This window comes from Papio anubis, chromosome 4 (assembly GCF_008728515.1).
Source record: "Papio anubis isolate 15944 chromosome 4, Panubis1.0, whole genome shotgun sequence".
Classification (NCBI taxonomy): Eukaryota; Metazoa; Chordata; class Mammalia; order Primates; family Cercopithecidae; genus Papio; species Papio anubis.
In genome coordinates this window covers 164,868,703-165,402,216 of record NC_044979.1, presented here as the reverse complement: position 1 = coordinate 165,402,216, position 533,514 = coordinate 164,868,703, and the positions used below count along the sequence as shown (strand labels likewise).

The 533,514-nt window shown below is 37.9% G+C and overlaps 1 protein-coding gene and 2 long non-coding RNA genes across 14 annotated transcripts; 1 reads left to right on the top strand and 2 right to left on the bottom strand.

Annotated features, from left to right (window-relative positions):
- The first annotated feature begins 124,085 nt into the window (after window positions 1-124,085).
- Window positions 124,086-528,688, top strand: GRIK1 (glutamate ionotropic receptor kainate type subunit 1). Of its 7 annotated transcripts, XM_009202386.4 has the most exons (18): window positions 124,087-124,698; window positions 372,146-372,313; window positions 376,214-376,471; window positions 393,442-393,623; window positions 412,027-412,080; window positions 415,525-415,698; window positions 423,793-423,936; window positions 466,833-466,940; window positions 469,179-469,223; window positions 474,466-474,579; window positions 476,645-476,848; window positions 478,069-478,292; window positions 484,071-484,189; window positions 488,218-488,435; window positions 503,275-503,500; window positions 509,328-509,578; window positions 527,738-527,824; window positions 528,237-528,688. In XM_009202386.4, exons 1-18 carry the CDS (start codon window positions 124,581-124,583, stop codon window positions 528,390-528,392), a joined length of 2,850 nt encoding a protein of 949 aa, XP_009200650.2. In that variant the 5' UTR covers window positions 124,087-124,580; the 3' UTR covers window positions 528,393-528,688. The 7 variants fall into 7 exon arrangements, with proteins under 7 accessions (XP_009200652.2, XP_009200650.2, XP_009200651.2 ...); XM_009202388.4 differs by lacking the exon at window positions 527,738-527,824 and having other exon boundaries at window positions 124,086-124,698; XM_009202387.4 differs by lacking the exon at window positions 469,179-469,223.
- On the bottom strand, window positions 264,882-333,057 carry LOC108584910. 6 transcript variants are annotated; one of them, XR_002520681.2, is made up of 6 exons: window positions 328,790-330,581; window positions 319,656-319,699; window positions 318,761-318,941; window positions 317,974-318,282; window positions 303,496-303,707; window positions 264,882-265,693 (listed from the first exon to the last, which is right to left on the bottom strand). It is a non-coding gene; the product is annotated as an uncharacterized LOC108584910 (long non-coding RNA). The 6 variants fall into 6 exon arrangements; XR_002520679.2 differs by lacking the exon at window positions 264,882-265,693 and adding an exon at window positions 331,861-333,057 and having other exon boundaries at window positions 303,279-303,707; window positions 328,790-329,775; XR_004183051.1 differs by lacking the exon at window positions 264,882-265,693 and having other exon boundaries at window positions 303,279-303,707; window positions 328,790-329,493; window positions 329,609-330,581.
- Window positions 364,918-512,097, bottom strand: LOC110742688. Its single transcript, XR_002520682.2, has 4 exons — window positions 511,991-512,097; window positions 504,958-505,039; window positions 420,475-420,605; window positions 364,918-365,392 (listed from the first exon to the last, which is right to left on the bottom strand). It is a non-coding gene; the product is annotated as an uncharacterized LOC110742688 (long non-coding RNA).
- Window positions 528,689-533,514: the final 4,826 nt, after the last annotated feature.

Sequence of the window (533,514 nt, the reverse complement as noted above, 5' to 3'; positions counted from 1 at the left end):
AATCAGCAAGGTTAGTGTTAGGCAGAAATGCTGCCAGTTGAAAACACTGCTGCATACATGTTCATGTATATGTGGCATAAAATAGTATTTCACTTGATATCACACATCTATGAGCAGAATGGTAACTTTTCTCTGAAAATTTGTAGCAGTTAAGATTTTTCTGGTGATAGTTTAATTAAAGTTGGAAATCACTATTGAAATAAAGTTGTTCTAAAGTAACTTTTGACATTTTCTATAAAACTAGTAATAACATGGGTTCCTGACTTAGAAACTTGAAGTAGGTATAGTACACCATTTAGGCTTTCTTAAATTATATTAACGTAATAAACTGACATTTGTTTAAAGTTATGTAGAAAATGTAAAAATTCAGTATCATCACCTGGCCAATTCTTATGGGGGAAAAAACAGAATTTCTGAATAGGCAAGTTTCTTCAAGATTGGAATATAATTTGAGAACCAGATTTCTGAAATCATCTGTCCCACCACTCATTTGACATCAGCTCTGGGACTTCACTAGAACCATAGTAAGTACCCCCTAAAACACTAATGTTCTTATCGGCTACCTTCTCCACTTCTCTTCTCTCCACTCGTATTGAGCAAATACTCATTTTCTGTTACTCCTACATTCATATTCCAAATGAGAGGCTTTGTTTGGTTTTAGCACTCGCCATCCCACATAAGGTACCCTACAAAGGTTTCACCTTTGGCCACTTCATAGATCATTGGCTAATATTGAGTCAGTTGTCCATCCCCGGTTCAATTGGTTATAACCTGAGGGGTAAAGCCATGTGGGACAGAGTATGATGTTCTAGGACAAGAGGCTGGCTGGGCTGCTTTTCTCAGCATGACAATATCCGAACATCAGCTTCCCAGAGTACAGTTGGGTTATTCATAATTATTGTCACATTTTTCATTTTATACAGTTAGGAAAGCCTTGGTTACTTGAAACCATGATTAATAACAGCTAAAACTTAAATTATAAGGAAATACTCTGGCCATGAATTTCAAAATATGTGTTTCCCAGAGTTTTGATCTAAATGGTAAGCTTTTACAGAAGTATATGAGTGCTGGAAGTCAGGGATCCATTAACATTTACAGATGCTTTATTAATTTTGTAACATTTAAAAAAGCAAGAAGAAAATCTACCACTTATGTAACAAAGATATTTTTATTTAACTGTGTATTACTAGGCACTGTGTAAAGATATTTTTATTTAACTGTGTATTACTAGGCCTACAAAAAGAGCTCAATAAATATTTATATTAATAGTAAACAAATGAATGGCTAAATGAACAATTATGGCTTTTCCACATTTATTATATTATTTAATCATCACAACCATCATTCATTTATTGTTAAATATCCATTGAATACCCATTATGTGCCAGGCAGTTTGCAATAGACATTATTGTTGCTGACTTGTTGTTGTGATGTTATTATTAGGGTTTTTATCCCGATTTGCAAAGGAAACTAGGAATTAGAGAAATTGCAAAGCATGCAAATGGAAAAGCTGGAATTTTATTTCTCAAACATTGAATCAAGTCCCAGAATTTAAAACTGACTCTCCAGTGTGGAACAGACCAGTGCCTCTTTCAGCTCCAGGGTACTATATGTGCTCATGCTTGTCTTTGTAAGATAGTACCCTTCCCTCACGGACTTAGCCATCTTGCTTGGTTCATTACTATTCATCATTTCAGGAAAGTCTTCTCTGCTTCTCAAATTAAGTCCCACGTTGTACACTTTCATTGCATTCTAAAACTCTTCTTCAAAGCACTTGTCATATATGCCGTAACTAACTCATTTTTGCTTTTTATTTATTTTTTTCAAATGATCCTAGTATAATGTAGGCCCTATGAAGGCAAAGTCTATATATGTCTTACTCCTAACACAGTGCCTGGAAAATTCTAGGTGCCCAATAAGTAGATGTGAGTTGGGCAAATGAATGTGTTAGAAAGAACAGAAATTGAGAGGTCAAATGGATGAGTTCAAATGTGATCCTGAGCAAATCGCCCAGTCCATCTGGGTCTCATTTCCTTTGCCTGTATATTGGGGGGAAAAAAAGAAGTCTACCTGATTAGGAGAAAAAGATGGAGTTTAATTCTTGATACATAGTTGATAGTCGGTGAATATTTTATTTTCTGTAATATGAAGTGTAACTTTATCTTGTTTTTACTACTGAGATACAAGACAACAGGACCATTTATTTTAACAAAGCTATGAAAATCATAAGCATGAAGCCTGGCAAAGAATAAATAACCCTTGAAGAACAGAAAACCTAAATGTATAGCTTTAAATATCTAGTTATTCTTTTTTTCACAGATACAATATAATCTTTCACTTAACCTTGTACTGAGCTTTTAAAATGATACAAATAGTCAAAACACAAAAGTCAGAGAATAAGATTTAATAAAGAAGGCATCCTCCAGTCCCCACCCAAGTGTACCTCTTCTAATTAAAACCCAAATGAAAATTGTTTACTAACTCTTAATTTTCTAGAAACCAGCAATTGCTTCAAGCAATTGTGTGTGTGTGGCACCCATGATTTGTGTTGGGTGGCGGGGTTAGGGGGTGGAGGGGTGTCTTAGGAAATACATACATGATATGACAGCAGTGCTTTTCAAACTTCTTATTTTATTTTATTTTATTTTTTGAGACAGAGTTTCATTCTTGTTCCCTAGGCTGGAGTGCAGTGGTGCAATCTCAGCTCACCACAACCTCCACCTCCCGGCTTCAAGCAATTCTCCTGCCTCAGTCTCCTGAGTAGCTGGGATTACAGGCATGTGCCACCACACCCAGCTAATTTTGTAATTTTAGTCGAGTCACGGTTTCTTCATGTTGGTCAGGCTGGTCTTGAACTCCCGATTGCAGGCGGTCCACTTGACTTGGCCTCCCAAAGTGCTGGGATTACAGGCATGAGCCACTGCGCCCAGCCTTCAAACTTACATATGAAAGTCATCTGGGTTTCTTGATAAAATGCAGACTCTGGTTCAGTAGGTCTTGATTTGGCCTAAGATTTTGCATTTCTAATAAGTTCCTCTGTGGTGTCATTGCTGTTGCTTCACAAGCCACACTTAGAATATTGAGTTATTAATAAATGAGCCATCTGACGAAAATTTGGGGAAAACTAAGATTCCACCCCCTTTCATTAGAGTGTGGATGGAAACTAGCTAGATGAACAAATGAACAAATGAAACTACTAGATGAGAAAGAGTTAGGTACCAAAATTTATTTTGACCCTTACGCTTTGACAAGCAATTTTGAGAATGTGATATCCAAAATCATTACAAAAGAAGTCAAAAGTATATTTAGCTTTTTAAATTATTTACCTTGTTCTTGAGGTTGAATATAAGAGCAATTCAAATTTAAAAGTATTCTAAATTCAATGCAGTTTGTTTCAACACACACTTGTTTGTGGATACTATGCGCAGAGGATTATGCTGAGCATTTGGGGGTTTGACTATATAAATTATACATGGTCCTTGACCTCTTATACTTCACCAAGAGAGAAGTTCTCATAAATAACTCAGTCTCAAGGAAGACTGTGATAAATACTAAATCAGAGAGATAAACAAAGTAGCATATTATTATGGGAAAGAGAGATTCGTGCGCCCTTGGGATGGCTGGGATGAAGTTTCTCGGCAGAGGCAGAATTTGAATTGATCTTTGCAGGACAGGTAGATATGCAAAAAAGGCCTTCTGGCTTAGAAGTGAGAGAACACAGGGTTTATTCAACAACAGTAGGTGAAAAATAGCCCTCCCATGAAGACTGTGTGGCAGAGAAACCGTACTCACGGGCAAGGCTGGAATAAAGGAGGAGACACGTGGCGTTTGCTTTCATTACCACGTAGAAACAGCCAAACATCTTCCTGTAGTGAAATATATTTGTTCATTGACATGACTGAAAGATAAACTGTGCCAATACTGTGAAGAAGAGCTGAGAGACTAGGTTAATGATTGGCGGGGTTAATAAAGAACCACATTGGCATGAAGAAGGGAGGAAGATGTCAAAGTATAAAGGAAGGAAGATAAAAAGAAAGTTTGTATAATATGACAGGAATTACTTTTATACTCCTTTTGAAGAAGTGACCTCATTTTGAAAATAGAACAAAAAAACAGGAATTAAATATAAGAAGTGAGTTTTCAAGTAGCAGCGCTGTCAACTCATTCTAGATCTTCATTTGCCCTGCGTGGAGTATTGAAGCTACTATCTCCCGAAAAGGAGGGGTGAAACTTGCAACCAAGCACATTAGAATCTTCAGAGGCCAGGATGTAATTCAAGTGGGTTTTCCTTCTTCACTCCAGACCAATTTATGCTACAGCCTAAATGGATAGTTAAACTCAAAATTAATTTCAGGCAAAACTTGCTTGAACAACACTGAGGTTTGTTTTCTTTCCGTATGCAGGAGCGAAACAGCCACATCACACTTTTAGTGGGATTGTGTTTTGTTCCTTTGAAAGAGGATGAAAGGCTTTTAACATGTTCTAGCCATGGAGAACAATTATTCCTGGGTTATTAATGTCATTTAGGGTTTTTCTCTGATCAAAATAAAAACAAAAAGAATTTTTTTGGGGGGTGGAGGAGATGTTTCGTTTTAACATTGAGGGCATTAAAAGAATGTTACCATGTAAAACAGATGATTTTAAGGACAAAACAGAAGCAAACAGGACAATTCTGGTGGACCAGAAGACAGAGTAGTCTCTCCTGAGCCTCTCTGATCCTTCAGTTCCCCCGTCCTGGCTATTTCAAAATTATTTTACTATTTTATTCTTAAAGCATCAGACTTTTTTTATTCAGTGACCTTTACTGTGGCCTATATCAAAGAGTTTCTGTCAGAAATTACACTGTCCTTCTAGGGTAATTCTGGAGAATTGATTAGGTAGACCATGAAGAGCTCCTTACACATGGTAAATTCTGTATAAATTTTAGCTTTCTTCTCTTGCTTTCAGAACATTAAGAGGTGAGTTTAGAGCTTAACACTTTGTAAGTACCTTGATTAACGCTGCGGTTAATCTCCATAGAAAGGATTAGGCTAATATAAAGAATTATATGTGGCTGTGCTCATCAGACGTCTTGTGTAGATAACACCCTCACGCTTTGATCACCTAATTGTATCTTAATACAGGCTAATTTGTTAGATTTTTGTAGGAAAATCCGTATCTGTAAATGAAAATTAGCTTTCAGCTAGCTTACTAGTGAAGTACAAAAGATTATTAAGCTGGAACAATTCATTCATTTTACAGATGAAAAAAATTAAAAGTATAATTATACATTATATGTTACATAATATATAATGTATATATATTCATAAGTTCTCACAAGATCTGATGATTTTATAAGGGGCTTCTGCCTCCCCCATCCTTCACTCTGCACTTCTCCTTGCTGCCACCATGTGAAGAAGGATGTGTTTGCTTCCCCTTCCACCATGATTGTAAGTTTCCTGAGGCCTCCCCAGCCATGCTGAACTGTGAGTCAACTAAACCTTTTACCTTTATAAATTACCCAGTCTCGGGTATGTTTTTATTAGCAGTGTGAGAACAGGCTAATACAGTGTCCTCCAAGGAGTCTCTAGTCACCTGGGTATTGTTAGATGGAGCCATCTGCTCAAACAAGCTCCATTGTAAAGATCAAAATATATTGCATTTCTTGTAACACAAAGGATACAGGCTAAGCGGGATGGACACCCCACTCTCCACGATGTGATTATTCCACATTGCATCTCAGGTACCACGTAAGTATGTACTTAATTTTTGTAAGTACCCACAAAAATTAAAAATAAAAAAGTTCAAAATTTTGTAGCTATCATCATTTATTTCTTTTCTTACATGATATTTAAAGTTTATATAAACCCTGAGATTTTTCCTCTGGTAGTTAATAGACTAGCTTTTCTTCCTTAAAATTGTGGCTGCAGCCAAATGGAAAATAAGAATATATACCTCTGTACCAGATGGGATGGTTTTGATTATAAGCAATAAGAAAACCAAAAAGGAAATTTACTAAATCCCAAAGCAAAAAAATATAAGTTATAATGGCTCTGAGGTTAGTTATTTCAGTGGCTTCATACACCATCAAGGATCAAGGTTCTTGCTACATTTTAAGCTTTTTGAAATTGCTTCTCTCAAGAAACAATAGAGCCCCAGCTGTTATGCACAGCAAATCACAGACACTGGGCCTGGGAAAAGACTTAACTAAAAATAAATACAAGCATGCCATTCTCCTCATGGCGACTTCATCACAGCCTAGTTTATCTATGTAGAGGGTGGCTGCCACAGTTCAAGGTACAGATAATGGAAAAAATCCAAAAGAAGAGGAGGTCTACCTCAGTCAATGTCTTTCTATGAGCAAAGCCATCTTTCCCAGAAAATTCATAGTCTATGTCCTTTATATCCCAGTGGCCTGAGTTGAATTTTATACTATTTACTGACTGGCCTATGAATGGAATATTCACAATTACCTTAGACCAGACATTCACAGTGTGGGGTCTGCAGATACCTGGGTGTCCTCAAAACCATTCAGGGTCTTGGCAAAATGAAAACTATTATTCTAATAATCCCATGGTGTTATTTGCCCTTTTTGCTTTGTTGAGATTTTCGCAGATAGTGCAAAGGCAATGGTGAATAAAATGCTTTGAATTTTACCAATGAAATGGCACCAAATTGCACAAGCAGTAACTGTGTTCTTCACGACCACATATTTAGTTTTTTAATTAAATTAGGCAAATAATTTAAAAGCTTGCTTTACTAGAAGAGACCTGATAAAGCAGTAAAAAATATTAATTTATTAAACTTTGTCCCTTGATTCTTTTCATTATTTTATATGAAAAAAACACAAAACATATATAAAACACTTCTGTTGCAGACTCAGGTATGGTGATTATGTTTAGAAAAGCCCTTGTTCTATTCTTTGAGTTATAAGCTGAATGATCTACTATTTTCATAGACCATTATTTTTCCTAGAATGAAAAACTGATGGACAAATTATGTGATTCAGACTTAAGTATTTGGCACACATTTTCTCAAGAATGAACGAATTGAGCCCATGACTTTGAGGAAAACAACTGACACTATTTTTGACAATGATAAAATATGAGCTTTCAAGCAAAAATTTGAATTTGGGAAAGATTTTCTTTTTCCACCATGAGCTGGACAGCCTCCCAATCCTAACAGACTTTTTTGATGAGATTGATGATGACATTAATGAGTATGATTTCTTTTCACATTGTAAATGAAATATGTCAACATTTGGAAGATCTACATAACTCATTGAGCCAGTATTTTCCAAATGATGAATGCCTATTGTTACAAACTTATGCACAGGCAAAATGTCCAATATAGTGCAAGAAATTTTAATTATCAAGATGTTTTTGATTTTCACAACACTATTGTTAGAAAATGGTCACTTGTTAAATTTTAGTGTTCTGTCAGATAAGAATACTGTAATTATATTAAAAAGCTATTGAATTATTTCTCTCTTTCCAATAACATAACTGTATAGAGGCCACTTGTTAAGGGCTTTTTTTTTTTTCTTTTTCTTTCTTCTTTTTTCTTTTTTTTTGAGACAGTCTTGCTCTGTTGCCCAGGCTGGAGTACAATGGCACCATCTCTGCTCACTGCAGCCTTCACTTCCCAGGTTCAAACGATTCTTCTGCCTCAGCCTCCTGAGTAGCTGGGATGACAGGTGTGCCCCACCACACCTGGCTAATTTTTGTATTTTTTAGTAGAGACGGGGTTTCTCCATGTTGGTCATGCTGGTCTTGAACTCCTGACCTCATGATCCACCCACCTTGGCCTCCCAAAGTGCTAGGATTACAGACATGAGCCACCGCACCCAGCCAGGGTTTCTTTTCACATTCTTCTACCCAAACTACATAATACAGCAGATTGAATGCAAGGTAGATACAAGAATCTAGCTATCCTCTATTAAAGCTGACACTAAAGAGATTTGCACAAATAGAAAACAACGCCACATTTTTAGTAGGCAAAACACATGAATAGATGCTTTTCAAAAGAAGACATGCATGTGACCAATGAACATGTGAAGAAAACAGCTCAGCATCACTGATCATTAGAGAAATGCAAATCAAAACCACAATGAGACACCCCCTCACACCAGTCAGAATGGCCATTATTAAAAAGTCAAAAAATAACAGATGCTAGTGAGGTTGTAAAGAAAAAGTAACGCTTCTACACTGTTGGTGGGAGTGTAAATTAGTTCACCCATTGTGGAAGTCAGTGTGGTGATTCATCAAAGACCTAATGACAGAAATACTGTTCAACCCACCATTGCTGCATATACACCCAAGGGAATATAAATCATTCTGTTAAAAAGACACATGCACATGTCTGTTCATTGCAACACTATTTACATTAGTAAAGATGTGGAATTAAATGTTCATCAATAATAGACTGACTAAAGAAAATGTGGTACATGTACAACATGGAATACTATGTAGCCATAAATAAGAATGAGGTCACATCCTTTGCAGAGACATGGATGGAGCTAGAGGCCATTATCCTCAGCAAACTAACACATGAACCAAAAAACCAAATACCACATGTTCTCACTTATAAGTGGGAGCTTAATAATGAGAACACATGGACACATAGAGGATACAACACCCACTGGGGTCTATCCAAGGGTGGAGGGTAGGGGGAGGGGGAGGATCTGGAAAAATAACTGATGAGTACTAGGCTTAATACCTGGGTTATGAAATAATCTGTATAACACACTGCCATGACACAAGTTTGCCGAAGTAACAAACCTGAGCAAGTGCTACTGAACTTAAAATGAAAATTAAAAGGAAGAGAAAACAATGCCACTTTTTAAACTAATTGTATTTGTTTTGGAAAATATGTCAGTTTTTATAAAATGTTGTTTATGTTAATGTAATAATAATAGCCTTATTTTGGTTACCAAATATTTAATGAATATTTTCAACATTTCTGTTTTCATTTCAAGTATGTTAAATATTAGATATAATCTAAAAGCTGTTTGGGGAGTACTCAGTTTTTGTGACTGGCAAGGAGTCTTAGGACAAAGAGTTTGAGAATCTATGGTTTAGTCCAATCAAGACTCACTTGTCTGTTCTAGAGACAAAGCAACCTCTCCTGAGGCCCATGACCACCTGGAGGAGGAAGGACCTGAAGGCCAGGCACTGTTAGAAAGGGGAAAGATGGCAGAAAAGTTGCTGGGAAGGTAATCTGCAGTGTTTTCTGAAATCCTCTAGAGTATCACAGCATTTCTTCTGTGATGTCTTGAATTGTTAATGAAATCAGTGGTTTTCAAACTGTGCTTTTTGGAGGTTTTTCAAATGAAGGATGTTGGCAGGTGGAAATCAGACAGAGTTTCACCCCCTACTGCTCCAATCAGAACCACTGTAAATGTATCTCTTTTACTTATTAGGCTTTCTCTTAAGACTTTATTTGAGAAATAGTTCTAAGGAAGAAAAATGTTTGAACACCACTGATTAAATATTTCTATTGTGAAAAATCTAAACTTTGGATATCTAAATTCACAAACTAGGTTAAACTTCTTAAAACTTAGATTACAATATTATTTGTTATTCACCATCATATGTAAAACTTCAGAGCATGGTGCTTTATACTTAATTGCAAGGCTGGTGAATTTTAAATAACTTTTAAAGTTACCATTTTCCCCTGTTTTTGCAGGTCATACCCCATACATTGATGAACTCTATAGTGGAGATCTTTGTGTCTTGGATATGGGGAAGGATATTGTCTGGTCATATTAGAGGGTCATTATTTTTATAATGAAGTGGTTGTACGTCATAATGGTTTAGGGAAGTATTTCTGGGATCTCTAATAACAATATTGATTTTGAGAAAACATTTAATATTAAAAGATATTTTCAAAGGCAGTAGGTAATTGATCTCCACAACTAGTCCATTGAAGTGGACAACTATCTGTATTTCTATTCCCCAGTGAGACTCTTGAGACTTTATAAGGCCACTAGGAAGGGGTCAATGTAAAATTCGCTTAAATTCTTTTCAGGCTGTTCTTGAGGAAGATGACTGTTACACTAGTCTACAGGGCAGGCATGCATTAAGGCAAAAATGCCTGTGCTAAACAAATTAGATAGAAACATTGCATTAGCCCTGACAAGGACCAATAATACATCAGGGTTGAATAATTCACTTCCGTGCTAAATTATTTTCTTGGCAACTTGGTAGGACTCAGAGCTTTTCCAAACCATGATTCTGAGTTTGCCCCCATCCTTTGCCATCTCCCCACTTTTTTTTTTAAACCACAGCAGATAGCCGGATAAGAGGATATTGAACTCTTTTGCCACCAAATCACATGCTCACTATTATTATTTTCTAAATACTCATTTCTAAAAGGAAAGTGACTTTCAGGTTAGGAAATCATGATATAGATGCTGGGAAGAGAATATCAGTTATTTTTTAAAAATTATAAATGTCCCTTGGGGTAGGGACAATCTTTTTGTACTCCACAGCGCCTAGGATCTTCACATAGTTTACACTCATCATGTCTAATATTCAAATACTACTTACTGCAAGCCAGGCACTATTCTCAGCACTTTACAAGATATTAACTCATTCGCTTCTTACAACAGCCAAATTCAGCCTATTGCTTCATTTGCATTTTATGAACGCAGAAGCTGAGGCTAAGTCACTTTTCTAGGTCACACAGTTAGGAAGGGGCAGAGCAGGGACTCAAAGCCAAGCATTTTGGCTCCAAAGTCCACTAAGTTATACTACTTTGAGTTACGTTTAGAATGAAAGCCGTATGGGATAGTAAAAGGAAAATATGATTTTGCTTTTGGTTGGTTGTTGCTCTACCCAGCTCTCATTGAATGAATAAAACTTCTTTTTGTCTTCTCACCTCAAATCAAAGAACTGTAAGAGCTATTCACTAGATGAACACCTGGCCCATGGGATCCATTTCTGCGTCCCAAGACAACCTTGATTCTTACTTAGACAACCTTGATTCTTAGATTTGCAAAAGATTATTAATCAACATGCACGATAATGTTAAAAGAGCACTGGATACCAAGACTTTTTTACCTGGTTTATATAGAGCATTGCTCTCAGAGTATACGCTTCAAAATGCTTTCAGACTCACATGTTGATATGAGAATGGTCTAGTTTTAAATGCCCTGCTTTATGACTGTGACCACTCTATGCTATACTGATCTTTTCCATGCTTCAACAATGCAGAGATACATAACTTTTGTAGTGGGGGGATGAAGATATCCAGCCACCACATGATCCCAGTGAAACATCTCTAATATTATCACTACCACCACAGATAAGTTGAGACAGCTCTGAAGATATTTATCTTTAATCATTTTAGGTCCAGATGTATGCCAGCATGTGAACAATTTCTAAAGATTATACCACGAAGTGCCAAAAATAGTGCACAAGGACAATCTCCAAAGTTTCAAAAAATTGATTAAGATTTTCTACAATTATGGCTTACCCATATCTTGCAGCTTGCAAGGATCTCAGGTCACAAGTTTGAGACTGATGGTAGAGAGGCCTGTGTTTTTGTCCTAATTCTCCCACTCCTTGGCATTATGATCTTATGCTATTGACTTAATATTCCTTCCCTTTAGTTTCTTAACTGTGAAAAGATAACACTGCTTACCTCTCAGGGGCGATATGAGTATTTAATGAGAGCATGAACTTAGAGTATCTAAAATATATTGCATTCTATTCACATTATTCAATTTCTAAGAAAAAAAAAAACTACCCTTCTGATAGTATAATCTTTTCTCCCTCGAGACCATGCGCTATGATGGTAAATTTCAAAGGCATGGAGGATATCAGACATGAATTTATATTAATACTAATCCTCCTCTATTCCCATCCTGCATTTTCAAGGGTTAATTAACATCATTATAATTATAGACAGGTTAGCTATTATCTCATTTGCCAGGTGTGAAATGGAGAAAATATCACTTTATTTAGTCCTCAGACCTAGTTTGCTGTCAGAGTCTTCTAGGAAATGTTTTATTTGAAAAAATAGAGCTTTATCAAGATTTGCTAATAGGAGCATGTGGCATAGGCCCCAGGCATCTGTATTTTCATGTGTCCCCAGATGATTATGACATAGCCACGCCTTCCACCGTCCTCTTGTTCCCAGACCAAACTGAGGGTCGGGCTGCTTATTCTCATGACCCAATAATGAGATGCAGATGAACTGGGGAAGAAGAGAGTTTTTATTTTGGTAACCAGGTACAGAGAGAAGGCCTGGAAAATATCGCCAGACCAACTCAAAACTACAATGCTTTCCAGAGCTTATATACCTTCTAAGCTATATGTCTATGTGTAAATGTGCATTCATCTAAAGACATAAGTGAGTAACTTCTTTCCATCTGTAACTAAGATCTGAGTCCTGACAACCTTCCTCTGGAGCCTCAATAAATGTACTTAATCTAAGTGGGTCCAGGTGCTGGGGTGATTACCTTTATCTTCTCTCCTGTTAAATCATGGAGGCTTGGGGAGTTCCTCCAGACCCCCGATAAACTTGTTTGTGGAGGCTTGGGGAGTGTCTTCAGACTCTCGGTAAAATTTGTTTAACCCTAAATGGGTCTTGTTAAAAATTCCTTTGTTATCTTGTCATGTTTCAAGACCCATGAAAGACCTAGGCAAAACTCTTGGTGGGCTTTTGTTACATTCCACCCTTTGTATAAGCGCTCTGGCTCTTTCAGCTTTTAATATTTAACTTAACCACTCAGTCAGTGCTGAATCAGTTGTCATGGAGCCCCATGTTAGTGAGACCTGGTCTGCCACAGTCGGACTTTCTTTGGAAATTCTTTACCTTAGATTTTTGCTACCAAGGGTTGTCCATAAAGTAATAGCATCAGCAGCACCTGGGAACTTAATAGAAATGCATAATCTCGCTGGGCACGGTGGCTCATGCCTGTAATCCCAGCACTTTGCGGGGACGAGGCGGGCAGACCATGAGGTCAGGAGTTTCAGACTAGCCTGGCCAACATGGTGAAATCCCTTCTCTACTAAAAATACAAAAACTAGCCAGGCCTGGTGGCACATGCCTGTAGTCCCAGCTACCAGGGATGCTGAGGCAGGAGAATCACTTGAACCCAGGAGGCGGAGGTTTCAGTGAGCCGAGATCATGCCACTGCACTCCAGCCTGGGCAACAGAGCAAGACTCCGTCTGGTAAAAAAAAAAAAAGATGATCTCAGGCCACCCCATCTTGACCAACTCAATCACAACCTGCGTTATAACAAGATCTTCAGGTATTTGTGTACATGTTGAAGTCTGAGAGTAGTACTTTCGATATTGTTCTCTGACTTTTCCCTCCACAACCCTCACCCTATGCAATTTATCTTGGATCTAAGCAGCCAGTCACCTCAGAGAGGTTGCCAAATCCTGACAAAGAATCTTGATCCTATAGGCTTTTATTTTAAATACCTATTTATTTATTTTTAGGCTTTACAGTATAGGGTCTTCCTTTTGTTACCAGAAGGGGGCGCTGATCCAGACTCCAAGACAGGGTTCTTGCATCTCGCACAATGGAGAATTTGGGGCACATCCACAGAGTGAAGTGAAGTAAGAAAGTAAAGAAATAAAAGAATAGCTACTCCATAGGCAGAGCAGCCCCAAGGGCGCTGGTTGGCTGTTTTTATAGTTTTTTCTTGATTATATGCTAAACAAGGGGTGGATCATTTCTGAGTATTCTGGGAAAGGGGTGGGCAATTCCCGGAAGTCAAGGTTCCTCCCCTTTTAGACCATATAGGGTAACTTTCCAACGTTGCCACGGCATTTGCAAACTGTCATGGCACTAGGGAGGGTGTCTTTTAGCATGCTAATGTATTTTAATTAGCATATAATGAGCAGTGAGGATGACTGGAGGTCACTTTCATCGCCATCTTAGTTTCGGTGGGTTTTGGCCAGCTTCTTTACTGCATCCTGTTTTATCATCAAGGTCTTTATGACCTGAATCTTGTGCCAATCTCCTATTTTATTTTGTGACTTAGAATCCTAACCTCCTGGGAAGGCAGCCCAGTAGGTCTTAGCCTTATTTTACCCAGTTGCTATTAAAGATGGAGTCACTCTGGTTTCAATGCCTCTGACACTTCAGGTATAGGATCTTACTGTTATGGACTTGCCTGTATGGATTTTTCACTCCTCCACTGTTGAGCCTTTTAATACTTGCTATTCCGGAGGAGGAATTTATTGATGTTCCTCTTGGAGTTAATATTCCAGTGTGTCATAGCAAACATGGGTGAGAAAGATGCATTTTGATAGCTTAGTGAGTTGAATATGGCAGCAAAAACATATGTATTTCAAAACAGTTAAACTGTCACTTTAAGAAACTCTAAATAGTGTGTCAAAGAGGAAAGCACTTTACAAAAGTAGTTTAATATTAGATGCATATATCTGTAATTTAATTTGCAGCAAGTGGAGAATGAAATGCTGTGGCAAGAGTGTTTTCCTACACTTTATAATTATTGCTAGGACATTATTATTGATTATATTTGAGTCCTCAGTGAGTGAAGGATTTTCCTGCATCTATGGTCTAATTTCTGTACTTTCCCAAGACACTCTGGAGTTCTCATGTAAATGCACATTAGAGATCTAAACCAACTATAATAAACAACAAAGTTCTTTCAGCTCTGACATATGCCTCTATCTTGATTCAGCTGAAAGTTTATGTACACTTCAATATCCAAGCTAGTGCAGGTATCCAATCTAAAGATATTCATTCTTTCAAACACATTCTTTCAAACTGTTTCTTTTCAGTGGTGAATTTTGTGTTATTGAAGAATAGGGTGGCTACTTAACCATGTAATAAGCAAATACATGGTATGCATTCTTAATAAAAAGTTACGGCTAGAGCACCGGAAACCAAATGCCTATGTGTGTTTTGTAAGAGGGGCTGCCTTTGGTACCTCTGGTAATCCCAGACCCAGCTAAGTACAGATCTAAATTGAAATCACTTCACATGTTTCGTTTCGCACACCACTTTCCTGTAACCTCCTAAACTGTCCTTATTAAATTTGCCCTTGAAAAGAAAGGCTGCCTGTAAACACAAGCAACTGAGAAATTAAATGGAGGGCCAGGGTTCAGTTCATTATGCATGGCTAAATTGATTTTCTTCATCTGGAAATTGAGTATGCATATGTTTTCATTTAAAATGATGGGAGGCACTTTAGATCTCTAAGATTAGCAAGCACCTTAGCATAGCTTCTTTTATTTGAAAAGTAGAAAGAAGAAAAAGATCGTCTTGTGTTTGACAAGTGTCAGGTTCTGAATTTAAATGAGAGGTAGTTGGATATGATGGTTGACTTCTTATAAAAGAACTGCCATACTAGAAAGGTTGTCATTTTAGATTTTGATGAGTTATCTAAAGCTGATGACCTTTCACATTAAAATTAACCTTGTTCCCCAGTAGTTTATTCCCACGGCCCTTAGCAACACCCTCCTACCCCCATTAATTTTGTTCTTAAAGCACAACACTGACATCAAATGGTAAATAAACTTAACCTCAAAGATTCATTTCCTCTCTCTTAAGTTATACTGGACCTTGCGGGCAATGAAATAATATTAAAGCTCCACTTACTCTTGAGTGGCCTTCATAAATTTTTTTGAGGGAAGGATATAAGGCATTAAAAAGAAACAAAAAGTAATAGTGGAATAATACTGTTTTCACTAAATTCTAATTACTTCAGAAACACACGTACACATACATACCCATACACACAGACACATATGTCTTTGAGGCTATTTTGCTCTTTTGTTAGTTAAATTCAGAAATGGTGAATGTATTTTAAAAATGCCTCCAAAGATGTAGAGACTTGAAAATACGCTCCTAGGTCTAGATAGTTGTCAAACATGGCATCTAGGTCTAGATATTTGTCAAACAAACCGCGTGTCACACTATAAAGTAAGCTGTACGCTGGATGGAATAAATGCCACATGTGTTTCAAACAGCTGGAGATAAAATATCTGCAGACTTCATAATTGGTTTTTGTGTTTTGGCTTGATGCAGAGAATTGCCAACCTGCAATAGCAGGATGATCAGCTACCAAGGAGACCGGTTTGATTCTCCCTACCCCTCCAGATGCTGCTAGGAAAACTCAAATGGGAAGTATGGATGACTGAACAATAACAGATGTGGAACAGGCCTTTCGGACGTGCAGTAAAAAAAAAATATGTGGTAAAACAAATGTCTACTCTTCCATCACTTTTTTCCTACATATTCAAAAAAGTATAAGTCAATATTATTCACAAAGCAGTTAAATATTTCTTATTTTTTCCCTGTTTAGAAATGTATATTAAGACATAAAGTCTTTAATAGTTTTATTAAAACTATTGATATCATTGCCCCAAAGTGATGTTACATTTTTAAAAAAGACTTAACGAAAACAAAATGTCCAAAGGCAATCTATCAAATGATAGTGATTTCTAACTCACTCAGCCATAGATAATTTTCACCTTTCACTCATTGTCTCTATTTAGGAAAATGATCTTCTTTATTAAAATATTAGCTGGTTGCTCAAGAAGCACCAATGATAGTGATTAAAATAATTGTTTTAGAAAGCTACCATCCAATGGTTGTGGACCAAGATAAAGGCATAAAATGAAAGGAAAAGATGCCCAAAATTACATCTAATAAGCAATATTTTAACATTACATTTGCTTTGCAGGATAATCTTGCAAGATGATGATATGGCTCTTTGCCCCTAGTGGTTAGAGAGTTATCAAATAGTCATAGATCCTAGTATTATCAGAATCCATTCAAAATTAAGGGATGGTGGCTTTCATCAAAAGTCTTTGGATATAATATAAAAGCTATGAAGGCAATTCTGTGCCAGAGTTTCCTTCTACTCTGCAATATTTCCTCAAAAAAAAAAAAAGGCATTCTTCTTCTATAATCAATCCTAGTTATCTTCAAATTAGAATATTGCCTGATTTGACATTTATAATGTTTGTTCTCTTACCAGGCAGGCCAGGAAAATTCCCATAAAGTCAGAAAAGTACAGAGAGTTTCCAAGATGACTGGAGAGTACGTCTCATCCTTTCAATACTCACCTCCCTACTCCATTTCTTACCCCTTCACATCAGGCTACATTTATAGAAAAATAAAACTATTTTTATCATCTCTAGATGGGTTAAGGTTTGCTCATCTACTTTCTAGTAGTAGTTGTATGCCATAATATTTTAAATAATAAAATCAATGTGTCCATTTTTTTCTGCTATCTTAATTCCAGCAAATCAAATCTTTTCTTAATATGTTCTCTACCTGTTATTCTGACAAAACTCAGGTATTGTTTTTATAATCTCTGTACAGTCATCTCAAGCATTTATCTATTTGAATTTATTTTTTCAGCTTTATTTTTTTCTAGTTTAATGATGATGATGATTTTTAATAAAGATTTCATTGTGTTGCCCAGTCTGGTCTCAAGCTCCTGGTATCAAGTGATCTTCATGCTTTGGCCTCTCAAAATGCTGGATTAGGTATGAGCCACCACTCTGGGCCTAAGCTTTATTTTTTTAAAAGATTTTACTTGTTTCATTTAGTTTGGAAATTATAGAATAGGCATATGAGATATTCCAGATATTCACCTTCTTTTCAGGAGTCATCTGCTAGCTCTCCAAATCTTCCCTGAGAAAGCAGGTAGAATTGTCATGGATAAAACACTGGTCTATCTCAGTCTCTTCCTTTTTACCTTCTGATTTCTGCAACACATAAATCTTCAATGTTTCTAAGAAATTAACTACATTTATATGTATATATGTATCTTCTTGGTTTTAGTGCAGGACTCTGGGATAAATCTGTCCTCAAAGTCCACTATGGAAAACAAACAATATGAAAAAGTGGGAAAGTAGAGTATCACAACAACAAAAAGCCATTTGAGTGCCCTCTTGTGGAATAAAGCAGCACTGCAGCTATTGAAATGACTTAGTATTCTTAGGTTAATTCTTAGGTTAAATTATTATTGGGAAAATAAACAAAGAATGTTGAGACAAAAGAGAGAGGGAAAACAAGAAGGATGGGGGATGTTTACTTCAAGCAACTATTGAAAAATAACAAGAAGGTTTGTAACTTCTATAATGGTCAACTTAAGGAAAAGGTGCAAAAAAACATAGTGGTTTATAATAAACACTATAAACTACATTATTTGTACTTTACTTCAAGATTATGATGTCACATAAGCCTTTGGCTGTTTGTTCAAAAATTAGTTTACTCTTGATTAACTTGGGTCAATAATAGATAAGCCTGGAGAGTATTTTCCTTTGTAAATTAGCGGTGATGGCCATTTCTATGGAAATGGAAAAATAATGAAGCTCTCCCTGCAGTGTGAATTGTAAAGCATATATATATATATATGAAATGTGGCTTATATAACAAAATGTAACTTCTAATAGAGAAGTCAAAATAAATGTGAATTTAAGACAATGGGAGTTTGTCTTTTTCCCAGGAAGACCATGCCATTATTGGGTATTACTGGGAAAGGTAAGGATAGCTGGTATGAGCTTAATGATTAATGAAAAGATAAGAAACTAAAGCTTATGGCTGTCACAGTGGAAATATATATAGATTCCAAGAACCACTGAACCCTAATTAATGAAGCAGCTATGCTTATTCGACTAAGTGAGCTGAATATGGCCAAAGAAAAGCGATAAATACAAGGAACTAAAGGTGAAATACAGAGTAAGTAATTAAATTAATACATTGTTTTTAAAAATAATTTAAAACAAACAGAAAAGTTGCATGAGGAGTATAGAGAAAGCATTTCCAGAATGGTAGAGTAAGGAACTCCAAAAATCCACTGCATGAAAGCGATAAGAACACTATAAAACTTTATCATAATCAAGTATTTGGGAGCTGTGGAAATTATCCAAATGTTTGCAACACTATGGGAAGCTTTATTCAAGAAAAACAGCTTAATGTTATAAATAACAGTGAGCTCTGTGAGGTTTGCACTTGCTCTAGTCCCTTCTTCCTAATTCCATGAAAGCCCTGAAAACCAGAATCTTCACAATCATGGTAGCTATTAAAAATAGCAGTAACAGGATGAATGGGAGTTAGAATGAGCTTGAAGCTCCCAAAAGCCCCATCTCCAGAAAATCAACACGATTTTCATGCTTCTTGCAAAGGTCCCATTCACAGAGTTGGTCTATACTTGACCTGAGCTTGTTCAGTGAGAAAAGTTTTATCTGAGGGAATTTGTTTTAAAAAAAAATCCATCAGCAGTTGCTTAACATTGCAGCTGCCTAATGCAGTGATGCCAGCTGGGCAAAGAGCCTGGACAAAGATTCTGTGTATTTCCGGAAATCTCAAAGCCCATGCACATGTGCAGGGTAATGAATGTGCCCAGGAAAGAGCTGATAAAACACTCATCTCCCACCTCTGACTGATCTTGAGGCTCTGAACAAGTAGAAAGTAAAAATCAAGATAAAATTGAAGACCGATAAAGACGAAAATGTGTTCCAAGGCACTGTCAGCATACGGGTGCCTCAGCAATGGGTAGTAAACATATTGGTTCAAGGCATTTGGAAAAATTCTATCTAATAATAATCTGACTTCTATGCTGAGCAGAGCCCTCAGGGGCTGCACATGACAACGAATACAGACTTCATAGAATTAGTCCTGGAAAATGACTAAACAAACAGCAACAATGGAAAACCTTGGGTAGGGAGGAGAATTTGATTTCTATTGTTACCAGTTTATAATATTAAAAATGTTCAGCTTTTAACATAATAAAAACTTGTATGTGACTTGCAAAAAACCCCAGGAAACTATAGTCCATAAATGAATTTTTAAAAAACAGTTAATAGAAACTGCCTTGAAGAAGTCCACCTTTTGAAACTGATAAATAAAATACTTAAATCAGATAGTACATGTTCCAAAAACTGAAAAAAAAGTCTAAAGAGTTAAAGGAATGTATGAGCATAATGTCTCACAAAAAAAAATGAATATAAATAAAAAGGCAAAATATAAAAAAGAACTGAATAGAAATTCTTGAGTTGAAAAGTACAATCAAGGAAATGGAAAATTCATTGAAGAGTCTCAACAACATATTTGAGCCAGCAAAGAATCAACAAAAGTGAAGATATGTCGATTGAAATTGTTTAGTGAGAGGTACAGAAAAAAAAAAGAATGAAGAAAAATGAGAAGACCTTTTGAGAGCTGTGAAATCCCATCAATTGTACCAAAATATACATAATAGAAATAGAAATCTCAGAAGGGAAAGAGAAAGCAAACAAGGGACACAAAGAATATTTGAGGAAATAATGACCAAAAACATACCAACTTTGATGAAAAATATTAATCTGTCCATTAAATGAATTCAAATTTGATGAATTCAGATCCATACCTAGACACATCATAGTCAAACTGATGAAAGACAAAGAGACAATCTTGAAAGAAACAAGGCAAAACTGACTCATCACATACAAGGAATCCTCAATAAAATTCCTTGACTTCTTCCACTGACTTCTTCCCACAAACAATGGTGGCCAAAAGACAGTGGGATGACATACTGAAAGGGCAGACCCCAAAATCCTGTCAATCACAGCCAGCAAAGCTATCTTTCAAGAATGAATGGAAAATAAGACATTACCAGAAAAACAAAAACTGAGAATTTACTGCAAGCAGTCCTACCCAATAAGAAGTAAGAAAAGGAGTCCTTTAGTCTGAAATAAAAGGAGATTAGATAGTAAATCTAAACTACATAAAGAAATAGCACTGATGAAAGCAGCTATGTAAGTACATATAAAACAGTATAAATATATGTTTGTCATTTCTCAGGAAATCATTATAAAATAACTAAAAATATAATTTTTTGAAAAACAATTTTAAAAGCATACCAGAAGATATCTTCTTAATATGAAGAAGGAACTAAGGAAGGAATGGAAGAACACAAAATGACTTAGGACGTGGAAATCAACTAACAATATGGCAGATGTAAATCCTATCTTATCAGCATTAACGTTAAATATTATGAGTTAAATGCTCGCATCATAAAGTGAACATTAGCAGAAAGTACTGAAAGAGTGTTACCCACCTATAGATAGCTTGGGAGCCTGGGGGCTGTGCTATCACTGCTTGTTATGCTATCTCTTCTCCTTGCCCACTCCACCGATTTACGTATTACTGTGGGTCATTGATGGTGGAGCTGAGGACTGACTGAGTCTTCCCTGCCACCTCCTGTAACCACTTCTCCTGTAATTAAGTTCTAGTGGAAGTATCAAAAAAGTTGACATAAGAATGAAGTTGAATCCCTACCTCATACCTTGTACAAAAATTAATTCAAAAATATTGTAGAGCGAAGTATAAGAGCCAACAACTATAGTACTCCTTAGAAGAAGAAATAGTCATAAATTTCTGTGACTTTGAGTTAGGTGATGGTCTCTTAAAGATGACACCAAATGCACAAAGGAGGAAAGTTGATATATGAGAATTTATCAAAACTAGCATTGTGCTTTCAAGGATACTATCATGAAAGAAAAAATATACCCCACAGAATGGGGAGAAAATATTTGAAAAAGATACATTTGATACAGGACTTGTATGTGGAATGTATGAAGAACTCTCACAATTCAACAACTAACAAAAACAATTTAGCAATAAGCCATTTACATCATTAGTTATCCCTAAATATGTATTGAAAGGTATAAGTTAACATCAATAACTCCAATTCTAAATCAACTACGAAGGGTTCATTCTAACTTTCCTCATTTCTGTATTTTCAATCTATTCCCAACAGTGAAAAACTGGCTCCTATTTACCTTCTAATACCAATTTACTATAAGAATTGTCTTTATATGTAACCAATCTACCATTGATCTGTCATATCCCTCCCAACAGGTGTCCTCTGGTCCTTACTTACAATCTCGACAACTTGCTGGGGACCAGTATTGGCTCCCTAAGTGGGAGGGATATGCCACCCTTAATTCAGCATTCGATACTCTGTGCCCAAGCTCCTAACTACAGCTGCCTCCACCTAGCTTTGACCTGCCCCCCACACTTCACTACCTGCTGCAACCCGTTTCTCAATTGCCCCCGCCTTACCACAATCAGGGTCAAACCACCCTGATTTACTTTAGCTGTTCCTCCCTCTGTGGACCAAGCTACCCTGTCCTCTCTTCCTGTAGATGCTCTCTTCTTTCCACTTCTGATTGGCCACCTTCATTACCACCCCCTGCACCCCAACTTTCCACAGATGCCCTTCTTGTCGTCCTCATGCCCTGCATCCCCAACAGACTGCTGCACCTTCCTTCCTTCCTCCCATGCCGACCATTGTGTTCATTCCCATGCCATGGCTTTTCCACTGAATATTGAAGAAGAATTGAAGGAAGAAAGAGAAGCCTGAAAGAAGAAAAAAAGGGAAAAGAGGAAGAAAAGGAAAATGGGAGAGGGAGGGATGGATAAAGAGAGTATGGAGGAGGAAGGGAAAGGGGGGAGCAGATCATTTGAAATCAATAAACATTTATAGCAAAGTCCTCACCTGCCTTCCTCTTCTCCTTTTCCTTCCATCGTTTCATTCACAAGAACCCATCCTGTGATGCATGTATTAATTTCTTTAGCGTGGTTGCCTGGAGGTCTAATTAGCAAATTCAAGGAAGTAAATGTTATTCTTACTTGCTATCAGATTTTATCCTTTAAAAAAGGACTAATGGCCGGGCACGGTGGCTCAAGCCTGTAATCCCTGCACTTTGGGAGGCCGAGACGGGCGGATCACGAGGTCAGGAGACCGAGACCATCCTGGCTAACACGGTGAAACCCTGTCTCTACTAAGAAAAATACAAAAAACTAGCCGGCGCGGTGGCGGCGCTTGTAGTCCCAGCTACTCGGGAGGCTGAGGCAGGAGAATGACGGGAACCCGGGAGGCGGAGCTTGCAGTGAGCTGAGATCCGGCCACTGCACTCCAGCCTGGGCGACAGAGCGAGACTCCGCCTCAAAAAAAAAAAAAAAAAGGAAGAAAAAAATAAAAAAGGGCTTCAATGAAGGAACCTTACTACAGCCTTGTGAACAGTAAGGGTGATATTCTGCAGGGAAGGGGCATTTTTGAATCTTTCAAATGCACCACGTGAGTCACTGCCGTGTGCTTTCACATGAGAAGGGTGTGAGTGGGAGGCTCCATGCTACCCAACCCAGCAGGAACAGGCTGTTTCTGCCTATGGGGCTCTGTTTCTGTCTACGGGACTCTGACTTCTTTAAACTGGGCTTTCATCTAAAAATGAGGACTAACTTCTTTTTATAAGTTAAGAAAGTATCTCTGAGCATGTTGAGGAGAAAGTACATAGATAACAAAAATTAAGACTATCTGAAGTATTTGGGAAATTGAAAATTTGTTAAAAATGCATTACACTTGCCAAAAGAGAAAAATATTAACTATTTTGTAAAATAATTTTTCCCTTTCTTGTCTGTTTTCTGTAAGTTCTGTTGAAGATGGCCTAGGTTGCTTTTCCCCCATCTCCCTCTCTTTATTTTTATTGTATCACAGACTCTTATTCTCCCTCTCTGTTAAAGTTCTTCAGTCTTCCAAGGATCAGAGGGTGACCGAACTACAAGTGTTGTAACACCTAACAAGTGGAGAAAAAGAGCTCAGCTAGCATCATCTTGTTTCCAAATCATATTTGGGAATGAGCAAAAGCAGGTGATTCTGCTTCCTATAAAGGGAAAAAGAGGCTGGGCGCGTGTGGCTCACGCCTGTAATCTCAGCACTTTGGGAGACAGAGGCGGGTGGATCACGAGGTCAGGAGATCAAGACCATCCTGGCTAACATGGTGAAACCCCGTCTCTACTAAAAATACAAAAAATTAGCCAGGCATGGTGGCGGCGCCTGTAGTCCCAGCTACTCCGGAGGCTGAGGCAGGAGAATGGAGTGAACACGGGAGGCGGAGCTTTCAGTGAGTTGAGATCAGGGCACTGGACTCCATCCTGGGCGACAGAGCAAGACTCTGTCTCAAAAAAAAAGAAAAAGAAAAAAAAAAAAGGAAAAAAGGAAAAAGAAAGAAAATCCATCAATTTCACCAATCAGTTCAGTAACTGGTGTTTTTTGTCCTGCTTCCCTATCGTTGTATCCCTCATCTCTGTGTGCTTGTGTCTTTGATCTTGTGAATGGTTAACGGGAGATAATTGGCGTCTTTCGGTCCATGGGAGAGGACTGCCAGAAGTCATTTCTATTAGCCTTTTGACCACAGGAGGAGAGTTAATTAATGAAGCATTGGGTGAGTAACACATGGGAAGGTTATTTTTGTGAAACACTTGAAAAAGATTTAGATCTTGCAGACCTCAAATCAAAGTAAGCAGCAAGACATTCAAATGCTGAATTGAATGAGGAAGTTGTTTATTAAAATACATTTCAGCCTGTGATTTGCTAAATCACCCATTCTGCTGCACTCCATGGACAAACAAGCTCCACTTGTCAATTATTCTACATTCACCAGAAGTCTGGGAAAGTCACCAAAAGCTTTCCTGGACATAATAAATTTTGAATTTTGCTTATTTTAAAGTGTTGTTTTTCCGACTGAAATAAATTGTTTTGATATCTCTCATATTTTCTAGGTCAAACCAATCTGACCAATATAACCTGTGGCCTTGGTCTTAGGATTAAATTTAAAAGGACAGGATAAAGATGCCAGTGGGAAATTTGAGGAGCTGCCCGAATAAAGACGAATGAAGAGATCTGAGTGGCTACTGATAAGAAAGGAGAAGTGGCCCACCTCATATTGCTTTAGAGCAGGCGCCAGCAACACTTGGCCGCATACTGATGATCTGGTTTTACCAAACCAACCTGCAATCTGCTTTGAGAAACAGCCATTAGAAAGACACTTCATTCAACTTCTCTAATAATCATAGATATGAATCCTCTAGTGGCTGAGAGGCAGCAACTAGTTTCCACTAAATACAGTTCAAAACTCTAAGATCTATATGGTGGGAGAATTGCAGATGGCATTTCCTGTATTCATCACACATTTCTGTGTTTTTAAAATGTTTTTATTCTATTATTTACATAAAATATATGACAGGCAGGAAAGTTACAATCATTTATAGATAGCAGAAACATTCTGTAAACGTTTTAACATGTATTATATATACATATATAGTGTGTATATACATTATAAATATATATATTAATCCTCTAGCAAAAAAAAAAAAAAAAAGAAACATTGAGGCAAGCTCAGCGCTGCTGGGAGCTCTGAAGGGAATCCAGATGGAGAAATGCTGAATTAAACGCGGCAATCACGAATACTGGATAAAAAGAGGAATAAAAGACATTCTGCAATGTTATGGGCAGAGCTAGAATTTGATGAATGTGTTCTGAACTGTTGAATGAGCAAGTGTAAGAACAGCGATGGTTGGGGTTATGGGTTATAAGGTGTTTTCTAATTTCGTTATTCGCTTGCGTTGAAGAATATTCAATGTGTATAGCATGACAAAGGGCAACACAAGGGTTTAAATCAAAGGTATGCAAACTATGGCCCCTAAGCCTGTTTTTAAAAGCAGTTGCATTAAAACACACGCTTATGTGTTCACATATTGTCTATGATTACATTTGTGTTACAACGGCAGAGCTCAGTAGTGGTCCTAGAGAAAGCATGACCCATTAAACCTAAAACACTTATTATCTGGCCCTTTACAGAAAAAAACTCTCGGATTTAAGTGGAGGTGATTGAGGCATCCCCAAACTCAGTATTATTAAAAACTCGACTTTAGAGACTTTTTTCCCCTAACAGATTTTTTTGTGTGTGTTTGCTCAGTTAGAGAGTTCTTACATTACTAAGAAGAGGTGGACATTATCTTTTTCTTACATTTCAAAAAGGGAAGTTGAAGGAGAGGGCAGGGGAAGGGAGAGAAAGGAAGTGGAGGGAAGGGAAAGAGGAAGAAAGGAAGGAGAGTAGAGGAGAGTAGAGGAGAGAGGAGGAGGGAAGGAGGGAAGATTCTGTCACTCAGAAAAATAAAGCAACTTGTTCAAAATCCTGCTACTAGTTTGTTGCAGAGTCCAGAGGCAAACAGAAATGTATGATCCCCCAAATCCCTTCCTCTCTCAGATCTACCAACCTGGTGGTGTATAGGACAGGGCTTCCCAGCCCTGGGGTGCAGCAAATGAGAAACACTGTCCTAAAGAGGAAGAAGATCTTAGTACTTAGATTCAAGCTTAGTCCCAGAGCGAAGGCCGCAGCCAGTGACAGCTAATAAGCAGTGTACAGTAAGATGGGCCCTGGCAGTGCCATGGCTGGGAGATGGGCAAAAGAGGCAAGGAGCCGAAGTTAGTGGTGGGATCAATCCTTCCATCCTGCTCAGCCCTAAAGACATGAAAGGTTGGGGACTCAAGACACTACTGCACAGCAGGAAGTGATGTGGCCAGGCCTTACTGGAGAGGCGAAAGAAGCCACACATCAGGGGTATTCTCTCTTGACAACTGAGATTCAGATGAGGCAGTTGATCAGTGATTAGTTTCCTATTGCTGGCAAAACAAATCACCACAAACTCAGTGGCTTAAAACAACACAAATTGGTTAACTTATAGGAGTATGGTATGGATAGCTATATAAGTATATATCAGTTTCAAGGTGTTCCATCTGGAGGCTGTCAGGGAAATCCCCTTTCTTTGCCTTTTCCAGTGAAAGTCTAGCTTTAAGTCAGTATGTTCAACACCAAAGCAGCTCAATTTCTGACCTGCTCCAAAAACAGTTTCCTTGTTGCCTAAGTGAGAATTCTTTGATTACTTGCCTAAGAAATTTATGTCTAACATTTAAGTCTAACCTGCTATACAAATGTTGAACATTTTGGCAATATGGAGATCAAAATAGAAAGAAGGTGAATAAATATTGATAGCAGCAGGAGGCAGACAAATCCCTAGGTAGGTAGGATCAGGTCCCTGGTGAAACTCTACCTTCAAACCAAAGACAGTTTATAGCCTGAAAGTCAAGCTACAAGTCCCAAGTAAAGCCCTGGACCAGATTGAGAACCTCTTTTCCTGTTTGGCCTGCTCTCCTCTGATTGATCCCTACCTTTCACCTATTTTGTAATACCCCTCCAACAATTGTTTTTTTACAATGTCATGCCCATCTTTGAGTGGTGCCTTTGTTTTAGCCTTTTCCGCATACTCACAAACCAATCATCATGCGCTCCCCCATTCTGAGCATTGAAAGCCCTGGATACAGCCACACTGTGGGAAAGACCACCTGACTTTGGGTGGGGCCCACCCAGCCGACCCGGCCCACCCTTGCATCCCCTCCCCACTGACAACTGTTCTATCGCTCAATAAAATTCTTCTCCCACCTCCTTACTTTTTGATTGTCATCACAACTTCATTCTTCTTGGAGGCAGGACAAGAACTTGGGAACTGCCAAACTCAGATACTAGCTGCAAACTGAGCATGGACCCTGCAGTGAGTGTAGGATGCGGGCCAGTGTGCAAGCCAGGCATAGCCCAGGAGGCTGAGTGGACAGGGTGCCTCCTGCGGCAGGCCTGTTGTCCAGCGACGCTTAGCGACATTGCCAGCCATGGAGGTCCTCAGCTGGCAAAGTGGCCGAGAAAAATCCTGCATCAATTTGAATGTAGAAATACACTGACATTATTTAAAACTCTTTCAAATACAGGTGATAAAATCCTACTCAAATCAGCATAAGCAAAGGACTCAATTATTGGCCCACAATAATAATTTGGGAAAGTATGTCAAAGAGAAAGGAAGCTATAGGAAGGTAGGTTTCAGGAATTCCATAAGATTCTTATACATCTGTGCTTGACTTTTCTCCTAATTATTTATTTCTTCTCTTGCAATAGATCCTCTCCACAAAATAAGTTATATTACTGCTAGCAGCCCCATCTTGGAATCCCCAAAGAAATTTCAGTCCCAGTGAAGACTTGGAATTGGCTCTTCTCAGGTCACATAATCGCTGATTGGCACAAATGTTGTTGCCAGGAGGATGACATACATTGTGAAGATGGTGAGGTCAGGATCACCTCCTCCGCTGACCTGCAGTGAATGATCAGGGCTAGAACCAGAGAACTTGGAATGAGTTAGCATGCCAGCCAGAAAAAAATAACCAACTACTGCCACAAGATGATACTATATCAGTTACTCTATGGTTTAAAGGTGGTGAGGAGGGTAGCTATGTGTGTACAAGTACATAATATGTATCTCTTTTTCTATCTTTATATCTATATTCATCTGTATATATATACAGTATATATCCACGAAAATGTCATAATCCATGAATATATATACAGTGTATACACACACACACACGCACATACACACATACATATATATAAAGAGAGAGAGACTTACCAAATGAAAATTGTGGAGTTTTATTTTTCCCCCACCTTTGCAACTAAGATATTTTAAGCTTCATTGATCATACTTCACTACATAGTTTTAGAGGCAGAAAAGAAGTACTAAGACAAGAACAAGCTAAACATCTTTCCAGGAAGTGGAGTAAATAAGGAAGAGAGAAGTGCTATTAGAAATTACCTGACATTCTGGCCGCGTGTGGTGGCTCACGACAACAGTGCCAGCATTTTGGGAGGCCGAGGTGGGTGGATCGCCTGAGGTCAGGAGTTTGAGACAAGCCTGGCCAACATAGTGAAACCTCGTCTCTACTAAAAATACAAAACATTAGCCAGGGGTGTTGGTGGGCACCTGTAATCGCAGCTACTTGGGAGACTGAGGCAGGAGAATCGCTTGAACTTGGGAGGTAGAGGTTGCAGTGAGCCAAGATCGTGCCACTGCACTCCAGCCTGGGTGACAGAATGAGACTCTGTCTCCAGAAAAAAAAAAAAAAAATGAAATGACCTTACAGTTTACTGTTTAGGACATAGCATTGCAAGTCTATATCTAATGCTTTTCTGTATTTCACAAATTCAGGTAAATGATACTACGAAAAGAAAAAAAAAACTAAAAGGAAGCAATTGGCTGTCAAATGGAGAGGCTGATAGATGGGAGGAGCTCTGCCTGGAAGCAGGGTCAAGGTGAGCCATGCTAAAGTTCAGGCCCATGCTGAAGAAAATAAAAGTATAGTTGCTAACCCCTCAGTGGGAAGCATATTTGGTTGAGAAATCTGGATCAAAGAAAGAATGAAGGTGTGAAAAATATCTCATCAAAAGAGGCAGCAGGAATGAATTAGAACAGACCCAGAGCCTAATACAAAGAACTGTTACTTACCAGGAAGCTCATGCTGGTATGCTTCCGCCTCAGTTGCTCTTTAAGGAAAAAGAAATCCCTTTTATTGGTTGCTTCAGAGCAAAGATTCTTCAGCAGAGAGACGGTTGCAGGTCTGCAAGGTGTCTGCCACAGGCTTCAGCACACACAAGCTGAAATCCATGAAAATCGAAGAGCCCTTGGAATTAGTATGGACAATGAATATGTCATAATTCAGTTTGTGACATATATTCTGTAACTGACACTCAGCCAGGGCGTCTTAAACTTTAATGTGCATACTAACCACCTGGGGATCTTGTTGAAATGCAGAATCTGATTCAGCCGGTCTGGGGTGAGGCCTGAGAATGTGCATTTGTAACAAGCTTCCAGGAGATGCCCTTGTTGCTGGTTCCCCCATCACACTTGAATAGTGAAGACTCTAAATGGTTTCAGAAGTTCAGTGGAGTTTGTAATAAATTTTAGTGCCATCTCCCAAAGTTCCAAACAGTCGTGCATCATAATTAAATGCCCATCATGGGCATATCCCTGCCATCCAGTGTCACGTGAATGACACTAAAATTTATTTTGAAGTGGCATCTGATTATGATGGAAGGGGTTTTTGGAAATTGGAAAGATGGTCCTCAACTGAGTGAAGAAAGGCAACTCACATTGACATTCACGTCAACAGAAGAAAGTTCTTAGATTAACTTCCTGGACAGGAAATTACAAAGGCTAAAGTGGCTAATGCCCAATACAATGGGAGGCAAAAAGAATGGGGAGTGTGCCTACTGCAGTGGTGCTCAGCCTTTCTGGATTTAGCAATCATCTCTGTAGCTTTAAAGATGCTAATGCTCTGGCCACACCCCAGACAAACTTATTTAATTGTTCTGGAGTTAGCCTGAGTATTAGAATTTCTAAAACACAAGAAGTTGATTCCCAGGTTCAGCCAAGGGTGAGAATCACTGCTGGAAAACAGAAGTCCCCATGAACACACTGGCTTCGAGCTGTATTAGCAAATTTTCCCTTAGAGAAGATCTTCTCATGGACTCTACTAAGGTTTGAATATGTTCACCAAATTTTATGTGTTGGAGACTTATTCTCCAAATTCATACGTTGATTGGAGGTGGGGTCTTTGGGAGGTAGTTAGGATGAGATAAGGTCATCAATGTGGGGCCTCCATGATGGGACTGGTAGTTTTATGAGAAGAGGGAAACAGACTTGAGCTGACAAACGTGCTCTTGCCCTCCTGCCATGTGATGCCCTCCAGCATGTTACAATGCAGCAAGAAGGTCCTCACCGGGTGCCAGCACCATGCTCTGCTCTTGAACTTTCTAGCCTCCAGAACTGTGAGATATAAATTTCTTTTCTTTATAATTTGCCCAGTCAGTTGTGTTATGTTATAGCAACAGAAAATGTCTAAGACAGACTGCATTAAAATAAACAAAACCAAAGAATAAACGTGATAAAATACCTGTTTACCCCCTACATTAGAGTTGCTACCAGGTTAGTGGTTTTGGAACACTTCTTTTTGTTGATAATGTTGTTATTTGGCTATATGATTGGGTGTTTAAGATAACAAAGTTGATTCTAACAAAGTGAGGACAAATTGTAATACACTGAGTATTCCAATCACTGTAAGAATGGCAGAAAAGGCTTGAGGCAATAAGCCTGACGTTTTCCAACCTCCCTTCTCTTCTTCTTCACTGACCATCATTTGCAATGACTTCATTCTGATTCATAGTGATATGAATTGGAAAGAATATTTTGGAGTTTCATGTGTGGAAATTATTCAAAGGGAAGACAGGTTCTGGTTTTAGTAAGACTATGTAGCATATGTTCGTTGGTGAAAACTGCCTAATAAAATAGCAGAAAAGGGCTGACACTCTTAAATATATCTTGGAATCTGAGATTGTCCCGGATAATAGTACCCACTAGAATATAAACTTCATAAGGACAGAGATTTTTGTTTTTATTCACGGCAACACCCCCAGCACCTGGCAGCATGCCTAAAAACTAACTTATATTTATTAAATGTAGAATAAATGAATAATAAGTAGGAAACATCTGTCAAGACAACAGCCCATATTACAGAGAAAACATAGGGACAGATAGGTTCTGACAACCAGAACTGATAATCTAGAGACTTCACTGCAGCACAGCAGCTACTGGGCACATGTGGCTATTGAATACATGAAACGTGGCTAATCTGAATCGAGATATGCTGTAAATGTAAAACGTATACTGTATTTTGAAGACTTTGTAGAAAAGTAGAATGTAAAACATCTCAAAAAACATCTCATAAAAATAAAACTATTTTATTGACACCCAAAAAGAGTATTTTGGGTATGCTGGGTTAAATATAGTATTAAAATTAATTCCACCTGCTTGTTATTACTTTTTAAAATACAGCTACTGAAAAATCTAACATTCCATAATGTGTCTCACCTTCAGGATTCACATACTATTTTTATTGTACAGTACTGATCTAGATTTCTCTTACGTATTTCAGGCTTCTCTAATAGAGGGCATAAATCTCAACAGAAGTCACAAATTACTTTTACCTCATAATTTTGAAATCTTGAAATAAAAGATAAGTTATTTTCTCTACACATTTATCTACCTGTGTATTTTCTTCATGCATACTTACCTACTGTATTCTTTATTTTTTATTTTTTATTTTTTTATTTTTATTTTTTTTTTTGAGACGAGTCTCGCTCTGTCGCCCAGGCTGGAGTGCAGTGGCCGGATCTCAGTTCACTGCAAGCCCCGCCTCCTGGGTTCACCCCATTCTCCTGCCTCAGCCTCCTGAGTAGCTGGGACTACAGGCGCCCACCACCACGCCCGGCTAGTTTTTTTGTATTTCTTTTTTAGTAGAGATGGCGTTTCACCATGTTAGCCAGGATGGTCTTGATCTCCTGACCTCGTGATCCGCCCGTCTCGGCCTCCCAAAGTGCTGGGATTACAGACTTGAGCCACTGCGCCCAGCTTACCTACTCTATTCTTATCTCCTCCACTGTTCTGCAGGTCTCTGGGGAGTAAAGGCTATTCATTTATTACTACTCTCCTAGTACCTTGAACACTGCCTTAGCTTTTGGTAGGCACTCAAACGTTTCTTAAATGGGTAAATGAATAAATATTCATTTTTATTGTTCATCTATCAAGAAAATTTTCTATGACTCATCAAACTATCACCAAATCGTTCTTGGAGTGCCAAGAACCCAAGAAGTGAGTGGTCTTGCTTTTCCTCCCACCCTCCCCTCTCCCCATCCCTTTCTTCCCCACCTTCCCCCAACATGCCCCCTCTCCACCCTAAACACATATTCTTTTTTAGTAAATAGAGGGAGAGGAATAAGAAGCTGCTTTAAAAATTGCAGATGTCTGCCTTTGTCTTTTCTTCCTTAGTAGCCTCAGGGTAAAATGTTTGGCTACAAAAGAAACAATAAGAAACCTTAATTCTTGTTTTGAAATGCAAGCTCATCGTAATTAAAACCTGGAAACTGTTACAAAATGTCACTGGTAATACAAGAAGGCACACCAATTTGATTATCAGCATTTCTCCAAACTAGACCAATTAGTCCTTTCTCTAATTAATGGTATTTTAAGCCTTACAGTCAAACACTGATCATCAGTTCGGAACAAAAAGAAACGTAATAGGCATGTATCAAGAACACATGAGACTCAAAATGAAATGTTTTGATGTGGGTAAAATTCAGCTACTACTATGGGATACTCCTGTGTCAGTTCTGTTACCATTTTGACAAATAGCAGAAATTCTTATACATGTTGAAGGCAGAACACAGTGGCATGTAGTCTTTCAGATACAGGAAAAGATCATTTGTGTTTTGCATCCCTGAAGTGACAGCCTGGCTACGGTCAGAATTAAAGCTTCATTTACAACCAAAACATAAAATATTCCCGATTGGGTGACTTGACTTTTCTTGAGGAAGACAGCGTTTTGCGTGACTCTTAAGCATTTAAAATGTTAGGCACAAACCACAGAGCAAACCTTTGCAGATGGAATCAAAATAGTTAATAAATCACTGAGAAAAGACAAGGTCTGCAGTGTGAGATTTCTCAACTGACTTTGCTTCAGAAAAAAAAAAAAAAAGGCAAATCAACTGTGGAAGTTTGCTCAGATCGCAGTTAGAATTTCCAATTTCAGCTTCAAAGATATGGATGGACTCCAGAAGATAAGCTTCCAAGCTTCAAAAATAAAATTATGAATTGAGGAAAATGCTGTAATCATACTCATGCAGAACCATTGCCTGAACTGTTTAAACAAACAAACAATCGGGAGGTGACTGTAATTTATTTTAACACGTCCATGCCTACTTCTAGCCCCAGGCACACGGATACTTCCTTCTCCTATTCCTGACCTCCATATTAATTGCTTGACTGTGTCATATGTCTTCAAGGTCCTGTTCTCTGCTATTTGGCAGCTCGTTTAGATTAATCTGTATTAAAATCTTATCTCACAAGCAACCCTGAAATATTTTAATTGATGCCTTTGAGATAACATGACTTAGCTGCACAGGTACAGAGGGTTAGATCTGTAGGTTTGACAATCCACAGCGTAAATATAACATATCTCTTTGGAGTATGAACCTTGTCGGAATGATGCACTCTTTCGGCAAAAGTGGCGGCTTTGACCCAGGTGGTGGTTTAGGTACTTGGTGTGCATCCTTAAAAGACCAATGAATACCTTTGCCCTTTGGAGTTCAGGTGCAGTTGGGAGTAGGGAGAGAAGAAAATAAATACTAAACAGGCATCTGTTTGGAAATGCTTTTAATGTAAAAGTTATTCAGTACAATGTACAATTTAGATTGAAAAAATAAAGCTGAAGATTTTTTTTAAAAGAGTCTTGCTTATTTGAAGTGGATTTACTTCAAATAGAAGTATGGGGTGTGTGCAGAGGGCCTTATTACATAATCCCTGTCTTTTGCTTTCTAAAGTGTTTTTTGAGCATTTTTGAAGAACTAAATCTTAATGAAAAGAAATGACATCCCTGGTAGAAATTTCCAGCTGGGTCAGTGAGGCTGTGTCACCCTCTACAACTGTAGCCAGCAGCTTTGATTCACTGCCTGCTTTATGTAATAGTCCCCCTGCCTCTGCAAGGTGGTATTAGAATAATGCCTTAGCCTAAAGGGGTCAAGCATTCAAGATAAATGGCTAAAGGAAAATATACATAAATAAAGCAAGTAAACAGGCATAATCCGTTACATTTTTTATCAGAAAAAATAGGGGCATTTATTCTTTTCTCAGAATCCTGTAACTTTCTTGCTGTGGCTTCAACCCAGCACCCTGCCCTTCCTTACATTGAATGTAAAGTGTAGAATCTGTTCATTTAAAACATGCTCTTCCTAAGTGCCAAAGGCACAAGGACCTACCCTCTTACTTGCGGTGAGATGAAAAGCAAGTTGAGAGAGCAGCAGAGGTGGCATCTTGAAAGAAATCCAGCTTGGGTTTAATCCTTAGACACCCCTGTGACTAGAGCTTGTTGGATATTTTTTACAATTGTTGTCACTGCAACACTTTCTGTCTGTCTAATTAGAACTGGTCCACATTGATCCTTGAAATATCACCTAATGTTATGACTCAAATGAAAGCTGAAATCTAAAAGATGCAAGAATTTCGAGCCGAGGTGGATGTGCCATGAAACCAGTGAAGCTTATGTTACAGGGCCCTTCCCTTCCACTAACTCTAGTCAGGACCTGGGAGAAGCCCAAACAATGTGCTCTCAGGATCGCAAGTCTTTGTATATTTTGCAAAAGTGAGATATGTTAACTGCAATTCCTTAAGTTTGTCAATTTTATTCAATTCCAACTCTGTTGTATTATACTTCCCCTTGTGGTTGGTGACTTTGGAATAGTTATCAACATTTTCATAGTTATACACAATGAAATTAATGTAGAAATACATTTAGGTTAGTGGGATATATTTTTGTGATAGGCAATAAAGAGACAGACAAGATTAAAGGAGTCTCCGGGGAACCTCTGACCGGTCTGTGCACTGCGGGGAGGACGTGCTGGGGTGGAGCCAAGGAAGTTCGCCGCATTTGCTGCAGGGAGGAGCCTGGCCCCTCCTCTTCCTTGGTGGAACCTGGGATTCAATCTGTGAGGCCGGAAGCATGCATAGCAGGACCGTTACTCTGCTGAGAATTTGTGTTTCCCTTTTTGACCAAAAAATTCCATTTTTCTCACCCTTCAAAGTGTTTGCAAGCCTAATATTTCATGGCCGTGTGACAAGGACCTGGCTCTTAGCTGAACTACAGAGAAAGTCCTACAACAATAACATACATGTACAGTTATGTGGTTGCTAATTTACCCAGAAGATAAGTCGCTTCTGGGAACATTCCTGCCATCCACTGTGCTGATTCTCTTAGCATTCCTTCATGAACATCAGAACCAGAAGGTGTATTGTGATATTAATACGTCCTCTGACACACACCAGTGGTAGTATGTCAGCAGTAGAGGAAAAATAAGATTTTGAAATATGCATAGCCTGAAAGTAGGTTGTGGGCATTTCTTCCGCATTAGAAATATAAAATTGTTAAGTGTAAGATTTGTTTCTTGTTGGTGTCTAGTCATAATAGAAGTTCTCTCCCATCAGAAATAACAAACATGGCGGCATACACAATTACAAATGCACCATACTTTGTTTTTCTTTTTTGAGCAGAAAAGCAACACTAAAATTTGTCAGAATCCCATGTTTGTAAGTTATAAACCTACGGTATACTAAAAAATTCAAATATAGCTGTATGTAGAATCACATGTTTTATGCATCCTAAGAGTTTTGAATTATGTTTCAGAACCTCTGATACTTCTTGTCCTGGAAAAATCTGGTAGTTCCTGGTAAAATCTGTCACTAAGACAATAAAATTGGCCAAAGAAACAAGTGTTCGCATGACAAAGCTAGTGCTTATGTAAATAATCAGTGTAAGTTGTGTAAAAATGAGTACACAACTATGTAACCTAACACAATGCAGTGGCAATTTAAAATCATTTAAATTTCTTTTGTGTATGCTTTAATTTCAGATTATTTTATATTTTTTCAGAACTATTATTATCTCAAAATTCACATATGGCAGGAATAAAATACCCTAATGGAAGCTAAAAACATAACTCGAAAGAAAAAAGACTGGGGGAAACTTGTACATATTAAAGACCCTTCCTACATAAGTACTGAGATTAAAAACTCTGATCAAGATCATGTTAAACAGTAATAGAAGTACAGTAATCTAGAAAAGATAGACAATAAAAATGACAAGAAGAAATAAGGATAATTAGAAGAATCAGGGCACTATCAAACAGGAAAACACATGCAGAAGATAAAATTCTTATGAAATAAATCAGTTTGTATGGACATCAGACATTAGAGCATATATGAGATGAACAGTGCCTTCATTTTGATGAATTCATTGACTTAAATAAGAACATGCCTGTTACAATGAGGAATAATTTTTCATTCACCACTGTTTAAAGAAAGTCAGATGGATTTCAATAATATTTACAGTGAATCAAACAGAATTTATAATGGCCAGAAGAGATGTTTCTCAAACAAAGAATTAAGAAAATTAAAAACAGCTAAACTCATTTATGATAGCCTAATCTAACTGGAGGTTGCATATATTTTATTATTATTATTATTATTTTAAGTCAGAGTCTAGCTTTGTGGCCCAGGCTGGAGTGCAATGGTTGTGATTCTCAGCTCACCCCCGGGGTTCGAGAGATTCTCCTGCCTCAGCCTCCCGAGTAGCTGGAATTATAGGGATGCACCATCATGCCTGGCTAATTTTTGTATTTTTAGTAGAGATGCGGTTTCACCATGTTGGCCAGGCTGGTTATTTTATTTTTAAATAACTCTTAGCAAGACCAACATTACTTAATAGTGCATATTTTTCTGGAAGAATATGTTGAAAGCTCTCGAGACTACTTCACAAAGACTAAACAGGTTGTTTATTTGAATGTCATGTAAACAAATAAAAATGCACCACGACAATGTCTTCAGCACATAATAAAAAATAATGTTTCTTTCAATTGCTTTAAAAAATACTTACAATTACTATATCTTTAAGCAAAAGAAGTTTGTCCTTCAAACTACTTTGTCACAAAGTTATAATCTTAGAATAATAAAACTCCATGGTTAACTTCAAACTGATTGCTAAATTGATTTGGTTTTGTACAAGAACTTGGGAAAATGTCAAAATGGATAAAATGTAACTGATTTGCCCACCAAAGTTGATCAAAATAACTGGAAATATCTGTAAAATGAAATAGCAAATAAATAATCCAGACATCAAATATCACTTCATTGCTGTAGATTCCGCAATAGATGCATGTTATGACTGATAGATTGTAACTGATAAATGACAGAATATTGATACGTATTTGGTGTTCTATTATAGCAGAAAACCAAGCAAGTGACTTTTACTTTTTTCACCATTGTAAGACCATGTATCTGTGATGTTATTCAACAAAATGAAATTATTCTAGAGAGATATCACCAGCCACTGAACAACATTTTAAAGTTTGCAGGACATGATTTGTGAAGAGACCTCCCTCACATGTCTTTGAAGAAAGACCTGCCTGAAGTTTTTGACTACTTTATGTTTTGCAACATGTATACATTTTTTCTCAAGAGATCTAACTTGTAAAATATCCTTGCCAGCTCTTTGAAGTCTTTTTTCTTTTCTTTGTTTTTTTTTTTTTTTTTTTTGGAGGTGGAGTCTTGCTCTGTCACCTAGACTGGGGTGTAGTGGTATGATCTCAGCTCACTGCAACCTCTGCCTCCCAGGTTCCAGCGATTCTCCTGTCTCAGCCTCCCGAGTAGCTGGGATTACAGGCACCCACCATCACACCCAGCTAACATTTGCATTTTTAGTAGTGACAGAATTTCACCATGTTAGCCAGGCTGGTCTTGAACTCCTGACCTCAGGCAATCTGCCAGCCTCGACCTCCCAAAGTGCTGGGATTACAGGCTGAGTCACTGTGCCCGGCCTCTTTGGAGTCTTTTTATATGTGGTTGGTTGGTTGATCTTTCGTTTTGTTCTGTTTCTGAGTCTAAAATGATCTACCCTTTATGGAGTTATTGTAACACTTAAAGGACTCTATGTTCCGGATATTTGAAAGAAAAGCTTGAACAAACCAAGATGCAAAAGATTATTCAAAAGTTGATAAAGTTAAAATACATTATTTGCATTTGGAAAGTTATATTGGAATATTTCAATTAAAAAGTTTGAAATTACAGATCCTTGAATTGGATGCATATGAAAAGTACTTTCTTTTGTCTTTTAACATTTCTTTATTAAAGCACTGGGGAAAACTCGTATAACAGGAATCTAATATGAAATGAAAGCACTAAGATGATTAATGTAAATTATGTTGATATAAAGAAAAACCTGAGCAAAAAAATGCTCAGATCATATCAAAGAAGTAATTCATCAGAATAATCAGAAGTTTTAAATGGAAGTAATGAATAATTCTTGAATTGTTTGATAAGCCAGGTAATGATGGTTGTGGATTTGGCATGAAATGTCGACACATCAATGTCACTATAAAATTCTTAATATGCCACTGCAATGAGAACGTTGATGATGAAGTATTTCATGTATATCATTGATTCAAAACACTAGTCAGTGCAGAAGAGTACCTGAAATCATATGTCTCGTATGAGAAGAAAATTGACCTGAGCTTTTTGCAAATTTGATCAAAATTCAAAAAATTTAAATAATGTTTCCCATAACAAGTTGTTAAAGTGAAATAAAATTTTCCAATAAAAGCTGGGCACGGTGGCTCACACTTGTAATCCTAGCATTTGGGGAGGCCTAGGAGGGAAGATAGCTTGAGGCCAGGAGTTTGAGACCAGCCTGGCCAACATAGAGACCCCATCTCTACCAAAAAAAAATGAAAATAAAAATAAAACAAATTTCAATCCGTTGTTCTAGGTAAAACAAAATCGTCTTTCTATTCATTCCATAGAAAATGATACGGCATTTACATCAGGTATAACTCAAGTATACATATGTAACAAACCTACACGTTATGCACATGTACCCTAGAACTTAAAGTATAATAATAATAAAAAATAAAGAAAGAAAGAAAGAAAGAAAGAAAATGATATGGCAACATCATTGTCATATGCAAAGAGAACCAAAAAATATAGTAGCCAGATTACGTAGAGAGAAAGTATTAAACACGTGAGTTGGGAAATTAATTAATAAAACATATTCTGCTTATTGGGGGAGGAAATTTGCTATATTTTTGGTAGTTAGAAGCTTTTTATATTTGTAATTTGTCATAATTTACTTTATTATTCTAAGAAAGCACTTAATTCTATTCATAATTTTGTATTATTTTTCTTAAAGAGGGCTTCTCATACTATAAATTTTTAAGTTCTACAAAAACTTGGATCCTATCTCAATTTTGAGAACTTTGGGAGCCTTAGTCTATATTTAGGCATTTCAGATTATTATCCATTTTAGTTCCAGACTACAGGGAAACAGTTTTCAGGATTTTTCTCAAGGGTGTTTTACATGGTGTCTTAGTTCATTCAAGGTACTATAACAAAAAAACCCACAGACTGGAGGACTTATAAAAACAAGACACTTATTTCTTATCCTTGTGGAGGCTGGAAAGTGCAAGATCCAGGTGTGGACAGATTTGGTGTCTGGTGAGGGTCCCTTCTCTGGATAGACAGATGTCTTCTCGTTACAATCTCACACGGCAGACGAGGCAAGGGACCTTTCTGGGATCTCTTTTACAAGCACACTAATTCCATTCAAGAGGACTCTGTCCTCTGGGACTAATCCCCTCCCAAAGATCCCACCTCTTAATATCATCACTTTGGGGGTAAGGATTTTAACATATGAATTTCAAGAGAACTGAAACATTCAGGCCATAGCACATGGGAAAATGTGGAAGTCACTAATTGACAGATCAATCACTTCTTCAAGGTATGACCATGATCCTTGCCGACCACCTTCCCATAGTGGGTCAAGAGAGGCCATGGTTTTCTTTAATAGGAAGTTTGTGATGTTTCCACTTGGATAGAAGCACTATTTTTAATCTGTATGGTCTGCTGAACCTCCGCCTCAATTATGAAATGCCTGCCTTTATTCTTTCCTTCTTTTATTGTGCATCAGCCACAGGGTTCCTGAGTTCTTTAGCCCTAGGGCAAATGGCTATTATCAGTATGGGTTGCAAAAATAACATGAAGATAAGGTCAGAAAGCAGTGAGAAGACTTTGAAACCCAAATCCTCATTCATTCACTCATGAATTCATTTACCCAACCAATAATGTATGTTAAGAACCTATAATATTCTAGCTCTCATCTAGGACAGATGTGAGACAACCAAAAATAGTATCAAGTTTTTAATCCTTGATAATAAACAGTAACTCTAGCAGCCTGTGGTTTAAAACTGGCCTAGCGTGACTGACTGGTGAAAGTAAAACCAAGAAGTCTTTTTTTTTTTTTTTTTTTTTCCTTGTTTCCCCTCTTTTCATTTACCTGCCTACTTCAGTCCTTTAGAGACCACTATGGCCAATGACCCAGAATGACAATGTGCTGGATTGTACTAAAGTCAACTTGGATAATCTTGAAGAACACTTTCCAATTTCTGCTTCTCTCTTCTCTGCTGTTTTCTAGATATTGATCTTGACTGCTGTCTCAGTTGAATAATGGCAATTCTGAGATCACCATAAAATTTTTGGCTGCAGACCCAGAGGCAACAGTCATACAGAGGCAACAGCTTACCATCGACCCCTCCAGGAGCTCCCTTTCTGCAGTTACACGGTGGGTGCCCTACACTCTTGAAATGCATTTCAGCATCTCTCCAACTCATCCCCAGTTCAGCATTTCAGGAGGAATGGCTAGTGGCTTTTATGTGATTCTCCAACTTCCCTTTCTGGACTTTCACTTAACTCCTCTGTTCACAACTGTGGAAAGTCTAACTCATATAACAGATCCATATCTCATAATACTCATATGGCTCTGCTTCCCTTATTGAATTCTAACTGACACAGTGACTCATACCAGAAGTGGTTTCAGGAAAATAGAACCTTAAAGACGGGAATCTGGTATTGATTCTCTCATCTGACTAGATATAAATTACCTTATTGCCATGGTGAATAAGACACTGGCAGTCCGTGGCATGCAGTGGCAAACAATACCAAAATTATCACCTGTAGGCATCTAAGGTCAGGAGCAAGTGCTCTTGGAGGGCAAGATGCTGGGTGACCAACTGGCTGCGGATACAAAATATTTTAGAAAAACTGAAGGGTATAAAGACTGTGGGTTTGGTTGGCAGCTTTTAAATATGTTAGAGACCTAACGAAAAGAAGCTGATTAGCTCAGGACTTTCACTGTCTATATCAAGGTCCATTTGAACCATGAAGTGTCTAAGGCTACCCTGAAAGAAATCCCTGTTTTCTGGTGCTACAAAGTCAAGAATTCTCAAAACTAACCTCACGGAATCTCATCTATTAAACTTGGAAAGAGGAGAAACCATTAAAAATACTGGAATAGAGTCATATAGGCAGTTTCTTATGAGTTTAGAGACCTTAACTCTCAATCTGATCAAGTCTCCCTTTCCAGTGAAAGCAATTTTTCTTCCCTTTCTGATGAGATTATCCTCTCCTTGTCTGAGAAATCTGTAATGGCTTGCACAGGAAACTTCCTTAATACCCACCCTCATCACCTTTTAAATGTAACAGTTTTATTAAGTTATAATTCATGTACTATACAATTTACCCATTTAAAGTGTATTTCAGTGGCTTTTAGTGTATTCACAGGATTCTGCAATCATCACTATAATCAATTTTAAAATATTTTCATAACCCCATCCCTCAGCTATGGCTCCTCTGATCCCTCCCTCCCTCCCATCCTGCCTCCAGCCCCAGCATTAGGCAACTGCTACTACTCTATTTTCGGTCTTTATAGGTTTTCCAATTATAGACATTTTATATAAATTCAATAATGAGTATGTGATTCTTTTTGACTGACTTCTTTCACTCAGGGTAATGTCTGCACGACTGTTTCATGTTGCAGCATGTATCAGTCCTTCATTTCTTTTGCTGCTGAATAATATTCCATTTTGTGTATATATATACCTCATTTTGTGTATCCATTTTTGCAATAGCCATTACAATTTTTAATAGCCATTTTGTAATAGCCATTACAATTGTTTCAACTTATTGGCTGTCATGAATAATGTTGTTATAAATATTTGTGTGTATGGACCTATATTTCCATTTCTCTTGGAAATCTAAGAGATTTATAACAATGCTATAAATATTTGCATACAAGTTTTGTATGGATCTATATTTCTATTTCTCTTGAAAATATATATGCCTAGAAATGGAATCTGATGCTAATCAAATTCCACTTCTAAATATATATATATTTTATATATATACACACACACACACATATGCCCTATACATAATACCTTATATGTATATGTGTGTGTATATATATCCTATATAAAGAAAGAATATATATACCTAGAATACATCATATATATATTTGGAATTGCTGAGTCATATATTATCCAAAGGCTTCAGGAGATGAGAATACTGGAGTGGGCTTATTGTGAGAATTCCTCACCCATACACTAATCTTGTCCTGGAGGATATTTCAGAGGACACTATCTTCATCACAACCTTAGGAAATACACTGGGAAGGGAGCACCAGCCTCCTTGAAAAGCTGCATGGTAACTATTCTTTATAAGCCAGGAATGAGAGGATAAATTGCTTCCATCAAACTAAGCTTTCTAAATTCAATGGAGATAACAGATCTTGGAATAGCAGAGGCCAGGTGTTCATACTTAATTGCCAAAGCCAAGGTGGACATGGTTAATGGGTTGAGAAACAAAGCAAAGCCAGTAATCAGAATATAAATTAAAGAAAATATATGAAAGTGAGCTGATTAATGGAGTTTTGGCTTGGTTATATTTCTCAGAATGCCAAATGGGTCCCCAAACTCAACCCATAGTTATATCCCAGTTCTGGAATCAGAGTGATATGACTTATAAAAATATTAATCTTATGTCCCCAAGAAGAGATTGTAGGCAAATTATTTAACGTTTTACTTAATCTGAACACATTAAAAACTATAGTTCTGGCCTGGTCTGGTGGCTCATGCCTGTAATTCCAGCACTTTGGGAGGCCCAGGAGTTGGAGCCCAGCCTGGCCAACACAGTGAAACCCTGTCTCTACTAAAACTGAAGAAAATTAGCTGGGGATGGTGGCACATGCTTGTAATCCCACACACTCAGAAGGCTGAGGCATGAGAATCGCTTGAACCCAGGAGGCAGAGGTTGCAGTGAGCCAAGATAGCGCCACTGCACTCCAGCCTGGGTGACAAAGACTCTGTCTCAAAAACAAAGCAAAAACCATAGCTCTGAGGAAAAGAGGACTGATCTAAATCACCACAATAGAGTGGTGATTTATTCCAAGTCTTGAGTCAGTTTACGGTCCCAGAGTCCCTTAAACGAAGAGGAAACTGGGTTGTCCTAACGAAGGACCCTACTGTATCAACAAAATGCTATGCTACAAATCTTCCCTCTCGTGTTCCCCAACGTTACCTGCACACATTCATCAGGGTGACTGCGTATGGTGGGTGGGGAGGGGGACAAAATAACTAGACCAAATAACTAACTCTAAGTGAGAACCACTCACTTAGAGACCTAAAATCTCATAGTCATCTACCAATCAAAAAGAGAATGTATGGAAGTGAGCTGATTAATGGAGGTTTGACTTAGTTATATTTCTCAGTATGCCAAATGGGTCCCCAACTCAACCGATAGTTATATTCTAGTTCTGGAATGCATACTTCAGATTGATATACTCAGCAACTGGTAGAATGGCCACACTGATTTCTTGACCTGTAGAGTGAGAGCTATTAAGATTAGAAAGCCCAAGTGATGGTGGGTTCCTGTAATCACAGCTACTCAGGAGGCTGAGGCAGCAGAATCGTTTGAACCCAGGAGGCAGAGGTTGCAGTGAGCTGAGATCGCGCCATTGCATTCCAGCCTGGGCAACAGGGAGATACTCCATCAAAAAAAAAAAAAAACAAAAAACAAAACAAACAAACAAAAAAACCAAGTGGAAGCCTCTGGAACTGACTCTACATAAAGCATAGTAAATTGAAAACAATCCTGAATTACTGGGGAAATTTTCAAGATTCAGGCCACTATCAAGAACTTGAAAGATTTAGAGGTGATGATTCCTATGCCATCCCTATTCAACTGCCTGTTTGGCTTAGGCTGAAGACTGATGGAATTTATTCTTTTAGAATATGATATGTTATTCTAAATGCAATCAGGTGGTGATTTCAATGCAATTTTTCTTGCAGATCTGGTTTTGCTGATGGAGCGAGTGAACATTTCGTCTAGCACCTGATGGGGACTTATTGATTTAATGAATGATTTTTCTGTTTGTAAGAGACCAATGGAACAGTTTGCTTCCTTCTAGCAGGATCAGCAATACACCGTCACCATCCTACCTCAGCTATATTCGCTCCAGCCTTCTGTTATAGCCTGCTGTACAGGGATTGCCTTTCTCTTTCACTGGCCCTCACACTGGCCATGTGAATAGAACTGATGAACAAGGAGCGGTCATTTCACTGGACAGCTTGGCATACCTATTTGCCTAGATCTCTGCTTAGTCTGGCAGTGGCAAGATGTACTAATTTTCTAAGACTCTTATATCAGAATACGTGTTTTAGTTACTAGGTTAAATCAAAAGTTTCTGATCACAGCTCAGTGAAAGTACATTCTTCTCTAGTGTTTTATTTTACCAATATATTTTACACTGGAGATGCCAGAAGTTTTACTTTGATCACAGATTTACCCAAAATTTCCTCTTCAGCCTCAGTTTTAATCTCAACGTTTGGAAGGTTCAAGAACTTGATCCATATTTTAATGACATTTCTGGTCTGTCTGAACTGATCTTTCCTGTGATTAATAATATATCACGGTGTGCCTGATCACCAAATCTTTATCAGAAAAAAAGAATCATTTTCTTTAGAGATATTAGTAATATCTATTTCCATTCAAATTTAATAAACATTTTAGTTATAACCTACAGTTTGAAAACTCCTGTTATTTGTTTTTTTTACATTGAGTCTCCCAGTCTTAAAGTATAATGATCATTTATTATTGTAAGAGAGAATTAATAATTATGGTGAATACTGATGTTTGAATAAACTACATTGAATAAAGTACATTCTAATAGTTAAATATGGGAAAAAATGATAGTTATTACATAAATTAAAAATGAATTAGTAAATAACCTTAAAAATATTCATAATTTTTTATTTAAAAAATTTAAAGAAAACATTATTTTTGAACTAACAAGTATATAAAATTTAAATAATAATATAAGATAGATAAAGACTAAGCATCAGCATATTCTCATTTTATAAACTTGCTATATTAGTATTCTAAAGGTTAAATAATATAAACTTTAAGAACTCTTTTTTAAAAAAATTATTTTATGTTATTTAAATCTTTAAACTTAATAGTCCTATGGAAATTTTTTTGTATTTTATGAAGATAAATCAGAAGTAGAATATCAACTTTTCTATATATAAAATTTATAAGACAAAAAAACCTCCAAAATGCAAAATGTTACCTAAACATCTTCCATAAATCATCTTTTAAATAAATATCACTAAGACTACAAAGAAATACCAAAAAATCCATTTTATTCTCTCTGATCCAACTTCAGAAACCAGATTTCATAAAAGCAGTTTATAAAGGTAATTCATCATAGTTTAGAGTCTATGGACAAGTTTTCAAACAGAAAGCTTGCCAACATGATTGTCATCAGCTGCCAGTAATTCAGCAATTGAAAAAATGAAAACTATTTCTTTTACATTTTCGTAAGCTAATAATTATAGGCATGATGTTCTTCCTAAAAAAGTATCTTACTCTGCAAAGATCCCATTCAGAATTTTTCAGTATTTCAGATTAGCTCTTTGTCTTCCGGCAATGCAATTTGCCTCTACAAGTCGCAAGTGATGACATCTCGATAAGGACAGTTATCTGCAATGACAAATACTAAAAGTTGTAGGTCAGGTCCATTGTGTTAACTTTTCTTCTGCTGGGGACACTGAGATTTCCTCCTGCATCACAAATGTGTGCAGTTAGAAGTGCTGCTTTCCCTGAACGAGGCCAACTCCACATATGCCTTTGCCTATGAATGCCACAGCAGGAGAGTTTATTGTCCTCCTTGGCTCTTGCTGGGAAAATAATCTCTTCTCCACTAAGTCTAGCATCAGAACTTGCTGCCATTGCAGAAAAGGCCTTTTCCCTTTTAGTTGTTTTCTATCTGACAGTATTAAAAGTCCCCCTGGCTACATCTGTTGTTAATAAAAGTTGTCCATTGATTGCAAGCAAAAAATAAAAAATAAAGAAAGTTCACCAATGATTTGACCTAATTTTTGAATGAGTTATATATATCTGTTTACATTTACTTCTATGTTTAATAGTAACAGCATGCCTATGTTCATTCAACATTCATTAATTCAGCAAGTTCACTGAACACCTGCTATGTCCCAACCATACTCCTATTTGCGGTGAGACAGGTTTGCTTTTCTCCTCATGACGGATAAAGAAACAGAGTCAAGAAATCTCACAAAACTTTGTTCCAGAGCACAGACTACAACCCAAACTTGGGCCTTGCTTTTTAATCCAGTTCAGTGGTCCCTGCCTTTTAATTAGAGTGTCTCAGCCCTTTGCATCTAACATAATTATTGATATCATGGTTTAAGTTTGCCAGATTGCTATTTGTTTTCTACTTACTCTGTTGGTTCTTCATTCCCTGGACTTTTATTTACAATTTTAAAAAAACATTGTTCTAGGGATTTAAAAACATATCATTACCTTCTCCTGTTCGACCTTAAATTATTATAGTACCACTCTACAGTGTAATTCAACAGTGTAATTTCATCCTCCCATTACTCAATATTTTACTTATGTAGGGACTCCACACCATGTTATAATATGTTAAATGACAATTGTCTTTTAAATAAATTAAGAAAAGGAGTAGTTGCCTACCCACATAATGAACATTTCCAGTGATCTTAATATTTCTTTATAGATTGGAGTTGAGGTATACTTCTCACTTACCTTGAAGAACTTCATTTACTGCTTTCTGTAATGCAGGTATGCTGTCATTTTGAGAAGCTCTTTCTCTGGACACAGAACAAAATTCTGTGATAAAATCTTTTTTCTCTCTTTCTTTTTATTGAAAAATATTGTATTCCATCATCTTTCAGTTTCCATAATTTCTGGTGAAATGTTCATGATATCTCTTGCAATTGCTTTACTTTACTTTTATTTTCTTTTTTCCTTCTCTCAGGCTGTTTTTATGATAGATAGTCTCTTTATCTTTAACTTGAGAGGTTGAACTACAATGTTACCCATTATAGTTTTCTTTGTAGTTATCCAGATTGCTGGTTGATGTCTTTCTTACATACATGGGTTGATTATTTTTCACCAAGTTTAGAAAAATGTTGGCTGTAATTTCTTTATATTTTTCTATCCTTTCATCTCTTTTTCTGTGACTCCAATTGTACGTATGTTTACTCATTTGATATAGTACTACAGATCAGACATGCTGATCTTTTTTTTTAGTTTTCTGTTGAGGTGTTTCTCTGTGCTTTTGTTCATAGCATTTCTGTTGATCCATCTTCAAATTTACAACCCTTCCTTAACAATGTTCAAGTTTCTGTTAAGCTGTTTAATGAATATTTTTATTCCATTTACTACATTTTTACATTCCAAAATTTTTGCTTGGCTAATTTTAGAGCTTTGTTTTTTTTTCCTAAACATTCATCTCTTCTCTTGTTATATGCATGTTTTCCCATTAATAACTTAACATGCTTGTGATGAATATTTTAAATTTTTTGTCTGATACTTTTTATACATGAGTTATATGTGGGTTTCCTTCTATTAACTCTCTTAACTCTTGATTACGGTGATATTTTTCAGCTTCTCTACAATTCCAAGTTTTCTTGTATTACAGATTTTTACCTGTTTGTACTGTTTTCCCAAAGAATCCAAGTCTTTCTCTCTGTATATTGGGAAAGGTCAGGGAATTCTCATTTAGATTTCTCTCAGGTATGAGTAGAAATGGTGTTTGACTACAATTTTAATTATATTAATTTCACTAATCTGCCACAGTTTTCATTGCATTAAGTTCTTAATGCTGCCACTGAGGGACTGAAGTCTGATTTTCTGGGCTTTGATCTGAGAAGAGTTTTGGCAAACATTTCAGATGGCTTTGGTTCAATTTTCTAAGTGAATTCTTTTAAGGATCTGAAACCCCTGAGTAGGGTGTAAAGTCAGTAATCATGGTAATCTTATGTTTTTGCTTTCGTTTCCATTCCGAATTTTAATGTGAACCCAGGACCTTCTAAATTTGAATTAATATTTTTTCTTCTCTAAATACGTTTGTCTTTTAGTCTTCCTGTGATAATATGTACATTTTAATAAAATTTGCATTTTTAAGCACACATGTGGATTTAATTAAAAGTGAACTAGAATAGTTTCATCTTTTAAAGATGGCAAAATTTTAAAATACACAAAGATCAATAAATGTGTCATTACTCAAACTGCCAGAATACTTATTATGTCTAATTATACTGATGGAAAAGACAACTGGATATACCAAATAAAAATAACTTTAGAGTAAGAGCAGCAAAAAAAATTAGTTACAATGAACCAAGATAATTGCAAATAAAATAATTTGTACATAAAAAAAAAATCTTATATGAAAAAAAAATCCACTAAGAAAGACTGATTCAATAGCATAAAAATCTAGGAATTTTCATAATATGTTATTTTGATAACGAACACTCCTCTAAAACTTAGTTACATGAGAGAAGGAGAAAGAATGAACACTTATGGAAATTTATATGGATTATTAAGATTTAGAGAAAGAACCTCACAAATACAAAGAAGAGATGAGTCTTGAATTTTGCGCTAAAGTGGATATGTCAGCTCATTTAGAACTCTAAATCTGTCCTCAAGCTTCTGACTTTAGAAGTATACATATGTGCCATGATTCAAAACCAGATGAATTATGAATAGCGGTCACCACTTTTAAAATTTATCAAAACATGAGTAAATAAGTAGAAGTCCAAAATATAATAATGGAGATTACTTTCTCAAGACCCATTATAATCGAGAAGTTATTATTTGTCAATATGAGAAAATATAAATATTTACATAAGACCTTATTAACAGTGACTCCAACTATACTTAGCTTTTATACAGTGGATTATGATACTGAAATAGGTGGAATGTAGATGAAATCCTTTAGAATGATGACGTTCAAATTGGAGGCAATGCAGTCATTTTGGGTCAAAGCGCATGTACTGACAATAATATAAGTACAGAGAGAGGTAGTAGCAATGTCATGATTAAGGACTTAAACTCAGGAGTTAGACTGCCTGAGTTCAAACAAAGACTGAATTATTATTTTTATTTTATTTTATTTTGTTTTCTTTTTTGGAGACAGTGTCTCATTCTGTTGCCCAGGCTGGAGTGTAGTGGTGTGATCTCAGCTCACTGCAACCTTCGCCTTCTGAGCTCAAACAATCCTCCCTCCTCAGCCTCACGAGTAGCTGGAACTACAGGCATGTGCCTCCACACCTGTCTAATTTTTTGTATTTTTTCATAGAGTCAGGGTTTTGACATGTTGCCCAGGCTGGTCTCCAGCTCCTGGGCTTAAGTGATCCACCCGCCTCAGCCTCTCAAAGTGCTAGGATTATAGGTGTGAGCCACCATGCCCAGGATGTATTATTGAATGAATGTGTGATTTGGGCATATTGCCTATCTGAGCTTCAGTTTCCTCATTTGTAAGATAAAGATCAACCTCACAGAGTTATATTCAAGATTAAATAAGTTAATCTAGTATATGCAAAGCATGAGAAATAGTGCCTGGAATACAAAAGGCACTATATGTTAAATTATTACTATTATTATTATATTATACCTAAATCCCATATATAGCAAAATATATTATAAAGAAAGTTCTATTGCTTGCATTTTTGGTAGGTTCCAAAATTTCTTTACTCCATGCAAAATAGAACTATTATGTTTATTCTAGTCAGGTACCTGGAACAGACACAATCTTTTATTAATTTTTAAGGTACTTCTGTAAGAATTAGGTAAGAATTGTGAGTTTTCCACTTAGACATCAAGCTTCCATATTTAACCCAAGAGGAGTCCTCTTGGGTTAAGGGATGAGAAAGTTTCAAAGATCACATTGTATTATCAATTAAAGAAACCAATCAGTGATAAACATCCTTTGCTTTGAATTTTTACATCTTTCCAAGTAGACATGTGAGGCCTATGTTTTTTGGGATATTTTTTAAATTAACATATTGATCTCAGATGGAGTAAGAACCAAAAAGGCTGAGGAAAGCCCCATACTTAAGGAATTATGGGCAGAGAACTGCAAGATGCCTAGAGTCAAAGAAGCTGGAAGCTGTCCTCTAGGGATAAAGAAGTGGGAGGCTGGGATAAGCTAATTGAAAGGGAGAAGAGTTTTGTCCAACTTTTATAATTGTTGGTCAAATAAAACATACTCTCCTGGAGAATCTTTAAGCTACCTTCTTATCTTCTATCAGTTCTTTATCCAAGTCAACAATCGATTTTTCTCAAGTTACCAAAATCCAACAGGGTCTCTAAACTTACAAGTTATCCCAATATACCCATCCATGCCTCTACCATGCCTCTACCACCTGAGCCAACTCTTACTAATAGAAGCAAATTCTGGCAAAGCTAACAATGACATTCTTTTTCTTGACAAGAAACTATGAGAAACCTCTTCCTGACCACCTCCTCAACAAATAGCTATACTAGTTTAAAATGCAACATATATTCTCTCATTTATATTATGTAATAGGGAAAATACATGAAGTCTTGGGATACAGTAGCCCAATAGAAAAAGTGGGTTTTAATTTATGGTCCTTCACCTGGAATGTTAAAAATATCTCTACCAGCCAGCCAGGAGCCTACTTTCTGTATTTCAATCTTAATAGGTAGATTTGGTATTGGTAGAAGAAAGCCTGCTTTTATTTTATTTTATTTTTCTTGAGAAAGACAAACACAGTACATAGCCTGAGCATGCACATAGAAATTACATCTCATATTTGAAAAGAAAAATTAAAAACACTGATATTGGCCATATTTACCTAAGCAATGTAAACCATGAAATGGAATTTGAGAATGCACAAAGTTTAATCCGATGGCTATTGATACAGGTGTTTTTTTTTTTTTTTTTTTGCCTAATTAGTGTAAATAACTTACAGTCAGTCAATATGTGTTAGAGATCTTCCAGACCATTTGACTCCCTCTGTGTTACTGTATGAAGGAGAGGAAGGGATGGAGAGATCATGAGGGCATCTTCAGACAGAATGTTACAGCATTCTGTCTTTTCCTCCTCCTTTAACGTAACAGAGTATGTACGTGGCTTTCATCTTGAAATTATCAGTACCTGGGAAGGAGAATTGCTCATGTACATAAAGAAAGGAGTCCTCATTATAGACATGATTCCATATCATACAGAATGTCAGTCAGAGAAACAGTTAAAACCTCAGCAGGCTAATAATATTTTACTTTTCTGCATCCCTCCTACCCCAACAAATACTATGACACCTATGGCAGACGTCATGTCAGTCTTCTCATTTGCAAGAAAATTTTTGACTATCAGTACAAAGCTCCCCTTCTCCCTCTTGGCCACTTCCAGCCTTAAAAAATACAGCAAAGTCTTCCTTATCTGAGGGTCATGAGATCTCACAAGCCATGAGTGTCACAAGTCTCTTCATCCCTACTGACTACAAATTTTTGGAAAAGATCTTGGGTTGCTTTCATGTATAAAAGGAAAAGTTAAATTCAGATGTGTGAAGAAGAAACTGAAGAACTTGAAGCTGTCTGCATTTGAGATGTGCTTCTCTTTTTCCTGAAGTCAGTTGTCAATAAACAAGGACATCATTTTAAAGTTCTGGGTCTGAATTTTCCATAAGAATATAACATATTAAGAAACAGTAGTTGATGCTTTCAAACATCAGTTTAAAACAGAAAAAAAAATGGAATTTGAATACCTAAGATTTTATGTTTTTTTAAAAAAAATTGCATTGATAAGTTTTCAGTTAAGTCTACATTTTTGTGAGATACAAATTAGTAATGATTAATATGCCCTCAAATATTTTTTAGTACTCCACAATGGTAATGTCACCTTTAAGTTATTTTTCTTCCAAAGTCCACAATAAGGATGTCGACATAGGTAGAGTTCAAACTGGCTTCTGCTTATGTCAACCCTCCCACTGAAGAGAAAACTGAAGTACTGTTTGATAGCTGAAGCTAGAAAGAAATCATTTGTATTTATTATGCTGGTTTTTCTTTTTTCTCTTTTTTTTTTTTTTTTTTTTTTGAGATGTAGTCTCACTCTGTCACCAGGCTGGAGTGCAGTGGCATGATCTCGGCTCACTGCAACCTCTGTCTCCCAGGTTCAAGCAATTCCCCAGCCTCAGCCTCCCAAGTAACTGGGACTACAGGCAAGCACCACCACACCTGGCTAATTTTTTGTATTTTAGTAGAGACAGGGTTTCGCCATGCTGGCCAGGATGGTCTCTATCTCCTGACCTTGTGATCCACACATCTCGGCCTCCCAAAGTGCTGGGATTACAGGCCTGAGCCACTGTGCCCAGCCGTATGCTGGTATTTTATTCCCAGTAATGTTCATATTTTATCGGACCTTCTGAACAGAAAGAAATTTAGTTTGTAGGAAACTCCAGTTTATAAAAGAATCTCCCTCTTTCCATTTGTGGCCTGCTGAATTGCCACTCCCACCTCCACTCATTCTTTTTAATATTAAGAACTGAAATTATAGTTAATTTTGAGTTTATTGCAAGCCATACAGAGCCCTGGGGGATTCCTCTTATTTATGGATAAGAAATATGTGCCATGCTGGTGGCTGCACTGTGGGACTCATGCAGAGATTTACAAAGGAGCACTCTAGTCAGCAGACACCACAGCAGAGATGAGGCAATTATCTCCACACCATGTGGGCAGGGACCACATTTCTTTTAAGTGGCTTGAACCACTAACCTTTTTTTTTGATAACTGTTATGAAAAATAAAATCCATTTCCCAAGGCCCTCAATACTCTGGTTTAGAGTATTCCAAAGTGACAGGTCACCCTTTCTGCCCAAGTACGTGTGATAGAGAATCTTCCAGGCAAAAGATCTTTCCAACATGTGGAAAACGTGGAACTCTAGGAGTGGAAACATGACAAAATGGGAGTCAGAAAGGATAGGCTTAAAGATGAAAAAGAATGCTAGAAGGCATAAAATCCATCTTCTGCAAACTAGATATAAAATTATAACACATATGTACCATACAAGTCACAAAAATTTCTAAAAGCAAGATGTCTCAGTGATATCAGCAGAAGTAACCAATAGCTACCTGCTGTCTTCATCTTACTATGGGATTTAGCTAGCCATCTTATAGAGGAGCATCTCCATAAAATACAACAGTGGTTGGTGATTAAGAATTCAATCCAGGGGCCCAGTGCAGTGGCTCATGCCTGTAATTCCAGCACTTTGGGAGGCTGAGACGGGTGGATCATGAGGTCAGGAGATCCAGACCATCCTGGCTAACACCATGAGACCCTGTCTCTACTAAAAACACAAAAAAATTAGCCGGGCTTGGTGGTGGGCACCTGTGGTCCCAGCTAGTCGGGAGGCTGAGGCAGAAGAATGGCGAACTCAGGAGGTGGAGGTTGCGGTGAGTGGAGATCGCGCTACTGTGCTCCAGCCTGGGTGACAGAGTGAGACTGCATCTCAAAAAAAAAAAAAGAATTCAATCCAAGGCTAGACATTTTTGATAACGGACAGCTATAGTCTGAATGTTTGTGACCCACCCAACCCATTCATGTTAAAATTCTAACTCTCAAGGTGAGAATATTAGGAGGTGAGACTTTTGGGAGGTGATAAGATCATGGTCATGACATTACAGCCTTCACAAATGGGATTAGTGCCTTATAAAAGAGGCTCACTGGAGTTCATTTGCCCTTTCTACCATGTGATGACACAGTCAGAAGGCACCATCTATGAAGCAGTGAGAGGTGACAATGTGCCAGCAGCCCTTGCTTGCTCTCCCCACCTCCTCGCCTTTGGAGTCCACTCTGGTCACACTTGAGGAGCCCTTCAAACTGCAACTGCACTGTGGGAGCCCCTCTCTGGGCTGGTCAAGGCCAGAGCCGGCTCCCTCTGCTCTTGCCGGGAGGTGTGGAGGGAGAGGTGCGGGCGGGAACCGGGGCTGCATGCAGCACTGGCAGGCCAGCATGAGTTCTGGGTGGGTGTGGGCTCAGCCTTTCCTGCACTCGAAGTGGCCAGCTAGAGCTGCCAGCCCCAGCCAGTGAGGGACTTAGCACCCACGCCTCGCAGCTGCAAAGGGTGCGCAGGGTCCCCCAGCACTGGCTGCCTGCCAGTGCTGCGCTCGAATTGTCGCTGGGCCTCAGCAGCCTCCCCGCAGGGCATGACTCGGGACCTGTAGCCCTCCATGCCTGAGCACCAGCCCCGAGCCATGAGCCCCCAACCTCCCACCCCCAATGTGGGCTCCCGCACAGCCTGAGCCTCCCTAAGGGCCGGTCCCCTGCTCTGTGGCACCCGGTCCCATTGACTGCCCAAGGACTGAGGAGTGCCGGTGCACAGTGCACGACTGGCCCCAGCACAGTATCCACTAGGCGAAGCCAGCTGGGCTCCTGAGTTGGGTGGAGACTTGGAGAACTTTTATGCTGAGCTAAAGGATTGTAAATGCACCAATCAGCCCTCTGTGTCTAGCTCAAGGTTTGTAAAGGGCAGCAATCAGTGCTCTGTGTCTAGCTAACCTAGTGGGGACTTGGAAAACTTTTGTGTCTAGCTAAAGGATTGTAAATGCACCAATCAGCACTCTGTGTCTAGCTCAGGGATTGTAAGCACACCAATCAGCACTCTGTCAAAACGGACCAATCAACTCTCTGTAAAATGGACCAATCAGCTCTCTGTAAAACAGACTAATCAGCTGTCTGTAAAATGGACCAATCAGCAGGATGTGGGTGGGGTCAGATAAGGGAATAAAAGCAGGCTGCCCCAGCCAGTAGTGGCAACTAGCTTGGATCCTCTTTTATGTTGTGGAAATTTTGTTCTTTTGGTCTTTGTAACAAATCTTGCTGCTGCTCACTTTTTGGGTGCGCACCACCTTTATGAGCTGTAACACTCACCGTGAAGGGCTGCAACTTCACTCCTGAAACCAGCGAGACCACGAAACCACGGGAAGGGAGAAACTCTGGACAGGAGGAACTAACAACTTCTAGACACGCTGCCTTTAAGAGCTGTAACGCTCACCGCCAAGGTCTGCAGCTTCATTCTTGAAGCTAGCCAGACCATGAACCCCCCAGAAGGTAGAAGCTCCAGACACAATCTGAACATCTGAAGGAACAAACTCTCGACACACCATTTTTAAGAACTGTAATGAGGGTCTGCAGCTTCATTCTTGAAGTCAGTGAGACCAAGAACCCCCCGACTGGGGACACAGCAGGAAGCAAGTTTTCACCAGACACCACATCTGCTGGTGCCTTGATGCTGAGTTTCTCAGTCTTCAGGACTGTGAAAAATAAATTTCTGTTTTTTATAAACCACTGCTTCTATGTTTGTTATGAACACCCCCGAAGGTGTTACAGCACCTTCGATAGACTAAGACAGTCACTGTGGGGAAGTACTTCACCTCTCTGATCGTCTCTTTCCCTTACATAGGGCTGTTGTCAGAGTAAATGCATCAATATGCATGAGCTCTTAGAAGAGAGCCTAGCATAGTGAAAATGCGTAAGAATAGTACATGTTATGCTATATATAGAACGTCTATTATTATGCTTAACACTTCTACAACTCACTATTGTGATTTTTCTCCATATTTCTTATTTTTAGTTTAGACAGTGTTTCACTGTTGTAGCCCAGGCTGGAGTGCAGTAGTGTGATCTTGGCTTACTGCAACCTCTGCCTCTGCCTCCCAGGTTCAAGTGATTCTCCAGCCTCAGCCTCCCGAGTAGCTGGGATTACAGGTGCCTGTCACCAAACCTCACTAATTTTTTTTGTATTTTTAGTAGAGATGGGGTTTCACTGTGTTGGCCAGGCTGGTCTTGAACTCCTGATCTCGTGATCCACCTGCCTCAGCCTCCCAAAGTGCTGGGATTACAGGTGTGAGCCACCATGTCTGGCCATATTTCTTATTACTAGTTTTTTCAGTATCCTTTCTACATAGATAAATAAGCTCAATCCCTGAATCTTTCAACACATTCCAGCAATCTCAACTGCAGACTACACTGTAGGCCTCTGTAAATACGTATTATTCAACCGTTAAATACATCTTTCCTCTTCGTCTGTTTTCAGCTGTCAGTGGTTTAGATGACCTTTTTCACTTTAAGGTGGAAAAATCTTGCATCTCATTCCCGTTGTTAATGAGCATTTATAATTCAATGCAAGAAGAATTTAGAAACCAAGAACACTTCATGAATATTACTATTTGGGATTTGAAGTCTAATTACATCATCTTATTTTTATGTTGTCTCAAATTATTTATTCGACAGGGGAAGGAGCAATAATTTTCAAAGTTTAGACTCCATTTAGAAATTGTGGATTTGGCTTTGGGGATCAAATCTGAACTAATTGATTTGTGTGAATGTTTGCCTTTAGTAAATTTCACTTCCAATTAATTTTAAATGATCTTATTTCAAGAAGTTTTTAGACATCAAAGAACTTTTTGAAAAACTGATCATTAAAGCCTTTCAAAATCTTATGCTCTGGCTATGAATAGTCAGTATGATTGCTTTAAAGAGAAATACTTAATGAAGTACATTTTGGGTTTTAGAATGAACCCTAATGCCAACAGAATTTGATCCCTGACAGATGCACTTGTGGCAGGGTTTGCCAACTCTGATTTAAAAACATCTCATCCTCAAAGGAGTAATCAGAATTTAATCTTGTCTGTTTCCAGCTCTTCATATCAGAACTGATTTGGGGCCATTGGGGAGGAGATGCTGACCTTCTAACTGTAATCCAATTGCATGCAACTATTCTAAAGAAGATGAAAGCATTTTTCACCTCTTTGCTGTGTAATACATGCAGTCTTTGTATTTCGTTGCATCTTCAGTTTGATTTTATAATGATCTGTGAAAGAAATTGTTTTCAATAAATAGACTTGGTTGTTGGTTACTTTCTTAAATATTCCACATCTATCAAACTTACAAACCAATTTTCAGCACTTAAATGCGAGAGATAAATTAATGATAATTATCTATATCAAATTATCAAAATGATAATTTTCTGTATACCTTTTTTTTTTTGGCTTTTGAAGGTACATTTGAAATAAAAGGAGGAAGGAGAAGAAAATGAAGATGAGGAATGGGAGGTGAGGGAAGGGAAGGAGCAGAAGAGCAACCAATAGTTTTTTTAGTATATAATAAATGTATCTTTTTCTTCCCCATTCTTATTCATTTCCATTATTATTATTTTTTGTTTGTTTTTTTTGACTACTTCACATGATAGACCTGTAGGACGTTGTGAAATGAAAATGAGTAATTAAAAAAAAAACCAGAATAAAACAATGTTTAAAGGATTGCATACATTTATGGAAGCAAAAGGTTTTTTTAATGCTTCACAAATATGTTCCTTATTTTCAGAAAAGACCAGTCCAGAAAGGTAAACTTAAACTCTCTGGGGAATATGGTCACGTTCATACTCTGTAGGTGACTGATTCTCCTCCTTTTTTTTTAAGTAACACATTTTAAAATTACTTATTTTGTATTGGAAACTATCTCATTAGTAAAGCTACTCAGTGTTTCCACACTACCTTATCTGAGATTTTGAAAAAAAACATAGACTATAACTGTCACAAAGATATTCTTTGTTGAAATCTGTTCAACTGTGAGAATACAGAAATATTCCTGCAGAATATTGCTTTGGAGCACAATATTCACATCTCAATGTATTTTGCACTTGTAGTTGAGCATGACAGAAGATTTAGTGGTGTCAGAATATAGCATTGTCTGGTCTATTTTATTCATATCCACATGTGTGCATATGTATGTGTGTGAAGAGAAAAGACAGCTGTTTATTTTATTTATCTTCATTGTTTTCTATGGGATTTTTCTTCTGCTATTTTGTTCTGATTTTATTGTAGCATGTTAAATTTTTAATATTAGCCATTGTTCCATTGCTAAATCAAATCAAAATACCTAATATGTATCAGGGTGTGTCTGCTTGAACAATGTTGTAACATATGTTCTCATTTTACTGTAAACACTTTTTAGAAGAGAGACTTTATCTAATTCACCACTATTCTTCGTGATCTGCATAGTGCCTGACACATGGAAAATATTCAATACATATTTGTTAAATGTGTGGTTGAATGGATTAGAAATATAAATTAGAGTTCGTATACATGCAGCCTGTGGCTGGATGAGATTTATAATGTTTTTAAAAACTGAATTTCTAAAACTCAGGGGATTTTACATTTAAAAAAAAAGTCAACTTTCTTGTTTATTTACTTATAATACAAACATCTGGCAACAATGAACCTTGCATTTATACAGAACAATAATTGACTGGCGCTGATAAATGGCTGCTCCTTGGCACATTCTGCAGGTGGCACAGCTGCCCCCATTGTTGCAGTGTAGGCGTACTGCATTACAATTGGCTGATTTAGTCACTAAATTACCAACCTGACCACCATGGACTTTGGATTTACAATTCCTTGTGTAAATGCATAAAAAGACAATTAACAACAATAGTTGCCTAACTCCAAAAGACAATGTAGATTAAACTATTTAATAGGTGATTTGATACGAACTAGATTTCAGACATTATAGACAAAGAGCCAACATGGAAAGACTTTGACAGAGTTAAATGTGACTTGAACTAACTCTTTATAATAGATACGATTGGACTAGAATCCCTTATGGAAGCATTTCCAGGCATGGGAAATGACGTAAGCAAAGTCATAGCATTTGGACAAAGCTATTCAATAAACATTCTACTGGGAATGCATATTCATTGAGTCACAGAAAGAAAGGAAAAATGCTCACCTGCAGTCAGAATGGGAAAGTTCATAACGTTCAGTCTTAGGAATGGAAATTTAACACCTCAATAGTGGATGAGTTATAGGAAAGGGCATTATAAAATCATGTTTTAAAAAATAATTACAAAATTCAGATACACACACAAATTACTCTTGTGAAGGTCTGGCAATGGTTAAAAAAAAAAAAACAGAATATGAGAAAACTAAAAAATCGAAATAGGTTGAACAATTGAGTTGTAATTTTGTTTTCCTCGTAATTAGTAACTCACGTAGTAAACATTTATGTACTCTTCTTACAACTAGAGAAGCATCTTAGAAGTCTTAATAATGTGTCCTGAGAAGAGCATTGTTTTCAGTCTAGATAACAACAAAAAAGTTAAAACAAAAATAAAAGGTTTACTTTGCTAAATACATATAATCAGCACTTAGAGTTATTGAAAAGCTCACACATGGGTGCTAACTTCCAAATTTATTCTTCACCCATACTGTCTTCACCATACTGGAATTACCACGGGAAGGTTCTGCAGCTGCCTCAATTCTTGCCTCTTAAGAAAAGAGAATTTGACTGAGGAGTATAAGGCAGAAGAAGAGACCCAGGTGACCTTCAGAGCAGGAGTGGAAGTTTATTTTAAAAGGCTTTAGAACAGGAAAGAAAGGAAGATATACTTGGAAGAGACCCAAGCAGGCATGTGAAGGTTAAGTGTCTGAAGGTCAAGTGCCCCGTTGAACTGTGATTCTAGGACTTTACAGGCTCTCCTCTTTCCCACGACTTTTCCCTTAGGCTGGGCTGCCCGCATGCGCACTGCCCTTCTTACCATTGAGAAGTGACAGCATGCAGGTGAGAGCCCCCAAAGTAACTGGGATTACAGGTGTGTGCCACGCTTGGCTTTTTTTTTTTTTTTTTTCAGTAGAGAAAGGGTTTCACCATGTTGGCCAGACAGAGCTGGAACTCCTGACCTCAAGTAATCCACCCACCTCAGCCTCCCAGAGTGGCGGGATTATAGATGTGACCCACCGCTCCTGGCCACCATTTTGTCTCCTAATGCGCATGACCAGGAAGCTGTTTCTCCCTGGCATCTCCATTCCATTAACACTTTTATGTGTATAGCTGTGGATTATCAGAAGATTGTCTTTCCCTGGCGCCTTAGCACTGGGTGCTGAATTATTAATTTTGGAGCGACAGTGTGATACTGACAGTGTGAACCATCACCTGACACACCTAGTGGGTAGGGGGAGAAGAGCCTTCTCCCCCTGCTCATGCCTATCTAACTACCTGTAACATGCACTGGGGAGTATAGAAACAGACTAACACAACATTAATGTCAGTTCTTTAACTTATTTGTAGGATACAATAATTGCAGCATTTGTCTCTGTTTGAATTTCTACGTTTAAAAAATGATGGCACTATTCTTTAAGTGCTAGGCATGAAATATTTAATATTATGTTCCATTGCTCGTATTTATGATTATGCTGAACAAAAACAGAGTATGTGGCAAGGCAGCATTAGATGCAGTTTACCTTGGAGATGTTACTAATAAGCAGGTCCATTCTTCTTTTGGAGAAAGTATCCATCTTAGGTAATAATAAAGCTGTATTTTAGTAAAACTTGTGGCGGGAAAACACTTAGAAGTGCATTGGTATCTCACACATATCATTATGGTAAACAACTCAGTGCATATCTCTTTTAATGACACATTATAATTGTCTATAGCTTTGTATTTTTCTGTTGAGGTCTGAACATAATGTCCTGTGCTAAAGTAGAAGCTATAAGCTTGGAGACCCCTGTCCTTCAATCATAATGTTAATATAATATAGTATTACTATCATTACCATATCTTCATCTCCCTCTCTTTTCAGATCCCTCCCCAGTATAATCTTTTAATCTTCTTTTTTAAATTTGCTTCTATCTGCAATTTTCTATAATTCCAAAATAAGCCTAAGTAGACAACTTTATTCAGAGGGGCTTAGGAAATTACTTTGGATAACATTGCTTAAAAGGAAAAAAAATGAAACAAATTAAATTATTTTGAAAAATTATTCCATACTTCTTATTTTAAAGCATCTTAAGTATAAGAGAAAGTAAGTGAATGTATTTTAGGCAATATCTAAGTTTAAATAGAAAACATTAAAACGGGAAATGTTAAAATAATTACAATCAATATGATTTAGACCTATGCATTACATAATCTATTAATCTACTTTGAAATAGCCATTTTGTAACATATGGCTTTAATAATATACAGAAAAGTTTTCATGCATAAAACTAGCAGAGAAAATTTGTTATATGTGCTTTTATTTAGTTGCTAGAGGAAGGAGAATGTGAGTTTCCTGTACCACAATTTATTTTAGAAGATAAGTGGCACTTAGACATTTATCACGTACATGTATTTAACAAAGATTTCACATTAAACACTCAGATGGAGTAACAGAAGTCTATTAGAAGATGATCATATGTTAATCATCTAAGTTTAAAAATTTTTATCAAGTTTAAAATCCATTTCTTATCTAGGCCAATAAATTGATGTTTTGAAATGCAGGCCATTCTTCACTTCTTTTTGTTCTCACTACTTCTTAAAATGTGTCACAACAAGTGCTTCCTCAAAGACTTGGAATTTTTTTTAGAAAATGATAATCGTTACTTTTCACAAACTTTAAAATAAGTTAAAAGGGCACTCTGAGAACATAACAGACTTCTCTATTTGAATGCATTTCATAAAATGTGGTCTTAAATTTACTGGAATTCATTTATAGTAATGTCAATGAAGCAAAGCCAATTTGATTTATTCAGTAAACATCCATTCAAATTGGAGGGAGACATTTGCTAAAGAAAATATCTTAAAGATGTATGTAAAAATAAGTTGAAAATAAAAACTTTCTCACTTCTTTATAAAAGACATTTTATATTTTTGAAAAATTGTGAGAATATTTTATAATACTATTTGAATCTGTGTGAATGTATACAGAATAATGTGAAAATGTTAAAGTATAGTAATTATTCACGTTTTCAAAACCAAAGCTTTGTGCTCTTTTAAGGTTATGCAGGGGGATAGTTTTTATTCTCTAGTTTTGGTTAAATGGGTTTTATTTCTTTTTGTAACAATCCCCCATTTAAAATAAATGTCCAAGGCCGTCCAGGAAAATATCTCTAAAAGAAAAATCTGAGGGAGGCTTAGACAGCGGATTTCTAGCCCTATCTTTTTTTTTTTTTTTTTTTTACGTAATTTGCTAAATATCCAGTTTTTCATGGATGCTCATAAGAAAAAATTGATGCTATTTAAAGAAAAGCGAGAAGCATTTACATGGGATTGATTTTGTGTTTTCTTTCTACAAATGGAAAAGTGTAAAAGACAGAAGTTATGTATAAAGCAATGATAATAAATAAAGATGTTTTTATTGAGAGCTCTCTTTGAAGGAATTGTTGTGTAGCTGTCAGTAGATACATTGTATGGGATGTGAAAGGGTAAACAAAAATAAACATAGGAGAGGAAAATTACCAGAAGAGGAAACAAGATAGACTTCTACAAGAAGAGAGATAAATAATGAAGAGCAAACCAAGAAAGGTAACGAATAAAATCAAAAAGAGAGAGAGGTAAATAATTCACTTGACACACAAGAATAACAGAATAGGTCACTAAGAAATAGAAATTAGGATACTTTCTAATATTTAAAAGAGAGGTTGGCAGAGGATGAAAAAGAAGCCATGAAAGAAAGGCTGATAGCCAAAGTGGAAAGTAATATGTGTTTTGACCACAAAATAAAAAGTCTGAGAATGTGCAGTGCTTATAATTGGGGAGAATATGAGTATCTAGGACAAAAGGCAGGAATAATGAGCAAAACAAATAGGAGGCGTGACAGAATGCTGTTGGGAAAAGACATGTCAGTTTAAGTAAAAGTGGGCAGAAGAGAGTAGGTTAGACAGAGGTAAGCAAAGTATGCTTTCCTTGCTGGTTAAATACTGCCAGTTATTACATTTTTAAAGGATTTTAAACAATTTTCCTTTTAAGAAGATAAGAAAAGAGAAATAGAATAGAATATGTATGCCACAAAGTCTGTATTTGGCTTACACAGCTTAACATATTATCTGATTCTTCACGCAAAAAAAGTTTGCCAGTCCTTGGACTAGCAGTGAAGGAAGTGGTGTTAAAAGCAGACGAGAAATAAAGTAAGATTATCAGGACGTGATTGCAGTTGATGAGTAGTCAATGATTACACATATGTTGTTCAAATGATTTTTATCCTGTAGGAGAACATTACACTGGCTGTTTTGCCTTTTGAAAATGCAAAAGAAAATAGCTCATGCGTACTACACACACTTGAAAGCAAAGCTTGTTCTAGAATTGAACATTTTTATAAAGTCAGTAAATTCTAATTAAATTGCCACCCTTTCCTCCATAAATACCCTGCACATTAGAAAGGAGGGAAGGAGGGTGTGGGGTTTTTGTTTGTTTGTTTGTTTTGCTAATGTTACTTTCTTTAGTTTTTAAATTTTTAAATGTATTTATTACCTACCTCATTCTTCTGGAAAAATCAATGAACTACACCATGCCATATAGGGCATCTAATGATTCCAAAGTTTACAAGTCTGTATATAAAATCGACTCTTCATATTCCCACATGAATAGGTATGTGATACAATCCTAAAAGAGCTAGTTATTTGTGATATGTCATTTCTTTCTTATAAAGGTGATTGTACTTGCTTTATATAATCAATCACTCATACATTCTCTGTATTTACTATGAATGGTTCAATTTTGAAAACTAGTCTAAGAAGTTTGGATTAGGGTTGTGGGATACTTACGTTTTTAAAAGCCCTGATTTGTAATGGTTGCCGAACTCTATACTGGTAATACTTCTACCAAAACCAATATCCAGCACAGTGTCCCTGAATATAAACTTGGGAAAAGATTTGCACAATCACTTTTGTAACCCAATAGGAACCAGCCCAGCACAGTACTGGTTTCAAGTCTTGATACTTTTTAAGCATTGATTTTAAAAATCTGAGCCTATTCCAAGAAAGTAGTGGTTTGGTCTTCTTTTTTTTTTTTTTTTTTTTTTTTTCAGAATGGAGAGGTTTCTATGGGATCAATTTGCCCCACCACGATATAGGCTTGAGGCTAACTACATTATATGGAGAAATTGAGTTAAAATGTGAAATAGTTTCCGAATGAAATTTCAGTTTTCTGAGATACTACATTGGGAGTTGAACTTCAAGCACAAATAGCAAGCTTCCCACTGGTCATTTAGACCCTGACAAATGTGATCATTGCACTCAGTTATCAATTCTTGTAAAGCTTCTCTTTGATCTGAATGAATATGCTCATCATAAATATGAATTTTGTATGTTTCATAAATATTCAATATTAAATTGAGGAGTTCACAATATTTACACTCAATTTCACGTGTAGTAGGGGAATAACTTCACAGCAACAAAAGGTTCCAAAACATTTCTGTTTTCTTAAAATATAAAAATAGATGACAGGCACCATTTTACTGAAATTTGAACAGTTTAAAGCGCCTGTGTTCAAACAAGAACAAAACACGATAGTAACAGAGCTATTGATATACACCCCAGGTAACATTTTGGAAATCAAAGTGATAAGAGAAAAATGAATACATCTTTACTGTAGACAGCTGAAGAAGTTTTGGATGTATGTGATTTCTTGTGCAGAAACCATGTAATATCATGAAATTTCTGTATTTAAATAAGTTGTTAATAAAAACAGTGGAAGCATTGTATGGCATATATGCAATAGTCATTTCAAATTATCTTAGTAAAAAAAACACCTTTTGCCAATATCACATTATCATGCACATATAAACTTTTATGTCCAATGAGAGAAATTAAAGACATAGTTACTGTCCAGGGATGAAAAATACGTTTGACAGGGAATATTACAGTTCCATGGAATAACAAAACTACAAGGAAAGCACTATATATTTCTGATATTCAAAGATCAGATTTATTGTTGAGTAGTACATAGTGTAATTAGAGACATAATACAAATTGGGTAGTGGTTCACTGCAAAAGTGACTAATTTTCACTGCTATCTTGTATGCCTCAAATGTTTTCAGGAGAGAGAAAACTTACGGTGATGATCTGAGCTACATGTCAGACCTAACCAATTATTGGAATTACAATACAAAAATTATTTGAGTTATCTATACAGTAGTACCTGATGAAGTACAGAATAATTAGATCAAGGGATTTTTACATATTTACTTGCAAACTTTCCCTATTGTGCAAATATTTGCAGCCATGTCAATGACTGCAGAATTATCATGAATTAATATTGATCCTGATGCTGATTTTGATGATATTGATGTTCTCTATTCATCCTTATGCTCCTCAAAAGCTGTGGTCTCTCCAAAGAGTCAAATTAGGAGATACAATTTTAAAATGGGGTAATACTCTAAAATTACTTTAAAAACAAGTGGCTCAAACTCTGAAACTAGATTGAGTGGAATGCAGAGCCATGTAATTAAATTCACATGTCCAGGAGACTACATTCTGAAAAAAAGTCAAAAACATTACCTCAAAGAAGCTATTCATTTCTTTTATCAGATTAAATATCTTGACTGAGAAAATGAGCACTGATTTCACCAATGTTAAAATTGTTATGAGTGAGGATGTTTCATCTTTTACATTTCTTAGCTCCACTGAAAAGCATAAATGAAGCTTAGTGTTTTAAATCTTTTCTCTATTGTTGAAAGTTTTCTGTGTTCTTAATTGAAAGGAGCAAAACTGAACCAATGAATTTGATGGTGAACAAAAGATGAAAAGATGAATCAAGTGATGTGTTTTTAAAAAGGAATAGGTTTTAACCTTAATCAGTAATCTGTGGACACAAGTTATAGAAACTGAGAAGAATGACCTACTAGGTCATATTAGATGTTGTTGAAAGCTGAGAATTATGCTAAACTTGTCTTTTCTCTATTAAAAAATACATAGATCTCTTCAGTTATCAGCCTTTAACATATGCAACCTTTTTCTGTGACTTGCACCTTGAGTGACTTACACTTCTATAGTCTTACATGTTTGACTAACGCCTAACATTATCTTTATGGTTTGCTTATGTATAGCTCAGATGCACCATAGTTAGCCAGGTTTCTCCAGAGAAACAGAATCAACAGGATATAGGAAGATACACAGAAAGAGATTTATTGGCTGGGCGCGTTGACTCAAGCCTGTAATCCCAGCACTTTGGGAGGCCGAGGCAGGCGGATCACGAGGTCAGGTGTTTGAGACCAGCCTGGACAACATGGTGAAACCTCGTCTCTACTAAAGATAGAAAAAAAAACTTAGCCGGGTGTGGTGGTGCGCCCCTGTAATCCCAGCTACTCGGGAGGCTGAGGCAGGAGAAAAGCCTGAACCTGGGAGATGGAGGTTGCAGTGTGCCGAGATTGCACCATTGCCCTCCAGCCTGGGTGACAGGGCAAGACTCTGTCTCAAAAAAAAAAAAAAAAGAAGAAGAAAGAGATTTATCATGAGGGATTGACTCACGTGTTTATGGATGGTGGCTGAGAAATTCCACGATCTGCCATCTATAAGCTGGAGGCCCAGGAAAGCAAGTGGTGTTTTTCCAGTCCAAATCTCCAGGCCTGAGAACCAGGAGAGCCAGTGGCAGAAGTCCCAGTCCCAGTCCCAGTCTGATAGCGTAAAAACCAAGGAACAGCAGGAGAAGATGGATGTCCCAGCATAAGCAGAGAGAGTAAATTCACCCTTCCTCTGCCTCTGTGTTCTATTCAGCTCTCAACACTCTGGAGGTTGCCCACCCACACTAGGGAAGATGATCATCTCTACTTAGTCCACTAATTCAAATGCTGATCTCTTCTGGAAACACTTTCACTGACGCTTAGAAATGATGTTTTACCAGCTATGTGTGCATCTCTTAGCCCAGTCAATTTATCACATAAAATTAACCATCACAATAGTAAACCTATGCTCTTGAAATATAAGCTTTACACACTTCACCAATAATATTCTTAAAATAAGAGATTATATCATCACAGTATGATAAAACATTCCAGTTAAGACATTTCCCACTTATATCTGCAAATATTTTCCTATTAATTGATAGGAAATTTTTATAAATTCTAAATAATATTGTTCTGTCTGTTGTTTACATTTCAAATATCTTTTCCAAAGTCAAGAACTCTTGCATAACTATGTTAATTTTTCTGTTGAACAGAGAGAATTTTTAATATGGTAAAAAAATTTGTAAACAATGTATTTTTGTAGACATCTTAGGAATTTATACATTGAAGATGATGTCATTTGCAAATATAGTTTTACTTCTTTTTTTTTCCAATCTGTATGCCCCTGAGTTATTTTTCTTGTCATGTTGTAGTATTTAGGATTTCTAGTACAATGTCAAATAAAAGTGATAAAAGCCAACGTCTTGGCCTTGTTCCTGATCTTAGAGGGAAAACATTCAGTAATTTGCCATTAAATATGTTGTTATTTATACATTTTTGTAGATATCATTTATAAGGCTAAGAAGATAGCTCCCTCCTATTCCTAGTTCGCTAAGAGTTTTAACCTTAAATGGATGTTTAATTTTTGTCAAAGGTACTTTCCACACATCCATGAACATGATCATATGGTTTTCCTTTTTTAGTGTGAACATTTAACAAATTATACTGATTCATGTTAGAATGTTACACCTGTCTGAATTTCTGGGGGGAAAATACCCCTTGCTCTTGACATATTGTATTAGGCAAGGTTCTCTTGAGAAACAGAACTAACAAGAAATAGAGATAGAGACTGAGATGGAGAGATAGAGATAGCTAGCTAGATAACAATTTTAAGAAATTGGCTCACACAATTAGAGAGATATGTAAGATGAATCAGCAAGACAGAGACCCAGGAAGGCTGGTGGTGTATTTCTAATCCCAGGGTTGGAAGGCTTGAGATTTAGGAAGAGCCAGTGATTTAGCTCAGGGCTGAAGACAAGAAAACACTGATACTCTAATTGAAAGGCAGTCTAGCAGCAGGGATTATCCTTACTTGGAGGAGGATCAGCCTTTTTGTTCTATTCAGGCTTTCAGCTGATTGTATGTGGCCCACTCAGATGAGCAAGAGCAATCTTCTTTATTAAGTTTGTCAGTATAAATGGTAATCTCATCCAACACACACAGACACACCCAGAATGATGTTTTACAAATATCTGAGAACTCTGTAATTTTATGTCAAGTTGACACATAAAATTAACAATCATAAATATTATCTTTTTTGCATGTGGCTGGATTCTATTTGCTAAAATTTTGTGAAGACTTTCTATGTATATGTTCATTGGCAATTAGTCTGGTTTCTCTACTTGTAGTGGGTTTGTCTGGTTCTGATAACAAGAGATGATGACTTTATAAAATGAGTTGGAAATTCCTCTCTCTTATGTGCAGAATAAGTATTATTAATAATTTAAATGTTTGGCAGAGTTCACCTGTGAATCTACCTGTGTCTGCCCTTTTCTTTGATAGTTTTAAAGTACGAATTTAAGTTTTTTTATTTATTTAGGGCCATTCAAGTCATCTATTGTATTAGTCAGGGTTCTCTAGAGGGACAGAACTAACGGGGTAGATGTATATACAAGGGGGAGTTTATTAAGGAGCACTGACTCACACGATCACAAGGTGAGATCCCACAATAGGCCATCTGTAAACTGAGGAGCAAGGAAGCCAGTCCAAGTCCCAAGCTGAAGAACTTGGAGTCTGATGTTCAAGGGCAGGAATTATCTAGCACGGGAGAAAAATGTAGTCTGGGAGGCTAAGCCAGTCTAGTATTTTAGTGTTCTTCTGACTGCTTTTATTCTGGACATGCTGGCAACTGATTAGATTGTGCCCACCCAGATTGACGGTAGGTCTGCCTTTCCCAGTCCACTAACTCAAATGTTAATCTCCTTTGGCAATACCCTCATAGTCACACCCAGGAACAATACTTGGCATCCTTCAATCCAATCAAGTTGACACTCAATACTAACCATCACATCTATGTTTTAGACATGCTTTCCCTTTTTGTGTATTTCAAGGAATATGTCCATTTTATCTAAGCTGTCAAATTTATTGGCATGAAGTCTATACTATTCCTGAACCTTTTTGAAACAGATACTAAGACAAAATTCAATATACAAAACAGTAGAGGGGAAAATGCCTGTGAGAGAAAATGTAGTAGGAGCCAGGAGAGGTTGGTTGCTTCTGCTTCCTGCTCCTTAGAATTCAGCTACTATGTAAAGAATGACTGCAAGGTGAAAAGCCTATGCTGTATGAAGAGTCCTCAGAAGATGAGATGCTACGTGAATAAAGAGAGGAGCCCAAGGCACCAGATATGTGAGTGAGTGGCAACAATTTGCAAGTGAACACTCCAGTAACCACCATTTGAGTGAGAGGAGAATTGTCAGGCCTAGCCCTTTCTGAGTTTCTTACCCACACAATTGCAAGCAAAACAATTTTGGAGAGAGCAAGGGTAATAGATAAGTAGCAATAAATAACTGAAGTAGGTAAAGCTAAAGAATAAGAGAAATTTCTAGTTCATCTGCCTAGATGCCAAGCACATCTCACCTCCAAAGTTGGAATATGAAGAGGAAGGTCATGGAGAATTCTACAGAAAGCTGTTACCTCTTCGAGTTCATGTTAAGAGTTTGTTAACCTGGAGTCACACCTGGTCACCAGGGCTACCAGCCAGAAAAAAAAAGAGATGGACACAAAGTGTAGGAGAATAAAGACAAGCATTTTTGTGTCTATCTGTTCCTGTATTTCATTGTGGTCACCTTCAGAGAGTAATGGCTGCATCTTTGCTTATATCTTTCAAATTTTGTACACATCCTCTTTTGGACAACTCAAACATGGAAACATACAGGGAAAGAGCCCTTGGAAAACATTTTTCCCAACGTAACGAAGGCAAGATTATCTTATTAAGTTCCAAGATAAACAGACTGCTGGGATTTGGGTTGGAATTATATAATTATATCTAAGATATATTTGGGAGGACTTGCATCGCTAAGATGTGCACTGCTTGCTGTGCAATGAACACTTGCCTAAGACTTGCATATGCCTGCTATGCATGAAGATTTCTGTTATTTTAAATTTACTTATTCAAGAGCATAATAATATATTTTTCTCTCTGATCAGTATTTGTAGTGGGAATTCCAGCTGAAGATTCTAATGTTTGTTCATTTCAAAAACAACCAAAATACTCCTTTTATAATTTTCAGAGTTAGCCTCCTGACTAATCTCTCCATTCCTTTTTCCTAGAATTTTTCTTAGTACATCTTGGAAACACTAAATTTATTTTTCATTTTTTACCAATTGTTCAATAAGTTTTTTAAATTTTATGGACAATTTTAAATTGATTCTTTTCTATGTTGATATGTATTTGTTTCATGTCTGCTTTTTCTTTATATTTTCTTGTTCTCTTATAATGCACACTTTTTGTTCATTGAGCATCCTGAATGTGCTTATTTCAAAGTCTATGTCAAACTCTTCCAAAAAATCACCTTTATCTAGAGTGAATTCATATTTTGAGTTTTCATTTTGTTGGCTGCCATTCTTAGTGATAGATGTTCTTTGGCTCTCAGGATCATTTTGAGACAGAAGTTTCAGGGTTTCTTCCTTTGTTTTTTCCTTTGGGCTCTCTCTGCCTTCTTGTTTTGGCTTTAGCTCCGTAGTGACATTGGTGATAAAAACAAATCAGGTCAGTTCACGGTAGGAGACTCTTTCCTTTTCCCTTTTACTTCCCTGAGCCCAGAGGACTCTATAAACTGTGTCTAGCGAACTACATAGTTCCATTTCTTTCCGCCTCAGCTTCCTCTCAGAGGTAACTTAGGCCTGTCTACAACCCGACTTCAGGCAGTAGTTTTGTTTCTGGTCTCCTTGTTGCATGAAATACTTGCAAGGAAACCCTAACTATAGGAGCATAGCTCTCAACCACAACTACCTGTCTTGGATCTTGGAGCCCACCATGCCCATAGGTTCAGCCCGATTCCTACTCCTACGCATCTTATTGAAGATGATAAATTGCTTCCTTAAATCTTCTTTGGTTCCATGGAAGAAAACACTTTCAAAAATGCATCCTTTCTCTGAAATCCAGCATTTTTATTTATTCTGATGTACTGTTTCTTAGGCTTCAGATTATGGTTACATATATTGGATCAATGGAACAAATTGTCACTGCAGGTCAAAGTCTTCCATTGATTCTTTAACTGAACAATTTTTTCCTGTAGATTCTTATCCTTTTGTATTTTGCTTTGATTTTTTTATATGGTCACTTATTATCAAGCAAAAGGGAGACTTGTCTGTATGAATGTTTGCCGATAATCAGAATGTGTGGTTACCATAAACGCTACTCTTTCTTTACTTGAATATGAATATGTTTTCATATTTCACTGTCTACCAAGCTTTTAAGTAATATGAAACCACTTGTGTGAAATGATATCTGACATAAGTGTTTGGGAAATTACAATATTTGAAATGTATTGCTGATGTCATTTTTTCTATCCTACTCCAAACAACAAATCTTTTCTTTTCAGAGTGATGCCTCTTATTCTGTTGCAGTCACTCTTTTCCTCCTAATACCTAATTCTTGTTTCTGGAACAGATGACTACAGGAATATACTGTCTTCAAACTAATGTATGAAGAAAGGAACTATGGTGAGAGGAGAGGAGAAATACTCTGATTTCCACTCACAACACAGCATCGATGTAGTCATGGTACCCTGACCAATTTTCTTACCCAAAGGAGAAACCAGGGGGAAGGGTAAAATGAGGATGATCGACTCTTGTGTTTTGCATTCATTTTCATTACCTTTAATTAATTGGGCAATGCCTTACACTTGAATTCATTACAATTCCTCTAAAATCTTAGCGATGAGTAAATATACAACCCTAGTTTATGCTGCTGTGTGGCTAGTGAGGGGAGCTCTTCAGGGATATCTTGAATAAGTCAGGACAGAATATGCCAGGCATCACTAGTCATTTTAAAATGAAAGAACCCATAGGATTAAAGCAGCAATGGACAGAGCTAGTGCACAGAGACTCACGATGTGAACAAGTATTCTGAGGAGGGCATGAGTATAAGGCACAACTGGGACAGTAAACCAATTGCCTTAATGAGAAGGGAGGCTTCACTGAGCACTTCTATATGCAGTCTTGTTTTTCTGCTTCTCTAAAAACCTTCCATTCTTTTCTTCCGTAATTGAATTTCTATTTACTTCAACTGGTTCCTCTGACATCTTGTTACACATACTCTTTTGTGAGTAATGAAAAAATCTTTACAACACATTACAAGAATTTTAGCTTTGTATGTTTTTCATGCTTTTGTCTTTCACGGAAGTTTCATGAAACTGCACAAACTTTCTCATTAATTTAGTCAACACGTTTTATAATAAAGGACTGAGATGAATTGATAGTATTTGTAAGATAAGCAAGTACTCTGTACATATATATTTTGAGTTTGTTTCTTTCCTTCTCCTTGACCTCCCAATTAAACTTGAAATTGTGTATTCTACCCCAGAATACAACGGTCTCCCTTAACACTTTTTAAATAATGTTATTTTCATTCCTGACGTAAGTGCAGAGTAAGCAGTTTGCTATGTTTCCTAGAGAGTTAACAAAACTTGAAGTCCTCTAAGTGCTGTCTTTATTTTGGCATTGATTCAAACAAAGGTCTACAGGGGTTGAAACATCAAATGCTCTCTGCCAAGCTGCTATCTTTCATGTCACTTTAGAAAGTGGCTTCTAATTTTTAAACTTAATTTCTTCCATTATCTTTTTTTGCCCATGTGGTTTTGATCATTTAAAGTCTGTAAAGAAGAATTGAACGTTAACATCAATGGTGACACTGTGATCATAATGCGGTCTAGGTGAGCTTGCGATGTAGCTAGCAAGCTGAAGCTGCAAGGTAGGCATACAGGAAACATACCAGGGTTTCTGGCCATTTTGTTCTCTTTCTACTTTTGCTACTTATTAAAAAATCTTTCTGAGTTCCCTCAAGCTCTACTGTCTGGGACTATAACTTATGCAAAGACAAGAAAGTTGGCTTCTATTATAATAATAGGTATTTTAAAAAACTAACTTAAAAATTTCTTTTTCTTTGAAATATTTTCCATATGTGTGAACTCAGTGAAAAGTAAAAAAGTTTAAAAACGGATGTGTATCTATTGAGTTAAAACAGAAATGAAATATAGGAGGGGGCGAGTCTCAATGTAGAAAGGAAGTGGGTGGAGCATAGGAATAAATCTCTGCGGTGTCTTTTTCTTGTCTATGTAGTGAGATGTCTCAATTGCAGATTGGAGAAATATAGCACGCACTAACCCCAATTGAGTGGATATTGCCCTTTTATTATCTCTCCTTTTAATTCCTAGGTCATTGCCCAACTGTGCCAAATACTGGCATTTAGCCATATTGTGAAGGTATCAAATTTACAGATGCTTCAATGTTTTGCATTCTTTCATGTGAATGCTATAAAGGAAAGGCCTAGTGTGAAGATACAGAGATGCCTCTTCTCTCCCTGCTTTCACTGCCTACAGCTCCCCTTGCCACTCTACCTGTTCCCTGCATTTCCTTGGAGGCTTTAGCCCCACCTCTTTACTCCTATGAAAAGGGGGGGTGGGGCCAAGGGCGGGGCTTCTTCCTCCCTCCTCAATGCTCTTTTGCCCACTTCTTGGCCTGCCTCCTCTCCAAAATGCTCAGAGGCAGCCCCACTTACCCTGAGTGGATTTCCTTATCCCATCCCCTTTTCAATAGCCTTCTGAAGTTCTTATAATAAATTACCAAACTCACAGAATGTAGACACCTAGAATCTAGTTTTTCTGCTAAAATATAATTTTTCCAGCTTTATTGAAGTATAATTGACAGTTAAGCAAGGTATATATTTGAAACATATGACTTGATTTGATATATGCATAATTGTGAAATAATCAGCATGCTCAAGGTGATTAATCTATCCATCACCTCACATAGTTACCATCTTTGTGGGGGTGTGTGTATAGTTCAAACACTTAAGATCTTTGCTGTTAGCAAATTACAAGTGATACAACACAATATTGTTAGCTATAGTCACAATGCTATATATCAGGTTTCAGACTTTACTTCTCCATTATTTCCACACATCCACCCAGGACCCCCTCCCCCACAGCATCTGCCAGATCCTGGAAGTCACCATTCGACTCTCTGGTTTCTAGAAATTTAACTTTTTTTATTCCACATACAAGCATAATTTCTTCCAGCTTCATCCATGTTGTTGCAGATGGCATGATTTCCTTCTTCTTCTTCCCCCTTTTTTTTTTTTTTGAGATTGTGTCCGGCTTTGTCACCCAGGCTGGAGTTCAGCAACACAATCATAGCTCACTGCAGCCTTGAACTTCTGGGTCCTTCTTTTTAAAGGCTGAATAATATTCCATTATATGTATGGGTGTATGCAATCTGTGTATTACTAACTTAAAAGGAAATTCCTTCCCTTTATTTCTGGGGACTGGAACACAGAGCAGCAATTCAGCGCAATCATACAAAGAACCACACTCAAGGAACAGGTGGAGGAACAAGACTGAAGGAAATTGGGTCCCCAGTTCTTCATTTAGCTGACCTGCTCCTCCTGACCTGGCCTGCCAAGCTATCACAACAGGAAAAAAAATACATTTTTATTTAAGCTATTGTGTTTGGAATTTCTCTTATTAAAGCAATGTATTTGTTGTTGTTGTTCTTAGTTCAGAGATGAACTTTTGGTGTAACACCTCAATATCCCAGTGCTCTAGTTAGCAGGAAGAAGAAAAGGTCTAGAAAGTAGAGAGAATGTTACTTAGAATAAACACACCTAGGTTACCGTATCAAAAAATTATCCCAATATAGTAAACTTGAAGGAAAGTAATTGAGGGTGAAGGAAAGTAATTGAGGGTGATGGAAGGAGTTTCTCAAGAGCAGACAATGAAGATGACACTTACGTGACCAGGAAGAGAAAGAGGTATTATTCAATCTGTCATCTTGCAATAAGGCAACCGACGGTAGAATTGGCTGCTGCTAACCTACATTTGCCCAAATTACCGATCATTTATTTTGCCTCCATGGTTACTTCTCCTGTCTTTAAAAAAAATTGAAATAATTGTAAATTCACAAAAAGTTGCAAATAAATGTACATGGAAGTCCTAAGAGCTCACACTCAGTCTTTTCCAGGGCTAACATCTTAAATAACTATAGTACAATATTGAAATGAGGAAATAGATATTGTTACAAGCCATAGAGTGAATTCATATTTCAAAAGTTTATATATACACTCAGTTGTGCATGTATGTATATGTGTGCCAAGCTCTATGCAATTTTCTCATGTTTAGCTTCATGTAACCAGTGCCACAATCAAGATATTTATCTGTATCTGACACACAAAATTCTCTTATGTCACCTCTTTATAGATTCATTTATCTTCTCATCTTCCATCTCCACCTCCTGACAAACACTAATCTGCTCTCCATCACTATAATTATCTTACTTCACAAATGTTGCATAAATGGAATTGTGTAGTCTGTATCCTTCTGAGATTGGCTTCTTTTGATTCCACAAATTTCCTCAAGGCTTAGCCAAGTTGTATATGTCAATAGTTTTCTCCTTGTACATGGCTGAATAATATTACATGATGCAATATCTTGTAACTTATGTAACCATTCACCAGGTGACAGATGTTTGAATAGTCTTTAGTGTTTGGCTACCATGAATAAAGCTGCTGTGAACACTATTGTACAAGTTTCTTTATGAAGATAAGTTGTCATTCACTTGGATATACGCCCAGGAGTACAACTTCTGAATCATGTAAGTTCATTTTTGTTTTAAAAGGAACTGCCAAACTATTTTTCGGGGTGGCTATACATTTTACATTCTACTACCAATGTATAAGAGACCCACTTTCTCTGCATAATTACTAAAATTTGGTGTGTCACTTTTTTGTTGTTAACTGTAGCCATTTTGATAGGTGTGTGGTGATATCACATTGCTTTTCATTTGCACTTTCTTAATGACTAATGTTATTGAATATCTTTTCATATGCTTGTCATCTGTACATTCTCTTCAGTGAAATGTATTTTCAAGTCTTTTGCCTATGTTCTAATTGTTGAATGCTGAATTTTGAGAGCTATCTATATATTCTAGATATAGATATCTAGATATAGATATCTCCTTTGTCAGACCCATGATTTGCAAATGTTTTATCCCAACCTGTAATGTGTTTTCCATTCTCCTTAAAGAGTCTTTCTGGGAACAAAAGATTTTAATTTTGACGAAGTCGAGTCGCTTTTTTTATTTTTATGAATCTTACTTTTTGTGTCAAGTTTAAGAATTCATTGCCAATTCTAGCTTGCAAAGATTTTGTTCTATTACTCTTCCTAGAAGTTTTATACTTTTATGTGTTGTCTTTAAACCCATGAGGCATTTTGAGTTAGTTTTTATGAGTTATGAAGCATAGGTTAAGGTTCATGATTTTCCCTATAGATGTCCAGTACTTTTACACCATTTACTAAAAAGGCTATCACAGTTTCATTGAATTTCTTCAGCTCCTTTGTCAAAAATTAATTGGACATATTTTTGTGGCTCTATTTCTGGGTTCTATTTCTGTTTCATTACTCTGTGTGTCTATCCTTCCACTGGTATCACATTGTTTTAGTTACTGTAGTTGTATAGTAAGCTTTGCTATTAGGAAGTGTGATTTCTTCTACTTTATTCTTTTTTTACAAGAAAAGAATATTTTGGCTATTTTATGTCATTTCCCATTCTGTACACATATTATAATAATCTTGTCTACGTCTACAAAATTCCTTGCTGAATTTTTGGTAGGAACTGTGTTATACCTATACATGAATTTAAGCATTGACAACTTGTAGACATTCTTTATGAGGCTGAGAAAATTTGCTCCTATTCCTGCTGCTCTGAGGGTTTTTAGCATAAATCAATGTTTCATTTGTCAAATGCTTCTTGAGTGTTAATTGATATTGTCATATGGATTTTTCTAATTTAGCCTGTTGATATGGTGGATTATATTGATTGATTTTCAACTAATGGGCAAGACTTGAATAACAGGAATAAATTCTAGTTAGTCATAGTATATCATTGATCTTATATATTGTCAGGTTCCATTTACTAAAATGTTGTTGATGATTTTTGCATTTCAGTTCCTGTATGCATTTCTCTCTTTTGCATGTAATGTTTGTCTAGTTTCGGTATCAGGGTGACACTGTCTTCCTAGAATGAGTTACAGAGTATCCCTTCTTCTTCCATTTTCTGGAAGAAATTGTGTAAATGTGGTGTTCATTCTTCTTTGGTAAAATTCTCTATTGCAATTACCTGGAATTTCTTTTCCAGGATCTTGTAAACTACAAATTCAAATTATTTAATCAGTATGGGACTATTCTGGTTATCTTAATCTTGGTTGAATTTGGTAATTTGTGCTTTTTAAAACATTCTGTTATTTTAAATAAGTTGCTGAGTTGATGAATGAAAAGTTCTTCCTGGTATTCCCTTATCAGCCTTAGTAGATTTCAGTCTGTGTGGCTGAGTCTAGGGATTTATGGGCTCAGAATGGGGGAGTGCATGCTGATTGGTCCATGGGCAGGGCCTGGAAAAAGCACCATTCAATTGGCTAAACGTTCTTGAGGAAGTTCTCACTCCAATCCTAGACTCTGCCCAGAAATGGCAGTTCAGTTTCAGGCTTCAGGCTGTCTCTAGCTTGAAGGTCAGATTTTACTGTCTGCCTAGCAATTTGTCTGTCTTCTGCCACTATCAGTAGTATTAGTTCATTCTCACATTGTTATAAGGAAATGTCCAAGACTGGGTAATTGATAAAGGAAAGAGGTTTACTTAACTTACAGTTCTGCATGGCTGAAGAGGCCTCAGAAAGCTTACAATCATGGCAGAAAGCACCTGTTCACAAGGCAGTGGGACAGAGTGAGTGCCAGCAGGGTAAATGCCAGATGCTTATAAAACAATCAGATCCCATGATAACTCACTCATTATCACAAGAAAAGCATGGGGGAAACCGCCCCCCTCATTCCATTACCTACCACTAGGTCCCTCCCATAACACGTAGGGATTATGGGGATTACAATTCAAGATGAGATTTAGGTGGAGACACAGCTAAACCATATCAGTCAGCTAGCAAGAAATTCTTAGTTTTCTTTTATCTGAGACTATATATATTTCCTTTTCCTTTCTGAAGGATATCTGCCCTTGATATAGAATTTAGGGTTGACAGTTATTTCCTTTCAGTGCGTGTAAATATTCCATTTTCTTCTCTGGCATCCAGAAGTAATTTCTCATCTGGGTTTAGATGAGAAATCTGTTGTTACTGATTGTGGTATTCCTTTGTAAGATATACTTCATTCCTTTGGCTGTTTCTAAAAATTTGTTTTGCCTTTAGTTTTCAGAAGTTTAGTTATGATTTGTCTTGGTGTGAATTTTCTTGAATTATACTTTTTGGGGTTCACTCAACTTCTTGATTCAGTGGGTTCATGTCTCTTACCAATTTGAAGAAGTTTTTAGCCTTTATTTCTCCAAATACTTCTTTAGTTCCACATTTTTTCTCTTTCCCTGAAATTTCAATGATACAAATATTAGATATTTTGTCATTGCCGATAGATATTCTATTTATTTTTACCATATATTTTATTTCTGTTTCTCAGATTTAATAAATTAGATTGTTCTTTCTGCAAGTTCTATCAGTCTTCTATCATCTCCTATACTATTGATTTAATCTGGCAAGTTTTGATTTAGGGTATTGTATTTCTTAGTCCTGTAACCTGCCTTTGGTTCTCTTTAGAACTTTTATTTATTTCCTGAAATATTCTATTTTTTCATTTGTCTCTATTTTGTAATTTATTATAAAAATTTATAACTTTATTATAGTAATTCATAATTATTAAAACATTTGTAAATGTAATTTCTTGTTGAATAAATTACATTTGTAGATTTGTAATTTCTTATTGAAGCATTTTTATAAAGATTACTTTACATTCCTTTTCAGACAATTCCAACCTCTGGCTTGTTTTAGTATTAGCTTCAACTGATTGTCTTTTTATTCACATTGTGATTTTCCTAGTTCTTGATACGACAAATGATTTTCAATTTTATCCTGAACACTTAAGTTATTATGCTAGAAGACTCTATTTTTTTGTAAATTTTCTATTTTAGAAAGCATTCAGCCTTGTTTAGATTTAGAGGGTCGGTTTGTGCCTAGTTCTGTGGGATTTAGTTCCCATGAGAGTTGAGTTTTCTGAGCCCTTGCAGTGCCATTCTGGTTTGCTTCATTCTTTTTGCATTGTCTTTCTTCCTACTCAATCCCTGATGGTGCTGAGGGGGACAGAATGTGCTTTCTGGGGCTGTCTGTTCTTTCTGGGCAATCTTGTGTGGGAAGCAGTAGTTGCTAGGCTTGGATCTTCTTAATCCACGAGTGAGACCAGGAAGACACATGGCTTCACTACTGCCAATACTGTGGGCAGATTCAAGTGGCCACCAGTGTCCTAATTGTAGGGCAGAGCCTGGGATAGTCCAGGGCTTTGCTGCTGCTGCTGCTGCTGCCAACAGATAGAATCAACCTTTACTCTCAGAGCAGGAGTTAGGGTGCCCTACTAGGGGGCTGCTGGATTTCCCATCTCCAATTCTTGTGGACAGAAAAAGTGGCTTTTCTTGCATTCTTTTGTCTATGCCCATTGGTGGTTCCTGGTTGCAGGCCTCTTCAGTGCCCGGTCTGGAGGTGTATAGGAGATTGAAATAAAACCCAGGGAATTTACTGCAGTATCAGTCCTAAAGTACGTAGGTTTGCTGTCAGTTTGTCTTCTTATTACCAGATTTCAGAGTCCTTTTATCATTATCTGTTGAACAATTTCCAGGTTGTTAGTCACATTTAAAGGAAAGGAGGAGAAAGAGTAAGTCTCTGCTTTCTTGTTTCTGAACCAGAAGCTCCTTGAGTAGCTGTTACTTTGGTGAACAGACAGGAAATGTCTGGTGATTGAATTGATTAAAAAAGGGAGCATTTGGGCACCTTGTATGATTATACACTTTCTGCCCTGAAATTGGATTACATTTAAGGTTGAATGAGTCGAACTCTAAGTAGCAAAAGCACCTGGTTATTAAAAGCACTAAGTGATGAAATGGTGGGCATGTTTCAGATAAAGGGAAAGGGTCTGGTGGATAATGCTTTTCTTGTGTATATCTGACCTTTCAGTTCCCTCTGTGATATAATTCCTCTCAAATACTGTTTCTCAACCAGGGTTAACATGGGGTCAAGTGAACATTTGGCAATCTATGGAGATAGTTTTGGTTGTCAAAAGACAACCAAAAATTGTAAAATGATCCCATAACATTGATAATTTCTTCATGATTACTATTTTACAATACTCACTGTTGAAGTTCTATTTGGAAGAATCATAAACCTCAAGTGTGAGATATGTTTATAGGGACCAGGTATGTAATACCATTCCCACTCAGAATCTAAAGGAAACAAATCCTTCTTCACGGCATTTTCCGCGTGTGATTTACATTGCAGTCAAGGTTCACAAGTACTCTGTAGGCTACAGCTGCCATTTTATTATGTAAAGAAGCTTATTACTGAAATGCAACTAAGAAAGTACGACAGGCAGCTAAAACATATTTTAATGGATATGTGTTCACTGATGTTTGCTTTTAATGTATGGCACTGATTAGGTAGCTTTCTACTAACATCTCAGTAATGATAGCATTAGGGGCCTCCACCTCCAAACTTTAAATTAAAGTAATTGAAGTGTACAAAGCAGATGAAAGCACTCTCAGGCTACGGTTCAGTGATAACCAGCCGTCTCACAAACCTTTCCCTTAAATGTAATGTAAATCACTCAGTCTTTAAGAAATTAAACGGCAAAAAAATAAAAGGACGCTTTAACTTAAAGAAATCTTAGTGAGAATTTGCTAACTCTAAGATTCGTTACCAACATACAAATCCTCATAATAAAAATAATTTCCCTTGCACATTCATAATTTTATTGCTTTGTTGAATAACATTTAAATGTTTTAGACTTCATAAAGTTCCCTTCATAGCCATTTAGGTTTATAAGAACTGCTGTTCATATAAGGGAGAGTAATACAGATGCATCATTTCTATAAAATAATTTTAATTATCTCATATCTATAAATAAATTATAAAAATTTACTTCTTTTAAAATTCTTTTTGGAAGAAGTACGTATGTTTCTCTCAACGATACATTAATGCAATTTAATGGATTCAGCTGGAAGCCTATGAATTTTAGTTCTTTAAAGCAGGAACATTTAGCTTCACCATGTCCCAGTTTCCTTTTTGCTTAAATATAAGAAATGGCAATCAACAAACTTCCGGAGATAGTTCACAAAGCACCTTGACATTTTAATGGCACAGATTGCCATATAGCTTATTATTTGGTAACACAAAAGCTAAGATGGAAATTAGAATTATGTGAGCACTGAGATAATTCAACATAAATTCCTGATTATGAGGTGAAAAAAAAAATGTTTGCTCACCATCAATGGCGTTACCCAGGGCTAGCCTGGCTGACAGCACAGAAGCAATAGCTCACTGCAGTCTGTCCCAGCCAAAACACACATTCTAAATAAATACTGTGCTAGCTCTGTAAATTAGGCCTCAAGGTCCAACTCCTCTAACATGCATTACTCCAGCCACCAAAGGCAACCTCAAATTAACATAAACTCTAAGTAAAAATTGTATGCAAGTTCAAAGCAAAGTGTTTTGTATTCCCTTCTCCACTGGGTTAATTATTCTTAAGTGTCCCTGACAAATTCTAGAGCCTCTTCCAGCAACACAAAAATCTTATCTAATTAAAAAGATGCAAAGTAGTTATGTGGCTATTAATGTGTCCTTTGCAAACGGCTTGGCAGGCTATTGTATGCCCTTGACTAGTATGTCATCCCCTCATGACAGTGGAATAACACACAGCATCACTGTTTTAGTCTGTTTAGACTAAGGACTAAATGACAAATATAATCAAATAAATCAAATAAATAAAGCTCTTTTCATTTAAATACAAAATACCTGAGACTGGATAATAGATAAAGAGAAGAAATTTATTTTTCACAAACCTGGAAGCTGAGAAGTCAAAGATGAAGGTACCAACAGGTTTGGGTGTCTCCAGAGGGCTGCTGTCTGCTTCCGAGATGGTATCTTGTTGCTATTTTCTCCAAAACGGAGAAATGTTGTGTCCTCAAATGGCAAAGCGCAGAAGAATGAGAGCTGAACATTGTGTGAAACCACTTTTATAAGGGCCTTAATCCTGTTCACAAGGGAGGAGCCCACATGGCCTAATCACCTCTTAAAGGCCCCACCTTCTAATACTATCACATTGGCCATTAAGTTTCAACACCTGAATTTTGGAGGGGACACGTTCAAACCATAGCAGTCACTTTAAGCCTCTGTTGGGGAAAGAGGAAGAAAAGATATGCAGAGTCTCTTTCCAGCTATCCTCTACACTCACATTCCTCCGTATTACCTTTGACAGTAAGGGTTTAAGGCAGTCTGATCACTGTTATTATGTTGGTGCAAAAAGTAATGGTGCTTTATGCCATTGAAAATAATGGTAAAAACCGTTATTACTTTTGCACCTACATAAAATATTTTCCCATACTTGCCCACTTTATCCCAACAAGAACAGAATGGGAAAGTCAAGTTCATTATAGAGTTTCTATAGCTGCCTCTTCTTTTTAAGGAAAATGATTTTGTTATTTACTGAGGTCAAAGCAGTTACAGAAATCCACAGTAAGGGAAGAACAAATCATTTTCGTTCTCACTTGGCTGAAGGGCAAAGCTTATGACTGTTGTTTAAAATTCTGTTCTATCCGATATACATAGCAATCTGTTTGCTACAAAAGCATTCATTCTTTACTCGAAGGCCAATATGGTTACAGACCCCAATAAAATGAAGGGATAAACTGGGATTCCTATGTGTTACCTTAATACTCATCATGCTGCTCATTAGGTATTCCTATGGGCTGCCTAAAATATAAACACCCTAACAAATAAAATTTTCCCTATCCTGATGAATCCACTCACCCCAGGTTCATTGTGAAACAATCTACGGCAAGTGAAAAAAAAAAAACTCCCGAATTCAGGGAATGAAAATGAGCTTTATAATAAAAATACTGTTTTTGAGGCCAGAGTAGTCACATTAATTATGCAACCATTGCTACTTTGCTTAAATTACTTCAGCCTCTGCATTTGAAGAGCCTTATTAAATAGTTATAACCCTGTATATTTAAAGAAAGAGAGCTTTATTCATTTGATTAAACTATTTTTTTTTATTATGTGGGATTGCAGTATAATAATCCTAAGTCTTCCTCTTCTCACATCTCCCTTCTTCTTCTTACCCTCCCCAGCAACATACATAGGAAGAAAACTAATATTCCTTCAGCCACACAATCTTGCCAAAGCAAACTAAGTACGTGAAATTTCAAGAGGGCTAAAAAAAAAAAAAAAAGAATAGTGTAGGAGAGAATCAGAATAGAATTGCCAACTGCTCCCTCACAAAATTCCTCATAAGCACTTCAGCCTTCCTGTATTTGTTTAAAGCAATTCCGGATCCCATTCAAATACTTTCGCCTTGCAGTGTGAATTAATTTTTAGCTGACAAAGTATAAGTTTCCACTCATCTCCAATTCTTTTCAAGTAAGCAAGTTATACCTTCTTGAAGAAGAAACTGAAGCTACTGTGCATTCTCCTTTGGTAATTTTAATAAAAATAATTAGCTGTATGCCTCGGAACAAGTTCTTTTTGTGAGACAAGGGCCTTCCTCTCCCCGTAAGGATAGTCACTCTAGTGCGCTGTTACTTGTATGAAAAGCAAAGAAAGTTAAAACCATATGCAAAGCTTAGCTAACATTTGGCTTTCATGAATCATTTTTTCTTCCCGTGGTATTTTGAAGCTTAGTTATTACAATGTCACAAGTTCCTTGATTATCTTCTCAAGATGTGCCTCTGAGACATTCCCTGGCATTTGGAGAACTAATTAAAATGGAGAATGAAGATGGGAGATCCTCCTTGGTCCTTCCTGGGTATAATCTGACAAAGGAGACCAGGAAGTTATGTTAAAATGTGATGCACCCTACAAAGAGGCCAACACGCCATCTTGACTATTCCCTATTAGGACGCATCGATGTGAGGCTAATGAAACTCAAAGCAACGGGGTCTACTTCTACTGAGCATTTGATTAATCATAGGGTCATGTAAAAAACAATGCTAGTCTTAAGGATAAATATTAAAGCATTGTGTGTGAGGAGTCAACTTCTCTCTGTCTGTGTCTCTGTTTACATATATGGGTGTTTGTATGTGTACATGTATATATATATATATGAATGTGAATACTTCCTTATTGAAATATATCATTTCCTACAGAAGCAAAATCATTGTAGTATGTTAGAATATTTTAAATATATTGTATAAGTTTTGAAACATAAATAAGATGATTAATTTTCTAGAATTCTATATCATCAAAATGTTGACAATAAAATGAGTCCTGGGCATTTTTCTCTAGTGATTAACAAAATGCCCTGAGTTAATTCAACTCCCCTTTTGACATGCTACTCAAGAGACAAATAAGTAGTATACTTTTTCAAAATCATAAATTAATTAGTAAATTTTTAGCTTGATGTTCTCCTAGTGACTGGCAAAGATTTGGACAATATCAACAATGTCGAATAAAAAAATGAATGAATACTTAATTATAAAGTACATTAGATAAATGGTTTTCAGCAGAACGTCCTTTGAAATTGTTATGAGTGCTTAAAGAGCTAATTTTAAAATCAATTAACTTAGCATTTTTTGAGTATACACTATGCATACTAACTCAACATAGGATGAAGGCTAAAAGCATGAATTCCAGCAGGGGTGTGAGTGACTGAGCCTCCAGTTCAGAAGGAAAACTGTGTAACAGAAAATCAAGTTAACAAACTGGATTATTCTAGAATCCTTTTTATAAAAGTTGTCCAGAGAACTCATTACTAAGCTATGTGTTTTGAATTAGACAATTCACTTCCATGTATTTTTCTTCCCCATGTATTTTTTCCTCCCATTTTATTAAGTTAAAATATTACCATCAATACCTATTTACAATTCACCAAGACTCTCCAACTGTTATCAGTTTGTCACATTTGCTTTATTTTTCTTTTTATCTCTCTCTATGTCTCTCTCTCTTTACATACATGTGTGTTAGTGTGTGTGTGAATATATATATATACACATATGAACATGAATACTTCCTTATCAAAATATATAATTCCCTACAGAAGCAAAATATCATTGTCATATGTTAGAATATTTGAAATATATCTTTAAGTTTTGAAATGTAGTAAAATTAATTTTTTTAGAATTCTATATCATCAAAATGTTGAGAATTTCAAATATTCCTAATTGTCCGTCCAATTTTTTTAGATCTATTAGTCAGTGCTCATGCATTGCCTTTGGTGGCTATGCTACTTTAGTTGCTTTTAATCTAAAATATTGTTTTATGTTTTTTGTGGTTGCTCATGATTCTATTACCTTGAAGGCCAAGCCAGTCATTGTTTAGGATTTTTCTTATGTATAACTTGTGATCAATTTCAGATTTATCATTTGTACCAGGATCTTTCGTAACAGTATTTCTTATTGTGTCACATAGGAAGGCCCATAATGTCTTTTATTGATAATGCTAATTTTATTCACTAAGGCGGTGACCACTGGGTCTTTCCATGAAAAAAGTGTATTTACCCCTTTGGAATTGATAAGTTATCTCTACAGTAATGTTTTGTGTCTGTGTGTTATTCTACTCCTTAAAAAACTTCTGCCAAATGGATAGCATTCATAGATGATTCTTGACTGCGCCAAATATTTGGGATTGCAAAATAATGATTTTAAAAATAGATCATATCTTGTATATTTATTAGCTGCTATTCTTCTACCACCATGTCTTAATAACTAATAATTGAAAGATGTGTCATTGTAAATCCAAGGTGAATAATTTATTTCCACAAGTTGAAATAAAATGTATAATAGAGGACTAAAAGGAAATTTAGAGAACATTTTGCTCATTGTACCTTCCAAAAAGAGTTGCGCATTAGATGGATAAATGACTTTTATGTTTTTATGTGTGTCATTGGAGACGCAATGATGAGTAACGCATGGCCCACCCTGGTCTCTGGATACTCAGATGTGTATAGGGGCACTTTACCTGTATTATTTTGATTAATCTTCAGAAAAACTCCACAAAATATATGTTATTGTCAAATGCTTACAAATGAGAAAACTGAGGCAAAATGTTTAAGCAACTTGTCCAAGTTCGAACTGTTAGTAAGTGGGAAAGATGTCTCTTAAATACAGTTTATACTTATCTCTTAACCACAACATCATGACGTATGGGTCATAGCGGCTTCTAACTGGTAAGGATTCTTCTTACACAACAGAAAGGATAATTCCTAAAGATGCAATCCTCATGTTGCTGAGTAAGTGACACTAGGTACCTTCTGACATGAAAAATTTTGCAAGACCATCATTAGTAGCAACAGCAGCATAGCAAACATTTGATGAAAGCCTGTAATGTACTAGGAATTGTCATAAGCTCTTTGTTTATCTTAGGAGTCAACTAGAAAATGACAAATGAGAAGCCCTAAAAATATCAGGGGCAATGTAAACATAGGAATAGAGTAAGGAATGGTAGAATAAGAAAAAAAGGTCCATGTAAACGCCTTCAGTTGTACCAAAGACCAAAGGAACACTTTTATTGGCTGCAGCTGGAGCTCAGTGAGAAGTTTCAGCGGTGTCTTATTCTTCAGAGTGAGAGACTTTGAGACTGAGCTAGAGAGAAATGGCTTACTAGTTACTGTGAACTCCATGTGTGTACCCAGGTTTGACTGGCCTGGAGAAACTCCCATCATAGTCAGATATGTGAACTAGATGAAACCTACATAGCCACTTTGGCCAAGATTCTTGTTACCCAAATGAGCAAAATCAGAAAAGTTTATAATCTTAAAGGAGGTTGTTTGAACCAGGCTTATCTCCAGGTAGTCATTATATATTACACATGGAAACTTCCGTTTCCATCCTATGTGAAGTCACTGCATCTAAAAATGTGTGTGAATCTGTTGAATAGATTTCTATCCTGTGTAAATCATTCCTATTCTGAGAACTTAGGAGAAAAATCTATCAAGTGTTTTGGAGTACTTTTTTTTTTTTTTTTGAGGTGCCGTCTCACTCAGTCATCCAGGCTGGAACGCTATGGCGCCATCTCAGCTCACTGCTACCTCCGCCTCCTGGGATCAAGCGATTCTCCCACCTCAGCCTCCAGAGTAACTGGATTACAGGCACCCGCTATCATGCCCAGCTTACTTTTTTTGTATTTTTGTAGAGACAAGGTTTTACCATGTTGGCCAGGCTGGTCTTAAACTCTTGACCTCAGGTGATCCGCCTGCTTCAGCCTCCCAAAGTGCTGGGATTACAGGTGTGAGCCACAGCGCCCAGCCTGGAGTACTTTTATTATTTGATTTCCATTTTGATTAACCTCACGTTTATATTTTGTTATAATGAGTAAGATAAGAACACAAGTTTGTTTTTCCAGGTGACTTTCCAGTCATAGTAATAAAAATGCCGTTAATTGGACAGTGCATTTTTTTCTTGCTGATACATAATATCGCTTTATTACACAGTAACAGCTAAATGAATTTGTGCCTATATCTGTATTTTATGCATATTTCCAGTGACTGGTCTGCACCTTTGTAAAAGAGAAGAGCACAATTAATTATGGAATCATAATTATGGAATAACAGTTTAAGCTGCTGCACCCAATCCCCCACAGCCAATTCTCTTATTGACCAAAATATTTCTGGCTTTTAAAAACTTGTTTGGTTTCCCAAATGAACTTTAGACTCAACTTGAATAGTTTTAAAAATACTATGTTGATACTTTTATTGGGATCTTAATTTTTAAAAATATAATTCATTCTCCCATCAAAGAACATAATATGACTTTTTATTTACCCTTGTTTGTGTCTGTCAGTAGAACAGTTAAATATTTTGTTATCTAGATCCTGTTAACATTTCTTGATACAATTATTCCTAGTATTTTATTGTTGTTTTGCTGTTGTAAGAAGCAAATATAATTTCTAGTATATTTCCTAATTTGTTGTTGAAGATTTGGGGTATATTGATAATATATTTTAAATAAAGAAGGATATGCTTTTTAATTAACAATATTGAGAAAAGAATAGTGCCAATTTAACATTGAATGTTAATAACATATGTTCATTAGGAAGGTTTTATTTGAACATTTTGTTCAATATTTACTAATAAGCTTTTTTCATTTGTTTTTAATTTATTCAGCTTTTAATTTACATAGAATAATAGCCACATTTTTGTGGTTTTGTAACATTTTAAAAATGCATAGTGTTATGTCACCACCATCAAAATTAAGATACAGAATAATTCCATTGTCACTAGAAATTCTTCAAGCTGCCCCTTTGTAGTCAGTCATCTCCTCCCCCTACTCGACCTCCAACAACCATTAACCTGTAGTTGAGCATTACAGTTACTTTTTCCAGAATGTGATATCGATTGAATAATATAATGAGTGTAGCTTCTCTCACTAAGCAATAACACATTTGTGATTCATCCATGCTTCTAGGAGTATCCATAGTTCGTTCGTTTTTGTTGTACAGATGTGTTCCTTTGCATGGAGGTAACACAGTTTGTTTATCCATTCAACAGTTGACGCACATTCCAATTGTTTCCAGTTTTGAGTAACTGCAAATAAAACTACTACAAACACTTACATACAAGGTTTTGTGTGAACTTCGGTTTTCATTTACCTTGGGTAAATACCTAGATGTGAAATTGTTGGGTCATACAGTAAATGTACGCAGTTGACCCTTGAACAACATGGGGGCTAGAGGTATGACCACTGCACAGTCAAAACTTTGTGCATAACTTTTGACTCCCCCCAAAATGTAACTTTTAATAGCCTACAGTTGACTGGAAGCCTTATCAATAATATAAACAGTTGATTAACCCATATTTTGTATATTATGTATATTATATATTGTATTCTTACAATAAAGTAAGCTACAGAAAAGAAAATGTTAAGAAAATCATAAAGGAAGAGATAATGTATTGACAAATCATTAAGTGGAAGCGGATCATCATAAAGGTCTTCATTCTCATTGTGTTCATATTTGGTAGGCTGATGAGAAGGAGGAAGGCGAGGGACTAGTCTGGCTGTTGTAGGGGGCAGAGGCAGAAGAAAATTTCACGTGAGTCAACTCGTGCCATTCAAACGCATACTGCTCAGTGCTCAATTCTGTGTAACTTAATTGAAAACTGCCAAACTGTCATTAAAATTTGATGAATCATTTCGCATTCCCAACAATAAAGAACGGGAGTCTCAGGTTTTCTTATTCTTTGGTTTTCAGCAGTTTGATTTTGATATGTGTCTAGTTCTGGTATTCCGTAAGTTTACCCTTTTGAGTTTGCTAAGCTTCTTGAATTTACAAATGTGTATCCTTCCCCACATTTGAGAAGCTTTCAGACATTTTTATTTAACATTTTTTCAACAATCTTTCTCTTCTCTATCTGAGACACCAATGACATGGAGCTTACTTACAGTTTTTTATATTGTCCACAGTTACCTAACACTCTCTTAATTTTTCAGCTTTCTGCCTCTGTTCTTTAGATTAAATAATTTCTATTACTCTGTATTTGTGTTCAATGACTCATCCATCTGTCACATCCATCCGGTTATTGAGTGTATACAGTACTTATTTTAAATGTTATATTTTTTAGTTCTAAATTTTTCATGTGGATTTTAAAAAAATACATTTTACTTCTCTACCATAGAATGAAAACCTCTATGTTTTCATTCATTTCAAGAGTGATTACCTTGAAGTCATGGAGCGCTGTTATAATCACTGTTTTAAAATCTTTATCTGATAATTCCAGTATTGGCTACATCTTGGAATTGGCATCTTTGTGTTACCATTTCACTTGATAATTGGTCACATATTCCTGGGATTTTTTTTAAGTTGAGTAATTTTAGATTGTATGTTTAATTTTAAAAATATTATGTTGCGAGATGCTGGGTCCTATTAAAACGCTCCCAAAAATGTCTGTTTTGTTAAGTTTGTTGGTTGGTTGGTTAGTTGGTTTTAGGAGACAATCAATCCAGTGACTTTCAGACCATGTATTCTGTCCCATCTTCCGTGGTTAGTGGGTCTAATGTTAGTTCAATTAATAAGGTCAATGATAAGCTTTTTGGTGTGTCTTCCAGGCATATGTCACTGAGGAATTAGGCTGGGCCTTAGGGGTTGGTTTTTATTATAATTTAGTTCCCAAAGCCTTTTTTTAAATGTTAGTTTGGGGCTGTAGCACATACATATAGTTCAGGGGTGAGCTTAATGTTTGTGCTTTTTTATACACAGAATTGGGGGAGCCCCCTCTTCAGCCTGTCTTCTCTGGGATTCTTATCACATGCTTTGGCTTCTAGGAACTCCCTTTTCCCTACCGTCTGGCCAGAAATACAGTAGTTCTTTTAGAATTTTAGTCACCTCAGATTCTTCTGTGCATTCCCTTATGACTGGTCACTGTTATCAGGGCAAAGCAATGAGGAAAAAAGACTGAAAATAATGGGTATTCCATCCTCACTCTTGGACTATGTGAACCTGTTTTTCAGTCAGTCTTTCAGGCCAGAAACATAGTTTTATTCTTGCTGTTGTTGTTGTTTTCAGAATTTCAGTTGTCCATTAGAACAAGGTTAGGGGAGAAATATGAGAAACAAGAAAATTTAATGGGATTTCTTCAATACCCTCCAGCTCACAGGTATCCCTTTTTCTGGTCCTCTGGTTTCGCCTGGAGTTTTTGCTGACTACAACTCTTGCATAATTCTATGACTAGAGATACCTCACGTACAAGATAGGAGTCAAAAGAGGAGAAAGAAATGGAAAAATTATCCAAATAGGATATTCTTCAAATTTTTACTTCTCTGTCCCCATTTGCATTTTATTGCTTATTTCTCTAAGTCTTCAGATGTTACTTTTTATATTTTGTCCTGAGTTTTTAACATGATCAGTGAGAGATAGGTTATAGTAAAATTACTTCATCTTGGCCAGCATCTACACCTCAGCTTATTTTTTTAAAGGTATGATAAATTTTACATAGTTAATAATAATATATTGCATATTTCAACATAACAGAGTAAATTCAAATGTCTCACCAAAAAGAAATGACAAGTATGTGAGGTGACGAATATGTTTGTTAGCTTTATTTGATCATTCCACGTTGTACACATATATCAAAACATCACACTGTATTTTATCAACATATGTGATGATTTGTTCATCAATAATAATATTAACCAATTATTAATACATAAAATAAAATGAAAAATAATTTTAGAAAGACTAAGAGCACAGAAAAATGACAACCAACGAAAACATAGTTTTCCGTTCCAATTACATAATAAAGAGCACTGGAATATTTATCAATTATGGTTTTAACCACTGAGACGATCCAAAACTTCTTTTTCTTTTTCAGAGAGAAAAAACAATTCGGTACCAAATGACTTTTACTTTCTACATTTGTGTCAAAGGGTGATAGCTTTCTTTTTGGGTGAAAATACAAGTTTTGCTTTTAAAGTTACACAGAAGAATGCAACTTTGTCTAACAAATATCTGGTATTTGAAGTGCATAGTTTTTTCTTTATTCAACAATTTAGAATATATGTACTAAAAGCTCTTCTCAGAATATTCATATGTAAATTAATTATAATCTAGATTTTCTCTAACCTTCATTTGAGAAATCAGATATTTAAGAGCTACTCTAATGACTGTGTTAACTATGCATTCTCCTAGATCGTAAAGCTCCATTAATGAATTAGAGTAGATGTGTAGAAGCCAAAGAGTACCTGAGCCGTGTTGTCTCAACTGCTGCAAAAAAAGCTTTTACTTTTTGTAAAGATAACGTGCATTATTTATTTGAACAGCATTTGTATCTTTGCTAAAACTAGAGTTGAAAGCATTAGCCCTTCTTTTACATAAACATCACCTTCTTTGCCAAGATTAACTTATTAAGAAAAATTATATCTCAGTAAGTGAATATCCTTGATTTCTGTTGTTAATCAAAATATATATATATATATATATAAAAAACAATGTGTTTCTCTTCGCCCTAAGTTCCTAAAGAATTATAAGCAAATTAAGTGCCCAATTGTGGTAATCTCTTCATGTCAGGAACACTTTTACATCTTCACCTTTTATGACCTCAATTCTGTTTTTGTTTTTGAAATCAACTTTATTGAGTAAAAATTTATATACAATAAAATAAACCCATTTTAAGTGTACACGTTGATATTTTATGATAAATATATAAACCATATAATCACAACCAGATGGGTAACATTGATGTTATCTCTGTAAATCCAAGAAAATTACCAAAGCAAGTCTTAATCACCTGAGGAGGTTTATTTGCCAAAGTTAAGGTCACACACCCAGGAGGCAGGTCTATGCCTGTCTCCAAAGATGATCTTGAGGACTTCAGTATTTAAAGGGTAAATGGTGGATACTGAGGGAACAGAAATATTTTTGAAATGTGTCAGTAGATAAAAAGACAAAATAATCGCATCCTCTGGAGTCTTTGATCAGTCTTTCACTAAATATACAATTTTCATGAGAGAGGACAGTAGAGAAGATCATCACTCATGCCTTCATCTGGCTCAGTGAATTGGCAATTTTACATAAGATAATGTAGATAATATGGCAGAGGAAGCAGTCAGATACTCATTTGTCTGAAGTGAGCAGGGGGACAACTTTGAGCTCTATCTTTTGTCCCGCCCTTGTGAAGATAAACTATCAATTTACATTGCCAGGGTCAAATTCACAGAAATGCTTTAGGATAAGGATGTTGGGGCCCACAAAGAATTTCCTTGTGGGAAAGTTGTGAGGGATATATGTAGCTTTTTACCTTTGTAGTCATATTATTTAGGAACCAAATGGGAGGCAGGTTTGCACAACCCAGCTTTCACCTTGACTTTTCTCTTTGGCTTAGTGAATTTGGGGTCCCAAGATTGATTTTCCTTTCATATGTCAAAAAATTTCTTTCTGAATCATTACTTTGAATTGTCCCACTTCAGGGGCTAACATTGGTCTTTTTAAATTTACTTTTGCCCATTTTAAAATTTGATTTATGTAAAAATAGAAGTATGTTTCTTTGTGTCCGGTTTCTTTTGCTTAGGATATTTTCTTCTTCAATTTCAACCACATTACTTCCACTTTTTAAAAGCTAAATGTCTGTAGTTATTCTTAAAAGTATTCCCTTGTATATACTGTGTATTTTTTTCCTTTGGCTGACATTTATTTATTTATTTATATTACTAGTTTTCAGAAATCTGATAAGATATGTCTTAGAGTGGTTTCCTTTGTCTTTATCTTACTTGAGTTCATTAATCTTGATCGTATCGGGTTTTTTTACAGCTTATTTTTTAAAGAAAATTTTTGTCTATTCCCTCTTTAGAAATTATTTTTTTGACTACACATCATTGGATTCCAATCTTCTGTATGTTCTTGTCCCACAGGTCACATTACGAAGGCTCTATTAAACTTTTCTTTGGATATTTTTCTCTTGGGTGCTCCAATTTGTATAGTTTTTATTGCTTGATTGGAAATTCATTGATCTTTTCTTGGCCTTTAAACTTCTGTTAATCCCATTCAGTAAAATTTGCATTTCAGATTCTCCTTTAGAAATTACTTTTGGTTTCCTCATTTTATTTTTTAAAACAAATTCCATTTCATTTCTTATTATGTCCATTTCACTTCTCATTTTGTCTTTCTTTAATATTCTTGGCAGTTTGCCTGTTCTTATCTGATAGTATCATCATTCTTATCATTTCTGGGAATGTTTTATTGACTAATTTTTCTCCAGGTAATGAATCATATTTTCTGTTTCTTGGAATATCTAGAAATTTTTATTCACTTCTGAACATTGTATATGTTAAATTGTTGAGTGTCTGCGTTTTATTTTCTTTCTTCAAAGAATGTTAAATTTGATTTAGGTAAATTGCTCGATTACCTTGATTATTTTAAAGCTTGTTTTTAAGCTTTATTAAAGTGGAGCTAAAAAATCCTTTCAGGCTAGGTATTACAACCAAGATGTTATGCTTCTGGAACGTCTACTGAATAACCTTGATAATCAATAAAATCACTCCAGTCTGGCTGGTCAGAACTCACACATCATTGTCCTGTTTAAATTCTGGGATTTGATCAGATTGCAGATCCCTGGTAATTCTTTGTCCTTTCTAATGGAGTTTCACTCCACGCATATGCCAATTAATATCTAGCAACAGACTCAAACAAACTGAAGTGCTCTGTAGATTTCTGTATAGCTCACTTTTCTGAAGTGCTCTGTAGATTTCTAAAATGCTCTGTAGATTTCTGTATAGCTCACTTTTCTGAAGTGCTCTGTAGATTTCTGTATAGCTCTCTTTTCTCTGCTAGTCTACCTAATAAATCCTAGTGGCATCTGTACCCCAACACACTAATTTTTGTCTTCTTTTCTCAGCCAGGATGCATGCTTTGTTTGGGCTCTCCTCCTTGCACTCTGATCAAAAAGTGCCCCAGAGCGGAAGGTCAGGGTGATTGTAGTTATTATTATTTTAAGAATAACAAAATAAAAGTCACTATCAATATTTTAATTTTATAAAATCTAAGATAATCAGACTTTGTTTATGAGGAATAAATTTTATTATCTACACCTCAGCATTTATGGCCTATATCATGTCTTTGAATTTGGCAGATATAGTCTAAATGCACCAAGAGTAAGAAGACTGAGAATGGTCAAAATTTGGAAGTAGGTACTTCTCTCAAATTAAACAGCAGAGGCGTTTCTACAAGTATATAGTCTTAAGTGACATGGTTTTAAAAGTACCATAAATTGGCACGTATATTCTTTTTTGATGCGTTTATCACATTATTTCATTAATAACTATATCTGCCCGCCCCCTGTCCCATGCCTACACACACAGAAAGGGATAATCTATAGTTAATATCACCCCAATTTGGAAGAAGAACTCTAGTTCATCACAGTTAAGAAGAAGGTAGGTTTGGTGACATCTTCCATGAAATTCCCACAGGAAGTTTCATTTACAGAGATATTTCACATAAATTTTAAGATACTCATTAAAAACTCTTTGCTGACTCACTAATATTCTTGATAAAGATCCAGTTGTACAAATGGTATAGGGATGGCAATAGTGTTTGTTTAACTAGTTTCTTTTTGTCACTCAGAAATAAGCTGAGATCTGACTTTACCAGAAAGATCTTTTCAGAACTAGTCATTCTCTGTAATGTCTTTGAAATTAAATTTTAATTGAACAATAGAACTTATTATCCATTTTTTGTTTACTTATTTATGTATAATTGCTACTCCTCAGTCCCCTTTCCATACCAAATGAAATGTGAAATACTAGAAGGCAAATCTTGTTCTTTTATATATCCCTGGCACCCAGCACAGTCCCTGACAAGAAGAAGGGACTCAATAACTATTTTTTAAATTATTCAATAGATAAAATATTTTCATCAGGGTGATAATACAGGAGATGGTTTACATCTCATAGGCTACATAATGAGGGCCTGAATAATGGTAATAGTCTTTCTTTTTGCTATTGTATAATAATCACTACTACCTTTCTGTTATCTTTTCAGTAGTCATTGTATTATTACACATGAAAATTAATTATAACAATCAGTTATTATTTGCTCTCATAAGTGATTATGACATTTCACTTTGCAGTTTGGCCAGTGAGAATGATTGGGGTTCAGAAGACTCGGTTGTAGGTCTTAGAATAAGTTCATCTGAGAAGTCAGAAAACAGTATTTGAGTAATGTGGGTTCAGAAAAGAAATCTGAGTACCACCAAGCATGTGCTCTCCTGCTGTTCTAACACAAAGAAATGGAGCACAAAGGGAGAACACTGAGGGCATTAAGGAAGTGACTTTAACATGTGCTGAGAGGCAGGAAGTGAGGAAACCTCAAGGAAGTCTCTTTAACTCACTTGGCTCTATGCAGAATGTCAAGACTGGGACGAGACAAGGCAAGGTGTTGAAGGAAGACTAAGGAAAAAGGCAGAATCATATTTCTCAGAACTGAGCCAACTAACTAAGTTTTTCCAGTTAAGTTTCAAGCCCACGGCAGCCTATTCCTTCAAAGTTGAGCTAGAATAATATGAGATATTTTATGAACATGAACTCTACAATCAAATGATAACTTGTGCACTTGCTACCTGGATAATTTTGAACCATTTCTTTCATTTTTCAAACTGTAGTTTCCTCATTCCTAAAATAAAGTGACAGTTGCTTCATTAGGTTATTAGGAAAACTAAGGATAATCGGTAAGAACTCAGTCCAGATCCTTGTTGTTCTTATGATTATTAACCCTCTCTCCGGCTATAGTCAGCCTCTGAAGCCGCCCTGAGGTAGACCATTTATTTGCATTATACTGAGCAGCAGTGAGGAGTTCAAGCTGCAGAGAACTGGGCATTCTCTGCCATTCTTTGAACTATGTGCTCATTTAAAAATTCTAGAATCATTTTGGCTAAGACTGTCATGCTTTGTATAGAAAAGTTCCGATTTACAATGTGAACTCACACATTAGAGCTCTTTTGTTTTTCAATTATGGATCTCTGTCATAGTTGCAGAAGGGATATAACTGAAGATCAAATAGTAAATACTGCTCATTAAAATAATTTGATATAAAATTGTTTCTCCATAGGATCATTTGAACTCAAGATTTTTAGGCATTGGCAAATCTTGGAAAGAAATCTCTTAGCAAGAGATATCATAGAGTGAATATTGAACTATTTTGGTTTAGCACCAAGGTTTTGTTGTTCTTAAAGATTGGATGTAAGTAATTATACTTTTTCAAAATATTGTGTTACTTTCTTTTTCAATGGCTACTACTAAAGTGATTAAAAGGTAGCTCTATTTCAAGAAAAAAAAGTATCCTTTAAGCTAAAAACAGATTTAACTGAATTATTATTTAAATATATTTTGTTAAACTATGGTATAACACTAAATATTTTCTTGAAGGGAATTTTATGGAAATTGACTTTTATATTGAAAACCAAGAATGTTTCATGCATCATAATTTTTTATTTCAAGTTATAAAGAGGAATAATTGACTTTAAACAATTCCATACTTTAAAGGAGAAAAAGAACAACAATTAGTAAAGTCACCTGAATACATCCTTAAAATGTCAAAATGATATTTCCTGAGAATATAAGATCAAAAGTGAAGTTACCACTTTAAAAAAACACAAAGCACAATTAAAGGAAATGATGCATAGATGAAAAATAATAATAAGAGTACTTTCCCTTTATGTTTTGATTTTATCTCCTGGCATGAAATAAAGATATTTGGTATCAAAGCTTGAGGAAAAACGATATAGTATGCATGTTAAAGTTGACTTAGTCTGATTACCTAATTTCTAAGCTTTATTATCATTAAAAACACTACCTTACATGTTTAAATTGCAGCTATGGAAGTTAGTAGCAAATGATTGATTTGGTTAGTGCAACAATTCAGAAGCAATCCATGGGAGTTTTTTGGAGGACATGTCAAAGATGACCTCATTAGGATACATTTGGGAAGCCTGAATTTCCTTGGCCTTGAAACCCTCCCCAATGAACTATACATGAGAAAGGGAGGGCATAGTTGTAGCCACAAATGTCTTCTCAGTAAGGACATCTTCAGTATTTCACCAAGTGGGTGTTTCAGCAGGTATTGATGGAAACATGAATTTTCAGATACACTCAGCAGAGAGAAATGAGATATTTTGACTGAGATATATTATCCTGTCCTGCTTTGTAGCAAAAAGGCAGTAAACTGTTTCTGCAGGGTCAACTAACAGAAAAGTCATCAGCTAGTAGCAGGGAAGGCATTCCTGCAGCAACATAAGAGTGGACAGAATGTGAATTAGTCTGAAGTCAAGGATTATAAAAGAAAAAAAAAAGCAACGCTCCACAAAATGGAAAGCCTAGGGTCTTGTGTGCATGGTTCGTGATGCAGAAGGAGATATTACTAAACATGACAGTTTCAGTACTAGTCAGAGAAAGTACAGAGTTATAAAGGTCTCATGCCAGAGGAGACCACTGTACCTTAATTTGCTTTCCTTGAAGAGAACCTGATAATTTCTAAATAGATTTTGAAAATTTGAGGAATGTGCTTTGAAATCACCTTCAATACTTGCAAAAAATCTCTGATATTGCAAGGGATATCCTCTCTGACACAGATACTGTTTGTCAATACGTAGACACTGGTATAGAGCAAGGATTGATAAGGCAGCTACAGGAAACTTGACCTGTGTGGATGATGGTGCCTGCTTTGGTCACCACCGTAAAAAGTCCATCACTGGCTGTTTTTTTCTCCCTTTTAATTTCTTTGGTTTCTCATTTATACCATGCTTTAGTTAGCTCTGGCTGCCATAACAAATGATCATAGCCTAGGTGACTTAAACAACAAACGTTTATTTCTTACAGTTCTAGAGCCTGGGAAGTCCAAGATCAAGGTGCCAGCAGATTCAGTGTGTGGCGAGAGCTCTATTTCTGGTTTGAAGACAGCCAGCCAACTTCTTGCTGTATCCTCACATGGGAGAAAGAGAGAAAGATTGTGTCTGTCATGTCTCTTCTTATAAAGGCACTAATCTCATGCATGAGGGCTCCCCTTTCATGGGCTAAATATTTCCTAAAGGCCCTACCTCCAAATACCATCATATTCAGGCTTAATGTTTCAACAAATGAATTTGGGGTCAGGGGACAAGAACATTCAACATTCAGCATAGCACACTGCAGACATTTGTTGAACATCTAATATATGCCAAGAGCTATGCTGGGGATTTGAATTTGAAAGATACCTTTCCCTATAGGACATTACAAACGAAATTGGTAGAAAACAAAGTCATATTATAGCTCTCAAGAGGACAATACATTGTTAATTGCTGACATAAGATGTAGAGAAAAAACCTGTTTAGAAAAGGAATGATGGCTTATAGTGAACTTATGATTTTACAGTTGATCCTATTTATTGTTTGTACTTAAGGTGCTTATTTACTGTTCTAGTCTTTCATTATAGTGTTAGGGAAGTAAGCAAGATAGAGTCAAGAATGTTTTCTTGTTTTCTAGATCCTTAACATAATTAGTAAGGTAGCCTGTTCTTTCATTTGAGGAAACTCAAATCTCTTATAAAGCCTGCTCTTTTACAATATGGCATGTAATGTAGCTTTTGATTTGGTTTTGGTAGCATAGATCTAATTCATAAGAATATTACTGAAATATGACGGGGATAAACTGTTCTTTTTTAAAAAGACATTGCCAAGGTGATTTATGTAATTGAAATTCTATCTTTATAAGTACAGTTGTGCCACAAAATTCAGGCTAGCAGCCAGACTGTCAAAATTCTTACTAGTTTCATGAAAAACAAGGTTTGCCCAAATCTTCACTGGTTCTCACACAAATAAAGCTGTTTTGGGAAACAGAGAATGAGAAATAGAAGATCTTTTATTTCAAAGCCCCTGTAAAAGACAAATGGAGAAAGAATGGTCAAATACAATGCATAAAGACCAATAAGGTGAAACAATCTGCTGTTATTTTATAAATGTTGGAAGATTTTTGTGCGATATTTTGAATTGCTTTATTTAGAAATCAATTTTTAAAATCTTTAAGAAATATAAACTTTTTAATCTATTACAACTGGATTTTTATTTGTGACTTTGACAGCTTTACTGACTGTATACTATGGATATGATTCTACATGCAAGATCTTTCTAAAAAGCATACTGAAGTTCTTTCCTTTGCCAAGTACAATTTGATTGTAAAGTGTCCAACTCTTGTTTTTTGTTTTTTGTTTTTTGTTTTTTTTTTTGGCCCATTCAATGCTCAATGCCATTTCTAGGAAAGAAAGAAAGCTTACAGATACAGAGTTTGCTGAATGGGCAATGAAAACAGTGTTTTTGAATTTTGACACATTTTTGCCTTTATCTTAAGATAAAAACAAGACGAGTTTAACTCTCAGGTACATATTTTAATAATTATTTTTAGTGTGTTATAAAGTCAGAATTTTTTCAGTTCTTTTAAAACAGAATAAGAAGGACTAAAAATAGACCAATCTTAGTAGAATATTATATTTCATTTGGGAAAATTAATGTGCTATTAATTATGCTGTATGTTGAATCATTTCTCCAATAAAAAGATAATTTAAAGTCCTAAGCCTCTGTACCTCATATTGTGAACTTATTTATACAAAGGGTCATTAAAGATTCTATTAGCTGCATTAAATGAGGACATACTGGAGCACAGCAGGCCCTTAACCCAATATGATTGATGTTTTATTAGAAGAGGGAAGACATTCATGTTAAGATGCAGATGACACAGACAGGAAATAGGGAAATACAGGGTAGAAGAGGGCAATTTCCCAGTAAAGGCCCCAATCCCAAGCCTGGAAACCCACACGGCCCTAAATAGGAATAGACATTCCTGTTTTCATGCCCAAATGTTGCCTTTTGGCCCGCCATGTATCCATATAAATCCCAAACTCCAGACTCCATGAGGAAACAAGCAGACAAACAGAAAGGCAGAAGAGCTGCAGATTGGTGCAGCAGAGAAGGAGAGAAGGGAAGGAATGTCTGAATGTCAAGAGAAGCGTGGCTGTGGATAGTCAGAGGGGAGATCAGCTGCTGGATGGCCAAACTTCAGGGGAAGATCATCTTCCCACTCCATCCCTTTTCCAGCTCCCCGTTCATCTCTCTGAGAGCCACCTCCACCACTCAATAAAACCTCCGCATTTGCCATCCTTCAAGTCCATGTGTGTGACCTGATTTTTCCTGAATGTTGGACAAGAACCTGGATACTAAGAGGGCACTGAGCTGGTTAACACTTAAGTCGTCTGCAGATGGCAGAACTAAAAGAGCACTATAGGACATCCACTGAGGCTTTGGGAGTTGCAGGCACCCACCCTTAAGTGCCACCATGGGGCTGGAGCCCAAAAAGTTCTTGCCCAGGCTCCTACACCCGCCCATCTGTGTACTTCCCCTCCCATAAGGGGTTTGAACATGCGCAGTGGCTGAACAGAAGAGCCACACCCATGTCGCATGTCCTGCAACGGGGTCAGGGAACTCTCTTGTTTCACAGAGAACTCAGACAGAAGGAGACAGCTGTGACGATGGGGCAAAGATTGGAGTTAGGCTGCCTCAAGCCAAAGAATGCCTGGGACTAGCAGAAGCTTGATGACAAAGGGCAGAATCTTTCCCTACATGCTCTGGAGGGAGCATGGCTCTGCTGGCACCTTGATTTTGGACTTCTAGGTTCCAAAACAGTGAGACAATAAATTTCTGTTATTTTAAGCCACCCAGTTTGAGATAAATGACAGCAGCCTTAGGAAACTAATACAATGACTATGGCAAACTTCCAAATTTTATTAATACAACTATTCAAGGAGCTATCTTTGGAGATCTGACATAACAGTTCAAGAACATACCACCACTAGCTATTGTTTCCTCTACCACCGTCAAGCAACTGTATGACTGGGATCCCCCTTTATCAAATAAGCAATTGTATGTCTATCCTTTGATTTTCTTTTGCTTTAGATACAATCATACACATTTTTTCTTCTTTTACCTTTCTCTATACTTTTCTCTCTTTCCTGCTATTATCATTATCATCTCCATCGTCAAAAAATGAGTTTTATTTTTGTCAATTTTACATTAGACTGATAATTCCAAAACCATCTGGTCATCATAATATTAGATGAAATTCATGGCAGATATAAGGATGTTAACTTCCTGTCCTTACCGCCAGAGTATTTGTGTTTGAATCCATAAACATGGAAATTATGTAGGTATAATCATTGCACTTTTGAGATTTAAAGCTCATCTTAAATTACTTTCAGAGCAATAAGATTTCCATTTGGTAGGGGGAAAAAAAAAACCCCTTTATGCTGTTTTCTTAAATGTCTGCTACCAACAGTTCAACATTGTATTTAATGAGCTGTTCTATTATGCCCAGACTGGAGGCGCGCATTAATCAACTCTGTGCTCCCTAACCTCTTTTGCCTGGTGAGGAGAATAAAGTTTCGTTGAGATAATTGCTGTGGCTTCAGGGGATAAAAACATCCCTGCCTATTGAGTAATGCATTAGCTAATAGAAAGAACAAAGAGACCCCAAAATAAATGGTTTAAAGAAAACATAAGTTTTTTTTTTTTTTTTTTTCTGATGCTACATATAAATTCTACAATAAGCCAGATACTTTGACAGGAGACTCCCCCAGTCTATGCAATTCTTTAGGGCCCAGGTTCTTTGCATATTTCTACTTTTTCACCTCCTTGAGCATTGTCCTTATCTGAAAGCTCAAAGCTATTTTCCATACAAGGGGCAGAAGAAAGGATATGGAATAACATATGTTCAATTTTCTAAGACTCAGGAGCAGAATTAGGACCCACTATTTCTGTTCACATTCCACTGGCAAGAATTTAGTTAAATGGTCAAACATAGCTTCAGGCGGGACTAAGAAATACAGTCTTTCTCTGGGTAGCTGTATTCTAGTTACAACTCTTATTACAGAGGAAGGTGACAAAGGACTTCAATGGACAGTAGCGGTCTCTTCCAAAAAGATGCTATTAATATAAACTGGAATATGTGTTTGCTTCCAGCAACATAAATGACTTAACATAAGATGTTGAGCCTACAAAGTCATTTAAACAATTCTGTTCTAAATATTTGCATTAAAGATGTCATGCTATTCTTCGTAGATACATCTGAGCATTCTTTAACCACTTTCAAAACACAATTTGATATTCAATTTTAAGGTTAAATTAATTTTTATTTGAATGGATGCTGAATTACAGTATGACAAATACACTATATATCATTGTATACATTTGCTGAAAGGACAAAAACAAGAAATTCAAAGCCATGTCTGTGAATTTTCCCAGAATGCCTCTTCTGAAATCAATAGAGAGTGTTTAGGACTGCAAGAGAGAGAAGTTCTGTAATAATAGCTATCTTCTTGCCCCACATTGGCTAAGATGGGGAAAGGGTTTGGGAGAAAAGGGGTGGAAGGAAGAAAGAAAGGGAGAGAGGGGGGTAATCTCACTTAACAAGATAAATTTATTAAAAAGTGGAAAGGTACAAGAGCAATAGGGAATCTAGAAAAACAAATTTAAAGTCTGCAGAAAAAAATTTAATTTTTGGTGTAATAATTTCTTTGTTTCCTCTGTTCACTTGGTGAATCTCCTTTTCAGTCCTAAAAATTAGAACCACTTTGGGTCAGTACATGTGTTCTTTTTATGGTCCTTCCAGTGTCCATGATTTTTATTCTCTCTTAGCTTAATAAAGCAGTTATTAGTAAGCATTGTAAATTAGAGCACCTATGATTTTGATGTTATTTCATTAGAGGAACTACTTCCTAAAATGTGTTTCATGTTCTATGTACATTTTGAAAACAAATTGAAATTGGATTGATTCAAAATTTCTTGGCTGCTGCTTTATGTGTGTGTGTTTTCTTGAGAATTATAGATTTCTACGGGTGCGCTAAGATGTCACAAAAGTAGAGCTGGAAATTGTTTTGCTCTAAAAGGATTAGAACTGCAGTTATGGTAGGTGCATTCCTCTGAGGCAAGGTAGAAAAAGATAAAAGCCATCATTTGGGCTTCTAAGATCTCTCCTCATATTTTCAGAGATCTCATATGAAGTACATCTCTGAGGCATCATGGTATGTGAAAGCATTTTCTCAGGTAAAATGAAAATACCCAAACTTTCATCATAATAGGGCACTGAGGGACTTCGGGAAACTTAATCATCAAAGAGATTCAATTATGTTCTTTACACCGCATTTACTAAGACAAGGAAGAAGACTGTGTTATTCCAGAAAATCAAGTTAACTGTACAATAGCAAACAAACAATGTTTCAAAATTACTCTTAACCTAAAGGTTAAGTTTGTCAGCACATCCTGTGGCAAAGTCTCCAGGCAGATCCCCTAAATCCTTCAGGTGTGACTTTAAATGGTTTGCACCCGAATTTCTTTGCTTGAGTGCTTCCTCTGGTCTCTTGAGCCCTTTCTGGTTATAGATTTAGCAGGCTGGAAGTGCCCAGCTAGCCCCTGGGAGCGGCCCTCACTAGTAAGTATCCTGGCAGCCTCTCTCACATAATGGAACTTCCAAGCTGTGTTCTGTGCTTTTCTGAGTTCCCTTGAGAGATTAAGCTGCTTTTGTCCACAGTGGTGACTTGCTTGATAACACACTATAACACCAGCCCACTTAACTTCACTCCTCTGCTTTCCTACTGATATGTCTTGGGATCCCAAACTACTTATATTTTAATCCTTAACTGGATCCTGTAGGAATGGAAACTAAGACCAGCCCCAGCCATTGAAAATTGCAATACAGCAATGCTTATTGTTCTGTTCCACAAAGAGTTCTATTTTCCTTAGCCCTGCATTGGCCCAGAATAATCATATACAATGATTAAACTATTGAGAGGACACGGTCCTTAAAAGGCATTGTATTAGTTCATTATCACACAGCTGATAAAGACATACCCAAGACTAAGCAATTTACAAAAGAAAGAGGTTTAACTGGACTCACAGTTCCACGTGGCTGGGGAGGCCTCACAATCATGGTGGAAGGCAAGAAGGAGCAAGTCACATCTTAGGTGGATGGTGTCAGGCAAAGAGAGAGAGTGTGCAAGGAAATTCCTGCTTTTAAAACCATCAGATCTCATAAGACCCATTCACTATCACCAGAACAACACAGGAAATACCCGCCCCCATGATTCAGTCATCTCCCATCAGGCCTCTCCCACAACATGTGGAAATTACAGCAGCTACAGGATGAGATTTGGGTGGGGACACAGAGCCAAACCGTATCAGGCATCTAACTCCCTTTACACATTTTATAGATGAGGAAACTGAGTCAGAGAGATAACTTGTCTTTCTGGAAACCATGTGACCCTGTTGTGAAGAACACGGGCTCAAGCAAGTTAGATTACGTTGTTTGCATCCTGGCCCCAACAACTTATTAGCATTTATTAGCATATCTAATTAGCATTAGACAAGTGTGGAAGTAGGAAACATAATTAAAGCATACAAAATAAGGAAGAAAATTTTTCTTGATCTCAAGTAACATAAAACTGGATTAGCATAAGGCAATCATAAAAAGAGAAGCGTTTTATATATAGAGAGAAAAATATACAGATTGTTGATAATAGTGCACAAAAACAAACCTAAACACTAGAACATTAAATTCTGAGGAGTACAGTCTTGTGAATTAGAAGACCTGATTTAAATCCTAGCTTTGGCACTTATTGGCTACTAATTTTTGGCAGTTTGCTTAACTTTCCTGTACCTCCAACTAGTCATCTGAAAAATGTGAGTAATGATTATAGTACCTCACAGGATTTCTATGAAGATTTAAAGAGATAATGCATATAAAGTAACTGGTACATACTAAACTCAATAAACATTGACTTTCAATATTATTATTGGCACAGTGGTAGTGATAAATTCAGGGTCCAAAACTCTCCCACCCTACCATGCTCTCCAACCCAAGACAGCAGTGGCATCACACACAAGTGGTGATAACTAATATTTAAATCCATATCTAAGGTGTAAATACCATGATAAGTTAAAAACTCCCCTCTTTTCATTAGTATGCTAACAAATAATTTCTCTTTAAGCATTTTTTCTCATTTAATATGTGGTACAATACAATTTATTTATAGCATTATTTTTCCTTTTTGACACAGTGTAGAACTGTTTTATGAGGTGTTTCTTCTGCTTAATAAACTGAGCACCTTAATCTTAAATTTGTGTTCAATTAAGAGAATCAAAGCTGAAAAACCTGACGTGCAATTGCAACGCATAATTTACAATTTAAATTCACCATGCAGGTTCAGGATGTGATCCTGATAAAACTTTTCCTCCTTAATAAAAAATGTCAATAAGCATTGTTGGTCAAATGGTACAAAGTTTCACATAGACAGCAGGAATAAATTCTAGATCTATTGCACGGTAGGGTGACTGCAGTCAATCATAACATATTGTATATTTCAAAATAACTAAGTACATTTTGAATGTCTCACCATAAAAATGATAAGCAAATGAGGTGATGGATATGTTAATTTGCTCAATTTAATTATTTCAAATTATATACATATATCAAAACATCACATGGTACTCTATAAATATATATAATTATGATTTATCAACTTAAAAGAATATTAATAATAAAAACAATAATAAATTAGAAACAAATGTGAACTGGTGGGAGATTAATATACATGGTTACACCCAGATGGGATGATGCCATGTGGCCACTAAATCACTCAGTGGAATAATATTTGATATGAAAAGTGTTCTGGATAAATTTCTAAGTAGAAAAGTGTGCTACAAAATATTTTGAACGGGGTGACCATCCTTTTGAAAAATGTCTGACCTGGAGAAAGACTAGAAGAAAATATCAACAGTGGTTTTTCTTACCTGGCAGGTTTTTTGGTAATTTCCCTCTGTTCTTTTCTGTGTTTCCAATTTTTCTGAATTGCTAGCATATTCATTTTAGTAACTATTTAAATATATACTTAAAATTTTAAAAATGTCAATAAGTAGGTAAGCAGTAACAAACAAAAATAAATTGGTACAGCTATATCTATTCTTTACTCCTGGACTTGAATAATATTCTTGGTTCCTTACATTCATATTTGTTTTTTAAGTATTAGTTTTTTAACTTTCACTCAATGCTGTGAACATACTTCTCAAGCAAAATATTGCAATTGAGACAAGGGAAGTTTAGAATGTTTCCTCTAATTGATCTTCCATACTCTTTTAATTAGAACAGGCTCAAGAGAGACATAAAAATAAAATTATTGATTCATCCAAAATTAAAAATTCCTCACTGTGTTCTCTTCAAGAAATGTAACATGACTCTTGTTAACAATGATTTTCTAATTTTAATTACATTAAATTCTGCCTTCCTAAATTCTTGCTGTCATTCTAATTAAAGGGACATTTATCATTTTCTGTGCAGTATTTTGGTACACTTGAACCATCTTCACATAATTTTTCAAAAGTTTTTTGCATTTTAAAGTAGACGATGTTATTCTCTGCTAAAAGATTAATAAAATGCTTAAAATGTCTTGCAGATGGTGTAGAAGACATATGTACTTTCTATGGCACGTAATCCAATGGAGAGAACTTTTAGACGTACGTTGCTACTGAAAACAAACAAACAAAAAACAAACAAACAAACAAACAAAACCACAACACAGGTTAGTGCAACTAAGTGTTAATGCTTTAAAAATTACCTGTGAACAGGTACTAAATTTCAAACATGTTCTCAGAAGGTGCAGCATCACATGGGGATAGACACTATCAAGAGCCTTTTCAGTAGTTTTTGCCTCTTCTTTGTTGCTAGAATATCACAAATTTTGTTCAATTACTTACGGGTGCCCACTTTTTTAAACTTGAGGATGTCATTGTGAGTATGAGAGACTGGATATCCTACAGGACTGTGATTGCAAGTCTTCATTCAATTAATATATTTTAAGCAATTAGCATTAGCAAAATGTAAAATGTAAAAACAGGAAATGTGATAAATGAATACAAACCAAGAAAAAAAAGGTCCCTGCTGTCAAGCAAAATCAAACTGGGTTAGTATAAGATGAAAAATTATAAATAGATGTATTTTATAGAGAGCAAGAAAATACAGAGCAAATCAACAGTTCACAAACACAAACCTAAACACTAGAAGACGCATTCATTCATTGATACCTTCACAACTTCACTTAAAAAAATACTTTTTGGGCACCTGACATAGTCAAACCATAGGATGGGTATTGGGAATACAAAGACTAATAAGCTTTGATTAGCAGAATAGGGATATAATATGTATGGAATTAACTTACCATGATGTAGCATATGGTAAGTGTAACCTAGAGACCAGAAATAAAATTAATTGATTTAGGGAACCTATAAGAGAGTTTTTTTCAACTTATGAAGTCCAGGGAAATTTTGTGAAAATAATTGTGATTTGAAAAATAATTAGCTAATGTTTAAACATAATTGTTTTCAGTCAATAAACATGTATTTCTTATCTAATATAAATAACCTAAGTTCTGGCATTACAATTAAAACACGGACACACACACGCCCATCCTGGCTAACATGGTGAAACCTCATCTCTACTAAAAAACACAAAAAAATTAGCCAGACATGGTGGCGGGCGCCTGTAGTCCCAGCTATTCGGGAGGCTGAGGCAGGAGAATAGCGTGAACCCGGGAGGCGGAGCTTGCAGTGAGCCAAGATCGCACCACTGCACACTCCAGCCTGGGAAACAAAGCGAGACTCTTGTCTCAAAACAACAACAACAACAACAACAACAATAACAACAAAATAATGTCCCTGAAAGGCTCAGCATCAAATAAAATAGAGGAGACTAATATATAATTAACAAGAATATGATGTGCTTAATAATAAAATTGAGATATAAGTGTGACGTTATGCAATGAAAGACCAAGACTGGCTTCTGGACTTCATGTCTAAGAAGATGAAAGCTGCAAAGTTTTTACATTTCGAAGATGGTGGTTAGAGAGGAAAAGTTTCTCTTTGATTTTTTCTAAGAGAAGGAAAGGAAATAAACGTTGTTACAGAGAGCTGAAATTTAGGGCAAGAGATAGATGCAAGGGTGATTTTAAAGACATATTAATATATAACATGCAATTAACTTATTTCCTCTGTCTTTCCAATGAGACTTCCAGAAAAATCTACGTGGTTTTTCAAAATTATTGTCGGATTTGAATTTTTTTGCAGATGCCATGACATGTATGTGGTGAGATAGGCTTCAGGTATGTGCTGGGTGAAAGTCATAGCCCTCAAGTGTCCGGAAACATTCAGGTGACAATGTCCCAAATACATTTCAGTTCACCAAGTCCAAAACCAAATTTTGCCTGTTCCCTAATGTTGACTGTCATTCTGTGTTCCAGCGCAGGACACTGATGCATGCAGATGACCTAAGCCTGGAGCCTGCCCATGATCCTCGACGTCTCCTTTCTCCTCACTTACCAGATACAAACCAGTAAAGCTGCTTCCAGACAGCTTAACACCATATGTCTCTTCTGACTCTGTTCACTTCTGTTTCCACATGTGATCATATCCCCATCAATTTACTCTAGAATTACTGCATTAGTCTCTTATCTTTATTACCCCAACCCCATCTTCCTCTCCAATCTGTTTTCCATACTGCAACAATAGTAAACTTATTGAAACATAAATTTGATCACACCAGATTTTGGAGAGCTGATGAGGGTAATAACCAAAACAGCAAGGTAGAAGAGCCTGGAGACTATGGATAGAAAGTTACAAACAGAAGGATCTAGAGAACATTGATCTCAGCTCTTTCATTTAACAGAGGAAAAGTTTAGGGCACAGTAAGTCAACAAAAGTGGTTTGTCCAAAGGGATACAAAGGGATAGAACAAAGACATCTCATTATATCCTTGTGGTTTTTTTTGTTTTGTTTTGTTTTGTTTTGTTTTGAGACGGAATCTCACTCTGTCATCCAGGCTGGAGTGTAGTTGCGTGATCTTGGCTCACTGCAACCTCTGCCTCCAGGGTTCATGCGATTATCCTGGCTCAGCCTCCCAAGTAGCTGGGATTACAGGCATGCACCACCACACCTGGCTAATTTTTGTATTTTTTTTTTAGTAAAGATAGAGTTTCACCATGTTGGCCAGGCTGGTCTTGAACCCTTGACTTCAGGTGATCCACCCACCTTGGCCTCTCAAAGTGTTGGGATTACAGATGTGAGCCACCATGTCTGGCTGAGTTTCTTTCCCTTAATTCATGTCCATTGGTCTCTGGAACTGTGCTGTCACTCTTCTCTTCTCACCCAAGAAAAAACCATTCCCTTATTTTATTATTGTTTTCAAATTAACAAAGGGCATATTAAATTGGCTTGGGAAAAATAACACACATAAACATGATTTAAATATTAGGCTTCCCAAATGAGCTCTCAGCATCTAGAGAGAAGAATCATCTTGTACATTCTGAAAATAGAATAGTAGAAATAATTTACTAAGTTTCTGAGCACACATGGACATGAACTAGCTGATAGCTTTAACCATCGTATACACACACAAGAGGCAGTGATACAGAAAAGTTTATATTAATTCCATATAAACCAAGCCACCTTTATCTTTCTAAAGAAAGGGCTAATAGACACTAAAGTAGCATTTTGATCTGCTGTCTTTTGGGCATGTCAGTAGAAAAGTTGTAGGCACTAAGAAGCTAAACTGCATGACTCAGATTTCACTGATACTACACCACTGACGTCACCTGCATCTTTTTTAGGGACTTTAGCCACACAGTGCCTGCTCAGTGGAGCACCAGAGCATGAAATAGGCTTTTAGTCACTTTATGGTTAAAAAGAAAAGAGAGAGGAAAAAAATATATATATCACATTTCATGATGTCAGATGGAGAAGAAACACTGTAGGAAAATTCTCCCAGACAGAAAGAAATTCAGAAAAAACGTCAAGGTGCAAAGAGGAATGTGATTTCCCAAAAGGCAAAAGGAACTTTGTAAACTGTGTTTTGAAAAATCTCTCAGAGGACTTTGAGTCAATGTCTTATTTTATCCAAATTGGCTTTCACTTCTGTCACTATTATTAGAGCTGTTGAGTTTTGCCTGGAAGTGTTGTAGATCCTGTGGTTCCCACGTTTTTTCAAAAACAGAATCACCTGAAAATATTTCTGTGGTTGAGAAGTGCAGTCAATTTAGCTGGCTGTTTGAACACTTCTCTGTCATCAGCTTTTTGTTCTAACTTCCTGCTGGTTCTTGTCACTCTTCTAATTCCAATTGTGGTTAAGAGAAAGAAAGGCAAAATAAAAGTCTATTTTGGAGCCAAATAACACCACCCATGACTAACTACATACTGTATTTGTGACTTTGGACATTTTTATCATTGCCAACTCCTGTGCCCACAAATTGCTACTACTAAATAAGAAACATCTCTTTTATATTCATATAGCCTAAATTAAACACATTGTTATCTATAATATGTATGTTTTACTGAATATTTGGAGATTCTCTCTTTTTTATTCTCTCTCCTTTTCTCTCTTTTCTTTTGTTGAAGGAAAATGGATGATAATAGTAAGTAAATAACAGCAATTTTCTTTTAGAGATTTTCGTGCTACATCTTCCTAAAGCCATATGTGTATATTGAGTATGACTTGAAAATCAAACATGAATGAGGCAGGAATACCTAAAATTATAGGGTAGGACATGGTTTCAAGAGTGTGACAGTGTGACAGAGAGAAATGGAAAACCAAGATTGTACTACCATGAACAAGTAAAAACGCTAAATTAGTTGATATTTTTAATCCTACTTTATCTATAAATAATGTACGTATGTGATTTAAATTAGCTATTTATGATCTTAAGTTTTTGGTTCACTTAAAAATATATATATACATCATCTTAATTCTCCAGAAGGGACAGTCATCATATCTTGTTCAGAATGGAAGAAACAGTTGGTAAATGCACAGATTGATAAATAAAACTCTAAGTTGGGAACCAGCATAGCACAGTTGGTGAAGAGAGCGGAGTAAATCTGCTTTGTGACTCACAACAAAAATATTGAAGTCTCTTAGTCACTCAGTTTCCTCTCATATCAACTAGCAAAAGTGTAATCTATTTCAAAAATTGTATTGGATGCTGGTCAAGGCTTGTGATGATATAGCACAGATCTTATCTCTTAGGTTTTATATCATTTGTGGTAGGGGGCTGAGCAAAAGGGTAAAGCCACATGTATCTGGATCTATAGCTTGCTTCAAGTATTTTACTCCTAATATTGGCATAACTAAGGCTATAAAGAGGAGCTACTCTGATTCTGCAGCCACAGGCAGAAATGTAAATGACATTATCAAGGCGACTTTCAGAGACCAAAGGTGGGGCCAGAGTATGTAGTCAGATACTCCTTTGCCTACATCTGGGTAGATTTCCATCTTTACTGCTGTCTTGGTTCTGACAGCATGTCATGGAGGATTTTCTGTGGCATTGCTGGAGACCGTAAGCCACATTTTACCATTCCTTACTCTTCCATGGTGTACAAGATAGGGGCATATGCTTCCAAATGTCTGTGGCAGTCGGGTAGAGGACACAATAAAAAGAGTTGTTTTATGTTGAGAATATAAAAGAGAGAGACGAATAATGCAATGCATTGGCCACTGGAAAGAAGGCAACTTCGATGTTTTAAATGACCTATTATGGTTGTTACAGAAGAAAAACATAAAGAGTTAAAACGTTGAAAATGTCTATGGCTGTGAGGGGAAAATCTGTTCTCATTGCTTATTGTAGAACTATTCAATGAGGAAAACATCAATATTACTCTAAGATTGTCAAGTCATTTTACAGAAAACAGGTACTTTGTAATGACATTTTACAAAAGGTTGTCTTTTTTAGGATTTAGAAAGATAGACAGAGAGTCAGTTGATGAACTGGTTTGGTTTCCTGTGTGAATTTTCAGCTCAATAATTTTACTGTTGTGGGAGGAAATTTGTTTACCTTGCTCTGGGATAAATATCCACCTCACCAGGATCTAATTTTTTTCTCCTCGTTATGTAGCAGTCTTTTAGAGATCAGCTCACTTGACCCAAATGTCTGAGCAGCACAGAAGTAATGTATTTCCATTTTTAAACACTTGAGATTTAGTGGGGTTTTTTGTTTTTATTTTTTTAATGACTGAGGTCACCTACTCACCTATTCACAGGCAATTAGCACACAAATTTGGAGATGCTTTTAAAATGTACTGGCCATGAGCCAACTCAGGCCACTTTAATCAAGTGATATCTTATAATATGCATTACTTCTTAAAGAAGGAGATACATTAACTTCCTAAAGTAGGAAATAGTTTGCCTTAAAGAAAGAGATTATCAAATACAATTCTTGTGACCTACGTTGCTGTGACCAGGACATTAAGAATAAGATTAATTACCCAGTCTTCAAAAATTATAATTATCTAACAATTATGAGCTAGCCAAAAATAGAACAGCATAGGTGAAAAGTATAAAAAGGTTGAAAAATATCTAGGATCTCCTCAGAAGCAGACACGCAGATGAGGATTTGAGTGTTGTTAGTTAATCTGAGAGAGAGTTCCAGAAAAAAACAGTAGAGGAGTAAGGATATGGGACAGGGAAGGAGAGGAAGCCAATAAAATACGCACCAACAAGCAAGTGATCACTCAGGCAACTGGAATCAAGTCTCTTTGGGAAACCAGAGGAAGTATAGAACATACCTTGGAGTTCTCCCAATGAGGTATTACTTCCAGTGACATTGACTCTCAAGCCCTAAACACAAACTTCCACAGTCAAAAAGAAAGGAAGGAAGAATGGGAGGAAGGATGGGAAGAGGGAAGGAAGGAAAGAAGGAAGGAAGGAAGAAAGGAAGGAAGGAAGGAAAGGGGGGAGGAGGGAGGGAGGGAGGGAGGAAAGAAAGAAAAGAGTCCTTAGGCAGAAAGTCCCAACTGTATTCAGGAGGCCATGTTCATATATAGTGATAATTGCTGAGAACATATGGATGGGGCATTGAGAGCATCTGTTAAAGTAATGTATTTATTTTAAAATTTAACTAATTTATTTATTTTTAAAGAGATAGGATCTCATTCTATCACCTTCATAGCTCACTGCAGTCTCAGACTCCTGGACTCAATCAATCCTCCTGCTTCAGCCTCCTGAGTAACTGGAACTAAAGGCAGCACCACTACTCATGGCTATATTTTAAAAAAAAATTTTTTTAGAGATGGAGTCTCTCCCTAAGTTTGTCTCAAACTCCTGACCTCTAATTATCCTTTCACCCCAGTCTCCCGGGTAGCTGGGACTACAGGCATGCACCACCACACGTGACTAATTTAAAAAAAAATTTTTTTTAGAGGAGTCTCACTATGATGCCAGGCTGGTCTCAATCTCCTGACCTCTAATGATCCTCCCACTTCAGCCTCCCAGGTAGTTGGAACTATAGGTGTAAGCCATCATGCTTGTCTTGCTATAACAATTTATATTAAAAGTCATAAAATAACTGCTTCTGGATAAAGGTGGAGGATTGAACACTTTTCCAGCAGAAGTCTCACAAAAATGACAATTAAAGTACAAAGAATGGGAAGATAATCAGAGAAGTGGAAACTTTCTTGGCCAACTGAAGAATTCTATATCTCAAAGTAGCACTGCCCAAAGGCAAGAATCAAGCTAATCCTCAGAGTAGAAAACTCATTGCTCAGAACTAGAAGCCTGGAACACATCAGGACCTGCAGCAAACAGAGAACTAGTATGAAAGGGTTTGCTGGAAAGCTCTTTAGTACACAACTGACTTCATGCTACTGGATAACAACCTCTGCCTATCACTCTCACATAAAACTGTGGCCATAGTCTCATGGAGTTGTTTCTTGCCAGCTCTTTCTTTCACTCAACTCCCAGAGGGCACCAGAAGAATCTTCTCTTGGGAATATAATCAGCCCAAGAAAAAACTCTTAAACATACTCTCAAGCACATATATACTGACATTGGAGTTTTCCTATTGTCACTCCAGGTCCCTCTTTAGAAAATCTTAGAACTCCTAAGTCCTGCTTATTGCATTCATATCTTACAATCCAGATTCCAGTCCCCTTTTCTTAAACATGAGCACACAACAAAGGGTTAAAGGACATTTAAGGAAGTTTTTCACCTTGAAAGTTGGAGACTAAAATACACGGAAAAAACAAAAGGGAACTTAAAAGTAAGAGACTACTTGGAGGAAAAGTCTCCCAATAATATCTTTAGAGAGTTAAAAAATAATGTTGCACCTATAAAACAAAAATAACGTATTAAAAGAGTAAGATGAAAAATAACTCAAAAACACAGTAACATAAATGAAACAAATCATAAAAGAATTGAACAATAAAGTTGAGAAAATGTTCCAGAAGTTATACAAGTTGACAAAGAGAGGAATTAACACAATACATACAACCGCTGAATAAACTGAATTTTAGAGAGAGAGCTATTTTAAGCACATTTACTCAGGATGTTACTCAAGCATGTTCTGAGAGAAAGAGAGAGAGATAGAAATAAAGACAGAGAGACATAGAGGCAAAAAGAAGGAGGAGAAGGAGCAGAAGAGGGAGAAGAAGGAGAAAAAGAGGAGAACAAGAACAAGAAGAGTGAGGAGACGGAGATAGGACAGCAGAGTAGACTACAAACCTTGACCAGCGACTGAACCTAAAATTGTAGTATTTTAAAAAGAGGAGAGGCTGGGCATGCTAGTTCATGCCTATTGTCCAAGCACTTTGGGAGGCTGAGGTGGGAGGATCATTTGATCCCAGGCATTTGAGACCAGCCTGGGCAACATGGCAAAACCCCATCTCTATAAGAATATAAAAATTAGCCAGGCATAGTGTTATGTACCTGTAGTCTCAGCTACTCGGGCCGAGGAGGGAGGATCACTTGAGTCCCGGAGGTCCAGGCTGCAGTGAACAATGACTGTGCCACTATACTCTAACCTGGATGACAGAGTGAGACCCTATCTCAAAAAAAAAAAAAAAAAGAGGAGAAAGGGAAAATCAACTTAATCAGATGAAGGTGTTAAAGAGTAAAATCAGGTAAATATTATCTATTGACATGACGGAAGTCAATAGATAATACCTCAAATTGATGAAGTCAACAAACACTATGTATACCATGGAGAAAGAGAAATATAAGATGCATAAATGGTGGACGAAATAGCTGAAAGAGTTGGAGAGGAGGAGCTGGAGGAAGACGGAGAAGTGGTACTGTTTCGGTATGTTTTTATTTAGTGCTATCTAACTTTTAAAATGATATGCATGTATTGCTTTGATAAATAAAATATAATAATTTAAAAAACAGATGACATTTGCTGTATGAGATTACAAGGAGAGAAATTAAACCAGATGTAATAATTAGAAATTTGGTTAATTTATATGATTTAAATATGAAGGCATTTAATGCGTTTTGTTGTCAGGAGACTTAAATGGAAATTCCATAAGGAAGGGTGGGCTGAATAAAAATTAGAATGTTGTAACGGTTGTGAGTTTCAATTTTAGCTTTTTTAAGGCAATTACTAGCTCTCTAACTTTAAGATTTCGATGCACTTATTTAATCATTCCCTGAAATAATTTGAGCTTATAAGATTTCTGAAAATAATGATTAATGAAACACCATGTAAAAGCAAACTTTCAGCAAACATCGAATACATTAGTTAAATGCAGGAAATATACCATGTTAAACTGCCCTGCCTGAACTGAGATTTCTTTGTTATATCTTATGGAGTTCTTGACATTCCAAGCATTCAGATCTAACGAGTCTGCCAATATGAGTTGAGTTCCTACTATGTGTCAGAAGTCGGGAGTGGCTCTGGATGTGCACAGAGCCACAGCATTATATGCACGCACAAACCCCGCTCTCCTCGTTCTTAAAATCTAAAGGAGAGAGAGAAACATTAAATAAATGAGTAAAGAGTCAAAATTAGAGATAAGCGGCGAGGAGGAAAAGTATAGCATGTTAAGAAGGAACAAACTGGGTTGACGTGTTTTTCACTGTGGACCCAAGAAAAGCCTCTCTGAGAAATGAGATACTCAGGCATAAATAATCCTTAACCAGGTAAACAGTGAGAAAAAGGATGCTCAAGGACTGAGAGCGGTTTGGGGAAATACGCTGCCATGAGGAGTTGGGCATGACTAGGGACCAGAAGAGGGCTGATGACCCTGAAGCCAAATGAGAAGGAAGAATTCTGGAGAGGTAGAGTGGGGAGGAACACCAGAAGCAAAAGCAAGGAGAAGCTGGTATTGTGGCCCAGCTGGTGAGGAACTCCTCCTTGTGAAGCACGTAACTGGGTGGATGAGTGATGGTGAATGAGCGCACAGGTGGAAAAGATGCAACTGGCTCCAAGGTTTTGTATCAGTTTTAGAAGAAATTCTAAAATCCTCAGGGAGGCCTGTAAGGATCCCTAGGGACCTGGAATCAGCCCACGTTTTCCATCTCATCTGGTACTACAGTCTCTCCAGCTCACAGCAGCCAAATATGCTTTAAGACCTTTTCTATGACTGGGAACTGCTTTCCGTAATAGAGCATTTTTTTCTACCTGGAATGTTCTTCTCGTCCCCCTTGCAGTCACTCCCAAGTGCCCTTTAAGGCAATGTGTAAAGGCTCCTTCCTCTGAGTAGTCTTTCCTGAACTCCTAATAGAAGCCAAGTTCCACTTGCAAAATCTCTTCTCACATCTATTAGCTTTTCTTCATGGAAACTACATTCAGTCCCTGTGCCTCAGTGTCCTCTTTTGTAAAAGAGAGGAACTAATATGAGTAACCATCTCAAACGGTCATGGGGACTTGGGAATGTAAGGCACTAAAAGTAGTGCCTGGTATATAGTAAGAGTTCGGCAACATTAGCTATTATTTGAAGGAAGCTAGGCCCAAAAGAATATGTTTTATATTCATGCTAAGTCTCAAAAAGGCTTTTTTTTTTTTTTTTTTTTTTGAGACAGTCTCGCTCTGTCACCCAGGCTGGAGTGCAGTGGCGTGATCTTGGCTCACCACAACCTCCACCTCATGGGTTCAAGCGATTCTCCTGCTTCAGCCTCCAGAGTAGCTGGGATTACCGGGCATGTGCCACCATGTTCAGGTAATTTTTGTATTTTTAGTAGAAATGGGGTTTCACCACATTGGCCAGGCTAGTCTCAAACTCTTGACCTCAAGCGATCCACCCACCTTGGTCTTCCAAAGTGCTGGGACTACAGGCATGAGCCACCACACCTGGCCTATTTGCAGGACTATTGACATGATCATAAGCCCCATGAAGGCAAGAGCAATACCTATTGACTGGGCCCCTGATAACTAATGTAGTCCCTGAAACAGACCATAACAAAGCAAAACATAAGCTTCATGCTGTCACTTCTCTATTCAAAGCCTTCAGTGACTCCCATTTCATCCAGAAGAAAAGTCAGTCCTTACGCCAGCCAAGTCCTTAGCAGATGCATGCACCCGCTGCCTCTCTAATTTCACCTTTGCTACTCCTGTGTCACTCATGACTTTCCAGCCACAGGAGAATTAATTGGAGTTGGTGATTTTGCTACATTGCAAATCTACTAAATGTAATTAAATTGTTTGTTTTGAAAAGGTTAATTGCATGTTATGTGAATTTAATCTCAATTTGTTTTTTAAAAAGCAGGGGTTTTAGAACCCTAGTGACCCAGCTCTAATTCTGTCACTTAGCTGTATCATTTCTGACATCTGCTTCACCTCTCTGTGCCTCAGTTTCTTTAGCTGTGATATGTGCATAACAGTAGTACTTACCTCTTAAGGTTACTGTATTAGGTAAGTTAACACCTGTAAAAATATGAAGAGCAGTGTCTGGCATAGAAAATAAATAAAAATAAATGCTCATTATCTTAAGGAAAAGTTCATTCTATTTATAAACAAAGGAGAGCAAAAATACGGGCCGTCCTTTTATAAAATTTCTATCATTTATATTGACTCTTAGGTCTGGAATGGGAAATGGAGAATATGAATCTAACCACTCCATGCTATGGTTGAGGCAGTTGAGGTCCAAGGAGGTGATGTGACTTGTCCAACAGCAGTGAGCTGTAGTCAGTGGTCAGCCCAGGGCTGGCTCCCCATACCCTGAGTACTCAGCCTGGATCTTTTCTTCTTTAGCCTGTGATGAGTCCAACATATGTATGAAATTAGCTAAATACCAACTAGGTTCAGACCTTCCATGTGGCTGAATTTCTTTAGAATCTCAGGTTATTACAGGAGGATGTGAAGGGTTAAATAACTGAGATAGTTTTTTTTTTTTTTTTTTTTTTTTTTGAGACAGGGTCTTTCTCCGTTTCCCAGGCTGGGGGGCAGGGGCTGAATTTTCTTCAATTGCAGCCCCGCCCCCTGGGTTTTACCCCTTTCCCCTCCCTCAGCCTCCCGAGTAGCTGGGACTACATTTTTTTTTTTTTCCCGAAGATTTCACTGCAGCTGCTTTCCACAGTGCTTTGGCAAATAGACCAGTGTTAGTACAGAAACTACAGTAAAATTGTTAAGGTATGTGTAATGATAGCCACCTTGCTGAAAATGAAATTATAAAAGAAACCCCTACTCCATATAGCATTTTGCCAAAATCTGAAGAAGCACATGTAAAGTTATACTCTGGTTTTCCTAGACATGAACTCAGGATAACACTAAACATTAAGCCTATCAATGTAGGTGCTTTGAATTAAGTTAAAAGAGAAATTAGGCTTCTTATTCAACTCAGTTTTACAAATCTGCTGCTGTAATTTATAGGTTGTACGTCTTATGAGAGAGCATCACTCATTTATTTATTCATTCAGTGAGTAGTTACCAAGCTCCCTCTAAGTACCAGGCACAGTGCTACACACTAAGGTATCAGGCAAACAGAGCAGACAAAGAGTTCACTATCAGAGAATTTGTAGTAAAATAAATAAAACAAGTAGAGAGTTGATAATGACCAGGAGAGATTTAAGAAGGGCCTTGTGAAGACAGCTAATGGGAGGAGCTAATTTAGATCAAACAGAAAGGATGGATAGAAAGAGGCAAATGAGAGAAGAGAGACAATTAAGAGTTTATTGTAATAGACCAGATGGAAGATGGACTACCATGGTGATTTAGGTCAGTGCTGTGGCTGTCAATCAAGGGTAATTTTGTACATCAGAGGGCATTTATTTGACAATGTCTGCAGACATTTTTGGTTGTCACACCTTGGGAGGAGGATACTGCTGACATCTAGTGGAGAGAGTCCTGGGAAGTTGCCATAAGCCCTACAATGAACAGGACAACAGCCTTCATAAAATATAATTTTCTAACCAAAGATATCAAAAGTTTTGAGGTTGAGAAACCCCAGGCTAGTATGGTATCAGTGGAGTGTAGAGAAGTCGACTAAAGACATGCTATGGAGGTAAAGCCATTATTAAAAAAACTGATATGGGAGTAGGTGAAGAAGTAAGAAAAAAAATGACGGGTGACCTCCTGATTTTCCAGTTTTAATGGCTGGGTGGAAGGTGGTGTTCATATTGAAATGAGAAAATTTGGGAGAGGATTCAGTGTGGAGCAATGACATGGGACAGAATCAAGGATGTGAGATGCTGACTCTCTCAGAAATGGTCATTAAAATTGGCTGCATGAACCTGGAGGTCTGGGCAAAAGACAACATTTGAGAATCTTTGGCTAAAAGGTAGTATTTAGCATCACAGAAATACATGACATCACCTAGTGAAAAAAAGCATAAAGAAGAGGTCAAGAACTCAAGATTTTGATCCTACATCAGCCACACAGTCCCAGCACGCTCTAAAAGCCACTTGATCTTTTGTTTTTGGTGCCCTGAGTAATATTTTAAGTATCCTCAGGTATGCTCACAACATTTTGAAAAGACTGTATAATTGCATTCCCCAGATTACTCTAAGCTATTTTTCTTTGTACCAGTTATCTTCTAAAAATTAAGTAATTTAAAATGGGTTAGTATTTAAGTAATGCCACCAGCTCTCACAGGAAGCACAATGCTGCATGTCATTGTATTGTTTTGTTATTAACCACAGTGTATCAATTTAAGCTTAAGATTTGGGGAACGGGAAAAAGACAGCATGCATTCAATTAGACATGTTTATTCTTAAGAGGACACTATGAGAAAATGTGAATCAACAGTGATTACCAGAGTCATTTTGGGCAAAAAATAACTGGATGAATATATGTACAAAATACAGTCCTTCTTAAAAGCACAAAACAAATTAACAGCAGCTGCTGATCACTCATGAGTAACTCAACACCATGAGCCTGTGTACATGAGCAGTGGAGAGAAGCATTTTAACAAGGAAATAAAATTCAGTTTTAAGCTTTACAGAATTTTACAGATGATACAGAAATGTAACTGCAGTGTGCCATTTAGTTTTCAAAAAACTTCCTTTAGGAAATTGCTCTAATATCTCTAATTATCAAAATGAACTGTTTCCTCATAAACCAGAGATAATACAGGTAAAAAGTAGCAAAACTCTTGAAATAGTATCAGAACAATTATGATTACCATATAATTAATTGGACCAGTGTTGTTGACTTCTTGTCCAAAAAACAAAATATTTCAGTCTCCGCAATCTGGGGCAGATTACTACTAGAAATGTATGCATGGATTCCTTTAACCAGAAAAGTAATGACCACAAATAAACTAATATATGCTGAGCAACAAGGACTTTGGGAAATCCTTCACATGCAGTAGCTCATATAATCTTCCAATGGCCCTGTAGTGTTGTTATTATTCTCATTTTACAGATGAAGATATCAAGTCATAGAGAGTTTATTAGTTAGTATAGAGTAGCTTATGCTGCAGTAACAAACATCTCAAAATTGTAGTGGATTAAAACATAACATTGAGCTAGAACTGATTTGTTACCAATGTGTTGCTGTTCTAGAAACATTCAGAGCAACTCTTATAAAAAATTACTCAGGGATTGAGGCTGCTTTCATCTTAACCTCTAGACCTTGTGGCTTTCAGAGTTATTCTGGCAGGGAAAGAGAGTCCTGGAGGGCCACGCAGGATCTGTTTTCACTGTCTTCCTTTTCTCCTGGCAATGGTGCACTTCCACTCATATTTTATTGGCCAAAAATGGTCACATGATTTCAACTAATTGAAAAGGTAGATGCCAACTAATTGAAAAGGTATAGGCTTTCTTGAGCCAGAGAAGGGGAAAATTAGGTATGTGTAAGCGCCAGCAATGGACTACAGGCAGACATAGAAATTTAACCAAAGCTAAAAACATAGACTTGGTAAAACCAGAATTTAAACCCACTTTGTTCAAAAGCTCACTTTATTCTAGACCTTGGGTCTTCAAACTTTAGCCATGTAGTATCTACTATGTATTGGTCTTTAATGTTCCCAGAGAAAACAGATGATTAAAAATGCTTACCACAGACCTTTAGGTTTAAAAATAAATCCTCTAACAGATTTACATTCATTCTCACTTTAAGAAATGCTTATCAATCCCTTTTAAACCACCCATTCTTTGTGTTTTGAAGAATCACTTCCTGAACAAGCCCTTTCCAAACTCTTAAATGAGGTTAGGCTCCTTTTTTTCTTTACTTCCATAGCATCATTTTGTAAAGCTCATCATACTTTAATGCCCATGAGTTCCACGGTGGCAGAAATCATATCCCTCTGTGTCTCCAGAGATTGGCACAATATCTTACACAATGTGGGCTCTCAAAAAATACGCAGAAATAAATGAATAGTTTGACTCTTTTCTGAAGCAGGTCTTGCTACTGTTTTCTTTACTTTTATTTGCACAGTAAGGGTCTCGCTATGTTTCCCAGGCTGGTCTTGAACTCCTGGCTTTAGGTCATCTTCCCTCCTCAACATCACCAAAGTGCTCCAATGTAAGCCAACACACCCATCCTTGCTGCTGTTTGATATTCTCTGGTCTTAAAAATGCTCCCCAAGTGAGACAAAATTTACTCTTCTACAATTTCCCTCTGACAATCTTATTTTTCTTAGTTCTTCCCACATAACTAACACTGAATAAGACTACTTTCTTTTAACACAAGAGCTCTTCAAATGTCTGAAAATAACCAGCATGCGCTCCTACTTCTTCTTGGTTTCCTTAATCTTTCCATGCAAAAATGCATTCCTAAATCCATATCAACCCCTCTTCTTATCTGCAGATATGTTCTGCCTTGTTAACTCTCATCCCAACGTGTCCAGAACCAAGCCTACTACTTGAGATATGAACTGACTAGCTTTCCACAGTGGAGTTCTAACCTCCTTTGGGGAATGAACATGCATTTTCCCCGCTATAGGGTCTTTAGTAAAAAGTATAGTGTCTGACACCACATACAAGATACTCAGTAGGTATTCATTCATTCAACAAAAATGAATGAATAAATGAATGAACGCACGAATGCACTTTAAGATATATTAGATTCCTTTTGCAATTGTTTCCCATTCTAGGCCCATATAACTGTGGACATACTTTTCATATGGATTAGGTCAGTTCTTCAAAATCTATACTCAGTTTAAAAAAAAAGAGATGTTAATACAGAACTAGCAAACATTTATATAGAACATTCCCCACAAAACTCGAAGGAAATTAAGCCAACATAATCAAATGCTAATTTCCCTAGGGAAGTGTCCTTGTCCTTCTACAGAGAAATAGTCTCCAAACCTACATTGCTAAAATAGCCTATCTTTCAGTGTTCAAACCTGACAGTTAAAAGAAATGAAGAAAAGCAGCGGCGCTGGAGGCTGCTTCGATCTCAGTGGCACGTGTAAATGGAAGCAATTTGCAAGAGATTATCTTGGGTCCAAATAGGAATGAAGCCACTATAATCTTGGAGTACTGAAGCCTTCTCATTCCTCTCCCCCTTCCCCTGTTCTTCTTCATCCTTGTGAGAGTTAAAACAGCAGCCCCCATATTTTCCAAAATATTGGAGGCGATTTTCCATTAAATGATGGGTCGAGTCATACCTGACTGTCTATAAGACCCGCTAACAGGTGCACAGGGACATTACCAAGGAGGCTTCCTTGCCACTCACAGCGGACAGCAGAGGCTTTCTCTACTAGGACCAATAGTTTAGATGTGATCTGTCTTAAGAATGCAACACTCGATCGACTTCCCAGCAGCAGAGTGCAAAGTTGCGGGAGAGAAAAAGAGCGTGTGTGTGTGTGTGTGTGTGTGTGTGTGTGTGTGTGTGCGCGCGCGCGAGTATCTTGATCAGTGGGGTTGGGGCGGGCAGTAAATAAAGGGTGGGGCCTGCGAGGGAAGGAGGAAAGCAAAGATTGAGAGAGGCCAGAACGTGGCTCTGCTCCCAGTTAACCTGCTGGAACTCATCAGGCTTGCTCAGAGCCCCTGCACCAACTCACCCAGTACTCTCTCTCCTTCTTCGTTAGTCTTCTTTCCCCCTTTCCCCTCCTCTGTCTGCGCCTACCCCCACTTTTGCATCTGACCAGAGGACGAATGAGGGAAACGTTCCTGCAGATTGGGGCAGCAACTTTCCTCAGATCGTCTCTGGGCTCCCGGAGCCGGAGAGCGCTGATCCTCCGCGGTCTGCGGCCCATGGAAGAGGAGGAGGAGGAGCCGTGATGGGCTAGCGACAGCAGTGAGGAGCCCCGAGCGAGCTCAGCCTTGCCAGCTAGCTCCGCGGTCCCACGCGGGTTCCCTAGAGCTCGCTCCGTGGGGAGCGCGCAGCGTGCTTGGAACCGGAGCATCCAGAGAGGATGAGGCGGGGACCCGGCCCAAGTTGGGTGCATCTCTCGGGCGTCCGGCAGCGGCTGTATCTCGGCATGAATTAAGAAGCTAGGAAGATGGAGCTCGGCACACTCCTCGCCCAGCCCGGGCTCTGGACCAGGGACACCAGCTGGGCACTCCTCTATTTCCTCTGCTATATCCTCCCTCAGACTGCCCCGCAAGTACTCAGGATCGGTGAGTGAGCCCCAGGCTGCCTGCTCGAGAGACGTGGTAGCTCGCGGCACCAACGCGGGTGTAGCGGGTCCCGGGCGAGGCAGCGCGCGGCGGCGCAGGAGCAGGAGCTGGGGAAGGTGGAGGTCAGTGCGCACGGGAGGCTACACAGCAAACGGGGAGCCGCGTCACTGCTTCCCTCCTAGAGGGTGCCGGACTTTCCAGGGAGGTACAGTTGGCGGGGTTTTCAATCTGAGCTCCAGGAACGCGGGTTAGAGTGCGGGGATCCAGGTTCGCAGGGACGGGCACCCCTACTCTGGGCAAGGGATCGCGCGCCGCTGCAGCCACTTGAGTTGGGTGCAGACATGAGCTCTCTCAGCCTCCTGGGTGGGCGTCTGTCAGTCCAGATCCGCAGTCCCGGTGCCTGGCAACCTGGGCTCTGGGCACTGGCGAGTATGCATGAATCTCAAGAGTAGAATACACGGACCACTAGGGGTGTGGGAATATTCTAGAGCCTGTTACCCCAGAGCCTCCAAGTTTTTATGCCTTAGTTGGGTTCTTCCACATGGAGTCTGCCAAGTCTGACGGGTTCCACTAGACTGGGGCAGGGTTCAGATCTGACTTCGAGCTGAAGATTCGAAGAGTGAGAAGGACGGTCAGTTAGCAACGTCAGCAGACACTTAACGTTTCCCACTTGCTCCCTAATCTGCCCGTTTGCCTGCCACTGAGCACGATCCAGTTCCCAGTCCAGGTAGCTTCGTAGGAGATTCAGGGCTCTGATCTCAAATGAGATTAAAAAAAGGCACTGGAAGGCTGAATGTGGGCAGCCCAAAGATGACAAAAGGCAAGGACAGTGGAAGGGGCGTGGACTCACAGCCGTAAATGTACAGCACTCACCACCAAGGTTTGGTCTGTGCCTGCATAGGGCAATTTCTGAGCTTTGAGGGTTGACACAGCTCTTTGCCTTTCAAACCAAACCCGGTTATTGTTCTCTTAATCTCATTTGCCCTCCTCCTTTCCCAACCCATCGGGCTTCTTAGAGACACAGTCACAGAGGGAGCCCCAGGTGAAGTTGTGACATCGCATGGGTCTCTTAGCTTCTCCTGTCTTCCACTTTCAACCACAAGAGTGAAGCCCTGATCTCTGAGGACTTCTAACTCACCCTTTCCAGGAACTAACAGAATATGCCAGGAGCAGTACCAGGCAGCGGCATAGTGGCACTTCCTGAGCAGTTGAAATTTCTGTTACTGTGCTAGCTCTGACTTACAGTCAGCCCCTTTACAAAAATTCAGAACATAGTGGGTTTTATTTTTTTAATCACTGAACATGCCCATTAAAAGAAAAATAGAAATGTGCTACTTTGAGCTGCAGATTCCAAATACTAACTTTTACTACAGACATGTTTTTTTCTAGACTATGGGTAATTTTAATGTGCATTGTATTGGATAGTTTAGGGTCTTTTCTAAAACAGATTCAAAGTATTTATTTTTTTAAAAAACTTACTACTATACATAACTGAAATATCCTTTACCTGAGATAAGTTCTAGGTTTAACATCCTGGGTTTTGGGGAACGCAATCAACTCTACTCACCCTGGTTAAAAAAAAATATTCTGAACAATACAAAGTAAGGAATGAGTGTGCGTGTGTTATAATTTCCAATACTTATTAACTTAATTGGGGTTTTGCTTATGTATTTTACCTTTTGAAAGAGACAAATCTAGGGATGCTAGAAATGGCTGTGCTAGCCAGTGTTCCTCCTCCCTGTATAACAAGTATAAGGTAGCATTTTCCTTTCCTATATCCCCCACACCTAAAGGAACTCAGGAGGAGAAGGGAAAAGGATGCTTTAAGACATATTTGTTCACAGATCTGAGTATTTGTCTAAGCTCCAAGCAATCACAATCATCTATGTAAAAATAGTTTTCAAAGTGAAAACAACCAACCACTGACCTTACAAATGTATGCCACAAGATAATGAGGTTTTCTCTTTTCTAAATGGGAGCCAACATGCATGAAATAAAATGGCATGGCATGGCCTGGTGTTGTTTATGTGCAGTACAAATATGTTACTCCTTCTGGCCTGGAGTGATCTGTGGCTGATGTGAGCACTCTTGCCCTGTAGGCACCTAAGGACCAATGCATGCTTTTAAACGAGCAATTTAGCACCGTGGAAACCAGCTTTACCTCAGAGGAAACCTGTTTCTCTACAGTGACTTTCTTGTGTCAGTCAAGTGCAATACTGAATACAAAAAATTAACATAAAAGGGGTTGGGGACTAAGCCAAAGTTTATGTGTGTGTATGAATGTGTGTAAGGAAAAAGAAAGGAGAGTTATATTCTTTATCATATCCTGTCCCATCCTTCTTTCCAACAAACCGTCAACCATCCAAGCAACCGATCAATCAACTAAACAATCAACCAATCAACAAAAAGGGTCTCTAGATTATGAACTGGCACGTTTTTTAGTGACTTAAAATATTCAAAGTAAAGTATAGCAAAATCAGTAGGCACTCAGTACTGGGTCCTCATATGGAGAAGGCACTCAAATGCTTGAATGAATTAATTACTGGTCTACTTTTCTTGTCAAAGTGTCTGCTTAAGCTTCAGCTTTGGAGAAAAGGAGAAAAGCTAAGATAAAATTCATGCATACTGAATATTTGAGAGGGCATTGAGTTCACATATACACATGATTTGAGCATACACTGTGAATGTCTATCGGAAAGTTTATAATCTTATGCAACAGTTAAGAGACAGAGAAGACCAGTAGGCTAGTGGTGCCCTTAACATTACTTCTGCACTCGAGAAGTTTCCCAGCAGCTTGCACAGAAGAGAAATATAGCTGGTTGCTGGGAATTGTGTGGAGCTGCTGGGGTCATCCCTGCCTCTCTGTATACACCAGTGTATATCAACAACCAGTTAGTTGACATACGCAATTAGTTGGTCTGTGAGCTTCACAATCACAAATATCTTCCTTAATTGGGCAGCTGACTTATAACTAATGGTTAAAACAGGATCTAGGTAACCTTGGTAGATGTGGCCCACCACCACTAATTGAAAAAACATTCCAAGTGCATGTGCAATTTTAGGGCAGATGTGTAATATTTATAATAAGAATTACAGAAAGATCGATAATATATTTGTGTGCATCATCTCAACACATACAATTATAGAGGTCATGGTAAAAACAGGATTAAGAATTGAGTAGTGGGCAGCCAGGCTTTCTGAAGCATGTTTTGGTGTCAGAAAGCATAGGTTTGAGTCCCACCTCCACGATTTACTAGATACATGGATGAGTGAGTGAGGGTTATTTAGTCTTACCAGGCCATTGCTGTTGCATCTGACAAATTGAATTAAAACTACTGCAAACCTCACAGTGTCATTGATAAGAGCTCAATATGAAAGGGCTTTGAGTAATATCTGGATACATTTGTTGTAGTATTACTGTTGTTATTTTGTTTTTACTTCTAGTTTTTAATTATTTACATTTTCTTCCTAAACAGGGACTTAACAGTTGATCAGTGTATCTTTATAAGGCCTTTAATAGCCTTGAGCCTAAATCTCTTCATCTGTGAAGTAGCTGTAATGGTATCAGCCTTTCCTATTTTACAAGGGAAGATGAAATACTCTAATTTCTGTAATTTGCCAACAAACCATCAAATAAAGATGTTACTATTGTGTAGTTAAGTACATCACAAAAATAGAAATATTGTGTAGTTTTATATGAATAGTGTGGAAAGCCATAGCAACAATATCATTGTTCACATGCTTTTATTTCCTTGGGAGAAGTCCAAATTTATTTTATGTCAATCATTACCTTGGCTGTAGCATCATTTTTGGATATTTTAACCCAAAGATCCCCAAAGTTCCAAGTAATATTTTTATTTGTTCATATTTTTACATAAGTGTGTACAGGCCCATGACTTTATTTTTAGGCACTTAGTTTTTTCATCATTTTAATATTCATTCTTCATTCAACAAATATTCTTTGAGTTCTCACTTCCCTAGCATGAGCCAGACACACTTATAAAATTGCAGGATGTACACCAGTGAATAAAATGGACAGCATCTGCCCCTTGAGGTTTGCATTCTGACAATTGCAATCTATACTGCTGACGTTTTTCATCAGATTTTCAATGTGGTCACTTTAAAATTTTTTTCAAATATTATTCTCGAAGAGTTCTTAGTTAATGTTCTGCCACTGATTTATTACATCAATTGCATAGTCAACTTGGAATAAGTTCTGGCTTCCAAATGCATCGAGTGTGGAGAGTGGTACATGCTGCCAAACTTAGAAGAAACTCAGAAACTCAGAGGAGAGTTGCCTGTGTTTAGGAAGACCTCTTTGGCTGGAGGTAGAGTCACTGAGAGAAGCACCTGTGTCTTCAAAATCATCTTGGTCCTAACATGAACTTGAAAACTCCAATGGACACCGGAAAAATCTAAAGAGAAGGTGTCTGATAGTGTGATATAAAAGGGAGCACCTGACTAATATTAACATGTTTCTGCAAATGAGCAGATCTTTTCCCTTAACAATTTTACCTGTGTCATTCATCGTTTCATTTAACATTGATTTTATGGGCCTAATGTTAACATTGCATAGACCTCAACTTCAGCTACTTTTCTTGTAAGGTTTGTGATCTCTGGTTTTCATTGAGATAGTGACTTTGCGAAAGTTCGGTTATTACTGGTGGAAACACCAGAAATTGAAACTAGCTATTCTGGTCTCAGGTTTTGAGTTCCTTGCATTAAATTATGCCATATTGTGTGTAGACTTACGTATGCCAAGTATACACAGTATAAGTGTGTATTCAAACAATAAAGAACGCTTACTTTAAGTAATTTAGTTACCCAGAATAACTAAAAGCAAGAGTTCATTTCTCTTATATTTGATTTCAGCTTAGTATACACTATATTGGTCCTAACATGAACTTGAAAACTCTGATGGGCACTGGAAAAATCTAGAGAGAAAGTATCTGATGGTGTTACATAAAGGGGAGTGCCTGGCTAATGTTAACATGTTTCTGCAAATGAGCAGATCTTTCCCCTTTCACTGTGTGTACTAAGTGGAAATCGAATATAAGAAATCAACTCTTGTTCTTGGTTATTCAGGGTAACTAAATTACTTAAAAGTGAGAGTGATTTATATGTGAGACAACTAGCAAAGAGAAAAACGGATATTATCAGTGAACTCTCCAGAATTTCTTTTTTGAAAGGGTTCAAAGAATGCAATCAAGTTGGAGAGGAAGACTTACTACTTACTTATGCCTAGCAAACACACTGTTTGTTGTCAGAGTGTACAGTTAACTGGGAAGGGTTTAGAGGAAGGGTTGATGGGGACAGTGGTAGTGGTAATCTCTCAATCCTCTTTTGTTGTTTCACTGATAATTATCCGTATAACATAGGAAGTATCATTCATATTCTAAAATTTTCCAAAAGTTATTTAGACTAGAAGAAAGAGCAGTGGAGATCTCAATTCTGTTTTGTTGTTTCACTGATAATTATTCATATGACATAGGATATATTATTTATGTTCTAAAATTTTCCAGAAGCTATTTAGACTAGAAGAAAGAGTAATGGAGGACTTCAAGTAGAAGGGGATTCATATTTCCTGCTGCCTTTTTCTAATTGACTGAAACTGAGAAGATTATTTAATTTGTTACCCTCAGTTTTGATATCTATAGAAGAGAAAATAATAATGACAAATGTATGGTTTATCATAGGAATGAAATACATCATATGTAAAATGCATGGCATACCTTCGATCTTGAGGAAGATAACTCTACCTCTCTCTCTCCCCTCTGTCTCTCTCTGTCTCTCTGTGTGTCTCTCTGTCTCTCTCTCTCCCTCTCTCTCTCTCTCTCTCCCCTCTCTCTCTGTCTCTCTCTGCCTCTCTCTCTCCCTGTCGCTCTCTCTGTCTCTCTCTCCCTCTGTCTCTCCCTCTGTCTCTCTCTCTCTCTCTCTCTCTCTCTGTCTCTCTCTTTCTCTGTCTCTTTCTCTGTCTGTCTCTCCTCCCTCTCTGTCTCTCTGTCTGTCCTCTCTCCCTGTCTCTGTCTCTCTCTTTCCTCTGTCTCTCTCTCTCCCTCTCTCTCCTTCTCTCTCTGTCTCTCTCCCCCCTCTGTCTCTCTCTCTCTGCATGTCTGTCTGTCCCTCTCTCTCTCTCTCTCTCTCTGTTAATGAACAGGGCAAGAGTTCTGTGCTCCACAATCACCTATTTGAGCAAGTAAGCCTGGGGAAATGTTCTTACTTGGAGATTCATGAGGCACATTTGTATAGTAAAGGCTTTTTGAAATTCTGCAGCAAAACAAACAAACACCCTGTTTCTTTTGTTTAACCCAATGTCTTTCACATATTTACTATTGGAAGACCCTTATTTGAATCGTAGCTATTAATGTCCCACTCAACTTATGCTCCCCAGAGCACACCTGAGGAAACATGGGCCGGTAAAACCACAGCAATTTCAGCACACACAGCCAAAGTCACATGGCCATACATCCTGCAGCTGCTTCCTTCTAAGCCAGAGTCTGCCATTCCCAATTTCAGAACATTTTCTTAAAGGCTTAAGATTACCACGACACACGGTTACCTATGTAAAAACCTGCACATACTGCCCATGTACCCGCACCTTAAAATAAAAATAAAAATGAATTAAAAAATAATACTTAGTATGGTGGCAGATATTTTGCATGCTTAATAAATATTTTTTTCTTTAAGAAAGTATACTTAGTTGTTTAATACTGATCGCCCTCTTTTATTTAGAACATATTCTTAAAACCACACAATCTATTCTAAAGGTTTACCATTTTATTAGCATAAAATGTGATTTGGGGCCATTTTCCTTTTCTTTTTCTCTTTTTTTTTTTTTTCCACTAGACTTGCTTTTTAACATTGTTTTAAATTGAAAATTCGTATTAGACTTATAATATCTTTTCCAGGAAAGTAATTTGTGGTAAATTCAAGGTCTATATTTAACATTTAACCTATTCTTTATTTTAAAACGCTTATCTGATTTTTTAAATGACAAATTGTCATGGTGAAACAAAAGCATTCAAATGAAAAGGAATGTATTCCAGCTAAATTAATTGTATTAATTTCTTATCTTGATTTACTACTGACATCGAGTTGTTGTATCTAATTGGAAACTCCCTACTTATTATACGGCACTGTCATTGTTTTTCCAATTAATTTATTTAAAATAATCAAATTGATTGTTCGAAATAATAAAATAATTAGAAAAATAGATAATCCTGGAGAGGAAAATTTAGAAAAGGAAAGAAGTAAAAACATTTAATTTATAATCTCATTTATGAACTACTGAAAAAATTGAACTCTTTAGAATAACTTTCCCAGGCTACTTGGACAATATTTTACTTTTTTCTTACTAAAAAACTAGGAATTTTGTAAAGTACATAATGAAATCTAAGGTAAGATTAGTCACAAATTAAAATTAACAAGCAATGATATTAACTAAATAATAAGTAAACTACTGGCCACAAATTAATCTCATAGAAACACCTCCCACAGCTTCAAAAGATTTTCTTTTAGCTTTTAAAAATATTATTTGGCGCATTTGTCAAGTAGAGCAGTTACATTTGAAAGATTAGGTCATGTTTTGTCTTTCGATTAGTTACTATTTCACTAGTATCCTGGCTAGGTAAAGCAAAAATACAAAATAAAGCAACCGTATAACAGCCTATCTACTGTCTTTAAATTTCAAGGGAAGTGTGATAATGCAGATTTTTATATCAGAATTATGCCTGTGTGTTTTTATTTAACAAAAATCCAATGGTTAATTGTTATTATTACCATCAGTTATCAATTTGGAGACTAACAGTTCACTACGACTTACTATTTCCTTTTAAAGATTCAAAAAAGTATTAAAACATTATTTTTTACACTAAACAAGTCAAAGAGCACAGACAATCTTAAGGCAAAACACCTATTTTATCTCATGATTGATTAAAACTCAACCTATACATGGGTTAGTATACACACACGTGTATTTCCTTGCTCTGTCTGCTGAGAAGGCTTAGGAACAATGATACCCCAGTAACAATGAGCACTCCTGGCACCCAGGGCTCCTGAGGAAAAAAAAATGTATTATTCTAGGACTGGGAAGGGAGGTACATGAGATCATTCTGGAGAATCTTATGGTGCCGGCAAGTAAAGAAATGCTCCCATGAATGCATACTGATATAGATAAATGATTAAATAAATAAGTAGGGAGAATAGGCAAATCTGGCTCAGCAAAAGAGCCAGGTGATCCAGGTTAGCATCAGCAGTGGGAGGTTATGCTGATAGTATTCACGCTTGATAACAGGTGGTGCAAGTCGTGTGTTACCTATCTGGTCTCCCTCCCTGAAGCCTAGAGTCCTATTCTAATAATGAGAAAACATCGGACAAATTCCAATAGAGTAGGATTCTACATAATAGCTGACCAATATTGATAAAAACTACTAAAGTCATGAAAAACAAGGAAAATCTGAAAAACTGCCACAGCCAAGAGAAGCCTAATAAGACTTAGTGAGAAAAATGTAACGTGCTATCCTGAATGCAATTCTGGAACAACAACGACAAAATGACATTAGGTAAAAACCAACGATACTGAATAAAGATTGACTTTACTTAATAATAATTTATTGATACTGGTTTATTAATTTTATCACTGTACCATACTAATGTAATAATAACGGGAGAGAAGATGTGGAGTATATGTGAACTCGGTACTGTATTCTCAATTTTTCTGTAAACCTAAAGCTGTGCTAAGAAATAAAGTCTATGTTTTAAAAAGATTCAACCCATATCAAGGTTTCTTCTGTTACTGTTTCTACCTACTCTGCAGTACATAAAGATCTGCAGCTGTATCAAGGGAAATAAAACGAAAAAGCCTTGTTCATTCCATACAATATGCTACATGCAGGGTTTTCTAAGAGTGTCCTTAAAGACAACAATATTTAATGTTGAAAAAATCATTGAAGAAATAAGCTTTATATAAAAATTGCTAATCTGATGGTTATACATCCTCTTTAGAATTCTGCAGTGAGTTTGTAGAAAATCAGACATTAGCTGTTTCTATCCATTAGCATCTTGGTCTTCAACTATTATACTTTTTGTACTTAAATATAATTTACTGTTGAATATTGATTCAAGCATTGTAACATTCTGTTAGATGCTTTAAGTGCTGATGTCCTTAAATGAAAAGTCGCAGGAAACTATTTGCACAGAGTACTTTTCTTAGCAAAATTGTCTAAATATGCCTTTAAAAATCAATACTTAATTCCCAGAGGGGGAAAAAATAAAACACTTCATAATGCAGATTGGGGAAAGGATGGTAAAAATCAAGTGTTTTTATTTTCTTTCATTGTGAGGACTCAATTATAACTTTTAAAGGTTTTATTTTTTCCTAAATTTTAAACTTCTAAAATGTTGGATTACATACTTTAGTCATCCATAAACAGATGTTGCATTCTGATGAACTGGCTATGTTTACATTGTATGAGATGTTACTGTACTTTGTCTCCTAAAAGCGGATTAATCAGATAGAGCCATTCTTCAAATCTAAAGGCAATATTTGCCTGGGCAGTGCTGTTCCTTTTGTTCATAGGATGTATTTGAACCCTAAGGCTGTTTCCATGCATGTCCACTGAGTTGGCAAGGACCTTTATAAATGATTGTGAATCATCTAAATGTTCAACAGGAGGGAAAGGTTAAGAAAATAACAGTAGAATGTCCTCCAGCTTCATTCATGTTGCAGCAAATGACAGGATTTCATTCTGTTTTGCGGCTGAATAGTATTCCATTGTATATATTTACATTTTCTTTATCCATTCATCCGCTGATGGACACTTAGGTTGAGTCTGTTTCTTGGCTACTGTGGATAATGTTGCAGTGAACTGGACTGCAGATATCTCTTCAACATGCTTCTTTCAATTCCCATGGATATATACCTAGAAGTGAGATCGCTAGATCATATGATAATTCTATTTTTAGTTTTTAAGCAACCTACATACTCTTTTCCTTAATGGTTGTACTAATTTACATTCCTGCCAACAGCATATAAGAGTTGCCTTTTCACCACATCCTTGCCAGCATTTGTTATTTTTTTGTCTTTTTTGATAATAGCCATTCTAACCATTCTAACTGAGGCGAGGTTACTTAAGAAATAAAGCAATCATTAAATATGATCCATAAGAAGAAATAAGCAAAAAATGCATACAAAATAATATAGATCATAGTGTATGGTTTTACATACTTTGGATTGGGAATTTATATAGTTCATTCTTGCTTATACGTGATAACTTTTAGTTAGTTAATGTGGAAAAGGGAACTTTATTGATTTTGTTAAGATGGTAGAATTGTGGGTGAAAGTTTTCTTTCAGTTTTATTCCCATTAATGTGTTTTGTCCAGTTTAACAATGATTAGTTAAGGATAATGTTTTGTAGATTCTCGATTATTAAAGCAGACATTTGCCTGCAGATTGCTGTAATGAAAAGTGCACTGGAATGAGAGTACTTCCACTTCTGGTGGTTCTTAGCTTGGCCACGTCGCATAACCTCCTAGTAAATCCAACCCTTTGTCAGAGAGTAGTGAGTGGTGAGCACGCACATGGGTGCCTCTGCTGATCTCCATATCCGTAATACCCTCTGCAGTATCTGCTTCATTTTATTGTCATTGGGATGAGCTGATATGCTGCATGAAGATGTGCAGCTGTATTACATTTAACATTTAGAGCCGCAGCATCCAGTGTGTGGAACTTTGTTTCCCTGTAATTAATCTTAACTGGCACACATCAAAGTGAGGACCTTGATGTGGCCCCAGTGGGAGTCTCCTCGCTTTCTATTTCAAACGGAAATTATTTTGAATCTATTTTCTCTCTTCTCCCTACAGAGATGACAGACATGAAAGGAGAGGCATTTGCTGTCATTCCTCTGGGACGTCCACTGGGGTGTAGCTTGTTCCACCAGGTCCTGGGTATCAGCCTCTAATGCATCGCATTCCCTGTCCAAATCCATGACTGGGTAGCCCCGTGTGGCTCACTCTGCTGCCGCCCATCCTTTAAGACTTGGCGTGTTTTCCGTCTGGTCTCTTACTTAGCTGGTGCCTACCCAGAGTCTCTTCGGGGTGGAATTTGTGGCTCACACAGCAGCACCCACTCCAAGTGACCTTAAAGTCCTGCTGGTTATCTCAGGCTCTTTCTGTCCTAGTATATCCTGCCTTCATCTCGGCTTTCCTGGTGGCACCTTGAATGGCCAATTGTACACCATGGTCCTCCACTCCCAGAGACCCACCCATCTGTGGGCATGGATTTTCACCAAATCTAAGGGATTTTATTGACCTCCTACCTTGACTGCAGGTCTCCCAACTCGAAGGGGAGGAAAGATGGAGCTGAGTTCTTGTATTATCACACGTCTATCTCAGCTCTCAGGTTCAGGCTGTAAACACTGCTGTGGTATTTAAAGCAATGTTTCTTTTTTTTAAATTAAAGCAGCAACAAAAGAAGCAACAATAACAACAAACTTTTCAAATTTCAGTTTTTGGCTTTGCAACAGAAAGCTTAGTCCATGGATGTCCAACCCTTTGAATGTGAGGATGTTTTTGCTTATCTCTGGTGGCAGATATCACAAAAATTATGCCCAAACCTTTTTTCTTAGCTCATCAGCTCTCCTCAGTGTTAATGTATCTGATGTGTGGCCCAAGACAATTCGTCATCTTCCAGTGTGGCCCAGGGAAGCCAAAAGGTTGAACAACCGTGGCCTAGGCTTTAGGACTAGTGTCTCTGTGTCATTCTCTCTATATATATCATATATACATGTATATATGTGTATATATATATGTATATGTGTGTATATATGTGTATATGTGTGTGTGCGTGTATATATATTTTTTGTTTGTTTGGTTTTGGTTTTCTTTGAGATGGAGTCTCGCTCTGTCACCCAGGCTGGAGTGCAGTGGTGCGATCTTGGCTCACTGCAACTTCCACCTGCCAGGTTCAAGTGATTCTCCTGCCTCAGCCTCCTGAGTAGCTGGGACTACAGGTGCCCACCACCACAGCTGGCTAATTTTTGTATTTTTAGTAGAGACAGGGTTTCACCATGTTGGCCAGGATGGTCTCCATTACCTGACCTCGTGATCCATCTGCCTGGGACTCCCAAAGTCCTGGGATTATAGGCATGAGCCACGTACCCAGCCCACATTTTATATATTTATATAAATAATATATAAGTGTGTATGTGTCTGCATTTATTACAGCTTATTTCCATTAGCATATATAATATAAGCATTGCATATACATATTATTAAGCATATTTATTGCATATATTATACACACTACAGCCGAAAATACTGAATATATAACATATACTACATAGTATACATAAATTCATATATAACTATATACAAATACATATATAGTTGTGTATTATTTATTATAATTATCCTTTGGTTTATATAGTACATATATATTATTACATATATCATCACACACATTATAATATATACTACATATCATATATAATATACATGTATTCATAGATAAATTCAGATTTATATAATAAGATTCCAGTTTGCATTTTTCTCTGTCTCTTACCTATTCAACCTGGAGGCAAATCACACATGAAGCTATCATTGCATTTTGAGTAACTAGGCAAGGCAATGTCTGCGAGTTCTGGTGGTGTGGAGCGGGGGGGCATCAGGCCCACCCAGACCATGCCAATTTGTTATGCTTTTAGGATGTTCTGAGGCTACATACCACTGAGTTTGAAATATCTGTTCTGCTTCTCCTGAGAATTTTCCTGTTGGTCAGATTGAACAACAGGGAACACACGCCATCATCCAGGCTCCAATTAACTCGGAAGGATTGATGATTTTTTACATCTGTGGAACATTTGTGAGAAAATAGACAGTATGATATCACAAATAAAGTTCCTCAGGGAAAAACATAATTGCATAGAAAACACAACAAAATTGTTAGAAATAATTGTCCATTATTACCTTAACCTAAGCAGTATACTCCTCTTGGAATAATAATGATAAATAAATTGTAAAGAGAAAGAAATCAGACCCAGAAATCTATTTGAACAAGCTGTAGAAGGCACATAGACTTAAATATACGTGTGTGTGTATATATATAATTTCTTATATAATATATATACAAAAAACTAGATAAGATGCACAAATAAATTAACAACAATAGTGTTTAAGACCAGGCAGAACCTTTAAAGATCTTAAAGTTCAACTTTTTCATTTCATAACTGAGAATACTAAGGCCCCAGAAGCTTTACAGAAATAAACACTCAGTAAGCAAGCCACAATTCTTAACCTTCTTCTCAGTGCTATTTTCTTGCAACTTTGTTTTTCTCATGCAACTAATTTGAAAGGTGTTAAAAATCTACATCTGAATGAATGAAAAATAGTAACCAACTAACAAAATTCATACAAGTCTCAGAGTACAAAAAGCACTGGACTAATCAGTGTGGTTTCTTCAAATCAGGATGCCCATTGTAGAGAATTCTGAAATGTGTCTTAAATGAGAGAGTGCACATGTGAAAGGGAGGTGAGGCCAGAGGGATTATTATTGTAAATACTCAAATCTAGGGAAATTTTAACATCCAGGGAAAATATTGATAAAGAAATCCTAACAGAAATATGTTAAACTACACATATCTTGAAGTCTTTTTTTTTTTTTTTTTTAGCTTTGTATTATCTAGGTATTTCTGATTTCTGATTAACTTATCTACAGTTACTTGAGTGAGCAGAAATGTCTTCATATCTAAAAGGGCTCTTAGAAAAAAATAAAGTTAGCATTTACAAACGAGTGGTATATAGCATAACAATTTAGAATAGGTAGAGTCTATAGCCATTGCAATTTATATTATCCTAATTTAATTGGAAATATTGAAGTGAGTGTTATACTTTGGTTAGGCTAAGTACATGTGCATACAAGGGAAGAAGGCTAAAGAGCGGTATCTGTCACTCACTTTTTGAGAACGTCATAAAAAAATCAGGAAGGCAGCCCATCATTTGGAACTTTGAGATTCATAGTCTCACTCCTATATCAGATACAAAAAGTGAGGTGGAATGTATTATTGATATGCTGCTCAAAAAGATAAAATCGGTGAACAGTTCCTGGAGAGCACGCTAAGTTTGCTCTACTGTTCCTGAAGGCTGGCCTGCCTTTTGTTTCATGTGAAGTAATCCTTCAAATCAACTTCTGGGTTTTGCAAGGTAACAGTTGACCTTTTCTTCTCCCTTCAGACTATGAAGTTTTAATTTATGTATTCACACCCTCTCTGTCATTTACTTATTCATTTATTCATTCTTATATTTATAGCTTGTCTTGTTCTAAAAATATTTTAAAGGCTTATAGAAATACATATGTTATAATCTGATCAAATACATTAATGAGAATGGAGGTGAAGGTGAAGCAAGATTAAGGCAGGGGTGTTTCCCTGAAAAGACGCCAAAAGTGGACGAGAAAATTGTATCCGCACTTCCTGGCAGCTGAATTGAGAAGGGAAACAGAACAAACCTGAGTTTGCAGAGTCTGGTTGCTTAAACAAATTACAGGTTTTTCAGGTTAAAAACCATGCAAGAAATTTATCCTGTGATCTTGATAAAGGGAAACAATGTGATGTTATAGATAACATACCTACTATCAAATCGGTAGCGTGTTTCATACATTTGTTTCTCATGAAGTGCTCAATACAACTCTATGACAAGGCATCACATAGTAATAAGAACACTTCTACAAAATGTCTTGGTATGAAGCTTGGTTTGATCTAGACTTCAGTTTATGGTATCTAGGGAAATGGAGGGCTTGCATGTCACCTCATCATCATTCGTAATGATTGCTCCTTGAGTCTGAGCTTTTTCTGAAGGAGAGTAGCAGAAAGTTAGAAGGAAGAGGGGTTATGATTAAGTGTGCATTTCTGCTTAGAGCCAGATCCATAAACATTAGAAGGTAGGAATGAGGTCCTTCTGTGAAATTAAGAAACCCAAATAAGGTACCTTGTTAAATAGAAGACCACCTCACCTCTAAGAGGATGAGGCATCTGGAAGCAGAGGCAATGTTTTACTCAGAAAATCCTTGCAAATAGGTTTAAATAATGACAAGAGTCACCAAAAGGTGGGGGGGAAAAAAAAGGTCGGGGGAGAATAAAGTTTTTTGAGACATGAAGTTTAAATAGCATGTCTTTCAGGTAAATTCTAAGACAGGTAAGTTGGGGATTGCACATTGACCTTATATATGATTATCTGTAAACCAATAACATGTTCAGTAGACTGTGTGTAGACTATACCTACCATGGTGATTGGGTTTCAGAGCAGTTGTTCTTAGCCTTTCTTATAGTAACCACAGAATAAAGCTCATCATATCATGAGGTCAATGCTTCATAACTACATATACACCTGTTCATCACTTCATCACAACCCTTCTTCCATCTAACCTTATTTCATGTATGTATATGTATCTCCTCACTTTCAGATAATAATTTCCAATTTTTTGTACTCTTGTTTTCCTTCGATTTTGTATTTTGTACTTGCTTAACTATGTTTTTGTTGTTTTATTTGTTATTAGAGTCTTCTCTGTATATCTTAGTCTGGTCAGTAATAAAGCTTAAATCTTTTCTATCCCCTCTGAATCTTTCAGATACTCCTCTGTAATCCTAATCATCTCCTCTTAGAAAAGCCTATTTTATCTAACAGGACTATTGATTATATAAGGCTGAAGGGAAATAACTAAATGTTTGTCAGTCTGTGTTCTGAATATCAAATTTGCCCACCTTTCTGTAGACTCCGTATTTCAGAGTACTACCATGTGCTTAAAATGTAAGAACAAGCAAACAAAACCGGAAACATTGGCGTGTTTGGTTTAAGGTTTTGATCTTTGTCTGATGTTCCTGAAAAGACTCCTTTAACTTTTGTTCAATTTCTTGTCTTTTTTTCTGAGAGAAAGGAAACACTCATTATAACTCCATGGTAGATTTCATTTTCAAACTCACACTTCTCTATTTTGAGTTCAAATTAAAGACCCCTGTCACATCTGTAAAATGCCAAGCTGAGCTACAAACTGAGTTAATGATAGCTTCCTTCTATTTCATGTTTATTATTACAATGTTTTACTAGCTTTCTCTAGTTTTCTGTCTTTCAGACATGAATATGAATGTGGTACATTAGATATTATGCAGAAGTACAAATTCTCCTTTATAGCTGGCTGAGAAAAGCTTGCAACTGACATTTCAACTGAAAAGTAAGATGCAGAAGAGAAAAAAAAGAACTTCTCTAGGGCCTTTTGAAGGAGGACAGTATCACCCTACAAGTCAATATGTGACCATCCGAATTAGCATTATATTTCATAAATCTATCTACAGCATAATTCATACTCAGTCAAAGGGAAATATGGCAAAATTCCCTGTGGAAAGACTCATTTTTGTATAACACATACACATACACATAAACACACACAAATGGCACAGAATTGTGTAAATCAGTACACAAGTCCTTTTAGGCCAAAAAAAAAAAAAAAAAAAGAAAGAAAGAAAGAAAAAGGGTGATTGCTTTCTAGCTAGTGTAGACTTGAGAAAACCATTTTATGTTCTGCAGTCTGGTCTTATGCACCAAACACTCATATCTGAGATTCTTCCTGAAGAAATAAAACACGTTCTGAAATTCTCTCTGCATCTTATCCCAAAAGTCTGCTCAAAAAAAAGTGACTTACTTAGAGGCATACAAATGCAAGACCCAGTCATGAAAATGAAGTGTAAAAGGACTGAGGAATACAACAGCAAAAGTTGTAAGTTTGAACTTTAGTCATTTTTAAGCAAAGTAACTGTTTGCATTTATTTTTATTATTTTATTATTTTTTTTTAATTATACTTTAAGTTCTAGGGTACATGTGCATAACGTGCAGGTTTGTTACATATGTATACTTGTGCCATGTTGGTGTGCTGCACCCATCAACTCGTCAGCACCCATCAACTCGTCATTTACATCAGGTATAACTCCCAGTGCAATCCCTCCCCCCTCCCCCCTCCCTGTGATAGGCCCCGGTGTGTGATGTTCCCCTTCCCGAGTCCAGGTGATCTCATTGTTCAGTTCCCACCTATGAGTGAGAACATGCGGTGTTTGGTTTTCTGTTCTTGCGATAGTTTGCTGAGAATGATGGTTTCCAGCTGCATCCATGTCCCTACAAAGGACACAAACTCATCCTTTTTTATAGCTGCATAGTATTCCTTTAAGTAAGTATACTTTTTAGCATACAAGAATTAAGAAAATTAGTTGAAAGTACAGAAAAATGAAACATTCATTTAAGTTGCTTCTAATATATATCATATTTTTTTCTAAGATTGCCTTTTTCTGAGACTTGTAGTGTCCATGCAATGTTGTGAAAGAAGAAATCATTTTTATATGATAACATATATGTACACTTAATTATTAAAGGCTATAAAGATTAGAAAGGTATGCATTTTTAAGATAATTACAAAATCGGTTTTCTTCTACCCACAGAAATTATTTTTTAACAGTGTTTGGCATTTATTGAAGAAATAAACAAATATATAGGAAGCTTATTTTAAAAATAAAGATGTTAATGGTTTTATTGATTCACTTAAAAATTCAGATATTCTTTGTTGGACACAAGTCATTAGATACACAGGTTTATATACCATCTCTTCACCGTTACTCCAAAGTAGAAGGTAGTTACATCTAATATAACCATTTTATTGATGTAGAAATTGAAGTCAGAGTTTATGAACAAAATCAAATTAATAGTGATCTTGCATATAACCCAAGAGTGGAAAATGACATCTTGTAAACACGTTGTCCAACTTGGTAGCCTGCATCATCTAGACTGGGATAATTGCTAACCTTTTCTTTCATCTACCTTTATTTACAAAACAATAGTATCACCCAGAAGGACTACTTTAGTAGGGTATCGAAAGCAAAGGTAAATCTACTTACCTGCAAAATTATTCTTAGATTATCTTAAAGTAATGAGCACCTGGTACCTGAGGAAATACAAGAAGTGTATTATCAATGGTAATTTTTAAACCAAAATTTTCAGTTTACTACAACTAAATTTCTAGAACCTTGCCTAGTTCTGTTAGTCAAGCTTTTAGTGTACATTAATTTGTATAGCAATATTAAAGTGAGCTTATGTGCAGAGAAACAAAACCAAATTCAAAATACTTAATTAAAAACGAAGGGAACTTGAGTGAAATTTTAGATGTTAGAAGTCTGGCCTATTTTTTAATTTATTTATTTGATTTATGAAAACTCAACTTTTACTTGAAAACCCCTAGGGAATGATTGCAGCTTAAGATACCTTTTTAACTGTGAAGTAAAACCATTAAGAACAGCAACAATTTGAATTAATAATGTTAGTGGACCTTGCAATGAGGACTAACATCTGAACTGGTCATTTTTGTTGTGAAATATGTTGGAAAAACCTTGCACTAGTATTTCAACAGCACCCTTTCCATTACACTTATATACTAATTTGAATCTGTCAAGTAACTCCTCTAGAACAGTTAGTTGTATGCAACTGCGAGTCATTTTTTTTTCTTCCAGGGGACATTTGGCAATGTCTGAGGACATTTCTGTTTCTACTGTGGGAGTGGTGGAAGCTGCTACTGGCATCTAGTGGTTAGAGGTCAGGAGTGCTACTAGACATCATGCAATGCACAGGGTAGCCTCCACAACAGGGAACTAACCAGCCCAGAATGCCAACAGTGCTGAGGTTGAATTTTAGGGCGGAGATTATGAATAAAACCTAGCACAGGTTTAGTGTGGATGCTTTGGAAATCCTGCTCCAGAGAAAAATAAATAAAACCATCAGTCACCTATTCTCAGATGGTATGAACGGAAGCCACATATCATATTAGTGTTTTGCCATGAATCAGGGGCACTCATGGCAAAACATTTTTGATAACACTTCCCTTGTCCAGCGTGTATGGTGCCTCTTCTGAAAACATGTCCATCTGAAACACAAAACAGACACTACAGCAAGTTACACAATCAAGCATAAAAATGCACCTCACTCAATGGCTCTCCAAGCTTCATGACTGTCTGCTATATACAGACCACTGGATACACATGAATGAGCAGGGTAGACTGTCTTCATGGAGCTCATGCTGTAGGAAAGGCACATGGATGTGAATTAAATGATCACACAAATAAATATTTTATTCTAAACTATGACAAATATTACTAATGAGAGGGTCATGGTTCTATGAGCTCCTCTAATGGGAAAAACCGACAAGGTTAAAGAAAGTCAAAGAAACTTTTCCAGGATAAGAAGTGTGTGAGTTTGTATCTGTAAAAGAAGTCATTCCTAGAAACTGACTTCAAGAAAAAGGAAAGAACTCCAATTAGGGGAACAGCATATGCAGACGTCTAAAGTTGAAAGGGCATGTGTGCTCAGTGACAATTTAGCTCTTTATTAATATTTTTTGTTTGACTGTGTGTGTAGATATATGTACAATATCCTTTCCTAGTAGCCCTTTCTAATAATGGGAGAATGAAACTATTCCTCAAGTTAAATTTACAGTGTAGAACTAGTTATTTAACCAATAGCTATCTCCCCCAAATATAAAATTTAAAACTTCTCTTTGAAGAAATAGAGAAATGAAGTAGAATGTTCTTATTATCCCCTGAGAGACTGTGAACCAAGAAGCAGAGTAGGCCATTTCTGGGAAGAAAAAACATTTGAAATATTTTTCTTTGCCTAAATCTTCATTGATTCTTCTTCTATTCTGCCTCTGGGAGAGTCCTTGTTCCTGTAATGGTTTTTCTGAACTTCTCTGCTGCTCCCATTCCTTGTCAAAGAACACAGGGAATCAAAGAATGTCAGCCAGAAATGATTCAAAACTTAATTTGTTTATTTACAAATAAAAGAAATGGAGGCACAAAGAGGTCCTCACTGTTTCATATCAATTTTTAAAATAATTTCTATCCTGAAGCACGCTGGCTCCGTAAAAGGGACTGTTTTTAGCACATTAAACCTCTTCAAACCACTCTGTAGGTTTATTCAACCTCGTACTTTGTAAAAAGTACAGAAGTCATTTACAAATACGGTTTTAATAATGAATCAAATGGCTGTTTCTAAAATTAAAACTACTCCTTGTAGCTAGATAGACAGCAAACTCCGTGTTCTAGCAAACTCTTGGTTCTCCTGTAAGTCATTTAGGGAGTGCTACCTTTGCTCAGTGAAGAATTAAGACAAAGAAAGCCCTGAGTATGTTTCCCACATTCCCAAGCTCAAGAAAGTACAACCCATGTTGAACAAGTTGTGTAGGTGTGTGTTTATGAACCGCCCTGAGATTCACTCTACTTACAGATTGCTGTAATACTTCTTGCAGAGAGCCTGGAATGCATCCTCTGTGTGCACAGACACTAGTCTGAAATCACTCAAACCATGCTTCCACCAGCAAGAGACACTTTTCTCCAGTGACTATGACGGATATTCTCTGTTTGCCCCTCCAGATTCACTCTTCACCAACCTCTAACCTCCGTGGACTTTTAGGAGTTGCATCAAAAGTTTCTCTTGCCTTCAGGCTTCATATTGCTTTTGGCCAGTGCAAGGCAACATCAGATTGGAAGGCAGGAACAGCTAGTGGCTTTGAGTTCCTCCCCTTCTATTGATTTACTATACTCCCCTTCTATTGATTTCATGTAAGATGCTGTGGCTGAGTTCCTCCTCCAAGCGTCTTAGCTCATTTTGGGTGCCTCTCTCCTAAAGCTGCAGATGTCTCAGTGCTTCCTCTTCTTGACCCTTTACGCCAGAATTGATACGTTGCCGGTGGCTTACAGCTGTTGCTAACTCTCAGTTATATCCCTTGCCTTCCCCTTCACCTGTTGCATGCTTATCACCTTCTCCAAATACTCTTACAGTCACCTTCTATGAATGTGCTATCGGCTCTCTGCCAGAATGCTGACCTAGACAGAGGCTGGATGCAACTGGGCTGAAATATCTCTTGACAAAACAAAAAAATAATAGAGATAACATAAGCGTGCAGCTTAGTTTGATATATCAGATATTTTCCACAATCATTTCAGTTAGGTTTTCTGAAATATGCCATTTTAATAATGTGATATATGCATTGTTTCTGAACATTTATTTATTTGTTTTGCTTATTTTTCTATTAGTTACCAGAGCATAGGTACTTGGTGAATATGCTTGGTAAATAAATACTGACACACACACACACACTTTACATTATTATGTGCTATGAAATATGCCAGAAATAGATGAGACTTGGTCCTTGCTTTTAATGATTTTCAATTTAGATAAAAGAGATATAACATATACTGGTGGATATTGAACTGTTCAGGAGCCTGATTATGAACATTCTATACCTTTAAATCTCCGCTTCATATCTAAGTATGTGTAAGAATTGGGAAAATTGCACAGCTTCTCTTAGCATCAATTTTCTTGTCTGTAAAATGAGATTGGTTATGTCTACTTCACTGGGCTTTTGAAAAGATTGGTTGAGCTTGTATATGAAAAGGATTAGCAAAGTGCTTGGGAATGTGGTTAATACTTATGAAAAGTTAATTGCCATTATTAATGTTACCATTACTTCATTTGCATGTAATTATTTGAGATTCATAAGTAAATTTGGATTTTTAAAATTTTCTTAGTAATTCTAAGTAGTAACTCCTGTCAACATTATGCTCATTTTTGAGTTGAGGGAATTTAGGGGAGAGAATAAATTATATAACCAGGTTCATATAACCTGGTTATATGATATATATGATATAACCATATCAAGTTTGTGACTAAACCAAGATGGTGGGATTTTTTGGACAATTTTTATCCGAAAAACATAATAATGACTTCGAAAAATGTCACAAAGTATATTACAGGTTATATAAATTCTTAGAAAGTTATGCATTTCTAGTATCTGAATTTCTGCACTCTGGAAGAAAATATAACACATTGAAATGGTTTTATGAAATCAACCTTGTGGCAACAAGTTTATAGAAAACTCTTGCTATACACAATAAAGTCACGCCTAAAAATGTGAATGTACAACAAAAAAGACATGGTTCATTTGAAACAGGTATTAAATTCGTATCAGAGAGATTCCACTGAGTAAGTTATATATTGTTAAGTTCATTCTTTATGTTTTTTATAAAAAGAGGTTCTCTACAGCTCAGAAATGTGAATCCCACTTTAGAAGGTATTTCATTTTTACAAAAGCTAATTTAGTGGGATGGTAGTTGTGAAGTCATTTGGAAATAAAATAACTTTGAATAAGAAGGTTTAATTCTAGCTATTTAGAGTTTCTACTGACATGGTATCTTGTGATAACAGATATCATCAGGCAAGGAATAGATGCTGCTTCCTTAATTAGTCAAGAAACTTTTATGTTGTTAATTATGTTTCAGTTTTACTCCATGTCTCATGTAAGTCATATTTTGAAGAAGCACATATTGTACCTCTCTTCTGTGGAAGGCATTGGCTACTAAAGATTCTCAGAGAGACATGTTGACCAAAGTCACCCAGAGAGAGTTAGGGAAGACACAAATCAACTCCTAGAACTATTTCAACAGAATAATCCCACGTATTTTTATAAATTAACAAAATACAGCAATTTCATTCATGAGTTAGCATAAGAAATCTGAAATGCATAAAATATCTGAGTTCAAATTATTAAACACTTTTACTTCCCATAGTTACAAGAAAGAATAAAACTTGCTCGGGCGCAGTGGCTCACACCTGTAATCCCAGCACTTTGGAAGGCCGAGGCGGGCGGATCATGAGGTCAGGAGATCGAGACCATCCTGGCTAACACAGTGAAACCCTGTCTCTACTAAAAACACACACACACAAATTAGCCGAGTGTGGTGGCGGGTGCCTGTAGTCCCAGCTACTCGGGAGGCTGAGGCAAGAGAATGGCCTGAATCGGGAGGCAGAGCTTGCAGTGAGCCGAGATCGCACCACTGCACTCCAGCCTGGGGGACAGAGTGAGACTCTGTCTCAAAAACAAACAAACAAAAAAACACACAACAAAAAGAGATAAAAAGTTCTCTACTACAAGCTTATTATAACTGGCACAACATACATTAAGTTCATATAAAGTTGTTCCCATTATTAATTCATTTCTAAGTTCAAATACTTCTTGTAATTGTAAGTACTTTAGTGATTTATTCCATCATATTAGAGTTTCTTTAAAATCATATCAGCATATTCATGATTCTTGGTTTATGTCTTCCTCTTATTCCCTAATTTTCCATTTCTGATGATTTTTGTAGTTGAATTATATATTATTGCTATTTCCATGTAAAACATTAAAACACTAAAGTATATGTAATATTCTTGTATGTGAATTTTAATCATCTTTATCTAGTTGCCTGTGCCAAAGTTTTATTTTTTTGTTTGTTTGTTTTTAATTTTGGTTTCTCTTATCTTATCATTTCAGTCCTTTCTGCTCCCTCCATCACCTTTTTTTTTTTTTTGGTAATCAAATTCTTAATCTCTCAATACTGCATCATTCTCATATTATAAATAGATGAGATCTGAATCTCATCTATTTATAATATGAATGAAGGAACATAAAACTCTATATAGCAGGAATAGGCTGATTTTTTATAACCTCATGTTTTTTGTTATATATTTAATTTTATCTGGAAGATTTCTGTGCTGTTATTTCAAACCCAGTATACATAAAAATTTAATTGTTTAGTGCAATGAAAAATGGTGGGACCAGAGTAGCTTTATATTCTAAACCAATAAAAAATTCCTGCTATTTCTCTCTCTCTCTCTCTCTCTCTGTGTGTGTGTGTATGTGTGTGTGTGTGGTTTGAGTGCTTTTCACTGATTTATTAACTTACAATGTCCAGACAGTAAGCCAGGCTCTGAGGGCTACCTGGTGGAAAGGTAGACAAGATTCTTGATTCCTGCCTGCAAGGATGCTGCTGGGAAAGATCAACTAGAACTTACACACACACACACGTACACAATTAGAGTTAAATGCTATGAAATAAACAAATGAAATTCATAGAGACTGGATAAGCAAGTTATGGAGGGAGAGGAGGAAACCAACTTAATATAACGTGGCCAAGGAGGTGCCCCTTATGTGACACACTATGGAGGCAACCAGGTGAAAAGGGCAAGGTGGATGCTTTAGAGAATGATATACGCATAGGCTCAAGGCAGAGAAAAGCTCTTGGTATGCTTGGACAACTGAAAGAAGGCCAGTGTGGCAAGGAACAGGCATGAGGTGGACAGGAACTGGATCAAGTTAGACCCCCTCATGCAGCGGTCGACTTTCCAGGGCATGAATCAATACCAGTAGACTTAAGGAAACCTGTTTCCAGATTCTCCACTTCTATATTTACTCTTTTCTAAAAGCAATCCCACTGAGAATGCACCTGTGCTCTGCTGGGTCGCTTTTCCCACCTCTTTGATAGTTGTCCTTTTCCCATTTATTGAAAGAAAGCACACCTGCCACCCACATTAGATCTTACCTTTGTGCAGTGCCTCAGGCCATAAGTCACAGTGCCCCTGATGAAGAATCTTGGAGCAAAGCAAGATGGACCAAATAAATTTGGATTTCTTCTACTCAGTGAAACATTTATGACAGGTTATCTCTCTCTCTCTCTCTCTCTCTCATCTTTCTATCATCCATCCATCCCTCTATCCATCACCATTTATCTGTCATCAGTCCATTAATCTGTCCATTTATCCACTCATCTATTAGTTCATCTTTCCCTATATAATGCAGAGTTAGAATTAAAAATAATATCTTAGTTAGGAAGACATATTAAAGTGTGTGTGTTTTTTAAAGAAATCATGTATTTTCTTTTTTAACAGAAAGTAGGTCTGTTTTGTCTGGATGATTTGACAAGGAAGACGTGTTAAAAAGTGAAAAACATGTTTTTGGTTTCACTGATTTAACTAAAATATATAAAGCACGTATATAAGATGAAATACATCAGAAATTACATATTTTGAGAACATTTCAACTATACAGTAAAAAATGTAAATACTGACTTAAAATATGTAGGGGTAGGACCTAGGTTTTTATAATTATTTTGGGGACAAGTTAGAAAAAAATGCTTAGAGACCACTGTCCTAAATAATGACAGACCAATAGGGTTTTATACTCAAGTCAGTGGAAAGCATTTGAAGAGTTTTAGATTGAAGAAGACAACATTTCAATGTAAATGCTTTGCACATAGTAGGCTTACAGCAAATCACTGTGGGATTAAATTGTGTCATTTCTTATGATCGTTCTCCTAACATCTGAATAAAAATAAAAATAAAAATAAATAAATAATAATAACAAAATAAATAAAAATAAAAGCACAGCATAAATTGTTATGCTTAAAATGTCAGTGATGCAGAGATTGGCATTCCTTTTTCCCTAATGCCATAGTAAAATGGCAGGAGAAATAGTAAATACCACCGTGCAAACCTGACCAAGAAGTGAGACATCCTTAATTATTCATTTCTCTCAATTTCGGTTACAGGGCTTCATACCTCATCAAGTTAGAGTAAAAAACATATTTTAACATTGGTCTGTTTTGCAGTGCCTGGTTTTTGTGAAAAATAAATGGCAAATTACCAAAAAGCCATTTCTTCCTATCTTATTTTAAAATCCTATCTTCATTTTGAAAGTATTTAGGTGTGCAAGCACAGGCAAGCCAAGTGATATACTGAAAACAAAATGTCTTAAATCTTGATTAGTTTGAACATAATGAGAAAACATCAGAAGCATGTTGATTTTAAAAAATCACACAAATGTCATTACTTTTTCTAGAGAGAATTGAGATTGTGATATCTAATATAAGCTTAGTTTGTAGAATCTGTGTGTGTGTGTATCTATAATGTTATATGTAAGATATATTCATATATGTTTTATATTATCAGTAAACAAATCTCTGTGAATACAGAAATGCTATCCTCCTTTTAGTATGCCACTGCCTGCAATTATATCTAGTTGTTTTACAAGGCTGCAAACCAGGAACATTGGGTTTACGTGTATTAAACCCAGTGATACTTAAGGCTTGAAATCTTAATCCACTTTGGCTTTCTGAAGTGGAGACAGAGTTCTTACAAGAGATTTAGTCACAATAAGATGAATTACTATCAAGAGAACTGTTTGTTGCTTTGCTTCTACATGGTTGCTGTAGCTATTGTATTGTTTTTATTAAATAGACTCTTTTATATTATAGATTACTTTTCTTTCCCTCCCTCCAACCCCCTTTGAGTTAAATGTTTATGGATGGAAATTTAGAAGATGTTATCCTCTATTTTAAAAGTAAATGTAAGGATATTAAATGACTTGCTACATAGATTTCTTGATGCATTAATCTAGGTTATTAACTTTCCTTATTTATGCTGCTGCTTTTTGAATTTTTTTTACAGAAGCAGGTTATTCTCTGGCTCCCACTTTGAGTTGTAATAGCAAAAATAACAACAAAAGAAACTATGTACGACTTTGCATAAATAATCTCATTTCATTCTTACAGCATTATAATATGGATATTAATATACTGATACATATTTTTCCAATCTTAAACATTACTTGTCTGTGTAAGTTTCCGTTTCAGGCATTCTGTAAAATTTTCTAAGTACTGCATTCATAGTATTGTTTCAAAGAAAAGAAACTAGACAACTATCAGAAAATTGCACTAATAAACGTAGGAAATATAAGAACATATGTATTAACTCAATTTGTAGTTCACCTTGGCCTTTTACAGAGTAGTTTTTCACTTTGTTAAAATTATTTTTCAGTTTAGACTATTAAGGTGTGGGCTTGGAATATATCATGATGTTTTAATGAGTGTTTTCATTCTCCCTGAAAAGAGTAAGACATGCTAGAACGTTGAAAAATAATTTTCAGAATTCACAGATAAACAAAACGGGGCTCTAGATTAAACCACAATTTTGTGCTAGGTGTTTGGGCTGGGCACTTCATATATATGACACATTTAATTGTCACAGAGCCACTGGGGATAACACTATTGCATTTCAGAAAGGTTAAGTAACTTGCTTATAAGCTTATATGGAACTGCACCATGATTTAAACTTAGGCGGAGCCTCAGATCCTGTGGTGGTGACATTTATTTTTATTGCAGTTGCTGTTAACTTTACATCACAACATGTTCCAGCGGTAAACACTGTCATAGGATAGCCGTACTTACACACCAGAGCCATCCTGAAATCCAGAGAAATTGTTCACTTCCTGTGGGAGAAAGAGTTAGTGTTTGAAACTAGACTGCCAGGGCAGTATATATGAAAATATACTAAAGCGTTGTTCCTATTACATGATACACACTCAATAAATAATTGATGAACGATTGGATGAATGAATTAATGACTTAGTTATATCAAATTTAAATTTAACCACTAGCTGGTTTGTGTACATTTACAGTAACTGTGAATCTTATTTGCTTACAAGGTCTGGTTGAATATGCCAACTTAAGTCCTAGTGTATTTAGTCAACAATGTGTACTGGACACAGGTAGGCTGATCCTCTGTGGTTGTACATAAGGAAGGAATGTGTGTGTGTGTGTGTGTGTGTGTGTTTCTGAATTCAGGTATATAGTGTGGAAAAGAATTTACAGAATGGATGGGTTGAATAGGAGCACATATACATGAAGAATTTTCTATCACTAAGGTCTTCATTAATTAATCGACAGTCACCTTTTGATGATGCTTTTGGGTGCATCACCTATATTTCTTTAGAAAGTAAGTAAAAACCATATTTCATCCTTTTGCGTTCCCTTACAATAAAAAAAATGAATAATTCAAATGAAGGTGGCTTAAAGATAGGGATTTTTATTTATTTGGCAAGTAATTTAAAGGTAGAGGTATCAGTTTGGTTTAATAATGCTGCTGTAACAAAGAACACCTGGATCTCAATGGCTTATAGCCACAAAGGCTTTTTTTTTTTTTTTTTTTGGCACACACAAAACACTCAATACAAATTGACAGGGTTTCCTACAGTGGGGACTTAAGGATCCAAGCAGATGTAGAATCTATCTCAACATGGCAGGGAAAGGATCTCAAAAGGTTCTACCCCAAAGTGACACACATTGTATTGGACAAAACAAGTCGTATGAGCATACCTGACTTCTGGGGAGATGGGGGCAGAGAAATGCAATGCTATCTTGTTCCCAAAAGGCAAGAACATGGCCTGTTTATGAAACAAGTCAATGAATACCATGGTTAGCAGGTCAGGATTGGCACAGCAGCTTAGTCAAGTCAGGGCTTGAAGTTGGCATTGCTGACATCTTCATTATGACTGCCATTGCCCCAAGTCTTAAGTTCTCACATGACTGCCCCATGCAGGAAGGAAATGGAGGAGGAAGAAATAATTGCTCTTCATGTGCCTTACTTCGGGAGCTTTCTCGGAAGTCCCAGCAGATCTTTCCTTGCATCTTGTCAGCTAGCACTCGTCATATAGTGTCCCCTAGAATAATTCCTCTCATGCAGGAATGAAGCTGATAGGCTTGGCTTAAACAGTGGTTCTCTACCGGCATTGATTTTGTACTCCCAATGCCTTCCCAGAGGACATTCAACAATGTGTGGTGGCATTTTTGATTATCACAACTTGAGGACAGGAGCTATTGGCATCTAGAAACAAGAGGCCAGGTATGCTGTTAAATATCCTATAGAACACAGGAAAACTCCCCACAATAAAGAATTATCTTACCTAAACTATCAATAACCAAAATTGCGAAAATGTGCCTTCAACTAAGCAATATTCATCCCTTGAGCCCAGATACACTGTGCCAGAACAAAATTTGAATACTTTCAGCAAAAGCAAAATATGAAAAGGTTGTTAGGGGTATAATCAGTAGTGTATATCCTAAGTACTGAATATGTATTTTCATTTGAATGACAGCTATCACCCACAAGTTTTATGTATATGTGTAACTTGAAAAAGAAAATAGAGAAATAAAGAATAAAATGATATGAAAACCCAAGAAAAACCAATTGATATTCAGACTGCCATGAGATTTAATCACTTCTGATGATGCTTTAGTTGAAAGTCAGGGCAATTCTACAAATATATATATGTATTAGTGTTTCTTTAACTTAAATCTGCTGTTTTCTTATGACATTGTGTATTCTACATATCTCACCTTTTCTACATTGTTGTAAGGACACTTATATCCTATTCCAGGTCTTTACAATTAGTCTTATATAATGCTTAAGCATAAGAAATGTTAATTTAAATATTATAAATGGTTATTAGATCCAGGGGCTAGATCTGGAAAAAGCATAAAGTTGTGGATACTTTTTCTACCATATACTCTATTAAAAATGCTCTTTCTTCCAACTTACATAAAATTACATAAGTATATGTAAGTAAAATTTTAAAAACAGAAATATATTGTGCTTTAACATGTGCCAAGTGCTTTACAGAGTTATCCATTTTAATTTTCATAATAGTATACCAAGACAGGTTTTCATTACTTCAATTCATAGATGAGGTGATGAAAACTTGAATGGTGAAGTCGCTTTCCACAGTCACACAGCTATTTAGTGGCAGAGCTGGGGCTTGAACCCATCTTTCTCTCAAGTCCATGTTCTTGCCAAACTGCCATGGTAACACAGGTGCTTTGGACTGGAATTCAATGTTGAAAGGACAGGAAAAATTGCTTTCATAAAGTAACCTCCATATATGGTATCTTTCTGGCATAAACATATCTTATTAAATGCCCATGGCACGTATTAAGTATGTCATGTCATGAATATGTTATTATTAAGTATGTCTTGTAATGAAGAAGGTTATTTCTGGATTCTTGTGCTATTGGCTAAGTGAACTTGATATTAATTATTTTGAACAAGTAAGTATATTATAAATGTAAATGTATAGATGAGTAGCTAACACTTGATATTGCCTAAAATAAAACTTTCGGGAATGAACTCTTCACATATCCTCTCTAAGAAAATGTATCATTATCGTCTCTCCTTTTGCTAATGGTTTTCAACCAGGTCTCAATCCTTGGAACAAATGTACCCTGTGAGTCTACAATGAAAAATCATATTGAGAAGTATTAAAATTCTGGATAAATATTTTTATCACACTCTCTATATCCAGGGCTTTAGAATAAATATAACTTAATTTACAAAAATGTCACAAAAATAGTGCTATGAATTTCTATATACCTTTTGTAAGAGTTAAAGAAAGAGGAAAGAAACCCAAAAAGTGGCTCAACAGTCAAAGACACTTTTATTTTAGAGAATAAACCTGAGAGGGGCTTCTGGCCAATTTCGGTTAGGAGTGCTCTCTCTTCCAGGCTAAGAGTATTTATTGATGAGAGAGCTTGGAATGTTTCTGTGTGGGGGAGAAGTTTATGGTGGGGTTGGAACGTCCCTAGTTGGAGGGGAGGTTATCTTGGGGCTGACTCCTCTCTGGCCAGAGGAGAGGTTTGCTAGTTGCTGGTTGGGGAGGGGTTTGGAATATTTCTGGTTGGAGATGTTATTTGTAGTTTATGGTCATGCTGACCTTAGCCATTAGGCTGATGCCCTTTGGATTTAGGCAGTTTTTGATCAAGGGGAATTTATAATGGCAGTGCTTGTCCAAGATGGCGATGCTCCTGCTTTGTCACCTTTACCTTAGATTCACCAACTGTTAACATTTTACCATATCCACTTTATTATTTTCTTTCTCTCTTTCTCTCTGTGTATATGTGTGTTTGTGTGTATGTATATTTCTTAGCTGAGGACATCATGCCCCTTTAATTCTATATTCTTTAGTGTTATCAAAGATCAAGAACATTCATTCAGTTATCAGAATATAATGATATAAAATCAGTGTGTTAATCTATTAGGGCTGCCATAACAAATGACCATAGATTGGGTAGCTCATAAGCAACAGAAATGTATTTCTCTCTGTTCTAGAGACTGGAAAGTCCAAGATCAAGGCTCAGGCAGAAATTGGTGTCTGCCAAGAGCCCACTTTCTGGTTCATAGATAGTCATCTTTTCATTGCATCTTCCTATGATGGAGGAGGGAGGAAGTTCTCTGGGGCGCCTTTTATGAAAGCACTAATCTCACTCATTATGGGGCTGCCAGCCTAATGGCCTCACCTAAACCCTATTACCTCCAAAAGGCCCCACCTCCCAGTACTGTCCCATTGCAGGTTAGGGTTTCAACATATGAATTTTGAGGGAACACATTCAGTCTACAGCAACCAAAGTATGTAATATTAATATAATGACATCAACTTTATAGGCTTTTCTCAAATTTCCTCAGTTATCTCAATAACATAGTTTATAGCAATTTTCTCCCAGTCCAGACTCCCTGGCTGCATAGTGTCACCATGCCTCTGAGTCTTCCTCAATCTGAAACAGTTCCTAGGCCTTCATCATTCATCACAGTACCATTTTGAAGTGTAAAATCAGCTGTTTTGTAGAATATTCTATGCAGACGTAATAAACATTTTGACCTTATATTCACAAATAAATAGTAGTTGATGACACAGATTCTGAAGTCCTGTTGCCCAGTTTTGCCACTTTCTCTCTTTTTGAATTTGGGCAAGTTACTCAATCTCTCTATATTTGGGGTTTTTCTCATATATAAGATAGCAGTAATAATAAAAGTAACTCCCATGTAAGAGTATTAGAAGGACTCACTGAGTTGGTATATGTCAAGCACAACACTTAACACACAGAAAGGCTTATGTGTATTTATTACTGCTATTGTTATTATTGCTGACTAGTGCACTTAATATAGTTTTAAAATAATAATCAAAATAATGTAAAAGCCATATAGGATGTTAATATTCTGCTAGTGTAGACTTATGATAAACGGTTTCAAATCAATGAAGTCAGTCTTGTAAAAAAATCAATTGGCTTCTTTAATCATGCTTTCTCATAGGCAAGAGAAAAACAGCATTCTATATTACACTGTAGCCATGACCCCTTAGGATAAGTAGATCTGTGTGAAATTACTGCAAGCATATGAAAAACTTCATGTGAAAATCAGTATAGGATACAGTACAACATGTGCTATAATTAGTTAGAAAGGGCCTACTGTAAGCCAGACATTCACACATCAGAGCCACAAGAAAGGTTAATTTTTATTGAATTGAATATTTCCCAGTATGAAACCTGTGGCTCCTCTGGCTATTTAGACATCAATTTCCTATAATCCCAATTCAATTTGCTGCATTACGCAGTATCACAAGGTCAAAGAGAAATCTACCATGACTGTTTGACGAGAGAAGAACAGCAGTCATTATTTTCTCTCAGGTTAGGGAAACACTTGTACGTTGCTAATTTCTGCCCTTCTCAGACCTCTCAAATGACAGAAGTCAATTAAAGATTGTTTTTGCTTTATGGAGATTGACTTCCTCAGATGTAAGTGTAAATAAGGCTAGATAGGAAGAATCCCCACATGTTTAGACAAAACTAAGGGCAAAAAACAAGTTTATTACATGTCATAGAAGTTTAATTCTGAAGAATTTATTTGTAAGTCTTTTTAAGCAGTGAGTTTGAAAGTCAACATTTTAAAAAACTTTCAAATTGTTTTTAAAAATTTGGGGGGTACATAGTAAATTTATATATTCATTGGATATATGGGATGTTTTGATACAGGCAATGTGAAATAAGGATATCACAGAGAATGGGGTTTCAATTCCCTCAAGCATTTATCGTTTGAGTTACAAACAATGCAATTACTGAATGTCACCTTTAATGGAAAAGGTCTATTCAAGGTCATCATGCTTCTTTAGAGCACATTCTATTAGGACTGCCAAAACAAATAACCATAGACCAGGTAGCTGATAAGCAACAGAAATGTATTTCTCTCTGTTCTAGAGGCTGGGAAGTCTAAGATCAAGGCTCAGGCAGAAATTGGTGTGTGGCAAGAGCCCACTTTCTGGTTCATAGATAGTCATCTTTTCATTGCATCTTCCTATGATGGAGGAGGGAGGGAATTCTCTGGGGCACCTTTTATGAAGGCACTAATCTCACTGCCACCCTAATGGCCTCACCTAAACCATATTACCTCCAGAAGACCCTATATTCACAAATAAATAGTAGTCCAGCTTGCTATTTTACAATATTATATCTTCCATGTGCTTGTAATTAAATGTCTTTTAAAATTATTCATCCCTGAGTCTTCTGAGGGATAAAAGTTATACTCGTCATGTAATTATTTCAATAAAGATTTTTAAATGATAGCTCCATATTGTTGATTCCCAGCGCCTGGGCTCTCTCCGCTTCTCTACGGATTCCTTGGTAAATGCCCAAGTGATTTTTCAGAAAGTGATTTCTTGAGCATCTTGCCAACTGCTCAGGATTTTCAGGATTAAAGAATTAAACCACATCTGATTTCAAAGTAATCTGTCATTTATTTTTTTTCTAATTACTACTGCTTAGCTTAGGTTTCAACAAAGTAAATGAAAGTTATTTTAGTTTGAATGTGTTAAAATGTGCTGACTTTAAGTAACACACAGAAAAATATCAGTCTCATGAGTACAGTGTTGCCTTATTTGAAGCCATATTTTAGTAACATAATTACATATTAATGACAACAGAGATCTCTCAGAAATTCTACTTATGTTTCCCTTGCATTAACTATTATGAAACCTCACAAAGGAGCCAATAATTTGATTAAATATTTTATAGAGTCATAAAGAAAAATGAGATGAAGCAGCCAATAAAATGATTTTTTTTTTGTTTTTAAGTCTTTAAACATTTATCTTTAGAGCCCTTAAAGATCACTCCTAAATATTATATTTGCCATTTTCTGATTGTTAGATTTAAAAATTTGGTGGCTTGATTTATTAGAGTACAATTTTTTTTTTCTAAAGTTGGATTGTTTGTTAAAGAAAAATTTCTTTGAAAATGGGCATACAATGTGTAACAAACACAGGAAGGTTTTAAAAATAAAACTTAACCATCCTGGCTAACCCGGTGAAACCCCGTCTCTACTAAAAAAAATACAAAAAACTAGCCGGGCGAGGTGGCGGGCGCCTGTAGTCCCAGCTACTCGGGAGGCTGAGGCAGGAGAATGACGTAAACCCGGGAGGCGGAGCTTGCAGTGAGCTGAGATCCGGCCACTGCACTCCAGCCTGGGCGACAGAGCGAGACTCCGTCTCAAAAAAAAATAAAATAAATAAATAAAATAAAAATAAAAATAAAACTTAAATTTATTTTAAAAGGTGATGTGTTTTAAAATATTCTCACAAAGATTTTCAGTACTCAAAATTGAAAGTTTACTTAGTTTGTTCATATGGAAAATAATTCATTTACCAAAGCCATTTTGCAGAGGAAATACTTGAGAGGAAGGAAGCTTTTAGTACTTCATTGAATAATTTATGAACAGACCAACACCATATTAGTCAAATGAAATAAAGTATCACTCTTAAAAGAGAAATCTCGTTCATTGTTGAAGTTTCTATATTCATCTGAGTAATAGAAAAATCAAATTGTAATTGTTTATCCCTATTAAATGGGTGAATAATACTAGTTACTTATTTACTTGTAACACACTAGAAAAATATACTTTATTTTATATTACAATGAATCACATTGACCAGACATCATGAAATACAAATGCCTAAGATGCAGCCTGTCTCGACTAGTGAGGTAGCATGATTTTGAAAATGTATGTTGGAGGCCTATTTTGAAGAATATGCCTGGTTCATTTTTTTTGTTTGCTTCTGTGGAAGGAGCGAGTAGAAAACTCCCGAAGGTACCCTCTGCTGTTCAGCTTCCTTTCCACCGTGCTGTACATTTGACCAGCCCTGAGAGGAGCACCATCAGGAAATTAGACCAAGGTAGATTCAGCCAACATGACACAGGATGAGATAGAAAATGGGGATTGACAAGGAGGAACGAGAAGGAAAAGGTCACGGTAGAAGATGGAAGACGGTGAAAAGGTGGTTGATTTATAGGAAATTGAGTTATTAGAGAATTAGGGAAATTATAAAAGTGATTATTTTCATATACATTTCGATTTAAATAAAATTATAAGAGTAAGATTTGCATAACTCAACAGAAAAAGCTGTGTTTTTCCTCTTTTTTTTTCTGGCTATGTAAGCTTGGATAACAAATGTTAAAGCTTTTATAATATATTTTAAAACCCTTAGAACAATGTCTGGGGTATAATAAGTGCCCAATAAATGTTAATTATTATTATATTTAACAAGGCCAATGGGACCATTGGCTTGAACTTGTTTAATTTATAGACGAAGATTCTACATCCCTGAGAAATATTTTTAAAAATGAATAGAAGTCAGTTTTCACCAAAACAATAATAAAACTTAAATATAAATGTAGATCCATATTAATTTTAACTGTATGTTGTTGGTTTTTAACACAGAATGGACTGGCACAGTTTCTAATAATAAAGTAAGAATTTAAAAGTTAGCACGATTATACACTAAATTGCTCTTTTTTGCACCTATGTTTTTTAATTCACTAGCATATTATGGACAGAATGAGACTCCATTATGCAGTAGTACCCATAAAAATGAATCTTATCCGTCAGCTTTCTGTTTTTGTCAGGTTTAGCTCTTATTTTCATTCATATAGAATGTATTTTGATTATTTCTTTTTATACTAATAAATTTTTAAAAATTAGAAATTCATAACTGCTTAATAGATTAAAATGCATTAGCTGAACTTAGATTCTTCTCAATCATTTCTCTTTGCAATATAACTTGTTTATTTTCACAGCTAGTAAAAATAATTATTACAAAATACATTGAAAGAGTCTGTCAGACTATGATTTGGGGGACACGTCTGTCACCTCTTTTAATACATTAAGCATCTAATTATTATGTAATAAATCAAATACTTTTGTATGATCTAAAACATTATTTTACAAAAATCTAGAAATTTTCTTGTTTTTTTCTCAGTGTGGCACACACTTTTGTTTTCAAAATTTGCAATATTAACCAAAGAACATAAAAAATAACAGATAAAAAGCATTGTCATTTTTAGGAACTCTGAATTTTATTTTTGATATTTATTCTTCTATTGAGGGAAATTGTATTGAATCCTTTTTTTTCTGTAAGAGTAGGAAAAAAAAAAAAGCATCAATGACCACATTCCATTGATACAAATTTAGAGGAAGTGAATTGAAGCATGCCATGCTGTGTGTCCTGCAGAAATTTTAAATGCACTTTATTTTGCCTTTGGCTTTACTTTTTTTTATTCTTGATTCATCTCAAAGGAAGAAGCAAAAGATTTCAAGTCTGTAGTAAGTTACTTTTCACAAATGCTCAAAATTTTATTGTTCGTTCAGCTTTAAATGCAGTAAGCACCAGATAATATTGAACATGTTTCAAAGTTTAACCCTTCATGTAGTTAGTGCTAAGGAATTCTTTTCATCAGAAATAAAATTTACTAAAATGGAGTAAATGTGAGAAAAGAGAGGAATGTGCTCCAAATAATTCAAGAATATAAACCTATCAAGTGTGACATCCAGAAATAAATGCAATTTGAAATGATAATTGGTTCTAAATACTATTTTAACTCTTTTTGTCTTCATTTTATTTCCCCTCCTGAATTATCTTTTTCTTCTTTTCTGTTTGTTACCTACAACCATTTCTTAAACCTCTTCAAACCTATAAACCAAAACCTAGATGAATAGATGTAAAATGTAAAACAAACATATAATAAAAGTAAATAAGGAATTGAATATAACTCAGTAAACAGATAAAATAAGTGTCAATCTACCTTTAAAAACAATTAAATACTGCTCATAACGGAAAACAAAAAAAATAATTTTTGAAATAAAATATTGTATCACTGTTATATTTTTCTGAAACTTGAAGCTTCTTAGATTGTACCTTAAAAATAATTCATAAAGAGGTTTTCTAACATTTAATTGGATCTGTAAAGGTATTTGATATAAGTATATAGCTTTCTCAGCTATTTCTTTTAGCCATCGGAGGATTATATTTCATTAGAACAAAGCCTGATTCTGTACCATTCGGCAATAAGTTGTAGCATACAATGAAACTAAAATGTATAAAATGAACTGAAATTATTTTCCTTTTCTAACATCTTTTCAATGAACTTCCATGCCATTAACGAGAAAAGAATTGAAAAAAAGAATTTGCTGTATTTTCTGTCTAGCATATTTTTCATGTGATAGTCCTCTATATTTCTTTGTCTCTTATAAGATTTGCTTCAAAATGCATACACCCCAAAATGCATACACACACTCCACTGCTTAATAACAGATATGTTTTTTTTAAAAAAACAAGTTTGGGGCCTGGCTAGGTGGCTCACACCTGTAATCCCAGAACTTTGGGAGGCCGAGGTGGAGAGATCACCTGAGGTCAGGAGTTTGAGACCATCCTGGCCAACATGGTGAAGCCCTGTCTCTACCAAAAATACAAAATTAGCTGGGTGTGGTGGCACACACTTGTAATCCCAGCTACTCGGGAAGTTGAGGCATGAGAATCACTTGAACCTGGGAGGCAGAGTTTACAGAGAGCCGAGATCGCGCCGTTGCCCTCCAGCCTGGGCAGAAGAGTGAAACTGTCTCTCAAATAAATAAATAATAAAAAAATTTAAAAATATATAATATAAAAAAATTTTTTTTAAAGTTTTGAAAAGCTTGCTTGGGCCATTTTGTTAACTGTCCATTTTATAGACCTTCTAGGACCCAGCCTTTCTCCTTCCTGGTGAATCTGGGAGAGGTCAGTGTAACTTAATATAACTTGCTCTTTAACCAGCAAAGGGGAGTGCTCTGTGTGGGTCACAGACAATTTCAGGTCTGAATTCCCAAACACTTTGTCATGATCAAGTAAGGAAGGAGCCAAAATTTGGCCCCACTTAGTCAGCAAATAATCATGTTTCTAAATTGCTCTGAGCCATTGGCTTTGATCCAGGTTTAAAATGAGTTGGTTTAAACAATGGCACTCTGACCCTCTGATTCTAAATGTTCAGTATGTCTCACACTGCCCGGGATCCTGAGACCGCTCGGAGGCTCGGAGAGGACCTCGAGCAGCCTGATAATTGCTGCAGCATGCGTTGCAGTGTGACCCTTTGGAACTCTGAAGTCAGGGCATGTCATTTAACCCAGAGTGTGGCCACATGAACGCTGTGGGAGGCAGGAGGAATCTTGAGATACTCTCCCCAGAGAAGGGCCTTGGGTAGCAGTCCTAACACAGAGGACTCCACGGAGAAGTTTTGGTGTGTTAGAACAGAGCTGGGCATGTGGACAGGGTTCTGGCTCAGGTCAACACTTCCTGGTTCCAGTCCCTCATAGGGTGCTTTCCATAGCTCTGCCACATGCTTCTGGGGAGTTCAGAAGGGCCCGTCCAGGTCCCTGCACAAGTACATAATTCAATCAGTATAGCTGATTGATAAAAGGAAACTAGCACGTGTAAAATAAGGCCAACCCCATGAAAGTGATTGCAGTAGGTCTGAGAAGTGTGAGTCAATGAGGGCTGAACAGTCGGAGAACACCCTGGATTGATCAGTCTGTCGATTTGCTCCGTAAAGATTGGAGACTCATTCATTATTCTGTGGCTGGATTGTGTTAAGCTAAGAACACAAAAGTGAACAAGACTCAGTCCCTGCTCTTGCTGATTTTACACAGTATTCATTCATACACTATAGAGTCATAATAGTCCCAACTTCAGCTTTAAAAAAAATGTAGGTTATTTGAGTTCTTTTTTTCCCCAAAAAAGTGTCCATGATATTTTGAGCTTTCTTTACTATAGTTGTTATTATTATACTTTAAATTCTGGGGTACATGTGGAGAACGTGCAGTTTTGTTACATAGGTATACACGTGCCATGGAGGTTTGCTGCACCCATCAACCTGTCACTTACATTAGGTATTTCTCCTAATGCTATCTCTCCCCTAGCCTCCCACCCCTGACAGGGCCTGATGTGTGATGTTCGCCTCCCTGTGTCCATGTGTTCTCATTGTTCAATTCCCACTTATGACTGAGAACATGTGGTGTTTGGTTTTCTGATCTTGTGATAGTTTGCTGAGAATGATGGTTTCCAGCTTCATCCATGTCCCTGCAAAGGAAATGAACTCATCCTTTTTTTATGACTGCAGAGTATTCCATGGTATGTATGTGCCACATTTTCTTAATCCAGTCTATCATTGATGGACATTTGGGTTGGTTCCAAGCTATGGTGAATAGTGTTGCAATAAATATATGTGTGCATGTGTCTTTATCATAGAATGATTTATAACCCTTTGGGTATATGCTCAGTATTGGGATTCCTGGGTCAAATGGTATTTCTAGTTCTAGATCCTTGAGGAATTGCTACACTGTCTTCCACAATGGTTGAACTAATTTACACCTCACTAACAGTGTAAAAGCATTTCTATTTTTCCACAACCTCTCCAGCATCTGTTGTTTCCTGACTTTTATTGATTACCATTCTAACTGACATGAGATGGTATCTCATTGTGGTTTTGATTTGCATTTCTCTAATGACAAGTGGTGATGAGCATTTTTTCATATGTCTGTTGGCTGCATAAATGTCTTCTTTTGAGAAGTGTCTGTTCATAACCTTTGCCCATTCTTTTGATGGGGTTGTTTGCTTTTTTTCTTGTAAATTTAAGTTCTTTGTAGATTATGGATATTAGCCCTTTGTCAGATGGATAGATTGCAAACATTTTCTCCCATTCTGTAGGTTGCCTGTTCACTCTGATGATAGTTTCTTTTGCTGTGCAGAAGCTCTTTAGTTTAATTAGATCCCATTTGTCAATGTTGGCTTTTGTTGCCGTTGCTTTTGGTGTTTTAGACATGAAGTCTTTGCCCATGCTTATATCCTTAATGGTACTGCCCAGGTTTTCTTGTAGGATTTTTATGGTCCTAGGTCTTACATTTAAGTCTTTGATCCATCTAGAGTTGGTTTTTATATAAGGTGTAAGGAAGGGGTCCAGTTGCAGTTTTCTGCATATGGCTAGCCAGTTTTCCCAATATCATTTATTAAATAGGGAATCTTTTCCCCATTGCTTGTATGTGTCAGATTTGTCAAAGATCAGATGGCGGTAGATGTGTGGTGTTATTTCTGAGACCTCCGCTCTGTTCCATTGGTCTATATATCTGTTTTGGTACCAGCACCATGCTGTTTTGGTTACTGTAGCCTTGTAGCATAGTTTGAAGTCAGATAGCATGATGCCTCCAGCTTTGTTCTTCTTGCCCAGGATTGTCTTGGCTATGCGGGCCCTTTTTTAGTTCCATATGAAGTTTAAAGTAGTTTTTTCCATTTCTGTGAAGAAAGTCAGTGGTAGCTTGATAGGGATAGCATTGAGTCTATAAATTACTTTGGGCAGTGAGGCCATTTTCATGATATTGATTCTTCCTATCCATAAGCATGGAATGTTTTTCCATTTGCTTGTGTCCTCTCTTATTTACTTGAGTAGTGGTTTGTAGTTCTCCTTGAAGAGGTCCTTCATATCCCTTGTAAGTTGTATTCCTAGGTATTTGATTCTTTTAGTAGCAATTGTGAATGAGTGTCGACTCATGATTTGGCTCTCTGTTTGTCTGTTATTGGTGTACAAGAATGCTTGTGATTTTTGCACATTGATTTTGTGTCCTGAGACTTTGCTGAAGTTGCTTATCAGCTTAAGGGGATTTTGGGCTGAGACGATGGGGTTTTCTAAATATACAATCATGTCATCTGCAAATAGAGACAATTTCACTTTCTCTCTTCCTGTTTGAATATGCTTTATTTCTTTCTCTTGCCTGATTGCTCTGGCCAGAAATTCCAATACTGTGTTGAACAGGAGTGGTAAGAGAGGGCGTCCTTGTATTATGCTAGTTTTCAAAGGAAATGTTTCCAGTTTTTGCCCATTCAGTGTAATATTGGCTGTGAGTTTGTCATAAATCACTCTTAGCATTTTGAGATACATTCCACCAATACCCAGTTTATTGAGAGTTTTTAGCATGAAAAGTTCTTGAATTTTGTTGAAGGCCTTTTCTCCATCTACTGAGATAATCATGTGGTTTTTGTTGTTGGATCTGTTTAAGTGATGGGTTACATTTATTAATTTGTGTATGTTGAACCAGCCTTGCATCCCAGGGAAGAAGCCAACTTATCATGGTGGATAAGCTTTTTGATGTGCTGCTGGATTTGGGTTGCCAGTATTTTATTGAGGATTTTTGCATCGATGATCATCAATGTTATTGGCCTAAAATTCTCTTTTTTTGTTGTGTCTCTGCCAGTCTCTGGTATCAGAATGATGCTGGCCTCATAAAATGAGTTTGGGAGGATTCCTTCTTTTTCTGTTGATTGGAATAGTTTCAGAAGGAATGGTACCAGCTCCTCTTTGTACTTCTGGTAGAATTCGACTGTGAATTCGTCTGGTCCTGGACTTTTTTTGGTTGGTAGGCTATCAATCATTGCCTCAATTTCAGAACCTGTTATTGGCCTATTCAGAGATTCAACTTCTTCCTGGTTTAGTCTTGGGACAGTGTATGTGTCCAGGGGTTTATCCATTTCTTCTAGATTTTCTAGTTTATTTGTGTAGAGGTGTTTATAGCATTCTCTGATGGTAGTTTGTATTTCTGTGGGATCAGTGGTGATATCCCCTTTATCATTTTTTATTGCATCTATTTGATTTTTCTCTCTTTTCTTCTTTATTAGTTTTGCTAGAAGTCTATCTATTTTGTTGATCTTTTCAGAAAACCAGCTCCTGGATTCATTGATTTTTTGAAGGGTATTTTGTGTTTCTATCTCCTTCCATTCTGCTCTGATCTTAGTTATTTCTTGTCTTCTGCTAGCTTTTGAATTTGTTTGCTCTTGCTTCTCTAGTTCTTTTAATTGTGATGTTAAGGTGTCAATTTTAGATCTCTCCTGCTTTCTCCTGCTGTCTCTTGTGGGGATTTAGTGCTATAAATTTCCCTCTATACACTGCTTTAAATGTGTCCCAGAGATTCTGGTATGTTGTGTCTTTGTTCTCATTGGTTTCAAAGAATATCTTTATTTCTGCCTTCATTTCGTTATTTGCCCAGTAGTCATTCAGGAGCAGGTTGTTCAGTTTCCATGTAGTTGTGTGGTTTTGAGTGAGTTTCTTAATCCTGAGTTCTAGTGCAATTGCACTGTTGTCTGAGAGAGAGGTTGTTGTGATTTCTGTTCTTTTACATTTGCTGAGGAATGTTTTACTTCCAATTACATGGTCAATTTTAGAATAAGTGCAATGTGGTGCTAAGAATGTATATTCTCTTGATTTGGGGTGGAGGGTTCTGTAGATGTCTCTTAGGTCTGCTTGGTCCAGAGCTGAGTTCAAGTCCTGGATATCCTTGTTAATTTTCTGTCTTGTTGATCTGTCTAATATTGACAGTGGGGTGTTAAAGTGTCCCATTATTATTGTGTGGGAGTCTAAGTCTCTTTGTAGGTCTCTAAGAATTTGCTTTATGAATCTGGGTGCTCCTGTATTGGGTGCATATATATTTAGGATAGTTAGTTCTTCTTGTTGAATTGATCCCTTTACCATTATGTAATGGTCTTCTTTGTCTCTTTTGATCTTTGTTGGCTTAGAGTCTGTTTTATCAGAGATCAGGATTAAAATCCTTGATTTTTTTTTTTTCTTTCCATTTGTTTGTTAGATCTTCCTCCATCCCTTTATTTTGAGCCTATGTGTGTCTTTGCACGTGAGATGGGTCTCCTGGATGCAGCACACTGATGGGTCTTGACTCTTTATCCAATTTGCCAGTCTGTGTCTTTTACTGGGGCATTTAGCCCATTTACATTTAAGGTTAGTATTGTTATGTGTGAATTTGATGCTGTCATTATGATGCTAGTTGGTTATATCGCCCATTAATTGATGCAGTTTCTTCATAGTATCAGTGATCTTTACAATTTGGCATGTTTTTGCAGTGGCTGGTACAGCTTGTTCCTTTCCATGTTTAGTGCTTCATTCAGGAGCTCTTGTAAGGCAGGCTGGGTGGTGACAAACTCTCTCAGCATTTGCTACTTTGAGATTTCTTACATAGAAAATGTATTTATCATGTGTTTTCTGTACCCAGCAGAGTGCTTAATACATAGCAGGTAGTTAAGGAATCTTTGCTAAGTAAATGAATCAGTGTATTTTTGTACTGAATATGTGATAAGCATTTAGTTGGGCATGTGTCTGAGACATGTGGGAAGGTAATTCTTCCTCTGCATGCCCTGACAATTTCTGTCCCATCTCAGTCCATCTCAATCGAAATGAGTAAGTCTGTCTGCGTCATTTTCCTCTGCTTCAGTCTGGGGCAGCCCTGGCACAAGGAGCGTAGAATATATGTCACCAAGGTGTCCCCAAATCCTCCCTCTGGTTGCCTGAATATGACATCTCTATAATCAGTCCCCTTGAGGTTGTTCTCTACATTTTGTCCTAAGAGATTAAAAACATAACTGGGTTATCAGCTCTGGGAATGGTTTATAAATATGTTTATTAAGTAATAGCAAAACATACCAAAAAAAGAGAGAAAAAGGTAAAGCAGCATGCCTCATCATTCTATAGATACTACACTTCCTTACGTGACTATGACAAGGGACTGATCAGGACAGCAAGGCAAGAATGAAGAGATGCATGAAAAACTGGGAAGGACTGGATTTAAAACATCCATTAGGCCAGTCAGACAAACCTGCATAAGCATAGAAGGCAGCTGTAATAGCCAGGCTTAGAAAGGATTATTGTACAAAAGTGTATCAGGAAATCCTAGGTGCTCCAGAACTACATATTTAATCAAAGCTAAACTGTAGTAGGTCTTAAAAAACAATCCAAAGTAACACAAAGCCCTGATTGACCTCAGACGTAATCACAAATTTAGGTATTGCTAATGCTACTCCTTCACAGTAATTTCAGGACACTTTGAGCAATATTATATATATTTAGCTGATCTCAACATTTAATTCTCATTTCAATTTGGTAAATCACTTTAAAAAGAAGACCAGTTAAAAACTGACTTTTAGAGAAAGCCGAGATATGTTATACCACAATAAGAATTTGAAAAAACCATTAGATTATGTGAGTAGATGTTTTCACTATTTTTTTTGTTTGTTTGTTTGTTTTGAGACAAAGTTTCGCTCTTGTTGCCCAGGCTGGAGTGCAATGACATGATCTTGGCTCACTGCAACCTTTGCCTCCAGGGTTCAAGCGATTCTCTTGCCTCAGCCTCCTGAGTCTCATTGCCAACTATTATATTAATTGAAATATATAAAATCTACTTTGAATACTTATTTGTGTACTCAAAATACCTTTGCCTGCTAATGTGCAATTTCATATGCATTTTTTTCTCATAAAATTCTGTAAGAAAAGTATGCTATTAGCATGATTTCTGAATCCACTAAAAAGCACACTATATTAAAGTACAATTAATTGTCTTTTTGTTAAGAAGCCTAATTATTGCATATGGTCTAATAACCCAGCAGGTATGCTATGTTTTTAGGTTCTAAACCAAACATACTAATTAATTTTTAAAGGAACGGGGAGGTCTTTTTCCAGATGGAATCTTCTACTTTGGTTTCAGGTAACTAGATTTTCCTCTCATAGTCCAAGACAAAGTTTATTAGTCAGCGTCTCTGGGATGACTTACTGGACACATAAGGGCTGAACTAACCCCCTTATCTGACCTGTGCCCATAGAACTTTTTGCCCTGTCTTCCCTTCCGTCAGCCTTTCCTGGAGTATTTCCTCACCCACAGTGTTAGGAGTGGACTTGTTCCCAGACTGTGTCGAGGGCATCGTAGCACTTAGGAATGATGGCTGAGTGATTTGCACCACAGTATCAGCTTCATGGGCAGGGACTTTTGTTCTGCTGTTTGCTGCTGGTAGAATAAAGGTATCTGCTGCAGAAATAAGTAATTTAAAGTATAGTTAGGTCTTTGGGAAAGAAAAGGGGAAAAATTCTATTAATACCAGGATTCTTATGATATTCACCCAAGAACAGATTATTGGAACATGTATGAGTGGTAGAATTAAGACTCAGTAGGCTAAGAAGCTGAAGATGTGAAATTTAACGTGGCCTGGTAACTAGGGCAAGTTACTTTTATCCTTCTGATCATGTTTCCTCATCTCTAAAATATAACTGCAAATATTTCTCCTCCTCCTGGCTTTACACAATTGTTCAATTCTATAAGATAAAATACGACAGTTTTATTCAAATATATGTCAAAATGACTTTGTCGATCTTGTTTTATATACCTGGCCCAATCACATATATCATTAGTGATTCAGAGCAGCTACAATGAAGTGGGAATTATTATGCTTGTGCTTTACAGCTAAAGATTCTAAAAATCAGAGATTAAATAGCTTGCCCATGGTTTATGGCTGCCTGTGGCAGAACCCAGATTATAACCCAAAGCTTTTAAGATGTCACATTAATTCACTCCGAGTCCTGGACTAACGTTATTTTTTATAACCTGGACTCAAATTACTTCTGCAGCTTTTCAAATTTGTTTTGGGTTTAACATGAATGTACAATTTTCTAATAATAAAGCTAAATCATTATTGAAATTGATTAAGCAATGAAGTGAGAAACCAAGGTAACTAATTATGTGCAAAATGAGCCTGACCTGTAGAGGAAAATACATGTTTGAAGGAAAGATCGCTACCAATTTCTTCATTTTCTCCAATTCCCCTTAGTTATATAATTGAATTCTCTGACATGCTTTTCAAGATTTTAAGATAATACTTCAAAGTCAGGTTCATTCCATGTCAATTTCATTTGCAAGCATGCTTTACTGTCAGGATCAATGGTTCTTTGTAATTTCAACTCTGCCTCTTGGTACCACCTGCCACCAAACTAGCTAAGCTTGGTTTTGACACATCCCACTTTCTAAGTCATTAATAACACTTTGGAAATACCTTCATACTTGCTGCAAATCACTCAGACAAAGGCATGAAAAATTATCAGGTCGAGATTGTGTGTATGTGCACACACACATGCACACAGGACTATGTGAAGTATTGTATAATCCGATTGTTTTAAATCCACTTCTCATTCATCGTAAGGAAATTTGAGTTTTAAGTTAAGGAGGTAAAAGATTTTGCCTTTTGCCTCTCCTTTTGGAACACACAGACTCAGAGGCTGCAAGAGCTACAAAGTGCCCTTGACGATAAGCTCCTTTCTAAAACTGAGGGGAGTTAGGATGGAGTGAGGTGGGGTTGCTCAAGTTTACGTAGCCACTATGCTGAGCCCACTCTGCTTCCAGCCTCTCTCCAGCTCTGTAGTGTTGACTCCGAGGCAGCAACCACATCACCAATAGTGACCCAAGTAGCTAATCATTACATAGAATTGATCAGCTCATTCATTTAACTCTTAGGCATCCTCTGTAGTAGAAGTCATAAGATAAGGAATATAGTGTATTTCCTGACTTCTAAAGATCCTGCAAAATATTAGTGAAATTCACAACATTAACAGCTACTACGTGACAGACATGTGTATGTCAGATACTCTGATAAGCAATGTATATATAAAACTCATTCTTTCAAAATACATTTTCAATGCCTATATATTCTAGGCATTATTCTAGATACTGGGGATATGGCAATGAACAAGACAGACAAAATTCCCCATCTTCAAAGAGCTTATTTTCCTTTTTGGTACACAAACAAAAATAAGTAAAATGTATAGCATATTAAGTTGCAATAAATGCTAAGGGAAAGAATGAAGCAGAGAAGGAAAATATTACAGTGTGATACTGAAATTTTACCTAGGGTACCCAGGGAAAATCTCACGAGAAATTGAGTTTTTAATTGCATTTCAAATGTCAAAACTACATCAAAAGCAATAATGTATCAGGAGAACAGTTTGCACATAATTCCCCTCACTGATACAACTTCCCTTTGGAGTGTATTTCCTTCCAGCCTTTGTCAATATGCATGCAGGTGTTCCATATTAGACTCAGCAGCGTTTTCTTCTCTATTGCAGCTATAGGATAGAATATCACTTTTGTGAAAATATTTGGAAAAAAGGAGGGAACTAGCCATGCAGATAGCTGGGGGAAGGGCACTTGGGGTAGAAAGTACGTGCCATGGGTATTTCAGGGACAACACAGAGGTCAGTGTGGCTGGAGCAAAGGAAACAAGGAGAAGAGATGAAAGTGCTACACTGAGTATAGTGTGGAAGCCTTCAAACCTTCACATTATCTACTGCCCTCTGAATTTCATGTATGTGAAAACCCGAGGCTAAGAGAAGGTAAACTGCTTTCCCCAGATCATTCAGCTAAGTGGCAAAGCTGAAATTTCAAAACCTTATACGTCTGATTCAAAATCCATGCTAATGATGATACTGTCCTGCATGTATTAAAGGAAGACCAATATGAATACCTGAATACACTGCAACAAATGCTATAGAAAAAGTAAAATCAACTACTGTGTGAATGTTCATTTCATCTGGAAGGGTGTGGCAAGATTTCTTGGAGGAGTTACTGTTCAACTTGGATCTTTTCCAGAGACATGGATGGGCTAAGGGCATTCCAGACACACGGTCAAGAAAAATATCCCTTTTGATTTTGTAACCATTAAAAAATCTTTATGTACAAATTGCTTTAACATTCTTGTAGTTATGGTTTACCTGGCTTTTTTCTTTCAAAAAGAGCATTACAACGAGGAAAAGTGAAATGGACTGTGAGTTAAAAGATGTGATGCTCAAGGATTTTGATGAGATCTCCCTATCCACATGCCTCCTAGACATCCCTTCATGTGATCCGCAGGTTCCTGGAACTAGACATGGCCAGAAATAGACTCATTCTCTTCATCTGTGAACCTACCCCTGCGTTTTCACTCCCAGTGAATGTTACCATCATCCATTGAGTTGACCACACTTGAAATCTCAAGGTCATTCTAGATTAGTTCTCCTTTTTGCCTCCAAGTCAGCCTCTAACTCCAAGGCTTGTCAAATTCTTACTTAAATATCTGTTGAACCCATCCCTTTTCTGTGCCCCTTGCAACCACCACTATTAGATCCTTATCAATTCTCATGGATTATGGGGGAAAAAGCATCTTAGTGGAACATTTTCTTTCAGTCTTTTCCATTCATTTGTTCATTCTAAACATATTCAATGGTTACTTCTAGATATCATGACCGATGTTGGGAATAGAAAGCCAGATGACTATCTTCAAGGAATTTACCATCTGTCAGGAGAAGGGGAAATAGCCAAGTCAAACAGGTGAATGTGTTGCAGTATCTATATACTCAGACAGAAGTGGACCCAGGGGGCTCTCATCAATTTTTGGCAAGGAGAAGCTAATCAGGCCATCCTGCCGATTAAAATCTTTTAATGGCATCTCATTGCTTTCAGGCTAAACTACACATAGCAGTGTGTTTAATAAGGCCTGTGACACTCAATATTGAATGTTGACTTGATTGGATTGAAGGATGCAAGGTATTGTTTCTGGGCATGTCTGTGCGGCTGTCGCCAAAGGAGATTAACATTTGAGTCAGTGAACTAGGAAAGACAGACCTACCCTCAGTCTGGGTGGGCACCAACTCATCAGCTGCCAGTGCAGCTAGAATAAAGCAGGCAGGAGAAGATAGAAGAACAGACTTGCTGAGTCTTCTGGCCTTTGTCTTTCTCCCGTGCTGGATGCTTCCTGCTCTTGAACACCAGACTCCAAGTTCTTCCGTTTCTAGAGTCTTGGATTGATACCAGTGGTTTGCCAGGGGCTCTTGGGCCTTTGGCTACAGATTGAAGGCTGCACTGTTGGCTTCCCTACTTTTGAGGTTTTGGGACTCGGGCTGATCCACCACTGGCTTCCTCATTCCTCAACTTGCAGATGGCCTCTTGTGGGACTTTACCTTATGATCACGAGAGTCAATTCTCCTTAATAAACTCCATTTCATATATATACATATGTGTGTGTATACATATATATATCTCATATATATGTGTGTGTGTGTGTGTATATATATATCCTATTTGCTCTGTACCTCTAGAGAACCCTGACTAATACAATACCCTTCTTCATCAATCCACTTTTTAACTACCCAGCCCTACCTCTCACTATTCCTCACGTACAGCCTACAACCAGCGGTACAAAACCACCACCCATTGTTGGATTTTCCCTAACCTTAAGCACCTGCCCTCTGTTTTGTTGATTTATTCTCTGCTCTGCAGGCTCCCAACACACACGCACTAATGCTTCACCTCACTGAAGGGTTTGCTGACCATTCCTGCCACCTCTCAAGTGACTCTCCAATGACTCTCCTGCAACAACTGGATCCTGATTCACTCAGGCCTCTTTGAGCCCTAGGAGAGATGGGGGCGACCTCCATGGTAGTACTGATCACACTGAATTGCAGTTGTTACTTTCCTTACAACATCTGCCTAGACTCTGAGCTTTTGAGAGAAGGAGCTGTGTCTTTCCTGTCTGTATATTCTACATATAATTCAGTGCCCAACACACAAGCAGTACTAATCAAAAGCAATGAGAGTGATCACAATAACAACCCCAGCTACAGTGAGCATTTATCCAGTGCTATTTGCTTGAGGTTGAGTCTGGTAATACATACAAATATATTTTCTCATTTAATGCTATATAAATATAGATTATACATACCCCACATTGCAAAAGAAGGAACTGAGGTACAGGGAGATTAGGCACCTTGTGCAAGTTTTCATTGCTTGTGTGTAGTAGAGTTGGGAATTAAACCGAAGTGGTCTGGCTTCAGATTGTAGATGATGAACTGCCACACTATAGTGACTTGAAAAGGAATCTTTTATTCATAGTAAAATAACTATTGTACCATACTTATCTGTCTTTTGTAGATGAAGAAACTGGGAACATCAAATGTCTTTTCTAAAGTTACCCAGATAATAAATAAAAAACCAGGATTCAAACTTAAGATGAATCTGACTCCAGAGTTTATGCTAAAAGAATGAATGAATGTATGATTGAAATCACTTCATCTCTTAAAGTCTCAATTTCCTTGTTTGAAAAATAAAACAGTTAGACAGATATTATTAAAGATAATCTTTAAATTTCCATCCAATTTCAACAACTATATTATTTTATATTATAATAAAAGTAGGAACTATAGGCGTGTGTCACCACGCCTGGCTAATTTTTGTATCTTCAGTAGAGATGGGGGTTCTCCATGTTGGCCCAGCTGGTCTCGAACTCCTGACCTCAGGCAATCCACCCGCCTAAGCCTCCCAAAGTGCTGGGATTACAGGCATGAGCCACTGTGCCTGGCCAAATTTATCACTGTTTAAATTCCCTCAGAATGTTTCAAATGCTTTGGAGGTGCTTCAATAACAAAACAAAACAAAACAAAAAATACTTTGCTTGAGTTCACATACAAGTATGATATACTAAATAGCACAAAAAATTACATTTCAATGAAAAAGAAAAAGGAAGCGTTTCTGTCATCACATAACTCATCATGATTCTCTAAGGGCATAGAGACCGAACGGTACAGGGGAGCCTGGAGACCACTGCTCCAGCTTGTGGATCCTGTCCCAACAGCATTTCTTCATCTTGGGCCGGTGCACTGACATCAGCAACGGGTATGGGGTGGGTACCGCTGTACCAGCCTTCCAGGCAGCCAGCTGCCCTGGGCCTGCCAATCCATTCTTCACCCAGCGGCAGCACTCATCACTGCTGTTGTTTTAGTCACATCAATCACTTTCCCAATTCAGCTTTGTATCAAATCCAAGCTCCCAATTATAGGTTTCAAATTCCTCTCCCAATTATTCCTCACTCCGCATAAATAGAAAAATCTCTTCTCACTGCCTGCTTTTGACACTGCTCTAGTGAACATGCTTGTTCCAAGGATTCACATGCCACCTCCTTCCTTTACCCCCTAGCTTCTCAAAGGTGTTGCTTTCTGCTTTCGAAACTACTCATAGTCACTTCCTCTGGCTAGCTTTTCCAAACCAACAATCCCAGACTTTGGTATTTCTAGTCTCTTTAGTATCTACTGAGAGGTTACTAACACAGGACACACAGCTTACACCAAGTTACTCACATTGCCTAATGCAAAGGCTGTGACTAAGAGGTAGAAGGAATCACTCTGAGTTGCAGCTCTGCAAATTATTTTAGCATCACTTTTATTCACCTATAAAGATGGAAATATTAATGCGAAGTCCATTCATTATGAGAATCAAATACACTTTCATTCATTTATTAATTAATGCACAGATTGAGTACCTGTTATGTGTAGACACTGCTGCATAATAAGATATGTATTCAGTAGATGAAAAAACAGTCTCTTTGGATTTGGACAATCAAAACTGTGTACATTTTCCTCATTTAACTTTAGATGTTTCAATATTAATCATAGGATTTCATACTTAGCATATTAATTTTTATAACAGTAGAGAATAATCATCAAATAAAAAAATTTTATATTTTCCATTTCAAAAGAAATAATAAAACCCTTTTTTCCCTATGCCCAACCTCCCATTCACACTCAACCATCTGAAGGTTATGATATGGTAAAGATCAAACAGGTGTTCTAACATTTTGACAAGCTCAATGCTTGCAAATTCTGCCAAAATCTACTGTTTTATAATAAGAACAGATGGTCACAGATGAGCATTGCTTCAGCTATTGATGATGCTGAAGACAAATCTTTATCCCAGAAAGGGGAGGGATGGAATTTTTAGACACAACCATTTTTTAGATGTAGAATGCATTATGCACACCACACAGGCTATCATTGTGATTATAATGGAATGAAATCCAAATGTAAAAGCGTGTTGATAAAGCTCTTGGCTGCCTTCCTATGCAGGGTATAGACTCATTCCCTTCTCCACATTTGACTTATAAAAATATTTTATGTATGATATTTGTGTGAGATTCTTGATGATACCGAATAATCTGATTCCTGCTAGGGATATTGGGATATTTCACTTTTTATGACAGATAAGTTCTTGGCATTTTCTTTGGCTTTTCCACACAAGGGATGATCAAAGAGAATGAAAGAAGGATGATTCTTATCAATATCAAAGTGATCTAGAAACGACTGGTTTCATTCTGATGGAACTTGTATCTTAATGTACCACACAGTCCACTGAGGCATGAACATTCAGTTCAGTTTTGAATTAAATATCAAAAAGGATGTTATCAGAGGTTTTGTGTGGATCAGTTTAAGGTATTCTAGTCTCCTCAGCATGAGCTAATAACTTCTTGATACAGATAGGTACTTTATAGATGATGGTGGTCTATGACACATACAAAAAACAGATCAACTGGTTTCTTTTATTTTCTTTTCCTGGCACTTGATTATATAAATGGGCTCTGTTTATCTCCAACTTTTCCATGACACTTTGGGTAACAAGGGCATCTTTCTACAGTTTCATGTGTTTATGAGTGTGTGTGTCTATCTATGTGTGTGTCTCTGTATGTGTCACTTACATTGTGTTCCTGCCAATTACAGTCTTTACTATAAATTTCTGGAGAACCTGATGATTTTGACCAGATTGGCACTTCCTGTTAAAATACTGGAGTCTTAATTCTGAAGCATTTCAGAAACATTTCATTGTGTACTTTAATTATACTAGTATTATACAATATGTGTTATTATATCTTCAGGATGGAAGACAGATCTACAGCTATACTTACAATTACACAGACATCAAAAATGTGGGCCTGAATTCTGCTGGTTGAGGGAGTAATTATTGGATGACTTCTTGATTCCTTGAGTATTGATGAAAAGACTGCACAATGAGCTCTAGGCAGAAAATTCGAAAACTTAAAGTCCCAGCAGCAAGCAAAACTAAAGTGCTTGAAAAGAGGTTTATAGCAAAAATCATTTAAGAAAATTCAAAGTGGGTCAAAAATTGATTTATTTTACATATTGATTTTCTGTATTAGGTAGCTTCTATATGCTACCTAATAAACAGGATTGTGATTTGTAAAAAGAAGTCTATCAGTTAAGCTTGAGAAACATAGTTTGTAGTTAATCTAGGGCCTACTGTGCGTAGGACACTGGAGAAAATCAGAATATTTTCTGAATTTTGAAGTCTAATTGGGGAGGTAAAGAATAAAAATATTTATGACTAGAAGTTAAAGTATAATCCAGACAAATAGTATCACATGACTTATTGTCAAATGACATAAATATTGAATTTAGGGTAGATACAATTACTTTGTCTCAGGAGGTCTAGACATTTTCACAGATAAGGGTTGCATCGGTGTTTTAAAACAACTCTACAAAGGACACAGTTATTCAAAATAAATATTATCAATTTTTATAATTAAAGCTTACATGTATAAGAAACTTATACATAGCTTTATCTTCCTTCTTTAGGGATAATTCTATTTAATACATTTAAAAATTACTTTAAATACAGGACACCAAAATAGAAAGTAAATTAGTCTTTAACTCACTTATTTGCTGTTTACTGAAACAAACTATTTTAAACTGAAGAAGAGGAGATAGCACAAGCCACAGAAAATTAGAGACGGTTTCTAAAATATGGGATGATTTTCCTTACTGGGCAGTAATTTAGATCCTGTACTGTATGTTGCAAAATCTCTGTACGATGAATAAAACATTGATAGAGTGCAATGCCATTTGATATCCTACTGTGAAATACCTATTGTGTAGCAGGATATCTACTGGAATAGAAGAACAAGAGGTGGAGGAGGAAAAAAAAGAAGAAGAAGGAAAAGATTGAAAAGCAAAATGTTCAGGAATCAGTAAAATTATAGATTTTCCTTGTGATTCTGGATTTATCCTGGATGGAGTGAACCACAGTAGGAGTATTTACTCTTGACTTAGAATTAAAGGTTTCCCATATCTTTTAAAAGAACTTGAAGAATGGAAAACGGGGCAAATACATTCTCCACCTTTTTATGTTAAAAATGGGTATAAATATATCCTTTAAGAAAAAATATTTAAAACATATCACTCTCATTGTATTCTAACTTTCCCATTTTTATTACCTTGTCCATGCATTTTATTCAGTTCAGTCATTATCTAAAATTAATTTGGTATTCTGTTGTCAAAAATGTCTAGTATATTTTTTAAAGAGTTAATCTACTTCTGTTTCAAGTAAAAATATTTTAGAAGTCCAATTTCCATATTCTAAGAGGTCCTTGCAAAGATTTTTGCCCTTGAGAAGTCAACTTCCTCATAGCTATTTTAAGAAGAAGAAACTTTAACAGATTTGGTGCAGAAGATTTCAGGAGAAAGTTACAAAAAAACAGGATGGAATATTTTGTGTTGCCATTTATAAAAAGGGAAACCTTTCTATGATGGAAGGCCAGCACAAGCACCTGTTCTTCAAAGGATAGTGGGGAGGGGGAAAAAAAAAAAACTCCTCTAATCTAAAACGCCATCATAGTGGGGACCAGATGGTGGATTTCTTTGGTGAGTACAGATATCTGGCCTTTAAAACCTGCTTCATTGTTGTTGCAAGTGTGTATAAAAAGGCTTCAGGTTGTTGCAATGCTGCATATCAGTTGTCAATTATTGCATAGTTGACTGTTACTGGATTTAGAAATATTTGTGGCATTTGTTAGTTCTTGAGTCACAGCTTTCAGAAATAGACTAGTCTGTAACAAAACCTTTAGTAGGAAGGGGCTAGGCCAGGTGCATGGCTCACACCTGTAAGCGGTTCCCAACAGTTTGGGAGGCTGAGAGGAGTGGATTGCTCAAGCCTAGGAGTTTCAGAACAGCCTGGCCAATGTGGCAAAACACCATCTGTACAAAAAAGTACAAAAATTAGCTGGGCATGGTGGCATGCATCTGTAGTCCCAGCTATTGAGTTGGTTGAAGGGGGAGGATCTCTTGAACCCAGGAGGTCAAGGCTGCAATGAACTGTGATTGTGCCACTGCACTCCAGGCTTAGTGACAAAAGAGAAATTCTGTCTCAAAAACAAGGAAGGAAGGAAGGAAGGAAGGAAGGAAGGAAGGAAGGAAGGAAGGAAGGAAGGAAGGAAGGAGGGAGGGAAAGAAGGAAGGAAGAAAGGAAGGAAGGAAGGGAGAAAGAAAGAAGAAGAAAAGAAAGAAAGAGAAAGAAAGGAAGGAAGGGAGAGAGAAAGAAAGAAAAAGAAAGAAAGAAAGAAAGAGAGAGAGAGAGAAAGAAAGAGAGAGAAAGAAAGAAAGAAAGAAAGAAAGAAAGAAAGAAAGAAAGAAAGAAAGAAAGAAAGAAAGAAAGAGAAAGAAAGAGAAAGAAAGAAAGAAGGGAGGGGCTATAAAATGGAGACAAGGAGGTAAGGAGGGCGGGCTTCTTCCTCACTGATGTTCTTCCTAGTCCTTTGAGGCTGTTGGGGGAAGGAGGTCCCTCACTTCCAGCTTTTGGGGAGTTGGTTTTCACCATAGTTCACCTGATACTTCTATTTGCCAATCTAGTATTTATTCTGCCCCTTTTCCTGCAGACAGAAAGACAGAACCCTGATTTTGTTTGGGAAAGCATGATCCCTAGCTCTGGAGAGATACTCATTTTCCGTCTCCCTTGGACTGGCCATAGTGTACAGCTCTGGGCAATGAGATACAAGCATACTGGAAATTTCTTCCACATTCCCCTTCTCCTGCTGCGAACATAGATACAATTTCTGGACCAGCTACATGAGATAACAAGCCTAAGGAAAAAAAAAGCCAACACACTGAGGAAGGAAGAGGGAAAAGATGATAGTAACTTAGGTCCAGGCTGGCGTTACTGAACAGCTGGAACCAGGCAAGCAACCGCTTACCTCTGACTTCCTTATTATAGGAGGAAAAAATTGCCTCAAATGTGTACAAGACACCTGGTGGTTCTGTATGTTGTTATCAGTAGTCTAGCACAGTTCTGATACCCTTGCAATGGTAGATACAGGTGTGCTAACAAGATTGCTCAATATCCTGATCTACCCATGTCTGACATCCCCAGGTGACTACTTAATGGAAGCAAAGGCTGTAATGAGTCCCTCAGAAGAGTTCAGTGTTTCCTCTAGATAACTCAGATTGAAGTGGAATATGGGAGTCAGATTTATTGACTTGACCTGGATTGTTAGATTAGAACTTCCATATCTCCACATTCTTCCAAAGAAGTAAATAAGTGAAATTTATTTCATGGGAAGTAAATTTTAAAAAGCCTAAGATTTTGGGAATGCAACAAAAATGTGCAGTGTAGGCAATGACTTTGTAGTCCGAAAACTCATAACACTCTGGCACACTCAGTGTCACGAAAGAGTTAATGTAACCTTCAAAGTTGTCTGATTTAGAATGAAAGTAGTTTCAGCTAGTCAGAAAATCTTCCTCGATACTTATAAAACCACCATACAATTAACAGAAGTTCACATGCCTATAGTGAATAAAGTAAATGAGAAGAAAGACTAAAGGAATTTTAATGAGCTACGCCTTAATCATTCCCCCAAATAAATCTAATAAAGTGTCTCTCTTTAACTTTCATTTGATGTTTTTTCTTCCCCTAACTAACTGTTTCAGCTACCTACGTGTGGTGGATACATACATTTGTCTTTGAAAAAGGCTTACTTACCATTTCTCTCATAATTCACAGTTCTTCTCCTTTGTTTCTAAGTCTATGAGCAGATACCAGGATTTATGTTTATGGATGCACTCTGATATTTGGCTGTCAACTTTGCCTAGAGTTCTGTTAACCCAGTGATAAGAAAGGATATGATAAGCCAGGCAACAGAGTTGAAAGGATCCACTGTAAGTAGGAAAAGAAAAGCCAAAAAAGCAAGTGATTGGGGTCTTTTGAACTTACCCTTATTGTACACACAAAAAGATACATTTTTTTAGAACGAAGTACTAATTCGTACTAATTAGGGAATTCTTACTAATTAGTACTAATTCCCTACAATGTCTTGTAGGGATATAATGACTTCAAAGTCATTCAATAGAAAACAACTGAATGCCCTCCTCCTCCATCTTTACAATAAGTGTGTTGGAATGTTTTTCTTCCTGACGGAAGTGTGCCAGTGGGTCATCCGGTGGTAGCCAACGCAATGAACACGCTGCAGTGTCAGCCCAGTTCTATAACTTCAAAACTGTTCCAATATTGGTATTCCTGGAAAATATGTGCAAAGAACAGAACAAAGTCAGCCTGAGAAAGAGGTCAAAGGAGTGAGGCAAAACAGAGCATAGATTTTATATTTTTTTCTCTGGATGAAAGCAAAATGCATTAATATTAGTTATGACCCCTTGGAACTCACAGGCATTTTCTGTTTCAACTCAAGTTCTGTTCAGCTAATCTCATGTTATAAGTAAAGATTTTTTTTCTTTTAAGCATCCAGCATCCATTTGACTCTTGTGTCATTTGAGAGGAAAGTGCATTGTTTATTGAGCATTTTGCTGGTCAGCCTGAAACATTGGCAATAACACATTCTAAACCTATAGGAAGGGTGTTTCATAAAAGGAACAGATTGACATCAAATAGGCCATGAGGGATTCATACATTGATCTTCCCCTGACGTTTCATCTGAATTAGTTAAGACAGCTAGACTAACAATGATTCTAACGGGAAAGATAAAGAAGACCAAGTGGTGGAGAAGCAGCAATTTAAAGGTTTAATTCTGATTTTCCTGTTTATATCAGTTATAAATTTAGATAATTGGAGGTATTCAAAAGAGAACAGCTCTGAGTGCTTTTGATGGATTATGGCAGGTCATTCACCTCCTAGATTTCATTGCTTAACCTGAGATAGCACAGCAGTCCTCCTTGTCAGAAAAAGGTTGCTGACAGTGATGGGCATTTACAGCAGACCACCATCAGTATATTAGCTCATGTATTCATTGATGCCATAATAGAAATTTTGGCAGTATTTGTCACTCGTTCTACCTTTTCATCAATACTTCCTTTGAAGCAGGTTCCCTAAGACAATATCTTTCACTAAGATCCTGAAGGACAAATAGGTGCTGTATTTAATCAAGGGCTAAATTATATTCCTTCACTCCCACCCATTCTATATTCTAAATCACAGAGATTTTTTACAGATCTCTAGGATGGAATTTATTTTTCTTACGTAAGAAAAAATAATCCCATCCATCTGAGTCCCACTCTAAACCAACTACAGCTAGGTCAGGGTTGTGGTATGAGAAGAGAACTTTTAATATGCCTATATTTAGTTAAAAACCATCTAGCAAAGGCTTAGAATAAGAAGCTGAAGACGATTTAACCATACAATGTCCATTGCCCTGGCATGAAACTCTGACATACGTATGAACATTCATGAAAGCAAATCCATGGTCTACACAATAAATACCCTGATTTGATCATTATACAACATATGTATGTATTGAAACATCACATTGTCACATTTTTCCCCAATAAATATGTGTAATTACAATGTGTCCATTAAAAAGTAGTTTTTAAAATGCGGCTCATTCTTATTTACTCAAGGGGATCTAAAATACGGAAATTTTTCCAATAATGAAAACAATATTGAAATGTTTCATTCGGGATTAGAATCTTTTATGGAACAGTTTCGAGCAACATTGTCACCGAGTGAACCAGTATCTGTGTGATTTGGGAGCTTTTTCTGGATAGCTCTGTGGATGAACCCTGGATGTCTATTGAAGATTCCCTTCCAGCAATAAGTAATCATAACTTTATGCCTGTAGCTATAGTGAGCAATTAAAATTAAGAGGTTTAGTGTCAGTTTTAACTAGTCAAGTTACTTAATTTCTAAATCTCAGTTGTCTCATCTTGAAGGTGGAGATAATAACCATTTTAAGTAAAATATGTAGCACAATAGCTGATAATCTGCATTTTCAGTTATTACTAGTAATGCAATGTAGCTCAGAAGTCCACAAACTTTATCTATTAGGTTAGAAAAATTGGCCCTCACTTTCAGGTTTTCATATATATTATGTCATCAAATGGCAAACTGAGAGAGGAACATGGCCATCAAGTAATTCTCTCCCTGACTTAGTAATTTCCTTTCTGTTTCTCTGTCCATAATACAAAGAGTCGGGGGCTGGGAGGGTGGTGCACAAAAGTCCTCATATGGAAAAAAATACAACCAAGTTATTCTTCCTCTTGACCATACTTAGAGAAATGATAAGTAGACTCTGGTTAATTCAAAAACATTTTATGATAGGATAGCAAAATGAGATTTGTTTCAAAACTTACCCTGGAAAAAAAGGATTTATAATGGACAAATGTATATGTTTAGAAGATTAGACCATATCTTGGAATCTGGCTTTGTGAACCATACATGTTAGAAAACTCAACCCTCTGCCTGTTCCTTCAACTTCCATTAAATATAATGTGTTTGTTCATAGCAGCTTACAGAACAGTAATATGGACAGGTAACAGAACCATACTACAAAGAAAAATTACTTAATAGTAAACAATGTGTTTCCCTGTCTAAAATGGAGCAGCACGTGGGAGTCAAGATTTTTGTCTACCTCCTTTCTTATCAATAGATTACATAAAGCATCCCCCCTTGTTTTTAGGAAGAGTCAGAGTGGAAAAGGACGTCAGTATTTCAGGCCTGAAGGAAACCTGTTGAAGCCTGTAGGGGCTTCTTTGATTGGCTTTTGCTTAGGTGTTTTCTTTCCAATTATTATGTGGTTTTGCTGGTATTCACTGCAGAATACAGCTATTCTGTGCTGGGAACTTTTGAAATGTGTCTGTTCTAATTTTCTTGCAATTAGAAAAAAAGAAAAGTGGACTTTGAGAAAAAACACACAAATAGTTTTAAATTTTAAAATACCATTGTAAACCAGCCTTTCTAGTCCCATTCAGAATGTCACAGGATTTTACTCTGATTTCTTTATAACCTGATACCTGATAACACTGATGCCTTCCTGGGTGTCTTGAATGTGTCTAAACAAGATCCTGATTTGGAAGGTCTAATGAGCTTTTATATTTCATTTTTATTTTTTCTGTTTGGAAGGAAAATGTGCACTGCTTGCTTTGTGGCAAATCGGGGACCTCGGAGGCTGATACTAAGAACTCTCTGCTTGTTAGTTGTGATTTTCTTTCCTGAAACAACCATTAGTCAAAGTCTTGCTGAGTGACTTAATGAAGTAAAACCATTGCAAATTTATATACTTGAGAATTCTTTGCTTGCTAAAGGTCAAATGTGAAGCCATTATTTTTATTTGACTCACCAGCCTCTATTGCACTTATTAACAGTTCTCATACTGTTTCGTAGAACCACAAGAGTTTGTAAAGTAAATTTAAATGGTTGCTGAAAGTTAGATAACTAGAAATATTTTGTAGAATATACAAATACATTTTCCTACTTCCCAATATCTGAAAACCACTAAATGGGTCAAGTTACCTTCCAAATACGTTAAATACTGCTTCGAGGTGTGCCCATCGTGAGCTGCTTCTTCCAGGTGTCAAACCATACATTGTAGTGTCATTGTGAGAGCACAGAATGCAAAGGAGACATCATGAGCAATTCTCATCCACCAGCCCTCCTTTCTTCCCACATTCTTCTCAATCATGGAATATTTCTATCACTAGAAACATTTCTTCAATGACAGAAGGAAAGGGAATAAACCAGAAGGAAATAGGCAATAAAAGCTTCTATATTAGTAAATGTTAAAAAGTTTAAAACTACATTAAGTATGGGTCAAACTCTTTTAAAAGCCAAAAAAGGGTACCTAGGAATAATACGGTAGTCATCGGGGAACCATGGAATTAATGGAATGTGGAGAATAGAAATGAAACCACAAAACTCATTTTCCAAACAGTAAAACTACCCAAATGTCCCATCTCTTCCTAAATGGACAACAAATGCCTGTTGTAGCCTTTTTTTTTTTTATGTCATTATTTATTGTTACTGTTGTTTGTTTGTTTAATTTGTCTCTGTTCTTATCTGTAAAGGCTTTTCCTCAGATACCTTTACCCCAACCATCTGTTCTCCTTTCTGTTCTATGAATCCCATGATGTCAAGGACTATGTTTTATTAATTTTTGAATTTCTGCCTCTGAGCATAGTGAATAGAAAAAGCAAACAAATGGATGGTTGTTAGGAGAAAATGGAAATGTGCCACTTGTAAAAGATAGCCCTTTATTTTTTACAAATTAAATATTACATAGTATTTTGAATACCATTGTGGAGCACACTTTGTTGCCAAAGATAGTAAATATAAGAAGTCTTTTATATCAAGGGATGATTCCAACACATGTAAGAGTACTGAGTTCCCACTCTAGCCAAAGGAGTCATGGTGCAGTAGAAGAAGAAAGGGACAGGGAATTAGAGAATCTTCTCTTCATATGCCAATTTCACCTCCTATTAACCAGTCAACCTTCTACTCATGCCTTAACCATTTCAGACATTGATTTCCTAATCTACAAAATGAGGTACCCAGTAAGGGATAAGCCATATTTTTATATGTAAACATTTCCAATAGAATTCCAGATACATGTGTTAGATGAATCTGACCCTTGCATGGAATAAGACACTTATCTGCTGTGTGGTCTGGAGCAAGCGACTCAGCCTCTCTGATTCTTAGTTCTTTAAAAACAGTATCTCCAAACTCTGGAGCCCATTTTATTGAAATTTTATGAAAATAAAATATCATTTTTTAATCCAGTTAAGTTAACCTTCAACAAGCATGATTACATGTACACCCAACTGCATTTTAGAACCAATAGGAAGCTATCTAGCACTCAGATGAGGCAAATAAATTGAACATAAATTACAGGAGGAGTAAGGCAAAGCTGTATTAAGAGGGAAAATGCTAGCAAAACTTACAAGTGGTTCACAGTACTTTAAATCATTTTAATTCATTTTCATTCTACAAACATGTACTGATTATTTATAGTGTGCCAGGATCTACTCTGGGTTGTAAGAACAAATCAGGATTAGGCTTTTCCACAGAAATTTAGTTTTGAGATTGTTGTGCTCCTGGGTGCTTCTCAAAACAAATTACATTGGTGTTGTTCAGTGGCTCCCAACCTGGGGCACTACTAACCCCAAAGATCTTTACCTTATCACCTAGCCTTCCTGGACTTCCACCTGTTCATTTATCAGATGATGGTCCCTTCCAGCTTAAGTGCTTTAAGAGGGACAGTGGACAACACTGCTATAGTCATAAACCCATGGTTGGGCCTGAGCTCACGCCCTGCTTCTGGGTCTACTATCAAGACATTCCTGAGCCGAAAGAGCCTGCAGCATTGTTCTGATTGCTACAAATCAGCATTAAATTAGGCATTTATCATATGTGAAAAGACACACCATCTGCAGATCTCCAGCATTGTGTAAAGTTGTCACGGACAATATGCTACTTGGCAATCTGCACATTGAACAAAAAATGGGAAAGTTCAATAGCAACCAGAAATAAACTTGGGCTTTAGAATTTCATTTCTTAGATGTAGTTAGTGTTTGGCCAGTTCCCAGAACATTACCTTCCACTTATGAGAATGTAGAGCTAAGCAAATTAAACCGAAAAACGTCTTTTAACTTCCTACGTGAACAGGAAGGAAGGGAGAGGATGAACGTAATAAGATTCTCTGATCATAGGAAATTGGAATTTGCTATCTTGCTAGACCATTTTTCTTAATGCACATCTGAAGTTGGCAACATTTGCTTGGCAGAAAAATGAAATCATTCTGATTCAAAGAAACATGAAATGACTTGGTAAAGATTTTTCTAATGATGGTATAGGAGGTTTTATGCTGACAAATAAAAGGGAAATAGACCTTTCTTGTCAATTCTTAACGGATATAAATGGTACGCCGAATAATATAGACTTGAGTTTTTTGTGTGTTTAACACCTCAATATTTGATTACATCAGAGGTGAGTTAGTGCTATGTTTGGAATACAGTGAAGCATGAGTAATTTATTTTTCTGATTAGGGTTATTATACAAATTGTATTCTGAAACTCTGTAGTCCCACTGTAATGTGAAGGCCCCCAGGGGCTTCAAGGAATTATTACTGTAACAATTGCATATGTAAACTCTTTTCACCACAAAATATTAACAGGTTAAATGCTAATAGGCCTTTAAGATGGTTGGCTTGAGGTTTTCTTCATCTCCTGTTTGATGTTAAGCATTTGTTAAAAAAAAAATCAAAGAACTGGGGCTGTGTGAAGAGGTTGTTATTATCTTTCATCTTAGGGAAATAAGCAGAAGACAGTTGCAAAATTGCTTGGCCTTATTATCCTGTTTCTTTTTAATAAACTAGCTCCTTAATGAGCTACCGTTTTTCCTAAAATGTCTTTAGATGGAAGATTGGGACTGCTAATTGTTCAACTAGTTTTAACTATAAGGAAAAAAAAAAAAAAAACAGCAATAGCAGAGAAATCATGAATAAACATTACAACTACCAGTTTTTAAGAGGATAAGTAAAACTCTGGAGCCAACTCTAAATACAACTAATTAAAACAAAAATAGGAAAGAAAATACTTTCTCTTAAAGTTGTCAGATATACTTATGTACATGTAAATGCATACCTAGCTATCTGGTAGTTTCTTCCATGTATCTTGTGAATCTGAACAATTTGGTAGCCAGTATAATGCAAGTCCCTTCTGGATGCCTTTCACTAACTCTTCCCCTTTGACAGCTCCATCTTTACTCTTATGCTTCTCCTGGGTACCACAGTTGGCAGCTCTTTCTCTCTCTTGATCATTCTAACATAGATACCTCTATACCTGACTTCCCTAAGAACTCCAGACCACCAATTCCAACTGCATTTTTAGAAATTTCGAATAGCTTCCCCGTTATTGTTTCAAACCCATGTGCAGAGCTGAGCCCTCTGTCTTCTACTGAAAGTTGTTCCTTCTTCTATGCTGCCTAATTCCATTAATGGGATTGACAGGCTTAGACCCTCCTGCTCAGGCCAGGATGTTTAGATTCGTCATTAACTCCTGTCTGTCCTGCTCCTCTTTCAACCATTTAGTGGCTGTCATAGTTAATCAAGCTGCTATGACAAAGGAACATAAAATGAATGACTTACAAACAATAGAAATGTATTTCTCATAGATTCAGAGGCTGGGAAGTCCAAGATCAAGGCGCTGGCAAATTTGGTGACTGGTGAGGGCCCATGAAAAAGGACCATAAAAATCGGTGACTTATAATCAACAGAAATGTATTTCTCATAGATTCTGAGGCTGGGAAGTCCAAGATCAAGGTGCTGGCATATTTGGTGACTGGTGAGGGCCCACTTCATGCTTTGTAGATGTTCGTCTTCATCCTGATATGTCTTCACATGATGGAAGGACTGAGGGAGCTCTCTAGGGTCTCTTTTACAAGGACACTAATCTTATTCATGAGGCCCTCACCTTCATGACCTCCTTACTTCCCAGAGACCCCACCTCCTAATAATATCACATTAGTGATTAAGATTTCAACATGTGAAGCACAACCATTCAGTCTATATCAGTGGCTAAATCCTGTTGCTTCCCCTTTGAAGTCTCTTCATTCCATCTTCTTCTTTGATTTCTTCCATTTTACTTTGACTGATCCTTTCATCTCCATTCCAGGTGAGGTGCTCTGCCTGAAGGTTTCTCTGGTACCTCAGGCTTATTTCCATCCTAGTACCATTTACACTGCACTCTAACCTCCTTTACATTCCTGTCTCCATCTCCTAGCCAGAACATACAAGAGGTGCTCAATAAATGCTTTTTGCATTGACCTTCTCAGTCACCTCTCAACCTCACTTCCTTATTAACGCTTGCTGAGGCTATAGGTGACCTCTTTTGCCTGCTGTCTTTTACCCACAAACCAAGCAAATGCAGTCATTTAATCACTAGTCAGACCACTTTCCTCATTTCCCACCAATTCCATTCTCTAAATTGTACTTTCTAATCTCTCTGCTCTCATTCATTTCAAGGAGAAATGTTCTTACTTCAGCCTGTTCTCTACAGAACTGCTATCTATTGTTAAGGAGCTTTTTCAAATATTTTCTCCAAAAACTCTTCCCAGGGTGCGTCCTAGGCATAAATAACCTCCTTACATTCCACCTATGTTCAAAATCATTCTTTCCTACTTCTTTTATAGTATTTTTCATTGGTCTTGTATTCAAGTTATTTTGCCAGGATTGATTTTCTTACCTGATCAGGTAGCATGGAGAAAGTGACTTTCTCATCTCTCTGCCTCCCACATACACAAAAGGTGCAAAGTGCCATGTGTTCAGTTACCCTACTTTTACACTTGATTTAATGATTCTCAACTAACTGAGACACCGCCACAAAATAAAAAGCTTTAAGTTGGATTGAATCCAATAATCATTAAGAATAAACTCTTGACATTTTAAACAATACTGATGACATAAAATAATAATACGGGTTATATCTGCTACCAAGTGTTTCCAGTATGATTCATTGTGAAGTTGTGGAAAAAAACCTAATTCATGGTCTGTAATACAGCATGAGATACTTTGTGATCTGGGTAGCATTTAGTCTTAATAATTAAATTTAGTCTTAATAATTAAATTCTTAGTGATTTATAGATTTCATTCTATAAAATTTAGTTAAGGAATTACTTGATACTCTAGCTTTCTTTTTGTGAACAATAGTAATATAATCGTTCTTATTTTATCTAAAGCCTGTTATCCAAGATTTTGAGAATTAATGAGAAAATACTTTGAAACATTTCCTCATTAATCCTCCAAAGACCACTCCGCAATAGACTTATATAAATGATTAATTAAGGATTAAAAGTCCTTCACAAAGAAGACTACAGCTCTGCACTATTCCTTGCCTAGCATCAATGAAAATTTCAAGTTATAAAATATAAAGGAGCTGTAAAATATTTTATTACTGCAGGCTCTAGGGGAAAAAGACAACACTGCTTTTTATTGTAAAAGCATAAATAAATATTGATCTTTGTCATGGCATATGGAGATATGGATTTCTAAAAGATCAGCCTGAGAAATACTTTAGCAAACTTTTATTCTAAATATAGTTGAAAGTATACTTTTCACTATACATCTTTTGAGATCTCATTTTGTGTTGAAGCCTTATTTTTGGAACTCATTTTATTTACATTCCTTTGAGCTAGTGCTTGCTAATTTGTAGGTTATTAAAGAGATTGTAATTTATCAGGTAGAGTGTATTTTTGGTTCAGTGATTCTTCCAGGAAGCATAGCTGATGAACTCTGATTATTTCCCAAAAGCCAAAGGAATTGCCTAACTTTAGTTATTCAGTTCATGCATGTGGTAAAAGTTAAGAGTTTTCCAGAATGTTCTAGATTCTGTAAAAAATAAAGCATGCTTACAAGACTTTTCAAGTCTGAGTCCAAAATGAACTCCAAAGAACGTATTAGATGAAACCGCAGAAAAGCATAACCACATGATTTAATAGCACTAGGATAATGTGGGTGTAATCCCAACAGATTACATTTCCCTGGGCAATGCAATGCGAATAGCTGCAACATGTATAGAAAAAGCAGCATAAAAATCATGCATGCTGAATATAATTTGCCAAAAATGAATAAAGTGATGAAAAACGTACACCAGTAGGGGGTAGATTCTGATATCGTCAAAGCATCTGTGGAATCAAGATAATTACAGCATTCAGAACTTGGGACAATGAGACACAAATATATTCCTATAATTTCCTAAGAAATAATGGATTTGATGTAAAGAAAAAGAGAAGGGAAAGAGAGATTATTAGCTGCTACTGATTACTCAGTGCATGCCAGATATCACACCAAGCACTTTCAATAAGCTGTTATGAAATGGCCAAATGATCCTATGAGGTAGGTATTATTAACAATATTTTTATACTAAAAAAAATTAGATCCAGATGCCTACCCAAAACCCAAGTGCCTAGTAGTTAACAATAGCCAGGAAAGACACACACACACACACACACATATATACATACACATACATACATATACATACATACATTTGTATGTATGTGTATATACACATACATACAAACACATATACATATATATACATATACATACATACAAACACACACACACACACACACATATATATATATATATATATCTCCTCCCCTTGGGATTGTATAATAAGAACAAACAAACAACCCTTAGGTGTGACTCTGTACCTAGTTGACAAAGGTGCCCTTTAAGAATTATACCACCGTTTCATGAAACAGTGGGAGCTCACGTGCTTGCATTGAGTAGGCTGTTCAGGACAACCTGGACCCTCTAGAGGGTGGAGAGATCAGTCAGATATTCCAGGTTTTCCAGCAGGGACTATCAAAATTTTTCATAAAGAAGACAGTTATGAGCTAAAACAAAGAAACTCCAACATGAGGCAGTTTTTAGGAGTTAAAGCATGAGTTTTTGAGTTAGCCAGACTCCAAAATCCCAGTGGATATTTCTGAGATTCAGTTTTCTTGTCTGCAAAGAGTACATCGTAATTGCTACCTTGAAAGGCTGTAAGCAGATTAAACTAAAAGAAACATATGAAGGGCTCAGCATAGTATTTGGGTCATGGTGGGCTCTACATAAATTTCTTTAAAAAGAAGAGATGGGGGAGAAAAAAAAAGAGGAGAAGAGCAACTGCTGAGAGGCATTGTTTCCAGGTGCTTCCCTCAGTGGAAGCCCCTAAGGAGACCAGGCGTAAATCATTGTGGTTGCTGAAGTCCGCAGGAAATGCTGTTGCAGCTGAGTGCAAAGGTATTTGGGCTTTACCAACAGGGGTGACAATTAGTGAAAAATGGACCATTGCAAGCAGTGGAAAGAAATTGAAAACAAGACCACTTTGGAGCAAACTCCAGCTCTCCCTTATATCCTAGGATGAGACTCTTGACATTTAGGAAATGTGTAGTGATTATTGATTTCAATGCATCACTGAATGAAGAAAGAGAGTCATCATTTCTACCAGGAAACCTGGTAGATGCCCCAGGGACTCGGAGTGTTTTCTTGGGCCAATTACAGAGACACTAAACAGTAATCCTGTCCTCAGATGTCTAAGGAAGACAGGCTATGATTAGAAAGGAATATTGATAAAGTGGTGCTGAGGTAAAAATAAATCTAGTCTTTGCAAGTCTAATTATTTTGGAGAAAATGAGAAAAATAAATTGACAAAATAAATAGTGTTTGCACACACATGCATACACACACACATTAAAAAAAAAAAACCCTGAAACTATTATACATGATCTCTGATGAAAAAATAACAAAATCAACACTATAAGCATTCTTAATAAATAGTCACTTTGGAAATCTTATCTGAAACTTTGAAATAGGCTTTTAAAATGTAATCATGAATCAACATGACTGATATGGTTCAGAAAGTGTGGAGCCCAGATGACCCACGGATCATCAGTCACTAAGGTCTCTCCATTTGGAGCTTTATTCTGTCTCTCACATTCAACCTCCCACTCTTTCCTACCATCTCAGTTCTGGGTCTTCTCTCCACATACAGAATTACTGCATGTATCTTCCAACTGGTTGTCCATGCTCTATTCTCTCCCACCTAAATCATGTTATGTTAATACATGCTCCTAAAACGGGGGCCCCAGCCCCTGGTCCATAACCAAGTACGGGTCCTTGGCCTGTTAGGAACTGGGAAGCACAGCAGGAGGTGAGCGGCCGACAAACAAGTGAAGTTTCATCTGTATTTATAGCCTCTCTCCATCGTTCGCATTTTGTTCTGATTGGTCACGGGGACCAACAGTTCAGCTAATCACGTATGAGACAAAGAATGGGAATTTGGAAGGTCTGCACCTGGCCCTGCCCTAGGTAAACAAGGAGGTCATTCCCGAGCCTTATCTAAGTCATATGGGGAAGGGTGGTTCATGCAGTAAACCATTTCTAATAACACAAACAATGGAGAGATTTATTTCATCATTGTTGATATCGCTGATATCCAGGAGCACAGGGCTCGGGCAACATTTAACATGGCCACTTCCAATGGCTTTCCAGTTTATTCGGAGTAAACCCATTATTTTTCAGTGGTCTATAACAGGGGTCCGCAAACAACGGGCCATGTGGCCTGTTAGGAACTGGGCCTCAGTGAGCGGCGGGCGAGTGAGCAATGCTTCATCTGTACTTACAGCCACTCCCCATTACTCGTATTATCGCCTGAGCTCCACCTCCTGTCAGATCAGCTGTGGCATTAGATTCTCATAGGAGAGCGAACCCTATTGTGAACTGGGCATGTGAGGGATCTGGGCTGTGCACTCCTTATGAGAATCTAAATGATGCCTGATGGTCTGAGGTGGAACAGCTTCATCCCGAAACCAGCCCCTCCCATCCGTAGAAAAATTGTCTTCCATGAAACTGGTCCTCGGTGCTGAAAAGGTGGGAGATCACTGCCCTAAAATGCTGATTTTAATATGGTCAGTTGGAAACTTTCCAATTTTTTACAGGGTAAGATCTAAACTTGTTCTGACATTCAGGGCCCTTCAAAATGGGACTCAACATTTCTCAAAGGCGATAAACTAGATCAATATTTTCCAATGTATATCCTGAGAAACATTGTCCTGCTAGATGCTTCATAACAAAAAAGGTCCTTGTGGCCAATCATATTAGAAATGAACAATAATGTAATCATAAAATAGCTAACATTTGTTAGGAATTTTCTTTGTGCCAGGAACCAAGAGCACTACACACATTATAATATTTAACCCTCATAGCTCTATGTGGTTGATTTATAGATAAGAAAACCAACCAAGACTTTGGAAAGGTAAGAAATATATCTAAGTTTACACCCCTGTTAAGTGTCAGAGCAGAGATCTGAGCCCTGGTACGCCAGACCGAGGGCTCTGAACCCTTAAACACAGAAATGCCCAATTACTTTCACGTGGGGTCTCTGGAGATTTTAACATATTAAAATCCCCGAGAAGTCCTAATGTGCAAAATCTTTTGGAGTGTTGTTTAAACTAATTAAACGACTTCACTATAGGAACTGAACATCAAGAGATGCCTTTTAACATCCCCACAAACCTGGGTTTCCAAATAGTCCACTTCAGGAAACAAACTACGAGATTTCGAAGGCTCGTTTTACCTCAAACATTCTTTAATTCCTTTTCTTCTGTACTTCCCAATTCTCCCCTCAATGACTTTCAATGTATGTAAATAGTTCAGTTACAAGTCCCTAAACATACTTTAGCTCTAACCTCATTTCTCATCCTCAGAAGCCATCCACTTTCATCTCAATCTTATTGGTACCTTCTGTACTCTCAACCCCATCTCCTCTCTGAAGCCTTTCCTTACCGGCCACAAATACATTGGGTTTGATACGGTTTGGCTGCATCCCCACCCATATCTCAAATTGTAGCTCCCGTAATCACCATGTGTCATGGGAAGGACCCAGTGGGAGGTAATTGAATCATGGGGGCGGATCTTCCCATGCTGTTCTCATGATAGTGAATAAGTCTCACGAGATCTGATGGTTTTATAAAGGGGAGTTTCCCTGCACAAGCTTCTCTTTCGCCTGCCACCATGTAAGACCATGCCTTTCACCTTTCACCATGATTGTGAGGCCTCCCCAGCCACGTGGAACTGTGAGTCCATCAAACCTCTTTTTCTTAGAAATTACTCAGTTTTAGGTATATCTTTATCAGCAGTGTGAGAACAGACCAATACAGTGTTTATTCCTCCTCAGTGTTTCTGTGGCACTGGGCTGAGGGGACTTTGAGTTATATCCACATACAAAAGAGATGCTGTATAATTTGCATGTTAAGAAGTGAGAGCATGCATATTTTAATTAGCTTGATTTAGACAATCCACAATGTATATATATAGCAAAATATCATATCATACACCATTAATATTTACAGTTTTTATTTGTCAATTTAAACATATTGGCCCTATGTTGGCATGGTGGCTCATGCCTGTAACCCCAGCACTTTGGGAGGCTGGGGTGGATGGATTGCTTGAGCTCAGGAGTTTGAGACCAGCCTGGGTAACAAGGTGAAACCCAGTCTCTACAAAACATACAAAAATTAGCCAGGCATACTGGAGAATGCCTGTTGTCCCAGCTACTTGGGAGGCTGAAGTGGGAGGATAGCTTGAGCCCGGGAGGTTGAGGCTGCAGTGAGCTGAGATCATGCCACTGCACTCCAGCCTGAGTGACAGAGCAAGACCCTGTCTCAAAAAATAAATAAATAAATAAAAATAAAAAGATTGGCTCTTGGTAGTACTCACTTTTCCTTATTTCTTCCTGTATGCAGGTCTTGAGAAAACACAAGGACCTATAATTTAAAATTTTGAGTACAGGATCCTTTCTTGTTTTTCTCCTTTACAACAGCATACATTGCCTTAAATCACCAGATGCATCTCCATATTTATGTCTCTTCCTGATTTTTTACTGAAAGCTCCTTTGTGGTAGAGACCAGATCTTTCTGTTCCTGGTCCACTTACATAGTGAAAATTTTAGGTCAAAACTCAGTCAGATTCTGGCTTTTCCATTTATAAACTGTACATAAATAGCTACTTAAACAAGTTGTTTAACCTCTCTTAGACGCAGTTTCATCACATATAAAGTAAGTGGAAAATATGAAGTCTAATTCGTTGGGTTTGTGTAAGAATGAAGTGAATTAATACAGATAAAGGGGGCTTTGCAGAATGCTTCACAATTTTGTGTTCTATAAATGTTGGTTTTATTATTGTTGTTTTTGTAAATTGGTCACTTGCAATCCCTGCCCTCTGGAAGCTTGTGTCTAGTTACAGAAGAGAAATTATGCAAGTCAGGTGGACACGTGGGGCCAGCCTTATCCAGGGAGAGCAGAAGAGGGATTGCAGCAAAGCAGCAATCCTGCCAAGCCCTGAAGGACGGACCGGAGGTAGAAGAGTTTTTGGGGAGAGTCAGAAGCATTTGCAAGACACCTGGATCTGTGACATGGCCAAGAGAACTTGAGATCTGAAAGTCAGTTCATGTGACTGAAATCTGATAGGTGAAGCACGGGAGGTAAGCCAGTAAACTAGATCAGCCAGGTACCCAAAAGTCTCTAAGGCGTTTAACTGTGAGACCATTGTTAGTGGGGTGGAAGGAGGCAGGTCAACGAAGCATTTAAAGAACAGATGAATATGATCAGATTTATGTTATAAATATAATTCTGGTTCTACTGCGGAGGTTGACAGAAAACTAGACTGGATTTAGGAAAAAGCTAAGTGAAATACGAAGAGGTTCTGAATAGGCAAACGATGGTCTATCAAATGGAAACCTACAGATCAGAGAAGATGCAATAGGTCTGAGTTGCGAAGCAGAAATTGGCTGATTGCTTTAAAATGTATATAATGAAATGGTGTATTTTAACACAAAGTTATTGAATGTATTTAATAAAATAGGTTATATTTATTATTTGTAATAATTTAATAAAATTATTAAAATATAAGACATTTTATTTAGTGTAAAATAAGCGTTCTATTGTTCACCTTCTAAACTGGCTAGGATTGTACAAAGTAATTATAATGTTAACAAAGGAAAGATAAAGGCAATGTAAACTGGCAATTGATATCGTAAATTGAAAAACTTGTTCTTGCTTTTGGGCCTAATCATTTCATTTTTAGTCGTTTCTCTTGGGAAAATCATATAAAATGTAGCAATACTTATCACAATTAAAGAAATAGAAATGTATATCTCCAATAGAGAAGGAATGGATATGTACACGCACCTGATCTACAAATGTATTATAATATAATGAAGAAATTTAATACACTATTATGTGTTTAAAACAGGGTTGCCAGGTAAAACACAGAATGCTCAATTGCATTTGAATTTCAGATAAACAATGAGTAACATTTTAGTATAAGCGTGTCCCAAATATTATATGGAACATACATAAACTAAACAATTATTCATTATTTCTCTGAAATTGAAATGGATCTCGGTGTTCTGTACGTTTATTTGCTCAACTGGGTAGTTCTAGTTTTAAAGGATCTGCAAAAGTGCAGTTTACGCTATATTACATAAAAATATATAAATTATACACAGTTATGGGGGGAAAGTATGCCTTGAAAATAGATTGTGAGAGAAAACAGTGTAATTAAGTCAGTGATTACTAGCTGTGGAGGGTTTGAATATAGACTTTTTAATGTATATTTTCTTTATGTTTTCCTACAGTGAATATGAGTTATTTTATTAGCAGAAAAATACGTACGTGTATTTTATACATCCATATAGATCTCTATTCTGCTTTTAACATTGGCAGGGGTTCACACTTAACAGTGCTATACCGTAGGATGCACATTGCTTCCCAATTTACTATTGGACTCACAATTTTCTCAAGTAACTCCTGGCTCCTATGGGATAAAAGACTCTGTTTCAATTTTCATCTTAAATATCATGCTAGTAGTAAAAACTTATCCACACACTGTATCTCAATTCTTCCCACCACCACAATCAATATCCATACTTTCCCATTTCATTATTCCAGAGCAAACTCTTTTCTTCCATACTACTTAGCAGAGCTTTAGTTTTGTTGAAAGAAAAAGTAAATGAATAAAAGAGAAAAATGAGATCAGAAATATTAGATGGCATTTCTCACTAGGCTTAACCTGGTATGTATTTAGATCCTGGTTGCATAGCTTAATGGCCCTCCAGGACTGCCTTGGCAAGTACCAGGATAGAAATATATGCTCCATAAAAATGGATATAAAGAAAAATAAAGACCAGTAAAAATATATATTTGTAGAGAAACTTTAGTGGACTCAGGAGTCGGAAAAGTTCTGTGAAAACAACAAAACTGGAAGAAAAGATACCAAAGCATCTTATAGCTTCCAGAATTTTCCCCCAGTGAACGTCAATGTTTTCCCTTGAAAGGTGATTTCTGGGGGATCTTGCTGCCCACACAGATGATGAAAACTGTATGCTGGGCTGTCTTGTTCAAGACATATTTACTCTTCATTTCACTGTATTTTAAATTTGATTTTATGGACTTACCATGGAAACCATCATTTAAAAACAAACAAACCTGTGTCTTTTCAGGCCTCATTTTGAGTGGAATTCTGTTAGAAGCATATTAGAAAGCAGCTGTAATGTGGAGGGATCTGTGGTACATTCCTTTTCCCATATCTTCCTTCTTGAAACCTTTTCAAAGCTGTTTCCTGACAATGATAGCAAAAGAAGCAATGCATTACAGACGAATAAAGGAAACAGAAACTAAGCTTAAAATATAGAAAAAAGTGAAGAAAAATAAAGAAAGGAGAAGATGAGGAGGACCAGGCAGGAAAGGGATAGGAGGGCTGAAGAGAGGAGGAAGGGACAGAAACTGCTAGTGTGTACTTAAATTACCCCTAGAAAAGTGATCCTATACCTTCATTATTGTGTCATCAGGATTTAAAAAAAAAAAAAAAAAAAAAAGCAGGAAGTAGGTGGTGAAGAAAGGTTTCAAGAAGGAGGGTATGGGGAAAAGAATGCATCACAGATCCATCCACATTATACCTGCTTTGTAACAGGCTTCTAACAGGATTCTACTCAAAATGGGGCCTGAAAAGAGAGAGGTTTGTTTGTTTTTAAATGACAGTTTTTGTGATAAGTGCATGAAAACTAATTTAAAATACAGCAAAACGAAAAGTAAATATGTCTTAGACAAGAGAGCCGGATATGCAGTTGTCATCATCTGTGGTCAGCAACATTTCTCAGAAATCACCTTTCAAAGGAAAACATTGACATTCACTGGGGAAAAATTCTGGAAGCTGTAAGATGCTTTCGTGTCTTTTCTTCCAGTTTTGTTGTTTTCACAGATCTTTTCAGACACCTTTTCCCATACGTTCTTTTTTGAAATTTTCTTTCCCTCCCTTCATCACCTCCTTCCTAGCTCTTTCTTTTCTTTCCTTCCTTCCTTCCTTCCTTCCTCCCTCCCTTCCTCCCTCCCTCTTTTCTTTTCTTTTCTTTTCTTCTCTTTTCTTTTCTTTTCTTCTTTCTTTCTTCCTTTCTTGCTTGCTTGCTTGCTTTCTATTGAGACGGACTTTTGCTCTTGTTGCCCAGGCTGGAGTGCAGTGGTGTGATCTAGGCTCACGGCGAACTCTGCTTCTCGGGTTCAAGTGATTCTCTTGCCTCAGCCTCCCGAGTACCTGGGATTATAGGCACGCGCCACCACACCCGGCTAATTTTGTATTTTTAGTAGAGACGGAGTTTCTCCATGTTGGTCAGGCTGGCCTTGAACTCCCAGCCTCAGGTGATCCACTTGCCTCGGCCTCCCAAAGTGCTGGGATTACAGGCGTGAGCCACCGTGCCTGACCCTTCGTAGCTTTTTCTGAACTCCTGATGATGGAATGAGGAAGCTAAGGTTCACTTTTCTAGGGGCAACTTGGGTACACACTAGTAGTTTCTGTCCCTTCCTCCTCTCTTCAGCCCTCCTATCCCTTTCCTGCCTGATCCTCTTCATCTTCTCGTTTCTTTATTTTTCTTCACTTTGTTCTATTTTTTAAGCTTAGTTTCCGTTTCCTCTATTCATCTGTAATGTATTGCTTCTCTTGCTTTCATTGTGAGGAAACAGCTTTATAGCTTTTGTCTCTAAGGATCTTTTATTCTAATTTACTAAGGCAGCTCCACACTAAGAGGCAAAAAAGCTAAGTGGTCCTCAATGCTTCTCAATTCTAACAGATTTAAAAGTCATTTCTTGCACCCAGAAACAAGAGACAAGGAGTATTTTCCAAAAGGTTATTGAGTATATACTAAAAATGTCGTTAGACTTTTTGTTCTCAAATGTTTTGTTTGTAATTTATTAATAATGGCATAAAGGACAGAATACAAATCTATTGATCATCCACTGGGTTCAAACAAATATGTGAGGCTCTTATATTGAATGAATTAGACATTCGAAAGAGCTAAACTGAGGGCAGGACTCAAAAGGCCACATAGATATTCAAGTGCACTTTGTTTGATGAAATTTGTTTTTCTCTACTCTATACATACCTAGACGTTTTGTGACAAGAAATGTCAGAACCGGTTTTGAATACGAAGCTCAAAATTAGTTTTCTTTTGCAAGAATAACACTTCAAAACATCATTTGAATTTTGTGTGCCATACTATTTCAACATGCTTTTTAATGACATGCCATAATCTTTGAAGTCTTCATTCTTTTGTACATGTTCTGTTCATCAGAAGTGTCGTCCCTACTTCTTTTGTTTTCACTTCCTAATTTTAGATCCAGAAATCTCCCATCTTTACTCACCACTATCATGACCAAGTTTCCAGACTGTGATTTATTGTTAATAATAAAAATAATGTTCATTGTGAAAATGTCAAACAATAACCAATGGACTAAATTGAAAAGTAGAAATTTTGTTTCTACCTTCCATCCCACATCTCAGAGGTAATAGCAGGTGCAGTCTCATGTGCTTCCTTTAAAAAATTTGAAGGCAATTAAAAACAATTACATACGTACAAATTCAGGCATGGTGGCTCATACCTGTAATCCTAGCACTTTGGGAGGCTGAGGCAGGTGCAGATCACTTTAGCTTAGGAGTTCGAGACCCTGTCTCTACAAAAAAAAAAAAAATACAAAAGTTAGCTGGGCTTGGTAGTGTGTGCCTATACTACCTACTGTGTTTGCCTAGTCCCAGCTACTCCAGAGGCTGAGATGGGAGGATTGATTGAACCTGGGAGGTTGAGGTTATAGTGAAAAGTGATTGTGCCACTGAACTTCAGCTTGGGCAACAGAAGGAGACCCTGTCTTAAAAGAAAAAAAAAAAAGTAAAAACTCTTCTGCCACTGATGATAAACATGGAATGTGCTCCCTTCTTAGAAGACGTCCGTCTTCCTTGTTCTTCTAAATGAGCACAGTGTGGGGCATTGCATGCAAGTACCCTGACTTGTGTGCTTTATCTAACCAGCCTGCCAAGACACATTGGGGCTGTGGCTTTTGCCATCATCACCAACAATGGTGAAGATCTTTGTGCAAGTATTTTTGCATATTTGGGGGTCAAGCCACACTATAGATTTGTGAAAACTGGAATGACTTGGTCAAAGAATAGATGCATATTTTATTTTGAAAAATATTTCCAAGATTTGTTTCAAAGTTACTATGCATCTTTCACTTAATATTGGGACACGCCTTTCTTATGTCATTAATTGAAAACTTTCCATTGTTAATGAATGAATGGCATTTTCTCACACATACGCCCCATAATTTATGCAAGCATATCCTCCTTTAAGTGATTTTTGAGGTGCCCAGTGTTTGCAAAATTAGTGTCCTCGTTGAAATCTGCTTCTCTTCATTGTGTTTACAGATTTCATTGTGTTTATTGTGATAGAAATAGCAAGACTGATTATTACTTCTCAAGTTGAAGCCCAGAATTTTACGTATTTATTCTAGAAAATGGCATAAAATTGTTTTCATTTTTAAAAGGTCACATTTAGTGTATTTATGAATATTTTTAGGAAATACGGAATGCTAAATGAATAGAGGCCCAGAAAAGTTGTTTTTGTTTGGAGTGGGGACGTTAGAAATCTACAGTAAATAATCACAGTTATGTCTAAAATAAATTATAGTACATAAAATTTTGAATTGACTATAAACATGCTTTGTGAATCATGGTACTACTATATCATTATGTCTAAAATATTATTTGACTCACCTACGGTAGGCAGGAGTTTGGAAAATTCTTGTTTGTAAAAATGGACACATGGGGGAAAAAAGTCCTGTATACACTAACCTGTGGGAGAATGCAACAGGGAACTTGCTTCCTGATCACTCTACCTTAGGGTTTATCAAGAGTGGCATCAGTGATATTCAGAACTGAGTAATGCTTCATTGTAGGGCTGTCCTGAATGTTGTAGGATGCTTAGCAGCATTCCTTGGTCTCTGTCCCTTAGATACCAGTAGCAACCCCAGCCCAATCGTGACCATCAATAACGGCTTTAGACGTTACCAGATTTCCTCTGTGGGCACAATCTCCTTGGGTTGAGTAGAGCTTCGCTGTACAGCAAAGTCCACCAAGTCCCACCCAGGCTGACAGAGCTTCAGCTCTGATTTAAGAATTAATGGACAACAAAAGATCAACAGGCACTTACAGAAATTTCACATTAAAGACAAAGAGCATAATGAACAAAGAGAAGCAAAAAAAATAGAGCAAATTTAAGCAATATAAGAAGCAGAAGAAAAGTTCAAACTATACTATTATAATACCTTCAGGGAGATGAGATTAGACAGAACATCCATGAAATAATAACACATTCTTATTAAAAAAGAGAATAAGAAAGACCTGTTCGTTATTAAATTATGATGTTTGAATAAAACTTAATAGAAGGGTTAAAAGGTAAAATTGAGAATTCTCTTACAATTTCAAATAAAGGGGAAAATAAATAGAAAATGGAACTTTAAAAGTAAATTTGGGTATTGATTTAAGAGGTCAAAATTCAGAGAAAGTAGGGTAGAGGAAATTATTTAAGAGAACTAGAGAGAGAGAGAGAGAGAGAGAGAGAGAGAGGAATTCCCTGCACGTAATGCTTGAAAAGCAGAATAACATCAGAATTTTTGCGGCCAAGAAAAATAAAAAATAATGAAATTATGTCTTTGAAATTTTGGCAGAAAATGATATTTAACTAAACATTTCTAATAAGCCTAGTTATCAATCAAGCATGAAGGCAAAATTAAGACATGATCACAAATACAGTCTTCACAATGTACCTCCAATGCATCCTGTCTTGGAAAAAAAAAATCTGTTAAATATACTTTACTGGAATGAGGGAGGATCCAAATAACAGAGAGTGGCCGGAGGAACTCCAAATAATGATTAAAGGGACCTAGACAACAACTGATCCTACTGGAACAGGAGGATGAAGGGATGTAAACATGATGACTCCAAGGGAAAAAAGAAACGAACTAATAAATTATTTCATGTGCTTGACCTTATTGAGAAGAAGTGTGCAATTCTGTAGGTGACTGAAGGGGAAGAATGCATGATAGCTATCTGTACTCAACTAAACAAATGAGTAAAAGTATTACCTGTCTTAAAAAACACAGGGCTGCACAAAAACATAAAACAGTTTATTACATGCCTTGACCGTGAACCATATTTAAAAAGTTGTAATCATGAAAATGCTGATGGCTGATCTTTTACAAATTGTGATAAAAAGACATTGGAAGAATGACAGGAGTACAAGAAAAAGCCGGTGCATGGTTTCTAAATGAGCTAAATTCTCCTTTTGCATAATAGACAATGTCAAAAGAAGAAGAAAACCAAGACAACTAGTGTGATCATAATTTTTAGAAATGTCTCAATGCCAAAAGAAATATTAATAGCTGAAAGAGTTAAAAGCAGATGAGTTGGGGTTTGGAATCTAGTAATCTGAAAGGTAAAATAGAAAACCTCTTTTTTTTGGTACAGTGAGATTGTAGTTTTGTTCATTAACTCTATGGAGTACAAACTGATTTAAAAATCAAAGCAATTCTGGGCAACCACATATAAAAATGTTGGGGTGCTATTGACACACATGATATATGGTTTTTGGACCTCCACCCCAGACTTACTGAATCAGAATTTCTAGCAACAGATCTCAAGAATCTGTATTTTTATAAAAGCTCCCCAATTGAAGCTTATCAAATTTATGTGTGGAAATCACACATATAATGTTCAGTTACTGAAGTCCCAGAATATGATTTACACAAACAACATCAAAATAATTTTATGGTCCAATATTTGTAGAATATTTGAGTACATGGATTCACAGTCACCTACACACACACAGATACACAGATATAAATACACAGGTCTTGTCAAGAGTGAATCCATTAAGCTCAGAGAAATCAGAATCTTTGTAAATCTTTATACAGTTGTCCATCAGTATTGGAATACTGCCAGCAGACGAAATATTGAGGTCTATGTTGTCATAAAAATTTCACCTGCTGGGTAATTAGTTTTGCTCTGTGTTTAGTCTAGCACATAAATCTTCAATTCCAGACCCTGGATAGTTGTAACATAAATATAAATAGTCTGCCTGGGGGGCATTTGACTGATCTGTCTTTACAAACAAGGGATTCATTAAAAGCATATGACTTATTTTTACTGAATATTTGTTATTGCTTCCTCTCCTGTAGTGTTTTTTGTTTGTTTGTTTCCTACAGTAAACAAAAGAACATAAGTTACACCTGCACAAAGGGAAGATTTGGAGTCCAAGATGTCATGATAAATGAGGAAGGTTATTGGAACCATTGCATCCACACCTCATGATTGATGACTTTGGGGAGCTGGGGCAGATCTCTAGATACCCTGGATTTTGATCTTCAAACTAGGCTGGGTCATAGAGAGCTAATAAATCCTATTTTACTATTGAATGGCAAACAATAAATTAGACAATAAACACTGCTAGAATGTTTTTAAGTTTAATTTCTTTAAAAAGTCCACAATTAAAAATAAAATATTTGATTATAAAATGTGAGGTACAAAATAGCCTACAACAAGAATTTGGTGGAGGAAAAAAGATGAAGAAAATATTTTCATATAAAAATAAGTGGCCAAGTGTGATGACTTATGTCTGTAATACCAGTACTTTGAAAGGTCAAGGCAAGAGGATTGTTTGAGGCCACGAGTTTGAGACTAGCCTAGGCGACATAGGGAGACTCTATTGCCACATACACACACAAAAAACAATTAGCCAGGCCTGGTGGTGCACACCTGTAGTCCCAGCTGCTGGGGAGGCTGAGGTGGGAGAATCACTTGAGTCCAGGAGATCAAGGTTTCAGTGAGCCATGATCATGCCATTGCACCCCAGCTTGGGCAAGACCCGATCTCTAAAAAACATACATTAAATATAAGTAATAATTATAAGGGCAATATTATCCAGACAACAAAACCAGACAAAGACAAAATTAAAAATTGAGAACATAACAAGGACTACAAAACATTCTCTCTCAAAGATTTTGATGCAAAAATCCTCAACAAAATATTAGCAAGCTGAATCCAACAACATATTAAAAAGAATTATACAACATAATTAAATGGACTTATTCTAGGTATTTAAGGCTGGTTCAAGATTCACAAAGAAATTAATGCAATCCACCATATCAGCAGACAAAACAAGAAAAATGCACATAATCAAATAAATTTATGCAGAAAATACATTTGGCAAAACTCAACATTCATTAATTAGAAAAGTTCTCAACAAGTTAGGAAAAGAAGGGAATAAGTTTGATTAAAAGTAAGTGTTGCTGGGAGTGTTGGCTCACACCTGTAATCCCACACTTTGGGAGGCCGAAGAGAGCAGGTTGCTCAAGTCCATCAGTTTAAGACCAGTCTGGGCAATATGGTGAAACCCCATCTCTACAAAAATCAGCAAAGCATAGCGGTACGTGCCTATGGTCCCAACTACTCGGGAGGCTGAGGTAGGAGAATCACTTGAGCCCAGGAAGCAGAAGTTGCATGAGCTGAGATCGCACTGCTGCACTCCAACCTGGGTGACAGAGTGAGACTCTGTCTCCAAAAGAAAAAAAAAAAAAGAGTAAGTACAAAAAGTTACACTTATCATCTTGATGAAAGACTGAGTGATTGCCCCCTAAGATTGGGAACAAAGAAAGACGTTGTTTCTCATCACTGTCATTCAACATGGGGCTGAAAGTTCTTGCCACGGCAATAGGCAAATAAAAGAAATAGACAACGTGGATATTGAAAAAGAAGACATAAAACTATCTCTATTTCCGGATGACATGATTGTCTTTGCAGAAAATTTCAAGGACTCTACCACAAAAGTGAGTCACATACGTATTTTTAAATTTTCTAGTAGCCACCTTAAAAGAGGAAAAAAAACCCAGATGAAACGAATTTTATAATACATTCTATTAACTCCATATATCCAAAATATTATCATTTCCAATATGTGATAGTTAAAATTAATATTTTTTCTATGTTTTTACTATCTTCAATTATCATATCTTTCATTTATATCATACTCAATCTGGACCAGCCACTGGCTCTTTCAAATGTTCAAAAGCCACATGAGGCTAGCGGCTACTATGTTGAAAACCATGGATCTAGATGTTCTCTTGCACTGCTTTTTTCACTCTACAATTTAAATTTTTAAAAATATATAAATATTTAAATGATGTAATAATTACCTAACTCTCCTCTAAATTACACTTGTGTCTCAGCTACATGCTTTGCATTTAAAGCAATCACATTGCCAAAGGCGTTGTCAAGAAATAATTGCAATAATTGTATGTAGGTCACTAATCCTACATACCCTCCTGGTGTGGCACATAGTTACCTTTGACCCATTTGTGGACATAATTTGTCCCTGTGGTTTTAATCATTCAGGAGAGGAGCTCAGGTGGGGGCTTGCAGATCTAAGATGAGGACAGAGCTGGTGAGAGAGGCAGATGAGTTCCCCATTTGTCAAAATTTCTGTCTTCTGGACTCTACTTCCTCCCTGCAGGTGAGCATTCTCCCTTGTCCTTGTCTTGAGCCAAAAGACAGAGAGGCATCCAATTATGCTGTCACTCCCCCAGGTTGGCAGGAACAGCAGCAGGCTGTAACTCTGCCCAGGGCTGTCAAGCTGCAGCTAGGAGGTTTCCAGCAGTCTAAAGGCTTAGAGTAGATAGCCTCTTATTTTCTCTGGAGTCCCCAAGAGGATCATTTAGACACCAGGCATCTTACTCGTATGCTATTGGTCTCTTAACAAACCCTGGCCCAGAGTGAAATTTAAAAGTCCTTGATTCTTATTCTTTCATCCACAACATGTCTTTATGAAACATCAAGTGAGGTCCCTTTATGCCCTGCACTTTCTTCCTTTGTAAGTGAAGAGCAATATATAATAATCACTGCTATTTATTGAATAAACACAGTGTGCCAGGATGAGTCCTGAGTACTTTATAGATGGTTTCTCATTTACTTCTGCCTATAAACCATGAGTTACATATCATTATTTCCACATTACGTAAGACAGAACAAAGCTACTCAAAAGTTACAATACCTGCCTGGGCTCTCCCAGATAGAAAAGAGTAGAGGCAGAATTCAAACTCCATCTATCTGACTACAAATTCCAAAACATGAAAGAGCATTCTCAGGCCTAGCAAGATAATAATGTGGTGCTTATTGGAGAAGAATTGGGAACCCAGGTTAGCCCCCGCAACACACACCCAGTGCTGACAAATCAAAACCATCCTTTTCAGCCTCAGGCCCCACCTTTGGTGTCAACTGGCCAAGTGCATCACTGCTGGACTTGAAAGAAGACTTCCAGTCTGACCTTCCCAGTGTGAGGACACAGGAGTGCCCCCTACATTCAAGTACTTCTTGGAAGTTTCTTAGCTGTTGACTATTATTCTGTGAGGCTAGAAGAGAGGGCAGTGGAACTGTCAGTAATTTAAAATACATCATTCCTATCCATAATGATTCTTGAGCCTTTTTAGAATTTATTTTTTATCACCTTCTTGAGAAACTTCAAAACTGCCAAAGCTGGGCTAGGATCCTTTGATCCTATGGGGAGGTGTGCAAAGAAGGTGCGGGTTTGGCCCCTTGAGAATATGACTTCTGAGACTGCCAGGGTGGAGTGAAGGGCTTTTCTACGAAGTAAATCTTCTTCAAGGAGAATGAGATTTTGCACCAATGAAAGGCCAGACTCTGCCACTGAGCAGAGCTGCAGGCGTGGCTTGGCAGGAGTGGTATCACGAAGCTAGCTGCTTCTCTTGGGTCCCCCTTATCTCCTGAAACGAACTCCTCTGAAGACTTTCATGCAATTGTTGTGAAAGGCGGTGCTGTGAACTGCCCTGGTATTTCACAACGGAGTAGTCCAGCTGCAACTGGGAGACCTGGCTATTTTTCTAGCACTGAGAAGAAATAAGAAATACCTGGGTCCCCAGAGGAACAGCCACTGGGGAGTCACTTCCTAAAGGAAGGAGAGCTGACAGAGATGACTGCTAATTGCTGTCATTAGGAGGTTCCAGGGAGACACTGGGAGCCCCTGACATAGGACCTGGTACTGCAGAAGAGATGAGGCAGAATGAGAACATGCACTGCATTTCATGGGCAAACATCACTATTGAAGAATCCAGCCTTCTCTGGGTGGGGAGAGGGTCATTCTTCATTGTCGCCTTCTCAGAGAGAGCAGAGGAACTGTTATTCCATTACCTTTATTTTCTCTAAAAACTGAAAACTAGGCCAGGCATGGTGGCTCATGCCTGTAATCCCAGCACTCTGGGAGACCGAGGTGGGCAGATCACTTGGGGCCAGGAGTTCGAGACCAGCTGGCCAACATAGTGAAACCCTTCTCTACTGAAAACACAAGATTTAGCCAGGCATGATAGCACTTGTCTGTAATCCCAGCTACTAGGCGGGGCTGAGGCAAAAGAATTGCTTGAGCCTGGGAGGCAGAGGTTGCAGTGAGCCAAGATCGTGCCACTGCACTCCAGACTGGGCAACAGAGCAAGATTCTGTCTCAAATAAATAAGTAAAAATTGAAAAATTATTACCTTCACAGGAAACTAGGGGGTGATGAACTTTAGCGGTGTGATGTTTGGGCTGAAGGCGGTTCAAGTCTTGACATGATAACTCAAATCTTAAATCCAGTAATGTCCAAGTTAGATCCAAAGAAAAACAATGTAAATATATAATCAGAGGATTATTATTTAGTTGTTAATTTAGAAATGAAGCAGCTTGTGATCCTTTTAATATTAACATTAGGTGTTTGTTAAATTTTCCATGTAAAGTGTACCCTTTTCATAACAATGAAAATACTTTATTGTTGGGTAGAAGTCTTCTAGAAATAGCCAATATCTAACAAAAGTTCTCAAAAATGCCTGCCAAAGGCTTTAAGTTGTTTCTATTGTGTTTTAACTTACTGTTTTCATTGTTATTTCCCAGACAGATCTAATGTAAACTCCTTATACAGATGCCAAGTTTGTCACACTTACGCATTGTCGTAAGAAACATTTCTTAGTTACTTGGCATGTAGCTATGGAACTGACTCCTGAATTATCGCCAAACTGTGATGGATTGCCGGGCCTAGAAGTGTGAAATCATGGGAAAGAACACAAATTTGAAGTCAGACAGGTCCATTGTGGGCAGCCCAGCTCTGCCACTTACCGCTTTGCTCATTTCTATTGCACTATTTCATGCCACTATTTTTTCTTGCCTGGGCTACCATAATAGCCTTTGCATTGACCTCTCTGCTTCCACGTTACTTTGATGCTCACTCATTATCTACACCTGCACTAGTGTTTTATATTTGAAACTGAAACAAAGTTACATCCATATAACCCTCTGGCTTAAACCCCTCCAATGACTTTCAATTTTACTTTGAATGATGAAATCTAAAATCCTTCCCATGGATTTGCATCATCTGTCCCCCACCTTAGCTCTCTTACCTCATCTCATAATAATCTCCCTCTTAGTCCTCATCCCATCAACGCGGAGCTCCTGACAGTTTCTCAAATAGAACAAATTTATTCCAACCTCAGAGTCTTTAGACTTTGACTTTGTGCTGCCTAAAATACTGTGCTCTCAGTGTTTATGTCTGCCACGTCTCCATCCTCCTGTTCTTTGTGCTGAGACTTCTGTAAGCTACCTGCCTCTCTCAGGCACTCTGCACCCTATCACTCGACATCATTTTCATCACAGCATTTATCATCATCTGAAAATAAATTATTGATAAGCCATTTGATCATTGTCTAACTTTATTCACTGCAATGTAAGCCCCAGAAGAGCAAGAATTGTGTCTGTATTTTCTCCTTCTATATCATCGGTGCTTAGACAGTGTTTGGTGCTTAGGTGGGGCTAAGCAAATATTTCAGAATAGATGTGTGAATGATTTTCAGTTCAGCAAAAATGCAGCGCTGGGATCAGCCTGATTTTGTGTGTGGCTTTTTATTTCACAGGTATTCATTGTGTGTTCACAACACAGAAGGGGCATTGCAGGCATTTGAGAGACTGTGTAGCTATCACGTGATCATGTCATATGCCATTTCTCTGTATTTCTCTTGACTCCTCAAAGTTTTAAACATAATTGACTACTCCATTCTTTTGGCTTCTCTGATGCTGTATGCTAATAATTTTCCACCTAAATCACTACCTGCACTTCTCAGACTCCTTTGCTGGTTCATCTTCCTTCACACAGTCTCTGGAGCTAGACCAGGGGTCTGGGGTCCTCTGCTTATCTCCCGCTATATAGTCTCTCTGAGTGACTCTCCCAGCCCCATGATATTAAACACCCACCACTGGGCTGACTTTCAATCCACAACTAGCTCCAACACTACTTGTCCCCCAGAAATCTAGACATATATTCAAGGGCCAACTTGGAATCTCTACACTGATGTTTACATATGAATCTGAAACAATATTTCCAAGATTAAGCTCTTGCTTTTCTCTCCAAATGTGTTTCCCCCCAATTCCAGTCTTCCATCCTTTACTAAACGTTCCTCAAACCACCCAGTTGCTCAAGCCAAAACTTCAGGAGCTGCTTTTGATTCTTCTAGAGAAAAAACTCTCCCATTTCATCTGTCAGAAAATGCTACCGATCGTGTCTCCAAAAATATCACCAATCAATTAATTTTTTCACCTTCACCATCACCGTCAACTCTCATCTGGGTTGTTTATTTGGTTTCATAACCTTCTTTCTTGTCTTGGGTTTCAAGTTTTTCCTATGCCTCTTTCCCCAGCTGATCTATTCTCAACCCCTATCCCTAATCTTCTAAGAACATGAACTAGAACATCCCATTTATCTGCTTAAAACCCTCCTTTGGCTGCTCATTACAGACAAATAAAACTCAAATACCTTACCATGAGCTACAAGGCCCCCCTGGCTTCTGCCTACTTTACTGGCAATATACTCTACTTGGTCTAAGATGCTGGGCTCATTTATATGTCATTTATATGTCAAGTTATATGCTGCCTTTGGTCTAGTTATTTCCTCTGCTGGAAATCTCTTCCTCATGCTCCTTCTTGACATTCAGATCTCAGCTTAAATATCACTCTCTAAAGATGGATTTTTTGGCTGGCCATCTGAAGTTGCAGACAGACTGTGTAGTACGTCCTGCATTTTAATTGTCTTTATAGTCTTTACAGGTAACCTTTTTTTTTTTTTTATTTTACTACTTTAATTTGTGTCTCTTTCACTCCATAATAAAATATCTCAATGGGCTGGGAATTAGCTTTTTCACCACACTTCCCTAGCCATAAGGACAACGAGTGGTATATCACAGGGTTCCAATATATACTAGTTTGATAGTTTGAGACTACAAGATGACAGTCTCTGACATCAGATCCAGTGCCCAAGTTCAGGTCCTGAAAAGACCCAAAGTGCCCTCAGTAGCTCATGCCCTGGTTTGCAAAAATGACTTAGTTCTCCAGCTGATGATTTACTTTTTGAATTCAAAAGTCAGTTCTAAAAGTCCGTTTTTAAGAGGCCTTTTCCTATGATGCAAATATCCCTGGATGAAGCATTACTACACCATTCGCATCTTCATATGCATTACATCAGTTCAGTTAGCTAGTTTCTTAGAAAAATCTCAAATGAGTGACCCCTTGACTTATTAACTTTGATCAAAGAAGAGTGAAAGGAATGATCAGAAGCGCAGGCCTCGCTGGGGAAGACAAACTAGAGTGACATCACTCCTGGGGTCCTTGAACCATCATGATTAGGTTCCTGAGTGCAACTAAAGCAAAGAGAAGAGAAAATATCATTTCCACTATTTTACATATGATATTTCCTGACTGTCACTTCTTCACTGTTTATAATGACCAAAAGGCTTTATATGATCTTCGTGTGTGCCTCCATTCTCCGGGAATTTTTTTCTACCACATTCCCCCACCCAAGTCCATTCCAGGCATAGTTAATTTCTTGGTTTTTTTTTTTTCTCATTATTTTTGGCAGGCTATTTCTTCAAGGCCTCTCTTGCCTCTACCCGGAAAGCTCATCTGCCAAGTGTTTGAGAGCTCACTCCCTGATATCATTTGGATATTTGTCCCCTCCAAGTCTCATGCTGAAATTTGATCCCCAATGTTGAAGGTGGGGCTTGGTGGGAGGTGTTTTGGGTCATGGGTGCTCCCCATAAGCTATTCATCTCTCATGAATAGCTTGGTGTTATCACGAAAGCAAAGAGTGCATTCTTGCTCTATTAGTTTATGTGAAAGCTGGTTATTTAAAACAGGGCAGACCCAATTACTTCTCTCTCTCTTTCCTCATCTCTTGCCATGTGATGCAGCTCCCCTTCCCCTTCTACCACAAGTGAAAGCTCCCTGAGACCCTCACCAGAAGGCATCATGCTTCTTGTACAGACTGCAGAACCATGAGCTAAATAAACTTCTTTAGTTTATAAATTACTCAGCATTAGGTATTCCCGTATAGCAACACAGATGGACTAGGCCACTCAGAACTGATTTCCTTCAGGCCTTTGCTCAGATGTCATTTCACAGTGAGGACGACGCTGGCCATCCTATTTAAAATTACAACCCAGCCACACTGCTTCCACAGCATCACCTATTCTTTTTACTGTTCTTTTAATTTTTGCCTTAATATTATCTCCCTCTGACACGCTAAATGTTTCATTTATATGTTTGTTTATTGTCTTTCTTCTTCCACTAGTATGTAAGCTTCAGGAAAGCAGGGATTTTAGTCTGGTTTTCTTTCATCTATTTTCCCAGTGCAGAGTGGATATTTAATACATGTTGATTCGGTGAATGCTCACTGAAGAGTTTGCTATCAACATGCTAATAGATGGAAGAAATCAGACGTTCCCATGAGTCATATGCAGTTGACTAGAGGAAAAGCATACTTTGCCTATCTATTTTTCTCCAAAAACCTGGATTGGGGAGATTAATTTATAAAAACATAGTAAGTAGAATTAGTAAATACTTCTACTACTGAAATGGGTCTCAACTGGAGGCAATTTTGCCCTCAAGAGATATTTGAGGATAGATATCTGAGGATACTTGGCTTCCTAGTAGACAGACTTTTAGAATTGACTTTTAAATTCAAAAGGTAACTGGAGGACTAAGTCACTCAGTTCTTAGCCATATCAGAAGTCCTTCTTGGCCAAGGGTGCTGCCAAATATCCTACAATGCACAGAACAGTTCCCAACAACAAAAAGTCATCAAAACCAAATGTCAATAGTGCTGAGGTTGCTGAGGTTGAGAACCCCTGTACTACTATGTAAATGTTAAGACTTTTCTTTCAAGTCTTTCTTTCAAGAGGCCTTGAAGAAACAGCCTGCCAAAAATAATGAGAAAAAAAAAAAAAACCAAGAAATTAACTATGCCCGGAATGGACTTGGGTGGGGGAATGTGGTAGAAAAAATTCCCAGAGAATGGAGGCATACACGAAGATCATAAGCAAGACTTGATTTACTTAACATATGTAAAGTCTGAACCTTTACTTACTTGAGAAGAAGATTCATTATGGCACAAATGTTGTAGTTATTTCCTTCAAATTGTGAGGGTGTTAAAGATAACGTAAAATATTTTGCCAGTAGAGAATGAAGAAAAGTGGTTTATTTAAACTATTCCATGAGGCTACAATTCCTTTTATATTAAAAGAATATTTTCACTACTTTTAGAATGACACAAAATAGTACTTGAAGAGCGAGAAGATATGTTGATTTTATGCAAATCTTGAAGCTTTGGGATATATGATCAGAATGAATTACATTACCAAAAGGTTTTTATCTAGACACTCTACATAGTTTATTGATAAATTTGGTATATTTATCAGAGAAGCTTTATAACTTAAAGAAGCACTAAACTAAAAATATATCCCTATTGCAATTTCAAATCTAACTTTGATACATAGTAATTTGACACAAGTGCCAAGATGGAAAAAAAGAATTCCTCAAACTGACATAAGAAAATATTCTCCTATATCATAATGAAATAACATAACACTTTATGTTATGTAAAGCATTCATTAGTTGAAAAACATTTTGATAAATGTAGTTTCCTCAGTGACTTGCATATTTATGTGGCTGTTCCTTCATTTGCTTCAGCTTTCAGGCCACATTTATTTACTGCCTACAATGTGACCACTATGAAGAAAATATCAGAAGTTCTCTCGAATATCTTCCAATGTAGTAAGAGAGACACGATGTACAGAGAACGGAGGTAGGAAGTGGAACTGATAAGGGGCCAATGAAGTTTAGCTGGAGGTTGCAGAATGAAGGAAGTCTGAAGGGTACATAGATTTTAATCTGAATTTTGGGAAATGTATAGAATTTCCATAAGTAGAGAGCCTTCCTGGTAGGAGAAACAGTGGATAGCGTTGCCCAAGTTACTGACTATTTGCACTCACATGCAAACAGTAACAGTTACTATTTGCGTTTAAGTGCAATGAAAGTGAAAAAGTGTTCTGTGGGAGAGAATTCACTATTTAAGTAGGGTCAGATTCCTAAAGAATTTGAATGTCAAGCTGTTGGCATCAAGGTAGAAGGAAGAAAAGAAGCGACAAAGCAGCATTAAGGAAAATCCTTCAAGAATAAATGAGATGTGAGCTGAGGCTGACGTCAGAGACAGCTGTGAACATAGTGCTGATAGTGGGAATGGAGGGGTGGGAAGAAACGTGAGAAACTGTGGAAGGACAAATAGTCAGACTTGAAAATTCTTCCATAGAGGTAAGAAATCAGGGAGAAGGATCAAAGATGGCGCTGATAGTTCACATCTAAGTAACTGAACGGAATGGTAGTGTCTTTAAGAGAAACCAGTATACTAGGAATCAGTGCAGATTTGGGGAAACAGATAATATGTTTGATTCTAAACAATGTATATTGAAGACAGGACATTTCATCCAAGGGGTGATATCAAGATTCATGTTGCAATTAGAGATTACCAGTTCAGAAGAGAGGTCAGTGCTAAAGGTGCTCTTGTTGGAAATGTTCAAGTAGCTAAGAGAGTTGAGGCCATGGGGTAGACTAGTAGCCCTGACTCTGGAATAGGTGCTGTACATGAGTCTCCTCACAGCTCATGAAGTTAGTTATTAGATTCTGTTCTGCAGAAGAAGCACTGTGCTAGTGCCATTGATTAATGGGCGTGATCACACAGCTGGTAGAAGGCAGAACCAGGACTCAAGCTAAAGTCATTCAGACACTGGCATTTGCACTGCATTATAAGACTATAAAAGACAGCAAAGGTAAAGAACAGACTGAAAGTGAGATCCTGGAAGATGCCACCTTATGGGAAGAGGATGCTGTTCACATTTATTGATTTCTCTCCCTTTTGTCTCTTATTGCCTTTGTAACCAATCTGTGTTGTTCAAAGATTGCTACTCTCTTGTCTCAAAAAGTCATTTCTAGGCCGGGGAAGGTGGCTTATGCCTGTAATCCCAGCACTTTGGGAGGCCAAGGCAGGTGGGTCACTTGAGATCAGGAGTTCAAAACCAGCCTGGCCAACGTGGTGAGCCTGTCTCTAACAAAAATACAAAAGTTGGCTGGGTGTGGTGGCTCACGCCTGTAGTCCCAGCTACTTGGGAGGCTGAGGCAGGAGAATTGCTTGGACATGGGAGGCAGAGGTTGCAGTGAGCCAAGATCTTACCACTGCACTCCAGCCTGGGCAAGAGAGAGAGACTCCACCTCAAGGAAAAAAAAAAAAAAAAAAAGAAACCATTTCTAGTTGATTCATTTTTACAGACTGATATGTAAAGCAAATAAGCTAAGAGTTTGTACGGACTGACAGTAGTAAAAGGTAAGAATAATATTATTGGCATCTTGAATTCATTTGTGTTAATATCATAAGTAAAAGTTTGCTCTAAAAGTCTGCTCTACTAAAATATTAAATTTCATGCTGAGATACTATCTGGCTTTTATACAAACATTGTTACTTGTTAGTTACCTTGTAATAGTTATACTATTTCCCCTGTGATACTGAAGATTCTCACTTCAAAATGAGCTAAAGATGTGACTCATGAGTTTACATAAAATGAAAAATGTAGTTTTTGTTCTTAATAAAGAGAATTTATGTGCCTGGTACATTGCTAAGACCAATGAACTGGCAGAGTCCAGATGGAAGCCAAGAATACAAGATGTTATGAGCACTAAACAGGGACTCCGAAATTACTTTCATCAATAACCCCCGGCATCTGTGATCACCTTATCCATTCCTGGGATTCGTTTTTTGTTTGTTGCTGTGGTGGTTTTCCTTGTTGCTTTGAATAGGAGTGGCCAAGGGAGAGGATATCTGAGATTGGGTACAGGGTGTATATGCAATTAGAACATTAGGGCTATAGCAGTATTATCTTTAAACTTGAACACTTTAGAAATGGATAACACCCATAGCCACACATCTAAAAGATAGAGATTTTTTAAATACCCTAAAAACTGCTTAATTTGTAGCTCTAACAACAACAACAAAAATTACATCTGCTGAATTATGTTCATATCTGTGAGATTTAAGAAATGTTACCCAGGATCTAGATAAATATTCCACTTATGACAAAGAGAAGATGATTTTGATTATGAAAAAGAGATAACTTAAATATTTGAAATAGTTTTTAAGGATCTTCTGTTAGCAAATGTTAATGCAGTAAGGAAGAGATCGTGATCCTTCTGAAAGTCAGCGAAAGCGAACCAAAAAGGGATGACGTAAACTTCACGGGCATATGCTATTTTCAGATTTGCACAGATTTCTGCACACTAAAAAGGGGGCCGTTCTCTCACTCCACACACATATGAGAGGGTGAGAGAGAACATCTCCAGTAATAGGGGCCATCCGCTGTTGGGTTCAGCCATTCTCTCTTAGAGGCACCAGAGGGCACCAGAGGGCGTGAAGATCAGAGCAGCAAGCCCCTCTACACTCTGCATCTTTATGCTAGCTTCCACCATAATTAACACCTGCAGAATCCTGGGGTAGTTCTCTCACCACGCACTTGAAATGTGCCAGCTTTTAAGAAGCCTTATCGGCACTCATCTCGAATTTAAGGCACACTCATTAGAGGTAAGCTGAGAAATTGGAGTCAAGGAGTCAAGCAGAGAGAAGGGGATAAGCACATGGACACATTGTCTTTGGTGGTTAAGAGGAACATTGCTAAAACAACGGCCTATCTCTTATTGGCCTTTCCTCCTCCCTGACATCACTCCACACTTATGCTTACTTAAGTAGTACATAAGAACTGTGTACATAAGTGTGTGTCTGATGCTCTAAGGAAGGATGGGCACAGGAAACAAAGTATAACAAAGGAGGCAACACTACAATGACTTAGAGGATTTAGTTTTTAAGAGCTTTTCCCCTATTGATGGATGCTCGACTGATTTTATCTCATCATCAACCTTGGAAGCTATTAGCAAAGGAAATTGCACTTACCATCTGTGATGTCCTGGCAATAACTTAATATTGTTCTGAAGGTTTAATTCAAATCGATTTAATTCAGCAAACATTTATTAATCTCATGAATGTTTGGCACCATGCTATAAGCTATGGGATACCAAGATGAACAATGCAAAATGTTTTATTTTTACGTCAAAGGCCTTAAAACCTAATAAAACATAAGAAAAAATATTAGAAAGTACAATACAGGCTGGGACATGAAAAAGTATAAACAATATGCTTAATCATTCATTTATTCACTTAATAAATATTTTGGCAACTATTATATGCCAGGAACTATACTATGTGTGTTTGTAGACATTGGTTAACAAAGCAGATTTGGGTTCTGTTCTGCCTTCACAGAGACAGTTTGGGAAATGACGGAGTGTTATGATAAAGAAACATTTGGCATGGGAGAAAATTCCGAAAATCTACTTGAATAGGGTGGAATAAATGAACTTCCATAAGAGATGACATTTGAGAAGAATCAATGCGTCCTAAGGATTAGGAAAAACACATTTTACATATACCAAACAGCTAAGGTGAAGATCGTGAAAAACGTGTGTGTATATGTGTGTGTGTGTGTGTGTATATACACACATATATATGGCTTGGCCTAATTAAGGAACCCACAGAAGGCAAGCTGTCGTATATGTAATAAATGGTATGCAAATGCCAGTCTATATAGAGCCTTGTAGATGATATTAAGAACTGAAGAAAGATAGAATACATCTAGCCACAGGGATCCACAAATCTTTACAAAGAAGGTTTCCATTTGAGAAGGATGAATAAGATTTTGACAAGCATGATAGTAGAAAGCAGGATTTCTGGATAAAAGCAATGTTATGAGCTTAGACACAAAAGTGATAGTTTGTGTATGATTTAGACCTTAACAGGCATCAAGGTGTGAGTGGAGGATTCAATTGCACTAGGCAATTGAATCGTTCGCCATGAGGCTAGAAGCACAGGTTGGAAAACATAATGGAGAACGAGGATAAATTAGTGGTTCATTAGGGGCATGAAGGGAAGTCACAGACATTATTACTGCCGAACAGTGATACCGTTGGCATTCCAGCTCAGATAATCTAATTTGGCAGAAGCATGCATTGTACATTGACAGGGACAGAAAGAGAATTTAGCATCTCTAGATATCTACATTGATGGTATTAAGGTCTTAGGGTGGTAAAAGTGCAACGAGAAGCAGCGTACAGATAAGAAAGTCATTGCCAAGGCAAAGTCTGATTATTGGATTTGAATTGGCTGAGAGGATCAAGTCAGAGGAAAACTTTTAAAAATAATAATAATAACTTACATTTAACCCTGGGTAACTGAGAAAGTATTAATGCTACTACTAGTTAATTATGGCTGAGTAAAGCAATGGTGAATTCTGTGTATACACATACACATGTGCGTGTGTGTGTGTGAGAGAGAGAGAAACAATAGTGCTGCAATCTGAATAAACAAAGTAATTAGGCAGTATCACAGCAATACTGTTGAGAATGATTAGGTGTGTTCTTGAAAGCATGATCCAGCATCCCAATGCAACCAATGGAAAAATGGAAGTCCAGCTAAGGATACAGAGAATGCAATGATAGTTGTTTCAAAGATGTTTGACTTGATGTAGTAAAGAGACAACCAGCCATTGCAATGAAGAAGCACAGCTTCAGAGGAATCAAGCCCAGAAATAGAAATATGAGAAGATTATGCAGAGAAACAATAGTTTTGTGGTTTTGTTTGTTTGTTTGTTTTTTGAGATGGAGTCTCACTCTGTCGCTGGAGTGCAATGGCCTGATCTTGGCTCACTGCAACTTCTGCCTCCCAGGTTCAAGGGATTCTCCTGCCTCAGCCTCCTAAGTAGGTTGGATTATAGGCTTGCACTACCATGCCCAGCTAATTTTTGTGTTTTTAGTAGAGATGGAAGTTTCACCATGTTGGCCAGGATGGTCTCGAACTCCTAACTTAGTGATCTGCCTGCCTCGGCCTCTCAAAGTGCTGGGATTACAGGCATGACCCACGGCTCCCGGCCACAATGGTTAAAGTATAGAAACAATGAAACTGCTAAGAAGTAACTTATGAAAGAAATAGAAGATGGCAGGAGAGAGGCAGGAAGGCAAAATAGAAAAATGATGGGAAGAAGAAGGAAAAGGACAATGAGAGTGAAGAGAAGAACAGAGAGCTAAGAATTACACCTGTAGCAATCCTTAAAATTATAAAGAAGAGGAAAATGGTTCATTAAAGGACAGAGAAATGGAAAGATAAAGTATCAAAAAGGCAGAATGAAGAAGAGCCAGTAAAATAAAAAGAAGTGTTGAGAAGAGAGTAGGACTTCTATTAAACAAGGTCAAGGTCACAATTTTATGCCATACCCTTACTCAAATATATAGGAAATCTTGACATATGTATTTGAATAATGGGATATATAATACACATGTATACACATATACCCACATACATACATATACATATGAAAACTGGATAGAGAAAAAATTTTATAATGAAGGAAACAAACAAAAAAATAACACAAGAAAATAATTATAACTTGAAACCAAGAACTATAAAGAATATTTGCCAACTACTGTCAAATCTGAACCAAAATCAAACAGGATAACAAAAAGAAAAGGCATATCTTCTCATTCTTTAAGCACAGTGCAGATTTTCTTCTACAAAATGTGTCATAATACTTCAAAGTCCTGCTATGATGTTTTGAGTAAAGGAGGAATATATAAGATAAATCACAGAAAAAAAATATGGATGTCCTCAGTGCATTGCAGAACAGCTCCGCGAAATGACAGGATAAACGTATGAAGAAGAAGCAGCATTTCTTTCCTTTCTTTCCTTCCTTCTCTTTCCCTTTCTCTCCTTCCCCTTCCTTCCTTCCTTCCTTCCTTCCTTCCTTCCTTCCTTCCTTCCTTCATTTCCTTTCTTCCTTCTTTCTGACTGAGTTTCGCTCTTGTTGCCCAGCCTGGAGTGCAATGACACGATCTCGGCTCACTGCAACCTCCACCTCCTGGCTTCAAGCCATTCTCCTGCCTCAGCCTCCCGAGTAGCTGGTATTACAGGCATGCGCCACCACACCCAGCTAATTTTGTATTTTTAGTAGAGACTGGGTTTCTCCATTTTAGTCAGGCTGGTCTCGAACTCCCAACCTCAGGTGATCTTCCCCCCTTCGACCTCCCAAAGTGCTGGGATTACAGCCATGGGCCACCGTGCCCAGCCAAGAAGCATTTCTATTCTTTGTCTTCCATTTTCTATTTGGCCAGCGGAGAGGAGGATCCAGGGGCAAAGGAGGCTGAGGAAGAAAACAGGAAGTAGTGACCATACAACATACAACCAAAGGGCCCGTGAATCCAAAGACTTCTTCTGAGCCCTGCCTTTTTGGAAGGCAAAAACACGATGTTCCCCTGAAAGAAAGCATGTAACAGGGTGAGTGTGAAGGTTTTCAGGCCACATGCTGAATCAAGGCTGCAGTCTCTTGCCACTCACTTCCTACTTTGCTTCCCTCCACATCCAATTATTCAACACTACTAATTCCATAGAAAAATGAAAAATAGTCTCAAAGGATCCAATATGGAACACGAGTGTAGATAGTGCCAAGAAATTTAAAGGGAAAAAGAAAAGTAAGCAAAAAGCAAACGAGAACAAGTGCTCCAAGAGGAAACCAAAAATTATGTTAGACAAATAACTTTATTTTCTCAAATAAATTGTAGACAAGATGATCTCCTGAAGGAAGAAGCAGGGATGATGTAAATGATAAAGGCATACAAATGAGAAATAAGAATAAAACAAGGAAGGGAGTTCATATAATTGACAAACAAATGAGAGTAACAAACATTTGAGAGAAAAAAAAAAAGCCACATTTGAGTAACCAATGCAGAATTAACAGAAATAAAAACCACAGAAACATGACAGACAGGCTTGAAATATCTCACAAAACAAAATAGAAAATAATAAGGCTTTTCGAAGGACCATAAATATGGTAATAGCATTGGTAAAATGGCAATAATGTATTTTACCATAAATGTGGTAAAAGAAATAAGTACGGTAAAAGATGTTTGTCATTTTTTTTCTTTTTTTTAAATTTTTTTTAATTTTTTTTAAATTTTTTTTAATTTTTTTTATTTTTTTAAATTTTTTTTAATTTTTTTAATTTTTTTTTTAATTTATTTACATTTTTTTTCTTAAGGAGTATTCCTGAAAAAGAGAACTCAACAAATAAAGGAGAAAAAATAATTCCACGAATATAAAGAAAAAAAAGTGTTTCCTAAAATAAACCAATAGTCATTCTAGATAGGCACCGTATGTTTCTGGAAAAATTTTAACATTGCAATCATCATAAACATATTCTAGTGAAGTTACTTAATTTTAAAGATAAAGAAAATATCTCACATGAGCATGCAGGAAGGAATAATATAAATGTCCTTTGATTTCTCTTTCTTCACATCTCATATCTGAAGACAGTGGACAGTCTCATAAATTTTGAAAGCGAGAAAAAGAATGTTGTACTCTCCTGAATTGCTCTTCTGGTATAGACAAGTATTCTGGAACAAAACAAAATTTTCCTGGAAGAATTACACGGTAAGAATATCCAGGAAAAAAAAAAAGATACTTGAAAATAAAGAATAGAGCCAAGATCAATCAACTATGAAAAGTATTTATATAAATGCTATAAACTTAAATGATGTAAAAATAATGACGTACTATAACTCACCAAAACAGAAAAGTAGCAAAGTAAATGAAGTGAGAATACGTGTGAGGGTAGTGAATGGTTTTACAGAGTGAGGAGTCAAGGAATATAGTCTAAAGTTGAAATCTGCAGTAAAAATCCACAATGTGTCTAATATTCATGTTTTTGTTATAGTTTCCTTAAATCAGAAGGGATTTGCAGTAGTTAATTAGCTTGCCTTGAAGAAACATTTTCTTACATTTCACCAATTCCTGTAGTTTCACTTCAGCATCTCTTTCCTTAATTCATCTAAAATTAAATGTAATAGCTTTATTGAAGAAGAGAAGTATAAGACAAATCAGCAGTCAGAACTTGGGGCTTGAGGTCTTTCTTAATGGCGTATGTAGACCCCAGCTGAGAGTTTAATTTTGACCCTCAGGTGTTAGTGCTGCTAAGTATTAGCTGATGTCAGATATTTGGTAGCACTGATCGAACAGTTTAAGAACTGCAGGAATATATATGTTGCATCCAAAGGTAAAACAAATCAGGGCTCTATATCTGTAAATTTAAAAAAAAAAAAAAAATCATGTTCTTAGGAATTAAAATAAAATTAAGCCAAAGGAAAAAAATGGAATGACAAAGATATCTATTAGAGCAAACATCAAATTAAGACCAATAAACCACTGAGTGTGTACTCTGGAGACATTGTGCCTTTCCAAATGGCCTAATGAGAGTGTGAGTACAACTCACTCTGTCGCTCTCCTGTCAGAAAATGACAGTTGCCTTTGTCAGTTCTACTCCCAGAGCACTGACTATCACAGAGGGAAAACTTGGATGTGACAGCACCAACTTCCTGCCCTACAAGTAGGAGTCTGTGGGGACTGAACCAGTGCAGAGGAAGAATCATTGCTCTAGGAGTGAGTGTGTAAATTTAAATCAGCAGCAAAGCAGAGCCCGGTTACTGAAGGAAGGAAAGCTGGTTACAAATTTTCTCCCTCAGTTAGTCCTCCTCCCCAACCCTGACAAATGAATTAATTTTGTAGGTTCATTTCTGCAAAGTTAAAATGCATCTATCTTCTCCTGGGATTTTCTTCTTCTAAAGAAATGGAGGTTTCTGTCTCCCCACTCTCTGCTGAAGCTTTCAACAGGAACCAAAATTCTAAAACAAGAAATCCTTTAAAATATCAGATCCACATCTCCTTCACCTAAGAAAAATATATAAGGCCTTTTACATTTTAAAAAATCTTACTTTCAACAAATTTCAAAATATTGGCACAGTTGGAGTTATGTAACCATCAACCAGCAGTGTCATATCTGTGTGATGTTTCATATCTCAAAACGTCCATTTGCTCTTCATTATAGATCAGATGTTAGCTCTACTTTTTGAGAAAATTAGAAACTAAAAACAAAAATAAATAAACCAAAGCAAACAAATATTGTAAGTCCTCAAAAGGCCAAGTTACAATGTGAGCAGAATTGGGTTGAACTCAGGGGTCCTGATTCAAATTCTAGGTATGTGTCACTGTCTTGCACTGCAACAGTCATTACCTGGGATCTCTAGAGGGCGTTAGCAACCATCATTCACCAATCCAACAAGTTTTTAAAATATGCTACTTTGACAACGTGAGCTACTGACAAGGATCTGCCCACAGAATCATCCTCATGTTGTGTGGATATTTATTAAGCCCTACTGAACATATACCATTAATGAGGCTAAGGAGCTCAGAACTGACTGAGAATACAGATGGAAAAACAAGAAGGTAAACAAATAATTGGATTGTAGTAAGAAATATATAATAGGGAACATACTTAAATATCCTTTTTTATATATACCTTATCCTGTACTATTCTGCAGTCATTAAATGCAACATATGATCTCTGGAAAGGTCACCCAGAAAGTCTATAGGGATATTAAACTGTGAGTGTTATTGGAAATGTTCTTCACAGAGTGCAAAAAACCATCAACATTGGTGCTGTATGGAATGCCAACATATTAAGATTTCTGCCAAGTAGCAATCTGTAAAGCTCAAGTTTTTGATGAAATAATGACATAAAAAGTTAATGTTGACTTGTCTACCAGATAGTTTGGAGATATCACTGCCTGATTTTTGCTCTTCTTTTGTTGATTAGAATGACAAGAAGCAATGAATTTTCACCATTGGAATTGACTGCCCTATATGAGAAAAGATATTTGAAAATCTAAATACCAAAAACATATTGCTGTGCCAAACACTGATTTTTTTTTTCGTCTGAAGTTAACAATCTTAAATTAACTCCAAAATACGAGGACAAAAACTTTTGAAAATTTCTAGTAAGCTTTCAGAATTTGAAGTGTGCTGACCCACACCTAGTATAGAGATCTTTTCTTTGCTTCCTTTTATTTCTCCATTTCTAATTTCACTCCACGTTCCTAAGAACGAACATAAGCATCCTCTTGCAACAAATGTTTTATTTTCTATTCTCAGTATAGTTGCAAATCACTATGAAAATAAACGGAAACGGGGAGATGAACTATATTACATTTCTGGTTGTCTTTTCTAACTATCAACCCAAACCAAAACATACATAATCTTTTGAATATTCACTTTTAAAAGCAAACAATAGCCTGAGTGATTCAAAATGGTGAATTTATCAAGGTTATTTGTAATTGGCTTTGTAATGCACTACGTACTTTTGGCAGAACACACTAGTGAGTTTGCTGAGGCAAAGCACATAGGAAAAAGGGATCATCTACAGGTTTAGAATATTCTATAATAATTCACTCAGAAAAAAATAAACATTTGATCATATGAGACAGAGTCAACAATTAAGTCAAAGAAGAGTTGCACCTGAGAAACAGTCAAATGTATTTATAGAGATTTGAGTGTTGCTTTTTTGTAGCTGCGTGAAGGTAGGCATTTGGGATGAGGCAACTGATCCAAGCAAACAGAAACCATTGTTTCCAGAAAATGCTTCCAAGAGGGAGGGGAAAAGAAAGAAAGCAGTTGTAAAGGAAATAGGAAATTTGTCAAAATTGTAAACAAAAAACAGTATATACCTTGTCCATTCTTTTGCAATAATGATGACATGATTCTCCCATAGAGAGTGGCACATAGCAAAGCCTGACTTGTCAGAGGTCAGATATATTCAATAACATGTTTTGGCTTAACTTTTCAATGATGTATGTTCCTTTGTGAGTCTTCACTATATGTGGATCAGCTCATGGCTATAGATGGAATCATTATTCTAATTTCAAAGAAAATGGGGCAAAAGAGCGAATAGGGAAGCTCACACTTATTAGCACTATTGGAAGAATAACTACTTAACTTCTTAGAATGTATCAGAAGTATTATTCTCAAATTAGAAGCAGTATGACATCTTCAGATGGGATTAAAATAATTATGAAGTGTTCAAAAATCTCTGCCATGGGATCTAAATTTGCAGTGTTTGCCAAACAGAAAGAAGCCATAGACAAGCTTAGACAATTTTGATGCAGACTTTACAAATTTAGAAGCATTCAGTTGCTTAACTTAGCTTATTTTTGCTGAATTCAATAAAGGCATATTGATTTTCTATTGACAGTGGGGAAGTTATTATAGCCATCATCATCAAGTTAAATATCACTGTCTAATTTATGGTAGTGTGTACACTATACAATTTCATAAAAATTAAAATGCATTTAATATAGCTTTCTTATTTGCTAGTATAAGTAAATTTTTAAAATAAGAAAAGCTTAATATTATATATGTTTTTTTCTAGATGGTTAAACAATGCCAAACCATCCAGTGTAAAGTTAAGTTCAGTCAACCATTATAATCATCCACTTGCTAAGCCATGTCTAACTTCCATTTATTTTTCAAGCCAAATCTCCATGTTTTGGCCCCATGTTTATGTTTTTTTTTTTTTTTCCCCCAGCTGTTGTGTGTATCTTGTAAAATTGTGTCTATCAAGTAGGTGGGTTTGGTTGCTATTTTCTATAGTATATTATTTTTGAATTCAGCCTTAGGCTTTCTTGTTCTGCATTGAGAGTTACGTCGATATTTCAGCAAGAGACTACTAGAAAATGTCATTAAGTGTTCAGACACAGTGTAAAAAAATATTATGAGCCAAAACAATTCCTGAATTTATTTTGTAGGAAACCATTGCCTCTCCACTTTTAGTCCTTTGTCAAACCTGATCGACCTTCTGAAAGGCTGTTTTGAAAATATTGTTTCTATAAGTTAGGTATTGATTTCTCAAGACTGCTGTGGGCATCCCCTTAAAAAGGGTATTTCAGGGATTCCAGTGAGATAAATAGCTACAGTTGTGCTTCATCCTCCCCTTGATTTCAAAGATTCTCAAAAATTATGTGTAAAAAAAATACATGAAAGACAATGCTATGTATAAACTATGAAGCTTAAATTGTCCCTTCTGATGCATTGCTCAAAATATGAAATGGCAAATGGTGATTTTTAGAAGAATCTGCAAGACAAAAGTTTTAATATTCCTGAACACTTTGAGACTTCAGATCCCCTTTCCTAAAATGATGTTTGTGTTGCTGGTGAGGCATATATTCCAATCTTATTTTTTTTTATTTTTCAAAACTGTGAGTTAAAATAAAAAATAAGATAGGGATGAAAACATTTTCCCCAAATTACAGAATCATCTAATATCAAGGCTTGAAAAGGACATTGATTCATGAAGTCCAACATTGTATTCCTATTTTTCAATTCCCACTCCACACCATCTGGAAGTCCATCCCCAACTTTAAGGAAAAGCAAGTCCATACTTGAGCATCACTGATCATTAAAATACTTCTTGATAATGTCAGAATCTGTCTTAAGTTTCCACCAATTTGTCTTCATTCAAGCCCTTGAAACTGTGTAGAATAGGCTACCTTCCTTCCACATTCAAACCGTTCATACTACTGAGGTCAACCATAACCTTCTCCACCACCAGAGAGATTAGTATTCTTCATACCAAATATTCTCAATTTCATCCACTGTTCCTCATACGATATCAGAATAAGTTCTGTCTTTGTTGCCTTTCTTACAAATTTACCCTAAATTCTTCTAGAAAGGCAAAGCCCACAAAGTATTGTCTTACGCCAGATATGGTCTGAACAAATAAAGTTGAATGGGACCACCACTTTCTGCATATTAGAGCAGGATTTTTGCATTTGTCCCCATAACATCTCACTAGTGATTCTGCCTAAATTTACTATCAACTCAAATCTCTAAGTCATACACATGCTACCAAGTCTCACTTTTTCCCTTTTGTGACTGTCTTATATTTTTTAGTTCAAGAATAGAATCTCACAATTATCATTGAAATTCTAGACTATCAATATAATCTACCAAAGTTTTTAGATTCTAATTCTTTTATCCCATGCTATCTGTTAGTTTTACAAATATTTTGAGCAACTTTATGGACAAAGCCTTTCCTCAGACTACAACTAGAAATTCCCTGGCAGGGCTTGGTGGCTTACGCCTGTAATCCCAACACTTTGGGAAGCCGAGGCGGGTGGATCACTTGAGGTCAGGAGTTCGAGACCAGCCTGGCCAACATAGTGAAACCCTGTCTCCACTAAAAATACAAAAATTAGTCAGACACACGCCTGTAGTCCCAGCTACTCAGAAGGCTGAGGCAGGAGAATCACTGGAACCCAGGAGGCAGAGGCTGTGGTGAGCCAAGATTGCACCATTGCACTCCAGCCTGGGCAACAGTGTGTGACTCTGTCTCAAAAACAAAAACAAAAACAAAACAAAAAAAGAAAAAAAAAGAAATTCCCTATAGTATGATATTTATTCATCAATTTGTACTCTTCAAGTATAGTAGTTTACTTTGTTTCATAATTTGCCTAAATTTCTTTTTTTTCCCATCTTGTCCACAAAATAGTGAAAAGCTATGTCAGATTCCTTCATACAATTTAAATACCACCAAATAAATTTCTGTGATCTGTGGGGTTAGTAACTTGTGACAAGGAAGGTGATAAATCTTATTTTCATGTTTGCTTTTTTCAGGCAAACCATGCTAGATCTTTGTAATTGTTATTTTATTATAAGACATTACAGGACATTCTTTAATAATTTTAGAGTTTCTGTTGTAATCAGTATCAAACTCAGAGCTTTGGCTTGTAAAATTCACACTATTTTGCTGAAAAATAAATAGCGATCTGCCCTTCACCAATCTTCTATTATTTGCTGTGATTTCTCTTAAGCCTTCTGCTGTTTCTGAAGTCTTGCAGGCAGACAATATCTTGGAGTTTAACCCAGTTAAGCTAGGAGCCAGAACTCCCGGAGAGCAGCAGAAGAGTGAGTAGGGGAGGGGAGTCACTTCCAACTTCTTAATCCATCATGGATTTCAGTTCCCACTTACTAATAACTGTTTCACCTTTTGAGTTTTTTTTCAGTACAAACAAGATAGAAGCTAAATGGCCAATGAGGAATCTTTGTGTGTTTTTTTTTTTCTTTCTTTTTCTGTGCTATCCGTCTCCATTGAAGTTCTTTGGTGAGCTTTGGTGCTCTTCACACTTTAAAATACAAAACTATCCTCTTAGTTGTCCAATTCAGTTTCTGCAGCCCCCAGTTGGTTAAAACTTTGACTTCCAGCACTCCTCTTATGGGCTTCTATAATACTATATTCACTATTGAATCAAGGGCTGGCTCCTCTTATCCTATTATGGACCCAATAAGCTTTTAATGCAGAAATTCTTTGGATGAGTCTTTTGCAAACCTGCTTATTAATTTAATAAGTTTCCTCTTTTCTCCTTTATTGAAGTCATTTAGAAACATATAGATAAAATTTCACTTTTAACTTTTTGAACCATCTTCCTCTCCAGAATCATAGTATATAATCAAACCTAATCCCTTTCCAAAATTATGAAATTTGCCTTTCTACTTAGAATACTGGAAGGTGGATTTTAGTTTGCCCAGAAATATAAAGTTTCTTGGGGCAAAATATAGGCTACTGGGGGCTTCTCCACACTCGGGGCTTTGGAAGCCACACTGTATAAGACTATTGGGTGTTTTTACCCAAGTACCACGAATGTGGAACAGTAGCACTGTTTACTAAACAGTAAGTTTTTAATATTCTAAATCTTATGACTACAGTGGGTCTGCTTTTAAGTTTGATATATTTATAAACAAATGTATTTTCTTCTGATTTATTCTTCATATATTCTAAAATATTTAGATTTAAATATGAGCTCATAAGCTTGGCTGACTCTAGCAAAAAGTAGTTTTCTATAGGAAAGTTGTCTTTGTTTCCCAGACCTCTCCTTGATGTCACTTCCCCGCATTGATGGTTTCCTAGCCCTCCTATTCTTTCGTTTCTCAGTGCTCTCATAGTCCTGCCTCCTGTGACTCTAACTCAATATAATCACGTATTTATTGTATTCACAATGAGTTATAAATATCCAGAAGTTGTTCCTCCTTGGACATATCCATGTTAACAAGCATCAGATGCTGCTAAAGGCTTTCAGAAGAGAAATGAGGAAGTTCATTGTCAATCACTCACTTATTCTTTTACTCAACAAAGACTTGTAGAGCCTTCACTATGTGCCAAAATGGTGTTAGAAAACACAAGATCTTTGCAGATGAAGTTTTTGAACTCTAGGAACTCTCCTTGTAGGAGAGAGAGATACCATAAAATATAAGGGATGTGAAAATCAGAAGAGATTAATTTTGAATTACAATAGCTTAGCTATTCAAAAAACTAGAGAAAGAACATCCCATGCAGAAAAGCATGTGAAAAGGATATGAAATAGCATTTCAGATTTTGAAGACTGCATCAGGGTGTACTTACCGTGGAGGCTCCCACGTGCCAAAGTAGCTAGAGAAAAAGCAGGTGCTGGATCATGAAGGACTTTATGCCTAAGGTGAGAGTTGAACTTTATCTCTAAAACTATGGGCAATATCAAAAGGGTAATTTTTTTGGCTCCTAGAGACAAAATGTAGGTGGCTTCTTCTTTCCTGTCAGCCCTCATTTTAATAAAAGAGAATTTTGAAAGAAGACAACTAAGCTTCATACTTCTACACTGTAAATAAAATTACGTTTATTTATTTATTTATTTTTTGAGATCGAGTCTTGCTCTGTCGCCCAGGCTGGAGTGCAGTGGCGCCATCTCCACTCACTGCAAGCTCTGCCTCCCGGGTTCACGCCATTCTCCTGCCTCAGTTTCCTGAGTACCTGGGACTACAGGCGCCCGCCACCATGCCCGGCTAATTCTTTGTATTTTTAGTAGAGACGGAGTTTCACCGTGTTAGCCAGGATGGTCTCGATCTCCTGTCCTCGTGATCCACCCTCCTCAGCCTTCCAAAGTGCTAGGATTACAGGCATGAGCCACCGCGCCTGGCCATAAAATTACATTTTTTAGCATTATAAAAGGTATGGTCACATTAGAGTTTAACATAGTATTTGTCTGATTTCTCATGATGTGAGATTTGTGGGCTTATGATAGTGTCTGTGTAAATATATATATGTATATGTATATGCAACATTACACATGTATTTGTATGCACTATTTATCTATTAAATATATACTTATCAAAATATCCAACTTTTATGTTTATAAACTTATAATTCACATGCAACAATGGCAAATCAGAGTGGATCTTATTTTTAATCTGCCTAGCAGGAAATTTATTTAGTATATATTTTACTATAATTATCCTAATAATTGTTCCACTGTACATAGGGATTTTTTCCAGAGTTGAGCAAATTGGCTAGGAAATAAAAGGACCTGTACTGCATAAAAATAACCAAAATTATCATCTGCAAATAAGCCAGGGGATGTGTGTCTGTCTCTGTGTGTCATAAGCATTTTTAGAGACTGATCATCTGACTTAGTACTTTTACATAGCTATCCTTTCCCCACTTGGTCCCAAAAGAATGTTATTTCTCATGATTGGTTTTTCCATTGTATTAAAACAGAAAGAAATAATACAATTTTCTCTTAAATTTCCCAGTGCCTCAGTTCAATTTCCTGCTGGTTGATTTCTGCTTTCTTTTTATGTCTAAGAAATTATACTCTTTACAAAGGATAGTGCACTGACCGGCTGAAATGAATGTGCTTGTAATAGAACAGTGGACAGCAGCCTGCCAGGCTTGGTGAAGAGTGCAGCCTGCTATTACTTTCCAAAGAACAGCTTCTCCCACAGCTTTCTTTCACCAAAGTGTGTCTATTGCCATCAAGTCAGAAAGGAATGAATATTTGAGTGATTGGGGAAAACTAACCTGCTGTTGAGGAACATGTTACTTTAAGCCAGAATTATCCAACCAGACTGGACCAAGGTCACCAAGCAATTGCTAGCTCTGGACTTAGCTTTTATAAAGCAATGACAAAATGAGTTAAGTTAAAAATAGAGGAAATAATCATTATTGTACATCGAATTATTCTGCAGTATGGCTTCCTCAGAAAACAACAGGGCAAAAGTATATTATCTATGTTGAGGGACCTGGACCAGAAGGAGTTATAGTATATAAAATACGGCCTCAAAGATCCCAAGAGGTTTGAAGCCCCAAAATTCCTCCCTGCACTGACTGTTTTAATACCCTAAAATGTCCTCAACAAATGATCAGTTGTTTGGGGACGTACATTATGGGATTGTGGGATTCAGAGGCTCTGGCAAAGTCTTGAAACAAGTGTGTTTTCCACAAGGTTTTGATGAGTGGATTTGATGAACAGTCTTAGAGCAATATAAAAGCATGTGAGAAACAAAGAGAAAAGACCAGAGACACAGGAACAAGACCTGTTATGTTATGACTTTAACCCAGCGCTAGTGCTCCCGGGGCCACCCTTCTCAAAAATCTTCTGCAATTTCCCACTTTTCCCACCTACCCCAGGCAGGGGATCCAGCCATCAGCAGGAGGACTAAGTGAGCAGGTTAATGCCAGGGGTTGCTGCTAGGTGCTGCAGGCTAGTAAGGTGGGTAAGCCACCATAAAATTTCAGAAAGGTTTGTAGGAGGCTTACAAAAGTACACAAAATACAAACACAGTAGAGTGAGTTTGATTCACAGCAAGTGAATCAAATCAAGAAACAAAAACAATATTGAGTTAAGTGCGGTCCAGAAGAAGCTTAAATAGAGGACCCCAGCATGTGTGGTTTGCTACCTGGAGCATTGGTGATCAGAAAGAGCATAGTAGAAACCCTATGCCCACAGAAAGACTGAGTGTGAAAATCAGAAGAGCCAAACCTATTCTAAAGACCAGAGAAAGAGAAATTAAGACAAGGGTAAGAATAATAATGATACCAAAAAAAATCCCTCAAGTACTAATTATCAATTAATATTAATTAATATTGAATAAATAAAATAATATTCAATATTAATATTGAATGAATAAAATAATTAATATTGGGTGGATATTAATAATTAACATTAATACTAATGCCAGAAATGTCCTAAGCAATTTACATATGTTGACTCATTAAACACAAGAACTATGATATATAATTTTTATTCCTATGTTATATATGAGAAAGCTGAGAGGTGAAGAAGTTTTGGGGTAGAGTATACTGACAACAGAGCCATGATTTGAACCCAGCTCTGCCAGAACCCCAGGCCCATGCTCTTTATCACTCTTAGCCAAGTAGGAAGTGAAGGCCAAGTAAACACGAGAATGACCAAGGAGTGAAGAACAAAGTGGGGGTGAAGGAAGCAGATCCATCAGTTTCCCCAATATATTTTCATTGATGGTTAGTAGTGGTAATGGGTTATAGTGCAGAAGAACAATCTCTTCTATTATCTTGATAACCACCATTTTACATATATGATATATATGTAATACATAAATATATATCTTTTTTTATATATAAGAATATTGCCACTTCTGTTTAATAGTTTTGAAAAAATAAATTTCCTTCCAAGTTCCTAATTCTATTTTGTGAGAAATTAATATATTTGCAACCCAGGGTAGTAAAAATGATCAAATCATTGTTCTAAAAAAATACTAAAACTCCAAAAATACTTGGTCCTCAAAATTTAGAACAATACTATCTGATTTCTCTAATGTATCTCCCTTTCTATCCATTCACTTGTTTCTTCAATAAACCTACATTAAGAATCTACTATGTGATAGGTTTGCAGTAAACCCTTTGTAATGCAAAAGACTTATATATTTGTATACAATTATATAAAGCACTTTACTTGAAATTAATTTTGTATGTAAAATTGTATTTATGTATATGTTATGTATATGTTCAAATCAGGGTTGCCATAAATGCCATGGAGAAGTTCATGACGCTGTGAAAGCATGGAGATTCTCCATAGTCATGGCAGTTAAGAAATGGTTTTGAAGGGTAGTGGGGTGTGCTGTGAAATCTGAAGGATGCCTGGGAGTCACCTCGTTGGAAGAGTGTGTGTGTGGTGTGTATATGGGTTGGGGGTGATACGGTTTGGATTTGTGTTCCCGCTCAAATCTCATGTTGAAGGAAGGGCCTGGTGGGAGGTGATTGGATCATGGAAGCAGACCTCGCCTTTGCTGTTCTGATGATAGTGAGTTCTCATGAGATCTGGTTGTTTATAAATGTGTAGCACCTACCCTCCATCTCTTTTCCTCCTTGTCCAGCCATGAGCTGCTTCCCCTTTACCTTCTACCACAATTGTAAGGTTCCTGAGGCCTCTCTAGCTATGCTTCCTTTACAGCATGCAAAACTGAGTCAGTTAAACCTTCTTTCTTTATAACTCACCCAGTCTCAGGTGGTTCTTTATAGCAGTGACATATCTGACTAACACAGAAAATTGGTACTGGGAGTGGGGCATTCCTATAAAGATACCCAAAAATGTGGAGGTGACTTCAGAACTGGGTAATGGGCAGAGGTTGGAAAACTCTGGTTGGCTTAAAAGAAAACAGGAATATGAGGGGAAGTTTGGAACTTCCTAGAGACTTGTTGAATTATTGTGACCAAAATACTGATAGTAATATCATCAATGAAGTCTAGGCAGAAAAGGTCTTAAATGGAGATGAGGAACTTATTGGGAAGTAAAGCAAAGATCACTTTTCTTATGCATTAGCAAAGAGGTTGGAGGCATTGTGCCCCTGCCCTAGAGATCTATGGAACTTTGAACCAGAGAGTGATGATTTAGGATACTGGCAGAAGAAATTTCTAAGCAGTAAAATGTTCAAGAAGTGACCTGACTGCTTCTAGCAACCTATGCTTATCTTTATGAGCAAATAAGTGATCTGGAACTGGAACTTATATTTTAAAGGGAAGCAGAGTATAAAAGTGGAAAACTTGTAGCCCAGCCATGTGGTAGGAAAGAAAAACCCATTTTCTGGGGAGGAATTCAGGCAAGTTACAGAAATTTGCAGAAGTAAAAAGAAGTCAAATGTTAATGGCCAAGACAATGGGAAAAAATACCTTGAAGGAATCATCTCCTCCTGTCACAGGCCCAGAGGACTAGGAGAGAAGAGGCCCAGAGGACTAGGCCCAGCAGGCTGGGCCCAGGGCCCTGCTGTCTTTTAAAACCTCAGGACGCTGTTCCCTGCATCCCAGCAGCTCCAGCTCCAGCCATGGCTAAAAGGACCCCAGATACATCTCAGGTCACTGCACCAGAGAGTACAAGCCATAAGACTTGATGGTTTCCATATGATGTTAAGCCTGTGGGTGTGCAGAGGGCAAGAGGTGAGAGTTTAAAGTCTCTGCCTAGATTTCAGTGGATATATGGAAATGCCTGGACGTCTAGGCAGAAGTCTGCTGCAGCAATGGAGCCCTCATGGAGAACTTCTACTAGGACAATGTAGAGGGAAAAAATGTGGGATTGGAGCCCCTACACAGAGTCTCCACTGGGGCACTACCTAATGGAGCTATGAAAAGAGGGCCACTGTCCTCCAGATCTCATAATGGTAGATCCACTGACAGCTTGCATTATGCACCTGGAAAAGCCACAGTGACTCAATGCCATCCAGGAAAGCAGCTGAGGGGGCTGTACCCTGTGGATCCATAGGGGTGGAGATGGCCAAGGCCGTGAGAGCCCACCCCATGCATTGGTGTGGCCTGGTTGTGAGACATGGAATCAAAGGAAATTATTTTGGAGCTTTAAGATTTAACCACTCCCCTGCTGGGTTTTGGACTTTCATGGGGCCTGTAGCCCCTTTGTTTTGAATGATTTCTTGCATTTGAATGTGTGTGTACACCCAATGCCTGTACCCCCATTGTATCTTGGAAGTAACTAACTTGCTTTTCACTTTACAGGATCATAGGTGAAAGGGACTTACCTTGTCTCAGATGAGATTTTGGACTGTAGACTTTTGAGGTAATGCTGAAATGAGTTAAGACTTTGGGGAAATATTGGGATGGGATGATTGTATTTTGCAGTGTGAGAAGGACATGAGATGTTGGAGGGGCTGGGGACAGAATGATATGTTTTTTTGTCCCTGCCCAAATCTCATGTTGAATTGTTATCCCCAGTGTTGGAGGAGGGGTCTGGTGGGTGGTGTTTTGATCATGGGGGCTGATTTCAAAACCCTTGATGTTCCTATCAAAGAAAGTTCTCATGAGATCTGGTTGTTTAAAAGTGTGTAGCACCTCCCCTTTCACTCTCCTCTTTCTCTTCTGGCCATGTAAGATGTTCCTGCTTCCCCTTTGCCTTCTGCCATGATTGAACATTTCCTGAGGCTTCCCTAGCCATGCTTTCTGTTGAACCATGAGTCAATTAAACATTTTTTCTTTATAAATTACCCAATCTCAGGTAGTTCTTTATAGCAATGTGAAAATGGACTAATACAGGGGGTAGATAGAATATTTCTGCCAGAAGGCTTAGCATTTGCAAAAGTTCTTTAGTGGGTGGGAGCAGAGAGCATTTGGGGGACTGTAGGAAGCCAATGGGACTGAAGGGTGGGAATGGTGGGAGTCAAAGCTGCAGAAGAAAAGAAGAGCCCAACCAGACAGTACCAAGAAGTGGGCTGCTCAAACATTTCTGCCTATTCTCACTCCTTATGTGTATAGGTTGGGCACAAAACATTTGTCTCTAGCTCTACTATGTGTTTCAGTAAAATCTACTGAAACTGCTTCAGTATCCAATATTTTTATCTTTTGTAATAAATGGTAGTAATATAATGCTACAGTACACACCTTAAGTGAGCAGATTTTCACCATAGACATTTTTTAAATGTCCGTATAGACAAGGTGGAAGATTGCTTTTCTGCTTGTGTCTTAAAATATCCCCTCCAACTAAATGATTATGATGACCTTTGTTTGTGATTTAGCTTCAAATTAATATTATTAATGTGTTTTTATCACTGTTGCACTATTTCATCACCTTGAATTCTTATATTTTCATCTTTATTGGAATCTCTATGCTCATCAGACACATTGGCCAGTAGCATAAATAATCATGTTCTGATCAGTATTTACAAACTTGTAATATCTGAAATTTATGAACTGAAATTATTTCTATAGCAGTAAATTTTATGAATTTTCTTTTATTCATTAAATGTATGTTTACCTTGTACTTATTATGTGAAAGATTGTAACACTTCCTAGGACACAACGAAAATAAACTTTAAGGAGATATACTAGGTTAAATACAGGCTGTGGTTATAAGACTCTGTGCTTCATGGAGCAAGCACTCTATTTATCCTGCTTATCACTCCAGTACCTCACAATCTATATGGCACAAAGCAGTTCCTCAATAAACAGTTATTTGAATAAACAGAACGGAAATTGAAGGAAGAAGTGGAATGGGTCTATCACATTTACTTTAAATCCAGGATTGGTTCTGATTTTATTTCTTCTCCTTTGTTTTGTGTAAGAATGTGTGTGTGTGTGTGTGTGTTTGTGAAGAGGCAGGTGGGTGTGTATCTAATGCTTAATCATGAGTTTATTTCCCATGAAAAATACAAACAAAACACACACACAGATACTCTCATATACATACAAACATACACACAATGATAATTAATTCAGAACAGTGTTCTTGATTCATACATTTCCACGGTTGGAATGATCCTGTGTAGATTTTCCAAGCCAGTGCTTTGCAATCATTGCCAGCAAAGTACCCTATTTTAGAACATATGGTGTCAGATTTCACAAAATGATTCATATTTCCTAGGCCTCGTGTGAAAGTAGGTGTTTCTATTTGGGAATTACTGCTTAAACAATGACTATTTTGACAAAAAGCAATACATTTTTTTTCTTCCAGCACATCTCTCGCTTAGGTGGAAGCTGGAGAACCAATTACTAGTGTGATTATCCTAAGTGTATTCTTGCATGTTTTCTTCTCTGTGAAAATGTTTCTAGTCTTTCTGATTATAAATGTTACTGGGTGTGATGTGTGAATCAATCCTATCTGTGCAGACACAGCAGAATGAAAGGTATAATGATGTAGGAGTGAAGTGTCAATGAATAATTCATATCTGACAGCATGCAGCATTGGATTCTATCAGGCAACATTCCATGGCGGAGAGGTCCTCAAAGGCTTCTTAAATTCATCTGCATCAGCTTATTGTGTTTCTGTTCGGGTGGCAGAATCGATCATTTAGAATGAGGGAAATGATACTGAGTGGCACTGCTTGCTAACACAGATAGAAAAATATGTAGCTATTTTTGTCACCATCAAACATTAATTCAACAAATGTTCATTGAGCTCTTACTTGGTTCTCATAGGGTGTTCAAAGTTGGAGGATCCACTGAGTATAACACATTCTCTGACTCCACAGAGCTTATCACCATTGGTAGAGATACATAAAATATTACACTTGACTATGATTCATGTTATGAGCAGGCCCTAAGTTAGCTGAGATACATTCCCCTTGCTTCAAGAAGAATTTGAAGAGTGTAATACATGCAGAATATACTTCCACATAATGGTCCAGAAACAGGTTCCTTTTAAAAGTGATGAATATGAACAGGCCTCTTTCTTATTAGAGTCTTAGAGAGGTCACTACAGCATGTGGTGAGATATTTACTAATGCATGCCTTTTACCTAGGAAACAACTTTCTGTGAAATGTAAACACAGCTGCCATGTTTAATTCAGGATCCTCATCTTTCTTGTATTAAGCTACATTGGAAAGGAGTTCAAATCACCCTTAGAAAAGAGAATCAGTTGACTTCATGGTAGTGGAACCCTGAAACTTTGGAAACCAGATTTTTAAGACTATTGCAGTTAGAGGAGCTGAGTTAAAAGGTTTGCTCTGGAGTAAAACTGGTTTGGTTTGAATATGGGCTCTGTTATGTGACCTTGAACAAGTTTTCAGCATTATTGAACCAATTCCTCATCTGTAAATGGGGCTAATATTTGAACACCTATCAATAAGTGGTATAAGAACTAATGAAAATAGGAGACTGGATGTGGTGCCTCATTCCTGAAATCCCAGCACTTTGGAAGGCCAAGGCAGGAAGATTGCTTCTGAGACCGTTCTGGGCAACATAGTGAGGCTCTGTGTCTGAAAATTTTTTTTAATTAGCTGGGTGTGGTGGTATGCAGCTACAGTCACTGCTACTTGGGAGGCTAAGATGGGAGGACTGCTTGAGCCCTGGAGGTAAAGCCTGCAGTGAACCAAGATCCTGCCACTGCACTCTAGCCTGAGTGACAGAGTGAGACCCTGTCCCTAAAAAACAAGCAAACAAATAAATAATAAAAAGAACTGAGGAAAATTCATAATATAAAGTGCTTTGCACCATTCCTGAATTTTATAAAGTGTCAAATAATATCAAGTCTCCTAGGAAATTCTCTATTCATTTATAATATTAAATTTAATTTAGCAACATTTAAATCTACTTAAAGCATAGGCTTATGTACACCCAAATCAATTACTAAGGTTTTTAGGTATAAATGATCTAGGGTTTGTAGTAGTCTGCTATGTAAGTGACTTCTAGTAAACCATGCCTCCTGGTAATCATGCCCTTCCTTGTGTAGTGCCCTCCTCTTGAATATGGGCAGCCTCCCTGACCAATAGAAGGAAGTAGAAAATGCACTGTGCCAATACCAGGACTAAGCTTTGAAAAAATCTGGTAGCTTCTGCTTTTGTTGTCTAGAAAGCCTGAGCCACCATGTGAGAAATTCTATTACCTTAATAGAGATACCCTCTGTCTCACTAGACACACACACACGCAGACAAAGAGAGAGAGAGAGAGAACCTAACTATATTTTAGAAAGAGATGAGCTCAAAAAAACTCAGTGGCCTAGCAAATTCAAGCCCCTAAGTGACCCATCAGCTGAATAAAGCCACACAAGTAACCACTGGCAAGACCAGCAGAAGAACCATCCAGCAGAACCTAGCCCAAATTGGGAATAGTGAGCAAATAAAATAGTTTTTTGTTTGTTTGTTTAAAGACATTAAGTTTTGGGGTGTTTACTTGAACAGGAATCAGGGCTATTTCCGCTTCCTTCATTCCCTTTTCCTACTGGACACATTTTTTAGATTTTTTCCCATAAGTCCTCCTTTCACTAATCAGCACTTGGTAGATCCATAAAAGTCTTTTTACGTTGATCTAAAATGTAACTCTTGAGTCATTTACAACATTTATGACAGATGTTAATCAAAATAGTATTTGGGGAAACCTGAGATGTCCACCTTACCTGCTGCAGTGGCTGAACATTATGTCAAATCTGGGCTTATGAGTGCCATACAGCTTCATAAGCATTCAAGCACCTAACATTTTTCATGCTTTTGCAACTTACTATGACTTGCTGTTGACTGATCATGGCCTGAGCATTTAAAAACATTATGAAATATATTTGAATTCATAAAACTCATTATCCTTTAATGTCTTCTTCTGTTAGGTTTTAATATTACTTAAAATTGCAAGAATAAATTTTATCTGCAGCTTGAGTCCAAAGTACAACCTGCTTTAAAATGTGTGGTATTTTCAGAATTAAAATAATAATGTATATCTCTTCAACTTTATTCTCACCAGATTTGTTTATTAAGTTAGGCTTTTCTGATAATGATTAACCAGTTAAGCAGCCCTAAATATAATTAATTTTTAAATTAAAGATGAGTTTGAACAAATCGAAAAGTTTATCAAAATGGGTGATTTTTTAGCCTCATGATCTAGCTGAATCACTTCAGCACAATAACATGATTTTGAGCAAAGACTACTTCATGTGTTTTTGAAATAAAGGCATGTGGTTCCATGAGAATATCTTTGATCTCAAACATGTTGGTACCATGTAGAAGACTTTAGTTTTGTTGCTTAGGTTTATAGTACAAGCAAGTGATTCTTCTATTGATACTCTGAAAATATCGTCTACTCTGACTGGAAGAATAATTAATTTAAGTCCCTCTATTCCTGAATAACCCTGTGTTAGGGTTCTCTGGAGAATCAGAATCAATAAATTTCTCTCTCTCTCCATAAACATATGTGTATGTGAATTCATATATGTGTATATATTTATATACATTCATACTATACATACACATACATATGTATTCACACACACACACACGCTACATAAAATTGGCTCATCAATCATGGGGGCTGGCAAGTTCAAAATCTGCAGGGTGGCCTGTCAAGTTAGAGACAGAGGGAAGAGTCACTGTTTCCTTTTAAATCTGAAGACCATCTGCTGCAGAATTCCTTCTTCCTCAGGGGGGGTCAGTCTTTTTTCTATTCAGGCCTTCAACAGATTGCAAGAGGCTCATCCACTTTATAGAGAAAAATCTGCTTTACTCAAGCCATGGATTTAAATGTCAACCTTATCCAAAAACACCCTCATGGAAACATCAGTATATTGTTTGACCACATATCTGGGCACTGAGGCCCAGCCCAGTTGACACGTAAAACTAACCTTCATATCCACCTGCAGATCTGAGCCAATTGAGAGATAGTCTCAGGCATCAAATAGATGGAGATTAACAGTAGTGGTGTTTGAGTAGAGGCCATGGCTTGGAAACATGATCAAATGGACTTCTTACTACTCAAACTTCCCCATATTAATGACCAATATACAGATCGTCACCTAGGAATTTTGTTATGATGAAGAGAGAAAAGTGTGTGCAGAGGGCAGGAAGAAAGCCCAGGCTCTGTGCATCACACTTTTCTCAGTATCACTATCCCATGTCACTACCTTCCTTCGGAGAAGAGTGCTTGTGAAGGCACAGAGGAGGCTCCAAGTTATTTGTTACATTATTCTAAAAGAAGCAGAAATTCCTTTTAAACAAAATAATGCAGATTTTTGTGGGGAGAGAGAGGATCACTCCCTAAAATAGTATTCTAATACGACTTTTCAGAACAATTCTGGTTTCTAAACAATCATCATGATCCAGAATCTGACTGCCTGTGCATTACAGACTTAAAAATTATGTAAAGGATAGTATTTGGCAGTAATTTAGAAAACATATTTCTGAAAGTTTTCTATTTAGACCAGTACTCTTTTTTCTCTAAGAATAATGTGAGATTTTGATCATTTGTACAGCTTTCATATTTTTCTTTCATGTAATCTCTTAAAATGATTCACAGAAACTAAAAAATCCCACTAGCAAAATAGCCCATCATGATCAAATTTAGCTGCATTACCCTTTTTAACCAGAAATCCAGTAAAACATCATTTTACATAGTATTAACATGTTCATGTGCTATTCAAAGATATATTATGTCATCTAAAAGAGTATACAAATACTCAGAATATTTTTCTCTCTAGCACCACAGATATAAAGATTCTGTAAATTTTTTGATGAGTTTGTTTCTTGTTAATATGAGCTATGTTTTCAGTTGTGTTAAGTACAAATAATCTTGCTTTCCTTATATCATTACTAATTTATATATCACCTGAGTCACACTCTCAATATCATAATTCACTATTGTTTTAAAACTTAGAAATACAGCATAAAGTCTTCCCCCGCCTCCTGCTTTTTAAAGCCTTTGCTCTTGCCACTATAAACTTCAGAGTTTTCTAAAAAAAGAAATTGTAACTTAAACAAGAATCCAAGGAACACACAACATCCTTTTCACTTCTTTGATGATTCTTCATTTAGGAACTGAATTATTCTTTAATCATCCTTTAAATGATAAGACTCTCCGACTCTAATCTTTAATCATTTATTAAAATAATTCATTCTTCCCACAATAATATATTAAATGTTTTCCTATAATTGGATATATTAATTTCTAGTTATCTTTAACATATACCCATCATCAGACCACATCTCACCATCACCATCACCTAAGTCACCATCATCCCTCACCAGAGCAATTGCAATCTCCCTGATTCTATGTTTTTGACCTTGCCCCATTATACCTATTCTCCACAGGGAAGTCAGTGGGATCCTGTTAAAGTAGACTGGTTGTTCTTTGTCTTCTTATGACCCGCCATAATATTCCCATTAAACTAAAAATAAGGCGAAATCCTTACCGTGACGTAGCAGTTCCTGAACCATCTCGATTCTCGTCCTCTGAATTCATGTGCAATGACTTCTCGCCACATTCACTGTAGTCTTTTTGACTTATTTGCAGTTCTTTTAGCCTGACCACATGCTCCTGCATCAAGGTTTTTTTTCTCTCCCACAAAGCCCACCCTTTTGTTTACTGAGTTCCCTGTGCAAGTGACATCTGACCAGAGATGCCTTTTCTGAATATTCTATCTAAAAAGCACCTCCTCGTCCACTTCCCATACAATGATCCTTCTTTTCGTCCTTAACACCATGTGACTTTTTTTATGTGTTTAACTTTTTATTGGTATTTTTGTCTCCCCTAGTGAAATGTAAGCTTCATGAAAAGACGATGCTTGTCTATTTGTATACTATGATAACCCCTGAATGTGAAACAGTGCCTGAGGTGTGGGAGGCACTCACAAAAATGTTCTGAATGAATGAATGGTAAATAGAAAATGTCTTAGAGGCCCCATCTTATTTTGGAATAAAAGTATATAAATAAATGATGAGATGGTAAAACAAATATGTTTATTATGTATGGAGGATATATTTATATATTTATAGTATATAATTAGATATATTAATTTCCAGTTGTCTTTAAAATACATCCAGCATCAAACCACATCTCACCATCACCATCACCCAAGTCACCATCACCCCTCACCAGAGAAATTGCAGTTCCCCTGATTCTATGCTTTTGACCTTGTCCCATTATATCTGTTCTCCACAGAGTAGTCAGTGGGATCCTGTTAAAGTAGACTCACTGTTCTTTGTCTTCTTATGACCCTCCATAGCATCCCCATTAAACTAAAAACACTACTTTATTCCAAAGTAAGATGGAGCCACTAAGAATATATAAATATATATTCAACAAGAAATGTATTCTGTTTGGGAGAGCTGAAAAAGGCTTTGAAAAGCAAAATAATTTTGAGTTAACAGATGAGCCAACGATTTTTTTTTTTTTTTTTTTGGAAACGGAGTCTCGCTCTGTCGCCCAGGCTGGAGTCCAGTGGCCGGATCTCAGCTCACTGCAAGCTCCGCCTCCCGGGTCTACGCCATTCTCCTGCCTCAGCCTCCCGAGTAGCTGGGACTACAGGCGCCCGCCACCTCGCCCGGCTAGTTTTTTGTATTTTTTAGTAGAGACGGGGTTTCACCGTGTCAGCCAGGATGGTCTCGATCTCCTGACCTCGTGATCCGCCCGTCTCGGCCTCCCAAAGTGCTGAGCCAACGATTTTAAAGCAAGAAATAGCACAGGTTAAAACAAAACAGCATAGGTCAATGTACAGAGAGCTAAAAGATATCTTGTACCTTCAGAAAATTGTTGAGTCTTACAGCATGGTTGGAATATATTCAGATCAGCCTTATTTGTAAGAATACTCCTTGGTCAGGTTCTCTAAAATTTTCCTCCTTCTACGTTCTTTCCTCGACTTATCATCAAAAGAATAATTATCTTCAAAACTGATGGCTCTTATGGTTTTTCATATCCAGTTTCAAGAAATATGAGCCTCAAATTTGTATGGTGTTATGCTAAGCTACATTTATGTATATTTACATTATATATTATATATTATATGTAAGAATATATAGCTTATTTACATTTGTTATTTTGATTTGTAAATAAATGTATTGTAATAAATACATAGCTATATGAAGGTCAAATTAAAAATACTCCCTCATACTATCTTCCCTCTTACCCTGCCAAGGTAACTAATGTAAATACATCAGTATTGTTTCTGTCCTTCTATATGCATATATACATACATATATATTTATATCTATTATAAAAATTATGTAGTTACAGACACATGTATATACATATTTAAATACACATATAGTCTACCAATATTGGGTAAATAATTGTCTGTCACTTTCACATTTTTTTTTCATTTTCCTTTCATAGCACACCTGCAAATTAGCTGGAGCTAACCCTATTTTATTAGCGAGGAAAACCCTATTTTATTAGTGAGGAAACTGGCAATGATGTTGAAGCAACTTATCCAGGATCACACATTAAGTGGCAGATCCAGGTTTTACATTTTCAAGTTCCATGTCCTTTTCTGAGGTCCCAGCCCCTTCCCATCCTGCCATTTCCCGGTATTTTGTAACAAGTGCAACTTAGTTATGTACTTGATACCTGGTCATTGCATCAGGAAAGATTAGATTAGGCTGAGTATGATTGAAAACCCAAATCGTAGCAAGCTAATAAAAATAGGGGCTTATTTCTCTTTCATATAAAAGAAGTCTAGATCAAGGATGTCTTGGTGCCCTATGTTGAAGAGCTTAGTTTTCTTTGATCTCTCTGCTGTATTGCATGTAGTTTTATTCTATAGGTGACATGGTCCAAGGTAACCGCTGGAACTCCAGACAGTCCATCCATATATTAACCCACAAGAAAGAGGAGATTATCTTCTTTTATAGATAACTGCTAGAAGATGTGCATGTAGCATTTACTTATTTCTCATTGGCCAGAACTTGTCATATGGAAACAGCTTGTTGCAAGGAGTTGTGGATAAGGGGCTGTCTATTCTGAGCAGTCATATGTCCATCTAAAAAATTACGTGTTTTGTTTTCAAAAAAGAAAATAAGCATGGGTATATTGGAACAAAGTAGAATTGTTTGCTAAAGTCATGAAACAGCTTTGGGCTATTCTCATTAAACAGAATATTACTTAACACAACATCCATGCTACTACAATATTCAAGGGTCAGGAAACTACATCCCATAAGCCAAATTGGTTCTGTCCCCAGTTTTTGTAAATAAAGTTTTATTGAAATGCAACCATGCCCATTTGTTTACATATTGTCTATGGTTGCCTTAGCACTATAGCAGAGTGGAATAGTTGCATTAGTGACTGTATGGCCCACAGACTCTACAATATATACTATGCAACCATTTACAGAAAAACTTTCCTGATGCTTTCACTTGATCAGTAGGCTGAAGTTTTAAAAATAGACTCAAATTTTAAAAACTGCCTCCCCCTAAAAAGAGAATCCCAATACATCTACAGGTGACCTTTGAACAACACAAGTTTGAACTAGTTTGTTCCACTTATGTGCAAATATTTTTTCAATATATTGGTAAATTTTTGGAGATTTGTAAGAATTTGGAAAAACTAAAGAAGAATTGCATAGCCTACAAGTATTTTAACAATTAAGAAAAAGTTGTGCGTCATGAGTGCATAAAATGTACGTAGATACTAGTCTCTTTTATCACTTACTACCATAAACTATATACAAATCTATTATAAAAAGTTAAAACTTACACAACCACTTACAGACCATATATGGCACCATTTGCAATAAAGAGAAATGTAAACAAATATAAAGATGCAGTATTAAATCATAACTCTTATACATACTATACTGCAGTAATAATTTTGTAGCCACCTCCTTCCTATGGCGGGGAACTTAAGTGTTGGGAATATCTGCTTAAAACATGGTGTGACACTAACATCCCCCCATGAGCAGCTCCTCTCTCCAGTAAATTTTGAACCGCAGTAAAAAGTGATCTCTCATGGTTTGCACGTATTTTTCGTCCTGTTTAGTGCAGTACTGTAACCCTTTAATAACAGTATGAGACCCACACAGAGCGCCACTGGTGATGCTGGAAGTGCTCCAAAGAAGCAGAAAAACATCACAACACTACAAGAAAAAGTTGAATTGCTTGATATGTGCCATAGACTGGGGCCTACAACTGCAGTTGCCCACCATTTCAGACAATTCATCTTATAAACAGGCAATGTAAACTTACAGCATAGGTAAATATACTCCAATATTGTAAAAGTATTTTTCTCATGGTTTTCTTAACATTTTTTATCTTACTATATTGAAAGAATACAGTCTCTAATACATAGAATATACGGAATCTGTGATAATCAATCATTTATATTATGGGCAAGGCCTCTGGTCAATAGTAGTCTATCAGGAGTTAAGTTTAAGGGGAATGAACAGTTATACATGGATGTTTTTTACTGTGTGTCGGGAGGGTTGGTGCTCCTAACATTTTTGTGGGTCCTAACTCTATAGGATATTGCTCAGGACTTTCAAGTGAGCAGATATGTTGGTGTTTACAAACACCGTGGGCTTAGCAATTATGGTTATTAGTCTCCCAGTATCCAAATCCTGGCACATTTACTTCCTAGTTGGGTAAAACTTGGGTAAGGTTTTTGACCTCCTTGTGCCTCAGTTTGCCATCTGTAAAATTAGGATACAAATCCTGATTGCCTAGGAATAAATCAATTAACATATATATGTCACTTAAATCAGTACCTAGCACATAATAAACTTTAATAATCATACCTATTATTAGTCTCCCCTTTTCAAAAATGAGGATGGCTTTAATTTAATTAGCACTAGAGGGAGAACTGTAGTCTCATAGAGTCTGAAATTTTCCTGGAAGAAAATGGGATAAAGTAATGTAACAGCATTGCTCATCACTCTCTTGCAGTGATTTTCCTGAAGCCCTAATCAGCCACACATCTCATGCCCATGATTTCTGGTCATGTACTTTTTTTCCCTCCTCATTCTGCTATCTATTTTTGCCAGCATAACTTTACAATTTTCATCAGAAAGAGCATTCTAGTTAGAATTTCTCAGGAAACTTCTCAGGTTTCCATTCATTCTTCATTATCATTGAAAAGAATAGTACATCAAATGCTTCTGATAGGTCAAGAAAGATAAATACTGAGAAATGGCCATTGGATTTACTACCACAGGTGCCCCTGGTGATCTTGATAAAAGCGGTAATAGGGGAATGATGAGGGTGAAAATCTAATTGGTTTGGAAGTGAGAACAGGAAGAAAAAAATGGAAACAGTGAGATCAGCCACTTTTTCAAGGATTAACTGGATAATAAATGTTGTGTCTCATGGGAACCCACATATGTGTGCAACTGATTGATTCCTACATAGCCAATGATCTACGTGTCACATGGCAAGCACTCGGTATGGCAGTTACAGTTGCTGTTAATTTTCTTTCAAAAGCTCCAGGAAAAGACAGCTTTCTTTGGTCACATCTTTCAAAGTCTTCATATTTAATGTTAAAAAACAGAACGCCTAGCCTCTGCTTCAGACTCATTTTAGTTTCGGTGTGTAAGCTACTATTTGAACAAAGATCAGCAATCCAGTTTGAGGGCTTGATGGGGTGAAAGTGCAGTGGGGGTGGGAGAATGTGGCAGGCGGTCCCTGTCATCTGGGTCAGGGTCTCTTACGGAAACTTGATCCCTTGACCTTGCTTGCTCTATTCGAAAATCTGAATTCTTCTCTTAGCTTTTATTTCAAATACTCTTGACTGCTCCTTTCAAACCTCTATCCTCGAAATTGCTGTTAGATTTTCTTTGGGGGAGGAGGAATTATGAAGACCTTATAGAAGTTAGTTTCATACCCTCCATTTAAACCTAGAGGATGTGTGGCCCATAACCCACTGGCATCCATGCTGACAACCTATACATTGTTCCTGGGTTGAATGCAATTTGATTGGAAATAACCTCAACAGTGAACTTGAAATATCATGCTATAAAATAAAAATAGAAAGAAGAAAATCAAAAGTCTCTCTCTCTCTCTCTCTCTCTCTCACACACACACACACACACACACACATACACACACACACATGCACACAACATAGAAACCATGCTGGTAGCCCTAGAATTTGTCCTTTCTGATTTTTAATTTGGCTCTGTTTTTGAAGTAAACAAGCATCTATCATAAATACTGTGAGCTTTATGGTAGGAATTTACTCCCTTGTATCACAAGCCATGAGTGCTTCTAAGCAGCCAGCCTTTATGCATAAACTGCAGTGTGTGAGAGCTTCAAGCTTATTTGAAATGAAAGTGGTGTTTGGTGAGATGGGAAGAAGGGATGCATTTTAAACTAATAAATAATCATCATCCATGCCTACTTGGAAAATAGCTTTCTTGTTGAATAATATTTCAATAAATAATATCCTGAAATAAGACTGCCATTAATAATTTAAGCGTAGCTTGCCATATAAATCCTGCAAATATGTACATACATGAGGCCTAAATTACTCTCTGGGGCTACCTTTTTCTGCTTAAATTACCTTTAGGAGAAACCCATTTAGGTGATATTAGGGCCAGTTAAGGAGAGGGATAATGACCACAGTAGACCTAGCTTTTCCACTTGCTGACATCCCTGCTATGCCAGGCTAGTGAACAAATGCTCCTGGCCATATTCCACATTCACAGGTCAGTTTTCTTAGTGATGGTGAAGACACAGAATTAAGATGAGGTCAGATTCATCCTAACTGTGACCTACACCACAGAAGAGACTCCTAAATGAATCTACTGTGTCACTGTGGATTCTGTATCTGAATTTCAATCAGGAGGAACAAATCTCTCCGAATCCTTGTGTATGCCAGTGGTATTATGCTGACCTTTGAATTACAAATAGATACTGAGAAAGAAATCCCAGGAGCAGGCAATATCCATTAAATAACAATTATGAAAAGCTGTTTGCCTTTTGGAATGGCTTTTCCCATAATGAGGATATGACCAAGCTGGGAGGCTGGGGAGTGGTGGGACTCATGTAGGGTTTCTAATTCTGAATTATTCATTTCTCAAATGGAGAGAAACCCTCAAAGCTGGGATAGGAAGAGAAAGTCAAGGAGGCCCAGGAGCCTTTCTTAAGACCAGGATTTATATAGAAAGGGCCATGGAGACAGGGCTAAGAATCTAGAAGAGTTAGACTAAAAATCTGGCTCCTTTCCATCATGAGGATATACATCATTTGGGATTGACTCAGTGTGATTTTTGATATGTCTGAGTCACCTACCTAAGTAAATTTCATTTCGCAAAAGGCTTGCTGCCAGAAATTTTTTATTGTCTCTCAACATTTATTATTTATTTTGCATCTGGCCAGAAAATATCATGTGCATTGTTTTACATGGTTGAAATATATAAAATGGCCAGGATTCACCCATATTTCACCTTTAAAGTCAATATAGGGTTTTCTCTAAATTTCCGTCCTTAGAATGCAGTACACCATGTTGTCTAAGACTCCAGACTTTGGAGTTAAATGGTCCTGAGTTGAATACCAAACTGATCCCTGATAAGTTATGTAGCAAATTATTCAATATTTTTTACTCTGTCACTCATCTGCCAAATAGGAATAATAGTGCCTAACCCATAGGAATAGAGAGAGGACAAAATGAGGGAATATGTTTAATGCGTAGCCAACCAAATATTGGGTTGGGTATGCATTAAGCATATTTTCTCATATTGGGCACATAGCAGGTACTGTATAAATGACTCCATATTTATGATTCAACTTTTGCTGCAGCAACAAACAACCCTTAAATACCGGGGTTTGTAAAAGCAAACATTAATTTATTGTTCACATTTCATGGTGGCTGCAAGTCTGCTGTGATTTTGCCAGGTTTCGCTTGGTCCAGTTGGTTTCCATAGGACCCCTATGAATGTGTAACTATTCTCTAGGGTGTGCTGCTGGCACAGAGGAAGACAGCAGCTCGAGAAAGGGACAACACCAAGATGACTCATGTGTCTTCTCAGAACCAGTGTATTGTCACTACCTGCCATTGATCAAACAGTCACATGGCCAAGCCCAGCGTTATTGAAACAGTCAAGTATGTTCTGCCTCTTGCAAGGCAGTGAATGGTTAGGAAGAATAATCCATTATACATACTAATAATGTACTATTATTAAGTAATGATCATGAAGTCATAAAATTTTAATTTGTTTTCACTTTTGGTAGTAATTGGGATTTAAAAGATGCTGTACTTTAATCAATTTCAATATCTATAATTTTTCACTCTATAATTATTTTTTCTTTTATGAGTAGTTTTATGTACTCATGAACTTTTATTCATGCAACATGTTATAATACAGTTATTACTCTTTTTGATGAACAAATTGTACCAAATTTGACCAGATGGAGTTTCTTTAAGTTGGCTCCTGTCCCCTTCCAATGTGTCCCCATTCTTCTTTGAGTATTTCTTTACTCTGGCAAAAGTTGTGTCCAGATTATCATTTTTTTATTGATACATAATAAGTGTGCATACTTGGTGGGGTACATGTGATATTTTGAAACATGCATACAATACATAATGATCAAATCAGCATATTTAGAATATCTATCGCATCAAACTTTATTGTTTCTTTGTGTTGGTAACATTTCATATTTTCTAACTATTTTGAAAAATACAGTACGTTGTTGTTAACTATAGTCACCCTACTCTTGCTATCAAACACTAGAACTTACTCCTTCTATTTAACTCTATGTTTGTACCCATTAATCAACCTCTCTTCATTCCACACTTCCCTTCCCAGTCTCTGGTAACTCTCATCCTACTCTCTATGAGATCAGCTTCCTTAACTTCCACATATGAGTGAGAACATGCAATGTTTGACTTCCTGTGCCTGGCTTATTTTACTTAACATAATGACCTCCGATTCTATCCATGTTGCTGCAAATGACAGGATTTCATTCTTTATTTATGGCTGAATAGTAGTACATTGTGAATATATACCACATTTTATTTATCCATTAATCTGTTGTTAGACACTAAGGGTTGATTCCATATCTTGGTTATTGTGAATAGTGCTGCCATAAACAAGGAAGTGCATGATATGCTGATTTCCTTTCCTTTGGATAAATACCCAGTAGTGAGACTGATGGATTGTGTGGTATTTTTATTTTTAATTTGTTGAGAAATCACTATACCGTTTTCCATAATGGCTATGCGAATTGGCATTCCCACCAACAGTATATAAAAGTTCTCTTTTCTCCTCATCCTCATTAGCATTTGTCATTTTTTTGTCTTTTTGATGATAGCCATTCTAACTGCAAAAAAGATGATATCTCATTGTGGTTTTGATTAGCATTTTCCTAATAATTCATGATGTTGATCATATTTTTCATATACCTGTTGGCCATTTGTCTGTCTTCTTTTGAGAAACGTCTATTCATGTCCTTTGCCCACAGTTTAATGGGATTATTTTGGGCTTTTTTGGTGTTGACTCATCTTCCTTGTGTATTCTGGATACAGTCCCTTGTCAGATGAATAGTTGGCAAGTATTCTTTCCCATGCAATAGGTTGTCTCTTCACTCTGTTGATTGTTTCCTTTACTGTGCAGTTTTTTTGTTAAATATGGTCTCATTTGTCTACTTTTGTTTTTGTTGTCATTGCTTTTGCAATCTTAACCATAATATTTTTTAGTGTCCTGGATTGTTTCCTGTTTTCTTCTAGTAGTTTTATAATTTCAGGTCTTATATTTAAGTCATTAATCTATTCTGAGTTTATTTTTGCATATGGTGTAATTTTCACTATCTACTCATCGGTGAAAGTTGTTGAGTATTTTTAATTGTGCTCATAGCAATAATCATTATCATAATTCAGAATTACTTATGACAGAGTGATAAAGACATTCTTTTTATAAATGCATTCTTTTTATTTGTACTCTTTCTATAATAGTATTTTAGAGTGGAGAAAGGAAAAATTCATATATTATCTTTCTTTAGTCAGTGGGAAATCTTATTCTAGAAGAAAAATGATGTTGCAGGCAGAATAGAAAATAATGTTATTAGACTAATTCACCTCACTCCCAGTACACTGTCACCTCCCTAGTCATAATTTCCTTGAATAATCAAAACAGCTCACAGCAACTGAGTACTTACAACATGACAGACACTGTGCTAAGCACTTTACAGGGGGCTTATCCCCTAATTTGAACAATACTTTATGAGATATCCACTACAAATATCTCTAATATACACATGAGAAAGTTGAAACTTGGAGAAGTTGGGTGACTTGCCTAAAGTCATGCAGTTAGGAAAGGACTGGATATATCTCCAGAGCTTCCATGAGTCTCAGACATTGCACTACCTCCAGTGGAAACACAAAATAATCCTATGTACTCTTTCTATAATAGTACGTAAAAGTGGAGACGCCAAAATACATTGACTTTATTATTACATAGCACTTAAGAGTAGATAAGTAGGAAGAGTGGACAGCCAAAATGCATTGGCCACTTATTGGGAACAAGGCATTATTTCCATGCATCAACTCATTTAATACACAAAACAAGCTTATAAAATGGATGTGATGATTATCCCCATTTTACAGATCCAGAGAGAGGTAAAGTGACCAGGTCAAGATTGCACAAGTGGGTAAGTGATGGAAGCTAGCTTTGAAACGAGACTTTCTGGTGTCAGAACTTACACTCTTAGGCTCTATGCATCCTTGCCTTTATAAAAAAAAAAAAAAATTGAAATCTTCAAAATGCCCACACTTACCCTACACCCTAATGCCCACCTGTACATCCTCCAGGTTTACCACTATTTCAAACCTGTCTCACATCCAAAGAATTTAAAGATGAGTGTCTGTGCAACTTATTTTCTCTCTTTTCCTCCCAAGTTATTCCCATCCTGTCACCATAACAACCCCAAACCTGCAATACACAGTCAGAATCGTTATCAAGAGAGGCAGAAGGGAGAAGCATTTGATATATCTCTTCAGGGGTCCTCTCTGACATCTTTATCTCCTCCTAGTGAACTCTGGGCATCCTGTGATCTACGATGCTGCCAATTAGGCTGTAAATGGTGCAGTTGCCTCTGTGCACTCCTGCCTCGTGGGAACCCAGTAGGATATCTCTCCTCCACATGCGTGCTCACCAAGCACCGAAAATCACAAATCAGACCAAGAGGAACATCTAAGTTACATAAGAAATGTATTGAGTAAACAGGAAGAAATGTGGAATGCATCTGCCTATCTCTCCCTTATCACAAAGGGACCACAAACTGCTGCAAGCAAAAGGGGAAATAGAATGTTTCTTGGGGCCCGGGCACGGTGACTCACAGCTGTAATCCCAGCACTTTGGGAGGCCAAGGTGGGCGGATCATCTGAGGTCAGGAGTTTGAGACCAGCCTGGGCAATATGGTGAAACCACACTTCTGCTAAAAATAATAATAATAATAATAAATAAATAAATAAAATACAAAAATTAGCTAGGTGTGGTGGCACACACGTGTAATCCCAGCTACTCAGGAGCCGAGGCAGGAGAAAAGCTTGAACCCAGGAGGCAAAGGTTGCAGTGAGCCAAGATTATGCGACTGCACTCCAGCCTAGGCAACAAGAGTAAAACTCCATCTCAAAAAAAAAAAAAAAAAAGAACATTTCTTGGGTCTAACCTGTGGCCTCAGTGTTTAGTAAGGAGCAGATGGACAAGCCACCTCACTTCTGTAGATCTCAGTTTCTTCAGCCGGCATTGAGATGATCATGAATCTGGTTTGCAAATTACAGTATTATGTGAGGAGATCAAATCAAACACCCAGAGGAAAAACCTGGCATAGAAATCATATGCATTTGTGCTCCACGAAGGAATTACTACCTTGGTATAATAAGATATATTAATATGTAAACTGTATTGAATGTCACATTCTTTAGACACAGTGGCTTCAGACACATTTTATATGTTTTCATGCTGCACACTCATGTTTATCTTAATGTCCGTAATGCTCAGCAATACTAAATTTAGAAATTTAATGTTCTATATTGATACAAAAATTAGTGTGAAACCTGGTTTCTCAACAAAACACACAACAAGTGCATTGCCACTCTCTGTGATAATGACTGCATTTTCCCGGAGATTTCTCAAGCTCTGCTTTCCCTTGTGCTCCTAAGAGGACTCATCTAATTAGGTGGTAATTTAACGTAGGTTTTGATGGTGCAAAAATACGACTGAGCAACACCTAGTTGGGTAAAGTGCCAAATGCTCCCTCTTATGGCAAGATTTAATTCTTGGGGGCTTTGCTTTCAAGGGTTTACTAACACCTCGGTCCAAATTATTGTTAAGTCAATATTTAATAATGCTTCAGGTGTGCGAGATCAGCAATTCCGTGATATCTGTTGTCACCAAATCTTGGCAGCACCTCCTTGAATATTGCAAACATTTACATGCGTGTGCCAGGCATGTGAAAAGAGGAGTATTGCATGCTCTGAGAGAGCGGCCTAGAGAATCCTATACCCAAGGTTGTCGCAGCTGACCGCAGTACTGTACTCACTGAACCAACGCTAATGCACAGAAAAGGCTGTGACGTCTCCTGTACCCAGAATATCTTATCTTCCTATATACAATTTTTTCTCTTAGCATTAAAAAACCCTATTCATTATGTTTGTGTACTCGGTTGCAAAGAATGAAATGTTTAAAGGAGATGTCAAATGCATCAACTGAAATATTGCCCCAGGTTTCTTGCCTTTGGAAAATTTAGCACACTGATCTAAGCAGACCTTTTAATGAGACACAAGGGGACTGACTGACAACATCTTTTCTGAGCTGACCCAGCCTGGCCGGCTTGTTTTGGAATAAGAATAGCATGTTCACTCATCTGTGTATTTCCTAGTGGCTTCACAATGAGCTAGTGCTGGACGCTTGATGCTGGTTATTTTATCTACTAAGAATCCAAAGGTAATTAAAGTGTTCACAAAGGAAGAGAATACAAGTTTGTAACCCTGATCTGGGCACAATTGCATTCTCAACGTGGGGTCTTTGAGACAGATGTTAGAACGTGTAGTTATCGCTATTGGAAGTAAATCATTACCGGTGAAATTCAAAAACTAAAGTTTGAGGTCAAGGTTTTTTAAAAAAGAGCAAATGGCAAAGGATTCAAGGATATTCTTATGCTATTACTGCCATTCATGTATGTTCTTATATGCTTTCTCGAATAAGAGAGTGTAGGGCAGAGTTAGAGGTGTTTGGCTGGTAATCTAATCAGCATAATTAGAACATTCTCATCACCGCACCATGCCTGTCCTTTTCTTATTCATTCATGATTTCCCAAATGCATGAAGAACCCTGCTATGTGCCTGGTGCTCCTCCAGAGATTGAGGTTACAGTAGAGAATAAGATAGGCAAATCCCCATACAGTTTATTTTATATTGTGAAAATTTTAAAAATAATAATTGAAATTATACACACACACATATATATATTCACACATAGACATACACAGATGTGTCAATTTCACATGAAAGTAACTGACTTGTAGAAATAAATCGGGTGAGAGGTAAAGAATGACTTGGGGTTGATGAACCATTTTAAAAGGAATCATTTGGGAGAGTTCTCCAGGGAGATGACATTTCAGCAGAGACCTGATATAGTAAGAAAACAAGCCATCTGAAAAGAGAGGAAAAGAGGTTTCCAGGTAAGGAGGAATGCAAATAGAAGAGCCGAGAGGTGGGAACATGCTTGACACCCCAGAGAAGCAAGAAGGCCAGAGAAGGCATCTAGAATGTAATGAAGGTGGAAGATAAGCAGGCAGGTTAAAACTTTTGGTTTTATTCTCACTGAGGAAAGGAAGTCACAGGAGGATTTTGAGGGAGGACGAGCAAGATTCCTGTGTTCCATTACAAACAGTTTCAGTGCTGGCATGATAGCAGGGCATCACACACATGGACTGGACTCCTGCATATGTGCCCTAAAGGAGGAAAGAGGTAGAGAACCACTGCTTTAGGAAACTCCACTAAACATACTCGAATCAGAAGGGAGGACAAAATAGACAGAAATAATGTTTTTTCTTTGGGCCCATTTACCATTTGCTATTCTGTACTTAAAATCTACTTGTAGTTCGAGGGAATAAAGCAATTCACTAAGTAGCACTGTATTTGTATGCCCACAATTGCACAATTTAATGAAAATGTGATCCCTAAAAGGAAACAGACAAGGCATAAATATCAATACGCTCATTAACTAGTTATTATGGATAGGGTGCACACATGAGTGAAAATATAATTTAAACTTTGGTTTTCTGACCTTGTCTAATGCCTTGAAAGCAAGGGATAATTCAACCAATTGCACATTACTCTTCTCTTGTCCAGCTTCCCCTCCATGAAACTAAGGCTTGATTTCGTTTCCAAAGAATCTAATTTCACCAAGAATACGATGGAATGCCTCTAATGACGCCCTCCACTTACACTTTCACTTGGAGCCAGCAGCGGCGTGCACCACCAGATTATTATGAGGCTGAATGAAATAGAGGCATTCATCAGAGCTAAATAAAAATAAACAGTGGAAATTGCCTGTCAGTCTCAGGGGGAACATGAAGGGTTGTTTAAAGATATCTTCCTTTTTAATAAGAAATTTTATTACTTTGGGGGCGTGTTATGTTATCATTCTCAGAGTAAGCCAGCTGCCACATCACCTTTGTTGTTATCTGAACCTGTAGCTCTGGTGCTGTGAGCTGTTGTTAGGCACAAGCATGAAAATAGATGCTTGATGAACATTTCAAGGTGGTGGGGCTGAAACCAAGCATCATGGCAGAATTTTGAATCAGCTATTGCTCCTTCTCTGTCTTTATCGCTTTCTCTCTAGGCTCTCCTATTACACCAACACTGTGTTAAATTCCTGAGATTACCAACTCCCTGGGTTTCTCTTTCTTGGATTTAATAAGTGAAAAAAGAAAATATGAATTTAAAAGAGTAAGGTGATTGTGTTTCCATAGATTGATATGCCTAGCAAAACAAGATCAGCTGAGTTTAAAGAAGGAAAATGAGAACTATACAGGCATACCTCATCTTATTGAGCGTCACTTTATCGTACTTTGCAGATATTGCATTTCCTACAAATTGAAGGTTTTGGGCACACCTGCATTGAGCAAGCCTCTCAGCACCATTTTTCTGACACAGTGTGCTCACTTTGTATCTCTGTAAAACATTTTGGTAATTCTTGAAATATTTCAATTTGTTATGGTGATCTGTGAATCTGTGATTACTGATTTTTTTTTTTTTTTTTTTTTTTTTTTGAGACAGAGTCTCACTCTCACCCAGCTTGGAGTGCAGTGGCATGATCTCTGCTCACTGCAACCTCCACCTCTCGGGTTCCAGCGATTCTCCTGCCTCAGCCTCCTGAGTAGCTGGGATTCCAGGTGCCTGCTGCCTCGCCCAGCTAATTTTTGTATTTTTAGTAGAGATGTGGTTTCACTGTGTTGGCAATACTGATCTGGAACTCCTGACCTCAAGTGATCCACCCATCTCAGCCTTCCAAAGTGCTGGGATTACAGGCATGACCCACTGTGCCCGGCTGTGATTAGTAATCTTTGATGTTACTGTTGTCATTGTTTTGAGGCACCAATACGAGACAGCTAACTTAATTGATAAATGTTGTGTGTGGTCTGACTGCTCCACTGACCAGCTGTTCCTCCATTGCTCTCCCTCTCCTCGGGCCTCCCTATTTCCTGAGACACAACAATACTGAAATTAGACCAATTAGTAACCCTACAATGGCCTCTAGGTGTTTAAGTGAAAGGAAGAGTTACACATCTCTTACTTAAAATCAAGAGCTAGAAATTATTAAGCTTAGTGAGGAAGGCATGGCAAAAGTCAAGACAGGTGGAAAGCTAGGCCTCTTGCACCAAAGGATTAGTCAAGTTGTGAATGCAAGAGAAAAGTTCGTGATGGAAGTGAAAAGTGCTACCCCAGTGAACGCACAAACGATAAGAAAGCAAAACAGCCTTATTGCTGATATAAAGAAAGTTTTAGTGGTCTGGATAGAAGCTCAAACCAGCCACAAGAGACCCCTTAAGCCAAAGCCTAATCCACAGCAAGGCCATCAACAACGAGGCAAAACCCTCTACCAGCAAAAAGATTACAACTTGCTGAAGACTCAGATGATTGTTAGCATTTTTCAGCAATATTTTTAAATCAAGGTATGTACTTTTCTTTTAGAAGTAATGCTCTTGCACACTTAGACTACAGTAGAGTGCAAACATAATTTTCATAGACACTGACTGGAAAACCAGAAAATTTGCATGACTTCCTTTACTGCAATATTCACTTTATCGCAGTGGTCTGAACCGACCCCATAATATTTCCAAGCTATGCGTGTCTTAACTAATTATGTCTGATTACAGTCTTAACCTGGAGCAGCATCATTGCTTTCAAATATTAGATAAAATTACAATGCTTTTCATTGTAATTGCTTCTTCCCACTTTTTGTGATGTTTCTGTAAAGTGCATTGAAAAGGAAATACCTAATGGAAAAACAACACATATTTGATAAACTAGGATAATTAAGAAAAGTTTGACTTGAGGGAAAAAAATGGTCTAAGATGGAGAGAAAAGCCAATTATTAAATAGAAACACAACTGAGAATGCAATCCTTAGCCAATCATCTGAGATCCAAAAGGTGTATCAGCCTCCTTGAACCTGGAAAAGTCTTGATTTTCTTTGTGTGTTTCAAGTATATTTCTTTGCCATATTTTTGTTCCATCACACTCAACACATTGCAGCAGCAGGAGAATGGGGGGCTAAGGAAAATTATAAACTACATTTTGAACGGCAGGGGGCATTGGAAGGGCTGGCCAACTCTCTGAAAGCTGAGAATCAGAAAGACAGATTTTCAAAAGGAATTATGCATAAGTGGTATGTATTACAAGCACACAATTCCCTTTAGTGCTTCTGGAAAGAGCCAAAGCATAAAGGAGGAACACTGGCATTGAATGCTGCTAGAACTTCAAAAAGAAATTGGCCTTGCTTTATGTGATTCTTATTCATCTGTAATATAAAAACAACCCATCTTCTGTTAACAGGTCCTTTCTTTGAATGTCCTGATAATTACTCTAATATATATAGCATATCAGATTGGCAATAGAATAATCTTCCACAAAGCCTGGCCCATGGTGACAAGTCACAGTCTTGATGATGCCAGTTGGTATGTATTCAGAAACTGTGTATTGTATTAGGCTTGTGAGCCAGAGGCAAGCCCACTCACTACAGTTCTTGCCAACTTTTGATTCATTTCCAGCTATTCAGTGTTGGAGCAGATCATTGGAACTCACCAATGAGTTCTGCTTTTGTGCCCGAGAGCCAAAACTGCAAGGGTTGGAGAGTGCAATGAATCCATCTGTGGCTTTCCTCGGGGCCTCACCAATTCTTGTCAGTCACTTCAGCCCTGACTTGAAAACGAAACTTTCCTCCCTTATTCCAGAAATTTCTATGAAAATGGTAATCTGGGCTCTTCTGCCTTCCCTTTTTCATCCATCATTCTCAGTAGGAAATCATCAAATCCAGTGAAGAACAGGCCAATTCTGAGTGCTCAGTGATCCGTTGGTTTCCTCATTCAAGGAATTTAACATATCCTCTCTGTAAATTTACCCTGCACTTCACCAAGCCCCTCAATGAGAAGACCTCAGGTATACCCAGTGCATATCCCCATGGAAACTGAGCCTCCAGATGGAGGAAAGCTCACTTCCACAGACAAGGCTATCAGGAATCCACAACTCAACCTTGACACCCGCTGCTTGCACTGATGCTCTGAACTCATCTTGGGCAACTAATAAAAATTACAAACTCATGAGAGAAAAATAGTGGCTGGGTCTGGTTCGATGAAGCATCAGAAGAGCTTAGGTAATAAAGAACTAATTGCTTTGTTGCATATAAATATGCATAAACAAATTTGTTCTTGAATTTTCTGCTTTGTTGCTACATTTTTTGTAATTATAGATTTTGAAAACTATTCTTTAAAGAATATCACCATAGAGCAGATCCTCTATCTTAGAATAAGAACATTTCTGAGATCAACTATGCAGGCCACTTGACTGGTTATGTGAAGAAAGGATTACTTGAGCAAGACAGAGATGCAAGCAACCTGACCCTGTGGAAACATCTGTAAGAGGAATAATGTAGCATGGAAACCTCAAGGCCTCCTCCAGAATGACTGTCCTCACTTACCTTCCTGGTTCCATCACAATCCAAGTTACAGCTGCTTAGAATGATAGAAGAGTCAGACCAAAGTTGTGCTGCCACCAGGAATGTGTACACGCAGTTACATATCTCTTTCTCACACCCCACAGCTGCCACAGAGAAGGGGCAGTTTGTTGGCATGCCATCAGGATCCTTCACACATCATTGGCTCTCCATAAATACAGTTAATTACCAGGTCATGAACAATAGCTTTTAAAAGAAGCTTTAACTCATCTCTTGAAGAGCTGTTGAGACAGGCTTAAGACATCATGCTGATTGTGAACACACTGTTCTGCTGTGTTCAAGCCCTACTGAAATGCCCTCAAGAGCAGGAAGGCTGGGAGGATTGAGACCTGTATCTGAATCAAGTCGTATGGAAAAGGGATTGAAGATGTTGCTTAATGAGAAAAGACAAGGACTATACCTATATAAGGTTCAGGATATTAAAATACATTTGCTTTCATTGGTCATGTCCAACAATAATAGCAAATAGTTTTTGTAAAACTTCTAAAAACCTTTATGGATAGACATAATTATGAATAGACAAAACTACAGATAGACATAATTATGAATGCTGTTATTGTTCTTAACTTTTGTTTCACTGAAGAAATACTAGAATAAACCCTATAGAAACAGGGATCCTGTGTGGTTCGTTTATTGTTACAGGTCCCAGCACAGGGATACTGTGTGGTTCGTTTATTGTTACAGTGCCCAGCCCATGGTAAGTACTCATATGAATTAATTAATGCTAGACCCTGCAATAACTTAATAGAGTGCTATGGGATGGTTGCCTAAACAAATGGCTTAAAAGGCCCCTATCTAGTGATTGATCAATATGGATGATACTTCCTTAGTATTGATATTTAAATAATATGGAGTAGCTACATTTAGAGTTGATAGGGCAAGAGAGGGTCAAATGACATTATATTTTAAAATCATTTTCAATGAGAAAATAATGCCAAAATGATTATCATAAACCTGCTAATCTAATTATTTCTGTAATAGCAGAGCAATGATTCTGAATCTGTCAACTTATAGGGTTTTGTATTGAGAGAAAAAAAAAGTTTTGTAACTTAATTGGATAATTGGTTCGTTACTGGCTGACTGATTCACTGGTTTTTGAATGACCTGGAGGGGTCACCCAATTACACCAAGCAAGTCCACCTAAATTAAAATATCAATGTCAACTAAAAGTTCACTTAATATGATATTAGATTATAGATTCATTTTGTGTACAATTTTGATGCAACAGAATTATAATTTTATAAGCATAAATACTATTCATAATATAGTGGGATACCTTTTAAAATAAATGCCTACAGTAAATGTAAGCCTTTTCATTGGTGTCGCGGCACAATTTTATTATTTACTTTAGATTCTTATAAAATTTTATAGTCGACTTGTGTTTTCATGTCATGTTTTTTATTATTCTGTGATTTATAGCATGTTTGGTTTCTTAGATGGCAACACAACTCGTAGTTAATAATAGTGTGCCTGTGGAGAAATGCTGATTTACGATGCAGAGATTTCACCAAATTTCCAAGTATATATTTTAGTGACAATCAATGACTACCTGTATTAGTGATCACAGGTTCCCCTTGCCAACTCTGGTCTCTTGACTGCGGTTATCTCAAACACTGATGAGAAGGAAAACTGGCTCAGTAGGAGCACTATCATGGCTGATTAACTATGGGTGTCAGGTGGGAAGAATTGGCACCCTGTGCATTAGTACTTTCCTACATACATTAACCAACACATAATAAGCAAAAATGTGTGTTGGTGACTGTTTTATTGACTGGAATTAATTTAGCTTTATAAAGTACTTAATTCTCACCCCACTCACTCTAGTGGAGTTGTTTATCCACTAGAAGAAAACAATTTCTTCTTAGTCTTCAAAATTTAAAAGGCAGGTAAATTAGATTGCATTTGATTTGAAAATTAGCTTAACCCCTAAAGGAGATTTATTGGCTAATAACACTGGAAGTTCATGGTGAATCAGATTTCAGGGCCAGTTTGATCAGTGGCCCAATGACATCATAAAGGACCTAGTGGCTTCAGTTACTCTACCCTCTGCACTATCAGCTTCCTGCTGAACCTGTTCCCCATAGTGGTAAAGTGGCTGCAGCAGTTCCAAGCTTTATAACCACATATCACACAATTTGTGAGTGAGTGAGCAAAGCCTGCTCTCTCATTCTAACAACTAGGCTGAGACTCGCCCTTTTTGGCTCTCTTAGGTCTAACAACTGTGGCTGCAGGGGGTGGAGGGGTGGTTTGTGCCAATTCATACTCAGAGTGGGCTTAGCTTCCCATGAAGTTCATAGGCTGCATATCCCCACAAAATCTAGAAACTCATGAGAAAGGGAAAGGAAAAAGAAATAGAGGCTGGTTAAGCAAACAAAGTGTCCACTCCATCACATCAGCTTGCCTTTAAGAGGTAAAGTTACTCTCAGAACTTCAGTCCTCTAATATGTAAAATGAGGATAATAATAGTTGATAAGACTATTATGAGGGCAAAATGAAATCATATGAAAGTTTAGGATAGTACCTGGTCTACAGTAAATACTATACAAGTTTGCTATTATTATTTTTAATGGTAATAATGTATAACTAACTTCCCACAGATACCTTTATTTTTACACACACAAACTGGCATTTGCATGCAAGAATAATAATAGGGGAAAGTTCCCCAAACATTAGCCATTCATATTTTTATAACTTACTAAAAGTAGCAAATGATGACATAGAATGTGTCATTTCTCTCTTTAGAGAAAGCTTTACAATTAAACTGAAAATAATTTGTCCTACTATCACACGGTGCAGAAAACATTAACCTCAATATCCTGATACTACCATTTGCTGACTTTATAATTAGATTGAGCTTCTATATTCATTGTATTCAAATAAGATTGTGCTTAGTGAGGAAAGTTTTGTGTTTCGTCTTTGTTTTTTTAAAATTGGAGTTGAAAATGGGCCATGCTCTACTGTCTAATTAAAGATAACTCTTTCAAGCACACAAATGTTTCTCAGGAAGCACTTCAGTGCAAGCATTTTCAAGCCAGGTGTGGAAACTAGACATGCTGATGGGGAAGGAGAGTGGCAAATCTTTAGAATCTCTTTTTCTCTGATGAAAATTTGGCTTAAAAACTTGTCCCTTGCTTTGTTTGATGTTTTAGACACTTTTCTTTGATTACTTACAAGTGAGATGTAGGTTAAGGGAAAAATGGATATATGGGGAGTTATTATCAAGATAAAGAGGTAGATCCCACATTCAAAGGAAGAGCTGAGCTGGTTTTGGAATAACTGAAATGATGGGGTCAAGACGTCTAATGCCATTATGAGCTTCTGTCCATCCTCCAACTCTTTACCTTAGTGTATCAGCTTTGTTCTCCCAGACCAGATTTATCTATTTGATGTTGGACACATAGCTACAGACAGCTCTTTTCCTTCTCCTTACGTTCCATGATGGAAGAGAAAAGGATCTCTTCCTTACAGACCCCAGCTAGAAATAATTCCAAGAAATGAGTCAATGGGATCATCCTCAATCATGTGTACAGGTACGATCATGTGTACAGCCTTACAGGTAGGAATGGGGTCTATTGCTTGGATAAAGCAATGGAAGAAGGATGCTGAGCTTAGAAAAATAATAGCCATCTTAGCTTGGGAAAAAAAAAACAAAACGTAATTTTTTTTCCCTCACTTACCAGTTTTGTGAGGCAGTGAGCCAATTGTGGATTTGCACAGAACTGACCCACGTATTCAGAGGTAGGGAGTTAGCTAGCCCATCCTCCACAGCTCTTCAGAGTGCACATAAATGGGGCCATTTACTTAGTGAAAGCCCTGCTATAAGGAAGAGCCACCAGGGTTTCTCTCACCAGCCTATAACCAAAATTGTCTTTGGGATTCAGAGTCCCAGCCCAGAAAATTCTCTCAACACAACACACGGCATTCTCCTGCATTCTGTTGAGACTTTTCTGAATCCTGTCCTAGGATAAGAGACAGGAAATGTAAAGACTGTAGTGGTGACACATTCATTTGCTTATGAGGTGCATATAATTGCTGATTACTTTGGCACTTAGATGTATGCGTTAACATTTAGCTTGTGAAAGATGAATAAATTAACCCTGCAGCAACCATAACTATGGCATTTACTTACTTATTAAAATGCCCTTTTTGCATTTCACAAAATTATTTTTTAAAATAAATAAAGTTGGAGTTCAGAACAAATCTCACGTAGAAGAACAAGGAACAGCCAGGAGGATGGAGTTAGGGTTACTTTACATCTGACCACCAGACTGTCTATTAAGGGATAGTTATCCACTCATCAAATTCAGATCATAAATATCCACATCTCATCAAGCATTAGAGTGTGAAAAAAACTACAGCATTATGTAATGAAATTTCATTGTTTGCTTGAGGTCTTTGATAATAAACAATTAATAAGAAACCTTCATATCCATAGGACTACGCTGGACAATATGACTGTCCAGCACATTTCAGCCATGTATCCAGCATCATATAGTCCCTCCTTCAAGGAACGTGCAACGTATTGTGAGTCATGTAGCATACTAGTGGAAGATCGGGGATCAAATTCTAAGTTGTAATTTTGGAAACAAGTCAGTGTATACTTTATGTGAGCTAGATTGGTCAAGACACATTTCTTGGAAGACACAGGGCTCAAAATGGGTCTCAGATGATGGGTAGGCAAGGAGAGATTCTTTCGGGTTTCTGTTTTTATGATTGGTATAGACATGGAGGCTTGAAATTGCATTTCAGGCAGTGTGAATAGCCTGAACTAAACCACAGAGATCATCTTAGAAGCCTGTATGGGGTGCAGAGAGCGTGATATACAGTAAATCAATTTGGAGGATAGAATGGAGGATGATGAGATCTAGACAAAAAGATTTTCATTTGGTGCAACAGTTTGCTGGGCAGGAAAGTAATAAGAGCAATACTTTTTTTTTTTGAAAATAAGTTATTCTACTGTGTGTTGGAGGGGGGGAAGAGACAGAGAAAGACAGAGAAAGAGAGAGAAACTGAAAGACGGAGAAGGTGAAAGTCAAGTTGATTGTCAAGAGTCAAAAGTAACAAACCTGAAGCTTACCGAAGGCATTTTGTAATAAAGCCTTAAGTTAAGGTAGTCAGAGACATAATGAGTAAGGACGGTCATAAATATATTTTCTAAAAAGATTAATAACAGGGCTTGACATTTAGATGGAAGAAAAACGGAGAGTTCCAACTGCACAATTTTTGAATGCAGAGACAATTGAGAATTCAGATCTTCCCAGTCATGTTGGGGCACCTCCTATGCCCTCCATGTGTCTGGCAGTTGAGGGGAGTTTTTTCCTCTCAGATTCAGCATAACTGGAAAACTCAGCTTCTGAAATGGTTCCATCCATTTTTGCCTCAGGGAGAAATGAATGCCAAGATACGCATGAGAAATTTCTTGCACCTCTGAATTTCCATCTCCCAGCTTCTTTTTTGCTGTTTGCTTTGTTTCACAAAGTCTGATAAAGTGAGACATAATGGATTCTTGCCTCTACAAAAAAAAAAAAAAGAAAGAAAAAGAAAAGAATAAAAAGAGAGTGGGTAGAGGAGTCAAAGAATTGCCTTATGAAATAAAGTCCAATAGAATCCTAGGTTATAATTATCACTGGGTTATAATGGTAGAAGAGCAATATTTCTTTAACCAATAATTTTTGAATTGAGAATTGTTTTAGAAAGAGTTTATGTTCTTATATACATATAGTTTTCAATATCTGCATATGTGAAAATTAATTGAAAATATGTCCACAGAGTTGCAGAACTTCACAGCCCTGTATCTTCATGCTGCCTTCTTGTAAAACACGCTGAATCTGAATTTTACTGAAAATAGTGCCAATTAGCACACACCGGTAGTCGATCAAAATGATGATCTGGGTTTCACAAACCTTGAAGTTTGGGATTTTTTCCCACATTTCAGGCTTCAGCAAATTAGTGAAGTCTGAATTCAATTTGGGTACTTGATTTAATCCCCTGATCACTAGCCTGACTAAAAAGAATTAACTGTGACTTTTCCACTTTTTGGACCATGTCAACTAAATTTAAAAAGAGGTAAGTGCCATTTATTAAGTTGGTGCAAAAGTAATCGCGGTTTTTACCATTACTTTTAATGGCAAAACCTGCAATTGCTTTTGCACCCACCTAATAGAAGAGTAAGTCAAAAAATAACCTGCGTGTATGGGAGGCCAGTGTGGAAGGAATGGTCAACTTAAAAGAATTCCAAAGAGTCACTACTCCTGGCTCCAAGCTCATTTCTGTCCCTAGTCAACCATGTGGTCTTCAACAAGGTACTCAACACCAGTCTGTCTTATTTCTTCACTTGCAAAGTGAGAGCATTAAAAGTTAAATGATCCACCATCAGATCCCTTGTAATATTTATTTTCGTGAGATCATGGCCCTTGTTTTGTAAACCAGTTGCTGGCCTCAGAGTTGTGATGAGGCAAAATCAAAGCAATTACTGCCCTTTGCCCTCTCCCATCAGCTGCCTGACCCTGTCTGCAGGCACTCAGGCATAGACCATGGATCCTCTTTCTCCCTCCTCCAACTTGTCTACATACAAGGTCTTACCATTTTTTGTTCATACTTGTGTGACAGCGTTCATCTCCCAATATACAAAGTGACCTTTGTGGTACAGACCATGTCTTATATTTTCTTGTGTTTTCTACACAATCTACTATGGTGTTAGGTGCACAGAAGGTATTCATCAAAAGCCTAATGGATGAACGGGTTGGTTTGTTTCATTAACTTTATTTTCATTTGAAGAGTTTTTGGTTTAATAAGCCAAAAGAAATTCCAACAAGAATTTGGAAATTCCAACAAGTACAATAAAGAAACAATTAATGATTAGGAAATGTTAAGAACACATTCCCTTTTTAAAGTTGCAAGACCTGAGTACATACTCTTGCCATAGTCCATTCTGTCACATATGTGTGAATACAATAGCGCTGACTTGTAATGCTTGCTTAATAAGGTGTCTTCTTTTTAAAAGCTTTTAGAGTGGGGAAAATGGGAAAGTCTGGGTTTGTAAGAATGCGTACACATGCTGGAGAAAGGTTGTCTTCCTTTCAATTTGTAAAATCGTTTTCTACTGTTCTCAGAGATAAGCCCTGACACATAAGAAAGGAAACGCTTGGTAGCATTGAATCGTTGCATGCCTATGGGAGCAGCTAAAGGGCCAGTGCTTTGGGCTATGTAGGCTTTAAGAAAGCCAGATCATGTATTTCATTTTCGTGACCTGGATAACTTATAAGGGACTTGCTGTCACGTACCCACAGAAAAAGGAATTGTCTAACTTCTCATACCATGGCATAAGAGAACGATGTACTTTGCAAGCTGTTAGAACCCTAGGAGACTCCTCAGTACAACAATCTCATTTGCAGAAGAAGTTTAGAGAAGCCTCTTATGATTAAATAAATTTTATTATTTTCCACTTAACAAAATTCATTCACACTTTACTATAGAGCCAACAATGGTTTAAAATGACCTGTTTAGTAATGTCATAAGTGGAATTTCTACTTGAATATAAATGTTGTCTGTTTAAAAAATCTGGCTGGGCGTGGTGGCTCATGCCTGTAATCCCAGCACTTTGGGAGGGAGACTAAGGCAGGCAGATTGCTTGAGGTTAGGAGTTCAACACCAGCCTAGACAACATGGTGAAATCCTGTCTCTACTAAAAATACAAAAATTAGTCAGGCATGGTGGTGTGTCCCTGTAATCCCAGCTACCTGGGAGGTTAAGGCAAGAGAATCACTGGAACCCGGGAGACAGAGGTTACACTGAGCCAAGATCCTGCCACTGCACTCCTGCCTGGGCGACAGAGTGAGACTCCGTCTCAAACAAGCAAACACACAAATAATCAATCAAAAACAAAACAAAACCAAACAAACAAAAACTTGGGCTCTGGAGCTCTGGAGTGAGATACAGCTGGGTTTAAATCTGAGGTTGGCCTTTACTGGCTGTGTGTCCCTGGACAGGTCACCTAATGTCTTTAAACATTTGTTTACATGTTAAATGGAAGATATTCTACTCTCTACCTTAAGTGAGACATTCCGTGAATAGCATAAAACAGCGCCGTGTGGTTTTACATATGGTAAGTGCCCATTTCAGCCTCAATGTCTTAAAACAGTTGCAATTCTTTTCTAGTTCTTCTCATTATAAAATTATGCAAGACAGATTTTTAAACCTAATGCTTTGATGGCACATTAAAGGTTGAACTGTCCAAGACAGAAGAAGATGTGATTGTTTGCATGTAACTGATATGAGGAAAAGGGTTGATAGCCTTTATTTTGGATGATGAGTTTTGGCCTGGGATTGCTGGCATTCTTGGAATGTGACAATTCCAGGCAATGTTTACAGTACTCAGATGTTCTCTGAGATAGCATTATCTGGAGGTAATCTTTTGTTGATTGTCAGTAGGGACAAATGGAATTAATTTAGCATCGATCTCTCTCAGCCTCTCTCCAATCTTTACTCCTACTCCACCAAACACAGCATCTAACCAAACCAACCACCAAGTAAAGCAAGCCAGCCAGGTAATGTCTTCGGACTATACAATGTCATTTTTAACCCACTAATGTTTAAGGAGAATTAATATACAGAGTCTCTAGAATTTGCCAGCACATTAATACTGCTCTGAGCAACCTAAAGAGGCTTTGGACATGCCGAGGAGTATTTGGAGAAAGGAATTGAGAAGAAAGTGGACTTTAAAAAGTGTTTCTTCTAATGTTCTTAGAAATCACTCTAAAGTTCATTGAGAAATGCAGGTAATGAACGAAGGATTTTTAAAAGGCACTGTGGTAGTTGTCTTGCTTTTCTTTCTTCAGTTTAATGTGATACAACGTTAAGACTGAAATTCACTTGGAGTTCTCATATTTATTCAAATTGCAGAATTTTAGGGAGAAAATTTGAACAACTAAATCATCTTAGGGCTTTAAGCTGTATAGTTGTAAGAAAAAGAACTTGTGTGTTTAGAGTTATGTTAAACTACTTAGCCTTACTTACATTAAAGCAATGAACGATAACCTTGGTATACATAGTACAGTCAAATTTTATCCATCCTATTATTAGCTTTTTCAGTGAGGTCACCAGTAAAACCTAAATCGAGAATCTGGTAAGTCATTACTTCCCATTCACCTAAGAATTTTTAGCAGTAGTATATCCTTGGATGTTCCGAGGATAAAGCTTATTATCAGGTTGGATCAATGCAAGACAGACAGCCAACTATATTATAAAAGACAGTAGATAGAAAGGATCTTTAATAAATGAAGTCAATTTCTTTCAGTCGGTATTCAGGACTTATCATGTTGAATAGATGACATCTATTCTCCATAATTCGTTTTAAAAGTACCCTGGGGACTTACCTGTGAGTACAAAAGCAAAAGAAGACAACTTACTCATTGGGACTAAAAACCAACAAGTTGAAAAACAGACTTTATTTGAGTCATCACTGAAGAAAGAGCTGAATTTCATGAAGAGTGTAGGATGCAGTATCTACTCAGAGGAGGCAATAATAAAGGGATGATTGGGCATTGCGAGAGGAAACCTCATCTAAAGGGAGAAAACGTACTTTTTTGATAAAAGAACTCTAGGCAGGACATTGTTAAAGAAAAATAACAAGCTCAGGCATTGTGTTGCTCTTCATGTAGAATTCTACAACTTTTAAATGGAACTGTTCTTTTCAAGGTGATCAAAAATTAGCGAAGAATTTTGTCTACTATCCTTGCAAATTCAACATCTTTATTATATTGACAAATGCAACTAATTACATATACGTCACAGATTAACTATAAATAAATTCTGAGGCTGTGTGAAGGAATTATTTTGTCCAGACAGGAATTTATGAATGAGTGAAAAATGAGAGGGTGCATATATAATACACAGCTTCCCTGTATACACGGCTTCAGTGTCTCTACATCTCTCCATTCCAGGAATAGATTTGTAATATAATCAACCAGAAACAGAAGCCAAATGTCACTGTTCATGGCAGCCTGTCACATCAGGAATTCATTTGTACACATGACAACTCCTCCATCTCAGAACCCTGGGTGAGAAAGGCCTGATTGGCAGCAATTATTCTCTGGCCACTGATGCTTTCTGCGTGACTTCCTCAGACCTTCCTCTCATGGACAAAGACATAAAGTATACCAGAAACATTTTTCACACAGGCTTAAGAAAATGATTGCAGCCTTTCCCCATATAGTACAAAAGGTCAGTGTATCTCTGAGCTTCATTCCTCTTTTTTTTTTTTTTTTTTTTTTGCAGGTAAGGACACTGTCTTACTGGCAGCTTGATAGCCACTACCTGATTTCCTGATAATAGGAAAGTTTCGCCTTCTGCTATGGCATTTAAAATGTTTACTTTTGTACTAATGCATTACAAACTAACTAAATTCTGCAGATTTTTCTCTTTTTTTTCTGTTTTTTGTTTGTTTGTTTGTTTGTTTGTTTTTGAGACAGAGTCTCCCTCTGTCGCCCAGGCTGGAGGACAGTGGTGTGATCTCAGCTCACTGCAACCTCTGCCTCCCCAGTTCAAGCGATTCTCCTGCCTCAGCCTCCCGAGTAGCTGGGATTACAGACATGTGCCACCACACCCAACTAATTTTTGTATTTTTAGTACAGATGGGGTTTCACCATGTTGGCCAGGCTGGTCTCGAACTTTTGGCCTCAAGTGATCCGCCCACCTTGGCCTCCCAAAGTGCTGGGATTACAGGTGTGAGCTACCTCACCCAGCCCAAATTCTGTTTTAACGTTGCTTTAGATGTAGCTTTGTAAACTATTTGTAATAACGCAAACCAAGAAAAAAACAGATACGCTGCTCTTCTTATAACTCAATGGTGAAAATTAAAATAAAAATATAGGAATAAAGTTGACCTGTATCAATTATCATTAAATTGATTGGGGCAGATTAGGTCTTTCTCCAAATTTTACTTTGGTCTCCATTTATTAAATGGACATTAACTAGGGACTTCAAAGATCCAAGCACCGCACTCAGCCTTGGGGATAGAATAAAGACTAAGAGATGATGACTGCTGTCACCATGAATTTCTTCCACATTATTCAGCCCATTAAGAATGAGATATAATTCAAATTTCTGAAACTTGTCATGTGTGGATACAGTTTCATGAACTTCCTTAATAAATAGGCCTGCAATGACAAAATGCACACAAAATTTTGAATATGTAATAACTGAGTCCATCCTTTATTTCAAGAGACAAAGCTAAGAATTAGAAATATAAACAAATTTTGTCCATCTTAAGGGTGACAGTGTACAAATGTGGCCATTTCCAGTAGTCATGGAATAGGCAGATGAACTGAAGGAAGAATGATTTTGAAAACCCTGGACAGAATTAGGAGCTTATTGTCCAAATATGAGACAATTTAGGCAGACTTGCAAGTAAAAAAAAAAAAAAGCTGATAGCCTCACCATCAAAAGATTCATGATATGCAAATCTTTTGCTAGCAAGTAAAAAAGAGGAAATAAGTTAAATTATTAGACAATGTTAAAAGTAGTGAGCCTATACTTGTTCACAGAGCCATCAAAAGTTATTTCTGTGTAAAGTGTCAAGTAGCATGGATAAAGAGTATTTGGGAAATTCTCTAGTTGAGGTCTTGAAGACTTTGTTGAAATTATTAGCATCTGGGAAACTATTGTAAAAAAAGTTTAATTCAGGCGGAGCAATGTGGGGCAATGGGATAAGAAAGGAGTAATAATATTCGTCTAATGTGTAGAGAAAATGAGAATACCTGGTGAATATATCAAAGGTTACCCAGAGAGACTTGAAGACTTCAGGTGACAGGAAGAGGATCAGGAACCTGAGCAGCAAGGCTAGTTCAAAGGAAAGTCATTTCACATGGTGTGAACTGGTGTAAAAGATCAGGGAAAAATAGAAATCATAGGTAATTAACCAATCTTAAAATACAGCAGGCTGGGTGCAGTGGCTCACGCCTATAAAACCTAGCACTTTCAGTGACCAAGACAGGCAGGTCACCTGAGGTCAAGAATTCGAGACCAGCCTGGCCAACATGGTGAAACCCCGTCTCTACTAAAAATACAAAAATTAGCCAGGCGTGGTGGCGGGTGCCAGTAATCTCAGCTACTCAGGAGGCTGGGGCAGGACAATTACTTGAACTTGGGAGGTGGAGGTTGCAGTGAGCCGAGATTGCACCACTGCACTCCAGCCTGGGTGGCAGAGGGAGAGTCCATCTCAAAAAAAAAAAAAAAAAAGCATCAGGAAGCTTGGGAGCTTCCTGAGCGGCAGACAGGGTGACCTTACATTCTGTGTGCCCAGGACATCTCTGATTTACATCTGTTTTACCAGCACTCAAAAGTGCTGTCATTTGGAATGGTACATTATATGATCATACTTCCAGGAGAGTAAAGGGAGTAAATGAAGAAGAAGCCTCTTTCACTAGTAGTCTCTGGACAAAATCCCAGTTGGAATTATTACCGATAACCAGTTACTCAGAGACATATTTCTGTTTCCCCAACTTTCTATTTGCCATGAAAAACAAACTGTACAATAACACAAAAGCCCGGTAAACCCAGCTGCATTATCCTGTACCTGGAAAAATCAGTACATAAAAAGAAAACAGTTCCTAAAACGTAATATATTATATCCAACTGCCTAGGTACTATTCAGAAAGCAGGTACCATGTGCTGGTTAACTCACTGATTCACAAGGAACGAGGTACATTTTGCTTCCATTTGCTTTTAACCATGGTGATGATGTTTCACAACTTGACAATTACAGAACTATAATAGCTGACTATAAACCCAAAGTAACTTCCTCAGGTAGTATTTTAAGGTTGCGGAAATTTTTGCTGGGCTTTTAAAAGTTAGACAATGTTTCTCTAACACAGTAACATGTACAGATCTGGATTTTAATAAGATGTGCTATTGAGTCAGGTTTTTAAAATCGATATTTAAAAATATATGCTTTTCTCCATTAATTTAATAATTGATGATTTCTATGCACTAAATTGTTAGGGAATTACAGGCTATTTTTAAAGAAATTGCTTTCCTATGTGATTATTTCATTTGATCATTATGAAATATCTGGAATATTAGGGAAAAGAACAGGTATTATTACCTTATCAAAGAAAATCCCATTTTTGGTAAAATTAAATAACCAATCAGGGTCACTTTTTGAAGTAAAATCAGTTTTTTGTTTTTGGACTATGAAAACACAGTCCTTTTATTCTCATGAGGTCTTTTAAAAAACATTTTGTACATAAATTTGCATTTCAAGCTTTATGTCATTATTATGACAAATAATTGTCACAATTTGGACAGAGCCATGCTAAAACAGGCCTTTGTATCTTCCACGAGGGCAAAGTTTGTGAAGAAAGTTAACAAAGTGTGTGGAATGCTTCCTAAAAACACGCCCACTTGGCAGACAAACAATTACATGTGAGTTATAAACACATTTTTAAAGCAAATCTGTGGAGTACCGCTACAAGCAAAGTTTTCTGAGCCTTTATTTAATGTATGTATTTGAAATCAATGATTTTCAAACTTATTCTATAATTCAGCTAATTTGCTGGTCTTTTAGTAGCCCTTTCTAGCTAGCCTGAATTATTTAGCTAGCCGGTGATGGCCTCATTATTAGGATATTTCTCTTCCAGTAGGGTAAGGCAGCTTTCCTTTCTGTCTTTCTCTGCCACCCTCTTTGACCAACAGAGAGTGGAAAAAACAAGGAAGGGGGAGGAGGAGGAGGAGGTGGAGGAGGAAAAGGCAGAGAGGGGAAAAGGAAAAGGGGAAGGAGCAGGGTAGGAGGTGAGAGAGAGAGAGAAAACATGTTCTTCACTGAATATACTCAAGAGCCATAACTTGTAGCAGGACTGTTATATATGGCAGCAGCTAGGCACTGTGGGACTTGGGGGAGCACCATTCCTGTGGACTATACTGTGAGAGATTAACGCATGGGGTTGTCCAAGGTTATGGCCCTAAACATGACACACACAAAATATGTTCCTATCAAGAATATCAACAAGCAATAGCCTCATGTTCATGTTATCTAGCTAAGTCTCATAGACGCTCTACATTGCCTTGCATGCTAAGTCCCAGTACAACAATGTAGTATGTGTGCATATTAGAGAAGAATTTCCCTCCATCCTCCTCCTGAATATCTTTTTTTTTTTTTCTGGGCCATTTACATGGACCAGCTTCCATTTACAGACTGCTTATGAGGGAGAGGATCAGATTTGCTCACGTGCAGTGAAGGTGCATTAATTGACACAGGGTAGTAGAAAATAGTGACATTAAATAATTTTGATTGCACTAAGTGCTAGTGAGACAAAAGTGGAAATTATTCTTCCCGTATTCTGAGGAAGCTAATTAAAAATAAAAAAGCAGATATTCTTTCCTTCCCCAGTAAAACAGTTACTTTTCATGCTATACATTTACATTTGGTAAGAGCTGCTAATGAGGTTGTTTACATTTGTACTGTCACTTTCATACCAAGTCGCATCATGAATAGGAATAGGTGTACCTTGTAACATGCACCATCACCTGGCAGTGAGTGCACACCATGCCTTGGGAACTCCATGCATCACGTTGCACTGAACAAAGCGAAGGAAATATTTCAGAGCAGGCATATTTAATTACCATAATGGACATTTTTGTTGTAGTTAAATCATAGTTATCACCACCAGCTGTTCAAATTGTATCCACTCAGCACACATTTATGGAGTGCCTACTGCGTACTTGGGACGAAACTTGCTTTTGATGATGCTCTAGGATTTCACATGTTGAGAAGTCGGTGCCTTTCAGGAAATTACCTCATAATGATGGGAATGGCAAACCAGTGCCCTGAGAGAGTAAATGCACTTTCAGGAAGTAATTTTCTCACCTCACCCACAGGAAATTTCAAATAATGGTAATCATGAGCACTTTGCTAACACTGAATTCATAATTCCATCTGTGTTATATAATCATGGCAATCATGGGGATCCTTTTCTTCTTTTATGGATGGAACAAAGGGAAAGCGCCTCTTATTCCAGTAAACTCAAAAGCTGAACTTATCTAAGCTATACACATGTGTGTATATATATCTACACATATACATATACACATACATATACACATATACACAATACATACACTTATATACTATTTGTTAATATATACTATTATATATACACACATAACAGTTTCCAATTTACAAATGGGCTAAATTTCAAAATTGATATGGAAAGTATTTCATTAAACTCTAAAACCCACTTTTTAATAAAAAATTCTAACGTACAAAAATAATGTTGTTAGAATATAAAGCAAACATTTTATATTGTCAATTGAACATCCTAACAATGACCTGAAAAGTCCAGTATACATACACATTTCTTATTTGCACATACAGTCCTCTTCATCAATATATGTGTAAATATTTATTATATTTATAGTATCATGAATATGTAAGCCCACAGAGAGAGCTCATATTCAGAAATTAATTTATTTAAGAGTTTTCTGCTTAAAATATTTCAACAAATATCTGAAAATTTCAACTTGGTTCTTCCTCTCTACAGTAATCTCCATCTTCTTCTTTATCAGGCCCTCTAACTCCTCAGGAGTCAGTATTTCTCTAGGGCTTTCAACTGCTTTTACTAGACTATTACAAAGCCATCATTGACCAATTGCCTGCCCACCTGAAGAATTAATTTTCCTTCTTTGCCAAGGCTGAGAATTCAATAAAAGTCTTGAGGCTTGCTTTTCATATGGTTCAACATCATGCGGGGACTATTCCAGGATCATTGAATTACCTAAACTATACTATTTAAATTTTTTCCCCTCCCTTCCCCTCTCCTTCTTCTTCTTTCTCTCTCCCTGCTTCATGTATGTGCATAGCTGAATCCGATGGGTCCTTGCTGGAACTCAACAGCAATCATAGTACTAAACCACAGGAACGACTCCACTCATACGAATCACTGTTCTTTTTCCAGGCTTCGGTGCCCCCAAATCCCTTTCCCTCCATTTTTTCCCCTCTTCTCCTGGGAATGCAGAAAAAGAAAATTCTAATAGGGAGATGTCTCCAGCATCAGTATATCACAGATTTGTCTGGCTTTCCAGCACACTGAGGATAAAATTCTCATCCTTGCAAAGTCCCATGGGCTCCGGTCCAGCATTTCTCTTTGACCAGAGCTCACACCACACTCCAGATCCAATTTCAGATCCAGCCACAGTGATCTGCTTTCTGTTCCTGGATCACACCCAACTCTTGGTCTCTGAGGACTTTTGCACTAACTGTTCCAACCACTTCTCAGCATCAGTGTCACCTACTCAGACCACTCAGTTTAAAGTTGGCCCCTCTCCTTCCCAAGCAGCTTTCTATTACCCTGTTTACTTTTTTCCCACCACAGTCGGTGCCTCTTTTAAATTGATTCGCCATTTAGAATCCATACACCCCACCTGGAATGTAAATTCTGTGAAGCAATGAGTCTTCATTCACTGTCGTAAACTAGAATCTGGAATAGGATTTAGAAAAGGGGCACCGACCAAACAGTCATTGTAAATTGGTGAATAAGGTGAATCTACTAGGCAGGGCATGGTACTTCATCCCAGTAATCACAGCACTTTGGGAGGCCAAGGTGGGCGGATCACTTGAGTCCAGGCATTCAGGACAAGCCTGGCTGACATAGTGAGACCTCATCTCTACAAAAAATACAAAAAGACAGGCATGCTGTTGCACGCCTGTAGTCCCACCCACTTTGGAGGCTGAGGTGGGATAGTCACCTGAGCCTGGAAGGTTGAGGCTGTAGTGAGCTGTGATTGTACTACTGCACTTCAGACTGGGTGACAGCAAGACCCTGTCTCAAAAAAAAAAAAAAAAAAAAAGAAAGAAAAGAAACTATGAAACTGGGCATTCATTATGATTAACACCTTAACCTGTATCATTTATTGGGTCTTCATACTGGTATTATGTATCTCAAATATAATAAAAGGGGACTTGGCCAGGCGCGGTGGCTAACGCCTGTAATCCCAGCACTTTGGGAGGCTGAGGGGGCCAGATCATGAGGTCAAGATATCGAGACCATCCTGGCCAACATGGTGAAACCCCGTCTCTACTAAAACTACAAAAATTGCTGGGTGTGGTGGCACGCACCTGTAGTCCCAGCTACTCCGGAGGCTGAGGCAGGAGAATCACTTGAACCCAGGAGACGGAGGTTGAAGTGAGCCAAGATTGCGCCACTGTCCTCCAGCCTGGCAACAGAGCGAGACTCCCTCTCAAATACATAAATAAACAAACAAACAAACAAACAAACAAATAAAGGGACTTATGTGAACATGTCACCCAGTTTAACTTTCCCTCTGGCAACCTTCATTTATTCATGAGCTTAACAAAGATTTGATTTGTGAGGATCGAATATAGCTTATGGGCATGACCAATTCTTACTAAACTTTATAGGTATTTTACAAATACCCTTTTAAAGTTCACAACACAGAAATAAACACTGGTCTCCCCATTACTTTTCTTGTTTCTCTACAGGTTTCTACTGCTTTTCTCCACACAGCACTCAAACTAAAACCTTTATTCATAAACTCCATTATCCGTATCTCTCCTACATTCAAAACCTGTAGCAAATAAAAAACAAATCTGGACTTAAGAAAATAGACTTTATTTGAAAAGACTTTTGCAATAACAGGGTTACTGCAATAGGAGAAGGGGTACTATTGCAATAGGGAGAAGGCTTATACCGTGAAGTATGAAAGCAATTCAAAGGTCAGGCAGAAAAGAGCTTTTCTTTTACAGAAAGGAGTAAGCCAAGCTAGAAGGAGCCAGGTGTGGGGGAGTGGGGAGAGCAGATGGCTTGATCGGACAGTTAAACAGGAGATGTCTTTCTTTGTAGATGATTTTCAGGAGGGGTTATGATGACTCCAACACTTGCTTAACCTAAGAAGTGAGTCAAGTTCAGCTTCCTGCAGTGAAGAGTGAAAATTAATTGAAGTTTGGTTAAGTCAAATTAACAAGCATTTTGTTCTGATTGGTCAGTAGGGACCAACAGTTCAGCTAATCATGTATGAGACAAAGAATGGGAATTTGGAAGGTCTGCATCTGGCCTTGCCCTAGGTAAACAAGGAGGTCATTCCCAAGCCTTATCTAAGTGGTATGGGGAAGGGTGGTTCATGCAGTAAGCCGTTTCTAATAACACAAAGAGTACATGGATTTCTTTCATCATTGCTGATATCCAGGAGCACAGGGCTCAGGTAAGGTTTAACATGGCCACTTCCAATGGTTTTCTAGTTCATTTGAAGTAAATCCATTATTTTCAGTGGTCTATAACAGGGGTCCCCAACCAATGGGCCATGTGTCCTGTTAGGAACTGGGCCGCACACCAGCAGGTGAGCAGTGAGTGAGTGAGTGAGTGAAGCTTCATCTGTATTACAGCCACTCCCCATTGCTCACATTACCATCTGAGCTCTGCCTCCTGTCAGATCAACAGCGGGCTTAGATTCTCATAGGAGTGTGAATCCTATTGTGAACTGTGCATGTGAGGGATATAGGCTGCAGGCTCCTATGAGAATCTAATGCCTGCTAATCAGTCACTGTCTCCCATCACCCCCACATGAGACCGTCTAGTTGCAGGAAAACAAGCTCGGGGCTTTCACTGATTCTGCATTATGGTAAGCTGTATAATTGTTTCATGATATATTACAATGTAATAAGAATAGAAATAAAGCGCACAATAAATGTAATGCATATGAATCATCCTGAAACCATTCCCTACTCCCCGTGGTCCATGCAAAAATTGTCTTCCACAAAACCAGCCCCTGGTGCCAAAAAGGTTGGGGGCCGTTGGTCTATAAGGCACCACGTCATCCGACTTCCACCCACTCTCTGAGTTATTTCCATCCCATCTCAACTGTGCTCCCTGGCCTCCTTAGGTTCCATTCTAGGATTCTATGTTTCTGCTCCGAGACATCTGGGCTTGGTCGTCCTCCGCCTGGAAAGTTCTCCCAGATACCACATGGCTTTGGCTGTCTGCAAATGTCTTTTCGCAATGCCTATCATGACCTCCTTGTGTAATAAAACAATCACTCTCATAACAATTCGCCCTTTCTAGCTCCTCATCCTGCTTCGTTTCACTCTGTGGTACTTGTCAGAGTCTGACATGTTGTATAGATTGGAATGGTTTTGTCATCTTTCATCCTTCACTACAATGGGAGCTCTAGAAAGATACAGGTTGTCTCTTTGATTCACTGCTATTTATATTTAGCACTTACAACTATTTGTTAGATTATTGAACAAGCAAACAAATGATTACTAAATGAACAAACGAATGAGCAGAAGTAATTATACTGTCTCAAACTGAGAAACTTTGTACAAAGATTCTTTGACAGTGTCTAAGAAGTTATTTCTCTTGGGAGATCAGAATAAACAAGGACCAAAATGAGGGACACCAAAATAGGAAGCCATAAAACCCTGTTGTCAATTTCCAGCACTAGAAATTACCAAAGATGCGTAACTTATTAAAATTTAAATGAAGTCACTAGCAAGATTGATAAATGTTCCTGGTGTTCTACCAAAAAATGTCTGTTGCCTCACACTGGAATGGACCTAACCTATGAAGAATTATGGTGCATCTATAGGCTAAAGATGAAAATGTTAAAGGTATCTCTAAATACTGTTTGTTGGAAAATCCAAAAGGAGGAAATAGTAATTAATTATGTTAGGATAAATAAATGATTTGTCTTCCAAATCTAAATAGACTGGATTAATCAAATGTCACAGTGACATTTCTAATAATGATTGTGCTGCGCAAAGTCCATTAGTGAGCTATACTTGCCAAGAGAAAAGTTACAGAGAATCAATTAAATAAACAGAAAATTCTCTTCCCCTCTCCCTCTCCCCCAGATGAATCTATGAATCTTACCATTTTTGGTGGTGCCTAGATCCTTTGAAAATTAGGTAAGCATTTAGATGAGATGCTCTCCCTTGAGCCCCCAAATCACTCCATGATGTTTAACACACTAGAGTTATCTAATATCTTTGAAAAAGAGAGACTTTAAATGATAAGAGCAAATTAAAAATGGCTTCGTATGTCAGAAAGGATCATGGCACTCTAACACTAAGTCCTCTGTATTAATAAATGCACCTGTAGTGTTCCCAGGATTAATAAGAAATATCTTGGCAGAATTCATTTGAGCAGCGAATTTGCCTAGTTATACTTACAGATCATCTTAAAATCGCCTGCTTGAGCACAGACAATGATATCATAAATATGTATTTGAAACTAAATTTAAATTTGAGAGGAGCAATATCCATTCATTAAAGAGGAAGAAACAAATGCATTACAATGAATCTCAGATAAATGAAAAAGCCTGGCTCTAGAGCTATGAAAGGGTTTCGTGACCCTCAGTGTGAATGTGAAGATATTTTTATTCAAAGCAAGGCTACCCATCAATGAATTCTTTCAGAGACACTCTTATCTGAAGGCTTATTTGGTATAGGTTTAATTCCTATATACTGAGTCTCTGAAAACTGAGAAATCTCAAGTTAAAGTTATTGATGAAATGTAGGATTTTGTTGTGGGGTGCCCTAAATGGGAAGCCTGGGCTGGCGAGTGCTTTGATGAAGCTTCCTGATTTTATCCTCCATGTGCCACAGAGTCATCAATGTCTTGCTCAGGACTTTCTGATTTCACAGGAAATTTATTAACTGTGGCAATATCACAGAGACGTTTCTGTGTACATTTCTTTACAAAAAGCAAACTGGTGAAAGAAGCTGGACAGACACCGAGAAGGACAAAGGGATGATTTCATTTACATGAAGTTCAGGGATAGGCAAAATATAACTACAGTAATAAAATTTAGAATAGGGGTGTAGAGGGTCGAAGGTGGCCCTCAAAAAGATAGGTCCATATCCTAACCCCCCAGGAACTGAGAATGTGACCTTATTTGGAAAAAGGGCTTCTGCAGATATAATTAAGCTAAAAATCTTGAGATGACATTCACCTTGCATTATCCAAATAAGCTGTAAATCCAATGACAAGTGTCCATGTAAGATAGACAGAGGACAGGCACGGTGGCTCACACCTGTAATCCCAGCACTTTGCGAGGCCGAGGCGGGAGGATTATGAGGTCAGGAGATCAAGACCATCCTGGCCAACATGGTGAAATCCCATCTGTACTGAAAATACAAAAATTAACTGGGCATGGTGGTGCATGCCTGTAACCCCAGCTACTCGGGAGGCTGAGGCAGGAGAATCGCTTGAACCAGAGAGTCAAATGTTGCAGTGAGCTGAGATCGCCACTGCACTCCAGCCTGGCCACAGAGCGAGACTCCGTCTCAAAACAGCAGCAGCAGCAGCAACAACAACAAAACACACAGAGGAGAGACACAGAGGGAAGGAGAAGACAAAGACAGAGATTGGGGTAATCCTGCCACAGCCCAGCAATGCCTGGAGCTACCAGAAACTGACAGAGGCAATATAGACTTGTCCCCTAGCCCATTCTTTCACTGTGGCAGCATTTCTTCAATCTCTCAGAGAGATAAAGCCCTGGGAATGGATGCTTTAATTTTGGACTTCTGGCCTCCAGAACTGTGAGACAATATACCTCTGTTATTTTAAGCCACCAAGTTCCTGTTCAATCGCTACAGCAGCCACAGGAATCTATACCCAGGGAACACAAAGCTATCATGTAAGGCGCACGCACTTTCTGTGCTTTGTCATGTGTATGATACCAAAAGGTACATGCACAAAAATGAAATAATGGTTTTTTTGAGGAATTTTTTTTTTTTTTTTTTGAGACAGTCTCACTCTGTCGTCCAGGCTGGAGTGCAGTGATACAATCTCAGCCCACTGCAACCTTCGCCTCCCGGGTTCAAGCGATTCTCCTGCCTCAACCTCCCGAGTAGCTGGGATTACAGGCACACACCACCATAACCAGCTAAATTTTTGTATTTTCAGTAGAGACAGGGTTTCACCATGTTGGCCAGGATAGCTCAAAAATCCTGACCTCAGGTGATCCACCCGCCTGGGCCTCCCAAAATTCTGGGATTATGGGCATGAGCCACCGCACCCAGCCTGAAGTAATGTTTTTAAAAGTCAAAATAAATCCCTAAAGTTCATCTTAAGCATGAGACTGATATCTTCTTGTAGCAGTGAGTATTCAGGGAAGTCTCTTTTTACAAAATGATTATGCTACTAATATTTTGTGAGGAAAACTTTTTAAAAATATAATCACACATTTTTTAAATGCACCAGAAAAACTAGGTATTGGAAGGAACGATTTCTGAATTGTTTGTGAATTGATTAATCACCCTGGGTTTGTTTTGCTGCAACTTCACTAATAATTATTAAAACCATAAGTCAAATTATGATTTTTTCCTGAGTAGGATTTATTTTATGACTTGATGTTTCTGTTTGCCTACATGGAGCTTTTCAGCTGCAAAATACCCCTTGAGATAACATCAGATAGCTTGGGCAACTCCCTGATTTATAAGTGTATTTATTTATTCATTCATTCATTCATTTCTATTACACCTTAATTTACTGAACTAAAATGTATCTTGGTGATCTCAGAGTTGAAACTCACAAATTTTCAAACATTTAAGGCATTATTAGAAATAATCGATTCGATTTATGGGATAGTATTAATTAAGCAATGGTAAGTCTATAGTTAATTTTATTTTTATTTCTGTAAACAAATGTTTTATTAAAAACAGACAAACAACTACAGATACTAGAATGAGTGCATGTATGAACTGAAAAGAAAAACAAAGAGATTTTCTGTGTATGTCATATTTCATTAAATAGAAGTGTCTCATAGCTTATACATCTCCAAATTTAACCAAAGAAGAAAAAGAAGTTGTTATATAATGGGATATTTAAAAAAAGCCTAGGCAAAGATTAAATACTACCCCAAACACCACCCACTGTATGTATACTAGGGATGGAGGTTGTCATTCTGATCCCTTGTTGGTAGAAATAAAAAGTAGCGCAACCTTTATAAAGGGTGATTTGTCAATAATAGTATCTGTCAGAAATCCAAACACATTTACCCTTTGACCCAGTAATCACACTTCTAGGAAATATTCTTCACATGTACTCAATGTACAAAGTAAGTTTGTGCAAAGTTATTGATTCTAGTATTTTTTAACAGCAGAAGTTTAAGAAAATTTAAACATCTATCGATATGAGACTATTCAAATATATTATGTTTCACTCACGCCATGGAACAACTGAAAAAGCTTCCTTTATATTGACATAGTATGATTTACTGTTAAGCTTCACAAAAGGTGAGATGCGTAACAATCCCTGTAATATGCTATTTTTAAAAAACAACAGTCCTGTAGTCCCAGCTACTCCGGAGGCTGAGGCAGGAGAATGGCGTGAACCCGGGAGGCGGAGCTTGCAGTGAGCCAAGATGGCGCCACTGCACTCCAGCTTGGGCGACAGAGCTAGACTCCGTCTCAAAAAAAAAAAAAAAAAAAAAAACAGTCGGGACTCAGTTTGTTCATAGGGCTGATTGATAGTAACAATATAACAGTAAAAGAAATGTTTTTCTGCATATCCTTTGGACTGTTTAGAGTTTTGAGCCATGTGATTGTTTTATATTTTCAAAGTCAATAAAATTGAAATTATAAGAAAGATAGCCTAAGTAATAAATGTGTGGAAATGAATAGAGAATTCTTTTTTTTAATGGACCTAAGTATACGTAAAATACAGTATAAGATAAATGCGGCATTATGTGTAAAACAACAAACCAGTCAATAAAAGTGGCTGGAAAAATATAAGCCAGAACCCTGTATCAGTGATCTCACTGAGTTTATTTGATAAGGATTGGAAAATTTTAATACTAAAAAATAAAACCCTATAAGGACTATAATAAAATAGTTATCAAATATGCTTATAATATGGGGAGTAAATAAAACTAAAAATACAGGAAAACCTAAACATAGGGGAAAAGACTAACCAGTCGATTACATCAAAATATGTATATGTACAGTGAAATAAAATTCAAAGCAAACAAAAAACCTGCAAAATATTTAACAGACAAAATATTAATGTTTATTCAGCAAGCATTTATTGAGCAGCTACTAAGTGCTAGAAAATGGGAAATAGAGATCCACATCAATGGTACTATTTTTACCCTGATGGCGATCTTACAAATAACAATTATACAAATATTGTAATAGAAAAATATTTGCAAAAGGCAAAAACAGGAAATTTACAGGAAGGTCAATAAATATTGTATGTTTTAAATATTTAACTTTAATAAAATCAGAATAAATATAAAAAATCTAATATCAGATTATTAGAGATGGATAAATTAAGCATTGATCAAGAATGGAAAGAAATGGATACTTTAATATGTTGTGTTGGGGGCTATATAATGGTACAGTCTTTTTGTAGGGAAATAACACTGCACATCAAGAATTAAAATGTGCATGAATTTTGCTGGAACAATTTCACACCTACGATTTTATACCAAGATGAAAAATGATCAAGTGAATACAAAGGTACATGAGTAGGGATGTTCATTGCAGCATTGTTTACATAGTGAAAAACCAAAACCACGCCTCCATATGTAATACTAAAGACTTGATAAAACGAAGCAAAGTAAAACGAAATTCCCTGAAGTTATTAAAAGGGAGATGAATTAGTTATATTCATTAACTGAGAAAAATATCCATGTCATTTTTAGGAAAAACTAGTTTCAAATCTGAGTAGTCCATGGGGAAATCTTTGCCCATTTTATGTGAAATAAGGAATTCAAATCTACAAAACAAACAGGTTCAATGAGTAATCCAGGCCCATGTCTCCCAGCCTGTAACAGGCAGGCACAGAGTCAATCAGAGTAAGCCTGTGGACCAAAGAGAATCCTAAACCTCATGATGCTCCATCTCGGGGGTGCTGACCACCCCTTGCCCTTCTGAGAAATCAAGAGTCTGTGAAGCATTTTGGCACATTTTGTTAAATTAAATGTAAACTTTCTCCATGACTTAGCAATTCCATTCCTGACATATGTCCCAAAGAAAGGGAACATTAAAAAAAAAAAAAAATGTGGCCTGTAATCCCAGCACTCTGGGAGGCCAAGGCGGGTGGATCATGAGGTCAAGAGATCGAGACCATCCTGGCTAACATGGTGAAACCCTGTCTCTACTACAAATACAAAAATTAGCCGGGTGTGGTGGCGGGTGCCTGTAGTCCCAGCTACTCGGGAGGCTGAGACAGGAGAATGGCGGGAACCCGGGAGGCGGAGCTTGCAGTGAACCGAGATCGCGCCACTGCACTCCAGCCTGGGCAACAGACCGAGACTCTGTCTCAAAAAAAAAAAACATACTCAAACGTGTTGCAGTGTTGTATATGGGACAGTCAGTTGGCAGTACCCAAATGCCCATCACTAAGGAATGGGTAGAGGATGGAACCAGGGCACAATAGGCAGCGTTTAGAAAAAATAGGTTAGGTGCACATGTAAGAACAGGGATAGTGCTGAACAAACAAACAAAAAAGAATCGGAAGGATATCTGTAAAACAACAAAATTTATGTAAGTTTAAAAGTGCGTGCAACAACTATAGACATTTAAAGATGTGCATTAAATCCACTGAATGCTCACAAGCTTGGGGTGGGGAAGAGAGTAATGGGAGCGGGAAATACAATGACATACACATACATATTTATAAAGAGGGATATTACATGGACTAATGATGATAGTAGGCCATGAATGGAAGTTATATAATTAACTCCCTGTTCCTGAAAAATAAAAAACAGGAAGGAAGGAAGGTGGGATGGAAGAGAGGAAGAAATGCAGTGTGGGAGAGAAGGAGGTTTTAGGAAAGGAGAAAGAAAGGGAAAAAGGAAGGAGCATGTTGCAGAGAAGTATAAAGTTGCAAAGAAGCACAGATAAGTATGATTCCATTTACATAAAATTTTGTGTATATGTGTGTGAAAAGGGTGTATGTTTGTGTATACGTGTGTGCGTGTGTGTACATAAAAGAGATGTCTTAAAGAATATTCATTAAAATGAGCATTTTAATACTCACCAATGTCACCCCTGGGAGTGAGATTTTAGATGGGTTTTACTTTTCTTAATACTTCGTTTGTATTGCTTGGCTATTCCAGATGGGAATGTGTTATATCTATAAACTGAGGTTGAGGGGGTGGTATAATGTTGGGTTGTGGGTGGAAATAAATCATCCAGGAATAGCAGATCCTCTCTCTTGCTCTCCTGACATGACTTTCATATAAACATTGTCTCTAATTGTTTTTACTCACCCTCCAATGTGTCAAATGTAAAGCAGGCGTGGCAGAAGCAACAGTGATTTAGTTACAAAATATTGAAATATACTATGAAGATGGATAGGAAAGCCATAAGATGCTTCTTCTGCAATTAAAAACAATATCTAATCATTAGAAACAAGTTTCCTGGCTTGAAATCAAGTGATAAAACAATGCTGAGCCACAAGAGATTCTTGCCCTAATTCCCCTAAAGCTGCTTGTTCTCCTGTTTGCTTTAACTGAATTGCTTCTGTTGCGATTGTCGCAGGCAAGGATACCCTAGCAAATTCTCTGCTACTTCAGGCAGGTTTACCCTAGCAAAGTGAGGTGAAGTTTTAGGCAGCCTCTGGGGTACTTGATGGCTTTAATAATTCAAGTGATGGCACCCACTTTCTTTTCAGAATATATATGTCTTCCTAAACTGTCTCATGCACTGAATTTTTCTATTTTACCATGTTTGTAAATATTCCAATAAGGTTATTACAAAATAATGGATTATGTCCAAGATGGGTAAATTTAGCTTAAATCCAAAATGTATAAATCATAGTGGTTCCTTGTAATGTCATGGACATGGTTGAAAAGAGTGATGTGGTTCAAAATAATAGTCCCCACAAGTGCATTTCAGGAAATTCCAACTAACACTAATTTCAAAGTAAGTAGATACTAGCTGGCATCCAATTAGCTACAGTATTTACATATTCTATCTCACTGAGTCCTCCTAATTAAGAGGTAGTATCTATTTATGAGATAGGTATAATTAGCCCCGTTTTACAGATGAGTAAATTTAAAGTCATAGAAGTTCAATAACTTGATCAAGACCACAAAGCTAATAAATAAGTGCCCAAACTACAGTTCAGATTTAATTACTTCATAGTATTTAGTGTTCCAAGAAGAAAACCCAGGCATGAGGGGTTTTTCTCTTTGTACTTATATTTTGCAGATCCCAGTTATATAAGTAATGAGCCTTCACCAATCACACTACCTACATTTTGTCTGCTAGATACCTCCAGCAAAAGTTGTTCCATGAAGATGTAACTTTTTATAAGGTCACATCTTTAAAACGATATTATTACATAATAAATTAGTGGAATTTTTGAAGCCTAGCTAATTTCGTTCAGCCATTGAGTCCCTAAGTTGTTTGGGAGAGAAGACATTGCGTAGATGCCTTTGGGCTCATACTATATATTTATGGCCATAAAGCTTCCCCTTATATAGTTTATTACTTACCTCTTCAATTGATCTAAAGTCCACTTTTTGTGGGTGGTAAAGATAATTATGTCAGAAATGACACATTAACTTTATTTGGGATCACACACACACACACACACACCCACATCATAAAACGGCAAAACAAAACTATTGTTTTATTATACTGTCTTAATTATAATAATAGAAATAAACTCAAATGTCACTGAAAATCATAAGCCCCCTTACACACATAAGCCTCCAAAACACATGCACACACACATGTGCGCGCACACACACACACTCACTGACCTCCAAAATATTTTATTCATGGCAAAGAAGAAATGGTTTTTCTGTCTGACTTATCACAGGCATTTCATGCAGAGTCAAAGAAATGTGACATATTTTTCTGAGGATAAAGTACAAAAATGGTTGTCGCTTTGGGGATTAAAAGCAAATATGTCACTTTTGTAAAAGCAATTCTCAACGAATTAGAAAAACAGAACATTTCTGCTTCTTTTCAGATACTCATCCTTAAGCTGAGCTTGCCCTGTGCTCAGCTGGGTGGCCTATCTGTGAGATCACCATGTAGTCACACCAAATAGGAAGACTTATTTTCTTGGGGGCATTATCTCACAATTCTAAATAGAATACTTCAAGGAAGAGGACCTTAAAATATTTTCCCAAATCATTTTGAATTAGTATAATTCCCTTTTTTTGAAAAGCTCTCTGGTTAAATAATGTAAAGAATAAGAGTGTTAGAGAAACAACTCGGGAAAGACCAGGGGCCAATGATCTCTTAGAAGTGGTCAAGCCAGCAAGTGCTTCATTGAAGTTGGGACTCTGGGTCAAGGATTTACATCTGTGAGGTCGTATCTGTTTCAGAACAACTTATTCACCCACCAGTAACTGACCTGAAAACCTAGAGATTAATTTTCGTCACATTTTTATTGGGGTGGGGAGCACAGAGCAATGGTCGACAGATTGCATTCTTGATAGGGCATGTGTAGAGTACAACTCTATTAAAACATGGTTGGTTGTTAGATGGATTTGTTCTATCCTAAGTCAGATAATTTCCTTTGAAGCTTAAGTACCCAGAGAAAAGTTGTGATAAGAGTCAGCATATGAAGCAGACATTAGTCTTGTCCATCAAACATCTTTCATGAAGGAGTCCCAGCATACACACAAAACAATAAACTGCTCTTAGGAAGCACTGAGTCACCACAAGGAACTGGGCTAGAATCTTGCTTTAAATATTTCCCCGAAACCACTTATGTTAAATCTTAATTTTGTTTTGCAAAATTTGGCACAATGAGAAAACAACAAATCAGCTTTATCCTGTGCTTTGGTTCTAGCGTGGTGGCAGTATAGCATCACCATGGTTTTCTCTCTCATCTTACCGACATTAAGAGCACATAACGCAAAACACGTAACACAAACTTACGTGCTTAGAGATCTGTGTTTTCCCTCAGCTGGGACAGAACACGTATACTAAATGGAGAAGACAGGAGGTAGGAGAACTACACTCTAGGTTCTGTATTAAGTTTCTTACCCACAACCACATTTAACCCTCACAGTCTCCCTATGATTCAGATACGTTTATTATTCTTACTGATGAAGAAGCTGAAGTTCAAGGACATTAGATCATCTGCCGCAGTTCCCACAGCTTGCATATCACTGACCCAAATTCTTTGTTCTGCATCATGGTGTAGGGCTCCACCCTTTAGCTCTCTACACCTAAATCAGAAGTGTCATCCTTGACTCTTCCCTCACTTTGACCCACTACCATTCAATTAGTTTCCAGGTTCTGCAGATTCACTTTTCTTTCTTTTTTTTTTCTTCTGTTCATTCTGCCACCAGGACTACTGCTACTGAAACAGCCTCTAGTCTGACTGTCACCTGCATTAACCTTCCAAAATGAGGATCAGATTGTATTATCCCTCTACTTAAAGTCCTTCAGTGTGTTGCCATTGGCCTTAGAACGAGGTACAAACTTCTTGATATGGTTTTCAGTATCACAAGGTATTTGTTCCCTGCTTCCCACATCACCTATGTCCCTAAACACTCTATGCTCCAAACGCAATTAGACCTTTTTCAATTTTTCAAATGCTTTCTTGACTTGGGCCTTTTCAATGCTGTTATCCATACCCCAAACCCTATCCAAATACCTTTTGCCTCTGTCCACACATCCTTTTAGTCCTGGGAAAAATTTCACATCCTTGGAAAGCCTTCATGGTTTTCATATAGCAGTGGTTCTGAAATTGCAGTCCCTTGACTAATAGCCTCAGCAATGCCTGGGACCTCATTAATAATTAATATAAATTCTAGAGCCCCATTCCTAACCCACTGAATCAGGACCTCTAGGGTGGCAACTAAAATGTATGTTTTAGCAAGCACTTCAGGTAGTTCTGGTGCTGGTTGAAGTTTGACCCATATCCCAATGGTGGGTCACTGGTGAACCCCAATCCTCACGAGAGTCACCGAGTACTGACACCTCAAGTTCATCTCCAGAGATTTTGAGTTACTTGGTCTAGGGTGGGGCCTCAGAATTGGATTATTGTTACTTTTGTTTTAAGTTTCCCAATATGACTCTAATGTACAGTCAGGGGTGAGATCTTCTTCCTTAGGCTAATTTAGGACCAGTCTTGTACTTCCCTTTCTTGATACTTGACCCCTTTATTTTCTTCTTTTATTGTCTGACATCCCCTTGGTAGACAGAGTTTATGAGGGAAAGGACAGTATCTGGCCAGCTCAAGCACAGTCCCAGAACAATAATTCAGATGTAGTAGTCACTCAGTTAAAATGTATTGAAAAAAATGAACGTTGAATTGATATCTACTTAAGATCCCTGGCAAAAGATACTGGCTAAAGTGACCTCCACCACCCCTGCAAAAAGTTTCTCATTGAAAAATCCACATTTGCTTGTTTGGGTCATCACTAAATTACTAACAACCTCTTCTAAACTTTAGACTCATTCACTTTTATCAACAGGGAGTTAAAATATTAAAAATATCATCCTCTTTGTCACTATTAATAAATACCAACCACTTGTTCCACACTGGAAACTACATGGAGTTCCTGTCTCCATTTTTCTCCTCTCATTTTAATTGGGGTGCTACAGAGACATGTAGATTTAAATTTCAATTCCATAAATAAAAGTTGAGCAATATTCCTTCATGAACACTATTTTCTATGAATCTTTTCTTGGTATATTTTAACTTTATAGCTATTCAAATTATATGCTGTTCAAATTATATGCTGATTACATGAGAAGTGTTTCGTTGATACAAACTCAATATTCACTTTATGCAATCCAAGTATTTGACCAAGTATGTTAAGGTTTCAGCTACAGTTTCTTATGAAGGTAAGTGATAAAGTAAAGAAAAAAAGGTAAATCATTGATATGGTTTGGCAGTGTCCCTACTCAAAATCTCATCTTGAATTGCAATCCCCAGAATCCTCATCATCCCATGTGTGGAAGGAGGGACCTCATGGGAGGTAATTGAATCATTGAGGCAATTTCCCCTATGCTATACTGTGATAGTGAGGGAGTTCTCACAAGATCTGGTGGTTTTATAAGTGTTTGGTAGTTCCTTCTGCATTCGTTCTCCTTCCTGCCACCTTGTAAAGAAGGTGCGTTGCTTCCCCTTCACCTTCCACCATGATTGTAGGTTTCCTGAGGCCTCTCCAGCCATGCTGAACCTTGAGTCTATTAAACCTCTTTCCTTTGTAAATTACCCAGTCTCGGGCAGTTCTTTATAGCAGTATGAAAACGGACTAATACAAAGTCAGTATAAAACTACTAAAGAGAGGTTTAGCACCTTCAAATCTAAAAAGGAAGTTTGTTCCTACAGTAGTAGAAATGAAGAAGGGATGCTAAGAAGAACAGGTTTTGAGGAGAATTTCCAAAATGCAAATTTCCTGTTGAAGAAAGAGAAAGGTAAAAAAAAAAAAAAATGACTTAGCAGATAGCAACTGATCACCATGGTAACAGAATTAAACTCCAGGGCTACTGGAAGCAAAATAACACACAGTTGGAAAGGGCTCACCACGGAGCACAGACAGGAGACCTGGCCTTTCCTGTTGTCCTTTTTTTCCTTTTCCAGTTTGGAAGAAGGGAAGTTCAAGGGATGAGGGCTGGTAGGGAAATACCACCAGCAAGGTGAGTCTCCCTGGACCGAACCAGGAGTGCAGAAGCCTGTCCAGGCTGGTTGCTGCTCTTACCTCCTCAGCTGAACAACTGAGCTCCTTGGTAGCTGGAGAGAGGAAGCAGAGACAGGTGCTTCTCAGTACTCTAGTACTACAAGTCTACAAGTCCAACAATACCAAGATTCCAAACTCCCTGATTCTTCAGTGGTTTACAGCCATCTATTGACAAAGCAACTATTGATGAATTTTTTTTTTTTTTTTTTGAGGCAGAGTCTTGCTTTATCACCCAGACTGGAGTGCAGTGGCACGATCTCAGCTCACTGCAAGCTCAACCTCCTGAGTAGCTGGGATTACAGTGCATGCCAGCTAATTTTTGTATTTTTAGTAGAGATGGAGTTTCACTGTGTTGGTCAGGCTGGTCTCAAACTCCTGACCTTGTGATCTGCTGGCCTCGACCTCCCAAGGTGCTGGGATTATAGGCTTGAGACACCACGCCTGGCCGAGCTTTGGTGGATGTTTTTAGCAGTAAAAGCAAAGAATCAACTAACCCCAGGATGGTATATGAGGAGCAGGACCAGCTACTTAATTCACAGGCCCACTGCAAAGTGAAAATGTGGATCCCCTTGTTCCAAAAATTGTTAAGAAGTTCAAGACAGAAATAGCAGGGCATGAAACCAAGCTCGGCATCCTTCGATGTGCAAGCCCTGTGTGACTGCACAGGTCTCACGCCCATAAAGCCAGCCCAGATCAGAGACCTCAACTTAGAAAAAAAGGGAGATAAAGAAACAGCACTTAATGCAGTGGCTCACGCCTGTAATCCCAACACTTTGGGAGGCCGAGGCAGGCGGATCACAAGATGAGGAGATCAAGACCAGCCTGGCCAACATGGTGAAACCCCGTCTCTACTAAAAACACAAAAATTAGCCAGGCGTGGTAGCAGGTGCCTGTAGTCCCAGTTGCCCGGGAGATTGAAGCAGGAGAATAGCTTGAACCCGGGAAGGGGAGGTTGCAGTGAGCTGAGATCGTGCCACTGTACTCCAGCCTGAGCCACAGAGTGAGACTCCATTTCAGGAAAAAAAAAAAGAGCAAAATAAAGAAACAGCACTTTATCCTCTTCATTGACCTTCAACACGTGTCTGGCTTCTTTAACCCCTGTTCCAACTGTGATATACTCTCATAATAAATCTGCATCTTGAATTTTAAGTTCTACTTTCCTAATGGTCTGAATTTGCTTAAGTTGTTGAATAATATGTTGAAGTTGTATTCATATGGTTAGCGAAAGAAAAGTAGATTGCTGGTTTTGTAAGTCAAGGGGACAAAAGTGCTTTCTGTTGATAAACCAAGAAACCAGTGGATATAAGGATATTATAATTCTCTGCAGAATAAAAAATTGAAGGGAACAGTAGGGAAGGAAGATGAATGTCTTGCCAATAGAGCTTATATTCAGGATAGAAATCCACCAAGTAGCAGAAAATATTAGTTCCTTATCTTTGTATGCTAAATCCAGCATAGAAATACGGTCTGGCTACATATAGCCTAAAAATAAAAGTTGGATTGAGTGAATGAGTAAACATTTTTTTCAGATGGAAAAGGGATGGACAAGACTTGAGAAGGTGTGTTGTTTTGCTATTATTTTAAGCTGAATGAATGCAGTTTAAAGTGTCTTCGTTTAAGACAGATTTTTCCACAAAATGCATGCAAGCCCCTGTGAATATGTTATAAATGTGCTGAGATATTGATGTCAACCCCCTCATCCCTTTGCCCCTGTGTGCTGTACACATTTTTATCATTTTCTAGATGAGCTATGGTGTATGAGAGGTTGTTATGCACCGGCTCTGACTTGTAGAGATATATAGGAATCCAAGTGGGATGATCTAGTTACTGCCTATGTTTGATAAAGTAGGCTGTGCTTCTTTGTAGAGTGTGATAAAGAAGGCAGAAGGAAACATTTCATGACTCTACCTTGGCAAAAGACAGGTAGCCGTATATCAAGAAGAATTGCCCACACAGCTCCAGTAGACAAGCGGAAAACTTGGGAATACCAAAATTGGATGTCGATTACCTAACACAGGTGAAGAAGGGAATCCAACTTTGTCACTGAACATTTATCAGTGCTCATTTTGAAATATTATTTCCAGAATATACTGCCATGGGCCAAAATGAGTTGAAGCCTAGAGAAAACAGGGCCTTCTGTGTCCTGTGTGTTTATCTTTTCCCAGTCCTCTTGCATGCGGAATGTTCAGAAGAACTTACACTGATGCGAAGCAGACGAGAGCCCTGTTCCTTACTGCTTTGTTTTGATACAACTAATACAAAAACATATTATTATAAAAGTTTATAAAGCTTCTGTTCTCCAGAATTCCTGTTGAGAAATTTAAATTCTCGCACCCATCTATAAGTTACATGGACTCTTTATCAGTCTCTTCTCCCTCAACATCACCACCATCATTATCATTAACAGTATTTGTTCATTGCCCCTGTATTAGTAAATGGAGCAATACAGGTTAAAATTTTTTCCAATCATTAGAAATTTTAGTTGTAGCAAAGGTCAATGAAAACTTAAAACTTTTCTGAAACATTATATTTATCACTTGCATAATTAACACAACATAGCCATTCAGTGGTGAAGAAAATGGGTCCATCTACTTTGCAAACTGCTTCTGCCTAATTTGTTGATGGCTCTTTGCACAATTTTAGTCCTTGAACCTTTTAAGGATCTCTTTTTTGGGTTTCACATATGCAAATTTAAAAACTGGTTTTAAACAGTGCTCTATTTTAATGAGGAAAATTTTAGAACTGCAGTTAGTTTTTGTTCAAAAAAAGGTGGAGGGGGGATGACAAATAGTTAATTGTGTTCCTCTCCACAAGAATATGAAAGATAAAACTTTGTCCTTGATTACATAGAAGACTATGTCTTTGTAGTTTAAAACATTTTGCCATTGATTTTTGGTTCTATTGAAATAGTATGTAAGAAATTATTTACACTAGTGTATTGGAAAGTCAGAAATTAGCTTTAAGAAGCAGGAAACAGTTCTCCCTGAGTGTTAATGCTGTCGTAGACAAATCGTACACTTACATAAACTACTTTTATCTAAAGTCATTTTTTCATAATATAAATCAAAAAGGGCAGCAAAAGCTTTTTAAATATGACTTAAAACCTTCTTCAAGAGAGATGAGATAGCAGTCTTGAGGCAATTGGTGAAGACTTCTGTGGATTGAGGGAAAAAAACTCATAATAGATATGAAAGGGGTGCTGGGCAGTTGCTATGGACTACATGTTTATGCCTCCCTCCTCCCAGTTCATAGGTTGAAATCCTAATGCCCAAGGTGTTGGTAGTGGGAGGTGGGGCCTTTGGGATGTGATTGGGCCAGGAGGGTGGAGCCCCCATGATGGGATTAGTGTCCTTATAGAAGAAGAGGAGGAACCAGAGCCTCGTCTCTCTACCACTCGAGGATATGGCAGGAAGGTCGCCTTCTGCAAACCAGGAACTGGGCCCTCCCCAGACCCTGACTCTACTGCTGTGTTGGTCTTGGACTTCTCAGCCTCCAAAATTCAGAGAAATAAATCTTTGTTGTTTAAGCCACCAAAAATAAATAAATAAATAAATAAATAAATAAATAAAACCTTCTTCAATAATGAACAAAAATCGTATTCAGTTGATTTTCTTACCTATGGACCAAGACATATATTTCAATAAAAGACAGCTGAGAGTGTTTAACATTTCCATTTCGAAAGAGTCAATGAAGTGAAAAAAATGTGCCTGTAAAAAGAACCAGGTCTTCCAAAAGGAATTAATTTGTTTTTCAATGATGCACTGATCCTTTGAAAACAGACAGGTTCCAACGAATAAACTATGAGGTGATATCATAACTCCAGGAATGATCTTCAGACAACTGGGGGGCTTGGTATCCACTCAAAAGAATGGATCTGGTTGTCCCAGAGCTGCTTGTTGAGTGTTCATCTTTTATTTGGTAGAACTGGAGGAATAGGGGGCCTGGCATAGTGACAGGAGTAGGAGGAGCTCCCGGAGTCTTAAGACAGCAGCTATTTGCCAACTAGCAGTACAGCAGTATTTTCAATATTTTCACTACTAGTATAGCCAAAAGGTGCTTACTGGGTTATGCCATCCTGTGATTCTCACCAAGGGAATATCACTTACTCATCAGTGATGTCCAGCCCACACTGGCTTGGGTTTGTGCAGCCAATCAGATCAACATTTTCCCATCAGTGTGACATCAAGCGTATGAACACCTTTCCCATGAACCAGGTACCAACCATTACTAGTATTTGTTATATAAGAAGAAACTGAAGTCCAAGAATGACATTTCACTGACCAGCATACTGTCTGCTTCAACCAAGACTTCAGCTAGTCCTAAACGCAAGAGCATGATGATCACATATTCTACTGATCTTGAAACAAAAGTCAGTTAGTATCAAATGAAAATATAAGTAAATGTAATTAGTACCTTGTTTTCCCCCACAAAGCTTACATTTTATTTCTCTTACTCCATTAGACATCAGGGCCTTTGTATTTATTAACAATAGTGAGTCCCTGCTCTACCAAATATATGTATAAAGTTCTCTGGGAGAAAATGGAATGAGTAGCTGTTTTTAGGGCAGCCATAGTATGAGTTTTGGAACTACATAATTCGGATAAAATAAAAGCTTGACATTGTTTTTCATTTAAACACTGCAGCTATCAGAGTCACTGTAGGTACTGGATTTATTAAAACCTCAAATGTTTAAAAACTGTTGGCATGACTGTATGCATATTTTGATAGAGTTACATGCAGAAGCATGTTAATAAAATATTAGAACCAATTATAATATAAACCACATTTAATTAAAATTTCTGAAAACAACCATATTCACTGCATTATTTTTACCATTTGGTGTCATTAATTCCCTCCTGACTCATCCCACTTACTAATTTAGAAAGGTTATTAATAAGAACATCACTGTTTTCTGTTTCATACTGAAATAAGGTGACACTAATTGTTAAGATTTTTATCAATCACTACAGAGGACCTAGGCAAGTGAATACTTTGCCTCTATGAATTTCTCATGGAAGCATTTTGAGACCACTGTTTTAAAGACCATTATTTCAAAGATAATATCTGCACAAGCCATGAACAAATGCTGAAATAAGATATTTTTATTAGTTGTTCTTATTGAGGCAAGTTGGAACAAGAAGTGGTAGGAAGATATTTATCTGCTTGCACAACAACAATAAACTAGATTTATTTGAGTAATACATTTATCAAAATCCTGTTGGGAGTATATGGGTTTGGGTATTCAAAAAAATGGATGTGAGTTTTTCTGCTTTCCAGCAAGCCTGGTCACCTCCCTGCCAGGAGACAATGGTGGCTACATGTGCATGTTTTATATAAGTATATCTGAGTATTAGTAGTCATTTGTCCCAATCCCACGAGTGCTGACAAGGGTCATTGTTAGAGTCATCAGCACCCCTGCACCCTCTCACTTTATTATGCTGATGTTAGAAATGCCAGATGTGGAAGAAAGCAGAGCATCAGACCCAGATGTGGGCACTACTAGAGAAGCAGATTGAGGCATTTACTAACACATAGGACCTTCAGGGCATTTAACTCGGTGAAACTGAGCACGACGGGTGACAAAACGTGTTTCCAATTCCAGATGAAGTCTCAATATATTCTTGGACTATAAATTTAAAACATGAGTTGTCTAGCCATTCCAGAAAAGTCACAAAGCAGTGTTCGTATCAGTTGAAAGAAAGACTATGCAGTTACTGATAGAGAAGATCTCCCCGCATCCAAAAGATGAGGGAAGGACTAGAGAATAGCACCTGTGGGAATTTATCTGGATGTTGAAAGATATGCTGGGTGAACTACTGTAAAAAACAACATCATACTCACATCTTTGTCACTCATCTATTCATTCCAAAAACTCAAAACTTCAGTGAACACTGTATTAGCTTCCTACGACTGCCATAACAAAGTACCATAACCTGGGTGGCTTAGAATAACAGAAATTTATTTTCTTGCAGTTTTGAAGGCTAGAAGGCTGAAATCAATTTGTTAGCAGGGTTGGTTGCTCCTGAGGGCTGTGACGGAGAATCTGTTCCCGGTCTCCCTCCTAGCTTCTAGAAGCCTCAGGTATTCCTTGGCTTGTGTATCAGGGGTCCCCAATCACATAGGGGCATAGACCGGTACCGGTACATGGCCTGTTAGGAACCGCTCACTAGAGGAGGTGAGCGGCCAGGGGGTAAGTGAGCGTTACCACCTGAGCTCCACCTCTTGTCAGATCAGCAGAGACATTAGATTCTCTTAGGAGCGCAAACCCTATTGTGAACTGTGCATGGGAGGGATGTAGATTGCACACTCCTTATGAGAATCTAATGCCTGATGATCTGAGGTGGAACCGTTTCATCCCAAAACCAGCTCCCACCACCCCTCACCTCCAGTCTTTGGAAAAATTGTCTTTCAGGAAACCGGTTTCTGGTGTCAAAAAGGGTGGGGCCGCTGTTGTAGATGAACTCTCCCTGTATCTTCACATCATCTTCTCTCTGTACGCATCTGTCTCCATGTCAAAATGTCCCCTTTTTATAAAGACACCTGTTGTATGGCATTAGGGCCCATCCTAGTGACCTCGTTTTAATTTGATTACATCTATAAAGACCTTGTCTCCTAAGAAAGTCATGTTCTAATTACAAGGTGTCTTTTTTTACTTGACCTAGTTCTAACTGTAACACCTACTGGTAGTCAAACACTATATGAGCCACTCACAAATGGTTGAGACACAGTTTCTGCCCTCATTGTGCTTAATAATCTAGCAAATATAATAATCACTGAGAAAAAAATTTTAAAGAACAATAATTGATTGATCGTTACCTCTATGCTTGACACTATGCTAAATGCTTTACAAGCATTTTCTCATTTAATCCTCATAGCAACATTTTGAAGTAAGCAGGGTATTCACTATCATTAGAAACAGCTTTGTGGAAAGTTATATTTGACTTGAGTGTGAAGAATAGACTTGTAATTCTTCAGTCAAAGAAGAAGACACATCAGGAAAACTGCGTAAGTTGAGGACAGAAAATGTGTGTGTGGGGAACAGAACGTGCTCAACTCTGGTTTTAGGAGGCTGAAATAGACAAGTCTTCAGCATGGTCTGTCTGCCTGCCTCTCTCTTCCTGCCTGGGATCCTCCGGTCTGCAGCATGGGGTTCGGGTGGTATCCCCCCTGCACATACACCCATGCAACCCAGGGGTGGAGGGACATTAACACCCATGGTGCCATTCCTAACCGATGGGAGTGAAAACGGATACATCATGCTTCCTCCTTTTGTGCCCTGGGTGGACAATTCTGACACAGCATTCAGAAGGCTCTCAGAAGGTCCCTGCAGAATCAAGCACCAGGTATTTATAGTGGTGGACAACTCAGTAATGCATTGTTGTGTGGTCTTTCTCTCCTTTTCTATTTTACTCTCCTACCCTATAATTCTCCCCAGAATTCCCATCTCAAAAGACTCGCACAAAAGTCTTGGCCTCAGGTTCCACTTTTAAGAGACTAAGATCACTGGCATCAGATTTTATTATCCCAGGTCAGAGATGAAAATAACTGACTTATCAGTGTCTTTTTCAAAGCTGAGAAGCTTTAGGCGTACCGAGAATTAGCACCCAAGTCTCTTGGCTTCCTGAAGAACATCTTCCCCATAAAAGAGGTCATCCAGTCTGAAAAGTCTCGATAATCATTTTCCTGTATAAACACCTTCAAGTGCCTCGCATGAGGGAAAGCACTTTTTGCTCCTTTCTACACCATCACCTCCAGCATGGAAGAGTGGTAGCTGGGACCCCATTGCCAGTGCAACAGAACAAGCTTAAAAATACTTTTATCTGAAGTGATGCTAAAAAGGCAAGTCATGGAAGTAAAATGCAAATGTTCTGTCTCTTATTGTCTTTCCATTACATGGAACACCACACACACACACACACAAATGAATTTCAGCTCAGGAGAAATTAACTTGAACCAAAATGAAAGAGAAGAGTAGAGACTTCTGACTCAAAGGCAAGTCTACTTCAATTGCCTCTGTCACTACCAAATTAAAAGTCGAAGCACAAGAGCCTTTTGGGACCTCTAAAATTGTTCTCTGATTCCTGGAAACTTTCCTTCTGTAGAGAAATAAATATATTAATGGAGTACTTCTTCCTCCCACAATGTCCAAAGTCCTGTATTTTTAAAAATTTATGTTACAGAATATTTTTATATTGCAGTTCTTTTTTTTTTTCATCTTTCTCCTGAGCAAATTTTTATATGAAGGTCACACCAACTTCCATAATGCACAGAGGTTGCATTCTCTTAATGGTTCTAAAAGCCACATACATACGAGCAAATTGCTATCTAGATTAATTATAGAAAATGTTCAAAAGAATTCCATTATTATTGCAGATCCCATTAAGAGGCTGTAATGTATAGATAATAATTCTGTTTACTACAATTGACATCCATACACATCTTGGAAATATCCAGAAAAAGACGTACAGGATATTTTAAAACACACACACTGTCCCATTCTTTAATTTGACCATTTCCCTTGATTTTATGATGCATTAATCTTCAATGGTTTTGTGAATTTTCTAATTTTCTTTCTCCCTTTTCCATGGGCACCATTCTACCGCTCCTTTGGATGAAGTATATGAGAGTCACACAGTCCCACAGAGAAAGTTGCTATCTAGCTAGCTTGGGAATTTCTACACTTAGGCAGACTCAGGAAAGTACTAGGAGGAGGCGGTTCCTATAAAGTGCACTCCTATTTCACTACTAAATGAGTTAAGACCCCAGAATCTTCAGTCTTTGGAAAACGATCCCATAACAGAGCCGTTCATGCAATTGAAGAGCTTCTTTCATAAAGAGAGACAGATGGAAGAAACATTGAAGAAAATACTCTGCATTGTAACCTCAAGAAGATTTGGAAGAGGGAAGCCATTTCAAAGAGACTGTTTTCAAAGTATATGCATCCCTGGGGGAGAAAAGCAACTTCATTTATTCTTTTCCCTTATACAAACAAGTTTTCAGAGCAGTCCCTCTGATGAAGTATATCGTACCATGCTCATGAACAGCTGTCTGTATGTATAAGAAAGAATATTTAGAAACAGGTTGCTATTTACTCTAGCAATGCTACTGTGTGTGAGTGAGTCATGGATGCAACAGTGCTGGTTTTGATTTTGTCCGTGGAATAAAATCCAAAATTTAGTGTTATCAAAAACTTTGCAGGCTTCTCAACCAGGTCTTATGTAATTTCTGGCTTGAAGAGATGGGAGTCAGACCTCTGTCTCAGGAATTCTCAATCTCAACACAAGGATCAGATTATTCTTCATTGTGGGGGGCTTCCCTGCGCATTGCAGAACGTTTAGCAACACCGGGCCTCTACCCCCTGGATGCCAGTAGCACCTACCCAATCGTAACAATCAAAAGTGTCTTCAGATAATGCCGAAATGTAGCTAGGGGTGGAGATGATAAAATCATCCCTGATTCAGAACTACCGCTTTATATTAAGAACATCGTTCTTGGAAGGATTTTGTTTAAGACCTGTGGTTGAGTGTAGGATATGCCAAGAACATACTGAGTTGTCTAAAGAAGAATTTTCTTAGACAAAATGTAAGCTGCCAAGAACAGTAGTAAAGAAATATTGAAGGGAAGTGAAGAAGCATTGCTCCTGGCTCTCACAGGTGGACAATGTGCAGGTAGACAATATAAGCCAGTTTGCTGTATTTGTCAGAGGGAAGGATTCTTATTCTGCTCTACATCCTTCCTCTTAGTTCCCATTCGAAGCATGATTAACTGTCCCCTGGCAGATGGTGGTTCAGGGCCAGCCGAAGAGCATCTCCTTCCCTAAAAGCCCTCTAGGTAACTATTGGGAAAAATGATCTTAAATAGCCAATTTAGGGCTAGAAAGAAAAGAATTTTACAGAGTTTGCAGTTGAATGACAGAAGACAGAAGGAATGCAATAACTTAAATACATCTGTAGCCATGTCTATGGAGCACTGAGGAATCCATTAGGGTATAAGGTAGCAAGGAGACCTCTCAAGGTGGAAAAATAAAAATAAAAAAGATTAGAAGGAAACTGCAGAGTGAAGAAATGAGCCTTTCTCATTACCTGAAAGTGTAATCTCTACTCATAAAAGCAAGCAGAAAAAAAGAGACATATTAGATTTTATTATAAAATAAAAGTAGGAGGGACAAAAATCCTGCACACTCAAGTGTGGTGTGTGCAAAGTGCTCAAGTAACTTAGAAATAAATAAATGTCTTTGACTTCTTGGTACTATATTAGCATATTCCTCTGTTCTTCTAAGAGCATATGGCTCTGCCAGAGGCAGGAGCTATAAGAAGGGAGGCAGAAATGCAAAGAGGTCTTGATCTTTTAAAGGAAATATATTTCACTATTTTTTCTCCATTTGAAAATCATATTTTATTTCAACCTGTTAGGTTTATATTTTCAAGTCAATAAAAATGTGTAAAATGTCTAAAAGGGCTTGGAATGCATTTTATAAATAGTCTGGGAATTGAAGACTGAAAGCCCTAAGTTTTCTGAATTCACGATTTTAATATCTCTAAGTCCCAGTATCTAGCATGTTAAAGATAAAGTGAAGTTTAGTCACATTTATAATATATTTAATTTTTGCATCCAAACTGACAAAAGGGAGTTCACAATGCTTTTAGTTCTGATGCTTTTGTGGGGAGCAGGTACCTTTCTGATTTCTGCTACTGTGTAAGTATCTAGAAATCAGTTATCTTATGATCTTATGATGTGGTTGTTTATGAAGACACAGCCATCAGCAGTGATTGTGTGGCTTCACTATTGACCTTGCCTAGGGGAATATGGACATCAAACTTTGGATTTAAAAATTATTTCTATGGAGGTTAATTAGCTTTTTGTTAGTGGTGTTTCCTTTGAATGACATTCAGGGGAAATAGGAAAGTCTGAGCTGACACAAAATTTTAGATGACTTTGCAACAGGGAAATGACTTTTTTATGGATGTGGGTACGCTAACGCTGTTAACTAACACTAATTAACTCTGCCTAGAGACAGTCCCAGCAGCTGCATGAAATTAGGATGGTGCTGTCCTACACAATCCACACTGCTCTGCCTAGAGACGGTCCCAGCAGCTGTATGAAATTAGTATGGTGCTGTCCTACACAATCCACATTGCTAAGGGAGGAAATGAATAAAGGTTTCTGAACATCCATGGAAAAATAAAGTGTTTTCTGTGGCAGTAGTAAACTGAAAGTAGTATTTAATCCTAGATAATGTTTTCACCACCCATTCTTCTGTCCCCATCCTACCAACTTGTGAAAAAATAGGAATCCAAGTGTCTTGTTCTTTCAGTTTCCAGACACCCAATGTGGTCCTCTCAATACGTGTCTGCATCATCTTCAGTCTCTGGCTGAGCTCCCAGCAGTTTCATATTTTCCCCCATTCTGTCCCCCCTCCAATTATGTTTCTGAATGTGTACACATCTGTTTAAGAAAGCAAAAGAATCTAAAAGTAATTGGTGTCTTTCTTGGAAAATTAACTCATTTATTTAACCAGCATTTTATTCAGTACTTAGATGTGTTCAGGAAATACATGAGCTTTGGAACATCTCTTTCTGAATCAGCAGCTTCCACACCGAGAGAGTACGCCAGAGTGAAACCTAGCAACTGCCAGAAACTAAATTTAAATCAAATTGTGCATAACTTAATCACAAGATTACATGTTCTATTTACTCAATTGTATTAACAGCAGTCATTCTAAGGCAATGTTTCACTGTCATGGGAGGCTGGAGCCCGGCATGCCCTCCTGTTCCAGTTTCCTTATTCTTGCCTTGGTTTGAGAGCTTAGAATCTCGATCACGTGACGACCACTCTACTGGAGCAGCAGGAGCATATTTGGTTCTCGTTCTATCATCAGAGTCAGCCACCCTCCTGGCTCTGATACTCTGAGGACAGGAGAAAGGGAAGGACAAAAGTCAAAAGACAGGACCATGACATAAACTCTAATACTAACCCCAGCCCACTCACTCCTCAAATAATTTGACCACCATTGGACAGAGCTGCAATAATATGAAGGCTTTATGCCTTCTTATGACACTTTGTCCCTGTATTAGTCTGTTTTCACGTAAAGAATGCCTGAGATGGGGTAATTTATTTAAAAAAAAAAAAAAGGTTTAATGAACTCACAATTTTGTACGGCTGGGGAAGCCTCAGGAAACTTACAATCATGGCAGAAGGCAAAGGGGAAACAGGTATCTTCTTCACAAGGGAGCAGGAAGGAGAATGAATGCAGGAGGAACTACCAAACACTTATAAAACCATCAGATCTTGTGAAAACTCCCTCATTATCAGGAGAACAGCATGGGGGAAACCACCGTCATGATCCAGTCACTTCCCACTAGATCCCTCCCTCGACAAATGGGGATACAATTCAAGATGAGATTTAGGTGGGGACACAGAGCCAAACCATATCAGTCCCCTTAGCAGACAGAAACCTGGCACTACATTGGAGGAGAAAAGTTGGCTTAGTTTCAGAAGGGAAATTTCAAGCTAGAAACCTGGAGGAATGGGAGAAGAATCTGGTGTTACATCGTTTTCTCATTAATCAGAATCTTAGAACTTCAAAAGATAATCTCAGCTGTCTGTGTGACACATCCAGTATTTCATTTCAAGTACTACATTGAACACGTTGACAGGAATTTATTCATTTTGAAATGAAAACAAATGACACTGAAAGAAAATTAGGGCTGGCTGATTTGATGAGAAAAGCACGACTCTGCAGTCTAAAGGTGACTTTGTAGAGGCTCCCAATTTAAATGCAGGGTGGTCCTGTCCTCCTGGTACTACAGCTCTAGAATTCTTAATGCACGGATGGAAGTTGCCAAAAGTGAGTGAAGAGAAACTCACATATTGTCTTCTTTTCTCCTGTATAATCAAAGAAATGCAAGCATGAGCCCCTGAAAAGTTATTTACCTCTTTTCCTATTATAGTTGGAATTCTAGTGAAATTAGTATAGCAATTATCACTTAGATAGCTGTAATAATTGAAGACTAGGATGAATAAGTTGTAAGTGGCCTACTTACCTTCAAATGTAATTCCTCACAATTTGCAGAATGAAACAGTGAACCTAGTGTTTCTTTAACGGTAAAGTAATCATTTTTAAAATGAGAGAAAATGCTGTGGTTTTAAAACTTAGCATGTCTGATTTTTAAGTTAGTCTTTCAGGTGATCTCAGAATGTTATTCACATGGCACCTTATGATGATGATGCCCTCCTGGAAAGACATGAAGACTGACATTTAGATCTATCATTTCCAAAGACAGAATATTTTTTAACTAGAGAAACCATGTCCCCTGAACTAGGATACAGCATTGCATGAAGGAAACTGTGAACATTGAAAATCTCCATGTTTCAAACATTGCCATGTGGAAAAAATATTGTACTGCATAGCTTTACTTTATTTTGTGTAATAGAAACATTTCTTGCTGGGAGCGGTGGCTCATGCCTAAAATCCCAGCACTTGGGAGGCAAGTGGATCACCTGAGGTCAGAAGTTTGAGACCAGCCTGGCCAACTCGGTGAAACCCCATCTCTACTAAAAATACAAAAATTAGCCAGGTGTGGTAGCAGGCACCTGTTATCCCAGCTGGGAGGCTGGGACAGGAGGCTGGGGCAGGAGAATTGATTGAACCTGGTAGGCGGAGGTTGCAGTGAGCTGAGATTGCACCATTGCACTCCAGCCTGGGCAATAAGAATGAAACTCTATCTAAAAAAAAAAGAGAGAGAGAGGCCGGGTGCAGTGGCTCACACCTGTAGTCCCAGCACTTTGGAGGCTGAGGCAAGTGGATCACGAGGTCAGGAGATTGAGGAATATCCTACAATATGGTGGTGGAACCTGTCTCCTACTAAAATACAAAAATTGGCTGGGCGTGGTGGCGGGTGCCTGTAATTAGCCACTGGGAGGCTGAGGCAGGAGAATGGTGGACAAGAGGTGGGAGGTTTGCAGTGGATGTGATCAGCCACTGTAATCTAGTCTAGGGTGGACAGGAGGCTCCCAGACCCAGAAAGAAAGGAAAGAAATAAAGAAAGAAAGGAAAGAAATAAAGAAAAGAAAGAGAGAGAAAGAAAGAAAAGAAAGAAAAAGGAAAGAAAAGAAAGAAAGAAAAGAAAAAGAAAGAAAGAAAGAATAGAAGGGAAGGAAGGAAGGAAGGAAGGAAGGAAGGAAGGAAGGAAGGAAGGAAGGAAGGAAGGAAGGAAGAAGGAAAGAAGGAAGGAAGGAAGGAAAGAAAGAAAAGAAAGAAAGAAAGAAAGAAAGAAAGAAAGAAAGAAGAAAGAAAGAGAGGAAAGGGAAGGAAGGGGGAAGGAAAAGAAAGAAAGAAGATGGAATGGAATAACTGGAATATGGAATCCTTAAATGGATCTTATGGATTCATTTCAGAATTGATTTTCTTGTTGAAAGTTATACAGTAATATTTGATCTATTTCTTCAACATATTAATTAGATTTCTACTTAGGCTAAATGGCAGGCCTGTTTTCAGTACCTCAGAGAGAGCAAGGGTATTGTGCTGCATTCACTTTATGGAACTCTGCTGCACTTGGCCTATGGTCTTTCTGTCAAGCTGGTTGTGATAGCAAGGAATGCTGAATGCGCTCATGAGTTCAAGAACCTGGTTTCTGAGCTGGAAGTTCACATCAGAGCATGTGCTGAGTGCAAGTGCAATGGGTCAGAAGCTAATGGAAAGGGTCCAAAGGGTGCAGGCAACAGGGGCACTGTGTCTCCAAGGGGCATTTACCAGCTTGGCAAAGTGCTTATCAGGGAAATTAGTAGTTTCTGACAACTTGGGTAAGTCACAGGTTTCATGGTGAAATTTATCATCATCAAGAGCAAGCCCACAGTAGATTACCGAGGACAGGGTATTGCCCTTGTAATCAGCAAGTATCACACAGGAAAGGTAAGTGTTGTTGTGAAACTAAAAAAGTAAGCCCACAAAATTTTGGAAATTCCACCTTTGCAGTCCCCAAACATAATCCCTTGGAATCTGTCTGGAAAGTTTTTTTCATCTGAATTACTAAAAGCCCTTCCAAGAGAAATTTGAATCTTGGCCTTATATGAACTGTGAACCACTGACAGACATCTACAGGTGTACAGAGGTACAGTTTTCTGTCTGTGCTTGTATCTACAGCTTTAACTGTATAAAGTGACTCAATCTAAGCCACTAGCTCTTGAGACGCCTCTGCAAGGCCGTGTATGAACAAGACCTACTAGAATTACTCTCAATGACTTTCAAATTCGGTCGCTGTTTTATTGTGGAAAGCTGTTAGAGAGAATTAAAATCTCCGAGGCATCTTCGCATACCACAGTGCCACCCATGGAGTGATGATTGCTCTTAAAGGCTAATTTGATTATGTGCCACCATTAATGGTGAAATGGGAAAGTTTCAAAACACTGTTAGCTTCAAATACAACAATTTCCCTCCCTACCCCCCAAGCTTACTTGTATTTCAGTTGCAGAAAACATCCAGTGTTTCTTATTTAAAGGCCTGGCATTCTCTTGGCTTTTATGTTGGGGCACATGCCTGAGTCACACTTTGTGTCTGACATGCAATGAGGTCCCCCTGGAAATTGCCACCTTTACTCACTTGCCACTTTGTCTCCGCCAATGAGGGTTTCCCAGCGCAAATAATCTGACAACCAGGCCACAAACAAGAGGATGTCAGAGGTGAAAAGAGGATGAGGCTCTATCTAGAACAGTGTCATACATTCCCAACACTGTATATGCTTAGAGTAGGCAGGCAACATGTTAGGAAGAAACAGATCAGGCTTTGGAGTCAGAAAAAGTGGATTCAAATCTCAGGACCTTGGCCACAGGCCAATCACTTAATCTCTTAGGTCTCAGATTTCTCACCTATAAACAGAAGAAGAAATCTTTCTCATAAAGGAAGCTATAAGAACTGGAACAGACACAGAATAAAGATTATTTTATGGACAACCAATAAATGGTAGTACTCTTTATTACTATCATTACAAAAAGGTTTGAACAGCTGCTCAAAATTATGGTTTGGGGCTCATTGGAATTAGAAACTTCTGTAGAGAAAATGTCCTTATTGAGATAGCCTAGGACAAATCAATCTTCGCATCTGTCACTGCCTACCTTCCAGGGAGGAGAGGAGTAGACAGCAGAGGGAAGAGAGGTCAGCTTTGTATAATGGACAAATCAAAGACAAACCAGAAAGAGTTAATGAAATGCATTCTACCTAAAATTAAACCCAGTATTCTATAACTCTCCAGTAATGTTACAGTGTCTCTATTGTCTTCCTTTGTTCTGGTTTCTGACTTCTGTTCTCCCTCTCCACATCTTCTTGCCATTCTCTTTCGTATCATGTCTATGCATCTGTCAGTCTGTCTGCCAATAGTATAATCTATGATTCCAAAGACTTAAGAAGTATGTAAGTAAATACTGCTGTGCTAGGCACTCTGTTCACCAGTTGCTTTATATACATTCATTTAATCTTAACAACAACCTTGAAAACATAGCATTAGAAAATAAGGGAACTGAAGCTGTTTTCCCGTTAAAAAGATTTCTGAAGATCTCACAGAGAGCAGCTTCTGAAGCCAGAAACTGAATCGGGACTTACCTACCTCCTTCCCAGTGCTGATGCTGAGTGGCTCCCTTAACTGAAACCCCTAAATCAGAGCTCCATGTTTTGTTTTGTTCTGTGTCCTGGTTGTTTCTCTGAGCTCCTTTGATCTGCTGTTTCCGGATTCACAGGCATCCCTTTTGCTGCTTCCTTGATAGCTCTGAGACAGGCTTGAAGAACCTGAAGAGAATGTTGGACTGGAAGAGGGTGCATTATCTCACTAAACACACACTAATGACCTAAGAAGAAGAGGCTTTGTGATTGTCCTTTCATAATTTTGCTCAGTGTTCTAGGACTATGTAAGCAAATACAGGCTTCTTTGACTGGAAGTAAATAAGTTTAATGATGTTTTGTGGCCAATCCCTTCCAACACCATCAAAATAAGCTGTTTGTCATGACTTGACCTTATTTTGTTATAATCCCTGTGATATGGTTTGGCTGTGTGCACACCCAAACCTCATCCTGAATTGCAGCTCCCATAATTTCCATGTGTCGTGGGAGGGACCTGATGGAGATAATTGAATCATGGGGGCAGGTCTTTCCCATGCTGTTCTCGTGATAGTCAATAAGTCTCATAAGATCTTATGGTTTTATAAAGGAGAGTTCCTCTATACAAGCTCTCTTACCCGCCACCACGGAAGACGTGACTTTGCTCCTCATTCACCTTCTGCCATGATTGTGAGGCCTCCCCATCCATGTGGAACTGTGAGTCCATTAAACCTCTTTCCTTTATAAATTGCCCATTCTCGAGTGTGTCTTTATTAACAGCGTGAGAACAGACTAATACACCCAGTAACAGAGACTTGATGTTATTTCCCAAATCTTAGTTCTTTTCCCTCTTTGGCATGCAATCAGAGTATATTTCACAGCTTTCCTTGCATTTAGGTGGGCACGGATGATTACATTCTGACCAATGGAATGTGACTCCAGCAGGTGAAAGGTGGAAGATCTCTAATGTGGAACATGCTACTCCTTCCCACCTTCATGACCTTCACTGTTCTCTGATTAGAGCAAAAGATAAATTTCTATTATCTCAAGCTAAGATCTGAGAAACACTTGTCATAGATAGCCTACACTGTCCAGTGCAATCTATTTCAAGAATATAAAGCAGCTTCCCTCAACTGGGAATAACTTTGCCAATTAGGGCTATGGAAATGTCTGGACACACTTAAGATTACAACTGAGGGAGGGGTAGTATTGGCATTAATGGGTAGAGGTCAGGAATGTTGCTAAAAATTCAAAAACATGGGACTGTCTTCCACAGCATAAAATTATTCAACCCAAAATATCGTTAATGCAGAAGTTGAAAAATCTTGCTTAAAGTTAAGTCCTCTGGGGGAAAAAAATGATTATCTGGTACACACTCAGTAAGCTCTTGATTGACTGGCTTCTTTGAGAAAGAACTTAAAAAATTACGCTATCCTCATGCCGACCATCTTTTAAGCAGGAATTTATTAGGAGAAAAATTAGTCATAGAAGTAATCACTATTTATGTTTCAAATTTTCTATATATAAGAAATTGTGTTCGTTAATTAAATTGGCAAATTTAGTAAAACAAACATCTTTTATTCACAGAAGTAGTGTAGTTTAGTTAATCGATGCACTTAAATCTGGAGGTTGACCATTATAACATTAGCACTATGTGAGGAAAACATATGCTGTTTACCAAAATAGTTAATCTGAGAAGCTGAAGGAAACCTTCTACCCTGATTTTTGAGTTCCTGCTTTGTCTGCAGGGATTTACCAATTGGAACAGCGTATGTGACGGGAATTGAAATGAGACCACCAACCCCTCTTAAATGTGATATTGGCACAGTCCCTGGTTGGGATACATCCATTTCAGTCACTGATTTCTTTTTTTAAATTTATTTATTTATTTTTATTTTTTATTTTGAGATGGAGTCTCACTCTTGTTGCCCAGGCTGGAGTGCAATGGTGCGATCTTGGCTCACAGCAACCTCCGCCTCCCAGCTTCAAGTGATTCTCCTGCCTCAGCCTCCCGAGTAGCTAGGATTACAGGCACCCGCCACCACGCCTGGCTAATTTTTGTATTTTTTTTTAAGTAGAGATGGGGTTTCACCATGTTGGCCAGGCAGGTCTCAAATTCCTGACCTCAGGTGATCCGCCCACCTCAGCCTCCCAAACTGCTGGGATTACAGGTGTAAGCCACCGAGCCCGGCCACTGGTTTGTATTTCAAGTGGCAAACTAAAAGGTACAAATATGATAGAATTTTCTCATTTATTTTAAATATCACATGCTCATAATAAAATTTTTTCCTAAATGTTCCTTGAGGCATCCACTTAAAGAACTCAAAAACGTTTTTTTTTAGTCTTTAAGAGGTTTTTGTAAGCCAGACTACCTTAATAACCATGGCCTCAATCACAGACAGTAAAAATACGCTTTGCATTTCTCTTATAACCCGAATATCTAGGCCAGCTCCTAGTAAAATGTTATCCTAACCTTTTTACTTAATTCATGACAGATTTTTGGGATATATTCTACTTTCCAGGCACTGAGTTAAATTCTGGAGACCAGAAAGACCAAGACATTGTCCCTACACTGACATTTTATCTAACAATCCTGTTTTCAGATTCCTTGCCCTTAGTTCTCCCTATTTTTTTATTTCTCCTCTAGTTCTCATTCCATATCAGAGAGCTCCTGTGGCTGCTCCTTGCTCTGTGGGATTACACTCTTCCACCTGCCTCCTGTCTCTGCAGGTAAAGAGGCACCCAAAGGAGCTTCCACTCTACAGACACATTGCTCTCTGGAGCCTTGTTCTTGCTGTGGCCACTATGACTTTACCACATTCCAGGACAAGCAATTTAAACCTCATGCCTCAGATCCCCTACCTGGAATGTGAGAATGATAGTGGTATTCACCTCTTAGGGTCACCATGAAGAGGAAATAAGTGAATGCCTGTTAGTTAACTGTTAAGAACAGTGCCTGGCACATGGTAAATGGTGTCCCATGTTGATGTTGATGCTGATGTTCTTACCCTAAGTTCTCCCTTTCCCTTCTCAACCAGGGCAATTAACCTGCCTTGTGCCTGATTTCCTCAAGGCTAAAGTGTAGGATGATCATGCTTCAAATCAATGAATCCATACTAATATACTAACAGGAAAAGACTTGAGAACTTCCAGGCACCCTTTCTTTCTCCTCTAGCTTAAAGGAGATGAGCAGAAAACAAATATTTGTTTTTATCCACCACTACAATGTGATAGAAATATAGAATTGGTGTACTCAAATATGAACCTTCATATTTGGATTATATGGAAAATAATATTTTAGGATTCTTACTAGTATTAGTCAGCATTCCATGGAAGAAACATATAACTAGGATAGACAGATAGATAATAGCTAGCTCGGTAGCTAGCTAGATAGATTTAGACATATAGACAGAGTACAAAGAACTGGTTTACATGACTGTGGAGACTAGATAAGTCTGAAATCTATAGGGCAGGCCATCAAGAAGGAGAAAATGGAGACTCCCAAGCTGAAGCTAATGCTGCATTCCACGGGGAGAATTTCCTGTCCCCCAGGTACACCTCAGTTCTACCCTCACATCCTTTCAACTGGTTGGATCAGGCCCACCCAGATTATGGAAAATAATCTGCTTTACTGAAAGTGAACAGATTGCAGATGCCAACAATCTCTCCTGCATAGTAAAATACCAATCAGCAACAAAGACAGATTACAGCTGGAACAAATGCACTTAGTACACTTGGATTTTTCCATACTAATGAAGTTAAACAGAAAAATAAATAAATACAGCAATAGGAAAGTCCAAAATAACTCATATGTGGCTTTGTTATGTACTTGGAGATAGATGCCCTGCATTATGTGCTGTCATGCCTGAGAGACTGAGGTCCCAGGCAGGAGACCGAGAATACAGAAGGAAAAACTAAATTTCCTATAGAAAATGCGTATAAAACAGGTTTCAGAGCCAAATAATCACGTGTTTTCAAATCCGCAAACTTCCCTCTCTTGGATTGAGTTACACAGTATTTCAGCAACCTTGCCAGTAACACCCAGGTTGGTGCTTAATTGAATGACTGGGTACTGTCACCTAGTCAAGCTGACACATTGAAATGACAATCACAGTCCTCTGTGTCAGATGTGTGCTTTTGCATTTATTCCTCACAGAAATCCCACAGGGTGAGGATTACTCCCCCATTCATGAGAGAGAAATTATGGTTTCTACAATCCTGAAGCTGTAACTCAACTAAATAGTAGGAAGGAAAGGCAGTACAATGTTGGCTCTGAGCCTGTTTTTATGCATTTTCTACTAGGAAATTCAGTTTTTCCTTCCGTGTCTGGTCTCTGCCTGGGACCTCAGTCTCTGTAGGCACCCAAGCACATACATGTGTAAACATCCATCTCAAGTACATATAAAAGCCAAACATAGGTGCTTTTGGACTTTCCTATTGCTATATTTATTTATTTCTGTTTGCTTCATTAGTGGAAAAATCCAGTGTACTAAATTCATTTTATTTCCAGCTTCTTAATCTGTCTTTGTTGCTGATTGGAATTTTACTATGCAGGAGAAATTAGAATATTTTACTATGCAGACTAATTTACACACAGAGTTGTCATCCTATCAAAGCCAGTTTTCAAACACCCAAGACTTCTCTGCATACTGCAGCTTTGGTAACGAGTCTGCCTGCCTAGCAAAGGGTACCTAACTTTGAAGGATTTTTCTCCTTAAGAAAAAGGATCCCAATACCTCTTACTGGTTCATGGAGATTTCCATATGTTCTGATCCAGGTAGGTTTTGCTCAATGTACATATGATCTACATAATTATACAAGGGTACAGAACATCCAATAATCCAATCGCACACACTATTCCCTCTTCTGAGGCACACAGACTTTTCCCTTAGATCTTCACACTGTTTACCTAAAAATATTTCATACACCTGTACATGAAATCAAAGACTGCTTTCTTTAATAAAGCAAAAGGATGATTTTAAAGGTAACTCTTTTAAAAATAGCCTGTCAATATCTGCTTTTATACTCTAGAACAGAGTGAATGATTTGTTTTCTACTTTTGTTCCCATTTCTCTTTCTTGACTTAAAGGGAGTTGGTAAAATTTTCTGTGGTTTCACGGGGACAATTTGATGGTAGCTAACAGTAATAAGAAGCCTATCTATGCCAGAGGACTTTGCTACACTGGCCCCATCTGCGGAGAGTCTAACACTGATTTTGTCACAGGCTTCATGTCTTGAGCATTCAATTTGCCTCTAAGATATTTCAGTGCCTGGAGAGTTAAGACGTTTTCTTGACAGGCAGCCAAGGAAGCCAAGTACGTGATTGATTTTCCTAGAGAGAAAAAAGAAAATCTTCCCATTAATTACCTCTTATCTATTTTATAATGCAGACAAAGGGCTTGCTTCTCAATCAAAGTATATTTTATTATACATGAAGAAGAGAATATCCTTTGTTACATTGCACTAGACAATGTATTGTATAAAATTATTATTAACTATTAATAATTGCTATTATGCAATGGGCCAATATTCTTTTCCACTAAACATGGATGAAGTAAGACAGCTTGCAAACTCAAAACACACGCACATGTGCGCTCTCACCTGAAAAAGAGCTCTTGCCTCTGGCATGTTATCATCTGACAAGAGCATAGGGTACTGTGCGTATTATTTTGCAGGTTCTCCAAATAGGAACTAGAGCAGCCCGTCATATCAAATCTGAACTTGTCCGGCATTTCTAAGCAGAGTCCTCCACTCCCACCTTCTCCAATCATTTAAGAAATCTCCTTTCCTGGTACCGTTCAATAACAGATGCATTACCTATATACACGTTTTTTTTTTTTTGGAGGCAGGGTCTCACTCTGTCACCCAAAGTTGGAGTGCAGTGGCACGATCCTAGCTCACTGTAGCCTTGAACTCCTGGGCTCAAGCAATCCTCCTGCCTCGGCCTCCCAAGAAGCTAGCACTACAGGCACATGCCATCACACTCACTAATATTTTATTTTTTAAGATTTTTTTGTAGACATATGAGTCTCAGTATTTTACTCAGGCTGGTCTCAAATCTCCGGCCTCCAGGGATCCTCCCACCTCAGCCTCTCAAAGTGCTGATATTACAGGTGTGAGCCACTGTGCTTGGCCATATTTTTCTTTGAATTTACTTTGTGCAATATTGTTAAGCTCCTTTTTCTGGCCATTTGGTCTCATCCAAGAAATAGGAAGCTTCTTGCAAAGAAGAAACAGACTTTCTCTTTCGAGAATTTTCACACATCCTTCATGCTTACAGCATATAACCAAAGAATACGCAAAATTTTTTGTAGGACCTCAACAAAATTAAGTTCCTTGTTCTTATAAATAGCTAAATTAGGGGTAAAATGACTGAACAGGAAAGCTACTGTTAAGGATATCATTCCTGGACCAAGTGCTTAGGCACATACTAATGAAAGCAAGTCCCAGCCCATTCTAGCTCTGACCTTATCTCATGGAAGTTACCAGATCACTATCTACAGAAACGTTAAAAGTCCAAGGGCATCAAAAGGATAATAGAGTTGCTTCAGAAAAACCAGCTTCTTCTTGAACCCTAGGGAAACCTTGGAGACATCATGAATTTCTCAGAAGAGCCCTAGCTCTAGAGACTGTTATCTCTTGCCAGTACTAAAAAGGCTTAGCATTTTAATTCAGATTTTCTATACTGAGACAACATATGCTAACCATATTTGGAAGCAATTAAAATGGTGACACCCACTGCCATGCGCACATGTCCTCATTAACTTTGGGAATGTGTTACAGGCAGGTAGGAAAGACAGCTAGCTTCTCAAAAGAAAACTCCCATAAGTGGAATTAGAATGGCAAATAATGGGAACAATCATAATGCAAATGCACATTAAAAGGTCATTAACAAACTGGTCAAATTACTTGCAACCTATGTAAAAATCAGATGCACCAGTATCCACCAGGACATATGCAGATTCCCTCCCATTGTAGTAAAAACCATCTTGCCTGTAACAGATTGACTGGGTGTGTCAGGCTGAGAGGCATTAGCAGAGCTGCTGTGTGCATGGAAGGAATAAAGAAGGACTTATGGAGCATGCAATTGCAAGTTCTCCCTGGGCCCAGGACTATATCATTAAGAGGTGGCTCCTTAATAACATACGCTCACTCCCCATTCCCATCCACAGAGATAAAGTCATGGTAAACCTTCAGCAGCAAGAGCAACCTTGAAGGGGAAAAGTGGCACCAAGAGGCAGCTAAAGGAAGGTGATCTGGGAAAAAGGTCCAGTCCCACCATTACTATTACCAGAAGAAATGGAGGTAGGCTAAGGACAGAAATGTGCAAAAGGCTGCAGTAGGGGTGGTGTGAGGCAGCTTTCTTGCCAACTAATCATATTTAAAACCTATCTAATATACAGCAAATATATATTATAAGATATATATTATATATATTTATCAAATATATATTATAAGATATATATTATATCTATTATAAGATATATCAAATATAACCAACTGTTATATCTGTCAGGCCTCTGAGCCCTAGCTAAGCCATCATATCCCCTGTGACCTGCACGTATACATCCAGATGGCCTGAAGTAACTGAAGAATCACAAAAGAAGTGAAAATGGCTGGTCCCTGCCTTAACTGATGACATTACCTTGTGAAATTCCTTCTCCTGGCTCATCCTGGCTCAACAGCTCTCCCACTGAGCACCTTATGACCCCCACCCCTGCCCGCCAGAGAACAACCCCCTTTGACTGTAATTTTCCACTACCCACTCAAATCTTATAAAACGGCCCCACCCCTATCTCCCTTTGCTGACTCTCTTTTCGGACTCAGCCCGCCTGCACGCAGGCGATTAAAAAACTTTATTGTTCACACAAAGCCTGTTTGGTGGTCTCTTCACACAGACGTGAGTGAAAATATCAAACCTATCTTATTAGATATATCAATTTGATATCTAATAATATATCAAACCTCTTATTTGATATATCAGTATCACAGGTTTTCTTTCTTCTTATGAGAATCTGTAAGAGAGCTGACTCTGCAACAGTCTCCAAATTTTGCTTCTCTCATTCTTCTCTCTCCTTCTCTCTCTCTATTGACCCTCATCAGAAAATCAAGGAGAGATTGGCCCATACTTCCTGGTGCCCTACCTTTACTAGAAAATCTGCCTCAGCAATCAGTAATTCCAGACAAATGTGGTGCCACATTTTGTCTATACACCCCTGCTAGGTCCCCAAATGTCAGCGTGATTCTGAGTCTCAAATCTTTGCAGTTCCAAGTAAAATTGCCACATCTTTTCTCCCTACCAGATGCCTCCTGTCATCACTGTTGACCCAGAGCTCTGGCTCAGGGTGATGTTTCTATCACGTGGTTGGCTTGTCTTTCCTTTAGAATGGATCCAGAGTTGGAGTTTGCAAATGTAGAGTAGGTGCATATTCAGAAAGAAAGCAACACAGCAAGAAAGGAATAAAGGATGAGAGAGGGAGGAAAGGAGGAAGGGAGGGAGGGAAGGAGGGAGGGAGGGAGAGAAGGAAGGGACAGAAGGAAGTAAAATAGGGTGACTAGTTTAGGTATGGTTGTACATATTTTAATTACCACAAAAAGACTCTTCCCTCTCCCCAATTAATTCTTCTATCCTGATTCCTCATTGTATATGAAATGCTATCATTAAAAAATAATTTGTTGGTTCTTATCCCTACAACTACTACTACTAATACTCTTATATAACAACTACTAGTAATATTCATGAAATATACAAATAAATAAAAATAAATAGTAAAAATAATAAAGACTTCACAATTTAGATTATGTACTTTTGATATTAAATAGAAATTTACGCTTTTCATAAACAGACTCTTTTTAACTTCACTGCAACATGTAGACTATGTTTTATTATACCGATGAGAAACTGAGACTCAGAGAAGTTAAATAATTTAATGAAATTCACACAGATAATAAATTTTATAGTCGAAATATATAAGCAGTTCTTCTGACTTTAAAATATGATCCTTCCCACCCCCATATGTCAAGTTGTATGCTTTCGCTTGCCGCCTTTTAAAAGGTAGAAATAATCCTCAGTCAAGTGCTGCATGTGAATTCATATTAAAGTGTTTGCACTCTCCTGCTAATAAAGACCCAAAAGTGGCAGAAATGGTACAGAAGAGAAGGCAGCTTGGGATCTGGCAGTCTTGTGAAGGGTCAGTCATGGCCATAAACAAGGATATGTGGAATCCAATGGGAGCCTCCTTAACTAGCACATCCCAAAGAAGTTACAGAGAGCTCAAGCCCTTCAGCCCATTTCACAGATGGAGATGCTGAGGCCAAGGCTATTAGACCTGCCCACTATGCCATATCTGATTGGTGACAAAGCTGAGTCTCCTGACTTCCAGTCTAGTGAGCTTTCTATCATCCAGTCCTATCCCTATGTGATCAGCTGCATAAATTCTGAGGAAAACAACTGACTATATTGTTCAATATCTACTATAACATGCAACTTGCTCGTCGGAAAGTTAAGGCTAACTTTTTCCCCAACAGGAGAGTCAGAAACAAATCATTTTTAGTAATAATGAAGCTCTGTTAGAAGTACCACTCACCTTAAAAATGTGTTTAGGAATTATTAATCTCTCAGCATTCTGATTTTCCTGGCTTTCTGAAGCTAAGATGTTGCAGGAGAGCCTTCGTGGCTTTGATCACAGGCAATCAAAGAGGACTTTGTGTAGCTTCCAGGGACACGCTGTTGCTGGAAAAGTCGGAGCTCTGCTATGCAAAAGAAACTGCTACAGAAATCCCCTTCATTCTTAACTTCAGATCAAATTAGGATCAGAAGGCTCTTGTTTGTCCCCCAGGAGTCTGTGGTTTTAATTTTCTTATCTGCATTTTTCTTTCCTGCCTTTTCCAGGTAGCTGTCACAAAAAATATGAAAAGGGTGATAATGTGTTGATCGTTCTTTGCTGCTTCTCACTTTCATGTTTACAGCAAGGAGAAGAGCAATTGTTTCTACCAGTTGCTTTAGTGTTTTGAGTTCTTATATGTGTAATAACTATCTTGGTAGGCCCAGAACACACCATTTCATCCAATTTTGAAATTTGGATTTTATACCCAATGGATTATTTTAGTACGGATTACGAATGCTTATACTATTCTGCCTAGCAGAGTTTGGGTCATAAAAATCATTAAATGTAAAATATTGCACAGAGTTGCCCAAATTGTCATATCTCTGGCCAGATTTACGGAAATAAAAAGAGTCATGCAATTGGGTTGTTTCTACAGTTTGGAAACTTCGGCTCTTACCCTCTCTTAAGCTACTCAGGAAATTTCCAAACTCTAAAATCTGAGAGGAATGGTTCAGACAGACAAAGGTGGTCCAGAATGGAGACTTACCTGATGCCAAGGATGGTAGGACCCATGGGTGCCCACTTCACCCATGTGATCCTACCTCTTGTGAGGCTTCACTGATGACCTCTTTGATTAACTTTTTGGTGGCTGAGCCTCTTGAAATTGACTTGGACAAACTTGGGCAAACAATTTTCTTTTGAAACAACAGAGTGTAACTGAAATACCGCTGGAAAATTCAAACAATACTCTCATTAATGCCGGGGGAAACAATACGTAAATAAATCCAAGAACTTAGATGAATACTTAAGAAACATACACCTTGCTTTCACAGTGTTAGCTGGAACTCAGGAAAGGGGTGTTGGAAAAAGTGGAGGTGGCATGGTTCTTTTATTTTATTGTTTAAGATGAAAGGGGATTAAGCATGTTAAAATTCTAAGGGAGAAAACGTTTGCTCTAAATTGTGACATTAAAAAGACTAACATTAAGTCACAGAATATTTCTTCAATGGACTGCTGAAATTTATGTCTGCAATCACTATTCATATTTTCTATTCTTTTTTTTCTTTGAGATGGAGTCTCGCTCTGACGCCAGGCTGGAGTGCAGTGGTGCGATCTCTGCTCACTGCAACCTCCACCTCCCAGGTTCTAGCGATTCTCCTGCCTCGGCCTCCCCAGTAGCTGGAACTACAGGCATGTGCCACCACGCCCAGCTAATTTTTGTATTTTAGTAGAGACGGAGTTTCACCATATTGGTCAGGATGGTCTTGATCTCCTGACCTCATGATCCACCCGCCTCATCCTCCCAAAGTGCTGGGATTACAGGCGTGAGCCACTTTACCCGGCCCGTGCTTTCTATTCTTTCTTCAACAAATTGATATTATCTTTCTTCAACAAACTGATACTTTCTTCCTTCGCCTCTTCTCAGGGTCTGCCTTGCTTACCTTAACCCATACAGGAAGCCAGATCACAAGTGGAGATTTCCTTCCTGACATGTAAAGAGCACACAACAAGGATTTGGGAGATTAATCTGATGTGTAAGAGCCAGACACATCCTACTCAAAAGGCTGCTTTTACTCCCTAGCTAGGACCATGCTTAAATGGCATGCCCATATTGCTCTGAGACTTTCTTTTCCCTTATCCTCCCAAGGCTGTGCAGACATCAGTTGAGACTACATTCTTCCTTAGTACTCTAATACATTCGGGCTGGTTACAATCAAGTCTTGCAGTCTGGGAGTTCTTTTGTCTATTTAAGGTAACTGTGATTCTCCACTTTTATTTATTATTTGTTTGGCTCAAAGTTTAGCTCTGAGGGAACAATTTTATTTTCATTATTCCTAAGTTCTTGGGAGACACCTTATGGTATCCCACATAGACTAACAATACCATGTAGCAGTGCAAATTCACTGTAAGTAAACCGATGAAAATCAGACCTTTAATTTGATCGGGGTGTAGAAAATGGCTACCTGAAAGTCATACTTTTTCTTTTTGATTATTTTGTATGGCAGTGCCTTGAAGTAGGGAAAAAACATTATCTTTTTCTCTGTGTGTAAAAATCACCAAAAGTTACTTTGAACATCAGAACAACCCTTTAAATTGCTTTTCTGCTTGTTCCCTTCAATTGGCAGTTCTCTGGTTTTTATTTGCGTGTCATCTCTTTTAATGTCGTCTCTAAACCTGTTGCTCAATGATTCATTAAAATTGATAACAACCTACTTCAGATCGGCCAAGTCATTTCACCTGAACTTTTTCTCATAGTCACTTTACAATTAAAATCATTGAGTAAAATCTTAATTCTCTTGAGTAAACATTCATGATTTTCTGAATTAGCCAGAACTATATCAATATATGTGTCAATGTGCACATGTGTGTAGACAGAGAAAATGAGAGAGAAAGAAACAGGGAGACAACCGAAGGAAGGTTACCCACTGTACTATTGGTTTATCCTTTATTCCCATAGTAATTTGTTCAAATTGTAATTAAATCGCTTATCACATCATGCAATGATGTCACTATTTGTATTTGTTCTTGCCCTTACACTGCTTTATCCAGCTTTGTGTTTCAAGGGCTTGGCACATAGGCAGAAATTTCAGGGTGTTTAACAAATGTTTGATAAAGTAATTCATTTCAAATCAGGGCCCATGTGTGGTACCCAATCCCCATTCTAATGTAGAGAGATGTTAAAATTAACCATGCAACCTAACATAGCAGTCAGCATGCAAAAGTGCAAAATAGTTCCAAGCATTGTGCTATGTGTAGCTCTTCCCTTTTCTCAATTTTATTTTTTACTTTTTTAAATTTTGTTTTATTATTATTATTATTATTATTATTATTATTATTTTGAGATGGAGTCTTACTCTGTCGCCCAGGCTGGAGTGCAGTGGAGAGATCTCGGCTCACTGAAAGCTCTGCCTCCCAGGTTCACGCTATTCTCCTGCCTCAGCCTCCCGAGTAGCTGGGACTACAGGCGCCCGCCACCAGGCCTGGCTAATTTTTTTTGTATTTTTAGTACAGACGGGGTTTCACCGTGTTAGCCACGATGGTCTCGATCTCCTGACCTTGTGATCCCAAAGTGCCTCCCAAAGTGCTGGGATTACTTACAGGCGTGAGCCACCGCGCCCGGCCTCTCTTTTCTCAATTTTAAGAAATACAAAGTTAAAAAAATGTTACTTTGATTGGCCAATTTACCATACAATATTTTGTGTTTCATGGATCCACTGTCCATGACCCACAGTCGTTCCATAACTATCAAGGATGCAAAAAATACCAGATTCAGGCTAAATGCCAGGAATTAAAGTCAGAACAAGTTTGAAATGAAAAAAATAATAATTGGTAAGTAGCCAGGAAGCATGACGTAAGTATTCATTGAGGGAATCAGAGGTCCCGGATTTTAACCCTGTATGCTTTCTACCTGTGGGATCTAAGTCAAGTGTATTAGTTGTCTATTGCCAACAATCTATTGCTAAGTTACCTATCAGTTACCCAAAGTTACCTGCCTTTACCCCAAAATGCAGCAGCTTAATACGACACAAATTTATTATCTCACAGTTTCTGAGTCAGGAATCTGGGCATAACTTAACTGAGCCCTCTTTCTCGAGGTCTCTCACAAAGCTACAATCATACACAAGAGTAGTGTCTCATCTGCAGTTTCAACAGCAGAGACATCTACTTCTGAGTTTACTCATGCAGTTATTGACAGTATTCAACTCTTGAGGGTCGTTGGACTGAGGACCTCGGTTGCAGTTAGCCAGAGGGCACCCTCAGTCCCTTGCCATATGAGCCTTTCCAATATACTATCTTGTTTTATCAAAGGGTACAAGCTCAGAAAGCATTAGAGAGAATCTGCCACCAAGATACATGTCACAGTCCTCTATAATCAAATCACAGAAGTGACCTTTAACCATTTTGTATTCTATTGAGGAGAAAGTTACTAGCCCCACTTTTAAGGGAAGGGGATTATACAAGACTGTGAATGCCAGAAGGTGGGGATCATTGGAGGCCACCCTAAAGACTGCCCGTCACCACAAGTGACTACGTTTCTCTAAGCTGACTTTCCTCTTCTATAAAATAGAGGTCAAAATGTCTCCTCCTCATGGGATTGATGTGGAAGTCAAATAGTACTTTAAGCCCTGAGCATATAGTGAGTGCTCAGTAAATGTTGGTCATCATTAGGTTATTACAACACATCACAAAATGTCCTATGCTGTCCTTATCCCAAGGACTATGGGAGTACCTGGAAAGAACAGATAACAAGGTCTTGAAACATATAGTCAAAATGTTCAGAACAAGTGAAGTCTATCCTGAGACCTGAAAGAAGGAGAGCTGTAATCAGATGAAGAAGAAGAAGCAAGACAATAGGATTCCAGGGAGAAAAGAAAAAACAGAAAAAGTCTAGCTAAGGGAAAGTAGTAGTGACAGATAGCTTGACAACTAGGAAGGATTTCTTGCCCCCTCTCCTCCTCAGAATATCTGCTTTGAAAAGTGGAACACAGAGAGAAGAAGTGATGTCAGAAGTGTGCAAATGTGCATCTGCATGCGTCAACTCCACCGCAAGGACACGTTACACAGGACTCCACCCAATGGAAGTTGGTTGGCCTTTAATAAATACAGAAATCTCTAGAGAGTGAGAAAGAAGAGGATGAAAGTGCAGAAAGGAGTCAGAATTGTCATCTCTAGATGAAAAAGTTCTCTAAGTTTCCAGGGGTGCCTCCTCTGGGAGTGAGATGCCACCCGGCTCCCAGCTCCTCTCAACCAGTGGCTCCCCAGACCAGGGAGAGGCCGACCCCCAGAAGAACTCCCTTGGCTCATCCATCCTCAAGAATTTTATTTTTATAACTTATAACTTATGTACATGAATTTCTATTTTTTTAACTTGTATTTTAAGTTCAGGGGTACAAGTACAGGTTTGTTACACAGGTAAACTTGTGTCATGGGGGTTTGTTGTACAGATTGTTTCATCACCCAGGTGTTAAGCCTAGTACCCATTAGTTATTTTTCCTGATCTTCTCCTTTCTACCACGCTCTGTCCGATGAAAGGCCCCAGGGTGTGTTATTCCTCAAGCATTTTATGACACCGTTTAAACACGGGCCAAATTTGACATTAGCCTAAAATTCATTTCATAACTTCCATATTTTGAGGTAATTATATTAATTTTCACTTGATTTATGTTTTCCTTTGAATCACTGATACATTTAGATTGCTCAAAATAAAACAAAATACTATTATTATTATTATTATTATTTTTGAGACAGAGTCTCGCTCTGTTGCCCAGGCTGGAGTCCAGTGGCCGGATCTCAGCTCACTGCAAGCTCCGCCTCCCGGGTTTACGCCATTCTCCTACCTCAGCCTCCCAAGTAGCTGGGACTACAGGCGCCCGCCACCTCGCCTGGCTAGTTTTTTGTATTATTTAGTAGAGACGGGGTTATACCGTGTTAGCCAGGATGGTCTCGATCTCCTGACCTCGTGATCTGCCCATCTCGGCCTCCCAAAGTGCTGGGATTACAGGCTTGAGCCACCGTGCCCGGCCAAAAAAAATATTATTACTTTTATATATATATATTTTCTTTCTGAGACAGAGTCTCACTCTATCACCCACGCTGGAATGCAGTGGCTCCCTCTCGGCTTACTGCAACCTTTGCCTCCCGGGTTCAAGCGATTCTCCTGCCTCAGCCTCCTGAATAGCTGGGATTACAGGTGCACACCACCACGCCCAGCTAATTTTGTATTTTTAGTAGCGACAGAGTTTCACTATGTTGGCCAGGCTATGCTCAAACTCCTAACCTCAGGTAATTCATCCGCCTAGGCCTCCCAAAGTGCTGGGATTACAGGCATGGCCTGTAATGCCCAGACTAAATATTATTTTAAAGTACATGCTGAAGAACCACTTTCCCACTCCCATGTCTGTCCGCCCTCTTCCAAAGCACAAATGGTAACCACTTTAACTTTTCTCCAACTTGTTTCTTTGATTTTCTCCCAACATTTTATTTTGAAATTTTTTAAAGCAAGAGAAAAGTTGCAAGAATTCTATAAACACCCATATGCCCTTCAGTGAGTCATCACTTGATACCATTCTGCCACATTTGCTTCATCTTGCTCTGTATGTATACATTTACATATATTTATTTGGGAGTTTGGTACAGAGATTCTGACACTTTACCCCTAGGATTGAAACCTCCTATAGAAACATGCAGAAATATCTAAGAACACCTTGAAAAAAAAAAAACAAAAAAAAGAGGTGGGGAGGGGACTAGCCCCGTCCAGCATGAAACCATCCAATAAAGGCTCTATAATTAAAACAGTGGTACTAGAGCATTCCTAGACAGACATATCAGAGAAACAGCATAGAATATGCAGAAACAGACTCAAGCTTGTTTGTGGAAATTTAGAAGCAATTAAAGTGCCGTCTCAAAGCAATGAGAAAAATGTTCTTTTTAATAAATGGAGTGGATGAAACTGGATAGCTATTCGGAAAAATGTAACCTCAGATTCACTATGTACATAAAATACACTCCAAATGTGCAAAATATGAAACCATACTAGAAGAAAGCGTGAGTAAATTTCTTTAGAATCTAAGTTTAAGAAAATCCAGGTACAATTTCAAAAACTGATAAATTTGACTGTATACAAGATTTTAAAACATCACATGGCAAAAAGTAAAATGTGTACAAGAAATTCATCCATGAAACCACTTTTAGTCCATATGTTTACTGAACCACGCAGTGAGGTTTATTATTCAGCAGGGATTAATGTTCCGTGAGTTTAGATGGAGCTAGGCTCTTTTCTCTGAAATTGACTTTAGAGATGGGTTGGGTGACTCAATAATATACAATGTTGTTCTGGGCCCAGGAAATGGATGTTGTACTTGAAGGATCTGCTCAGTGTCTCCAATCCAAGTATTTAATATCCTTCTATGTTTGTGTGGTTCTCTCTCTTTCTACTTAATTTTGCATTTAATATATTTCTAATAAAAACATGAGACTCAATTAAAGACTTTCCGTTTGAGTTGGAAGCATCAGAAGACAGAAATGTTTTTTTTTCCTGATTCCTTTTGAACAACAGAAATAAATTGAACTCAATCATGTTTGCATGAATGATTCTATTTTTGTTTAAGGAAATCTTGCATCCAAAGACTTTGCAGAATTAGATATTTTTCTTGTCAGAGTTTTGCTAACTAATTTATTTTTATTTGAAGGCATATGGTTAAGAGTATTTCCTTAACAAAATACCATGAAATTAATTTTGATGTATCACTGTAAATGAGGCCATTGTAACTTCTCCATCATTAAATATTCACAAACATCACCCACAGCTTTCAAAAGGACTCTGTTTCCTTCTCACAGCAAAGGCCTGGCAAGTAACAGCAGTCCATTTCCTAGTGATGGGTAAATGCAAGAAAATATATGAAAATCCAAGAATTTGTCAAATGAAACAACAGCAATCAATTTTCTACCACTCCACCTGTGGAAACATGTAAAAATCCCCAATGAGATTTTACACTATAAACATAACTGTTGGAGAAGTTAAAATATGATAGTTTAATAAAAATGGTCATATTCCAACAGATCATTCAACTAGCAAGCTCTGAAACCTTCTATATGTAAATTAATACAGCAAGATGGCTTTTGTATCCTTCAAGAAATATGTGTCTTCTAGTAGGAATGTAGACTGTTGAAATTTAGTTATTTTTTATCAATATAATTTTGAAATGGTTCTAGAATTCCAAAGGTAGAAATAGGAAAATCTGTTTTCCTTATTACAATTTTTAAAAATACGTTTCTTAGCTGATAAGGAACTAAATAGCAGCTACATTCACAATGATTTCAGAAATGCCCCCCGCCATCTCCCACTTTTCTCACAGTTTGTTCCCTTTTAAAATGTCACTATTGCTGTTTTGCAGTGACAAAAATATGCATTGATGCTCTAATAAAAAACATAAATTAACCAGTCCAGGACTGAACATCATTAGAAGAACTGATCAATATAATAAAAATCTGGTCTCCAGTTTCAAGTCATGGCCTGAGAGAGCCATTTAATATCTTAGGAACTCAGTTGCCTAAATTGTGAAGAGTATAGTTTTAAAAGGTTGCAAAGTGTCTTAAGACAAGAAAAGCACCGGAAAGGATAATTTAGAGGAACATTGAGTATGCATTCCAAGAAGGCCCTGGCAAAAGGGCAATGGGAAGGGCTGGGATTAACCAGGTATCTGAGGATCGAGTACATATGGCCCTGGTAGTACAGAAAGGCTTTCCGAGAGAAACAAGAGCAGTAAGGTGTTTAAGGGAGTTGGTTCCTACATCTTCAGCTTCCATAGTCATCTTTCCTGAAATCGATCTTCTTGAGAAAGTAGAACACTTCAGTTATCTACTTGGTGAATTGCCCTTCCCTCCCTCAGCAAAGAAGAGGCCAACCTCTCAACCCCCCAGTCGTCTGCACTGCCTCGTCATAGGTATAATGATCCCTCTGTGATTGGTAACCATGGTTCCCATGTAACAAATCTTTTAGCAGATTGAGCACTTTCAAATATTTCACTATCAAAACATTAAAGGAGTAACTAATTGAATTGGCTAATAGATTGTTAAAGATACTCTTTGATGGCAGTTTGCTGTTTGATTTCGGCATGTGGCACTGAAGGAGTTCAAAGACATTGTTCTGGCAGAAGTCTCTCCATTCCCACCTCCTTATTTCTCTGAACAAGGTTTCTGAGCTGCCTCATGGGCTCGTTGTGAGGATTTCAGTTAATTAAGAAAATAGGCCGGGCGCGGTGGCTCACGCCTGTAATCCCAGCACTTTGGGAGGCGGAGACAGGCAGATCATGAGATCAGGAGATTGAGTTCATCCTGGCCAACATGGCGAAACCCCGTCTCTACTAAAAATACAAAAATTAGCTGGGTGTGGTGGTACATACCTGTATTCCCAGCTACTTGGGAGGCTGAGGCAGAAGAATCGTTTGAACTCTGGAGGCAGAGGTTGCAGTGAGCCGAGATCATGCCACTGCACTCCAGCCTGGTGACAGAGGGAGACTCTGTCTCAAAAAAAAAAAAAAAAAAAAAAAGGAAAGGAAAATAAGGGGAGCACCAGGAGCAGTGGCTGCCATGTGATAAGGACTACGTGGGGGATTGATGCTATTATTACTGTTATACTATCATTGATTTATGTTGCTTGATGAATTGTGTACTAATAAACAATGTAATAGTCACTTAATCCGGAAGAAATTTTTTTAATTGAAAACATTTTGGTCACAGAAAACTAAAATGAATGCGTGTTATAAACAGTGTGTTTGTGTATGTGTGTATGTGTGTGTGCGTGTGTGTGTGTGTTGCAAAACATATGACAGTTATCTAGAAAACATCTCCAAATCATAAAAATATTTTAGGATAAAATTATGGTGGAAGAAGTTCAAACAGAAAGGTGATAACATAAAAAGAGTGAAAAACGACTTAGTGTATATTTTTAAGTGGAAGTTGGTGGAATTCAAATCACATTGGCATTTATATTCTATTGCATATTTTTAATTGAGTAAAATAATTACCTTTAAATGCCAATATTTTGAGGATGTTGGAAATTATATATTTGACAGGTATTTAAAATCACTATCAAATTCGTTTAAATATTGTTCAAAATTACTTTTTTGGGGAGAAAAGAGCAAAAATGTCTGAAGACCTCTGCTTTGTATCGTATAAAATGAATGCAGGATGTTCCTTTACTCTTCCTAATCTTCATACTACTGCCAGAGTAACCGGCTAAACGCTCTAGCTTGGTCTTATCTCTCCTTAAACTTCTTCAATTCCACACTGCCTTTTGGATTTTAGGAAAAATCTAAACTCTTCAGTGCAGTTTGCAATCCCTACAAATATTCTCCCACATCCCTTTTTTGTCTCTACTTCTGTAATTTTACATGACTTCAAGCTCCATCCACATAGAACCACCTGTTATCGGAACTATCCTTCGTCTCCCACCTTTCCTTATTCCATTTCCTTTCCCTAGAATGTCTTCTCATTCTCATCACATTCAGATCTCTATTTAAATGTCACCTTGCCAGAGAGCCCTACCTGGACCATCCTATCTGAAACAGGAGTCCGTCTCCATCACTCTTAACCTCCTCATTCTGCTTTATTTGTAATCACAGCACTTTTCACTGCCCGTCATTATATTATAATTTTAATGTCCTTTTTCTCCAATGTACTATAATTTTCACAAAGGCAGCAACTTGGTCTACCTTTTTCACTCTTGTACCCCTATTGCCTCAAAACCATTCTGGCATGTTGTAGGCAGTCAATAAATATTTCAAATGAATGCATACATAAATGAGAAAATATCTAATATGATTTTTGTGTCCCCAGCACAGTTTAATTTCTCAATAAATGTGTACTGACTTGAAGATATTACAAAAGTCTGCATTATTGTTTCCAAAAGCAATATCTAGTTTCCTTATCTGAAGATATTTTAGTAAATGACAAGTGGTTTTGTTTCTAAAAGGAGCAAAATAAAGAATAAGAATTTTACTAGATAATCAAGTTCCTTTTGCAATCTATGGCTTTATGATAATTCAAGATAGAAAGATGCATTAAAAATAATCACCATGTACAATCTGTGAATTCGAATTCTCTGAAATATAGTTCCTCCACAGAAACCACTCGGAGATGTTGCCATATCTAAGAGAAAAGAAAAAGTCGTTGCTTTATTTTCAAACTAATCATTTATTGTTTCCATACAACTTATTTTCTTCAGTGTCTTAAGCACAAAGGATCATTTTTGCTTTTTATCCTTGCGAGTTTCATTTCTGTGGGATATGTAGCAATGCAAGAGACTTGCAAAAGAAGTAAACTGTCTGCAAGTGACTGCAAGAAGATTTGAAATCCATCCTCTTGGTATGATGGGGGTAACACCTCAAAAACTGTTTCCTTCTTCTCAATGTAGTTTGGAATCTTCTCAAAGGTGGGAAGATGGTTGTAATTGTTAAAGATGGCTTTATAAGAGAAATGCATGAATATATACATATGAAGGTTCGTGAGCACATCTACACACACACACCCCCGACACAAATAGATGAGGTGGGATAATTAGGAACACAAGTGAGTCACCACCAGCAACATTTCGCATGTGAGGCGCCTCACTGAAGTCAGTTCATCCAAACTCTGTGTCTGTCCAGTGCAACGCACTTCCATTCCATTTTTTGCAGCCTCCTGACTTGCCTTTGTAGACTAGCTTCTTGAGTTGTCTCTACGATTGCTTTCAGCTGTTTCTAAATAATCCACTCAGGTAGTGTGGGGGAGATTTGCTTCCTACAATCAAATAAATGGAGTTTTTCAAGGAGCAGAATAGTTCACAAAAAAAAAAAAATCAATAGAGTATAAATAAAGTTGCCTTCGTGGGAGATAAACAAATACATGTGCTCACCCTCAAAGTCATGTTAGGGAACGTAAAATACTTCCCAGAATTGTGTTTCAGATGATGGTCACATCTGACAGGAATATTTGTTCATTGCATCGATGCTAAAGTCATTTTTGTTTCATGTTTCCAGAGTGGAGGGTAGAAAACCTTCATGTGACCTCCATCCTTGGCACCTGCCATGAAATGGTAAAAGCCAACTTGAATTAAAGGCTTGGGTTGCCCCAGATGAGCCAGCAAAGCCTTCTCTAATGTGTTAGCATGAGATTTGAAGTGAGTATATGAGAAGAAAAGCTAAAAACCCAACTAAAACATTAGTTATTCCCAAGGTTTGGATATGGATGTGGGAAAAGAAGGCTCGAACTGATGTGCTAAAAACAGTTTTCTCTTTCGCGTCTCCTTCTGGAATGTGCCCCTTTTATTTTGTCATTCTTGGCTCAGCTCCCCACTTTTCAAGCCTCCTCTGTCGTTTCATTCTGCCTGAGTATTTCCTTTCCAATATTTTGGCTGAATGTTCAGCTTTGTTAGCAGAAATGCAAAGTGAGCGCTTTGAAACATTACCCAATAAAATCCGATTTTAAACAGTTAGAGCTACAACTTCCCCCATCCTCTGGGAAATGAGCCTACAGTTTCTTTGTGCTTCAAGCAGAAATGTTAGAGGCAGAATTACTGCCCAGGCCAGAGTCTCGCTAAGATCATCAGATAAGCCACCTGGGCAAGGTCTTACAGGCCACACTTAAAAGGGGACTTCTTGGAAACATCAAGCTGTCATTGGAAATTGTTAAGCATAGGTGACTTTTATATTGTGGGTAAAATATAAATGGGGAATACATCTAGAAGTATGAACATACTTGTTCTCTGAAAAAAAACCTCACATTTTCTTAAGTGATCTTTAAGAAACAATTGCTAATAATGAAAATGTTGGGCTGAGCGTGGTGGTTCATGCCTGTATTCCCAGCACTCTGGGAGGCCGAGGTGGGTGGATTACCTGAGGTCAGGAGTTCGAGACCAGCCTGACCAACATGGTGAAACCCCATCTCTACTAAAAAATACAAAAATTAGCTGGGCGTGGTGGTACATGGCTGTAATCCCAGCTACTTGGGAGACTGAGGCAGGAGAATTGCTTGAACCCAAGAGACAGAGGTCGCAGTGAGCCGAGATCATGCCATTGTATTCCAGCCTGGGTGACAGAGCAAGACTCTATTTCAAAAAAAAAGAAAGAAAGAAAGAAAGAAAGAAAGAAAGAAAAAGAAAATGTCAAGACCAAAACAAGCATTGTTAAAGTCTTAAGTAAACTTTCCCTTTCATAAAAAATGCCCACTTAATAAATATTTAAAGGAATTTATAAAACATATCCTTAAGGTTAATAATACTAGTTTTCAGGGCCAGGTACAGTGTCTCATGCCTGCAATCCCAGCACTTTGGGAGGCCGAGGAGGAAGGATCACTTGAAGTCAGGAGTTCCAAACCACCCTGGCCACCATAGTGACACCTTGTCTCTACAAATATAAAAAAAGTTAGCCAGGTGGTAACAGGCACCTGTGGTCCCAGCTACTTAGGAGGCTGAAGTTGGAGAATCACTTGAGTCCAGGTTGCTGAGGCTGCTGTGAGCTGTGATTGCACCACTGCACTCCAGCCTAGGCAACAAAGAGAAACTCCATCTCAAAAAAAAAATAATAATAATAATAAAATTTTAATTTATTTATTTCAGACAGTATCTGATTTTTATAACTCTGAGGAGATCAATACAACAATGCCTGCTTCACAGGTAATGAAACCGAGGCCTAAAAGGAAATAGGCTGTTTACAAATATTCTATGAGCCCAATCACTACAATGAATTTTAATTGCTTTCTATGTCTTTAGACTTAATTTTGTTTTGGGGTCTTGCTAGGGGAAAACATTTGGCTTGATTTCTTTTTCTATTTCACTTAATATTCTTTATATGTTGTGACCATCCTTAATTTCTTTTACTTATTCCCTTTTCTTTAGTATTGGCAATGCACCAATCTCTTCAAAGATGTTTTCAACTTTTTTTTTTTTTCCTTTTTGAGACGGAGTCTTGCTCTGTCGCCCAGGTTGGAGTGCAGTGGCGTGACCTAGGCTTACTGCAACCTCTGCCTCCCAGGTTCAAGCGATTCTCCTGCCTCAGCCTCCCAAGTAGCTGGGACTACAGGTGCATGCTACCATGTCTGGCTAATTTTTGTAATTTTAATAGAGACAGGGTTTCGCCATATCGGTCAGACTGGTCTTGAATTCCTGACCTTTGGTGATCCACTCGTCTCGAACTCCCAAGGTCAGGCTGGTCTCGAACTCCTGACCCTAGGTGATCCACCTGTCTTGATCTCCCAAAGTGCTGGGATTACAGTCGTGAGCCACCATGCCTGGCCGATGTTTTCAACTTTTGGTTATCCAGATTCACCCTGCATACAAGTATAATATGGTTACTTAGTCATATCCACCTGTCCCCAAGAGAGAATAGCATATATAAGTTGTTTTAAGCCACTAAAAGATTTGGGGTGCAATGAGGAAGAAATTATCTCATAATTGAGATAATTTTTATATGCATTAAAGACATAAAATTATATCCATCAATAGGATGAAATTAGGACTGTCACCAGCTCATATTGTACCTTTGTGAGAATTAGAAACAGGTACCCCTCTAAATGGACACAGTCTCCCTTTATTAGTAAGACTTGACCCCTTCTTGCCACTGAACCACCCTTATGCTGAGAGAAACAGGGATGGAATTCATCCAAAAGGAACACATTTCAGAGTCATTTCTAATAAGGATCCATCCATGCATTCAATGAATATTTATTTATCAGTTAGCATTCTATGTCAGATAGCTTTTTAGGCTCTGGAGATCCACGATGAATAAAGCAAAGTCCTTTATTTCATGAAATCTATGTTCTTGTTGGGGAGATGGAAAATTTAAAAAAAAAGAATATGTGACATAGTAGGTTCTGAACCATGCTATGAAGACCAATGAGATGTAGAGTATGGGGAAAGAAAACAGGCAGTCTAGAGTTTTAGGAGTGTGCTCTGACTCAGATAGGCAGGGACGTCTCTTTGAGAAGGTAACATTAGTTTGGAGACCAGGCAATTTTAGGAGTGTGCAGGTTGGAGGTCCCTGCATATCAGGCCAAGAAAGCGAAGTACAACGTGCACTGAGGCAAGTTCTCTGCTGTGTGGGAAGAACCACAAGAAAGCAAAAGAGATGAGAGCAAAGTGTTGGGGAATTTGTAGAAAACAGAACGCAAATGAAATGAGAGCAAAATGTTGGGCAATTGGTAGAAAACAGGACAAGCAAAGGTCATTGGAGCTACGTCCAAGAGGCAATGGTGACAAGAACGTTGAGTTCAATTTTGAGTAAGAAGGGAAGCCAATAAAGAATAAAGAACTTTGATAAAAGGAGGCTGGGCTCAGTGGCTTATGCCTGTGATCCCAGAAATTTGGGAAGCCCAGGTGGGCGGATCTCTTGAGCCCAAGAGTTCAAGACTAGTTCGGGCAACATGGTGAAATCCTATCTCTGCAAAAACAAAAAAATTAGCCAGGCATGGTGTCATGTGGCTATAGTCCCAACTACCCAGGAGGCTGAGGTGGGAGGATCACTGGAGTCAAGGCTTCAGTGAGCTGTGATTGTGCTGCTCCACTCCAGCCTGGGCAAGAGAGTAAGACCCTGTCAGGAAAGGAAAGGAAAGGGGAAGGGGAAGGGGAAGGGGAAGGGGAGGGGGAGGGGGAGGGGGAGGGGGAGGGGAAAGGAAAGGGGAAAGGAAAGGAAAGGGGAAAGGAAAGGAAAGGGGAAAGGAAAGGGGAAAGGAAGGGGGAAAGGAAGGGGGAAAGGAAAGGGGAAAGGAAAGGGCTATGATCCAGTATATCCATTAAAAGGATCACTCTGACTATAGTGTGAGAAGTGGACCAATTGGCCAGAGTGGAAGCCAGAAGGACAGAGTGAAGGCTACGCTGTAATTCTAGAAAGGAAGGCCAATAGCCTGGATGGAGTGGTAGTGATGGAGGTGCTTTGAAGTGGGGCATTTTTATTTATAAGCCTCTTCAGATTAAATAAGCCTCCTCAGATTAGGCCAATGATGTTCTGGAGCCAGTTTGTATTGGCTCAAAAGAGCCAACTGTTAAATTTTCAGGAACGTTGCAAGCCTATTGTTAAACACTGCCATCATGAAAAAATTGAATTACATAAACTTACAATTAAGTATCTTTTATTAAAATAAAAGTAGTAAATATTAAAAATACATAGTAAATATAATAGGAAAACTAATTATTTTACCGTATTTTACTATTACCTATGCCCTGCAGTTTTACATCTACTATATCCATATACTAAAAATGCCATATACAATGATGTGCTACTGTGCATCTCTTTTAACTGCACTGAGTGACATTATGTTAGTAAATTGTAACTACTAAATGAATATCTGCCGTACATTTTGAGATTTTTCTATGCTTCGATTTACCATGTATGGTTTGTGTACATAAATATTCCCATGGCAATCATGGAAATATTTACCCCTTGTAAATCTACATCTATAAATACTAACAGAGGTTGATGTGATTGTCGAGCAAAACAATCATCTTCTTCAAAACTTAAATTAAAAAAAACAAAAATAATTCAGATTTAACTTAAAAATGCACCATGTCAAGTGCTGAAGCTAAAAGAGGTTTTAGTTTAATGAACATAATTTGCATAAGACTGGGAGATAGTTTTAAAGTAACTCACAGATGCAATTACAACGATGTTTTGGAAAAAAATTAGTGGATTAGGATGCAGCTTTATAAAACTCTGTTCAAATTTCAACTATAAGCTGGGTACAGATATACAAATTTAGCAAACATCGGGAAAAATGTTCATATAGCTAGAATACAGCAAGACTCAATTGGCTATATAGAATTTACGATAAATAGCATTGTGTATTTTATTATTATATATAAGTTTTTGGTATACATTCTAATATCAGTAAAATTTATAATAAATTTGTATGTAAACATATGTATAGTTTTGAGAGCTGATTCTTAAATATTTACCAGCACATCTCTGGATAAAGCTCTCCTATGTTGGTATTTAGAATTTGAAAATTGTGTACACAAACCATACATGGTAAATTGAAGCATAGAAAAATCTCAAAATATATGGCAGATATTCATTTAGTAGTAGCAAGTCCCCAAGGAACAGCACTGCAAAAGCTTCTCCCTCAGTCAAACATAATCGGCTGTAGAAGTAAAACATAAATTTCACTCATATTTTTATATAAATCAAGTTCAATGCCACATGCTACCTAAATGGAAATACTTCTAATCTAAATCATTAAACATAATACCATTTTCCATTGCATATTTTCACATTTGTCTTGCTCATCATGAAAATTAACCACAGATATTGCTGGTTAAATTGTTGCCATTTTGATCTTCTGAGACGTGCAGTCACACAGAACTAGGATGTAGTTAAAGGAATATATTAATCTCACAGAAAATCAGATCCCATTTGTTTTCATCCAAAATTGAGTGAGGCAAATAAACTAACCCTATTCCACTACTAGCATATCCACAAATACATCTCCAATGGATAGACGTTATTCTCTCCCAATCCTCTGAGAACTTTTTTCTTTATTTAAATATATCATTGATATCTGTGGGGTAAAGTCAATGGCATGTCTCTCTTAAAGCGATATTTATGATATTTAACATTTAACAACTTAAAACTTCTCTATGTTAATACAACTCAAAAGTTAATCTACAGGCCAAGTCAAAGACAGATTGTTAACAATCATGATTGCAATCTACTTAAGTTGCCCGTTTAGGACGCATCACTTGAAGAAAATCAACAGTTAATTACCTATTATTGTTAGTCCCAAATTACAGTTGCCAGTGCCAGTGGTTGGGGAAAAACAGTGACTGCAGCAATGTAAGGTGGATAATGTATGCCATTATCAATTTGACACTAACAATAGTGTTGCCTTTAGCCCCTATGTCTGAAGGTGATGATGGGTTTTGTATCTTTCTCCCAAACTTCCATGTCCATCCCCCAAAGCCTGGATTCTTCACATCTGGAAAAGAAACTTTCCCAGGATGCAGAGCTGGGAGTTTCAGGCAAACTGGTGTATTTTGTTGCTCTACTTTAGGTAGAGATCCAAATGCAGTTTAAATTACAAGGGTCATTCAAAGAGTTCCTGGAAAATGCTTATTACGAGAAAGAATTATGCAAGGATTTCAATTTTTTGCACCAAAATAAACTCACGTTAACTTATTATAACAAATCTGAACACAATCTAGTTTGAGGCACTAAGAAGAAGAAGACATCAGTTTGAAAAGAGCTCCTATATGAGCAACATAAATTCTGCTAAAATTGAAGGAAGAACAAACATCAAATTTATGATGGAGCTTAGGCGGAAGAATGATGAAAATCACTGATGCTTTACAAGAAGTTTATGGGACAATGCCCCAAAGAAATAAACAGTTTACAAATGAATAACTCATTTTAAGATGGGATGAGAGATGATGTTGAAGATGAAGCCTCTAGCAGTAGAGCATCCACATCAATTTGTAAGGAAAAGATTCATCTGGTTGTGTTCTAATTGATGGCAATCAACAATTAACAGCAGAAACAATAGCCAACACCATAGACATCTCAATTTGTTCAGCTTACGCATTTCTGATTTAAAGACTAAAATGGAGCAAACTTTCCAGATGATGGGTGCCAAAACTGTTGTGCCCAGATCAGCTACAGACAAGAACAGAGCTCTCAATGGAAATTTTAAGCAAGTGGGATCAAGATCTTGAAGCATTTCTTTGAAGAATTTAATAGGAGATGAAACATGGCTTCACCAGCATGATCCTGAAGACAAAGCACAATCAAAGCAATGGCTATCAAGAGGTGGATGTGGTCAAGTCAAAGTAAAAGCAAACTGCTCAAGAGCTAAGGTTATGGCAACAGTTTTTGGGGATGTTCAAGGCGTTCAAGGCATTTTGCTTGTCGATTTTTTGGAGGGCCAAAAATGATAACATCTGCTTATTATGAGAGTGTTACAAGAAAGTTGGCCAAAGTTTTAGCAGAAAAGTACCTGGGAAAACTTCACCAGAGAGTCCTCCTCTGCTATGACAATGCTTCTGCTCATTTCTCAAACAAGGGCAATTTTGTGAAAGTTTTGATGGGTAACCATTAGGCATCCACCTTACAGTCCTGATTTGCCTCCTTCTTACTTCTTTTTGTTTCCTAATCTTAAAGAATCTTTAAGGGAAACCCATTTTTCTTCCATTAGCAATGCGAAAAAGAATGCATTGACATGGTTAAATTCCCAGGAATCTCAGTTCTTTAGAGATAGACTAAATGGCTGCTATCATTGCTTACAGAACTATCTTAAACTTGTTGAATGATATGATCAGAAATAAGGTTTATATTTTTATTTTTATCTTTTAATTTCATTTTTTAATGAATTTTTTGAAGTTCCCTCATGTCACATAGGACAAAGGTGTAGGCTAAAGATATAGTGGCTATGAATGTCATGACGGTCAATGAAATCACCCAAGAATTGTGAATAGGAAAGAGAGAATGGTAAAATAAATAAATGAGCAAACAAGCCCAGGAAATATCAATATTATGGAGCAGGCTGAGGAAGAGAAACTAATAAAACAAGAAGTTAGAGGATAAAAAGAGAGCCAGGAAACAGCTATGCAAGTTCAGCTAAGTTCTGTCTTGCAAATACAACCCATAGCTATATCTGCGAGCAGATGAAATTTCCCTTTGATTGATGTAATCAGTTATTTGAAATCTTATGTGCAGTTTCTCAGAAATTTTCACTCTGAAGAGCTCATTTACATTGAAAACCATTCTTCAGAATATTGAGACACACAAATACTTTGGTTTAAAACGAATTCCTGTGCCATTCCTGAGACATTTTGATTGGTGTTAAGATTTCCTCTGCTTATCCTGTTTTGCATGCATATTCTAAAATACCTACCTCTCAGAAGGGAGCTCAACATGATAAAATTTCCTTCTGAGTGGTAGTATTATTTTAAAAAATACAATAATTATTATAAGTGGTTCATTTTTGCTGTAGAAAGTGAACAAATAAATTTATACTACAATTATGTACTTTGTAGAATTGAACAGTTCCTTCATGTACGGACTGGCCAACTAGGGATTTAAGCAATATTTACAAATTACTGGGTGAACTGTCATAACTCATAAATTCTGCTTTCCTGGAAAAGGAGACCACACTTAAAGTAACAAAACCATTGGGAAAATGTAGTGATTGTGACACAAAGTTTGCGATAATTGTGTCGAAGCCATGCATCCTGGCATTTGCTTTCTTCTCTCAATCCAGGGAGTGATTAGAAGTAGAAAATAGGTATTACAATATCTTAATTCTTTTCATGGACATCCACAGCATGTAAAAACAGCCAAAGCTGCTCTTCAGAATCCTCAGACTCAAAATCACTTTTTAAGTTTAGGATGAAAACTCAACTCAAAATATACAGATCCATGCTCTTACATATAGGTAACATCTCCAGAAATTTTATCTTTCTCTACTACAGTTACAGACATGAAAAATACCTTCAAGTGGTGAAAACTGAAGGAGCCTAGGTCCTTTAGGATAAACGAAGTTTCAGAACACTCACTAGGTCTTATGACTACCTAACCCATTGTTCTTACATCACAGCCTATATAATTTATTTATTCAGTTGCCTATTTATTTCCCTGTCTACCCTGGTAGAATGTAAGCTCACATGGCAAGGATTTTGCCTGTTGTTCACTGATCATCTGAAGAGGTGCCTGTAGGTGTTCAATAATTATTTGTTGCAGAAATGATACTGAATATGACAAATACCACAGCATGACTAGTGGTCTGACTTATGTCCTTCCTAACTGAAAGGTCCTGAGCAGTAGATTTTGGGGGAAAACAATAGGGCAGGCTTCCAAAGGGTACCACTGCTGCCAAGATTGTCCACCTCCTACCTTCCCTTTTTTGACTTTTCTGCTGAGTAGGGCTTTTTCTGGCATAACATAATAAGAAATGTCCAGCCTCATCCATTCACCAAACTTCCTTCTTTCCTCAGAACTCAAGAAACCTCTAGACTTGATGGTCAGAGAAACGGGAAAGGACTTGAAGCCCAGAGTTACAAATGGTGGTATTTCCAACACATTATGAGTCAAGGAAGCTTTGGGGAACGGGATGAGGATTGACTAGGTCCCCAATCACAATCACTCATCTTACTCTTTGGGGAAAAAAACCTCTGAATTCCAACTAATCAAAATTCAGATGACAACTTGGAAAGCCACACATTCAATGCATTCACGAGTTGGAGCCTGCTTATATGACATCACCTCTTCTTTCACATCATGCTAATCAAGTTTTCCTATTCTTCTTCCCTGTCCACGCTACTTAAAACTGCAAATTACCTCTTACTTAATCCTTTCTAGTTTTCTCTTTGCTTTCTTGTTACCAGCTGCCATCTCTTAGGTCAGATGCATATGTTATGTGTTTATTCTGTTTATTGTTTTATCTACCCTTGTTCTGCTAGACTACAGTTCTATGAAGGCAATGAATTTATATGTTTTGTCTACCTCTGTATCCCTAGGGCCCAGAGAAGTGCCTAGCACATGGTGAATGTTCATCAATTATTTATTGACTAAAGAAATGTATAATCTAATTGACATACTGCATTCTCCACTTATAAGCTATTATGATACAACCCTTCATCCAACACTGTGATGTAATGACTTATAGCACTGAAATATGACTGACAGGGCTAACTCTCACATTCTCACTCTTATAGCACTTGCTCATGGGCCTCGTCCAGCCATCTGCATCCCTTGGCCCTTCACTCATCTCTTCACTGAGTCCACTGTATTCTTACATTTTTCCTTATTTGTCCTAGGCCCTATCCCCCTTCATGTCAAGTTTTCTCTCACCAGTTCACTGAGCCCTGCTGACCTTGACCTCCTATCACATATTCCCTGCAGTTTCCCAAACCTAAATAATCGAATCCATCCCGCACATGAGTAGCCAATCACCAACAGAGAAAATATAATTATGTGGAGGCTATTACAATAGTATGGTTTTGAACTTCAGTTTGAACCTCAATGTTGCTTGGCAAGGTTTATACAATGGTTAATTTTATATGACAACTTGATTGGCTGGCTGATAGGCCATTATTTCTGAGTGTTCCTGGAGAAGATGAACATTTGAATCAGTAGATGAGTAAAGAAGACTGCTCTCCTCAATGTGGGTGGGCTTCATCTCACCCATTGAGGGTCTAAGCAAAACAAAATGGCAGAGGAAGGGCAGATCTGCTCTCTGCTTGAGTGGAGACATCCCTCTTCTGTCCTTGGACAGCAGTGCTCCCAGTCCTCAGGCCTTTGGACTCAGACTGGCTTTTCTGGGGCTGCAACTTACGGGAGGCAGATTATGGGACTTAATTAGATTATGGGCAGATGATGGAGGCTAAAAGCAGCCTCCATAACTGTGTGAACCAATCCCTCATTATAAATTTATTTCATTCTATCTATTTATATCCCATTGATTCTGTGTCTTTGAAGAACCCTGACTAATACAGTTTGTCACTGACATGTTCTCTGTCCAGTTTCTACTTCCCTACATGGACAATTCCAGACATTTACACTCCAAGCTTCTTACAAGAGAGAATAGAAACTATTACGTGTGAATTCCCTTAACTTTCGCCTGCCCCCATTTATAAACCTCTCTTTCCCCATACTCATGCAGTTAGGTCTTCTCTGCATCCCCACTTTGGGTGGCCTGGCCCTCTCCTCAGACACTGGCCAAATGAACCCCATATGATTAGAGCAAATGTGTGGTTTCTACTGCAGACAGCACAGAATGAAAAGGATTCCAAAGCAATTGTCAATATACAGTACAGAAAATTCTATTCTTTCTTAGGTCTAACTCATTGTCCTAGAAAAACAATGTGATAAACAAAACACTGCAAATTTCTCATTGTAATTGAATAGTTTATATAAATCCCTAAAAATATGTTCCTATCCTTTGCTCCACTTCTAAAAATTGACTCCAAGGTCAAGCACGGTAGCTCATGCCTATAATCCCATCACTTTGGAAGGCTGAGGCAGATGGATCACCTGAGCTCAGGAGCTTGAGACCAGCCTGGACAACATGATGAGACCCCATCTCTACCGAAAATACAAAAAAATTTTCTTGCATGCCTGTGCTCCCAACTACTGGGAAGGCTGAGGTGGAAGGATCGCTTGAGCCTGGAAAAGGAGGTTTCAGTGAGCTGAGATCAAGATCGCACCACTGCACTCCAACCTGGGTGACAGAATGAGACCCTGTCTCAGGAAAAATAAAAAATATATACAAATAAAAATAAATACGAAAATTGACCCCAAAATAATATAGTAGACAGATTTAGATTACATGAACATTTAGGATATTGTTTATAACTTTCTGACATTAGAAGTAAAGCTTTTATATACATATATATATACATATATATGTGTCTACATGTACCAATAACAATTGTAAACAATAATTTAAGTGTACAAAAGGATTAAATAAATTATAATCAATTTATATAATAGGGTTTTATGTAACTATTAAATAGTATGTTAGATATGTAATGATATAAAAATGATTACGATGTTGTTTTATGAATAAATTATATAAAACTATATAGAGTTTAACACTGTTGTGAAAATACATACTCAAAAGAAATACTCCAAAATATTAAGCAGAGTTATGTCTTCGTGATGGAATTATAGGGGATTTTAAGTTTGTTCTTTGTGTACAATATTATTCACATAAGCATAATAACAAATGACATTTTAAAAGTACATTCGGAAGCTCACATATTTTGACTGTCTAAATTAGAAGGGGGGTGTGTGTGTGTGTATGTATGTTTAATATATAATTAGGTATAAAAGTCGCTTTGGCTTGTTGATGTCAGGCAAATTGTATTTCATCTATGAGAAAAAAATCAGAGTGCTTTTACAAAACCCCAAAAATACATCAAGAAAGTTGGCAAAGAGTTAAATATTCTGGCCTTGAAACTATCCTTATTTTCATAAAATACATTTCTTAAATGTTCATTTCCTTCTGCTCACATAAAGACTGAGAAATCTCGTTCAGTCCTAATTGCATTGGTTTGATGATTAAAACAGGCATTTCCTCTTCCTCATGACAGGAGGGGGCTTTTTAAGCAGACCAAACACAAAAGCCTTTCCTGCTAATTTCCCCATTTTGATGTGAGTGAATACTATCTATCTTTCCACCTGAACCAGCTCTCATTCTAATGGCCATTAAAATCCCTTTTGAAAATGTATTAATGCTCTAGTTGTAAGATACCTTTGGGAACGTGCTGAAGTGTAAAGTCTGAAAAATCAGAAACCCACCCTTGTTTTGTGTGTGGGAGGCAGACGAGACAATCATTTATTGTGGAGAAAAAAAGGTATGCTCTACTGAGCCTTTACAAAAGCTGTAATTTTATTTTGAAGTCCTCAAGTTTTGTTCTCCTGGTTTATGGTTTTATGCTAAAATTATGGCTTTGTAATAGGTTGTGAGGCATACTTTATGCACTCTCATAATTATAAGCTATTACAGTTCATTCTTTGTATCAGGATGGTTTTATGGACGTTTAAATGAAGTTTCCGACAATGAAGCTATGGTTCTAATAGGACTACCTTATGGCTACACCTGGTGGTATGCAGTCGCTCAGATTTTCTACTATAAACTATTGGGAAGAGGAGGGTGGGATTTAAAACAGCTGCTTGCCTCACACTGTTATGTGGATTTATCAATCCATTTGTATTTAAATAACGTATATGCTTGTTGCCTCACTGAGCCACAAAGCCATCAAAGAGAAAGATCATCCTGGTGATTTTATATTCTTTTTGCCAAGGAAGACAGCTGAAAGTTTAAAAACATAAAACACAGCGAGTCACTTGTCCTTTTCCCCAACGAGGAAGATAAGAATTGGCAGGTTGTTGCTGACTCTCCAATGTTTACTTACTAGCAATGATCTGTGAGCATGTGCCAAGGGTCATTTTTCACCGCATTGGCTGTGGTTTTGGTTGTTTCTTACTGAAATGCTGTTGGAGATGGTGACCTTGTTCGCAATCTCTTGCAGTTGAGCATTCAGTAAGAACGCACTTCTCCAGCTGGGGAGAGTGTTGACTGAGTAGACTCTCAGAAAAGGTGTAATTACTAATTTTAAACATCCTATGTGGCAGTAGAGTGTAGTTGTTTTTTTTTTTAGGTGGCAAAGGGACGAAGGTTTCAGTAGCTTTGTAAAGGAATTCAACTAAAGTCAATGATAAAAATATGAAAGTGAAATTAAGCACTGATTGAGTGTCAAATTCCCATGTTAAATGACCTCCAAGAAAAGGAAGAAACTCTAATTGAGAAAACAAAACATACACTAAGAAAAGATTACATGCTCCCACAAAGCAAGGACGTGAGAAGCGGCACTTACTTAGCCCCTTAATTCAGACTCTATTATGCCCAGGAATTAGAGGACATATGCTCTTCTATCAAATTGTTCTACACCACTGGGGAAAGCATTTATTTCATCAGTGTGAGCTAAGTATCTTTAAATCATTACTGTGCAAATGCAGCCTCCAAAGAAAATTTAATGTATTCTTTAAAAAGAAGTCAACAGTATCATAAAACATCTCTCCCATATTTGGTTGTAGAATCCGTTTGGCTTCCCTCTTTAAGACTCCCAGTTCTTGCATATTTTAACACTTCTATAAAGCTGTAAATAGGGGGATTGCAGGCTATTTTCACTCAATGCTTTAGAATTCACTAATGAAGATGAGAGTATGGATTTCCAAATATAGGAACAGCCCTCAGTGGATGAAGAAATGAATCCTGCCAGATTGATAATTGCCCAACAACAGTCGTATCTCAGACACCTGACCTAACTCTCGCCTACAACATAGGAAACACCAGTGATGTAGGCTTTTTGCCCCACAGGGAATTATTTCATTCTCATCTTCCACATCATAAAAATGAATCAGCTGCAAAATTTGGGACATTCAAACAACCATTTTGACTGATGTCATGCTAAAGGAATTATCTGGTTAATTACTTGGCCATGACGATCGATTTTGTAGTTGTGGTTGTATTCATATTAAATCTGTCCCCTGCTACATATACATAGCCCAAGTGGATCTTATAAAAATTATATATGTACATCTCTAAAAGAGGACACAACATTTCAAACCAATTGGGCATAATATTCCTGGGCTAATATTCTTGCTGATTACATTGGTTCATGAATGGAAAGTGCAGGATAAGACTATGGATCAACTGTGTTTTTCTAACATTTGCTTGAATTTACATGTCAGTGAAATCAAGAGTAATACTAAGAAAGAAAAGGTAGTTAGTTTCTTTGCTTAGAGCTGCTTGTGTTAGCTTTAGAAAGTATAGATAGAGTAAAAACAATGTTGGAGTTCCAAAAAGAAAAAAAAAGAATGAGTCAAAATGTACTCCTGTACTACAGGAATGCAATAACTCCATTATCCATCACCAGGAAGATTTCTAAAGGCTAGTCCATTGTTCCATATGCATTAATTGTGACTACACTTAGAAAATTACCTACTATTAGAAAAATTGCACTCTAAAATAGGTTTCCCAACATCTCTGATATGAATCAACTGGAAGTGTATTAAAACAAACAAGACAAAGCAAATTTCTAAGTGCTTTACTTGGAAATCCTGACAATCTGTTTATCTATTTGTTTCAATAAGCTCTCCTTTCCCTCATGTTCTGTGATTCCTCTCTTGAGAGAAATTTGGGAACAATTACTCTAAAACTACTCGGGAGGTAAATATAGCCCAATAGCTTACTAAATCTGTAAAGCATGATGAAAACCTGAATTATAAAAATGTGCTTTTAAAAATAGTTTTAATAATTATAACAGTTAAGATTCAATTCCAGATGCTTTTATAATGAGAATTACATTCCAATAGCTAAGGCTTTTAATTATTTACTGGAAAATAGCATTCTCAAATTTTAAATTAAAGAAATTAATTAGAATTTATCTATTTCTTCATTTAAAGGATAGCATTTCCAAACTATAAATTTTAGCGAGTAATAATTTTTTTTGGTAGAAATAGGGTCTCCCTATGTTGCCCAGGCTGGTCTTGAACTACTGGGTTCAAGTGAATTCTCTTGCGTTGGCCTCCCAAAGTGCTGGGATTACAGGTATGTCAGCTACTGTGTTGGCCCCAAATATTTTTCAGTATCTTTTTATCCACTAGTAAGTGTTTCTTGAAGAAAACTTAAAATTGAGATAGACATAAATAGTAAATTACAAATCTTCTATGATCAAATTTCCTAAAATTCACTGCTACTAACATTTCATTCAATATATTTCTAAACTTTTTTTAGACATAAAATCTTGATTTTAGTTTCTTAGCAAATCTCAATTCAATCTCTTTGCTTTGTCTTCTTATGTGGTTGTAGCATAGGAAAGAGCACAATGGCAAATAGCAGAATAGATTGGTGGGAAATGGATAGGAAATTAATAATATTTTTGTTTTCTGATTCTCCATATAATTTGTATATAATGTATGTAACAGCATGTATTTTCATTTTTTAAATCATTCAACTACCACCTAATCTTAGTTTACAGTGGCTAAAAAAGAAAACAAAAGTATTAGTTTTGGGGTTTTTTAAAATTTTTTAATTTTTATGATAATACCCTCCAACCCGGCTGTTGTTTAGAAGAAAGTGACCACAAAGCTGCTGTGAGTCATCTCTGCCTTGATCAATGTCCTTCTTCTAATTAGAGCATCCATTATCAGTGAGGATCACAGGGAAGGCAGCATATCTCAGGGTATGTTATGACAGAGGTAAGCATACTCAAGCTCTTCCAAGGTCAGAGATTTATTTTAATAAGACCTAATTTTCAAAGGGTCCTTATGAGAAACCCAAATTGCTTAGGAAATAAGAATTTTCTTCCTTTCATCAACAGGAAATATATTGTTAATAATTTTATTGTGAAAAAATTCTTTCTCCAAATGCCTTGTACCCATGAGTGTCATGCAACCCTGAGTTTGTCTATTACATTCCCTGAAATAGAACAAGAGTAGTTCAGGAGGAAGGCATGGACATTTAGAGGTAAGGAGATGCAGGAGAGACTACTGAAGGGTAGATGGAAGGGGCCTGAAACCAAGACTTAAACATTGTATAGTTTTTCTAGACTTCAATAAGTAGAGTTTCTTTTTCATTGCAGTCAGAGATTTTACAGGCTGTTGATCCTGGGACACGCTGCTTCTAAGGTAGTTTTTTGTTGACTTGTATATTTTAAACTTAGGGAACATATTATCTGCCCATTTCATACCTCTTCTTCCTTTATTTTTTTTTTCGTATGCATTCTCCTGCTACTCTCATTCATTCTCTTTCTATTGTCAGTTGATTTCTTTTTAGTTACTTGCATTTTTTTTTCATTTTGCCTATTGTCGATTCAGCTTCCTAAGGCCCTTTTCATGAAAGTAGGATTTACAGATCCCCCCACTACAGCCCTGCGCCACTGTGGGTGTAACCTGCTGTGAACTTTTAAGAGAAAGTGGCTGGTCTCTCACTGCAGTCTTTCTCTGCCCTTTTCATCCATAATGTTCCCCAAACCTTTGACTTTTATCATGCGGTTATCTAATAAATGTCTGTAGAGCTATGTAGAAAAGGGAAAACCTTCCGTCTACCCTCTGAGGGTTCAATAACTGAGTCTATGAAACAAACTGGCAACAGGCACATCAACAGGAAAAAAAGATATGCAGATTTTTACATGCTCAAGGACACCACAGGAAAGAAAAGCGAGCGTTCAATAACCCCATGAGCTCTAGCAGCTTATATACCCTCTTCATACGGGAGAAGGGAGGGGGATGTAGGCAACTTAGGGCAGAGTAAATGATTTTGGGGAAAGAGGAATGAGCCTTCAGAAGAATAGGTGATAGCCTGAGACAAAGTCTGTCTGGCAGTGGGGTCAACCTCCAGTCTCCTCTCCTGTGATAGGAGTCTAATCTTACCTGGTTAATGAGATTCTCAGGGAGAGGATTCTAGACCACTGCATTCCTTTTGGGAGATCTATCAAAGGAGCCTGTTTGTGGGGACATTTCCTGAACTCTTTCAGTTTTATCTGCTTGTATAAAGTAAAGGTGCATAGCTTCATAAGAAGGATGGAAACCTTGAAATGTTATCAGTGTGTGAATTGTAACAACATTTCTGGGGAGCGTGTGTGTACATTTAGGAAGCACTCAGTAATCTCTCACGGAGGTGATCGAAGCTGAGTAAGGGTGTTCCAGCAGGGGAAGTAGAAGAGGCAACTGCTATAAACTGAAGCTCCATGAGCTGGCCAGCTAGTCCAGATGCTGCTTGGAAGTTTCAGTCTTTTCTCAGTTGGATGAGCTCCGTATGCCACTGAGATGTATACATACACACATATCCACATGCAGCACAAACACACACACACATATACACATACATGCAACTGGTTGCTCTATCACTTAACTTCAAATGAACAAGCTAAATCTAGTGCCTGGTAGGGAGAGACTATACCCCAAGGACATATTAACTGGAACAGGCAATAAGAGGTAGCAAGATTTTTCTGAATCAGAGAGAGGCTGATAGGCTACATCTGGTACTAATTTGTAAATAAGAAAATGTGTTCATAGATGCAAACAGCGCAGAATAAAGTCAGTCATATTTTATAAAGACAGTGAAACAATAACATAAAATAATAATCTGAGAAAAATGTGCACACTGTTTTAAAAAACACACTGGTCTAACAATAGTGATTTTGTGGCTCAGGGATTGTGGAGCCATGGCAGGGGCTTTATTTATTATCTGGATAAATAATTTTCTTCTTTTATCAATGTGAAAGCATGATCAGAAGAAATCTAATTGGAAATTACAAAGTTCAAATTTTAATGAAGTCTTGAGCAGGTTGGGTCCCTTTCCTACTTAAAAGTATTTTTCAAATGAAAGAGAGGAAAATTCAGAAATGACTTTACCGTGATTAGCTTTTAACCTGTATTTCTGAAATATGTTATAGTCTATGAAATGTATTATGTAAGTGAATCAAGATAAATAGCCTTTTTCCCTTAATAAAGGGGAGAGGGCCAAACTGCATAGGAGCCTTGAAACATGAATTATGCCAACTGTTCCTTCGGGAAATATCTCTCGATTAGAAAGCTTAATTCCAACTGATCCCCTTGGGAAACAGTGAGTCTCATTGCTTAATATGCATAATGGGATTTTTATAATGTACAGAAGCTGTTGTCAAAGAGGATAGAGACATGCTGCAGAGTTTTTAAAGCTGAGATGCCTGGCAGGGAACGATGACCATGCTGGCTGGAGAAAAAAAAAAAAAATCACCTCTATGAGCCCATGTTTCTTTCTTCTTTCTTTGAGGCTTAGTTGAATATTTGAAACCTATATGTTTTAAATTCTTCTCAAGGAATTTAGCCCTAATTTTACAGAGTTATATTTTTGACAAAGAAATGTGAAAACCGATGAAGATGAAGGAACAAGCTCTGCTCTGTAAGGCTTAAAAGTTACTTTATTGATGGAAAATCCCAGAAGTTTTAGGATCTTGCCTTATCAATTGCTTTTATAATTGACTCAGAGAATGATTCCTCAAGTCTTAGGTGAGTGATAGCTGAAGACAGAAAAATTTGTAAATTACACTATTGTTAAGGAAAAAAATTTCATCTAGATTAAAGGCATATATATAAAGTAGTACATATATATATTAAGTAGTACATAATTATAAAAGCTTTTATCTAGATAACTTTCAATGGCAAAAACTACAATTACTTTTGCACCAACCTTATATATATATATATATACACACACACACATATATTATATACACACACGTACACACACACACCTTTCTACTGTAACTACCGACTCAAGGACGTGAATTATGTGCATTTCTGTATCTTCAAAGTCAAATCTATTTTGACTAGAACAGAAGTTGAAGGAAAGTGCAAATGCAATAGAAATGTCACTGTGATTTTTGCACAGTGTAACTTTTAAAGAAATGGTTTCACAACTTCTCCTTGCAGAAGGGACACCCTCCTAAAGGGTATCTTTGAGCAGTAAGAGTTGAGCTAAGGAGTGCAAAGGCACTGAGTACTAAAACGTCGCATAACAGAGAGTTTCTGATTATGCACATCAGCTGTTTTATTCTCAAAGGATATCCAGACATTTTCATACATCCTCTGAAATCTACGTGAAGGTTCGTAAACCTTAATTCTTGACTTCTGTGCACCTGCAGGCTCAACACCATGTGTAAGCCACCAAGGCTTGGGGCTTGCACCCTCGGAAGCCATGACCTGAGCTGTACTTGGGCCCCTTTTAGCCACAGCTGAAGCTGAAGCTGCTGGGACACAGGGCACTATGTCCTGAGGCTGTACAGAGCAGAAGCCCACAAAACCATTTTTCCCTCCTAGGCCTCCAGGCCTGTGATGGGAGGGGCTGCTGTGAAGGTCTCTGGCATGCCGTGGAGGCATTTTCCCCATTGTCTTGGTGATTAACATTCAGCTTCTCATTACTGATTCAAATTTCTGCAGTGGACTTGAATTTCTCTCCAGAAAATGAGTTTTTCTTTTGCATCGTCAGGCTACAAATTTTTCAAACTTTTATGCACTGCTTCCTCTTGAATGCTTTGCCACTTAGAAATTTTTTCTACCAGATACCCAAAATAACCTCTCTCAAGTTCAAAGTTCCATAGTTCTCCAGGGCAGGAGCAAAATCCTGTCTCTTTGCTAGAGCATAGCAAGAATCACCTTTGTTCCAGTTCTCAAGAAGTTCCTCATCTCCACTTGTGACCAACTCAGTCTGGACTTCATTGTCCACATCACTATCAGCATTTTGGTTAAAGCCATTCAACAAGTCTCTAGAAAGTTCCAAACTTTCCCACATCCTCCTGTCTCTGAGCCCTCCAAGTCTTTAGGAAGTTTCTAACTTTCCCACATTTTCATGTCGTTTTCCGAACCCTCCAAACTGTTCCAGCCTCTGTCTGCTATCCAGTTCCAAAGTTGCTTCCACATTTTTGGATATCTTTATAGCAGCACCACCACCCGCTCCACTGTCCCAGTACAAGTTTACTGTATTAGTTCATTCTTATGCTGCCATGAAGAAATACCTGAGATGGGTAATTTATAATGAAAAGAGGTTTAATTGACTCACAGTGCAGCATGGCTGTGGAGGCCTCAAGAAACTTACAATCATGGTGAAAGGGGAAGCAAACATGTCCTTCTTCACATGGCGGCAGAAACGAGAAGTGCTGAGCAAAGGGGGAAAAGTCCCTTATAAAAGCATCAGATCTCATGAGAACTCATTCACTATCATGAGAACAGCTTAGGGGTAACCACCCCCATGATTCAATTACTTCCCACCAGGTCCCCCCCACCACACACAGGGATTATGGGAACTACAGTTCATGATGAGATATGGGTGGGGACATAGCCAAACCATATCAACATCTATCTTGTACAGTAATTTATTGTAGTGATTATAATAATATAATACTATATTTAAAGAACTTAACGTTGTGCTTGACACTTCCAGAGTACCAATTTATATTTTTAGAAATATTTTTAGTGCCTAAGCTACTCTTAGGTAGAAAGGGGTTTGTTGGGAAGCATTTATAATTTTTCTACTTCACCATAGAAGTAGAATACTACATTCTAGATGGTCCGACATACATTGGTGAGAAGGCTACTCTGTAATGTGACTATGGCCCTAACTCTCTAAGTCTGGATCTTGGCAGGCTCAGGATTAGAGAGAGGCAAGTGATGTGAGCCACATGCAAGTGCAGTGTTGGATCCTGACTTCACTCACAATTTAGATACTTTGTTTCCCATACATTTTTGCATTAATTTGATTTTAAATATTACATTAAAATATTACTTATCTTGATTACTAAATATTTTGGCACAAGTTTAAATTGTACCTGCAAGGTAAATGCCTCCTTGACTCACCCTAGTCCCAGCCCTGGCCTCTCATCTCTCCTCCTAGTACATTTAGAATGGTGTAAGTCCCTTTCCACCTTGAGCTGCCTTGCGTCAGCAGATTATGATAGTCCTAGGGGAAATTGCTAACTCAGCAGACTGACCATCGGCAGTCACTAGTGAATCCCCGTGTGCTATGAAGTTGAGTGCAGTTGTAGCTCAAATTATGGTGCATAGTGTGAGCCAGTGTAACTCACACACACATTCCTGAACAACCCTGAATTATGTAGCAATGGGAAGGGATTTCAACCCAACCCTATAGGACATATATGAGACATAAGTTGGTCAGTGATCTTCAATTCCCCAGATCATTTAAGAGTTCATCCAATATCATGCTACAATTCACTGTTCCTTGTCCTATGGGGAGCTGGACTCTGAATTCTAATGAAAATAATGAACTCTCCAACTAATTTCCATTCTGAAAGATTAGGTATTGGAAGAACATTGACACAATGCTTACAAAATGCTTTCAATCATTTAGCGTTATCATAACTCTGATTGCCCTCATTTAGTGTTATCATCCCCATTTGGTAAGTTAAAAAAATTGAGGAACAAAGAGATTGGTTGATTTATAAAGAATCTCAGGGGAAATTAGAATCAAAGCTATAAAAAAGTATTTACAGCTAGAGGTAATTTTACAGCTGGGTTTTGGAATCCTTTCCCCAGCCCTTGCAATGACATTGCCTGAGGTGCTCTCTGATTTGCATCTTAGAAAGAATAAAATTTATCACAGTGCATTCAGGTGGCACTACCCAGTCCTGCCCACAAATATCCACCTACTCTCGGTGAAGCCAAAGATGTTCATATTGGTCAGGTTACAGGGTGACCTACTGTCCTGGTTTTAGCACCAAATGTCCTGCATCCCTGGAAAGCCACTCAGTCCCAGGTCAGTAACCCTCGTTGCTAACCAGAGATGTTGTCCACATTGAAAATACACATTGTTTTCGTTTCTTGTTGCTTTTCCTGGTTAATGTCCCTTTTGGGTGATTCACACAAATTACAATTTTTTTAGTTTTATTATAGCATTTGATATTAAGATCCATCATTACTCTTAGTTAATACTTTGGACTTAAGAGACACAACCTTAGATATACCAGAGACAATCATGGTAAGAAGTGTGTAAAGAGCAAACTGTACCTCACTTGTCTGAAAAGAACCATGAAATAAAATAGAGCAAAAAGTTAGATACTCTAAACATATATTATGGAGTTATAACTAAGAATAACCTGCTTAAAATACAGATTAGATCATGTTAATATTCTAGGAAAAATCTCTGAGCTATTTCCCCATTGCTTCTTGCCAGTTGAAACATACACTCATTTATTCATCTAGTTCATAAACATTAATTGATCACCTCTTATATGCTATGCAGTGTACAGTTGCTGAGACTATAAAGACAAGACAGTTCAGGCTTATGGCTCAGCAAGGCAGACTAATGTAAACAAATTAGTGCAATACAAATTAAGAGGTGCTACACCAACGACTGTACAGCTGGAGCAAAAAAAAAAAAATAATGGCAGAGGAAACGTTCAGCTGTATTTCCAGAAATATCTATCCCAAAATAGTCAATATGTTCCAAATTTCAAAGATTTTTTTTCTAGTGCTTTGCCTAGAATGTACTTTCTCCATTTCTGCCGTCCCAAAATTTCACATATCCTTCATAGCCAAGCTTAAAGAGTTTAGGGAGTGTATCTTAACCCCCAATCAAGATTTACTATTCAATTTGTCTAAAATTCCACAATTAGAGTTTGTTTTATTATGGCATATTTATTAATGTATTTATGGTCAGTTACCTATTTCAAAAAACAAAGATTGTTGCCACATGCCATGCCCCAAAATAAATTCCAAATGCGTGACAGCAGTAAATATTTTTAAATCTGCGGAAAACAATATGAGGCAATATTCCTCTGATCTTAGAGCAGAGAATAATTCTATAGGCATTACAAGAATGAAAAAAAAAAACAGAAAAATAAAATATCAGTTAAAACTATGGTTGCATTTAACAAAAATCCAAATCAAATTAGTTTAAAAAGAGAATGTATGATATGGATATTAAGATGTGAGGACAAGAATGCGGCTGGACCCCAGAAATAACAAGGAGAGACCTGAAGCCCATTAAGAATTTTGTTTTAGATCCCTGCTCTTCTCTGCATCTCCTTCACTCTTATCACTGGATGTAGCTCCCTCTATTTCTCTAATCAATATGATGAAAGGCAGTGTGCTGACAGCTGCTCAGCTTTAAGTCTGATGGCTTGGGTACCTGAAGAGAGACAGACTCATTTACTGTTGGTCCTTGTACAAAAGTCCAGCAAGAGAAACACTAGCACATGTTGAAACACTCAGCTGTCAACATAGCATAACGAGGCCACTCTTACCTCAATCTGAACAATGGTATAGAAGCATGAGTGGGAAGAAAAAAAAAAAAAAAACAGTTTCCAAAAAGTGGTGGAGTAAATATCTTTACTATAAGAAGACAGACTGAATTACATAAAACTATAAAAGTGTCATGATCAGAAAAAGAGTTCAAATGGAGCTACAAGACATTACAAACTAGAAAAAGTATGTGCAACTATAATTGGAAGATCCTTTCTTTCCTTAATGCATAAATGCAAAAGAAGATAAATATGAACATTCAAAATGGGCAAGACAAAGACTTAGGAACTAACAAAGAAGCAATCCAACAAAATACAATAAAATCATTGTGGAAAAACGTTCAGCTTCATTAATAATCAACAAAATATGAATTTAAATAACCATAAATTGCAAAGTTTTTTTCCTAAGAAGTTGATTTCTTTTTATTTACAATACTTGGAAATTTAGAGAAATGTGCACTTTCATACACTTGTGGTAGGCATGTAAGTTGATACAATATTTCTAGAAGGCAATTAGGTGACAGGTATCAAGATCCTTAAAAATGAACCTGTTCTTCATAATACGTTACAATTTTGTATAAAAGAATTAAGGAAACAAAGAGATGTGCCAATACCATTTTATTCACAAGAATTTATTCATTGAAATGCTATTTTTATGGCAAAAAATTGGAAATGAATATAATGTTTAGCAATAGAGTTATATAAATAAACTTTTGTGTTTTTAGGTGGAATATTGTACATCACTAAAATTATATTTGAGTAAATACTAAATAACATGAAAATGTCATTAAGAAAAAGACACAAAAATACAATATTTTATATGCAATATGATTCCAGGACACATATATGTGTGTGTGTACACACACACACACACACACACATATTTATATGTGTGTATATGTACATATATACACGCACATATTTATATGTGTGTATATGTATATATACACACACCATATTTATAAATACACACAGCAAACAGGATTGGAAGAAAATACACCCAAATCATAATACCGTTAACTCTCTAGGTAGTAGAATTTTAAATTATTATTTTTCTCCTTTATTCTTTATTTTCAAAAAAGAAAAATTTCACAAGTTTTCTTTTTGCTTGCAGTATTGTACTTGAGCTACTTTATTTTTCATTAGAAAAAATTTACAAAATCTTGAAACTTTTGAAGCTTAAAAACATGTCTAAGTTTTGAGTCAATGAAAAAATATGTGTGTATTTAAAAATATCTGTAAAATAAAAATGTAAATACCCACAATAAAATGTGTGAAATAAACCAGAATTACATAGAGAAGTAAACCTACAAACCCAACGCTTTAACAAATTTTTTTAAAGGGTAAATACTTTGATAAATTTCAACAGCTAAAATGACAGAAAGTATAGATTGCATGGAAGCAGAGACCTATAAGAGTCACATTGATACTATTTTCTGCTAATCAGTCAAAAAGACAAAAAGATTCCATGGTGTCTATTGTAAGGGAAGGGGCTACTGCTTCCTTATACTAGATATTTATCTTGTTATTGCCTGAAAAATTACAGTCATGTCTATATTCTGGAAAAATGCATCCTTAGGCAATTTTGTCATGCAAACATTATAGCTTATTACACGTCTAGGCTATATGGTGTAGCCTATTGCTCCTAGGTTACAAACCTGTATGGTATGTTACTGTGCTGAATACTTTTGGCAATTGTAACGGAATGGTAAGTATTTATATATCCAAATATAGAAAAGGTACCATAAAAATATGGCATTATAATCTTACAGGATAACCTTCATATATGCAGTCTGTCATTGACCAAAATAATTGTTATATGATGTGTGACTGTAATATGAAAATGAATGTGCTTGATGTTCTACCTCATGTTTTAAGAAGTTGAGTTAAAAAAACACTGAAGTAACTATATAATACCTTAAGCATTTAATTCAAGTAGTTAGAAATATATCAAGAAATATTAAATATGAGTAAATAAGGAGAAATTCAAAACAAGAATCAAAACCAAATAAGTGAATTAAAAATCAAAATAGGAAGGCATCAATCCAAGAATGGGTTACTCTTTAAATTTTAAAGTAGATAAAACTGCTGGAAGGAAAGAAGAAAGGGAAGGAGGGTGGTTGGTGGGAGTAGGGAGAGAGGGAGGGAGGGAGAGAAAAGGAAAGAGGCAAGGAAGGAAGGAAGGAAGGAAATAACGGAGGGAGGGAGGGAAAAGCAAAAGTTGAAATAAAAAAAATGGTAGCATAACAATTTAAATTCCAATAATAATTGTTATATAATATTATTTAAATAGGTATATGAAAAATAATTAAAATAGTATCTTTTTGAAATAGATAATAGTCTAAAATAAATAATAATTAAAATAATGTCTTATTGAAATAGGTAACAGTCCAAAATAAATTCTCAAAGTCTACTCAAGAATATCAATAACTAAAGAAAAATGTTTTTCATTTGATCAAAGAACTCTTGATAGAAGCATTCAGAGCTACACAGTTATACTGATCAGTTTTTTTAAGCTGAATGGAATTTCTATACTTTTCCAGGACATAAAAATCATTAGAAAGCTATCCTTCACATTTTATTAAGCTTAGATAACCTAATGACAAAATTGACAAGGCCAATACACAAAATAAGAAAGCTTATATCAAATCTAATTTATTAATAAATGCAAAACGCTACATAAAGTATCAACAAATCACTTTCAGCAGCATATTGAAAGAAAAACTCTTACTGATCAAATACAGCTTATCCCAGAATTGCCAGGATGAGTTAATGTAAAGAATTGTATTCATATGAAATAACTCATTAGAAGGGCAAATTGAACTCTGAAAAATATTTAATAAAATTCAGTGCATATTGAGACATGAGTATAAATAATATTTATTTTAATTTGCATTTATTATATTATATTAAATTAATAATATAGCATTTATTTCAATCTGCCTTCCAAACCATAAGTAATGGCATTTATATTTAAATTAGGAACAAAATAAGATGACCCATTGTCATTTTCTTACTCTGAAAGTTCTAACCAATGCAATAAACAAAACAGAAGTAATGAATATTTGAAGAGTACTACATTATGAGAGAACTCAAAATAATAAAGAGGAAATTAAAGTATTTCATAATGTGAGAAGGTGAGCCAATGTAAATACACACACACATAAAATTAATAACAAAAAATACGTATTATAAAAGATCAAACTCAATTGTGAAAAAAAACCTGCAAAATACCTAGGAAAAAATATTGTATGATTTTGTTTTTGAAAACTATAAAATAAAACTGATCATATAAATATCCTGATGTAAATATAAATGTGCCCATGTTCTTAGATACAAAGATGGAATTTAAAACAATGTTTTCCCCAAATATTTATAAGTTTAATGATATTCTCAACAAAATTCCAGTGAATAAGCAAATCTTTTCAAGATTATCTGAGGTCAGGAATTCGAGACCAGCCTGACCAATATGGTGAAACCCCATCTCTACTAAAAATACAAAAATTAGCCGGGCATGGTGGCGGGCACCTGTAATCCCAGCTACTTGGGACTCTGAGGCAGGAGAATTGCTTGAGCCTGGGAGGTGGAGGTTGCAGTGAGCCAAGATCGCACCACTGCACTCCAGCCTGGGTGACAGAGCGAGACTCTGTCACAAAAAAAAAAAAAAAAAAAAAAAAAGAAGAGTAAATGGATCCTATAGAAAGGGTCATTTACCCAGCAAGTTTTAGAACCAGTATTAGCACAGTGTGATGCTACTATACAGATGGATGGAACAGAAGAGTCCAGAAATTAAATTATATGATAATTATTATGTCACAAAGGTGGTATAACAGATCAGTAGGAAATTATAGACATATATGTGTGTAGGTGTATGTATATATGTAAAATTATAAACAGCATGTGGTATACAATTATATATTGCATATATAATTATACTAGCCTTTCTTCTAATACCACACATCAAGATATTTCAAATGGATTAAATGAGCTAAATTATGAAAACACAAAAATCTTATTAAAAACCCTAATATCAATTATATTTATCAATTATGTGGGCTGAGGAGAAATTTTGAATTCCGACAGTCCCACATAGGCTAGATTGTGTTACTGTAAAAAATGATTCTTCCAAAAAAAACAAAAAACAAAAAACAACCAAAAAAAATGAGGTTTAAAATAGAGGCTTACAAGATGGATTCTTGTTGAAATGACTGTAGTGAGTCTGTTGCAGGCTCTGCTCCAACGAACGTCCCAGGCTGAAAGAGCAGTCACTGGGCAGAGGGAAACAGAAGAGAGGTCTGGGAATTCTCTCACTAGTAGTGAAGTTCTCTGGCCAGGAAGTGACATCAGAGCCTTCTGCTCACAAGTCATGGGACACAGCTAGTCACACAGCCCCAACCAACCCCACGTCAGGTACAATCCACGCATGTATTCAGAAGGGAAAGAACCAGAAATAGTAATAACTACTATGAATGTTTCGTGTTTCAGGAAAAAATTAATATATTTGTAATTATAAATGTAAACATTTCTCTGCCCAAAAACCTAATCAACATTAAGCACTAAATAATAAACTGAGAAAACATGTGCAATAAAAAATAGTGACCATTTTATATCATTATGAGTAAGAAAGTAACATATCAATAACAAAAACAATGATATCTCAGGATATAAAAAAGGCAAAAGACAGGAGGAACAAGTGATTTAAAATTACAGATGTATAAATAGGTAGCAAATAAATTTTAAAATTAAACTACTCAGTAATCAAAGGGATGCAAATTGAAGCAATAATAAATATTTTCTATAATACATTGACCTAAAATCATACAGATTCTGAGGGAGGTTGCAATTCAGTTGGGCATTTCCACATGGTGGATGCATGCACATATAAATTTGTTCAGCCTTCACTTCTGCAGGTCCATGTAGCATTATATAATAAAAGCCTAAACTGTTTATACCTTATGTTTCATAATTACAAGGCATTTTACTTTCTCCAAAAACACCAAAAATGCTTAATGTCAATCATAATAGAATGTATAATAGTGAAGAACTGACAACAACTTACCCAAAAAAGTGGGGTGGATTAAGAAAACTGTGAATATCCAGACAATGAAATACTAAGCAGCCATTAAAAAGGTGGATTATGTTCAGGAAAAGATACCTATGTGAAAATGACAGGAGAAAATGGATAGAGTCAGGCCAGGCACGGTGGTTTATGCCTGTAATCCCAGCACTTTCGGAGGCCAACGCAGGTGGATCACTTGAGGTCAGGAGTTCGAGACCAGCCTGGCCAACATGATGAAACCCTGTCTCTACTAAAAATACAAAAATTAGCTGGGTGTGGTGGCACATGCCTGTAGGCCCAGCTACTCAGGAGGCTGAGGCAGGAGAATCGCTTGAACCCAAGGGGCAGAGGTTGCAGTGAGCGGAGATAGTGCCATTGCACTCCAGCCTTTGCAACATGAGTGAAACACTGTCTAAAAAAACAAAAAAGAAAGAAAGAAAATCGGATAGAGTCATCTTAACTATTTCAGAGAAAATTCAGGTATGTGTAGGAAAAGAATAGAAGGAAATTCACCAAACTGTTGTGTTAATAGTGATTATTTCACAGTGTTATGGTTGCATCTTGTTTTTTTCCCTTTCTTTCAATGTATTACCCAATATATAATTGTATGTGTGCTTTTAAAATAAAATTATTTAGAATAAAAAATGTCTCCACACACATCAGATACACCAGAAAGTAAAATGCCTTGAATAGGCTGGGCGCGGTGGCTCACGCCTGTAATTCCAGCACTTTGGGAGGCCAAGGCAGGCGGATCACGAGGTCAGGAGATCGAGACCATCCTGGCTAACACAGTGAAACCCCGTTTCTACTAAAAATACAAAAAATTAGCTGAGCATGGCGGCGGCTGCCTGTAGTCCCAGCTACTTGGGAGGCTGAGGCAAGAGAATGGCATGAACCAGGGAAGTGGAGCTTGCAGTGAGCGGAGATCGCGCCACTGCACTCCAGCCTGGGCGACAGAGGGAGACTCCCTCTCAAAAAAAAAAAAAAAAAAAAAAAAAAAAAAAAAAAAAGCCTTGAATATCCATTGTGGGAGTTCACAGAGTGCAGCAGATTTAAAAATATATGTATTGAGCAGTCAAGTGGACTTTCAGATGCTACTACTTTAAAAATAAATGGTGTGTATTTCCAAAAGGTCTTATTTGCAGCATTCTGAACACAGATCCCTCTGTGATATGACGTTTAACTGCCCTTTATTTTCGGTCAACTTGAAGCTTTCTTGGATATCTGTGTTAGTCCAGCTTATCTCTCTTCATCTGGGACCTAACTACTTCACAAAGAAATTTTCTCTGAGAAATAACTTTCATCGAACTCATTCATTATTCATGTCAATGCAAACTCTCAGTTCATTTTAAAGTGTTGGATCTTAGAATGAAACTGAGAGCAATCTAGGAAGGTATTAGTAACAGAAGTACTTTCTGGATTCTGGGGTAACTTACGGACAATAATAAATACAGAGTTTCAGTCAGACACTTTGAAGGAAAAGTGTCATAGTAAATATGTAAATGCTACATCTAAGATTCTGTAACCTTTTTAGATGTTCTACAACACTGTTGTTGCCTAACGTATCATTTTGCATACTTTTTTAAAATCAGTAAATGAATAATGTCATTAAAAGGATTTTTTTTAAATTTTCAAATACTGAAACAGTTAGAAATAATACAGAGATGTTTTAAAAACCAACTGGAAAATATTAAGAAAGAAAAAGAAGAGTCCAGGCACAGTGGCTCATGCCTGTAAACCCAGCACTTTGGGGGACCGAGGAGGACAGATCACCTGAGGTCAGGAGTTCGAGACCAGTCTGGCCCACATGGCAAAACCCCATCTCCACTAAAAATACAAAAATACAAAAAAATACAAAAACTAGCTGGGTGTGGTGGCACACGCCTGTAGTACCAGCTACTCAGGAGGCTGAGGCAGGAGAATCGCTTGAACCCGGGAGCCAGAGGTTGCAGTGAGCCAAGACCGTATCACTGCAATGCAGCCTGGGTGACAAAGCAAGACTTTGTCACAAAAAAAAAGAGAGAGAAAAGAATATAACAAATGCATTTTAAATATTTACATTAAATGTGAAGGACATGCACCTTACCTGCAACCTATCTGTGAGATATGACTGATTAAAAAAAGATGCTGTTTTTTGTAGATATACAGACCATCTTAATGCTTAGGTATTTTTGTAAATGAAAAGATGACATAAGATTTGATGATGTAAATCTGGTATGAATTAGATTAAAAGTAGTGTCATAATTAAAGGTCATATTTCTGATCAAGAAACGATGTCTAACTTATCATTTCATTTTCATTAAAATGAACAAAATGAAAATATTGTTTCAAAAACAATATTTAAGACTGCAAATTATTTTAGTCAGTCCCAAAGAGAGTAGATCTATGGATCAAACTTTTCAAAATGTGTTTCTTAAGACAACAATCCCACTGTAGGTTACAGTTACAAGGAAAACTGTCCTGTCATCTAACGAATTTGGGAGATACTGAGTTAAACACTCAAACTGTTTTCTTTCCTGCAGGACTTCTGAGAGACAAATGTTATTGTATGGTGTGAATTTTTAAGAAGGATGAAATGAAGCAGTGCCTCCCAAACATATTTGACCACTAAACTCTCTTAATGTATAAGATCTCATGGGCAACATCTATGCACACACATTGGTAGATACTGCTCTGTGGGAGCTCTGAACCTCCATTTATTTTGGCTTCAAACATCAGTTCTAATCTTTAACAGCAATATGTTCTTCTCAGCAAGAAATTTCAGGTTGAGAAATAACAAATACGGAAGAAGAAAACTAGAAAATGGGGATGCAACACATAATATAGTTTCCCTGGAACCACAGGTCGTGAACTTGTTTTATTCCATTCATTTAATTAATAAGGAGATAAATAGAATCATGTGCTCTTCAGCGTGAATATGTGTCATTTAAATGAGATGTTAAAAGCTAAAACTATAACTGCTCTCAAGAGACATTAAAGGGATCAGACTTTCATAAGAATGAAAGTTTGGCATGAATTCTTTGGCAATATTCCTGGCTCTTGCCTAAAATCTGCTGTTGAACAGGAGATGAGCCATACCTCCATGATATTAAGGGGCTGGCAGCCTGATGAAAAGCAAGCTTTGAAAGTGCTTGGGGACAATGGGCCGTGATTGTTGGGAGAGAGTGAGAAATCATCACTAAAAAGGCAGTAATGGAAAAAGTCAAGCAATCTCACTACAGACCTCAATAACCACCCTCCATCTTCCCTGCCTATCTCAGAGGCCTCTGTATGGGCAGAACAAACTACTTTGTGAGGCATAGTGTGAAGGCACAAGGAGGAGAATAAGTTCAACTGAAGGACCATTTACTGGGGCCAACATACTACGACCAAATCACTGCATTTAGCTCTGAAAGAGAAGGCACATTTCGGTAGATGCCGTCCCGATCTTCGAGGAACAGGCAGAGCAGGATGTAGGCTTATTTTACACAAAAATAAATTCCTTGAAATATGTAGTAGATTTTATGCTACCAAAAGAAAGGGAGAGTTCACCTTTGGCTGGAGGAATCAGGAAAGATTCCACATAGGAGACAAAAAGTAGGCTTTTTGCTTTGCTGATAGAATAATTGACTGCTATACTTACTTTCTTTTTCTGTACTCTTCACCAGTAATGCAACATGTCCCAAAAGACTGGAAGCTCTGCTGAGGGCAGGAAGCAAGCATCTTTCATCTTTGTACTTTCCACTTCTCCTAGCATACTCTTAGACATTAATAGATGGCTAATAATGTTTTACGAGTTAAACTGAGTATTGAATAACACTGGAATAAGAGTAACTTTGGCTTTGGGTAGTTTTTATGGTGCAACTCAAATTTATTAAGGAAAATTACAAGTAGTGTTTACTAAACTGTGCATAATCCACGGCCTTTCTCTTACTAGCTGCCCTCTGAAGTACATCCATAATTCCTTGCTCCATATTTTCTAATTCTTCAAAGGCCATTCCTAGTGAATTAATGCAAATCTCTTTAAGGCATCAAAGAGTGAGCCTGGATGTGGTTATTGTCTCAAGGATGACATCAAACCCCATTCTCGTGCCTCAAAGGATACCAATACCTGAAGACACTTATAGCAGACTGGGTCAGAGCCAGTTTGCAGTTGAAGCTGTCCTTGTCCTTAACCACAACTCTGTTCTTGGCTGGGACTTTCTGAAAGGTAAAAATCCAATCTCTTCTGTCCATTCACTTTCCATCAGGTCAAGAAACACCTGCTTCCCACCCAAATCCATCCAGCATGGGATCTTTACCAAGAATGTGTTGAGCTCCAAAGATACACCAAAAATAGGAAAGCTGGGTGAGGAAGAGAGCATTTATCTAAGGGAATCCTAGAATTTAAATCTGTAGCCTTGGAATTAAAGGTGCAGTAAATATAGGCCTATAGTAAATTGCTTATGATGTAATAAACTAGAATTATGGATGTGGCAATAAAGAGAGGCAATAGAATATTGTATATTTAAGGAGCAGCTATCAGCAAAGGAATAGATCAAACTGCCATCTTGTTTTCTGTTGATAGCTTCTGGAATGGTTATTATTCCACAGGAATGCAAAACAGGAGTCAACACTACAAACGCTTTCCATGTCTTGATTGTCAGCTAATGGTTTTACTTTTCTTCCTGGATGACCTCACAGATGGTCACAACGGGCACACAGAAGTTAGTTAAGGGAGCAAGCAAGCTTTGTTAGAATACATACGGTATCTTGGCCCTATCACATTCTGAATAGGAAAAACACCATAAACAAAAAACTCAATGTGTTGTACAGTACAGCTATGTGCCATATTTGCAAAAATCATGCTAGAGAGTTAAAAATTGCTATTTGAAGAACTGAATAAAATAACATTTTACAAAGAGAAAAGAAACACAGCAATTAAAAGTGACCAATATGAAAACTTCCTAAAGACAACTGAGATACTGCATTAGTTTCCTGTGTCTATCATCACAAATTACCACCGATGGTGGCTTAAAATGACAGAAATTTATTCTCTCACAGATCCCAGAGGCCAGAAGTCTGAAATCCAGGTATTAGCAGGGTCTTATTTTCTCTGAGGGCTCTAGGAGAAATTCATTTCTTTGTTTCCTCCAGCTTCTGGTGGCTCAGTCATTCCTTGGCTTCTGGCTGCATCACTCTAGTCTCTGTTTGTTTTTCTTTGTTTTGTTTTTTGAGATGGAGTCTTGTTCTGTCGCCCAGGCTGGAGTGCAGTGGTGCGATCACGGCTCACTGCAACCTCTGCCTCTCAAATGCAAGCGATTCTCTGCCTCAGCCTCCTGAGTGGCTGGGATTACAGGTGCCCACCACCATGCCTGGCTAATTTTTGTATTTTAATAGAGATGGGGCTTTGCCCTGTTGACCAGTCTGGTCTCAAACTCCTGACCTCAAGTGACCCATCTGCCTCTTTAAATCTACACGTACTCCCGGGTGATGCCATTCAGTCTCATGGCTTTAAATGCCACCTTTATGGTGATGACTCCCAAATTTCTATGTCTAGGCCCAATCTCTCCCCCATAAGATCCAGACTGATATATCTAACTTCACAGCTGGCCTCTCCACTTGGACTTTAAAAAAATAAAAAAATAATTTAAAAAACTTTAAGTTCAGTGGTACATGCACAGTTTTGTATATAGGTAAATATGTGTCATGGGGGTTTGCTGTGCAGATAATTTCATCACCCAACTATTAAGTCTAGTACCCATTAGTTATTTTTCCTGATCCTCTCCCTCCTCCCATCCTTTGTCCTCCAATAGGCCCCAGTGTGTGTTGTTCCCCTCTATGTGTCCATGTGTTCTTATCATTTGGCTCCCACTTATATATGAGAACACGTGGTCTTTGGTTTTCTGTTCCTGCATCAGTTTGCTGAGGATGATAGCTTCACTTGGACTTCTAGTAGGCAGCACGAAAGAATCATGTCCCACGTCAAGCACCTTCTGCATCACTCTTCGTCTTGGTCAATGGCAATTTCAAGCCAAAAACCTGATGTTATCCTCGACTCCGTTCTTCTCACTTATGCTTCATCAGCAAATCCTGCTGAAGTCCTTCAGATTTTGTCGAGAACTCAACCACTTTTTGTCACATCCCAGTCCCACTAATCTGTACAAAGCTGTCATCACCTCTCATCTGGATTATTGAAATAGACTCTTACTGGAATAGCCTATTATTGCAACAGCTCCGAAGGCAGATCTCCCTGTGCTTTGTTCTTGCCCTTCTCCTCCCTTCAGTCTATTCTTAATACAGAAGCCAGCTGGATTCTCTTGAAATATGTCATATCATTTCACTCCTCTGCTCAAAGATGGCCAGTGGTTTCCCATCTCACCCAGAATAAAACCCACAGCCCTGTGGTGGCCCTTAAGGCCCTCTGTGATCTGCTCCAATCCACCCGTCACTTCTCTGAGCTCATCTTCTACCAGTCCAAGCCCAGCTCACCCAACTTCAGTCTCACTCTTCCTCAAAAATAGCATTAGGCTGCTCCCACCTTAGACATTATATTTTCCCTGGCTGCAACGCTCTTCTCCCAATATCTTTAGAGTGGTTTTCTCATTACCTTCAGGCTTTTGCTCAAAAGTTGCCCTCCTAGCAAGGAATTTCCTCGCCTCTCACTCTGACATGTCAATGCCCGTCTTCCTGTTCGTGACCAATTCCCCTTCTAAAATAAAAGCTACAAAAGTAAGATGTGTATCTCTTGCTCACTGGCACATCCCAGTGCCTCACACAGTATCTGGCTAGACATTTTACAAATAAATGAAGAAATAAATGAACAAATCATTGGATGAGTGAGTTATTCATTAGAATCATGGACATGATATACATATATATATATACACACACACATATATACATATATATACACATATATATGATATATATATCATATATATATATATATAACCATGAACTGAAGTAAAACAACAACAACTAAATATAGGTGAATTGTAATTCTATCACATTTCCAAAATGGTTATCATTGGAATATATTTACCATTACAAGGTAAGTTGAGTCCTTGAGAGGAACAAAATGGAAAACCATTATTTTCCTGTGTGGTTTTCTTTTTTTTATCATTAAATGAGATTGATTCTCTGCCACAATGAAACATTGTCTGAAATTCCTTTTGGAAAGAAGAGGGTAAATTTAATATTTTCACTCACCTCTCAGCACAGGCCTCATCTAGAGACACATGGAATCAGTAGGCAGCAGTGGAATTCCCTCCCTTTAAGGTTCTTACCCGTAATGATGGCTTCAGTTTACACCATGTTACACTGAGTTGATTCGGATATCTCCCTGTTCCATGGAAACAGTCATTGAAAAGCAGGTTAGGAAGTATCCTTGGAACCTAAAAAAAAAAAGTCAATCAGTGAGACCTAGAGCCAGGCGTGCTTTTTTTCATATTAAGATTGCTGAACTCCACCCCTTTGACATTATGATTCTCTCCATATGGTGTGGGATTAAGGGAAAGTTTGGAAGTCATTGCTGTGGGTTTACCTTGGGTGTCCTCACAAATAGCACATCATTGATCTTAGCCTTCTCTAAGTGTTACCTTTTGCCTACAATGATTGTATTGTTGAACCAGCAGTTGTGATTGAGAACAATTCTCCTGTAAGTCTAGATGGAATTATGTGGCAAACCCAAAAGCCTTTATGACAACCCTTCATTGCACCCATCATCCCCACTTAAAGACCACCAGCTGGGTATACAGGATGCTGCCAACTGTGGCTTCCATCTGTGTTTATGTAGTCACAAAACACAACTGCCTGCGTCCTCACTGCACCTCACTGGTTCAAGAGTCTACCCAAAACAGACAGAAACGCTCCTGTGTTGACGGAACTCTGCTGTCTAAACCAAGATTTCAAGTGAATTCCTCTTGGCTTATCTTAAATTACTGTGCTGTAAAGTCGGAATCTTATTAGAAGAGAATATTACTTGAATATATGTGATTTCCTTTAAAATTATTTTCAATTTCAAAGCCCTTGGAGGGGGGGGGGGAAAAAAAAAGAAGATGCTGGCCAGGCACGGTAGCTCATGCCTATAATCCCAACCACTTGGGAGGCCAAGGCAGGCAGATCACCTGAGGTCAGGAGTTCAAGACCAGCCTGACCAACATGCTGAAACCCTCTCTCTACTAAAAATACAAAAATTAGCCAGGCGTGGTGGTGCATGCCTGTAATCCCAGCTACTAGGGAGGCTGAGGCAGGAGAATTGCTTGAACCCAGGAGCCAGAGGTTGCAGTGAGCCGAGATGGCGCCATTGTACTCCAGACTGGGTGACAGTGCGAGACTCCATCTCAAAAAAAAAAAAAAAAAAAAAAAAAAAAAAAAATGCTGATAACTATACTAGTCTGTGCTAGGTTTGCTATAAAAACAAAAACAAAAAACCAACCAAGTGAAAAAGACCATAGACTTGGTGGCTTAAACAACAGACACTTAATTTCTCTCAGTTCTAGAGGCTGGAAGTCCAAGATCAAGGTGTCAGCAGGTTTGGTTTCTCCAGAGGCCTCACTCCATGGCTTGCAGGTGGCCTCCTTCTGACTCGGCTCTCACATGGCCTTTCCTCTGTGTGCACAAGTCCCTGGTATATCTCTGTGTGTCCAGATTTTCTCTTCTTATAAGGGCCAGTCAGACTGGATTAAGGCCTACCCTAGCCGCCTCATTGTAACCTAGTCACTGTTTTAAAGATACTATCTCCAAATACAGTCACATTTTGAGGAACCAGGGGTGAGGTCTGCAACATATAAATTTGAGGGAGGATGCAGTTCAGTCCATAACAGTGACTTACAAAAACAGCAAGTCGCATCTGAGTTTCAAAGCTACTCCAGAATGTAGGCACAGGCCTTATTGTCTCATACCCTTTGTTTAGTGACCGTATGTGGCACCTTGTCTCAGGTGAGGGAACATACAGTATGAAGGACAGAGCATTTTAGCATCAGCATTATTTGTACCAACATCTATCCTTCCCAGAAAAGTACGGTGGGAACAATCAGGACAAGGTCCTTATAAGTAAATCCTAAATATGAACATGTATTAATAAGAAAGCATTAATTTTTCAGAATTCTTATCTATTCTGGTGTTTACAAGCAGTATGATTTTACCCTTATCATTTTAAATGGCACAAATATTCACATAAGAAAACAGACTCATTACTCAAAAAAAAAATAGCCCAACTTCTTTCACTTTCTGACCCTTTGCTTGGACAATGGTGGGTGAGGTGGGGAAGAGGCTGGTGAGGTGGATATTAAGCATGCCCTCTGACCCTTGATCAAACTTCCTAACGATGATCAGACAGAGGATTACTGCCCAACAATTCCCAGTCTATAAAGACTGGCACGTGATCTGTACCCACTCAAACTGATCTACAACATAGAAAAGACAAAAAATAGTTTAACAAAGGACAAAACATAGTTTAACAATACTTCTCATGCTTCAGGTACACATGAGCAATGGAAGAGAACATGGATAACTCAGGCCTGCCAATTTTGAGGTTTCTCACCCTCCTGTGTTCCATCTGCCATGCTCTACTTTTCTCAAGAATTATAGCAGAATGAAAAAGCTTTTTCTTCATCCTGAGCTCTCAGAGTCCTGCTTTCTCCCTTCACCCACTGCCCTGACTTGGGAAATTTCAAAAATATAAGGGGAGGCGGCAGCTTTGCCTCTCTTCCTTGAGCCTAAGCTAGATTTTTATTTCAATTTCCTAACCCTTCCATGGTCCGCTGCATTGTTAGGAGTAGAAGTCAGCTCAGCTCAAATGAGAGAGAGGGAAAGGAAGAGGAACAGAGGGATGAACAAGGTAGGGATTTCTTGTCTCAAATCAATGGGCCTCCAAATGAATGAGGCCAGAGGTTCACAACATGAAGACCCCTAAAGCCTTCAGACGTCTCATTCACAGCTCACACTCACAATTATTAGATAAAAGAAGTAAAAAGGGAGGAAGGGAGGAAGGGAGGGAGGCAGAGAGAGAGAAAGAGAAAAAGAAAGAAAGGAAGGAAGGAAGGAAGGAAGGAAGGAAGGAAGGAAGGAAGGAAGGGAGAGAGAGAGAGAGAAAAGAGGAAGGAGAGGAAAAAGAGAAAGGTAGAGAGAGAACAAGAAGGAGAGAAGGAAAGATGGAAGGAAGAAATTATGCAAGGGCTCCAATGTGTGTGCCCCTTTATTCTTCTTATTAAAGACTCTACATCCCGTTTTGTTGTACCTGAAGCTATGGGGAGGAGAAGGAGGGAGGAAGTGGCTAATCCTTAAACAGTCTGCCCACATATGAGGTAATGGTCTGACTCCTGTTAATGCCTTTCTCCTGTTTCTGTCAGATCTCACTTTTTTGGTACTTCACCAGCTTTCTATATACCTCGTACCACAGTAGATCTCTGGCATTTATCAGCAACCCTCTCTTGGAGAAAGAGAGTGTGATGGGGTCTTAAGCTAATGACACCTGGTGAAAAAATGAAAAAAAAATTTCTCTGAAAGTGACAAAACAGTTTACCTGCACACTACCCAAGCACATAATGAAAACACTTGTAATTCCCTTAAACCCAGGTTCATTTGGCTTTATGTGACAGACAGCTATACAGCGAAAGAATAGTTTTGAGGCGAGTAGTCAGTTCACCAGTTGGTGCCCAACTCCTCTTTTTATTTCCATTATCCAGGTACAATAATATAAAAACATATTTCTAGGGAATTTTTGAGTTTTCAGGGCACTTTGATTACATTTTCTCATTTGCTTTATAGAGCAATTCTCCAAGGGAAGCAAGACAACATTATTGGCCCACATGTATGAGACAAAGAACAACAGAAGTAACTTGATGAAATGAAAACATTTACATTTTTTGGAGATTCAGATACCAGAGTCAGTCCCAGACAATACTGTGACTTTGAATAAGCAGGATATAATGCGTAATCTTCCCGTTCACTTTTTCATTTATAAAAATGGAAAAAATCCTCCTGTGTTGACTGTTATGAAGTGTAATTAAACATATGTAAAAGAGCGATTTCGAAATAATTTTATTTCTGATACTTAAAAATCCTCCTCAAAGAGGAAGTAGGTAGATCAGGTTTCAAAGTTCAGAATTTCTGCTTCCTATTCAGGTATTTGTTTCCTCCAAGCAGCCCACCCTATACAGATTAATGGTGCGCACATCCATGCCAGTGGTTGACTTTTCCCCTAAATAGTTGCAGCCTGAACATCCTAAAGATGCCTTGGTCTCCCCAAGGATGCTGATTCTGAGTAAGACACAGTCTCTCTCCATGTGGGCTCTCCCTGTGGGATTGAGGAGATAGACAAGTAAATAAGTAATTGCTAATCATCACCGTGGAAGCCCTATCACCAGGCAGCCCTCTGTATGGGTCACCTAGATGGTGGCAGTGAGACGGCCTTACATCCACCTTCTGGTGACCAAGTGTCTTTTCTGTCATCTTGTCACCTCACTGTTCAGCATCCACCAACAGTTCTGAGAGGAACTGAAAATCAACTCCAGAGTCTCTCCCTACCACTGTCTGACAAAAGTAAAACACAAATTCACTTGAACAGCAACATTTTTCCTTACGTTCATTTAAATGGCTCCTTAGCGAAAGCTTAACATTACCAAATAACTCTGTCATGTAATTTTCCTTTTTTTAATTTTTAGTTTTTGTGGGTCCATAGTAGTTGTATCATCATATAGTTTTCAACTATGATTTCTCAGAAGACAGGGAAATTATCTATACCTGAATGCCTCATATTATCCGCCTACAAAAGCCAGAAATATTTCCGAAAGGAACCAAAATAATTCACTATAAACCATCTTAGCTTTCACAACCCAGCACTGTAGTTAGTTATTTAATAAAGTCAGTTCAGCAGGAACATTACAGTTGTGTATTTGTTTATTGCTTTTCTTTCAAAGTAGGATCGGGGTAATTTCTTTGGATTAGAATCTGTCCGTTGGAGTTCACTTTCTAACAAAGAATGCACATAAATGATGCACATGATGGGTGATTGTGATTTTCGTTTCAGATTTTTTTATATTCTTTTTCTTCCCCCTTTGAATGGGGAGAGAACTTAGAGCACTTGTAAATCAATCTAGAGTAGACAAGTTGGGAAAAACCTACAATTGACTTTTGGTAAGGGATCACTCAATAATGAGAATAGATAAAAAATAGCAGCCTGGGCTAGGCACAGTGGCTCACGCCTATAATCCTATCACTTCAGGAGGCCGGGGAGGGTGAATCATGAGGTCAGGAGTTCGAGAGCAGCCTGGCCAACATGGTGAAATCCCGTCTCTACTAAAAATACAAAAATTAGCCAGGCATGGTGGCGCGCACCTGTAATCCCACCTACTCAGGTGGCTGAGGCAGGAGAATCGCTTCAACCCGAGAGGCAGAGGTTGCAGTGAGCCAAGACTGCACCACTGCCCTCCAGCCTGGGCAACAGAGCAAGACACCATCTCAAAAAATAAAAAAATGAAAGATAGGCCGGGCACAGTGGCTCACGCCTATAATCCCAGCACTTTAGGAGGCTAAGGCGGGCAGATTACGAGGTCAGGAGTTTGAGACCAACTGGGCCAATATGGTGAAACCCCATCTCTACTAAAAATACAAAAATTAGCTGGGCTGGGCGTGGTGGCACGTGCCTGTAGTCCCAGCTACTCTGGAGGCTGATACAAAAGAATCACTTGAACCAGGGAGGTGGAGGTCGCAGTGAGCTGAGATCATGTCACTGCACTCCAGTCTGGGTGACAGAGTGAGACTCTGTCTCAAAAGTAAATAAATAAATAATATATGTATCAGCCTGCCAGTTAGAAGTACTCAGCATTTCATGAGCATCAGTTAACATGTGTTTTCAAAAGAAATGAGGAGTGTTGGTCAATCAAGGAGTAACTTAAATGGAGATGGGTTAAGAAAGCTTCCACTGTAGATCCTGTGTCTATTAATAATTCTAGGACATCTCTCAAAGAGCATTTAAGAACTGTACAGTCAACAGCACTTACATGGTCTCTATCAAACGTCAATGTCTCAAGCAAAATCAGAGCTACATTCTCTGAGGAGGCTTTAAGCACTAATATTTGTTACTGTTGCTTACAGTGAGGTCCTCATGTTTAAGACACCAGAGCCTACCTGGCACATGTGCACTTGCTCAGTGAAGGGACATATTTCTGTAGTTACCAGATGCAGGTTTGCTTTGGACTAAACAGTTTCTAAAAAGAAAAGAAAAAAAAGAAAAAAGAAAAGAAAGAAAAAATACAGTTTTTTGAATATTCTCATGCACTTTGGAAAGTACTGGAATATGATCTCGGAATTCTGAGCCATGAAGCACAAAAAAGAACATTTTTATCCTGAAAAAACTAACAGTATGTATGTGTCATTTTGATCCCATCAACTCTGCATGATCCCCTTAGAGTCTGGAATGTAGGCTTCTTAACAGAAAGATCTTCATTCTAAAGAAGAATGATCCTACAAGGTTACAACTCAAATTATGTTTAGGTCAAGTACGGTGCAATTCTTGTCCACATCACAGAAAATCGCTTTCTGCCATATTATCGGTTACACTTTTATGCCACTAAATATTTGGAATACATTTGCCATCTGAGAGACGGTATACAGTCCAACACTGGATTTAAAATCTTAAGCATACATATGCAGTTAGTCCTATTTATCTGCATGTGGCACACGCTGATAAACTTCACTTTTAGCCCTGGATTTGGGATCTGCTCTGACTATTCCTCTGTTTATCACTTGGGGTCTTTTATTCATATATTTGCATTCTTTTTACTGGCCGGGCGTGGTGGCTCATGCTTGTAGTCCCAGAACTTTGGGAGGTCGAGGAGGGTGGATCACCTGAGGTCAGGAGTTCGAGACCAGCCTTGCCAACATGGTAAAATCCCGTCTCTACTAATAATACAATAATTAGCCGGGCATGGTAGTGCACACATGCAATCCTAGCTACTCGGGAGGCTGAGACAGGAGAATCGCTTGAACCCAGAGGCGGAGGTTGCAGTGAGCCAAGATCACACCATTGCACTCCAGCCTGGGTGACAGAGCAAGACTCCGTCTCAAAAAAAAAAAAAAAAAAAAAAAATTACATGTGAACCATGTGACTAATGCTTCTCATGCATCTCTTTTTGCTTCTGCAGGAGGAATTTTTGAAACAGTGGAAAATGAGCCTGTTAATGTTGAAGAATTAGCTTTCAAGTTTGCAGTCACCAGCATTAACAGAAACCGAACCCTGATGCCTAACACCACATTAACCTATGACATCCAGAGAATTAACCTTTTTGATAGTTTCGAAGCCTCACGGAGAGGTAACTATTTTCCCACTTTTAAAAGCTTCTTTGGGTGATGTGTCTGCTCTCTAAGTCACCTTCTTTTTGCTACCTGCCCTCTTTTAAAACAGACATCTTTGTGCAAATGGGTTGCGGGAAATCTGGGTCTTTGATGTCACTGATCAATGCAATGTGAACTAACCTAATGGACGTTGCCGAGCACTGTTTTCTGGGCCTTTCTGATGAGCTTACCCTTCAGTGCCCTCCACTCTATGATTAACTAGTTCAGCTGTGAATGGAAAATGTCAAGCTTGATCTGTTTTTCTTTCCTGAAGCTGAGATACCACCATGAAATCGTGCGGTGCAGTCAAATAAAACATTGCGGAAGGTCACATCCACTGAGCATGTGGAAATGCCCAGGACACACATAACTGACACCCTGAATTTTAACAGGTTGTAAACTACTGAGTTTACCTAGCATCCTCTCAACTTTTTTTTACTCTTTTCCACAAAATCATAGACATATGAAGATTAACCCTGTGAGAGCAATGTCTGTATCTGATCCGCTTTTTCTTCTGAACTGAAGCCCAGTGCCTAGCCTAAAAAATAATCTAATTCCTATGTCAGCTGCAAGGTTTCTCTCACAGAAAGATTCATTCGGAATAGTGGGGTTTGTTTAGACATCTTCTGGACAATTCTAGGACAAGTCTTTGAAGTAAGACCACATTCTATGTAGTTGAGGGTCGGCTTCTGACAGGGACACTATCGAGTCACTAAATAAATGTGCTTATGTGAAAACAAAGGCTACTCATCACCCCAGATTAGGAGGGGTTCTTTGCCTCAGAGGGGAATCCTTGCTTGCTAAATACACACAAATACATGAAATACAATGAACACCATGTTTATGCTGATTTCCAGGTAACTAAATGCTGGTTGTTTCCATATAGAATTAATCTAGTTAGATCACAGGTTGTGTCCACCTGACAAAGCCTTCTGCAAGAATCCCAGTGTTCTTTGCAAACAAAATATAAAACTTATTTTCTTAGGAGCACAGATAAAAAATTAACAACATAGCAGGACGTGGTGGCTCATGCCTGTAATCCCAGCACTTTGGGAGGCCGAGGCGGGTGGTTAACGAGGTCAGGAGATCGAGACCATCCTGGCTAACATGGCGAAACCCCGTCTCTACTAAATATACAAAAAAAAAAAATAGCCGGGCGTGGTGGCAGCTGCCTGTGGTCCTAGCTACTCGGGAAGCTGAGGCAGGAGAATAGCATGAACGCGGGAGGTGGAGCTTGCAGTGAGCTGAGATTGCACCACTGCACTCCAGTCTGGGTGACACAGCGAGACTCTGTCTCAAAAACAAAACAAAACAAAAATTAACAACATAATCTTTTTATATCTATGGCATGACTTAAGTATAAAAATATTTTCTTTTTCAAGATGGGTAGACTTTGAGATACCCTATAGGTCAAAATTGTCTATGGACAAATAATGAAACTGTATATTTATACAGAATTTTAAAGTTTCCAAGCTATCTTCACATAAATTATCTCTATAATGTAGAGACAGATCTATCACTTTTCTTTCTTTCATCTCTCTCTCTCTCACACACACACCTATGCAAACAGACACAAACACTCATACACATTGTTGAGCAAATACTGTAGAAAGCCAACCACATTTAGCAATGAAGCTCAAAGCCACATAAAAATTGAAAGCTTTCCTGTGATCTGAAATACCTGGCACACTTGTCAATTAAACACCCCCAGAGCTTCTTAAAACTGGTAATTTGCTGGCAAACAGAACTCAAAAGGATTGATTTTCTGTCAAGTAATATTAGTATCCCAGAGCTAAATATTAACAGGAATCTCAATCCATTGCTTATGCTGGATAGAACAACAGTTCACACACTCCCATACTCTCATTTTATCTGGCTAAATAATGAAAACATAACCAGAAAATAAGCTTCTGAAGACAATGACAATTTACACTTCCAGCACATCACGCATAAAACTGTACATCTTCATAGTTCATGCAGTAATTCACCACCAAAGAGCAGAGTACCAGAATGTTTTCCTTGTAAACATATGCTGTTCCATAGATCCCTGCGATATAGCTGTCAAAGCTGTATCAGTGATTCTGTCTGAATTATGTCAGGTAGCTACAGAGCCATATAATTTTTTCTATTTTTATTTGCAGAATGATATTATTAAATACAATTGATGTATTAATTTAGCTAATTTGATATTTAATTATCTGATGACAGTTCTAAATTTGTAGAATTAAAATATAAATTTGAAAGTGTGTTTAAGCTTTTATTTAATTCCTACCAACACAAGATTAATAGGCACTATTTTACATGGTTGTAGAGGGCAAACTGCCCCAGCCTTTCTGGAAGGGCATTTGGTTAATATGTTTCACATGACTTCAAACTATCTATACCCCTTAATTATAACTGGTGACTTAACTTCTGGAAATCTACTCTTAGAAAGTAGCATAAGATGCAGAGAAAAATGTAAGAGCTAAGGTAAGTGTTATAATATTATTTAGAATAGCCAAAACTTAGGAGCAGCTTAAATGTTTTGGGGTATGTTTGTTTGTTTGCTTTTTGAAACAGAGTCTCACTCTGTCACCCCAGCTGGAGTTCAGTGGTGCTCTCTCAGTCCACTACAACTTCCGCCTCTCGGGTTCAAGCAACTATTGTGCCTCAGCCACCCAAGTACTTGGGACTACAGGTGCACACCACCAGACCCGGCTAATTTTTGTATTTTTAGTAGAGATGGGGTTTCACCATGATGGCCAGGCAAGTCTCGAATTCCTGACCTCAAGTGATCTGCCTGCCTCAGCCTCCCAAAGTGCTGAGATTATAGGCATGAGCCAAATGTTTTATATTGTAGGAATGCTTAAATAAATGATGACACACCTATTCAATGGTCTATTCTACAGACACTAAAAATATACTTTAGGAGAATTTGTAATGACTTGAAAGAAAAGACATGCTATGGTGTTGAACAAAGAAAGCAATGCATCAAGCTGTATTTATATAATGATTCTAATTTTCCCAAATATTAATAGATATTTTTCCAAAACGATAGGATTAATCACAGGGCCTTTTTATCCTTACATTTTAAACATTCTAAATTCTCTCAGTGAGTGCTTATATTCTTACAATGAGAAAAATACATTTATGTTATAAGTAAATTTTTCAATAGATATTGACTTGATTTATTTAGGCTACCTGTCCGCCGATACTGGGGTAGAAAGAGGCCTGACGTTGAGCTGAAGCTCCTGTCCAGTGGCCATGACTGTGTCCATTGTCTATGAAATGAGTGGGTTGGACAAAATGTCTTCTAAGATCCCTTTAGGCTATGCTATTTCATTATTTGAAAATTAGTTAGACATCAGCACTGCTTATGAACATTCTTTAGCAGTATTTCATTAATCTGGAACTTCTTTCTGAGTTTTGGAAAGATAGGAGCTAAAGCACTTCGGGGTAACCAGAGGTTCTGTCTTCTGAATTTTGTAACCACATTAATATTTTCAATGCTGCCCTGCTGCATGACAGAACTTAATTCATACAACATTCATTTGGCAAAGGGCTTGTTGATAACTAGAAGTGCTTTCAGGTAACACCATACGAAGCAAGGGATTTAGACTCCATCTGATTAAAGGTAATAAAGTGAGACCAGCAGGGAGTTGGTCTTGTGGTATATTGCTAATCAGTTCTAAGTTTACATCTATCATCATATTAGTAGCTCAAGAAAGTTGGAAGTTGGACCAAGTATACTTCCTCAATATAGGGATTGTAAAAGATTTTTCAATAGTTGCATTAAAAAGAGGAATCATGAATGAAAAAATTAAACTCATAGAACTCTCTTTTTCTCTCCCCCTTTCCCTGCCTTCCCTCCCCATCCTCTCCTCATCCTTGGGCATCAGCATGTGACCAGCTGGCTCTTGGCGTGGCTGCTCTCTTTGGCCCTTCCCATAGCTCCTCTGTCAGTGCTGTGCAGTCTATTTGCAATGCTCTCGAAGTTCCACACATACAGACCCGCTGGAAACACCCCTCGGTGGACAACAAAGATTTGTTTTACATCAACCTTTACCCAGATTATGCAGCTATCAGCAGGGCGATTCTGGATCTGGTCCTCTATTACAACTGGAAAACAGTGACCGTGGTGTATGAAGACAGCACAGGTATGGGACTCACCCAAGACCTCACCTGACTGTGTCTGCTCTGAACAAAGAGAACGAAAGTATCAACTAGTCATTAAACTCATCAGGTGGAGCACACAAAAATGCTCTTTTATATAAAGCTAACTGAATATTCTAAAGTAATTTAACAATGCATATGTATATAATTCACATTTATTTTTGTTTGTTGATCCTTTCTAATGACCCTTTTATCATCAAATACAGAGGAACGTTTTTTAAAAAAGAAGTATCACCTTATCGGGATGTGTTATAATCCAATCACAATATTAAATACGTATTTTCATTTTCCCAGCTCTAATAAGACTATGACCACAATTGAAAATGACCATGAAATGTGATTCCAACTTGATAAGTAGCTATGTAAACGTTTAGAAAAGTTTCTAAGTAAGTTAACAAAGAGGAATTCATTTAGAGGTTGTAGCAATAGAGTGGATTATTTCATGGGAAAGGGACTATGAATCCCCAATGATGAGGGCTGACTAAAGCTTGCATTCTCCACGTGCCTGTTTAGGGTGCAGGATGGAAATATGGCTGCTTGGAGTCCAGTCCTCATCAGCCACTTTCTCTGACCCACCCCCATTTGAATTTTACTTTACTGGCACCTCCCCTTTGCTTTCTGCTTATTGTTCAGGCCCCTTTTTATTTAAAGTCGGGCAGTGACCCTCCATTGTCCACATAATAAAGTTGAATTCCTTCTAATTCGAAACTCTTCATCATCCAGCCATTTTCATTTTCATTAACCCAGGCACTAGCTTCCCTCATTGCCTATACTCTCACATGAGTTATGATGGAAAGTTTTATCTTTTCTTCAATATCCCCACGTTCTCCTGATTCCTGTTTTCTGAGGCTGGCCCCTCACTTTGTATGATCCTTTGCACGAGCTTCACGGTGATGAACTCCCTCATTCTCCACGACCGCACGCACATTTCCCTCTTCCTTAAAGCTCCCTGAGACTACCGGAGGGTTCACTAGCACTTTGGAAGCAAAAGCACTGAATCCCAAGTTATATTTCAAATATCTGTTTACATGTCTATAAGACTGGAAATTTCTAAGCATCCGAATTTTATCTTATTTTTATGTTTATAACCTGCTACCTGTCGTAAGCCTGACATAGAGGAAAGAGTTTAGTAATTCCACATGGATAGAATAATACCATTGATTGTCTGTTTTTTTTTTCCTCCAAGAGTTGAAATGAGTTGCTTTCTTTGATCTACACATTTGGTAATAATGCTACGAAAATTACAAGTGAAAATTAGTAAAGTGAAACACTGTCAAACTTTGCAATATGATTTCACTTTTCACTGCCCCTTTCACCAAGCACTAGCACTTACTATTCCTCAAAGGATGAATACGTGCCCCCTCTTTGGTGTTAAACTCTGGTTCCATTTTATACTGTCAGATAAAAGTGATGAGTGTGGTTGGAAATATGCACTTACGTATTTTCTTTTTTTTTTTTTTTTTTTCACTGTATATAACATCTTTATGCTTATAGTTTTTATGTAACTGTAAAACTAACAAATTACTAACCAGATTTAAAAACAAAAAAATTCAATTAACAACATTCAATTAACATGAAAGATGGTGTGAAATTCTTGAAAATACTGTGCCTCATCTCATTTAGAAAGAAGTGAAGATTCTAAGTGACTGGGTATATATTTTATAAATATTGTATTCGAAACAGTCCTATCAAGAAGAATAAGCTACAAGCAGCCATAGTTTTAGAACTTTACCTGCTTGCTGTGAAGGAAGAAATCATTGTCTAATCAAATCCACACGGATATTTTAGAGGGTTTTGAAAAAGAATATCACGTTGTAAACACAAGTGTGGTTAGATCTTGCATGTTGCCTACTTTTGCTAAACAGGAAATTTCGTGAGCTCATAAAATCAAGCTACATCTCATTATGTTGTGATCTCTGTAGTATAATCATCTCTCACCATTTCTACAGCAAAGTTGGACCATCTAAAATGAAAACATATCAATGAATAATATTGAAACTCCTGGATTTAATTTAAGAAAGAGTTCAACTAAAGATGTGGGCATTGTAGATTTCAAAATATATTTACACAAAATATAATTAGTAAGTAAATGACAGAAAACTTGATATTCTAACCACTCTCTGACATCAGGTGAGCCACACATACGTGACATCCATTTTGCAAAGCAAACACCAAGCTATCATTTCCATCATCTTCCACAAGAAACTGAAATGTCCTTTTCATCTTTGTCAAGTTCAGCCGTGCTCAGTGACACAATAAATACTTGTTGAAATCGACAATCCAAAATGATTTGATATGTTGCCCCTTGAGAGATGATTCATATTAAAATGATTTTTGCCCACAAAGACATTAAAAATGTAGATGAATAATCAATTGAGCCATTAAATTGGAACCCAGAGAATGAACAGTTCAACTGAGATCAATAAAAGCAGAAGCCTTGTGACTCTGAGTGGGTTTTATACTGCTTGACTCAGGGTTCTTGCCTGCAGTGATTATCACACCATCAAAAGGAGGAAACTTAGTAAACCTGAAAGAAAAGAAAGGACTTAGGTGTGCTTAGCACCCGCCCCTACACCAGAATTAAGTACCCATTAAAGAGCACTTTACTGGGATTTGTTTAGGAGTTTGTTAAATAGCCTGAAGCCAACACAGATGTCGAGGGACCAAATGGCCCATTACTCCCATTGAAGTAAATGGGAGCAGTGTGCACGTCTCTAAGGACAAAATTCAATTCGCTAAATACTAGCAAGCAGAATTCTGTCCTCTAGAAGTTAAAATGTCGAAAGACTCTGGAGAACTCTTAGGAGGAGTAAAGTTTCGTCTCGCCTCATCTCTCTTCTCTCTCTTTTCTGGATGTCCTTCCCGTTAGTCACCCGCTTGTCACTGATTCCCACACCCAGAGGCGACCCCAGGCAATGAGAAATTGCTGCCCATTCGACCTCCTCTCATGATTCATTAGACCCTGGTGGAAACCTGGTTATCACTTGACACACAGCAAAAAGAGCTGAGAAGCTGAGCCTCAACTGCGGTGTGCGGCATATTCAGCAGTTTCTCCCTTCTCAAAGCCAATTTCAGGGAAATGCACCCACAGCCATTCCTGGAGAGCCGGGATCAGCAAACTTTTTCTGTGAAGAGCCAAGTGCTGAGGCTTTACGGCCACGGGGGTCTTGGTCAAAACTACTCCACTGTGACAAAGTAGCAAGCAAGCACACGGACAATATGTAAATGAATAGACCCAGTGTGTTCCAATAAACCATAAAGGTCGTAAAAATATATACTGGGCTAGGTTTGGCCTTTTGGCTCTAATTCATCCCTTCTATAGCCTTAAAAGATAAGACTAAAAACTAAGGTTGTAATTTTGTACACATGTGAAGTGGGTTCAGCTCACATCCACAACTCCTTCACTTTGGTGTCTGGGTTTTCATGCTCTTCTTTCCTCCTCACTGGCCCTCCTGGCTTCCTCATCAATACGTGTCAGTGCTGTGTCTCGTTATCTCTGTGGGATTTGCCAGGTGATATTCTGGTTCATTGGATAAACAAATTTTCAAAGAGGTATTGGGGGAACAGATGCTTTTCCTCACCCATCACAACTGACATTCCTGTAACAAAAGACAGGTTAACAAGAGAAAATCATAGCAAATTTGTTTAATCAAAGTTTTACCTGACTCAGGAGGCTTCAGAAATGAAGACCAAAGACCTAGGGAAAACTGTCTATGTCTATGCTTAGATTCAATGACGAATGAACAACATGTGGAAATGTGATTGGACAAAAGGGTAGAATCTAGTGGTAATAGAATGAGGGGAAAAGCCCAACAAGGCCTGTGTGTTCGGATTCTTCTTAGCCTCTCTGTGCAGTATTCCTTCCTCCTGAGTATGGGGCAGGAACCCTGTGAAACGAGAGTCTTCAAGGGAAAAGAGAATCTTTCTAGATTTTATGTCTTGCTTTGGGGGAGAGGAGTTCTAGTTTCTACGCTTCACTTGGGGAAGGGAAATTCTACTTTCTATGACTCACTTCAGGGGATTAAAAGGGGTATGATGCTGGGGGTTAGGAGAAAGTCAGAAAGACCTCGTTTCTGAGACCTTTCCAGTCTTTTTCAGTTCAAAGTAGTCAGCATGCCAAGGTGCCATATTTTGGGGTGTCATGTTCTGAGCCCCAACAGTGTTAATGGCTAGTAATGACTTAAAATGCTGTTTCTTACTTTAAACTAATTATAGCACATTTTAAGTTTGGCTCTCTTAAAAGACAACAAAAGCATTGAATATTGCATGCTACAGAGAGTGGGATTTCAAAGTGTTTTCTTATGCTTGGTTAGGTGATTACCTACACAGTCAGCATAGAGAGCTGAATCCAAAGAAGCAAGTGCTAATTCAAATTTCAGTGGCAAAACATTTTAAAAAAAAAAAAAAAGGCAAACAACAACAACAACAAAAACAAAACACCAGCTATTCTGCTCAGCTTTTATTTTGTGAATGATTAAGAAAAACCTACTTCATAGTTTTGCCTGTCTCTCTTCTCTACTTTAACTTGTCCCTAACTAAACTGGCCCAGAGTTTATATTCATTTGGTTCAGGTGATATTTTCTGAAATACTGGGGAAAATAGTCAAGACAGCACATACCTGCATACTCTGTACTATGGCTGCCCTTTCCTGAGATCTAAATGGCTTCTGCAATATATTGTTTGAAAGTTTTATTTTTATATAGTTTAAAAAGAAGATTGCTTTCTTTAGAAAATGTTAAAATGAAGAAAAGTGTAAGGACATAAACAAAAATATCCAGAAAAACTATCACAGATAATGTCTTAGTGTATATTCTTTTAGCTATTAGATAGGCAGGCAGGCAGACAGACAAGGAGATAAACAGGTAGGCAGATAGATAAATAGATTCATACATAATAGATAATAGATCATGATAGGTAGATGATAGACAGATATTAATAGACAGATGATAGGTAGATAAATGATGAATGATTGGTAGAGGATAGATGATAGAAAATAGATCATGATAGGTAGATATTAGGTTGGTGCAAAAGTAATTGCATTTTTGCAGCCGGGCGCTGTGGCTCACGCCTGTAATCCCAGCACTTTAGGAGGCCGAGGCGGGCAGATCACCAGATCAGGAGATCGAGACCATCATGGCTAACACGGTGAAACCCCGTCTCTACTAAAAATATGAAAAAAAAATAGCCAGGCGTGGTGGTGGGCACCTGTAGTCCCAGCTACTTGGGAGGCTGAGGCAGGAGAATGGCGTGAACCCAGGAGGCGGAGCTTGCAGTGAGCTGAGATCGTACCACTGCACTCCAGCCTGGGTGACAGAGCAAGACTCCATCTCAAAAAAAACCCAGTAATTTCGTTTTTGCTATTAAAAGTAGTGGCAAAAACTGCAATGACTTTTGCACCAACCTAATAGCTGATAGGTAAATGATAGATTAGATAGATATATATAAATAAGCAGATGATAGATTAGATAGCTGATAGGTAGATGATCAATTAGATAGAGAGTTGATAGAGTGAATATAGTTGACAGATAGCTAAATAGATAAATGATAAATGGTAGATAGATAGATAGATAGATAGATAGATAGATAGATAGATAGGAGATAAATAGATAGAGATGATAGATTCCCTTGTTTCATAGACATTTACTGCCAGGCATTATCCTCAATACTGGGGACAAATCACACAAAAAAATATCTGACTTCATGGAATCCACAGTCTGTTTCTCTGTTGAACAAAATATATAGTAAATATTTAGTATGATAGATAGTAGAAAATGTTATGAAGAAAAATAAAGCAGCAAATGGTATTTGGGAGACTGACAGTAGAGATGGGATTTACAATTTTATGTAAGAATACCAGGGAAGTGCTCTAGAAAATACCATTTGAGTAAAAATTTAAAGAGGATAAGAAACAAATCATGTAGATACCTGGGGGAGAGCATTTCAGACGTCAGGCAGAGGGAACAGCCAGTGCAAAGGCCCTGCCAAAATAACTCTTTCCTGGTAGCACTGTGCTGAACCCTATCATTAAGTCTTTCATGCCATGGAGGATTTGCATATGTAAATAGCTAAAAGGACAATATTTAATAATATCAACTTTTGTTTTAGATTAAAGGGTACATATGAAGGTTTGTGCCATGGGTATATTGCATGATGTTGAGGTTTGGAGTACAAATGATCCTGTCACCCATGCAGAGAGTGAGCACAGGTAGTTACCAATAGGTACTTTTTCAGCCCTTGCCTGCCTCCTCTAATAGTCCCTAGTGTCTATTGTTCCTATCTTTGTGTCCATGTGTACCTAATGTTTAGCTTTCACTTATAAGTAAGATCATGGGTATTTGGTTTTCTGTTCCTGTGTTAATTCACTTAGGATAACGGCCTCCAGCTGCATCCATGTTGCTGCAAAGTACATGAGCTTATTCTTTTTTATGGCTGCATAGTATTCCGTGGTGTATATGTACCACATTTTCTTTATCTAATCCACCACTGATGGGCATCTAGGTTGATTCCATGACTTTGCTATTGTGAATAGTGCTGTAATGAACATCTGAGTTTGTGGGTTTTTTGGAAGAATGATTTTCTTTTGGATATATACCCAGTAATGGGATTCCTGGGCCAAATGGCAGTTCTGTTTTAGGTTCTTTGAGAAATCTCCAAAATGCTTCCCACAGTGGCTGAACAAATTTAAATTCCCACCAACAGTATATAAGTGTTCCCTTTTCACCACAGCCTCACCAACATCTGTTGTCTTTTGACTTTTTAATAATAGCTGTTGTGACTGCTTGTGGTTTTTATTTGCATTTCTCTGATGATCTGTGATGATGAGCACTTTTTCATATGTTCTTTAGCCACTTGTGTGTCTTCTTTTGAAAAGTGTCTGTTCACGTCTTTTGCCCACTTTTTAATGGGGTTATTTTTTTGTTTGTTGATTTAAGTTCTTTATAGATTCTGAATATGAGACTTTTGTTGGATGCATAGTTTGCACACATTTTCTCCCACTCTGTGGGTTGTCTGTTTACTCTGTTGATAATTTCTCTTGCTGTGCAGAAGCTCTTTAGTTTAATTGGGTCTCCCTTGTCAGTGTTTGTTTTTGTTGCAATTTCTCTTGAGAACTTAGTCATGATGTATTTGCCAAAAACAATGTACAGAATGATATTCCTTAGGTTTTCTTTAAGAATTTTTTTTTTTTTTTTTTTTTTGAGACAGAGTTTTGCTCTGTCTCCCAGGCTGGAGTGCAGTGGTGTGATCTCTGCTCACTGCAAGCTCCGCCTCCCAGGTTCACACCATTCTCCTGCCTCAGCCTCACAAGTAGCTGGAATTATAGGCACCTGCCACCATGCCTGGCTAATTTAATTTTTTTGTATTTTTAGTAGAGACAGGGTTTCACCATCTTAGCCAGGATGGTCTTGATCTCCTGACCTCATGATCTGCCTGCCTCAGCCTCCCAAAGTGCTGGAATTACAGGCGTGAACCACCACACCCAGCCTAGAATTTTTATAGTTTGAGGTCTTACATTTAAATCTTTAATTCTTCTTAAGTTAATTTTTGTATATGGTGAAAGATAGGGTTCCTGTTTTATTCTTCTACATATGGCTAGCAAGTTATTCCAGCATTATTTATTGAGTAGGGAGAAGAATAATATCTTGAATTCTTGTTATAGACACCATTAAGCTAAATATTTAGACAAAAATTATGTAAGCAAAAGAAGAAACAGGGTGCTTCAAATAGGAACTTTCCTGTTCTAAAATTTACCTGTGGATAGGCCCACCTCCCAAAATTCACAACGATGCCATCCCTTACTTCCTTATAAATATGTGAACATTGAGAATACTCATGTACAGAGTATATGAGTAAGTCTAAAATAACTAAAATGTTTGGGCTGCAAAGGAAAAACACAAGGACATAGAAGTTAATGGCTACTGAAGACTGATATCTAAAGGGTCATGAAATAGAAGCTTTAGCTAGTCCTCTGGGCTTTCATGGACAAAGTGGATGAAGGATTGAGGGAAGCAACTTTAGCATCACTGAAAGAATTAACTTTTAATCACCAGATCTCTCAGGGGATGAAATGCATTTCTCTCCAAAATATTTAACACCCTGATCTGGAAGAGTTCAAGTCCAGGCTTGGGACACCCTGTCACAGGCAGGTCCTGATAAGGATTCCTGCAGTACCCAAGAGGTTACCCTGGAAGACACTTAAAGTTGTTCCCAACTTTGGATAAATTGTTTTTCTAAAACCGAAATTGACACTGCACTGTCCCATCATGATGCCACCCTGGTAAATCATACGTTTCTTCACCTTCACTAATGCTGTCAGTCTGTCATTCCACAAATATTTATTGGACACACCAATAAATATTGGTACCAGCACGTGGAATACATTAGTGAATAAAACAGACAGAACCCACTGACTTCAAGGAACTTAGGTTCTATGGGAATAATAAACCATTTTCTCTTTCTATATAAAATGATTATAATTGTTGAACGGTGGTGAGTGCTGTGCAAGAAAGAAAAAGTAGAGCAGATTGAAGGGAATCTGGAAGCCAGAAATGCGGTTTGCAGAATTAAAGGTCATGTCACATTGCACAGATGAGGCTTGAGCAAAGGCTGCAAGGAGCTTAGGAAGTGAACCACGTACTGTGAGAAAGAAGGCGGTTCTAGGCAGAGAGAACAGCTAATGTCTCAGGTAAGAGTGTGCCTGACACATCAGAGCAACAGCAAGGAGGCCAGGGTGGATGGATCAGAGTAAGAGGGGAAGGGAGCTAGAAGAGATGGTCGGAGAGGAGGGCCTTGTAGGTCATGGAGGGCTCTATAAACCACTGGAGGAGCTTGTGCTCTGCCCGGAATGGGAAGCCATGGAAGAATTTTAAGCAGAGGGTGGATAAGATCAGAGTAACATTCTACAGTAGTCTCTACTCATCCTAAGGGGATACATTCCAAGACCTCCATTGGATGCCTGAAACCATGGATAGTACTGAACCCTATATATGCTACGGTTATTTTTTTATTTTATTTTATTTTTGAGACAGAGTCTTGCACTGTCATCCAGGCTGGAGTGCAGTGGCGCGATCTCAGCTCACTGCAACCTCCACCACCTGGGTTCAAGCAATTCTTCTGCCTCAGCCTCCCCAGTAGCTGGGATTACAGGCACTCGCTACCACGCCCAGCTAATTTTTGTATTTTTAGTAGAGACGGGGTTTCACCATGTTGGCCAAGCTGGTCTTGAACTTCTGACCTCTTGATCCACCTGCCTTGGCCTCCCAAAGTGCTAGGATTACAGGTGTTAGCCACCTCGCCCAGCCTGCTATGTTTATTTCTAAGCATACATACCTAAGCACTTGTTCTATGTTTGTATATATAGTACTTGTATGAATGATACTATAATAAAGTTGAATTTATAAGTTAGGCACAGTAAGAGACTAACAACAACAGTGATGAATGATTCACGTCCCGTGTGGACAGAGTAGGATGGTACAAGACTTCATCATGCTATTCAGAAGGGCATGCAATTGAAAACTTATGAATTGTTCATTTCTGGAATTTTCAGTTTAATATTTTTAGACCACCATTGACTGTGGGTCGCTAAAATCATGGAAGGCAAAACCTCAGATAAGGATGGCCTGATCCTGAATAGTAGTAGGAGTAAAAGAATCACTGTACACTCTACAGAGGCAAAGGTAGAAACATAGCAACCTGCCAGATGGCTCCTATGGAAACTCAGGGAAGAGATGGAGGCAATACAGTAGAGGAGTAAGATACACTCAGGTTCTGGAAACATTTTTAATGTACAGCCGGCATAATATCTGAGAGGATATTTGAATGTGTTCCCCACTTGAAAGTTTTTATTACATATGACCATGTCCTCTTTTCTTTTTCTTCATTTATGTGGTGACATTGGGCTGTGTTTGAATGATTGCTCAAACATTGTAGGGTCTTTGAGAAAACTGCACAAAAATTATCGTGCATATTCTCAACTGCACGCATTTTATCTTTTCACTACCATTTTAAGATGTCTTTTTGAGTATCCAGTACAACCTTTGGGTCTGTATGACACTTATTTTGATTTAAGGAACTCAATGACCTAAGAAACTTGGGACATCTCAGGTTGCCTCAAGAGATTAACCTGTTTAACAGGGAAGATAGCAAGCGTATTCCTTCCTACGGCAAACTCCTCTGAAATATCAAAGTTTGGCCCAGTGTTTCAATTAAATCAAATGTCAAGAAAAACACTTTGTATTCCTTAGACACAAGACAAATGCCGTATGTTAAGTTTATTTTAAAATGGAGGATAAAAACAGGAAGACCATGTTCCAGTCTGAGAAAATATTGACGCCATGGTGTTGCTGAGGCAGGTTATGGTTTAATTCATACCTGTAGATTAAAGAATCAAAAATGAACTCAAAATAATAATAACATCCTGAGGGAGTAGAGATTAAGAAAGAAGGAAGAGAGAAATAAAAGATTGATCTTTTTGTCCTGAGCCGAAGGATGGAGTTGTCATTACCTGAAATAGAGGTTATAGGTGGAACTGGTTTGAGGAAATAAGAATGATATCAGAAATTGAGTCATTAACCTGTTAAGTTTGAGTTTCAGGTATCTATCAGACATCTGAATGAAGGTAAGAACAGACAGTTAATACACGAGTCTAGAGTCCAGAAAACAGGTCTGGGCTGGAGACACAAATTTGAGTGTCCTCAGCCTATAGATAGGACTGGATGGATACATCAAGGAAATGAGCACCAGATGCCTCTAGCCCTGAATTTATAGCACATCAACCTTGATAAGTTTATCTTTGTTTACTTAAGTCATTTTTCTCAACACATCACAGCCATGAGATTTCTAAAATGCAGCCTGCAGTGAAGAGTTGTTAGTCATCACGTCAAATATAGTCTCCAAGCTTTACTGTAAGGATTAATGTGAAATGAGATTAGCATCCCTAATAGTGGCAGAGATTGAAAAAACCAATCAACCCTGGGAGAAAACATACACGAAATGAAAATCACAAAAATAACAATAACTAAATTCTTGACTGCTGATTATGTGCACTGTCCTAAATAGATTATTAACTCAGTTAATGTGCTCAACCAGCCTGTGAGTGAGTGAAGTATCTGCTCTTATGGCTGTATTTAAGTACTGACTTAGTTTTTAAAAACTCTGTGTATCATAGTTCCTTCCATTTTCCCATAGAAAACAGAGATAAATATACTCTTCCAGAACCAAGAATCTTCACAGAAGCCTAAAGTTTGGACTCAAAGAAAATCAACTTTGGCATGAGTAGTCAAGCTAAAATGCAAGATATGCTATACACAGTCAGTGCCAAATAAATGACTCTTTTCACTTTCTGTCATCACCACTCTCCCCACTGTGTCGTTATGACCACTTGTGATAGCCAAAACTCTTCTGCTACGTGCTGTCCCATCATTCCACTTGAAATAGCCCAAGGATGGAACATTCTTAAAACTCAACAGCAAAAAACAATAAATTATAGTTTCTTTTTTTCTCTGGACTCACTTTTTTCTACCCTTTATATCTCCCACCTCAGTTCTTTGACCAGAACCCTACTTAAATATTCAGAACTCTGCCCAGGAAACCAATCTTTAGGTATTGCAGGCCAAGCATATTAATTTTAGCTACTGTTGAAACTTAACAAGAATTCAGCACCAACATATACTGGTGGAGTGCAATATACTTTCTTGAATATTTAGACTAGATTCTTCTTATAAGGTCCTTTGTAACCAAGGTACACAATTTTTCTTTTGGGAAGACTCCCACTTGCCTTCTCTGTTGCACTTCTGAAAAACCCTATGTATGAAGATCTGCACTTTAAAAGTGTTTTATTTCCACAGGTAATTCGCTCACATACCCATTTTCATTTTTCAGTTTTGATTTTTCCTCTGCTCTGGATGATGCACAGATCCCCTTAAGAATCCTATTAGATTTGGGTATATTAATATACCCACAAGTTTATGAAATGCCATTTTGCATATTTCCAAGTTCAATAGAGAAGAAATTAACATTTAAAATGTGCAACCTGATCTTTGGGTCCCAATGGTTTATTACATTCATGTTTACGGCATCAAACTCACTGATGGTTTAACAAACAAGACATTGGATTAAGACTCAAGAAAACCTAGGTACTTTTCTTTTGAACTGAGACTCATTAAAGATAGCTAAAGCTATTGAGAAATGGATGGGACTGCGGTGTAAGGTAGAGAATTTCTCACACTGAGAGGTGTTCAGCAGTGGCTGTGTAGAGGGGACTCATGCGTCAAGAGGAGTTTGACCTGAAGGTCTCTTCCAATTCCTGCTATTTGTGACCCATTTTCAGGGCCAATCCAAACAATTAACCTCACCATGCCTCACTTTCCTCACTGTGAAATAGCACTGACACCTATTCACCTCAGAAGTATATTCTAGGGTTTATTTCGCTACTTATAAGGCATGGAGCAGACTTCATAAAAAGGGGCAATCTAAATAGCAAAGTTTGTTATTACTTAAAAGGAAGGCATAGGAAATTTTCAATGCTCACTGGAAATAGCAGAGGTTTTTTTTCCTCCTCCATATGCTCCACCTGTTGCCTGAGTTACCCAATGTGCATGCAAATCAGCATTTTTTCTGTGTCACATCTGAGTGCACCGAGTAGACAGGCGGCCAAAGCAAGTGTTTAGAATTGGCCATTTGGATATTTTTGAAAGTTGTATCTATATGCAGAGCTCAGCTCAAATTCATGTGAAAAAAAAACAGCCTTCTTTCTGTAAAGCGTTTATTCAACCAAAGTTGCATTTCCAATTTCATTCTTGGGGATACAAGTGGAAGAGACTTTTATGATATTATTTTGTATCTGTACGTTTTGTCTTTTTATTTAGAAAGATCTGAACTTAGAGAAAAGTTGCAGGACATGTACAATAAACTCCTGTACACCCTTCACCTAGATTCATCATTTATTATCATTTGGCCTCATTTGCTGTAATGCTCTATCATTCTCTTAATATAGAAACACCTACAACAATAAAAATAATACTAAGTAGTAGCACTGTTGAACCATTTGAAAGTAAGCTGCAGACATCTTGACCTTTTTCCCTATAAATACATTAGCATGAATTTCCTAGGAAGGACCTTTCTCGTTACAACCACACTACGATTATCAAGTACAGGAGACTTAACAATAACATAATAATGTTATCTAAATACATAGAAATATATATTTGCTAATATTGTTATTGGCAAAATAATAGTATATATTTGCTAATTGTCCCAGGATCACAAATGGCATTCAGTTGTCAATCCCTTTCGTCTCCTCTGATTCAGACAATTCAGCCTTCTTTTGCCATATATGACACTGACATTTTTAAAGAGTCCAGGTCAGTTTTATTGTTGAATGTCCCTCTATTGGGTTTGTCTGGCTCTCTCTTACCTACGTTTTATTTTTAAATTCTCTCCATCTCAGTGAGCCAGAAGAAAATTCACCTTATCAGCATTATACGCACCTTTACCATTCACTGCAACTGGGGTCCCGGCAGGGCTGGGTCACTCCATCAGGGCTGGCATCCACACACTGGAAGGATTAGCAAAGCTAGGTGTTGTGCCTAAATCAATGTCCTCCCTCTGAAATAATTATTTGTTTAGCAAATGATTTTTAACTGCTCATTACAACGAAATGTAAATGACTGATGGATTGCTGCAAAATGCAAATATAAGGGAAAGCTTTCTCTAAATGTTGTCTACTGTGTCTTTTGAATTGTAAATTCTCCATCATTTGCTAATGAAGGCAGAAAGGCTTTTCTTAAGCAAACAATTGCTTCAGGAAGAGAAATGTAAAACTCACTCCTTCCCTGTTCTTTGTTCTCACCCCAGTTTCGGTCCCTAATCTTTAAATCTGCTGATCCTCCCCCTTTCTGAAGCCAATTTACCTATATACTGGCAAAAGGAGAAAAGTAGGAGTTTAACAGTGAGCTTTTTGTAAAAGATAAATTTATTCCAATTAGAAACTAGTCTTTCTCCCATTTCCTCTATTGGTATTAAAATATACCTTCTTTTATGAAACAATTATAAAAGTTGATGGTCACATTTGGGGGTGTGTGTTTATTAATGGTCTAGTGTGCCAAATAAGGATTTAATATTGTGTGCTGGTCTAAAATGTTCTTTCTCTGTTTACTTATATAGCTATTTATTAATATAGTTAATTAGTCAGCTTGTTAATTAGTTTTTCATTCAGTCAGTTGACAAGAGATCCTGAAGTTGGGAGGGGCCACTGATTTGGAGGAAAGAGCCCTAAATTTGGTATCAGAAGGTGGATTTGGCCTTAATCCCTGGGTCTGCCATTTATTAGCTATATAACCTTGAGCAAGTTACTCCAGCCTGCAGCAGCCTTAGCTCATAATCTGTAAAATTAAGTGGTAATTGATGCCCCATCTACCCCAAGAGAGCAGGGATAAAATTCTCCTCCTGGCTGTGAGGACTCTGAAGCAGTTTGTGTTGTCTTGCACCCTCAGGGCCTAACATGAAACTTGGCATCTAATGAGCATCCAGCAAATGTTTTCCCATAAAAATAAATGAAAGAAGTGAGAAAATGTATGTCAACTTTAAATCCCATAAATATGTAAGTCATCATGATAGAAAGATGTGACATTCTATTCAACACAGAAAAAGAGAGCAGTTCATTGCAGCACACGAAATGCACTTTTTAAATGTTTTCTCCATGTTATTTAGAGACCACATTAAACTGTCCCTCGTGGTTATAGTCATGAAAAAAAAAATCTATGTGATTGCAAAGCAGGTGGGTGATAAGAGAAAACAGGAGAGAAACTCAGGCAGCCTGAAGTCTCTATTTTTTCTCCATCTCATCAAACAGTCCTAAGCCGTATCTGTTCCCTCAGCACTAACAACTTGTATTTATAAGGCAGGATGGTGATGTCAAAAGATTAAGTGTTGGATTCACAAACAGCAATTTTAATCCAGGATTCTTCTTAACTATCTTTGTAAGTTACTTAACTACTCTGGGCCCTGAATTCTTCATTTAAATAATAATAGGAATAATGGTTACATCATAGGATTACTTCAAAGATTAACACATATTATGAATAACAAATATATGAACACACGTTCTATATTTTCTTTCATTTTTAATGTTTCTCTGTAGTTCAGGATGTGGCTCTGGAAGTGAGAAGACAAGCAGGTGATTATAAGTACCTGAGGGACTTCAACCACATTGACTGATTTGAAAAGGAGCAAGAATCCAGGAAGCCTGTTATTCTAGCAATTCAATTTTTGTGTAAAAAGAGAAAAGGTTCATGTATTAGTCCATTTTCACACAGCTATAAATAACTACCTGAGACTGAGTAATTTATAATGAAAAGAGGTTTAATTGACTCATACTTCCACATGGCTTGGGAGGCCTCAGGAAACTTACAATCATGGTGGAAGGTAAAGGGGAAGGAAGAAATGTCATACATGTTGGCAGAAAAGACAGAGAGAGCCAGGGGGGAAGTGCCACACTTTTCAACCATCAGATCTCGTGAGAATCCACTCACTATCACAAGAACGGCATGGGGGAGATCCACCCCCATGATCCAATTGCCTCCCACCAAGTTCCTCCCCCGAAACATGGGGATTACAGTTCGAGATGAGATTTGAGTGGGGCCACAGAGCCAAGCCATATCAGATCATGAGCCCTAAATCTTGATAAGGTTCTACAGCAACTACCCTCCCATTCTACCACTCCCACACATTTAACTCTGAAGTTCAATATCATTATACATTTATTGTACATCAGAATCAAACCTAACTATGGTGGCAGAGAAACCTTTCCTCATTTGAGCCACACACAAAAAAATGTACCGTCTAGTTAAAAAAAAAAAAAAAGTAGCTACATAAGTAAAACAAGAAAAAGAAAAATATGAGTTTGGCAGTAGCTGGAATCCATGCTGAATCCTGCACTGAACATATCACAATTTTCATCTGAATACTCATGAAGCTTAATATTCCCTATTGATTACCTAAAGCTGACAAACCCTGAAGGCACAGAACTGCATACAAAACAAACAAACAAACAAAAACCCTCAATTTTTCAGTGTGACAGAAGTCCTTACTCTGAGAGCCAAGGTGCAGCATAGTGAGCACCTGTTAACATTAGAGGAAATAAGAGGGAGTCTTTTACACAGTGGCTTTCCTTGCCCTAGTAAAGCACTTCTATTGGGAAACAGTGCAAATCAATACATCCACACCTGTGGTAAACCAAACATTCTCCATCAAGTTAGTTAGACATATATGTTTTGTTGCAATAACCAATAGAGAATTTTTTTAAAATTCTGTTTCTGCTTTTATGATCATAATTTCTAAAAATTCTATGGTCTTTTAAAAAAATCAAGTAGGATTTTCCCATTTAGCATTCAAATATATTAGGAAGAAAATGTAATGAGCATGAGCCATTTACAAATACTTTATATGGCAGGAACTGAAAGATTATATAGAGCAGCCCGACTAATTAGCTGGTTAAGAGTATTTTATATATAAATACTTAATAAAAGGCTTACAGAAGTTTATAGCCTCGACAAATCTCCATATTCTATTGGCTTTGTCAGTGAGCAGGTGTGATCTATTTCATCGAACTCTTTTGGAAACTTCAACCAACTTTTTGTTTACCGAGTTTTACAGTTGCAGGCTTGATTTGTTAAAGATGGGAGGTGTTTGCTGAAAGCTGGGAAGGACAGTTGCATTCTAAATAAATTTAAAATGCTCCTGAGAAAATTATGCTTCCAAGCCACACATACCCACAAAGGGGAAATAGTATGATCCACCACAGAAAGATGAGTGACAAATGGGAAGTCAGGAGTGTAACCGTTAGGAAGGTGGTCAGTGGGTACATTTTGGAGTTGAAACAAGTTTAACTATAGATAACAATAAACAATACTCTGTCGACAGAACAGTCTCTGTTGCATGATTGGATGTCATTTTCTAGGTCTAATTCGTCTACAAGAGCTCATCAAAGCTCCCTCCAGATATAATATTAAAATCAAAATCCGCCAGCTGCCCTCTGGGAATAAAGATGCCAAGCCTTTACTCAAGGAGATGAAGAAAGGCAAGGAGTTCTATGTGATATTTGATTGTTCACATGAAACAGCCGCTGAAATCCTTAAGCAGGTAAGAGGGCTAGGGAGGAGGTGGAAGTGTGGGAGAAATGTTATTTTCTATTTTTCAAAAATGCCATCTAGTTTTCACTTCATGCAGCATGATACAACTGCAGCAGTCCAGTTTAGGCTGAAGATTATAATTTTCAGAGCCCTTTTAAAGAGGCAAGAGGCTCAGAGAGTTCATGGGGCTTTGGTGAAGCTGTATGTGAGTGTTTAGTTGTAAATGTGTGCTTCTATGGGTGGACCAAGTGGTATGTGACTCCTACCAGCAGAAGATGAGAGGAGGACATCATTTCGAGATGATTAAACATCTCTCTCTCTCTCTCTCTCTCTCTCTCTCTCATGTCTCTTGAAAAGACTGTGCCAGATTTCATTTACACAATGCCTGACTCGTCCTAAATACATCTTCCTCATGGCAAGACCCCTTTTGTCAAACATGCAGGATTGCAAACACAATAAAAAAAGGCATACAGGGACAGTTACAGAAAAGATGCCTCTTCTAATTTGTTGTAGACAATAAACTGCTATGCATTAATCTCCACAGACAATGTGGGTGGAAATACTTAGTAAATTGTGAAATCCTACATAAATGAAGACATGAGTAATGTTCAGAATAATAACAATAGAACAATACTTTCTGAGCACTTGGTCTTATGCTTAAGAAAGCAAATTCACTGGGAGGCCGAGGCAGGTGGGATCACCTGAGGTTGGGAGTTCGAGACCAGCCTGACCAACATGGAGAAACCCCATCTCCACTAAAAATACAAAATTAGCCGGCCTGGTGGCACATGCCTGTAATCTCAGCAACTTGGGAGGTGGAGGCAGGAGAATCCCTTGAACCTGGAAGGTGGAGATTGCAGTGAGCTGAGATCGCACCATTGCACTCGAGGCACTCCAGCCTGGGCAACAAGAGCGAAACTTTGACTCAAAAAAAAACCAAAAAAGTAAATTCAGAATTAGAAGAAAAAAAAAGCATAGACTAGTACTTCTCACTCCAGAATGATTTTGCCCCCTGGAAACTTAGAGCAATGTCTGAAGACATTTCGGGGTGTCATATTTGGAACAGGGTCCTGCACTGGCAACTAGTGGGTACTGCTAAACATCTTGTAATACACATCTGGAAAGGCTAGCGAGATGTTTAAAATAGATGTTAAAATATTAGCATTAATAAAAGATCAGATGATTGAACCTGGAAGAAAGAAAAAATAGCCAGGTTTTATTTATGTGGTCTGCCCGCCATCTCTTTATGTTTAAGTCGTTATTGTGGCATAGGCAATGTTTTTATCTAAATAACACAAGCTGTTATTGTACTCTTTTGTTTAAAAGGTCTGGGATTGCTATGTTGTTGACGGTAAGGGCTGGTGATTTCATAAGTAGATAAACCCCTCCACAGGAATGCAGAACTGTGGATTCTTGAATCACTAGAAAGAGCTCCTTTCAAATAGTCATCTGGCCTGACTCTCTGGTGCTCCATCTCACACTTGCAGAGCACCTCCACACAACCGTTGAGTTCAGAATTGAGTTTTTAATTGCACTGAACATGGACAGTCAAAAAAGTTAACCAAATGTTTCTATTATCTGCTGGATGATTAGAGTAAAAAATAAATCTATTTAAAGTTAGAGTTGGGAGGCTAAGGCAGGAGGATCACTTGAGGTCAGGAGTTCAAGACTAGCCTGGCTAACATGGTGAAACTCGGTCTCTATTAAAAATACAAAAAAAATTAGCCAGGTGTGGTGATGGGCACCTGTAATCCCAGCTACTTGGGAGGCTGACGCAAGAGAATCACTTGAACCTGGGAGGTGGAGGTTGTAGCGAGCCAAGATTATGTCACTGCACTCCAGCCTGAGTGACAGAGCGAGACTCCGTCCCCCAAAAAATAAATAAATAAAATAAAAAGCTGGGAACACAAAGTTGCATTGAAAGCAATTACAGACATCACCATATCTAATTCTCACACTTTGCAAGATATAAAATGACATCGCGAGTCATACATCCAGTGCTTTCTCCACCATGACATGCTGTCACTCCTGTTAGGCAGAAAAGTATTGGTTTCTTAATTCTACGCTATAGTTACATTAACAAATCTTTAGATATTAAAATTATCTCTCAATAAAGCAAGCAAGCATGTGGCAGTAGTGTCAACAACTGAAGAACTTTAAAGGTAAAGAAACGCAATCAGTAATCCTTTATCATAAGACTTCATTTAAGAATGTTAATACAGTTCATTAAAGGATATAATGAAGTGTGTGGGTCAGAACTGAGAAAAACACCCAGATTTATGTGTAGCCCTCAAAAGGCAAAGAAGCTTCCCTTCCCAGGAGCCTGTTGTAACAGAGGTTGAGGACGTCTGTTAGATTTAAGAGAATGATTTGCTGATGAGGCTTCTCTTTGCTAGACACTCATTTGTCTCACATAACTGGCCACACCTCTCCCAAGGGCAGGTCTGGAATAGGCAAGAACAGTGTACGGTGGTGGCAGGGAAGGGCTGCTTCTATTTCACTAAATTTGGACTTGAAGTTCCTTTGATAGAAGTGGCTCTTTCCTAGTAGCCTGGGGATGACATCATTCAAAGGACAATTAAGACGAAAACAAAAGCAAAATATCTAAGAGCAGCACTCTCAAGAAATGTCTAGCTGGGACAGCAGGGAGTAGGATTAGTTCAGCTTTGTGCCAGCCACTGACACAGACGTTTTTCTCTCTATCCTCTCTCTTATGTTTTAGCCTATGTTTGCTTTTCCTAATCATTTTAGTGTTAAGAGGGGCTGTGAGGCTTGGAGGAAGACACTAAAGAGACGGCTCATCCAGTTTTCGTTCTAGACTAATAATCTGCAAATATTTTGGAGATAAGAACCTTTTTTAAAGGTCCTAGCGTGAAATTCCTCCTGTATTGCATGTAAAAGGGCAATTGCTCTTTTTGGAATAACTACAGAGGACTCGGGTCAGCTTAACAGGACTTCATTGGAACCTCCAGAGGCGGATGTGTTTGAAATGGGATATTGGAGACATCAGAACTTTTCTGTTCTAGTCAAAGTAAGGCCTAAGCACTCTATGTGATCCAGCTTAACTTGCTCCATTTGCCCCAGGGAAAAACCTGTAGAAACAGAGACTTGTCGGCTAAGAGATTCCCTAGGGAGGCTGAGGACTCAGGAGTTCTGGTTCCTGATTCTGGCTGCCATTCCACTAATCCTTGAACCCAAGGAAAGGAAAGGAAGGAGACTTACCTCTTTTACCGAGGGTCCTAAGAGGTACCAACGAAGGTGCATGGCATCCTACATGATCATAGCATCAATCTCAAACCACCCCCTGAGGTGAGTTGGGTATTCTCCCTTTCGAGGTGAGGCAACTGATGCTCAGACAGGATAAGTGGCCCATATAAGATCACTCTCTGAGCCTGGCTAGGCTGAGATGTGGTCTCCAGACTGCCTCATCTCAGAGCCCGTGTGCTCACTTTACTCTGAAGGGCCCCCAAGCAGTATGGATGACTATTCTGAAGTAGGCTTTCAGAAATGTCTGGAAAAAAACACAACCATATGCTGCTGGTCTTCTTTAGATAAGATTAGTATTAATAGCTTTTACTTTTCTGGTAACTGAAATCACTGCCAAGAATATTTCTCTGCCAGGTCAATGTGGTACTCTCTTTATGTGCGTTTGCCATCATTATCCTGCATTTCCCTGCATCTTTATCATATTTTCCCACCTTTCCATGATTCTTAAGAAGAAATCAAAGGCACTTTAAAGATATTTAACATTTATCCAAAAGTAAAAATTGGGGAAAAGTCTATAGTTATTCTTGGGCATGCTAATTACTCCAGCAAAGTAATTATTTCTATTCATATTGAACAAGTACTATATGATGAGAATCTGAGAAGTTATTTCTCCAAAATTCATTTGAAATTTGAATGTCAAGACTTGATTAGGCTACAGAAGATAGGGCTTTCATATGAACTTTCTTCATGAATTTCTACAGTTGGAAAGTTTCCATAAACCAGAAGGTTGCATGTGTCCTCTCCCCAACGTACCCACCCACCACCTCGCAGCATGGTCCTGATGCTTTGAAAAGATGCTGCTCTCTCTGTAACCTGCCTTCACTGTGGAAACCACTGCTCCTCCTTACTCTCATTTCCCCAAGTCCAACTACTCTTTCACTGACTCTTTGCTGTTTATCCTTCTTATACACCCTCATTCACACCGAGTGTGATTTTACTGAGGGAATGGCTGAAATGAGATGAATTTAAAGAATGAAGCAAAGGGCAAGAAAGCTCTACCTATGGAATTCCCAACTTGTGCCTAGCAGGATGCTGGGTGCTAAGCAACCATCTCACGTAAGTGACCCAAGAACTTCTAATATGATTGGTATTATTCCTCTTTTGCAACTGAAAATTGAAGCTAAGGTAATTTTATCTACCATATACTGAGCATACACTTAAATATATAGAAAGTACCAAGGCCTGCGTGAGCTGACCTTGCCTCTCTCTCCAGCCTTCTTGCTGGCCTCCAGTATCTGATACTCATTTCAGAGGCATCCTTTCTGGCCACGTGACACAGCCTTTTCTCCCCACATCATAGCCTTTGCATTTGCGGTTGCCAAATCCGGGAACACTCTACATTCCCAGTCATTCCCACCTAAGTTTTCATGAATATCTCTTGGGAGATAAAAGAGAGGACGCTCCCTTCTCATTCTCTATATCCCTTCACTCTACTTAGTTTGCTGTGTCACCACAATAAAAATCATAGTGAATTAACACATTTACTCATGTGTTATCCATATCCCTTACTACACTGTAAGTTCCAAGAGGACAGAAACCTTCTTTGTCCTTTGCCCCCAAATCCCTAGCACCTACTACATTATTTGACACATAACGAGTGTTCAGTACAACTCTGTCAAATGAATAAATGAACCAAACGAACGAATGAGCCAAGAACTGTTCTAGATTCTTTCAGTCATATCATCCCCAAAGTCATATTTTCTTCTGCCCCAGTGAGTCTGCTATACTCTCATCCCTGCCAAGCACATTTGGGTGAGTTGCTCCTCCATGCCTCTGTTACCCCGAAAGAAAGGCTTTGTTCAACTGTGAAATCCTATACTATTAAGAAACTGTAATGCATCTGAGCCTGTGACTTCACTTCCTGAAAATAAATTCGGCTCTTTGGAGAACTGCCTAGTTACTTTTAAATCTATAGTAGGATTGAGTGAGCAAATCGCTATTTCAGGCACCCATTCCTAATGGTTCTCTGATGAAAAGCAAGGTGGCACTGCCTTGCTCCATTCAGTGGGAAGCCCCCTGGGGGCTGGGCCAATTTCCTGAGCTGGAGAATGGCCAGCAGGTGAGCATGAACACACTGTTTCACACTCAGAAAACCTGCTCTCTCCTTTATATGAACAAATCGAGGAAGGTTTTTTCTCCCACAACGCTAGTGGCAACGAGTATTTAGCTATAATTGAGCCATTAGTCTCCATAAAACATTTAGCACCAAAATAGTTTGTACAGCTATATTGCACTTTCTCCTGTCAACATTTGCATGCTCTTGCATGCTCTTGCATGCCCCCCATCCACTTTTTTGTTTTTTATCTCTTTCAATTAACATAAAAACAAGGCTGAGGAAGAAAACAGTTTTTTGTTGTTTGTTTTCTTAAATGCCTGGTTTTCCTCTGCTAGGAAGTGCAAAGACAATGCTAGTTAATCAAATAATTTTGTGCATTGATTCTCTCCTCATGTATGTTGTGCCCAGTGGCTGTAATGATGGCAAACAGAGATGGTTAAATTGGTTTCATCTCTCATTTAGATAAGACAGAAGCAACCATTGGCCGTGATTTCTCATGATAGAAAACATCAAGTCAAGCATGGCACACTATGCTAAGGGATTGTAAACACGTGCCCACCAAGTCAGATCTATAAGTCAATCATTTTTTTCATCATAAACACATAGAATAGGCCAAAGACCTCAGGGGCCATTTTATACTGAACACGTACCAGAGGCTGGCACTGTGCTAAACAGGTTAAATGCATCAGTCATGTAATGTTTATGAGAAAATTCTGTATAGAAGAAACTGACAGAGCCCAGAGAGATTTTGTAACTTGCCCAAGGTCACAGAGCTAGCAAGTGGCAGGTGTGGGATTTAAAACTTATCTGAGGCTTTGAAAGGAAAAAAAAATGTAACCCCTTCTGCAACTGTTGTGTACAACAAGATGTCAACTGATTCTTGTCTTATTGCAACCTGAAACATATTTTAGTTAAGCCTTGCACTTCTTGAATGAAGGTGTTTCATTTTATTCTCAAACATCCAATCATGTCTAGCTTTACACAATTCCTTAAGAAATGGTGAACAATGAGATTACCTGGACTCTGGAAGGGGAACATCACACACCGGGGCCTATTTTGGGGAGGGGAGAGCGGGGAGGGATGGCACTGGGAGCTATACCTGATGTAAATGACGAGTTGATGGGTGCAGCACACCAACATGGCACAAGTATACATATGTAACAAACCTGCACGTTGTGTACATGTAACCCTAGAACTTAAAGTATAATAAAAAAGAAAAAAAAAAAGAAATGCAAATTATATCAAATGTCCCATGGCCAAGTAGAGAATGTGGTAGGGATATCGTAGAGAAATTTATTCTTTTATTCAATACTTGTTTGTTGAGCACCGATTGAAGGTGTTGGAGATACAATAGTGGAAGCAACAACAAGAATAAAAACCCAAACCTCTGCCCCATTAAGGCAAAAAAAGACCTTGAAAATGAATGTAGCAAGTGTAAAACTATCCAATGCTTGCAAACTGGCCTAATACCATAAAGGTACTTTCTTTTTTTAATTAAAAAACTTTTAATTTATTTATTTATTATTTTATTTGAGACAGAGTTTCGCTCTTGTTGCCCAGGCTGGAGTGCAGTGGCGTGATCTCGGCTCACTGCAACCTCTGCCTCCCAGTTTCAAGTGATTCTCCTGCCTCAGCCTCCCAAGCAGCTGAGATTACAAGCATGTGCCACAACGCCCAGCTAATTTTATATTTTTAGTAGAGATGGCGTTTCTCTATGTTGGCCAGGCTGGTCTCAATCGCCTGACCTCAGGTGATCTGCCTGCCTCAGCCTCCCAAAGTGCTGGGATTACAGGCATGAGCCACTGCGCATGACCTACTTATTTATTTTTGAACTTTTGTTTTCTGTTCAGGGGTACATGTGCAGGTTTGTTATATAGGTATATTCCTGCCAGTGAGGGACGGTGACTAGAATCTTAGACTGAAAGTTGGGAGACCCATTTGCAAGTTCTGCTTTTTCCCTAACAGAGTAAAATAACTACCATTTATTTAGTATTCCCTGCATGCATAATGTGCTGTGTGTTTGACTGGAATGATCTCTTTTTATCCTCTCAAAATAGTCTATGTCATAGATGAGGAACATGAGGCTTCAGGTCACACACTCAATGACAGGTCTGGAATTTCAGATCAGAGTATGATGTTCACATCACCCGCATTGCTCACATCCTGTAAACGGGCAGCTTCGAGAAATTCTATTGATGCCTCTTCAACTCAGTTACCTCATCTATAAATAACATTATCAAAGCCTGCTAATATTTCCATCAGCTCTGAGCTTCCATGCACACGTGACCAAGAATCCTCTTACCGGCGTTTAGATATAAAGAACTTGCTTGTACTTAGTAGGCTCTCAAAGAAATGGGAAATTAATTAAGCAGTTCATTCTTTCTTAAAGTTTCTCCAGTCCTTTGATAGTCTTTGAGCCAGGTAATTGATAAGTTCATTACTTTGGATAAATCCTGACAATGTAATAATGATGAATCTCAATTTATACTAATTTGGTGATAATTTGTAGTATGTTATATAATTATTTTGGCGCTACTTTCTCATCCTAATTATGCTGTTCTCAGGCTGATATTAACATCTATTTATATTCCCTGAACACATAGTTAGTTTTAGTTGTAAGGAGCAGTTCACAGATATGGGTATATTATTAAATGTATACAAGGATTAATTGACATCTGTGGATAACCAACAATTTACTAAAGGTTTGTGCAATTTGCCCATATTCTTAGTGTCCGGGATATCCATTTGAGGATTCTCAAAGGCCTCCAAAAAGTCAATTTAAGAAAGGACTTAGATTTGCTTCAACCTGAATTGGGAAGTGAGAAAAACCGTATATGTGTATGCTTCAAAAATGCTCTAATGCTTAATTCCAGTTATATCAACATTTGACTATAGTAGGAGAGAAGAAAAAATTTCCTTGCAGTGGAAGCAGGGGTACTTTAGAAGAAATTGTGAAGAGTATTTGAAGATGTGTATGCCGGGGCACATCTTAAGCCTATTTTATCAATGAACTTCAACTTTATTCAAAATTGTAGGAATGTGCATGCTCTTGGATGTGCCTTTTTCGTGGAAAGGGGTTTGTAGTATCCATCAGATTTTCTAAATAAGCCTGCACAGTAAAGTGGTTTAAAAATTACTTTGCTAGGTTAACCTTTTCTACTTCCTCAACCCTTCATAAACGCAAGATTTTATCAATCCTCCTACTTTTCCCATGACTGTTAGCCAAATCCTCTCGGCTATAAGGGTAATCCTGTGAAATGTAACTTTCACCATTTATCCAGCCAAACTATGTGCCAGGTATTTTTTTGGCCCATGGAGTTCTATGTGCCAAAGAATCTTCTGGGGTGAAAGGGGAATTACAATATCATTAAAAACTCTAATGTATTAGATGAGATCATTATTTAGTGAAGGATCCGGTGATTCATTATTTTCCACTTCTCTAGAAAGGCAATGTATTAGTACATATGTCATATTATTTGAGAAAATTTAAATGTGACAATGGATTAAATATAAGGTATTAAGCTCATCACCAATATATAAAATATTTCGCTTAAAGATTATCGTTGTCATTAGTAGCAGTAGTCTTGTGTCTAGGCAAAACTACAGGTGTGATACAATTCTTAGAACTGGCTTCCCAACTCTAACTCCCTACATCACTCCCTGCTCTACATCATAACAATGGTTTCCAAGGCTCTTCTCAGCCTAACATACCAGTCTCCTTGAGATCTCACCTGACCTAATTACATTTCCATGCTAGAATTAACACCTTGCACCCTTTTCGTTCTTCCCTTAACCAACCAGTTTCTCCTCCTCTGTCCCTTTCTTGGTGACTAGAAATTTCATCCAATTGGCCGGGCGCGGTGGCTCACGCCTGTAATCCCAGCACTTTGGGAGGCCAAGGCGGGTGGATCAAGAGGTCAGGAGATTGAGACCATCCTGGCTAACCCGGTGAAACCCCGTCTCTACTAAAAAATAAAAAAACTAGCCGGACGAGGTGGCGGGCGCCTGTAGTCCCGGCTACTCGGGAGGCTGAGGCAGGAGAATGGCAGGAACCTGGGAGGCAGAGCTTGCAGTGAGCCAAGATCGCGCCACTGCACTCCAGCCTGGGCGACAGAGCGAGATTCTGTCTCAAAGAAAAAAAAAAAAAAGAAAAAGAAATTTTGTCCAATTACTGCAGCCAGAACCCAAGAAATTCACCTTACTTGTTCTCACCTTTCACATTCATTAGTTAGCAAACTGGAGATTTTCTGCCCTCGGAATATGTTTCAGATTCAACCTCCTTTTCTCTATCTCTCATCATCTTCTTTCTGTACTAATATAATTGATCTCTCTGCCACAAGTTCCTTTCCCCTCCTGTTTCCTAACCATCCTCTGCATAGTCTCAAACACTATTCATTCTGAGTAAAACGTCCGATGTTATACCTCCATGTTTGAAGCTGCTGAGTGCCACCCTCCCCACCCTGGATGTTGCATTAGGAATCAAGGACACATTTCTTAGCATGGCATGCAGAGCTCTCCACACCTGTTCCCACTGTCATTATAACATCTATTACAAAAATATCTATTATGTCTAATATACCCTTTTAGCAAAAAAAAAAAAAAAAAATCCGTTACAAATTTTTAGAAACTATCCTTTCTTACTCCATTAAGGAGATTAAAGTTACTTCCAAATGTGACCTAAAGGGATTTAAAATCACAAGAAAAACTGTATCTAATTAATTCAGATATCTTGAGGGATGTCATAATAGGAGATCAAGGTAGGTCTGAATTCTTACAGAAGAACTGTGAGTGAAGCACCTCCTAGTCCCTGGAACATCGTCCAAAGAAGGCCCTTTCACAGCTGGGTCCAGCATTTACACAGGAGGCTCCCTGACAAGTAGACAGGAAACTTAACAAACTCTGGTGGGTGGATCGATGCATCCTAGTTAAGATAAAGCTTTGACTCCTGTGGTTCTAACTGTGGTCTTAAATAACCATATGCTTTTATTTGGGTTCTCAAACTCCAGCAGAATTTTGTGCAAATTATTAACTTTCCTGCCACTTACACCTCCTATTATCAATTAAGAAATTAATAAAGCCCTAAGATCCCAAGATTGAAATCAAACCTGGGTTCAGATACTATAACTATGCTTTGTCTCTCAGATCTATAAATTAGGAATAACACTTTCTCTCCAATTAAATGTCAAGAACCTATTACTGTAGTGAACATCATGCTGTGGCACTCAGCAAGCAGTCACTGTGAATATTATTGTTGTAGCTTAAAAATATGAGCTTGGTTAATATAAATCAGTGGTTCTCAGCACTGGCTGTACATAAGTATCACCTGGGGAGTTTTTAATAACTATCAATGCCTGAAACATACCCCAGACAAAATAAATCAGAATATTTAGGAATGAGGCTCAGCCATTGGTATTTTGGAAAAGTTTCTTGTTGGTTCTAATAATATACTGAGAAACACTGATATAAACTGTTTTCTAAGCCTGATAATTTTCAGATAAATTGACAAAGTCAAGTCACCCAAAAAGTTGAAGATCAGGCCCCAGACTCATGAAGACTTTACTGGGTAATAGAGGTCTCATGAGACCAGCAAGATCACCATTTAATGGCTGCGCCCCTGTGTCTCCTTCAAAAGGTGACTTTCAAGCAAATTTGAAGTATAGTTTTCATGAACATCATTATGAAAGAAGCTTATTACCAAAAGATTACACTGAATCATCTGGGGTAGATAATAATTCAAACTATTCTGTTACCTTCCAGTTTCTAGATTTTGTTCAATAATTTGCTGTTAAAATTTCTTTCCCCTGTATTCTGTCTTACATATCATCTTTCCACCAATTTTCCCTAGATGTTGCAGAGAGGTGATTTTTTAGGTTCATGTAATTGCCCCCAAAGTTCCATTCTTTCCTATTTACCGGATTGCCTATTTCATTCTGCCATGGGAAATCTTCTTTTCCTGCTCTGTTCTCAACAGTCTGTCCTCCTTAAATAGCATAATCTCATCTGTTGTGCACCTGGGTGATGCAATCTGGCTCTTCTAGCAGGATCATCTTCTAAGCTAAACTCAACCCCAATGATTTCCACTCCACTTATTAATATCTATTAGTATGAGCTTGCTTTCTCTTGCAGACCATACCTCCAGGGAGAGAAGCTTATAAAGGAGTTAAGACTGAGAAGAACTTCCAAATAGTACAGTTATTTAATTCATCAACTCTTTGTGGAATACCTTTTGCTTTTCTGTAGTTTAACTTGGAGGCAGAAGAAAAGGGGGCTGAATTTATAAATCGTATAGCACAGTTTTCAAATGCAAGGAAAAACCCTAGACTTGTGGTTAGCTTATCACCTGTGTACATGCATGTGGTTAACACGTGTAAGTGAATGGAGGAAACAGAGAAATTTAGCAAGCTGTCAACCTCAAACCAAAAAAAAAGTCAATTTTTCCAAAAACATGACACATGTTTTTGACGTTACCAAAGCTGCAGTAATGTACCAATCACTGGAGTTAGGGTTATGGCAATTTCATATGCCGTAATCACAGAAAGATGAGAAAATGAGATGTATTGGTTTTCCATTGCTGCTGTAACAAATTATTCCAAATTTAGTGACTTAAACAATATATTCATTTATAGTTATAGAGATCAGAAATCTAAAATCATTTTGTCAGCAGGGCTGCTTTTCTTCTGGAAGCTTCTGCGGAAAATCCAACTTCTTGCCTTTTGTTACTTACAGAGACGGTCCTCATTCCTTGTCTTGTGGCCCTGCGTCACACTCCCTCTTTCCCTCTCCTTCCATTTACACATTCCCATTTACACCTTCTCTGCCTCAAGACCCTGCTGTTTTCATTGTGATTACATTGGGCCCACCTAGATAACTCAGAAAAATCTGTCCGTCTCAAAATCTTCCGTTTGATCACATTTGTAAAGTCCATCTCCATGTAAAGGAACACATGAATTGGTTCTGGAATTAAGACGTGGACATCTTTAGAGAACCATTATTTAGCCTTCTCCATAAGGAGATGGGTATCTTTCTGTATATCAGGATCTCTGTGGGGTCTAATGCCATTTTCTGTACATTGCACTGTTCCTTTTGTAGGTGTAAGCTATAATCACTCAATGTGGCATGAATGTACTTTCTATAGCAATAAACACTGATCTAAAGACTGTTTTATATCTACCTTGTTTTACTGATGACCACCATTAAAAATTGCATGGCCAAAGAGGCATCTGGCTCAGAGGATAGTATAGATATAGCCTAAAATATTACAGTTAGCAAATAAAAAAGAGCTACACTCTGAAGCTCAAACTTTCTTCTTAAAATTGCTGCTCAGAGACTTGATATCATTCACTTGGTTTCCTGAAGACTCTTGTGCCAAAAATACCTTATTTCTATCTTGAGGTGAAACCATTATTTTAGCCACATTGCATGTTCACACATTTGGAAGTTATTCACTTGAAATTATTGATTACAAACCATGTCTGGTGGTTTAGAATTTATCCTGATATAGAGAAAGGCTATAAAAAGAGAAATACACTTCAGCTTAGTCAGTATAAACTTCCAAGATGCCTATTTTTCAATGGAAAAAAGCAGTAATAAAAAAAAAACCATAAATATTACAAGAACACCTCAAAGTTGCTCAGGAGCACTCCAGGTTCCATTCTGAGTTTCTGTTACCACAGTAGCAACAGCAGACCAATTATGTGTGATATACGGATTCCCTTAGTGATGGTTGCTGAGAATTTGTGGAGAGAAATTTTTCGTCGGTGTCTCCATAGCTCTGCATTGCCTTCCAGAAAATGATCAGACTGAAACATGGTGCAGGCTTCTTAAGAGACCTCCACATGTTGTTGGAAGACTCTGAGCCAAAGACTTTCCCTGTATTTTATAGAATGACTCTGTCACCAACCACAGCCATTAGACCCCTATGAACTACGTCCTGGTCATCTTTACCTAGACTTCATTGAGGACTCACAAGACAAACTAAAATACGGCCTTGGTGCTGCTCAGGCTGTATGTGATAACTTCACCCATCAAGATCTAAGAGATCATCACAGCCAGGAACAACTAGACCAGACTAAGAAGGTCAATACCACTGTGAACAAGGTCATGAGCGTTCTGTGGCAAAAACTCCAGAAAGCAACTGGACCAATGAGGGATCACTGTTGTCAGTGAGCAAAGACTGTGTCTCAGGATATATTGGTAACAATGGGGCCTTAGAATTGTCCTTTCAAGAGCCAGCTGGCATTGAGGTTTTGTTGTTGTTGTTGTTGTTGTTTGAAATGTAGTTTCACTCTTGTTGCCTAGGCTGGAGTACAATGGCCTGATCTCGGCTCACCGCAACCTCCGCCTACTGGGTCCAAGTGATTCTCCTGCCTCAGCCTCCTGAGTATCTGGGATTACAGGCACGTGCCACCACGTGCGACTAATTTTTTTATTTTTAGTAGAGACAGGGTTTCTCCATGTTGGTCAGGCTGGTCTTGAACTCCTGACCTCAGGTGATCTGCCCACCTCGGCCTCTCAAAGTGCTGGGATTACAAGCGTGAGCCACCACGCCTGGCCGGCATTGAGTTTTTATTCTGCCTTCTGATGACCCATTTACTGGAAATAAAATAAAGCAGGAATTATTTTTTAGCTACTGAAACAATGGAATAGTCTTACAGTATTTCCATGTAGAGTAGCATGATATGGAGAAAGCATTTACAATAGGTACAAGCCACTCCCCTGCCTCTGATTTAAGGATTATGTTATCTAGATGGAATGGAAGGTCCTAAGTATGCAGGAGCTTAAGTCCTTTGGTATTGATGTCTTTTGAGTTCTTATAATTAATTCTGTAACAATATAGATTAGAATTAACTATCAGTGGTGATCATTGGAGTTAGGGGGAAAAACTGTTTTGTTGGAAACCTTTTTTTCATTACTCTAACCCAACTCAGCTACATCAGATCTGAAGAATTCCACCCATTTATATGGGGAAAAATTATTTGACTTGTCCCAATCATGATTATTTGTTTGTTTGTAATATCTTCATTCTATAAAGAATTGGAGCTGCCTAGAAAATTATATTTGAAACAAACTAATAAATGTTTTTATAAGGGAGGAGAGTTGGCACAAAGGAGAAAAGTAGGTAACAAAGACATAAAGCTGGATAACATTAGCACACAAAAAATGCATGCCCTGTGCTCCTGACTAGTTGCCAAAGGAAGACCCATAATTTTGACCCTAAACTTCCTAGCAATCAAAACAAAGTTGTAAACAAGACGATTTACATGACTTGCAGTATTCATGAAACGGAAAAAATGTATTTATTCAAAAATGAACAGCTTGGTCCGGCACTGATAACAATGCTAGTGATATTAGGGAACTGAGATCTCTGGAGAGTGACATATGTCAGAATTATCGCCACTTCATTGGCTAGAACCAGCACATACCCCTACCCAAGCCCAAGGGACTAGAAAAGGCAATCCTAGTATGTGCCCTTTGAGTTGGAAAACTGGAAAAACAGTACTAATGACGTCCACACTAGGAATCTTCCAAAATCAACAGACATTCCACACCCTGCCTATTTTAGACACATAATGTTAACAAAAGGGCTGGGTTGTTTTTAACTGTCAATCTAATTCAATGATACGTCAAAAGTTGTTTAATAAGATTAAATCCATTAAGAAATGAGCCTTGGTCAGGTGCAGTGGCTCACACCTGTGATCCCAGCACTTAGGGAGGCCGAGGCAGGAGGATCACTTGAGGTCAGGCGTTCGAAACCAGTGTGGCCAACATGGTAAAACCCCATCTCTACTAAAAATATAAAAATTAGCTGGGCGTGGTGTTGCGTGCCTGTAATCCCAGCTACTCAGGAGGCTGAGACAGGAGAATCACTTGAGCCCAGGAGGCAGAGGTTGCAGGGAGCCAAGATCATACCAGTGCACTTTAGCCTGGGGTGACAGAGTAAGATTCTGTTTCAAAAATAAAATGAAAATAAAAAAAAGAAATGAGCTTTATTAGAAGAACATATTAGTGGAAGCAATTCAGAGGAATATGCTATCCATATGAACAGTATTGATAGCTGCCTTTATTACATTTTAGTGTGTGTGACATGATATGTTTCGTGCCAAAAAAAAAAAAAATTAACTGTGACAATTAAGTAAAGCCAGAGATGGTTCCTAGCAATACTGCCCTAATAAAGTATACATACTGCCTAGGTCAGCACCACTTGGTCAGGTCGGCAGACAAGTACCGTATCAAAATTCAAAGAAGCTACTCATTCTCAGGAAAAAGTAATTTCTGCAAAGAACTATTAGAAAACTCCCCATATCATGATTATACTTTTTGTTTTTAAAACTGACATTCATTTTGATGTGACATTTTCTTAATCCCTTAATGACTTTTGGTTGAAATACCAACATGCAGAGAGAAAATCAAAATGGGAATGCAATCGTTTTATTGATAAAGTATGCTACAATTATATGACAGGGCTGCTGGTCTCAACCAGCTTAAAGACCATCACAAGAACAACTGCTTTAAAAGCACTGCCTTTGGTGCTATTGACTTTGTTGTTCTTATCAAGATGTTTTTCATTCACCTGGGTGAGTGTTCACAAAGTTGACAGGCCAATGATCAATGGCTGGACTCATTTCTTAATTTCCATTTCTAGTAAATTCAAGGGAAGAACCAGGAGGCACTAATACAAGCAAGTAGCTAGGAAAAGGAACGGGGATTTTTCTACTACAGCAAATAAAATGTGTACCTGGAGGACCCCAGGGTTCTTTTTGCAATAACAGCCGGCCTGTTGGCTGTTTATTCGCTGCATTTTAATATCTCTTTTCTAACACTAAGAGGCATATCAAATGCATATTTACCTCCAGGAACTTTAAAAGGCAATAATAAAAATAATTAGTTAAATGGTTGTTTAAAAAACTGCTTCTCTCTTGACAGGGGATCCAAAGCCTCCATAATGAAGTTTAAAAAGAAAAATTTTACCCAAGTGAAAAGCTATAAACACAAATGCCTTTGTGTTCTATTTTCAGTTTCAGAAACAAAATTTTAAACCTTAATATCCAGCTCTATATCTTCACATAAAACTTGCCCAGTTCCCTTTCAAGAGGTAATCTTGGCTGCAATTACACTATCTAATGACCAAAGTGAAAAATGGGATTTCTGACTGACCCTGGCAGGCCAGCTCTTTATGCTCAAATGATATAAGAGAACAGCTAACAAGACCTCACCATGCATGGCCTTAAATGTTATTGATGGCACTAAAGCAAGTCTACCCTTTAAAAAAAAAAAAATCCTTTAGTGTGCCTGGTCTTGTTGTCACCATTGGAGTGACTTACATCCTGTGGGCTGATGATTCATGGACAGAGTTTCCTGTCATTTGTCTCATGTTCATGACATTACAATTTCACTAAATATTCCTCTGGTTTTCACGTTAGTAGAGACGTTGTTTAGAAGTGTAGGACTGGTGTTCATACGGTTATGTGCTGTCATCTAATACCCTCTTTATTTCTTATGCCCTTTCATGTAAAATCATTCTAGTTCACATATCTTAGGCACCTTCCAGAACCTCTGATAACTTGCAGTGCCTTTCCCCAGACCTTTTCAATCCATCTCTTCAACTGAAGATCTGAAAGTCTTTGTTATTTAATGCAAATGTACATGTTTTCCATAGAGCAGTGATTTTCAAACACAGCTGTGAAATGCAGAAATCCAGGCTATACTTTCAGAAATCGTAATTCAGGATGTCCCTGTGATGGAGTCTAAGAATCTTTGATATAAAAACTTCCAGAGGGGATTTTTACTTGCATCCGGAATTGACCAGAGTTGTGGGGAAAACTACCTTGGAAATGTGATTTCTATGTCTTCTCTCTTCATTTGTATGATTTCTATGCAAAGACAAAAAAAAAAAAAAAAAAAGCACCCAAAGCACCCAAATAGTTATTTTGGTAGTCTATCCAAGGAAAGGGATATCCTTATTCATATTTAGAAAGAATCATCTCTAAACCATTTGCAGCTTCTTCTCAGTTGACACCATTTCTGGGACTCCAAAAGTAAGATCACAGTTTAATGAACGTAGAACCTCTGTCCTTCTTATCCACCTCCTTTTTTCCTTCTTTCACAAAGTAAAAACAATATACACACTCACAGAATGTCTGGAACTATCCCAATCCAAGTAGCTATTTAGCTATTTGAGAATTAGCATGAAGAACAGTGTGAAATTGGTGTCAGAATAGTCCCTGTCCTTTTATCTACAAATGAATCCTCTCTTCACCTACTCATGGAAAAGGGGGAGAGAGAAAGGTTTCAGAGATATACTCATTTATAAATCTTCATTTAAACATATCTACATGCCATTATTGACAATTCAACATTTACTGAGTTCTACTCATAATGAGGGTGGCATTATGCTAAGTCGTAAGCTAGGGAGATCAATAAAATACATATTTCTAAGTATGAGATTGCTCAGACACTTAGGCAGTGGGAAAGACAAAACCCTGTGCATTATGGACAACTCCAAATACAAAATTTGTTTAGTACAAACAATTTTTTTTTCTTTTTTTGAGACGCAGTTTCCCTGTTGTTGCCCAGGCTGGAGTGCAATGGCAAGATCTCGGCTCACTGGAACTTCTGCCTCCTGGGTTCAAATGATTCTCCTCCCTCAGCCTCCTGAGTAGCTGGGATTACAAGCATGCACCATCAAGCCCGGCTAATTTTGTATTTTCAGTAGAGACAGGGTTTCTCTATGATGGTCAGGCTGGTCTAGAACTCCTGACCTCAAGTGATCCACCTGCCTCGGTCTCCCAACATGCTGGGATTAGAGGCTTGCACCACTGCACCTGGCCCAAACTATTTTTAAATTTGATCATCAGACCCATTACTTTGATGTAGGTCAAGCAGCGTGTAATGGAAATAGTGTTGGCTAGAGGTTAGTTGGCCCGCTCCACACCAGCCACTCATTGGCCTCAGGTTTCTGATCTGCTGAGTTTGTGGATTTCTAAAGTCCCTTCCTGTTCTATGTTCCCAAGCATTTGTAGTCACCCTAGAAATTATCCCATTCTTATTATAATTCTGTTCCTGATTCTTTCCCCTTATTTCCCTTTTGCAGATTCTGTTCATGGGCATGATGACCGAGTACTATCACTACTTTTTCACAACCCTGGTAAGTGCATCTGGGAGAAATGTATTCCACATGGTAGGTCTTCACACAGTTATTTCAGAGTCAGCCTCACCAGTGTCAAAGGCAGGATATCGTCATGGAGACTTGCCTTACTTTCCTAAGAATCCTCTAAATCCAGCAATGCTGAGCAGCAGGCTTCTTTCTTTCTTTCTTTTTTTAACTTGTATCAATGCATGTGCATTCAGAAAGGGATTAAAATGAAAATTCCATTAAATAGAAACTATTAAAGTAAAAACTATTCATAAAAAAGCATCATCTACAATTTTTATATACATTAGAAGGTGCATCCAAATGTGTCTGGCATTCATTGATTTGATGTGGCTTTCCTGCCTATGTCCAGTAGATAGCTGGGTTAGCCAGGGGTTACCTGTCAGATGTTTGAAAAACCTTCAAAAAGGGGAGTTTTGGAGATGCTCTGCACAATCAACATTATGCACCATTAAGAAAAATCATGGTCCTAAGCCTTAGAAATCCAAAAGAAACCACAGGACATCTTAAATTTTGAGAGACTATCTGATCATGGAGAATGATTTAGGGTATTTAACACATCAAAACGATGTGATAATTTTCATTCAGTCAATTTCAGAAATCAGTGACAGCCCCCACCTCCCCACCTACACAACCACACACTCCACTTTCTTACATGAGAAGAAAAACAGAATCAAGCTCGTTTTCTAATCTGTAAGAGTGTATCAGCTAAATTCGACCTGGATTCTGGGGGACTCAGTAACAGTACCATTTTAGCAAATTCAACTGCCAAGCTAGTGAGTAGGGGAATCCAAAGAATTTAGAATAAGGATCCGAAGTAGTAAATTCTATTTCTGACTCAACTGTCTCTGAGAGTGCAGAGGACACCATGAAATGAATGCTTTGGGATAGTTGTCAAAATCATTACTGCTACTGAGCATAGGGTGGAAGTGGGTACAGGGTAGAAATTCCTGAACTAAGGTTCGCATCGTCTTCCCATCTGCCTCTTCCTGCTTCTTGATCATGTCATCTTTGAGAACAGCTGAGGGAAAACTTGGGAACTGCAAAGTGTCTTACTCTGCTCACAAGTATGGTTCTTCCCATCACCAAGAACACCTGACGGTTACTCAAGGTGACATGGCCATCTGCCTCGGAACTTTCCACCCCCTCCAGGTGTACACACCCTGGAAGAGCTGGTGTGGGAGAAATTTGAGAAGGAATACCAACAATGGAATCTAACAAGGCTAGGAGACCATAGAGGATGAATAAGAGTGCGCTTTTATTCCTCTTCACCCCTAACACTCATTCTGCATGCACAAGGGGATGTAGCAAATTGGATTTTGGATTTCCGACATTCTTTGTTGCATGGAAACCCTAAATTGTAGGACAACCTAATTTTGCACATGTTTAACGTGCTTTATTTTAGCATGTTAAATCTATGTAATATTGATTCTCTGTGGGGGTTCATGTGTATTCTCGAAGTTTCTGTCTTACTTTCTGAGACTGGAGTTAACTGTCTTTCTATCCACTGAGTGTACTAACGGACTCATTTTTTCCTGGGTCTTCTTCTTTAACTTTGCTTCTTTCATCCTTTTCCTCTGATTTTATCTGCATTCTGTCCTGGTTGGCTTTTATGTTCTTACCATTCTTGCCCATGAGTATTAATAAAAGTTAAAGAAAAAAAAAGTTACTTAGTGTTAAGGAAAAAAATATATAATGCTTTAAAAGGCAGTATTGTACACCTTTCTGATGTTGATCTAGGAGCACAGAGCTGTGCTTTTATAGTTCTACTGCCTCACCCAAATATATCTTGGGAAAGAGAGAGTTCATCAAAAGAATAAATTTGTATGCATCTTCCGCAAATGCAAATCGCGAAGTGTTTCTGAATCTGCTGCTCTTCAGTACCTGTAATCATCACGAATAATGTCCTGTCTTGCATTGCACTTTCAGAAACCGGTTACATTGTTAAGAAACTTTTATGGAAGTATTTTTCCTGTAAAATGTTATTTTGAAAGTTGCGTTTCTTCTGAAATGTGATATATTTTAATGATATATTTTTTAATCTAGTCTTTCCATATAAGAAAAAAGTTGAAATTATTACATAAGCCTGTCTTAAATGTGAATCAATTAAGAAACTTCTGGTTTGCACCCAGCCTCGTCTGTAATAGAAAAATTGTAATAGAAAACACTAGGATGAGTTCAACTTTTTTTTCCCGAAACATTGTCTGAAAGGGAATGGGTTCCCTTATTAAGATGTTCTTGCATCCATGCAGCCTTGTACTCTAACATATCCTCTGAAGAGAATCCTTTGGTTCCTATTCTGAGCCTATGTTCAGTGAACATTCTTCATGCCCTCATTGTGTGAGAGATGAGTTCTTTTCAACAAGCCAGGAGGTGATTTTTTTTTCTGCCAGGAGTGATTTTCCTGCCAAACGCATATGCAGTTTTCAAATTTCACCTTTGTGGCAAGACCTGGAACAGCCTGCGGTGCAAGATTTGGTGGAGAAGAGTGGGTACTGCCAGTGGTTTATTCTTGTCCTGCTCACATCACCACTCAGAACCTCAGTTTCTTCATATGTAAAATAAAAGCACTGAACCAAATGGGAATAAGTATTTTTTCCAATACCCCAAAGGCTATAAACTGGGAACAGAATTCTTAGCTTTTTAGAATGTCACAGCCTGTGACCAAGGACATACTAATTATTAACAGCCAAATTCCTTCTCTTGACTTATCCAAACTCTAACAGTACGGCAAAAATAAAACAGATGAAAATGAAAACTGATGACTGCCCTAGAAGTTTTAGGGCAGCATGTGAATGGAAAACAATGGGAAAGGTGTTCTTTTATTGAAATAGTGTGGTATGGCTGCCATTTTGTTTTAATCGATAGCAGCTCCCCTTTATCCAATGGGTACATGTTCTAAGACCTCCAAGAGATGCCTGAAATCTAGTATGGTGCCAAACCCCATATAGATTATGTTTTTCTTATATATGCATACTTAGGATAAAGCTTAATTTATAAATTAGGCACAATACTCTTGCAGACTGGGACCATTATGAAGTGTAAGGTTGACTTACCAAAGTACTTCCATACCACAATAGCCGACCTCGTAACTGAGACAGCTATGAAGGGACTGATGAGCAGGTGGCATCTGTAGTATGGAGACTCTGGACAAAGGAATAATTCATGTCCCAGGCAGGACAGCATGGGACAACTCAAGATTTCCTCAAGCTACTCAGAATGGTGTGCAATTTAAAAATTACGAATTGCTTATTTCTGAAGTTTTCCACTTAACATGTTCCAACTGCGGTTGACCGCAGGTAACTGAAACCATGAACCACAAAACCACAGATAAGAAGTATCACTGTATTAGTTGCTGCTACAAGCATTAATTTTCTTTCGCATAAAAACATGGAAATGCTAATTATTTTCCACTTTATCCTTTTTGATACCATGCAGGACTTATTTGCTTTGGATCTGGAGCTCTATAGGTACAGTGGCGTAAACATGACCGGGTTTCGGCTGCTTAACATTGACAACCCTCACGTGTCGTCCATCATTGAGAAGTGGTCCATGGAGAGACTGCAGGCCCCACCCAGGCCCGAGACTGGCCTTTTGGATGGCATGATGACAGTAAGTCATTTTCAAATAAAATCATTCGCGAGAATATTTGAATTCCTTCGGGGTTAAGATCACATGTGTCTTTAAAATGTTAAAGAAAAGTGTTACAGTGGGTGCCTTGACTTGCAGGAGAGAAGAAAGAGTTTGTTTTTTAGGTAATTTGAAAGGCTGGGACTGGCTACTAGCAAAAACTGCTATTTTTAGCTTCCTGGATGTACTCGCCGCAGATAAAAAACTTGACAAGAGTAGCCACCATTATCAGACACACCAGCGCAAGGACGAGTTGAAGAGCATTTTATTGTAGGAATGTGGCCGTGGGGAAGGCGGCTGGTTGGGGCAGAGGAGGAACAGCGCACCTGTGGGTTTTGCGGAACTAGTTTGTGTTTCTCACTTCTGCCACATCTCAGTAAGCAGAGCCAATGTGGAAAAATGCCGGATCTACAAACAGTTGGTGTATTCAGCTCTTCCTGTCCTGGATGTGTATAGGCTCACCTCTGCAGAACTGACAGTGTTTAACACCAGCCATATGTTGCTCTTGAAGCAGATGCCAGACCTGCCTCCTGACAAGTCAGAGACACTCTGCTGAACAGATAAACTGCGAACTGCCTCATCAGAGAGCTTCTCCCTAACATCATTTGTCTCTTGTCAAATGCACCTACCTTCACTTTATTTCTCTAATGAAGCTCCCTGGGTGCTGAAGAAAATAGCAGGAAATAATTTTTTAAAAATGTTTCCTATGTGGGAGCCATCTAAGGGGAAAGATACTGTGGAATGCAGGCAGGTAATAGCATTTTAAATTGGCATAGGATTTTATTATCCATTCCTGTCATCGGGAGATGCACTCTCGCTTCTAAGATGCAATTTACCCATCATCTCACAGAGAACTTGGAATTTTTTTCCCCTTTTTCTTATGAAGAACAAATGAAAATGAAGAAATAAATGAATGAATGAAGTGGCTCTGGATGATTCCATGTTCAGGCTCCCTAACTGTTTTTCAAACCTGAAATAACTTTTAAAATATTCAAAGTGAACTGAGAGATAATGATGGAAAGCGTCTTGGTACAAACGACCCCTGGGATGATTTGAAACATTTCTTTGAATAGGAGCAAGTAGAGAATATCCAGGGCAATACTAGACTTCTGAAAGGGAGAGGGAACACCAGAGACAGAGGGAGAAGCATGCTAATAGATCGGTTTTTCTCTTATTCCTCTTGGGTTTATAATTTCAGTGAGTTCAAATAGGGTTCAAAATCCTCTGCCCACTCTTCCAATGAAGTTTCCATCACAGGATGAGATCTCAAATCATTTTTACCTGTGTTTGGGATCTACCACTAAAAGAGTTACAGTTTGAATCTATGTTAACACAGATTGTGGACTTAGGCCAAGCATTAAATATTCATCACAAGTATGGCTTCATTTACAAAGAAAAAAAGTCCGTGTGTTCAGTTACACTGAGCTGACAAAACAGTTCGTTCATATTGACTGAGATGAGGAAGACTGTTGAATGAAGGAGACAGACCTATGCAATTCATGTGGAATCAGGCCAAGCATGAGGTGATGCTGCCACCCCAGAGCTGCGGCCGGTGTCCTGGGCTAACAGTGATCCCAGGGGCACGAAGTGTGACAAGGTTGAGTCCCAATGGATGGAAGAGGCCCTGGTCTGCCTGAAGATTTTTACTGTGATCCCAACTAAGAGAGGGGATTCTAGGCTGTGTTCTTACACTTATTATTATAATAAACTATAAAAAGGAAAGTGGGGATTTACCAGAGCTCACTGAGGTGCTGTAAAAGTGGGTAGAGGAACTATTCAACATATCAGGTAGTGTCGATACTAATTTTTTAAAAAGTGATAGGATGCAGGCACCAGTAGGAGCTGTATCCAACAGTCATGCAGATAATAACTTTGAAATTACGTGAAGGGTAATACTTACTTTCTTTATCCAAAGAGTCTGCTTTGCACTTGACTGTTTTCTTTCTGTTTCTCCTGGATGTGGCTACTTTGGGAATGTGGAAACTGTGTCATGGGAGGTGAAGGGCATTGAAGGGCATGAAAGGACATCCATTTGACCAATAGCTAAGCCAAGAGAGCAAACTTACGACCCCAAGCCCAGGCCCAATGCTAACAAATCTTTGCTGTCAAGTTGCCTCTATTTAAACTCTTTCTTCTCTACCTTAAAGATAAAAAGTCCTTTGGTTTCAATTTCATTGGGTCCAAATAGCAGACCCTGCCCTTCATTCATTCTTGCATGTCAAGCACTTGTTGCCCCCATGCCTAGAAGCATACAGTAGCCCCTTCCCTGGTTTTTCTCTCTTTCCTCTTACCTGTTTTTGTTTTCTTCATAGCCCTTATGACCTGACTTGTTATATTTTGATTTGTTTGTTTAGTACCTTCCCCTATAAGAACAGACACTTCATAAAGGCATCTTTTATGAAAAAGAGACGTTGTGCTTTTGTGCTCTGCTTTCTCCCCAGCACTAGAAAAGGCCCAGCGCAAAATACACCTTCAATAAATGTGTATTTAATAAAGAAATTAATGCACTAAATAAATAAGAATTAAGCTTCTACTAAAACTGAAGATGTTAAATGAAAAATATTTAGGCAGCCCTGAAAAGAGTCCCATAAAAGTACAGAGAGTTCCTATAAATAAGATATATGTGAATGTGCATGATTAGTAAAATAGAGATTACTTTAAAATAATAAGAGTTTTTTAAAAATTAGTCACAGACTGGCCACTCTTAATGTTTAAATAATGCCATTACTACAATAGAATTGTATTCTCTGAAATCATATGCTTCATTCCACTATTATTCAAGGTGAATTTCCCTGTAGATGTTTATAGTCATAGTTTTGTGTGTGGTGCATACGTATATGGATGAATATAGGAATTAGAAAAAAGCATAAGGAAAATGCATGTATTTTGATTTCCCATTCAATTATCTATTTTTATCTCTAATATTTTTAACTATTAAGCATTTCTTAGAATTTCATACACTAAAAAATCCTCAAATAATATGATTATATCAAAACATTCATATCTGAAAATAGAGAAGCCAGTCATGCCCATATCCAAAACATCTTGACACCAGACTTAAGAACAATAGAATTAAAGAAAAAAATTTAGTTTAAAAATTAGGTTAAAATTAAGTTAAGAAAATTGTTACTGAGTCAACTGAGTTCAAAAACAGTAAAACTCATTATTAAAAAATATCTTGAGGAAAAAAAGAGTGTTTTATCAACTGAAGTGTTAATTGACAAAATTAACAGAAGTTTGGAGTGAATTTTATAAAATCTACTTTGTTCTCTTTTATAATCTTTAAATTTTTTCTCAGCAATTGGGGTGATTCAACCTTTCAGCTTTTGGATAGACTGGGATAATACAGAAATGGTTCATTCTCAAATGGGTTCTTCTCAGTGGACCAAAATTGTGTATGAGTCAACACTGCACAGGAGTCAGGGGAACAACCAAACATTGATCTGACATCTGCCTTTCCAGTTCTTCACATCCACTCACAACATAAAGTTAAGTCAGTAGCCTTATCCTGCTCTCTTGCCTGTAAACATTTCCCTTAATCATGACCCATAGGGAAGATGTCCTAGAGTTCCCACCTTGTACATCCACTTAAGCAATGAAAGAAAATAGGCAGCTGGATTCAGTACAAAAAGCAAAATCTTCTCAGATAATGAAAGCCTAGGATTAAGTCCTGGCTATGTCTCCTAACTAAGTGACCAGAGCAAGTTATTTAACCTCTCTCAGTTCTCTGCTCATCTGTAAATCTGTACAATAACGCCTTACAGTGTTACTCTACAGATTAAATTAGGTCACATATGTGAAGCCTCTAGTACATAGAACTGAATTCACTTGATACCTGATGTTTTGCCTATTTGTAGTCAATAAAAGAACACGAGACTGTGCATGGTGGCTCATGCCTGTAATCCCAACACTTTGGGAGGCCGAGCCGGATGGATCACGAGGTCAGGAGTTCAAGATCAGCCTGGCCAACATGGCAAACCCTTGTCTCTACTAAAAATACAAAAATTATCTGGGTGTGGTGGCGGGTGCCTGTAATCCCAGCTACTGGGGAGGCTGAGGCAGGAGAATCACTTGAACGAAGGAGGCAGAGGTTGTAGTGAGCTGAGATTGTGCCATTGCACCCCAGCCTGGGCAATAAGATCAAGACTCCATCTCAAAATAACTAACTAACTAACTAACTAACTAACTAAATAAATAAATAAATAAAGAGATATTCTGAAATATCATAGCAGAATCTGCGCGTTTCCAAGAAACACATTCCTTAGCTTGCACATATAGCCCAAGATGGACCCTTATCTGGGACCTGTGTGACCCTGTATGATCAGCCCATTTGATCTCTGAATATTAGGTCTCTCTTCAGCACCCCAATCTCCTCCTGCTTTTTCCAACAACAATTATGTGCCACGCACACAGCTAAATATGAGGACTTTCTAAGGCCACGTACTGTTGTTAGTCCTCATCTCTAAGATGAGGTGGCATCTCACTGGCTTATGTTGGGAGTCCTCAAGACCATCTTCAGATTTGATGATTTGCTAGCAGGACTCACAGAACTCAGAAAAGCTGTTGTACTCACAATGACAGATTTATAGTAAAAGAAGACAGAGTAAAATCAGCGAAGGAAAAAGTGACAGAGAGTCCACACAGAAAAAGCACCAACTTCCAAGTATCCTCTCCCAACAGAGCTGCATGGACAGCACTGAATCCTCAGCAATGATCTATGACAACAAGTAGAAAGTATTGCCAGCCATGGAAACTCACCCAAGCCTTGGGGTCCAGGTTTTTTATTGGGATGATTGGTCACATAGGCATGGAGCTCCCATATAGTTGGCCTTAGTTACTTAGTATCCAGCCTTTCAGGAGATCAAATTGATACAGCATGGCCCAGAGCCCTAGGTCAACAAAAATAGGCATTCATCATAAATCACATTTTTAAAATAAAGTATCTGACATTACCCAGGACCCCAAGAATACAATGACGCTCTTATTGGGGTATTCCAAGGAGTTGAAGGTTATCTCTCAAGAGCCAGTCAAGGGGCTGGTCCTCTCTTTGGAATGTGCAAAGTCTGAGTACCCTAAGCCCAGTGAGTTAATCCTTTACTGCAAATTGTAATAACCAAAACATTGTGTACTGGGGAGAAGTATGCTTTCAATGTGCTTATTTCATGGTTCAGATTGTGGTAAAAAGATTTTCTTAGGGTCATTGAGCAATGTGATTTCATCCAGGCTTTAGATATATATAAAATGTGAACATAAACACATTTGGAAGAGGAAAATTTGAAACATAAGCCAGTTTCTATTACATTACCTATTACCTAAAATGATGACAGCCATTCAGTAAGCAGGCCTCAAGCACAAAACTGAAAGGGGGAGGAAAATCAGTGGTAGTATATTAGTGCTATAATATAATTAATGTAAACATTTTCTCCATCTAAGAAAACATTGTATTTCAAGGGGCAGCATATTTGTTAGAATAAATAGTTTTCTTCTTTGGGTTGAAAGGCACAGATTAGACCTATAATTTTGAATCATTTTATTGCCCTTCCCAATATGGAGCCCGCCTTGAGAAAGAATGTCCATCTTTTCTAAACTAAGTTTATGGAAAAATCAGATTATTAGAATTCCAGTCCTTATACTTCTCTATCAAATTGGTCATTCAGTGAATTAATGAATACAGATACAAATTTTCAAAAAAGTATATCCTATTGATAAAAAAAAGTCCAAGTCATCATAGCATGTGGCTATGGTCATGAGCTGAAATCTGAGTTTGCATCCCAAATTAGAATTCTCATTCCTTCCCTTAATGGCTACAAAATTTTAGGTAAGTTATTCTACCTCTACAAGCCTCAATTTCCCCATCTGCATACCTATTTCAAAAGTTTAATTTCAGTAATTAAAAAAGATGACTTATGTAAAATGCTTATAGTGCCTGGCACATAGTAAATTATCAGTGAATATTAACCTTTATTGAACTATTATTGTGACTATTAAATCATCAGGCCAATAACTTGGTTTAGAAGCAGCACAGCTTTATGGTTAAGGGCATATACTCTAGCACCAACTTCATGGGTTTGAATATTGCCTGTCCCCCCATGAGTTTGGGGGTCCCATTTAATATCTTTATTTCTTTATCTGTAAAAGAATAAAGGTTATAGTGAAAATTTCATGTTTGCAAGGGATTTAGAACAGCATGCGACATATCATAAGTGCTCGATAAATGTCAGCTATTGTTATTGATTGCATTTCAAAAAGTCTCAATCTGCCAGTAGCTTACTTTCCTCCAATTAAACAGAATTAGTACAGCAAAGTGGTAAAGATCATGGGTGCTAGAATCACGCATGTGCAGGCTCAAACCCTGGCCATGAAATTGATTACAGAGTAGCCTTATACTGGTCAATTTCCATGAGCTTTAGTTTTCTCATCTACAAAGTGGATTGTGTGAGTCTTGGACTGAAATGATCAAAACATTTTTAAGCTTTAGAAATTACTGCCACCACCAATCTAATGTCTGTATGTCAACTACATAAGTATGAATGAAATGTTTTTTCTTAAAACTACATCTTAAAGCCTTGCAATTATACAGTTCTCACAAAAATAAATTTCATTTTAAGGGATTAAGTAATATGAATTTCTTCAGTGAACAATTTTAAACAACTTTCTGTGTCAGGAACCATGTTAGCCACCAAAGCGAACTTAAACTTGAGCAGTTTCTGCCTTCAAAAAACCAATATTCTTATTAAGAAACGGACATAAAGGCCTCTGACCATGAATAGATGGAAAATACAATGATAAAGATTGTAGAGAATAATAAGGATTCAAAGTAGAGGTATTCCATGGCCTCAAAGACTGATAAAATTGTGAGATATAGTAACCCCGTCCTCGCTTTCCACCTCCACCAAGACATGAGCAATCAATGCATAGTATATGTTGAATGTATCAACCAATTTTGGAAAACCATATGATAATTTTCATTCCATGACCTAGATTCTAGGTTTAACTCTGAAAATGATTGGCTATGTATATAATCCCTATTACTCTCCAGAAATAATAAGCAGAAGTAATGACATCTCTGGGATTTCTCACTATGATTGTGTGTGTTTTGTGTGTGTGTGCACATGTGTGTGTGCACGTGTGTGTGTGTGCCCCTCCACAAATATCCTACCTCGAAGTGAGTTTTCTCACATAATAAATACCTTTATCTCTTCTGCTTATTTTGAAGACTTGTTGAGAATTTCAAATGAGCTAATGTATTTGAAGTTGCAATGAAACCCTCAAGTGAAATGCAAGGGTATTATAAGATTTTTTTCCCTAAAGAAAACCACAGGGAAGTATATTTTATAAAATGCTGTAAGTATTATGTAAAATTTTGCACGTGACAGGAATTTCATGAGGAAGGGAAGAATGAGATGCCCAGTCCCCTAAAAGGAATGACTGACTGGTTTCAATCTGTCTCAAGAAAGCACGTGCTGGCAAGAGGAGGCATGTTCTGAGCCAGTTGCACGTGTCTGCTCTTCAGAGGGCCTCCCAAAACTTGCTGTTGAGTTTCATTTCATGACTATGACCTTCTTAACTCTGGTAAATGAAAGTGACCAACACCAGTATCCTTATCTGGAAATCACCTGTTAGTGATTGCAGCAGTTTCTTTCTACCAAATATAAACCAGTAAGTAGACAGATAAATAGTTATAGACAAATACTGAGAAACAAATCTGATATTGCAACTTTGAGCTTTAGTAGCTTCTAGCTCAAGTAGTTGATCTTAACACCGTGCTTAACATAGAAGACACTTTGCAAAATATTTGTTCCTTGAATCAAGTCTTCTGTGGCTGATCTGGGGTGCTTTATTTTGTTTTTAAAGAACTTGAAACAAAGCAGAGTTATGACTTCAATTTACTCCGAAGTGTGAGGTATTATTTTTTGAGAAAAATAGCTGTTGGAGAGTGAAAACTACCTAGCTGAACAACAAATGGCCTTTGAGATCAGATAGATAAGAGCTATGGAAGCAGAAAGAGTGATTATGCAGGTAAAGGAAGGTAAGCTAAGGTGGAATTGAAGATGTGGTGTGTGTTTTCCTCCACAGACTGAAGCGGCTCTGATGTACGATGCTGTGTACATGGTGGCCATTGCCTCGCACCGGGCATCCCAGCTGACCGTCAGCTCCCTACAGTGCCATCGACATAAGCCATGGCGTCTTGGACCCAGATTTATGAACCTCATCAAAGAGGCAAGTGATGCTCCCTCACAGCCCAGGTGCCCTTCAGCTGAGCACTGTTGGGCTTGCCCATTTGGTATGGTCCTCCCCACATGGTTCTGTTGGCATGATGCCCATAAGAGAGAAGAAGCCATCATCAACCAGTCTGCCCAGATTTCAGTGTCAAAAGTTTGTCCAGAAGGACTATCAGGAATTTCCCATTGTGATGCTGCCAAGTTCAGTGACACTGCAAGACACCATCACTTCCTCTCCTTCATGCCAGCCATGGCCGTAGCTCCTGCTGGCTCTCCACATATGTCCATAAGAGCATATGGGTGTTTCTTCCATGGTCCACTGAGTCAAGGGGAGGGTTGATCCACTACTGAAGGGTACCAGAGAGAGTTCCAGTATTATCAGTCCACAATCCCAGTGGCCTCCTAAAGCTCAGGTTGTACAGGACTGAGTGGAAGGACCTCTTTATCTTAATTACATAGTGATTGTTTTGTCATTTGTCAGCTAACTGGAAAAGTTTATTCCCATTCAAAACCTACCCAGCACATTAAAAGATTTTCGAGAGTACAGGATATTTGCAGGGATAGATATCTTCACTGATGTCCTGGGATCCTGGACTGTCCTCCACCTTTTCTTTTCTCTGAGGCAGTTTTACTCCTCTTCACAAGGCCCTTTTCTAAGCCCCGGGACTCCTTATTGATATGTATCCTGCATGATTGGCCACTCCACCACACACCTCAGGGTGTGTCTGGACTTGGTGATAAGAAATAAGGCTCTTTGACTGGGCGCGGTGATTCATGCCTGTAATCCCAGCACTTTGGGAGGTCGAGGTGGGCAGATCACGAGGTCAGGAGATTGAGACCATCCTGGCTGACACGGTGAAACCCCGTCTCTACTAAAAACACACACACACACACACACACACAAAATTAGCCAGGTGTGGTGGCAGGCACCTGTGGTCCCAGCTACTCAGGAGGCTGAGGCAGAAGAATGTCGTGAACCCGGGAGGTGGAGGTTGCAGTGAGCTGAGATCTCACCACTGCACTCCAGCCTGGGGGGACAGAGCAAGACTCATCTCAAAAAAGAAAAAAAAAAAAAAAAGAAAAGAAAAGAAAAAAGAAATAAGGCTCTTTGGAGTAACTAGGCCTGAGTATGCACAATGCTCCAATATGCTATTCTAATATTTCTCTATGGGATACAGACATGTACTTCTCAAGTGAAGAGTATTTTTTTTTCCTTTCTGTACTGGAGAAGGATGGAAACATAGTGGAAGGAAGAGGGAGGGCACGTGAAAATGCCCAGCTAAAAGCAAGGAAAGACACCTGCTTTGGACTCCTGTCTCTGCTGGTCTCTTCCACGCCTGCACACCCTCTCAGGCTGTTCAACACAACGAAAGGCTGACTGATCCATGAGGGTGAGGACCAAGCAGTCGGGATGCATAAGGATTAAGTACCTAGGCTCCAAATCTAGGTTGCTTGCAAGCCCAGGATGAGGGTGCAATTTAAGGAAACATTCATTCTTGGGTGAGAATTCTATACTTGCACAAGATTAAGAGGGAATTATCCCTTAAACTTTGTACCCTGAGCACCTCTCTTACCTTACCCTAGTCTTGGCAGTGACTGCTTGGGTTTAAATCTTAGTTCCACTAACACTGATGAGCAATATAAACCGGGCAAGTCTATTGGTCTGTTTTCATGCTGCTGATAAAGACATACCTGAGACTGGGTAATTTATAAAGAAAAAGAGGTTTAATGGACTCACAGTTCCTCGTGGCTGAGGAGGCCTCACAATCATGGCGGAAAGTGAAAGCATGTCTGTGTGGTGGCAGGCAAGAGAAAACTTGTGCAGGGAAAATCCCATGTATAAAGCCATCAGATTTCACGAGACTTATTAACTGTCATGAGAACAGCATGGGAAGACTCGCCCCCATGATCCAATTACCTCCCACTGGGTCCCTCCCAAAACGCATGGGAACTATGGGAGCTACAATTTGAGATGAGATTTGGGTGGAGACACAGCCAAACCATATCAGCAAGTTACTTACACTTCTTGTCTCTCAGTTTTCTTATCTGTAAAATGGGAACAGTATCATCTACCTCACAGCATGACTGTAAGGAAAAAGAGTAAGGCAAATGTTTGTGAAGAATAGTTCAGAAACCTAGTAAGCATCTGAAATACTAACTATTCTCTTGCCATTGGAAAGCACCACTAAGAACAGCCTCATTCAGTTTACTGAAGATGATGCCAGGAATTTCAAACTGGCAACAACAACAAAGAAATCACAAATAGGCATGAAACAAAATACCTTTTCTGACAGCTACATAACTCTGCCACACTATGCCTCATAGAAAAACATCACACGACCTCCTTTTCCCTGCAGCGATCATGGTTGTGTCCTGAATCGCCATCCTGATTACCTTGATCTTTAACAAGAAAACAGCTGGTTTTCTTTTATCTCCTAGAAGTTCAAGGAGAGGCAGAAGTGACATGAAAGCTTGGGATCAAACACTCAAGAGCCCCCAAGGCACCTTATCACTTGTACTTGAGTTGCATAAGAAGGTGAAATTACCAAGCCACATTTAGGCATGTTTAAAGAAATAATGAGCTCCAAGATGAGGGACCACACTGAAAATAAGAAGGTATTTTATATTCATTCACTCCAAAGAAGCAAATCCCTCATTTTTAATCTCCACAGTTAGGGGTAACAGGAAGGGAGGGGGATATGAATCAGAAACCATTGTCAACATTGTACTCATCCTCTTTTGTCTCCTGAGTCAGGATGTCATACGCTACCTTTGGCAGGGTGTAGGTACCTGCAGAGAAGATGGAATGGGAGTAACTAGAAGCAATGCCTCAGCCTGCTGGAGGACTGGCACTGAGGGAATTCTGAGACAACCTAAACTAAAACATGCAAAAAAGAAAATGCACGTGTTTCTTCAGATGAGTGCATAACTAAACAAAATTTTGCAAGTATCAGGTTTCATTAGGAAACGTGAAATAAGGAACTTGGTCCCCAAATTTCCCCTGCTTCTTTTTTTTTTTTTTTTTTTTTTTTAAGTAATTCTCACTTTGTAAAGAAGTTCCAAAACTAGAGCCAGAAAAAGAAAAAAAATGAAAAGAAGCAAGTCAGCAGATTGAATTTATGGGGTGAAGATCAAATTCATCACAGGAGGTAAACTTCCTGAGCAGAGGTTGTTGCATGTGCGGTAATTTCTGATAACTCCACACACTGTTGGGAATCAGTAAGCTTTCAGACACATCTTTCCAGCTCACTACCTTTCAGTGTTTGAGTCTGACTAGATAAAGGGGAAGAGTTAAAGAACATTTGAAACATGATAGAGTATGTTATTGTGTTAGCTCTCTGAGCATTTGCTAAACAAATGCATACTAGGAGATTATACATTCCCACTCAACAAGCATTACTGAAACTCCACTACATAAGCAATATTACTTGGCATCTTAAGGGATAATATCCTCAAAAAGTAGAAGACGTGGTTTCTGCCACCTAGTAATGTAAATTGTACATGGCAGAGGATTGACATGTTTCATTAAAGCTTTTTCTTATACCTCAGGATAAAACATACACTCTTCAGCAGGATATACAGGGGGTCTGATGATCTCGTTCCTGATCCCTCTGCCAGCTCTCTCATCTCCTGCCCCATCTGCAGCATCTGCTGAACCTACTGTGGCTCCCTTGAATATGCCATATGCTCCTACCAAATTATTTTGCCTCTGATTGCAATGCCATGCTCTTCTAGGTCATGCTTTATGTCTCGACTCAAGCACTAGCTCATATCTGCAGGGCTCTGACTCACAGATGTAGGCTCTGTACCTTCATTACAACTGTGGGTATGCTATAGTGTTTGTTTCCATGTCTATCTCCAAGCTATGTGTTTTCAGTCTCAATTCCCTAGCTCTTGCACAATGCTGGGCATAGAATGAGCACCCAATAAATACATGCCAAACAAGTGAATGGTTGATGAATGAATGAATGAATGAATGAATGAGCAAAGGAACCGAAGAACACACACTTACAATCTATAAGCATGTGCAGTGCTTTAGGATACACTCTGTTCATAAAAATCATATCCAGAAACAATTCAATAAGACAGAGTCAGGGGCTGGACTAGATCTGTCCACCAGGGCCGTAGGTTTTGATAGGAGAGTGAGGCACGGTTTTAAGGAAAGACCAACCTATTTAACTCTGGTGCTGGGAACACAGATTCTGAGATTTCATCACACTTTGCCATCAGTGTGAACTTAGTCAAGTCATTTAGCTTGTTTCTCACTCCTTCCTCCTATAACACGGGGAATAAAATGCCTACATCATATGTTTGTAGGGATTACATATTTTGCATGTACAGCCTAGCAAAATATTTGTCATGTAGTGGTTGCCTAATGAAGGATAGCTACCATCAAATGAAAGGTTCTGTTAAAAAATCAAAAACATTTTTCCATTTTCAAGAAAAGGAAGTATATTGGAATAAGATTGCAGTTAGATTAACACCTTTTCTTGAAATGAATTTACAGAAAAAAATGTACATGTATAATTAAGTTCACTGTATCCTCCTTTAAACTAGTTTTACCTGCTTGTTTTCTCATAAATGAGTTACATAAACCTTTGACATACTTATGTGTTTTTAATATTCTAGTATCACAAGTAGCCTTTTGTTTCTGTATTGCACTTTAGAGGTAATTGTTATTTTTCCACCTCTTTGTACAACTGATATGGTTTGGCTTTGTGTCCCCACTCAAATCTCATCACGAATTGTCATCCTCACGTGTGGAGTGGTGGACCCGTAAATCCCCAAGTGTTGAAAGAGGGCAGTGACTGGATCATGGGGGCAGTTTCCCCCATGCTGTTCTTGTGAAAGTAGCTGAGTTCTCAAGAGATCTGATGGTTTTATAAGGGGCTCTTCCCCTTTTGCTTTCTCCTCTCTCTCCTGCTGCCCTGTAAGACATACCTACTTCCCCTTCCACCACGATTCTAAGTTTCCTGAGGCCTCCCCAGCCATGCAGAACTGTGAGTCAACTAAACCTCTTTCCTTTATTTAAAAAAAGTGTCTACCATACAAGGTAGTGGTCAGGAGAAATGAGGCAACACCTAGGAAATATTAAGTATATTGCCAAACATATAAGCACTGCGTGTTTGCTATCACTGTTATTCGTGTCATCATTATTATTATTGGAATCTAGGATAAAGCAGCAGTTGTTTGCAAAATGGAAGACAGTATCTAGTGGTGGAAAACTGGAAGTTCCATGGAGACAGGCATGCAGCATGCAGTAGGCCAACTTCAATGAAGCCAGGGAATGAGGACTTTCAATCATAGACCACCCATATGATTGTTCAAGAAAGGTGAAAAAGACATTAGGCAGGCCGGGCGCGGTGGCTCAAGCCTGTAATCCCAGCACTTTGGGAGGCCGAGACGGGCGGATCACGAGGTCAGGAGATCGAGACCATCCTGGCTAACACGGTGAAACCCCGTCTCTACTAAAAATACAAAAAACTAGCCGGGCGAGGTGGCGGGCGCCTGTAGTCCCAGCTACTCGGGAGGCTGAGGCAGGAGAATGGCACAAACCCGGGAGGCGGAGCTTGCAGTGAGCTGAGATCCAGCCACTGCACTCCAGCCCAGGCTACAGAGCAAAGACTCCGTCTCAAAAAAAAAAAAAAAAAAGACATTAGGCAAAAATTAACCAGGCTGAGTGTCTTAGTTCATTTGGGCTGCTGTGACAAAATACCATAAACCAGGTGTCAAATAACAGCAGAAACTTACTAGTCATAGTTCTGCAGACTGGGAAGTTCACTATCAAGGTGCTAGCAGAATCCGTTGTCTGGTGAAGACTGGCTTCCTAGTTCATAGACAGCTGTCTTTCACTTGTTCTCACATGGTGAAAGGGGCAAGGAATCTCTCAAGGGCCTCTTTTATAAAGGCACTAATGCCATCCATTCACCTCTCAAAGGCCCCACCTCCTATTACCATTGTCTTGAGGGTTAGAAGTTCAGCACATGAATTTTGGGGGTAAACAAGCATTTGAACTACAGCAGATGCTACCAGGATACCGTAGCAAGTTGCTTCTCAGGTCAGTCTGGGAAATGGTAGCTGAATGTAGGAGCTGAGGAAGCCAAGAATTACGCTGTGTCCAGATTAGGTTCCAGCTGGATATAGGGCAATCAGTGGAGCAGCTGTGGTAGCAGCAAGCACGGAAGCATCTGGAAAGAAGGTTTCTAATCAGGGGTGCTGGGAAGAGCAGTGAACAGAGTACGGAACCGGGAATCAGAGATCTTAGGTTACGTCAGCTGTTCTTAATTATTTTCTGGGTCACATGCTTCTAGTAAAACTGACTTAAACGTAGATCCATTGTCCCCTAAAATGCAAACACATTTGTCTATAATCTCAGGGGCCTTAAAGACACCCTGGCTTCCCTAAAACCCATATTTAAGTGCCTGAATTGAGTTTTAGAGTAGAATTTGGTTGAAAAGGCATTGCTGTATAGTGAATGGCAAATGTGTAAATGAAGCATAAGGAATCCTGTTGGGCCCAGATGGAGGGATCCTATGTGGAAGCAGTGAAAAATATGCTTAAGTAAATGTGGAAAGACAATTGGAAGTTGTCTGCTAAAGTTCAAATTTGATTGATAATTGATAGAAAGCCACTGTTTTTGAGGCAGAGACAAAATGAAGTTTCAGATAGTTTATCTTGGTAGCTATATATAGGTATGATTGAAACAGGTAAACCAAAAAAGATTAATGAGGAAGGAATTGCAGACATCTTGGTTTAGAAGTGATCACCATTCATAAAGAGCTGAAAGGGAAAGGGATTTGTTCAAGAGAAATATGCAAGTGTTTCTTTGAGTACAACCCTAACTTTTCTCTTAAATTTAAATTCATCCAGTCACCTCCCTGCTGGAAATTTCCACTTGGTGGTTCTGCTGCCACCTCCATCAACAAATTCTCCATCAGGATATATTATTTTTTGACTGTTAAATCTATTATTGTTAAAACAGCTCCACTGTCAGTTAATGACAATGCAACTGGTATATCAAACAAACACAACTAGTGAAACAGCAAAGTCAATTCTATTTTTAATCTTCTCTCCTACTTAAAATTATTCAGTAGAATAATCTGGGCAAATCTCATGACTTTTTTTGTTGACTTAAGGTAATGACAGTCCTAGAGCTTCCTTATGGTGAAGCACAGCCTCAACTTCATGATTAGAATATCTAGTCTAAGATATTAATCAAAAATCCAAGTTGATTTAACATCAAATACCTCCCCTCTCTGAGCTTGATCCTTCTGGAAGACTGGTGGCATGACGGAGGGGGCATGAATACTTTCTCCTCTTTCTCCTTTCCCTGCTTACTTCCTCCCAACTCCCTTGGCTGTTGTGCCTTCTACTAGGCTCAAAAATAAATAGGACAGATCTCGCTGGGCTGGGCTGCTCTGTGCTTTCTGGGCTTAGCAGACAGTATAAGATGGTGTCCCTGGTAGGCCTGGGAGATTTCTGAAGCTAATTCTTTTTCTTGAAGCATTTCCTTTTGACTCTGTGAGTTCCTATTTGACTGTCTCTTCTGAAGTTTCTTTGACTCACTGGGTGATGGATTCCTATTTCAGTGGAAGCTTGCACTGTTTCCTCAGCCTCTTGACACCCAGGGGTACACCTCATGCTCTCTCTGCTGAAGCCTCCTGACCCCTTCGGACAGTCCCATTGACTATCTAAACCCAGGACATTCCCACAAAGTCTGCTGGATTTAAATCTGGCACACAGGAAACACTCCTTTATTCCTTTCTTGGAAATTCTGGGGTTATCTCTAATCCCAGTGCAAGCAACTTCTCCCTGTCAGCCAGAAAAGCAATTGGTCAACTCTGGTCAGCACTCTTTTGTCACTTGGGAGTCACATCACAGTCTGTAGTCCACTTTGCCTTTCTCACGTTTAGATCAGCCATTGGTCTTCTGCATCTTCAGCTGCAATGAACCTATTTCAGACTTCTCTTGGGTGACCCCAGGAAGCTCTATTAACCAGGAGTGGTGTTAGAAAGTGGCATCCCAAAGACAAGACTGGGCAGTGTGGACACACAGAGAGACAATAGCTGTCCCCAGAGAAATCTCTTTAGCAATCACCTGTACCACTCTCGTGACCTCTTTTATATATGCTTGATTTCGTAGTTGGACCCAGAAGATCTAGAACCATCTCTGGAGAACACTTCCTTTATACTTATGTATTGGGAACACTGAGGGGTGTCTGTCTCCCACTCTGGCATCCTGATATCCATTTTACTAGTACCTGAGTGGAAACATTACAGTAATATGGAGCCTGCCACTCAAATCATAGCTCTACAGGTTACCTAAGACCTCATTCCCTTAGTACACTCATCTGATTAACTAAGTCCTGTCAACTGACTGAGATATTTTTTCTCAACCTCTTTGCCCACTGCCCTCATCATTTTTCACCTGGACTATTGAAATAACCTCTAACTAGGCTCTGTATCTTTAATCTCAGCCCTTTTGTAACTATTGTCCACATATAAACAAAGCGACATACATAAATGCACAGCAGGTATTCTACCCTTTACAAACACAAACCTGCTCATAGCTTCCTGTGTCCACATCCAGGTCCATATAGAGTGGAGACAGTGGCTTTTTGTTTTCCTGACTAAACCTGCCTAATAACACCCTTTTTGTCATATAACTTTCAGCCTGCCTGCAAAGCCCTACCTCCCATTTTTCACTTAGACCAACTCTTATTCAGAATTTCTTGTCTCTAGCAAGCCTTTCCTGAACCTCTGCTGGAGGGGGCATCCTCCTTTCAACTCCGTAGCTCTGGCATATCTTTATGTTAGCACTTAGCATGCTTCACTCAAGCACTGTAAGATCTTTCCGTGGGACAGAAAGCCAATTTATCTTTGTGTCCTCAGAGCACTGTGCCTGTACATGGCAGGCATTTAAAAGATGCTTATTGAACTGAAGTCAGAAAGTTACATTCTAGCAAATTCTTAATAAATTTTGCTAAACTAATACTCAATTTTAAACTATATAAATAGTTCCTAATTGATCTGCTCCAAAATAAATTTACTGCATAAGACTGAAAAATTATTTCTAAATGTCAATGCTTATGGGATGTCACTGAGAGATATATGAAATACGGGCAGTTTTCTGCCACTGCTTTGCTACAAAAAATGTAATTTACTGGTTCTATTTTGATGAAATGGAGATTATACATTTGACTATATAAACTTAATATTTGAATTCAGCTTTTAAAAATCAAAGAGTAAAAGATAAAATTATTCATTTAGGCACCTATATGTGCTTCATATTTGTTTTTATTTTTACTTAGTAGGTCACTATGGAGTGGGGTCTTTGTTTGTTTGTTTGGTTGGTTGGTTGGTTGTATGGGATCTGGGTAAAAATTTACAGTATTGAAAATAAAAAAAGTCCCCGGAGAAACGTAAGCTCTGACATATTTTTATCCCACTGCGTCTTCACTGAGTAACACTTCCCATTATTGCATGCCATTTGATCTTCATTGCCAGGACAAGCTGTTTCTTAGTTTAATTAGATGACTTTGGATCTGGCAGCAACCTCAGTCAAATTTCTACTCTTTAGAAAAACTTCCATTTATATGTCTCATTCTGCACCTCTTGAAAGTTACCTGCATTCTGACTCTTCATTCTTCAGCATCCCTAGCTAGTCTTCACTGTGTAAAAGAAAGCCATCTATCCCAGTAGCCCCTCACATTTAGGATATGTGGACCTAAGAAAGAGTGGGTTTTCAGGTCCTTCCCTCAATTCCCTGTACAACTCTGGATGGATAAAATAGATTAGTTTCTAAAGGTTCACAATTTACATTTTTACATTTTTAACCAATCATATGTATTTGTCTTATGTATAAACATCTTTGTTTATATTATAATAGCACAGCATCTGAGGCTGGATAATTTATAAAGAACAGAAATTAATTAATTAATTAATTAGTTGTATTTATTTATTTTTGAGACGGAGTCTCGCTCTATTGCCAGCCAAGAGTGCGGTGGTGCTATCTCGGTTCACTGCAACTTCTGCCTCCCAGGTTCAAGCAATTCTCCTGCCTCAGCCTCTGAGTAGCTGGGACTACAGTTGTGTGCCACCACGCCTGGCTACTTTTTGCATTTTTCGTAGAGACAGGGTTTCACCATGCTGGCCAGGATGATCTCGATCTCTTGACTTCATGATCATCTGCCCGCCTCAACCTCCCAAAGTGTTGGGATTACAGGCGTAAGCCACTGTGCCCGGCCAGAAATTTATTTCTTACAGTTCTGGAGACTGAGAAGTCCCAGATAAAGGTACCAGCATCCAGTCTCTGGCAAGGGCTTTCTTGCTGTGTTTCCACGTGGTGGAAAAGCAAAATGGCAAAAAGGGCCTAGCTAATTCCCTCCAGCCCTTTGTAAGGTTCCTAACCCCCATTCATTAGGGCTACAGCTTCATGACTTAATCCTTTCCTAAAGGCCCCACATCTTAATACTGTGGCATTGGAGATTAAGTTTCTACATGAATTTTCAAGGAGACAAAAGCCTTTGAACCATAGCAATAACTAAAGCACTAAGACGCCTATTCCTGAAATATTCAATCAGTGGCTAGGTGAACAATCTCCAACAAGAAATGTTGCAAGGGAGTGTTGGCCTCGAATGAAGGATTCTGTCAAACTCTTCTTAGTTTACATGATTCTAAATAACATTGATATTTATAAGATAGCATCAGGGACTCATGTCAATTATCCTTGTTTTCCCATTCAACTACTAATGTCCTGGTTCTACCCCACATTGATTAAAGAATTTGCTTTCTGTACCAGTCTGTGATATATGTGTGCATGTATGTGTGCACAGTTGCACACATGTTTAATTTACTTAGAGGAATATCATTTTACACATATACATGTTTATGGAAGGAGGTGAAGATATATGTGTTTTGTGAGACTATGTGTGCGTGTGTGTATTTGTGTCTGTATCTATTTCTTTGACAATTTGCTTTTCCAATTATCTCAAGTTTTGAATTATATCTAAGTTGGTACATATTTATTATTTATCCAGTTCATTCATTTTTCACCAAAATCTAGTATTCTATAATTAATCCATTCCAAAATACCTAGTATGTGGCAGATACTCTTTTAGACACCAAGAATGCAATCATGAGCAAAGAAAAGTCCTCACTCTCAAGAAACTTATACTCTAGTCAGGGAAATCAGACAAGGATCATTGAAAAAAAAAGCTCAGAAGAGGGAAGGGCATACCATATAATGCCCTTAAGAGAGAAATGGGCATTGCTATATTATAAAACTTCTCACAGATAACATGGGACTTGAATAAATCTCTGAAAGAAAATAGGGAGCAAAGCATGCAAATATTAAGAGGATGAAAGATCCAAGTACAGGGAATAACTTGCACACTGAATACACATCAGCGTACTTGTCCAATCCCCTCTGCATGGATATTTTGGCTGCCTCTTTCTTTTATCCACACAGTCACACAATGCTGTGTTGAACATTTAAGTAATAGGCTCTCGTGCACAAATCCAAGATTTGCTCTAGAGAAGCACTGCTGCATTGTCCAATAAAAACGTAATGTGAGTGGCATATATATTAGAGTTTTTAGTAGCCACATTAAAAGTAAAGGACAGGTGGAAAGGAATTTTAATAACATTTTATTTAACCCAGTATATCCAAAATATTAGCATTTCATAATGTCATCAATATATGAATTATTAATGAGCAATTGTACATTTTTTCATGAGTCTTTTTAATCCAGTGTGTCTTTTACACTTACGGTACATCTCAATTCTGACTAGCCACATTTCAAGTGTTCGACAGCCTCCTGTGGCTACCATAATGAACTGCTGTCTTAGCTTGGGCTGCTGTAACAAAATCCTATAGACTGGGTGGCTTAAGCAACAGGCTGTTATTTCTTATAGTTCTGGAGGCTAAAAAGTCCATGATCAAAGTGCCATCATGGTCAAGTTCCGGTGAGGGCCCTCTTCTTGGCTTGTAGATGGTTATCTTCTCATTGTATCCTCACACGATAAAGAGAAGCAGCACTGCTGTCTTCCCCTTCTAACAAGGACACTCATCCCAAGATGGGGACTCTACCTCATGACCTCATCTAAACCTAATTTTCATCTAAAGATCTCACCTGCTAGTACCATCACATTGGGGGTTATGACTTCAACATATAAATGTGGGGGTACACGGTTATTCAATCTGTAACAACAAACCAGCTTGAGACACACATCTAGAAGCAGGACTGCTGCTCATATACATTTTCAGCTCTACCAGCATAAGTTTCCTATTGCTGCATAAAAACTTACCACGAACTCACTAGGTGCAGTAGCTCAGCCCTGTAATCCCAGCACTTTGGGAGACTGAGGTGGTCAGATCGCTTGAGTTCAGGAGTTCTAGACCAGCCTGAGCAACATGGTGAAACCCCCTCTCTACAAAAAAATCCAAAAAAAAAAAAAAAAAAAATTAGCCGGGCATAGTAGTGCATGCCTTTGGTCCTAGCTACTCAAGAGGGTGGGAGGATCACTTGAACCCGGGAGACAGAGGTTGCAAAGAGCCATGATCTCACCACTGCACTCCAGCCTAGGTGACAGAGAGAGAACGAGAGAGCCTGTCTCAAAAAATAAAAAAAAAATACACACATACACACACACACACACACGCACACAAACTAGGGAGGTTAAAACAACAACCATTTATTATCCCAGTTTCTGTAGATGAGAAGCATGGACAAGCCCTTGTTGTGTTCTCTGCTCAGGGTCTCACAAAACTGAGAAGGGCATTGGCTGTGGCTGCTGCAGTCTTATTCTAGGTTCAAGGTCCTCTTCCAAGCTCACGTAGTTGTTGGAAGAATTCACTTTTTGCAGACATTATTGGCAGCTTGTTTCCTTAAGACCAGAAGAGAGTAAATCTCTGTTTTCTAAATCCCTTTTTATTAAAGAACTCATTTGATTAGGTCAGCCCTCCCCCGCAGGATAATCTTACTTTTTATTAAGTCAAAGTCAATTGATTACAGATACCTAATTGCATCTGCAAAACATTCCTTTCCCTTTGCCATAATCAATAGAATGATACCCACTACATCCTAAGGTCCCACTCGCACTCAAGGGGCGGGAATTACAAAGTGTATAGGTCACACAGGTTCATCTCAGAATTCTGCCTACCACAACTATACAGTGTCGAATTTCTCCACACTGTATGTTTCTGTTGCTTCACGGAGATCCCTGGCTTTACGTTCCCTCCATTTTCTTTATCTATCTACCTCCTATTGGCTTCTCTTTCTTTTCAAAACCATCTAGACTATTACTCTTTCAGGAATACCCTTAATTCCTTTTCACCTCATTTTCTGCTACACCCACATAAGAAAAGACTAATGTTGTGTCAATACTATAGTGTGTCTTCTCTTTCCTGATGCCCAGGCAGCAAGGATGGATCTCAAAAAATCATCCATCCTTGCAGTTCCACCTCATGGCAAATCCATGGTGTCCAACAGTAATTAGGCTCCTAGGGCCACCTCTCAATCCTTTCACTTGTGTCTACTCATCTCTTCCATTCCCCTTGGCAATTTATCATTTCACTGGGCCACAATTCAACCTTTACTACCTTCATTCTCAACTTACTGCCAACTTATGTGAGAAAATTGGCCGGGCACGGTGGCTCATGCCTGTAATCACAGCACTTTGGGAGGCCAAAGCAGGAAGATCACGAGGTCAGGAGATTGAGATCATCCTGGTTAACACGGTGAAACCCCGCCTCTACTAAAAATACAAAAAATTAGCTGGGCGTGGTGGCGGGCGCCTAGTCCCAGCTACTCAGGAGGCTGAGGCAGGAGGATCATTTGAACCTGGGAGGCGGAGTTTGCAGTGAGCCAAGATCCGCCACTGCACTCCAGCCTGGGCGACAGAGCAAGACTCCATCTCCAGAAAAAAAAAGAAAATTGAACTTAGTAGGTGTGAACACCTTCAATTTCCAACAACCCATTTAGCAAACTTTTTTCATGCCCATTCTCTTTCTCCAAAATCACAGGATGAGACGTTGTGCCTTTTCCTCAGTGTCTACTTGTACTGCTGTCCATCTTTGTCCTCTGCTAAGAATGTCCTTTCTGCCATTCTCTCTTCTTCTATGTTGGACTAAACCCAGCAGCTCCGCTCAGGGATCACATTTTCCAGAAAGCTTTTGCAAATAGAGCGTGTGCACACACACACACACACAAACACACACAAACACACACACACATACATTTCTCCTTTCCTCATTTATCCAAAACTATGCTGTGTATATCTTCACCATTGCATTTTTATCATTGTACTATAAATACATTTCTATGTGTCTACCTCTTCAGTATGCATTGCATTTCTTGGAAACAAGAGCTGTTAAACTCATTTTGTTAACCCAGTACCTAGCTCTCTTCCTGTGTAGAGTAGGGGCTCAATAAATCTTGTGACTAAATAAATAAATATTTATTTAAATATAAATATCTCACTCAACCAGACTAACTAGAGCAAGACATGAATTCAACCCACGTGGAATCCATTATTTATCTTCATAGATGAACCATCCATAAATAACATATTGTTTACCTATAATGATAAGCATCTGGGCAACAAAGACAATTACATGATTAATATGATCAAAGTAATTTGAGTAATTTGAGACTGACTAATCTGATTTTGGGGTTTTATTGACCACATTATCCAGCTAATTAGACAAGAGCCCCATTCCCACCCACTTCACCTACATGAATGTCTCAGGTTTGTGATCCTGCCCATTTAGTTGATTTGCATGTACAGAAGCCAATTTATTCCATTTCAGAAAACAAGCCACCACACGAGCCAGAGCCAAACAAAACTAGCTTTTTGTAAAAGAAAACCCAGGTGCATATTCTAAGATAAATCCTTAGGAAATAAAAACCAGTTTACCCAGAGTACATGGCATAGACATAGTTAAAGTCAGCAGATTTAGAGTTGGAAATCAAATATTGGCAAGAAAAGCTATTATATTTTTAAATTATGCAGTGATCCATGCAAGCTGTTATTGCAAGATAATGGGTTATAAACAGCACACATAATAGTTAAAATAATTATATATTGAACAGATGAACATATGATAAATGCATCATTTCAGTTCCTGAAATAGCTGACATCCTAGGAAGTTGTGTGGTCTAAAGGTTATGTTTATCATTTCTTCCTTTGCTTAATGTTTATTTTCATCACCATTATTATGTATACTTCAGATTTGTTTTTAAATAGCTTTTCTGAGAACTGACTTAAAATTGTGGATGACTGGACATGGATTACATTTCTTAGATGAAGGGTGAATTTCAGATATTTGTCATTGTATAGTACTCTGGGGACCTGAGTAAAACAGTAATTGTACAGTTATTCCATCAGGGCTATGTTTATACAATAGATACTGAGTAAGCCTTCTTTAATTAAAAACAAATGAAATAACACCATGATGAATTACATCTAAGTCTTCTATTCAAAAGTCAGGACTAAGTATAAACAAATTTTTGAAATCCATAAAATGCCTTCTTTGTTCTCTTTTTCCTATACTATATTCCCCAAGGGTACCTTGGTCTCTTGATCTTACTCTCAGAAATTCTATATTAAAGTGTTAACAAAAGGAAAGTTTGTTAACCAGATGAATGATTACCTTAATTAATAAGTTATTAATTCATGTTTAAAGGTGTCACTCCTCTCCTGCACATTCACAGGCCAATAGGGAATTCCTAAACTTGGAAAGCCTTCAAAATTCCAAGAAAAATCTCATAAGAGTTGAACTGAGGTGTAAGAACTGATTTTGGAATGCACAGGAATTGAGTCTGACTGCTTTTTCAATTCCACCACCAAAGAGTTGAAATCATGTGACCTGCTCAAGGCCATGTGTACCAACCAAACTCTACCATGGAGAGAAAAAGGGACAATGGGGTGATGGTGTGGGGACAGGGATCTGTTTCTTCTGCATTGTAATCCTGTTACCTTTTCTCAGTGTCATGGCCAGCAGAAAGCAGATCCTGATTTCCTAGGTCTTGGTACCTTCCCTCTACTTTTCTCTCATGACTTAATGTGTGTAACTTTTGGAAGTGCTGCTTTATTCAATTATGCCTTCCACAAATATTTTGGAAAATGTAAGCAAAATACTTTCCACCATCAAAAAATTAACCGATTGGGAGAGTACTAACATGAATAACTACATAATAAATGTTTGCAATACGAATAGTTAAGATAAGAGTTAAGATAGCTAGCATAGTTACCGTAATACAAGACTTGATACATTATGCTAGAGAGGTAACAAGTAGTCCCCTACAAGAACCCAGAGGGTTTATTTAAACCATATTTTCTTGTCTTAAAATATTTTCATCACATAACTAAAATTTTTTGCCCTTTGAATTTGTGTAGTAAGTGTTGGAATAGCCCCTCTTATAACTGCAAAACTCCTGAAATGTGATTTGATCACCATTTCAACATGCAACATTTGTTTTCAAATACTGCATTGCTAATGGAACCCATTCTTCAGGCATCCAGGGCAAAAAGGAAGACTCCTTGCCAAAGGTTCATATTGAAAATGTGCTGGGTGATTCATTTAGTATAACTGATTGTTCTTCACAATTCCCAGGCATCAACACATACAAAAACCGATGATGCTAAACATTGACATCCACCAATAAAATTATGACTGGAGCACATGAATCAATTAGCAAAAACTAGACAGAATAGTCAAAGAGTGCCCTATTAATAAAAATTCTATTTGAAACAAAGAAAAGGAGAAGTGATCCTGGAAGCCCAGCATCAAGGTGTCAGCAAGTTTGGTTTTTTCTGAGCCCTCTCTCCCTGACTTGAGATGGCCACCTTCTTGCTGTGTCCTCCCCTGGTCTTTTCTTCATGTGTTCATCTCTGGCAATGCTTCTTCTTATAAAGACACCATTCACACTGGATGTTATGATTTCAATGTGTCCCCCACAGTTTCTGTGTTGGAAACTTAGTCCCCAGTGCCACAGCATTAAGTGGTGGGACCTACAGCAGGTGATTAAAGCATGGGACTCTGCCCTCACGAATGGATTACTGCTGTTATCCATACCTGATGAAAGAATGAGTTTGGTCCTCTGTCTCTCATGTGCATGCATTCTCTGATGCTCTCTTGCCCTTCCAGGTTCCACCATGTAATGACTTAGCAAAAAGGCCCTAACTAGATGCTGGCACCTTAATGTTAGACTTCCCAGCCTCCAAACCTGTGATAAACAAATTTCTTTTTCAAAATAAATTAGTCTGTGGTATTCTGTTACAGCAATACAAGTGGACTAAGATATTGGATTAAGGCCCTACTTTTATCACCTCATTTAACCCTAATTACCTCTATAAATGCCCTATCTCTAAATATAGTCACATTCTAAGGTGCTGGGGGTTAGGGCTTCAACATACGAATTTGGGGGGACACAACTTAGTCCATAAATTTGCTCATATTCACTCTTCAGGAGTAGGACCATTTAATTAAAGGACAAACAGTCATGCATACCACTTACTAGGATGACTCGGAAACATTCACTTTGCAGTCAATATTGAGCAAGATATACTATGTGCTGGAAGTGTTGCAGGAACTGTACTAATAAGACAAGAGAGACATGGTCCCTAACTTCAAGGAAGCAGAGTTCAACATGAAGAGAGACATGAAAGCAAATACGTGCATTATATATTTGCATACATTTGGCCACATTATAGCTGGTATGGGGGAGTGGTTGTCAGAGCAATAGAGTTCTTCCACCTCAGTACTTAAGTTACTTTAAAACCTTCTCAGAGGACCTGAGGGTTGGCCTCAGCTTTGGAGGATGAATTGGAGGGTGGCAGGCAGCATGGTGGGGAAGAACACTCCACTCTTGAGAACTGGTTGGCGGCTCAAGGAAGTATGGTAGGAGGTTAAATGGTATCAGCAGAGGCCAGATAATCAAGGGCCTTCTATGCTGTACTAAGGATCCAGAACAATTCTGTGGGCCAGAGATTCTCACAATTAAGTGTGCACCAAATCACCTGACAAAACCTCTGAAAACGAATTACTTCTCACATTCACTTCCCAGAAACTTAGATGATCCTATGCAAGTTTGACAGAGATTGCATTTTAGGCATTAAGATAAAGTTAAATTATGTCGCCCGTTCTCTATCCCTTGTATAATTCAATATAACCAATGATGTGAGGTATATTATGATGTGCTTTATATTGCATTATTCACAAGTAAAGCTTCATAACAATCCACAATATGGAAGATATTAATAGACACATCAATTAACTTAAGGCAAAATAAGCATGCCCTCATGCCCTCCACATGTTAGACTACGTAAGGATCTAACAGAGCAACACAGACCTGCTATGAGCTCCCCCTGAGGAACAGGAAGTAGTGAGAAGGGAAGAAGAAAGGCCTGGATCAAACTGTTCTTTCTCCCTAATTTCCAGAACACCAGGAGAGTCAGAGATGTGAGCTGGAGAGTGCACGGGTCTTGCAGAGAAGGAGGGCAAGCCCTCTCCACTAACCTCCCACCGTTCCTTCTTGGTCCTCCATAGGCCAAACCACAAGTTTAGCCCCCAGCCTGGGCTTTAGTCATCTACGTTATTAAAATTACAACCTAATGATTTAAACTTCAAGCTAATTACAACTTGAAAATAGTACTTGAATACTGACTTCCTCTATGTGCAGCTTAAGAAGAATCACTCAGAGAAACAGATGAAAACATTCATTGTTGGCTTTTACTTAAACAGATGATTCTAAGGTTTGCTTTGGAAATTCAGGTTTTGACACTATAACTTGAACTGACCTTTGGTTATAAATGTCAGAGATTTTCTACTCATTTCTTTCCTTTATTGATTTGATATTAAATACAGCTTTAAAGTTTAAGTGGCATGATTAATAGGAGTAAAGGCAACGCCTTTAAAAATGATTTTTTTTAAATGCCTTTTTCCTCCCTCCTAAATATCTTATACCATTTTTAAATATTCTGCAATGGAAAACAGGCTGGTACTAATATCTAATTACCTAAATTTAGATTCACTCAAGTAGTTTAGCTTTGATTTATAACCCCATAAAGGTTCTAATAAAGGAATGACAGCATTTGTGTTTAAAATTCTTCTGAATAAGACAGGGTAAAATAAACATTTTTCTGAATCAATACATGTCATGAGTGTAGTCACTGCCAAATATTTTAGAGGACAATTTCAACAATTGCAAGGGATTTAATTTTAAAGGAATGATGAAGATTTTAAGTATGACAAACTGTTCACCTAATTTTGAACCTCTACTAAGTTTGTTCTGTTCAATGTGTTACACATTTTCTTTTCATCACACTATTTTTAGAAATAAAATCATAGCATCATTATACACAAAAAACACATCCAGCCAAAGATGGCAATTATCCACATTTTGTCAACAAGATTTGCCAACAAAACATTTCAAAAATAAAGACAATAAATGAAATTCTCTCTATGAAAGATTACTTCAGCATTAGACAATTATTCTGTATGTGTTTAGCTGGAGAATCCACACTTTAGACTTAGTGAATAACATGTTGACTCTTACATAGGGTCAAACACCTACTACCTTATACCAGTGCTTTTTATTCATTCTATTTTATTTATTTCAGGTATGAACTTTTGAAATTAATTACAGCTTATGAAAAACTCAAGCTCAACAATATTCATTTTGAGAGTTACTGAGGTCGTTCATGAAATAAGGGTATTTTTAAGCTGGCATTATACATTGAGCAATTAAAGATGAACAAGAAGAAGTAAAGGAAGATAAAATAAACACAAATAGCAAAGTCTTTGGAATGAGACAACCTAAGTAAAGCTTGGGTTTCTCATTAACTTATCATGTCACCTTGGCCTGAAATTCAGCTTCCTATTGATTTTTTTTTTTTTTTTTTTTTTTTTTTTTAAGGAGATTTTTCAAAAACCTGCCTTGCAGGGTTTGGGTCGTAACTAACTGATATGGTTTGGCTGTGTCCCCACCCAAATCTTGAATTACAGCTTCCATAATTCCCATGTGTCATGGGAAGGACCCAGTGGGAGGTAATTAAATCATAAGGGTGGGTCTTTCCCATACTGTTCTTGTGATAGTGAATAAGTCTCACGAGAGCTGATGGTTTTCTAGAGGGATTCCCCTGCACATGCTCTTGCTCTTGCCTGCTGCCATATAAGAGGTCCCTTTGTCCTTTCTTCGTTTTCTGCCACGATTGTGAGGCTTCCCCAGCCATGTGGAACTGTGAGCCCATTAAACCTCTTCCCTTTATAAATTACCCAATCTCAGGTATGTTTTTACTAGCAGCATGAGAACAGATTGATACACTAACTGAGATGACATGTAGTCTGATAGGCAGTCAATATGTTATCTTCCATCATCCTCCTTCTCTATGATCTTACAGTAAGTTTCCACATTATCTTGAAGATATTATAATTATTACCATGAATAGACAAATGAAGAGCAAATTTGCCAGTTGGGAATAAAATTTTAGTAAACTATGGATTCACATATCATAAGATATAGTTGAGGTCACTTTCCCTAGAAGGACAGCCTAAGATGGGGAATCTTGTGCAAGTGACCTATTGAGGAAGTGCTCTCAGGAGAAACTAGTAATGGAGTAAGGAAAGTTGGATATGACAGAGGAAGAAACTAGGAGAAATCAAATATTAGCCATATCCCACAGGAGATCTTTAGAACATAAATTTTCATCCAAATATACATGATCCTAGGAGGCTAGTATTCCCTAGTATTACTCATTCTTTGGCTGTTGGTCACCACCCTTCTGGGAATTTGGGACACGATCTCCCAGGCATCTCAGAACCAGCAGGCTCTTGTAGACCAAGGATAACCAACACTGCCTATAGCTAGGGAATGAGTGTAACAGGCTGGTGGAGCAGAATTGGGCAGGACACCAATAGTGACTACTATAGGTAGGAGAAGCAACACTGATTTCAACCACATAGATTTTATTCTAAAGCATGTCCTCCAACGTAGAGTACTGTCAACTTAAACAAGACCAGAATAGCAATTCAACTTTTTGAAACAAAATACAAGAACAACTACTTTTTAAAAAGGTTTACTATAGGATTCTTTGAGCAAGAAAATATTCTTGGAGGTCAGGCGTGGTGGCTCATGCCTGTAATCCCAGCACTTTGGGAGGCTGAGGCAGGCAGATCACCTGAGGTCAGGAGTTTGAGACCAGCCTGACGAATATGACGAAACCCCTTTTCTACTAAAAATAAAATAATTAGCCGGGTATGGTGGCGGGCACCTGTAATCCCAGCTACTCCGGAGGCTGAGACAGGAGAATCACTTGAACCTGGGAGGCAGAGGTTGCAGTGAGCCAAGATCATGCCATTGCACTTCAGCCTGGGCAACAAGAGCAAAACTTCATCTAAAAAAAAAAGAAAAAGAAAAAAAAGAAGAAAGAGAGAAAGAGAGAAGGAGAGGAAGGAAGGAAGGAAGGAAGGAAGGAAGGAAGGAAGGAAGGAAGGAAGGAAGGAAGGAAGGAAGGAAGGAAAATTATTCTTAGAACACCTCACGTTGGATTTTTTTTATAAATAATTGATTTGCCTACAAATTTAAGGAATTAGATAATCCATGTGATCTTCTCCAGTAGTGCTATGATCCTGGGAACCTACCAAGTGTAAAGTGGATGTTGTAGCTATACTGTGGGGCACTATATTTTACTGATTCTGAAATTAGGACACCCTGACTGATACTTTGAGGCTACAGACTGGGAAACAGGACCATCAAAACCAAACTTATCCTAGAAGTAGGGTAATAAATGATCCTGGCTTTCACCTGGGACTAAGAGTCTCTCCCCTGGACATGGGACTTTCCATTTTAAAATCTAGATAGTACTAGGCAAATCAGGACTAGATGATCACCCTATGAGGAATTTGTAGCAAGACGGTTCGCTATTACTACAACGTAAGAAATTAGCAAATTTGGATCTTTAGCTTGGGTCTATATAGATATATAATTTGCCCATCTGCATTTTGAATGGAGAATGAAACAAAGAGTTTTAGGTTTTAGATTGTCTTCCCTACACACACGCACACCCTTAAGGCCCAATGAATATTTATATCAATTTTCTAATTACATAGCAGGATTTCTGTCAAGTTCCACATTTGATTGTTCTTAGGAAGAAACCGAAAATTCCTACCAGTTCCTATGTGTCATCCTTGGTTTCTCTCAACAGGTATGTGAGCAAAGATTTATGATTCGGAAGTGATTTTTAATGTATTGCTATTACTTTCTGTTTCTGACAATTGAGAAACTAGAATTTTGTCTTCTCTTAATTTGAAAGCTGGCTTTCCTCTTTTTAAAATTTAGGAAAGTACATTGTTGGCTAAATTAATTCACAATTGGGTTTAGTCAGTGTCCTCCAAAGCCTATGGTCATGTAGTGCCAAGAAAGAATACTCCAGATTTTTAATTATTTTCCTAGAGTAATATATGATATATATTTTTTCAAAATTATATATATATAGAATTATATAAATAATATATACAGAGAGCATAAATAGAATATAGAATTAATTATATATATGATATATATCATACATCTATATATCATACATTGCTCTAGGAAATACTATATATATATAACTATATATAATATATATTTTACGGCTATATATTATATTACTATATATAATATATTATGACTATATATATATATGACTTTCATACCATTTATGTAACTTAGACTAGAGAAGAAGGCAAAACACATCTTGGTTTTAACTTAACCTCAGCGTCTTTCCCAAAACATCACCTCACAGCTTTTTTTTTTTTTTTTTTTTTGTCCAAGGCAAATTGCTGGTATCTCAGCCTCAGAGAAAAACACAAGTGAGATTTAACTTCAGAAAAGTCCAGTTTATCCTAAAGAGAATGAAAATAGGTGACAGTCTCTCTGGAAGTAAGTCTAATGAAGTGCTTTGCCCTCAAAGGGTAGAGCATGTCCTCTATTTCAACGAAGTTTAAAGAGAGGCCATGGTGGAAACCAGCCATTTCTTTCAACAAATTGCTTGATTGGCTTCCAAGTCTGATTTTATTCTTGCCTTGTAACTTTTCACATGAGATGCCCTCATCCCATTAAAACTGCTGTAAACCTCGCATGAAATCACCTAGTGATTTGCTGCAAGAAAAAGTCCACTCAGACAAGAAATACTTGTTACATCTCAGTTAATACTCAACATTTGAAAACTACAGAGCTGATACTTGCTTTTACCTGCTGGCCAATTCAAGATTGTCTGGGTCCCTATCAACATTTAAGCTAGCGTGTATGCAGTTACACATCCTAGGTTACTCGGCGAATAACTTCTTAACATATAGGCTTTATACTAGCTTTATACACTCACATCTTTATAAGGAGCTGAGCTCTGCAGATGACATAGCATCTCTAAGGATAGAGACTGAATCCAATCACTGCACTTAATGGAAATCTCTCAGGAGTAAAGAGAACCATGGCTATCTTTGGTCATCTTTTGATGCTTAGATATGAATAATATTTAGCTCTCATCCTCACAATGTTCCTGCACAGAGATTTTTATATTCCCACTTGACAAATGGCAAAATAGACCCAGTTGGTATGATCCACTTGTCCCTGGTAAAGGTGCAGGTAGATTTGAATCTGGGGCTGTGGGAAACCAAAATCCATGCTGCTTCTGTTGCTGCTTCTGTTCTATCATCATGCCTCCATTAAAGAAATCTGTTCAGTGTGTTTAACTGAGAAACTCACCAAGTGGTACAGTATGATCAATGAATATGAGTTTTTCCTTTTTTTAGGGTCCTAATTTTATTTTATTTTTTAATTTTTTATTTCCATAGGTTTTGGGGGAACAGATGGTATTTGGTTACACGAGTAAGTTATTTAATGGTGATTTGTGAGATTTTGGTCACCCATCACCCAAACAGTATACACTGAACCCAATTTGTAAATTTGTAGTATTTTACCTCTCACCCCCTTCCCACCCTTTTCCCCTGAGTACCTAAAGTCCGTTGAGTCATTTTTTTTTTTCTTTTGAGACAGATAGGCTGGAGTGCAGTGGCACAATCTCAGCTCACTGCAGCCCCTGCCCCTCGGGTTCAAGCAATTCTCCTGCCTCAGCCTCCTGAGTAGCTGGGACTACAGGTGCATGCCACCACATCTGGCTAATTTTTGTGTTTTTGGCAGAGATGGGGTTTCACCATGTTGGCCAGGATGGTCTTGATCTCCTGACCTTGTGATCTGCCCGCCTTGGCCTCCCAAAGTGCTAGAACTACAGGCGTGAGGCACTGCGCCCAACCCATTGTATCATTCTTATGCCTTTGCATACCCATAGCTTAGCTCCTACTTTTGAGTGAGAACATACAATGTTTGGTTTTCTATTCCTAAGTTACTTCGCTTTAGAATAATAGTCTCTAGTCTCATCCAGTTTGCTGTGAACGCCATTAATTCATTCCTTTTTATAGCTAAGTAGTATTCCATTGTGCATATATATGTATACATATATATATTATATATATAAAACTCACACTGTTTTATTCACTCATTGATTGATGGACATTTGAGTTCCTTCCCTATTTTTGCAATTGTGAATTTGTGCTGCTATAAATATGCATGTGCAAGTATCTTTTTTGTATAATGACTTATTTTCCTCTGGGTAGATACACAGTAGTCAGATTGCTGGATCAAGTGGTAGTTCTGCTTTTAGTTCTTTAAAGGAATCTCCACGCTGTTTTCTATAGTGGTGGTACTAGTTTACATTCCCACCAGCAGTGTAGAAGTGCTCCCTTTTCCCTGCATCCACACCAACATCTATTTTTTATTTTTATTTTTTTATTATGGCCATTCTTGCGGGAGTAAGGTGTATTGCATTGTGGTGTGGATTTGCATTATGAAGCCCAAATGCCCTGCCCTAAATGAATCAAAAGTTAATCCGGAGAAGCAGACAACTAAGCAATCAATCTCATACAGTCATGTGTATGTTAATAGGGATAATTACAGGAAACTATGGGAACCCTAGGAAGAATGCTAACCCTGTCTCTGAGGTTTAGGTAAGGCTTCTTAGAGGAAGAAATATCAAAGATGAAAGATGATGGACAACTAGAGATGATCAAGGTGACACTAAGGGACACTAGGTCATCCCAAGCCTTTCACTCAGGGTCAATGTGGTAAACTGGAACTGAGAGGTTAATGAGAATATGTAGTATCACATATCAAAGGCCACAGAACAATGGAAAGGACATGCAAATGCAAATGAGCATGGAGCAATAAAGAATAAACAGACTTTAAATAAACGTATTCTAAATCAAATAAGCCATTGCAAATCCTCAACACTGGTCTATATAATACCAGCCCAGAAGGCCCTTCAGCATGCCCTTTGGCCTGAAATGCATTAAAGATTCAGAGGAAAATATTTGAATCTGATGTCACACTCCAGGCCTCTGTCAATGTGACGTTTTTAAAATACTAAACAAAGTGTTGATGGCAGATGTAAAATGGCCTCTATTCCCTATGCTAATGAATTGACCATTAACTGGAAATAAGCAGCCTGCTTTTATATTTAGATTCAAGCAGCTTCTGACCACACTCCTGTCTTGGCACTGGGCCCGGGTACTTGGGGGATGTATGGCGAATGGGTGGATGTCCTGTTAGAGGTGACAGCATCAGCACATAACGTGCCTCTTTTAACAGCATCTCTTTAATAACCTTTTGATTGTTGAGCTCCCGCTACACACTGTTTCCAAAATCATTTATATTCAGTACTGTTTGCTCAAACTTGCACACGGGTACAATCCATGGCAAGAACTTAAATGGCAACATTATTGGTGTGAAAAATGTGAGACAAGACAAAGAGACTGACTTTCTGCAGCAGCGTTATTGAAGGATGAGGCTTAACACTGTAAAAGAACTAAATTCACTTGCTGAATTCTCTGCACCAAAAGGCAGCAACCCTTCGATTGCTCCCGGGATGTGTGTGTCCTTCTCTGGAAGGTGTTTTATGTTTCTTTTTGATGCCGGGGTAATAACATTATTAAAAATTAAATTGGAAGTGTATTTTCATTAATATACTTTCAAGGGAGTTTGCTAATTAGAGATCTGCAAAGCCCATCTTTTATCACTGGTTTTTACTTATTATAAAATGCTTTATACAATGATGGCTGATAGTAAATTTTGCTCCACACCGAGAGAGAGAATGAAACTAAGCTGGATCTAACTGAGAACAAGCCCAACCTATTCTAATTAACACGATTCAATTGAACTGTAATGTTATTGAAACAATTGACTTTTACCATTTCAACTTAATTATTCTACAATAGGCAGAATGTATGTTGCTTCACGCTTAAAGCAATTTTGAAAGCAACATCTTTGAAGTATGGCATCAAGCAGTTTTTTTTCCTCACTCACAATTTGTGAATATTGTTTTAAAACATCATTAAGTCAAATAACCATAGTCTAATTAAGTCTTTTGTAGTTTTGAGGCGGTTTCATGAAATGCCACGGGATTTATTTGACTCTTTTCCTCACTTGACTGAAAGTTCTTGAGAGGCTGAGTGAATTTAAGCCCCAGAATCCTCAGCCTGAGGAAATAAATGCTGAAAAGTATTTGAGTTGAAGTAGTATTGCTTAATGTGATGATAGAAACACGAAACTGAAGGGCTCGCTCGGCAATTCTGCTAAAATATCACGATATTACTTAGGCAAGCCCTATTCCCGTCTTTGTGCTCAAATGGGCACAGCTGCAAAAGGATTAGTTAAGAAGTTGTAAGTAAACGAGCACTTGGGATTTAAACCATAAAAGCCTGTCAAAGAACAATAAAGGACCCCTAAGGCTAAAAGAAAAAATACATTATTATGTTTTTAAAATCTAAACATATTTGTTTGATGGACAAAAGAGTACCGTATCCCTCAAGAAATGGGTTCAATCAGTCTCCTGGATCTGAAAATAGTAGAGCTAACAGAGAGGCCAAAAAGGAGACCTTGTTCCGTGTTAGAAGAGGCTCTAAGCATTACAGTCTAACCGATTCACTAGAGATCTGGACATACTTTTTCGGCCATTTTTCTGATTTACCTTTTGAAAGTGCAGCTTTCAAAGAGGTCCAGGACGGGTTCCCAAGACTGTTGGGTGCTGGGTTCAGCCCTTCTTGGGAACTGGGGCAAATTTCCAGGCCAAATAGAGGAAAGAACAGAACAGGTGTAACGTTAGTGATTGCTCTGCTCAAAACCTTCAGGTTATAGAAGACTTGGGAGCCCTGTGGAGTAAACTGATTTTCCCAGAGTCACTGAAGTCTTGTTACTTGCAGGAAATCCAAAGTTACGGGAGACTGAGATTGGGCAAAATGAGGTTGTATTGTGAGCCAGGCGAAACCACAAAAGTCTCTGACATTGGAAAGTTTGACAGAAAAGGGCTCATGTTTCAAAATAATTTCTGATCAAAGTATAACATTTTTGCATCTTCTGAAGTTATAGCAGTATTACATATATCATCTTGGAAGATCTTCGAAATTCAGCTTAATTAGCTATATTAAGTATCATCTATTCCGGTTAGTTGTAAAAGGAATAGTAGGGCCAGGCACAGTGGCTCACGCCTATAATCCCAGCTCTTTGCCAGGCCAAGGCAGGTGGATCACCTGAGGTCAGGAGTTCAAGATCAGCCTGGCCAACATGGGGAAACCCTACCTCTACAAAAGTACAAAAATTAGCCAGGCATGATGGCAGGTGCCTGTAATCCCAGCTACTCAGGAGGCTGAGGCAGGAGAATCACTTGAACCTGGGAGGTGGAAGTTGTAATGAGCAGAGATCGTGCCACTGCACTCCAGCCTGGGAGAGACAGCGAGACTCCATATCAAAAAAAAGGAATAGTGGGCCATGAAGGCAAATGGTGAATGCACACTACACTTGCTCTTAAGGAAGCCATCATCATCTGGAGGAAAATGCACACAACTAACTGTAATACAAGACTGCTATGATGTAGGCTATAATACGATATATTAATAAATAAAATACTAGTAAACCCCTAAGAAAGAAACTGTGCATTCCAACCGAAAGGGTTCAGAACAGCTTCAGAGTGGAGTTGACATTTGAATTGACATTGATAGATTCTATCGCTCATTCAACAAGAACTTAGGATTTACTAGGTCCTCAAACTGTCCTTATTTGTTGGGATATATTATTGTACTCAATAGATACCCATCCCTGCCTTTGTGATGCTTGCACTCTATCAAGTAAGGTTTCTAATAATGTACTGGGGGAGAGAATTTTTAGGGAGAGAGAGTACTGGGAACAAATTCGTGAATTATTACTTATGTACACAAAGTCTGGGGAAGCATCTACATAGTTGGAACACAAAGTTTATGTGTAGTAGCTATTGGGGCAGAACATAACAGGAGATGGAGGTGGAAAGCACAGCAGGGAAAAGCCATAAATAGTATATTAGAAAGGTGGGGGCCGGGCACGGTGGCTCACACCTGTAATCCCAGTACTTTGGGAGGCCGAGGCAGGCAGATCACATAAGGTTGAGAGTTTAAGACCAGCCTGACTAACATGGAGAAACCCTGTCTCTACTAAATATACAAAATTAGCCAGGCGTGGTGGCACATGCCTGTAACCCCAGCTACTTGGAAGGCTGAGACAGGAGAATCACTTGAACCCAGGAGGTGGAGTTTGCGGTGAGCCGAGATGGCACCATTGCACTCCAGGCTGGGCAACAAGAGCAAAACTCCGTCTCAAAAAAAAAAAGAGAGATTTTAATCTCTAGGCAATTAAAAATTTTGTTCCAGGAAAGTGCTCTAATGAAGAATCTGAAACACAAAGCAAGTTTTAACTACTGTGATTGTTGCCTTGCGGCAGCACTGGAAAAATGCACAGAGATCAGTGTAAATGCCTCCAGGACTGACAGGATGCAGGAGGTCGTGGGCTATGGGTACAGCCATGGTACTTACAGGCCTCCTTCAGATCCTTACTAATGTATGAACTTTGGATTGCTATGGTTGTGTCACGGAATCTATCACCAGGCTAGTGCTCCATTTAGGGAACTATGGGTGGAAAAAAAACTTGGTTTGAGGCCATGCTAGGGGTTGTTACCTAAATCCCCAGAGAATGACCTACGAGGATATGGTGACCCCAAGAACAATTATAACAACTGGGATCTTTGGGGGCAGTCTTTGAAAAGACTCAGTAGATCTCCCTTGCCTACAATATATTAAAAACCGTTCTCCCATTGCGATCTGTATTATGCTTGAAAATCCTCTAGATTATAGGGTTACAGGATCCAATAAGTACCTGCCCAACCATATGATGAGAGCATTTCAATGTCCCAATACTATACTGAAATAAACAAATACGCAGTTTGTCAGACCTTGTTTACCATCCATGACTAACTCAATCTTCATCTCCTAAAAACTACATTGACCATACCAGCCACAGCTCACTTTCCTAATTTTATAAGACTTCTATTAGTGCTACTATCTACTTCTTAATTTCCTGTAAATGGGTGAGTGGATAGATAGATAGATAGATAGACAGACAGATTACTTAATCATCAGAGTAAACTTCTTCAGAACTGTAATCAGACCCCAAGCTTAACAACTGGCTCAAAGTTGTGTGGTGGGACTTGCCAGCAAACATGAGTATCAGACTAAGGATCTATGGAGCTGGCAAGCTTTGAGCCCCTTTTCAGTGATTCTTATGGTGTAGTGTGAGGATCTTCTCTTTTAAAACTAACTAAAGTACTTATTTAAAAACAGTGTTTCAATGATTTTGTGCTCATTTAAAATATAAAAACCACTGCATTATATTATTGACGACAAAGGAGGGCAGTTGGTTTTTCACTGACAAGCAGCATAAAAGAAGTCCCTGAGATAGGGCAGGGTTCATTGCAAACTGCTCTATGAGTAATCATGTATCTGTAAGGGAGTTGAGGGGATCTTAAGTAGGTCAAGATAATAAGGGAACTGGATTTTTATTAAGCTTCCACTCAGACAGTCCTGTGTTAGATGCGTTGAAGCATTATCTCTTTTCATTTTCACGACGACTAGGTAGACTATTAATTTTTGCAAATGAAGCTTGACAAAGTTAAGCAACTTGCAAAGAGGCACCCAGCTACTCAAAGATAGAGCCAAGATTCAAGCCCAAGTCATTTGATTCCAAAATCATTCTCCAAATACATCATGCTCAGACTTTAAAACTTGATAGCAATTAAAATGCTATTTAAATAGCATTTTTAAATTACTATTGTTATGCAGAAAGTGTCTTGTTTACAATGTCAGGTTTATGACTAAAATTTGTTTGTAAACAATGTGTGATAATCAATGAATTGCCTATTAGCAGTATTTTTAAATTTTCAAATGCAATGTGATTTTTTTTGGTTAGGCCAATATAAACACATTAATTTACTGTTTATATTAAATTATCCTGTTTTATTTCAGTCTTTCTGTTTTCCATATAGCTTTTTAAATCACAAAGTAATTCTATCATGGACTGCCATGTGACGTGCTTTATGAAAGCCAAGCATCATTGATATCTCAGAATACTAGAAAAGGAGATACTTTGAGCTTGGTGAGAAACGAATGCACTCACAATGTACTGAAGGGAAGAGAATATAGGGCATATTCAAGAAGTTTCAACGTAGGGAGAGTTGTGTGACTAGAGATAAAGGAATTTAAAGCATGCTTTACTGTCTCGCAGTTAAATATTAAGTCAGCAAAAGTCACCCACACTTATGGTAATGTGGTAACTCTATGAACAGAAACACACAAGTAATCCGAAACAGAAATCCTAGAAGGTAAAACTGTCCTGGGACCCATTTAATCCAGTGGTCAACAAACAGAATGGGACAGGCAACGAAGGTCTGTGAAAGGCATTGCTAGCAAGAAAATTAGAGGTGTTTCAACCAAACTAGCCACAGGTCAAGAGTTCATTTTCTAGAAATACCTTTTACTCTGAACCCTGATGGAAAATAGAATGCTATGTGTCAATTCCATTTGACCTGAGACCTCTTGCAAAGAGGACTACACAAAAGAGGCTGAAGGTTTATTTTGTTTCTACTCCTGTAGACAGCCCATTCCAGCCTTGTGACATTGACTTGCAGGAGAAGCTGCTCCATGATAGATGAACCAGAGAAACTGAAAAATAGGATCCTGGAAGCCAGAGCAGAGGCTCTTTGTCTTTCTAATGGAACCCAGCATATCCAAGAGGGATCCACTTGGGCAACTCACACTTCAAACGTGCCACTGAATGAGTGAGAAGTCAGGATTTTAGTGATGATTGATACTTTTTCATTTATTTCTCCTTTTATTTTGGGCTTGAGAATGTTTTCTCCTTATGACCCATATAGAGTCTAGAGTTAGGATGTAAAATGGAGAAATAAGCCCACACATTTTCTTTTCTTTCACATGATCTTATTGATGGAAATGCAGTTTGGTGAAGAAAAAGAACATGAGGTAGACCTGGTTCTGAACCCCTCTGGGTACATCTTACTAACTTTAAGATCTCTTTCCTCTCAATAAACTGGGGACCATCCTACTTACCTCATCTAGATGCTGTAAGGACCAAATGTGATTACATTTGCGCCACTTTGCATTTGTCAGTATATAATTTTATAACATTATCAACATAACTGTCATGCAAACATAATGTAAGCATGTGCCAAAAATACACTTAACTCCTTAATGATGGAACCATCTGGATAGTAAATCTAGTTCAAAAAGGAATTACAGAAAGAGTGGTTATATAGTCCAACAGGAGAAGCTAATGGAAATGAATATGCTGAGTTAGAGACAAAATTGATTATTGTTCTACAAGCAATAAAACCATAACCTTTGAGGTCATCTTCTGTACTAGATTTGCATCAGTTAGGTCTCTGTTGGACAAAAAATATCTAAGTTCACATGTAATTTCATAGTCTTGACCTTAGACAAGAGAAAACAGTAAAACAAACAAGGGTACAATCCTCTAGAGGATTAAATCATCCTTGGGTGGACCTGTTAGGCAATGATCCCATGTGACTTTGGAAAGAAATACAGTCGTTGTTCTTTTGTTTTATTTCCAAGTTTTAGATAATTTTCTCAGCAGTTCCCTATTGTGTCATAAATAATCTCCAAAGATTATTCATATTACCAAAAGTCTGGTGTCATCGTTCTTAGACCTGATTAATTTACATGGGGGCAGTACAAGATGTTCATTGACCATGGAATCCTCTGGGTATGGATAGCAAATTCAGAGCGGCTGTTTCAAGCAGCTACTAAGGACAGAAAATTAACTTCTGTAAGAAAATTTCAAAAGGAATCTCTCATTGCATTTTCAGAATCCTTTCTTCAGAATTTTTTTTCTCTTATTGACTTTTTATTCCAAGTTGTATTAGTTTCCTATTGCTTTTTAAGTGAATTACCACAAGCATAGTCGTTCAAAGCAACACAAATTAATTCTCCTACTGCTTTGGCGGTCAGAACTCTAACACAAGTCTCATTGGGCTAAAGTCAAGATGTTGGTAAGGCTGATTCCTTCTGGAGGCTATAGAGGGAAATCAGTTCCCTTGCCTTTCCCAAGGTCCAGGGATTCCTGTAATCCTTTGGCTTGTGGACCCTTTCCTCCATCCTCCAAGCCAGCAATGTAGCATCTTTCAGTTTTTCAGTCTCTTTCTCTCTGTCTTCTGTTGCTGTCATCCCATCACCTTCTGTCTGACCCTTCCGGAGTCCCTCTTATAAGGACCCTGTGATTACATTAGGCCCACCCAGATAATCCGGGATGATCTCCCCATTTTAAGATCCTTAATTGATCCCATCTGTGTAGCTTCCGTTGCTAACTTCTATGTTCCAGGGATTAGAACATGGACAATTGGGGAGAGGGTGACATTTATTCACCCTACCACACAAGGGTAAGAAACTCCATTCAAGAAATGCATCTGCACAATATTCCTATAGCACCTAGACATTTTGGTGAATTTCTCTGAGTGCCCAACATCTGATAGATTTCCTAGCCTACTAGAAAATTGTCTTCCTTTTTACCTGTAAGTTTACAATCATATAAATCATAGAACAAATAACAGACCAGTTTCCGGAGAGGCCTTTCTGAACCTTGGTTCCACATTTGAAGTAGACCACTTTTTCCTTAATGGTGGGTTTGCTACACTTGATTAAACAAGATATGTATTATTTGTAATAAACCAGATACATTCCTGGTATATTAGTCAGGATTCTCCAGAGAAACAAAACAAATAGGAGAGAGAGAGACAGAGAAAGAGAGAGGGAATATGATTTATTTTGAGGAATTGGCTCATTCAATTATGGTGACTGAGAAGTCCCATGACCTGCCATTTGCAAACTAGAGACCCAGAAAAGCAGATGGTGTAATTCAGTCTGAGTCCAAAGATCTAAGAACGAGGGAAGCTGATGGTATAACTCCCAGTATGAGGGTAGTAGAAGATGAGATGAGATGGCCTAGTTCAAATAAAGCAGAAAAAAGGAAGCAAATTCCTCTTTCCTTCACCTTTTGTTCATCTCAGACCCTCAACAGATTGGACTGGATAATGCCAAACCACAGTGGAGAGAGCAGTCTTCTTTATTGGACCCCACAATTCAAATGCTCATATCATCTGGAAACACTCGCACAGACACAGCCAGAAACGACGTTTAATGTGGGCCCCGTGATCCAGTCAAATTGACACATGAAATGAACCATCACACCTGGTGTGACCTTACACAGCCAATTTATTCAACTATAGCCTGGTTATAAAAATGACAGATGTGTATTGATTTTATGCAAATAACCACATTGCCATAAAAGCTAGTAAGTTGTCTGAATTCTGAGGGGTCAGGGAGAATAAGGTGCCATATAAAGAATGTGTCATTTATAGGTTACCAAAGAGAGAGTTAAAGAGATCAGGAAGAGAATGAATCTTTTCATTCTTTTAATAAGATATGTAAAACCATATCTTATTAAAAGATAATATCTTGTGATCTTATTATTTAATAATATCTTATTATTTATTATTATTTAATAATATCTTATTAAAAGACCATATCTTATTAAAAGAATAAAAGAAATGACCCAGGTATCCCAAGATATCTTATAATAAGATATTAAAGCCATATAACCACAATTAGATTCCCCTCAGCAGTTCACTTAATCCTACTTGTCTTATAACTAGTGGATGTTGGATCAACACTTGGCTTTCAAATGTCTTCTGCTCCTGGACTATTAAAAAGAGTCCTGAAAATCCCGATTCCATCCTCTGGTATAGTTAGTCGTCTAAGTGACACCTTAATATCCAAAGTCTCTACCAATGACTGTTTAAATTGCCAATAGGTAAGAGTATTTTTTGGCAGCATGTTGCCATGAGGCTCTGATACTGCCATTCTCTGACAAAGGCTATTTCCAGACTGTAGTTTATAGCAAAACTTTCAGAAAAACATGAGAGTAAAGCAGAAACCCCTTGCTGATGATGGGAATGAAAGTCTGAGACGATGACATAGAAGGTAAGTGATCATTTGTCGTCTTGTTAACAGCAGGCTAAATATTCCATTTTAAAAGAGAGAAAATAAAACTACAGTCTTACATTAACGTAGTATTTGGCAGAAAAAAGATTCACAAAACTTAAAATATATATCTTATTAATAAACCAATTAAAGCTGGCTAAACTTTGCCAAAAATTTAACACACTTCTTTGTTTTTACTCAGACTCATTACGTGCATATATTATACTCCAAGGTAAATAAAATTCTCTTTCCTCCAACCTTCTATACTACACACACTTGTGCTTTGCCATTCACTACACTGTTATATAATTTGGAATATATTTTCTTTTCACTATGTAAACAAAGATATACCCCATTACCTTATACACATGAGCTTGCGTAAAACAACCCCCTAGAGACATGTGCATTCTTTGAACATCATCTTCAAAGTGGCAAAAACAAAATGTTCATTAATATGACTCTAAGTTACAGCTTCTCTGTAACATATAGAAATAATAAGATGTATATAGACATTCACAGTTACCGTTATACACACATAGTTATACACACACTAATGGTAACCATCATGCCAATATTATCTCTTAATGAGAAGTGACCCAGATATCCCAAGATTATCCATCAGTTAACTTGATTTTACATTAACTCGTGATATTAAACGTAATAGAAACATGGAAATTACATTTCAACTGATACATTACAAAGTGTAAAAACTGTTTATATAAAAATTTTGCCAAATTCTAACTCGATATAATTACATATAATTTTAAATCTTCATTTTAAACATTATGTGTCAATGCTATCTTGTCTCATTGGTAAACCAGTATAAGAAGTTTTTAAGGAGTTCAGATTAACTAGCCTCTTTTCAGGAAACCAAAAACAAATCTGTAAAACTAAAAAGTAAATCAGAACTATATAACTCAGAGTGATAATACGAAGGGAGAGATATGTAATGCTTTTTAAGCTGATTTTTAAAAATCAATTAAATGTGGTCAAATATGTACTTTACATAAACTTGCATTTTTACATAGAAATGCTTCCAAGCTAGGAATTTCTGTGAACTTTTTCAAGGGAAGCAATACAATGTATTTAAACTTCAGTTTCTCTGTAACATGAGAATCCTAGAATATTGATATAAGTAATCAAATCTATAAATAATAAAAATAGAAAATCTTTAATTCCCAAGGTGTTATTCATACACAATGAGAAGGAAAGGCTTTTTTTTTTTTAATTTCCAGAGATAGACAGCTATTGAGGGCTGCAGCTTTAGTTCTATAACCTTAGCCATGTCTTGAAAGGAATCACAGAACACAATAACTCAGGAGGACAGAAATGTTGGTTGTCATTTCCAGTGAACCTGAGACATAATCTTGCTCAGAGAAAAGGAAAGTGCTAAGAAACCAGGTTTTCCTAACAAAGAGTTAGATTACCTGCATCTAGCTGATAGATCACTATATGATGAGAACAAAGTGCCAGGTTCACAATTATTCTTGCCACCAAAGGAGAACTTAACAGCCATGTGCAGATCAGGTGCACATGGACACCGGTATCCCCGTGACTGTGTTCATGAGACTTGCCTAGCAGTCAAATACCTACTACTTCATATACTTGGCTGTGACCCAAACAAGGAGACATAAAATGCTCTTCTGAGTAGGCAGTGGAGGTGGCATAGTGGTCTGAGACCAAATAGAGGTGCCTGCACCCAGTTGTGGAGGAGAAATGACTGAAGCTGTGAGTTAGGTAAGGCACTTCTCGGCTGACAGACTTGGCCAAAACTCAGAATCAAAACACACAATCACAAGACAAGACAAGACAAGAGAGTCAGCAAAAGTAAAGTTTGTTGCTACTTAGGGTTTGCTCTAGGACTGGAGTGTTGTGTGATTTTGTTTTGTTTTGTTTTTGTTTTTTTTTAAAAGATGTTTCTGAGCTTAAATGGCCGATAACATAGGCTCTGGCAGGTGAGTGTACTTGGGCACCATCGTAGGACCATTTCCAGTTTTAAGCCAGTTATATATGTGACTTGAGTACAAACATAAGAAAGCAAGTATTGAAGATGTGTCTAACTGAGGGAACCAGCAGGATGATAAAGCTTGTTGTAAAAAGACAGTGAGGCCCGGCGGTTCTAGAGGCCACCGGGGAAGTCAAAGTATCGGAAAAATAGCTAATGCATGTGGGACTTAACAACCTAGCTGATGGGGGACACGTGTGGCAAACCACCATGGCACGCATTTACCTGTGTAACAAGCCTGCATATCCTGCACATGTACCCCAAAACTTAAAATAAAATAAAATAAAATAAAATAAAATAAAAATCTGGCTAATGTCCTATAGGTCAACACAATTATAATTTCTGAGGTTATCTTTTCTATTAGATAGAAATCATTTACATCTCTGCCACATACAAATCCTACAAATTAACATGTAATTTCACAGAATCTGCATCTTAACAGTAAATTTAAAAATAAAGATACACCTCTTTAGAGAATCATATCACCCTTGGGTGAGGCTATTGTACTATGACCACCATGACAAAGAAGGTCACGCAATCTTTTTTTTTTTTTTTTTGCTTCATTTTCAAGTTTTTATAAGTTTTATTAACAAATAGAATAGTCACTTAAAAGCAGTTTTTATCTTCACCTTGATGTAGCAAGGAAAGCTAACCTTTGAGTTTGCCATGAGCCTTCCATACACAATGTTCTCAGAAGAAAACATAGTTTTCAATATGTAAGTGAAGAATAAGAAGTCTCTCTCAACAGGAAACAATTTATTCAGTTTGGCAAAGGACAATGGCTGTGTCAAGGAAAATTCTAGGAAGGGAGGATTTACATTCTTTTACATATTTAAATTCCTTTTCAACAGATGCTGGCAAGGTTGCAGAGAAAAAGGGATGCTTTCACACTGTTGGTGGAAGTATAAATTAGTTCATCCTTTGTGGAAAACACTATGGCAATTCCTCAAAGACCTAAACACAGAAATACCATTTGAACTAGCAATCCCATCACTGGGCATATACCCAAAGGAATATAAATAATTCTATTATAAAGATACAAGTACACTTACGTTCACTGCAGCATGATTCACAATAGCAAAGACATGGAATCAACCCAAATGCCCATCAATGATAGACTGAAAGAAGAAAATGTGGTATATATGCACCATGGAATACTATGCAGCCATAAAAGGGGATAAGATCATGTCCTTTGCAGGGACATGGATGGAGTTGGAAACTCATCCTCAGTATAGTAACACAAGAACAGAAAACCAAACACCACATGTGCTCACTTATAAGTGAGAGTTGAGTGATGAGAACACATGGACACATGGAGGGGAACAAAACACACTAGGGCCTGTCAGAGATGGGGAGAGGGGAGGGAGAGCATCAGGAAGAACAGCGAATGGATGCTAAGCTTAATACCTAGGTGATGGGATGATCTGTGCAGCAAACCACCATGGCACACATTTACCTGTGTAACAAACCTGCATATCCGCACATGTACCCCTGAACTTAACATCAAAGTTGAAGAAAAAAATTCCCTTTCAGAAAAAAATAAATAAGTAAAAGAAATCATTTTAACTAATGACATTAAGAGTTGATCATCATAAGAGCCCAGAGTCAGGTGCTAGCCCCTTACTTCCCTAATAATAAAATGTATGCATTTAATTTGGACAACAAATATCTTGAGAAAGAATACACAAATAAGATATTCATGAAACCTTTTATTTTTCTTCTTTTAGCTCTTGATTCCTGTCTCTTGATTATCAGATAGTGTGTCCAGTAAGACGAATGAGGAAAACTCACAGTATTTGATTTAGTTGCTATTAAGCAGTTGTAGACATGAAGGTCTGATGCAGGGTAGAAAATAAAGCTCTTTCCTAAAATAGGGACAATAGTTTAAGTATTGTTTTCTGTTTTAAGTATACTATAATTGTCCCCTCTGCAAATGCTTCTCCATAAGGCAAGCACATGGTAATTATGGATAATATAATTATATATCATTATCTAAATTGTATATGCTTCAGCCCTGTCCCAGAAAAATGAATTCCTCATGGATCCTATTCATCACATCCTGGAAGCAGTCATTGCATATTCACCCTAATCAATAGTGTATTGATGATGAATAAATGCTTATCAACAATGAGTTTGCAGAAAAACAAAGAACATATACAGAAATGCAGCTAATCTAGGGGATGAGAGGCAGGAAGACATGGGCAATTGTGCCAGTAAGGGAAATTTGACGTTGAAGGTCAAAGATATTTTCTTTCAGTGAAGAATCACATAGGGAGTCTTTGTAGATATTTGAGGCAGAGAAGGAAGCATTGTTAAAACATGAAAAGGGAACTTTTTTGCCACTTCGATGAGCAGGAGAAAAAGCAAGAAGTGGGAATTACTCTGCACCAGTGATTGGAACACTAAGTTCAAGAATAAAATCAATGCAAGGGAACCCAAACAAAGGGACACAACAGGCACAGTTAGGGAACGAAATTAGGTTTCTGAACTGGGTTTTAAGACCCCGCTATAAGCTATATCCTCCACTAAGAGATAAATGCTACCAATTCTGCACATTTTCAGAGACCCCTGTAAACTCTGGACAATGTACCAAATTGACTCACAACATGAGCCCCATAAAGGAGAAGTTGCCTTTAGAAAAAAGCTTTCTGAAAATCCTGTAGAATTTAATGAAGATAACTACCTACTTTCAAACAGGTCAGGAGGACAGTTGGAAGAGCACATTGTTTAGAGGCATGAAAAAGGGGCCTGAAAACTGACTTAATTCAAACCCCCAACACAGTAGAGATTTCCACTCAACCAAAGCATTACACAAATTGTTCTCAGCTCTCAGACAGATGTTGTAAGCCTAACACAGCAGCTTATTTCATGGCTCTCATTTAACCCATCAATCCACAAAGCCAGCCTTTGGCTTGCAAAATAAGAAGGAATGACCAGAGTACAAAAACTAGAATAGAGGTGTGACGGGGAGAAAAAGGAGAATGCAATGCCAAGAGGTGTACCTAAATAGACACAAGAGGACACCTCCTACTTGTGTTGATTGGTGATAGTGTTTGTCCCATTGCAGAGACTTGATTACCTGGATCTCAGCCAGTGTGATAACAGATGTTACTACTGACCATAAAGATATGCCAGTCATTTTTAAAGCTACTGCCAGCATTTGATATTATGGTCTTCCTTGGCAATAAACTCTAGAGACTAGGTACTAGGATCTGAAGAAGCATTTCTTTCTATATGTTATAGCACTTAGGCAGCACCTAGTTTGCCATCGAGATGGCTTAGAGGAAAAAGTTGGAGCTTTTCTTGTCCACATATCATTCCCTACCATTGATTTAACTTCCAGCACTATTAAGTGATAAAATATACTTTTGTCATAATATCCATTCTAACTGAATCGTAGCCAGAAAATATGTTTTGGCCCAATTATACTGGTTCCTTACATTTAAGCTGATTTATTAATGTGCTCTTTATGAAATTCTGTCTATCCTGCTGTGGAACTATTTTCATTAATATTTAAAGGTGTGCAAGTTGGTGGGACAGGGAACTGGAGGAATTGTGCTATCCCTATGTTCATATTTGGGCATATGAATATGATTGTATACATTTTGTTCTATGAGAACTACCTGCTAACCAACACACTGCTTACAATATTGAGCTTCTCCAAGTCATTCTCCCCAATTATAAAAGAGATATCAAATCATCTCCCTATAATGCACATCTGACCATGGCAACACATGTTTAAAACACCTCCATGATTCCCCAAAAGTCTACTGAGCAATGTCCAAGCGAACTAGCATGCTTCATAACACCTTTATAAACAGACTACTGGCCTTCCTAGGCTCATTTCGCATCAGTTCTTACTTTGCATTAGAGTCTTATGGCAAACTTACAACGTATTCTTTATTTCATGTTTTACGCAGCCCATGAATCTTTGCTTGGTGGGCTTATCCTTTGTGAGCTCAAGCATTCTTGCCTTCAGGAATGCTTTGCTGACTCTTTCCCTGCAGTTGGGATAAGTGCTCTTCTCCATACTTCATTCTTCAATATTCTATGCAAATCTTTATCCTCAAACCTAAAGTGCTTTATGGAAATCCTTTAATGTGTTTGTTCCTACTAAACTGTAAACTTCTAGGTGCTATATTCTCATCATATTTCCCTGCACAGAGAAGATACTCAACAAATGAATATTTTCCAAATGAATTAATAGTGAAAACATAATTGAACCAAATTCTGTAGTCTTTTCTCCCCAGCCAGATAGTAATATGTTTTACATTAAAATCTGAGTATAACAACTGTGTTTTATGTTTTACGTAGCCCAGCTTGCAGATCACAGGTGCTTAATGAATCACTTTCAACTTCATTAAACCCCTCTACGGTATCTTGCCTATGATTGTAGAAATCCAGAGCTAAAGCTCATTTTATGCAACATCTTCCCTTAATGTGCATTCCTCTGTGGCCTAAAAAAAGGACAAAATGACTCAACCAAGGCCACAAAACTTGATAGTGGCTTAAAGACTAAACTTGATTTCTTGACTCCCAATCAAAGATATTTCACCACTTTTAGATGGGATTATGAGCTGAGAAATTAATGAGTTGGCCTGAAGTTACACTGCAGATATTCAGCTCCAGAGGTATGGAAAATTCAATGTTCTTTCCACTGCATTGCTCTGCCTCTTGGCCAAATGGGTAAATACATTCAACAGATACACATGGCTCAAATAACTGCAAATAGTGTAATTCTTCAGGATCTTCCCATTTTATGCATGTCTAATGAATCTGGTAAAGTCAAGAGGGAGGAAAACAGCTAAGTGGATACAAATAGCTGAGTTTTCCTTTATCCCCAGTTGTAAGTGAAACTCAAATAAACAAGGTTGCCAAAAATCACCTAATGATTGAAGCTGAAGACTCCCCCAAGGGCCACCACTTTCTATTTAATAAACCCACCAGAGATATCTAATGTGAGTTCTGGGAAAGGCAGACTATTGTGAATTTTTTATTATTTGAAATGATGTTGATGTGTAGGGTAGGCAGAAGAGCAGCTCCCTCAAAAGATACCCATGTCCTCATCCCTGGAACCTGTAAATGTTACCTTATGTAGCAAAAAGGCCTTTGCATAGTGATTAAATTAAGAATTTTTGAGATGGGGAGATTATCCAGGTGAGTTCTAAATACAATCACAAGTGTCTTTATAAGAGAGAAGCAGAAGGATTTTTTTTTTCTTCTTCTTCTTCTTTTTCGTTTTCTTTGTCTTTTTAAGACGGAGTCTCGCTCTGTCATCAGGTTGGAGTGCAATGGCGCCATCTCAGCTCACTGCAACCTCTGCCGCCCGGGTTCAAGCGATTCTCCTGCCTCAGCCTCCCAAGTAGCTGGGATTACCAGCATGCGCCACCACGCCTGGCTAATTTTTTGTATTTTTAGTAGAGACGGGGTTTCACCGTGCTAGCCAGGATGGTCTCAATCTCCTAACTTCAGGTGATCCGCCTGCCTTGGCCTCCCAAAGTGCTGGGATTACAGGTGCAAGTCACTGCGCCCGACCTGTTTGGTTTGTTTGTTTGTTTGTTTGTTTGAGACAGAGTCTTGCTCTGTCGCCCAGGATCCTGGAGTGCAGTGGAAGGATGTTGGCTCACTACAACCTCCACCTCACAGAGGGAGCTTTTATGCAGACAGAAGGGGAGGAGGAAATGTGATCACTGAGGCAGAGGTTGCAGTGATGGAACCACAAGAGAAGGAGGAGTGCCAGAAGCTACCAGAAGCAGAAGGAAGCAAAGAATAGGGTCTTCCCTTGAGCCTCCAGAGACAGCTCGGTCCTGCTAACACTTTAATTCCAGCCAGTCATACTGATTTTGGATTTCAGGCCTCCATAACCTTGAGAAAATAAATTTCTGTTGTTTTGAGCACCCGCGTTTGTGATTATTTGCTACAGCAGCCACGGGAAATTACAATGCCCAAATGACGCAAACACGCTAAGTCATCAACAGCCTGAAAACTCTGCAATACATCATTGGACTATATTGGTCTATATTCTTTTCACAGAGAAAGAAAACGCAAGGACTCACTTCCACTCAGCCGTATCTCAAAAGGAATTTGAATTGACCTTGGAAAACAGAATATTGTCATTTGTCAGACTTTGTGTATTCCATGTGCAGACTATTTTACAGCAATTTTCTCCATACTGTCCATTTAGGTAGCCACGATGACAGGTTTGACTGGGTTAGGGTGTTAGAATTGACAGAATAAATGAGTGCTAATAAAACGACGACGTGTTCTGCTATCATGTTGCTGAACCAGTACAATGGTTTATAACAGCATGATGAAACCAAATAATTGGATACTGTGATGGATTTGAGGTATTATAATTTTGATGGTCTCAGGAATTAGGATAAATGTTTAACAGTAACAGCCACATTTCTTCTTGTCCACAGGCTCGGTGGGATGGCTTGACTGGGCATATTACCTTTAATAAAACCAATGGCTTGAGGAAGGATTTTGATCTGGACATTATTAGTCTCAAAGAGGAAGGAACTGAAAAGGTAACCTCCTTAATAATAAATAAATAAAATAACAAACGAGCATTGCTCCAGCATTTTTACTAAATCGCACAGACAAGTAAGTGAATGATGAAGTGATTCTCTCAGCATGTTATTTTACATCCAGTTTTAAAATCTCTTTTATCTGCAGATAGAAGTTGCTGTGCTAGATTCTTAAATTTCATGTCTTAGTAATAGCAATGCTAACTAGTGTTTATATTGTGCTTCATTTATATAGCTAGTGTGTTTATATTATTACATATATAACCCTAGAGTTGGGTGTCATTAGACCCATGTCTTAAAGCTTTTAACAAATTGAATTTAGACTTGGAAAAGCAGAAGCTGTCAATGGTTTATCGATGGAATGGCATCCAAGGGTTACCCAGAAATTAATTTTAATTGCACATTTCATTCCATTTGGAGATTGGTGACAGGCAGGATAAAGTAGGATAGAAGAGATGTACTGGAGCAAATTAACTTTGCATTCTTAATTTTAGGACAAACATCAAAAAACTGTATTTTAATGTTGGGTTCTCATTTTAGGATTATTTTAGTTGTAATTCTGAATCTCTCCATGTTTAAAGTTCTACTTTAGTGATTATTTAGAGTAATACCAATGTAAACTATTTGGTTAAATAATAATGATAAAAGAATTTGGCTTCTCAGTATATTTTATTATGCCAATTTTAATATTCATGACTATACGTTGGAATTAACACTTAGAATCTGAAGATTTTACACTGAGAATCTTATAGAAAAACAATTGAAACCCCCAAAACAATCACCTCAACAGAAAACTCTATAATCTGACATTTTTTTCCCACTATAGCGAATAAGACAGTGTGCTTAATATGAGTGGCTTTGGGAACAATCGATTGCTTGCTTAATTAGATTAGCTGGGTTGGTTTTTTGTAAATGAGGTAAGGTTTTCATTTCTGTTTTCTTGTTTTTGTTAACTGGGACACATTTTTTTTGCAGGTGCTAACTACCCCTCCCCCTCAAAAAAACATTAATGGGAACAAAGATCATTTAGGCCGAATGTATTAGAAGGTGACCCAGTGGTGTGAAATGTTTGAGGAAAATAATTAGTTTGCAGTTTTGAGGGTACACATGATACATGCAGGTTTCTCACTTCAAAAATGCCTCTCCCATCTTCTGGCCTCCTCTTCACTCTGATTTGCCCCTCTGTTGGTCTAACATGCTCTGATAGAGCAAAAGACATCCAGCCAGCCTCCACAATGGTGTGTGTGGGATGCTGGCTGGAGGGAACAAAAGAAAAAAGATACTTGTTATGATCTAAAAACCTATAATTGTTTAAAGAAAATGTCTGCTTCTTGAAGCATGAGTCTTTTCCCCACTCTGTTCTCCTCTTTCGTATAGCACTGCAGGGGGAAGAAAAGCTGTTAAGGAAACATCTTTTTGGCTAGGTGAATGATGAAATAGATGGAGAGCCATTGTTATGCTTTCACAGCTACCTACACACTGTAATATTATGCACATTGCATTGGTGTTTTTCCATCAAAGGCAAAATCGAATTAGATGAAAGTGTTTTGTATTTGTTTCTTATCTCTTCATTGTTTGCAATAACTTTTTTCTCTTCAGGTGTCTTGGGCTCAATTCCTGAGAAGGCTGATTGGGCCTTAAGGCAATGAGGGAAGCCAACATGTCTCTCTTGAGGGAGGAAATGCCCAATCTTTTTATGTCAGCCTCTCTTGGATTCAATAGGGAAAATTATTAGAAAAATCCCATTCTCACTTTCACTCAAATTTCTACTGCCTGAAAACCTATAATCAAAGAATAAGTCATCAAGCATACTTCTTCTTTTGGTTAGGAAGTTTGTGTGTGTGTGTGTGTGTGTGTGTATTGATTGATTTGCTGGTTGATTGATTGATTGGTTTTAGTTACCCATGCCTTAAAAGGGTCTTCTTAAGGAACACTGAAGACCCTTAACACTGCAGCATACCTGTATACACTGAAAAGCACTTTAAAGCATTTTTTGGTGTGCAAAAGGAAAAGTAAAAATTGAGTCTTACCACCAGGTAACTTCTGTGAGACACAAGTCTCGATTCATCTCTTTGCTGTTCCTATTGTCAGGCTTTATATTGAATTAAGATGCAAATTCCAAACAATGGGTGGGAACTGTAACACTCTAAGCACTCACACACCATGATTCCTTCTGGGTTTCACTCTCCATTTTAATTAAGTGCTATTTTTATTTTATTTTTCTCTCTGAAAACCAAGGCTGCTGGCGAAGTGTCTAAACACTTGTATAAAGTGTGGAAGAAGGTTTGTACTCTGACAACACCTGCAGGAAACCTGGGGGTGGGATGGGGAATGTCATTGGAAAAGCCTGTGCCCTTCCAATGTTACCAGACCTGTAGCTCTCCAATTGCAGTTTAGAGGGAATGTTCCATGTAAAGAGAGAGGAGGAGTGATTGAATATGCTGTCTCTCAACAACATCACCTGTGAATTGAAAACAGGTTTGCAATGGATTAAATAATGATGGATTAAATATTTGCCCCAAGATTATTTTTGTTTCTCCCAGGCAGGATCAGTCCCTGTTAGGATTGAAAGCAGGTAACTGTAACAGAAGGAGACACTGACCTACTTATATTCCTTCTCAAATCACTAAATATTTTCCCTAAGGGGGATAAAAACAACAATAGATTTGATCCATGAGACTAGTCAAATAGGCTACAGAGTCAGAAGGCTAGGACATCTCCTCCAATGTCACCACCACAAAATATGAACCATTTTCAGAAATTTCCTTTTCTCATGAGCTATCTTTTGTTTTGCACGATATCTTCATCAGAGCATACTGTCTTGCAATTTGTTTTAGAGCCACCGTTCTAAAGAGGACACAAACATTAGGGACCTTGGAAAGGAAATGAGATTATCTTGTGAATTATAACACCTACTATTTTATAGTTTATTATACAGTGCCATGTTGCCAATGAATGTGCATAGCTTTATATAAGCAAATATGAGACATTGAAAACATTTGAATCAGAGAAAGGTCCCCCTGATAAGCAAACATTTTCTTTCATCTCCTCTTTCTCTTTGTCTTCCTCCTCTCCTTCCTTCCCTCTCTGTCTCTGTCTCTCTAAAACTACTTGGTAAAAAAAAAAAAAGATCTACGGACTGATGAATAGATCTTAAATTGCTTCAGGTCGTTCAACTTGTCAGGTTCACTTTCCTCTTTCAAATTATCAGCTATGTCACAGAAAGTGTACACAAGTTTCTCCCTGTAGCCAAAAACCTTGTCTCCCTCTTAGTAGTACTCAGTGATAAATTCAAAATTTTTTTCTTTTTAAGTTTTCAAAGCACAGGTTTAAAAGACTTGTTTTAATCTTCAGTGAACAAGGCTACTAAGTGCACGTAGAAGGTGATCTGGTTTCCTCACTACAATTTCACTGGTAAATAGATGAACCTAACTGGCACCCAGAAAAAGAAAAAAAAAAAAAAAACCTATTATACTAATCCATCTTGAGACTCTGGGCACTTTGAATTAATCTAATACAAATATCCTAGGGAATGGAATCCAAGCTTTGAAATTATATACAGGGGAGGGGGGATGTCCTGTATTTGTCACTAAGCTGCAAGAGCCACACACGCTCCCCAGGGATGTAACTTTCTGGTCTTGATCCTCTATGCCTTCATGCCTCTTCCTTCCTGGAAGAGGGATGTTCATGTTCCTGTAAGTTGTATATACCGTGGTGTGCTGTTTTGTGTTATGACTCCTCATCAAAAATTCACGGTAACCTGAGTTCTAGCACAGGCGACACAGTCAGACCCAACAAACACATCACACTTTCTCCAGAAGTCTCCAACTAAAACAAAAATTCACCTTCATCATGTTTCAATTCCAAAAGCTGTCCTCAGTACTCTGACTTATTTTAGAATAGTATTATTCACCCGAAATTCTTTCCAAAAGAGGGAGGTAGCGATCTTTACAACATCCCTCACTAAAAGATGTGTGATATAAGGATCGTAATACAGGAAATACACATACCTTTATCTTTTCCCCAGATACCTGATTATTTCCCTCAGCCATTTTAGATGTTAAGTTTACATGAATCACTGTCTAGGTTTAGAAGATAGATACTAGTCACTCTCTGAACGCCCTTTTTATTGCATCGCTTTTTAAAAAAAAAGTTTGCCTAATGTCATCTGGGCACTCATTTTCAGATGCTTTTCTCAGTTGTCCTAGATAACACATGGCTGCTCCCTTGCACCAGCTTACAAAGTAAAGTAAATCAGGGCCAGATAATTTAGATACAGAGTGCTCCTCCCCACAAGTAACTGATCCAACCTCCATTACTTCTCACTGGTAAATGACTGCTATCTGCTTTCACTATGAAGTTTGAAAACCGAGGTTCTACCCCCTGGAGGCACTCCTCCTAGGTCGTAGAACAGGACCGAAATGTCAAATGTCCAGGCATCTTCTTAACTTCACCCCTCTCTCCAGCACACATGAATCATGAGATGTGACTTCTTTAAAGGGAGACATCCATTTCCTGACAACATATTCATTTACTTCAAGTAACAGATAAAGCCACTTGACTACTTGGGTTTAAAAGACACAGTTGCACACATGTGCGTGCGCGCACACACACACAATTCTGTTTTGCTGATTACAAGTTCGGAAACAGAAGACTGAAGTCATTCAAATTGCATATATATACTGTACATTTCCCAGGAATAGCCTGACCTTTACTATATTTTGATATTCTTCTGGTCTACATTTAAAGGATCTTCTGTAGGTCTCTCTGTAGAGATAATAAGGGGAAAAAATGGTCACTGTTTTCTCATTTTAAGGAGGAAAGTTTAAACTCGGGACTTAGTTGACCAGGTCGACAGCAGCAATGATTCTTAGCTTCTGCACTTTTAGTGCAGATAGCAAAAGAAAGAAAAACCAGACATCAAGCTGTGGGGTGTATTTGTCTACAAGTTCAAGTTTTATTTTACAAGAGAGTGATATTGCTAGGCCATTGAACACTGTTGTTTTCAAATATTATGGTAGTTCCTTCCAACACACACATACTTGACATTAATAGAAATAAGATTTAAAGAGAATGAATCCTATCACTTAATCAAGTGGCTAAAAACAGTTATTTTCTCCACCCTTCAATACTTACTTAATTAAAAATTAGATTCCCTTCTCCTCAGTGTCTAAGTGAAGGTTTAATTAGAAGTATAGTCAGGACCCAATTTACACACACTCTTCATGGAGCTAGGAATCAATTGTTCACAACCTAAAGCACAGCCTTGGATGAAAATCAATAGACAGGTATATTTAGCCTGAGTTACATTTCCTAGAAGCAAGGGTCCCTGCCTCAGAAGAAGGGATGGAGGTTGAGAAGAAAAAGAAGAAAATGCTGTCTACTTTTCCTGAGTCTAAAGCCAAATTAAGAAAGCTAAAGATTATTCAACCAATAGATGTATAATGTGCATTCTAGGTGATACTCATCACACTAGATCCTGGAAATGTTGAATGGTTATTAAGAGTACAGCCTAGAACCCAACAAACACCTCTTTTCAGACAGGATCACAATATTTTCAAATGCAAAAACTATCCCATTCCCCCATTTACCTACACCAATCAACTAACCCTCACTAAGTACAGGAAATAAAACTGAAATTACACTGATGTGTGAATGTGTAATAGTCCTTGAAACTTCCTCAAAGCATTGATGTCTCTAAAAGGGATACTTGTCAAGCTAGATGAATTTCCAGCTGCTAAATATAGGCAGTACATCAGAGTCAAGAAATAGAAAAGCAAAGGAGGATGGAGCCTAACACTCCCATCTGTCTTCCCATTGGAGGAACATATTTAGGGACCAAGCATAGCTCCACGCTGTCCATCTCAGAGCAGGTCCAAGTGTTCATGTTCCTAAACTTCCTCCACTTGTCATAGCTCTTTTACTTTATCAGATTCTGAATTTTTTAAAAAATGAGTCCAAATTCCTTCATGACAGGGTAAGGTTGAAGAAATGACTGAGGCAGTCGTTTCAATGTCCTTGTTACTACGTGTGCAGCTCTTAACAACACACACCAACTCTTCCACATACATCATCTGATTATTTGATCTTCTCATTATTCCTGTGAAATACTTTATAGGTAAAGAATTGACTGAAGCTCAGAAAGATTAGAATCTCATTCAAGGACACACAGCAACAAGGTCTTCCTGGCTCTAAAACATACTTGCAGGCCACCATGTGAGGCTGGCAGTAAATGCCTAAAGAAAGATTCGGAAAAATAGCTCAAAATCCCAAAGGCTCTTCTTCCGGGTTCCCACAGAGGCTGAATGAATCCATATACTTCTACACGGCCTCACAACCCAGGAGAGACTTGGCCACTGGAGAAAATTGCAGATCATTATTTTTAAAAAAGAGTAATGGTCTTTACTGAATGCCAGTTGCCATGGTTGGTTTTGTGACAGTAAAATCAGTGGGCAGTAAAAGTGAGCACCCTCACTGAAGTAGTTCATGACCAAGTGGACAGACAAGAGAGATAAATGATAAATCATAACAGAAGATGCTAGCTGCTGTGACAGAGAGATGAACAGAGTCTTGCTAGGGCTCACAAGAGGCACTCTTTGCCTAGCTTTGCCTCCTCAAAGAAGATAGGCCCTGAACGTAGTCTACTTCTCATGCACATGACATGTTTTCTTCCGTTTTTCTTTCCCTTTTTAAAGAAAAAATTACTCTGGTTTTTTCAGTGTCTCGCTCTGTCACCCAGGCTGAAGTGCAGTGGTGCAATCACGGCTCACTGCAGTCCTGACTTCCTGGACCCAAGCCATCCTCCCATCTCAGCCTCCTGAGTAGCTGAGACTGAAGGCGTGTGCCATCATGTCTGGCTATTTTTTTTTTAATTTTTTGTATAGATCAAGTCTCACTCTGTTGCCCAGGCTGGTCTTGAACACCTGCTCTCCCACCTTGGCCTTCCAAAGCACTGGGACTATAGGCATGAGCCTCGACACCCCACTATCTTTCCCTTTTAGATGCCTGGTCTCTCCACCATTCACCCTGCTCCTTCACCCCATTATTCATAAATTTTAAATAAACTAATGATACTACTTTGGCAGCCTAAGGTTTATATAAGTAGAATGTAAGCTCCGCAAGGAAAGAAACTCTTGTATGTTTTATTCATTGTTTAGTCCTCAGATGCCTAGAGCAGTGCCCAGCACATAAGTAGATATTCAACAAATATATATAGGAAGAAAAATCTGATATTCATTTAAGAATTTTTAAATATTTTTAATTTAAAAAAGAACAATGAGCTTACTAAATTAAAAAGAAAAAGACCTCCACCTACCCCGTCCCCAGTAGCACAGATATATCCTATTTTGTCTACACATTCATTCCTCCATTGTTTCATTTCCCCACGGTTAGTAGCTTCCACTGTGATGCCCTGGTGTCCCAAACTGTGAGCTTTTGTGCCCATTCCTGGTAGAGAAGGGTCCTCTCTTTGGTGTAAATGCCACACTGACAGCCAGCAGCCTCTGATGTACTGTGTTCTGTGTAGATTGGGATTTGGAATTCCAACAGTGGGCTTAACATGACGGACAGCAACAAAGACAAGTCCAGCAATATTACTGATTCACTGGCCAATCGAACACTCATTGTCACCACCATTCTGGTAAGTTGAATTCATGGAATTGAGGGTGTCTTATCCAGACTCCTTCCTTAGGCTTTGAAGTATTCCTCAACTGTCTTTTTCATGCCAACACTTCTATCTGCAAATGTCTACTTTTAACTGGAACCCTAAAAGCCTGTGTTTGTATGTACTTACAATATGATTGAATTACAAGCTTCCAACATTGTTCTGAAGATCTCCCACCTCCAATCCATTGTCAGTCTTACTTAGCCCCGCTGTCTGTCCCCTCCCAATTGGTCTCCCTTGCTCTCTGGCTGTTGGTTAGTTTCAACCATGTGGAGACCCTAGCAAGAGACTAGGGAAGTGGGGGAAGAGAGGTAACAGAAGCTCTTCTCCCGTTCCCTCCCAACTGCTATTAGTTTTTTCAGAACCTCTGACTTTCTACAACCGTAGCTTCTGCCCGTCAGTAGCACTGTTTCTAGGGTCCAGCTGCACTGAGCTTCAGGAGTATTCTTTCCTCCCTCCTGCCTCAGCCCTGGGTGGTGCAGGTTTCCCGAAGAGGCTGTTGCATGTGTGTCTATGACTTGCTGCCAAATCAGACCCCTACTTCCTTCGGCTCCCTTTGCTCTGCTCACACTTCTGTACACAGCTCCTTTACTAACTGTTCTTGGAAAGTCCTGCCTCCTATTAGAGCCCTGGTCATGCCCCATCCAGCCACTGTACAGCTACCAGTTGCTTATTTTCTGCTTTTTCCTTTCTCCAGGGAGTTGGGCATGAGTAGCCCTCCCTGAAATCCTTATTTGCAGACATCCTGCCATACACCAGTCCACAATGTCAAATCAATTTGTTGTTGATATTATTAACTTGTGAGAATTGTTCATCCAAAGTAAAAACTGTTTTGCTCTTCTGATTACTACTTTCTCTATGCCTGTCTTATGAAAACACAGGGTTTTCTACTGTGTTTGAATGACCCCACTATCAGTTTGAGGATAAACCTAAACATAAAGAATATGTCAGTACTATAGCTACTATTATAATTTTATACAACAAAATGAGCATTCATTCAGTCAAATGAGAATTAACAAGTTACAGATGCATGGTAGTAGGGAAATGTCCATTATTTATAGGAGAGGGGACTGATGATGTACGTGTATAAGCAGAAAATGACCAGATGTGAGATTTGAGGTGATCTGAAAAAAGAAGATGGGAAAGATGAAAAGACAAGACATAGCAATGGCCTTTGGAATAGGCTACCCTGAAGGAAACCAATCAAAACATATAAATCATAAGTGAATAGTGAAATTGAGGTGAAATTTAGATGAAGAAATGAGAATAGTCATAGATAGGAGGTGCAAAGAATGAAAGGAAATACTTGGTGATATAGATTTCTCTGTCTTGAGGTTCTTAGTTAAAAGCCAGGGTCACGTTTGGTGGCGCACACCTGTAATCCCAGCACTTCGTGAGGCCGAGGCGGGACTAAGTCAGAAGATCGAGACCATCCCAGGCTAACATGGTGAAATCCTATCTCTAATGAAAAAATACAGAAAATTAGCCAGGTGTGGTGGCGGGTGCCTGTAGTACCAGCTACTCAGGAGGCTGAGAAAGGAGCATGGCCTGAACCTGGGAGGCGGAGCTTGCAGTGAGCTGAGATCTCCCCACCGCACTCTAGCCTGGGCGATAGAGCGAGATTCCGTCAAAAAAAAAAAAAAAAAAAAAAAAGCCAGAAGGGTGAGGGGTCATACAAAAAAGGCTTGGGTATTGGCACAGTGGGTGGCCAGGCATCTGGGCCCCTATTGCCCTCTGCACCTTCCTTCTTCTCAGACCCAACGTTTAAATGTGACTATGTATCCATCACACCATTCCCACACAGCTGCACCCTCCACAGAGGAAGGAAAAGCTCCCACCGAAAGAGGCAGAAGGGAAAGAAACTATAATATAGGAAGTGTTCTGAATTTATAGAGGACATAGGCAGGCAGAGGAGTGAATGACTTCAGTACTCTCAGCTCTTCAAAATCATTACCAAATATTTCACATCTTTGAGCTGCTGATGGGATAAATTCTTCCTTTCATTATAATAGGGTTTTCATATTTGGTTTGTTTCATTTAGGAAGAACCCTATGTTATGTACAGGAAATCTGATAAGCCTCTATATGGAAATGACAGATTTGAAGGTTATTGCCTGGACCTGTTGAAAGAATTGTCAAACATCCTGGGTTTCATTTATGATGTTAAACTAGTTCCGGATGGCAAATACGGGGCCCAGAATGACAAAGGGGAGTGGAACGGGATGGTTAAGGAACTCATAGATCATGTAAGTAACAGTATTTCTAACATATCTGAAAATATGCATAAGAGAAAGTAAGAAAGGAAAAAACGATGACAGAAGAAATGTTTCCTTTTCTTGAATCATAACAATTTTTTTAAGAAGCAAAGAAAACAACCTAGAAATGGAGTTTGCTTACTCAGAAGGGAAAGTAAAGATAAAAATTAATGATAAAAATATATGGTGCATTAGTTTGTTTTTACACTGCTATAAAGAACTGCCTGAGACTGGGTAATTTATAAAGGAAAGAGATTTAATTGACACAGTTCCTCATGGCTGGAGAGGCCTCAGGAAACTTATATCCACGGCAGAAGACACCTCATCACAGGGTAGCAGGTGAGAGAATGAGTGAAAGCAGGGGAGATGCTAGACACTTATAAAACCATCAGCTCTCATGAGACTCACTCATAATCACCAGAGCCCATTACCCCGTGATCAAATTACTTCCACCTGAATTCCTGCCGGGGATGGCCACGAACTGAGGTGGGAACGGGTGAGTTTGAAGTGTCACCATCATCATGAATTATGCTGTTATAAACCACGGTGGTTGACTTCAGGACACACGCTTGCAGGCATGGCGTTGAATCTGAAGTTCAGGAATAGGGGCCTCTGGTCCTTTGCGGTGAAACTTATGCAAAAAATTAGAAAAGCGAGGTACAGCGGTGGCGGGTATCTGTAGTCCCAACCTTCTTTCGGGAGGCTGGAGGCAGAAGAATGACGTGAACCAGGCGAACTTACAGTGAGCCGAGATAAGCGCTACTACACTCCAACCTAGGCTGACAGAGCAAGACTCCATCTCAAAAAAAAAAAAAAAAGAAAAAGAAAAAAAGAAGATTTAAAGAGTTTCAACTCAGAGCAAAATCTCATCATGTCAATTAATAGTACAACCAAGTTGCTCATTCCTTCTTTTTCTCACATGTCCTTTTTAAAGACACCCTCCTGCATTTTTGTCTTCGTTTAGCTCCAGAATGAGTTATATATGTTTGTGCGTGTATTATTGTATGTTGCCACCTTCTGGAACCTCTTTGCTGATACTGTTTCATAAACGTAACTGTGTAAATAGACTGTTTTTGTATTAGAATCATCACGGGAGTTTCACGAGTGAGAAGAATTTAGAATTAGGAATAAGAATCAGGAGTACCCAGGAAAAGTTCAGACATTTGCAAAGAAACTAGACTAAGCTGACGATTTTGGACTTGCTTTTGCAGAGGGCTGACCTGGCAGTGGCTCCTCTTACCATCACCTACGTACGGGAGAAAGTCATTGACTTCTCCAAACCCTTCATGACCCTAGGCATCAGCATTCTCTACCGGAAGCCCAATGGTACCAATCCAGGCGTTTTCTCCTTCCTCAACCCCCTGTCTCCAGATATTTGGATGTATGTGCTCTTAGCCTGCTTGGGAGTCAGTTGTGTACTCTTTGTGATTGCAAGGTAAGTTTGAGAACCACTGAATTCACAAGAGGTGTAGGTCGGTCTCAGATTTCTGTATGTCCCAGAGGCAGACAAAAATGAAGAACTTTAAAGTGTACTTTTAGTTTTGCCTAGTGTTCTATTCTTGGAAGGTTTCCATATAAAAGCCATTCTGTAAATGAATGTTTTCTAATTATTTACAAAGTTACTTTTAAAAGAGAGGAAGATAATTTTTAATATTAGTTTATGTTTATCCCTATTTCAAGCAACATAAAATGGTTATTTAGCCATTTTCCTTGATTTATAACAAAAGCAATGGCTCAAATGATGTGTAAAATGTTTCCATAGGAATTGTAAAATCGTCTCCAGATATTTGACCCCTAGAATACTTGGATAAGCAAAACATAAAAAAGTTAGCAAAGAATTATCATAGCAAATAAAAAACACTGGAGTAAAAAGATTGTGAAACCCTTAGGAATGAAGAAAAATACTTTAAAAGTTCTATTAAATTTATTTTTAAAGGTATTAGAAAGTTAAAGAGCATTCTAGAAATAATGCTGAAAGGAAAGGTTGCTTACATACAGAGCCTGGAGGCGTGAAACCTTTGTGCTACCATTAAGATGATTCAGTTCAGGTTTTACTTTTCGAGATTTCACTCTGTATTTAACCATTTTGCTCTACACAGTTCCTTAAAGGATTTTTATACCTTTCAGTAGATCATATTTTCTGACTACCTTTGATGCTGAATTTGAAACAGCTATTTTATCTTTCTGTTGGCTTAAACATTTGCTATCCCTAGATAAACCATGTAAAAAATAATTGCTTTTGTATGTCCCTACTTGTTTTCCATCTTTTTCACCTTTCAACAAAACTCAGTGAACTTTTTCCCTAATCAATTTTTGTTTTCCCTCCAGGAATTTCTAAGAGAAATATTTCTTCATGCTAGCTCTTTGTCATTGTCCACTGTCTGGTTTTGATTAATGCCAGGTAACTCTTTCCCTGGTGTAATTATAAAGAAAGCTTGGGAAAATAACCCAGGCTGGAAAGGTTTTAAAGATCCACAAGGCAGACATACTCAAACTGAATCGATATGGGCTCTCACATGTGGGTATTTATACATTCAGTATGAAATGAATGTTTTGAAGTTCTCTGTGCCTTATAAAGTGTACCATTACTAAAGCTCAGATTTTATACTTTCACTGACCAAAGCTCTCTTTCAGTATGCCTTACTCCAGAAAATAAAATATTGACAGTATGTATAGTGATATTATCCTTTTGTATTTTTAATACTCTAAATCAGTGGTTCTCAACTAGGAGGGATTTTGTTCCCCAGGGAACATTTGGAAATGTCTACAAACATTAGTTGTCATGGCTGGGAGTAGGGAGTGCTACTGGTATCAAGCGGATGGAGTCCAGGGATGCTGCCAAACATCTTACAGTGCACAGGACAGACACCCCCCAAAAGAATTATTTACTCCAAAATGTCAATAGCACCAAGGTTGAGAAACCACGCTCGAAACAAAGAAAATATTGCTTTGCGTATAAAATTTTCAAAAAATAAACTGTTTGCCTTTGGAGGTGTATTTTTCATTACTGACTCCTCAGTGAAGTTAATATTGCCTTGGAATGGCCATTGAATAAATGACTATCCTAAGGTGAAGCACCTTCTAATGGGTAATCTTGTGTTTACTTGTTGTTGCATACCTCTGTCCGGAGGCCCATACCTGTTGGGTGATACTAGGAATGGTAGAGCGATTCATGCAGCCCAGGGCAACAGTAGTTTCCATATTTTGCAGGGCAAAAGTGAGTTTCCATATGTCATAGTCTGAGGCTCTGCTTAGGCAGTGATGTTAATGAGTAGAACAGGCAAGGCGATGTTGATGAGCAAATACATTGTTTGTTACATGACTTGACCAAAGCCAGTGGGAGAAGAAACGCCAGCAGCATCAAGTACCCTTTTATACTTGACTCCAACTGTGCACTTAAATCTCCTTATTTATGTCATCAGAGTATGTCAGAATGGCACACCATTCAGTAGTTTTCCCCTCCTTATTTTGTTTATTCTTCCATAAGCTCTTGGTGACCCAGACCTCCATATTTTCGGACTTCACTCATTTTATTTCTATTAAGTTAACAGTGTCCCCATTACCACCATCAATGCAATCCATTCGGTATTTCTACTCACCGAGAGTATCATTTATAAGCCAGTCCTTCCTTATTTAGCTTATTCTTCTTATCTCCTCTTCCACTGCCTTCTTGCCCTGGTCTTGGTTCAAAAGTGGAGGTGTTATGCATCCAGTGCAAACTTCGAAACAGTATGGTGATGAAATATAGAAAAGATCTCCCTCCAGGGCACAAGTGTACTGTCATGAAGACTCTACTTCCAACTACATTTGCCTTCTCTACACCTTAGAATCCTCCCCTGCTTCTGCTTCATAAAGCCACAAATATATATTTAGAGTTGATTCCCAAAAACAAAATTCTGGTTGAGTAGATGTACCAATTCACCTTTACTTCCTACCACCATAGTTTGAGACCATGAACTCTGTCACTCTGTACCCTCAGTTATCACCTTAGTGGTTTGCATTCCAAGTTAGGGAAGTGGAAATGAAAAACAGTAAATCTCATAATTATCTATAGCTCTAGAGAGACTTTGGAATTTATGTTACGAATTGTATTCTCTTATGCTCTTTTAAAGGGGAAAAATAAAGCCCCATCACTGCATTTAAGCAAATGCCCTCACTAGATAGATGCCTAAAAATTATTTGTTGAACTGAATTAAATTTATAAAGATGTAGACATTGGTAGGATAAACTAAGGAAAACAATATTTAATTACTATGACTTTTAATAAGTGTGTATGTCAGGGTTTTGGTTTTGTGGTTGGCAATTTTTCCACTTTTTGAAAAATATTTAACACTAAAAAATTATGTCCATCATAAACAATTTAAATAGATCAAATATGCAGATAGAATGTCTGCTTACATTTTATAATTTATGTTTGGCTTCTTAAAAATGGACATTTTTAAAGTTGACATTTGGCAAAAAAATATCTAGAAAACCCTTGAAAGTAAATTCTATGGTTATAATACAAAACCAACAATTACATTACAAATTCAACAGAGCATTCTCCCTTGAAAGATGAATGTATTTTTCTCTCCTCAATGCAGCCTACTGTGCATTCTCAGCCATAAAAATTAGTCCCTTAATTAGAAAACTTCAGTGTGAGCTTGTTTTATATCTTCCATTCAAGTGTAAGCCGGGCAGAAATAAACATAAACCCAAAGTGAACTTTCACATTTCAACATAAGGCTACCCTTCTATATGAAAGTTTTGTTTTAAGCACGTTTTAAGCACTTGTTTAAGCACATTTGCTCCCTTCTCTATCATGTTAGTAAAGATCAGTATTGATTTCTTGAGAGTCATTTGGGGATAGCTGTTTCGGATTATCTTTGGTGCAGGTCGTATATTAATCTTTTCACCGGACTTCCTAATGCTGACACTGCTGTCGCACTGGCTATCTTTACGCAGGTGTTAGAAATTCCAAGCTGAAATGTCTACATCCAGGCAACAGGTAGGTCTATTGCCTTATAGAAAGCCAGTGTCTTACAGCACAGCATCATGTCACTGTTTAATATTCACCAGACCACATGCTCCACAAGTCACTCAGAATCCCAGAGAGAAAGACCTAAAATATCTCTGCAGAGCAGGCAGAATCATATTGCTGTTTAGACAGTTTTTCTTTTTGCCACACAAAAATTAGATTAATTGCTCTCTTATAAGTGCAAAGTATGAAACAAGACAAAGTTAAAAGCAGCATTCCAAAGAGGGAAGGGATGAGCTCATCGATGGGAGCATATCTGGGAGAGAAATGTCAGAATATTGAGGGGTTGGTGGTTGCCAAGTCTTATGGTCTATTTGAAAAAATAAAACCCCTTCTCTTGAATACATTAGGCTCTTAATTTATTTCAATTAATATTTTTAAATTATTATACAAGTGACAATGATAGTGTTTAAGTAACGGGATCTTTACTCTGCATGCTGTTTCAATTAATAGGTTCATTAATATTGGTATTCATTTCTTCAGCTCAGCAAACTACTATGGCTATAAGAGTGTGCAAATTCAAAACTTAATTATATTGTTGAAACATTAATTAAAATGTATTGGCACGGCATTGGCAATTAAAGCTATATTCATCAGCTTCATAGGAACCTGCATGGTGTACCCTGCAGCTGTGGAGAAGCTGCAGTAATGAGTCGGATTCCATTATGCTGGGATAAACTACGAGACTGTTATCCCAGTCCCCCTAAGACTCAGTGAGGAGGCACTGAACACTTTCCAGAAGGTGTCTGGAGGTCTAGAAAATGGCTTTTCATGAAGAGGAATTGTCTGCTCAGTTCCTTGTGCTTGATTCACAGCATGCCCTGCTTTTCATATAGATAATGTATTCACCTTAAACCCAGTTCTCTCCAGTGTGTCAGCAACCTGCCATTGTTTACTGCTGAAACTTTATGGCTGGAGAATGATGTTTTAACATTACTCTAACACTCCTGCTTGCGTTGAAAAGACCCAATGACAAATGGCAAATCTTCCAGTGCTAAAAATGACTGCATTTTAAATTATTTCCAGATCACTTCGTTGAGCTTCTGCTAATGTCTTTTTGGAAATATAAGTACCACTTGGCAAGATAGCCCTCAAAAGTAACCACAGAGCAGAGACCTCCTTTGGGCTACATAGGCCAGACAGATGCTTAAAAAAATAAAGAACCAAAAATGTATTTGGTTCCACAGATTTTTATTTTAAGTACAGCCTCAGAGATAATCTGGATTTCCTCCTCTTCACAAATAAGGAAATTGAGGCCAGAGAGGTTGAGTGAATTGCTCAAAGTTGACTTCCCACACCACTAGTTGTTTTTCCAGAAACGTTTACGGCCTATAGCACACCACCATGGAGGTAGAGCTATAATAATGCTACAGAAAACATACCACTTACTGAACCAGGGTTGGTGATTAAGTGACCACAGGCCATAGCTCTGAAAACAAATTTAAAACAAATCAAAAGGAAATCATGAATTTGAAATTCTCCAGGGAGGCATGCTATGTAGTTAGTACTAATGTATACCATTAGGCCTGGACCAGGATAATTCCAAATGTAAGCCTTGTCTCTTCATTTAGGATTGCGATTTTTTTCCCCATGGACTATCAAAAAAACATCAAATACACTCCAAATTCAACTCTATACTTTGTTCACTAATTTATTCAGTTTGCAACACCTTTGATGCATTACAAAATCGCTAGACCGCCACTTAGACTCCTTCTAACCATCTGTCCATACAAACCCCTTGAAGGCAAGTCACCCTCTTTTTTGTGTCTCCCACAGGACCTAGCAACACAGTACCTTGACATTGTAGTTGCTATGCAACAAGTGTGTGTCACGTTCATCACTACTTGGTGGGGTAAATACTTGGGATGAGTGAACCTTTCTTTACAGTTCATCTAGTTGTTCAGTAATATGGAAATGAATGAAAACTCAGAAGAATTCAGTAGACCTAGAGCTGAGGAGTACAATTCCAGCTGACCAATTTGCCTAGAAATAAGAAGTCTGGTAAATATTAACGTCTCAAGGCTCTTTGCACTTTGCCCACCAAAGCTGTAAGTTTATGACTATGGCCTTTACTCCTTTGGTTTGAAGCTTTCGTCATTATTGTTGGGTTTTCTGCATTGCTCAGGAGGTTTTGGTTTTGCTGGTGTCCTGTGCGTTTCTCTGATATTTACAGACTGTTTCTGTTAACTACCACAGGTTTACACCCTACGAGTGGTATAACCCCCACCCATGCAACCCTGACTCAGACGTGGTGGAAAACAATTTTACTTTACTAAATAGTTTCTGGTTTGGAGTTGGAGCTCTCATGCAGCAAGGTACACCGGTTGCCTATCTTTGTCACACGCATCCCACAGTGTGCTGACAGGCTTTCATGCTGGTAAACTCCACCATGAAGCTAGAGGGTAGGATGAAACACCATCTCAGGAACTTAAGAAAATAGCAACAGACTTTCTAGCCGGTTCTGAAGATGAAGCAAAATCGATGACCTATATGGAACTCCCTTGCTATATATCTAAAATAACACTTCTATCAAGCAATAAATACAAATTTTCCTGTGGGTAGCAAAACATAAGGTACCTTAGAAATTGTTTACAAATTTGCATAGATGGAGATGATGGTCTTTTCCTTCTCAGCCGTAACTCCATGAGTCAGAGGTTTAAAGGAGCAGAATTTAAATCCTTTGCAGATTAAATCCACTGAGATTCTTCCAATTGCTGACCTTACCTAGGACTTCCACCTAATTGCTACTCTGGCAAACCCTACTGAGATTGATTTCCGCTTCCCAGTAACTTTTCACAATCTCCCTCAATTGGTAACCATAGCAACAATAAACTGTAGGAGTTGGGGAAATAAAATTTGACCATGGAAATGTAATATATTTTATACATTTCCTATGAATTGGGGGATTCTGCTTTTGTAGTGGGGGAAGGGGAAGTCGCTTTAACTTTTGGAAGAATTCCATTTCTTTTGTGATTTTTTTTTCAGCTTCAGTGCCAGGCATATAGTATAGAAAATTCTTCCAGGATTAAACGCACTAATATAAGAAAATCATAAGTCACAGAAGCTGTTGTTTTTGGAATATCTGCTCATTTGACAATAAGCCGCAAAATACATTGCCAAAGGAAAATTCCACTGGGATATACATTAAACATGTTTGCTACTTGGGGATGAACCCTAAGGTTTCTCATTAGGGAATTGCTATAACACTTGAAATAGTTATCTTTTGGATCTTCAAATTAGAGAGAGACTATAGAAATACCAAATTCTAATACTGAAATAGTAAATAGTTGAAGAAAGTGGGAAAATCCTAGTTACACAATTAAGTGTGGTTTGTGTGGGCACTGCTAAATAGGTATAGATACCATCTGATTTACTAGAAATCATTTGCATAAACTTAGAGCATAGCACAGAGGTATAAATCCTGCAGGAAACCTCATATACTGCTTTACCCATGCATTTAATTTTTAGGATATTTACTTTGTGAGCAATTACTTTAAGAGTGAAGGAGACCCCTGCTCCTTCTGATAGCTTGTCTTCTCCAACATTAGAATATATATATATATACTTTTAGGTTTCACAGAGCATGCAGCAGGCCTGTGCAGGTATATGACTGTGACTGCCTTCTGTCATATGAGTGCACCCACCCCCGGAATTTATCTTTCATCTTTTACCTGTTTGGAGTTTACCATCATCCACAGCACACTGTGGGATGCAGTGTCTGTTAGTTACCACTACCTTGGGTACATGACAGTCAGCCCCAACCAGACTCTGCTTGTCTTTCAAGAAGTTTACAAACATGTGTCAGGTGCAACAAATCTTTCCAGGTACAAACTTGAGGCACTTATGACTGTCAGTGCATCTGTCTCTAGCATGCATGTGGTGTTGAACCAGGTAGTTATCCTCTGTCGCTCTCTTGTTAGCAGAAGCTTGTCACTGTACTCGATTGGAAACCATTTTGTTGAATTTTTTTTTTAAATGTGATGATCAGACTTTCTCTTTTCTACAGAGCGTGAGCAAAGTCTGGATCAGGATTGGCTGTCATGTCTGCCGTAAAAGGCACTAAAGAGACTTCAGCAAGTACTGTCTCTCATCCTGAATATTTTCTAGTAATGTTTTACTCAACTTTTAGTGTTTGTATCATTTCATCCTCTAGAGTACTAAGTTTACACAAATCTTCTCTACTTGAAAGAAGCGGTTTCTAAGCATTTCTAATTAACATGGAGAATTATAAAATTCACAAAATTAGACAAAAATAGAAAACACCAAGAAACATTGAGAAATCTAATGCATGCCATCTAACAAGGGTTTAAAATGCAATCTCAATACTTGTGTTCTATTAATATTTTTACTAAGTTTCTAAGATAACTTTATCCAAAAGTTTAAATATGCATTCTACAATGTGAAAGATGTGAATCAGAATTATTACATTTCAACAGTCCGTTGTTCACCTGTCTGTCCAGTCTTAATGCCATATAATACATAATTATACAAAAATACAAATAAGTGAAAACCTTACCTTTTCATAAATGCAACCAAATAACAAAAGAATAAATTTACAGCAGAAAATCTGCACCTATAAGCTAAGAAAAATGTATCTATTAACTGTTATTTATTTCCTATGGCTATGAAATAAATGGTATTTTAATAACCAACTAAAGATCTAAAATAATATCACATTACCACAAGACTGCTAGATCAATTAAGTACAAAGATATGAAACAACCTTGGGCATTAAACACACACATCCACAGGCATATAAATCCCATTAAACCACGATATTAAAACAACAGCAGCAAACCATTCCACTAAATCCGTGGAGGCAATTTAATGGAAAACTATTATAAGTCTGTGTAATATTACCCACTCAAATTCAAACAAACGACAGAAGAAAACACAAATCGCTGTCAAACCATTTCCCTCATTAAAAGAGAATAAAACACAAAGATATGTAATAGCATTAGGAGAATATATCTGTTAATTTAAAGCCCAGAAACTCTGCCAACCTTGATCTGCTTATCACTGTCCTTGAGCTAGCTTTGATTTCCTGAGCAGTATGTGCATCTGCTTATAGACTAAACCAGAGCACAAATTCATTTATTGGTAGATTGGCGAACTCCAATTTTCCTTTCCATCTTAAGCCATTATTAACTACAGAGCTTCAAAACACCCTATCAGTATAGTAAAAGGATCCTATAGTCCAGACATCTGGCCTACTGTACTTCACTCTTTGGGATTTTTAATTTAGGGTGTGTTTCTTTCACTTTTTCTCTAGTCATATAAACTCTGTCATGCCTTCAGGTTCGTGGAGGATATGCTATGTACAGAATCAATGGCAAATTTCAGGCAGATGGACAAGCCAAAATCCACTTGTGAATCAGTACAACTGGAGTGAACTCTAATTGTACTTCTCTTTTATTCTAATTCTGCTGCTGAATGTATAGACATCCACAGCTCAGTCTGAGCAAAATTGAGCTAGACTGTTTTCAAGATGTTTGTCTTTTATGTCAGTAAACTTAGCTCATAAACCCTTTCTTTTAGAGAGGAAGGTTTCCTTGGTAAACACATTAAGTGCCTCTTATCATTTAAACATAATTTAAAATCATCTGAATGACATCTAAAATGTATATTCTTACCAGGAAAGTCTTCTTTCACCTAAGAAACAGCCTGTCTTTGAAGTGTAGTTAAGAAACAGCATTTTATTGAAGGACAAAATTATGCGTTGCAGAGAAAGTGTTTTTTTAGCCAAATAAGAATCTACAGTAGAAAAAATAATTGTAGCTTTTAGGGTAACATAAGACAATAAAAACTAATTCATCCACTGTCAAGTATGGCTGCATCTTATTTTATTTGTAAAATCCCAATGTTTTATTAAAGTACATGTGATAAATGGCACGTTAATATTTTGCAAGTTGCTCTCCTTCTTTAATCTTAAATAAAAATGTTAGCATTTCGAAGAGTTTTATAGTTATACAAAGACATAGAATATTTTACTTCACACTATAAGATGCATTTAGACAGTAATAAAAGGCAAAAAGTCTTGGGGTTGACTTTTCAATTCTAAGAAACTAAACTAACCAAATTTTAGACATAGAATATCTCCAGGTTAAAACTGTTTTAATACCATCAGCTACTGATAAATTATAGTTAAAGCAGCAGTAGTGATTAATGATTTGAAAAAAATGCTTTAGATTTTGATGCATTTTCTATAAAATGTATTTATTTCATCTACATACAAGATGGTAAGTCTTTGATGGGTTGATCTCCCTAAAATAGTGTCGAACTGTACATCTTCCCTTTCCTTCTGACTGTGTTTAACACCCTTACTCTGATGATACCATCACAGGATCAGAGCTGATGCCCAAAGCTCTATCGACCAGAATAGTTGGAGGGATATGGTGGTTTTTCACCCTAATCATCATTTCATCCTACACTGCCAATCTGGCTGCCTTCTTGACAGTAGAGAGAATGGAATCCCCCATAGATTCAGCAGATGATCTGGCAAAGCAAACCAAGATAGAATATGGGGCGGTCAGAGATGGATCAACAATGACCTTCTTCAAGGTAAGAAGCTGACGAAGGGTTCTCAGTGATTATCTGATACTTGGGGTAGAGGATAAAAGAGTCTGTCCAAAAACAGAAAAAAAATGTTGGGCAATTTTTTTAATGAAATAAGATTTATAATTACAAAATCCCGTTATAAGGAATCCCTGGAGCCTCAGTCAGCATAAAGCAATTTCTTTGGTCCCCAACTAGATGTCATTTACTCCACCCCAATTTAGTGTACTCAGATGCATAGATCAATATCTTCAATATCCTCTCTTGCCTTTACACCAGAAAAAAAAAAAAATTCCGAATACAACCTAACCACTCATTAATTAATCACTCATTTATAGAACCCACAAAATAAAAGTTCCTTAATCCAGAATTCTGGTAACCAGAATACTTGAGTACTATTATTTTGTTCTTTCTGTACTGTACTTGATGAGGTAGAAGCAGATGACAAGAAAATGTGTTGATACTGGAACTTAGTTAGAGAATAAAGAACGAAAAAATCCCGGGAGACGCTGGTCTAATATTGAGTCCGCATTGATGAAGAACAGTGTTCCCAGCCATGCCTGAAGCTTTTCAAAAAGACTTCGGAGGCACCACAGGAGAATTAAGTTGGATGAGTTTAGTTTTAGTGTCAAGGGCATTTCATTGTTGAGGTCTTTTTAATTACTTTCCCATAGTAATGAAACTGATTTCTGCCTTGCTTTTGGAGGAAGCCTTAGTACTTTTATTATCAAATCTCAAATACTCTAATTCTAGTGAAAAATAGATTTTAATAGATCCAATAGGTGCAGAGATCATGAAGTTCAACTCTTCACTTTACTTATGAAAAGAACAAAACCTTCAGAAGCTAAATTACCTGCTCCAAGTCACATAGCTAGTCTATAACAGAAAAGGGGCTAAAGCTTATTTTGGCGGGGGGGAAGGTATTAATGGTGGTAAGTGTGCATGTGAATAAAAGGAAAACAACAGTTGTAACCAAAATAATCTCTAAAAACATCCTTGTCAAAGGTTCATATTCAGATTACCAAAAATGGAGTTGTCACCTCAGCATTGAGTGGACTGTATGGGTTTTTTGTTTGGTTGGGTTTTCTTTCTTTTTTTTTTGGGGGGGGGGGGGGGTTGTTTTTTTGTTTCATTTAGTTTTGTTCTTGTTTTTGTTTTTGAGATGGAGTCTCACTCTGTTGCCCAGGCTGGAGTCCAGTGGCGCGATCTCAGCTCACTGCAACCTCCGCCTCCCGAGTTCAAATGATTCTCCTGCCTCAGCCTCCCAAGTAGCTGGGACGACAGGGGTCCGCCACCATACCCGCTTAATTTTTGTATTTTTAGTAGAGACGGGGTTTCACCATATTGGTCAGGCTGGTCTCAAACTCCTGACCTTGTGATCCTCCCACCTCAGCTTCCCAAAGTGCTGGAATTACAAGCATGAGCCACTGCGCTCGGCCGAGGGTATTTTTTTTAAAATAATCTTTTCCTTTCTATTATTTCCACTAGTTCAAAATGAACTCTTTTTCTTCTTTCATTCTTATTTCCTTTTTAAACATTGTTTATAGATTTAGGAAGTATAAGTTGCGTTTTGTTAGATGGATATAGGGCTTTTAGGGTTTCCATCACCCAAATAACATACATTGTTCCAATTAAGTAATTTCTTATCTGTCAGCCCTGCCACCCTGCCATCCTTCTGAGTCTCCAATGTCTATTATTTTTTGAGTGGACTGTTTTGACTTGTGAAAAATACCAGCTTAGAAACAAAACCTAAGGTTAGGTTAAAAAAAGTACACACTTCTTTGTATAACAGTATTGGTTCACAAAAATAGGAATTAACTATGCAATAAGTTATAATGTTTAATAACAATCATAATAAATAAAAATACATTGTTTTAAAAGTAAACTATATCTAGAGTTTTATCAAGAAGCAAAGTAATGGAAAAAGTAGGACTTACTTTTCTTCTGTGTTAAAAAAAGATTTTTAAACACTTTTTATTTTAAGAAGTGTATCATTTATTTAATGTATGGGTACAGCATGATGATTGTTTCTTCTTTGGACAGTGATGTTCTAAGGACAAACGACATTATGGTTTTGCAAGCTGCAGAAAGTATTTTCCTAAAATCAATAGTGTGAAGAGACACAAGATACCCCAAGCTAGTGATTCATCATGGTCCTTGTCAGAAACCAGGAAAGTCACTTGCAAGGCTCACAGGACAGAGGGGCACTGCCAAGGTAGAATTTGGTATATCTGAAAAAATATCTGAAATGATTTATCTCATTCAGCAATATCAAAGAGTTTGAAAGTACTGGGAAATGAGCTAGCAGAAGGCAGAGAAGATTCCACTTCCTACAAGATGTTCAGTACAAATATAAGGGAAAGAGGCTGTGCTGTTCTTTGAAAAAGCAATAGACCTGACTTTGCCACTGTACACAGGATCTATGCACTGTCTGTGGATCCCTTATCAGAAATGTTTCAGATCAGATGTTTTTAGAATTTTGGATATTTTCAGATTTTAGAATGTTTGCACATACATAATGAGATAGCCTGGGGACGGGACCCAAGTCTAAACACAAAATTTATTTATGCACCATATATACCTTATGCACATAGCCTAAAGGTAAGTTTAGACAGTATTTTAAATAATTTTGTCCATGAAGAAATTTTTGACTGCAACCCATGCCATGAGGTCAGGTGTGGAACTTTCCACATGGGGCAACCTGTCCGTGCTCAAAAAGTTTCAGATTTGGGATTTTTCAGAATAGAGATGCTCAACTTACAAAGTGTCCTTTAAGCTCTTTGTTTTTTTGTTTTTTTGTTTTTTGTTTTTTTTGAGATGGAGTCTTGCTCTGTAGCCCGGGTTGGATGGAGTGCAGTGGTATAATCTTGGCTCACTGCAACCTCCTCCTCCCAGGTTCAAGCAATTCTTCTGCCTCAGCCTCTCGAGTAGCTTGGATTACAGGTGCATGCCACCATGCCTGGCTAATTTTTTTTATTTTAATAGAGATGGGGTTTCACCATGTTGGCAAGGCTGGTCTCAAACTCGTGATCTCAACTGATCCACCTGTCATGGCCTCCCAAAGTGCTGGAATTACAGGCATGAGCCACCACGCCTGACCCCTTAAGCTCACTTTGATCTTTTCTTTCTCATGCCCCTCTTTAAATATAAAAAGAGTTGGTTCTACTTTTTTCTGGCAGGACCCTGAATGACTACATTACGACATGTTTGGATAATGCACTTCCACTGAACAGGCACGTGCTATGCTCACAACTGCTGCTCCCTGAGCATTTTCTGAGAGGGCTCCTGCTTTCTCCCTGGTCCTGAAAATGAGGCAACAATGCAAGCATTCTCTCAGGTCACCAGGAAAATGATGAAACAGTAAGCACCTCAGAGAGGAAGAATGTGATGACAGTATAAACAGCATCAATAAAAATATCAGTATGCCCTGTGCACTAGCCCTGAGCCACACATTCAATTTCTAAGTGCTTTACCTGTATTACCTCATTTTATCTTTTAAAAAGACCAACTGAGGACCAGGCACTGTGGTTCACACCTGTAATCCCAGCACTTTGGGAGGCTAAGGCAGGTGGATTACCTGAGGTCAGGAGTTCGAGACCAGCCTGACCAACATGGAGAAACCCCGTCTCTACTAAAAATATAAAAATATTAGCCCGGTATGGTGGCACATGCCTGTAATCCCAGCTACTCAGGAGGCTGAGGCAGGAGAATCGCTTGAACCCGGGAGGCAGAGGTTGCAGTGAGCCGAGATCGCGTCATTGCACTCCAGTCTGGGCAACAAGAGTGAAACTCTTGTTGTCTCAAAAAAAAAAAAAAAAAAAGACCAATTGAGATAAATACCAATAATGTCCCTATTGATGAGGAAAATGAGGCACAGAGAGGCTAGATAACTTACTCCAAAGTTACAAAGCCAGCAATGGAAGAGCCAAGATTCAGCAAAATTCAGAGTTCTAGAAAGTCAGTTCTGTGAGGGTAGAAACTCAGTCTTCTTTGTATGCCATTAAGTCACCAGAATCTAAAAGAGTGCCTGGCCACATAGTAGGTATTCAGAAAACTGTATTTTCAGTAAGTGAACAAGTCAACTCTGGGAGAGGTGGGTTTCTATCACAGAGAGAGAGGGAGAGTGAATGAAGGAGCAAAGGAAGGAAGCCGAGAGGGAAAGAGGGAGGGAAAGAGAGGTGGATGGATAGGGACCCACACAAGAAGAGACACTGTTGCCAAGTTCCTCATTTTACAAGTCAGCATGTGGCCCAGCAACCCAGTTTACCGAGAAGAAATGTATTTGCAGAAAGAGAACAAGGACTAAATCCGATTTCGTTTTCCCCTTGAGGATGGTAAGCTGTCAGAAAGCGTCAGAGGGATGTACGTTCAGATTCTTAAGCTGGATTATTCCTCAAGGGAAAGAAACGTTTCGGGTTTTTTGCTCTGGGGGTAGCTCTGCCCTACATCACTGAGTGACAGCAGGTACAGTCACAAGGACTCAGTCCTGACCTGGTTCCACATTCACACGTTTCACCTCTGCTACGCCATCAGGGCATCCCTCCTCCAGCCCTTTCTCTCTCAGTTAAAGACAATAACCTTGCCTGGGCTGTACAATGAATAAGGAAAGCTGCATTTGCCTAATCTAACCTGGAACATCCTGATCAGCTGTTGGAGCACAAGTCGTTTGCTAAGATGGGTCCTGTCTCTACTCAATCACAAGGAAACTTCTAATGAGAAACATTTTCTCATCACACACAGTGTAATTTAAAGGGTTTTTCTTCTCAGAAAAGCAATATTCCTCTGGCAGCACCCAAATGATGAAAACTTGTCTTTTTACTTTCAAGTTGATTGAAAATCATTTTATAGCCAAAGAATGGCCAGTTGTAGGGAGGAAAGGGATTCAGACATTATCAAGATCCATGACCAAATAAAATACTCAAATGCCTCACATTTGGTCACTAGGCCACAAGCAAGGGATGTGCTTAGTGAAGTTTGTCCTTGAAATTACTTACTTGAGAATTAAACTTGCTTCAAATTTCATTCAAAATCCATTGACTTTTTCTCCTAGACTTGGCTGTTCTTGCAGACAGCATGCCACTCTACATTTTAGATCTGAGGTATTCAGTTCTTAACATGAAGAAACTAAAATTTAGTTTTTTAAAATAGCTCAGGTGAGATTCCACTATGCACCACCTGAGCTCATATGAAGCTGAGGGAGTTAAGTGGAATTTTTTTTTTTTTAGCAGGTCTTGCTCTGTCGCCCAGGCTGGAGTGCAATGGCGTGATCTCGGCTCACTGCAACCTCTGCCTCCTGAGTTCAAGCAATTCTCTGCCTCAGCCTCCTGAGAAGCTGGGATAACAGGCACCCACCACCACATCCAGATAATTTTGTTGTTGTTGTTTTGTTTTGTTTTGTATTTTTAGGGCCGGGGTTTTCACGTCTCAGCAGAGCTGGTCTTGAACTGACCTCATGATCCACCCACCTCCGCCTCCCAAAGTGCTGGGATTGCTGGCGTGAGCCACTGCACCCAGTGGAAATTTTTTAAGCAAGTGTTAGCTCAAGCTAAGACATGACTGAGACGGGGAGGCAGTGGCAGTTTTCCTTCAGAGTCATTCATATGTGGAGAAACACTGATCATCAAGGACTGTATTTACACAAGAGAATAGGATTAAATCATCAATTCAGTTCCACGTATTCTCATGAAACTTTAGATGGACATCCTGAGATTCTATCTCACTTTCTCCATCAAAAAAAAAAGCAACTCTAAGTTTCGATCCCTCAGCTAATGTTGCTTAATAAGCATTTTGTTTTCACAAAGTGAAAACATATTATCAACACTCTGGGACTTACAGTTCAAGCACTATGGGAAATGTAATAGCCTATTTGGTCAAATGGTCTCAGGCACCACAAGACCAATTAGCTGGACAAGGTTAAAGGGAGGCAGAACATTTATCAAGTGTCCAGGTACTGTTAGAGATGCTTGGGGAAATTCTTCTCTGAATATGAGGCGATCAGCATTAAATTAATTAATGGACTATGTTTATGGGTCAGTGTGTTAATAATTCAGAACTTCAACAGACTCTGAGATTTTTTTTTTTGAGATGGAGTCTCCCCCTGTTGCCCAAGCTGGAGTGCAATAGTGCAATCTTGGCTCACTGCAACCTCCACCTCCCAGGTTCAAATGATTCTCCTGCCTCAGCCTCCCAAGTAGCTGGGATTACAGGCGCATGCCACCATACCCAGCTAATTTTTGTATTTCTAGTAGAGACAGGGTTTCACCATGTTGGCCAGGCTGGTTTCGAACTCCCGACCTTGTGATGCACTAGCTTTGGCCTCCCAAAGTGCTGGGATTACAGGCATGAGCCACCACTCCTGGCCTATTTAAGAGAATTTTTAATAAAATCCTTCTCATTTCTGCTTGAGATAATACTAATTAATAATCCAATATTAACTCTATTGGTTTCTCTGTTCTCTGCTGATGAAATTGTTTGGTCCTTTCAATTGTTTCACAAGTCTGAACAGTACAGGATTTCCTTCGCTCCCAACGCCCTGGGACCACCACCGGCATCTCAGAAGGTACAAAGATCAGTCAGTTCATGGCCAAGATCTGTGGACACAACTTGGGTTCAGCTTTCCTAGGGGCTACATGACCTACTTCCATCTTTTATATCCAAGACAACTGACAACAATGATAGCCAATTCCAACTTTTCCTTTCAGAAATAGTATACTAGGATTCTGGTTTTCTCTCTCACAGGAAGTTACAAATATACAAAGGCTCTGTCCTTTCTTCTTGTTGGAATTCTATTAATTGCCTTATGGAATGGAATAATAAGATAGTCCAAACTTTGGTCTCACAGAGGTAGTGTAGCAAGTCACATTTTTTTTTCCCAGATGAAGAAAGGATAGTCATGATAATGTCTAAGAACCATATGAGGCCAGGCGGCGGTGGCTCACGCCTGTAATCCCAGCACTTTGGGAGGCTGAGGCAGGCGGATCACGAGGTCAGGAGATCGAGACCATCCTGGCTAACATGAGGTGAAACCCGTCTCTACTAAAATACAAAAAAATTAGCCAAGTGGTGGTGGCAGCCTGTAGTCCCAGCCACTGGTGGGAAGCTAAAGGCAGGAGAATGGGCGGGAACCCAGAGGCGGAGCTACACAGTGAGGAGGCGAGATCAACGCCACTGCACTCCAGCCTGGGCGACAGAAGCGAGGAATTAGGTCTCAAAAAAAAAGGACCATATGAGGCCTAAAAGAATAGATTTCCCAATGACCCGTGTGAACCATCAAGGATGATGATAACAGCCGATGGAGCCAGGAGAATGATAGAATACCGAAGTTAGTCTTCTCAAGAAATATGGCCAACATCCTATGCTGGGATATAAAGTAAAACCTACAGGAAACTGTTTTTGATGGAGATCTGAACCCACAGAGCCTGAGTTCTACTACATATAAGTTACGTAGACCTTGGCAAGTAACTTGAACTCTCTGTACCTTGATTTCCCAGTCTATAAATTGAGGATGATTTCTAACTCAAAATTATTTTGAGGCTTTAATGACTTAATAGAGGTAATATGTTTATACTACCACTTGGTACACTGTAAGCAATAAAAACATTAGATATTATTGTAACTATCACTCGTAACATCATCACCGTAATTATTCAACCCTTACCTCTAGCTATTAGTCCTATTTTTTCAGTCTCTCTAGATTTATAAATATTTTGGTTTTGTCTTTGTTCAGTTTCCTTACTGTCAGTCATCTCTGCACTGTCTGCCTTCTGCTGAAGGACAGAAAAGTCCAGAAGAAGTGCCGGTGCCCAAGATCTCAAAGACTTTTGGAGGCCTGGCCAGAGAGCAATGTTAGGCCTTGGAGGCCCTTCTTGAGCACATACATTGCATTTGCAGAAGCACTTACCAGATGATAGGCAGGCAAAAGATGGTAAGGCTGCCCTTGGAATGCAGACAAGAAACAGAGTGAGGTAATTCAGTTTAATTCAGCTCAATTTATATTTTGTCAGTACTGAGGTTGGCACTTAGGAGAGAAAAAGGTATAAAATCATGAGCAAGACGTGAAGATCTGTATAGCAATAGGGAGACAAGATGTATGAATACCTGTTAAATACAACACAACATGTGGTTGCACTGTGCAGACAGGAAGTAGTGGCAGAATTGCTTGTGAGCCGAATTAGCTGTGAAGTATTCATGTAAGAAATACTTCTCAGTAGAAGCTTGCCTTGTAACAAATCACTATCCTCCCAGACTCAAGCCAGAGGATTACACAGATTAAATCGTGATTCAGTCTAAAATGACTTGGATAAAATAGGTTTTAAAACATCATAAAAAACTTGTCATTTCTGGCTTTCATGGTCTAGGGACTTTGGACCAGCTGTGGGAACAAGGGATTCTCTAACCTTTATCATCTCCTTCCAGGGAGTGGTTAGGTGCTGTCACCAACCCAAAAGACATTTCAGAGAAGTTATTGAGCACTGCACCAGTGGAAATGAAGCAATGAGCCATTGTGGGGAGACAGATTTCAGACAGTTATAACCATTTCAGGAAGCATAAGATGAAAGCCATTTCTCAAATTCTCTGCATAGGGAGGCACTCCTCACATAAGAGTCCCTAGTTTGTGAAGGAAATATCCAGCTACCTTTACCATCAGTGTCAGAAATGCTAGGTCTCTGGAGGTTAAAAGTGTATTTGTTTGGGAAGAAATCTATGAGGTCAATTTAACCTTTTTCAAAGGCTGGCAGATTGCCCATAATAGACCAATCTTTAACTCTAGACAGGAGAAAAACATGAAAAATATTTTAGCAAATGTGTTTAAATCCCACTGAGGGAATTTTCCAAAGGGAATCCATAAATTGTTTAAATGTTGGAGAATCAGCAAATGTCATAACTTTTTATCAAATCAAGATAAAGACATAATCAACTGCAGTGTTCATATTATACACATTTGAAAGGCAGAGGCCCTAACTATACTATAAATATTTTCTTCTGATCATCTTCCTTCAAAGTGATTTTTGTAAATTAAATCATATTTTCAAAATAGCATGAGAATTTATTATTTAATGAAATAACATAGTAATCATGTATAAAAGAAATTGTTGTTTTTAAGGCTACTATTCACCTCCAATGTACCTATTTCACAAGTATGAAGTTCTACATAGCCAATTTCTATGTCCTTGGTTAATTTTTAAGGGTTGTCTCAAATCAGGATTTGCCTAAAGTAAAAGTAAATTGGAGATTTTAAAATATAATTGCTTGTGATATTTCATTTGTTCTATATGCATTTAGTTGCCACATTTATAAGATCATTTTTTATAAGATAAAAAAGATCAAATATCAATAACTTATTTCTAATATATATTTCAGTGTGTAAAGTAAAAATATACATAAACACAGATTGATATATAAAATCATCAGCCATATTAGTGTGAAGTAGAATTGCATGATTACTGATTCTACTGAAAAATGAGATTATACATCCTAACTGTGAAAGTCTTATGATAACTGGTGGAAGAAGTCATGTGATAAATAACAGTTATCTCAATAAAAAAGAAACATTAGAGGGATATTTTATAAAATGGAGTTTCCATCAGGCTTAAGGTCACACTACACCCTAGAATTTGCACATACTTTCTTTACATTGTGTGGTGGGAATCCTGTAACTAAAAACAATGAAACTATATGAAAAGCAAAATACTATTAAAGGAAAGGAAACAATATAAACAATAGTCACATTTTTTCCAGGTTCCAACTGCTGCACTTCCTAAAATACCGTCTAAATTTTTGTCTTAACAAGTGTAAGCTATTAAAAGTCAGGTAAATAGTTTCTGTACATTATATGATGAGTACAAGAGTTGCAACACCTCTGGCTATAATAGAAAGACCCCACTGCTACTTATTTCAATTATTTATTTAGAAAATTTGTTAATTCTGTTGAAACATTAGCCAAGCCATGAGTTTGTTGCTCTGTGTATTAAAAGAGATAGTTCATTCCTTGTTGGTTAAGAACACAGACCCTGGAACCAGATTCTTTGGGATCAAATCCTGGTTTCCTCATCTCTTCATGTGCTGTTCTATTTCCTCATATGCAAAAAAGAAATATTAATGGTATGTCTTTCATATGATTACTATGAAGATTCGATTAATCAATATATGCAAAGTGCTGAAAATAGCACTTGGTACACAGTAAATAAACACTGCATATGTTGGTTGTTGTTACTATTTTCAGTAAGTAATTTGTAACTGCCTGCAGACATTATAAACTATTTCCCAGTGAGTGTTTAACTTGAATGTATTATAGGGGGAAAAAAAGAAATAAATAACGTTCATCAAACATTGATGCAGTAACACTCCCTTATAACAGATTTGAGATGAAAAATGCTTATTCTTTGCCAACAATGTTTCATCAGCATGAGGATAGCCACATAATCAGATTTAAAGAGATAAAATGAATTTATCTAAACAGATGCCTCTCAGGATTAGAAAGAAAAAAATCCTGGATGATTTCAGATTTAATAAATGAGGCTTTTTCAGTTTTAGCAACTTTTGCTAAGAAGCTCAGAAGACATTCCAAATATTCTAATTAACTTTTGACATATCTAGTGAAATAAGAGGCAACCACTATTTCTGTTTTTGGAACATATATTATTTAGAGTGATTTAGGAGGCTGGCTGAGATTATATGTGATTTAGAAGTACAGAAACACCCCAGCTGTCATTCTAACACTTTGCCTGGTCTTTTAATATGTATGATAATTTTTCGTGAAGTATAATCCTATTTTTAAGAATTACTAAGATTTGAGACTTAACCATGAAAAAAAATATGCTGAAAGGAATACATGTAATTTACTCCCAACATTCCACTTTTTTATCTAACAAAAAGTAAACATTACTGAGCATGGCATGACAGTGGACAGAACTCTGCAGTAAAGAAGAAAGAGCCCTCAATTCTGTGCTGTCTCCTTCACTAACCCTCTGTGACCTTCTGTGTGTCATTTGCTGTCCCTGACCTCAGGACCTGCTTATGTGATAGGAAGGGGTGGGTCTAGAGAGTAGAATGTGGTGATTGAAGCATCTCCTTATGTGAAACTCGTCTAAGCATGACATCCTCCTTGCAGTTGCCCAGTGATAGAAAATTCACTATACTGGCTGGACGCAGTGGTTTACGCCTGTAATCCCAGCACTTTGAGAGGCCGAGGCAGGTGAATCACCTGAGGTCAGGAGTTCAAGACCAGCCTGGCCAACATGGTGAAACCCTGTCTCTACTAAAAATACAAAAAATTAGCCGGGCATGGTGGCAGGTGCCTGTAATCCCAGTTACTCAGGAGACGGAGGCAGGAGAATCATTTGAACCCTTGAGGTGGAGGTTGTAGTGAGCCGAGATTGTGCCATTGCACTCCAGCCTGGGGAACAAGCACAAAACAACGTCTCAAAAAATAAAAAAGAAAACTCACTCTACCTTAAGGTGCTGGAGCTGTCTACAGATACTTCTAGCTATTTAAAAAAGTTATTCCTTAGCCACATTTTGGGTCTTCCTGCAAACTGTAATTTCCCTCGCATCTCAAGTAGCCTAGAATTCTAAATGTGCAATACAGTAGAGCCCCATAACAGCAAACTTTTTAAATGATGAAAGGGAGCTCTAAATAACAGCAAAAGGCTGCTCTTCTTGCTCCCATTATATTTACTGTTACTGTGCTCTAGTGAGAATAGCAAGGGGTCAAAAGAATTTATAACAGTTTCTGTACCTGTACCTTCAACTTACCAAGTCCCCTACCAAGTAACAGTTTTCTGTCAGAGAGAAAGTTCTGCCCTCCCTGATCACAGGTGTCCATGCCAATCAGACTTCCCCTGTAGCTCCCTGGGAGAGGTCAGGCCTAGAACAACCTTCTACTCTAAGAAGGAAGATGTGGATGTTGTTGAATTGAAATCCATGATCTCTGTTCCGTAGAGCCGGGCTACCCAAAGTGTAGTGTGAAGAGTGTGCTGGCTCAGGAAACATTTTGTTACTAAGCTGTGACAAGGAGAAGAATACTGAGAGTAAGCGTTAAGAAATGTTGCAGCTGTTGAATGCTGAGGCTGCACTAAACTCATGACCTCTCTCATCCCTGAGATTAGACCACTTGCATGCTGCTGAATACTCACAGGGTGAGCCACATGTGGTAAGACCTACGTATTCATCCCGTGCAGGAGGACCACAGCTAGGTCTGCCATGGCTTGAAAATAATGAAGTCCTTTACTTCAGATAGTGTAGGTTTAGAGTTGAACCGTGTCATCCTTTCCCGTATCCTTCAATTCCCCGGACGAATTAAAGGACTCCCCACACTTTCTCCATTTACCATGGATGAACTGAACATTGACTTTGTTTTTTACTTCCAGAAACCACAAATTCGGTTTTCTAACAATTTACAACACTCGTTTTAATTAAATTTAACACGGTGAAAAAAATAAATGTTCCATGAAATTTTTCTATGTGAAGGCTGATTCCTATTTCATATGAACATGAAACTAACTAGCAGCCCGCCTCAGGGAATAATGAGTCCATGAATAAAAGCTATATTTTCACATGTCGATCAAATAAGATTAAAATCATCCTTAAAAGCATTTTTGGCAACATAGACATCCACCTCCCCCACATCAGCATGGCACAGTGGAAACAGCATTGAATTAGATATTGGGAGTGCGGAGTCCAGAATTGGCTCTGGTATTAACTTGCTTGGTGACTTTTTGAAGTCTCCAAGCCTCCTGTACCAAAACTTCCTCCTCTGTGAAAGTAGCAGTTTGTATGAGCCGATCTCTAAAGTCTCTGACAACTTTAAAATTTTATACTTCAAAGAAAATTATTTTCCCTTAAGGTAGTTTCCTGATGGAAGAATAATTTTCCCAGCTGTGCATTTACTGCCACAAGATAGACTGACCTTTCTGCACTTGCATGAGTACCTCTTTTACCATAAGTTTAGCATTATCAGACTTTGCAAGGCTGAAATCACACAACAAATGAAGCAAGAACCCTGACCCCCAAAACGCGCCTTTGTCATGGAGACATGAGCTGCAGTTTGCAGATATCTCCGGGGCTGTCGCGTAACTCACAGGGGTCCAATATGATAGAATGGGTTCCATAAAATACCAATATCTATAAGGTACTGTTTATTGAATTGTTATTTGTCTCACAAGACCTTTCTCAGGGGGCTTTTCAATGCCTAACAATCTAAAATAAAGCCATCTGTCCTCCCCTAACTCATAAACCCTACAGTATTAACCAGGTCCTAAATAGAGGTTGGAATTGAGTGACCCCCAGGAACACTCGAGCATGAATAACCATGACAGAGTTGACTCTGCAGGTATTCCATTTTTTGCTTATGGCCCAAAACCATGTTTTAAGCTTTTCTGCACTACTGAGATGATGCATCCTGTGCCTGTCAAGGGATCTGTCTAATGTGTGTGAGTGAGTACTACATATAACCGTGATAACTGGGGTTAGCTTAAAAATACCAATAATTCCTGTAACGTTTTTCATCTCTGAAGTAAGTAGAGAATGCTGATGCAAATGAAGAAAAATTCAAAACAAAAATTCAAACTGTATGGAAATTTCAGAGTAAAATGCAGAATGTCTAAACATAGATCACTATTCAAAAGAATGGAAAATTCATATTTAAGCAATACAAAAATTTAGGCAGTATACTTTAGCAAAGAAAGATAATGAGGCAGTGGTACATATGTATATGTGCATATATTACATAACATATACAATTTGTTACTGAATCTATCAAAAAGCCGAAGAATATGAGAAAAGATAAACATATTAATGGAACACTTCGAAATGAGATATTCAGTCCTCATTATCTAAAATATGATTGCAGTTAGAATTATGCACATAAAAAGGCATATAAATACAGTACGAAGATTTTTCTTTCTTTTTTTTTTTTTTGAGATGGAGTCTCGCTGTTGTTGCCCAGGCTGGAGTGCAATGGCACGATTTCGGCTCACCACAAGCTCCGCCTCCTGGGTTCAAGTGATTCTCCTGCCTCAGCTTCCTGAGTAGCTGGGATTACAGGCGCACACCATGACACCTGGCTAATTGTATTTTTTTTGTAGAGACAGGGTTTCACCATGTTGGTCAGGCTGGTCTCAAACTCCTGACCTTTAGGTGATCCACCCGCCTCAGCCTCCCAAAGTGCTGGGACTACAGGTGTGAAGTGAGCCACCATGCCCGGCCGAAGATTTTTCTTATCTAAATTTTAATTTGAAAAGAACATTTACTTTCTAGGTTTTGTAGAAAAGAGAAGAGTGAATGACAGTTCTCTCACAAATAAAGCAGAGGAAGTCAGTGGTTTACCCCAGGGCTCTGCCCAGCAGAAGAATGCTGGATCAAGGATTGAAACTTACATACCTGGAAACAGCAAAACAATACCTGCTGGAGTTGAGTGACTGAAAGGAAAATGGATTAAATGAACAGAGTCCTGGAGTGAGCTAGTGATCCCTTAGCCCAGTGGGCCTTGATGGTTTGTTCTTAAGTGGCCACAGTTCTTTAGGCAAGTGCTATACCAATGTTCTTTCTTCCCTAACTGAAAGCAACAAAAGGACCTTGCACCAATGTCTTGCATCAATCGAGCAAGGTCTCCGTGCAATAGCTGCCTCCAGGAAAATGCTGTCCAATAGTGAGTGAACTGGGCTCTTCTCAGCTACAAAAGTGAAGCCTTGAGACCATCAATCTTGACTCCCCCACCTGTGGAGAAAGTATCCTCCCTATCATTATTTGAACCACTGGGACTTTGAATATCTTAGGGACTTTGAATATCTTAGGTCGTGTTTTTCCAGCCCTCTTCTGCTGGTGAGTGTGTTTTCTTTCCCTCCAGAAATCAAAAATCTCCACCTACGAGAAGATGTGGGCCTTCATGAGCAGCAGGCAGCAGACCGCCCTGGTAAGAAACAGTGACGAGGGAATCCAGAGAGTGCTCACTACGGACTACGCGCTGCTGATGGAGTCCACCAGCATTGAGTATGTGACGCAGAGAAACTGCAACCTCACTCAGATCGGGGGCCTCATTGACTCCAAAGGTTATGGAGTGGGAACGCCTATTGGTAAGAGGGGCAGACATGAACCAGGACTGAGATAGAGAATGTCAGTTACCAGTGTGGAAGGAAATGGGCTCAGAGTTCTTTATTCCAAATTCTGAGAAGGCCTACAATGCCTTTAGTGAACTAATAATGGAAACATCCATATAGATCAGAGACATTGTCCAAATTACAGATTCCCAGATATTTAACTTCATATACTCGTAACCAGTGTTTCTTTCAAGTTTTACCAATGCATGTTTAAGAATGTATAGATTTTATTATTTCACCCTAAACAATATCTTAAAGAGAATATCCTTCTAATTAATCATCTTCACATTGTTTCCTTCAATACCCATATATGCCTATATAATTTATTTGCCTTAAATTAGAATAGAAGAAAGTTGATACTGCATATGCATAGCAAAAGTGAGAGAGTTCGTATTCCATAATGATAGATGAAAAAGCAAGGCTATATCGGTCGAAAGAAAAAGGATGAAGATTAATTTATAAGTATGATGTTCTCAGGCAATGTTAGATTCAATCAATGCCAACTATGTAAAACCAAATTCCTTAGTTCCATGCTACTGCTCTCCTAGGAATATTATTGCCTAGGTATACAGACCCATATAGCAATGCATTCTTGTACGTCTCTAGGAGACAAGAATAGAATTCAAGGAGTAATTAGTGATTTCCTCTCCATAGAAAACTCCTTCTCTATTGTTTCCCTCTCTATAGAAAAATTGTATCGTGGCCGGGTGTGGTGGCTCATGCCTGTAATCCCAGCACTTTGGGAGTCCAAGGCGGGCAGATCATGAGGTCAGGAGATCAAGACTATCCTGGCCAACATGGTGAAACCCTGTCTCTACTAAAATAAAAATTAATGGGCGTGGTGGCGCGATGCCTGGTCGGTTCTCAGGGGCTGAAGGGAGAATCAGCAGACCGGCGGGTGGAGTTACGGTGAACTGGGATAGTTGCCACGCAATGGGTGAAGCGGACATCTCGGCGAAACGAAAGAAAGAAAAGAAAGAAAAGAAGAAGAAAGAAAAGAAAAGAAAGAAAAGAAGAAAAGAAAAGAAATACGCTGCCGTAAACCGGCAAACGAAACCGGCGACGCCATTGACCATGCGGCAAACCGCCAAACCGGCAAACGGCAAACCGATCAACGGGCAGGCAATCCGGATCAATCAGGTCAAATCAAATCGAATCAGGGACTGTCTAGACTACTGGGCTAGTCTAGAAATCATAGCTAACAGTCAAGCCAGATTGTTAAGGACCCCAGGTAGGTTTGATCTGTTTGTTTGTATTAGTATTTTTGTCATTTGAAAGGGATGATCCAATTTGACTCTCAACATCATGCAGGGATCACAAACTGAAATGCTTACAGAGGTCAAGCAGATATCATAAGAGAGCAAAGCATGCTTGTGCCAGGAGGCAGTAGGGAACGGTGGGAATTATGGAAAATTACAGACCACATGACTTACCAAAAGGAGACAGCCGCCTTTCAGGTCAGAGGGTTGTAGACATGTAGGACTTTGAGAAGAAGATTGTGGAATATTCCGTTTTCTAAGAAAATTAAAAAATCCAGATTTTAGGTGATTTGTCCTAATGTTTTTATTTAGCAATAAATTCATTAAAAAAGAAAAAACTGTATTTCATGTATTTAACTTTTAATTAATATGAATATAACTAATCAGATAAAATTCAACTATCTTCCACATTTACCATGAATACACAGCCAGTTTGACTTCCTGCTATCTACCTGGTGTTAGAAATATGTGCTAGGGAGAAATTAACTTTATTATTATTGTTATCATGTATGTCCTCCAAATAAAATTCCTGCAGAATGATGGGGCTAGAAGATTTACAGCTACCTTCTTGCTTCTTTATTTCCAATAACTTCTCCTGATGAAAATACTAATGTTGCTAGTGAGGTGTATATTTTTCCCCAAGTGGTAAGCTCTCCTATAATTTAGTCAACAGGAGGCTCAGGGGATCATTTGGCACTGGCTAACAGGATATTATACCTCTTTTTGACTTTAAAAAAGCAATATCCTATTGCCCTAAGCAAGCTTTGCCACCTCATTTTAGATAATAAAGGTGGGGGAAGTTAGACGGTATTTTTTATATCTCATGACTGCTGATTTTAGTTAAATGGGCCATAAATCAGACAAGAACACCAAGAGTAGGTACCTTTGCCTGAATTTTTGCAGAATCAAGACCCTCATGGAGGAGTAACCATAATTCCTTAATAGAACCATCTCTAGACTAAATTATAAAGTCAAAAACTGTACCTTTATCATTCTATTTCCCACCTCATAACCCTACCCCACCACATTTCAACACCCCTTTTTGGCACCAAAATTCCTGTCTGTTAATAATGATTTAAAATAACAATGTGTATCACCCCTCCTGAGAATGTTTGCACTTTAACATGAGACTTTTAATTGGCAGTCCTTCTACAGCATGGAACATAACTTGAAAGTTAAAATTTCTGATAGTACAGTGAGTGACACAGGGCTAGGGGCAGGAGGGAGCAATGCACTTCTTCCTACCACTTTCCTAAATGAATGCACCACTTTGAAAATCACTGCCTGCTTTCATGCGAATGAAGTTGACCTAGTGTTGAGTACCACTAACATTAAATAGACATATAATACAGAGAGATCCAAAGGCACCCATTCAGTCTCCTTTTGGCCAGCCTCACCCAAGTTCCAAAGTTGAAAAGCCTTCCCCACTTCCTAGATAAAAAGAAATATACTCCAGGAATTTTTCATAGTGGTTATAAACCTGTCATGCTTTTAAACTAAAAACAACGAAGGAATAATTGGAACAGATGGCAGACCTCACAGAGAATACGTCCATTGAGAATACAGCTGTTGGAAAAAATTGTAAGATGTTTCTTTTATGATGAATTGACTGTACAAAAGATCAGTTGCTATTCAAGAAGATGTGTGTGTGTGCACGTGTGTGTGTGTGTATGAAATATATATATACGAAATATATATAGATTTCAAGTGACATAATAAATAACTTTCAATGTCATTTACTTCATTTAAGCAACAACAACAAAAAAACTGAAGTTAAAATATACTCAGATATTAAAAATTATCTGCACACTTCTAGTCTTGCCCTGACTCATTCCCTTATGGCTCCAAGCTCTGTCCCATAATCAAATATTGGCAAAGTCACAACACAAAATTGAAGACTTTGCTTCTTAGAGACACTCAGGACAACAGATCTAGAAATGTACCTCCTGTGAGATTTAAAATAAAACTCTGAGAGAACAAGAGCATTTAAGGTTTGAACAGCTTACCAGGAGGCTGGAAATTATCTTTCTCAGAGACCAACTTTAAACAGAGATCAGATTTTCATTTGTCTGAAATGTTTTAGGTATTGCGCAGCCTGGAGGCAGAAGGAAAGCATCAGTCAACATTTACTGAGCACCTACTGTGTATGCTGCTAGGATTATTACTGCAACCACTAACATAAGAATCATTCTTACACTCTTTGAAGCACTTTCATGTACATTAAAGCAAAGTGCTCTTGGTTCACTTAATTGCTCACCTGCTATGGGTATATCAATGGTGCTAATTTTTACACTAGCCATTATTCTGGGGATATTTAAGCAAATGGCCAAGGTCTTTTAATTTTGTTTCAATATCCATTTTTTCACCAAAAATTCATACTCTTGATAAGCCATAATCTCACTCCAAAGCATTTTGCTCTTCTTTTAAACTTGTTTTTGAATGCTGATGATTATTTTAGGAAGTCTTACGAGGAAAATTAATAACAAATGACACCAACTTTAAACTTCTATTTTTCTAACTTAACCATGCCATAGGACATAAGGCATACGTAGGGGTGGGAGCACTGGATGGGAACACTGTCATGAAAACAACATGAAAAGTGAGAAGTCAGGAGACTTGAGTTTGATTCTTGGCTGTGCCAGCAACTATCAGTTTCGCTCATACTTTCAGTTCCTAAATATCTTCCATTCTAAAATGGAATATGTACTGAACTGTAAGTGGACTGAACTGTATCATTCCTAAGATTTCTTCTAGTCCTAAGATGCCTCATTTATCAATGTGCTTCCACCAAGAAAGACTTTAACGTTTGCAAATAGAGAAAGCCAGAGTGTACTACTTTTCTACTGAATAGAAGAAATGCTAACAAGAGTTCTTCATATTCAAGGAGAGATTAAGTAAAAGAGTACCACTTTGCCTCTTCCTTTGCATTGATTAACCAAAATCCAGTGTTGAGAAGCTATGTCTACAGATAGACACTGGTACTTTCCAACCCTTACAAAATTAAAAGTTCAATGGCATTACTAGAAGATAGAGTATAAATAATATTAATAAAGTCCTTGCAAATTTTCCAAACCTAACTGAATTTTGTAGGAAATTTGAACTATTCAAAACCTAGTCTTAAGTTTATCTTAATAGGTGCATGAATCAGTATGTACTAACCAACATCTGCAAAGATTATGTTGGGAAGACATTGTCTTAGTTCCTATTGGCTAGAAACCAGTCACATAACCACACTGAACTGTAAGGGAGGTGGGAAACATCTAGTTACTCCCCCTCAGAAGAAGAAATGGAACTGCTGGTCATCCAGGCAAGCCCAGTCACAGTATGAGACAACAAAGAGCCTAGAAAAAAGTGAGATCTAAATAATTGCTAGCTTAAAAAATGTATCCACAATATCGATAAATTTCAAAAGTAGAAACGGAGACTTCATTTCTTTATAAGCAAAGAGTGACAACCTGCAAGGTGGTCATCCTGTAGGCTGGAAAACATATGTCCAACCAAGATCAAAGATAGGCACTTTGAAAAAAGAGGGGTTGGGGCAAGAGCTTTTTGCTGAATGGGTTGGCTTAACATACATATTCAACTGGTTCCAGGCAGAGCTATGAATATTTGTGAAGATGATCCTGACACATGCATATTGAACAAAAATGCACGTAACATACAATCCATGTTCACTTTGGGGTAGAGACTTAACATTTAAATGTTTTATAATTAGGTTCTATACATCAAAATGTCTTTCAGGACACAATAGCTTGCAAAGGCACAATCTCTTTAATCCAACCAGAACCAGTCTAAGGTCGGTGGTCTTCTTATCTGGAGAAAGTTACTGAAATCAGGATCTTGTTTAATGAAAGGTATAGCTAGTGGAACAGGGGCTGGAAGTCAGTGTCTATGAGTTAGATGAGCTGTAATTGTTTTAATATTGCTTATCTCAAGGCCAGTGCTTGTTTACCTCCTTGAGAAAAAGAAAAACCTTATAGCAGTTGGAACATAGTTTATTCTTTAAGTCCAAGACTGTGTGACTTAACCCTTGTCTGGCATGGCCTTTGGTCCTGTTTATAATTTGATATCATTGCCACAAATAGACTGCTCTGTCTGACCTCCCATCCTGGTATGGCTGCTAACTAAGTTTTTGAGGTTTTTCTGGGGTCCCTTTGGTCACAAAAGAGGGTCATTCAGTCAATGGGGGCTTAGAATTTTATTTTTAGTTTATACAATGAAATCTCTTGACATGTGAAAAGACTCATGATGATCTCACCAGAAACAAAGACATGTCATAGAATTCCTAGCTTCGCTTCTCCTTAAAAAGGAGCAAACGGTCGGGGCCAAAGTTAATCTCAACATGTCAGCTATCTCCTTTCCAATTATTTAGTATTTCGTGCCTTCAAAATATAGGATTGAACTTTCCTGCCCTTTGCAAGTCAATCTGTGGATTGGGGTTTCACAACAGCCATAATGTCATCGCTGAGAACGATAACTAAGAATACTTCTGGATGTCTTCTTCAACATTTTGGTGACCAATATCCAAATGACTTTACTTCCAGGTTCTCCTTACCGCGATAAAATTACTATTGCTATTCTTCAGCTCCAAGAAGAAGGGAAGCTGCATATGATGAAAGAGAAGTGGTGGCGTGGGAATGGCTGCCCCGAGGAAGACAATAAAGAAGCCAGTGCTCTGGGAGTGGAAAATATTGGGGGCATCTTCATTGTTTTGGCTGCCGGACTGGTCCTTTCTGTATTTGTAGCTATTGGAGAATTCATATACAAATCACGGAAGAATAATGATATTGAACAGGTGAGTCATCTCTTTCTAGGACTGGTTAGTTTATAGTTTGCATTATGTGTCTTAAGTTTGGGGGTTTTAAGGATGTTTGCTGTTTTTCAGTCTGTTAAATTAGATGCCCAGAAGAGCCATTTTTGAGTTAGAGCAAAGAGCTATTGAATCCCTGCCAGGTGCTGTGGGCACTGCAGGTCCATCATTTATTAATGACAAGGAAGGGGCTTACACACGAAATCCAATTAGCCCTATTTGGAAAGACAGTGCAGAAATTCCAAACTCAGTTAATTTTTGAACAGTTGTTTGCTTGTAAGATAGAAACCCTAGATGGAAAAAGGCAAAAATAAATCCAAAATTGGAAAAGCTATGAAAAGATATTTAACAGAAAGATTACCAGCCCTTAAGTATAGATTCTGAGCACATGTACTAATGCAAGAAATGTACATAAATATGTAAAAGTCATAGTATGAAATTGAACACTTACTTCTATCAAAGTAAGCTTTGTAAAAGGATAGATCACCTCAAATTTTTTTTGCCAGGAATATAATAATGCAAAATGAAAATGCAATGTATATGAGACTTTTGTGTTTGGGATTATAGGACAATTTTAGTAGTTGACCATTTTTGCCTATTACTTTTATTTTTGAAGGAAATCACACCAGTTTTGAAGGAAATCAGCTTATACTGTTTTGAAAAAGCTGATTGTGATTTAAGATAATTCCTTCATAACCATACTAGAATAAACAAAATACAAAGGTTTATGGCCATGATAGTGAATCAGGCTCCCAATTCAATTTTTAAATAATGTTAGAATTTTAAGACTATGACCATTAATGACAGAGCCAGTTTAATGCTCTGCTGTCATCTTGAAATTCTAAATAATTTTTGAACAAAGCGTCCCATATTTTCATTTCGCACTGGACCCTGCAAGTTATGTGGCTGGTTCAGATTTATAATCTGATAATAGATCTACTGTCTTCAAGTAGAAGCCCTCCTTAAGGGCCCAAAACTGGGAATGATTCATTATAACCTGGTTTCACATGAAAATCTTCCCCAGAATTACAAGGCAACGGTGACAACAATGAACACCCCTTTCCTAAGCTCTTGTTATAAGAAGCTGTTTTTTTAATTAAAAGAGAGAATGAACTGATCTGCTTTAACTTTCAATTCGCTCTTGAGGTGTCTTGTTTTATGCAACTAATTTGAAAAATAAAAGCTTGTATATGTGATGCTTTAATGTGCTTTTCATAGCTGCCAGCTTCATGTGATGTAAATTTTCATTTAAACATTCATTCTTGCTTCTGATGTATTCATTGTTCTATATTTTTTTCTCATTTCTTTTGCATGCAAGGCTTTTTGTTTCTTTTATGGACTGCAATGTAAGCAAACCCATCCAACCAACTCCACTTCCGGAACCACTTTATCTACGGATTTAGAATGTGGCAAATTAATTCGAGAGGAGAGAGGGATTCGGAAACAGTCCTCAGTTCATACTGTGTAATCAGTTTTTTTTAAAAAAAGAAGTGTGCCCGGTAGAAAATGTTTTCGCTAATTGGTGTTGTTGATATTTGTATTTGCTAAGCATAAATAGCCACAATTCTCTATTCCTTTAGGATAGCAACACTCATGTATTCTAGACATTGAAATGAATACACTGGAAAGAGACTTGCACTGTATGTGGAAGGAGGGGCATATTAGGAGTATACAGACTTTTAGAAATGTGTATTTACAAGAATCTTCTCTGTCCCACGCGTCATCTTAGTTCTATCTTCATGCATTAAAAATAAGTAACTCTTCCTTCATGAAAAAGGAGATCAGACTTTCAACAGGGCAAAGCATGGAAACAAGATGCTTATTCTGTGGACTTCTTTTCATCTTTGTGAACTTCGTTCCCTGCTCTTTTTTCTTCTCCCTGTTCACATATTATGTAGATCTGCGTATTGTCAAACTACCCGAAACCCTTACCTTTTCAATAGTACACACATAACTCCATAACAATGTTAATTTTTAATTGAAATTGATTCCATGATTTAAAATGTATTATTTACACAAAGACTCAAAAATGTCTTAGAATTTAAAGATGTAAAAACCGCGATCCACAGAAAGAAAACTAAACTTGAAACTTCTGGCATCACAGAAGAGCACTAGCTAAATTGAACATCACTCATGGAAACAGAACACAGTCAAGAATAATTCCTGGACAGAAATTCATTAACCTCAAACTCCCAAATAACGTTTACTTGTAGAATTTAACAGTCTTCTGTAGGTTCTGAGTCTTGAAGGAACAGTGATATTTTTCAAGCTGTATAGTACTTCTTTGAAGATCCCAGCAAAGTCCTAAGCTATGTACTAATTCATTTCTATTTACCACTCACTTTGCATTGATGAACATCTTTCTAGGAGATGTTATTTCACTTCCTTCCCACTTACCCTAGATAGAGTGGTTGTTCTTGGAGCAATCTTTCCTGAACATCACCACTTTCACAGTTATTTCTTTGGATCCATCATTATTATTAATTCGTTCCAAGTATTCTGGGGAAAGGGGCAAGAAGGAAAAAGCAAAGGAAAGAATGTCCATACATATTAGTTACAGATCTCTGTAGATTCATTTTCCATCTTCATTCAAAGTGCTGTAAATAATTCCCATGCTAACTCAACCAGGTGACATAAAAAACCTATTGCACATTTAATTTGTTGTGACAGAGAATATCTGATGATTCCTCTGGGCTCGTTTCTCCTCCCTAGTGAATAGGAGAATTGAAGATGTGTTTCATCTTTTCTAAATATGGGATCACTTGGTCTTTACTCTTTTCTTAATGGGATTATCTTTTGACACATCAAGCAATCCCCTAAAGCACATTCCTTGAAGTAGAGATATGCCATCTGTGCAATCATATAGCATTTTACCTTCTCTTTGCTTAGCTTTAAATGGCTCCCAGTGCCGGGCGCGGTGGCTCACGCCTGTAATCCCAGCACTTTGGGAGGCCGAGGCGGGCGGATCACAAGGTCAGGAGATCGAGACCACGGTGAAACCCCGTCTCTACTAAAAATACAAAAAATTAGCCGGGCGCGGTTGTGGGCGCCTGTAGTCCCAGCTACTCGGGAGGCTGAGGCAGGAGAATGGCGTGAACCCGGGAGGCGGAGCTTGCAGTGAGCCGAGATCGCGCCACTGCACTCCAGCCTGGGCGACAGAGCGAGACTCTGTCTCAAAAAAATAAAAATAAAAAATAAAAAAAATAAAAAAAATAAAATAAATGGCTCCCAGTTTTGGAAACCACAGGCCTCTCCAATCAACCATATATTTCTCCAGTAAAGCATATTCAGGAAAGTTGACTAGTTGACTCTTGTCCTAATTGTTTCTCAGCTTTGCTTCCTTCTTTAAAGAAATGTACTCAGAAGAAAATATCATAAATTATACTAACATTGTTTTATTATTATTAAACTAGAAGCAACATACTATTTGTCCCAGGTCAGAGTTCACATTTTCATAATCAATAGAATCAGATGTTGGGATGAATATGACATTATTCTTAGTTTCATATTTCATGGATTCAGTATATAGAAACCACAAATTTCATAAGTTTACTCTCCCAAAGACAATTTAATAAACCAAAAATGCTACCAAAAGAGTTCAAGTGTGATTGATGAAGTATTGACAATCAAAATTAACAATCACTAACGAAACTTAACTTTCTGTAGAGATTATTACTTAAAAGTGTAATTCAGAGATTTGGACAGAGAAAAGTTAAAACTTTCAAAAGTTAATATTTCTATACTACTTTAGACTGTATACTACCTAATTCTGGTATTTATGTACTATTTTATAGTTTTCAAAATGTTTTCACATACAACATTACATTTGATCCTTTCAACAATTTTAATTCAGCTTTACTAACAGAGAAGTAGATATCAGTCATTGGCCTGCAGTTATAGATTTTAGAAGCAGAAGAAAATTTTCTAAAACAGCCAAACTTAGATTCAGGTTCTAGCAGAGCCACATGCTAAATGACTGTAGGCAAGTTACCAAATTTCTCAATCTCGATTTCTTAATATGTAACAGTGGGACAAAATTTCTAGAACATAAAGTTTTGTAGGGGGGTTTTTCAAAAGGGGTTCAATTGGCAAATGTTTCTCAAATAAAATTTTCATAGTAAAATAACCCATGGAGCGTCACTCTAAATGTTCCTTTACTACATGCTATCTCAGTGTGCATCACAAGTTTTTGTGCATTGAGAATTTTCAACAAAGCGGAAAAGTATTCAGCACTTCTCAAGCCTATTAGATTGCAGATTTTTTTCCCCACAGCATCTTGACAGACCAGTGTTCCACAGATCATCCTCCAGGGAACACAGGTGTGATCATGTGACTCTCATCCCATAATAGTGTGCAAAACATCTTGCATTGTGCTTGGCACATAGTAGCCACTCAATAAATAGTTACGTATTCTTTGGAGTAAATTTCTAAGCCTCAATTTTCTTACTTGTAACATGAAGGTAATATTATGGGCTTTATACATTTACTATGATAATTAAATAAGATTATGGCAGAGAAAATGAAATAATTAATAAAAGTCCTGCTAATATACATCAGTTAACAACTGTTGGTACCTTCTGGAGGAGCTAAGTATTGTTCTCTGGTCACATGGGCAGTAACTAAAATTTATCAAACATCTTAAAATGGAATCTGGTTTAAAAAATTGGTTTTCTAATTTAGAGGCTCAAGCTCTATCTCTAAGAGCAGTTTTTCTTATACAAGCATCATAAATCAATGGCAGAGGTCACTGCACTTGGAAGAAGGACCCAAATTGGTAATATGTGAAGATCTATAGTAGAAGCTCTGGACCTCGTCTCTAGAAATTCTAATTTAATTAGTTGGGGCATGACATTGGTAATTTTTTCAGATGCCCAGTTGATTTTAATGTGTTGGAAACGCTGAGAACCAATAAGCTAAAGCACAAACTTATATATATAATTAGAACTCAATAAATCATTGCTGTTCATTGCTTGATTGATTGCAGAATTAGAGCCACTAATCCTATGCAATATGTATAACACATGTTTGGCATTCAATCTGACAGACCCTTTCCACTGAGAATTCAGGGAAAAACTGCACATCTTTGAGATGGAAATTTTATGATATTCAATTGATAATCTTCATGATTAGTTGTAAAACTATAGAGCTAGACCAACTCAGAATTATCAAGTAGACAGTTTATTGCTCTCTCTGTACCCTTTCCTCCCTGGAGAAATCTTGATTCATCATCTCGAGTACTTACTTTCTTCACACTCTTCTCGTTTTGTTTGTTTGTTTTTTTTTTAGATGGAGTGTTTCTCTGTCACCCAGACTGGAGTGCAGTGGCGCCATCTTGGCTCACTGCAACCTCCACCTCTTGGGTTCAAGCAATTCTCCTACCTCAGCCTCCTGAGTAGCTGGGATTACAGGCGTGAACCACCATCTGGCTAATTTTTGTATTTTTAGTAGAGACAGGAGTTTTGCCATGTTGGCCAAGCTGGTCTCGAACTCCCGACCTCAGGTGATCCACCTGCCTCGGCCTCCCAAAGTGCTGAGATTACAGCCATAAGCCTCCACGCCCAGCCCACACTCTTCTCTTTCTCCTTTTATACTGATTCTCAACCAGTTCTTGCCATCATGTCGATGGATGCTAAGACCACAGTGATCCTACCAGGAACCACTGCATTTCCAGCAAACTGTAGAAAAAAAGACTTGAATGTGAAAGGAAAAAAAAAAAAACCAACAACTTTTAAGCTTTATGTTTACATTATTAGTTCTCATACTTTGGTGTAAATCAGAATCACCTGGGGAAATTATCTAAACTACTGTTTACAGGCTCTACCTTCCGACATTTCTCCTCAGTAGAAGAGTCCAGCAATCAGCATTTACAATGAAGCCTGAAAGTGAATGCCTAAAACTAGTTGTATACATTAGTTTTCATAAAAATTAGCTTGAATGTAGCAGTTTTTTCCCAAATTAAGTCACGTACATGACTCCTTCTTAAAAGAATCTCCAATACAAGCGGGTTTTTTTGTTTGTTTTTTGTTTTTTAATAGCTTTTCTTACATTTTTTTCCCCAACAATCCTAAATAGTTGCATTATTTAAAACTAGATAGTAAACATGAGTTTTTATTAAAACTAGTTTGAATATAGTGGTTTTACTCATTTTATTTCAGATTAGCTGTTGAGCTAATCTGAGTTTTTGTTAAATAATAACAGATTGCGGATTATACTTTGAAAAATATTGTTCAAGCTCAGGAGAGAGCAGGGAGGCAGTAAAAGGTTGAACAAGTGGCCGAGTGTGGTGGCTCACACCTGTAAGCCCAGGAGTTCAAGACAAGCCTGAGCAACATGGTGGGACCTCATCTCTATAAATCAATAAACAAACAAAGATTGAACAAATGCATCAACAGCAATGAAACATAGTGTTGTCTAATTTGTTTCCTAATAAGTTTGCTTCTAACCTAATGAAATAAGGGGGAAAAAACCTAAGCTGTAGGCTGGGCGCAGTGGCTCACGCCTGTAATGCCAGCACTTTGGGAGGCCGAGGCAGGTGGATCACGAGGTCAGGAGATCGAGACCAGGGTGGCTAACACAGTGAAATGCCATCTCCACTAAAAAATACAAAAAAAAAAAATTAGCTGGGTGTGGTCGTAGGCACCTGTAGTCCCAGCTACTCTGGAGGCTGAGGCAGGAGAATGGTGTGAACCCGGGAGGTGGAGCTTGCAGTGAGCCGAGGTCGTGCCACTTCACTCCAGCCTGGGTGACAGAGCGACACTCCGTCTCAAAAAAAAAAAAAAAAAATTTAAGCTTTATATTTTACTTTGTTTTAGACTAAAATTATAAATTGAATTTATTTTACAAAGTTTTTCCAGCAAAATCGGAGCTATTTAAGGAATACATGGTGGATAGGAATCTTGCCATTGGGAAAATCAGCTTGATCATATGATTATAAACCTATCCAAGGAAAATTATTTCCAAATACCTCACTGCATTTGACTGGCATTATATTATGTTCTGTATGAGCCATCTGTGGCAATGCAGTACTACAATGAATCCCAATTAGTTTCCAAGCACGTGACCCTTATACCACAAGGTCTATTTCCTAGTAAGCAATTTAGAGAGTCTGAACAGCCTTTAATACAAAAGGAAAGCAAAGCATTCTTACTTATTAGACTATTTTCTGAACATCTAACAGTGCCAAATGGTATTATTAATTAACTCTTGTAGATAATAAAAAAAATTTCTGCTTGATGCTGCAGTTTTAACTTGCCTTTAGGAACCATCTCATTATGCTTCTCACAGTTATGGAATTTTATGTCCATATGCACAAGCATATTAAAATCATTTTTGCTTTCAAAATTCTCTCTACAGAGGCTGGTATTACAGAGAATGGGGTTCTACCTTAAATTTTCTAAGAATTTTTATTTGCCAAGATATGAACAACCTTGTGACAGAAAGTCCACATTACAAATGCAGTGTGTGAATTTGAAACCCTGCAGAATTTGAACTTCGTGGTTGTCAGCCCAAATACGGCTAATGGTCCAAAATACACAACAATGTGTATCCATGTTGCAATGCATACATCCAGATAGACACAAAAATGAGTAAGACCAGGATGATGGAATAAAGTTACTGTATTTCCCCCTAGCAACTAAAATATTTTAATTTAACTTGACCAGAATTGTCTTTCTCCCCGGTTTTTCAACTGGATGGAGGGTTTAGACTTAAAATATTCAAATATTCCGATTTTTCAACCTAAAACACGAAAGCAGTCCTGATGAGTTTACCAGCCACAGGAACCAAGAAATGACTGTCGTTTGATAACCCCCTCAACTTTAGTATTTATCTTTCCTCGGTGTTCCTTGGCACATTATCAGATGCTTCAAAGTGTCTTCAGTTCTATTTCTTCTGTAGCCTGATCAACTTATTTAGCAAGTGATTTGCAAAAGTCTCTTTAATTAGGTTATTTTTGTAATCGTGCGAAGAGGCTTTCCTTTGCCTGGAAACTCAAACATTCATTACTTCTTAGAAAAGCCAGGAAGCAATTAACATCAATTTAGAAATAACATTTCTAATGTACAAATTGATGTTGTCTTATCAACCGAACAAACTCTGAATGACGGGCATGGCCCAATAGACAGGTGACTTGGGAATCACATGCCAAGAACTCAGGTTTCCACACCACTGCTAAAGAGCTGCGTGTCTTTGGGCAAGTCATTTTACTTCCCTCAACCTCAGTTTCTTCATCTGTGGAATGACGAGGTTGCATTTGAAGTTCTTTTCCAGCCACAATATTGTTTGACTCTAATAGAAAATGGGAAGGAAGTAAAAACATAGAAGCAGTGATAAAAAGAGATTTTTGTTTCTACATTTCTTTATACGGCTGTGTGTCTCTCTTGGACACATGAAATTCCTGTTGCCATCAGAATGTCCTTCCAGTACTTCAAGGCAGAAAGGCCTGCCCTGGATATAGAGAAAACAGCCCCACTAGCCATCACGACATCAAGAAGCAAGAAGGTTCCCATCCAGTGAATCATAAGCAAATCATTACAGACAGATTGAAGTTTACAGAAGTAGAATTATTCTTGACCTTAATGAGCCTACAGACCAGGTAAAACAAAGCAAAAAAGACATATGTACTTAGGAAGCTATTTGAAGCTGTGGAAATGAATACATATTCACAATTCACAAAAGAGGATGATAAATGGGACTGGACCACATAGGAAGACTCTCTCTATTCTGTAAGTGTAACTTAGTGTTTCTTCTAAAGACAGACAAGGAGAAATAAAGAAAGAGGACAGCATGCATTTATTTTCTATTGTTTTTTGTTTTTTGTTTTTTGTTTTTTGTTTTTTGTTTTTTGTTTTTTTTGAGACGGAGTCTCGCTCTGTCGCCCAGGCTGGAGTGCAGTGGCCGGATCTCAGCTCACTGCAAGCTCCGCCTCCCGGGTTCACGCCATTCTCCCGCCTCAGCCTCCCCAGTAGCTGGGACTATAGGCGCCCGCCACCTCACCCGGCTAGTTTTTTGTACTCTTTTTAGTAGAGACAGGGTTTCACCGTGTTAGCCAGGATGGTCTCGATCTCCTGACCTCGTGATCCACCCGTCTCGGCCTCCCAAAGTGCTGGGATTACAGGCTTGAGCCACCGCGCCCGGCCTTTTCTATTGTTTTTATCCCTACCTTTCTTCCTACCATCAAGTATAGGGGATTTTATATGAACTGCTCTCAAACTAAAAATGAGTGAAACTCTTAGCTTTTGAGATGTTAAGTAGTCTCTGCGGATTTGTAGCACAGAGAAAAATCTTGAAAACCATGCTTTTTAATTGCAGGATTCAGGTGTTTCATTGAATATGTAAGTTGTTGTAATTCAAAAAAAGTTTATCTGCAATTGTCGAGAGCCAAAACCCAAAAGGCTAAGGTTGGAGAAATAGAGTTATGATGTTTCACTACCTGATTTTCCTACCCCAGACCAGATTCTGACCATTAGGAAAGAGAGAATTGGAGGAAAGTCACAAAGGTTAGACACCACCTTAACCTCTGAGAGGAGGCTATTCCTAAACCAATTACCATCTCTGAGCCAAGTCCACACTTGGGAGGATGCAGGAGAATAGAAACCACGGAAAAATTAAAAGGGAATCCTGGACAGAAAACACCATTCTTTACTTCACAGGGTGAAGGGCCAGGAGGTGGTAAGACTTGTAGAGACATTTTGTATGCCGCTGTCTCCTGAATGGCAGAATAACAGCATGCAGGCAGTGAAGCTGTGGAATGTTTCATAGATAGAGTCTTCCTCAATCTCAGAGAATGCAGGGAAAACAGCCAAAAATCTGTGGCTCTTCTCACCCAAGAGGAGTGTGAGGAAGGACTGAGAGAACCAGTGGACTGGAAGACTTGAAGTTACAGCAGGAAAGACACAGAGTGTGTGGATGTGACAAGGAGACCACAGTGGGACCATGGTCATCTCAGAGGGCACAGCAGAGACAGAAATCAGTGCTCATGACCTAGTAGGATGTCACATCTCCATGGAAGCCAAAAGAACAGAGGGTGGCCTTGGACTAGCTGATCCTGGGCCCTCTAGACACCTGTCCTTATCCCAGATGACCCTTGGAAAGAAGAGAAGAGAGAAGGGAGGTGGGGAGATGCTTGCATTAACTGAGACATTAACCAAAAGAAAGTATTTAAAACCAAAAGTGAATTACCTTGAGTTAATAAGACGCACTAGCAGATGGGAAACCTCTAAGCTAAGGTGAGTTCCATTTTTTTAAATAACATCACATAATTTGTTTGCATATCCAAGTTTGTAGCTTGAGAAAAATGCATTCCCACTATCACAGGCATAAACTGCTACCCCAAAACTATGCGTGTAGTGCATACGTGCACTGTGGACAGCTAACACCCTACATCATGGTCCATTTAGCTTAAAGGTAGGGTCATTCCCTGTAGAGAAAGGGCATGCAAAGAATTTCTTGGAAGTTTATTTTATGGCCCTAATTCAGCCTCTGAAATGCAAAAAAACAAACAAAAAAAACCACAAAAAACAAAAAACCAAGCCTTTTCCATGAGGTGAGGGAAGGCCAGTCCACACAGAGTCCTCTCAGACCTTCAGTGCAGGAAGCCAGGGAGACGTTAGGGGACCAAGGCACAAAGCCACCACACTGGCCTCTGACAGCGACTCTGGAGAGGAGAAAGGCACTGTGTGCTTTGGATTGACGCACAAACTCACATTTCTGCCACGTTTAAGCAAGGAGAGCTGCTTACTTCCAGGTATACAAGGCCCACTGGAAGCTTTCCCTCACTGCAGGAATATCTCTCTGTTCTCTGCTCATAACACTGGACTGGGCCATGTTTCATGCTCCCTTTTATACCATCAGCCATTTGCGTGCCCTTTCTAGGGCAGGAAAATGTTTTAGCTGCTCTAGAGCTCCCTTGGGAGGCCATGGGAGTCTCAGAGGACAGTTTCAGGCTAGCCTGATGGCATACGCCGCTGACACTTCTCTGCTCCATTAACTGCCTCCTCTGAGAGCCTGAGACAGAGACTGGGCTACGGTTTCCCTGTGTTCTCAGGTCCCCTCACCTATCAGGCTGCTTTTCTTATCCTACTGCATGGGAGTTTGCCCCCAGAGAAGGCAGAGGAGGTGCTCCTCCTCAGATCTCCCTCAGCATCTAGGCTCTGGTCAAGATTCTTGCATCACCTGGTTGAACTTTTCTCCTTGAGAGCAGCTGTAAGACAGTCCTTTCTTTACACTCCATCCTCAGTCCTATAGGCTGAGTCCTGAAGGCTCTAAGCTTGATATTTAATGTCAAACTTTTACAATTCAAAGTGCCTGCTTTTTCCATGTTTCAAACACCTGTCTGTTGTAATCAATAGCTTCAAAGACTGCAGCGTCTTCTATAGATCCACAAAAGTCCATTTAAAAGCTCAAAGCTCCAAATTTGAGTCTTTTTTCTTTCTATATCATCCCTACCCTGAAGGTAATGCATATAAAAGCACTTGCTGTAACTTGAAAAGTGAGAAAAAGGAGTGGGATTCAGAAGAACTGGAAAAAAGCACACAGATTAATATCAAAATATTACATGGCCTCAATGTTAACTCCACTTTTCAAAGTTTTCTGTGACATTATCCCTAATGTTAGAGGAGGATGAACTTACACATCCCCTACTTGTCAGGAGTTTGCACTAGATGGCCCTGGGTGGCCACTCCATGTGCAAAATTTTTTAAGGATCATTTTTTAAAAATTAAAAATCCATATGGATTGTGCATGCCATTTAACAATCTACTATTTTTCTATTGAGAGAATAAGGTTTCTAAATGAAATCTTTAAATAAAGATGAACAACAGGAAGAAGACACTTGTGTATCTGATGTCATGGAGTAGCCCTGTGTCCTTCATAGGGATATTTTCATGGTTTGAAGAGCTCAGTTAGGAGAACAAGGAATTCTAGGGCATGCATTCATGCAAACAGAGAAACTTAAATCTAGGATCCGAGATGGTAAGGATGTTGGCATCAGGTCCCAGATGTGGGAACGAAAATGAAATAGAGCAGAAGAGACAACATGGAGGCAATGAAAACAGGACATTAACAGACACAGGAAAAAGGAGTTCATGAAGTCTACAAGCTGTAGCCAAAGGAAGGGAAGACAGGGGCTTTCGAGAGTGATTTCCTATGGGGAGCCAGTTTAAAGCATTAAAGGTGCAAGAAAATGGGCCAGGCAAGACGTGGCTGCTGAGTCACAGGTGGAGATTAGGATAGGTGGCCACACCTGTAAGTTTTATTTCAGTGGCTAGATTTCCTTCACCCCAACATTCTTTACACAGACCCAGGAGATGAGAATCAGCTTTCTCATTAGCTCTCAGGCACAAATCAATATAACCACTATTCTAAAAGCTAATACAGTGATCAACACTCAACCTCTAGGATTCACTTTTTTAAATTCCAAGGATGGGTGTACAAAAGATGGCCCATGGGTTGTGAACGAGCTCAGAAAATTGATCAAACCACAGGAAATGCTGCCCAATCCTCAGTTCTGGAATGCCAAAACTTCCCACAAGGATGGTACACATAAAACCACTCCAAAAATCTCCCCCTGCCTGCCTTCACATAATTAGTTAGAGATTATTAAAGCCTGAACTCTGCTCTTAGATCATGAATTCTCTTGGAAAGGCGTGAAATCTGTGGACAGATAGGTGACCAGACTGTACAAGTCTCTATGTTGCAAATCCCTAAATAAGATTCCTCTGTTCCTATTCCTGAAAAAGTTTCTTGACTATATCCTCAAACCATCCTAGGTTTGCTCCTACACTACAGCTTAGAGTTAACAAATGTTAAGGAAGTGAAGTTTTAGTCCTTCTTTAAAAAATATAATCATTGAGACACTGGTTCTACAGAACTACGGTAGGAATTTGACCAAGACAAAAAAAAAATAGTAATAATAATCCCATTATTTTTCAGGAAACTATTTCTTTAATGTTCTACATTTTACTGAAATTGTCTTTATAAAAATACTCCAAATCTTAGCTTGCTTTCTATTTATACTAGGTCTATACATAAAATGCAAGGTTTTACATCTATACAATGACAATATTACCTACATCCCTTTTCTTCCATGTGTAATGTGAAAATTTATCAGACAGTGTCACAGAGCACTTCAAGTGCCTTTGAATAAGGAGCCTATTAAAGGGAGAAACCTATACAAAATGTTAAGATTTGTATTATATTATTGGCTAGGCCAGAGCTTCTGAAAAATAATTCCTCAGAAAAATCCTTAAGAGTATAAGCATCCAAAGCAGTTCTCTGAAATGTTCACCTATACCTACCAATGAATGAAAGACGTGAATGTATAAATGCTAAATCTACAATGAGAAATTAATCTGACATTCACAATCTGATGTCAAGTTTGCAACCAGTATGAAAGCCAGGTCCAAACAGTGTAGTTTTTTGAATACTGCAAACTCAAATCCAATTTTGCCCAGAGCTTTTCCTATAACTTAAAAAAAAATTGTTCTTTTCCCCTGAATCATATTTCGTGAGGCAGAGTATTTTAGGCACAAAACAAAAAGAAATTTAGTAGTCCCTCCCACCCCATCCAGGCAACATTTGCAACAAAAGGATAAAGGTGTAAAGAGAAGATATAATTCATATTCAGGCTCACACAAGCATCAAGAAATCAAACATTTGAGGTTAATTCAAAGGAGGTGTCATGAAGTCAGCAATTAAAAAAGAAACAAACCAAAGGGGAAAGTAAACATAAGCAAAGAAGACAGAATAGGGAAGAAAAGAGGCTCCTTAGGGACACACCACAAGCTCTGAGGAATCAGAAAAGAGCGATAACTTTCTGCAAAACTGAAATGAACAAGCAAATCTCTCCCCTTATAAAACCAAGAGTTTTAGTTGAAGTTTCTATTTCAATCTCCACTAGACTAACTTGTGTTTCTCCATTTCCTTTCCTCTAAAGGAAAGGTCTCTCTCACACACACACACACACACACACACACACTCTACGTTACTTTTGGATAATGTCAGAAACAGCATAAACTGCAGGAACATACTTTATTACTATAAATTCACTTGTAAATGAATTTTTCTAGCAGACATTATTATAAAGATTCATTGTATAGAATCTTTATAATAATAATAAAGTAATAGATGGTATTAGTAATAGATGGTAATAGATGGCTCATAAGCACAGAGATGGAATTTTTAAGTGGCCAGGGACTGAGGTGAGCTTTCATTTCCTTCTGATGTTGGAATATCTATGTATACAGCACAATACAAGTCATCATAATGCCTATAACTACACAGACACAGAAACATGTTATGGACTGGGCAAAAGAAGTGGTAATCGGCATTGAAAATTTATGTGTTAAACACATATGGGAACTATTTTAACTAAAACACTAGTATAAGCAACTCAAAGGAATTGCTGCACAGATGTGCATCAGATGGCTCAAATTAAAGAACCATCAACCTTTTCATTGTATTTCTCCTATGAAAAAAAAAAAAAGTGAGTGCAATGAGTGGCATAGAGTTAAAATATATACTATGATATATAAAACTTAATTTTAAAGAAAAAGCATACTTAAAATATGCCACCCATTGGACTGTTTTGCATGTAACAGTTCATTGAATTCTCATAATAGCTCTATGAAAAGGATTCTAGTATTGTCCCACTTTATACATAAGGAAACTGAGTCCAAGAGAAAATAAACACTGCCCAGTGTAACCCGGCTACTAGGAAGTATAGCTGAAATTAAAACTCCTCATTCTGATACCAGGCACCAATTCTAAACTGTAATTAAAAGTCACTTGTAGGCCGGGCACGGTGGCTTACGCCTGTAATCCCAGCACTTTGGGAGGCCAAGCGGAGCAGATCACGAGGTCAGGAGATCAAGACCATCCTGGCAAACATGGTGAAACCCTGTCTCTACTAAAAATACAAAAATTAGCCGCGTGTGGTGGCGCGCACCTGTAGTCCCAGCTACTCAGGAGGCCAAGGCAGGAGAATCGCTTGAACACAGGAGGCGGAAGTTGCCATGAGCCGAGGTGGCACTACTGCACTCCAGTCTGGCGACAGAGCAAGACTCCATCCAAAAAAAAAAAGAAGTCAAGTGCAAGTGTAGATTTATTAAAAATGTGAACTCCATCACATTTTTAATCCAGGCCCCAGATCCAGGCTACTGAAGGACTTTCTAGTCTGCAAAGTACCAGAAAATACTACCTGAGTATCCTGCCTCCATTTGCACTACGTCTTGAGTAAGGCAGCTAGCTGAATGCCATTACGTTTGATACTTTCTCATGAAAGTAGGACTTAGGAATTTAAACCAAAATACTTTAAAATGATGTTTCTATGACTCTGTAAATATGAAAAACCCAAGCCTACAAACAGAAGTTTTAGAAAGCTACTGTCATTTTGGTCCCAGTTCAGAAGCTCATGTATCTTTAATTCCGAGATCATAAAAGGCAAATTAATTAATGAATATGAGCCCCTCCCAAGCCACTCTGGGCTGAAAGATGACTTTCACAATTTCATTTCCTGTGGATCCAAGAATGTGTGGTTTACTCGAGCTCATGGCTGGGAGAAGCCTTAAAGGTCACCTTTCCTTGTGACTACAGCAAAAACTTGGAGGCAGAAAGGTCAGCCCCAATATCTTGCCATTTTCTTCTTGACAGTCTGAGACAAAGTGAGAATCAAAAAGAAATCATTTTTTGCAACCAAAGACCAAGAAAGCAGACCACTGATAAAACTGTATTTATATTTGCTCTCACACAAGCAGCAAGAAATAAATACTTGGAGTTCGTCAAGAGTAAAGATGTTTGTTGTACTTTAAGGCAGTCTAAAATCTGGGGGAGGATTTCCTTTTTTAAAAAAATAAAGTTAGTTGAAACAGATTGTCAAGGTAATATCTATGACCACTCCTCTACCCAAAATAGGAAAAAGAGGTTTCAATGAGACCTTCCTCCGTGTGTGTCGAGTCACACTCGGAGATTCATTTTGCCGATTTCAATGTAAAATGAAATGAAATGCCTAAAATCAAATGCTTGAGAGTTCAAGTAAAGAAGAAAGACTGGAATTTCTTAACATAATAGTTTTTGGGAAAATTCACAAAAAGCTCTCTATAGTGATAAAAAATATTTTTAAAAAGTAATGTGTAGATGATTTCTAGGGAAAGCACTTGGTTTGGGCAGTCCAGATATACTGAATGCAAGCTCTTTCTCTTGGGTAAGCGACTTAATATCTCCAATAGTAAATTTCCCCATCTATATAGAGGGTATAATATGTAATAAAGTTTGCAAATTTCTTGACACTCTTTTCTTTCCTCCTTCCATTCCTTCCAGTTTAAAGCCAAAAATATTTCTTCCATTGAAATATATTTGAGTAAAGTTTACAAAACTCTGATACAATACTATATATCACAACTCTATAAAATATTAATTTGCTCTTAATAGCAACATTTAAGCTTCATATGGTGTAATGTTAACAAATTATTATATTTCATTCATGATATGTAGACATGATGTTTTGGCTTACAATTTTTTGACTTTGCAGTGGTGCGGAAGTGATACACAGTCTGGACAAACCATTCTTTAAGTGCCCATACAACCATTCTGTGTTTTACTTTCAGCATTGTATTCAATAAACAAATTATATGACAGAGTCAACACTGTATTATAAAATGGGCTGGATAGATTATTTTGCCCAACTGTAGGCTAGTGTAAGTATTCCATGCATGTATAAGGTAAGCTAGGCTAAACTGTAGGTTAGGTGTATTAAATGCAATTTCTCCTTAATATTTTCAGCATACAGTGTATGTATTGGGACACAACCCCATAGTAAGTGAGAAGCATCTGTACTTGCTATAACATTTTTGAAGTATAGTTCATAAAACTATTTCTGACGTTTTACTTTGTGTGTCATGACATCCCTCCCAATTCACCAAAGCTACAATTTACCATCTGAAAGAACATGAGCACACATGAGTTTTTATGTTTTTGTATTATAAAAAAATGGAAGTTAAATTCTAATCCTATAAACACTTATGCTTAAAGGAGATAAAAAGTTTTATTCAAAGACCCAGTTTTTTAAGAGACATACATTTGAGAGTCCAATAGTTTACACCTAGAACCTAAATTCTAGGTCTGGTTTTGAAATCAAGTAGAAAAAAATTAAAAATAGAAAAATTTAAAACTACTACTTCTCTAAACTACATCAAGTTATTTTTGGAACAAAAATAACATTTTCAAATACACATGTTGCACACTGATACACAAGAACCACACTAGATATTTAGTACTTTGCAAGCATAGGACACACATTTCTTCCTGTAAGGCAGTTACAAACTAGACACATCACCTGGTGGCACATTGTCATTTGACTTTCAACCATATCCATTTTGTGTGCTAAGGTTTAAAAAGTATGCTTGCACTTCTATAACCTTTACCAAAGGTTTTGCTTTTTAGACGATTTTTTGTTGTTGTGGTGGTAAAAACAACTTGAGATCTAACCACTTAAAAATGTCTAAGTGTTCAAGACAATATTAACTATAGGCCCAATGTTGTAAAGAAGATCTCCAGAACTTGTTTATCTCGCATAATTGAAATTTTATACCCCCTTGAGCAGCAACTGCCCCCATTTCCCTTCCTCCCAGCCTTTGGCAAATACCATTCTACTCTGTTTTCATGACTTTGACTATTTTAGATGCTTCATGTAAGTGGAATCATGCTGCCTTTGTCTTCCTGTGCTGGCTTACATCACTAGAAGATGTTTTAAGAGTGAACTCATCAAAAAGAAAACTACTTTTTAGAAACTTCTCTAACCAGGAAATTGTAGAAATTTCTCTGAGCAGGAATTTTTCACTCAAAGATCTTATCTTGGCTAGAAAAATGACAGCAAATTATGTTTTATTGGTCCATTTATATACTATGCATGTGAACAGATATAGCATAATTGCAATGGAGATTATATACATTGTCTGTATATGTAGAACATTTTTCAATCATAATTCCATTTTCCATTTTCTTTTGTATTATGCCATCGTTTTTGCTGTGCAGTTCAGTACCACATTATTTTCCATTTCGACCACAGCTGCATCATTGCTGCTGCCAGAATCTCTGTTTTTTGGAGAAAATATACAATTTAAAATTGTTTTTTTTCTTTTTTTTTATCAGAAAGGAAAGTCATCAAGAATTAGATTTTATTTTAGGAACAAAGTAAGGTTTCATGGGAGAAAAAAACAAAGCCTTGGTGTAGAGAAGGTTTGTTCATTTTCTATAGCATTACTGAAGTGTCCGTATGCCTTGATAATCCTATCAATGTTTGGATCATCTCAGTGGGGGAAATGACTTAATTTAACTCTATTTTGGTGTCTCAGCAAAGGTAAGTTATCTATTTTGAGAGCCCTGAGTTTGCTTTAACTGGGTAGTTTTATACTACTGCATTTGTGAATGAAATCCCAAAGTTTGCCTAGCTAACTTGCCACCTCAGTTGCCCTGAGTAGAAAAGGTGGGTGGCCAGTGGGTGGAGGAGGAGGTGATGGGAACTGGCCAATTGTGACAGAGCTGCCTTCAGGCCAATATCTTGTGTTCATAAATACCTAGGCAAGAGGCAGGTCAACGGCACATGAGCTAGACTTGATTAAGCTAACAGTCTGTATCTCATGTTCCCTAGTGTCTCTCTTTCAACGCCATCATGGAAGAACTGGGAATCTCACTGAAGAATCAGAAAAAAATAAAGAAAAAGTCAAGAACTAAGGGGAAATCTTCCTTCACAAGTATCCTTACTTGTCATCAGAGACGAACTCAGAGAAAAGAGACTGTGGCGTGATCCAAGGAAACACCTGTAGGAAGAAAAAGGATGCACTCCCTACAGATTTTTGGAGAAAGGATTTCTGATGAGTGTGTGATGTGTTTCCATATATCTATATCCATAACTCTGATTATGTATACAGATATAAGAAATACAAAAGTTTAAAAAGCTCACATAGATATGACTTGGGAAGTGACACCAGTTCTTTTAAAATAAATTTGTATGCTCACTTATTTTGCATTTTTTCTTTTGCCCCAATAAATTGTTGTGTGTGCTTTCTAAATAATAATAAAACAACAGGGTTTTTTCCAGAACAAGTTCAGCGTGGTTTGTTCCCCATTACTTGCTCCCATTGGCAAAGGTATGTTTGCTGTATGTTGTCAGTTGTGCACTTTGCTATTTTGAAAACTCTTCTTACTGGTTTAGACAAACATAGTCATTTTGGGCTGAGTTTTAAAAATTACTTTTAGCTTATACCAAGTTACCTGGTTACTATGGTAAAATGAACCCATTTATCTTTGTGTTCTAAAGTCTAATTTTATAAATAGTTTAAGTGATACTCTGAACATTAGTGAGCTGTGCTGGAAAAGGATACCAAAAAGCAAATATATGTTCAAAAAGTAAAAGTGTTCACCACATTCTGGGTACCATTCTAGGTTCTGGGGATCCCATGGTGAAGAAAACAGATATGGTCCCTGTATTAGTTCATTTTCATGCTTCTGATAGACATACCTGAGACTAGGTAATTTATAAAGAAAAAGAGATTTAATGGACTCACAGTTCCACATGGCTGGGGAGGCTTCACAATCATGGCAGAAGGTGAAAGGCACATCTTACATGGTGGCAGGCAAGAGAGAATGAGACCCAAGCAAAACGGGAAACCCCTTATAAAACCATCTGATCTCATGAGAATTATTCACTACCACAAGAATAGTATGGAGGAAACCGTCCCCACGATTCAATTATCTCCCACCAGGTGCCTCCTACAACACATGGGAATTATGGGAGCTAAAATTCAAGATGAGATTTGGGTGGGGACACAGCCAAACCATATCAGTCCCCATTCTCACATAACTAATTATAAAACAAAGATTAAAAACAGTATATTACTCAAAGCAGGATTAGAACTTCCTCAGAGGAAGTCCAAAGCTGAAGGAGCCCTCAGAAGTATTTAACCTGGGGCTGGGTCAAGAAGGGCTTCCTGGAGAAAGGAATAGCTAACTTAAGATTTGGGGGATGACTCAGACATTATCAGGCGAAGAGAGCCAGGCTGAGGAAGCAGCATATTAGAAGGCATGGAAATAAGAGAGAATAGGGCTATTATGTTAGAGGAAAAATGAGTTTGGTGTACCTAAACTATAAAATGCAAATAGGTCCAATAGGCCTGATAGGTAGCAGTTACTCTGGCTGAGGGTAGAGGAAGCATTGAAGAAAAGAAGACCAGAAGGGAGACGAGAGGGAAGTCACCCAAAAGATTCTTTCAGTAACTACACCAGACCAGAAGTAGAGAGACCTCCTGATGAAAGAGGTAATTTTGAAGCATAATCCAAGCAGCCATGGATTCAGAAAGTGGTCTCAAAGGAAAACTCCTGGATTCAGGGAGGTGGGAGGGGAGCTTAACTGGAAAATTGAGGTGACATTCATTGTGATGGGAAATAATGGAAAGAAATAGGTATTAGTTAGTATTTCATGTAACTGGTTGGTTTCTTCAGGATTATTCTAAAACTCCAGGAAACTTTTAATCTAGTCCTTCAAAGTACAAAAATATTTTCAGACATGAAAGGGAAAAATATTGACTTTTAAAATGGCAATAGCAATAACAGATATTGAACAAATGTTTTGCTTGATTGTAATCAATATTCAGATTTCAGATCAATCAGAATTTTTATTGACAACAAACAGAAGAAAATGGTTCATTAAAATGCATCAGGAGGCTTAAATTAAACATGTATAAACTGGAGTATGATGAATCTGACTAGCTAAAGATGGTCTAGAATGATAACATATTAGAAGGAGGAAATACAAAGTTTATTCACTTCACTAAAAATTATAACCGAGGCATTCTATTTTACATGTTCTAATGTTTTACTCCCATTTTTAAATTTTTCTCTTATTTAGAAAATATTACTCTATCTTTTCACATACTATTGCAGAAATTTGTGAGAAAAGAGGTACATCAACCTCTATTATCTAAAATATATAGTGTATCAGTCTGGTTTACGGATATTTTAAGATCCACCAGCCTCTCTCCTCTTCACTTATACAGAACTAAATTTTCATTCAATGCATATAACACTTGCTATAAACAACTTCGTTAAAAAATGTATTGAAAAACTGCAGAACAGGACTTTTTTTAATGTCAACTATTAAATGTGGTATATAATCACCTTCCTCTCTCCCTGATACTTTCATTCTGAAAGTACATTTGGCACATATAAATGTGCCTACGTTTCTGTGTGCATCTTTGTCTTTTAGGGTGAAGAACAGAGTAAGCAAATGAGTTCAGAGGAGAGAAGAAAGTGTAGAGTATCTGGAACCCAGTCCAGAAAAATTCCTGGTAACAACCATTAATCTTGAAGATTTTCATCCCGTTCACTAAAGAACAGTGACTCACACAGAGTTATGTAGAAATCAATTGCGAAGTTAATTAAAACCTAGATCTAACATTTCTTCCTTCAGCAATTTCTTGGTGCTAAAAGAAAAAGATTGCCCAGGTGAGATATTCAGGGAAACAAATGGAGGTCAGCTGTTTTGAAAGATGATGTTCACAGTTAAGATTTATTCTCCTTTCAGATTTCAGATCTGGGCTTCATCTTTATTGTAGGAGAAAAAGCAAGACCCCACAGAGTTGAAGATACAATGTGGGGCTCAAAGTTTTTTATTCTTAGCCTAAAAGAAGCTGCAGGAAGACAGAAATAAGGAGAAAGTAGCTTAAAGAAAACGAGATGAAGATAAAATAGAACTGACTAGTTTTATTTCCCCCTCTAGCTCAGCAGCCATGGCTTTAATTTAACCCTTTGCCTTCAACAAAAGGACTACATGGGTTCTTTGTCAAGAATCTCTGGAAATTGTTGTTTCAAAGAAGGAATAATGTAAAGGGTAACAGCATCAGCTCAGGGAAAGGTGGCTCTAGGAGCTATCCTTGTAGTGTGATTTTTAAAGAAACATAAAATCTAACTTTTCTAAAATGCATGACCCACCAGATGCTCCCCAACATCGGAGAGGCCACGGTTCAGGAAACACTGGAGCACTGGCTGAAGGAAGCCCAAGTGACAATCTACTTAGTTGATGCCTCCAGCCTAGAAGAATGAGAAGAGGACAAGCATTAACTGGTCAAGGATGTCCAAAGGAAAAAGTGACAAATGTACGCAGGGCTAGAGCAAGAAAGGTAATGGAATGTCCGGAGAAAGCACCTATGGGCGTGTGGAAGAAGTAATGAAAGGAGAGGCTGGGACCCCAAAGGTACCCTAAGTTCTCAGTTTTGTTCAAGTCTAGTTCTGTATAGGAAGGGGATCTTTTTCTGGTTAGACTGTATTTTAAAAATAATTGCAGTGTGGAAGAAAGAAACAGAGGGAAATAGGAACAGTAAATCCACCAGAGTGGAGACAGACCTCCTATGTTTACAGGTAATAACTCAAAGTCCCATAAGCCTTGGGAGTGAAATGACCAGCATTAAACCATCCTGACATGTGAACATCTAGAAATCCAGAAACAGGCAGGCTGGCTTTGCAGGTGAGTGCACTCTTAGGCATGTCACAGGTGCACTGGAGAGACTTGTGTTTAAGCTTTCCACGCAAAATATCCAATTAGAGAAGCTTCTTCCATTTTAGAGAGACTGCTTGGTGAATGGAGACTTCAAAATGGATTTGTGTGCAGGTATTGTCTGATGTGTTTGTTTACAACTGTATCCTCCTTCCTTCTTTTCCCTCCCCATTTCCCATCCATTTTTCTTTATTGGGAGAGTAACCAGACATTCTAGTTTGCCCCGAGCATTAAGCATTAAGCCTGAAATTGAGAAGTTCTATAGGTTAAACACTATTTTCTCTCACAAAAGTGTCCTGATTTGGATAATAAATCATATGACATTTTACTCATTGGTCCCTAGCTTTCTCTTCTTGGCAGCCACAGAGTTTTACTAATAAAGTTGAAACCTTCACTGATGAAAAAACAGGGGTCCAATCCAAAGGAGCGAAGAGAAAGCAAGGGATCTCCACCCCACATCACAGTAATCCAGGATGACCCTGAAGAGTCAGACCAACCTTGACATTTCATCTGGACTTTATGAGAAATATATACATATATAAAAATGTATATGTATCTTCTATATACAAAAAGAGAAAATACATTGCCTTAGTCTCACTTGGTATATGCTCTCAGTAAATTATCAAGGTCACTTCATCAGGTAATACTAACAACTCTAATTTCAGCTATCATTTAACAAGGATGTACTAAATCCAAGTGCTTTGCATGTCCTTCACATTTGCTCATGTAATGCTCATAGAAATCCTAAGGTAAATATTATATTTTTAAAACTGAGGTTCCGAGAGGTTAGATAGCTTGTCCAAGACCACTTTAGTATAAAGTGGCGAATGGTACAACACTACCCCCCACCCCACCACAGCATCAAAACCAGACCCCACTCCCTACTAACCCTTAGATACCAAGTACCATTGACCAAACCTATGCAGACCCCAGGCATACATGATCTCAAGTGTCCTCTCAGCCTCAATTTATGAGGCTGGGACTCTGTATTTTCATCTGCATTTCACAAAAAGAAACTGCAAGAAAAAAACATTAGTAGCTAAACCAAGGACAGACTGCCTGTTGGTTAAAGAACCAAGATTCTGACTTCAGTCTATCAGAGTCCAGAGCACAGGTTCTTAAACAAAGCATGTTACGATTTTTTTTGTTTGTTTTAATGCAAATTTTGACTCAATTTTAAAAGAACTATCCATGGGATAATTAGTTGCCTACCACCATCACTTAGTAAAATAGATGGAGATATAGCTATCAGTGTTTCCTGGATACAATATTTAAGCATACCAGCACATTGCCAAGGCACTTAAGTAGGAAAATGTCATTTCTAACCTTAATATTTAATAAAATAAGGTGTCCACCACTTAGTCTTCAGAGTCATTGT

What these genes read in the sequence shown, in the direction of transcription:
- GRIK1 (XM_009202386.4), top strand. Translation starts at nt 124,581, where the DNA reads ATGGAGCTCGGCACACTCCTCGCCCAGCCCGGGCTCTGGACCAGGGAC. An exon ending in GGTGTATGAAGACAGCACAG is followed by an intron (nt 376,472 to 393,441) that starts GTATGGGACTCA and finishes GTCATTTTCTAG; the next exon opens with GTCTAATTCGTCTACAAGAG. An exon ending in TGGAGCTCTCATGCAGCAAG is followed by an intron (nt 484,190 to 488,217) that starts GTACACCGGTTG and finishes ATACCATCACAG; the next exon opens with GATCAGAGCTGATGCCCAAA.